Raw genomic sequence first — 574,525 nt, forward strand, 5'->3', positions numbered from 1 at the left:
CACGAGATGGCGGCACTTGTTGAGCCGTCTCTCGTCACTGCGTGCCGCTTAATTAGTGATAGCCTTGGGCCAGCTATCTCTGATTGGGTACCAGTGGAGATTGAACTGCCCACTTAGTCTCCAAAAGTTAGATAGGGCTAAATGGCCTCGCCTACTCCCTATAAATGGGAATAAAAAGGCATTAGCTGATTTTTTTTTGTTATGTTTATTTTTTAAACGAGGTCCGTACATTTTCCCTAATTCCTATATATTTTGGGTTCTGATGTTTTCACTTAAAATGTTTTGTTTTCTTATTATTAACATTTAGTCTTCATACATAACTAGTATAGCTATACTCTGGCCATTTGAATTTAATCTAGAATTTAAATCTTGCATGAAACGTTTAGAATGGACACTTTTTTTAATGTATCTCATCAGGATTAGCAACTTTATTAATAAAATTATTACAATAATCTCACTGTAATAAATTCTTTATATTTTTTTAATAAAGTTAAATTCTTTCAATCATTTTCTTCCTTCTCATTTAAAGTTTGATCATCTGTGTTTTCTAACAGTCCTCCCCCCTTCCCCCCACTTACAAGTTTTCTATTGTTTCTTTCAAATTAAATGAATTTCTTTTACTTTAGTGTTTCTATTTGTTATTGTTATCTGATATTGAAATATCGTTATCTGAAATAACATTCTTTATTTACATAAAGGATATTATTTTATATTATTTTATTTATTTATTCATTTCATGATTTTTCGTTTTTTCATAAACAAGTAGTTCTATAATCGTAAATCTTATTTCGATGTTCAGATATATTAAGTGTCGAAATTGCCAAGAGAGGGAGACACGAAAGTAGTATTACTCATTAAACAACAAATCTAAGCCTTTACTAGCAATAACCAATCGGATATTGCTTTATAAGAGGATAGACCAATCATATAACGTGTAGCAATTTATCTTTGTTAAACGTTGATCTATTAAGAAGGAGAATTTAGGAGTATCAATTGATGATTTTTGAAAATTTTAATAAATTTTAGACAGTAAGTTTTGATATTTAAAAATCTTTATAAAATTCTTGGCATTGTATGTAAATATTCATTGCCTTTAGTTTATAAAGATGCCTCATTGCTTGTGACAGTCTTATCAAGTAAATTCTCCTAACTGACGGCGTTCTGACTACTGCCTTGTGTGCGGCCATATTTACAATTATATGCTAGTCTTTTGTTACGGTGAGTTTATCATATTAATGATAACGTATTTTTTTACTAATGTAATCGCGGCGTAGCTTCGGTTTGCACTGTGAAAGGAAATTGTGGTTCGTGCTTTTGGACTACAAAGTGGATTGTGTACAGTGGTTTATAATACACAATGTGATACAAAGTACGTGATACCCAAGATTTTCCGTGGCCTTTTGAATCCCCCTTTCCCCCCTTAGTTTCTTGCGCTTTAGGCTTATGACGATGTGTACCGTCTGCTGTTGTTGAGTGAAAGTGTGGCTTGCAACGTCGACATACTCGAATGTCACGCAATCAGAAATGGAATGAAAAGTGTAGTGAAAAAAAACTAAAGCATTTTAAAGTTAGCATCAAATGTACAGTACATAATGAAGATAAGCCTGTTGTGTGGAGTTGCAGTAATCGTATAAGTTAAGGTAAGTGAAACTTCACGGCGGGTTTAAGCTGCCTTGTGTCGGCATGTCTGGCCATTGCTGGTGCTTGTAATGTAAATCATCGGCGTTGTTAAGCCTGGTTATGATCATTATCCGCCATTTTGATATAATTTGTAGTTAAGTATCATACATCTTTTTTTCAATATTCGTTTGAGACCGACGCACCTTGGCTAACTACTCTTGAGTTGCTGACTTTCGGACGGTGCCCAAACTAAAGTTGGCAAGTGTACATCTGGTGCTTCTCTTCAGAGTTGTTGCCGAACGGAAATTATACACAAGTTATTTAAACATTTACCAATGAATTTAGCATTGTATATTAAATTTACGATTTTTATTGTTTTCATTGAACATGTTTCTTTTCCATTTCAAGTAATTCTTCAATATGTCATCACAGTGATATTGCATGCAATCCTAAGACATGTTATCATTTAACACTAAACTTTATTTTCATCTTAATGAAATTAAAAAACAAACAAACATCCAATGTTTTTATTTGCACGGCATGTCATCAGTCAGCTTGATTATTCAAAGAATCTTTCCATTTTGTAGAATCATGCTGGGGTAAAAGAATGTATGATTTCCTACAACTGGTTTATGAAATTAATTTAAATAGTCTAACTAGACCTAAAAATTCCTAAATCACCATTTGTATACTTGTATTTTAAATATATTCTTAATTTCGAACTTTAATGGTAATAACTTAGCAAGTTAGAACAAGTTTCCAAAGCATACGCCTGGTATTCTATGTACACTATTTTTTGCATGATAATATAGTAAAGAATATGAGCGCTATTGTTATGCAAGAAATGAATATTTTTAAAGGTGATCAAGTCGAATGTAACGGCCATTGTTTATCTTCACATATAGGCAGAGGTATTTATTTTGGTAGAAAGCTTTACTTGCTAAACAATATTTTGAAAATATTTTAGGAAAACTAGGGAAAAAAATCTTCATGGTCGACAAAAAAAATTCCTGTAATGAAAGTATAAAAATCATTTTTCACGGCATTTTTGAAAGTGGAAAAATTAACATTTTTTTTTCATTTTCAAGGAATTTCATTAAAAGTAATGAATTCCGCTTTGTCTGTGGATTTAAGTGATAGTTTTTATACAAGAAATATTAGTTTATTTCGTTTGTGAACTTGTCTTGAATTCTGTGTTGTATTCAAGACATCATCTGATCTTTGAGAATTCAGTGAAACAAATAAGTGATTTTAAACTTAGTTTTTTAAGTCAGTTAATATATTCTTTGGTTCTTTATTTTTAACCTACATGTAATCTCTATTTCCTGTTAATTTTTTCTCCAAAATCCATTTCTTTTTAATTAAAGAAATGGCATGAACATATTTTTAATTGATACTTGGAATTGCAAAGGCATATTCCAGTTTCTACCATCAGACAGCCAGAGTAACATCAGTGTAAATATTCCTTAATGCTTTCTTTATGTGCGTATATTTTTTTGTTATATATCTCTGTGGAGTCGCAAAAAAAAAAAAAAATGCAGGAGACCCATTTTTTCCAGTGCCTATCATACCTCTCTTAAACCCATTCATTGACAGAACACACTCAACCACCTCTGGCAAACCATTTGCCAATAAATAAAAAAAATCTAGTTCTAACACCTTTTGATAACCATGCTTACACATTTCCACAGATGACTCCATGTTTTCTCCTTTCCTACTATATACTGTACAAAGTCTTCAGTGTCAAGCCTATAAAATCACTTTAATAATTTATGTTTCTACCATGTTTCCTCATTTTTGCCTATCAACTAATTCTTGAAACACCCAGACCTTCAATCTGTTCTCATAGGAAGTATTTCATTGGCCTGTCACAATCTTTGTCACTTGGCTCTGGATCCTCTCCATTACTTCATTCCTGTTGAACCAGGTGACCAGATCTTCGTGCATATAATTCAGATGTGTTCTTATTAAAGCCTTATAAAGGGAAAAATTAATTTTTCTGTCCTTGCTTGTTAGTGTGTTCAAGATATTTGATTTTAAAAAATGAATTAACGTAGTTTAATATGCAATTAGTTTTGTTACTATACGAAAAGTGTAAATTTTATTATTAAAAAACAGTCATTAGTCATTTAATATTTTGGTAATTCTCATTTAGTTGCAATTCTGCATAGTTTTATTTTGAAAATCAACAAGATTGCACCCATAATAAGGCTCAAAGGCTCACAGATGTCTTACTGCTGGGTGCAAGACCAGTGTTATTTTATTATTTTTTTTAAATAAAGCTAATTTGGGATACTGCTTAGAGCAGTTTCTTGACTTTTTTTTTTTATAATAAAGTACTTCATAACATAAAATTGACTGCATTTTAGTTGAAATTGAACATTAAATACATTTAAACTTTCTTCTTACAATTTAGTTAGAACAGTTTGTGATAAGAAATTTAAGACTACAACCAGTGCATAATATCAATGTTGAAATAATTTAAGGGAAAAAATTAAGCTGCTTTAAGACTATGAATTTGAGATAATTGGTCTGAGATAATTTTTATGGATGGATTTCCTGATTTTAAAAGAGAAACTTTCCTAAACTGCAAATTGATGCGAATGGGCAAGTTCATATCAACTTATGTGCTAAACTTGTGTCCTGCATTATGTGTTAAAACACACAAAATTATTGGCCATTTCCATGCTCCGGTTTTTCAGTGTACTTTTAGTAGAAAGCTTAGTTTTTCCATTTGTTCTTAATTCACGATGCATTGTGCAGTGTTTTTGTCATAGAGATTCAAAATTCAGTCCTTCATCAGAGTTAGGAAATTTAATTCCAAATTTTTTAGTTGCTCTTTTTCTAATGTTTTTATTGCATTAAAGAGAATTTCATTTTCTTCATATTTGAAAAGTAAAAAAATTAAGCAGACTTTTTTTGTTAAAACATTATATTAGAAAATGCTCTTTGAGTATGTTTATTTTTATCATCCAAGAAGATATTTTCATTAGAATCTTATATAATGGGAAGTTTCATACTCGTGGAAGTGAGGAAGGTACTTTTTTTTTACATCTTGGAGTTTTTCTTTGCACAAAAGACATACATACTAAAATACCTTGTTTATCTTTGCTTGTTTTGGTATAATCTAAACAACCAAAAATTTTAACTTTGAATTTTCTTATTGAATAAATCAGTGGTAAGTTAACATCAAAGCCATGATTCCTACCCCAACCACCATCAAAAATTTAATTTAAAAAATGTCAAATGTGTATGTTAATGGATTTTATTATTTTAAATTGTATGAAGTCAGTGGCTCTGGTAGTTTTAATGTTGGAGCATTGAAAGGTGTATAATATATCACCACTGGAAAATTTTGAGTTGGTCTTAATTTTTATGGCATTGTAAGTGGAATGCTGCTGTAGATTACTTCGAACAATAAAGAATGTAGGTATGATTCTTTCCACTACCATGTATAACTTTGCTCAGTCATTCTTTCAGGAACAAAATTTTGCCCCTTTTTTTTGTGTGTGTGTGTGTACATTCAAAGCTTTCATTTGTTTTTAAATTTTGCAATGTACAGTTTATGTTATATAAATTTATTTTGTTTAAAAAGACCCTGGATTTGAATCTTATAGCATGGGGAATGAGTTTATCATTTTCCATAAGTTCAGTTGGTGAACATAATAAATGACAAATTTGTATTCTTGGTTTCATCCTTTATCCAAATGTGAAGCAGCAGACATACCTGTATGTTTAATTCTTAGTAACCCAACTGTGAATAATGTGCTGTACATTTACAGAAAGCTATTATTTACAATCCCGTATACTATTTTAAAATTCAGATTTTATTATTGAAAATACAATAATACTTCATTCAAAAATTGCAACCGATCAAAATCTATTTCTTATTCGAAATGAATTAGAATATGGCCATTTAGGGAGGGAAAAATTCCTAAGAGAATATTAAGTGCTATGTCTGGGCAGGAGAATTCATGATCCCCCCCCCCCCATTTAAAGGTGACAGTTATTTATAGCCTTTTTTGTAAGGTTGAAATAATACCTGCATTACAACGAAAAACTTACTAAAGTAATAATGTCATTTGGATTACTAATAAACCTTAAGGTTTATCAGTAATCAAAGATCACTAGAGCTCCCTTAAGGTCACTCTTCATTTAGGATAGTTATTGCAAAATGAGGAACTTATTGTGTTTGAAGAATTAACCCTTTCACACAAGTACTGAAAACAACAAAAAAAAAATGACTATATTTCACAAACTTAATTCAAAATTTAGCCAACTCTGCAGCTACTTCACTTCGTCACAACAATCTGTTATAGTTAATTTTTGCTTAATAATAAGCATGGAAACATTGTCGTAAAAAAAAGTTTCACAGTAGCATTCTTGTGGAGTGATATTTATTATTGCAGCAGTCAGTCATATAGAATGATTGTGTGTACTATAGGTATGTTATGTGTAATTTATTTATAACATAATTTTTGTTTCATTTTGAGTCATGTCACTAAAATGTCCTGTTTAAATCAAGATTTTGTAATGGTGCTGAGGTATCGCTCATCATGGAAAGGCTCTTCACTGACAGAACTGAGGACCATGATTGCCAATGAGTCAGTGAGAAGATTGTTTTAGAGGAATGGTGTGCAGTTTATTCATGTATGGAGTGAATAATTTGATGGACAAAAGGACTTATATGTTTGACGGACTACATCTAAATGGTTTTGAAGTTAGATGTTTGGAGAAAGTATTGTTTAGTGAGTGTGATAGTGCAGAACCAGGGAAACTAGAGATATTAGGGAGGATGACATCAAGCATGTGTGTCTGGTCACCCCCCTGTGATAAATGAGCACGTGTCCAGTAACGATTATGCAATGCCAAATGGGATTTCATAGGTTTCTGATTTGAATGGGTTGGTAATGGTATTACATAAGAGTTGCTGTGGGTACAAAGGGATGTTGAAATGCATGTACAAGAATGCAAGAAGTATCGGGAATAGGGATGAGAAGTTTTTGGTATTGGTCAGCTAGACTTTGCAAAAAATTATAGGCATCAGTGAGACCGGTTGACTGACAATTATATAGTTACAGGGATAGAATGTAAAGAGTATTGTATTTTCATGGAGGATAGAGTGGGACAAGAGGTGAGGTATTGCAGATGATAGTTGAAGAATTACAATCAATAAAACTAGAAGTTAAGGTGGCTTTTACATCTTAGGGAGATGGTTCTCTTTTTAATGTTGAGCCCATACACAAGAGGTTGGTAGATCAACCTATAGTACATTAGTACCGTGTATGGGTTGGGAAAGAAGGTATTTGTTCACATTGGATTGGAATGACTATATTGTATTCGTTAGGGAACATATAAAGGGGAGGACTGTTCCATAGTATAGCAGTTGCAGGGATGGAGGAGGAGAAGAAACATGTTCTGTGAGTTTCAAGGTGCACTGTGTAAGGATGTCGAGCAGCAGCTGCACGTGTTCCATTGAGGCTGTCTGGTGTTGAGATAGAGGCAAACAGGACAAAATATGTTTTTGGGTGCTGCTATAGACCAGGGGGTCCACAAGAAGATGATGCCATGTATCGACAGATTAGTATAATGAGTGTAGGCCAAACAATTGTTATGGGAGACTTGAGTATGTTGGATCTGATAATAGCATCATAAGATATATCCATAACCAAGGTAGACACTATTTCCTCCAATTGGGGAGAGTGACCATGAGCTGAAAAAAAAAAAAAAAAAAAAAAAAAAAATAATAATAATAATAAGAAAACCTGGAGGAAATATAAATTAAGTGATCAGCATACTCATGAGTAGCACAAAGTACAAGCAAGAAGGGTAACTAGTATGGTAAAGGCCAAATTAGACTGAGAGAGAGAGAATTAGCTAAACAGGCCAAAGTAAACCCAAAAGAGCTTTTTGTAACAGGTAAGAGGAAAAATGATTATGGTAGGATGACTTTAAACATTGCTTATGGTAGGAAGGTGACTGAATCAAAAGCAATAGTTGAGTTGCTGAGTGATCAGTTTGCGAAGGTGTATTATCCAGGTGGAGATTTTACAGTTGCTGATGTTACAGAGACACACACATGTGAATATTGAGGAACAGGCATTGAGCATATTAAAAAAATATGAATGTGAACAAAGCAATGGGACTGGATGGCACATCAGCCCATATGCTGTGTGAATGTGCAAGTGAATCAGCATTGCCTCTGATGAAGTTGTTGATTGAAGTCTCAGCTCTGGCAGGGTTCTAAGAGAGTGAAAGCAGCAAGATAGTCCCATTTCATGAACGTGGCTCCAAGACAAAGGTAGTAAACTACAGACCAGTTAATATATCAGGAGTGGTTGTTTAAAGTATTGGAAAAGTTGAAAGGTGAAATTCACCAGTGGAGTGAATGGTAGGAATGTGATAGTCTGTACTGGGTAGCATGGCTTTGTAAAGGGTTGGTTCTTTCTGTCTTAATAATTTATTCACATTTTATAATAAAATGACAACAGAATTAGATCAAGCTAATGGTTATACCATGATACTGCTTGACTTTGCCAAAGCATTTGACAGAATACAAATATGGAAAACTATTACGAAAGCTGAAACAAATGGGAATGGATATGAGGCTAGTAGCATGAATAAGGGAGCTGGCTGATGACAGACACCAGAGAGTAGTAGATGGTGGAGTGGAAACCAGGAGAATGATTGCGACTAGTGGAGTACCTCAGGGTTCGGTATTAGGGCCACTAATCTTTAATTTGTATATCAATGATTTAAGAAGGATATTCAGTTGTTTTGATGATGCAAAACTGGAGAGAACAATGTTGTAGTTGATAAAGGTGATGTAGATATCCTGCAGGATGATTTAAAGAAATTGGCATTGTGGGCAAAGGATAATGATTGTCAATTTAATGTTCCAAAATGTAAGATTATGCACTTTGGGTTGAAAAAATTGTATATGGTGTATCATATTGATGGTATTGGATTGCAGGTAATTGATGAGGTTAGGGACTTGGGGATGAAAGTGGAGAGAGTTGAAGTTCAGAAAGCATATTGCCAAAGTTGGCAAATTAACTCAAATGATTACTTGAATGTTGAAAAACACGTTAACAAATAAAAAAGAAGTTATTATTCCTCTTTATAAGGCTTTGATTTGATTGCATCTTGACCACTGTGCACAGATTTGGTCACCTGGGTTTCTTTGGGACCAGGAGGTGGTAGAGAAGATTCAGACTAGGTGACTAAGCTGATGACAGGTCTGTGGAATGCGCTGTATGAGAATAGGTTAAAGGTGTTTGTGTTGCAAAGTTTAGTTGATAGACAGGAAAGAAGGGACATGGTAGAAACATTTAAGATATAAAAGTTTTTTTATAAAATTGATGCATAGGAATGTTTTCAATATAGACAAATAGTAAGAGAATGTGGTTTCATCTGTGGAAGTTGTGTAAACAGTGTGGTTAGCAAAGGTGTAAAAACTAGACATTTTGTGTGAAGAGAGTTGTGAGTGAGTATAAGAAATTGCCAAATTTAGTTTAGTTCCTCCAACAGCGAATGAGTTTGAGAAGTATAGGATTTTTCTGTATAATGGTTAATTTGGGCTCCCACAATGAGTCTCTGGACTCCATGGAGATGCCTTAAAATAATAATTATCTTTCACATTTTACATTACTATCCACAATCTGATTTGCTGTTTACTTCCCATTAGTAGTTTTTTGTCTGTTAATTGCATGTGTTCTCCAGTTGACTTGCCTGTATTATGACATTTGAATTAGCTTGACTTAAATTATTATGACTTTATAAATGAAATTGTGGTATTATTATTATTATTTTTTTTTTCGGGTATATGAACTAATTGTAAATTAAAATTTCTTGCATCATCTGAATGAACAACAACATCGAAATTAAAAAAAAAAAAAAGTCATTAATTTCAATATTGGACCACTCATTCAAAGTAAGACTAAAACGGTGATCAAATTCTGTTAATTCTTTAATTTTTGTTCTTCATGTTCATTAGTCCAAAATTAAGATATTTGACTAACCAAAGAACTACTAGTAACTGTTCGAATTTGGATTGAATCTTTCTTGACTGCTAAGGATTTACTCTCATTTAATTCTGCTTTTACAGAGTTTAAAATTGATTAACCAGCCTTAGTTCTTATTTGGCTACTTGAAGGTTTCATGTATTCCTTGGCCCATGTTTTAAAATGAGATTCTTACATACATTCTAAGTGTCTTATGAGTCCATATGTATTTTATCCTTTATATGACTACTTTAGGCAATAATTGCATTTGATCTGCTTCCTCATTTTTAAATTTCTTGAAGTGCCTCCAAATTTCAGATGGATTTATATATTTTTTTGAAGCTGAAGTCGAGATATTAAAATTACACAATTTATATTGCTGTATAAAATAAATAACATTTTATTGCTGTCGTTAAGTAGTTTCATTAATTCATAATAAATGTTAACAAATTCAAAAATTTTGTCCTGGGAATTCTCAGGGCAGAAACCCTATATCAGGCAATTCAATTTTCTCTAATTTGGTTCACATTGTTCTTAAACTCTTAGTTAACCTAATTCCTGAATTCTCAAGCTGAAACATTGAATTGCGAGATATAAGTTATAACTGCTATAATCAATTTGGCTTGGCTAGTTATTAAAATAGTTCAACTGAAAGAAAAATTGAAATGACTCCTTTTAAGAGGTCCTATATGCCAAATGTTATTAACTTCCATCTATCAGAAAAGGAAATTTCAAAATAATATTCCCATTAATAAGAAATTATCCAATTAAAAAAAAAAACTTCTAATTGTTTAGCATGACACAATAAAAATTATCACCAGAACCTGAGTAAAGACATTGTGGATAATCCAAACTATTAAATCATGCCTAAACTTCTGCAAGTTTGAATCCAGCCATGGTGACTTAGGTTGAAGACTAATTTCATCACTTGGTGTGAGACCAGTGCTCCCTCTTTACAGGAGGCCTGAAGTGATTTGAAAGTTTCATGCTTGATCTAGAACAGGGATTTCAGATTATGCAAAAATCCAAATTAAAATAAAATTAGTAAAAACAAAAAAAATGTACTGCTCACCCATATTGCCAGTCATTATAGTTTCAACTTTTCATGGGAAGGAGCCATAAAAAAATGGGCAATCTCTTCCATCTATGAAAAATCTCTTCTGCATTAATCTGGTACTCCTCACCATGTGTCTCAATCATATCACCTCTTACTCCTGTAAACCAGAGTCTAGACTACTGTCATTATAGCTAACATACCAGAAACTTTACACTAATCTAGTCTCTTCTATAGACCTTCTCCAAAATCTTATGTTCTTGAAAATTATGACCAAAACTACAAACAGTAATCCAAATGCAGTATGAATGAAGAAAGAAATTATAGTTGTACTATAATCTTAATTTTGTCTCATTGCCATAATTCACTGTCTTGACAATACTTGCAGGGTGCTCTTTCTCTCCACCCCCCCTCCCAATTTTCAGGCACTTGTCTGTTACCTCCTAAGTCTCATAACTCCTATACCTCCTTTAATATTCTCACCAAATGAATAAAGAACATCTTAACTTTGCCTTTCAAATCTTACATTTTGCAGTATTATACTGTACTCGTATCCCCACTAACCTTCAGTGACAGTCAAATCTTGAAAACCCACTGTTCTGCTTTCCTCATAGCGATATTCTCACTTTGCATTTCTCTATAATGTATATCTACATTCAAACTTTTGGCAATATCATTAATAGACAATGGCCTGACAGTACGTCACTAATGATTTGCTATAAAGATCTAATTTTACTACAACTTTAGCCATCAATCTAAACCAATGTCTTTTCAAATCTTTTGCAATCTGTCAAAAAAGGCCACATACACTCATCCTTATCCATTACATTCGTCACCTGTTATACTGGGAAAGAAAGAAAAATATTAGAGGATGGTACACATACACACACCTATTACAAAAACAAATCTTTATTAATCTTCAACCTCTAAAACCACCACACCCCTTGGTTTCACCAAGTTTTTTCCTTCCAGTTGGTTCAAGAGTTGGATTTTCAAATGTCAGTACTTCCATAATTTTCGCCAGACAAAAAAAAAATTAAATTCTTTATCCAGAGAGCTCTATCAAATGGTAGTAATTTGTAAAAATATGATGAAATTTTAATGCAATGCAAAAACACTGAAATAACCCATTGTTGGCTTGTATGTGTTAAAAATTTTTGAAACGCTTGTAAAATTTAAAATATCAGCTTTAAAATACACTCCGAATTTCAACGATGATGACTGCTCATTAAACCACGCAAAATTTGGGAGATCTCACCAAGAGCTGCACAACAGCCTAAGCTGCCTTAAAACGCGTTTGCATTGAGTTGTATACCAAATTGGCACATCAGATGAAACTCTCCATGCATCAGTGTGTGTGTGTGTGTGTGTGGAGGTTCATTTACTCAGTTGTTAAACATATTTTTAAAAGAATTGAATGACATAAACTGAGGAAAAGGTTTGATAGTATCACACGACTAGTTTCGACTTTTTACAGCCTTCTTCAGGTGTTTTTATAAAAGAAAAGAAAAAACATTAAACATTGAAGATAAAAACTGTGAACAGCACAGGAAAGTCACTATACATATTTAATGTGAAAACGTTGTAGTAATGGCGCTCACGAGATGCTATATGCACGCACTTACCCAGCAATGTGGCCAATGAAGGAACAGCTTTGAATAAGTGTGTGCGTATAGCATCTCATGAGTGCCAGTATTTGATCACAGCAGAATGACAGTCTGGGAGGTTATAGCTTAAATTATTATTTAAATATACAGGGTTGAGGATGATTTCTCTAGATTCTACAATTTTTCTCTCCAATTTGTCATGGCAATGGAAAACGTTGTTAGATCTATCCCAAAGGATTGTATGACTATGGTTTTCATCATCAGAATTGGCCGAAAAAAGGATATGGCTGAATAAAGTACTGGCATGTGTTCTCTTGTAAGTGATGTCCCTCCTGTGCTCCTTCATACGCAATTCAATAGACTTCCACCTGGCCAAAGTAAGGAATGTCACAGTCACACCACATCTTATACACACCGGGATATTTTAGATTGTGATGGCTAGGCTTTGGACGACTCACTAGAGAGCGGATCTTAGGAAGCGGAGTAAATAATGTTCTAATGTTATATTTTTTTGAGAACCTTGGCTAATTTTTGAGAAACTGAGCTTATGTATGGTATAGATATATTTCCTTTAACATTATTCATTTCTTCAGTATGGCAACTAGGAGGATTAAAAAGGAATTTTTTAGTAATTTTTTGAGAATAACCATTCAATCTAAAAGTTGATCTAAGAAAATTGATTTTTTTATGAAGTTCATCTGGGTCTTCAAGAAGAGAGCGAATTCTATGTCCCAAAGCAGAAATAATTCCAAGTTTCTGAGGAGGGACATCTCTTACAAGAGAACATGTGCCAGTGCTTTATCCAGATATCCTTTTTACGGCCGATTCTGATGATGAAAACCATAGTCATACAATCCTTTGGGATAGATCTAACAACATTTTTCATTGCCATTATGAATTGGAGAGAAAAATTGTAGAATCTAGAGAAATCGTCCTCAACCCTGTACATTTAAATAATAAATTAAGCTATAACCTCCCAGACTATCATTCTGCTGTGATCAAATACTGGCGCTCACAAGATGCTATACGCATGCACACACTCACCCAACAATGTGTCCAACGAAGGAACAGCTTTGAATACATAAACTACAACACTTTCACGTTAAATATGTATAGTGAACTTTCTTGTGCTCTTCAGTTTTTATGTTTAATGTTTTTTCTTTTCTTTTATAAAAACACCTAAAGAAGGCTGTAAAAAGCTGAAACTAGTCGTGTGATACTATTAAACCTTTTTTCTCGGTTTATGTCATTCAATTCTTTTAAAAATATATGAAGAATTAAATGACTAGAACTGAGATTTAAGTAAAAAGGTTTTAATATAAACACACTACTAGTTTCGGCCTGTAACAGCCTTCTTCAGGTGACATTATAAAAGAAGAAAAAACATTAAACATTGAGGGATAAAAGACTATGAACAACATAGACAGTCTTTATACATAATTAGCATGAAAACGTTGTAGTTGTATTTGAAGCTGTTCTTTCGTTTGTTGCATTGTCAGGAGAGTGCGTGCTTGCTGCATCATGTGAACGCCAGTACATGATTACAGCTGAATGACTATCTGGGAGGTTGTAGCTTAAGTTGTTATTTAGATGAACAGGATTGAAGATGATTTCTCTAGATTCCACAATTTTTCTCTCTACTTCGTCACTGCAACGGAAGATGTTAGTAGATTTTTCCCAGCAGACTTTGGTTATCATCATTAGGATTAGCCGAGAAAAGGATATGACTTGATAATGCACTCGCTCGCTGTCTCTTGTAAGTAATGTCCCTCATGTGTTCTTCCATACGTATTTCAACAGATTTATCTGTCTGCCCAAAATAAGGAATATCACAATCACACAATATTTTATATACACCAGGGTATTAGAGTTGATGACAAGGTTTTGGGTGGCTAATTAAGGAACGGATCTTTGGAAGTGGAGTGAACAAGGTTCTGATATTGTATTTTCTTAGAACTTTTGCTAATTTATGTGAAACAGTACTTATGTAAGGAATAGATATATTGCCTTTGAATCTATTTGTTTCTTCTGAGTGATGTCTAGCAAACTAAAAATTCTGGTAAACTAAAAATATCAATATATAGAAAGCCCACACATACCAACAGATATCTGCACAGCCAGTCCCATCATTTCCCTCCTCATAAGCTTGGAATAATTTCCACCTTGGGATATAGAGCCTGTTCTCTTCTTGATGACCCAAATGAACTTCTTACAGAAATAAACCATCTGAAAACTTCTTTCAAAGTTAATGGATATTCCAAGAAAATCATTGACAAATTCCTTCTTAATCCTTCTAGACATCACTCAGAAGAAACAAATAGATTCAAAGGCAATATATCTATTCCTTACATAAGTACTGTTTCATATAAATTAGCAAAAGTTCTAAGAAAATACAATATCAGAACCTTGTTCACTCCACTTCCAAAGATCCGTTCCTTAATTAGCCACCCAAAACCTTGTCATCATCAACTCAAATACCCTAGTGTGTATAAAATATTGTGTGATTGTGATATTCCTTATTTTGGGCAGACAGACAAATCTGTCGAAATGCATATGGAAGACACGTGAGGGACATTACTTACAAGAGACAGCAAGCGAGTGTATTATCAAGTCATATCCTTTTCTTGGCTAATCCTAATGATGATAACCAAAGTCACAAAGTCTGCTGGGAAAAATCTACTAACATCTTCCGTTGCAGTGACGAAGTAGAGAGAAAAATTGTGGAATCTAGAGAAATCATCTTCAATCCTGTTCATCTAAATAACAACTTGAGCTACAACCTCCCAGATAGTCATTCAGCTGTAATCATGTACTGGTGTTCACGTGATGCAGCAAGCACGCACTCTCCCAACAATGCAACAAACGAAAGAACAGCTTCAAATGCAACTACAACGTTTTCATGCTAATTATGTATAAAGACTGTCTATGTTGTTCATAGTCTTTTATCCCTCAATGTTTAGTGTTTTTTCTTCTTTTATAATGTCACCTGAAGAAGGCTGTTTCAGGCCAAAACTAGTAGTGTGTTTATATTAAAAACTTTTTACTTAAATCTCGGTTCTAGTCATTTAATTCTTCATAAAACTGTGTATGTTAACTGAGTCAATGATCATTCTGTCATATATATATATATATATATATATTTTTTTTTTTTTTTTCGTGGAACATGTAAAAACAGATGTTTCAACTTAACTGTGATGTAACTTTTTACAGAAAACTGTTACAAAAATGTTTTATATCAAATAATTTAAAAAAAATTGAGGCGTAGTTCATATTTAAAAATATTACAGGAATTTGTTTTTGCAAATATTTTAATTTAAATGCATTTCATATATTTTAATTTAAATTACAAAACTAAACCTAGAGAGCCTACAGTTTTGAATTTATAGCACGCTGTATGAAGTAAATTTAGCCATCACTGCAACAATTGGTATAAGCTGAATGCTCATAAATTGAAGGTAAGTTTCCATTCTTATCCCATCTCAATACAGCTATCATATAAACAATAAAATATTAAACACTACCAGCAGCATTCTTTACTAATTTAAAATAAAAAAAATAAACATTCTCTGATTCATTTACCAAATAAAATTCAAAACACTGAATGATATTTCACATGAAGTTTGAACAAATTAAATCTTTGGCATATTAACAAGTTCTGAAAAGAACATATCAAAACCAAGAACCTAAGGATTAGAAACAAAAATTGTTTTCATCCTTGACCTTCTTTTTACTTGTAAAGAAGTAGTTTATTTTTTAAGCTAAAACTTTCAAAACCTGGACATGAAATGCCATGCATATGGGATGTGTCAGATTTTGAAATGAAGATCAACTTTCATGATCCTACATGCTCACTAATTTTTCAAATATAAGATTGCCATGGATTTTTTCTTTGGGGGAAACAAAGTCATTCATTTCTTTCTTGAAACAAAATATGATATTTTGTTGAATATTTCATTTCAATTAATAACTACATTTAAAAAAAAAAAAGCACAATCTAATGTAGATTGTTTAGGGTGCTAAGTGCTCCATTTTCATATGGGATTTATTCCCAGAGAAATTAGTGTCTCTGACTTAATATAAATTGGAATAATTATTCTTACTTATGTTGGAATAATTTTGAAAAAATAAACTTTTTTTTCCCCCTTTATAACAGAACGAGGATAATTTAAAAATTTGGATGTTAAAGCAAATTCAAAATTTGCCATAATCATGCTATAACTGTAGCAATTGCTTGCATGTTTTTAAAAAATAATATAATAAATATATATTTAAAATTTTCATAAAGAAATCCTGGACTTCAGGGAGAAAAAATGCCTTGAGAACAAATAAATAGCTGAGACTCAAGAAACCTTGCCTACATTACTTAATTCTTATTAATTCTTTTAAAAGGATTTATATTAATTTTGAAACTTGCAATAATGAGAATTTGAAAATGGTGTAAAGAAGATTAAATTTATAGAATAATTCTAGTTTATCCTAGTAAAGGACAAACCAAGTTATATTCTTGGTTTACCCTTTATCCAAGTTTAAGCAAAGTTTGTGCATGAAGTCATTTCATGACTGGGCTACTTGTATATAGAGGCTAATGACTTCACATCAGTTGCCTTAGTATCCCATAATGCAATGTACATATCCTTACGGACATGTATAATGCTATGCATTAAGGGAAGAGCCACTATCCAGACTGGTTTCGACCTTTATTCAGGTATCAGCAGTGGGAGCCAGAAGTGATACCGAGGTAGAAGTAGTATTACTTTCTACCTTGGTATCACTTCAGATGTTAGCATGTGCCACTTTTGAGGATACTGAGAATAATGTAAGAAAGCCAAGACATGCAAAAGCAGGTAATGAGATGATGTTCAGAAGAATTTGAAAGATAAATGTCAGTACATATGAAATGTTTTGGATCCTTTTGGGAAAAAAAAGCTTAGAAATTGAGATAAATGTGCTGTAATTGAAATATTGAATTGGAGGCTGGCATAGAGTTCAGTGTTAATGCTAGACATTCTCTTGCCAGTGTAACATTTTGTATACTATACACGTACTTGTATATTATACTATACTATACACATGACCTAATATTGCTGGCAATAATTAAATGACTGCCAAATACCAAGTGTTTGGAACAATATTTTTAAAAAAGTATTTCGTGCACTTTTGCAAAACCAGCAAGTTTTTTTTCAACATTCCCATTTGCATTACATGATACTATAAGATACTAAGGCAATTGATGTGAAGTTATCAGCCTCTATATACAAGTTTCCTAGTTGTGAAGATACTTTACACTTGTATAAAGGATTAAATAAAAATATAATTTCTTGGAAAGTATAATTTGTTTAGCCAAGTGAAAAAAAAACCTTCTATATTTCCAATTATACACAAACATTATTCAGAAGATTTCATGGGTTACCAATCACTCACAGTATGTAAACAAATACTTTGTTACTAATATTTCATCTGAGTTGAAGACGTTTTTTAAAGTTTGGGCATTCACAAAAACACACAATCAGAAATAAGAACTGAATACTCTAGTTTGCTTGATGTCGTGACTGTGCTCTTATTGCATTCAAGGAGAGTTTTTTTGGGGGGGGGAAATACAGGATGCTTTCCCAAAACTTTGGCAGTTTCTTGGATCCAAATTCAGTGTTCTATAGAAAACTTTCTCAAAGGGTAGTCCATTAGAGAATTTTATTAATACATTTTTTTATCTGTAAATTTTCAGATAGTTTTAAGTAAAAAAAAATATTTTACGTAATTCATTTAATTTTAATATAATATGCACAATATTTTGTCATCTCTCCAGCTTTAGAACCAAATATTTACTGATGTCTGAAAATAGTGGCATCATTCTTCACATTAGTATATTTAATATATTTTGTATTTTTTTTTTTTTTTTATACAAACATAAAAAGCATTCCTTGAATATACCTTTAAACACTTTATAAGTATCTCACTTTTGGGTATAATTCATAATATGTCCCATTCCTATAATAAGGAATGGATATATCATAACATACACAGTTGTAATATTTTAAGGTTGTATGTTTCAACATACAAATGCTCACCTTTGGTAAAACATGACCTATCGGTAAATAGTGGGGTATTGAGGCTGGTGGGCTGTTACCAGAAAAGTTTGAGAAACACTGCTATAGAACATACACTGCTTGGAAAGAAATTAACGGACACTACCATTAATTTTTTTCCAAGTGGGTGCCCGTTAATTTAATGGGCACCCACCTGAATGAGATGTATGACCTCCTTTTGCTGCAGTGACTACAGCCTACAGGAGATATGTTCCACAAGTATATGATCATGATAATTGGGAATTTTGGACCATTCTTCCAGTAGGCATGTAATGAAGTCCTGGATTGTTGTGGAGAGGATGTCTCTTGACCTTCCTCGATGCTCTGGTTCATCCCACTGATGTCTGGTGTAGAGTTCAGTGTTTGTGATAGCACATACAGAGGCTAGAGGCCAAACCAGGAAAAACCAAGACCATGACATTATGCCACCAATTCCAAATTTCATAGTTGGGGTTTATGCACTCGGGTAAGAAATGTTCACAGGGCATCTGCCAAATTCCCACCCATTCATCTGCTTGATATGGAGTGATACATCACTCCATAACACAGCTTTCCACGTTCCACTGAACATGCTCTTTGCGTTGTGAGTTTTGGTTCTGAATGTTTGTGCAGATTCATGTTCCAGTTGATGTCTGGTGCTGAATGGTGGTTTTACATAATATCCTTTGTAGCACCTTATGGTTATGTGTGGTGGGTCATCCACTGCAGGTTGTACTTGCAGTTGACTGATTGTTGACCTGAGATGGCCCAATTTGTCAAACAGATAGGTCTACAACATGGCATCTCATTACAATGCCTCTTTCAAACTCAGTCAGTTCCCTTCTCACAGCCATTTCACCTGGACACAGTTGCACTGACCAGAGCATCATATTCCTCCAATTTATACCGGCTACAAACACGTGACTCGTTTCATGGCATGATGCACTTTGCCCATGGAGGTATCTGTTGACTTCTTTCCAAACAGTGTATGCTGATTTTGAGAATAGGCAGATTTGCAAGTCTAATTCTAAACAAAAACAAATTAGTTTATTTAATGCTATTGATTCACAACACAGAATGATAAGGAAATAATATTTATTAACTTATTAGCTGATATTTTGCTGGTATTATATCTAGCATCTTCAAAGCACAACAGTTTATCACAGTATAGAAAACAATTTGGCATAACAGTGAGACAATTTTAAAAAATTGTAACAAGCAATACAAGGAACTAAAGTCCTAATTGGTGCCATCTAATGTTGAATAAAGAGAGAGAAGAAATGTATTAATTCAATCGTAAAATGACTGCCTCCAAGATTTTTGGTAAATTGATACAGCCATATTTGTTGAGGTTTGGAGTATGTTTTAAAGCTGTTGCTGCTGCTGATTCCAAAAAAAATCTGACTTATGTCTTCTGTGTAGCACTGTTGTTTTGTTCCATTTCATCCTGTGTGATGGAATATCCAAGACATGGTCTGCTAGACCTGACATGACATAATGATAGTGCAGAATGTATTTATGTTCCCCAAGGTGTATGTTAGCAGTTCTTCCTTTCTATCCAATAGTAAGACAGTTCACAAGAATAGGGCATGTCATATATTCCTGGATGTGATGATGAAGAATTCTGTGTTGTGAATCAGTACCATTAAATAAATTAACATGTACCACCAACATATAAGCCTGTCTACTCATTTAAACAGAAACAAATTTGGTTATCTTTAACTACATTCAGAATGCATAGGCAGAACCTGAAAATGCTAGGTTAAATATTAATTATTTAAGCTAACATTGTATTTGCTTTTATTCATTTCTGCACTCTTTTTTTTTTATTACTCTGACCTTGAATTCTTCAGTAAGTGAAGAAAAATGTTTGCTTTTTCTTTACCTATGGTTCTATAATAAGCCATTATGTTTAGAAAGTAATATGCCTAACCTAAATATGCATTTATATGCAAACAGTTCTTAATAATCTAAAAGAAGGGATAAAAGGTTGTTGTTAATCTTGTATAATATAATAAAATTAGTTTAATCCTTTATCCAAGTGTGAGCAAACAAAGTTTGCACCTGAAAGTATCTTCAGGACACCTTACCCCAGTCCTGAAGATACTTTCAGGCGCAAACTTTGTTTGCTCACACTTGGATAAAGGATTAAACTAATTTTATTATACTCTAACCAAGTGAAAAATAAACTTTCAAAATCTTGTATAATCTTAGCCCAAGAAAAGTAAGAATTCACTGCTATGTTTATAAAAGCTTTAGCCATATAATGGTAATCACTGAGCCTGATATCCCCATTCATCTTTCATTCCATGTATGTTAGTTTTGTAGCACAACCTTCCCCATGAATTATTCCTCAAAGCCTCTAACCTCCAGCTCTTCAAAAAGAATATCAACAGTTACATTTCTCTTTACTCCAGTTCACATGTGGCATTGATTTGCTGTAGACTTGTGGAATCTTGTGTAGGAAAGTGCAGTGCCATATGTGGCAAGGACATCCAATGACTCAGAACTGGTTTGATATTAAGAATAAAGATAATTTGTATGTTTACAGATTTCAGGGAGTCAAAGGCTTGGGAGACCATACATCCAACTTATACTAGAGATACTTGTCACTTCCACATACAAACTGTTCCACTCACTTGCTGCTCTGGGAGAGAAAAGCCAACTCTTTCCTTTTAACACACTCAACTTTCACAGTTGCTTCTTTTCCCTCTCTGTTTTCCATATCAAATTTAATCAATAGATACCCTATAACTCTTTTGCAAGTTTATAGCACTCTATCATATCACTTCTGTTTGTCGGAAGTCTGTATAATCTACATTCCATTCTTGATATCACTCTTATAACACCCCCCCTTCTTCACGCTCTTTGCACATTCTTCATAACTTCATTCTTCAATTCAAAAGACCAGATCTACACACAAATAGTCTAGGTGCAGTTGTATCAAGATTTTATAAAGAAGCAAAATGACTTCCTATCCTTTCATATAAATGCTTATTTCAGCATTGTAATTCTTCTCAGTTGTATTTGCTGCTTTTGCTATGTGCTGCTTGAACTTCAACTTTCTATTCACCATGACTGACAGATCCCTAGCTTCACTAGTTTCTCTAAGCATGATCCCACTAATATAATATGCCATTGGAACTCACCATGCCAGAGTGCATTACTTTATAACTACTAACATTGAATTGACAGCCATTATTATTTGCCAACATTTGCAAATCTCCCCATAAATGCTGCATATCAGTAGCATCCATAATTGCCTTTGTTTATCTTTGCATCATCAGCAAACATTTGTGCATCTCCTGCCAGGTCTTTCCTTCATTAATGTATAGATTGAACAATTGATCCATAAATCACTGTTAAGGAGATCTATGGTCCTGCTTAGCAAAGTGAAGACTCATTTGAAACAGTTGCATTTGCTTCCAGCCCAAGCCATACTGGTTTACACATTGTTATGCTACAATAAAAGAGATTTTTTTTTTTTTTTTTGCTTAGCCCGTACAGCCAATTTCTTTTCATACTGACTTTGTTTTTGTCAAATGTTTATAATACAATGATAAATCAAGATTCACCACCTTGCCCTTATGTATGTATATATGTAGAAAGTATTTTACCTTGGGTAAATAAATGTTAAAGATACCAAGCTATTTTAAACCTGGTTTTACTCCATTTCCCAAGTAAGCAAACAGACAAGTAAGTCAAGTTTACGCCTGCAAGTATTGCAAGTCTAGGTGATCCAACACGTAGTGAAAGACCAAGGCAACTGATTGGTAAAAGGTGGGTAAGCTCTGATCACTATTCTTAATATTTACCCTTAATGCAAAGCACATCTCCTGGAGGAGATGTATGATGCTGTGTATTAAAGGCAAGGGGCCACTACCCAGACTGGTTTCGACCTTTATTGAGGTCTCATCAGTGGGAGCCAGGCTAGTATTTTATAAATATGTTACCATAAGGTGTTTTAACCTTATTAAATAAAAATCTCAGGAGGAGAGATAGATGTAGAAAGTATTTTACCTTGGGTATAATAAATGTTAAAGATACCAAGCTATTTTAAACCTAGTTTACCCAAGGTAAAATACTTTCTACATCTATCTCTCCTCCTGAGATTTTTATTTAATAAGGTTAAAACACCTTATGGTAACTTGTTCTGGTAAAATACTTATAAGCTCTGTATCACCAAAGTCTTGGTATTTCTAGCTTGGCTCCCACTGATGAGACCTCAATAAAGGTTGAAACCGGTCTGGGTAGTGGCCCCTTGCCTTTAATACACAGCATCATACATCTCCTCCAGATGTGCCTTGCACTACGTGTGGGATCACCTAGATTTGCAATACTTGCAGGTGCAAACTTGACTGACTTGTCTGTTTGCTTACTTAGGAAATGGAGTAAAACCAGGTTTAAAATGGCTTGGTATCTTTAACATACAGGGTGTTCGGGATAAATTTGACAGTTTCGTAAGGAAAAAGAAAATCTTCTTTGTATCTATTAAATTTAATGAATTGACAAAAAAACATTACAGGCAGAGTTAATTACAATACTATCAACAAGATTTACTCAAAATAACCACCATTAGCATCGACCACAGCTTCAATTCTGCTTCGGAACCTCGAACAAGCTGATGCTACAGTCTCCCTGGGAAGGGCCGCAAAAACTGTTTTAATTTTATCCATTAACTGGGCTTTTGTATTACTGGAAGTGCGATTGGTGTCTTTTTCAACTGCGCCCCATACAAAATAAACCATGGGGTTAAGGTCTGGGGAGTTTGGAGGCCAAACATTTGGACTGGTGAAGTCGTAGAAATTTTCAGACAACCATTTTTGACTTTTCCCAGAGGTGTGGCAAGGGGCCGAATCCTGCTGCCATACATACGGCCTACCATTGGCTACCCTTGTTATCCAGGGCTTGACTACAGTTAGCAACTCCACGAACAAAGCCCGAATTCCAATGCCAGGGTTCTGCAACACCTGTTCCTGCAGATTTGCGAGGAATTCTGCTGTACGAACGCAATCAGATCGTCTGCTAGGGATCTTTCTTCTTGCTACATCCTCGTAGTCACCATTGCAAGTCTCTAGTTCATGCCTGATTGTTTTTACTGTATTCAGGGAGCATTGGGCAGCAGTCGTAATATCCTTATTTTGATGGCGGGCACGAATCATCATGATACAAGTTATTCTCTTCCATGATTCAGGTGGGTTCCAGCTATCCATCCTTTCTGACATCTTGTATATGAATGAAGAAGGGTCCAAACTTTTAAATGAAGAGAAGTGTGTGTTAATACATGTAACTTACGGAAAAATATAATTAATTATAAATATGTCAAATTTATCCCGAACACCCTGTATATACCAGTTTGATATCTGTCCATATATGCCACCTGCTTATACAAATCAACACTTTGCATTCCAGTTTTGTATCCTCAGGTTTATTATTATTATTCAGACCTCCATGGAGTCAAAAGACTCATCGTGGGAGGGCCGTCCTAAGAACATAAACTCTGTCAAGACTCATCGAGGGGGAGGTCCCCCCCCCCCTAAGAAACACAAAGTCTATCATACCACTCCTTAAACTCATTGACCATTCTCGCTCTCACCACTCCATCAGGCAATGCATTCCACGGTTCAACCATCCTCCTTGCAAAGAAACCACTCCTCACCCTCATGCTCACAGCTTCCTTTCATAACTTCCAGGGATGGCCTCTTGTCATCACTCCTTCCCGCTGTTCAACCAAGCGAAGAACTCCCCAGTGTTAACCCTGTAACCACCTCTCAACAGGATTGAGAGGTGGTTACAATCATAATATCTTCTCAATCATAACACCTCTCCTTCTTCTATCCACCGAACTCTGCAGTCCGCATTCCCTTCAGCCGATTCTCATAACTAACATTGTACAGTACTGAAACCATCTTTGTCATCTGTCTTTGTACCCTTTCCACAGTTAATTTATCCCCTTCAAATCTTGGGGACCAAATCTGAGAACAGTAGTCTAAGTGTGGTCTGATCAGAGATTTATACAACAGAATGATGACCCTTTTATCTCTGTAGGTCAGTGTCCTTCTCATAATTGCAGCAATCCTCTGTGTTACCTTCACCACCTTTGCAATATGTCCCCTAAATTTCAGGTTTCTATCAATCATCAACCCCAGATCTCTTGTCTCCCCTACTTCCTCCAGTATAACTCCTCCCATAGAGTATGTAGCATCCCATTGATGTTTCCCAAACCTCAAGACCTTACATTTTGCTGCATTAAACTGACACTCCCATTCATTTGACCATCTATCTAGCTTATTCAAATCATCTTGCAGGGCTACCACATCTGCACTATTACTAATAATCCTTCCCAGCTTCGCATCATCCTCAAACAACTGAATATCCACTTGCAATGTCATTGATATAAAGGATAAACAATATAGGTCCTAGTACTGAGCCCTGTGGGACCCCACTTGTAACCTTCTGCCTCCTTGAAACTGCTCCACCATACACAACTCTCTGATACCTATCAGACAGCCAATCCTGAATCCAGTTGACTAATCTGACATCCAGACCCCTGTGCTGCAACTTAAATATCAGCTTATCATGTGGCACCCTGTCAAATGCCTTCGCTAAGTCTAAGAAAATCGCAGTATATGCCTTTCCCTCATCTAATGTTCTTGTAACTTTATTATAAAAGGCTAGCATATTTCTAAAACAAGAGTGCCCTTTCACAAATCCATGTTGACTCTCATAGATAACATTACCTTCATCTGCCCAATGCTGTATATGGTCCCTCACTGCTTTCTCCAAGATCTTAACAACTACTGATGACACACAAACTGGCCTATAATTAGACACTTCCAGTCTGTTACCACCCTTATGCAATGGCACTATCTTACCTTCCTTCCGCAGCTAGACTTTCATTGAAAAGCCAGGTTAAAGGCACTGTCAGTTCCCTAGCACATTCTCTCAAAACTCGTGAAATACCATCCAATCCCAAAGCTTTACTGATATCCAGAATACTCAGTATCTGAAACACACTCTCCTCCTGTACCTCGAACCTGCCCTATCCCTCTGGCATTAAAACTGACTACTCTAGGATGAAATACTCCGATAAAGTGTTCATTGAACAATTCCACTATGTCCTCTGCATCAGTCACTCTATTCCCATTTTTATCCCACAATATCATTCTTCCACAGTCATTTCTCCTCTTACTGGCCACATAGCTAAAAAATTCACTAGGATTTTCTTTGGATCTTAGGGCCAATCTCCTCTCATATTCCAGTTTTGCTTTCCTTACCACACTAGTCACTCTTCTGGCCTGTGTCTTATGTTCTTCATGCATCTTCTCTTCACCTGTCTCCTTATATATCTTCCATAGCCTCTTTTTCGCATGCAATTCCTGTTTAATATTGTTTGTCATCCACTTTACTCCAAATTGTGTCCTCTTCTTCACTTGTGGTATACAACTTACCATTGCTGCTAACAAATATTCTTTCACAATTTCTCATGCACTAATGATATCCCGGCCTTTCAATTCCTCCCTCCATGAAACTTCCCCAAGTTGACGTCTAAGACTATTATAATCACCTGCTTTATAATTCCACATAAGTTATCATAAGTATCAAATTTTATCATAAGTATCAAATATTATAATTCCACATAAGTATCAAAGATACTCCACAGGAGTATCTTTGATACTCCTGCATGTCTATTCATTTTCCAAGTCAAAACCATATGGTCACTCTCTCCAACTGGTGGGAGAGATGTCATCTCAGTTATTATCAACTCTTCTGATGTTATAACCAAATCCAAAACTCTTGAACCTCTTGTTCCCTCTGCTACATGTTGCCTAAGACATTTGTGCCCAGCCTTTCATGTGGTATCCTGTCAAATATCTTTCAAAGTCCAACAGTATCAATGTAGTCATTCCCTTTATTTAGCTCAACTGTTAACATTCATATAAAATGAGCAGATTGCTTAGACATGACCTCCCTTAAGTAAACCCATGCTATTCCTTGCAAAGTATAGTTTGTTCAACCTAGTTTTCTGTGAGAGACCCTTGTACATTGGGACTGTTATACATTCTTTCCCAAGCTGAGACTTGTATCATACAACAGGGACAAGAACTAATCTCTTCAGCTGAACATTTGTTTAGCATAAATGTTGATATCTGAATAGCTAACATCCTTCTCATGCACATCTATATTTTCATCCAGTGTAGTGGTAGCCTTGTTGCATACATGAGGTTGATAGATCTTGGCAAAGTGAGGACCCATTTGAAACAGTCATATCTGCTTCTGACTCAAGTGTACTATAGTACGCTCACAGATTCTAGACCCTTTGACACTTCTGCACATGTCATAAAAAAGGAGAATCCATTCCGATAATAGGGTAATTAATCCGTCTTCGGGGATGAGTTTGTTTATTATTACAGGTCGGAAAATTTAGGTTTTCATTTATGAACATTGTAGTTTTTAAACTAGTACAGTGACAGACAAGAAAGCACGTGATTTTGCATGTTGGTGACCAATTCGTACATCCTTCATTTCTTTCTCCTCTTCAGCAGGAATCTACTATTCTTGGTAGAAAGCCAAGTGGAGCTCTGCAAAGTGTGGGCATACTATACCATCTGCATTCTGTAAAGTTATCTCTCTTTTTTCATCTGCCTATAACCTGTAAAACTGAGCACTAAATTAATTTGTTTAAATCCACGTAGCTACAAAAAATCCATCACTATTTTGCATCAGTTTAAGTGACTGTATTGTCTAGATATTACACTAAACAAACATGCCTCTGCAACTTACTAATGTCAGTATCAATTTACCTGCACAGTGCAGGACTAACTAATTAGTGTATTACGTTGGAATGGTTGAATGTAATATTGTAGTAGAGAGGGAGAGAAATTGGGGAAATCACTGAATAAAATGACCGACAAGTATGATTTGTTTTATATAATTCATTTTTATATGTTCAAAAATTGGAAATTCTGAAAGCAAAAATTTTGTGTGTGTGTGTAGTCTCTTTTTGATCAGTTTGTGTAACATCATGCAGCTTAGAGGGAACATTACTTAAGTGCTTTACTTTTCTCCTTTAATTATTTGTTTCAAAATCTGTACCTGTATTCATTGCTTAAATACATATAAATTTATCAATCAGTATAAAAAGCATAATATAACTTAATTTTATTTTTACAGCTATCTGTTTCGGAGTAAAGACTACAGTTGATCTTTCAGGAAATTCCTTTTTTACATAATGTTTCGTACATTAAGATCTTGTTTTTTGGTATGTTTATATTTTATATACCATATTCATATTTATTTCATCATATTTTATAGTTTTATTTATTTTTCTTTGCTGTTTTAATGGAGAACCTCTTCAGATGTACCCTGAGCTACAAGTTCAGTAGGACATAGTTGTTAGGCTTCTGGGTATCAGTGCATCTTTTTTGCAGTTTAATCATTTTTTGATATGCCAGATTTCTCCGTATAATTAATATAGTCATTATCAACTTATGTAAATGCCAGTTAACAAATTTCTTGATGAGATTGGAAAGTTAATTGTAGGAAGACTTTTTTGAAGTGAAGGAATGTTGCTGAATTTGTGCATGTGAAAATGATAATACAAATGGCAGACGACCTGAAAAATTTTTTTTGACAAAAAAAAGACTTAGTAATATAAGAATGTAAATTTTATTATGTGTAATTATTTACAAATATCATTTTTAAATGTTCTACTAAAGAGAGCATTTTGGTTAAAAATGAACAGTATGGGTTTATCTTGACAAAAAGCTAGGATTCTAAAAGACAACTTGGCATTTCCTCTCCTGAAGAGAATTATTAAAAACTTGATAAAATAGCTATTCTTTAAAAGCAAAGTTTATATTTTTAATTTCATTGCATGGCTGTTTACAAGCTTTTTTCTCCACGTGCACACACCTGCTTCATAATTCCAGAAGTGTACATTATTAATACAGTCCAACAAGGGTAAAAAAAGTATCAGCTATTTTAAGTGTGTGTGTTAATACATTGGTTTCCATAATAGCAATCAGATATTTACCTGTTAGCCTTTAGATGCAAAGCAATTCTTGTATTTGTCATAATACAGAAACTAAATACTTTGAGGTCTGAGTTTCATCTTGAACTCCTAACAGCCGGAGCAACCCACTCCCTTTTTTTTTTTAAAAAAAAATTAGAGATGACAAACATGTCTATATCGATTCTCTGCTCTTCATCATAATGGATAAAGCAGATAGATGTTTTATCTAGCCTTACAATTAAAATTTATTTTATTTTGGTTATTTATCCATATTCTTCTAGTTCTCCTATCCCTAGTTGTTGTATTCAGACTTTGTGTCTTTGAATTAATACTCATTCTAGTGTTAAAGGTCATATATAGCATGGTAGCAAGCCTTCCAGCCCATTTTAGAAAGCCTGCCTTCAAAACTATTCTCCTGAAATAATGGTCATCAGTAGCAGCTTTACTATATGATGTCTAAAAATGAATTGGTGATACCAGTATTGATTCTTTCTAGCCACTGTTTTTTTTTTTTTTTTTTTTTTTTGCCATGAAAATATTTTGAGAAATGTCTGGCTTCTTAGATCTTGTATATAGACACTGTATAATATGCACATACATATCAGTCCTGCATGACAGATTGCAAAACTTATAGCACATCAGTGCCATGTGTGGGCAACTCAGGAAAGAACTTTTTTGAATAACTAGAGATTGTTATCATTAAAGAAAACAAACTGTCTGGGACTATTCCAGACAATTTTTCCAAGGAGTGGTGTGGTATGTTTTGAAGTTGCCTGTATGTTTATGAGTTTGAGGGAAAGTTAGAGGGAAGAATGGTGTCAACTTGGCACAGCAATGCTCGGGAAAATATTCGTAGAAAAGGCTGAGTGGAAACATTGAGATAATGATTGGATTGAGTTTGTGAAAGAAAGATCATCAATTAACTGGATAGATTTCTTGACAGTGGGCAATTTTTAGAGATTTTTGGTGTGCCATTCCACATGAGAGGATGATATTCTAAACGGGAGAAATTTGGAATTTTCTAGAATGAGTGGAAAAGCACATTGATTTTTTGGATGCAGAGGAAGCTATGGATGTGATGTGTTTGTCTGGAGAGAGATATCAGTCTAGAAAGTACCTGATCTTGCTTGTAGATCTGAGTATTATTAAAGGTGGTTTTTCTTGGAAGCTTTTTTTTGATGGTGTTGAATTTGACAAGGTTGTCACTTACTGAAATATAGCAAGGAGATTAGTGTTTAAGGAGCTGATTATTGGAAGATCTTGTAGCTTGGGATATATGGATATTGTAAGGGCTGTTAGATGAAATTGGGGATGCACTGTCAAAACTGTAGAGGATTTGAGGTTAGTAATAGATCATTTATGAATAGGTGAAACATGGGGGAAAGTACAGAGCTATGTGGCACCCAGACATTGGTGGGGAAATCTAAAAAAAGGAAGCCATTCACCTTGCCATCTAATGAACAACTGGGGAGGAAATTAACGATACATTTGCAATGGGTGGATACTAAACCATACAATAGTAACTTGGTAAGTAAGCCTTGATAACTGTTGCACCACTACAAAACTGGGGAGGTTAGAATTTAAGAAATTTGGAAAAATCACTCAATCACCTACTGAGGTTTGGAAGATACATTTTTTGGCAGAATATTGTCAAGGGATATACTGGATATTATGGGACAGTCTAATGCAGATTTCATGAATGGAGCTTCTCCAAATTTTTCAGGTTCTCTTATTTGATCAACTTGCTTTTGTCTTTTAAAGTACTCCTGACTGCATCTACCTACCTACCTTAATCTTCTTAGGGATCTTTTCCTGTGCATGCTCTGTTTGAAAAAATTATTTTGTTAATCTTTCATCTTCCATTCTACTTAACTTACTGTATCATTTTAGATTAGCATTTAAACAGAACATTTGTCCAGTTCAGTCATGGATGCCATCTGCTCACTCCTCTAAATTTTTTTAGGAACTCATCTGTGGTCTTTTGAACTCTTAGAATTTTTATTTATTTTTTCTAGTAAGATGGATCTTCAATCCACATGTTAAGGTTGGTTTGAACACTTTGGCTGTTTTTTTTCTTATGTTCCATCTTAACTAAAAATTCTGTTTAAAATACCTGAAATGGGTAACCTGTTCTACCAGTTCAGACTGAGCATGCAGTTATTTACTATGTCTGTGTATAACATATATTAATATTTGATAAGAAAAATCAACAATTAAAAAAAAAAAAAAATGAATATCTTTAGCCAAATTAAATTTGGCTAAAGATATTTGGATTTCTGAAATGTAGTGTCATGTAGATGCAATTTTGATGTTTCCATAACCTTGGACACAGGAGAGCCTGTGTAGCTCAGTAGAAGTGGCGTTTGCACTCTACAGTGCTTGACCGCATGACAAAGGCGTTCGAATCTAGCCGCCGACTAGAGGAACTTTTTCTAAGCCTTTTCTCAACTGGTTCCAGAGTTAGTCAATCTCTGGCACAGGCTAGCGGGTTTTTTCTCCCAGAAACTCCGGTTTTTCGTCCTGTAAACTCAAGAAAATCGGCCGTCGAACCATTCAGACATTAAAAATGTTGTGGTAGGGTTAGGAACCACCAGATGGTGGCACTTACTAGCCGCTTTCTTCACTGCATGCCAATTAATTAGTGATAGCCTTGGGCCAGCTATCTTTTATTGGCTAGCAGTGGAGATTGAACTGCCCACTCAGTCTCCAAAAGTTATGACTAAAAAACGGCCTTGCCTACTCACTATATGGGAACCAACAGGCGTTAGCTGTTTTTTTTTATAACCTTGGACATTATCTCCACATTCCATTTAAAAATGATGAGCAAACAAGATTATCTTCCTTTTCAGATATCCTTTTATTAAATAAATCTTCACAATTTTTTTAAATGTAATGAATATTTATAAATGGTATTCCTATTGGCGAGAACAGTGGATAATTTGAGCTTTTTCCTCACAGGAAATCAAAACTATCCTCTCCTTTCCCATAGGAATTTCTTACCATGATAGATATCTTGATGTCCTGTGTAAAAAGGATGCCACAAAACTTACCAAAATATTTGGTTTTTAAGGGGGTATGAAGGATACAAGGCACAAATTTAATTTGCTTTTTTTTGCTGATAATTGCAGGTCTATTCTATAATTAAAAGATGATCTAAAGGAGTCTTAAATAAAATGTTTCTCTTATAATGGGTCAAACTGTCTGCATTAAGTTTTAAAATTTAAATTTCATAATTTTTCTTACCACTATATGTATATCGGATTGTCATAACTGAAATGCACTTAATAATTAAAAAAAAAAAACGGGTTGTTTCACATGTTTGCAAATATTATAAAATAAATACTTTTATAATTATTCATGTTTGAATGAAATAATCCTGAACACAAAAAATTCACACATTTCAATGCTATCCTATGGCCAGATAACTTCAGATCATGGGTTGTGGCGGGGGGCATACTGGTTAGAGTGTGAATTTCATATGAGGTGGCATTGTTTTTATAATAATAAGAAAAAACAACTGAAAATTTGAAATGATTGAACATATTTAGTGATCATGAGTTTTTAATATTGTTCCCAATAATATGAAATCTTTATTTTAAAAGTCTATTTTTAGTGCTAAAAGTGAATTGTTGAAAGTTTTTTCCCACTTGGTTAGACTATACATTATATGTTTAGTTTAATCCTCTATCCAAGTGTAAAGCAATTTGTTTGCTTTACACTTGGATAAAGGATTAAACTAAATATATAATTTATAAAAGTGAATTGTTTCATTGAATTAGTAATTATTTTTAACATTTATTTTTTTCAAACATAAACTTTAGTTATAGAGGGAATGACAAAATGAAGCTATTATTCAAACACACGAATCCAAAGTTCTTAAATTTACTGGTTTTGTTGCTGTTATGTTAATAGTATTTGCTGTCTTGCAGTAGGGACTTTTTTCCTGTAGTCACTACCAACAAAAACTGTTTCTGGTCTTCATGGGTAGTGTGCTTTGTTGTATTCATTCATCAGAGCCAGGCCTCTTTCTGCAATGTCATTGACAACTCATGCATTGAAAGGTTTTTTATTTTACTGACTGGAATGACTAATCTTCATTCCAGATCCTTGTTCAGGAAATCAGTAGGAAGTTCGGTGATAAGCCCCACAATGTTTGATGTCACAATATCTTCCAGTTTCATAAAAATGACTATAGCTGGGTCTAGTGTGTTGAGTGTAGCTCGTTTCATTGTACTGTCTTCTCTGGACTTCATTAGAGCTTCAATTTTTCACTTCATCTCAAAACTAATGTCAAAAGTTTCTTTTGAGATGAAGTGAAAAATTGTGGACATTACCAGAGATTCTCTAGGAATTTTTGAAGTTCATTTGCGATTGCTTTGTTTACTTCTTTGTACAAGTAAATATCCTTCAGGAATTGTATGTCATTCTTACTGTAACATGGAGCTTAGCAGTAAATATGCAAATATTCAAGATTTCTTCCTTCTCTTTCTAAGATTTTCCCATTCTCTAAATGCACTGATGTTGTCCATGACATGCTTTTATTCCTGCTCTTCTCCAGATCGGCAAAACAGCCTGGCCTGTGGAATATGTTGCCTCACTTGTTAATTATTTTTTATAACAAAAGAACAATGCTATGACTTGAAGAGTTTTGAGTGGGACAACTTAGATGACATCTGTCTAATCTATATTTCAGTGATCTTCCAGGTAGCAATACCTTGCCAGTGTGCTTGCCATTTTGATAACATAACCGGACACTTTAACAAGGCTGTTATAATTGTATGTATACAGAAACACAGTTTGAGAATTCAAGAGTAGACTTAAAACATGTTTGGGTTGCAAATGTGCATGTTGTTAGCTTATGCTATTCAATCAGTAATATCTTACTTGTGTCTGTACTGTAAAATCTCCTTACCAGGTTTGTTTCTATCATGTCTTCTCTCTTTGTCCATTATTCAGAATTTGAAGACCACATTCCATCAGTTCTTTTTCTTCTCATATGCACAGTTCCATAGGCCTCATATCAGTTCCTCACCACTGCACCTTTTCTGTTGTCTCCTCTGAACCCCATGTCACCATATCTGAGTACGGTAGTCAAGATGTAGTTTTATCAAAGCCTTGTACGCTGGTTATTAGTTAGTTATTTTTTATTTTTATGGCGCAAAGACATCAAAGATCATACTGCACCAGAACACGGGTTATAGCAGTACATATGGTAAACAGTTAGTAGGAAAATCGCAAACATTCATGCCCTTGGTGGGATTCGAATCTGCAGCCTCTTGGCTGAAGAGCATGTATGCTAACCACTTGGCTGACCTTGTACTAGTAGAAATAAGGAAACTATTCTTTCAAATTAGTGTCTTTCATTGTTTCTGTTATCTGATGTGGTGACATAAACTATACTGTTGCTGATGAACTTTAAATCTTTGTACTATTTATCCCAGGTTTCTTTTTCCTCCACACTTTTATTTACTTATACTTCTTTTTTTTAGCTTTCCTGATCCTAGCTAAGTGGTTTTTGAGTCTTTCCAACTCCTGTTTTGTATTATGAAGTCTTCTTCATAGCCTGTGGAATTTGTCATTTTGCTACTGTTTTTTCATCTACCACCACCACCATGACACTTACCACACTCTCATTATGGCCACTTCATTCAACATGTCTTTCATGTTATATTTTGGTCACTTGCTTGTTAATCTTATTTTGTAATCTTAGAAATATATGGTGCATTTTAAAATAAAACCTGATTTGATTAAATGATTTCACCTAATCTATATAACAAAAGCTTAGCGTAGTGGAAATGTAGTAACTGCTTAGTAACCAATCTCCTGAAAACTAATGGATGAAATGAGTTAATTTATAGTTACTAAACAAACAAACAAACAAAAAAAATGAATATCCTTGAAAGGAAAGATGACTGCTAAGCCTTCATGATAGCAAATTTACTTTTAAGATTTTTTTTTATTACTGAACTTATGAGTCCAAAAACTTGATAGTAATGCAGAAAACAAAGAATCAAAAATTGTGATGTAGAAACATGAAAATGGGAGGAATCCTAATGAAATTTTGAAATAAATATTATTATTAAGAGACTCCTCTAGGGAGTCAGGGACTCGTCGAGGGAGGCCACACACACACCAGCTGTTGCTCTTGTTCCTGAATTCATTCACACTACTTGCACACACATCCTATGGCAATCCATTCCAGTCATGCACTGCTGAAAGAAAAATATAGATCTTGCCCCTTTCTTGATGAAATTCATTTCCAGCTTCCAAGGATTCCCTCTTGTCTTTTCCCCACCTTCCATAAAATTCCATCAGTTGAAAACCTGTATGAGGAGACCAGACCTGAGCACACTAGTCCAAGTGAGAGCTTATCAAGGCCTTGTAAAGAGGCAAAACGACATCCTTATCTTTACATGTCCAAGTTCGTTTCAGGATTACAATTATCCTATGAGTTGTATTTGCAGTCTTTGCTATATGACTCTTGAAATCTGATTTCCTATCTACTAAAACTCCAAGATCCCTAGCTTGATCAGTTTCTTTTAGCATAATCCCACCAGTATAATATGACAAGATAACTAATCTTACCAAAGTGCATGACTTTACGTTTACTGACCAAGCCCACAATTCCAGCCTATTCAAATCATTCTGCAAATACTGCATTCCTGATTGCCTTACCTGTCTGTGCATCATCAGCAAATTGCTGTATGTTGCCTGTCTGGTATACTGGGAATGCGAGTCTAACTGATTGGTAACATTATAGATTGTAAGCATCCCACCAGTATAATATGACAAGATAACTAATCTTACCAAAGTGCATGACTTTACGTTTACTGACATTGAACTGACGGTTATTTTTCCAAGCCCACAATTCCAGCCTATTCAAATCATTCTGCAAATACTGCATTCCTGATTATCCTACCTGTCTGTGCATCATCAGCAAATTGCTGTATGTTGCCTGTCTGGTATACTGGGAATGTGAGTCTAACTGATTGGTAACATTATAGATTGTGAGCAAGTCACTAAAACATGACCTTCATTGCAAAGTAGAGAAATGTCAACCCATTTCTGAATGCAAATCCTAACTGACTTTTCCAAAATCTTTACCACCACTTCAAAAATTGGTCGATAGTTGGATGCACAAGTCTGCTCCATCTTTGTGCAATGGGATTACCACACATCTACATCTTTTCCATTCCTGTGTAATCTTCCCCGTTCTAAGACTCCAATTGTATAGCTTAGTCAAAGGAATAGCAATTTCAGCTAAGACTGGCATAAGACTAAGTACTGAAACCTATAATATGCATGACATGCCAGCAGTATTAAAGACAGTGTGCTGCCTATTTTTGAGAAATTTATCTGATTGTGGGAAGAAACTAGTTCTAAAGTTTCCATGAATCTAAGATTATTGGAATTAAATGAAATTTTTATGGATTTTGAGAGTAAAGAGAAATCTTATTTACCATTAAAAGTACTCAATTTGCTACTCTTTCAAGTTTTGGGCAAGCATCATTCCTTTTAAGAATATACAGGTTTGTTTATTGATTGGTATTCTTTTTAGAATGAGCTAAATTTATAAATTAATATTTATTTGATCCATTTACCTGTTTGGTTACACTGGGCAGGCTGCTTCATTTTATATACATTTAGAGCTACACATGGAACTTAGTTTCAGAACTCTTAACTGCTGTTGCACTTAATTTTTCTATCTTTGTGATAAGCATAAATCATATGTCAGTCTGGTTGACCAAGTAGATAGAAACTTCCTTCATCCTTATAGGGGGCACTCGACTCCAATTCCACAGTTGTGGATATTCAGGAATGCTTTCAAGCAGTAATGTTTTTTCATTGTGAAACTATTACTTCCATCTTACTGGAGTCTTAAAGTGGCTTCAAAATGCCATGTTTTTGAACTCCAGAAACCCTGCACTGGAGGGTTTCTGGAGTTCCAGGAGTGGCATTGTTATAAATAACATGCATCTAGCATTTCTTTGTCTCTTTTGAGACATAAGGTATGTAGGTAGCATTCAAGCAATCTCTCAAATAATTTTTTTTTTATTTGCTGCATATTTATAAACTTATCACTTAGGACATTCTCTAGATAACTGACAGAAGTAACTAGATCTGTGATGAATATTTTTTCAAATATGAAAAAGAAAACCCTTAAAAGTAATAACATCAAAAAATTTACTGTAAAAACCTTTAGATCGATTTTTCAAGTTATTTAGGATGGTCCATGATGTTGGAATTAGAATACATTGTTTTCTTTGTTGTAAATCAAATTATAAAACGCTTCCTTACTTGGCTGAAAAAGAAAAATTACCAGTATTTAATATATGTGTGTTATGATCCATACACACATATTAAACACATGTTAAGTCACCAGGAGTCATTTCCGACTCCTGGCGACTTCATGAACATACTCTCCATTCCGATCTGTCCCTGACCATGTCTTTCAGAACCTCCAAGCACACTCCAGTTGCTTCTTTAATCCCATCCAGCCATCTAATTCTTGGTCTTCCTCTTCTCCTGCTTCCTTCAACTTTAGCAAGCATCATTATCTTCTCCAGACTGTCATTTGCTCGCGTAATATGTCCGAAGTATGACAATTTTTGCTTGATGATCATTGCTTTAAGGAAGCAATCTGGCTTTATTCTGTCTATCACTGATTTATTGGTTTGCTTTGCAGTCCATGGTATTCTTAGTAAGCTTCTCCAAACCCATAATTTAAATGCATCTATCTTCCTTCTTTCACTTTTCTCAGGGTCCAACTTTCACATCCATACAGCACCACAGGGAATACCATTGCTTTCACGATTCTGATTTTTGTTATGAGGCTAATATCTTTATCTTTAAAGATCTTGGTTAAATTTGTCATTGCTTTTTTTCCAAGTAATAATCTTCTTCTAACTTCTTCGGTACAATAACCATCTTTATCATTTTGAGATCCTAGGAACACAAAATTGTTAACTGCTTCCATTTTCTCCCCATCTACTTCAAAATCATTAAGTTCACATGTTGCCATAACTTTTGTCTTTTTGAGGTTAATTTTAATACCATGTTTAGCACTTTCTTCTTTAACTTTCATAATAAGTTCCTTCAAATCTTCGTTGTATTATGCTAGCAAGGTGGTATCATCTGCATACCTCAAATTATTAATATTTTTTCCACCAATTTTAATTCCAACTGAAGACTCCTCCAACCCTGTCATTCTTAAAATGTATTCGCTGTACAAGTTAAACAGGTATGGAGATAAAATACATCCTTGTCGCACCCCTTTATCTATTGTGAAATACTCAGTTTCTCCAAGATCTGTTCGGACATTAGCTTCTTGCTCATAATAAAGATTCCTCGGAAGGATAATGAAATGCTCTGGGACTCCCATTGTTCTTAACAGATTCCACAGTTTCACATGATCTACATAGTCAAAAGCCTTGCTATAGTCAAGGAAACAAAGGTAGCCACTCTTGTGATATTCCTGTGCTCTTTCTATTATTCATCTCACATTGGCAATTTGATCTCTTGTTCCTCTGCCTTTTCAAAATCCTGCCTGTTCATCTGGCATTTCTCTCTTCATGAATGGTTCCAGTCTTTTCTGAATGATCTTAAGTAAGACTTTACTTGCATGAGAAATCACTGCTATAGTTCTGTTATTTTTGCACTCTCTTGCATTGCCTTTCTTCAATAAAGGTATATAAATTGATTTTTTCCATTCTCTAGGCCATGTAGTTATGATCCAAATTTGCTGACATAGCTGTTAAAATTTTAACTGCCTCTTCTCCCATGGCTTTCAGCAGCTCAATGGGTATTCCATCTCCTCCTGGTGCTTTCTTACTGGATATCTGTTGCAGTGCCCACCTCACTTCACTCTCCACTGGTACTGATTCTTGTGTATAATTCTGCTCTTCAAATTTCTCAGTAATTTTGGAGTCCTTTCTGTAAAGGTCTTCTGTATACTCTTTCCATCTTTCTTTGATGTCTGCAGCTTCTGTAAGATATCCTTTGTGTTTATTTTTCAATATTGTCAGCTTGGCACTAAACTTTTCTGTTAGTTCTCTGATCTTTTTGAAAAGATCTCGTTTTTCCTTTCTTGTTTTGGTCTTTTATTTGTTGGCATTCCTGGTTAAAGTATTTTTCCTTGTCTCTTCTGGCTTGTCGTTGAAACTCTGCATTCAAATGCCATACTTCCTTAAACTTATATATTATGTTTAATATATACAGTGGACTAAAGTTAACATCTGATTACGAGATGCCTGCAGTTTATAGTTGCTACAAAATTTAAATAGCAGTTATATTGTCAGTTCATGTGCTGTTATCACTATATTGTTAATAAAGCACATGATCTTTGTGTGTTGAGCAGTTTCTTTATATTATCAAAAATAAATTATTAACCATGGAGAAAGATAAAATTGGGTAATTCATATTTCTAATTTGAAACAAGGCAATTAGAAAATGAAAGTGTGGCTAGTAGTAGTAATTTGAAGGAAAATATACTTCCAAAATCTGTTGCCATTGCTGTTGAGATTTTGTATATAGTAAATGTAACATACTGAAATACAGGGTGTTCGGGATAAATTTGACAGTTTCGTAAGGAAAAAGAAAATCTTCTTTGTATCTATTAAATTTAATGAATTGACAAAAAAACATTACAGGCAGAGTTAATTACAATACTATCAACAAGATTTACTCAAAATAACCACCATTAGCATCGATCACAGCTTCAATTCTGCTTCGGAACCTCGAACAAGCTGATGCTACAGTCTCCCTGGGAAGGGCCGCAAAAACTGTTTTAATTTTATTCATTAACTGGGCTTTTGTATTACTGGAAGTGCGATTGGTGTCTTTTTCAACTGCGCCCCATACAAAATAATCCATGGGGTTAAGGTCTGGGGAGTTTGGAGGCCAAACATTTGGACTGGTGAAGTCGTAGAAATTTTCAGACAACCATTTTTGACTTTTCCCAGAGGTGTGGCAAGGGGCCGAATCCTGCTGCCATACATACGGCCTACCATTGGCTACCCTTGTTATCCAGGGCTTGACTACAGTTAGCAACTCCACGAACAAAGCCCGAATTCCAATGCCAGGGTTCTTCAACACCTGTTCCTGCAGATTTGCGAGGAATTCTGCTGTACGAACGCAATCAGATCGTCTGCTAGGGATCTTTCTTCTTGCTACATCCTCGTAGTCACCATTGCAAGTCTCTAGTTCATGCCTGATTGTTTTTACTGTATTCAGGAAGCATTGGGCAGCAGTCGTAATATCCTTATTTTGATGGCGGGCACGAATCATCATGATACAAGTTATTCTCTTCCATGATTCAGGTGGGTTCCAGCTATCCATCCTTTCTGACATCTTGTATATGAATGAAGAAGGGTCCAAACATTTAAATGAAGAGAAGTGTGTGTTAATACATGTAACTTACGGAAAAATATAATTAATTATAAATATGTCAAATTTATCCCGAACACCCTGTAGGTGGTACATGATGTATCCAACTAACTTTGAAACTGGCTACCTCCTGGATGCAAAACATATGTAAATATTTCATATATTTATTTTTCTCAACTAAATTCCATCAAAAGTTGATTTAAACAGAATATTATTGCCCTCCATGTGATGGTATGAGCCCTTTTTGTCCTTATCTTTTTCTGTGTTTTTCTTCCCATATTCTTCATTCTTTACTTCGAAGTCTTCTTTCCTATCTTATTTTCCAGACATCACCATGATCCAGTGCCACGCTGCCTTGTTTGCTTTGTGGTGTGATTTGTGGACATCCAAAAAGGGGAATCCTGGTGTCCTCTTACTACTTTGGTAAGAGGGGAAGTCCTGAATGCCCAAGATTGAATCATTCAGCTGGCTGGCTTGCCTGCAAGGTCAACAGTGTTGCAGTAAGTCTTCTTCCCATGGTCCAAGGCTTGTTTTGATGCCAGTATGTTGTCCAGGGCAGCCCTGGTGTTCCATTTAAGTGTAGTTGTTACTTGTTGGAGAGTGTGTGTGATCACTTGGAAAAGTGTCATCATTCTTCATTTCAGAAGAGTTTGGAAAGGTTGGCAGGATCTCCAAAATCAGGAAAAAAAACTGTTCAGGAGTTATTCTTATTGTAACAGCAACACAACTTGTAAAACTACTTCAAGAATATATATTACTGGGGGGGGGGGTTACCAATAACATTTATGTCCCTCACAAAACAACTTTTCTAGAGGCATAATATCAGAAAGGGATCCCTCCCTCATTGTTTCTGACGGATCTGCTATCAAATGAGACATAATGCTCTGTGGGATAGTCTTTGAACTAATATCAGTGGAAGAGTTGAGTTTATGCTCAACAACAAAAATCCCTCCTTCTTGAGTATAGGAGGCAACACCTTCTTCCATATGCCCACCCAAATATTCACTGCCATTGACTTAATTATCCACTCATCCTTTCTCCTGCTGTTTAAGTTGTAAACTTGATGGCAGCTTATTTTGGAGTGATCAGTTTTGGAACTGATTTTTTTTTTGCATGGTCAGTCGTGTACTTCATTGGCTGACTGGCTTATCATCTTTTCTCCAGCAGAATTCATTCTGCAATAGTCAGCTCCTCTCCTATCAGTGATGCAGTGAATCACATAATAATAATGTATTACACAAGCTGCCACAACTGCAATTTGTGGCTGGAATGCTGATTGCATAGCAGCCCAGGAGGCACGGAAGAAAGCTTGTATCTTTTGTAGATACAACAACAGACCTCATTACTTTCAGATGTGGCTGAGCTGTCAGATAAACAAAGGAATCCTGTATTGAATACACATCTACTGTGTAACAGGAACAGCCAGCAGCAAAGAAGTCTGGGATAAAATCTGAAAAAATGAAAGGCAGGTACAATACCCACCCAATCTTTGAAAATAATGAATGCCATTGCCATCACTCTTAGGGAAATTTTTGTTAAAACATCGACAGTACCTTCTTATCCAAGTTCTTTGCCTAAAAATGTAAAGCAGAAAAATAACATTCTACTCACTTTGAGTGGTACAAAAGAATGCAACAGACATGTTGTGAAACATGGAATGCACTTTGCTTAGATGCTGCTGAACTGCTGTTGGACCAGATAACATCCATTATGAGATGATAAAAACTCCTGTCACCATCTTCCAGGGATGAGCTACTGTATTATCTGTTCAACAGAATCTTCAGTGAAAACTTTTTTCTGGATACCTGGCAAATGGTGATTATTTTTGCCTTTCTTAAGCTGGGAAGGATTTAAAGTCTTCAATAAATTATTGGATAGCTGCTTATTGTGAGATTCTGGAAAGAATGATTAACTTCATTCTTTATAGTTTGTGGAGAGAAGTTTTTTTTTTTTTTTTCTCCCCTTTCCAGGAACACAATCTAGCTACCACAAACATTACTCAACAACTGATCATCTGGTCTGATTGAAAGAGTCCATTCAAGATGCCTTTCTAAAATGTAAGCTCTTAATATCAGTTTTCTTTGATGTGGAAAAAGCATATTTGAAAGACCTACAAAACTTTAGCCTCTAGGTTTACAAATAAATGGCATGAATATCAACCACATTAAATATACAGATGATATTATTATTCTTGCAAAATCTAAAGAACAATTGGTGAAAAAATAAAAAAAAATGTAAATGAGGAGTGCAAAACTTTTGGAATGAAAATCAATCTAAGCAAAACTAAAACAATGAAAATAAAAAGAGTTGAGGAAAATTTTTTAGTAAACTTAAGTAATCACATAGTTGAACAAGTAAAGCAATTTTTACATATCTTGGCTGTCTCATTACATACAACCTGATAACACAAACAGTAAAATACATACACAAAGGATGTTCTAATATGAATAAATTAAACAAAATATGAAAAATTAACAGCATTTCAAAAAAGCCTCAAACTAAAACTATGAAACCATTATATTATACCTTTTAGCAGAGTATAGAGCTGAGACAGGGAGATTCAATCAGAAAGAAATAAAAAATCAGAGCATTCTAAATGAAATGCTTAAGAAAAATAAGACTCACTGGTTAAAACACAAAACAAATGAACAAGTCCAACATGAATTAAATTATAGAGAAGATATATAGCTATAATTCTTATACAGCAATTAAGATGGTTTGGACACCTCTAGAGAATGTCCTTTCAAAGATTACCAAATATAGTCTTGAATGGAAATTGGAGGAAGGCAAGCAAGAGGTAGACCAAAAAGAACTAGGCTAAAGTCTTTGAAGAAAAGGTCACAATTATTGAGCTTCAGAGAAATGGCCAGAAATAGAGCCAGATGGCAAAGATTTGTACGTACGGACTTGACTGTCGTCTGATGGATTTGAAAGATCTTCCAAATGGGAATCACTCTCTCACAACTATACTCGAGGAGGGAGTCCCACAAGATTGTTGAGTGTCATACTTTTTTGCAGTTAAGGTTAATTCTAACTGAATTACTTCTTCCAACTGACAGCTAGAAAGACAGCTGCAGCAAGCCATTGAACCCTCTTTCAAAATGGGCATGGGCACTTGCAAATCTGAATAAGTTCAGATTTTTTAAGCAAAGGCATTTTATGTGCATTTTGCTGCAGATGTGGTCTTCATCTCAACCCAGAACTCATACTAATCCTAGTTACATCAGAGATCAAGTTCTTCTATTCATATTTAACTGACTGTTTCCTTCTTCACATATATGCTAGTTGCAAGATCATCTTGCAACTGTTTTCCATGTCTTTTAGTGCTGACTGGTGTACTGTGCACCGATTAGTACCTTGTCACTTTGATGTCAATAGCTGTTTATTATATGCTGGTCTAACAGCAAAATAAAATTGCTGTTAGACCAACCCACAGTGGGAGAATCTGTATAACACCAATCAGACATCCCTTTGGTTTTCTACTAACTGCTCCTTTGAAGTGCATAGAATGGAATACTCTGATTATGTGCCTCTCTGTCTGTACAGATGGTTCAAAATGAGAGGCAGTGGTGGGATCTTCCCAGATAGCATAATATCTACTCAGATCCTGCTAGGGTCTGATAGCATAATATTCTACTCAGATCCTTTAAGGCAAACAGCTCACTTCTGAGCTGTTTGCCTTAAACTACACAAAATTGCACACTAACAAAGGTTCATTATACATACTTCACAGTGATTTCATATAGACAATAAGTCTGTAGCTGCAGAAACATCCAGAGCTCTTTTTCATTGAACATGTTCACTCTCTTATGAAGCTGTAATTGGATATATACTTCTGTTAGATCTCAAGCCATGATAGGATAAAGGGAAATAAGGTTGCAGGTATTACAGCTTGTTTATCAAGCTTTCACCATCTGTCTGTCCCGTGCACTGTGATTACAGGCAGATGGTGAATTTTATCCCATTGGAATAGACCATCAAACTTGAAATTGAAGTCTAGTCTACACAGGGACTAGAAATTGTTCTTGCTTGGCTCTGCATAGGTTAATCATCTTACACACTTCTTATCGAGATGTGATGACATTCCAATGTGTAAGTTTTGTGGAACTGGATTAACCATCCATTCACATTTTAATCGACTATCCTCATTTGATCTGTGAGTGCAGTATTTTTTTTTTTTTAGTTACATTTGCAATCTGAGCCCTATATACTCTGTCATATTTTATCAGATTCTTAAAGTGCTATTTAAATTTTTACAGAATGTTAATATTTATCACCTTATATAGACTATGTATGTATTGTATATATTAGTTTCATTCATTGAATTCAGATCATGTATATGTAAGCTTCTAGCACTGTTATCCTGGTTTTTTATATATATACATATCTCTTCATGAATTATGAATTTCTTTACTCTTATTTTTATATACAGTACTAATTTTTTTACCTGTTTATGTATTTCTCACTTTGTGTATTACTGTGACTTGTATTAGTGCAGTATGACCTTAGCTGTTCTTACACTATTAAAACCAAACAACATCATTATATAGTCTGATTTTAGTATGTTTTTCTACTAGGGATGACTTAAATATATTATGCCATTTATTTCAACAAAATTTGATATTTTAATGTATTTTTCATCTTCATATATATCCTAAGTATCTGAAAGTATTTACTTGTTTTAATATTTTATTATCTATCACTATTTTACTACTTAGGTTTCTCTTTTGAAAGCTATTTTTGTTTTTACTTCAGATATTCTTATATTGAACTGTTCTGAGATTTCATTTAATGATTTTACTGATCTTTGTACATCTTGCATAGAGCTAATACAATTTTGTTATCTACAAATAATAGTATCTTTGTGAGTTCATTTGTGGACCAAATTGATTATGCCATTTCCAGGTTGATATATTAAAAATAGAGCTGATAGTTCATTCCTTCTGTAGTCCTTAATGTCTTTCCATTCTGATATATATTGTAATTTGAATTTGAACTGTTTGGATATATTTAAATCTGCTTATCTTTTAAACAGTGTCTGTTGATTTTATCAAAGGGATTTTCATAATCAATATAAAGGTCATGTTTTCATTTTAAAATCCCTTCACTAATAATTGAAACTTGTTTTTCAGTTATTAATTTTAAAGTAAAAATTAAGTATTCAAGATTATTCCGGCCTGGTTGGCTGAGTGGTTAGCGTATCTGCTCTCCAGCCAACAGGTTGTGGGTTCAAATCCCACTGTGGGCGTGGATGTTTGTGAAAATACTAGTGGTGGTGGTGGTGAGTGATAGATGGCATTGGTGTTGTTGTGGTGGAGACAGTTGTAGAGTAGGTGCCCTCCCTCGATGAGTCTTTGGACTCCCTGGAGGTGTTACCTAATACTATTAATAATAATAATTCTTTTTTTGAATCCATTTTCTTCTTCTAGTAGTTTGTTCTCAAACTACTCTCCAGCCAACAGGTTGTGGGTTCGAATCCCACTGTGGGCGTGGATGTTTGTGAAAATACTAGTGGTGGTGGTGAGTGATAGATGGCATTGGTGTTGTTGTGGTGGAGACAGAGTTGTAGAGTAGGTGCCCTCCCTCGATGAGTCTTTGGACTCCCTGGAGGTGTCACCTAATACTATTAATAATAATAATTCTTTTTTGAATCCATTTTCTTCTTCTAGTAGTTTGAGAACAAACTACTAGAAGAAGAAAATTTTAAACTATTAGAAGAGAATTAAGATTTTTTTTTTTTTTTTTTAACCTGGATTTTTGTACGGTTCCATATCTTCTGGTTTCTTTCTCTCTCTGTTCTGACGTAATATTTTCTGTTAGGTCACTGTTTATTTTTTTAACATTTTACTTCTTGCCTATCAGTCTATAGATTCTGAAAATACATTACCCATTTTTTATAGTGTTGCTCTTATATTTACTTTTCTTTTTATTTCTTTTATTCATGTATTTTATTTCGTTAGTTTTTGGTTGTGGCTTTGATATATAGTTTTTTAGTTCTGTTAAAAAAATTGTTCTATAATTCTGTCTTTTTCTTTTTGAAATAGCAATATTCCTTTTATACTCTGGTTTTGCTTTTGTCTTTGAATTTAGCAATTTTAGTGACTTCCTTTTCTTTTTTTATTTTCTATTTCTCTGTTCTAGTTAGTCTTGTGTTTTCTATTCTTTATTCCTAAGCTTTGTTGCTGCTTTTGTAAGCAATTGTTTCAGATTTTTTTTTCATTTCTCCCTGTGGTTTGTCTTTAAATCAGTTCATTTTTGATAATGCTGCATAATATGAGAATCTTGTTCATGAAGAAATGTTGTAACATTGTTGATAGGTATTTTCTGCTTTATTTCTTTCTTTTAACCCCCTTAATTTAAATGGGATTTTTGCATTGTTATATAATCATAAAATTGATTTAAAACCTTAGTTTTGAAGTTTTATATTCCAGACTTTCCCATTAAACAAAATGGGAAAGTCTGGAATATAAATAAATAAAAAATTAAAATAATTGGTATGCCAATGATATAATCTTGCAAGCAGAAAATTATTTACGGATTACTAAATACATTCAGTAATGCAGCAGAAAAGGAAAATGATAACAGGAAAAATCTAAAACCATGATTGTTAGAGAACCTATAAAGTGCAATTAGCAATCAGTGGAAAAATAATACTAAAAGTTAGTGCTGTCAGATAAAATATTTAGGAATAAAAACTAAATGATTACAGTGTCACACAAAAAGAAGTACTACAAACTGTAAAAGCTAATAGAATATCTGGATGTGTGAACAGCCTCATCTGGAAGAATAGGAACATAAGTAACAAAATATATGAATCTACAAAAGTGTTGTCAACTAGTACAGTCAGTCCACAAATTACAACAACCATCCCAACAAGTTCACTGGATACTTCACTCCTGTAACCTGTGGTCTAGTGTGTTATTGCTGCCTACAAGGCATGTTATGCCTTTTACTGCTACTGAGGATGAGAAAACCGTCAGATTTTTGAAAGAAATATAACATCTTGCATTATAAAAAGAATGTAGATGCAGCATGGAGTGATGTGACAGCAGAATGGTGTTTGCAAGAATCTGTTGAAAATATGTTTATACATATATTCACAAGATTCAACAAAGCATTAGAAAAGATATGAGGTAGTGCTGCTAGCTAAAGAGCTGGAATTGAAGGTTGACAACGAAGATGTAGAACAAGAGCTCCTCTCATCTGGGAGGAGCTCTTAGATTAAGGCTTTATAGAAGCACAAAGTTACAGAACAAGTAAATGATCCTTCAAACAATGTTTGTATTGAAAAAATTGGCTTAAACACTACCTCTGTTAATAAAGCAGTTCATTTGAGGAAATGGACCCTAATATGGACAGATTTAGCAAAGTATACAGAATGATGCAAACTGCTTGCTATAGAGAAATTTATGCAGAAAAGAAAAGCCAACTGGGTAGACTAAGTTGGATGTAATGTATAAATTTTTAAAAGCTTTAAAAATAATGTACAAATTTTTAAAAGCTACTGTTCCCTCCCCAAGATGAACCTAAACCTTCCGAATGTTAAGTGAACTATCCTCATAATGTATTTTTGCAATTACTGAATTTGGTGTATTTTGTTTCTGATGACCTGGCCTTCCCTGCTTCTTTTGATGAATCATCCAATTAATAAAGCAGCATATTTGAAGAATTACTCATGCTCTGTGTTTCCAGCTGATTATTTAACTGTAAACACACAGGAGCACCACTATGTACGCTTATTTATTGCAGTACAATACTGTATATAGTAATTTTTTGAATTGTACTGCAATAAATAAGCGTATACAATGGTGCTCCTGTGTGTTTACAGTTAAATAATCAGCTGGAATGACATGTTTATAGATGCAAATAAGTAAACAACTAGCACATATTTTATCATATATGCTAGTTGTTTACTTATTTTTATGATTCATAAAGTAATTTCGGACTTGTTCCCTTTTTGGCTTGTGATACCATCATCGGGATGAAACCCCATGGTTAGGTTGAGGACTGACATGTGCAGCAGAAACTACAAAAATTAGGCAAATGAATAGGAACTTGCAACTCAGAAAATTGTAAAATGCAGCCAATAAGTGATTGGATTCAAAAAGAATAGAAAAGTCATATAGAAAGACTATAACTGATGGGCAAAGAAAGTAAAGAATACTCAATTGTTCTCTATGTAATAAAATATTTTATTTGACTAAATTGCATGATATTGTTTGCTTGGGGGGGAAAAAATTCCCATTGTATTAGTAGGTTGCAAGTATTATATCATCAGTAAGAATAAAATAAGCTAAGTATATATATTTTGCTTGCTAAAATATTGATTTTAAGCAGAATTATGTCACGCAAGCTCTCGTGGCATAATTCTGCCATACAAAAGTTTGATTTTTTACTATACTAAATTTGCATTTTATATTTTTCAAAATGTTTATAGATGCAAAACCTTATTAACAAATTTATTTATTTTATTAGGACATTTGGAACTTATAATCAGTACTGGATGCAAGTGCAGAAGCATCATCAGGAATTCATTAGAATTCTTTAATTTGTTTTGTGTATGTAGACTGAAAGATATATTGAAATGGAAGCTGGTTGAAACAAGCAAGTCTACCACTTTGAATATTAGCGTGTTATGAACATGCCTGTGAAGCCGTTCAGAGACTGAAGCAATGAAGGATTGCGAGGGATCAGTTAGTGATCATGATGGTGAAGGTGGAAGCAAGAGGCATGCAGATGCCACTTTTACAAAGTGGCTTCTGGGGGCAATTAGTAAGGTCCGACAGCAAAAACAACGTCCTTCGTTGGAAAGGATATGTAATGTTGTTCGGCAGACACGCAAAGTTAGCAAGGAAGCTGTGGCTGAACAGCTGGAGCGTGCTGTGGCTGATGGTGCAGTGCTAAAAGTAAGTATCTTTTTGGATCGTGTTATTAGCTTATATTAACAGTTCAAACAACACTAATTCCTGTAAGTTATTTCACTATAAACTAGTAAGTGAGAGAAGTACTAATATATTACCATTAAATTTTCTTGAATATTTAGCTTGCCATTGATAATAAGCTATAGGGTCAAGTGCAATACATATGAATACAAATTAGAATAGTAATAAATTTTTTTTTCATGTCATGCATGCCAAAATAAACTTTTAGTATCATCAGAAAGTTTTTCTTAATGTTAAGAATGAGTTAAATTCATTTGAATTCATGTTTTCAAAATTGTGCTGAAGTTGTCTTCTGAAATATTTCATATTGAGGCTTGATGACAAGAATGAACATTAAAATTAATGGGAACAAGTGAGCATTAGTAAGTGCCTAGTTGAAAGAGTGAATAGTATATCCACTCTCTATCCTGTTGGTTGGAGAGTAGAAATGCATGGGTGTTTGTCTTTACGTGGAAAGATTTTTATTGCTTTGTGCGAGACCAATACCTTGTTTATTGGAGCTTAGTGTTTTGTCTCTAGAGTAAAGAAAGTGGATTATGTAATTTCTGCAATGAATGCAGAAACATTTGGAGAGTGGGTCAACCGATGTCAGAAAGAAAGAAGTGCAAGGAAACAAATGAATGCTTTTCTAAGAGAAGGCAAAATCAAGGTACTTATACAAGACTAACACCGTATGAGTCTTGTATGGTGATTCTGTCATAAGAGATATGATTGGCATTATACCTTTTTATATATACCAGTCCCTTTTGCCGAATTAATTATTCAATTTGTGCCACAGCTCCAGTATATACCTGAGTTTCTTCATTCACTGAAGGGTTAGCAGTGAGCTCAATGTTGCACACTAGGTTGATGCCAGTTTAGCAAAATGGGCATGCATAGTCAAATAATGTCTCCTGCATCTGTCACATGCATACCATGTGCATTCAGCAGTTATTCATTGCATTCTTTAGTTTGCAGAGCCAGTTACTTCTTTTTTACTCCATATTCAGACTTGGCTTTTCATACAACAATTGTAACTCTTCTGACCTACTCCTGTAAGGATTTTTATAACTGACATCATCCTTATGCACCTGGTATACCTTCCACATCTTTTTCTTATGAATCTTTTGTTTAATGTCATCACACATCCATTTCACTCATACACTATTTATTCCTTGAACTCTAGAGACATATTCTGATATTGTACCATTTAAACGTTTTAATGTTTCCCATGCACTGCCAATATCCTTCCCACTAGCAAACAATACCATGGGGTAGAACTTAGTGTACTGCTCAGTTGGTCATGATTTACTTCTTTGTGGTTCAGCATGTAACCTTTTCTGATTGCAATACCAATAAACCACTTTCCAAGTTAGTAGCATGATCACTGTTACCAACTGGAGGCAGAACAGTAATGTTTAAAACCCTCTCTAATGCTATAATTTGATCATACTCTTTGATCTAGAATTCCTTCTATCACATGCTGCTTGAAGAAGTTGTCTTGCAATAGTTCAATAAGTTTGATTCCATTTTTCTCATGAGATTTTGTCCCAGTCAGTGTTTGGAAAGTTGAAGTCACCCATAACTAGTTTTGCATCTATCATGTTTATTTGGTAATGCATTTCATCATCACTAGCAAACTATCCATTAGGTTTTTAACAACACCATGCTATGTATTTGATCTTCTTAGGCTCCACCTCACACCACACGTCTTCGAACTCAATGCCACATGGAAAATTGTTACAAGTATTGCAGTTCTAGTTTTCTACACTAACTAGACTCAAATCATCCAGTATCATTAACACTCCCTCCATCTCTCCTGTCCTTTTAAAAATATTATGCCCTTTACACTTGATACCAGTTATAGACAGGTATCAAATGTAAAGGGTATAATAATAGTTGTTGGAAAAACTTTCAACAATTTTAATATTTAATAATATAGTGTAATAATACACTATCTACCAATAATTGCCCAGACACTAGCAATTTACAGTTGATACCAGCAGTTGAACTCTAATATCAGGTATGTTCACCTTTTGGCTTTGATCACCTCTTGCACCCTTTGAGGGAGGCTTTCCACCAATATGCAACAGACATCAGGTGGAATTTGTCTCCATTCCTCCATCAAATCAGCATTGAATTCAGTGATAGATTGAGGACTTGCTGCTCTGGACCTCAATCACTGCTTCAATTTGTCCCACAGGTGTTCGATGGGGTTGAGGTCAGGATGCTGCACAGGCCAGTGCTTTTGTTTAGCTCTCTTCATACAATTCCATATCAGGTACAGCTTTGTGGCATGGGACATTGTTCTTATAGTAACACCAGTCTGTTCCATAAAAAATGCAGTGTAGGCATCTCTTGATTATCCAGAATATCAAGGTACTGAACTGCCTTCGTGGAACCACGGACAACTAGTAGTCCCACTCCACCAGCTTAACGCACCCCACACCATTACTCCTCCACCACCAAACTTTAGTGTGGGTACAACACACTGTGGTAACAAGCATTCACCATGAAACCGGTGAACCTTGATTCATCGCTCCAGAGTACTGTTCTCCACTGGTCAATTGTCCAGTTCACACGCTCTTTGCACCAGGCCATACAGAGTCTCCATATGATGTTCGGCTTGTGTGTCACTGCTCTTCCATGGAAATCTAGTACATGAAATTCTTTTCTTACAGTGTTGTGCCCACCATGGTGTTGCTGACGCTCTGGAACTCATCACAGATAGTCTTTGCTGGTTGTAGCCAGTTTTTGTGCCGTCTGTTTTAACACCATCCTGTCCCTGTCAGTCATTTTTCAGCAACCACCCTCTGCATTTTCCTGCACTAGTGATGCCAGAATATCTCTATTTGTTGATCATATTATCAACCCTTGATTTTGGATGCTCCAGTTGAGCAACAGTGACATGTATGGACATGCCACTGATATGACAACCCACAATGACTTCTTTCTCGAAGTCACTGAGTTCACGTCATGTTGCTATACCACCTGTATTCGACTGCTAAGGTGAAATACTGCTTCCTACTATCTCTACATCAGTTTCTGTGTTATTAACAAACCTGGAATGTTCCATAACTTCAAATAACAGGTATGTCCAGACAATTATTGGTAGATAGTGTATATGAGATATTATGACTATGACTTCTGTGTTATTTCAGCCTTGGCATCTCTTCTGGGTTTGGCTCCCTGATAGAACTAAAAAAAAAAAAACAAGTGGAAGTTGGAAGTTTTCCCACTTGGTTATATTATAAATTAAAGATACCAAGAAATTATATAATTGGTTTAATCCTTTATTCAAGTGTAAGCAAACAAAGTTTTTGCCTGAAGTATGAAAATATGACTTCTGCATTACTTCAACCTTAGTATCACCTCTGGGTCTGGCTCCCACTGATGAGACCTCAATAAAGGTCTAAACCGGTCTGGGTAGTGACCTTTCCCATAATGCATAGCATTATACATGTCAACAAGGATATGTGCTTTGCATTATGGGATACGAAGGCAAGTGATGTGAAGTCGTCTTTTTTTTTGAGTGATTCTTAGCTTATTTGAACTTGCATTTTACCAGAACTAGGTTTTCTAAGCATGGGCCAGTTCACAATGGTGGTGATGTCAAGCATAAGCCCATGTCCATTTGTATCATGCAGTGCATCTCATTTAATTACTTAATTCACATTTAATATTTAATTTTCTAGTCATCCACGGTGCTTTATAGACACGAGGGATATAATAAGTGGCCAAGAGGTGTACTGAAATTATTACGTGATCTCCATTGGTCTCGCAAAACGGCTAATCTGGCATGGCTCTGGAACCATGGGCGTCAGAAAATCAGTGGTGTACCTATAATAATAAAAGACCATATGCTACAGTTAAAATGGTACACTATGAATGCAAATTAAAGGAAGTGCAAATAAAGTCATCTCCACTTCAGTATTAAAAATCAGAAATAGATTCTCTCATATTCCAAATAAATTAGCACTTCAGAATTAAAGATGGACAAAGCTACCATGGGTATTATGCATCATTCACATCAACTATCCAGAACATTATTTTCATCTGCTGGTAAGCAATCAACAGTAAGACTTCTTCTGCAGCTTCTCCCACTTAAGTGGGATCACTGTTGATGATGAGTCTCCTCCACATCCTCCTGTCTTGGGCTGTCACCACATCCAAGTTCTTCATCCTCAAGTCCTCTTCTGCAGCTCCCTCCATCTCTTCTTTGGCCACCCATGCTTCTGCCTTCCTTGCACATCCATCTGCATGATCCTTCTTCCCACATATTCGTCCTCCCTCCTCATCACATGACCAAACCATCTCAACCTTGCCTCCTGTATCTTCGCTCCTAAATTCGTAACTTTCACTGTTCTCCTCACATAGTCATTTCTCAGACGATCCTTTCTGGTCACACCGCACATCCACCTAAGCATTCTCATCTCTGCTACTTCCATCCTGCTGATGTTATTTTTCCTCAGGGCCACAGTTTCTATAGCATACGTCATTGCTGGCCTCACTACTGTCCTATAGATTTTGCTTTTCAGATTGATCGGCACCCTCTTATCATATAACACTCCAGACATCTCCCTCCAGTTCCTCCAACCCGCTTGTATCCTGCATCCCACTTCCTTCTCAGCTCCTCCATCTTCTTCCACTGTTGAACCTAAGTATCTAAAGTCCCTCACCTTCCTGATGACATTTCTTTCCAGGTCTGTCTCTTGGCCGCTGCCCACTATGCAACACATATACTCTGTCTTACTTCTGCTCAGTCTCATACCTCTCTCTTCCAGTACTTTTCTCCATCTTTCCAGTTTAGTTCCCGCTTCTTCTCTTGAATCTGCACACAGCAAGATGTCATCTGCATGCAACATTGTCCAAGGCGCATCTTCTCTCACCACCTCCATCACAATATTAAACAGAAATGGACTTAATGCTGACCCTTGATGCAAGCCAAATGTTACTTGAAAACTTTCTGTCTGTCCCAGACAGGTTCGAACACTTGTCTTCACATTTTTGTACATCTCCCGCACCAACCTGACATATTTCTCTGGAACCTTCTTCTCCCTCAGACACCTTCAGACTTCTTGCCTTGGCACTCTATCGTATGCTTATTTAAAATTAAAAAATAAATAAATGCCTTAACAGCCATTTCACAAAATATTTACTATTAAAACTTAACATTGCAAAATGATTTATAAAAATTATTACTACTTAAGAGCTGTTGTCAAAAATTTCAGAATATATTTGTAAAAAACATTAAACTCTCAACATTAAAAAAAAATTCCTTTGCTACTTTAAAATCTTTAGGAACTAGACAAATTAATACATAAAGCAACTTTATCAATATATACATCATAGCATAATACTATTAGCAAAAAAAAAGCAAAATATCACATAGTATTAGACCCTGTTAGACTAGTTTCATGTTAAAACAACTATACGTATCATCTTTACCTCAGAAGGCAAATGCTTTGGGGTTTGGTTTCTCCCCCGAAGCATTTGTCCGCCCACTTCTATAGTGTCCGCGCGGTTAGCCTAGTGGCTGTGTGCTTCGCAACCATACGACTGGGGAAGGAGTGTCCAGGTTCGATTCCTGTCGAAGACATGAGGAATTTGAGGATCTTCCTCAGCCATAGCCAAGTTAGCGGATCTTGGGCGCGGGCAGTAGGGTTTTTTCCGCCTGCAAGCAGGCAAACCGGCCCCGTGAACACACACGGATCTACAGCCATAAATACTTAACTTCCCCCCATGAGGGGGCTCTACTCGTCCCAATAGAGATGGGGGAGAAAAAGGGAGGAAACTCCATACGAATAAAATAAATTATCTTCTATATACGGGCCCCCAGTCCTGAAATACTTCAGGTGTAAACTTTGTTTGCTTACACTTGGATCAAGGATTAAACCAAGTATATAATTTCTTGGTATCTTTAATTTATAATATAATCAAGTGGGAAAACAACAATCAACTATTTTATTTCTAATTCAGCTGTTGGATCCTAAGTTAAAATTTGGTTGGAATATTGTCTTGTGTATAACTAGTTTAGTATTCTGACCAATTTCTTATTTTATATAAATTTATTCAATTAATTCCCTACCATTCCAGCTTCATCAAAACCATAAGCAATTTCCAAGTTTAATTTGCCATCTTCACTAAAATATTGTGCTAAATAGCTGAAATGTTTTACTTGTTCTACACAGTTCCCATAAGGTTCAGCTGATGTTCTCTCTATGTTCTTACTATTTTCAGTCTTTTGTAAGATTTCATATGAAATTTGTTACAGTAGTCAATTAAAGGAATACTATAGACTTGCACAGGATTCACTTAGAAGTATATCTGTATTAAGCAAAAGAACTGAGATTAATATTTCAATTTTGATATAGTTTGATGCCACTTTCTTTTCATAATTTGATCCATATAGTTGAATGAGAGTTGAGATAATCTTCATCCTTGTCTTGCAACTGATTTGACATGAATATGGTCTGACACCTAAGCTTACCTTAAGTTATTTTAATGTTATTACAACACCTAACGAACTTCTTCTTCTGCAGCTTTTCCCACTTAAGTAGGGTCGCTGTTTGTGGTGAGCTCTTCCACAACCTCCTGTCTTTGGCTGTAGCCACATCCAAGTTCGGCATCCTCCACCATCTCCCTCCATCTCTTCTTTGGCTGTCCGTGCTTCCTCTTCCCCTGCACATCCATCTGCATGACCTTTCTTCCCACATACTCTTCCTCCCTCCTCATCATATGACCAAACCATCTCAACCTTGCCTCCTGTATCTTTGCTCCTAAGTTCGTAACTTTCACCGTTCCTCTTACATAATAATTTCTCAGACAATCCTTTCTGGTCACACCGCATCAATGTTCTTACAACAATAATGTTGTAAGATTTATCTCCATCCTGATGATGTTATTTTTCCTCAGGTTCACAGTTTCCATAGCATACGTCATAGCTGGTCTCGCTACTGTCCTATAGATTTTGCCTTTAAGATTGATCGCTACCCTCTTTCGCATAGCACTCCAGCCATCTCTCTCCAGTTCTCTATCCTGCATCCCACTTTCTTCTCAGCCTCACCATCCTCTTTCATTGTGAACCTAAGTATCTAAAGTCACTGACCTTCTTGATGATATTTCCTTCCAGCTCTAGATCTGTCTCCTGGCTGCCATCCACTTTGCAACACATAGACTCTGTCTTACCTCTGCTTAGTCTCACACTTCTCTCTTCCAGTACTTTCCTCCAACTTTCCAGTTTAGCTGCTGCTACTTCTTGAGTCTGCACACAGCACAATGTCATCTGCATACAACATAGTCCAAGGAGCATCTTCTCTCACCTCCTCCTCCATCACAATATTAAACAGGAACAGACTTAATGCTGACCCTTGATGCAAGCCAACTGTCACTGGAAAACTTTGTCTCTCCCAGGCAGGTTCGAACTCTTATCTTCACATTTCTGTACATCTCCTGCACCAACCTGACATATTTCTCTGTTACCTTCTTCTCCCTCAAACACCCTCAGACTTCTTGCCTTGGCACTCTATCATAATCTTTCTCCAGATCAATAAAAACCAGATGTAGCTCCAGTTGCTTCTCTCGAAACTTTTCGATCTGGATTTCAAACCAGCATCTTCAGAGCATAAAACATGTTAGTTTACATGTAACAAGTAAGTGAAACAGTTCAAATTGTATCAAAGGATCTAAAGTGCTAATTTGGCACTCCTCTAATGTTTTTTTTTTTAAAAAAAAAAGTAGTATTATCATTGTGTAGGAGTGGATTTTAAGATAGGTGTCAAATTTTTGAAAAATTAATGCAACCATACTTAAGGTTATGAGAATGCTTCATAACCATTATTGACTAAAAATAATCTTTCTGACTTCTATATAGCACATTGGGTTTTCTTCCATCTAATCCTATGGGAAAGGTTGTCCAAAGCATGGTCTACCAGTCTAGACTTGCCTTAAATAACAGTAGCAAATGAATTTATGTTCTCCAAGGTGGATGTTAACCAATTTTCCTGTCTGTCTATAGTAGGCTAACTTAGCTATAGGGAACTTCATACACTCCAGGATATACTAGGGGATTAAGTTTATCCTTAGGATAGTGGATCTGATTTGTTAATTTAACACGTGGTTTGAATATGGTGTGAAGGTCATATTTATTAGTATTTTGGCTATCTTTTCAGATGTACCTCGGATAGGGAATTGATGGTGTTTTGTTGTGTATGAGGAAGAGGGAAGTAGGAGGGCTGTGTGATATTTTATCTATTTTGCAGGAGCTGTAGTCATTGGCTAGGATATTATGGAAAAAAAAAACAGTGTGCTGTAGAAGTTTCAGGTCAGAAATACAGTCTTATTTTAGTCAGCAATGGCTATAAAGCAGTCTTCTAACCTGAACAAGTATGGTTGCATTAATTTGCCAGAAATTTGGGAGATTTCTATTAAGATCCACCCTACACAATTATGCTTCCTTTTTTTTACAAAGAGCACCAAATTAGGACTTTAGATCCTTTATTCAATACTATTTGAATTGTTTCCCTTACTCATTGTTGCATGTAAACTGTGACATGTTTTATGCTCTGAAGATGCTGGTTTGAAACCCAATAAAAAAGCCAGTTAATAAACATCTTGTTATAATTTAGTTAGTTTAATGTAATACTATTAAAATAAGTTATGTACCTCCTTCAGTTCTGTTCACTTGCATCTCAAATACAGGCTGTGTTGATCAGCATAGTATCTCATTTACACCATATAATTTAGTGTTTTGAACAGCTTTTCTCTGAGTACTTAGTTGAAATCATGGGAGCATAATGAGGATTTGCATTTAAATTTTGTAATGAGGGAAAAGGTATATGAATGTTTTGTCTTTAAGAACAAAGACAGTAACAATAATGGTAAGCGCCTGTTGGATTTCTGCTCAGGACCAGTTTGGCTTACTTTGGACAGACTGGTAGATTTAACATCTACCTTGAAGAACACAAAAATTACATCTGCGATCATCTTTTTGGCAAGCTGGAATTACCAGACTATGCTCTGGATACACCTTCATATAAGATTGAATGGACGACATCTGTGTAAAAACGAAGTTGCTGTAGGTCCAAAAGATTGTTTTTAGAATCAGGATCTAACATGAAGTACTCCTCAACCTTAAAGAGTGTGGTTGCATTAATTTGCCAAAAATCTGGGAGATGGCCATTATGAGACTGCATAGCCTGACTTCTCTAAATTAACTGTATTTAGTTAATTTCGAAAAGTCAGGCTATGCAGTCTCATATTTAGAGAAGTTAGCATCTAAATTAACACTTTACAGTTAATTTAGATGCTGTCCTAACAAGGCACCCTCTATTGGCACCTTGTTAAGACATTAGTTCTGTGTCAGTTACAAATCGATTAGTTTCTAATGTTTTAGCGTAGTTCTTATAATTTGTGCCCTGATGCTGGGTAGAAAACCAGTGAAGTATCTTCATGACTAGGCTACTTTTATATAGAGGCTAATCCTTTCATGTGTGTTTATAATGTGCAAAGCACACATACTTTTAGATGTATAATGCTATACATTATGGGAAAGGCTACTATCCAGACTGGTTTAGACTTTTATTGAGGTCTTATTCTGCATGAAATATATAATAGGATATGATTATTTGACTTATAAACAAGTGAAAAAAAACTTTCTACAATTATCTGTAATCCAGAGTATTTTAATAATATGGAGTTATATTGTTTCACTACTTATATATGAGAAATATGACTTCTGCATTACTTCAACCTTGGTATCTCTTCTGAATCTGGCTCTAACTGATGAGACCTTAAATGTCAAAGTCTGAGTAGCATCCCATCCCATAATGCATAGCATTATATACTTCCGAAAGGATGTGTGCTTTGCATTATGGGATATGAAGGCAATCAATGTGACGTCATTAGCCTCTTTATACAAGTAGCTTAGTTATGATACTTCATGTGCAAACTGTCTTTGCTTACATTTAAATAAAGAATTAAACAAGGGTATAATTTCTTGGCAAGTTTAATAAATTAAACATTCTGTATTGAAAAACAACTGTTTTTATTTTAAAAGGATGAATAAGAAATCCTAATTAAAGCTGGTTAAAATGTTTTTAAGTTTATTTGTTAAGACTTTTATGCATGACTGCACTACTGTAATGTAATGAAAACTGTACATCATCATCAGTGTCCTGATATTTACCTTCAATGGGGTGTTCAGGCTGCTATGACAACACTCTCCTATTCACAATATTCTCCAAATTAGTCTGTTGCTTCAATCCACTCCAATATTGTACTTCTAATGCACTTCTGACTGAAACGATCCACCTAGATCTTTGTCTTCCTCTAAGTCCCCTTCCTGTCATCTTGGCATCAAACACCTGCTTTACTAACCTATCCTCACCCATTTTTTATTTAATTGGCAACGCCACCTTAGATTAGCTCTGCTTACTTTCTTGAATGCTAACAGCATCAAATTCCTTTCTAATATCTTCATTCTTAATATGATTCTGCCACTGATGCCACCTGTTCACTATCCTATTTTTTCTCAGAACCTTCATATCTGTAGTCTCTAGTTTTTGATCAAGTACTTTATTTCTAACCCAACTCTTAGATCCATAACTTAAAATTGGTTTGAACACTGTCTTTTGCCTAATTTTAGCTGAATTTATTTAGTTACCTACCCACCATACCAGCTTAGCTTATTCTGTTTATTTCCAGATGATTGGAGAGCCTATAAAAAAGTAAAATATTTCAGCTATTAAAGGCACAGTTTTTGACTTGCCATCTTCGTTGAAAACTGTGCCTTAAATAGCGAAATATTCTACTTGTTTTATAGGCTCTCCATTCAGAATACAGTTGATATGTTCAATGTTTTCATTTATATAGTTTTGGTCTTTTTATGGCTCATTTTCATGCCAAAATTGTTACACATGTTATTCAATTTGGTGAGACTTGCACTAGATGTGTTTAGGAGTTCATCATCTGCATAAAGCAGAGAGCTAAGTTTGACATCTACAATTCTAATATCAGACATAATGCCACTTTCTTGCATAATGTGATCCATATACTGTAGATAATGAGTATCCTGTCTTACCCTGATTTTACATCAAACCATCTTCCTGTATTTTCTCAGATTCTAACTGCTAACTTATAACTTAAATACAGATTATGTACTCCTCTGTAAAATGTTCCACTTACCCCATATAATTATATGAGAATTGTATTTTTTGAAAAGCTTTTTTCTGGGCACCTTGTCATGTGCGTTTTAAAGATCTGTTTAGGATCTTAAAAAGTACAGATACTTTTCATAATCCCATGATTTTTCAACTATTTGTCGTGAAGTGAAAATCTGATCTTGACAACCTCTGTTTGGCTGTACCTATCTTTTTTTTTGTACTCCAAGTTTCTCTTCCTCAGTCTTCTCAACCTATTTTCAAGTATCATCATCAAATTCCTTCCATGTACCCTCAAGGGGTGTACAGGATATGATTGTACTACATGAAAAAAATTACATCATTACTAACTTCCTATCTACAATTTTCCTCCAAATCAGTCTGTTACTTGTCAAGACTCTAACATTATCAGATCTTATATTTCTATAGTCTTATATTTCTAAAGGCACTTTGTACTGTATCAATCCACCTATATTTTGGTCTTCTTCTGGGTCGTTTTCCTGCCAACCTGGCAGAGAACAATTGTTTTGCTAATCTTTCTTTGCCCATTCTGTTTAAGTGACCATACCACCTGAGATTAGCTCTGCTAACGGAATCCTGGATGCTGACAATGTCAAGTTCTTTCTTAATATCCCCGTTTTTAATGTGATCTTGCCATTGATGCCATCTGTTCACGCCTCTAATCTTTCTCAGGACTCTCATATCTGCGGTCTCTAGTCTTTGGTCAAGTGTTTTACTTCTGACCCAGCTCTCAGATCCATAAGTTAAAACTGGTTTGAACACTGTCTTGTATACAGCTAATTTAGTGTTCCGACTAATTTCTCTCTTATTCCATATGAATTTATTCAATTGACTTCCCACCATACCAGCTTTGCTGATTCTGTTGTCTATTTCTATATTTAATTTACCATCTTCAGTAAAAATCGTGCCTAAGTAGCTGAAATGTTTTACTTGTTCCACAGGTTCTCCATTCACAACACAGTTGACATTTTCAATGATTCTGCCTATTTTCATTGTCTTTGTCTTTTTATTGCTGACCTTCATATTATATCTAATACAACAGTTATTCAATTTAGTCAGAGAATCTTGCAGACTTGTAGCAGATTTATTTAGAAGTATAACATCATCTGCATGAAGCAAAGAGCTGACCCTCCAATTTTGATATGTTTAATACCACTTTCCGTCATAATGTGATCCATGTAGATAATGTACATCCTTGTCTGACACCAGATTTAACATTAAACCATCTTCCTGTACTTCCTTCAATTCTAACTGCTGACTTACAACTCAAATAAAGACTAAGTATTGCTTGATATAATGCACCATTGACACCATATAACTGTAGCGTATTGAATAGCTTCTCTCTTGGCACCTTGTCATACGCCTTTTCCAAATCGACAAAACTTAAATACAGATCTGTTATATTCCCATGCTTTCTCGACTATTTGTCTTAAAGTGAAGATCTGATCCTGACAGCCTCTATTTGGCCTGAATCCAGCTTGTTCTTCACCAAACTTTTCTTCCACAATTCTTCTCAACCGTTTCTCAAGTATACTTGCATAGATCTTGCCAGGAACGCTCAGTAGGGAAATACCTCTGTAATTCTCACATTCAGTTTTATTTCCCTTTTTATATATGGGTACTATGAGAGCTCTACTCCAATCATCGGGAATTTGTCCCTCTGTCCAGGCTTTCTGAACTATGCAGTGCAGCCACTGTAAGACTTTTATACCACCATACTTCAGCATTTCTGGTTGAATATCATTTACTCCTGCTGCCTTTTCACATTTTAAGCCTTTGATGGCTTTTTCTACTTCAAGTATGGATATATATTCCTGCCTGCATGCGTGGTCAGTGTTTTTTACCGCTGTGCTGTCATCACTACTTATTTCATTTAGCAGTTTTTCAAAGTAATTACTCCATACCTCAAGGATATCTTTTTCGTCTGTTTTCGTGTCACCTTTATCATCTCTAACTCCTTTTACAGCACTCTTTCCTCCATTCCTAAGCTTCTTCAACAACCTGCAGAATATTTTGCCAACTTCTTGATATTTATTTCTATATTCTTGCCAAAGTCCTCCCATGACTTTTGTTTAGCTAGTTTTACACACTGTTTAGCATTCTTGCATTTGTCTCTGTATTCTCTAAGAGCACAAGCTGACTTATTTGCCAGGAATTTTTGATATGCATTTTTCTTTTCCTTCACTGCCTCTTTAACTTCCTGTGTCTACCATGGAGTTCTAATTTTTCTATCCTTGCAGACAACTTCACCACATGCCTCTCTAGCTGAATCAAGCAGGGCTTTCTTCAAGGCTTGCCACTGAATCACTAAGGTTTGATTCCTGTTCTCAAAATCTTTTCATTTTTTCTTCAATAATCTTTGTGTATTTTAGTCTACAGTTCACATCTGAGAGCTGCTCAACTTTTATTCACTTGAAAATAATAACGTGTAAGAAAGTTTTAAATATGAAATTCAATTTTATCCTGCTCAAGACTAAATAGTGATCACTTCCAATTTCAAATCCTCTGTACACTGGTGTCCTGCACAAGTGAGAAAACATCATTATCAACAATAACATAGTCAATGAGACTTTCTTATTCCTAGCCTCTTCTCACCATGTGAATTTGTGCACATTTTTATGTGAACATGGTGTTAGTAATAACCAGTCCATGTCCTGAGCAGAAATCCAACAGATGTTTGCCATTATTATTAGCTTTGCTCTTTTCTCCAAATTTTCCCAAAATATTTTTGTATGTCTCACAATCATTTCTTACTCTGCTATTTAGATCCCTAACATGGACCAACTTTTCCTTTTTTATTTTAGAAAAAGCAACTTTGTCAGTTGCTTTTTCTAAAGCCACAAAAATTCCTCCACTTCTACCTTAGTAGAGTCTTCTGTGGGAACATAGGCACAAATAAGTCTCATTGTCCATTTCCCCATTCTTGTATTTGCCCACATTACTCTACTTGAGACTGACTGCTGCCATTCAATTAGAGTAGACTTGTATTTTGTGTTGAATACTATGGCTACTCCTTCTTTTCCTTGATTGTCATTGCCTGAATATAACATTTTGTATTTATTGCTCAGAAAGATCTCGCCAGTTTTTGTCTTTTTTGTTTCAGTCACCCGTATTATGTCGATCTGGTACTTATCTAATTCCTCAGCTAGCTCCATTTCTTTGCCATTCAGGAATCTTATGTTGATAGTCTATCTATCCCACTGGTTTTAACAGGCCTTTAAGGCCCACAACCTTCCAAGCATGCTTGGATTTCGTAACCGAAATACGAGGATAGAATGGTCACTCCTATGTCTCAAGGTATTCTTGGCTGTATCCCTGTGTGTTCAAGGGGCCGGTTTGCCTGCTTGCGGGATGAAAAACACCAGATAAACTGGTGGAAAAAACCCTACTGCCCGCGCCCAAGACCGGCTAACTTGGCTATGGCTGAGGAAGATCCTTCAGCTCCTCACGTCTCCGACAGGAATCGAACCTAGGACACTCCTTCCCCAGGCATATGGTTGCGAAGCGCAAAGCCACTAGGCTAACCGCGCGGACTGTTGATAGTACCGATAGTACCGATATGTTGATAGTACCGATCTTTAACTCTGGTGATGTTGAGTTGGGTTGTGTTTTCAGATTTGTTCCGGTAACCGGGCGACGCCCCAGCCTGCATGAAAGTTTGTCATGTTGTACCATCATTTTTTATTTTGGTTTAACCAATAAGAAATACAATTTGGTCGGCTAAATCCCAAATTGCCAGCCTGTCCTCATGCGTTCAGTATCCAGGTTGATACCCAACAGGGTGCACCACGAGAAGGTTAGGATTGGACATTAGGTCAAAAGCCCTGGTCGGTTCTCAGCATTCCTTTAAAGGTTATGTGGAGGTCTCCTCTCAGTTATACAGCTTTGACCCTTAAGCACCCCTATTTTCAAGTATGCTTGCATAAATCTTATTTGGAACACTTAGTAGAGAAATTCCTCTGTAATTCTCATATTCATCTTTATTCCCTTTTTTATAGATGGGAACTAATAGAGCTGTACTCTAATTATCCGGCATTTGTCTTTTTGACCAGGCCCTCTCTGATTTATGCAGTGTAGTCACTGCAAAACCTTTCTACCTCCATACTCAAGCATTTCTGGTTGAATATCATCTGTGTTTCTGTATTTCAAGTTTTGATGGCTTCTACTTCAACTATTGATATGTACTCCTGTGTACATTCCTCTTAAAATTTTTCTGTCACTACTTGTTTTGTATTACAGTCTTTCAAAATAATTACTCTAGACATCTAGGATATTTTTATCATCCTTATCTTTAATTTTCATGTCATCTTTATCATTTTTTTATTATTTTTTTTTTTTAGTCCTCTTTTCTCCATTTCTGGGCTTTTTCAATAGCCTCTAGAACATTTTGCTATCTTGTTGATATCTTCCCATGACTTGTTTGGCTACTTTTATGCATAGCTTAGCTCTTTTACTTTTTTTTCTCTGCATTCTTTTAGGTTATCTGCTGACTTATTTGCTAGGAACTTTTTCTTCTTTCCAGGACTGCATATTTAACTTCTTGTGTCCACCATGGTGTTCTTATTTTTTTATCCATATTGACAATTTCACCATATACCTCTGTGATTGAATTAGTCAATGTTGTTGTCTTCAAATTTTGCCACTGAGAATCAAAGGTTTGGCTCATGTTTTCAAACTGTTTCATTTTTTCAATAATGTTTGTATAATCAAGCCTACAGTGTACCCGTAAAAGCTGCTCAACTTTAATTCTTTTTTAAAATTTCTTACACACTGTTCTTTTCAATGTGATGTTCATTTTTATCCTGCCTAGCACTAAGTAATGGTCACTTTCTAATTTGGAATCAATCCTTTGTATACAGTCATCCCTCGACTTACGTCCTTTCGAAGATACATCCGTGATCCCATAGGGGAATAAATAACATTTTCGGCTATACTTTCGAACAAGACGCAAGCTAGCTTAAGGTAAAGTATGCATAGTAGCAACAGTGCTTTCAGCGGCCCTGGGCAGTCGGCACATGTCTTCAGCAGTTCCTATGTTGATTTTGTGTTTGAGAAATGGGTTATTTGGGTATTTATTGAAACTTTGATAAGGATAAAATTGTAGAGGCTGTGAAAGGATCTGCTTCCATTAAATTGACGAAGCAAACACAAGATCCCATCGGTAATATGGAAAAGCTACATGCATCATGGATAGAGAACCTGAACCAAAAGAGCATACCCCTGCTAAGGGATATACTTATATTACGACAACCACAGGATAATGTGGCTGGATGTAAACTGAAACCATTTGTAATATGGCACAGTGAGAATCCACGAATCTTCAAAAACGTTAGGAAGCATACTCCCAATTCATTTGGAAGCAATAAGAAGTTGTGGATGATTCAAAAATTGAGGATGCCTTAATCAACTGTTATGCGAGTGAAATAAAATCTATTTTGTGAAAGAAAATGTAGAATTTAAAATTTTATTCTAGATAATGCTTCAAGTCATCCGTCCTATACATCTTATAGTGGTGATCTTCACCAAGGTCATATTTCTTCCTCCAAACATTACTTTATTGATCCAACCGATGGATCAGGGAGTTCTTGCAGTGTTTAAGGCTTATTATCTACGGAGAACTTTTTCACATGCACCAGTAGCAGAACCATTTCTGCTACTGAAGGAAATGACCAGACTCTCATGCAATATTGCTGTGGCTTGGGACAAAGTGACCTCTCAATGTAAGTGTCATTTGGAAAAAGATATTAGATAGGTTTGTGCATTATTTTGGAAGTTTGTAATAGTGGTTTGTAATAGATAGCAAACTATCTGAGTCTCGAAGTGAATGATGACGACATAATTCAAATCATAGAAAGTTACCCTGAAGAGTAGACCAATGAAGAATTGGTCGAACTGGAGGAACAACTGTTGCAGAAGAGGAAAAAAACGAGAAACAGGAAGAGGTAGTTAAACACGTGCGTAGAGGCTTAAGTGCTGTGAGGACATCATGTTGGAGTCTTGATGGATTTTATACAACACCCAGAAAGGATTAAAACAATTTAATTCTTCCTATATTTCGCTTATCACCAGATGTCCCACTTTACATTTCAGGCCACTTACAACTGCCCTAAGAGGGTGCTCCACCTAGATAGGACTTTAGTGTCACCCACGTGGTTGGGCTTAGTATTGCTTGTTATTTGTATTTATGTTCCATTAGTTTTTTTTTTTTTTTTGTAATCCCTGAAAATATCTCATTGACTGAGACGAAATATAGGAAGAATTAAATTCTGTTTTAATCCTTTCTGAGTGCTGTATACAATCCATTAAGCCTCCAACATGAGGTAGTTAAGCAATTTGTAGTGAAGGGTCTTGCAGAAGTGTTCTCTGCAGTTAGCGATGTCCTCAAAATGGCTGAAGACATGGATCTCAATATTGAACGCTACTTAATAATAGAAACGAAAGTACATGACGCGTTTGCTTGCTATGAACTAATTTATGATGAAAAGAAGAAGTGGAATAAGCAAAGCACATTGTCATTTTCATCAAAAAGACAAAGGCTATCCCAGAAGAGCCGCAGTCTGGTCCTTCCAATAGGGAAGGTAATGATGATGTGATTGTGAAGGAAGATTTGGGTGATTGTTCTCCTGTTTTTTAGTGGCAGTAACACACAGTGCAGTTTTATAATAAGGTTTAAAAATTGACAGTATACTTATTATTGTTAAGTCCCTAACCCCTATAACTCTGATTTAATGTATCGACTTATGTCCTGCCTGCTGGAATGGAACCTGGACGTAAGTCGATGGATGATTGTACTCTTGTATCATGAACCGGCATGAAGATATCACTATTTATTTCTTGTCTTCTCTCCATGTGAACTTGTGCCCAACTTTATGTTGGAACATAGTGTTAGTGATGATTAGTCCAACAAATACTTATTTTTATTATTAGCTTTGCCATTTTCTCCAAATTTTCCAGAGACATGCCTATAAAGACCAATCCATTTATTTATTTTAATTATTAGTAATACCATCCATCATGGAGAAGGTTGTTTTAAGTTGTTAGTTGTTTTATTATACTATCATAAACCAATAATTTGCTCTATTATTAAGATTAACAATATCTAGCTCACAGTTCTGTAGTCACCTACATAAAATGATGGCGGAAAAGTGAATGTAGATGTCTATGGCTTTCTTTAGATGGAAAAGGATCTTATAGAGTTATATAATTGAACAGACAGATTTTATGGTTTCTGTAATGGATAAAATAAGCTGGACGGGCAGAGGATATGAGAAAAGGGGAGGATTAAGTCTTACAGAGATGTTCATGAAAATTTTACTTTTTAGTAGTTCTCCCTCTTCTCTTTTTGTTTTTACACTATCCTTGTAAAAACAAAATAATTTTGCTTTTACAAGGATAGTGTGTAATTATTACTTCCATAGAAACACTATCCATAGAATGATGCATTTTATCAGTTATATTGATGCTTCAGAAATAAAATGAAACATCAGAATTCATAAAATTAAGTGTAAGTAGATACATAGAAAATTTACTCTGTTTTTTTTTCTCTACAGTCGTTAGTTGTTTTATTATACTATCATAAACCAATAATTTGCATCTCTCGATTAACTCAGTTAATTAATCCCTGGATATTACCGTGTATATCAAAATCGCATTAATCAAATATAATGTTAAAAAGTACAATTCGTCCATGATTGATTACTGTATTAATAGTTTGTTTTATATGGTACTCTTGTAGAAAAGATAAAAACGAATGCAAAGTAAATGTTTAATAAATACTTGTACCTACATTAGTTGCTGCAATTTTTTTATCAAAACAAATTATCAAGAGTCGTTTGAACAGTTTTTTTTTTCTTATCGGCATAAATTCTATGATAACAAGCAAAATGACTCTCCAGACCTCGGCAAACGCACATTCTTCGATTAACATCTGGATCCATATCCATTACTTGCTGCTTAAGCGATTCTAAACTGTGAAATATTCCATTCAGGTCTTTGACTGTTATCTCCTTTGGAACCTCATCTTCACATTCCATTTGTTCGTTGTCTTCATATGTGCGTTGTAAAATTTCAAGATCATTGTCACTGAAATCTTTTGATTTGAATCCAATAATTCTTTAACATCTTCTGCATCAACACCATCAAAACCAAGATCTTCACCAATTGCAATGATTTCTTCAACGATGCTGTTCACATCATTTTGAAAACAACCTAAGTCATTAGTGCATTCTGCAAAAGGTTTTTCCAAACAGCTTTCATGCAGCTAGAAGACACTTGCTCCCACGAGTCATTAATGTTTTCAATTGCGTGTTTAATGTTAAATTTTTTCCAAATTCTTGGAGTATAATTGCATTTTCTGCCGTTGTTGTTTCTACTGCCTTTGAGAATGTCTTTTTTAAGAAAATAGGCTTTGAAAGTTGCAATGATGTCCATAGGTTGTAGCAATAATGTCGTATTTGGTGGGAAAAATAAAACTTTCACATTCTCACACAGATCATTAAGAGAATTTGGATGACCAGGTGCATTATCTAAAAGCAAAAGAGCTTTGAAAGCCAAGTTATTTCTCTTGCAATAAGCTTCAACTGATGAGCAAAAATAAGACTTAAACCAATCTTCGAATAGACTTTGGGTAACCCAAACCTTCTGATTCGCATGTCAAATTACAGGTAAAGAGTTCTTGTTACATCCTTTAAAGTCCTTGGGTTCTGAGTTCGATAGAAGCAGCGGCTTCAATTTAAAATCTCCATTAGCATTCCCTCCAAGCATAACAGTTAAGGGATCTTTTGATACTTTATAGCCAGGCTGCTCTGCTTCTTTTTTGATATAAAAGTCCTAGGTGGCATTTTTTCCCAATAGCGGCCAATTTCATCTACGTTGAAAATTTGGCGTAATCGTAATCATTTTCTTCAATAATTTTCTGTAGCTCAGCAGGAAATGTGGATGCAGCATCTTCATTGGCACTTGCAGCTTCACCTGTTTGGTCCGGCCCTAGATTTAAAATTTCCAAGCCAGCCTTTCCTAGCTGCGAATTTTGAATTGCCTTCTTTATATTTAGTCTCTTTAAGTCTTGAAAAAAGGCTTAGCGCTTGTGCCGTGATATTATAGGCACTAATTGGAATTCTCTTTTGATTGCAGTCTTACAGATCATCCATTTCAACCATTATAGCACTCTGGTTACATCTACATTGCATACCTGCAGATATAGATGCAACTTTAACTTGCTTGCAATACTCATCATTGCTTTGAATAAAATAGTCTGTATTATAGTCTAGTTAAAACCAAATTCGCTTCCGATCTTACTTTTTACTTTCGCCACGTTTAAATCTTTTAATTATGTCAAGTTTTGTATCTAAGGTAATTACTTTCCTCTTCTTTTTTCACTTAATGACCCGGTTGTGGGATTGCTCTTATTCTTCGACATGATTAATGGGCTGTAAAATTTACAAAGAATGTAATTTGTAAATATGTACAGCAGAACAACTGGAGCTTGTAATACACCCACTTTTAATGCTGGCAGCGAAGTAACTGGCTGGCACAGTCTCTGGGAACATGGCTGCATGGGAGGAATGACATCATGCTCATGCCACGAGGCTTGCATGTTTTTGCGTGGTAAATTTAAAAGCGCGTTAATCGAAACTCTTGCCGTGTATATCAAGGGATTGCTGCAATTAATTTCTGTGCGTTAATCAAATCCCCCGTTTAGCAAAATCGCATTATGCAAGGATACCTATACATTATTGTAGCCTTTCAGTTTTCGTAACACAAGGTGGCAACAGCCACCTACTTGAAACCTTGCTCATAAAGTTCAAATGTTTTGCGATTATGATTTTATAAAATATATATTGTGATATATATTTTTTTAAAATTTAGACTCAGACTGCATTTTCTGTTCTTAATTACACTAGGTATTTCGTGAATTTATGTATTGTTATATTCCATATTTTGGTATATTTACAGGTATATACGAAAGGAATTTGTTCCTATAAGGATCCAGCCTCTATGTCTCGTCTTAAGAGTCGTTCACTGAGGGTGAATAAAAGTACCGACCTGGTGAAAGTTTTGCACAGAGCCATTAAAGAACTTGGTGAATTGGATGGATCCAGTTTACATAGTGTTGAGAAATACATGAGACAGACCTTTTCTCTTCATGTTGAAGATGGAGTGGATCTTAGTCATCTGTTAAGTTTTGCAGCCAAAAGGGCAGTTAATAGTGGGTTGCTTGTTCAAGATGGGCAGCTTTATAAGTTAGGGAGAACTGTGTTGCATTCTGGTGGAATGGAAGTAAAAGTTGTCAGAACTGTATTAGGAAGTAGTCATCATAGCCATAGTTCTTCAGATGGAAATCCAAGCCATGTACACAAGGTATTAATTTTTACATTAGTATAATATTATGAAACTTTATTCACCATAAAGACCCTTCCCTTTCATCCTGTATAATATTTAAATTATATTTATTAATACAATCATGTAAGTAAAGTAATAAATAGTGAAAGCATGTGTGTAACATGGGATCGAAAGTAATCAGTGTGTTTTGATGGATAAATTTCACTGTATTTCTGCTTTTTTGGGTTTCAGTTATTTTACTATTGAATCAGTTTTCTTATTTTTAATGAACCATGCATGAATTTCAGAAAGAAGTATTCATCTATTTTATTGATTATTAGAAAGCTTTTGATTACATGGCTCACAGCAGCCTGTGGGTTGTAATGAGATCAATGGGAATACCCGAGCATTTAGTTCTCTCGATTAGACAGCTGTATGACAGTCAAGAAGCTTCTGTGAAAAGTCTTTGGAGAAACAGATGGTGTTCGAATGAAAAAAGGAGCACAGCAGGGTTGTATCTTGTCACCCTATCTTTTTAATATTTATAGTGAATGTATTATGAGAATTGCTAACTTAGACAAAGACCCAGCTGGAATTAAGATTAGTGACAGAAAAATAATTTATGCTATGCAGATGTAGCAGAAACCAAGGACTTAAGCAGTTGATTCTGTTGGTTAAGAGGGAAAGTAACAAAGCTGAGATTAATTTAAACATTAGCAAAACAAGTGATGTCTTCTGGCAATTTAGATGAATTTATAATAGAGGAAGATAAAATAGAAATCATTGAAAGTTATGATTTACTTGGGTCCAGAATAAGAAATGATGCTAAGTGGGAAGATGAAATTAAGAAAAAAGGATAGTCATGAAAAAAAAAAAGCTATGTTAAACTTGACAAAAATTAGAATTGTCAAAGCAATGGTATTTCCAGTATGGATGTGAAAGCTGAATTAAGAAGACAAAGTGAATTGATTCATTTGAATTATGGGTGTGGAAGAGACTATTGAGAATCTCATTAACCACAAGAATGACTAATAAGGTTTTTGAGAGTACAAAGACAGAATACTCCTTGGAGGCAGTGATCACTAAACAGAATTTGATGTACTTTAGGCATATTATGTGAGCAGTCGAATCATTGGAAAATGAGGATATAAGGAGAAGAAGACTGCAAAAGAGTTGGATGGACAACATTAAACGAACTTGTCCACTTGAATTTAGTTGCTGAAAGAAAGAGCTAGCAGCTGTTTGTAGTTTCTGCTGTAGTTGGCTTAGTGGTTTCCACCACTAAGGCCACTCAGAAACCAGCCCATGCTCTGGATACCTAGCACAGTTTTCATTGGGAAAAAAAAACCTACCTTACTCCACCAAAGCAGATTTAAATTTCAGAGGCTTTTCCTTGAATCTGCTGCAGCTCTTACCAACTATCCCAACCTAAACAAATTTGGTTGTCAAACTGCCTCTCATAGGGGAAATCCTTATCGGCAGGCAGTCAGCTCAATAACCAAGAACACCCAACCAAATCCAATATGTGGCATAATTATAGGACTTCAGGTATTTCTCCTGTTCCATCTTTGTTATTGTGCCTGCATACATGTTTAATACCAGTGTATTAATTCCTGAATATGCCAATTTACTTGTGGTGAAATATAAGAAGTAATAGCTAAATATTTTTAGCCATTATATAGTCTGTTAATTTCCTTAAATAACAAGATGCTATTGCTGTTTCTTCTTCATGCTGAATGGGAGTTTTCACTAGCTTTATAAGCACTTCTCTGTCAGAAGGTTTCTCTTTGCATCCATTTTCTGCAGATGTAACATATTCTGTATTTTTTATATACTACACCAGATATTCATTTATGCAAATTAATTTCATAATTAAAAATTAGGATATTAGAAAACAACTTCAAATTGTTTGCATTCAAGAATCTGTTAGTAGAGCTAATCTCAGGTGCTATGGTCACTTCAACAGAATGGAAGAGAGAGAACTTAGCAAAGTAATATCTTTTGCTAGAACAGAATGGGGAGAAAAAGATCCAAGGAAGACCAAGATCTAGGTGGATTGATACAGTAAGAAGTGCCTTAGATGACTGAAATATAAGATCTGATAATTATTTTGTGATGTCCATGGAGTAACAAGACTTGTGGGCAGTCAACACTGTTCAGTACAAAGCGTATAGTACCACTGTTTAAATGTTTAATCTTATACTGACCTGCAGTTTTGTTGCCCTTTCAGGCAATGCATTCCATGCTCCTACCACTCTTTGTCCAAAAAATGTACTGTAAATGATAGCTATTTATTACTATTTATGAGCACCGTTATTAACTTTTATATATATTCCTTTCTTATTCTCACTATTCCGTCTTACTATTGCATACTTAGTTTATCTACCTTTTCCACTAAGAGTTTTATGACTGGATACTAGAAAATTTATTTGATAAGACTGTGCCACCAGTATCTTTTAATTGGCATAAAACTCAGTAATACAGCCAGTTGATTTTTCTCTCTCTCTTTCTTTCTCTAACACAAATTATCACAAAAATCTAACACAAAAAAAAGAATGGTTATCTTCCATTCTTTTACGATTTTATTTATGTATATATTAAATAAAGCCGGTGAGAGAGGGCAACCCTGACGTATTCCTCTATTTATTGGTTTCCAGCTTCATGTTGAATTATTGTACTTCACAGATATTTTATTATCTTGATATATATTATATAAGGCTCTAAAGAGTTGGTTTGGTGTTTCTTATTCTTCTAGGATTTCCCATAGTTTTTCTCTGATAATTTTATCAAATGCTTTGGTATAGTCTATAAAAGCTGTGTGTTTCTATGTTCATTTCTCTGTGTTTTTCAATTAATAATTTTAACGTAAATGCAGAGTCTATGCAAGACCTGTCTTTTCTGAATCCATTTTGTTCTATTAATTTTGGGTCTACTATACGTTTAAGTTTATATGCTAAGATTTTTGCATATACTTTATAACAGGTACTAAGTATGCTGAACGCATCCAGGAATGCGTTAGCAGAGCTAATCTCAGATGGTATGGTCACTTAAATAGAATGGGAGAGGAAAGATTAGCAAAACAAGTGTTCTCTGCCAGGTTGGCAGGAAAACGACCCAGAGGAAGACCAAGATATAGGTGGATTGATACGGTACAAAGTGCCTTAGACGATAGAAATATAAGATCTGATAATGTTGGAGTCTTGACAAGTAACAGACTGATTTGGAGGAAAATTGTAGATAGGAAGTTAGTAATGATGTAATTTTTTCATGTAGTACTGTCATATCCTGTACACCCCTTGAGGGTACATGGCAAGAATTTGATGATGATGATGAAGTATGCTGATTCCAGGATAAATGTTACAAAAAAGGATAACTATTGCTTTGGTTCAATCTTGTGGGCATTTTCCTTCTTTCCAGATCATATTATAAAAGTTAAGTAACCTGAGTGAGAATTCAAGTCTTGCATATTTGATAAGTTCCAAGTTTATATTGTCTTCTCCTGGACCCTTTCCTGTTTTGCTTTGGGTTAATTCTTCTAGAGTGATGTTTTTCAAGTTATCCAAGATGTTTACAATGGCTTCACATAGTATCCTGTAAAATTCCTTTGCGGAATGTACAATATCATGGTGTAGCTGTTTCACATATCTGACTTAGCCATCTCTTTATTATAGAAAATGAGGACATCCACTTTGAGCCATGCTAATCTCCCCACTTCCCCATAGTGTCATATTTCTACCACCTACTCCTGAATTCTATTATTAACCAACATTCTCACTACCTTGACCACTAGCACCACTGGTCTGTGATTTACTACTTCAATCTTGGAATCTTCTTAAGCTTATGGTTGTTTTGTTAGTAATGCCTTCAGTTAATTGCTTGCAATTTAAGACCGTTTGTTTGTGCAGTCATCTCTTGTCTTAACTTTTATAAACATTGATTTGCTTTGCTACCTCTGTCTTGGAGCCTCCTTTATTGTAACAGGGCTATCTGTCCTTTATTTCCTTGGAACTCTGCCAGTCTGCAACTTAAGCAGCCTTGTTTGGGACACTATTTCTCTTGCACTTTTTGCAATACTGGACTTATATCCCATTCGTTCCCATTAGTTGTATTCGTACTGATGTTTCTTAATATCCTAAAATACATCCTACCATTTCTCTCTATTCATTGATCCATGTCATGTTAGTCATTGCATTATCTTCACAGATGATACACACTTCCAAAGTGATCACTCAGTAATTCACCTATTTCTTTTACTTCTGTTGTCTTCCCACTATCAGTGTTCATTAGTTATTTTTACTTTTACTTGTCATGTGGCAAAAGAACTTTTTTTAAAAAATTTTATTTTTAAGTGTGATAAGCCTTATAAACCCAACAAGCTATGTAGGCTTGTTGAGTTTATAAGGCATTTACACACATCCACGTGTTATGCAGGAATTGAACCTAGAGCTTGTGGATCAGAGCAAGCATGCTATCCGCTCAGCCAACCAGTCCTCTTATAATCACATTTTTAATACTAACCCTTGGTACTCTCATGCTGCTACTTTTCTTAACTAGCCTTTGACCAATTTCTGTTCACTAAGGAATTGCATTCATACCATTTTTCAAAGCCTGTCAACATTGACATATTATTAAATGAGATAAGCTGTTTATTGACTAAAGAATGATAAAAAATATTGGAGTAATTCACTCAGAAGTATGTATCAATACTTGAAGAAAAAACCAAAAGCTGAAATGTAGAAAGACAGCCATAAAAATGATGGATGATATGCTCATAAGGGTGTGGTTTTTTATTTATTTATTATTTTTTTTTTATAGACTCCTCCCCCAATAAGAAATGCTGCCAAACCTATCAAACAAGTGTTCTATGCATTTGCGTGAGCAGGTGGTAAAGGTTGAAAAGCTGAGGGTTGAATTCATTAGGAGAAAACAGTATGGTAAAGTTTTTTCTAGATACTATAGGTGGACTGAAGGAAGGAAGAAGACATGGAACTAAACTGCATGGATGTAGACCAGCAGCTCCTCATGTTTTTACATAGAGAAAAATGGGAGAATGGTGGGAAGAAACTAGAGCCTGTATTTTTGAAATGCAACGAGGCAGCCACTTCACACCTGATAAGCTGGGGAGTGGTATTTTTCAAGATTGATAGTCATTTGTCATCTAGAAATCTAGCTGATATTTCTTTCAACAGGAGTAGATATGCTTATAAGGTAACAATACTTGACTCTCCGAATCAACACCCCACCATCAATATATGGAAACAGACCATACAAGGAAGCAAAGCTGAGTGAGAGAAACTATATATTGTACACCACCAGCCGATTAATGGTTCCCAGTGGCTGTGTTGCATAACTGAAATAATTGTGTTAATAATTTGTGTATTTTTATATAGAGGATATTCATAGATATTATCTTAATATTTAATCTTACCATAGAGATGATCTCTGTTTCTAACAATTATTTTTAATTTATTTATTTCCGAGTGTACCTATATATTATTATATGCACAAGGGTTCACTCCAATTGGTGCAATGATCTTAACTCTTTCTTTCAGAATCCAAATAACCACTGACTCAAGACCAAAATACAAAATAAACACATTTAACATAACAAAAACAATATATATATATATATATATATATATATTTTTTTTTTTTATTTTTTTTTTTTATTTATTTTTTTTATTTTTTATTTTTATTTTTTATTTTTTTTTTCAAAATTCATTTTTACTCGGTTGGAATATTATAAAAAAAAAGATTTAATGACTGTTACCGAGAGATAAAAAGATGACAAGATATATTTAAAAAAAGATACTACTAGTTTACTAGTTTTGTTACATGAACATCCTCAGGTATCACAATCAAAGAAGTATATAAAAAATTACAGAGACTTAAAATTGTACTAACAGAACAAGTATAAGAAGACAGTAGCATGTTTGAAAAAAATGCAAGTATGAGTTCCAAACAAACGAATGCTACGTGCTGTCGCGAGTGCGCCAGTACTGAACAGAAGCAACGTGTGCATCAGAGAGATTGTAACTCAGGCTGTTGTTGATATGAGAGGAATCTAGAGAAATTTCCCTAGATTCAACAATCTTTCTTTCGAGTTCATCGTAGCACACATGGATGTTAGAAGTTTGAGTCCAGTTTACAATGTGCTGGCGGCCTTCGTCTGAGTTAGCTGAAAAGAGAACGTGGCTAGAGAGAGAGAGCGCTAGCTCTAGTCCTGTTATAGGAGATATCTCTACGGTGTTCATCTAAACGTAGAAGGATGGATTTAGCAGTCTGTCCATAGTATGGCTTTCCGCAATTACACAAAATCTTGTACACTCCTGGAAACTGAGTAGGAAGATGTTTATGTTTGCTAAGTAATGAACGAAGTTTTGGAAGCGTAGTGAAGCACTCAACTACTTCTGAAGATCCCTCCTCCCCAAGAGCCTTCATCTCTTTGCCTTACATCAGCTCTTTCACCAAAACTGGCCAAGATTCTCAAGAAATTCAACTTCAAAACGTGCTTCACTACACTTCCAAAACTTTGTTCATTACTTAGCAAACATAAACAGAAACATCTTCCTACTCAGTTTCCAGGAGTGTCCAAGATTTTGTGTGATTGCAGAAAGCCATACTATGGACAGACTGCTAAATCCATCCTTCTACGTTTAGATGAACACCGTAGAGATATCTCCTATAACAGGACTAGAGCTAGCGCTCTCTCTCTCTAGCCACGTTCTCTTTTCAGCTAACTCAGACGAAGGCCGCCAGCACATTGTAAACTGGACTCAAACTTCTAACATCCATGTGTGCTACGATGAACTCGAAAGAAAGATTGTTGAATCTAGGGAAATTTCTCTAGATTCCTCTCATATCAACAACAGCCTGAGTTATAATCTCTCTGATGCACATGTTGCTTCTGTTCAGTACTGGCGCATTCGCGACAGTGCGTAGTATTCGTTTGTTTGGAACTCATACTTGCATTTTTTTTCAAACACCTACTGTCTTTTTATACTTGTTCTGTTAGTACAATTTTAAGTCTCTGTAATTTTTTATATACTTCTTTGATACCTGAGGATGTTCATGTAACTAAACTAGTAGTATCTTTTTTTAAATATATCTTGTCATCTTTTTATCTCTTGGTAACAGTCATTAAATCTTTTTTTATATATATATATATATATATATACTTCAAACAAATATTACATAACTACAAATTAATTGGATCCAAGGCCTTTTAAAAATAAACTTGCACTTAAGACTAGACTAAACACTTTGTTTGCACAATCACAAAATGTTCATAGCCAGTTTCTGTCTCTGTCAAGGCCCTTTTCCAAAGATATGTGACTTTATTCTTCATTTTCACAGGATCCTTTACCATCACCTACTGAGCACATATTAATTCTTCCTGACTTAATTCTGTCTCTTTTCCAGTAGAAATAATAGTTAGATCTGGCATCTCCTTAATACAGCTGAAACTTCCTAATCAGAGTTTTCTAGAACATTCCTTTAGAACGTAAATAGCGAATTCTTCTTTTATTCGCTAAACGCTTATTGACTGTCTTAACTCTTCCAATAAAAAAAAAATTACAGTTCTACGATTCCCTTTTCAGAATCTCCTATAAATCTTCCAAGTAGCGTTTCCTCCAATATTCCTTTTAAAACGCCTATAGCAATATTTCCCTTTTATTTATCAATACTTATTCCACTTTAAACTTAATAGTTCCATGATTCCTTTTTCGGAATATACTATTAATTTTCCTCTGACTGTCACAAAAAAAAACAACTCAAGTTCCTCTGAATCTAAATGTCTGACGGCCTGTGTTCTCAAATCCTCCCGAATGCTATCCTTGTTTACTCTCCCATTGCTTCGATACCGAACTTGTCAGCTGTCAATCACACATCAAACTTCTCGGCGAGCATGCACACTCCATGAAACTGGTAAGTAAGAAGTTAGGTATAAATAATGGCTGACACATCTCTGTTAGCGACAAGAGAATGTCTCCATAAAACACAAAACTTAACATTTCAAACCACATAAATTTGTTTAAAGTAACACGACTATTCAAATCTGGTAAGTACATAAATTTTTAACTTTTGACAAAACAATTTCAATAAAGGGCACATCGTAAGTGCCGACAATGCATGTTATGAAACTAAAACTAATAAACATTCTAACATAACCAATACGTAAAAATATTAAATTATGATTATTTTTACAGTTGAATATCAGATGATTGAAGTTGAGTTCTTAACCGGCCAGTGTGGATGAAATATTCAACACTCCCTAGCTTTTTTCATGGATCAAAACTTCGTCGGCATTCTACCTTTTATCATGCCATTACCTTCCTCTGCCGTTAATCTCGTTACGGCTATTCCATAGCCATTAGTGGATTAACTGTTGCTGAGTGACCTTTGTGTCCCCCCCCCTGTCTTTACGTCTATTGTGTTGCTTAGAATTTCATTTACTGTCCTAAGTTATTTGACCTATCTTGCCTCTAAAATGATTTATTGTGTCTCTTCCCAAAAATCGAAACGAATTTCACATATGCGAAAAAAATCGATCCTGAAATTACCACTGATCAGCTTTTGCAACGAATCTATTTAGTGATAGTAAATTTGGTGTATTTTATTCTACAAATCAGTACATCGGAAGAGTTGCACTGATTGTTCTTTCACTTTACTTATAATAATTGAATAATTTTTTTTTTGAATTTTAGAATTTTCAAATGTTTGCTTTGAAAATATTATGTCAAATATTTATATTTTTAAATAATATTTATTGAAATAAATATGTCCTTTTTCTTTCGTTTCTAGCCAAGTAGCATTATATGGATCATCACATTTCAGAATTAGATAAGATTTTTTGTTATTCATAAAGACAATAAAATTAAAAAATGTTAAAATGCTAAATTGCATTACTCGGTTTCCAATTGTGTGTCTTTTTGGTATCAAAAATATATATCGAGTAATATTTTAGCAGTGATTCTTCGCCTTCATCATTTATTTATTTATTTATTTGTATTATGCATATTACGATAATATCTAGTGCATATCCTCGTAGATACGTTGAAAATATGATGTGAAAAATATCATATACGGAATGATTCAACATTTTTGCTCATTTTGAAGAGTTTCTAATGCCCCCCCCCCCTTATTCTCTCCTGGAACTCAATTGCATAACTACTCTAAATTTCTATACAGGTTTGAAAGCTTTTCTAGACAGCATTCAAAATCAATTACTTCATTTTACCATTTTGACAATAAATATACGGCAATCAGATGGCATCGTGAAGCTTCTAAATCTGTTCTATTTATTTGCAATCTAAAACCAGCTGTTCTACTGTCCGCTGAAATTATGTGAAATTTTAGAAATAATATGCTATATTTTCACTATGCAAAATTGTTTATATGCATACCACACAAAAGAAAGTTCAGTAGTATTATTTTTGTTTGTTTTTCTTTAAGAAAATCTAAATATTACTTCTGCTGCTGGAAGCTATTTCTGAAATAATCTATGTCTTGTAAATACTTGGTAATATCCTCTTAGCTGGAGGCTTGAAGGCTGAAAAGTTGAAGGCTTATTACTCTCAGTGCTATTGAGAAGAAAGGGGAGAACACTAAAGTGCCTCAGGCTGTAGTGCAGAATATGTCAAGAATGTCTTGTTTCCTTTTCGATTGTTGATTACAGATATCCTAACAGAAATACTGACATTTCGTTTACATGCTTATACATTATTTATGCCAAAATAATTGCTTAATTTATAATGATCAGTTTCACTTATATTATCAAAAATTAGAAATTAAATCATACAATTATCTTGAAAAAGAGGATTTGAATTATTTTCAAAGAAAAGGTGCATATGCGTTTCATAATCTTCTTTTTTTGGGGGGGGGTATAGACCTAATCAATCTGCGGATATTTCAGATAATTTATTTCATAAATCGTTCGCAAGACAGCTGTTACAAACGTAAATCACTTGGGGAACATACCCATTCATTTTAGTGTAAAATAGTAGCAAAGGTTCAGTTACTTTAGATATGTAATCTAGAAGAAAATTATGTCTGCTGAGATTAGAATCTTACGTGAATAATTTTTCTGACATGATTTCTGTATTCGTTATAATGTAACAAATTTCCAGATTTTTTTCCCTGCAGACTTCATGTTATATGCAGTGATTTCTTCTTTGTACTTCTTCTTCTTCTGCAGCTTCTCCCACTTAAGTGGGGTCACTGTTTCTTATGAGTCTCCTCCACACCTTCCTGTCTTGGGCTGTCACCACATCCAAGTTCTTCATCTTCAAGTCCTCTTCTACCAGCTCCCTCCATCTCTTCTTTGGCCGCCCACGCTTCTGCCTTCCTTGCACATCCATCTGCATGACCCTTCTTCCCACATATTCGTCCTCCCTCCTCATCACATGACCAAACCATCTCAACCTTGCCTCCTGTATTTTCGCTCCTAAGTTCGTAACTTTCACTGTTCCCCTGACATAGTCATTTCTCAGATGATCCTTTCTGGTCACACCGCACATCCACCTAAGCATTCTCATCTCTGCTACTTCCATCCTGCTAATGTTATTTTTCCTCAGGGCCACAGTTTCTATAGCATATGTCATAGCTGGCCTCACTACTGTCCTATAAATTTTGCCTTTCAGATTGATCGGCACCCTCTTATCACATAACACTCCAGCCATCTCCCTCCAGTTCCTCCAACCTGCTTGTATCCTGCATCCCACTTCCTTCTCAGCTCCTCCATCTTCTTCCACTGTCGAACCTAAGTATCTAAAGTCTCTCACCTTCCTGATGACATTTCCTTCCAGCTCCAGGTCTGACTCCTGGCCACCGCCCACTGCGCAACACATATACTGTCTTACTTCTGCTCAGTCTCATACCTCTCTCTTCCAGTACTTTTCTCCATCTTTCCAGTTTAGTTTCTGCTTCTTCTCTTGAATCTACACACAGCAAGATGTCATCTGCATACAACATTGTCCAAGGTGCATCTTCTCTCACCTCCTCTGTTACCACCTCCATCACAATATTAAACAGAAACGGACTTAATGCTGACCCTTGATGCAAGCCAACTGTTACTTGAAAACTTTCTGTCTGTCCCAAACAGGTCCGAACACTTGTCTTCACATTTCTGTACATTTCCTGCACCAACCTGACATATTTCTCCGGCACCTTCTTCTCCCTCAGACACCTCCAGACTTCTTGCCTTGGCACTCTATCGTATGCTTTCTCCAGATCAATAAATACCAGATGTAGCTCCCTTTGTTTCTCTCGATATTTTTCCATCATCTGTTGTAACCCAAAGATAGCATCTGTTGTTGATCTACCAGGCATGAAGCCAAATTGTTCCTTTGCAATCTCCACCTCCTCCCTCATTCTACCATCAAGAAGCCTTTCTAGGATCTTCATTGTGTGGGATATCAACTTTATTCCTCTGTAATTTTTACAGTCTTGTGCATCCCCTTTACCCTTGTAGATGGGAACAAGAGTACTCTCCCTCCATTCCTCGGGTATATTTTCCTGTTGGCAAACTTTCATGAACAGGTCCCACAGCAGGTCAATTCCCTCTTGCCCCAGTGCCTTCCATGCCTCCACTGGAATTCTGTCGGGGCCCACCGCTTTTCCATTCCTCATCCTCTTCATGGCCTCCGTCACTTCCATTCTACTGATGTTCTGCACCATCCCCTCAGAAGGCTGCCCATCTCCTCTGTGAGTCCTTACATTTTCCTCATTCAGAAGTCCCTCAAAGTATATTTTCCATCTGTTTCTTATGTCCACATCCCTCCATAATACTCTTCCTTCAGCATCTCTGATCTGCCTCACATGTAAGATGTCCTTAGCTGCTTTATTTCTACATTTCGCTAGTTGGTAAATTTTTCTCTGACCTTCCTTTGTTTCTAATTGATCATACAGATCTTGATATGCCATGGCCTTCGCCTGTGCCACAACTCTCTTGGCTTCTTGCTTTCTCTCTTTGTACACCTCTCTGTCCTCTTCCACTCTTGACTCATCCCACTTCTGCTTTGCCTTCCTCTTAGCTGTCACTGCCACTTGTACATCATTATTCCACCACCAACCCTCCATCTGCTCTCTAATCTTTCCAGATGTCTCACCAAGCACCTCGATTGCACAGCTCAGGATTACTTTTGAATTATGTTTCCACCAATGTTGTTCACTTTCCAGTCCATCCGAAATCCTCTCTAACACTCTCTCCCTAAAACGATTCCTCACACTCTCTTCTTTTAAGCGAAACCACTTAATTGTCTTCATCCCATGGCAACCAGAAGTTCTTATCTTCGATCTTAATTTAAAGTCTGCGCACAGCAGTCGGTGTTGTTGTGCTACTTGATCTGTTGGAATTACCTTACAATTTGTCACAACCTTAAGATGTTTTTTTAAGGTTGTGATTTCTTCTTTGTACTAAAAGAAAAAAAATCAGATAACAGGAGAAAAATATCTAGTATTTTCTTTTCCACTGGCTGAATTTACAATGTTCTTTCTTTGTGTTTTGAAGAGAAAGTGCGAATGACTTTTTTCTTACTATTTTTGCCATTATAACATCTCATATAATTATAAGAGTGACATTTTACCGTTTTTCTCCCACACGAGAAACAGAAATAAGGTAGTAATAATATTGTTGATTCTGCCAAATTTCATTGTAGCAGAAATTTTTATTACAAAACTTTGTAATATATATATATATCTCTGAAGCAAGAAATTTGGAACCCATATCACATCAATGTTGAGTGTTGGCAAGGTGAAAATGTTCCCGTTATTATTTATATATTTCATTTATTAACTAGGGGGGCTATGCCCAACCTTCCGTGTTCCGGTATGGTAGGCCAGTTCTCCTTCATTTGTGATAACTCGAAAGGGAGTTCCGCCCCTGAATTCTGATGACTCGAATTTTGAAGGCTCAACACTCAGGGTAGCCCCTGAGTTTCAAAACGTTTATTTATATATATATATATAGGGTAGATTTTATTTCATTATTTTTTATTGTTTTGATGAATTACTTTACCTGGAATACTCTTTCCAGTTTCTCTGTGTCATAAAAATAACTTAAAAATTAGCCTTCAGGATGATAAAGAAACAGTGCATTCGGGTATCCCTCTATCAATATTTGTAGTTCTGAAAAGGACTGTTTTGATGGTCTTGAAAACAAACATTTTTTATTTCATACTGTTCAGAATTTAAAATTCTTGAACAGCGTGGAACACCTTGAAGCAAGGGTAAACACACAAAGCAGTTTTACACTCAGGGCACCAGATTTTTGTTTCCTTTCTGATATTTTTTTATTACATACATAATATTTGCGTGCAGGTTTTTTTTAATTAGCCGTTGGTGGTAGATTTTCGGGATAATGGTTGGAGTTAGCAGCGTTCAACCTCAGATGTCTGGCAGGATTTCCTGTTTTTCTGCTTGCTGAAGAAGGTGCATGTGCATGCAGCAATGCTTTCGCAATTTCTATTCTGTATTCTAGATATGTTATGGTAGACAAACATTTTTTCTTGTACAGGAGGAAACTGTTCCAAATAACAAAATCCAATACATATCCAAACACTTTTTTGCGTTATTTTTATGCTGTTTCCTCATTACAGAGTAGAATGATAGCTGCTGATCGCACCTGTCGACTCCACCCATAGTGTCGTTGTATGCACACACACAGCAATGGGTTTTTCTTTCTTCAAACCATGCTTCTCCACGGATTCCGTTGATGGATTGTGCAGGGAAGACAGCAGAAAAACATCTTTTTTATCTTTCCAATGTAGTGCAAAGACTTTCCCTCGCTGATAAGTTCGGATTTCCCTCTTCGATAGCTTTCCTGAAGCCAGATCTGGAGGCATATCTCGCCTTTTTGCATTTACAGTACCATAACTATCTATACAATGCTGTAAAAGCAAATCAGCGAGTTCAGGACACATATATAGTAATTATCCATTATAATGCAGTAACCTTTCCCCAGTAAAGGGTCTAGTAACTGCATTACTGCACACATCGACAAGGGGAGATCCGAATATTTATCATGCTCGATTGCAGTTTGCTTTCCCGTATAAGGGCTCGAAATCCCAAAGATATTCACTTTCCGATTCGCAAAGCATAAAAAATTTTACTCCATACTTCGCTTTCTTTTTGGGAATATACTACTTACATTTCAGTCTACCTTTGAATGGCATAAGGCTTTCATCGATACTCAAGTCTCTCTCAGGAATGTAGAGTGATCTACATTTCTGATGGATTTTCATCAGAAAATCATAAATTTTGTTGAGGACTGGGCAAGAATGTGTTGCCTGATCGTATTCCTCATTATTCTGAAAATGCAAATACTTCATGATGAGACTGAATTGTTTTTCAGTCATAACATCACGAAACATTGGCGTGTTCAGAATCCAGTCTGTAGACCAATACATTTCGAGAGCGGGCTTTCGAAATGTATTTCGAAACTTCGGGTTTTCCACTTTCTTTATTCTGATATTGCATTTGAAGGATGACAGTGATTTTAAATATTAATTTCGCCTATATATCCGAATATCACATAATTTCCTGATTTATAATAATCAGGAAATATGTATATTGTCTGATTTATAATTTGCTAATTTATAATAATCACCACATAGTTTCAGTATCGAAAAATTAAAATTATGTGGAACAATTACTAGAGAAAAATAACGAATTAAATAAAAACTGTACCTATGTTTCATAACAGTTTTCGGGTGTGTGATAGTAATGCAACGGGGAGGGGTTAAACTATCAGAGGCGAAATAAAGTTCAATTCTATTGTAAAAATGTGGAAATGAAATTTCGCATTTGATATACATATTTTGAATGATAAAAATAACCAAACATATCGCTTACTTTAAAAATTGGAGAATAAAATATCTGAATTATGCAGAAAATATAAATTTAAATCATAACTGTTAATTTCATTTTGTAATGACCAATTATACAAGGAAACCAAGAAAGTGAAAGTACAGATTACTATACAACATGAAGAAAAAATTTAGTAATATGTTTAAAGAATTTCATGTTATTCTCTGTAAAGCAAAGTTGCTCAAGCGTGTCCTAAAGGAAATGTGTAAAGTATTATTCGATTTCGATGGTTTTGTACAAAAATAAAAATAATATAATCTGGAACATCGGCAGCCGGTTTTCTTTTCTTTTTTTAAAAGAATATTTCAAATAATTATCGTGAATTAATTTCTTTGAGAACAAAGAAAAATCTTTTGTCTAGTAAGCGATTAGAAAAAATTTAGCGCAAAAAAATAAATAATTAAATTGATTCTCCAAGGTAAGGCAATATTTCAGTGAAGAAATTATGTAAGACCTTTATTTTGTCCAGAAATTAAAATTGTATTGTACAATAAAAAGAGAAAACAAAAATATAAATAATTTCTCTATTTTTAGTTTATCATATATAACTAAAATCCAGTTAACCAGCATGGAACAAGAAAGTCAGTTTCTTGTTATAGGCAACTGAGAGGCAGCTACGAATGGGAGATAATCCGATTAACCGTTCTCTTCAGCGTGAGAGTTTATCACACCTTCTAATGGACATGACAGTCAAATTGCACTTCTTATCCAGGTTCTTTAAACAGGTGGGCTGAAACATATCCAGATTTAGTTGGAAGTCTATAGACGTCCTAGCCGGTAGGGAGGTTAATGCCCATTTGCAAAAATGGACTAAAACTAAATGTGAGAATTTGAGGAATTTCTCTGCTAAGTGTTCAGGATAAGTTGTGTGCGAAGTATATGTGAGAAGAGGCTAAATTTGTAATATAACATGGTAGATTTGCCAAATTTTTACTTTAAGACAAATATCAAAGGAATATATGTATAATAAGCATGAATGAGAGAAATTAGTCAGGACACATCAGATTCCCAGCATATTCTTCAAGGATAATGTACAGAAAGTTGATAGTATCACGTGAAAAGTTTACATATTACTAACTTCCTGTTGAGAATTTTTCCTCCAAATTAGTCAGACCTAGCAGGACTCTAATATTGTCAGATCTTGTATTTTGGTCTTCTGAATCATTTCTAACTTTTTTTTTTTTTTTTTTTTTAATGTCATCAAATACCTATTATGCTATTTCTTCTTCCATTCTGATTAAGTGATCATACCATCTAAGATTAGCTCTGCTCACTCACACATTTCTGAATGCTAACAGTGCTGGGTAGCTCTTTATCTTTATTTATGATTCTGCCATTGATGCCATTCTGTTCATCTGCTGAGCAAACCATCACCTAATTCTTCTCATTATCTCTGGCTTCCAGTCTTTGATTAGCTGCTTTATTTCTAACCTAGCTTTTGGTTTGAACACTGCCTTGTATATAACTACTATGTTTCACTAATTTCTGTTATTCCATATAAGTTTATTCATTTGAATCTCAATCACCATAGCAGCTGTGCTTATTCTCTTATCTCTTTCTGTATTTACCTAAATAGCTGAAATGTTTTACTTGTTCTGTAAGTTTTCACATTCTTTTTTTATTGCTGATTTTCATGCCAAAATTGTTATAGCAGTTATTAAGGAATCCTTTACAACCTGCATATTGTTTGTGCATAACATCAACTGAAGTAGAGCTGAGATTAAATTTCCCAATTTTGATATGAGGTTTAATGGCACTTCATAATGTGATTTATATTGATGATGAATAAGAGTGGAGCTAGTGTACATCCATGTGTCAAACCTGATTTTACATCAAAACATCTTCCTGTGCCTCCTTCAATGCTTCTGACTGACAAATATAGACTGGTTTGATATATATCAGTGTTTCTCAACTTTTTTTTAATTCCCATTCCCCAAAGGGTTTTTCATTTTTTTTTCTCTAATCTATCATGAAATTTTAAACAAGAAAATACTTTATACTTTTTTTATTCAATGGAATCTCTGAGTCTTGACACTTCTTAGCTAAAAGTTCAATGTTCAGTATGGTGTCAGTAAGTTTAATTCTCTGATGTCTCCTTTTGAATGTCTCAATTCTGTTTCTTTCCTTTGTTAATATTTCATTTACTGAAGTAAAACCACCTTCAACCATATGAAATGTCACTACTCTTATTTCATATAGATGAACTAGATAATACGTTTAATCAAAAATTGCACCTCTGAAGCATGTTATTGACTAATGGAATTAGATCTGAACCTTTTGATGTTAAGATGAATGAAGCAAGAAGATGCATTTGCCCACCTTTTTTTAATTTAGCATTAGAAAAAATGTATTCAAGAAACTGTGAAAGATAACAGAACAGTAATATTAGCATATGCAGATGATACATGCCTTGTTAGAGAAAATGCTGAAGATGTTAGAATAACGTTTAGAAAACTCAAAACTGCTGCTGAAAAACTAGGATTACAAATCAACCAGGATAAAACTAAATGTTTAAATATGTGTAGAAATTGCAGTTGAGGAGGAAATGACCGGTGATAACCTGAAATTTAACAGCTGCTTCCTTTAAATATCTTGGAATATTGATTATTATCTTGAGTAAACTTAGTACAAAAATGAAAACTAGAATACACAACTCCAGTAGATGTTATCATTCACTACATCATTTACTATCTTCCAAAATTTTTATTAATATAGAAATTCTATGAGGTTTGCATGTGTATTTCTGTGAATTTTGTAAAAGTATAAGCAGATTCTTTCAAATTTGGTAATTTAAAGTAAATTAATTAAGCGAGATTATAATTATAGTAGGTACTACCGACTTAACTAGTGATAAGTTCAGTATGAGAGGATATGAAAGTGTTGTTGGAAGAAGCAAGAGTGAGAAAGTGAAAATCATAAGTATATTATCTCGATATGATAAAAAAAAAAAAAAAAAGGATTAAGTAGGGCTATGCTAGCAAACAATTTGATGCATGGGCTGTGTAGAAGGAATGGATGTGTGGAGTGAGTGAGTGAGTTTGAGGAAAGATTGGATTTGTGTAAGAGGTGCAGCCTACACTTGAATGCATTTAATATCAGGAGTCTTGAAGAACTAATTGCTGGTATGAGACCTAACACAGAGAGTCAGGGAAACTAAATTATAATAGAGGAATAGTGAGAATGTGTGCAAGAGCAACAATGTTGTGTGCTGTAAGCCCACAGATATGAGACCCTTCGACACTTATGCACATGTCAGAAGGAGATTCCATTCCGATAATAGGGTAATCAGTCCGTCTTGTGGGGCGAGTTGTTTATTATTACATGTCAGAAAATTAACTTTTTTTAATGAACATTGTGGTTTTTAAAGTGGTAACTATTTTGCTTGTATAACAGTTGGAAAATTTTGCGTGTTGGTGACCAATTCATACATCAGTTTATTTCCTTTTCCCCTTCAACATGAATTGACTCTTCTCGGCAAGTTGCCAGACTAGGGTCTCAGATCTGTGGTTGGACATTAACTGTGTTAATAACAGGAATGGCCATTATCATGGAAATGATTGAAGAGAGAAAGATTTAGAGACTTTGCGTTTGTCCAGTTCGGACCCCTCAAATGTGTGCAAAGATGTCTGCATATATAAGGCACCAGAGAAGAACAGAGATCTGCAAGTTGTCCAACTGTGTCATGCAGATTACAGATAAGAGTATACAAAAGAACATGCAGGTAGCTTATGTCTGTACATAAATGCTAGGAGTATCAGAAACAAAGGGATAGTTTGTTGCATTGGTCAATATGTTGGGACCTCAGATTGTAAACACTAATGAGACCTGGCTGTCAGAATCAGACATACTAACTGGTATTAAGTAGTATTTTTAGGAAAGATAGACGGGATAGGAGAGGAAGGGGAGGGTCTGCTGCTAATGATATTGATGACTTGAATTCAGTTAGTATTTGAGACCTATGATTGTAATAGTAGTAACAGTTTCATGTGGCAATGAGTTTGAAGGTGTGAGGTGGAATCTATCAAGATCAAATATATAGTTGGATGTTTTACTGACCTGGTGGATTGGTTGCTAGTGATGAAGAAATGCATCTCCAAATAAAGATGATAGGCATGAAAAGAGTAATCATAATGGGGGTCTTGAATTATCCAAACACTGACTGGGCAGCTGTAAATCTCATGAGAGGAATGAAACTGAATTTATTGAGCTCTTGTGAGACAACTTCTTCAATCAGACAGAAGAAACTCGAGGTCAGTGTTAGACTTGATTATAGTGTCAGAGGGTGTTTCAGTTAAAGATGTAGCTATTCTCCATCTGGTTGGTGACAGTGATCATGTGTGTATCTCAGTTTCTGAATATTCCATTCAGAAAAGTTTGCATTCTGAACTACAAACCAGGACCAAATAAGGAGTATGCTGAGCTCAATCGTATTGGTTGCTGGATGGGAAGCATTTAAAAAATGTTTAAATGATGCAAAAATAGAATATGTCCCGAGAGTTTGAAGAATGAATAGGGTAGGAGTCAAATGGATGTGTAATCTTATCAAGCAAGAGATTCATAAGAAAAGGATGATGCGGAAGAAATACCATGTGCATAACGATGATGTCTGTTATGAAAATTATAAGCAGCAGGCCAGAAGAGTCATAACTGTTGTATGGAAAGCTAAGTCTGAGTATGAAAACAAACTGGCTCTGCAAGCTAAAGATAACCCCAAAGAATTCTCTTGATATGTTGCAAGTAAAAGAAAGAATGAATATGAAAGAATAACTTTCTGAAATTTTCATGAAAGAATAATGCTTTTAGCAAAATGGCCACTAACGAGTGCCCATTTTGTTAAAAGCTATCAATTTGGTGTATGCAACATTGAGTTCACTGCTATCTCTTCACTCGATGAGGAAATTTAGGTGTATGAAGAAGAGGTATTAGAGCTATTGCACAAACTGAATAAGAATTCAGCAATAAGGACTGATGAGATACCAGCACAAGTGCTAAGTATTCAGCTGAATTGGCTATTCTTTTAACCAGACTATATAGTTTGAGTCTCAGAACAGTTAATATTCTGCAGGAATGGAAAGAATGTATGGTAATCCAATTGCACAAGGGTAGTACAAAGACTGATGTTTCCAACTATCGACCAATCCGTATTTCAGGAGTGGTGAAGATTTTTGAAAAGTTGGTTTGGGCTTGCATTCAGAAATGGGAATTTCTACTTTGCAATGAACAGCATGGATTTACTAAGGAAAGGTCATGTTTTAGCAACTTGCTCACATTTTATAATAATGTTACCCTTGTCTTTCTCAGTGATAACAACACTATGATACTTTTGGATTTTGCTAAGGCTTTTGACAGAATACAGCATGGAAGACTGTTGTATAAATTGGAGAATATAGGTTTGCATTATAACCTATATTCTATAATCCCATATTTGAATTATAACCCATATTAGTACCACAAGGACGTCCTTGGTCTACTTTATTCAGTCTGTACATTAATGACATTGGGAAGGATTTGACAGTGACATACAGCTATTTGTTAATCATGCAAAGATAAATAGGGTAATCACAAATGCAGCTGGTATGCAGTACTTGCAGAATTATTTGAATAGGCTGGAACTGTGGCCATGAGAAAATGGATATCAGTAAATGTAAAGTTATGCCTTTTGGCATGATTAGATATTCAATGTTATATTATATTTGTGAGATTATGCTAGAAGAAAACTGATCTTGGAGTGTTAGTAGATAAGAAGTTGAAGCTCAGGAACCATGTAGCAAAGAATGCAAATACAGCTCAAAAGATAATTGCAATTCTGAAACACACTTTCTTATATAAAGATAAGGATGTCATTTTGCCTCTTTATAATGCCTCGATAAGACCTCACTTGGAATATTGTTGCACATGTCTGGTCTTTATTGTGATTCTGATAAATTGGAGAGAGTGCAAAGGAACGTGCTGAAAATGATATTAGGATTGGGGAATACTGATTATGAAGACAGGTTGAGAATTTGTAGTCTCTGCAGATACCAGCAAATGAGTGAAAGTGGGATTATATAACTTGTAAAATTTTGAAAGGGTCATACAGGATTTCAGTTGATGGAATTTTTTATTTTATGGAGGGTGGGGGAAAGGACCAGAAGGCATCTTGGAAGCTGGGAATCAATGCCACTAAGAAGGGGAGTGAGATCTAGATTTTTCTCTGAGTGGTGCATGATTGGATGTTACAATTCATACACAACATTCAATGATACTACATTAGATGTTGTGTATGAAAGAAGTGTGAATGAATTCAAGAACAAGTATGATAGCTGGGAAAGGACCAGAAGGCATCTTGGAAGCTGGGAATGAATTCCACTAAGTAGGAGGGGGGGGGGGCTGAGATCTAAGTTTTTCTCTTGGAGTGGTGTGTGATTGGAATGGATTGCCATTGGATGTTGTGTGTGAAAGCAGTGTGAATGAATTCAAGACAAGTATGATGGCTGGTGCAAGTAGTATGTGGCCTCTGTGGATGAGTCCCCTCTTAAGTAATTATAAGTAATTAAACTTGTTTAATCTTATCAGAATGACTATTAGAGTCCATGGGGAAACTAAATAGTCATTAACACGGCAATAAACAAACTTATTCAATGAGCAAAAGAGCACATGGCTCTTAGGATGCAAAATTAAATAAATTATATAACCATTATTTCATGACATCTCGAAGGGGGACACTCTACAACTCTGTCTTTACTACTTGATCCACCAACTGTGCAGAACACCATTACCATTATCATCCCAGATAGCATCATCTATTGCCCAGCACCACCACAGTTTAAAAAGAAGAATTTAGTAAACCAAAAATGAAATTAAGTTATGCTATTTCTATTGAAAATTTTTCCACTTTATGATATAATTAAAGATGCCAAGAACTGATATTCTTGGTTTAATCCTTTATTCAAGTGTAAGCAAACAAAGTTTACACCTGAAGTAACTTCACGACTGGACAACTCATATATATAGAGGCTAATTTATTTATTTATTTTGTGTGCAAACTACAGAAAATGTAAGAGCATACGTATAAATGAGTAAACGCATAAATTTAAAGAAATTGGGATTAAAAGCATACATTAAAAGACAAAAATGCCACTTGTATGAAATATTAAGTGAAAATGTAAAATGTCAAATTTCACTTATTCAGTGACTAATATACTTTAAAGCTTTTTCATTACACTGCATTAAATCTTCTCGGGTACATATATTATTAATGTATGTTAAGCAGCATTGCAGAAGATGATCCATGGTTGTGTTTCACCACACGAGCAGCTGTCATTGTCTGTGTAGCCCATCTGGCCATATTCTGCTTTGATTTGCCCATTCTGGAACGAAGTCTATTCAGTGTCTTCCATCTTTGCCGGTCAAGATGTAAGCTGGAAGGAAGAGATTCGTTTAAGTACAGAGCCATGGAATCCACTGAGTGAATAAAACTTTCCTTGATCTTATCTTGTTATATACTGCAACATGTTCATACAAAGGATGCTGTTCATCATTTAGTTGTTGTTTCCACTTATATCTATTCTGTGTAGTCCTTCTGATGTGAGAAGGTGCAATACCAGACAGTGAGGATGGTCAATTTTTGTAGGTTTAAGGCAGCCGACATGTTTTATTAAGAACCTTATCAATAATTTTGACATGTGATGATCTTTCCCAAACAGGGCTAGCATACTCGGCTGTCGAAAAAGCAGTGTGCCAGTGCAGAGGTGTGCAGTACTTGTGGATTTGCACCCCACTGAGATGATATTAATTGGTGCAGAATATTATTACGTGTTTGAGTTTTAGCTGCTGTCTTCTCTATGTGTCGCTTATAATTTAAGATCCTATCTAGTGTAACACCTAGGTAAGTTGGATTTGGATAATTGACCAGTTTCACACCATTCCATTCTATATTCATCTCTCTCTCTCTCCTCGCCTCCCTATTATTGAGATGGAAAAGACACATTTGGGTTTTACTGGGATTTGGTTTCAATTAGTTTTTCCTTATAGTAAACTGTAAGGGTTTCTAGCTCTTGTGTGAGATGCTTCTCAATGTCATCAAAGGATTTTGCTTGATAAGCTATTGCCCGGTCATCTTCATATAAGAAAGTTCTTGACTATGGGTTTATAGGTTGGTCATTAATATATATATTGAAGAGGAGGGGAGATAGCACTCTTCCCTGAGGTAGACCATTTTTCTGGATATGCCATCTACTCTTTTTTCCTTAAAAATCAACAAAGAATCTCCTGCTGAACACATGCGACCTAAATATCTCCACTAACCAATAGCTGTTTGTCATGCTGTAAATTTTGACTATAAACTTTATAAGATTTAGTGTGTCATATGCTGCTGTCAAATCTATAAATACAGCTCCTGTTGCTAAACCCCTTTCAAAGCATTCCTTAATAAGCTTAAATTTAATATTTGTCTAGTGCATGATCTTCCTGGTCTAAATCCTGCCTGTTCTTTTATCAGCACTTTCTCTATTTCTGGACTTAGTCTGTTCAAGATTAACCTCTCATACAGCTTCACTGTTGTGCATAGGAGAGCTATAGGTCTGTAGCTCTTTGGATTCTCAGCAGGTTTACCCAGTTTCAGGATAGGTATCACTTTTGTTTGCCTCCATATGCAGGGTATTTTAGAAAAATTCTAACAACCACTGTTGCCTTTTTCTTCCAGATTCCTTAGTATCTTGTTTCTGATATCATCTATACTGACAGCTTTTCCTGGTTTTAAGACTTTTAGGGCATTTTCTAGTTCCTCTTTAGTAAATGGAGCTTTGAAGAGATTATTTTCTGAATCCCTAACTTTTTTTTTAATGTAATCTTTAGGTATTTTTCTTTCGGTACTTGGTTTACTATTCAGGGATAGCAGAGTTGCAATTTGATTTGCATTTATATTAACTTCATTTGCTGCTGTTGTGGGGTCACCAGATAATTTTTTGAGTAAGAGCCAGGTCTTCTTGCTACTGTGTTTCATATCTAAGCTTTTAATTTTCTCTTCCCATTGTCGACTTCTTTTTTCAGACAGTGCTGCTATAAGTTCCTCTCCTGCATCAATTGATTATGGGATACTAAGGCAAGTATCCCATAAACACTTTGTAAAATACAGTGAACTGATTTCAAAATTTATTTTGGTATACTTCATTTTTAAAAATATAAACTTGGACAGTATGCACTTCCAAAAGAGACTGATTCTGTTTTAAGAATTTTGTTTCTTAGAGAACATAGAGAAAGTTTCTATTTTTTTTTTTTTTTTTTTTTACTAATCATCCCATAATGCAAAGCATAACATTATACATGTCTGTAAGGATATTTGCTTTGCATTATGGGATACTAAGGTAATTGATGTGGAGTCATTGGCCTCTATAGACAAGTAGCCCAGTCGTGAAGTTACTTCACGTGCAAACTTTGTTTGCTTACACTTGGATAAAGGATTAAACTGGTTTTTCCCTTTCAGTTGTTTCCGACCATAGGCAGCTTTGTAAGCATTGCTCACAAAATATTCCTGGTGAGATTTTTACAGGGTAGTTCACCATTGCTCCCCCACCCCCTCCATTTTATCTGGGTTCGGGACTGGCATATGGCTGGGACATATTCATGACTGTAATCCATGTGTGTTCATGGGGGCTTTCCTGTTCTGGGGGATGAAAAACCTCAGATTCAAGTGAAAAATCCCCTTACCTTCATATGAGACCGGCTAACTCATCTTTAGTCGAAAAAGATCAGATAAAGGTTCCTCACGTCACTGATAGGAATCGAATCCAGGTCTTTCTGACCAAAAGACTTAGTCTATGCTGACTGGGCTACAGAGGCTCTAAAAGGATTAAACAAAGAACATAATTTCTTGGCATCTTTAATTTACAGATATTAGAAGGATGATAATGTGCCCCTGGTTCTTTCCAAATCAGAGCCTGTCTGGTATTACCGTATAGAGTAAATCAGAACTCATCTGTATATAGTATAGACCTTCATTGCTCTTGGATCCAATTGACAGAGAGCCTGGCCCATTTCATATGTTCTCTCCTGTCCCATGAGGATAGGGGCACGCAGACTACAAGCCATCCAGCATACAGATCAACCTTTGTGAAGCCTTCTGCACACAGTAGTAATTGATACCAGTGTTCTTGTAGTCATTGCGAGGTCAGATTATAACTGATTAGGGGTATTGCTCCTGTTTCAGTGGGTAGATAATTGGAGATATTGGTCACTCATTGCTGTAGTAGACAATGGCTCTCCCTCACTATATCTCTGGGATGCTGTTTGTAACTATTGGAATTGGTTCCATAGTAAGGTATGGAATTAATATGTATTCTAAAGGTGATGCTGATCCTTAATATCCCTTTAGATTTGTTTCTTCCACTATATACCAAGTAATTCTCTTTCATCTTATTGTGTGGCTTCTAGAGCATGATTTGCTAGATGACACTTGTCCTAGCAATAAGAACAAAGCATTTTATAATATATATCTAGATGGATGAAGTTGCTTTTGTCATTTCTGCCAGTATCTAAAATAGGACTTACTTCAGGTTATATGTTCCAGGTTTAAAGGTTCTAGAGAGAGCAGATAACGTTTGCCAGTTTTGTGTGAGGTGTGAATGTGGTAAAGAAATTGTTTCTTAATCTTTGCTCTTTCTGAAGTGTTGTGATGTGTAATTTTCATTTTTTTTGGGGGGGGGGTGATGTCGTTAGTGCTAAATTTTAGTTTTTGGCTTAAAAAGTTTGTTTACTAAATGCTTTGTAAATGACACTAAACTGATTTCAAAATTAATTTTGGTATACTTCATTTTTGAAAATATAAACTCGGGCAATATGCACTTTCTAAAGTGACTATGATTTTGTTTCTTAGAGAAAAAGAAAGTTTCTCTAATTTTTTTTTTACTATACTAACATTTTCTGTGAAAATATTAATTTACAGAAATCGTCAGGATGTACACATATACACCTGTATTTTGCAGAAGTAGTTTAATAAGGGTGTGCAGAGGCTGAATTTAACTCTGAAAGTTTAGGCACACTAGTCTGATATTAGTGCATTATCTGTTAATGCATTTCACAGACTTGAAGAATAAGTTAATTCCCTCTGAAATTCAGATATTTATATAGTGTTTTTCTTTTTAAATCAACACGGATATCCAATTTACCTCCTTTTATGAAACTAGTTTTTTTCCATTGCTCAGCTCTAACGTGTTTACTTCCACACAACCATTGAAAGTTTTTTACATTTTGTTGCATTTGATTTATTAGTGGTAATGAATTATTTTCTCTTTGAAGACTATTTATTTTGTAATGTAACATATATTAAAGCTGAAATCCTTGCTAAGAGAAGTTCATGTAAATTATGTACTGTTTTTCTACTATAAAATTTGTTTTCTCTTTTTAATAGAAAAAATTTGAAACCATTCCAGTATGCAGCATTTGTGACACAACAAACAGCAATAAAACAGTGCGCACAGAAGAAACACTATGTTGTTCAGATTGTGGTGTCAGTGGTAAGTATTTGTTTTGGCTGTCATGCAGAAAAAATTCTTAAACATGTTCATACTAAAACCTTCACAAACAGTTGTCGATAATAATCTTCTCCACATAATTAAGTTGGTAGATTTGTAATACTGAGATGAGTTAAGAGCTTCAACTTTGAACCTTATTAAAAAGAATAATAATAATAATAAATCCATTATTCCTTTTATACCAAGTGGTTGGTCAAGAATTTATAGAGTTATAAAACCTTCTGCATGAGTTAACTTGTTATTGCACCACTCAAAATGTGAATTCTGTTCATATCAAGTCTCTTATTAATGCTTTCAGTTGAGGCTTCACTGGTCTGCACAATTAGGTCTTACCAAAGATAGGACTGAATGTAATTTATACTGTTCAAAGATAGGAAAAATCCAAAATACTGCAAGAGTTGAACGTTATGCATTTTTCATAGTTGAACTCCAAATAATCAAAGTAAATATTTAGTATATTTTAAACATGTGCTGTCTGTTTTCTTTAACATTATTTTGATGTAATACAGATAAAAACAGGAAAAGCTAATATTTCTCTAGTTTAACTACACTGTGTTTGCTTTAATGGTTTGTATTAAACAAATTAGCTGCAATGTTTAATAAACAGGTATTAACTTTTTTTTAATCCATTGTCATCAATAAAATAGATAAAAAAAAAAAAAACACAGTTTAATAACTTTATTAAACCTTCCTTTTATCTGAAAATTAGGATGCTTCTTATAAACCGGTGTATCTTATGGTGTGTGTTAAAGAAAGCAATGTTTTTTTTTTATATATATGTACACATATATAGTGCATCATTGCTTATCAATAATGCATGATCAGTTTGAATAGTTGTACAGTCTTTAATGGTCACACATTTAAACTAGTAATCAATACTTTATTATATTTAATTATTTTTATAACCCATGGATTTTAGAAAGCACAGACATAGCTGTACGATTGCATTTAAGCATAGTGTGGTTGAGTTTTGCAAAAAAGAATGGCAATAGGGCAGCAGAGTGGCACTTTGGTCCACCACCTGCAGAAAAAATGGTACAAACTTAATGGTATGTAATGGTATGAACAGATTCATCATAAATGCCAGAAAATGATAATTTTGAACTTTCACAGATAGCTAATATGGATGAAGTGCCTCTGACTTTTGATGTGCCCTTGAACAAGACTGTTCACTCCAAAGATTAAAAAAAAAAAAATTGTTGAAACTTCTGGTCATGAAAAAACCCATTATACTGTTGTTTTGTCGTGCTGTGTGAATGGAACAAAATTGCCACCTCCTTTAATTTTTAAAAGAAAAACAATGCCCAAAGAAAAACTTTCCAAAGGCATTTACATTCATATTCATTCAAATTGATTGATGAAGTTATGGATAAAGATGTGATCAGGACATCCTGGCAGATAATGTGTTGTTTTAAGCTTTCCACGAACTATTGAGGTTCTTTAGTTGTGGACAACCGCGACCATCTTGAGGATAAGGTGGTTGGCCCTATGCCTCCCTGTGTGTCCTATATATATCTGTAGAAGCGTGTGTTCACAGGGTAAGTTTGCCTGTTCTGGGGGACGAAAAACCTGAGTTTCCAGATGAAAAAACCTTTTGAGACCGGTTAACCTAACTGACCTTTAGTCAAAAGAGACCAGATAAAGGTTCCCTCACATCTTTCACAGGTCTTTCCGACCAAAGGGCTTAGTCTATACTGACTGAGCTATGGAGGCTCCCTGGCAGATAATGCATATTTTAAATTAAAAAAAAAAAAAAAAAAAAAATATATATATATATATATATATATATATATTATTATACTTTCTTGGGTTTTAGTCAGTTAAATTTATTTTTATAAATATATATACAGGGTGTTCGGGATAAATTTGACAGTTTCGTAAGGAAAAAGAAAATCTTCTTTGTATCTATTAAATTTAATGAATTGACAAAAAAACATTACAGGCAGAGTTAATTACAATACTATCAACAAGATTTACTCAAAATAACCACCATTAGCATCGATCACAGCTTCAATTCTGCTTCGGAACCTCGAACAAGCTGATGCTACAGTCTCCCTGGGAAGGGCCGCAAAAACTGTTTTAATTTTATCCATTAACTGGGCTTTTGTATTACTGGAAGTGCGATTGGTGTCTTTTTCAACTGCGCCCCATACAAAATAATCCATGGGGTTAAGGTCTGGGGAGTTTGGAGGCCAAACATTTGGACTGGTGAAGTCGTAGAAATTTTCAGACAACCATTTTTGACTTTTCCCAGAGGTGTGGCAAGGGGCCGAATCCTGCTGCCATACATACGGCCTACCATTGGCTACCCTTGTTATCCAGGGCTTGACTACAGTTAGCAACTCCACGAACAAAGCCCGAATTCCAATGCCAGGGTTCTTCAACACCTGTTCTTGCAGATTTGCGAGGAATTCTGCTGTACGAACGCAATCAGATCGTCTGCTAGGGATCTTTCTTCTTGCTACATCCTCGTAGTCACCATTGCAAGTCTCTAGTTCATGCCTGATTGTTTTTACTGTATTCAGGGAGCATTGGGCAGCAGTCGTAATATCCTTATTTTGATGGCGGGCACGAATCATCATGATACAAGTTATTCTCTTCCATGATTCAGGTGGGTTCCAGCTATCCATCCTTTCTGACATCTTGTATATGAATGAAGAAGGGTCCAAACTTTTAAATGAAGAGAAGTGTGTGTTAATACATGTAACTTACGGAAAAATATAATTAATTATAAATATGTCAAATTTATCCCGAACACCCTGTATATATATATATATATATTTCCATGAAAAATTTCATGCATAATTCGCACGTCTTATACTGAGAAGAATGTACAAGTTTTTCCAAAAATTCATCATCATCATCATCAAATTCCTGCCATGTACCCTCAAGGGGTGTACAGGATATGACAGTACTACATGAAAAAATTACATCATTACTAACTTCCTATCTACAATTTTCCTCCAAATCAGTCTGTTACTTGTCAAGACTCCAACATTATCAGATCTTATATTTCTATCGTCTAAGGCACTTTGTACCGTATCAATCCACCTATATCTTGGTCTTCCTCTGGGTCGTTTTCCTGCCAACCTGGCAGAGAACACTTATTTTGCTAATCTTTCCTCTCCCATTCTATTTAAGTGACCATACCATCTGAGATTAGCTCTGCTAACGCATTCCTGGATGCTGACAATGTCAAGTTCTTTCCTAATATCCTCATTTTTAATATGATATTGCCATTGATGCCATCTGTTCACGCCTCTAATCTTTCTCAGGACTCTCATATCTGCGGTTTCTAGTCTTTGGTCAAGTGTTTTACTTCTGACCCAGCTCTCAGATCCATAAGTTAAAATTGGTTTGAACACAGTCTTGTATACAGCTAATTTAGTGTTCCGACTAATTTCTTTCTTATTCCATATGAATTTATTCAATTGACTTCCCACGATACCAGCTTTGCTGATTCTGTTGTCTATTTCTATATTTAGTTTACCATCTTCAGTAAAAATTGTGCCTAAGTAGCTGAAATGTTTTACTTGTTCCACAGGTTCTCCATTCACAACACAGTTGACATTTTCAATGATTCTGCCTATTTTTATTGTCTTTGTCTTTTTATTGCTGACCTTCATACCATATCTATTACAACAGCTATTCAATTTAGTCAGAGAATCTTGCAGACTTGTAGCGGATTTATTTAGAAGTATAACATCATCCGCATAAAGCAAAGAGCTGACATTAATATCTCCAATTTTGATATCAGGTTTAATACCACATTCCTTCATAATGTGATCCATATAGATAATGAATAACAGCGGGGATAATGTACATCCTTGTCTCACACCAGATTTAACATTAAACCATCTTCCTGTACTTCCTTCAATTCTAACTGCTGACTCACAACTCAAATAAAGACTAAGTATTGCTTGATATAATGCCCCATTGACACCATATAACTGCAGCGTATTGAATAGCTTCTCTCTTGGCACCTTGTCATATGCCTTTTCCAAATCGACAAAACTTAAATACAGATCTTTGTTATATTCCCATGCTTTCTCGACTATTTGTCGTAAAGTGAAGATCTGATCCTGACAGCCTCTATTTGGCCTGAATCCAGCTTGTTCTTCACCAAGCTTTTCTTCCACAATTCTTCTCAACCGTTTCTCAAGTATACTTGCATAGATCTTGCCAGGAACACTCAGTAGGGAAATACCTCTGTAATTCTCACATTCAGTTTTATTTCCCTTTTTATATATGGGTACTATGAGAGCTCTACTCCAATCATCGGGAATTCGTCCCTCTGTCCAGGCTTTCTGAACTATGCAGTGCAGCCACTGTAAGACTCTTATACCACCATACTTCAGCATTTCTGGTCGAATATCATCTACTCCTGCTGCCTTTCCACATTTCAAGCCTTTGATGGCTTTTTCTACTTCAAGTATGGATATGTATTCCTGACTGCATGCCTGGTCAGTGTTTTTTATCACTGTGCTGTCATCACTGCTTGTTTCATTTAGCAGTTTTTCAAAGTAATTACTCCATACTTCAAGGATATCTTTTTCTCCTGTTTTCATTTCACCTTTATCATCTCTAATTCCTTTTACAGCACTCTTTCCTCCATTCCTAAGCTTCTTCAACAACCTCCAGAATATTTTGCCACCTTCTTGATATTTATTTTCTATATTCTTGCCAAAGTCCTCCCATGACTTTTGTTTAGCTAGTTTTACACACTGTTTAGCTTTCTTACATTTGTCTCTGTATTCTGTAAGAGTAAAAGCTGACTTATTTGCCAGGAACTTTTGATATGCTTTCTTCTTTTCCTTCACTGCCTCTTTAACTTCCTATGTCCACCAGGGAGTTCTGATTTTTTTATCTTTGCACACAACCTCACCACATGCCTCTCTGGCAGAATCAATCAATGTTTCCTTCAGACTTTGCCACTGAATCTCCAAGGTTTGATTCCTGTTCTCAAACTCTTTCATTTTCTTTTCAATAATTCTGTATTTTAGTCTACAGTTTACATCTGAGAGCTGCTCAACTTTTATTCGCTTTAAAACTTTCTTACATGTTATTCTTTTCAATATGAAATTCAATTTTATCCTGCTCAAGACTAAATAGTGATCACTTCCAATTTCAAATCCTCTGTACACTCTGGTGTCCTGCACCAGGGAGAAAACATCACTATCAACAATAACATAGTCAATGAGACTTTTCTTATTCCTAGCCTCTTCTCTCCATGTGAATTTGTGCACATTTTTATGTTGGAACATGGTGTTAGTAATAACCAGTCCATGTCCTGAGCAGAAATCCAACAGATATTTGCCATTATTATTAGCTTTGTTCTTTTCTCCAAATTTTCCCAAAATATTTTTGTATGTCTCATAATCATTTCCTACTCTACTATTTAGATCCCCAACATGGACCAACTTTTCATTTTTCATTGTGTCAGTTGCTTTTTCTAAAGCCTCAAAAAATTCCTCCACTTCTACCTTAGTAGAACCTTCTGTGGGACCATAGGCACAAATAAGTCTCATTGTCCAGTTCCCCATTCTCATATTTGCCCACATTACTCTACTTGAGACTGACTGCCATTCAAGAAGATTAGCCTCGTATTTTGTGTTGAATACTATGGCTACTCCTTCTTTTCCTTGATTGTTATTGCCTGAATATAACATTTTGTATTTATTGCTCAGAAAGATCTCACCAGTTTTGGTCTCTTTTGTTTCAGTCACCCCTATTATGTCGATCTGGTACTTATCTAATTCCTCAGCTAGCTCCATTTCTTTGCCATTCAGGCTTCTTACGTTGATAGTACCGATCTTTAACTCTGGTAATGTTGAGTTGGGGTTTGTTTTCAGATTTGTTCCAGTAGCTGACTTTTCGCTGTTCGCCCTGGTTCCCTGGCGAAAACAACGGGGCCTTGTTTAACCGGGCGACGCCCCAGCCGGCATGAAATTTTGTCATGTTGTACCATCATTTTTTATTTTGGTTTAACCAATAAGAATACAATTTGGTCGGCTAAATCCCAAATTGCCAGCCCATCCTCGTTCGTTCAGTATCAAAGTAGATACCCAACAGGGTGCACCACGAGAAGGTGAGGATTGGACATTAGGTCAGAAGCCCTGGTCGGTTCTCCGCATTCCTTTAAAGGCTATGTGGAGGTCTCCTCTCGGTTATACAGCTTTGACCCTTAAGCACCCCTTTTTCCAAAAATTCTACATGAAAAATGCGATGCGTCCAATAACGATGTGTCTTATAAGGCAAGATACAGTAAATCTATCAGCTGATTCATGAACTCGCTTTTCTAATTCTGTTGTCTATTTCCAGTTTAATTTCGAGCAAAGTGCAACACCTGCATTTCATATATATATTAGATGATAAGCAGTTTGCTTGCACACAGTGGACTCTGCTTAAATAGCCAACTTGGCATAAAATTAAGTAATATCCTATCAAGACTTTATAGAAAACATTTTTAATTTTTTAATAAAAAATATTTAAGTTCATTGTATTGTACGCATTCTAATTTCAATAATTTGCAAAAAATGTTCATGAAATTTACATCACAGTTCATCTTTTCCTAATCTTTCTTTGTAACATGCAAAGATACCTTTCCTTATTTCTTTGGCAATACAGAAAATATCGCTGTTTAAACTTTGACTCTTTCTGTGAAGATGAGAAACTTGATTTACCTTCTTCATAAAACAGTGTCAAGCTTCTTTTGAAGCATATTCTGTACATGTATGTACTGCTCTTATGTTTCTTTCCTTTTTCTTTAGTGAAACTATTTCTTTATCATATTCTAATAATATTTATTTATATAATTTGTCATCGTCACTAAAATTTTAGTGTAAATAGCTAAAATGTTTTACTTGTTCTGTAGGTTCTTTACTTAGGATGCAATCAAAGTTTTCAGTGTTTCTACCTATTTTCATTCTATTTATTGTTGCTTTTCATATCAAATTTATTATAGCAGTTAATCAATTTTGCTAGGTAATCTTGCAAACGTACTGGATTTATTTAGAAGTATAACATCTGCATAAAGTAGAGTTCAGATTAATATTTCCATTTATGAAGGAAAGTGGTATCATGTTTAACACCACTTTATTTGATTTGATCCATATAGATGATGAATAACAATCTACAGGTAATATGTATCTTTGTCTCACACGTGATTTACCAATACAACGGTGCATCTTATAAGGCAAAATACAGTAAATCTATTCATCTGATTCATATTAAACCTGCTTTTCTAATTCTGTTGTCTGTTTCCAGTTTAATTAACATCGCACCATCTTCTCCTACCTTTTCGTTCTAACTGCTGACTCACAACTCGTATATAGACTATATATATTTTTTACTTGATATAATATCCTATTCATACCATATGACTAGTGTTTGAACAGCTCTTCTCTTGGCAGTTTGTCATATGCCTTTTCCAGATCTACAGAACTTACAGAACCTCGTTATGTTCTGATGATCACTTGATTGTTTTAAAGTGAAATATGATCATGAAAGCCTCGGTTTGGCCCCTGAACCAGATTGTTCTTCTCCAAGCTTCCCTTTCACAATTTTTCTTACCCCCCCCCCCCAAGTATTCTTACTGAGTACTCCAGGAGAACTCAGTAAGGAAATTTCTTTAATTCTCACATTCAGTTTTATTTCCTGTTTTTTTTTTATTTTTATATATATATATATCATCATCATCATCAAATTCCTGCCATGTACCCTCAAGGGGTGTACAGGATATGACAGTACTACATGAAAAAATTACATCATTACTAACTTCCTATCTACAATTTTCCTCCAAATCAGTCTGTTACTTGTCAAATATATATATATATATATTTTATAGATGTGTACTATGAGTTCTACTGTCACCATCTGGAATTTGACTTTCTGACCAAGCATTCTGTATTATGCAGTGCAGCCAGTGTAAATAAACGTCAATATTTGAGCACTTCTGGTTGAATATCATCTATTTTAGCTGCCTTTCTACATTGCAGGTTTTATTTTTTTAACCTTAAGTATTGATATTCTCCCACCTACTTGAATTCCTCTTGAATGTTTTTACAACTGTGCTGTCACTACCTGTTTCATTTAGCAATCTTTCAAAGTACTTACATCAGACATCTAGAATATGTCTTCAGTTTTCGTGCCACCTCATTTTTGATCCTTTTATAATTCTTTATTTATTTTCAAGCTTTTTTTTCAATAGCTTCTAGAATATTTTGTCACCTTGATATTTATTTTCTATGTTCTTATCAGTGTTCTCATTAGCTAGTTTTTACACAGTGCTTCATTTTTCTTATATTTTTCCCTGTTATTCTCTTAGAGCACAAGATGAATTCCTTGCCAGGAACTTTAATATACTTTCTTGTTTTTCTTAACTGCTTCTCTAACTTAAGTCCACCTGGGGTTCTGATTTTCTATTCTTGCAGACAACCTCACTATATGCCTCTGTGGTTGAATTAATCAACAGCATCTGCCTCTGAATCTGCACAGTATGATTCTTGTTTTTAAACTTATTCTTTTTTTAAATTGAAAAATATTTATGTATTTGAGTCTTGAGTACAATCATTTCTGAAAGTTGCTAGCTAAAGTTTGATTAATTTTAAGTTTCTTACAGTTTTCTTTTCAGTATTATATTCAATTTATCTTGTTCAAAACTAAATGGTGATCGTGCCAGATTTCAAATCCTTTGTATACTCGTGTATCTTGGACAACCATGACTATATCACTATCAACAATAACAGTCAATGAGACTGTTTCTTGCATATTGTCTCCATTGGATTTGTACTTATCTTTTTTGTTGGAGCATTGTGCTAGTAATAACTAGTCCATCCTTGAACATAAATCCAGCAGTAATCTGCCATTTTTATTTGTTTTGCTCTTTTTTCTAAATTTTCCCAAAACATTTCTATATGTCTGGTGATCATTTTCCACTTCTTCCTTAAAAGAACGTTCTATGGAACCATAGGCGTAAATGTCTCATTGTCCAGTTCCCCATTGTTGAATATTATGACTTCTCCTTTTCCTTGTTTGATCCTGGTCTGTACTGCCTGAATATACTATTTTGTATTTGTTGTTTAGAAAATTCCCATCTGTTTTTGTCTTTATTTCAGATACACCTATTATGTTGATCTGGTACTTATCCAGTTCTGCTTGTTCCATTTCCTTTCATTGAGATCTGTTTAGAGAGCGGATATGCTAACCACTCAGCCATTCGGGCCTATATACCAGTTGTATTATATCAGTTGGGTTTGGGCAACTCTTCTTTTTATTATTCTTTCAAAATTCTAGTAGCAAGGCTTATACGTTGGTCATACATAACTGGTAATTAGTTTACGGAATTAACAACGCATATAAAGTATATTAATTAAAGGTAACTTTAATGAATAACTTCTATATTTCGGCAACGTCACGTTGCCATCTTCAGGAACATAAAGATATGGTATGAGCACGCAGGCACTAACAAAGACAAATGAGGAAGAAAGCAAGAAACTAATATTGTTCCTAAAGTCCTAATGGTGCCCTCTGGCAGGCTAATTTGGTTGTTTTGGCAGTTGGGCTGAAGTTCTCATAATGTAAGTCTCCCAAATTTGGGGTAGTTTCATGCACCCAAATTTGTTGAGGTTAGGAACGTTTTTTAGAGCTGCTGCTGATGATTCCTTGAATAATCTTTCGTATTTAAACTTGCTGCGGTGTATTATTCAAGGAATCATCATCAGCAGCTCTAAAAAACGTTCCTAACCTCAACAAATTTGGGTGCATGAAACTACCCCAAATTTGGAAGACTTACATTATGAGAACTTCAGCCCAACTGCCAAGACAACCAAATTAGCCCCCCAGAGGGCAGCATTAGGACTTTAGGAACAATATTAGTTTCTTGCTTTCTTCCTCATTTGTCTTTGTTAGTGCCTGCGTGCACATACCATATCTTTATGTTCCTGAAGATGGCAACGTGACGTTGCCAAAATATAGAAGTCATTCATTAAAGTTACCTTTAATTAATATACTTTATGTGTTGTTAATTCCGTAAACTAATTACCAGTTATCCTTTCAAAGTTCTAGCATAAGTACAAATGTTAGTTTCCTATCCTGGTCTTTATCATAGATGCATCATCCAGATCGGATCTCCCATCTGGGTTTGAGTGAATTCCATCACTAGTCTGAGAACTAGATATCACATTCAAGGTAACATGTGAATCGTGATCTTGGCTATGGCCTTCATTTATTGGGGAGGAGGATCGTTCTTCAATCCTCCTATGCTAACCATGTGTTTTAGAATTCAGTGCTAGGTGAGGCAAATATATGACAGAGAGGGCAGCCTCTCATTGCATGAGACAAAAATATAGTAAAATAAAATTTGCACATTCAAGGTAACATTTCCATTTTGATCTTGGCTCCTGTGGCTTTCATTTATTGGGGAGGAGGGTCTTTCTTCAATCCTTCCTTGCTGACCAGATGTTTTGGAATTCACTCATCATCATCAAATTTGTGATGTATACCATTATGGGAGGGTGTACAAGATCTTATGATAGTATTACATCATTATTAACTTCTTATCCACAATATTCCTCCAGATTAGCCTGTTATCTGTCAATATTTCAATACTATCAGATCTTATATTTCTGTCTTCTAAGGAACTTCTTACTGTATCAATACATCTATATCTTGGTCTTCCTCTGGGGTCTTTTTCTTGTCATCTTGGAAAAGAACACTTGTTTAGCTAATCTTTCTTCTCCCATCTGTTTAAGTGGTTATACCTCCTGAGATCAGCTCTGCTAATACGTTCATGAATGGCTAACAATGTAAGTTCTTTCCTAATAGCCTCATTTTTAATATGATACTGCCATTGATGCTATCTGTTCAGTCCCTGTAATCTTTCTCAGGATTCTCATATCTGTGATCTCCAGTCCTTGATCAAAAGTTTTATTTCTAGCCCAGTTTTCACATCCGTAAGTTAAAATTAGTTTGAACACTGTCTTGTATATATACAGCAGTTTAGTGTTTTGACTAATCTCTCTTATTCCATGTAAATTTATTCAGTTGACTTCCTACCATACCAGCTTTGCTAATTCTGTTGTCTATTTCCAAATTTAATATGTCGTCTTCACTAAAAATTGTGCCTAAATAGCTGAATATTTTACTTGTTCTATAGGTCCTCCCAGGATGCAGTTGATGTTCAATGTTTCTGCCTGTTTTCATTATCTTTGTCTTTTTAATGCCGATTTTCATACCAAATTTATTACAGTAGTTGTTCAATTTGGTCAGGAAATCCTGCAGACTTGTCCTGGATTTATTTAGGAGCATAACATCACCTGCATAAAGTAAAGAGCTGAGACCAACATCTCCAGTCTTGATATCAGGTTTAACACTGCTTTTCTTCATATGTGATCCGTATAGATGATGAATAACAGTACAGATAACGTACACCCTTGTCGTACACCTGACTTAACATTTAACCACTTTCTGTGTCTCTTTCAAAAAGTTCCATGTAACTGGAGTGTTTTGAACTGCTTTCTTCTCAGCACCTTATCATATGCCTTTTTCATATCTAAAAAGCTTAAGTACCGATCTTTGTTATATTCCCATGATTTCTCAACTATTTGTCTTAAAGTGAAAATCTGATCCTGACAACCTCTGTTTGGCCTGAATCCAGCTTGTTCTTCTCCAAACTTCTCGGCCACAATTTTCACAGTTTCTTAGCCGGTTCTCAATAATACTTGTATAAATAAATCTTACTAGCAACACTCAATAGAGAAATTCCTCTGTAATTTTCACATTCAGCTTTATTCCCATTTTTATAGATGGGCACTTTGAGTGCTCTACTCCAATCATCTGGAATTCAACCCTCTGACCAGGCCTTCTGAATTATGCAGTGTCTTGTCTTAAGCTTTTTCACGAACCATTGAGGTTATTTAGCTGTTGACTTCATGACTGCAAGTATCTCGAGGATAAGGTGGTTGGGCCCTATGCTTCCCGGTGTGTCCTATGTCTGTAGATGCAAAAAACCCGAGTTTATGGGTAAAAAACCCCCTTACCTCTGTATGAGATGGGCTAGCTCACTTTTAATCAAAAGAGACCAGATAAAGGTTCCTCACGTCTTGGACGGGAATTGAACCCAGTTCTTCCAACCAAAGGGCTTAGTCTAAACAGACTAAGCTACAGAGGCTCTGAATTATGCAGTGTAGCCACTGTAAAACTTTTATACCTCCCATATTTTAGCATTTCTGGTTGAATATCATCTACTCCAGCTGCCTTCCCATGTTTCAGGTTGGTGACAGCTTTTTCTACTTCAAAACTGGTAATTAGTTTATGGAATTAACAACGCATATAAAGTATATTAATTAAAGGTAACTTTAATGAATAACTTCTATATTTCGGCAACGTGACGTTGCCGAAATATAGAAGTTATTCATTAAAGTTACCTTTAATTAATATACTTTATATGCGTTGTTAATTCCGTAAACTAATTACTAGCTATGTATGACCAACGTATAAGCCTTGCTACTAGAATTTTCTACTTAAAGTACAGATAGCATGCCTGTTGAGTGTTTTCTACCACCATGCTGTCATGCTCATTTCATTTAGCAGTCTTTCAAAGCAATTACTCCATGTATCTTTATCCTCAGTTTTCATGTTCCCTTTATTATCTAATTCCTTTTACAGTATTCTTTCCTCTATTTCTGAGCTTTTTTAGTAGCCTCCAGAATTTTACTACTTTCCTTATATTTATTTTCAATGTTCTTACCAAAGTCTTCTCATGAATTTTGTTTAACTAATTTTACCAGTGCTTTGCTGTCTTATGTTTTTATCTGTATTCCCTAAGAGCACAAGATGACTTACTTGCCAGGAACTTTCGATATGTTTTTACTGCTATGTGCAGCAAATATCTGACAGAGAAGGCAGACTTCTATTGCATGAGACAAAAATACAGTGAAATGAGATTTTTACATAGCCCTCAAATGCTTTAATAGTATTTGTAGAATCAAGAAGAAAAGGAATATGATTATTTATCTCCATAGAAGTCACGAATCGACCTAACTATTGCATACTACTCTCATCTGGGGTAGTGCTCTCCCTAGAACTTCTTAAAAATACTTCATTGCAGAAGAGCAGTTGAATCGATTAATGACTCATCTCTCACTTATTCACTTCGTGCACTCTCATGGAGGCATTCAATTTCCATTGCTTTTGCATCTACTAATACTTTCACAGCCTGTTATTCATCTGAACTGATGTCTCTAATTCTTCCACCCTTTGTTAAACCATTGAAGCATGTGAAGCTATCAATGCTCCTTCACAGTTCAATTCCAAACTTCCAGAACAAATTTATCCTTGTTTATTACAATAAAAGATCAAATTTATACCTTCTATTGTTGCCATCTGAAACAGGGTCCCCTCATATGTGTGTTACTAACTATAATCCTCAATTCCTTGCTCATCCACAGTATCTAATGTATTGAATTGGACAATCTCTCAAGTATGGGATTAACATGAAAAAATATCCTTGCTATAATAGTCATAGAAGCCAAAGGTATATAGCTTTCTTATGGGATTAAATTTTTTTAATAGTTTGCTGTAGTGAGTGTATTTCACTATATGGTATTTAGTAATATAGTAAGAGTTGGCATACAAATTTTCTTTAAGGAAAATGCTATTCTTTGTGTTATATCTTACTTCATTTTATTGTTTCAGATGAAAATGCAGTACGTCCACCAACCACAAAGTGGAGGTGTGGCAAGTGTAATGTGTGTAAATTGTGTGATCAGAGAAATCAGTCAGTAAGTATTAATTGAATTTTTTTAAGAACTTTTATATCACGAAGAAAAGATTTCTGTGTATTTTTATTTAAAATTTACCATGTACATTTCAGTTTATTCAACTTATATGTTTAAAGGGTGCTTAAGGGTCAAAGCTATATAACTGAGAGGAGACTTCCACATAGCCTTTAAAGGAATACATACAACTGACTAGGGCTTCTGACCTAATGTCCAGTCCCCAGACCAGATATAGGTGGATTGATATGGTAAAAAGTGCCTTAGAAGATAGAAATATAAGATCTGATAATATTAGTCTTGACAGGTTAACAGACTGATTTGGAGGAAGATTGCAGATAGGAAGTTAGTAATGAAGTAAATTTTTCATTACTATCATATCCTGTACATATTAGGAAACATGTCAGGAAATCAATGTTGATGATGTGTTGTTAAAGGAATTTTAATAGCAACTGAAGCATTGTCGAGGGCAAAGATAACATGGAAGACCAAGAAATTTGAATAAGAATGTAAACATCAATCAATCAAGCAGGCATTCATTTATTTTGACTACACACTCTGGGTGTGTGTGGGGGTGGGGGAGTGGTGGTCAGGTTTTTTGATATAAATGCAGAAATAGTCTCCCAGATGTTTTTTTTTTTTTTAAAGATATTTAGGCTAGGAGCATTCTGCAAAGCATGAAGAGATTCTCCAGGGTAATCTCTCACTTTCAAATTGTAGTCTTTTTAAGTAATGGTCCTCCGTTACTGCATTTGGTGTAGTGAACACATTGCCTGCTAATCTACTTTGTCCATATTAGTTCATAACTGGTTCAAAGGAGTATCTGGGGGAAAAAAATTTAAAAAAGCATTTAATACATATTAATCACAAATTTCCAGTATTAAAACTAGCTTCTTATTCTTTCTCCAAATGCTCCAAAGGTTGAAGTTCACTCATTATCAGTACCTGCAGCACAGAGTATATGTTCTTAGTGTAAACTAAGACTATACTAGATATGAACCAATATGGACCAAATGGATTAGTAGACTACAATGTGCTTGATACACTATATGTAATTGGATGAAGGACTGTTACAGTAAAGACTAAAAGTTAGAAGTGATGGATTCTGGAAATCTGCTTGTGCTTTGCAGAATGTGCTTAAACTAAATAAGTATTGTTGTTAAAACAAAAAAAAACTGCCCACTTTTCGAATTGTGTCCAGAGAGTGCAAATCAAAATAATTGAATGCTTGCTTGATATTTGTTTATTATTCAAATTACTCTGTCTTTCATATTGATTTTAATATTGCTTTCTGTCCTTTGTAATGCCACGATTACTGTTAAGTAAAATGTTGGAATAATTTTTTTTTACTATTCTTTTGTGTATTACCCATTCAATTTCTTTATTATCACATATGCAACAAGTACAGCAGAATTGACAAAATTCACTTTAGATATTCTCCTATTATATTGTTCTGAAAATTTATTTGTGAATGTTAAAGCTACAAAACCGATATGCACTCTGATATTTTCTGTTATTTCATTTAAAAAAAAAAGTTTTGTAACCTGCTAAGGGATTTGCAACTCAGTTTGAAAAACACTCGTCTAGACAATACGTTCTAAACAAATAACTCTGAAAATTGCTGACATCAGCAGTAACTAATTAGCCTGCAGTGTGCAGGCAATCTGACACACTTGAAATGGGTCAGAGTGATATTTGTGTGGAGAGATTGGAAAAATTATTAAATAAAATAAGTGACAAGTATTATTTATCACAATTCATTTTTATGGTACATCCAAAAATTATTGCTTGTACATTTAGAAATTCTGAAAAAAAAATTTTGTGAATGCATGTGCATTCCCTTTTTGACCGGTGTGTGCATGCACAGTTTAGAGGAAACATTGGTTGTTCCTCTTGCTGTGGATTCTGCAGTGCTAGCTTAATCAGAATCCAGGGTCAAAGCTTAGCATGTTTAGTGTTACTCTTGTTTCATTAGAGTATTTTCACTTTCTCAAATTTTGCTAGTTGTTGGTATGCCTTTTCTAAAGTGTGATAATGGCCTTACTATAGAATGCAATGTGGTTGAGAATTGCATTGTCTTAAACTTTTTGATAACATTTCCATTGCCAAATGTCTTCTAATCTACTTCTGCACCAACTGTATTTTATAAGATCTAAACTGTCTTCTTAAATACAACACTGTATATAGTAGACTATGAAATATATAGTTTGTGACTTCCTCGACATGAATTTACATTAGTTTTTATTAACAGAAAATCTTCCAGTATTACTTTAAAGTCAACCTACCTCCACTGCCTGATTACAGTCAACATTTGGAACAAGTTTTCAAACGTTCATTCTGCAAAACTTTGTTCAGGCAGGTACTGTCTATATTCTGGTCTAAATTTTCATAGTGTAGCAGTTGAAAATCTGAATTTGGCAAGTCAGATAAGACTACACTACATAGTCCTACATGGATAATACAGTGGACAGATCAGATTTCACACACAGATTTGAGTTCTACATCTGTGTGTGAAATCGTGTAATTCTTTCAGTATTTATCAGTTAATAATTTGTTATTTATATTAATTCTACAAGATGTGTTATATGTACCTAATGCCAAATTTTTGAACCATAAAGCAAAGTATATTCTAGTAAGCATTTCCAAAAAGCAATGTTAAATGAAATTGTATAACAAAAATTCCTTCCCCCCCCCACACACACACAAATATTATTATTGAGAGAGACTTCCAGGGAGTCAGACTCATCAAGGGAGGCCACATACTACACACACCAGTTATCATACTTATTCTTGAATTCATTCACACTGCTTGCACTCACAATATCCAATCGCACACCACCCTCTGAAAGAAAAATCTAGCTCTCACACCCTTCTTGGTGGTCTTCATTCTCAGCTTCCAAGAATGCCCTCTCGTCCTTTCCCCACCCTCCATAAAGTGAAAAATTCCATCAATTGAAATCATGTATGACCCTTTCAGAAGTTTGTAAGTCTCAATCATATCACCCCTCTTTCTCCTGTTTGCTAGTGTCTGCAGTCTACAAATTCTCAATCTGTCTTCATAATCAGTATTTCACAATCCTGATATCATTTTTAACACTCCTTTGTACTCTCTCCAATATATTAGAATCTCAATGGAAACCAGACCTGTGCACAATAGTCCAAGTGAGGTCTTATCAAGGCCTTGTAAAGAGACAAAATAATATCCTTATCTTTGTTAAGGATGTTATTTTAACATCCTTAACAAAGGATATTAAAATAACATCCTTTGTTATTTCAGCATTGCAATTCGTTTTCAGCATTGCAATTATCTTTTGAGTTGTATTTGCAATCTTTGCCACATGGTCCCTGAACTTAAACTTCCTATCTATTAACACTCTAAGATCCCTAGCATAATCCCACCAGTATAATACGACATTGGATATCTAATCATGCCAAAGTGAATGACTGGCATGATTAGATATCCTCTTTACATTTACTGACATTAAACTGACACCCATTATCCAATGCCCACAATTCCAGCCTATTCAAATCATGCTGCAAAGACTGCATATCAGCAACATTTCATCAGCAAATAATTGTATATCTCTTGTCAAATCCTTCCCAATATCATTAATGTACAGATTGAATAACAGTGGACCAAATGATGATCCTTGTGGTACACCACTTGTTACCTTAAACCTTGCAGACTAAGATCCCCCCCGTATACCACTTTTTGATATGTCAGTCAGCTGTCCTCTTATCCATGCTAATAGTGTATAACCCAAACCCATTTTCTCCACTTTATGCAGCACTCTGCCATGCTGTATTCTCTCAAAAGCCTTAGAAAAATCCAAAAGTATCATGGTGTATCCATTCCCCTTGTCTAGTTCAATGGTCACATTGTTATAGAATGTGAGCAAGTTGCTAAAGCATGACCTTCCCTTAGTAAACCCATGTTGTTCATTGCAAAGTAGAGATTCACTGTCAACCCATTTCTGAATGCGGACCCTAACCAATTTTTCCAAAATCTTCACCACCACTCCTGAGATATTAATTGGTTGATAGTTGGATACATCGGTCTTTGCCACCCTTGTGCAATGGAATTACCAGATATGCCAGATATTTTGCATATTATGCAGAATGTTGGTACAAGTAGTATGAACATGCTTGAATTCTGACTTCTGAGAAATATTGTGTTGGTTGTATTCTGTTTATTAGGCAGATATATATATATATATATATATATATATATATATATATATATTAACCCCATCATTTTCATTGACTTAAGTAGGGATTTATAGACTTTCTGATACACTTAAGTTGCTGTGGGAAGCTTCTGGTATAGAGTTCACGTTTTTAAGGTAAATGAGTTTAATAAAATAAGCAGTTATTACCCTACAAGTTTCGTAAGTTGTCAGACTTAACATCATCAGGGGTACTAGCAACAAAAGTTATACACAACAAAAGATTAGAAACAATTAATCACACATTATTATTATGTGTGATAAGACACCTCCAGGGAGTCCAAACTCTCATTGAGAGAGAGTGTGCCAACAGCATCGAATGATTGAACCCCTTCCATCTACTAACTCTGCTCAAACTTAACTTTTTGCGTGAGCCATTTGTAGCAGAGGCTCTACCAAGCGACCAACTTTTGCTGGCTAAGGTTATCAGAACTTCACAACTGGTACATACCAGTAAGTAACTAGAATAAAAAAAAAAAAAAAGTTAAATTCATTACTGCATGCAGGTTGGAACATTGTTAGTTGTTGCTGTCACATTATGTAGTATTGTGCTTGTATTCTAGGTCCATAGCAGTTAGATTTTTAATGAAAGCAGACCAAACTTGCTGTAAGATTAAGCCTTGCTTACTGTTGCATTATGTGGGAATCCTTGGCATTTGTGAGGCCCTTGAACTTTCTCGTAAAACAATTATGATCAGTATATGGCATTTTTGTTTGTTGCTAAACTGCTTGATGGCCTGTGGTAGTTGCGTGGAATTCCAAGCCTGATTTACCGTATTTGCCAGCGTATAAGATGTATGCCCTTTTTTGTACACATTTTTTAGGAAAAGAAACTTCATCACTGAATATTATAATGAATTTACAGTATTTCAAATATAAAGTAATAAGTAGGTCTACTTTCAACAACTACCTAATCTAACTAGGAAAGAGTCCCACCTTTTAATCTTCTTCGTCAAAACCCAGAAATTCATCTCCAGAGCTAAATGGAGAGACACTTGAAACCTCTTCTGAATCTGAGTCCTGATACAACAAATTGTCCTCTGTACCATCCAGTGCATTACTAATGCCACACTTCTTAAATGATTTAACCACTGTCTCAGTTTTCACAGCATCCCATGAAACTTTGACCCACTCACAAACTTGCGAAATGCTAGGCCTCTTCCTGATGGCGTAACCTCAAAATCTGATGACTGCATTCAGCTGTTCCGCTTCTCCTTCATAAATCCCTTAAATGGTTTATTACTAGAGACACATCTAAAGGTTGAAGCTGACTAGTTAGCTTTCACTAGTGCATCCGCTGAACTCTACGTAACTGGAATGTTCTCACACACCATGAGGAAGCAAGAAAGAGATTGCGTAACTCAGAACAGAGAAAATTTCCAGAAATGAAAGTAATAAAAAAACTGAGTATCAGCGTATAAGACGCACCCTGTTTTTCAGACCTATTTTCAAAGAAAAGTGCGTCTTATACGCTAGCAAATACGGTATGTTATTCTTTTTTCAGTGTCTTTTACGTGTTCAGACACACAGCTCTCCCTTGATCTTCCTGTCTGACCTACATTGCAAATGCCATAAGTGCAATGAATTCTTAAAAACGGCTGGTTTTTTTCATAGGATGTGGAGATTTTGGTGGATGTAAGAATCTTGAGATTTTATTCAAATATATATATATATATATATATATATATAAAGTCACTTTGATGTACTCATGGAGAAACCTAACACTTTGTCTGTAACATTCTTGCTGTTAGGTAGTATGATTGCATTCTTAAAATCTTGTTTAAGTAATGGAGCTGTTGCAGGTGCATTAAGAATTTTGTTGATCGTCTTGGGTTCATAACACCGTTGAGTGTGAGGTTTTGTCTGAAGTGTAGTTCTTCATTCCTTTTAATTGACATGCTGGATATATTGTATGCTCTATCTCGTAATGTTTTAATCATGCCCACCTTTTGTAATGGAGATGATAATGTGAAGCAGCATTTAAAGATCTTCCTGTTATGGTAGTTTTCTGTATACTGAAAAGGATAATCTTTTTTTCTTTATTTTGACAAGGATATCAAAGAATAGTAATTTTTTGTGATCTTCCAGTTCAGGAGTGAATTTCATATTGGGGTGCAAGCTGTTCAGCTAATCTTTAAAATTAATTAAACAACAGGTTGGCTAAAGCTGGAGAAAGGGGAGGAACAACCCATGGGAAGTCCTCCTTTTTGTTCCTAATATTTGTCCTGAAATATGAAGTGTTTGAATAGCCTTACTGTGCCCATTTGGAAAAGGTTTAAAAGTAGATCCACTGTGTCATCCCAGGGTATGTTGATGAAAAGACTGACTACAGTATAAACTTGCTAAGATGTCTGAATGCTCTGTTTATCTTTTACCTTTTCAATAAAATGTAAGCTATATTTTACACATGGTTCTGTTTTTCTTATCTACGTTATGAGGTTTGACAGATATTTTGCTAAGTTTGAGGTTGGGGAATCTCTCCCATCTACAATTGGCTGTAATGGAATATCTTTTGCATATTGTTGGTGCACCATAAATTCTTGGGACGTTTTGATGAAGATTTTTTTAAATTCTTCTGGCCAATTAGGTAACTTTTTGATCAAGTCATTAGCTTTATTATGTGTGTGTGTGTGCCATGTGGGATCCTGGTCTAAGAATAAATAAGTGTTGGAATCTTCTCATAGGCTGTTCATTTTTCTTACATATTCATATTCATCTATTCATAACTATTATTGCATTTCCTTTGTCTGCCATAACCATTACTGTGTTTTTATCTCTCATTTCTCTAAGATCTCTTAACTCCAATTTTGGTATGTTTCTGTGTGGTAATTTAGATTTTAGTAATTCGGCTGAAGTTTGTATGCATGTGAGGTCTGCAGAGTCTCTCAGAAGATTGTATATTCCCTTTTCAATTTGCACTATAATGTCTACTTTTGCCATGTAAAACATACCAAAATACCAGAACTGCTAAGCTACAGAAACTTAAGTTTTACACTTAGTTTCCTTTAAATGTGCATTATCTGCAAGCACTGTAGTTGTCCTTTACAGTCTTGATAATGCTTTGTGGTTACTTCGCTGTAGTATGCTAATTTGACACACACACACACACTGAGGGTATGAGATAATAATGTTGGACATGTACAATGTTGAAGCAGTTTCCCAGTATTGCTGATGGATGAATGAACTCCTTTTTATGTAAAAAGCATTCAGAATTGAGTTCTGGAAAGTGAACTGAGAGGAAGATTAAAAAAAAAAATTATTTTTTTCCCCATACCTGCTGACTTATGAGTGGAAAATTTTGTGAATTGATTTGTTTAAATAAGCATTTGTTTTGTAATATGACATGGTCCTTAATTTGCTAAAAAATAGAAGGAAAAGACTGTTTTCAATGGGATTTGTTAATATTTTCTTCAATTATTTCTGTAATAGTATGTTGCTGTGGCATATTGCTTTATGTACTATACTTACAAAGTTGGCAATATAAATCATAAATTTGTGAGGGTGTTGTTCCATTTAAGAAGTACCACTATGCCATTGCTTCTGTTGAACATGAGATTGGTTAGGAATAGAATATAGGATTAATTCAAGTGCATAGATACAAGCGTGTTTAATAACACTATAAATATTTTGATTTGAATATATATATCACTGAACAGATATTTCAACAAGATGGAACAACAATGGATTCGGAAATGTACAAGCTGCATGCTAGTGTAATACAGTAGTTGAGTGTGAGATGTGATTTAAAAAAAAATAGCTTGTAACTAATAGGGGTAAGACTCCAGAGTTTTAGGTAAAGATGGTCATTATGGTTCAAGTTGAGGTAATGTAATAGTGCTTCAGCACTCTTTGAATGAATGTTCAAATTCAAAGTAGCAATAGTAGACAGGTCTTAGACCAGAACAACCTGTTGTCAGTATCAGCTCCATGCTCTGTTATACCATACTTCTCAGTCTTAAAGACTCAGTATCCAGGATTGGGTTGATAGGCCTAGAATTTTCTAGTGGCCTGTATGGAGGATACATCTAGTTAGTATTTTATGAAAAAATGACAAATGTGTTGGATACAGTGAACTTGTATGCAATAATATTTTGGAGTATTCAGAGACATTTGATGGTTGCCACATGACAGTTTGGTCTAGAAGTTGAAGAGGGATGAATACTAGATGATAATAAATAATTGGACATCTGAACAATACTGCCAAGTTCTGTACTGGGGAGTAGAGGTAACATCCTAGACAAGGAAGTGAAGAGTAATTTTTCATGAAGAGTACTGGATGAATGGAATGCATTGCTGAAGCTAGTCTGTGTGATATGAAGCCATATATTCATCCTAGAATGAATATGCTTCCATTAAACTGATATTTGAGGCTACCTTCCGATGACTGTAACATTGAAATTTGATTTTAGGCAAAAAAAAAAAAGTAGATTCTAACGTATTTGTATATGCTGAATACAAAAACAACATTAATATTGTTCCATCAACTTAAGTTTCCTTATGAAAATGCTTTGTTCAGCATAAGTTAGCATCATTGAATCACTTCAAGGTCAACAAACCTTCCAGAGCATGCATGTGTATAGAGATTATCATAACATGTTACTGGTCAATGAAATAACATGTTACAGCCACACTAGATCAGACAGGTTGCACAATTATTCCTGAGTAACCTAAGAGAACACCATAGTCTGATTTGCTTTTATAAGCTTTTTCCTTATGTTAAGCTTTTTGCTTTGATTATTCATATTTGGTGGCCAGGTGATAAATATGACTAATGATTTCATGAGGTTTCTTATATTGGAAAAAATACAGGCAATTTGAATTTTCTGTTTGCTGATTTTTGAAGTCTTAATAAGAAAAATCTGATGATGCCGGCTATAAATAGTAAAAACATCAAGAAAGATTTAAATAGACTAGATGACAACCATACTTTCAGCCATGTCCCACTCATTGGATTTCATGTTGGCACTGTGGGGGAGGCAATGATAGGTGTTTGATTTATAGACTGGTTGTAGATATCTGGAGTAGGAATTTCAACATGCAACCAACAGCTAGGCTGTCATTGTTACCATTCTGAAGGTTTTGTGCTATTTACAGAACCTTTAGTTATAACATAACTAATTATCCAAATGAATGAGTAAAATACCTTACATGAGATTCGAATGTATTTTAGACTGTGCCTCTCTATCATATACAAGTAGCTTGCACGTTTTGATTATTGAATCTTTCTGTTTTTTTCTTCTTGTTTAATTTGAAAGTCATCGAAGATTCTCTAGACACTATCATGAAAATGATATGCTCAGTAAAGTCTCACATAAGTTATTCCATAGTTAATCATTATTTATTTTGTTATGGCTTCAATTCTTATTCATCATGATTTAATTGATTATACATTTCGAATAAATGTTGCAACACTGTAAAAAGATCTCCAAAAAAAGAATGCAGCAGTCACACATCATACAAATGACTTGTCACTTAATTTAGATCAAGCGGCAGCCTAAACATTCATTTTTGGTGGCCCATAAAAGGTTGACCATGCTTACATGGCATGTGGCTTGTATGTTGCATTATTTAAATAATACATTTTATAATATGAATAATAAACTAAAAATAATTTTATACCTATATTTCATGATATCACCGTGCAACTTGGCGTGAGTCAACCATGTGAATCATCATGAGTGGGGATAAGAAAGGCAACTACACCCAATGACAACCCGAGATTTTGGCGTACTTTTGCAGCCACGTTCCCTGGTCTGTCTTTTAATATAATTCAATAAAATCAACTATTATTTTCAGAGGATATGTATTGTTAAAAAATAATTTCAAAAAGGGTTCAAGAAAACATAATATTCAGATGAAGGAAGAAGGTTTAATGATGAATGGAACAAGTACTTAGTTATTGAAAATGGGGATAAGCCCCTTTGTCTTATTTGTCATAAGTGGTGCTGTTATGAAAGAATATAATATCGGGCGCCGTTACGAGAATGAACATGAAAGCCAATACAAGAATTTTAACTGTGAACTTAGAAAAAATCAAATTAATAACAAGCTTCTTTGACTACTCAGCAAAACATCTTTAAGAAGAAAAGTATTCATAATGAGCTAGTTTTGTTGTAGCAGAACTAGTTGCAAAAGAAAGTTTATACAGATTCAGAATTTATTAAACTGTTTATTAGCTGTAAATGAACAAATATGCCTAGAAAAGAAGACATTATTTCAAGATTATTAGTTTATCTGCCAGGACTTTACAAGGCGAGTAGAAGAAATCGGTATTGATTTATTTGAGCAGCTTAAATTTAAAGCAAAATCATTTGATTGTTACGCTCTGGCAATGGATGAAAGTACTGATGTAATAGACACTGCGCAGTTAATGATATTTATTTGGGGCATCGATAGCGACTTTTAATGATCATGAAGAATTGGCCAGTTTGTGTAGTTTAAAAGGTACTACAACCGGCAATCATTTCTTCATAAAAGTAAAAGAAACTATTGATTCTTTAGCATTGGACTGGAAAAAAATAAAAAGTGCGACAACCGATGGTGGAAGAAATATGCGTAGCTCTGACACCAGTGTAGTAGTTCGAATTTGTGCGGAATTACAGAATTTAGGTTATGATAATCCAATGGTGTTCTATTGCATCATTCATCAGGAAGCACTTTGTAGCAAAATTTTATCATTGATGAAAGATGCTATAGACTTCCCGATATCAACTGTAAATTGCATCCGGCCGAATGGTCTGAAACACTACCAATTTCAAGAATTCTTGATAGAATCAGAGTATAGGGATGTTATCTACTACTACTCATCTGTTAGATGGTTAAGTAGAGGTGCTGTGCTAAAAAGAATTTATTTTTTAATGAAGAAATAGGTATTTTTATGATGGAACATGAAAATACTGTCCCACAACTATCGGATAAAAAATGGATTGTCTTTTGCATTTATGGTAGATATTACAACCTATCTTAATGAACTTAATTTGAGCCTGCAGGGCCAAGGTAAATTACTAGCAGAACTGTTTTCTGACATAAAAGCTTTTGAAGGGCAGGCTATATATCTGTTGAAGCATATGATGAAAGAAAATCTACATCATTATGTATGTTGCAAATCTGCATCTACAATTGGATGGCAAACACAAAAGAAAACTTTTGTTGGTATTATTGAAGATTTATAAACGGTATTTTCAACAAGATTTGTGGATTTTCATAAAGCATTGAAATGTGATTATTTTTGAACACTTTTAATGTCAACATTGATGACCTACCAAACCAACTACAGGTGGAAGTTTTGGAATTACAACACAATGAAATATTAAAGAATGCATTTTCATTAGAAAATATCCAAAAATTTTATCGACGCTTGCCATTAATCAGTTTCACAAAGAACATGATAGTCACATTTACGAACAAGCATTTTCTATAATGAGTTTTAGAAAACATAAATTTTCTTCTTGGCTGACTGATGAACATTTGCATGCTTCGATTCGAATTTGCACCTCAGGCTATAAAGTGGATATAGATAATTTGGCTAAGGGAAAACAATCACAAAAGGCACATTAAGCAGGGGGAGACACGTATTGTGATGTATAAACTATATTACTTTGTTTTTACATGATAATTTTTCATTGAGTTTCATTTTCATGCTTGTTTCGTATCTTGTACTTAAATATTTCTGTGGTTTTTTTTTGTTTTTTAAGATTGATATAATAAAAATTGATAACTTCAGTATTTTTTTTCACTCGCTATTTTCTCTTAAACGCTTGCAGCCCGATTATTAAAAATAAAAGTTGAATGTGGCATGCAAGCTGGAATGGTTGCCAACCCCTGGTTTAGATAAATAATTTTCATAATTTTTTAGCTTATTATTTCTTCCCCCTCCTCCCCCAAAGTATTATCTACATACTTTTAACCAGTGTGGCAACACAGACACACAGTAAATTATGTTATGTGGCTGCTCAGTAGTAGGGCATCAGATGCCGAGATAACTATAGCATGAAATGGATACAAAATTGCTATTGAGTGGCTGGATAACATTTTGATTTACTGCATGTAGATTTTTTGTGTTTAAACAAATGATCATTCTTCACAATATGAAAAGAATGAGTTAGATTTGATGCCTAAAATTTGATTCACTTATTTCAGTATCAGTAATCTGGATACCGAAATAGTGGATTTGCATGAGTTAACAAGAATGATTGTTAGATATAGCAGGAAACCACTTGCACACAAAGCCTCTTGACTGTTTTATATTTATTCATTTGATCTTGATGTAAACTTAGTTGTGTGAACAACAGAGTAGAAATTAGTGATCATATTCTTGACAGCATATGTAGAGAACAAAATGCAAGAAGATGTGGGAGAAGGTAAATATATGACTAAGTGAAAATAATCAGTCAGAAGCATAAATAAAATTTAATAACAAATAAAGCAAAATACAGAAACAAATAAACAGCCTATAATATAAGCTAGTTCCTACAAATAGGACTAATTATTTAAAAACTTGGAATATATAGTTGTTGACAACTTCAGTGCTGTTTGGCTTCTTTTTTAGATTTAAGTTAAATTTTTAAGAAGGAAAAAAAATCTGCAAATATGTTCATTATAGTAAGAAATATTTCAGTACTACTTGTTGAAACAAAGACAGTCTTCCCTAAGCTTCCCATCACAGTGATTTATATAAAAGTCAAACACATTGTTTGAAGAAATATAGTGTATTGCTGATACTATTTATACATATCTAAACTGGTACTATGAACAGCATTGCCTTATTCAGCAAATTTTATCAATTGGAGATGTGGTTTCATGTTACATAACTGCTGGATTATCATGCAGTACCAATCGCTTTCTCTCTCTCTTTCATTTTTTTCATTTTAATTTTTTCAAAAAATCCCAGTTTCTCTCAGAAACTGGGATTTTTTATCTGCCAGAACACATGCAACTAACAAACTTAATTCATCTCACATCCTTAATTGCTTTGGTTGTAATTCCAAATACCTCCATTACTCCCATATTTGCATAGCATTGAACTCTGAGTTTTGTATTAGAAACCATCTGTTCTGCCATGCTTCTTGATAAAAAAAAAAATTACATTAAAAAATAAAACAAAACTTGATGAATTAAAACTACTGCCAAATCATAAGGAAAAGGTATAAAATGGTGGAACTCAATTTGTTCTGTACCAAACATTCTACTAATGTGGTTGGGAAGGATGAATCTAGGAAATGAAGGTAAGATCGGTTAGAATTAATATAAAATATTGTTTATGAAGTCATTTTATCCTTGATGAAATGGGAATGAAATAAAATGATTTCCCTCTCCTCTTTCTCTCAGTGATCATTTTCTTTTTGAGATCTATTATTTTCATGGATAAACAGCTTGCATAAAAATCATTTGAGTTCTTTTTTTATTACGAGAAGTTTGTGCTGCCAAAAAAGCTAGTTGTTTGTTCTAAATGACTAGCTGATTGGACTCCAATTACATTCAAAGCCAGTCTGAATGAATTGAGTTTTCCGCTTGTAATTTGATACATATCAGAGTGTATTATTGTATTAGTCTGATTGCATTAGTCAATAATATCAGATTGTTAATTTATTAGTTTTAATCTAGTCGCATTATAGATTGATGAACTGTCGAATGATGAAGTGATGCCACTTGGTTCTTTGATAAGATATCTGCAGCACTTTATATCATGCAGACATTCTTATCATGGTGTTAAGTGTCTACCATATTTTGCAGGTTTACTTAGGCAGGGGAAAATATAATTTAATGAATGATAAAATATATTAATGCCATGAATGAGGTAAGCATTAGGTCATCCATCTTATCAGTGATAAATTTAAAACACCTTTAACAAAAAAAAAAAAAAAAAATTCTAATGTGTAGTATTATAAAGAAATACTCAGCAAATGAACTATTAAGTAGTTATTAATAATTCCCATTCTATTCCTTCATTGATATGCTGTTAGATTGTGATAGAGTGGAAATTTATGAATTTCTATCTTATCACAGTCTAACATGCCTTTCCAAACAAAAGAATGAGATAAATACAGTAAATTGCCTCTAAGTGTAAAATAAATAATATGTATATATATATATCAAGCATGCTCTGTAATGAAAGGGTAAATAAGTATATATTTTGTGCCATTCACGAACGTGGTTAATTTAATATTGAAAGTGTAAAACATTAGCAGAGCATTATAAAACATGTATAAAAGAGTTATGGAATGTAAGCACAAATTCAACAGTTGGGGGGTGGGGGGAGTCAAGTCCAAAGGTTACGCGAGGGAGCGGCTTGCCCAAAGTAAACAACATGACGTCAGCGTACGTGCGATAGCGGGGGAGAGATATGGCTGCCGTGACCTAATAGCAAGGGTGAGTCGGCCGGACATAGAATAGGGCGAGAATCGCCAAGAAGAATAGGGGAAATATAAGGGTCATGCGACCCTGTAAGAGGCCTTTTTCTCCTGGATCTCTGGTGTGTTCCCCCCTCGTAGGTGCCGGTGCCCCATATCGGAGCGAATCCGATAAAAGAGTCGCGGGTCTCGGGGCAGTATCTCCGCGGAAAAGGACAAGTCAGGCTGTCCACAGAAGGCCAGTTTCCTGTGAACTTTGATGCCTTAAAGAACCATAAGGGAAGATAAGTATACTTTGCTTGTGTTTCACTGTATATGAATGAAAGATTTGTGCCACATTAATATGTTATAAAAGAAAACATTAATGATACAGGATAAGGTTGTATTGCTAGGACTTTAAAAAGATATTGAATTCAAATTTTATTATCTGTTGTTGTGTTAAAGTTCGCCTTTATATTGAATGAAATCAAGGATATGTTTAGAGTAAAGAATTGGCATAATATAAAGAGATTGTGAAAGATATGAATGTTATCTTGTGTAGTCTGACAGAGCTACAGAGTCTTAGATTGATTGTGATAATAGTACATGACTAATGCATTAGCGAAGGTTAATATAATTCATACTTTAGGAAGCTACGGTATATTATTTTATAAGTGTAATAATAGTGTTTGAATTTTATATGCCTTGTCTGAAACTCCCTTAAGATGGGATTTGATTTACTGTTATTATGTGTATCAACCTTTGAGTATAATAAACCTTGCTTTTGATTCTAACAAAGACTTTCTGTGATTTCTGGAATCCGATGCACCACTTATAAAATATTAATGCGAACCTATGCGGGATGTTAAAAGGATATTTGAAAAGGGTATATTTTGGCCACGTCTGCAGAATTGATAGGTACTGTCAAGTACTGTCCTGAAATTACCACTTGGTTGTTAATATTTAATAATCTGATAGCGCTGAGTGGTGCGGTGAAACAAATAAATTTCTTGGCGTTTTAAGAGAGGTAAATCTCAGACACTCTGATACTCTGGTACTGCCTCTATCTCGAGGAAATTCCATTGTCCCTCAGAGGTACCACATGCTACCCGATAGTGTATTACGGAGATAAATAAGAAGTAGCAACACAACATAAATGGCGCAGCCGGTAGGATAGTTATAATAAGAAAGAAAAAATTACAACATAAATGGCGCAGCCGATAAGGTTAATATAGAAGAAGGTTTAGGTTAGAAAAGATTGAATAAAATATAACCGTTGTACAATAAAAACTACAATTGGATACAACAATGCATCGTGAAGTTTTACCAATATTCAGCAGTGCCATTTCTCTATCTAGGGCACAACTGATCTCAGTGAAGCAGTAAACAAGAGTGAGTGTTCATCTATTATAATTGAACTGATAGAAATGAATCACTTTTTAGCATAATTGTTATTGCACTTTTTAAATCAAAATGTAACTGATAAAATACTGGCATTTTGCACTACTAGAACAGTCCTTAGTGTTCTACCAGTATCTTAAATATGAAATATTGTTAAAATTTTGAGTGAGATTGCTTTGGTAAATTTTCTCATTGCTTCAGATTGTATTTTGAAGTGAACTAAATTTGAGAGTGGAGTTATGTGCAGATTACTTAATGTATTTTGTTTTAATCTCTTCCCCCACTTCTCTTTTTAGAAAAAGATGTTACGTTGTAATTCCTGTAATCGGGGCTTTCATGTGGGTTGTTTAATTCCTCCGCTCATTAGGTTACCAAAAGGTAAATTTGCTTTCATTATTATAGTTTATTATAAATCAACTTTTGATTTATTAGAATGTTACACTATTTATTAAACTTTAATTTATTCATTGTATTTAATAAACTCCAAAGCATCATTATGAGCATTTTTCTAGGAGCATAACTTTAAAATTACATTCAAGGAAGGAAGACATATTGCTTTTCAACACCATAATTACATTCTGGACCATTGTTTCTACACTAGTAGAAACAATAGTTCAGATCATTAATTATACAAAATCCATTGGTTTTTAGGTGGGGTTTTGCAATTTCCCCAACCTCTCATACCAGCAACTTAAAATATGAAATGTGGGAATGTTTAGTCAGTTCGTTACAGAAAACTGTTGTATTGAATTTAGTTCTGTAAGAAATTTCCAAAAAGACCAATTGTGCTGTTGCGTTGGTTTCTGTGCTCTTCTAAAAGTATTTTCATTAATATTATCTGTGTGATATTAAATTTTCGGCATCAATCGGCCAGCTGATTGTGAACAATACTTGAAATTACCAGAACTGTGTTCATTAGTTCTGTATTTTCTCGAATTTCCTGACTCAACCACGTGTAGTACGTTCAGATTAATGGCGGCTGCTTAACGTTGCCTTAGCTCTTTGTGCACTTGTGAATGTGGAGATGCCTGGAACCCCACTATCGTGCTTCGTTTCTAACACCAGTTATATATATGTGCATTCATATTTCTTCCCCCGCATTGTAATCTCTTTACCTTTTATTCTAAAGTGCATAATCTTGAGCCGTGAATGATATTCTGCCGTGTCTAGTAACTCTTTACTATGGCACAATCAAAAATAAGTCGGGAGTTTTCCGCTCGAGTTACTTTTGAACGTGTTGACGAAGATATTGTCAACTGTTGCAGAAATAGTAGGATTGCATAATATGAAGGCTTTAAACTGTTGGGATGAAGCACGTGGAATGTTTGAAATCACGGTTAGGAACATGTCAGCTAAAGAAAATTTGATAGATAATGGGATAAATTACGATCAGAAAAATTATTCCGTCAATTCAGTCGGATCAAACATAGTAACCATGACAATTAGAAGACTATCAGTAGAAATTACTGATGATAATCTGCAAACTATCTTCCAAAAGTATGGACAGGTACTTGGCATTAAGAAGCTAGTGTTCAAGAATTTTCCCACAGTAGAAAATGGCATTGTACACATAAAAATTAAAATGTTAAAAATGGTACCCAACTTTTTAGACATCCAAGGCTACGTTGGTAATAACTTACCCAGGAATGACTAAAGTATGTAGTAGATGCTACAAAGAAGGGCATCTTGCAAAAGATTTCCCTAATTCATGCTGTGGGAACTGCTCTCTTATTGGCCACACCCAGCCAACATGCACTGCCCCATGCAGGAAATGTGGCACTCAAGATCATAGGGCATATCAGTGCCAAATCCAATCTTTTGCTAATGCAATCAGCAAGAAATCAACCACCGTGAATAAAAAGAATTTAAGCACACCTCAGGCAAACATAATAAGAAAAGAGACACCCAGAGATAACAAAATTGAAAAGGGCAAACCAAATTCTACCCCAAACAACAAGTGTTCAAACACAGGAGACACTAAATGGAAAAGATGTAAGAAGTACTACACACCCACCTACAGAAAATGGTGGGTTTGTATGTCAGGAAACCTCAATAACACAGATGCTAGATCATCACTGTAACTCAGAAAAAGGTAGTGACACTTTGTCAATACAGGGAAATGCAAGACACTCAACAACCAAAAACCCACCAGCACCTTCTTTACCTACAAATACTATCACCCAATGTAAAGAATCAGACCAAGAACCAAATTCAGAAGATGGGAATGCCGATAACTAATACCAGAGAAATTGAAGATAAGGTGGATCCTACAGTAGGAAATGTTGAAAATAGCCCTAAGCAGCTAATAATTCCAGAATCAATTGAACACAATAACACTGATGGGAAAAAAAAGGGGAAGCATCCCACTTGATGATAAAACCAAGAGAAGCAGCAGAACATAATCACTGCCTACCCCACAGATCAACTCATCAACTACTCCCAAGGTACAGATTACTTCGATCAAGAGCAAGCCAAGAGAATCCTCAAAACAAAATAATACAACTAAAAGCAGAACAGAGGCATGCCGAAACCCAAAAGCAACCCCAGTTTACCATACAAAGAAACAGACTAGAGCAACACAGAATATTGAGCAACCTTCAAACCAAGAAGCCAAGGATCACACTAAAACTAATAGTACAACAGAAACCTTTTCAGAAACAAAAGATCACAGTCAAAAAAACTGCCCAACAAACAGAGAAAATATAGCAGAAATTGACATTCTAGATATGCCATATGAATCAGAATGTCACAGCAACTCCACTACTGGTAATGAAAAGACCAAAGAAAACAGCAGGAAAGTGAAAGGAAAAGGAAATAGGCATCCTAAACACAAGGGGCAGCATAACTCCACAAAAACAAGGGGAAATAATCAACCAAATGAAAATAAAAGGCATCCATGTGCTTTTCCTTCAGGAAACCCATATAACCAAACTCACAGAAATCAAGAAAATGGAGAAAATACACAACTTCACAGTGTACTGGAGTGGAGGAAGCAATATTGCCAGGGGAACAGCCATAATCCTGGCAGCAAACTTTCCAGGAAAAACCATCTCCAGCACACGAGACCAAGAAGGAAGAATAATATCTGTAATAACCAAACTGGGAAACCAAAGAGTAAACTTCACAAATATATATGTGCCCAATAATGGACACTGAAGATCACTTTTCTTTAAGAACCTTGACACTTACATGGAAGGGCCACATGAGCACATATTTGGAGGCGACTTCAACTGCTTAACAGATAAATCGGATAAAATAGGAGGCAACACCCATAGAGGAATACAAGGCAGAACCAACTTAAACACACTGTGTGAAATACAGCCTGGAAGAACTACACAAAATCCTAAATACAACCCAACCCTCCACCCACTTGGATCAATGGAAGAGTATCCACAAGAATAGACAGGCTTTACCTCAGTAAAAATCTACATTACCTCCTAGACTCAACAGATACAGTCTCAGTAAATAACAGAAAAAATCTATCAGACCACATGATGGTAATCATCAACATAAATTACAAACCACCAAATCATGGGGCTGGATTCTGGCACATGAACCCATCTCTAATGAAAGAGCTAGATCTACTAGCAACACTGGAAGAGACTGTAACTGCAAACTGGGAAACAGGAAAAACAGAACTAAGCAGAACTCAAAGACCACTAATAGAAGTGTGGGAAAACCTAAAGGAAGAATGTTGTACAATAATAATGGAATGGGAAAAAACAAAAAGAAAGAACAAAGACAGATGACTTCCACACTCTACAAGAAAATCATTATATTAAAAGCTGGCTCAAACAACCACAACATGCCCAGATTGAAGGACCTGATCAAAAAGTATAAATTAGAAATAGAAAGAATCAAAGAAACACAACTAAACACCCTGCAGTTAAAAAGCAGGTTGACCAACATATCAGCAGAGATAAAATTCACCAAGCCCTTCTACAACCAAATTAAAAAATGATGACAGGAACAGGCAATAGAGGAAATACAGCACCTAGGCCTAACAGTTACAGATCCTATAGAAATAAGTAGGATCTTCACAATTTATTACAGAGAACTACATGCCGCAAAACAATCAAACAAGAAGGAATGGGAGGAAATAATCAGCAACCTACCTAAGATACCACAAGAAGACAGAGAGGACTTGGAAAGAGAAATTACAGAAATAGAAGTAAAGCAGGCAATCTCCACACTGAAAGTAAATAAATCACCAGGCTCAGATGGACTTGGGAGCACCTTTTATAGAATATTTAAAAACAACCTAGCTCCCATCCTGACACAAGTCTACAACACACTCATCAAAGATGGTGAATTAGCACCCTCACATAAACTAGGAATTATAACTCTAATCCCAAAGCCTAAGATAGACATATTGCAGGTCAGCAATTGGAGGCCTATCACCTTGCTGAATACTGACTACAAAATATTAGCGAAAATAATAACTAATAGACTGAGCCCAACACTAAAAACAATAATACACACAAATCAAACCTGTGCTATACCAGGCAGATACACCTTCCAGACAACTAGTTTAACCAGAGATATCCAGTACACCCAGGAAAAAAAAATAAATGCAACATTGGTTTCCCTTGACCAAAGCAAAGCTTTTGACAGAGTTAACCATGAACTCTTAACAGCACATAACTATGGTCCACACTTCTTACGTATGATAAACTGCCTATATAAGAACATAATTAACAAAATATGCATCAACAACAATCTCTCTGAAGACATCAACATAATGCAAGGTGTAAGGCAAGTCTGCCTTGTTTCACCAGCTCTATACATAACACAAATTCAGTTGCTTGCAAAAATGATCAGACAGAACTCAGAAATTAAAGGATTTATAACCCCAACAAAGAAACATGAAATGTGTTTTACATGCTGATGATGTCACTTGCATCATAATCAACAACACTGCCCTAAAGACTCTTCCAGACAACAGAATAACAGGATCAGATCAACAAAACAAAAATAAAAGTATTAGGAGCTGGTGCAACACAACATCCAGCACCAATCACCATACTAGGAATTCCTTTCAACACCTAGGCCAACTTGAAAACGAAGAAGAAATAATTAAGAAAATCATCTGTATAAAAGAAACATGGCAATCTGTACTCCTAACTGCCACTGGAAAAGCACAAATCATCAAACAGTTAATGATCCCCTTGATAAAATACTATACAACTCCATTTCCACTCAGCAAACTACAAACTAAAAGACTGGAAGACGTTATCTACAGCTTTTTCTGGAACAATAAAAAAGCAAAAGTTAGTAAAAACAAATTGGCCTAAAGAAAGGAACAAGGGGGGGGGGGGTCTGAACATCCCAAGAATAACAGATATGCTTTCAGTAGAGAAAATGATGCAGGTAATTAAGATTATACAAACTGCACACCCCCTCCCATGAAATGTGCCAGTACTGGCTAGGAGTAAAGTACAAAATGTTCACAGGCCAAACCCACATTGGTGAAAAGGCAAAAATATCATCAGAATACTACAGAACCATATCTAGACAAGCAAGAATCATCGCCACAAAAAGAACAAACAACATCTTCAAGAACTAAAAAAAGAGGACATATTACAAATTATAAGAGGACATATTGCAATTAGTAACATTCCAACAGACACACTCCCCCAAGAAAAGGAAAAATGGAAACTGTTACTTCAAGTACACCCTACTCATCCAGACACAATTTTAACTGGAGGATGTTACACAACATCTTACAAGTAAACACAAAACTCCTGAAATGGAGAATACTTCAAAGTGCAAATTGTGCCTTTTGCACCCTACAAGAAACCCAAGAACACCTGTTCTATAAATGCACAGTGGCAACACAAATATGGGCTAATGTAAGCAGCATCTTCAACATCCCCGCACTCAGAAAGGAACAAGCACTATACCTGCAAGACTTACCAGGGAAAGGAAGCTTGAAAAAAAAGCTACTCGACTACTCGACCTACTAATTGAAATTAAATATCACATTTGGAAAATCAGGAATATTGTAACATATGAAAAACAAAAGAAAACAATAGAGGATATTAAAAGAAGTTCAAGAGCCTCAATCAAAAACTACCTGAGACTACAGTTAGCAGAACTGGGACCAAATCTTTTCAGGAAAAGATGGAGTTCCCCATCTGCATTATGCTACCTATCTGAAGGCAACATCATTCTGAAACTCCCATGACTAATTCCAAGAAAAGTAAACAAAATGGCCACAACAACCCTCTTTTTTTTATTTATTTGTTTATTTACTTTATTTTTTATTATTTATTTGTTTATTTAATTTATCCCCCAAAATTCTCACTTTTACAATTGATTATAATTTAATCCTAAACAGATATTTATGTTAGCCTGGCCCCCATGCTCAGGTTTAATCAATCTTTTAGGTTCTTTATTTACTTAAAGCCTATGGTACTATACTCTTAAATAATGCTACCAGAGCATATGTTAACCAGGCTAATAAGCACACCAATATCTCTATCACTTTCAGAGAAGTGTTCTCCCCAAGCCTGTATACCTAGTAACCAATGTGAATACAGAGTTATGGGAATGAAAATAATTATTCAAAATTCCCAAATAACCAACACCTGGGAAACTCTCTGGATGCAGAGAAGAAAAGCTAGTTATCATTATCCCTTAACCAAAAAATAATAATTAAATAATTAAATGAATAATTAAATAAAAAAAAAATAAAAAATAAATATAAAAGAAAATAAACTAAAATAACTTGAAATAAAATTATATAACATACGAAAAAACACTAACAGTAAGGAAAAACGCCAAACAAATTATAAAAGACAGTACTGTCTAGTCCATTGAGTTGCCAGAATCCACTTTTGGGAAACTGGAGAGAATCCCTTAAAAGTAAAATTAAATAGGAAACTCCTATATGAGTTATAATTATTCAATCCCCCATCTTCTTCAGGACAGACCACTCACTTCATTTTTCCTGTCTTCTTCTCTCTTAAGGCCATAAGAGACTGTCAACCGTGCCACAGGAGCAAAAGACCCATTCCTGTAAGAGTTGATTACAACCTGAAAAATATGCAGACAATGTCAGTACTCAAGAAACAAGATGGCAAGCAACTAAGGTACAAGTGATAGAGTGGTGGAAAGTTGCTGAAACCATTCTACTTATGACTTTGTAATGAATACAACCTTCTCTGGTTTTGGTGGATAAAAGTCCAATACCACTAACAAGAAGGCACTAATTATGTAATTAGTAAAACAGAGATCTGGTATTCAAACAGGAAGTTCAATATTGTTCACCTATTTTAATGGTTGCTTCAGCAACCATTAAAAGTTACAACAAGAGATAAAAACCTTCCTCTAATTTTAAACTTCCTAGATTTCTCAAGTGAGTCTCCATAGCTCAGTTGGTATAAACAAAGCCCTTTGGTTGGAAAGACTTGTATTCAATTCCCATCCGTGACATGAGGAACCTTTATCTGGTCTCTTTAGACTAAAGGTGAGTTAGCCGGTCTCATATGAAAGATTTTTTTTTCTCCAACAGGCAAACCGGACAGTTGAACACATGCAATTTACAAATGAGAATACTTAGGGGCATAAGATCTGCTTTATCCTTGTATAGGAATTCCAAGGATACTTGGAAGGTCATGGGGATTTAAGTGCCTGTTAGAGCCACTGATGGATGGAGATTTCTCACTTTCTCTCTCTCTCATACACACACACACATGATATAACTGATTCTCTCAGCTGAGAGACATATTTTTTGAAATAGATTAAATGACTATAATCTCAGAGATAAAAATAGGAACACTATTTTAATTTAAGTAAACTGCAAAACTAGTTTTGTCTTCTTAGAAGACCTCTTCGGGTGCGTAACATGAGGGAACTACAACAAACATTGCGAGAGAGAAAAATCTATATGTTAAAGCGTTAATGTATTAACGTTTGGAGGTGTTGGGTGTGTGCATGCGTTCAAGGTCTCATGAATGCTGAAGTTGGATAGCAGTGCAATGACAGTCTGAGGGATTATAGTTGAGGTTAGTGTTGAGATGTACTGTATTGAGGACGATTTCTTTAGATTCTGCAATTCTTTCAAGTTCATCCTAGCATCGAAAGATATTTTCCGATTTGTTCTGCCATATGTACGTCTCTGTTATGTAATTTGATGTAATTACATCTCTAGATGTAATTTGATGGATTTTTCTATCTGGCCAAAATAAAGCATGTTGAAGTTGCACCAAACATAGTAAACACCAGGATATTTCAAGTTATGTTTTTGCTTGGGTGTACTGAGCAAGGAACAGAATTTAAGTAGAGGAGTGAAAGAAGTCCAGCTGTTATGTTTTTTAAGAACTTTGGCTAATTTTGGCAAAAACAGAACTGATATGGTAGATATATGTAGCCTTTTTTACTATTTCTATTTTCAATATGGTGAAGAGATGGATTAAATAGTAGCTTATTAACTGTTTGTTGAATAACCAATTTGCTGAAAGATTGTAAGTTCTTTGTTAATATTTTCGTCTCAGAGAAGGGAGCGAGCACATTTGTCTAGTGTAGAAACAATGTCAAGTTTTTGAATTGGATAGTGATGGGACTGTGCATGGAGATATCTATTGGTATGAGCTGGTTTCCTGTAGATAGAGATTATCTGCAGAAAGAATTAGAGATTGATGGCTCTCTTCTGTTCCTGGATGGCAAACTCGCTCATGAGTTTTGCCATCTAGGAACAGAAGAGAGCCATCAATCTCTAATTCTGCAGTAAATTGAATTTTTGAGTGTTGACTGCTGAAGTGGTCTAGGAAATTCTTAAAACTCTGGTCCATGACTCCAGATTAGGAAGATGTCATCTATATCTTTTCCACAATCTTAGTTCAATGGGAATAAAGAGAGAGCTTTTTCTTCAAAAGATTCCAAATATAAATTTGCCAGTATGGGTGATAAAGGGTTGCCCAAAGTTTTGTTTGTAAATAGTGTCTTTAAACTGGAAATACCAGAATTTAACACAATGGGTTAATAAAGACATTACTTTTTTGATAATTTATTTTTTAACAGTGTAAGAACTTCTGTAGTCACATTTGTGAAGAGTGAAATGACATCAAAACTAGCCATAATTTCTTCTTTTTGAATATGTAGGTTTTTTGCACGTGAAACAAAATCAACAAAATTTTTGAGGAAAGAGGAGGTTGAGCTGAATAAGCATTTTAGAGACTTGGCTAAATACTTTGAGAGTTTATAACTAGGTGAATCAGTGCCTTCCACAAATGGTCTCAGTGGAGCATTTTCTTTGTGAATTTTTGATAATCCATTTAATCTAGGGATTAAAGGATGAAGTGAACGAAGAGACAATAGAATATTTCTAGAAAACAGTAGTTGTTCTTCTAGAAGGCTGTTTATATGGTTACAGAGTTCACAAGTTGGATCTGTCAAGAATAGAGTGTTTGTAATAATTGGAACATTTTGTTATTGTATTCTTCAGTATTCAGGATGACAGTGGAGTTACCTTTATCTACACGAAGAATTATTATATCTGTTTGTAGTTTTTTTTTTATTGCTTGTTCTGCTGGAGAGAGATGTTGTCTGTAGGAGGTTTCACATTGTGGGTAATAAAAATGGATTCATGTGGAGTAAATTAGCTTCTTGAGTAGGAAGGAAAGAGGTATCCTTTTTAATTTTAGTAACAGCTTCTTTGGCATGAATTTTGGTGATATCATGAAATTAAATCCCTTATTAATAATATTCTTTTCAACATTGGAAAGGTTGTAACTTGATTTGTTGACAATTTTATCAGGAGAGAGTGGAAACTTCGATTTAGATGATTTTCCTTTTCAATAGTAGCAGATAAAGAAGCTTTCTGGGTAAATAAATATATGTGCCAAGGTGCATTTTGTATCATAAATTCTTTCATTCAAAGTTCCTTTTTTAGTTCTATGGTATATTTTCTTTGCATGTTCTGTTTTAATGTTTTCTCTTAAGGAAATGAATCTAGGAGAGAGGACATGAAATTTACAATGCTTGAGAAATACTAACATGTTGATGTTTATGCTAATTCTTAAAAAATATAACATCCTGTTATATTTTTTACTTGCCGGGATATTTCAGATTGTTATGTTTCACTTCTTTAAAAAAAAAAAAAAACATGACAATTTGAAATATCTTGGCATTTGCTGTATTTGGTGCAACTGCAACATGCCTTATTTTGGCCAGACAGAAAAATCCTTTGAATTACGTCTAGAGGAACAAAAAAGATGTTGCATGTGGCAGAACCAGAGCAAGTGCCATGTCGAACCATGTTCTGAATTCTGCTGGTGCTAACAACAAAAACTATCATTCATCCAGTCATATGGGACAAATCAGAAAATATCTTTCGATGCTAGGATGAACTGGAAAGAAGAATTTTAGAATCTAAAGAAATCATCCACAGTTCAGTACATCTCAAAATTAACCTCAGCTGTAATCTCTCAGACTGTCATTATGCTGCTATCGAACATTGGCATCCACAAGACCTCGAACTCATGCACATGCCAACAATGAAGAGACACAGAACAGGTTCAAACATTAATACGTTAATGCTTTAATGTATAGATTTTTCTCTCTCTCAATGTTTGTTGTAGTTCCCTCCTGTTATGCACTCGAAGAAGTCTTCTAAGAAGGCGAAAACTAGTTGTGCAGTTACTTCATTAAAATAGTGTTTATATTTTTATCTCTGAGCAGTCATCTAATCTATTTAAAAAATAAAAAATAAATAAATAAAAATACACCACACAAAAAATTCTCCATTTACACGGTAGATTGGTTCCAGAAAAAATCATGTAAATGAAAACTTTGTAAAAACGAATACGGTACATATGAAAAAATAGTGGTTCCAAATGTGAAAACTCGATATGAACAATAAGTTATTTTCAAACAAAACACATATATGCATCTCTTAAAAAATAGTGTCACTAATAAAACAGATTTGAAAAGGTCCAAATACATGCACATATGGTTATTAGTTAAATTTTATTTGCCATCACTTTCTGACAGTAGCTGCATTCTTTTGTGTGAGACTGGAATGAAACACTTTGGCTGTCCTGTTTGTACTGCAGTGGTGAAACGTTTTCTTCAATAAAAGGAACTAAATTAGCACTAATTTCCAATAATTCTGAAGGTTGATTTTTTTTTGCCACAAGCTCTGTAATCAATCATTGAAATCCTGTTTTAACTAGATCTTTGTATAATTCTTCATATTGCACCATCATACATGACTTCAGTTCACTTTTAAACTGTTCAGCCTATTTAGTATTTGGATCATGTGTAAGAAAATGACTTTGCAATTTTACTAGCCATTTGAAGCCCTTCTTTAATTAATCCTGAAGTGAGTAGAATCTCTTCATCGCTTTTTCATCGAGATTCTAAAGGACAGCTTCTATTATTTCGTCATCACTAACAGCCTTGTCAGCCATCAATTCTTCAGTATCTGCAGACGAAAAATCATCAAATCCTCTGCCAACTGCACGTGCTAATCTGATGATATTGGGATATTCAGTTGTATGCAAAGGTATAGGGTTTTTCTTTTTCACACATTCTGGCCAAGTAGTTTTCCATCATGCATTTAAATTTCATCATCATCATCAAATTCCTGCCATATACCCTCAAGGGGTGTACAGGATATGATAGTACTACATGAAAAAAACTACATCATTACTAACTTCCTATCTACAATTTTCCTCCAAATCAGTCTGTTACTTGTCAAGACTCCAACATTATCAGATCTTATATTTCTATCGTCTAAGGCACTTTGTACCGTATCAATCCACCTATATCTTGGTCTTCCTCTGGGTCGTTTTGCTGCCAACCTGGCAGAGAACACTTGTTTTGGTAATCTTTCCTCGCCCATTCTTAGCACCAAGTGATTTAGCAGTTCTTGAGGCAAACTGGCCCACTCCAGGCACCAATGTGTTTCTCTATTGCATCCCAAACGTGTCCTACAGAATTGAGGTCTGGGGAGTGTGCTGACCACTCAGTTCGATTAATATCTTCGGCCTCCAGAAGTACTCCACTGCTTGTGTATAATGTTGTGTAGAATTGTCATCCATACAAATGAATTCTTTGCCTACAGCACCATGGACCAATCGAACATGACATTGAAGAACTTCGTTGCAATGTCATTCACAATCATAGTCCTTTTTTCCAGCACTGCCATATCTATCCCTTAGAAGAATATTTTCACAATGGTGAGCAGTACTACTTTCATTCTAGATCAAGTGCCATATAGAATCAGAGGTGAGACTAAAATGACTCATCTGCAAAGTACATTAGCTCATTGGTGTTTTGCCAATTTTTATGGATACACCACCACCACCACTGAAAATGTGTTCTACAATGAGCTGTGGATAAAGGGATGCAGACTACAGGCCTTGAGGTGTATATGCCTACTTATCACAGACATCTTGCCACAATTTGTCGAGATATCCACGTATCTGTGCTTGAATAATGCCAATTTGCAAACTGACCTGCTGTGATGTCGTTATGTTTAGCTGTTATAAGTAAAAAGCTCTTTTTGTGATTTGTGGTAGGAGGTAGAGGGCGATCTCCTAGCAAATGTCTGGGCAGCGTTTTCAACGCTGCCCACAGCCTGGATACAACACTGTGTGAGGTTCCAAACTCTGACAATATCAGTAATTCTGCAGCCTTCTTCAAGCTTTCCAATAGTTCTTTCTTGTGTGAAATCATGTAGATCAGCATTTCCCAAACTGTGGGCCACCGACCCCCCCCCCCCCTGAGAGCCGAAGGTTTGTTGAGGGGGGTGGGGTCCGTGAAATAATGAAAACAGATTTAAAATGTTTTCAGACTAAGTGGTTTTTTTTTTTTTTATCTTAAAAGAAATGTATTTAAGTTTTATTATTTAATTTTTATATTTTAATGGAAAAATGCACATTGGTCTGGGTTTGCAAATTTTACTTCCTGTTTATTTTGGCGCTTAATGAATATTAGTAAATATATGCTTATTGATATAAGTTTCATTTCAAAGCAGAAATCTAAGAATTGCAGTTTCAAATATTTCACTCTGATATTGACTTTTTGTGTAGCAGTATTGACACACATCCATCACATTAAATTGTTATTAAACTTCTTTTATGTTTTTAATTCTTTCTTTATTGCTAATCGTTTTACCTTTCATGTGCTTGTACTGCAATACAATAACAATATATCTATCTATATAAAAATATGAGATAATGTGCTATGTCAAATGTGTATGTAACATGCTAAAAATGTAATATTTGCATTCGATTTTTGCAATATTCGCTGTGTATGTTTTGTATTGAATATCATCATCATCAAATTCCTGACATGTACCCTCAAGGGGTGTACAGGATATGATAGTACTACATTTATTGAATATAAATACAATAAATATTAAAATAATATATGTCTATATTACAATTTTTTTTTTCGATTTGGGGGGGGGGGGGGGGCATGAAATATTGAAATTTTTCCAAAGGGGGCCCTGACATCCAGAAGTTTGGGAAGCACTGATCTAGATGATATCTTTAAGGCATTACAAGACATCCAAGTTTGTAATTTATTCCTTCATGAAAAGAGCTTCCTTTAAACACAATTCACTTAGCACAACCTTTTGCCTTTCATCCTGTTGAGTGTTGCCCTTTTGTACATGATTCGAAAATTTGAATGTGTACCCACTTTCTACTCAAATTGTCAGTTATACAAATTTGCCACCAGCTGATTCATCTGAATTTGCAGTTGTAATCTTCCGAAATAGTGTTCGTCCTTGGATTTTGGACACCAATGTGCATTACAGACCGTAGTGTCTGAATTGTAAGTCAGCGGTTAAGAATTGAAAAAGCACATGATGGTGATTAATGTTAAATCAGGTTTGAGACAAACATGTACTTTATCTCCACTGTTATTTATCATCTGTGTGGATCACATTATGAAGGAAAGCATATTAAACCTGATATCAAACTTCGCGGTGTTAATATTAGCTATTTACTCTCATATTATTTATGTTGAGAATCTTGCATATGCATATAGTAAAGAGTTTGTAAATTCTCTAACTAAATTGAATATCTATAGTAATAAATTTGGTATGAAATCAGCAGTAAACAGACTGAAAATAGGCAGGAACATCGAACGTTAGCTCCATCCTGAATGGAGAGCCTATAGAAAAAGTAAAACATATCTGCTGTTTAGCATTACTTTTAGTGAAGATGGTGAATTAAATATGGAAATATAGCCAAATCTGGTATTGTAAAAAGTCAGGTGAATAAATTTGTATGGAATAAGAAATTATTCAAAATACTAAACAAGCTATATGTACTGCTCAAACTAATTTTAACTTTTGGATCTTAGATCATGTTAGCAATAAAACACGTGATCATAGACTGGAGACCACTGATATGAAAAAGATAAGAGAAGTGAAAAGATGGCATCAATGACAGAATCATGAAAAACAAGGATTTTATAAAGGCACTTATTATTGGCATTCAAGAATGTGTGAGCAGAGCTAATTTCATGTATGTTCACTTAAACATGGTGAAATAGGAAAGATTAGAAAAGTAAGATTTTTTTTCCAGGACAGCAGGAAAAATATACCCGAAGGATTATATACCAATATATAAGATCTGACAACATTGGAGCTCTGATATAACAGTAATTTGGAAAATTGGTGATAGTATGACATGAAAAATTTAGACATGCTCTACACTCCAAGGGTTATGCATTTCAGTAACTTGATTATTATTGTAATGTGAGTAGTGACTCACTTGCTGCACTACATGGAGACTAGATGTTATCCATGTTTGGATTGGCCATCCTTGTTATGTTTGTAATACATTTTGGCACTGGGAAAAAAGGTAGCTTTACACATTGTCACTGTATCACATTGAAGAATTGAAGAACAATTTTTATAAATTGACATTACACAACTCTTGTTTAAGAAACGTAATATTATGTTTCTTTGCTATTTATACCTGGTCTAGCCATAAATACTGTTGCAGCTTGACCAGTACATAAACCTTTAATCCATTACTAAATCATTTACAGCATTCAGCACATACAAACCACATGTATAATGTTCATATAGCAGCACTCAATGTTTGCAATGTTCACCTTTTGCCTCATGCATGCCTGAAGTCTGTGAGGCCACATATTGAATGCAACATTCGCAGCATCCAATGGAAATACTGCCACTGCTCCCTCCAAATCCACCTTCAGGCTGACAATGCTGGAATGTTGTTTCTTGCAGGCTGCTCTCTCAATCTTTGATCACAATTTGAAGTCCAACAGATTTAGATCAGGACTTCCAGATGGCCAATCAGATGGTGATATGTAATTAGGTACGTTTGCCTCCAACTACTGTTGCGTAGCCCACCACAAAGGTCTTGATACACTTTGGCAGAAGTTTTGACCTGTTTCTTGCAGAAATTTGGTGATTTATTGGGGGGGGGGTCTCTTGGAGAGATCCCCTCCCCAACAAATCACTCCCACCAAACCATCACTGATGCAGGGTGATGATCCTCTGAATCATGGGTGCTATGGCACATGCTGTGCAACCATTCATCAGGGCATATATACCTGATAGTTTTGGCAGTTAAAACAACTCTTCAGTGGAAAATCTTTTCATCTGTGAAGAGGATATCTCTGTGTCTGTAGTGTGCGTACCACTGGAGAAGTGCTTTTGATTTTATCACCCTCTGCTGCATAAGTTGTACTCTTAGGAAGTGTCCAGTAGAATGATAGGCTCTGGTCATCAGTTAGTACATGTGACATTATTCTCTGCAAAATGTTCATCTCTCGCAATATTGCTTTCTGTGTTCTCACACAGGATTACAGCAGAGGCATGCCCTCACAAGCTGTTGCATCCTAACGCAACTGTGTTGTGTTAGGATGCAACAGCTTTTGAATAGCCTGGTCGACCTTTTCCTTTCAGTCAGATGCATCTTCTATATTGTTAGAATGGTTAATAGTTCGATACACAAACATCTATCGATTCCAAGTATTTTTAGCATGTTGAAAACAACAGGTGGCTGCATTCCAATCTTGTGAATTGTTATTACAGCTACACAGTTCTCATAATCTCCCCATCGTGCTAACCTGTACAGCAAGATAACTCCTCTACTGATAAACACATGAATGTTAGCTGTGCACAATGCCCTTAATGGAACTGGGCTCATGTAATTCTGTGGGCAGCATGGTTGTGTGCAGAAGTTATAAACTGCATTTATGGCAATACAGTGTAGATAATGCATTTGGTGAATCTCATGATAGTCTTTGTTTGCAAGTAGCTAAAATGCACATTTCATATTTTACTGGTGTAGAAATTTTAGTTCAAATCAGTAATTTTAAATAAATGTGAAGATTACCAGCTTGGTTAAATAACAGCTAGGATTTTTGTTCATTCATATCACATATATCCAAAAGCATACATTATGAAAGCAATGATATGTATGTAACATCTGTGCCAACTCTTGGTGCCTTGTTTTGTAGTTTCCTTGTAATTTCTTAACTTCAAGTGAAAAAAAATCTTGATCTGCTCTTTATTGAGTAATGGTAGTCTTTGACTACACTTTGGAATTTGTTCTCTATGCACATATTACAATTTGGGCATTTACACAGATTTGATTCACATACTGTGGATTCTGTGGTTATTTTTGTAACAGCAAGTGGTAAGGAAGGTTGTTTTAATTTTCATTTTGGAATTGAAAAGCAGTTGATTATTGATGTTATATTTAATTGGCTGTGATTCTAATTTTTATGAATTTGAATGAACATTAAATAATTTTTAAAATTTAATTATTAGGAACTTGGAGTTGTAATACATGTGCACGAAGAAAAAATTGTAAGGAAAAGAATCTCATTAAAAAAGTTGCAGCTAGTGTTAAACAAAGGTATAAAAAGCACAATTCAAAATTCTGTATGGAAAAGGGAACAAAGTAAGTATTAAACTTTTAATTTCCTGTGAATATATTGTATGTAAATTCCAAATATGTATCTTTCTGCATTATTACATTCAAAAATGAATATTTTCTTGATGAACTTTTGACAGCTGTTATGCCATTTCCTGGCATCTGTGCTATCTTTTTTACTTTGTGAAAAGTAACTAATTTTTTTTTTCTTTTTTGTTGCTCCCACCCATGAAAGGTTATTTGCAAACCTGTAAGTAAATTTTGTACCACAGGTGGGCTAAAGATTTTTCTATTTTTTATCAGTTTCGTGTGTGTGTGTACACATTTAAATTTTTTACATAGCTGGAAACTGCTCTAGAGACCAAATTTGGAACTTTTTCAAGCGACTTTGGCTTCACACTTGACGATGAAATTCATCTCCAACCTAAAGACATTCACAAGTACCCATGCCCATGGTGGGCTATGAGCCTGCAGTCTGTTGATTGGAGAGCCAGTGGTGTAGCTAGAGCTTTTGCTATCCTCTCAATACACATCAAAAATATACAAAAAGTCAACACGACATATAGGGAAATAAATTAAAACACTATGTTTATTTTTGAAGTAAAACTTTAATTCCAACATTCTAAAATGTTGGAAAAAGAAAATTATTTTTCTTGCTTTTCTGTTAGCAAAATCGTCTGACATTGGCGAAGTCTATTTCATAGTAATGTAGGTAATTCTTAATAAGTTTTAATTTAGGAAAACTCCTCTCACAACTAGCAACACTTACAGCAATTGTGAGGAAAATTCGCAGTAGTATTACAATATTTGGAAATGAGTTCTCGAGACTGTATTTTAGAATTCATTACAAAAGTTCAAAAAGGTTCAAAGTGCCTCCCGAGATGGACCGCTTCCTCCACTCCCCCCCCTCTAGCTACACCTCTGTGGAGAGCAGGTGTGTTAACCATTTGAAGAGGGACTGCAACCAGGCTGGAAAAATGTTTTATCGCTTTCATTAGATGAATCAGAATTCAAAGTTGGGAGACAAATGGCCAATTTCAGTAAGCTAATTTTCAATTCATCACAAATATTAAGTGAAACTGCCTTCTTGTCTGTGGTGAGTAATCTTCTTTCATGTGATTGTCGCAGGCCTTCTTCAAAATGGCTGGTGTTCTTGTTAGATTAATTTAAAGGGAATGCTTCTGGGCTATAGATAAAGTCTGGATAAAGGGGGGAGGGTCAACGTCAGGAAGAGCATTGAATCGTAAAAGCAAACTTTCAGAACAATTGGGGGAATGCCATCAGGGCCAGGAGACTTTTGTGTGTCTAATTTGGACAGTATTTTTCTGATCTCATCCTGACAAAAGGATATGGGGGGGGGGGGGGGGGGCATTGTATGTTGGGTGTCTGGAATGGTTGAGGGACATTTACCATCGTCGGTTATGCATGCATTTGAAGCAAAGTACGAAGCCAGAAGATTGGCTTTTTCTGTGGGTGATGATGCAGTAGAACCATCTGGGTATGATAGGGGGTGGGAATAGAGTTGGACAGAAGTTACGGCCAATTGCTTTGCCGAGAGACCAAAAGGCTCAGCTGCCGTTTGGACAGGCTGCTAGTTTCCTGCTTTTTGCTCTTTCAAACTCTGTTTTGGAAGCGTCTGTTACAGGCTTCGGTGTAAGCTTTGAAGGAGGATGAGGTTTTTGATTTCAGCTAGTTGTGGTATGGCTGGTGTTTCATCTGTACAGCCTTGACACATCTTTTGGAGAACCAGGGTTTCATTAGAGAATGGCAGTTCAGAGTGCTGTGTGGAATGTATGTATTCATGCCGGTGAGGATTACTTTGGTAATGAGCTCGGTGCATATGTTTGGGTTGGACGGCCAGAAATAATAGTCCAACCATGGGAATGCAGCATAGAAGTTGAGACAGCTGTCCAACTTGGCAATGTTATAGTGCCAAACTACTCTTGTATGGGAGTGTAAACGTTGCATGGGGGAGGAGATGAGCACTAGGTTGTGCTCAAAATTGCCCACGGGGCTCACTACTTTCACTGTGTATTTGGAGGGGGTCATTGGTGAGGAAGAGATCTAGGGTGTTAGGGGAGTGGTTTAGGTTATCTGGAATTCTGGTTGGCATCAGAACAAGTTGTGTAAGGTCGTTAGTGATGGCAAATGTTTTAACATCTCTGACTGTAAGATCTGTACAACTGGAGGTGGAAAGCCAGCTAATGTTGTGGACATTAAAATCTCCTAGGAGGATGATTTTGCTGTTGGGAAAGTGGGATTTGAGAAAGTCGATTTTTAGGGAGAGGAAATTAAAGAGCTCAGGGTGGTTGGTTGTGTGGGGAGCCATAGAGACAGCAGATGAATTGGGCTGAGTGGGAAGGGATATTTTCAACCAAAGAAGGTCAAAGTTGGGTGCTCTCTGGCAAGGTATGTCAGAGCAGATGTATGCGCAGGCACCACCCTTAAGATGAAAGTTGTTAAAGAGCGAGTAGTTTGGAAGGTTGAGATAAGTGGTGCTGGGGGGGGGGGGGTGAGATTTGAGTTTCTGCCAGGAAGAGCAATGAAAGATATCTACAAAGTGAAGCAGATTAAGGGAGCAAATGGAATTATAATAAGAACATCAGAATGTATTCAGATCAGGTGGAAAGAATATTTTGAGAAGTTGATGAATGAGGAAGAGGGACTAACAAATGAAAGAATGACTAGGGAAATTGACAGAATGGAAGTGGTGCGAGCAATGGCCAAAATGAAGAGTGGAAGGGTTGCTGGACCAGATGAAATACCAGTGGAGGTCTGGAAAGCATTAGGAGATGAAGGCATTGAATTAATATGGAATCTGTGGAAGGAGATCTATAGTCAGGAGGTGATTCCTGAGGAATAGGGACAATGTGGTGGTGGTGGTGTGTGTGTGTATATTTTTTTTTTTATAAAGAGATTTAATGACTAAAACTGAGAATAATTGTAAGGCTTTAATGATATAAAACACTACTACTACTCTCGAAGGATGAAGACTTGTTAGAAAAACATTTGAGGTATTTAGCAAGATGTTTAGAAAGCTTGTAAGTCTCGGAGAATCAATATCTTCCATGATTGGATGAAGAGGGATGTTTTCTTTGTGGATTTTTGGAACTCCATAAATACATGGGATAAGTGGATGAAGAATGCGTAGAGAAAGCCGAATGTTGTGAGATAGTTCAGCTGTTGTCTTCAATAAATTGTTTGTGCGGTTTTGTAGTTCCCGTGTTGGATCTTCCTGTAGTATTGAATAAGTATTATTTTCAAGTAATTGAAGCATCTTATTATGGTATTCTTCAGAATCGAGTACTACTGTAGCATTGCCTTTATCTGCTGGTAACATTATATCTCTGTTGTTTTTTAGGCTTTTTATAGCCTGTCGTTCAGCTGAAGAAATGTTGTCTGTTGGAGGTTTTGCATTATTAATAATGAATATAGATTCAATACATAGAAGTTTAGCATCTTGAGTAGGTAGGAATGAAATGGCCTTTTCTATTTTTGTAAGGAGAGATTCGGTAGGAATAAATCTTGGCAAAGGAATAAAATTAAGACCTTTGCAGAGAATGCTTTTTTCGGCTGCTGTAAGAACGTGAGAGGAATTGTTTATTACAACTTTGTCAGGATTGATGTGGACTTTTGTAAAATCGTGTATCCTGCATTCTCTTAAGATTCTCAAATTTTCTAATAAGGTTAACTTTGTTATTATATTGTATCTGTGTTGCTTGAGCTTCACTATTTATAAAAAAAACTCATTCAAACTATCATTATCCAGAACTTCTTCAAGCTTTTGAGCTAAAGATCTTTTATTGTTGAACAAAAAAGCCAGAGTATGTTTCATATCAGAAATTCTTTCGCTGAGTAGATCTAACTTTGCCTTCCAATAGATTTTTTTTGGCACGTACTGTTGTTATATTCACCTTAAAACAGATGAAATTGGGAAAGACTGCATGAAATTTACGTTTTAAGAATACTAACCTGTTAACGTTCAGTCCTATCTTCTTCAGTGTTTTTTTTTTTAAAGCTTCGTTTATATTATTTAGAGATGCCTCGTCATGTAGGCTATAAATGCGTTCAGGAACATTGACTCGGTTGTTTTGATACATTTTTATAAAGAGATTTAATGACTAAAACCGAGAATAATTGCAAGGCTTTAATGATATAAACACTACTAGTTTCAGCTTTTGACAGCCTTCTTCAGATGTCTTCTAAAAATAAGAAACAGCAATAAAAACACTGAAGTTTAAAACTGAGAAGCACAGGAAAATTGCAGTACATAATTGACGTGAAAAAACATTGCATTTACATTTAAGTTCTTTCAAACGTGGCATTGTTTGTTGAGTGCATGCTTACAGACTCTCGTGAATGCCAGTACTGAACAACAGCACAGTGTCTATCAGAGATGTTGTAGCTCAAATTGTTATTTAAATGTTCACAATTAAAGATGATTTCTCTGGACTCCATAATTTTCCTTTTAAACTCATCATGGCAACGAAAGATGTTTTCAGATCTATCCCAGCAGACTGAATGACCCGCGTGTTCATCATCAGGATTGTTCGAGAAAAGAACATGACTAGACAAGGCACTGGCATGTGTTATTTTGTAAGAGATGTCTCTCTTGTTTTCCCTTAATCGTGAACATTAATATGATATTAATATTCCCTTAATATGACAATTTCCTACCATTCCTGGATATAAAACTTCCACGCTGTTCTGGAAAATTTAGAATCTCAATATATAGAAAACCTATGCAAACTAATAGATATCTTCACATTCAGTCCCATCATTTTCCTCCACAAAAGCTTGGAACTATTTCTACCTTGGGTCATAGAGCACGCTCTCTTCTGAATGACCCAGATGAACTTCAAAAAGAAATAAATTACCTCTCAGATATCTTTAGACAAAATGGATATTCTCATAAAACCATTAAAAAATTTCTTCTAAATCCTCCTAGCCACTGCACTGAAGAAATAACCAACTTTAAGAGTAACATCTCCATCCCATACATCAGTTCAGTTTCCAAAAAAATTAGCTAAAGTTCTTAAGAAGTACAACATCAGGACCTTATTCACTACACTTCCAAAAATCTGCTCGCTAGTAAGCCATCCGAAGCCTCATCATCATAATGCGAAATATCTTGGCGTATATAAGATATGGTGTGATTGTAATTCCCTTATTTTGGTCAAACAAATAAATCTATTGAATTACGTATGGAGGAACACAAGAGAGACATCTCTTACAAAAGAACACATGCCAGTGCCTTTTTTAGTCATGTTCTTTTCTCGAACAATCTTGATGATGAACACCAGGATCATTCAATCTGCTGGGATAGATCCGAAAACATCTTTCATTGCCATGATGAGTTTGAAAGAAAAATCGTGGAGTCCAGAGAAATCATCCTTAATCATGAACATTTAAATAACAATTTGAGCTACAGCATCTCTGATAGCTGCTGTGCTGTTGTTCAGTACTGGCATTCACGAGAGTCTGTAAGCATGCACTCAACAAACAATGCCACGTTTGAAAGAAAAAGAACAACTTAAATGTAAATACAACGTTTTTTCATGTCAATTATGTACTGCAATTTTCCCGTGCTTCTCAGTTTTAAACTTCAGTGTTTTTATTGCTGTTTCTTATTTTTAGAAGACATCTGAAGAAGGCTGTCAAAAGCCGAAACTAGTAATGTTTTATATCATTAAAGCCTTGCAATTATTCTCGGTTTTAGTCATTAAATCTCTTTATAAAAATGTGTCAAAACAACTGAGTCAATGTTACTGAGCAGAAGGGGAAGGGAGATATACAGGACTGTAGTAATTATAGAGGAATTAGTTATGTCATACAATGAAGTCATTTGAAAAAATCATAGAGGTTGAGAGAAGTTAATATTGCAAAAGAACAGTTTGGTTTTATTCCTCAAAGAGAAACTATGGATGCAGTATTTATCTCTGAGGCAGATGATCGAATACTACATGGAAGGACAAAGGCCACTACATGTTGATTTTATAGATCTAGGAGAAGGCATATGACAAAGTACCCAGAAAAGTGATATGGAGGAGTTTAAGAGAAAAGAAACTACCAGAAAAATATGTTGGACTGATACAGGAAATGTACAGAAATGTGCAAGCAACAGTTAGGAGCTGTTTGTGAATAACAGTGAGGTAACAGTTGGTTTACATCAGGGATCAGCACTCTGTCCTTTTCTGTTTAATGTAGTAATAGATACTTTGACAGAGCAAGTCAGAGGGAGAGCACTTTGGAGTATGCTATATGACAGAAATGAGAGGAAATGGAACAAGAGCTGATAAGATGGAACAGAGTATTAGGGAGGACTGAGAGTTAGCGGAAGAAAAACTGAATATCTGGTGTGTGGTCAAAATGTTAACACTGAGGAGATGTAGTGCTGAATGGAGAAGTCATTAAGAAAGTAGATAAATTCAAATACCTGGGTTCCAGTCATGGATAGTGAAGGTGAAGTGGAAAGGGAAGTCAATAAACAGAATTCAGCAGGATGGAAGAATTGGAAAGAAATGTCAGGAATTTTGTGTGATAGAAAAGTTCCAGTGAAATTGAAAGGAAAAGAATACAGAATGGTAGTGACACCTACAATGTTATATGGATTGGAGACACTGCCTATGAAGAAGTCCAATGAAAGCAAGATTAGCACCATAGAAATGAGGATTCTTCGATGGCTGTATGGAGTAAAAAGGAAAGATCAGATGAGGAATAAACACATTAGAGGTACCGTAAAGGTGACTAATTACAAACAAAATACAAGCATGATTAAGATGTAGGTACATGTAATGAGGCAAAATGAAAAATATGACCGATGAAGTATCATGATGATGGAAATATACAAGAAGGAAGAAGAGGAAAACCAAAGGAAGAGATGGAAACATAATGCAGAGAAAGATTTGAGAAAGAAGAAATATCTGGTCCAAGATGCAGTCTACAATAGAAATCAGCAGAGAAGACTCATCAGAAACAGCGACCCCATATAGAAATGGGAGCAGCTGAAGAAGAAGAGTCTGTGCTGTAGTCATTGAGCACTTTCAGGGTGTATGAATTTTGGGATGTGCAATTTACAATATGAATTTTTGAACCTTCCATTTCTAATAGCAAGTTTCGAGAATGTTTGCTACACTATTCATCATAGTGTGCTGCCCCCCCCCCCCCTCTCTCTCTCTCTCTCTCTGAATGCTGAAAGGTTATATGTTGAAACAATGAGTTTGACAGCCATTCTGGCAGATTTTGTTTTCATGGTGAATTTGATTACAAGTTCACAGCATATTGATAGATAATTTAATCCTTTTCCTCCATGCTATTAACTTTCTCTTGTTTTCTTTCTAGAAAATCTGGTCCCAAGGACTTGCACTTAAAAATCTTAAGAGATACGGGCATGCTTGAATTTCATTTGAATTCAAGGTCAAATTGATCTACAAATCCTCTCTATCCTGCTAAAATACACAAAACGGAATCTGTAGATTAATCATCCTCATCAAATTCCTGACATGTACACTCAAGAGGTGTACAGGATATGACAATACTACATGAAAAACTTATATTACCACTACTTCCTATCTACAATTTTCCTCCAAATCAATCTGTTACTTGTGAAGACTCCAACATTATCAGATCTTATATTTCTCTTCTAAGGCACTTTTTACTATATCAATCCACCTATATCTTGGATTGATATACAGTAAAAAGTGCCTATACCTATATATCCTCTCCCATTCTATTTAAGTGACCATCACCTAACACATTCCTGGATGCTAACAATGAATATCCTCATTTTTAATGATATTGCCATTGATGCCATCTGTTCACTGCCCTAATCTTTCTCAGGACTCATATCTGTGGTCTCTAGTCTTTGATAAGTGTTTTATTTCTAACCCAGCTCTCAGATCCACAAGTTAAAATTGGCTTGAACACTGTGTTGTATACAGCTATTTAGTGTTTTGACTAATTTCTTTCTTATTCCATATAAATTTATTCAGTTGACTTCCTACCATACCAGCATTGTTGATTCTGTTGTCTATTTCCATATTTAATTTACCATCTTCACTAAAAATCGTGGCTAAGTAGCTGAAATGTTTCGCTTGTTCTATAGGTTCTCCATTCGCAATGCAGTTGATGTTTTCAGTGCTTCTGCCTATTTTCATTGTTTGTCTTTTTATTGCTGACCTTCATACCATATCTATTACAACAGTATTTAATTTAGTCAGGGAATCTTGCAGACTTGTAATGGATTTATTTAGAAGTATAACATCGTCTGCATAAAGTAAAGAGTTGAGATTAACATTTTTAATTTTGATATCAGGTTTAATACCACTTTTGTTTCATAATGTGATCCATACAGAGAATGAATAACATAGGGAATAATGCATATCCTTATCTGACACCAGATTTAACATTAAACCAGCTTCCTGGACTTCAATTCTAATTACTGACTTACAACTCAAATAGAGACTAAGTATTGCTTGGTATAATGCCCCATTGATACCATACAACTGTAGTGTTTTGAATAGCTTTTTTCTTGACACCTTGTCATATGTCTTTTCCAGATCTACAAAACTTAAATACACATCTTTGTTATATTCCCATGATTTCTCAACTATTTGTTTGTCATAAAGTGAAAATCTGATCCCTACTGCCTCTTTTTGGCCTGAATCCATCTTGCTCTTCACCAGGCTTCCCTTCCACAATCCTTCTCAACCGTTTATCAGGTATACTTGCATAAATCTTAATGAACACTCAGTAGGGAAATACCTCTGGATGTTTTAGTTTCTTTATTTCCCTTTTTATATATGGGTGCTATGAGAGCTCTACTCCAATCATCTGGAATTCCAGGCCTTCTGAACCATGCAGTGCAACCACCGTAAGACTTATAGCTTGAATATTTCTGGTCAAATATCATCTACTCCAGCTGCCTTTCTACATTTCAGGCCTTTGATGGCTTTTTCTACTTCAAGTATGGATATGTGTTCCTGACTGCATGTCTCTTGAGTGGTTTTTCCACTGTGCTGTCATCACTGCTTGTTTTTTAGTAATTTTTCAAAGTAATTACTCCATACATGAAGGATATCTTTTTCTCCAGTTTTCATGTCACTTTTATCATCTCTGTTTATCTGTCATCCTTTTACAGCACTCTTTTCTCCATTTCCTCCAAAGTCTTCCCATGACTTTTGTTTAAGATGTTTCACTCCAGTTAATGCAGATGGTTTCCAGTTTTTTCTCCAGTTTTCATGTCACTTTTATCATCTCTATCTATCTGTCATCCTTTTACAGCACTCTTTCCTCTATTTCTAATCTTTTTCAACAACCTCCAGAATATCTTGTCACCTTCTTGATATTTATTTTCTCTGTTCTTACCAAAGTCTTCCCATGACTTTTGTTTAGCTAGTTTCACTCCAGTTAATGCAGATCTTTAAGCTTAGTAGAAAGGAGTATTAGAACTGCAGTAGTTGCTTTTGTTCTCTGTCTGCAATCTAAAATATTTATTGCACTGTGATGGGTGTTCTTATTTCTGAAGGGATTTTCTTAAAATTGGATGAGATGAATTTAATGTTTTTAATGGAATGACTTAATAAAGATGAAAAAAAAAATGCACTGTGGAGAAATTCAAAGATTAAAGTACTACTACTACACTGAATGTACTAATATTCAAGTGTAGTAGTAGTGGTTTAAATTGTAACTGAATTCTAATCATTTAAGTAAACCTCAGAATAAGATTTTTTTTTCTTCCCCTTTTTGTAGTTATACTGGGAATGCTTTCTGGCTTTAGCACCCAGATTTCTTAAAATGCCCACTCCTCTCCCACTCTTAATGCTTGGTAGCAATGAGGTGATGTGAGCTTTCTGTAATTAGACAGTTTAGGCACCTGATTTCAAATTCTTTTGGTTAGAATCTTAAAGAGAAGTTATTTGCAATTAATGTATCATTTTCTTTCTTTAGAGAGTAAAAGTTATTTTATTTCATTGTAAATTATGGACTTTATATGTTCACTTCCTTACATTTTCCTCTGTATTTCTGAGCACGAGCTAACTTGCTAGGAACGTTTGATATACTTTCTTCTTTTCCTTGACTGCTTTTAACTTCTTGAGTTCACCACAGAGTTGAAAGTTTTCTGTTCTTGCAATCAACTTCACTACTTGCTTCTCTAGATGAATCAGTTTTTTTCAGTCTCCCAATGACTCTCTAAGGTTTGTTTCCTGTTTTCAGACTCTTTTTTTTTTTTTTTTAATTTAAATCTTCTAGTCTGCCATTTACCTCTGGAAGCTGCTCAGCTTTGATTCTTTTCAACACATTTTTCTTTTCAGTGTGGTATTCGGTTTTATCCTGCTCAAAACTAAATGGTTATCATTTAAGATTTCAAATCCTTGGTATACTCTTATGTCCTAAACCAGTATGAAGATGTCACTATCAACAATAACATAGTCAATAGGACTATGTTATTGTTGATAACATAGCACTTCTCTACATGTGAATTTGCACCTATCTACATTGAAACATGCTGATAACAACTAGGCCATGTCCTGAACAGAAATCCAGCAGGTACTTACCATTGTTATTAGCTTTTGCTCTTTTCTCCAAAATTTTTCTTTTTGCCTAGTGATAATTTCTTATTTTGCTGTTTAGATTTCCAACAAGGTCTGACTTTTTTTGCGTGTCAACTGCCTTCTCTAATGCCTTAAAATCCCCCCCCCCTTAAAAGAGCTTTCTGTGGAACCATAGGCACAAATGTCTCATTATTTAATTCTCCTTCTGATATTTGCCTATATCACTCAACTGAATAATGCCTCCCATTCAAGAAGATTATCCTTGTATTTAATGTTGAACACTATAGCTACTTCTTTTCCCTGATTGCTGTTTCTGGAATATAACACATTGTATTTGTTGCTCAGAAAGATCTCACCTGATTTTGTTTAATTAATACGTATTATTTTGATCTGATATTTATCCAATTTTTCTAGTTCCATTTCTTTTCCGTTGATGCTGCCAATCTCTAATTCTGCTGATGTTGAGTTGGAGTTTGTTCCAGTTGCTGACTTTTAGCTGTACATTCTAGTTCCCTGATGAAAACTACAAGGTCATTGTTTAACTGGACAACATCTCCCGCCAGCATGAAATTCTCTCCTTTTGTATCACCATGTTATTTTAGCCGATAAGAATACAGTTTCTTCAGCTAAATCACAAATTGTCTACCCATTCATCCATCCTTGTTTGTTAAGTATCCAGGTAGATATCTATTAATGAGATGCACTACTTTGAGAGTGAGGATTTGACATTATGTCAGAAGCTCTGAACAGTTCTTCACATTCCTTAAAAGGCTATGCAGAGGTCTCCTCTGTTATCCACCTGTTTAAGAAATGATCTCTTCTGTAATAAGGTTTATTAGCAAATATGCTTTGGAATATGATTTTCAGGATCAGTGTTTGAAAAATATGGTTTAGAGACGAGAGTTTGTGAAAAAAAAGGTTGATACAAATGGAATGTAAACAGATTAGCACTTAGCTTGGTTAAACTGAGTCAGATTTCTGATATTTGAAATTTATGCAGTGTCTTCCTCACCATTCCAGAGATGCACCAAATTAGTATTCACTTGCTTCTTAGGCAGTTTCATGTAGAATGATAATTCTTATCTCTTTCTTTACTTAGTATTCCAGCAAGGTAAGATTTATACAAACATACTTAAGAGGCTAAGAAAAATTTGGAAGAGAAATTCTGGATTCACACCTAATAGAGGTTCGCAGAATCAGATTTTCACTTTAACACAAATAGCTCAGAAATCATGGGAATATAACAGGGATCTATAATCTAAGTTTATAGACGTGGAAAAGGCACATCACCATGCCAAGAGAAAAGCTGTTTAAAATGCTACAGTTTTATGGTAAATGAGATATTATATCAAGCAGTACATAGTCTTTGAGTTGTAAGTCAGCAGTTAGAATTGAAGAAGGTGTAGGAAAATGGTTTGATGTTAAATCAGGTGTGAGACAAGGGTTTACGTAATCTCCACTATTATTCATCTATGTGGATCATATTATGAAGGAAAGTAGCATTAAACTTGTCAAAATTGGTGTACTGATTTCAACATCTTTATTTTATGCAGATGATGATGTACTCTTGAAGAAATTCAGTTAGGGAAAATTGAGGGCATGAAGAGGAGGAAGGCAGTAATAAAGTGTTGGATGGACAACATAAAGGAATTTACTAACATGACATCATATAACTACTAAAGAAAACACACATAACTGAGTGATATGGAAAGCTTATGTTCAATATGCTACAGTTTTATGGTAAATGGGGTATTATATCAAGCAGTATATAGTCTTTGAGTTTAAGTCAGCAGTTAGAATTGAAAGAGCTACAGGAAAATGACTGGCATATAACAGTTAACACTGAACATGTTAATACTGCTTTTATTCTCTAAATAAAAGATTGAGAGGTAATATGGGGGTTGGGGGATATTAGGAAGGTGAGGAAGTGCAGGCAGTCCTATTCAGTTGAAATTTAGGGAAGATTACTGCATGGCTCAGTTGTTGTTGCTACAGTGCTGTTCACCAACACATGGCTGAAATGTTAGTATTTGGTGTTTCAGTTTTTCCCTCACATAATAAATTGAACATATTCCAGAACACTTAAGTAAGAAAAAAAAAAGCACAGATTTTTTTTTTTTTTAAATATAGCAAATTAATATCAAATCACATTTCAGACTTATTCTGCAGAAACAAAAGCTATGCTGAATGCTAAGCAAGTACTGAACAAGACAGTCCTTGTTCAAAATTAATTATATATATATGTGAGAGAGTTTTGAGATCACATAATGTTCACCTTATGCTACTAACATTTAGCATTGATGGAAATTAGCACAATTTTTTTCAACACCACTTGTGAGACATTATCGAACCTATAGTTCATTACAACCATTCATTAAATGTGATTCACTATTCATTACTGTGATCACTTTTATAAATTCTGATAGGATAGATTGGATAAATAACCAATCAGAACAGTAGTTCACATGATTAGTTATCTCTCAGCCTAGCAACTTAGTGTTTTTTGTCTGCCAAGAATTGTATCCTCTCTATTCCCTCTATTGCTTTTTAATTAAAGCATTCTAGTAATGTTAAAGATTTTTATTTTAATAAGATTTTACTTGAAGGGTTATACAATTATCAGTATTAAACACTTTCATACAATTCTAAATATTTTTTACTGAAATGTGAATAGGGAAAGACTGTTCAGCTTTAAATGCTGTTTAAGCTTACATGCAAGAGGTTGAGAAAGCTTGAGTAGATCAGTGCTGTATTATAAGTAAAGAGAAATGTTTCCAAGGAAAATTTTAACATGCCCTCCCCTCCCTTACACAGCTAAAAATATATGCTACATCTTAGGGCCCTTCATGTATACTTTCATATAATAATGTTGGCAAATGTTACAATCATCCTCAAAACACAGTGATAGTTTGTCATTATTTAATAAATGAATAAGAATTAAACTGCATATATTTATAAATGTAGACATGAAAAAAAAAAACAAGCAAACCCTTTTGCCTAAGAGTGTTTATGTGAATCTTGCACTAGATACCACACCAGGATAAATTTTACCTAAACTTTGACATTAGCAAACATCCCTGATTCAGTCCCAGAGTCTGTTGATGGAAACAGTACTATCCATTTGACATATAAACTGAGTAGGCTTACATATTATATATTAATTGTGCTCTTTGCTATTATTATATTTATTTTATTGTGTGTATATTGTAATGTAGTAATAATTGTGATCAAAATTTTAAATATTTGTTTTGAAATATACTTGGAAATTTTTTCTTCTTCCAGATCACACTCCTCTCTTAACTGTGATAAATCATCTAAGAATCCAGAAAAATTTAGACGGAAAAGGTAATAAAATATTCTGTTTGTTGCTGAGTTAGTTTGTATAAGAGAAAAAAATCATTAAGAAATATTCCATCCCCTACTTAAATTTACTGAAGGATTACTATCTCAACAAATTTGACTGCATGAAACCATAATATGCTCTTGTTATAGTAGCTGGTTTGCTATAGTGAATTTCTTTTAGCATATCATTGAAACCTTTGTAGTTTTGGTCTGGTCTTTTAAGTAATTTGTTATAGCAGAGTTTCCTGTGGTGAGAATTGGCTGTACCACAATGTTGGAAGAGTTATTCTCAGACCGTTAGCTCACTAGCCAAAAATGCCCAACTGTACTTATCAGGTGACTTCACATAGGTTTTGTTTTTCCTTTCTTCCTTTACTTTAATCTTTCTCCATCATATTATGAGTACATGCATGTATCTGTGTAGTAATACATTGTTCTGATATGCCAATGGAAATGGTTTTCCATTTATTATATCACATTGCCATTTCCCTCAGATAAATACGAATATGCAGTATACAAGCTTGCACATAGAACTGGTATTAATCCATGGAGATTAATTAAAACCAATAGATTCAGATTAACTATCAGTTTCAATTTTAAAATGAAGTACCTTGCATATCACTTTAAAACTGAAATTATCAAGGCAATTTAACAGGTTAGCATTTTAAAATGCTACAAAGATAACATCATTCCCATGTGTGTGTGTGTGTAAAATTAAAACACAGATTCTAGTTTGAAATCCTGCAGCATCATTTGATGTGAGAACAAATTAGTGCTGCTACAGCCTTGTGTTAACTAGCAGAATTATTGGCGTGCTCAAAGAGGAACTAGAGATGATTATATCAGACATCAGATGCTAAGAATTCAAATAAATTAAGTCGACATTTACAGAAATTTGCAAACCTTATTAAGAATGTCATTCTAAGCAACATGTTTAGAATGGAAATTTTAGTATTCTCCATATACACCACATTGTTCTAGGATTCACTTCATGTTGGGAGGGACATTATGTCTTATAAGGATAGGCTTAGTCAGCTACTAACAACGGCAAGAATGGTAGCTGCCATTTTAGTGGAACACTACCCATGAAAATATCTATAAAAGAGAAAATACACAAACAATATCTATGAGAAAGCAGTTTGCGAGAAAGATTATTTGTTAACGAAATCTTCTAGTTAGCACTGAGCTTCTTAAGAAGGTTTCTGGGTCACCAGCAAATGTGAGAATAGTATTCTGAGATTTTATAAAGGTCCAAAATCTGCCCAACCTCAGAATATTGTTCTCACAGGATAGTCAAGAAATGTATTAAACCAAAGAGAATGGTTCTTTAGAGGTTGAGCTAGCCAGATGTAATTTTTTTTTGTGTCAGGATAGATATATAGAAAAGTCAATTCATGATGAGAAAATTAATTTTGGCTGGAGATTAGAATGTTATCTAAAGTGATTTGGAATTCACTGGAAAAATGGTGAGGAAATAGTGTTAGAAAGTCTCCTGACGTATTACCACATGCTTCTTATACCCTGCTAGACGAACTGTTGTACTTCTGTATATCTTCAGGGAGAGATTTCCTATAGTGAGTTTATCATTTGAAACTGTCACATATCATATATGTGGAAGATGGATGCAAACAGTAAGTCCAGTTCTGGGAACCAAAAAATAGCAGTAATCATCTTCATGCCTCCACTAAGACAAGCAGTAGCATTTCATGATGCGATGATTCATCTTTCACCTAAGGGTCTAGTTGGCATTTCCTCAAAACATCTGGAAATGTTTTGTATCTGTGTGTGGCATATTACTCCATGTTTACCAGAGCATACTGGTTGTGGGAACAGTTCACATTGCAGCAGTGTTGGGGGGGGGGGGATAGCTTGAGGAGGAGCTTTATTGTGCTTCATCAGTCCTTTAAAGTTTTAACAAAGAAAAAGGTCATGGGAAGGTCCAAGAAAAATGACCTCACTGTTTGAGTAATTAAACTATAGAACTTTCAGAGAAGTCAGCATAGTCATCAGAATTGGAGAAGTAAGGGCAGCAAAAGTGAAACAAAGAACAACCACAGCAGATCATAATAAAGAGAATATTCAAATGTTAGTAATCTGTGGCATAGATTGTTGGATGTGATAAATGCATATGCTTTTTCTTTCTTATATAAAGGAATCATTCAGAATGTAGGTACTACAATTAAAGTAAATGAACTATAATTGTAGAGAATACCAGGTAAGGTTCAGTATGCCAAGTAATGTTACATGCCATTCATGTTTTTGAGGTTCTGGATGTAGAAGTTTTTTCTCCCATATGAGATTGTGTTATTTTTTAGGTTTATTTACAAAAAAAAAGAAAAGAAAAAGAAAATATATCATCCAAATTTTGTAATTCTGAAAGTTGATTTTTTAAATTTAAATTTTCGATTTTAAATTGACAAATTTATGACTTTATGCACTTCACAGAATTGAAAATAGACATCATTAAAATTAACAGAAAAGAAGTGAAGCTAACAGAGGAATTAAAGAAATGCATTGGTAATATAATTGATAAGATCCAAAACAGATGAGATCTTTCTGTAATGTGATTTATTTAGGCAACAAGAGCTTTGTAGAAGCAGCAATGAACATGTTCTTGATTTGGATCCAAATCTCAAGAGTGATGTGGGAGATATCAAAACAGGAAATTGAATAATGAGACTTTTAATGGTCTTACAGAGGATTCCAATCAGGAAGAAGTTAACGAATATTTTTTAAAATCGTTTATTAAAGAACAAATATTATTATTATTACTTAAATATAAAGAGCTAATAAGCTTCATTTCGGCGATATAAACAATATTTAAATTTAGGGGATATAAAATCCCACATTGTTTCAAAACCGAATAAGAAACTCAAAGATTGTAATCAGAGAGTTTCATGCCGAATATAGTAAACTATAAAGTATTGGCGGTCACTAGTGTGAGCTAATGCAAGTGACCCTAGTACGTAGTACAATACCGGACACCTTGTTGCAAAGGTGGGGAAAGTTCAGATCGCTATTCTTAGGTATTTTCCATAATGTAAAAACACATTTCCTAGGAAATGTATGCTGTTATTACATTATGGTGGGAGGTCACTACCCAGACTGGTTTCAGCCTTTTTTGAGGCTTCATCAGTGAGTAGGTAGACCACATTAATACCAAAGTGTATAGCAAAAAGAACTTATATACTCTGCTATAAGAGTTTCCAAACAGGTGTAACCATTAAGTTACTTAAATATAAAGAGCTAATAAGCTTCATTTCGGCGATATAAACAATATTTAAATTTAGGGGATATAAAATCCCACATTGTTTCAAAACCGAATAAGAAACTCAAAACTCAAAGATTGGAATCTGAGTTTCATGCCGAATATAGTAAACTATAAAGTATCGGCGATCACTAGCGTGAGCTAATGCAAGTGACCCCAGTACGTAGTATAGCAGAGTATATAAGTTCTTTTCGCTATACACTTTGGTATTAATTTGGTCTACCTACTCACTGATGAAGCCTCAAAAAAGGCTGAAACCGGTCTGAGTAGTGACCTCCCACCATAATGTAATAACAGCATACATTTCCCAGGAAATGTGTTTTTACATTATGGAAAATACCTAAGAATAGCGATCTGAACTTTCCCCACCTTTGCAACGAGTTGTCCGGTATTGTACTATATACTAGGGTCACTTGCATTAGCTCACGCTAGTGATCGCCGATACTTTATAGTTTACTATATTCGGCATGAAATTCTCTGATTCCAATCTTTGAGTTTCTTATTCGGTTTTGAAACAATATGGGATTTTATATCCCCTAAATTTAAATATTATTATTATTACATAACACCTCCTGGGAGTCCAAAGACTTATCGAGGGAGGGTACCTACTGTACAACTCTCCATCTCCACTGTCGTGACGTTCTCTTCTTCATGTTCGAACCCGCCATCTTGTTATAAGTCACTTTGATAAAAAAAAACAACTAATTGTAAATTGATCACCAATCCAAGGGTAGAGAAATTTCTATTATACTGCACCACTCTATCCTTAGATTAGTCTATATAAAATAGCAGGATCAATTCATAGTTAGTTAGCAGTCTCTTCATTCATACTGGCCGAAGTATTTACTTTCCACTTGGGATTCCCGCAAGATTCGAATTTTTATGAACGGTGCAATAAAAAGGAATTCGGGCAAACACTAACTAGATTAACAAAATAAAACATTTAATATAAGCTATATAACACATACATAAATTCTACTTCTAATTTTAAACAATAGAATCAAGTTGAACATTAGGTCACATAAGTTCAATCTTCCAAACCTTCACATACACTTTCTCAGTTTCTGATTCACAAAGTTCCTACACTTAATTAAATATAATAAAACTTCCTTTCTAATTAGTTTCCATGCATTTCTCAGCCATGCTATATGCTTAAAAAAAACATCGCAGGCACTAATAGCTGCAAATATCTCTCAAGCAATTTTTATTTTTCAATTCTCAATCTCGAAGAATTTCCACAGTTAAAGTTAGGTTAAACGCAGCGTAATTAACATTCAATTCTTCATGCATTGAAATAAATCAATATGACAGTCCTTACCAGAAATAGTTCCTTGTACATCAATTATGTTGTGAGTATACGTCTAAAATATATTTATTACACTTAAGAACACATCTATAAGACTTCTCCACAGTTATAACTAAAACACTATCAATCACGCTTCACAACTCTAGACATCAATTTTAGGGTACTTTAACTATCCTAGTTATCACTCAATAACTAATTAAACACTGTGCAGTTCTCCTTAGGGCAAGTTAGAAATAAGTCGCAATTCTAGACTAACTGGATTTATTCATAATTCTTCACTGAAAGTCCAGTTTTTTATATTATCCGATTACGGCATTAATTTCCTTTTATTATTACTGCTGACTTCGTCTTCAGCTAACTATAAGATTCACTTCGTTTTTGCTCGCTTATAAATATTATCCCTTTTAACTTCTGCCCTTGAGAACCTTTCATTTACTTCCACCTCTCTAGTTTATACCCTTGCTTCCTTTCGCTTCAAAATTTCCGTTCCAACTCCCTCTTCGTTACCTTTTATATTTTTTTTCTTTTATTATCCTTCTCCCAGCTCATGCTCTGTTCCACTCGCGCTCGTTTACTTCATGCGTTTCGATGACAACAAATAAACGTAAACATTTTCGTTAATGTTACATAAGGCTATACCACTACAATGAGTTAATAAAAATACAGTAAATAGAACATTAGAGCTACTTAATCAACTCTTTCATTTCGTATACAGATAACTATAATGATATTCGCGTTACAATATTTATATAAGTTACAATAAATTATACATATATTATTGTTTAATTAATTAATAGCTGATAAAATTCAGAATAAACACTTAAATAATAATTCTTAAATAAGGATTAATAAATAACTTTTATACAAGTCATGATTAATATATAATAAAGAATGTTAAATGTGAATGAAAAAGACAAAATACACAACATAGTTTCATTCACAGTTTAACACCACCAACCTCAACTACTTTCATCTACATCTGCTGCCAACCACCACCACCACTAGTATTTTCACAGACAAACATCCGTGCTCATGGCGGGATTCGAACCCATAGCCTTTTGCCTGGAGAGCAGATACGCTAACCACTCGGCTAACCAGGCTGGCAAATATGATAAGAAAAAGGCTGGTTCTTGTTGAAGACCAACATAGCAGTAAGAAATCAATCTCTGAACCAAAACATTTTAGGACAGTTAGCTGAAAAGCAGAGCTAATACCATACACTAGCATTAGTAAGCATAAATTTATGGTGAGAAAACACTCAGTGATGTCATGTTCATCCAAGGTACAAGAGTGCACATAATATTGGGCATGAAAAGAATGAAAATTCCACTGCAAAAATAAAAAAGTACTTAAGTTTTGAAAAGTGAGAGTTGAACAGCTCTAAGCTGTTAACTATAAATGGAAATATGTAAATATTATTGATTAGTTTCTAAATTCCTGATGTTTTTTAATCTTTGGAAATTGTTCGCAAGAATTCTCAAATTCCTGAAGGTTTATTTTATTGATATTTGCAGTTTCTCTTAACAATTTTTGTGCTTATTCTAGTGATAAAAATGCTAATTAATGAACTGTAACTTTTAGTGTATAGCAAGAAAGTAAAATTTAATTAGTATTTGATATTAAAAAAAAAAAAGCATGTTTGATGCTTGTAAACAAACAGATATATAGATTTTATTCATACGGCGATAACATATTTTTTTGAAACTCGCTGATTTACATAAAGTAAATTCTAAGTATTTACTCATACTGGGAAAAAAAATTAATACTAATATTGACATTTATTGTTAAAATGGAATTTAAAAAAAAAAAAAAACATAAAGCATTAATTACTTGATTGGAAAGTCTGAATCTTTTGTTTAGTTAGACATTTTTCTTCTCCACATTTGTTTAATTTTGGGTTGATTTAGATCTAGTATTGCATCTAGCAGAATTTTTGGGCTTGGTGCCAGTATACATGTCACTTCATATAAATTCATTTCAATTTTTAATGATAAATACTTAGATTTTGCCATCAAAATGATCTCTCTCTCATTAATATGTTTATAAATCCACTTATAATTCATCATCATCATCATCATCAAATTCCTGCCATGTACCCTCAAGGGGTGTACAGGATATGATAGTACTACATGAAAAATTTACATCATTACTAACTTCCTATCTAAAATTTTCCTCCAGATCAGTCTGTTACTTTTCAAGACTCCAACATTATCAGATCTTATATTTCTATCGTCTAAGGCAGCGTCTCTCAACCTTTCTAACCCAAGGACCAGTAAAATGCCAAAAACAATTCTGCGGACCAGTAAGTTACAGAGGCGTAGCTGGGGGAGAGGGGGGGGGGATCCGCCCCTGGTGGCACCTTTTTTGGCGTTTATGAAATCTTGCTTTACTGTCTATAAAACAGCAACTGACTGATGGAATAGACTTCGACAATGTCATCAACGATTTTGCGAATAGAAAAACAAGAAAAATAACATTTTAGAATGTTGGAATTAAAGTTTTACTTCAAAAATAAACAGTGTTTTTAATTTATTTCCCTATATGTTGTTTTGACTTTTTGAATAATTTTTTTTTAAAAAACCTATGTAAGAATTACCAACATTTCAGAAAAACTGTGCCATTTATAACATAATAAATCTAAAAGCATGTTTTGAAAGATATGGCAACATAATTAAATTGGAAGTAAACGATTAAAAGTGTATCATCATTGAGCAAAGATTTAATTTTTATTAAACAAATAAGATGATATAATTATGTTACTACTTACTTTTAATGAGATGGTTGAGATTCTCGGCCTTTGCAGAGTTGCTGGATATCTGGCTCAATATTGGTCAACTTTATTCGAAGATCGTCACACACACTAAGGCGATTTCTGTATTTTGTTTTTATTTGAAGGAGCAATGAAAATCCTTTCTCACAAAGATAGGTTGTAGAAAACTGCAGGACGATTTTCAATGCTTCTTCAGATAATTCCGGAAATTCACTTCTCACTGAAGGTGAGATCCAAAATCGAGCAAAACCAAGATCAAGGAATTGCATTTTAAGCCCACTGTCACTTGAAAGCTCAATTAACTGTTCCTTTTTCAATAACAAAAGGTCGTTCTCGTGACTGCAAGCCTGAAATGGATCGCAAACCCACAGAAATTTCTTATAAAAGTTATTCGGAAAATATGTTTCAAAATTCTGTTTCAGATTTTTGAGATTGTCACAAACCCTTCCTGCAAACTCAGAATAAACAAAAATATTATTTTCCACTAAAAAGGATTCCAATGTTGGAAAAGGTGCAAATTGTCTGTCTTTTACATAATTAATCCATAAAACCAGTTTTTTCTCGAATGCCTTTATTTTGTTGTAAGCATCAAGAACAGTCAAAAAATTTCCCTGAAGGGAGAGATTTAGTTCATTTAATTTCGAAAAAATGTCTGAAAGATAGGATATTGTTGATAACCATGCTTCGTCAAGAAGGAGTGATGCAAAATCAGAATTACGTTCATTTACAAATAATAAAACTTGGTGCCTTAATTGAAATAACCTTGTTAGTACTTTGTGCCTGGAAAGCCAGCGAATTTCAGAATGAAGCAAAAGTTGTGTATATTCACTGCCCATTTCATCGCTGAGTACTGAAAATAACCTGTTATTTAACGATCGAGCTTTAATAAAATTAATTAGCTTGCCAGCGTTGTATAGCACAGTTTTAAATTCTGGTGGCCTTCCTTTGAAGGCTAACGTTTCCCTATGTATGAAACAATGCACCCAATTCATATCCGGAGCTACTTCTTTGACCTTAGAAACAACCCCACTATCTTGTCTGTAAGAGCGCGAGCTCCATCCGAACAGAAGCCTATACATTTTTCCAACTGGATCTTCACCTTTTGTGTATTATGTAATTCTTGAGAGTGTAAAATATTTCTTCTCCAGTTGTTCGGAATGACAAAGTTCTACAAAACAGAATATCATCATGAATGTTGTTATCATGCGCATATCTTACATAGCATATTAACTGCGCATCATTTGTAACATCAGTAGTCTCGTCTATTTGTAACGCATAATAAGGGCTCTTCTTAACTCTTTTGATTAACTGAGATTCTATGTCACCTGCCATATCATTAGTTCTGCGACCGACAGTGTCATTTGAAAGAGGAATCAAATCAACATCTTTTAGTAACTCGTTGCCAAACATAGAGTTTTTATAGCTGGAAGTAGTAAATTTTCCCAGATAGAATGAGGTTTCCCTGTTTTCGAGGATGGATTTCGGAGATAGGATGCTTCCAGTACTTTGCTATTAATGGAAGCATCCTATCTCTTAACCCATGGCTGAAATTATCTTTCCCATGATTTAATGTCCCTAAGCGTTGCTGAAAAAATTCAATTGGCTTATTTTTCACATCCCAATGTTTAGTTTCTAAATGTTGTCGGAGTTTCGCAGGTTTCATGCACTCGTTCGACAACACTTTTTAACACAAAACACATTGAGATTTCTGTTCACTTTTATCTCCACACCAAGTAAACCTGAATTCCAAAAATGAACTGTTATATTTCCTATTGTATTGTTTCTTTGAACTGCTTGTTTCTTCTACTTTAATAGTATCAGATTTACTGGCCTTTAGAACACTTGTATTACAATTAAGGTTAGCAGTACCTGTTTCATTTGCTCTTCTTTTCAACGTCCTAGTTCTAAGCCACTTTTCCATTATTAAAAAATGTTTTCGAAAAAAATATAAATACTGGGGTTAATTCATGACACACTTTGTTCAAGTATCACTTAGCACTTCTGAAGATATACTGAGCCTTGGTTGAAGGAAACCTTCAATAATAAAAATCAATACACAACAAGCAATTGGTTGAAATGTGGATAACACATGTTCACTTGAAATCTGACAAAACAAGGGAAGGTGGAAGCAATAAAACTATATTATTTTTCACTTTATCTCCTCTTTTATTATTTGTCATTCTGCAGCTACAAATTTAGTGGCAGAATGATGAATAATAAAAGAGGGGTGAAGTGAAGTGAAAAACAATATAGCTTTATTGCTTCTGCCTTTTGAACATTCTGACACTATTTGTTGTTGTTTTTTTTTTAAGGCTCCATTTGATTTCAATAATTTTTACTTACTTATTTAATTAATTTAAGTCTGCCTGTGGACCACCTGTCTTATCGTCGTGGACCACAGGTTGAGAAACACTGGTCTAAGGCAATTTTTACCGTATCAATCCACCTATATCTTGGTCTTCCTCTGGGTTGTTTTCTTGCCAACCTGGCAGATAACACTTGTTTTGCTAATCTTTCCTCGCCCATTCTGTTTAAGTGACCATACCACCTGAGATTAGCTCTGCTAACACATTCCTGAATGCTGGCAATGTCAAGTTCTTCCCTAATATTCTCGTTTTTAAAATGATATTGCCATTGACGCCATCTGTTCACACCTTATTCTTTGGTGTCGTAATTTTCCATTTCTTTGATTGCATTATTTTGTTTCAAACTTCTACTGATGTACACTTTCCTTTGAAATTGCATTTTATTTACTATAATACAAATTATTAGCCTTGTTTAAACAATAAGTGCTACTGAGACTATTTAAAAATTTGCTGTTTATTTTCTTTCAAAGCTTTGTACTCAGAATGGAATTTTATTTTTCTAAATTATGAAAGAATAATCTAAAAATTCCTTGTTAGTAGATTGCATCATGATTGCTTAGTGCTTCAACTGCTTTTTTAACAATTTAACATTATTATCGGCAACTTTGGAATACCCCTTTTCCATAAATCAAGAGGGCTCCCCTTAAAAATCTTTCAATCATGTTTTCACTCTTTATTTGCTTTTGTAAAATGTAAAAATAATTTAACAGTTTTTCTTATTACAAGATATTATAAAGGAAATATCATCCTATAAAGTATATTATCAGAATCTGATTTCTTATGTTTCTTAATAAGTGTATTTACAATAGTGTTCTTATCATCATAAATTTCTTTCACTACTATCATTGCTATTGCTATCTTGTTTTTTTACGTAAAACACTTATCATGGCAAGGTTCATGTTTGTAATGTAAGTATTGAAAGACTGGCAATCATTTTCTAAATTTTTCATAACTGCAGCACCATCACTAGCAGTCATAATATCATGTGTTTCGAAACACATCTCTAGGAATGCCAGTTTTTCTTTAACTAAAGAATTGGTTTTGTTGCAGAACAAGTACCATGAATTCTATTAGCTTATTATCATATTAGTAACTGCAGGCCTCTTTTAGAGAAACTTTTTTTAATATATTACTCTTGACAATAGTATTGATAGAAATTCCATCTACTGTTGTACGTTTGGCAACTAATCCTTCTATTTCTAGCAAGTTGTGTGACAAATGGAAACTTTTTTTTTAAGTGGATGGCATTTCTGAATAGTCTTCATTTTATCCATTAATATGTTTGAGATAGGTGAAATTGACTTTTTGATGATGCATTGTACTGCGGTGTTATGTTTTCGAACACATTTGATAAGTCTGATTTTTGCCATTTTTTAAAATACTGCAACAATTCTCCTACATTTTACTCATTATTTGGAATAACTGCAATAAAGTAAGTAAAATTGTAATTTATATAATTACATAATTTTTTTATTAATAATTAAATATTTATAATTATTTTACTAATCTCATTTTCACACTGCACACATGAAGGGAATGTGATTATGGCGAACTCAGGGAATATCTCAATTATTTTATTTCTCATGTAGCAATGATGGGGAATTTCAGATTTCTTGGGAAATATTTTTGATTTTCCTGGCAGTTGGTAATTTTAAAATTAAAGGAGGTTGAAAACAAAAACTAAGGGAGAGTTTGGTGAAATCTGCAATTATTGAAGAACTCATCCAGGTTAGACAGAATTATACATTGTTTGTACATAAGCTGCACTTCGGTAGTGTTGTGTCCTGAATAAACCAAGAAAAAGAATTACCATTTTTTTATTCAGGAACAACTGTCTTTGAAAATAGGCAGAGAATGTGGTGTGTTGGCTATAAACTGGAAATGTATATATATGTATATAACACTAAGATAGGAGTAAGAAATTATATAACAAATGAAAGAAAATTGTAAGACCTAACCTGTTATGTATAAAGGTCTGATAGAGAAATTATTTAATGTATTGAATTAATTTAAGAACCCCATTTTATGTGTCATGAGATAGCAAGATCTGTAAGCCAGAATCCAAGGGTCACCTTTTGGTCGTCCAGTGTTACGTGTGCCTGGGGGGGGGGATTATGAGAAAGAGAAACTAGAAGGATTTCTAAGAAAACACGTCAAAAGCACGTGCGATGTAGTGGAAGGAGCTGGACGCAGTGAAGAGAACCCACATGACCGTGTTGCCGGGCATCGCAATATACGAGAAACACCGGGAAGACCATGAAAACAAAAAGGTCAAGCAACCCCCATTCGAGGCTCTTTTTTTTTTCCCGTTTCCTGACCTCTCGGACGTTGGTCCAGTCCGCACCTATGGAGAAGTTCCAGGCTGGCCGTGGAAGGTATGAGTCATCTGCCGCAGCATAAGGAATAGGGCTAGCTATTTCCTTGGACTAGGACAGCTATGCTATATCGTGCGACGGAAAAACCAAGTAGATGCCGTCTGCTCTGGCTAAGCTCCTGAGCCATATTGCCCTTCCCGCTGAGAATCTGGCCATACAGTTGTCGAAGGTGACCAGGCGAGCAGCCGACCGAGAAGAAGCCTTGATGCCCAGACAAGGCAGAAGAAAGGAACGAGTATCATTTCAAAGATGGTAATGTAGACTCTTGTATTATATATTCACGGTTGAGGAATTGTGTGTTTTCCAAAGAACATTTTGTGTAGCGGATTTATTATATGGAACTTTAGGAACTGCCTCCAACTTGGCATAGACCCATCTTTGTTTGAGAACTGTCTGCCTAGAAGGGCTCTATTTAATTTGTATGAATTAATTGTGTTGTGTTAAGTGATATAACTGGTGATCACGTGAGTGTAGAATGTGTGATAACTTGTGATGAGATAATGTTAGGTTACATATAGAGGTGGACCAAGCCAAATTTGTTCATGTATTTCATTAGTAGTAATGAACCCGAGATCTCACTAAAATTTGATTCAGATTACCTACAAATAAGACTTTCATGTATCATTTCTTTAATAAATATGTTTCTTAGTACCTGCCTGATCTGGTTTAGTATATGAATTCAAACAGCCTCATAAAATTATCATCGAACTTAGCAGGAAGAACCCACGTGTATAATTTAACAATGCAGACCATGACTGTATGCAAGGATATAGTGAACAGAAGTTAGAAATTTACTGTAGTTTAGTTACTGTTTATTACTCTGAGAGAGAGCCATCTTGTATAAGAGTCTCATCTATCCTCTATATTGGCTGGCACAGTTAAAAAAAAAAAAAAAATAAATAAATTTGTCAATGCTTATCAGGTGGACTGTCTCAGATGATATGTTTAATGGCTACGTCTCATTCTAGGACAAAGCCCTAATCATTAAGTATCCTACACGTGATTAAACTTAAGAGCGGCCAAAGATTTTGTTTAAAAGGGGGAAGGAATTAAGAGAACAATGAGTTAAGTGTAGACTAACCTTAAAGGCTAAGAGGGACAAAATATAGAAATAGAGGATATAACAGTAGCTAGAATTGTGAAGAAGATTGCTTGATGTTAAATTAAGGAAAGTGACTGAACCCTGATGTTCATATAGGAGATATTTCTTGACTATACACGGATGACATTATCCTCTTAAATAAGTCTTACAAATATATTCAGCTAGGTTAAATCAAGTGACTGTTGCTGTGAGAAGTAAAATATCCAGAGGAAGACCAAGATATGTGTAGATAGATTCAATTAAAAGTAGATTAGGAGAAAAATTGTAACAGTTGATTAAATCAGAAACTTGACAAATAATAGAACAATTTGGCAAGAAATCGATTGTAAACCATTCATGAAATCTTGATTTTGTTACTGCCATTTGGTACTCTTTGCAGGCATACATGCACACCTAAAGATGTCAAAATTCTTTGAGTAAACTTTTCATTATTTTTAACACAGTTTGTTGTAGTAATTTTTCCCTAAATAGCATTATGGCTGTGGGGCATGCCAGTTTGCCTCGCCCATAATAAAGTCCCTCAATCAGGTGCAGTTGGGTTTGTTATTACCATGATAGTTTGTTATAGTGGAGAGTTTGCAGTAATAAGAGTTTTACTTACAATAGCATTATGCCTCACAACAAACCAGCAACAGAGTAGGCTGTTGCAGGTACAAAGAACTTTATACATTCCAAAATGTGCAAAAGATGATGATGATCCTTAAGAGATACCATTTTAGATTAGCCCTGCTCACACATTCTTAAATGCTAATATTGTCAAGTTCCTTCTTAATATCTTCATTTTTAGTGTGATTCTGCCATTGATGCCATCTGTTTGTTCTCCTAATTTTTCTTAGGCAGTCTTGATTGAGTGCTTTATTTCTAACCCAATTCTGAGATCCATAACTTAAAATTGGTTTGAACACTGTCTTTTATACTGCTGGGAACCTTTTATGGGCCAGATAAAAACAATGTTAAGCCAGAAAAGTCATAAATGTGGTCTTAGAATAATAAGCCTCCCAACTCTTTAGCAAATTAATGAAGCTCTTTATGCAGGTTTGAGTGTGTGGTGGGGTGCTTAATTGCTGATTCTATAATAGTTTCTCAAACATGTCTATGCAGCCAAGTTGTATTCTTCCCTTTAATTCTGTGCCTAAAGAATTTCCAGAGCATGGTCTGTTAGTTCTGACTTATCATTTAGATGGTCATGGATGTAGTTTTTGTTATTGAAGGCAGATGTTAACAGCTCTACCAGCCTGTCCAGAGTAGGCTGGTAGTTACAAGGAACTATGCACATTCCAGAATGTGCAAGAGGATTATGCTGATCCTTAGGAGAGCGGATGAAAGTTTCTGGTTGGATGTGTGGTTTGAAAGTGTTATGGTGATTATATCTGCAATGAACTTTATCTTTTCTAATGTGCTTTGGATAGTAGTGGAAACCTTGTATTGTGAATTAAACTAATAACTTCTTGTAGATAAACTTATACATTGGTGATACATAACTGTCAATTTTTAGGGAAAAACAACGTATACTGTTATATTAATTAAAAAAACTAATTAATACTTCCCATATTTTGGTAATGTTACATTACCATCTTCAGGGAACATAAAATTAATGCTATGTGCATGCAGGCACTAACACTGAACAAATATGGCAGAAGACAACAACTGAAGTCAGTCTTAGAGTGCTAAAAAAAGGTGCCACCTAGTGGGCTAAATTGGGTAGTAGTCTTGGCTGATGTTCTAAGAATGCAAGCTTCCCATATTTGGGGCAGTCTCATGCATCCGAATTTGTTGTGGTTTTGGGAGTTTTTTAGAGCTGAGGCTGATTCCAGGAATAATCTCTCATATTTATACTTGCTGCAGTGTAGTAAGGTAGCTTTCTTCCAGCGTATTTTGTGGTGGGTGTCCAAAGCATGCTCAGCAAGTCCGGAGTGGCTGTATTGGTGGAAATGGTTATAATCCTTATATTCAGGTATCCTAATATTAGCTGTCCTGCCTGTTTGGCCATAGTAAGACAGTTTGCGACTACAAGGAACCAGGTAGATCTAGGGCAGTGTTTCTCAACCTTTTTTGGATCATGCCCCACCTCAACATCTCAAAGATTTTGACCCCCCCCCCACCTAGCATAATAGTCAGCCAAATTCTGAAAAAGTATAATATACATATGTACATGTACATTTTCTAATTGCCCCCACATTGAGAAACACTGGTCTAGGGGAAGTGGCTGGTCCTTTGGGGAGCAGATAAGAGATGCCAATTATTTATATGGTTTATAACAAGTTGTCAAGTCATATTTTTTTAAGATTTTTGTTAGCTTTTCAGAAGTACCCCAAATATATATATAAGGAATGGTAATAGATTTAGAGTAGTCCCTGTTATGGATTGATGGAAGGGGGGGCGGGTTGGATTAATTCGTTTTAATATTTTTTTGGTTTTATGGGGGGTTGTAGCCATTGGCTACAAAGGTGTTAAGAATATGGTTAAGTTTAGTGGTAAGGGCATTGTTATCTGATCTGATTAATTTTGTCTGTTATTATAGGATTTTTATAATCCAATATTGTTGAGAGTGGGCGGCGGTGGCGGCGGGGGGGGGGTTTGCTGGCGAATGTATCTACCCCCCCTGTAGGTTTATATTGTAGGTTTTCTGTAAACAGAAAAAGCCAGGCTGGCATGTAATCAGAGACTGCTTCAAATATGGGAAGCTTGCATTCTTAGAACATCAACCCAACAGCCAAGACTACTACCCAGTTTAGCCCACTAGATGGCACCTTTTAGGACTCTAGGACACTGACTTCAGTTGTTGTTTTCAGCCATATTTGTTCAGTGTTAGTGCCTGCATGCACATAGCATTAATTTTATGTTCCCTGTGTTAAACTGTTAATGAAATTGTTTTGTATATTTTTGTTTTTGTTTTTTTCATTCACATTTAACATAATATACCATATACCAAGCAAGACTTGTGTAAATATTATTTAATGTAAACAACTTATTTTACAAATTAATATTCATATAACTACCTTAATTTTGTCTAATATTTAATTATTTAATCAAAGATATGTATTAATAGTGATAAGACTGTATTAAATATTATTAAGCTATTTTAATTATTACTATGTTAATATTATAAGAACTTGTAATTGATAATTTAACTGCGCATTATTTGAAATGTAAATATTCTCTATTTATTCCTGTTTGTAAAGTTTAACGTTATGTAATAGCTCAATTTTATTATTTTGTTTTGTTGTCATGGAAACGTATGTAAGTGAGCGAGCACATTTTGGAACACCACGTGAGGTTTATTGAAAAGAGTTAGAGATCACAAGAAGAATTTAGGCAGGAAAAACTGATATAAAAAGCGAGGAACGCTGGAAAAGAGGGAGCATTAGAGATTTATTAGAGAGGGATTGGCATTAGGTTGGAATCGGTGCTTTCAGCATTCGAAAATCACAGTGCAATAATAGCGAGTCGGCAAGTCACTCAAGCAGCTAATAAAGTCTACTAGTCGAGAGGCAGTTAGCTAATAAGTTGTAGAATAACAATTATAGCTACGGAAGACAGCTGAATGACTATTAAATAGATTAGCAATACTTGAATTGAGATTTAATTTCAGGGCCGACCTTTCAAGGACACACAGAACCTTGAAGCAAAGCACAAAGTTACTAAAGAATAGTAGAGCTGTAAAGTTGAGGTTTACCGATAGCTGTGTTTAGAATTGTAGTGTCTAAGAATTAATTGAATGCCAGAAGAGTGAACAACTGTGCATATAAAACCTGAAGTTAAGGAATTATTGTGTTGCCCTATTTCATGAGTGATCAGTAGTACTTTATGCAACAACGTTTGTTTATGTGTGTTGTGACCGATGATTAATTCAGTTATTGCTTAGAAGAATTATTTTAATGAGTGCCGTTTACTGTTTAAAGTGTTTACAGTTATAAAAGATGTATATGTATAAGTAGATGAAGATAGAAGATTATCGGTAAATTATTCCAACCATTAATATTTCTATACAGAGAAGTGTGTGTGTGTGTGTTTCATTCTAGAATTTCCTTATATTAACAGTAACTATTGCGGAGGATTAACTGAAGTGTAAAATTAAAAGTGTTTGTTTGTGAAGAGGTGTTACTGCAATTTTATTGTATTTGGAACTTGAGGAACTATGAGAAAACTGTAATAGAGATAGCAGAATTACCATTGTCTGAGTTTGTATGACTATATTGCCAGGAAGGCTGAAGTGTTTCTAATAACTTAATTAGTGATTTGAAGTTAAGTGTAAAATTTGTGATTCTAAAATTAAATGTTTGTTTTTGTTAATCAAAAGTTGTATTTTGCCTGAATCTCTTTTACTGCACCATTCATAAAATATTCGAACCAAAGCGGGAGCGATAAATAAGTTAAATATACTCGGCCAGTATATATAATATTAACACCTGAAAGGAGAGATAGTTGTGAGTTGGTTTATCTTCAATTCTTGAACTAATTCAGATATAAAGTGGCGCAGTCTTTAAATATAAATTTTCTTTATATTTGAATTTGAAATCAACTTACAACGTATCACTTAGTTAAGGACATCGTAATAGTAATCATGTCGGATCCAAAGTAAGGATTGACAAGAAGTAGGATCCAACACGTGAAGATGGTAATGTAACATTAGTGAAATACAGGGAGTATTAATTAAAGTTTTTTAATTAATATAACAGTATACATTGTCTTTCCCTAAAAATTGACAGTTAAGCTAATAACTTGAATTTGGATGTTGAAAAACACACAAGTAAAGAGGAATAAGGAAGTTGTTAAGATTTGGCTGCATCTTGACTACTGTGCACAGGTTTGGTTACTTGGTTTCTTGGGAGGATTGGTGGTAGAGAGGATTCAGAGAAGAATGACCAAGATGGTTGACAGGTCTGTGGAATACTCCTTGCGAGGATAGGTTGAAGTTTTGTGGGTTACAAAGTTTAGTTGATAGGTCTAAAATAAGGGACACGATAAACACTTTTAAGATATTAAAGGAGTTTTACAAATTTGATGCAAGTAAAATATTTCAATATGTGACAGATAGAGAACTAGGTGCCATCCATGGAAGTTGTGTTAGTGTGTGGTTAGTAGGGTTGTGCAGACCAGATTTTTTGCATGGAGAGTGGTGAATGTGTGGAATGGATTGCCAGAATTGGTTGCGAGTTCCCTAATGGTGAATGAATTCAAGGAGAGGTATGATAGGATTTATGTGTATGATGGCTGATTTGGGTCTCCCACGATGAGTCTCCAGATTCTATGGAGATGCCTTAAAATAATAATGATGATGATAATAATATAAGGAATAGTTTTCTTTGTAATCTTGTGTTTATTATGTGGTAGGGATGGGGATGTATTTTATAGGTGTTGTAGTAGTTGGCTAAAAATGTATCGCAAAGACCTAAGTTCTGTCAAGCTGTGTCATCCAAACAAATAGCCATGGCTCTGTGTAAGTGTTGAGGATGCCAAGCTGTTTGCATGGTGTAATAATTTCTTATACAAGTCCCTTCCTGTAACTAACATAAGATACTTTTTTAAAGCAAACAAATTCATATGGTGCACCCAAGCTGTTGGTTTATGTGGAGCTATATTAAGTGCCCGATTTTTTAGAAATTCCATGCAGAAAATGGTGTTTTTTTTTGGTGGGGGGGGTGAATCAATGGTGGAAAAATTATGTGAATTAGGCTAATAACTTGAATTTTGGACACTCTTATTTTCTCTGTCCTATGATTGGATACTGGCTATACCTGTATAAAAGACTAGTGAATTATTTTATAGGTTTAGAGTGGAAACAAATACAGTGGTACCTCGTCTTATGAACTTAATTCTTTCCTGACCGCGGTTCGTATCTCAAAGTATGTATCTCGAAACCCAATTTTCCATTATATCTCATGGGAAATCAATTAATCCATTTCCAGATTTAAAAAAAAAAAATAAATAAATAAAATCCAAAAAATAAAAAATAATATTCTCAACTAAATGAAGAAAATGCAAAGAAATGGAAAAGGAGCTAAATGTGCATTTTGTATACCATTACATATTAATTTTTATTTATGAAATCTTTGGTTTTACATGATTAGTATGAAAATCATCTTTGATTAAATTGTAAAAAACAAAAAAAAAAATCAATTTTCTTGTGGCTGTTTTTTTATGGTTCAGGAGTTTGGTTTGTTGGCATCAGTTGCTATTTTTTGTCTCTTAGGTGAGGGAGGTTTAAAAAACCTATCCAATGGTGACTGAATCTGTCATTTCCTTAACACCCTTCTAAAGTGATTAATGATGTTGTCATTGAAGATATTGGTGGTGTCGCTAGAAACAACACCTCGATTTGGATGCCACTTGTTACCAATTCTTGCAATTCGCCCCAGTGCTGCAAGATTTTTTTTTTTACATCGCTTGTTGGAATTGCTCCCTTTTTGTTGCTGTCTTCTTCATCCTCTGAAGACATTTGCTTATCCTCCTCATCCCTTTCTTTTTTCCTGCTCTCTTAACTCCTGTAGCTCTTCAGTGGTCAGCTCAATGTTGTGCTCCTCTACATCTGCTTCATCAACTTCTAAATGCATGGTCTTGTCCAGGGAGACAACTGTATCTCTGAAGAATATTGAAGTGATTCTTCTAGAATTCCCTGAGTGTTAATTCTGTGTTGGTGATAACTTTGAAACATCTTTGGAAAAGGGCTCTGATATAAAGCTTTTTGAAGTTGGAAATAACATATTGATCCATTGGTTGTAGGAGTGATGTGGTATTAGGAGGTAAGAACTTAATTTTGATGAAATTAAACTCTTCATCCATATCTTCTTCCAACTGTGGTGGATGTGCTGGAGTATTGTCCATTATAAGAACTTTCTCAGGTAGACCATTTTCTTGTAGATACCGTTTCACTGTGGGAGCAAAGACCTCTGTCATCCACTCACAGAAGAATTGCCTGGTTACACAGACTCTGATGTTACCTCTCCACATAATGCTGAGTTCGTGCCTGTTAACTTTCTGCTTTTTAAAGACTAGGATTTTCAGAGTGGTAAACCAACAGAAGTTTTATCTTCAGGTCACCACTGACATTGGCAAAAAAAAAGCAAAGTTAGTCTGTCTTTCATTGGCTTGTGTCCTAGCAATGTCAGTGATGAATGTTCTCGTAGGCATTTTCTTCCAGAAAAGCCCAGTTTCATCACAGTTAAAAACTTGCTCTGGACTGTAACCTTCTGACTCCATCAGTTTCTGAAATTCCTTCACGAACCTTTCAACAACTTCTTTGTCAGCACTAGCACCTTCTCCATGTCTAACAGCACTATGGATACCGGTTCTATTCTTGAATTTCTCAAACCTTCCTTTGCTGATGTCTTTGCTACTGCTAGTGGATGGCAAGTTCTGCTAAAGATGTTTGTAAATAGTTTGAGCTTGTAAACAGATCATGTTTTGAGATTCACCATCTCCTTTCAGTTGCATGTCATTAATCCAGACAAGTAGTAAAGTTTCCATTTCTTCCATAACTTTATTTCTTCGAGATGACATGATAGATACTTCTTTGGCCAGTTCCTTATAAAAATCTTCTTTCTTGACAATTGTAGCTATGGTGGATCTGGACAAGTCATACTGCTTGCACAGATCACTTTGCCTGATTCCTTTCTCATATTTTCCCCCAATCTCTTTCTTAATTTCTATTGTGATTTTCTTCTTCTCTTCTTTCTTAGTTTTCTTTGGCCCCATGTTGAAAATAATATGCTTATTAGCGAAATGATGCTTATCTGGTAGATTATTCAAAAAATAAACATGAAGCTACAATAAAACACGTCACTTATAAAAAGAAATATATATAGTATACATAATAAATACAAACTTAAAAAAATCTTCACAAAGTGTATTGTTTGTTTACACAAATACTGAAATAGATACACAAAAAAGCATATGTTGTTACTAAGTCGTATTTATCTGAAATACAACAAACTCGACTTAGTAATAACATATGTATGTTAAAATCATTACATTAGAGACGGTTCAGTGTGCGCTCAGCTAAACGTGCACACATATGTGCTGGTACTGTACTTTGTATTAAGCCTGTCCAGTACTAGGGGAAAAAGTTAAAAAGTGTAATGTAAAACAAGCTTTATTTCATTTGAAAAGAAAAGCATCACGGTTCGTATCAAGAGGTCAAAATGGAATACGAAAAAAGTTTATCTCAAAGTTCGTATGGCAAGCGGATCATAAGTCGAGGTACCACTGTATTAAATAGCTAGTGGGATTCCAAAGCTTTTGCAATATGCCTGAGTTTCTTTAGGATGTATACATAAATTACATAAGCAAAGTGGATATTAAATCCAACATTATTTCAAAGCCGAATAATTGTAGAAACTATGAAAGTTTCATAATTTGACCCGAGAGCTTGCAAGAATCCCATCCCCGAGTTGCCTTAGCTTCGACATTTCAATTCTTCGAAATGAAGCCTTCTGGCTTCATTTCAGAGAATTTTATCTCTCGAACTGAAATATGAGATTTTCATAGTTTCTACAATTATTCGGCTTTGTTGGATATAATATCCACTTTGCATATGTAATTTTTTCTGTCAAAATGAGCCTTTTGGCTCTTTCTGTAGTAATTACTTTTGTGCACTGAATGAGAGTTTTTGTTCTCTTAAAGTTTCTGTATGGTCTCTGAAGAGAACTATCCAGTTTGAAACAGCTGTCAGGCCAAGGAAATCTTTATCAAATTGACTAATAAAAGGCAAATATATCAATGCTTGGGTGATGCTCATGTCTTCTAAGTAGTCCAAGCTAAGGCAACTCGAAGATATTGTATTCTTGTAAGCTCTCAGGTCAAATTGTGAAACTTTCATAATTTGACCATAGCTACAATTATTTGGCTTTGAAATAATGATGGATTTAATATCAATATTCACTTTGCCTATGTAATTTTACACCACCAAAATGAAGTCTTTTGGCTCTTTCTTTAGTGTACATCAGGGGTGAATATTCTGGGTGTGCGGTGTTCATCCACAAAATATCATTATCCCCCCATATTATATTTTTGCATTTATTCCCATTAATGATTCCCCCAATTGTTTGCAGACTTCGCGCAATTCCTAAAATTGAACACAATATACTGTACTAATGCTTCATTTTCCTCTTCACGAGGGTAATAAAGCATTAGTGCTTCATAAAGAAGGCACTTTTCGCCGCATAAACATTGTGTCACATTCGCATTAATAGTCCTGGTGTACTTTTGAAATGCATACACCTTTGCACCCTTTGAAAAGATGTAAAGAGGGTGCAGCCAGTCAAATTCTTAGCTTTCTAATATTTTTAAACTGCTGAGAAGGTGGGGCTGGGTGAGCTAAAGTTTTGAGCTCGCCCACCACCTAACGGCTGTGATTGGTTATTGTGTCAACCAATCCAGTTGAATGTTGTCACTTGTCATGAGTTGAGCGATTACTATATCCGATGGCTTTATTAAAAACACCTGTTACACGTTTTCTAGAACTGAAAATTTGAAAGTGGATGTTAGGGAAAAAAAAACTAAATGTTTCTCTTGCTATGCAGTATACAATCTGTTGAGGTTGCAAAGTTTTTTTAACCGTACAGAGACATTTTTATTCTAGTCTTCGGAAACAACAGACCGTAAAAAAAATATCTATTCCTGAATAAAAATAAATATTTTGTGTATTATAAGACATTGATCTACAACAAAATACCAGCATATGTGCGATTGATAAGACAGAAGAACCTCTGATACTAAAAAAGCAACTGATGAATGTAGGATTCTCGAAAGTGTGGATAATTCTGATAACGATTGGATGTTATGTATACTGAGTCTCAGTAAACAAAAGAAATTTCTTGGAAAACAGAGCGAAATATACAAAAACCAGAGAAATGCACATAACACTGGCAACAAATTTTAAGAGATGATTTGCTGCTCCATCAAACGATATTTATTCCTGCCATTCTCTGTTTCCTCATAAGTTTTTTTTTTAATTATGCCATCATAAATTCACTTATTCATGTCTAGACTTTATAGGATCGTGCTATTTGCTCTATCCAGCAATTTATAGGACACACATCACAAATGTTAATATTTATAATTCGTTTACCATTAATGGAAGTATTTCTACTCGCACTTATTCTTTCTTTTCATTTCCTATTCTAACATGTCTTATAAATGATGGTTCACATATTTTCATCTTTGAGTATTTCAAATATACCAACCAACTATAGCATTCTCCTTCATTGTTTTCTAATAAATCTTAAACAGATTGTTACTCCACTCTACAAGAAGTATTCAGAGTTATCCTGCAATTAACATTAGACCAATTAAGATGAGCGCTGATGTGCCATGCACTCTCAAAACTTTCATACATCGATAAAAATGCAATCATGCAGTCATGGATAAAAATGCAATCACGCAGTCATGGATGGTTCCTCCGTTTGCCACCCTGCCTCTGCAGGGTGGCAAACGGAGGAACTTCCCTACCCCCCGGGCTCGAGTAAAAAATTTCACAAATTATATTCGTAAAAGTGATTGAGATATGTAAGCTTTGTCTGTCTTAAAATTTTATTATGAGTTGGCATGTTTCGGCCCACTGTGGGGTAGCCATAGAATGTGGATTTTATTGCAGAAGTAAAAGACTTGTTCCTGTTTTTGGTTCATCACTACACAGTAAACGAACTGGTCCATCAGCGAGACCAGTTCGTTTACTGTGTAGTGAGTCACTGAGTGAAGTGTAAATTTATAGGGAAACAAATTTAAACAGAAAAATACATTTTTAAAAGGTAAGTATGTAATTTAATATTATTTTACTTGTTAGTTTTATGATTTATTTTTTTGCTTTTAAATTGAAATAATTTAATTTAGGATTTTGGGAGATTAATTAATTAGTTGATTTTTAATAAAATATGCTGGTCAAGTTTTTTATATATGAAATTGTGCTAAAAGTGTATTAATTCTGATTACTTTTTTTTCCTAGAATTAAAGATCATTAAAATCGATGTAAAATGAAAATAATGTACTGTATTTATAGTTTACATCAGGGGTTGACAACCGGTAGCCCGAACGTACATTTTTGGCAGCCCATAAAGGGTTGACCATATTTACATGTCATGTGGCCCTCATGTTGAATTATTTAAAAAATACGAATAATAAATTAAAAATAATTTTATACCTATATTTCATGATATTGCCATGCAACTTGGCGCAAGTCAACCGTGTGAGACATCATGAGTGGGGATAACAAAGGCAACTTCATCCGACCACAACTGAGATTTTGGCACACTTTTGCAGTCACGTTCCCTAGTCCTTCCTTTATATATAATTCAGTAACATCAACTATTGTTTTCAGAGGATATATATTTGTTAAAAATAATTTCAAGAAAACGTACAATTGCAGATGAAGGAAGAAGGTTTAATGATGATTGAAACAGCAAGCAAACATTATTGAAAATGGGGGTAAGTCCCCTTTGTCTTATTTGTCATAAAAGTGTTGCTGTTATGAAAGAATATAATATCAGACGTCATTACGAGAATGAACATGAAAACCAATACAAGGATTTGAACAGTGAACTTAGAAAATCAAATTAATAAATTATAAATAACAAGCTTCTTTTAAGAAGCAAAGTATTTATAATGAATAGATTGTTCCTGCTATGCTTGCGGCCTGATTGTTAAAAATAAAAGTTGAATGTGGCCGACGAGCCTGAAAAGGTTGCTGACCCATGATAAATAATTACATCAACAAATGCTAAAAGACGTTTATTGATGGAATTATTTAATTAAATCAATAATTATAAAAATATATCAATGTAATTATTTGTCTCCAACTCCCCCCCCCCCCCCAGAAAATTTTCTGTGGATGCACGCCCATGCATACAATCAAATTGATGGTGAAATTTGTAGCGCATGTTGTATATAACCCACATGACAGCACACCCAACTGAAATGGGCACGCAATGCCACTGGTGTATGTATATATAGATTTTGGATTTCACAAAAGAAGTATAATGCAGTGGATACTTTCTCTCATTTATGCAAGCATGAAGTATACTCATGAGTAAAGTTTCAGTATAAATGGAGCTAATTTTAAGATGCATCTCAGTCATTTATAAATACAACTAAAGAATAAATATGTATTTCCTATATTTCAGGCAAAATTTTGGAATGTTAAGTGAGTAGTTTGCTGAAGTTTTAAACAATAGGCTACTTGTATTAGATGGGGTGGCAAGGTTTTTCCTCCTAAAAATTCAGTTTTTAGGAGGAGGAAATACAATTAGTTACTTAGGTTGAGGTTACAACCAAGCCAAATTTGAATTAGATTTTGTACAGTTATTTTACAACTTGATAAAAGATTGTATCTTGATTAACATTTCTTCTTAGTCACCTGATCATTTATTTCCTCCCTTCCTCTTCTCTTTAGGCAGTCACATTTTCCATATGACAAATTTCAACATACAAAGAAAAGCAGAAAGTTGCTGTATGATGGTTGTGATTCAGGATCATATGGTTCTGGTAAGGATTTAAATTTTTTATAGAACTATAAATGATACTTAAGAAAATTTATTTTTCTATATCATATTTCTAGACTATTTATTAGGCATCGGGGGGGGGGGTAATTTATATAAATCCTACACCTAATAAAATTAATAAAGTTTGTGGTCATTGTTGGGAGAGGTACCTATCAGTACCAAAATATCTTGTGTGCTGAGTTTGCAAATTGAGAAGCTTCTTTTAATGCTCATTTTAACTTCATCTACCATCACCTCTTAAACATTTTTTGGAAGGAAGGGATTTAATTTTGTTTGCAAACAGTAGTCTCTTGAGAGATGGCTGTTTATCCTTTCCTAGCATATCACATATAAGATGTAAAGAATGACCATTTCATATTTATACTAGATTACATCATCATCATCAAATTCCTGCCATGTACCCTCAAGGGGTGTACAGTATATGATAGTACTACATGAAAAAAAATTACATCATTACTAACTTCCTATCTACAATTTTCCTCCAAATCAGTCTGTTACTTGTCAAGACTCCAACATTATCAGATCTTATATTTCTATCGTCTAAGGCACTTTGTACCGTATCAATCCACCTATACCTGGGTCGTTTTGCTGTGAACCTGGCAGAGAACACTTGTTTAGCTGATCTTTCTTCGCCCATTCTGTTTAAGTGACCATACCACCTGAGATTAGCTCTGCTAATGCATTCCTGGATGCTGACAATGTCAAGTTCTTTCCTAATATCCTCGTTTTTAATATGATATTGCCATTGATGCCATCTGTTCATGCCTATAATCTTTCTCAGGACTCTCATATCTGCAGTCTCTAGTCTTTGGTCAAGTGTTTTACTTGTGACTCATCTCTCAGATCCATAAATTAAAACTGGTTTGAACACTGTCTTGTATACAGCTAATTTAGTGTTCCGACTAATTTCTCTCTTATTCCATATGAATTTATTCAATTGACTTCCCACCATACCAGCTTTGCTGATTCTGTTGTCTATTTCTATATTTAATTTACCATATTCACTAAAAGCCTAAGTGCCTAAGTAGCTGAAATGTTTTACTTGTTCCCCGTTCACAACACAGTTGACATTTTCAATGATTCTGCCTATTTTCATTGTCTTTGTCTTTTTATTACTGACCTTCATACCATATCTATTACAACAGTTATTCAATTAGTCAGAGAATCTTGCAGATTTGCAGCGGATTTATTTAGAAGTATAACATCATCCGCATAAAGCAAAGAACTGACATTAACATCTCCAATTTTGATAGCATGTTTAATACCACTTTCCTTCATAATGAATGTGATCTATATAGATAATGGATAACAGAGGGGATAATGTACTTATATATTGTTATATTAAATTTTATGGAATGAAATTATGATTTACATAAACTTTTAAAAATTAACTACAAATATTGGAATGAAAAATAATTTACTCAACAATAACTGGATTGTATATTTCAGAAGAGGAGTAGAGATAATGGCATTTGAAAAGTTTAAGCGATATTGAAATACAAGAATGAAAGAACCGATAATATTCAAATAAATGGATAGCATACTTTAAATACGTGGTAAAAATTAATAATTTTCTACTATGTAACAATCTTAAAAATGAATTCCTTCTATAAACATGAACAGTCTTGCCATAAATATTGTTACAACACTTTTGCACGCCTACATGCTGCCCACAGAATTGTGTGAGCCTAGTTCCGTCAAATGCGCTGTGTGCAGCCAACAGTTGCGTGTTTATCAGTAGAGAGTTGTCTAGTTATGAGTTAACATGAAGTAGGGAGATTATGAGAACTGTGTAGCTGTAATAGCATTTCATAAGTTTGGAATGCAGCCTGTTATTTTCACCATGCTAAAAACACTCTAGGTAGGATGTTTGTGTATTGGACTATTAATCATTATAATGATACAGAAGATATATTTTACCACAAAGAACAGGTTGACCATGCTGTGTTAGGACACTGCAGCTTGTGAGGGCTGTGGAGGCACACCTCTACAATTCTGTGAGGACAGAGAGTGATGTTTTGAGAGATGAATGTTTCATAGAGAACAATATCATGTGCATTAACTGGACACTTCCTAACACCGCAACTTATGCAGCATATGGCAATAAAATCAAAACGGCAGTACATGAACAACAGACACAGATGTCTCTTCACAAGAAGATTTTCACCACTGAAGAGTCATTTAACTGGGTTATATACCCCGGATGGTCACACAGACGTGCCATAGCACTCGGGATTCAGAGAAGTCATCACCCTCAGTCAGTAATGGTTTGATGAGGATGTAATGTATCAGGGGATGTCCAAGTTGTATTTCTGCAAGAAAGAGGTCAAAAACCTCTACTAAAGTGTATTAAGATGCCATGCTGGAACCTGTGCTACAACCTCTGAACAACAGTTTGTTTCACAGTAGGCAGTGGACCTTCCAACAGGCCTCAGCCTCTACACACACAAGGTGAGGGCCACACAACAGTGATTGGAGGCAAATATGTTCATCCACATATTACAATCTGATTGACCATCTGGGAGTCCTGATCTGAATCTGTTGGATGACTTCAAATTGTGGTCAGAGCTTGAGAGAGTAGTCTACAAGAAACAACACTCCCAGCGTCGCCCACCTGAAGGTGGATTTGGAGTGTGCACTGGCAGTGCTTCTGTTGGATGTTATGCATGTTGGCATCACTATATGGTCTCGGACATGCATGAAGGCAAAAGGGAGCCATTTCGAACATTGAATGCCCAAAGTCTGATGCCACATAGTGATGGCAACATGCCCAACATCCAACAGAAACACTGTCAGTGTCCACTGTTCAAGTTGTAACAGTATTTATGGCTAGACTTGGTGTGTGTGTGTGTAAAAATTAAAAGTTTCATTAGATATTAGTGTGTAGTGGCTATGAAATAATCATTATTAAGATAAAATTATATCTTATCTTTTTAAAGACACCCTTTTAAAGAATGCCAAGAACTGCTGTGGCTTCTGACTTGGTGTCCAATCCTCATTTCTCATTGTGCAAGGATGTGCTGTCAATTTGAAATTTAGTTGACTTAAATGCTATTCTGTATCTGCTTAAACCAAAACATAATGGCACAACCAGATGAAATGTTATGCCTTCTGGGACATCAGCTTTTTAAACAAGGTTCCTGTTTTTGTTAGGGAACTAAGGTAAACCAAGCTGGCTTGTCTGGCTGAATGGTTTGCATATCTGCTCTCTAACCAAGAGACTGCAAATTTGAATCTTGCCTTGAGCATGGATGGTTGGGTTTTTAGGTGGGAGATGAATTTCATTCAGCAGTATGAGACCATATCCCCACTTATTGGAGGCCTGAAGTTGCTTGAAAAAAGTTTCATGTTTTGGTCTGGCAGGATTTTCAAACTATAAAAAAAAATAAATAAATAAAAATACAAAAAAGATAAAGTATGTTGATCCTTTAAAGGAACATCTGAACAATTAGCAAGGACCTTTTGCAGATATAATTTGTACACAACCTTCAAACCATCCCAGAAATTGTCACCTTTCTTACTGCTTATCATAGATGCATCACATTTATCCTTGCCTGTTGTTGTTTATCTGATACCCAGTTATTGTTATCTTTGCTTCTTTGGACAGACTGGCCATTCTGCTACTATTAGAATAGAAGAACATAAAGATTATATAAGATTTTTGTATTCTGAAGGTTTAGGCCTTACTTCTCATATCAACAATAGATACAAAGTTCACTGGAACCATACCAAGTTGCTACACTACAGTAGGCTCAAATTTGATTGTCTATTTTTTGAATCGTGTGAAGCCCTACACCCACTGTCCTAATCTTAATCGGACGCTGTATGCCTATTCCTAAGTTTTGGGAAGTGATTGCTGTTAATTGTTTATATTTTTATTTATTTTAAAAATTAATTATACATCTATTTCCGCATTTGTGCTCTAATAGTGTTTCTTCCTACTGTACAGCTGTGATGACCAAGATATGTGATATTATATGCATGCTGTGTGACTCATTCTTATATTCAGAATTTAAATGTTATCGGTTTTTCTGTCTTCTCTTTGAAAGAAGCTCATGATATATTGAGCAAAATATATAGAAGTAATAAATTATATTTTGTTTTTTTCTTGCATGTGTTGAAGCTGTTATTCAAAAAAATATAGCAATGCTAATGCACATCTCTATTAAACAACTAGTGACTGCCCTCACAGATTTTTGGTAAATTGATACAGCCATACTTGTTGAGCTTTGAAGCATGTTTTACAGCTGTTGCTGATTCCAAAAACAATATCTCTGACTTATGATTTCTGTGTAGCACTTTTGTTTTCTTTCATTTGATCCTGTGTGAAGGGGTATCCAAGGCATCATCTGCTACACTTGACTTGCCGTAACAATAGTGCCGAATGTATTTTTAATGTGAATGTCAACAGTTCTTCCTGTCTGTCCATAGTAAGCCATGTCACAAGAACAGGGCACTTTGTATACTCCTGGACATGATAAAGAAAAGAGTGTGTCCTTAGGTGAACAGATGAGTTGCCAATTTGACATATGGTTTAAATATGGTATGTAGCTGATATTTATTAATCATTCTAGATATCTTTTGGATATCCCCAGAATGTATTGGATGTAAGTTTTGTAGTCTTGTGTAATAGACAATTGAGGAGATTTCCAGGGAGCATTTAGTGTTTTTTTTTTTTTTTTTTAATGGGGATTATAGCCATTGGCTAAGAAAGTGTGATGCAAGTTGAATGAGTTCAGTGGTTTAAATGTGGTGCATCGTCATTGGAACAGATAGCTTTGACCCTGTGAGTTAGCATTTTTAGGATACCAGGTTGCTGAGCTGATTGATGGTGTGAATGTTTGTGCAGATATCTCTCTATATGTGTGTGGGTTTTCTATAAACAGGAAAAGATAATGAACCATCAAAAAAGATAGGGAAAAGATATAGAAGTAATAGAATATCTAGAAACACATTGCATCAGTTGATTTTGGAAACTCATTTGATAAGATAAAAATAAATTGTATTTAACATATTACAAGAAAAATAGCATTCTGAGAGCTATGATATTACTTATTTCACATGAAGATGAAAAAGAAATAAATATGAATAATACAAAATACCTAAAAATAACAGATGTAATAAATTCTGTGCTAAACCTGGTACAAAGACTGCATTAAAAGTGTTTAACACACTAGCTCAATGTTACTACTTTATGGAAATGGAATTTGAACAGTAAAACAAGAGATGACCAAAGTTTAATAACAAATAAAATGAAATTTATGAGGAAAGCAGAGAAATATATTCTATGCAACATAAAAGAAATGAAACTAGGACCATAGAAAATAAACATAGTTGGATGGAGCATCTTAATATTTAAGAATGCAAATAAAAAGATTGTGCAAACAAATACTTTAATATAAACCAAAGGAAACTAAACCACCCAATGAAGACTTGATGATGGATTCTGTGGCTGGAACATGTTGTAATAAACCTAAATTCTCAAATTGTATGATGATGATGATGATGATGATGATGTAATCAATCTCCTTACATATATGGAGAGTGGAAATTGTAAGTCCATGAAAAGTTTCTCAAAAATTTCCCATGCAAAATTCTTGAGAGTTCTTTGAATGTATGGGGGGAGGGGGATTGTACATTTTAATTTTACTTTAGTATTTCCTGTTTCAGATGGCTTAGTTATATATTTGCCCATATTGCAGTACAATGTATGCCTAATGGGTATCATCCGTTTCCTGATATGTACCACAGGGGGGTGTTCAGGTTATTATGACAGTTCTGTGTTACAGTGAGACTAGATAGCCAAGACATTGTCAACAAAATACATTCGCATATGAGGTCGAGGAGAAATGATAGAAATTCAGTCCTCTAACTGCTTCATAAAATAATCAGCTAAAACAGGTGATATCGGACTGCCCATTACATAACCTCGATTTGTTTGATACAGTTTATTTTTCCAAGTGAAATAACCAGCATTGATTGCAAATTTAAATGATTTAATGATGTCATCAGAGAAATCTGCTTGTAAAAGATGTAGTGTGTTTTGAAGTGATATGTTTGTAAACAGAAACTACATCAAAAGAAACATCATTTCAGACTCTTGAAGACAAAGATCTTTGATTTTTTTCTTCTTTTTCTTCCCCCTTTAAAATTAAAAACTGTTTTTGATATAAGAGGTGGTTTTGCCAGTGAAGTTCCACGGTAGACTTGGGAGATATTTTGCCAAATCAATAGGGAATCCTATAAAATCATCTATTGGATGTGATGGATAACCAGATTTGTGCAATTTAGGAAGGCTGTAAATACATGGGGGATGAGCATGATAATTCTATTACTTTTTAATAGTATTAGCATCCTAAGGAGTATGTTTGATCTAATAATTTGTTTGCTTTACCCTCAGCAAGACAGTTTTTGTATGCCAAAAGAAATTGTACATTATTGTGGATGTCAGTTTTGGATGGTTGGATTCACTAGCTTTTGTATTTGTGTTAAATTACCTTGCCCCCCCCCCCCCCCCTTCAACACAAGTGTACTTTTTTTGGGTTTATTTGCCCAAAGATTTTACATAGTTCAAAAGTTGTCTAGTGAGATAACAGCGATATTGCATCCCATATTGTTTCTTAGCCGAATAAGAAACTCAGAGTTTCATGCCGAATATAGAAACTATATAAAGTTCGGCGATTCCAAGCATAAGCAAATACCCGGATAGCAGCACCTGACCCATTTGGTAGTGCAAACTGAGGCAACTCATAGAAAGGGTGGAGCAAGCTCCGACCACTATTCTTGGTATTTACCCATAATGTGAACTTAGCTCCTAGGAGCTGTATTACTGTTCTACTCTATGAGAGAAGGTCACTACCCAGACCGGTTTCAACCTTTATTGGGGTCTCATCAGTGAGTAGGTAGACCTAGTTAATATCAAGTTTGTAGCGAACAGAACTTACATCCCTTCTATGAGAATTGCCAAGAAGGTGTCCTAATAAATTACTAATTATATGAAGAGCCAAAGGCTTCAATTCGGCGACATGAACTTATTTAAGTTAAGGGATATTGCATCCCATATTGTTTCTTAGCCAAATAAGAAACTCAAAGAGTTTCATGCTGAATATAGAAACTATGTAAAGTTCGGCGATTCCAAGCGTAAGCAAATACCTGGATAGCAGCACCTGACCCATTTGGTAGTGCAAACTGAGGCAACTCATAGAAAGAGTGGAGCAAGCTCCGATCACTATTCTTGGTATTTATCCATAATGTGAACTTAGCTCCTAGGGGCTGTATTACTGTTCTACATTATGAGAGAAGGTCACTATCCAGACTGGTTTCGAGACCTCAATAAAGGTTGAAACCGGTCTGGGTAGTGACCTTCTCACATAATGTAGAACAGTAATACAGCCCCTAGGAGCTAAGTTCACATTATGGGTAAATACCAAGAATAGTGATTGGAGCTTGCTCCACTCTTTCTATGAGTTGCCTCAGTTTGCACTACCAAACGGGTCAGGTGCTGCATCCAGGTATTTGCTTACGCTTGGAATCGCCGAACTTTATATATATAGTTTCTATATTCGGCATGAAACTCTTTGAGTTTCTTATTCGGCTAAAAACAAAATGGGATGCAATATCCCTTAACTTAAATAAGTTCATGTTGCCGAATTGAAGCCTTTGGCTCTTCATATAATTAGTGCTTGTTTATATTTAATATATTTCTCATCTTCATTTTGCCTTAGCTTTTGATGACATCATGGGGAAGTTTTCTTAAGGGGGAAAACAAATGAAATAAGCTCTAAAGATCAATAAGTTAAAAAAAAACAACAACACTAACAAAAAAAAAAAAAAAAGACAACAGTACAGTCAAGCATGAGATATCTAACACTTCCTTTGTAGATGTTATCATTAGGACATGTCTGTAGGTGATTGCTAGCATAGAAGAGATCTGTGTTTCATGAACTCATGTGACACTTCCAGATTTAATGCAAAATGCAGAGCTGTGGTTTGGTTTTTTGACACTCCGTTCATAATATAACTTTTTAATAATTTTATGTTTTCAAGAAACACATTCATCAACTTATTTTTTTTCCCCTACAATGTGAAGTTTAAGATGAAAATAATGCCCATTTCCAAAAATGACTCTTATCTTAGCATTGTTTAATCTTTCAACATTGTGAAATTTTTTAAACTTTTTTTGTATAATTAAAAAAAAAATCAGTTCTTCAAATTGTCTTCTGGAGAATATAAAGTTAAGGAAATTCTAAAGCACAATTCCAAATGCAAGAACACTATTCTAAGGTTAAACAGTTGGGAATCTGAGTGTTAGTAGCTGGATTTAGGTGAGAAGTAGTGTCTTAAGTGGAAAGGGACAATCAAACAAGGGAGCTAATCTTATCTGGAGATATGAGTATTATTTAAGATAAAAGAGAAGTGAATTGATAATGTTTGCAAGAAAGATGACAAGAAGACTTCATTTGGTGGTTTGGGAATATAGGAAAGAATATCTCTCACTCACTTTCGCGCACATGCGTGCACACAAAGTTAGAAAAAATTAGCTGATTTAAAAAATACTATATTTCTTAGTTAGGAAATTATTAACCATTCTGCAATACTGAAGATGCCTGTGGAACTTGGACAAAAATATTACATATAAGTTTTTATTTGTCTCCTCCATTGTTGTAGTTTATTAATATCTGTGGATGTAATGTTTGAATGTATTGGCATGAAACTCATCTTCTATCTCTAATGTGAGCACTCCAGATTATCTCATTGTTAGCCCACGCATGGTAATAATCTACTGCAAGTTCATTCTCTTTCACAGGAGAGATTCAAACAAAAGCTTCTCCTTGGAAGTTTTTTTATTGGCAACAGCATGAGCTCCATGAATTATCTAAATTCATAATTATACTTGAGTGTGCAATACAACTATTGCCAGATGTGTCAGAGGATCAGGTTTTATGTTTGTAATTGGAAAACCAGAGTGAAAACTTACAGTAAAACCAACCCAGCAGTTGCAGTCCAGATGTAACTTAATCAGTGCTGGGGGGGGGGGGACACTAGGTAAGTTACTTTTCAATCATTAGCTGAGACAGAAATATTTGTTGGTTTTAATATTTATGACTCTGTTAAACAAGGATGATGATACCAAACCTTAGTGCGCCTTGCCCTTAACAGCTTAATTCTTAGAAGATTCCTAATTTTTTCATATGTCAACCAGTTTCTTTTCCATCTCATTAGGTGATCATCAATATATAGTTGGCAAATTTCAATAGGTAGGTTCTTATGTGGAACACTGTCTTTGCTAAAATCCAAATAAACTCATAATGTAGCCATTGTGCTAGTCTGTTTTCCTCATGGCTTTGTCATAAAAAGTAAGCCAATTTGCCATGACTGATCTCTCTGTATCCTGTATAAATTTCTCTGAATTGTGTATTTTCTGGTCAGTGTCTCTCGCAGAATGAAAAACCAGTTTCCAGGAAGAAGAAATGCCATAATACCCTTGAAATCTTCACATTGAAAGCTCTTATAAATATTCATGTTTTGCATGAGATTTGAACCGAAGTATTTTCATTCAAAAGGCATCATTATTAACAAAGCCACAGATGCCATTAAAATAAGATTCCTGGATTTCTATTTTTCCACTGCTTTGTCTATAACAGATCAGTGAAGAAAGTGGGAAAAAAAGTAAAGTATAAGTTCACTGGTCAGTAATTCTTCAACAACTTAACAATTGGAAAATTACTGTTCATGCTGTCAACAAGACATTTGGAATAAACACTAGTTTCCCACTTCCAAGGGAAGAAAGAGAGCACTTAAAGAACATCATTTGGAAGTCTACACATTAATGATACTCAATAAAATACTAATCTGATTTTAAGGCATAATTTGAATTATCTATTATATGTATCACATCCCCCCCCCCCCCCAAATTCCCTGCTGCCTGCATATCAGCCAGTTTTAATAATCTACAAATTTTCAATTTTTCCTCATGAGGAATATTCAATAAACCTACTACCATTTTGATTACTTATCTCTGGATTCTCTCCATCTCTTTCTCATGATCTTGCACAGTAATCCAGACTGATGTTTCCTCTAATTTTTTTTGTCTGCACAAATCTGTATGAAAAACATTTTGTGTGTAATTTTTCAGTACTCAGATTCAGTGTGTGTGATCATCAATATATATTATTTCCCATAGTAATGTATTTTCCCCATCCAGCTATAACCTGTAAAATTGTGAGAATTAAATTAATTCACTTAAATCCCCATAACTACAAAAATCTATCACCATTTGCATAAGTTTAAGTGACAGTACTGTCTAGACATTAGATACTCTAAATAAATGTGTCCAACTAGCTGATATCAACATTAAGCTGTATAACTGAGAGGAGACCTCCACATAGCCTTTAAAGGAACGCGGAGAACCAACCAGGGCTTCTGACCTAATGCCCAATCCTCACCTTCTCGTGGTGCACCCTGTTGGGTATCTACCTGGATACTGAACAAACGAGGATGGGCTGGCAATTTGGGATTTAGCTGACCAAATTGTATCCTTATTGGTTAAACCAAAATACAAACTGATGGTACAACATGACAAAATTTCATGCCGGCTGGGGTGTTGTCTGGTTAAACAAGGCCCCCGTTGTTTTCGCCAGGGAACCAGGGTGAACAAGGAAAAGTCAGCTACTGGAACAAATCTGAAAATGCACCTCAACTCAACATCACCAGAGCTAAAGATCGGTACTATCAACGTAAGAAGCCTGAATGGCAAAGAAATGGGGCTAGCTGAGGAATTAGATAAGTACCAGATCGACATAATAGGGGTGACTGAAACAAAAAAGACAAAAACTGGTGAGAACTTTCTGAACAATAAATACAAAATGTTGTATTCAGGCAATGACAATCAAGTAAAAGAAGGAGTAGCCATAGTATTCAACACAAAATACGAGGCTAATCTTCTTGAATGGCAGGTAGTCTCAAGTAGAGTAATGTGGGCAAATATGAGAATAGGAAACTGGACAATGAGATGTAAAAATATTTATGTAGCTCCAAAAAGTCAAAAAATTTTTACATAAATTTTACCAAGGTCAAGCCCAGTAAGAATTGTAACTTGTACATAGATGTTTGTTTAAATGTAAATAATCCCAATGGGAATTGTATATGCTCTCTGCCAAATAAGGGAATATTCTAGGTGTAGTATTAAGGCAATATACCTTGCCACTAGTAAACAGTATATTTTTAGCTTTTTGTAAAGATGTCAAATTTTGTGTGTGTTCTACATGAAAACGCTCAAGGTCAGTGCTAGGTGGACAGACAAAAGCTTCAAATGAATGTCCGCTGCCAGAACGAATAGGATTTAGGGACTGTTGGAGAAAAACAAAGGAAGGGTCAGTCTGAGAAAAGGATCAAGGGATTTCACCTAAATGTTCGGGGGTCACATATCTCCATGTAAGGATTTGCAAGCGACCGAATAAATGGCATTGGCGAAAAGATTGCATCATCGGTTCCAGAAATTTTCGTAAGTGATCCAGAGGTCGTCTAGAAGTCATCGGCAGTTATCCGACAGATGTACGTCATTGGAATCGCGACTTCAGGAGAAATCATGCCAGAGATCTAAAAGAAAGATGACGAGGAGCCGATCCGCCAGGCAAAGGATATTTGATGACGAACTGATGAGTCTTCGCTGGGAGCTGTTAACCAGAGGGAAGAAATTGCTCCGTTAGTCCGACGTGCATGTGGGCATTCCACAAGCTGATAATCTTCGTCCGAAGTGCGGCGAGTACAACATCCCAAAGAAGCGTCAGTAGATCTGTTGCCGGCGTAAAGAGGGAGAGAAAAACCTGACACAGAAGTAAAGGGAACAGAAGTCCAATTCGAAGCCAAGTGCACAGTCGGTAGCAGCTATAAAGTGAGTTGACCCGTTTGTTCAATTTTCTTGAGCTTTTAAGAGAACTTTTATTAGTGGACTGTAAAGCAAAGGCTGATCTAAATAGGCATAATTAATAGTTAAAGATCATAAAGTAATTAATTGTCAGGAATTTGTAGTTGAAATAAGTCATAGTGTAACTGTTTGCTGAATTAGTGAAACTTGTCTATAGAATATTCTCAGCATAGAAAGGAAAGAGCAATTGTGAGCAAAAGATATTGTTTGTGTGTTTGATGAATAAGAGTTAACAATTAAGTAATAAGTACCATTGCTCAGTATAAATGATTTATGTTATATTAAGAAAATTAGTTAAATATGTGATATGAATTGTGTGAGTAAAAGGCAGAAACTTAACAATTTATTTATGCAGATCTGAATTGAGATGTTTTTTATTATTGCAAATGCAGTGTAAATTTGTCTTATGTGAATTAAAAGTTTGTTATTTAAATATTAAATAAGTGTTGCCTGATTCTTAATTATTTGATATTAGAGCCTATTCTTAATATTCTTAAATATTAGAGCCTATTAGTGGGAACCTAGGGGAAAGAATAGTAAAGGATAGGTTATAGACCACGACTGCAGAGATATTAATTAATCAGGGGTAATTTGAGGATAAATAGAAAACTACTGCACGCATGTTACACTTCTTGTTAATAGAAAACGAACATCAGTGGCGCAGCTTTTAAACAAATAAATTTTCTGGTGTTTGAAGAATAAGAACGCAAGTACATAAGGCAGTTTAGCATAAGGAGATATATATATACGAGATTAAAGAGTGATAAGGAAAGAGAATTAATGTATGAGAAAAAAGAGATATATAATTAAGTATAAGATATACATAAAGGAAAGGACTTTTCACCCCTTTATTACAATAGAGGATAGGTTATAGACCACGACTGCAGAGATATTAATTAATCAGGGGTAATTTGAGGATAAATAGAAAACTACTGCACGCATGTTACACTTCTTGTTAATAGAAAAGAACATCAGTGGCGCAGCTTTTAAACAAATAAATTTTCTGGTGTTTGAAGAATAAGAAGGCAAGTACATAAGGCAGTTTAGCATAAGGAGATATATATATATATACGAGATTAAAGAGTGATAAGGAAAGAGAATTAATGTATGAGAAAAAAGAGATATATAATTAAGTATAAGATATACATAAAGGAAAGGACTTTTCCCCCCTTTATTACAATGGCGCAGTTACGACAGGATTATACAAACCCACATATATTTACAGAGACTTATTTGTGCCTATGGTCCCACAGAAGGTTCTGCTGTTCTACTAAGGTAGAAGCGGAGGAATTTTTTGAGGCTTTAGAAAAAGCAACTGACACAATGAAAAAGGAAAAGTTGGTCCTTGTTGGGGATCTAAATAGCAGAGTAGGAAATGATTGTGAGACATACAAAAATATTTTGGGAAATTTTGGAGAAAAGAGCAAAGCTAATAATAATGGCAAATATCTGTTGGATTTCTGCTCAGCACATAGACTGGTTATTACTAACACCATGTTCCAACATAAAAATGTGCAGAAATTCACATGGAGAGAAGAGGCTAGGAATAAGAAAAGTCTCATTGACTATGTTATTGTTGATATTGATGTTTTCTTTCTGGTCCAGGACACCAGAGTGTACTGAGGATTTGAAATTGGAAGTGATCACTATTTAGTCTTGAGCAGGATAAAATTGAATTTCATATTGAAAAGAATAACATGTAAGAAAGTTTTAAAGTGAATAAAAGTTGAGCCGCTCTCAGATGTGAACTATAGACTAAAATACACAAAGATTACTGAAGAAAAAAATGAAAAGTTTGAGAACAGGAACAAAGCCTTCAAGAAAATCCTGATTGATTCAGCTAGAGAGGCATATGGTGAAGTTGTCTGCAAGGATAGAAAAATTAGAACTCCATGGTGGACATAGGAAGTTAGAGACAGTGAAGGAAAAGAAGAAAGCATATGTAAGAAAGAAGTCACAGAGACAAATGTAAGAAAGCTAAACACTGTAAAACTAGCTAAACAATAGTTATGGGAGGAGTTTGGCAAGGACATAGAAAATAAATACCAAGAAGGTGGCAAAATATTCTGAAGGGTGTTGAAGAAGCTTAGGAATGGAGGAAAGAATGCTATAAAAGGAGTTAGAGATGATAAAGGTGAAATGGAAACAGGAGAAAAAGATATCCTTGAATAGGGAGTAATTACTTCGAAAATTTGCTAAATGAAACAAGCAGTGATAGCACAGTGGTAAAAAAAAAAACACTCAACAGGCACTCAGTCAGGAATACATATCCATACTTGAAGTAGAAAAAAAGCTATCAAAGGCTTGAAATGTGGAAAGGCAGCAGGAGTAGATGATATTCGACCAGAAATGCTGAAGTATGGTGGTATAAAAGTCTTACAGTGGCTGCACTGTAAGACTTTTAGTTCAGAATGCCTGGACAGAGGGATGATTTCCCAATGATGGAGTAGAGCTCTCATAGTATCCATATATAAAAAGGGAAATAAAACTGAATGTGAGAATTACAGAGGTATTTCCCTACTGAGTGTTCCTGGTAAGATCTATGCAAGTATACTTCAGAAACGGTTGAGAAGAATTGTGGAAGAAAAGCTTGGTGAAGAACAAGCTGGATTCAAGTCAAATAGAGGCTGTCAGGATCAGATCTTAACTTTACAACAAATAGTGGAGAAATCATGGGAATATAATAAAGATCTGTATTTAAGTTTTGTCAATTTGGAAAAGGCATATGACAAGGTTCCAACAGAGAAGCTATTCAATACGCTACAGTTATATGGTGTCAATGGGCATTATATCAAGCAATACTTAGTCTTTATTTGAGTTGTAAGTCAGCAGTTAGAATTGAAGGAAGTACAGGAAGATGGTTTAATGTTAAATCTGGTGTGAGACAAAGATGTACATTATCCCCTCTGTTATTCATTATCTATATGGATCACATTATGAAGGAAAGTGGTATTAAACATGATATCAAAATTGGAGATGTTAATGTCAGCTCTGCTTTATGCGGATGATGTTATACTTCTAAATAAATCCACTGCAAGTCTGCAAGATTCTCTGACTAAATTGAATAACTGTTGTAATAGATATGGTATGAAGGGCAGCAATAAAAAGACAAAGTCAATGAAAATAGGCAGAATCATTGAAAATGTCAACTATGTTGTGAATGGGGAACCTGTGGAACAAGTAAAACATTTCGGCTACTGAGGGATGATTTTTAGTGAAGATGGTAAATTAAATATAGAAATAGACAACAGAATCAACAAAGCTGGTATGGTAGGAAATCAATTGAATAAATTCATATGGAGTAAGAGAGAAATTAGTCGGAACACTAAATTAGCTGTATACAAGACAGTGTTCAAACCAGTTTTAACTTATTGATCTGATAGCTTGGTCAGAAGTAAAACACTTGATCAAAGATTAGAGACCGAAGATATGAGAGTCCTGAGAAAGATTATAGGTGTGAACAGATGGCATCAATGGCAATATCATATTAAAATCGAGGATATTAGGAAAGAACTTGACATTTTCAGTTCTTTCCTAATTGAGGAATGCATTAGCAGATCTAATCTCATGTGGTATGGTCACTTAAACAGAATGGGCGAGGAAAGATTAGCAAAACAAGTGTTCTCTGCCAGGTTGGCAGGAAAATGACCCAGAGGAAGACCAAGATATAGGTGGATTGATACGGTACAAAGTGCCTTAGACTATAGAAATATAAGATCTGATAATGTTGGAGTCTTGACAAGTAACAGATTGATTTTGAGGAAAATTGTAGATAGGAATTTAATAATGATGTAAATTTTTCATGTAGTACTATCATATCCTGTACACCCACCCCCCTTGAGGGTAGATGGCAGGAATTTGATCATGATGGGTTCAAGTACTATTGGAGTAGAGACACTGGAGAAATCACTAAATACTATAAGTGACAGGTGTGATTTTATAATACGTTCAAACATAAACTGTAAATTAATAAACATAAACTATAAACATAGACTGTAAATTAGAAATTTTAAAAGGAAAACTTTTGTGTGCACTCATTTTTTGACTGGTGTGCTCATGCACAGCCACAGGTTGCAGGAAACATTGGTCTAGACATGAGCAATGTATCAAAGAATTACAAGCGTGGTCTGAACATTTCTCTGCTGAACAACAAATGAACGCATTTATAATTTCAAAATTATTTTTATTTTTCAACATAATCTCCCATAAGACAAATACATTTATTCCAGCAATGTTCCAGTGCCATTATCCCATCCCTGTAGTGGTTCTCAGTAAGATCTGCAAAATACCCCTCTACAGCTGTAATCACCTCTTGATTCGAAGAAAAATACTGACCAGCGAGGAAGGAAGAGTTTTAGTTTTGGGAAGAGATAGAAGTCAGAGGGAGCCAAATCTGGGGAATATGGTGGATGTTCCCACAATTGATAGTGCAGATCCCTTAATTTTCCCATTGCCAAAACACCTTTGTTAGCAGGTGCATTGTATTGATGAAAGATGATTTTTTTTCTTTTGCAAACTGAGTCTTTTATCATGAATATTTTTGTCTAGTCTGGTTAAAAGATCGGAATAATATTCGAATTATGAGATGGTGCATTATTGTGCAAAAGTGACCTGCCTCCTGCATCACGATATTCATGCCTTACGCAACGGATTCTCGCTATCAATCGCTTCGAAATAAAACTCACCATTGACCTTTTGGTCAGAGGGAATGAATTCATTGTGGATAATGTCCTTGGAATCGTAGAAACAAATCCGCATTGTCTTTACTTTTGACTTTTCCAAACGATTTTTTTTTTTCAGATGCCCCTCTTCTGGTGGTATCAACTCAGCACTCTGGCGCTTTGTTTCAGGCTCATACTCAAAACACCACATTTTTTCACCAGTAACGATCATTTTAAGGTAGTTTGAGTCCTAACGAGCAGTTTTGATGAGGTCGTTGCAGTGTTCGATTCGATACATTTTTTGCTTGTCGGTCAACTTGTAGGGAACAAATTGCGAATTCAATTTATGAAGGCCCAAACTCTTGGTCAAATGTTGTGCGCAGTTGATTTTGGAATCCCCAATTCATCTTAAATCAATCTCATGGACTATTTCGGGTTTTCTTTGATGAAAGCATGCAATTTTTGATGTTAACTTTGCTCAGTCCAGTTTTTGGACGGCCTGGCTTTTCTTCGTCCTCAAGCATCTCACGACCACTTTGGAATCACTTAAACCACTCTTAAACTTGAATACGGGATAAGCATTCATCACCATATGCTTTTTGATGCATTTCGGTAAAACTTTTACCAAGTTTAACAAAAGTCAATTGCAGCTTTGTTTGAAACTCATTTTCCGACCGTTCGTCAAAACACACTGTCATTCTTGGCACTATAACTCGGCTTCTAATGAAACATATGTCATAAACAGTTACCACAACACTAATGAGGTTGCCGCTTTCGACAACAAAAAGATGCAACAGGTGATGCCACTAGTTTGTTCTATTTTTGAAAAGTTTGGTTTCTTTTTGGAATGAGGGTGTATTAAATTCATGCTCCTAAATTTCTACATCATCAGTTTTTCATCATCAGCAAACAACTGAATATTTCCCTTTAGATCATTTCCTGCATCATCATTGAACAAATTGAATAGCATTGGTCAGAGTCCAAAGTCCAGAGCACATTGCCAGTTACTTGACTTCTCTTGAATTCAACTTTTCTCCTCACCTGCTTTATATCCATCTCAGTTTGCTCCAGTTTATATGAAAATTCCATGCATCTTGTTACATGTCTTTGCAAAGTTCAGAATTATCTTGTAGTCATTTCCTTTATCCACCTAAACTGTAATTTTATTATAAAAACGAATAAATTACTAATGCATGACCCACCCATTACGAATCCATGCTATCTGCATGTAGTAGTCTGTTCCTTATCTACCTATTTCTGACTTTTTGCTTTAACCAACTTCTCCATTGCTACTTCTGAGATGTTCACTAGGCTATAATTTGCTGTTTATCTTGGATCCTTTCTCTTTTGTGTACTGGAACTATATTTCCTCTCTTCCACTTCTCTTAGAATCAAATTAGTTTATTGGTTGGTTGTTTGGATTTATGGCTGCATCTTAGGCTATGAGGCCAGTATTCCTTTATCTGTAAATTGTGTTTTGTCATTTTACCTGTTTTTAAGGTGAAAAACCAGTTTCAAGCAAGGAGAGCCTTGTCACCTCCATGCAAGGCACCTGTTGATGGTGGAGGAGACCTTCCTTTTCATTCTTTTTCTATTCATTCATGTATTTTTTGCTCTACTTCTCCTGAATCTTTATTATTATCCTGCTTTGTAGACCACCATCACTGTGATCCAATACCTTGCTGCTGTGTAGTGTGACCTGTGAACATCTGGAAAGGGGGATCCTGGTAGTCTTTCACTACTTTGGCCTTTGCTTCAAGTGGCTCTGGATGGTCCAACCAGGATCAATTGACTAGTGGGCTTTTCTGCAAGGGCCAAGGATGTTCCAGTCAGTCTCCTTCCTCATAGTCTGAGGACAGGGCCTGAGGCTAGCTGTGATGCTAATACAGCATCTGGGATAGCGCTCACGTTTCACTCCCAAGTGCATTCATTATTTTCCAAGGAGTGGGCATCAACTTGCCTTCTCCTGAGAATGAACACTTCATCCTTTTGTTTATCTAGGGGACCCTCAACAAGTCCCAACCAGGTTCAGAAACCATATTACTAACAAAGAACTGAAGTAAGAAACAAACAAACAAAAAAAAACATCAGAAGCTGCAATAAATACACCATTATTCTTAATATTATGCTAAATTGGCAAACATCCGATTGGAAAAATGCCACTCTTCATGCAGAAGGTTGGTAGGATCTCCAAAATCTGTGAAGAAATTCAGGAGATATCCTAATTGAAGCAACATACCAGTTGCAGTTATCCCCCCCCCCCCCCAACACAAAACTGTAAATTATTCTAGAGGCATAATAGAGTGGGGCCTGCTTGATCTTCCCAATGAAGAGATATGCTCTGAACTCAATGGAGTGACAATCATAAAAAATTAAAAAAAGAATCTTTTTTTTTTAATCCCATGGTACTATTACACCAGAACATAGAGGTCAAATTCATGTATTTTATACAGCGCCTTTTCTAGGTTGTTACAAAGCTCATATTTAGCTCAAGACATTACTTCACCCCTGAACAGCTGTTAACCTTGTACAAACCACAAATCTGCCCAGTCATTGAATATTGCTCTCACATGTGGGGCCCTCAGAATTCTTGACTCAATACAGAGGAGAGCAATCAGACTTATTAATGACCCATCTCTTACCAACTCACTCCCCCAAACTTTTGCGCAGACAGTCAGTCTCTTCACGATGTGTATTCTATAAATATTTCCATGGAAAATATTCAGTCGAAATAGCATCAATAATCCTCCCCCACTTGGTACTAAGCTCGTTGGAACACCTGCAGCTGCTGCTCAACATCTCTTCACAGTGCACCTCGGAACCCATAGAACAAGTTTCTTCTCCTCTTGTTTCATCCATGCAACTGCTGTACTATGGAACAGTCTTCTCCCTATTGTGTTCCCCAAGGAGTATAATATACAATCATTCAAATCAAATGTGAACAAGTACTTTCTTTCCCAACCTATTGATCAACCAACCTCTCGTTTATGGGCTCAACATAAAAAAAAAGTCAGTAAATGCAATGGTGTTGCTTCCTTGATGTTACAGATTTTGCAGATGGAGAAGACTTTTTGCCATTGCTAAACTTGATTGGTCTTGAGGTGAGAGATCATGGTAGTGGCACAGCAATTAAACTTGGAGTTGATAACTCCTGGTTTTTCTACTCAATACCAGTGGTGAGTCATGTCCTGGAGAATCATTCTTTTTATGTTTTCTTTTTGAGTAGTTTTAAAAAGAACAAAATCTGTGGTATCACTTCATGTTGCAGCCATTTTTGCTACTTCATCTGTGGTTTCATTTCCCTTTACTCTCACATGGGATGGAATCCATTGGAAAATTATTTTGGAATCCTTATGTAGTTTGTTTTTTGCTGTCATTTCTTGATGGCTAGTGTAGCAGTGTAGTCAAGCAAGTATAGCTTGATGGGCTGCTAAGGAATCTGTGAAAAATAAATTCCTTTGGGTTTTGTTTATCCAAATATTGCAGTGCTGCATTAATGGCTATTAATTCTGTATGATATGAGTTGCATCCTATACTGTTGGTTGTTTTTAGCTCTATGTTTTGAAAGCCATATATATATATATATATATATATACACACACACACACACACACACACACACAGGGTGTTCGGGATAAATTTGACAGTTTCGTAAGGAAAAAGAAAATCTTCTTTGTATCTATTAAATTTAATGAATTGACAAAAAAACATTACAGGCAGAGTTAATTACAATACTGTCAACAAGATTTACTCAAAATAACCACCATTAGCATCGATCACAGCTTCAATTCTGCTTCGGAACCTCGAACAAGCTGATGCTACAGTCTCCCTGGGAAGGGCCGCAAAAACTGTTTTAATTTTATCCATTAACTGGGCTTTTGTATTACTGGAAGTGCGATTGGTGTCTTTTTCAACTGCGCCCCATACAAAATAATCCATGGGGTTAAGGTCTGGGGAGTTTGGAGGCCAAACATTTGGACTGGTGAAGTCGTAGAAATTTTCAGACAACCATTTTTGACTTTTCCCAGAGGTGTGGCAAGGGGCCGAATCCTGCTGCCATACATACGGCCTACCATTGGCTACCCTTGTTATCCAGGGCTTGACTACAGTTAGCAACTCCACGAACAAAGCCCGAATTCCAATGCCAGGGTTCTTCAACACCTGTTCCTGCAGATTTGTGAGGAATTCTGCTGTACGAACGCAATCAGATCGTCTGCTAGGGATCTTTCTTCTTGCTACATCCTCGTAGTCACCATTGCAAGTCTCTAGTTCATGCCTGATTGTTTTTACTGTATTCAGGGAGCATTGGGCAGCAGTCGTAATATCCTTATTTTGATGGCGGGCACGAATCATCATGATACAAGTTATTCTCTTCCATGATTCAGGTGGGTTCCAGCTATCCATCCTTTCTGACATCTTGTATATGAATGAAGAAGGGTCCAAACTTTTAAATGAAGAGAAGTGTGTGTTAATACATGTAACTTACGGAAAAATATAATTAATTATAAATATGTCAAATTTATCCCGAACACCCTGTATATATGAATACGTTGCTCACAGAATTTTCATTTGGATTTCTGGAGCCATCTGTAGATCTTTGAGTCAGGTCCACATTTCATTATTTTTGAAAGAGCCGATGATCTCAAGATTTCAGGTTTTCTAGGCTTTTTTCTCATGTTTCCCTATTTCAAAATTAATAACTATATTTTTCTTGTCTTGATTTGGAGGAAATGCTGGGTAGTTGGCCATTTTATTTGGACAATCCAAAGGAATTTTATTTTCCATGATTTTATGCATTGTCGGTTTTTTTCCCTACAAATTTAGTAAGATTTTCTTGCCACCTGATGTTTAAAGAAACAAGGTTGGATTCGAATTTTGCTGTTTTTCCAGGAGTTGTATTCCTTAGTCCACATATTCATATTTATGAATTTAGGGACACAAAACACACGTGTTGAAAAGATTATTTTACTGATTATTAATAAAATAACTTGACGTCCTCCACATTCTTGGAATGGTTAGACCATCATTTTTATTGAGATTTGGATTATGTTTGAGCATTTCACATGCTTCTTTGAATTTCTGCTCGAACCAGGTTTTGGTGCGGTGTAGGGACTTGATACCTTTCCAATTAATTCTGTGGTATGTTTGGAGTGCATGGTCAGAAAGACCGGTTTTTCCAAAATGGAGGTATTTAATGTGTCATTTGTGTTCATCCTTCCTGATTGGGATGGTTTGCCCAGTTTCCCCTATGTATGGCATGTTACATGTGCATTGTATTTTGTAAATTCCTGGGTGGACTAGGTGTGGCAGAGGATCCTTGGAAGAAATGAGTAGGTGTCTTAATTTTGTCAGGGGTTTAAAGGTGGTTTTGATGACTACAGTCATCATCAAATTCTTATGTCTTCTAAGGCACTTTTTACTGTATCAATCCACCAATATTTTGGCCTTCCTCTGGGTCTTTTTTTTTTCCTGCCAACCTGGCAGAGAACACTTGTTTTGCTAATCTTTTCTTTCCCATTCTGTTTAAGTGACCATACTACCTGAGATTAGCTCTGCTAACACATTCCTGGAAATGCTAACAATGCCAAGTTTTTTCCCTAATATCCTGGTTTTTAATATGATATTGCTATTGATGCCATCTGTTCATAGCCCTAATCTTTCTCAGGACTCTCATATCTGTGGTCTCTAGTCTTTGGTTATTTACATAATTGACTTCTCTCCAGCTCTTTCTTAGTTTCTGCCACTAGAGTATCATATGCATATCTCATCCCAGTCCCCTCTCCATTTTATAACTCCAGCTGACTTTAGCTAATCCAGCCTTTCAGATAATGTATTCACTCTAAATGTTAAAAAGATAGAGACACAGTGTACATAATATCTTCATCCCTTTCTCTGCTCTAACACTCTTTCTCCAAAAATTTTGTTGAAGCTTCTCGGTTGTCATACAGCTGTCTGATTAAGAGAATTAGATGCTCAAACATTCCCATTAATTATGTTGCCGTTTTATGATCAATGCAGATTTTATAATCAGTATAACATTTGCATAACAGTATAACATTGGAAATCAATAAAGAACATCTCAGGATGCAGAACATATAAGGAACTTTTTCGGACAGCAAGCAATAGAGAAGACTGGAAGATCCTGCTTAATAGAAGACCCAACCTGTCTTAGATGGAAGAGAAGATAACATTTGTCTTTCATCTGCCCAGTTACTCACTCTGTACAAATCCCAAATCAATTCAGCCTTGTGGAAGCTTGCTCTCACATTTAGGATAGTGCACCTAAAACCTTCAAAAATTCTTAATGCTGTTCAGAATGGAGCAGTTCAGTTGATTGACTTCTCTCTCATAGATTCCTTTCATCCACTGTCTTACAAACAATTTCTGCATTGTCTCTTCTACAGATATTTCCATGGGAATTTTTCAGTAGAACTAGCATCCATTATGTCTTTCATTTCTGCTAAACCTATAGGAACATGAGCAGCAGTTGCTTAACATCCTTTTACCACATTCATCTTTTATTCCATCTACCTCAGTTCTGTGGAGCAGTGTACATGTACATTCCAACCAGTTGGTATGGAATGGTTTCTAATACTAGCTAGAAGTTGGCTAGAGTCCTGACTTATGCTGGATCTTATGTATTAGGTAGGCTGAATATGTGCCATCCAGATTCTTGAAATGTTCATGCTGCCATTGTTGTTGATATTTGGGTGGTTTATCAGAATTTCGCAGGGTTCCTTAAATTTCCTTTCGTACCAGGTTTTTGTATGGTATAAAGAGTGGGTGTTTTTTCCAGTCATACCTGGTACAAAAGGAAATTTAAGGAAGCCTGTGAAATTCTGATAAACCACCCAAATATCAACAACAATGGCGGCATGAACATTCCAAGAATCTGAATGGCACACATTCAGCCTACCTAATACATAAGATCCAGCATAAGTCAGGACTCTAGCCAACTTCTAGCTAGTATTAGAAACCATTCCATACCAACTGGTTAGAATATACATGTATAATCATATTGTAAATATGTGTATAATAAATTTAGTTTAATCCTTTATCCAAGTGTGAGCAAACAAAGTTTGTGCCTGAAAGTATCTTCAGGACTGGGGTAAGGTGGTACAACACCAGGGCAACTCGTTGCAAAGGTGGAGCAAGCTACCAACACTCCTGTCTCAGTATCTCCTATAATGCAAAACACATCCTTGCGGATATGTCTAATGTTATGCATTAAGGGAAGGGCTACTACCCAGACTAGTTTCGACCTTTATTGAGGTCTCTTCAGTGGGAGCCAGGCCCAAGCTGAGATACCAGGCAGAAGCATTCGCAGGTCATCATCTCTACCTATAGGAGTTGCCAAATGGTGTGCCACCCTTTTTTAATAAATTTCTCTGGATTTAGAGAAAGATGTTGAAAGTTTATTTTTCACTTGGTTAGAGTATAATAAATTTAGTTTAATCCTTTATCCAAGTGTGAGCAAACAAAGTTTGCGCCTGAAAGTATCTTCAGGACTGGGGTAAGGTGGTACAACACCAGGGAAACTCGTTGCAAAGGTAGAGCAAGCTACCAACACTCCTGTCTCAGTATCTCCAGTGGGAGCCAGGCCCAAGCTGAGATACCAGGCGAAGCATTCGCAGGTCATCTCTACCTATAGGAGTTGCCAAATGGTGACCTGCGAATGCTTCTGCCTGGTATCTCAGCTTGGGCCTGGCTCCCACTGAAGAGACCTCAATAAAGGTCGAAACTAGTCTGGGTAGTGGCCCTTCCCTTAATGCATAACATTAGACATATCCGCAAGGAGATGTGTTTAGCATTATAGGAGATACTGAGACAGGAGTGTTGGTAGCTTCCTCCATCTTTGCAACGAGTTGTCCTGGTGTTGTACCACCTTACCCCAGTCCTGAAGATACTTTCAGGTGCAAACTTTGTTTGCTCACACTTGGATAAAGGATTAAACTAAATTTATTATAGTCTAACCAAGTGAAAAATAAACTTTCGACATAAGTGTGTGTGTGTGTGTACACACACACACACACACACACACACACACACACACACACACATAGACTTGTTGTTGTGCCCAATGTAATTCTACAACATATAATATTAATAATAGGACTCTAGCATTGATGTGTGTATATATATATATATTTTTTTTTTTTTTTTCACTAGAGGTCAGGCCAACAATTGTTGTAATGGTTGGTCAGTAACTTTAACAAACCAGATAGATTGCAGTGTAGCTTGTTCTCTGTATATAGTGCATATGCTCCAGAAGATGACCTTGATATAAAGGTCAAAACGTCGAATGTAGAGTTTAGTTATATTAAACTAAAGTTTTACTTGAATCACCATGCAAGCCGTAGTGTTTTGACTGCTGTTTTGATTCTGATGTGTAATAGTGAATCCAAGTCTCATCCATAGTAATAAATCAACTCACAAAATCAGTTTTATTCTTGTTAAAATGCTCAAGCACTGTTCAGAGATTTTCATGTGAGTGCATTTTTGATCTGCTGCAAGCAAGCATGACACCCATCTTGTGCAAAGCTTTTCATTTGCAATTCTTCATGCAAAATATATCCTACACGTTCTTTTGAAATGCCTATAGTCTCAGCAATTTCACGCACTTTCACTTCTTGGTCATCCAGTACCATATCATGTACTTGATGAATGATTTCTGGTATTGTTACACTTTTTGAATGTCCTTCACGTGGAGCATGTTCAAGGCTGGTATGGCCATGTTTAAACTCAGCAGCTCAATTCTTAATTGTCGAAAACGAAGGAGAAGAGTGCCAATAAACTCTTATGAACTTTGAATGCATTTCTTTTGGTGTTAAACTTTCTTTTACAAAGAATTTTATAACTGCACGATACTCAATTTTATCCATTTAGGGATACAGACAACACTTTTGCTTCAGACAGGTGTATGAAACAAAATACTTGATAAAATGACTTGCAATTTCACATGGATGCCTATGACAGATGTACCAACTTAGGGGAAAAAAATCTTGCTGATAGTGTTGCCATCTATGGTCGAGGCTGAGGACTTTTCTGACCACCCTCGTATAAATATATTAGCCTCATAACTTTAGTTGTTTCTTCCTTAATTCCACCCACTACGATCATCTGGTCACTTGTTCTGTTCATTTTAAGTACGTTATGAAGACCTTGAACCTCTAGATAAAGTGAAATATAAAAGAACTTTCATGAATGTTTAATTTATGCAGGCTTGCAAGATTTTTGTGTTTCAGGTTAGCAGCCTGGTTACTACAAAAACCATTTTCTTAGTGAGTGGTTCAGAGCTCGTAATCAGTGCAGAATAATTTCATATTCAGCAAATATTCACCATATAAAGCTTTGTAGTTCCAAATAAAATTATCTTACTACTGCTTCATATAAAGTCAGGATTAAAGAAGCAGTTTAAGGTGTTAAGCATCTGCTATATATTTCAAGCCTCTCAGATATCAAGTTGAAGAAAGTATTTTATTATTATTATTATACAGGCACCTTCGTGGAGTCCAAAGACATCGTGGGAGACCCCATCTATCTACACAATCTATGATATACCTCTCCTTGAACCCATTAACAGAAAAAGCACTCACAACTGACTCTGGCAATCCATTCCACTCATTCACAACTCTCCAAGCAAAAAATCTTGTCCTCACATCCCTACTAACCACACCTTTATTTTAACTTCCAGTGATGATCCTTTGTTCTAGTCCCTCTAGCCAAATGCTGAAACATTTCCCTTGCATCTATACTATAAAACTCTTTAAGCATCCTAAATGTTTCTATCATATCCCCCTCTTTTTCTCCTATCAACCAACTTGTGCAATCCACTCACCTTCAATCTAAACTCATAGGGAACATTCCACAGGCCACTTGCCTCTGAATCCTGTCCACTGCTTCCTCATCCCTAAGAAACCTAGTGAACCATACTTGAGCACCGTAATCCAGATGTGGGCATATCAAGGTTTTGTAAAGGAAACTAACAACTTCCTTATCTATTATTAATGTATTCTTCAATAGGCAAGTAATCTTATCTGCAACCTTAGCAATATATCCTCTAAACTTTTAACTCTCTGTCTACCACCACCCCTAAATCTCTAGCTTCATCCATTTTCTGGAGTACAGTGCCATCAATGTGATAAACGGCTTGTAATATATTTATCCCAAAGTGCATAACTTTGCATTTCTCGACATTAAACTGAGATCCATTATCTTTTGCCCATACCGACAGCCTTTTTAAATCCTCCTGCAAACTCTCCACATCACCTTGATTAACTATTACCATACCTAATTTCGCATCATCAGCAAACAACTGAATATTTCCTTTCAGGTTATTTCCTGTATCATTTATGTATAAATTAAACAGCATGTCTTTTTTCATGTATGTTTCCCCACAAAAATTTTAGATAAATATTTATTTATCTAATAATAAATAAATACATGAATTGTTTTTCAAAATGTATTATCAAAATTTCTTGGAAATCATTCAGATTTCAGAACGATGATTGTTAATATACTTTAGGAACTGTAAAAAAAAGCTTAGGTTGCGATGAACGTGGAGGCTTAATTTTTTGTGCTTGCTTTGGAGTATTTCCCTGGAAATACTAATTGGGGAAGCGAGGTGTTTGTTAATTTTTTAATAATTTCTGCCCAGCGCTTCAAAATATATTTATATGAAAAAAAAAATGAAAATGGATAGTAGAGATGGGAAGTGAAAGAGTTATTGACAGAGGAATGATGCTCTCCCATAAGGAAATGGCCATAAAATTGTCATTTATTTCAAATCCTGAATCCCTTTAATCTTAAAGATCAGGAATCCTAACATTACTCCAATATACACGTTATTTCTTTGTTTTTTAATTTTATCCATAATTTTGTAAAATATTATTATATATTTTCTTGGTCTGTGTGCAAAATCCCTCTCTGCACACGCATGCACAAGATATTTGAATTCCCAGTTGATAATTGGGCACTGTTATAGACCAGTCGTTTTTCAACCTTTTTCATAACACTGCACACCTAGACTAATTATTAAAATTCTGCGGCACACTAAAAATATGTTATTTTTATTTTTTTGATCATCTGGCAAAAAATAGGCATAATTTTGATTGATATACACACACAAGATGGAAGACCAGACACTAATAAATAAATGTGCAAATTACATTATTTCTTTCAATTAATTTGTTTTCTTAAATCTCGCGGCACAACCGAAGACATCTCGTGACACACCAGTTGAAAATCGCTGGAATAGATGATGGAGACAGTATGCATAGGCAAATAGACTCGATGAGTGGAGGACAGGTAACTGTCCTCCACTAATTCAGTCTATTATGGGGGATTTCAACTATGGTAACATTGATTTGTATGGAGGAGAGGATAAATGAGAGGAAGGAAATGAATTTTATGTAGTTACTAAGGGATAACTACCTGAGACAGCATGTAATGGAATATACTAGGGGTTCGAGAGTGCTCGATCTAGTAATTGCATCTGAGAATTTGACTAATGAATATGACCATGTTGCCACCAATTGGTAAGAGTAACCATAAGGTCTTGACCTGGGAGGTGGCTAAATGTGTGGAATTTTCAATTAAGACAGGATACATGTGGAATTGCTGGGCTAGTAAGTATGACAAGCTTAGGAGATTGCTTGGTTCAGTGCCATGGCATGTAAAACTGCAAGGATTGGATGTTGATAGTGCATGGGAAGTGGTCAAGGAGCGTTTGAGGGAGATAATGGCTGACTGCATACCTAGAGTCCAGAGAGTAAATCAAGTAGGAGTTTAATGGATGAATAACACCATTAAGCTTGAACTGCAAAAAAGAAACAATTGTGGATGAAATTTAAGGAGAAAGGTGACCTGCAGGCACACGAACAGTAACAAAGCACAGGCCAAAAGGGTGACTAGTGCGGTAAGAAAAGCAGATTATGAAAAGAAATTAGCAATGCAAACTAAAGTGAATCCCAAACAGTTTTTTTGATATGCTGCAAGTAAAAGAAAAAATGTATATGGCAAAATGATTCTAAGGAATGCCAATGCCAGGGAGGTTACTGAATCAGCTGAAATAATAGAATTACTAAGTGAATACTTTGCAAGAGTATATCATCCAGGCTGTGATATTGCAGGAATGAGGGAATGAATGGCTGATATAGGAATTGAAGTGAATGAAATGGAGGTGAATAGTATATTACATAACCTTAATGTAAATACATCTGTGGGATTGGATTGTATACCAGCTCGAGTTTTACGTGAAGCAGCAAAGGAATTGTCTTCCCTTCTTCATATTGTTTAATTTAAGTCTCAGCTCTGGCTTAGTCCCATGGGGGTGGAAAGAGGGGAAGATAGTTCCATTGCATAAAAGAGGTTCCAAGACTGCTGTTGCAAATTACTGACCGATCAGCATATCGGGAATCATTGTCAAGGTTTTGGAGATATTAGTTGAGCAAAATACAGGAATGGATAGATAAAAATGGGATACTGTATGGAGGACAGCATGGTTTTGTGAAGGGTAGATCATGCCTAAGTAACTTGCTCACGTTTTATAATACAGTGACAGCTAAACTGGATGAGGGTAATGGATTTACAGTGATACTGCTGGACTTTGCCAAGGCCTTTGACAGGATACCACATGGAATTCTAATCACTGCAGCACATGGGGATGGATATAGGGTTGGTGAGATGGATAGGAGGGTGGTTGATGGAGAGATCAAAGAGGTAGTTTGTTCAGGAGTAGAGTCCAAAAGACTGCTTGTGACTAGTGGTGTGCTGCAGGGTTCTGTTCTTGGACCAATACTGTTTAATTTGTTCATTAATGATATAAGAAAGGATCTGAGAGGAACTGTTCATTTATTTGCTGATGATGCAAAGTTGGGTAGAGCAATAGTGAATGCACATGATGTCAAAATTTTGCAGGATGATTTGGATAGATTGGAGGTTCAGGTGCGCGCACTGCTTTAAGTTGTGATTGCTAACTAGTTATCAGCGAGATAAAAGTCTGACATTGGACTTCAATTCGCCATCAAACTAAATGTACATTTTCTTTATTAGAAACATCCGATATTCATATCCTTTATTACTTCTGTGTTCGCAGTAGAAGTAAAATCTTCGAATTTTGAAGAAAAAAAATTATTGCATAACATTTACTTCCCCTCTCTTCTGTTTCCGCAAGCCTTATATAATACGTAAGCCGTGCTTTCAGAAACAAATAAAATAATGCACATGTTTGATAACCGGTGATGCTAGATGTCCATAAACAAAAGTTCGATGATAGTCACTGATAAAAGATTTTTTTTTCTTCGGCTGGTTGCAGAATTAGTCGATCTGTGACAAGTAAATAAGATTCTTTCCAAGAAGAAAAGTTTTTTTTTTACATCATTCTGTAACTGTAGAACACATTCCAATTCTATTAGAATTAAGGAGATATCCAGTGGCATATTATATTGGTGGGATTGTGTTAGCAGGAAACTGATTAGGCTAGGGATCTTGGAGTTTTTGTTTTAGTTTAGAGGCGATACAGTAAAAATTGCTAATATAACTCAGGATATTGCAAATGCTGAAACGAACTCCGACATGGTGAGAATATGGAAGTCACTTTTGCTTCCACTAGGCGTTGGCACGACTGATGGTTTTGTTCAGATAAGTTGCTGTGGAGATCTTCTCTTCTGATTTCCAAGGTGATGTAGATACGGTGGAGAGGGTGCAGACAATTGATATCGGTACAGTGGAAGTAGATAATGAGGAGAGATTGGGAATTTGTGGACTGGACGCTAACAAATAGGAGGAAGAAAGGTGTGTGAATTGATTTGATGCTTATGAAAGGGTCATGTAGAATACCAGTAGATGGAATTTTTAATTTTATGGAGTGTGAGAAAGGACGAGAGGCTATTTATGGAAGTTGATCATGAATGCAATCAAGAACGGCTAGAGCTAAATTTTTCTCTCATATAGCGTTTCGTGACCGGAATGGCTTGCCTCTGGGTTGCGAGTACAGATCAGTGGCGCACCCAGGGAGGAGGCCAAGCCCCCCCCCCCCCCCCCCCAAAAAAAAAGAAAAATGAAAGAAAACACTAGAAAAATTTTTTTTGAAAAATCTTTTCCTAACTAAAATTCATTTTTTTTTTATTTATGTTGTGTCGTGTCTTCTATTCCTACTGAATTAGCGGTCACATAAGGTGGGTTACCCTATAGCCCTCGGGAATCACTGCCGCTGTGAACGCAAGCCGAACGAAGCAGTGCTCTGGCGGACTGAGCGCTATTTCGTTTGTCTGAGCTGAGCCAGAGAAGTTCACTGGTATCATTTATTGACGATCACTGCAGATGCTCCATTCATATGTCGTATGCAATGCATAGTGCGTATTCTCAAATCGTCTACTCAACCCCCCCCCCCCCCAAAAAAAAGATTAAATCATGAGTGCTCGGCCCCTTCCAAGATTAAATCCCGAGTGCGCCACTGGTACAGATAGTGTAAATTCAAGAGAAGGGATAGGGTAGGATTGAGTGATACGTGATTTCGCTTAGTCCCTGATTCTCTGGAGGTTTTTTAATAATTGGAACAGTTCCTGATTCTTATAGCAGTTTTTTTTTTTTTTTTTTACTAATTGCTCGGTTTACAAGTTACCTAGCAGTGTGTACTGGAGACCGGCAGCGGACTGACTTCATGAAGGCATTGCTTGTTACTAGTCACGCTTGCCTATTAACAAGCAATGTGTGTATTGCAAAACTAAGCATCTTTCAATTTAGAATACAAAAGTCATTGTCAAGGAGTGAAAAATATTAATGGTAATGAGAGAAAGACGAGCTTGGCTTATAAGATGTTGCTCATTTTAATAACAGGCAATAATGATACGCAGGGCTTTGATACTAATGCAAATCCTTCGCGCCACGCAAAAAATCTACTCCCCCCCCCCTTTTTTTTTTTGTTAATCCTAGCTCCCAGTAAGTGGATAGGAGTTCCATAAAGTAATTAAGAAAACACGAATGCAGCAGCACTAAAGGTAAAAAGATTTTGTTTAGAAAGTTATTTTTCTTAAATAAAAATATTTATTTAATAAAAATTTCTCGAGCCCAGATAATACGTATATCAAAATAATTATTCTATTGTGATGTGCCACCCCTTCTCGTACACACACGCATATATGCATGTAGTAGTGTTCTTAAAATCTGTGTGTGTGTAAAGTACAAAATTATAATTAACATATAAAGCATGTAGATTTTAATTTTGTTCACAGTATACCAGCAGATGGAAACGTTCTTTTCATCCGTTACTTGAAGTGATAAAATACCATTGACAGTGCAAAGAAAGATTGTAGTTCTAAGTTCAGGTGGACAAATAAGGACACTTGTTTATCTTGACACCAGTGTAGAGAATCTCATTGCCCTTGCGCGCGCATTTACGTGAAAATACAGTGGTTAAAAAGGATTTTCACAATGGTGTCCCATCTGAAACTGCAATCCAGAGCATGCTGTAACCATTTAGTCACGTCACCTAGAATTCAGAGAGGAACTTCGTTAGTGATCATTACTACTAGAAGGCTCATTAGGACAAAAAATATGCACTTTTCAAAAATTCTGAATTGATTTTTAAGTACATGTTAAAATGCACTGTGCTCATGATAAAGCTTGGTTGCACTTGATGCATTAGGTTGTGGACCTCTGTCTCTTCTGTGAGGACTTTTTTTTTTTTTAATGTAAATCCTGCCTATGAAGGGTCGCAAACCTTTAAGTACATTAGTACTTTGGCTAAAGATCGGATAATCCGGGACTCAACATCGATACGCTTTCAAGATTGTTTAGGTTTCATTAAGTGGGGGTTGCGGACCCACAACTACCGGTCTCGAAGGCATATATGGAAAACATTTTACTTTGTGAAATAAATATGCCAATTTTAAACGTACAAGGGACATTTGATAAACATTTATCCAATCTTACGTCAAATTCTGAAATAAGGTGTGTACGTGGAATATTAATAACAAACACTTGTCAAAATTACGACTTAATAGTACTATACCCTCCCCCCCGTTCTACGCCTGTTATTTTCGTGGATTTACTGCTTATAAAACTAGATTTCTACTCCTTCACCCCTTGATGTTTGATATAATTTTGTCTACATGTTGCTCTTACACATTTCTTCAAGTACAAATTTATATTATTTTTGCAAAAATAAAATATTAATGAATGTTTTTGGCTTGTAGCCATTATGAAAGTAAACGTGTTCACTTGCAAGACACTAGATCGAAAAACGCCTATTCACAGAGTAACTTTTTATTATTACCCCCCCCCCCCCCATGCGCAAGAGTCGCGAAAGCTAAATCTATAACAGGGCAGTACCGCGTGTGAGTGAGCACTTATGAGTTTCAATTGAACCAGTTGCATCATTCTCGGGTCAGATTCTGAATTACTTACGCAGAATATATTCAAAAGTTTTAATATATATATATATATATATCGTTTTAACGGTATATATTAAATATACTTTAAAATTTGAATTGCGATCATAATATTTTTAAAGTTCTTTTGCACACCTTTTCTCGTAGTGGAACATACTTTTATTGTGCTTAGACTGGGATATTCTTGAGGCTAAAAAGTAATACATTTGAGATACTACTAATCATGACCAATATTAATTCCATTTAGTTTGCGTTGTACGTTACAAAACAATGCGTATAATTTGCGGTGTGTTATTTAGTTTATTATTTTAGTTGAAAGTCATACATTTGTGAAGATTTCCGTCAAGGGCTTGTCGTTTTAAGTGCAGTATTGAATGGATAAGAAGGGGAGGGACAGGAAGCTACTGTGGGAAAGTTAATTGTTCCTTACCATGGATTTCCCCTTGCGGCATTCTCCCACACTGGGAGGTCGGTACCGTTTATAACAGTCTCCGGCTCAGGAAAATATACATTCTCCCCAGGAGTTTTCGCTTTAGGGCCTGAATTATTGTGTAATTGTTGTTTTAGTGCTGTGGATTACCGTTACCGGCTTTTAGAGATACCTTTCTTTTCATCTCAAGTAAATCGTTAGCACAGTTACAGCATTCGAGTTGTTGCGAATAGACAAAGCCGTTTTTTCCGATCATACGGTAGTTTATGTATGCAATTATTTACCGATATATGTCTCGCCAGTCATGATGGATAAACTTTTATCGTTTTTAATTAGTAATTACTATTTATCCCGGAAATAGCTGCATGATTCACCTTGCAAGTTGACTGGTAAAAGTTTTTTTTTTTTTTTTTTTGCTTGTATTTCAAATGCAACATTTGTGCCGTTACTAAGTAAAGTGATCACACGAGTTCTCTGCTTTATCATTTAAAAAAAAAAATGGTACTGCAAATGGTTTGCTAAGGATCTTTCTTTCGATGGTTTTAAATCTCCGATTTTTAATTTTTTGGTACATGTGGAGGAAATGTACAATCGAATCGTAAAGCTATTTCATACATTACGGTTTTTATATTTTTACTATGTTTTCTTCATTGCAATGTTTTGTTTATTTGTCATTTATAAATATTTTCAGTCGCTCTCCCTGAAAGTGATATGTCAACCGCACACTGGAATGAAAGTTTTTTTTTTTTTAATCATAAAATTTATGATTGAATAGTGTCCAACAAACAGCAATTTAGCATTTTTACGCTATTTTGATTGGTGATGCATTGTTTTTTCCAAGATAATGAGCACTTGGTTTTAAATGGTTGACTGTGGTAATTAATACCTACTCGATACGTTATTCGCCCCCTCCCTTGTATATCACTTATTCGCAAATAGTGTTGGTTTTATAATGTAATGCGAATTTTGGGTACTATTTTTTTCATGATTTATGAGTACCATTATTTAATTTGAAATATATTACAGTATTTTTTTCCTTTATTTGTTGATTAAATATGATGTAAAAGTTGGCGTGTGTTGACAGTGAAGAAAAATTTCGCACAACTCATATTTTTCGCGAAATTATCACTTCAGTTGCAAAATAGTTTGTCCTATCTACTTTGACCTAGTATATAGCAGCTGCAGGACTTTAGCGACCAGATGCCGAGTATTGGGGAGGTCAGCTGGCCTCATTTACGGTGAGCTGAATGTTATGTTTGCAATAGCAGTTAGTATATTTTCATCATAATATTGCTTTTTTTTTTGTTGTACTCATTACGAAAGTATGAAATAAAGGCATGTTGTTTCTATATAGAATTTCATTTTTACTTTTTTATTGCTCACATTATTTTTTCTGTTAATATGTTGCACAAACCCGAGTTGTGCAACATATTAGTCCAAGCAACTCTACCAATTGTTATTCTGGCTAGTTTCATCATTGTTTGAATTTGGAATTACCGAGTTTGACCATTATATAAATTCCATATGATTGGCGAATTCATTCAGTACTTTCCATGTAAATGGGATTTGGTTACTTTAAAATTTTTATATTTAATTTCAAGGATATATGTATATATAAAATAAAGAATGTTTTTATATTGATTTAATAAGATTTACTCTTTCTGAACCTCAATCTTTGGGAAAACTACAGTTATTTGGGAGAACTTGGTAATTGCTTTTTATATTATAAATACCTTTGTAGAATTCTCTTTTCTAAAAGGTTCGTGATTGTATAACATTTGTATAACATTTTTGTATTGTCCTTTAGTCGTGTCCGAAAGTGGTGCAGACAGTTCAGCAAAACCTCAGCTTCCCCCTGGAGTGAGTGAGAAAGACTATAATATATTTAAAAGAACTCAAGAAATTGCATTAAAGGTAATTTTATGTAAAATTTTCTTTTGCTGTTTATCTGTCTTATAAAGGAAATTTTCTGTTTTGAGTCATAAGTTACTACATTTTTGGAAATGATGGTAAATAATGAGAAAAATGACCTTTGTAAAATTCGATTTTCTAAAAGGTTGATGGTTGTATATTAAATTCAGAAATGCACATTGCTCTTACTTCATACATTGTTATTTTTTTAAAGGTTAAAATGCACTTCTCATTTACACTTTTTATATCAATGTCAATAACATTCAGATAGGGGAGAATTCCCTTTTCTCCAGGAAGTGAAATAGGCCAAAAGTTAAAGCTTTACAATAAATTTGCACAGTTTTATTTATCAAATTGGTGTTGAATTACCCGTAAAATGGATAAGTTTCTAATTAATAAAAGAAAAGCTGAAGGTGACGTTTGTGATGAACAAAATGTATCAACTATAGAGGAAACTACGCAAGAATCAACTGTTGAATGGTCTGCATTAATATGGACCATGTGACCCATGAGAGGCACATCAGAGTGAATTACTGTGCCGTGAAATTATGTTTATCTGAAAAGTGTGTCACCAACATGAAAAGTTTGGAAAGCACTGCTTTAGAGGTTGATTGTCTTCTCATACTTTTTGATTGGAATTTGTACACAAGCTGTATTAATAAAAGTTTTTGTGTGAAATACGTTTTTTTTTTACTTGATTTATGAGTACCATTATATTGAGAAGAAAGGTTAGCAAAATTAGTTAATACCAAGATGGCAGGAAAAAAATCCTGAGGAAAACCAAGATGTTGATAGATTGATATAGTAAAAAGTGCCTTAGAGGAGAGAAATATAAGGTCAGAGTCTTGGCAGTTAACAGATGATTAACTTGGAGGATAATTGTTGATTGGAAGTTAGTAATGGGGGAACTTTTCATGTGGTACTCATAGCATCCTGAACACCCCATGAGTGAATCCTACACTGTATGCTTTTGTAGTAGCATTACTCTTGGAAGTCAGAGTCCTATTTGTGCAAACAGCACCATGTGTAAAGTGAAGCTTGGTTTGACCTGGATGGGATATTTGTCCCCCATCACTATTGGCCCATTATTGACCCATGGAGGAAAAGCATGTATGCAGTTTTTTCACATTTTCAAGAAAAAAAAAAAAAAAAAGCATCCATTTTTTTTTCTTCCTCAGAAGGAAAAGGGGAAGGCTGTCATATGATTATGCAGGTTTGTCAACGGAGAATTCCTCATTAGTTATTCATACCTAAATGTCTTTTCTTGAATATATTTAAATGCGACCAGAACCTGGATCGTATGTGGAAGATATATTCACTTCCCAATCTTAGCCTACTTAATTTCTGTGCACATACTTGAATTAGCAGTTATCCATTTACAGGCTGCCTTAGTTTAATGTATATTGAAGTATCCAATAATTACAGTAGTGTATGTCATTGATTTTTTTGATTTTGCCTCTCATAAATAGATTTTGCAATATGAAGTACTATGTGTAATTTTTACAATTGTCCATTTTCAGGCCATGGGGCATAGTTCCTTGCCACCAGAACCCCAGGGTAGGTGCCCTGCAGCTATTGAATTTGGGAAGTACGAGATACAGACATGGTATTCATCACCTTATCCACAGGAATATGCAAGGTATGTGTGTTCCTATAGCTGCAGAACTATCGCATTTAAGTTTAATGTAATTTTATGAACCCTGTTTTGATTTGGTTAAAATAGGAAATTTGGGGTTAATTGCTGCTGCCAGTGGCATATAGGCAGAGCACTTCCTTTGTTTTGAGCACTGTAAATAATATAAATTCTAATCTGTTTGTTTTATGCTACTATGTTCACACATTAATGTCAGTGCAAGAAGAAATCTCTCTATCTTTAGCACACAATGAGATGTTTTCTCATGTTGATATATCTCGTATTGCTTATTGGCAGATGTGCCATGTCATGATAAGCAATTTGATTATAACCAAATCTGCACATGGATGGAATGGAGAAGAATGTTTGTTTCAGGATATATCAGAATCAGTAATCGAGGATAACCCTATATTTCGGTAGTATATTTAATTTACTGAAAGGTGGAAATATGTGAACTGACAGAATGATAGGGAAATATGAGGGTGGGGAATACGACTCATCAAGGGAAAAAAAAAAAAAAAAAAAAAAAAAAATTGAATTCTATTGGCTAGAAGCTGTTTATGTGACATGCAGCATATACACTCATCTGAATCCAGGCTATGCGAGTTTATAATTGCCTGCTACAGTCAATTGGTGATCTCTGAAGCACATGTCAGTGAGCCGAACACGAATAAATTTAGTTTTAATAATATAAGTAATTATATAAATGCATTTTTATAAAAATTCTTATCAATAATATATTTATTCACCTAGACAAGGTCTCTTTCTAAGACAATAAGAAAAAGAAACATTGGTGATGAGGGGAGAAAATTTCAAGAAAAATGGAAATTGAATTACTTCTGCACTGAAACCAAGGACAAAATTGTGTGCTTTATTTGTAACGAAACAATTGGTGTCACCAAAAAATATAATATAAAAAGGCACTTCAATAAAATTCACAAAGAACAATATTCATGCTTTGAGGATAAACTGAGAGCAGAAATGTTAAAAAGTATGAAGTATTCACTTCAAAGTCAACAAGTATTTTCAAAAATTATGAAAGACAATGAATCAGCAGTGAGAAATCTGATTTATGCAGCTATTTATTGGCTGAACATTCCAAACCTTTCAGTGATGGTTCCTTGGTTATGGAGTGTATGATAAAAGCAGCCGAAAACGTCTGTCCCAAAAAGGTGCAAGTATTTTGTGATATTTCTTTGTCCAGAAATACTGTGATTGAAAGAATAACTGAAATGGCAAATAATCTGCGTGACCAATTGCAAGAAATATCTGCAAATGTACAGTGCTTTTCAATTGCACTTGACAAAAGTTTTGATATTCATGACATAGCTGAAGTTGCTCTGTTTCTTTGGGCTTGTGATGACACTGTGAATATTTCTGAAGAGCTCTTGGGAATGATTCCCATCCATGGAACCATTACAGGGGAAGACATAACGCCGTTGAGCATTTTGGAAAAATACCAACTTCCTCTGAACAGGCTCGTAGCTGTGACAACCAATGGTGCTCCAGCAATGACAGGCAAAAATAAAGATTTTGTACCAAGACTTGCAGCAAAGTTAAAGGAAATATGTTCAGACATTCCAAAACTGCAATCTTTCCACTGCATTATTCACGAGCAGATCCCATGCTGACAAATACTGTGAACCTCATCTGATCCAGAGGCCTCAATCACAGCCAGTTTCCACAATTTCTTAAAGACTTGGAGAGTGAATTTGAAGGGCTACCTTATTACACAGAGATTTGTTGGTTATCTTGTCATGAGGTTAGAAAAGCTATTTTCTACTTTTAGAGAAGATAAAATTGTTCCTAGAAATGAAAAATCATGATGTTGCATTTCTTAATGATCAGACATGGTACAAGATCTAGCATTCTTAGTTGATATTACAGGACATTTGAATGATTTAAATGTCATACTTCATGGGAAAGATCAGTTAATAACACACATGAATTGATGCACTGGCAAGTTTTAGATGTAAAATTGGTTTTGTTTCAAAATCATTTAAAAGATAATATTCTAAATTACTTTCCTATGTGTGAACAGTTGGAACAATAACAAAGTTTTACCTTCTCAATATGGTCCCAAACTAGAAAAGATTAAAGAAGAATTTGATAGGTAATTTAAAGATTTTAAGGAACAAGAAGTTTTTTCACTTTTTACAGGTCCTTTTTCCTGTAATTTTGAAAAAGCTCCTATTTGTATTCAAATGGAACTTATTGATTTCCAAAATCATTGGATTCTAAAAGAGAAATACCAAGAAGTTGGTGATCCAAAATATACACTTATTTAGGTCAAAAATAAAAAAAAAGTTTGCAGCAAATATTCTATGTTATTCTGGAAGCACCTATTTATGTGAACAATTATTCTCATGTATAAAAGGTAACAAAATAGTCCACATATCAAGACTAACCGACATCAATCTTTCTGCCATAACGAAGGTCGTATGCTCTCAATCTTTGAGTCCAAATTTTGGCAAGCTGGTTAACAATAAATGTTGTCAAGTGTCGGGGAGAAAAAAATACTATAATTACTTAAAATTACTATAATTACGTTATGCAAATATATTTTTTTTACCCCAAAATATTATCATTCACATTTAAAAAATTCCCCAAAACATAGATATTTCATCCCCAAAATAGAAGTATTTTATTTCAGCAAAAAAAAAAAAATAAAAAAAAATCAAACTAACAGGAGGCTCTGTAAATTTTTGTTATGGTTATTAATGAGACTTTATACTTTATAGACTGTATAAATATTTGATTTGCTCAAATAAACTTTAATATTGGTTTAAATGCTATATATTGTAAATATTGATATAATAAAAAATATTCTTTATTTTTTTGAGTTGTCATAAGCATTATACTGTTATTTTAATGAGTTAGAATAAATAAAATTTTCATTTTTCAGTTTATTTATACTCATTCTTTCACTTCCCCCTTCAATTCTAATTGGAGGGGGAAGTGCAGCTTTTTTTAGTCGAATTTTTTGCGGCCCACTTGAGATGCACTTTTATGGCAAATGGCTCGTGGTCATCCAATTGAGTTTGACACTCCTGCTATAATCTCTCGACATGCATGTTTTGCATTTATGTTGGGCATAATTTTAAAAAAAAAGTGGGAAAGAGAAGTAGAAAGTATTTTTAACTTGGGTATAATTATGTTAAAGATACCAAGCAATTTTAAACCTGGTTTTACTCCATTTTTCCCAAGTAAGCAAACAGACAAAATGTCAAGTTTGCGCCTGCAATTGATGCAAGACTAGCTGATCCCACAGGTAGTGCAAGACCAAGGCAACTCGTGGTAACGGTGGAGCAAGCTCTGATCACTAATCTTAATATTTACCCTTAATGCCAAAACACATCTCCAAGAAGGGGATGTAGGATGTTTTGTATTAAAGGCAAGGGGCCACTACCCAGACCGGTTTCGACCTTTATTGAGGTCTCATCAGTGGGAGCCAGGCTAGAAATACCAAGATTTAGTAATGCAGAGCTTGTAAGTATTTTACCAAAACAAGTTACCATAAGGTGTTATAACCTTATTAAATAAAAATCTCAGGAGGAGAGTCTTGCATCAATTGCAGGTGCAAACTTGACATTTTGTCTGTTTGCTTACTTGGGAAAAATGGAGTAAAACCAGGTTTAAAATTGCTTGGTATCTTTAACAGGGAAAGAGAAGTGTTTGTGAAATATAAATAATGAATCAATAATAAAAAAACAGCTGTGTACATTGGTAGCTTAGTAGCTCTAGGGAGGGGCTTATCCAGTGACCTACTGGCAGGAATACAAATATGTATGGGTTAATGGAACAGCAATTATTTTGTAGAATTTGTGCTCATTACGTGTTTATATTTTCATTTTTTTTATTTATGTTTCACTTTGCTTTCTAAGATTTTTTTTTTTTTATTCACTAATGATGTGAAAGGGTAGATGTTTTTCATTATGCAAAGTCATTTTCATTCCATGGTCTCTAATTGCACTAACTGTTGCTAAATAGATTGAAAAACAGAATCTCTGTATTCTGTTTAGTGATGCAAGAAAAGCAAGTAATTTTATTGTATCTATATTAGTATCTGTTAAGGAGGGTTTTCACTATATAGAAATGTGTAGTGAAAACTGTGAAGAATAAGATGTATAGTGAAAAGTATGAAGAATAGACATAGTGAATAAAAATCCACCTATTCCTGAATCAAAAATGAATTCCATGTTTTATAAGAGAATTACATCTGATGATTTCCAGCAAAATACTAGCATGTGTGGGATTTGAATATTTATGATTGATAAGATAGAACATCTTTCAGTGAAAAATCTCAAACAGTTGGATAATTCCAATGATGATTGGAAATTATATGTGTACATTTTACTCTGTATAAAAGTGTATATGTATCAGTGAATTAAAGCAAATACTTAGTAGACATGTGACAGATCTGTCCACAGAGGCCATCTTGGGCTACCATATTCCTTTCTAGCAAGTCCCACTTAATACAAACAATATCCCCCAAGATGACTTGCATGATGTCATACTGCAGTTACTATCCCTTTTGCTTGGGGATTTAAATGGTGGTACCCAAACTAACATCTGGGGAAAGGTCGTTGAATGTATGCTTGAGGACAGTCTCTCCATCTTGAACACAGGAAGCAACACCTTTTATATGCTTGCCTTGAACATTCACTCCAGTGACTTAACTGTGCTTAACCTCCCTTAAGTTGGAAACTGATGATGGCTTATTAGGGAGTGATCATTTCCTTGTGATATCCACTTTTTTTGTGTAGGCAACCGTGTACAACCTCATGGATACCATGATGAAAAATTGAGCACAGATCTTCCACAGATGTATTTCACTACAGCAAAACTTTTTGTTTTCAAATCTGCCTGAGCAAGACACATCCATTGTCAGATCCAGAAGGAATCTAGGATTCAGTACTACTCATCTTTTTGTAACAAGAGCAGGCCCACAACAAAGAAGCCTGGGATAAAATCTGGAAAATGAATGGCTTTCCATCCTTAAATATAATGTACAGTTTGCTGATTCAACATCTATTGTTGACAATCTTTGGATTATTTTTATCAACACATCAACAATATCTTTTTATTCCATTACTTGCCAAAAATTCTAAAGCAGAATAACAACTAACTCTGTTCTCTATGAAATATTATGATAGGCTGTTCACAAAACAAGTAATGAAAGTTGCTTTGCTTTAAATGCTGTCCTACTGCTGTTGGACCAGATAGCATCTATCATGAGATGATCAGTCATCTGTTGCTATCTGTCAAGATCAACTGCTGTACATATTATATGAGAATGTTTCCAAATTCCTGGGAAAAAGGCAATTATTATGCCTTTCCTAAGCCAGGGAAGGATCCAGAATTCAACGAACCTTTGACCAGTTGTTCTGGCCAGCTGCTTGTGTAATATTCTTGGGGGTGGGAGGAACAACTCTCATCTTTTATGGTTTCTGGAGAGAATCCCCCCCCCCCCCCCCCCAGGAATGCAATCTAGCTTCTATCAACATTAGTCAAAACTGATCATGTAGTCTGATTTTAAGCATCCATTAGAGATGTCTTCCTAAAACGTGAGCACTTAATATTGATTTTTTTTACTATGGAAAAAGCCTATGACACTACTTGGAAGTGTGGAATATTGAAACATCTGCACAACTTTAGTCTTAGAAGGAACCTCCCTCTTCTTATCAAACTGATTCTTCCAAGTAGTGTCCTCTATGTGAATGATGCTATTATCTTTGTCATTCATGTAATATGTGTGATAGAATGGCTTCTGCAAGCCATTTACCAGCTTTAGTGTTGGTACTTTTGAATAGATTCAGATTTTCCCAGAAAACATGTTTGTGTGCTTTTTTCTGTAGATCTGGTCATCATCCTGACCATGAACTTGGACTAGGATAAACTTTGCACTAGAAGCTAATTTCCTTTAGCTCATGTTTGACAAACTTAGTTTATTCCCTTAGGTACAGCAGGTGCAAGGTAAATCCTGTAAAGCAGTGAACATCCTTCATATCCTATCTTCTACCTCTGGGAGTGCTGGCAGATGTCCTCTGCTCTGTTTGTACCATCAACTGATTTGAACAAAACTTGATTATGCATCCCAAATCTGTGCTTCTGTCAGAGAGAGTATGCTGTGATGGTTGGACCCTAAACACCATCAAGCAATAAGAATTGCAACTGGAGCATTTTAAACTTCACCAATACCTACCATTCCAAGTGGCCAACTATTTTTTATTGAAGGTAAAAATCTGTATGACACCCATTAGACTGCCATCTGACCCTTTGGTTTGTGCCAGAAAGCTCTATACCTAAAGCTCTTACAAGCTCTAGGTATAGAGGTAAACAATGTAGAACAGATGCCACTAAATACATTTCCACTATGGTATTCATGCATGTCACCACGTAGCCCCAACCAAATTTTCTGTCCCCTCCTATTGTCTGTCAGCAGATTTTTTTAAGTCCATTGAATTGCACACTTCAATTTTATGTCTGTTTTTCACATGCAGTTCAGAATCTTCTGTCTTCTCAGACAGCATATCTGTCAGATCCAACTAGAACATAGCTTTCCTCCTACACTGTATGCCATAGCATTTGCCAATAATCATCTCCTTTGAATCAAGCCTGAATTAAATTTTGGAAGTCTAGTGTGTGCAGGCACCCTAAAGAGAAAGTTGTTCTTGCTTGGCTCTACACTCCTTCCTATTGAAGGGTGATAATATGCCTGTGGTACCAGTTTAACCATCATTCACTTAATCAGCTGCACTTTTCATCACTATGCATAGTTGCAGTCACCATTTTAGTCATATTTATAACACGAGTCCTATACACTCAGGCAGATTTTCAGATTTATCAAGTGTTTCCCATTAAGAAATATTTTTGCTGATTTCCTTTAAAACTTATTTTTCCAGACACAAAATCTCATATATTATGTTCACTTACGTCTCATAAATAAGACGAGAAATGTAATGCAAAAGAAATGTTTAATAAATATTGAACTATACAGATATTATAATTGTATAGTTTTAGAAACTTCATCAATTTCCTGATATGTAGCCTAAGGGGGGTTACTATGCCCCCCCCCCCCAGGTCCAGGTTACTATGACAGCACTACATGATTAAGTTTACATTATTAGTTGTCTCTTATCAATTTTCATCCAAATTAGTCTGTTACTCCTTAGCACTCTAATATTGTCATATTTAATATTTCATGCTTCTAAAGCACTTCTGACTGAATCAATCCATCAAGACCTGGATCTTCCCTTGGTCTCTTTCCTGCCAACTTGACATCAAACACCTGTTTTCCTAATCTTTCCTCACCCTTTATTTGAGTGGGCATATCACCTTAGATTATCTCTGCAGGCACATTGTTGAATGCTAATAATATCAAGTTGCTTTCTAATATCTTCTTTTTTTTTTTTAATATGATTCTGTTATTGATGCCATCGTTTCACTCTCCTAATTTTTCTTAGAACCCTCATATCTGTGATTAGAGATCCAGTGGCATATTATATTAGCGGGGTTATAAGAAACTGAAGAGGCAAGGGATCTTGGTGTATTGACGGATAATAATTTAAACCTCAAAGGTCACATAGCAAAAGTTGCAAATACAACTCAGAGGATAATTGGTATGTTGAAGCGAACCTTGACATGGAAGGATAAAGAAGTAATTTTGCCTCTTTATAAGGCTTTGATAAGACCACACCTGGATTACTGTGCTCAGATTTGGTCTCCCAGGTTCCAAGGGATAAAGAAGCTGTGGAAAGGGTGCAAAGAAGAGTTAAAAAGATTATATCCGGATTATGGGATTTAGATTATGAGGACAGATTGCAAGTATGTGGATTACAGACTCTGGTTAACAGGAGAAAGAGGGTGATATGATAGAGATCTATAAACTTTTGAATGGGTGTTATAGCATTTCAACTGATGAAATTTTTCATTATACGGAAGGTGGGGAGAGATCACGGGGTGCATCCATGGAAGTTAAGGTTGTTCTCAGTTAAGAAAGGGTTAAGAGCTAGGTTTTCTCTCTGAGAGCAGTGAGTGAGTGGAATAATTTGCCCTTACAGGTAGTGAGTGCATCTAGTGTAAATGAATTTAAGGGAAGGTATGTTGGGTAATTTAAGGGAAGCTGGGTTGGGTAATTTACAGCCTCCCTTAATGAGTCCTTGACTCCCTGGAGGTCTCATGTAATAATAATAATATAGCTGATGAGTAAGAGTGGCTGGAGATAATGTGCATTCTTGTCTTATCCCTGATTTTACTTCAAACCATCTTCCTGTATTTTCTTCACCTAACTACTGACTGACAACTTGCACATAAACTTTGTATTGCTATGTATAATGTTCCATTTATTCCATATAATTGTCACGTTTAGGAAAGCTTTTATCTGAACACCTTGTTCCAGATCTGCCAAACTTAATTACAGATCTTTGTCATAATCCTATGATTTTTCAACTATTTGTTGTAAAGTGAAAATCTGATCTTAACTTCTATTTGGCCTGAACTCAGCTTCCAAGTTTCTCTTCCACAATTTTCTCAATGTCTTTTCAAGTATGCTTACATAAATCTTATCTGGAACACTGAGTAGAGAAATTCTTCTGTAATTCTCACATTCATCTTTATTCCTTTTTTCATAAATGATAACTATGAGAGCTCTACTCTATTCATCTGGAATTCGACCTTCTGACCAGGCACCTTTGAATTATGCAGTGTAGCCACTGCAAAACTTATATGCCCATACTTAAGCATTTCTGGTTGAATATTATCTAATCCAGCTGCCTTTCCACGTTTCAAGTTTTTGATGGCTTTTTCTACCCCAGGTATTTATCTACTCCTCTTTGGACTGCTCTTGAAAAATTTTCTATTATGGTTCTGTCACTTCTTGTTTATTTAAGTTTTCATAGTAATTACATCAGACATCTAGGAATTCCTTATGTTCAGTTTTATGTCACCTTTATCATCTTTGATTCATTTTACAATACTCTTTCCTCTATTTCTTAGATTTTTCAATAGCTTCCATAACAATTTGATATCTTCCTGATATTTATTTTCTTTGTTCTTATCAGTCTTCCTATGACTTGTTTAGCTACTTTTACTCATAGCTTAGCTCTTACATTTTTCTCTGTATTCTTTTAGGTTATCTGCTGATTTATTTGCTAGGAACTTTGGGTATGTTTTCTTCTTTCCAGGACTGCATCTTTAACTTCTTGTGTCTGCTATGGCGTTCTGATTTTTCTATCCTTATAGACAACTTCATATACCTCTGTAGTTGAATTAGTCAATGTTTTCTTCAAATTAGAGACTAAGGTTTGGCTCTTGTTTTCAAAGTATTTCATATTTTCTTCAATAATGTTTGTATATTCAAGCCTACAATGTACCTGTAAAAGCTGCTCAACTTTATAATTTTTTTTTTTTTAAATTTCTTACATACTGTTCTTTCCAATGTGATGTTAATTTTTATCCTGCTTAGCCCTAAGTAATGGTCACTTCCAATTTGAAATCCTCTGTACACTCTTGTATTCTGAACCAACATGAAGATATCACTAAAAATGAGTATTCAGTGAGGCTTTTCTTATTTCTTGTGTTTTCTCTCCATGTGAACTTGTGCCGATCTTTATGTTGGTACATGGTGTTAGTGATTACTAGTCTATGTCCTATGTAGAAGTCCAGCAAATACCTTTTATTATTAGCTTTTTTCCTTATCTCCAAATTTATTCAAATGTTCCTATATCCCTGGTGGGATTCATTTTCTATTCTAATGTTCAGGTCTCCAGCAAAGACTGCTTTTTCTATTTTGTCACCTGCGTGTTCTAATTAAGCCTGGTCGTGAAGATACTTCTTGCAAACTTTGTTTGCTTGTACATGGATAAAGGATTAAGCACCTTGAAGAACGTGGGTTTGAACTGAGCGAATCCACTTATACGCAGTTTTTTTATGAATAAATATATTAGGAAAAGTTTTGTGCAATTGCGAAAATTTGAAAAAAAAATTCACAGACGAACTGCATAGCTTAGAAGTATCGAAAAAATTAAAAGGTTAGGTATGTCAGGAATGCATAAAATATATGTAGATACTAGTCTGTTTTATCATTTACTACCATAAAGTATTCACAAATCTATTCTAAAATTAAAATTTAATCAAATCTTACGCACACAAACACTTAGATTGTACATGGCCATTTGCAGCTGAGAGAAATGTAACAAACATAAAGATGCAGTAGTAAATCATAACTGCATAAAATTTACTGTTTTAATTTGCTAAATTAATTAGCATAAAATAAAAATTTTGTAACGATTCATTCATTAGTGTATAGGCAAAGCCACTGCGAAGAAATCACATCGATTGCATTAGGCTACCATAAAGCAATCATTTTGCTGCTGCTTCATTATCAATGCATGAATCGTTATACCTGTAAATAAATATGAATTCCTTTTTCACATTATCTTTTCATTTTTGATGTCTACTATTAGTAATATGTATAACATCTACAGTGTTTTGTATCTATTAAGACAATATTTATTGTTGGAAGTTTTTCCACGTGGTTATACTATAAATTAAAGATTCCAAGAAATTATATAGTTGGTTTAATCCTTTATCCAAGTGTAAGCAAACAGAGTTTGCTTACACTTGGCTCCCACTGATGAGACCTCAATAAAGGATACTAAGGCAAGTGATGCAAAGTCTTAGCTTCCTTATACGAGTTGCCCCAGTCTTGAAAATACTTCAGCCGTAAACTTTGTTTGCTTACACTTGGATAAAGGATTAAACCAAGTATATAATTTCTTGGTATCTTTAATTTAGTCAGTATTTATGTAGGTACTGACAGACATAAGATTCTTCTTGTAAACAGACAACGTATATACTATAATCACCGAATATAGTAAACTATAAAAATATCTGTGATTACTAACGTGAGCTAATGCAAGTAATCCTAGTACATAGTACAATACCGGGCAACTCGCAGCAAAGGTGGTAAAGTTCTGATCGCTATTCTTGGTATTTTCCATAATGTAAAAACACATTTCACATGGTAGTGACCATGTGAAAAACACATGGTAGTGACCTCCCACCAAAATACATTATGGTGGGAGGTCACTACCCAGACCGGTTTCAGCCTTTTTTGAGGCTTCATCAGTGAGTAGCTAGATGGTATTGTACTACGTACTAGGACTACTTGCATTAGCTCACGCTAGTAATCACCGATATTTTTATAGTTTACTATATTCGGCATGAAACTCTTAGATTCCAATCTTTGAGTTTCTTATTCGGTTTTAAAACAATGTGGGATTTAATATTCCCTTAATTTAAATAATGTTTATATCGCCGAAATGAAGCCTATTGGCTCTTTATATTTAAATAACTTAATGGGTGCACCTGTTTGACAACTCGTATAGCAGAGTATATAAGTTCTTTTCGCTATACCCTTTGGTATTAATTTGGTCTAGCTACTCACTGATGAAGCCTCAAAAGAGGCTGAAACTGGTCTGGGTAGTGACCTCTTACCATAATGTAATAACAGCATACATTTCCTAGGAAATGTGTTTTTACATTATGGAAAGTATCAAGAATAGTGATCAGAAGTTTACCACCTTTGCTGCGAGTTGCCCGGTATTGTATTACGTACTAGGACTACTTGCATTAGCTCATGTTAGTAATCGCCGATATTTTTATAGTTGACTATATTTGGCATGAAACTCTCTAATTCCAATCTTTGAGTTTCTTATCGGTTTAAAACAATGTGGGATTTAATATCCCCTTAATTTAAATAATGTAAATAGAAAATGTTTATTTTTTCTTTTTAAATTTCTTTTTTTTTTTTTAAAGATTGCTTAATATATGTCGCCTAATTTATATGTAATAAAAAATAAAATGTGTATCTGAATGAGTTATTAAAGCAACACAACTTTTGTTTGTGTTTCATCATTTGTGGTTTGCGAGATGAAATGTTATCTTCTATATTTACCAATTTTGCTGTTCTGCCTTGTTTTTTGATATTTGGTCTCTGATCTATACACATTGACATAGTTTTATTTTTTTTTTTCTCTTTATGGTTTCTTTAAGTACTTTGTGGCAGTCCAAATATTATGCACATTAGTATCAACTACTCTGCTTATTGGTGTTTAAGATTAACACTAAAATCCACATGCTTCAATTTTTGATCAGTTGATACTTTTTTTTTCTTTTTTTTTAATTTTTTTTTTTTATATTATCTGCAGAATATTTAAGAATGAAAGCAGTAATCTGTTGTAATGGGATAGAATTTTAACTTTGCCATCATTTATGATTTCAATTAAAATCTGCAGTATCTCCATTTATTGGCAATAGAACTCAGATTAGGTTCTTTCTTGTTTTGCCTACTTGAAAATATATGCTAATTTAATAAATGTAATAGACTTGACATATTCTTAATTTTTTTTTTCCCATTATACATATGCAGGTTACCAAAGTTGTTTCTTTGTGAGTTTTGTCTGAAGTACATGAAGAGCAAAAATATACTCCTAAGACATATGGTAAGTTTTGTTAAAATAGCCTGAATTGCAGTTAATAATATTGTTTTTAATATTGTTTTATTATTGTCTTCTTAAATTCATCTAAAAGGACACATAATATCAATTTGTTGGTGGAGTTGCTCTGTATATGTTTGTGTGTATAAGGGCTCAACATGTTATGTAAATTTTACTTGCCACAAAAAATAGTCTTCCAAGACCCCCTGTTATTTAATGATATGTCCCAGTCAATCAATAAAGTGATTGTTCTGTATTGTTGTTTGAGTATTTCCTTTGTGTGAGAACCATTCCGAACTATTAGTCTGTTAAATCGAGGGTTTAGTAGTAAACCCTCGATTTAACAGAGTAATAGGGGCTAAGGGGTGTCCGTTAAATCGTCGTGAATTTTATAAAATAAAAATAACTGAGCTTGTGTAGCTCAGTGGATGTGGCGTTTGCGCACCACAGCTCTTGACTGCATGAAGGAAGACTTTGTTTCGAATCTAGTCGTCGACTAGAGGAAATTTTTCTAAGCCTTTTTTCGACTGGTTCCCGAGTTAGTCGATCTCTAGCACGGGCAAGCAGGTTTTTTCTCCCGTAAACTCAAGAAAATCGACCGTAGAACCCACATTATTTCAGACATTAAATATATTTTGTTATGGTTAGGGACCACGAGATGGCAGCACTTGTTGAGCTGTCTCTCTTCACTGTGTGCTGCTTAATTAGTGATAGCCTTGGTCCAGCTATCTCTGATTGGCTGCCAGTGGAGATTGAACTGCCCACCCAGTCTCCAAAAGTTAGGGCTAAATGGCCTTGCCTACTCCCTATATACAGGAATAAAAAGGCGTTAGCTGTTTTTTAATCTGTAACATTATACTGCAATTTTATCAATATTAGCACTGTAATAAAAAAATTGTTTTTTACACACACTTTTAGATAAGTTAATGTTCGATGTTGAGGTGCTTGGTTTAGGTAATCCTGCTTTGAAAAAATTCAAGTTTTTTTTTTTTGAACTTTTGAATTCTGTTGTTTTTTTATAATTAACTCCCTAAAATTATGAAAATGTGTGTAATAAAACTGCCTCAGAAAGTCACGCCACGTGACAAAAGAACCAATTACATTGCGATTGGTGATCACGTCCTAATCATTCGCCGAACATGTTTTATGAGCGGTGACTCATTTATGTCAGCTAAATTACTAGTGTTTTTCCAACATATGGCCTATTCGCCAAAATTTGTTAAAAATAACAGGAAATTAATAACAAAAAATAACCTGTTAATTTAATTATAAGCAAATCTTAGTTAAAAGCATGTTAAAATTAACGGTGTTAATTTTCACATGTGACATACAGACCGGAAATTTTGTCTGTTAAATCCGAAATCCATTAAATCGAGGGTTTACTGTATTTTGGAAAATATAATTATCTTTCAGTATTTTCTTAAAGTTAAAGAAATTTGTTTAGAAAGTTCTGTTAAGTATTCTATTTTGTCCAGTCTGCAGCAGCTTACTAGATGGGAAAATCTACTTGCCACAGGTGAGGAGGGGAGAAGTGTATTCATCAGGGTGTGTGTGTTTGTGTGTGAGTGAGAGAGAGCAACACTTTACATACTGTAGTTGTACAAAAGTTCTGCTTACATTTATTTCTTGAGATTTACTACAGATAAAGGTGTGTGTATATAATAAAGATTATTATTTATTTATTTAATCACAGAAAATCACTAGTTTTTCACATTGTGATAAACTGACTTTATTCCAAAGCCAGGTTTAATTTTAATCACCATAAATCTACTTTTTTTTAATAAACTAAGAAATATTTAGATACAGTCGACAGAAAATTCCAGGAGAGTTTGATCCATATTTAGCCAAGTGGTTAGCATTCCTGCTTTCTAACTAACAGGTCACAGGTTCGAATCCTGGCATGATCATGGATGTTTGTGATTGTCTTCAGTTGGAAGATGAATTTAATCACCCAGTGTGAGACCACCACCCTGATTATTGGAGGCCTGAAGTGTCTGAAAAAGTTCCATGCTTGTTCTCTCTCATGTAAAAATAAATAAAAAATTACACCAAATATATAAAAAAGACAAAAAAGAAGAATCTTAGCCCATTCAGGGAACAAATGTACTATAGGTTTAGTACATCCCCCCCCCCCCCACACACACACACAGCCCAAAGTGTGTGTGTGTGGGGGGGGACTTACACAGGCTAGGTGTATTTATAAAATTATTTTCCAAAACTGAGAAAGTTTGAGGCAGTCATTCTTATTTAAGTTGGACTGAATAGAACTTTATCTTTCATTATACAGGTTGTATAAACTTGTGCAGTACTTCAATCTTTCAAAAAAAAAAAAAGAAAAAACACCACTTAATGGAGTAATAGCCAAACCTGAAAGATCTAATTACTTTAGCTAATGGAAATCAATATGATCCTAGTGTTCCTGTAAATATCACAGATTTACCAGTTTGTCCATGATATGAATGATTCCTTACTTGGTATAGAAGAAAAAGTTGATCTTTCTGAGAGCATATAAAGTTCAACTTGTGATGAGAATGGAAGGAGACCTGCATGTTTAACAGACACCTGAATAGCTTTTCTGATATTTCCTTGAAATAAGGGGAATAGGAATGTGAGTGAATCAATGTCTTAAGAATGCTAGAGAAGAATAGTGATGATGGGAATTAATGTTGATGTATCTTCCTGTATTGGTTTTTTTTCTTAATGGTAGAAAACTAAAACTACCATCTTACTTAGGATTAATATGTCTAAGAATTGAAAGACTATTAATTTTAACTTGAATTTTATGCTAGGAATTAATTCTTGAAGAAAAATCTAATCTGATAAGGAAAAAGTTCCAAACTACAAATACAAACTACAAATGTTGTACACATAATGTAACTAAATGAATTGAGGTGCAAGTGTTTAAGATATACTGTTCAAAATGCTGCATATAATAGTTGGCCATAGTGGGATAGACTGGGGAATCAAGTGCAGTTCTCTATATTTGCAAAGTTTATTCACAAAAATTATAAATGCTAATAGCAGAGTCAAATAATGTAATGTGAAATCTGTAATAATTTCACATCTTTTAGCAGAGTATTAAGGAAAAAAACTACATCCAGGTTGATTAAATGGTTGGTGGGTAATAGCGATTCTTACAAGTATTCGGAGCATTCCAAGGAGAATTAATTATAATGGGAACGTTCTGTAAACTACTGTTTTTGGTTAATTTGTACATATGACTGCCTATAGAATTCACCTTTGGAGTTTATACATTTGGTTTTCATTGCATCATGCCATTTGCTATTCCAGGATATAGTGGGGAACTAGAGACCATGCAACTGATTGCTACTTCTAATGTGAGTGAAGTAATGTCTTGAGAATGCTAGCTTTTCTACAAAAGTTGAAATGTAAGGGAATATCTTGAACTCCTCATCAGCCATGAGGCTAGTACCTCATGATTGTATGCTGGCAGTGTTAAACCATATTACTGTGGTTAAAGACAAATCTATTGATGCATTATATTCACATGAACTACATCCAGATTTTCTGTCACCAGTTATGAAAATATCTCGCTCCATAACCCAAGCAGTTGATCATATGGCAGATTTTAATCTTACCAAAACACAAGCTATAATCATCATGATCAGCTTTCAAAGTTAACTTACTTAAAGAGCATACAGATCAAAATCTGAAATTTTCTTAAAAATTTAGATTTTTAGTTGACTTTCTTGCAAAGCTGTTAATGGAATAATGGAAACTCAGAATTGCATAAGGATATAGCTCACTTAAGGGTTAAGGCTAGGTAACTGAAAGGAGACCTCCCTATTGCTTTTGAGAAATCTAGAGAACTAATCAGGGCTTCTGACTCAGTATCCAATCTCACCTTCTTTTGGGGTGCACCATGCTGTTAGGTATCCATTTAGATGCTGAATAAACAAGAATGGGCTGGCAATTTTTATTGCTTTAAAAACAAAAAAAAGTAGTCAAGCATGATGAAATACAATGGTAGCTATGGCATTCCATAGTTAAACAAGTCCTTTTCCTCACTGTTTTCTCAGGAAACCAGAAAAAAAACAGTCGAGTCGTGCTGAAACTTAGCATTAGCAGAAATGGAAATAGGCTCTAACAACATATTCACAGGCAAAAAGGTGGAACCAGCTGAATAACTAAGAATTAAAGAAGTAATATGATCCCATAATTGGTGCTGCTGAGAAGAATAGAACAGGGGAGATTCTGCTAAGTAATAACTTCTTGAGTATTCTGCAGTTGAGCAGGTTCTTCTCTGAAGAACCTGCTCAATTGCAGAATACTCAAGAAGTTATTATAATTGCAGAATACTCAAGAACCTTCTCTGAAGAGAGTGGAAGGAAAAACTTTCCTTCCACTCTCTTCTTTTCTGAGCCTTCTCTTTCAGGGTTGTATACCTTTCTCCATTCAGCATGTCATCTAGCATTGTTTTCCTTACTCTTCCTCTGGGTCTTTTTCGTTCTATTTTTCCTTCGATGGCATCTCTGATTCCATTCCCTCTCAGATTATGTCTGATTCAGTTTCCCTTTCTTCTTTTTATCCTCCTTAACAGACTTCTTTCTTCTTCTACTCTTTTTAAGACCTCTCATTAGTTATTTTATCTGTCCATTTGATTTTTTTCCTTCTAATCCACATCTCAAAGCTTTCCAAAATCTTGATTTCTTCTTTCTTCAATGTCCAAGTTTCAGCTGCATAGAAGGCAACACTTCACACATAACATTTTATTAGTCTGAAGAAATAATGAAGAAATTCCATTTTCTATTAAAGGCATCTCTTCCCATCACTATTCTTGCTTTTATGTCACGTTTACATCTTCCATCACTACTAATCACACTTCCTAGATATTTAAATGTCTTTATTCAATTTTTCCCCATTTATTCTGATATCATATTTGCCTCTTTCCTTGCTATTTTCATTAACGTTGTTTTTCTTATGTTAATTTTCATTCCATAATTGATACAGGATTCCAGTAGTCTGTTCAACAGATGTTGTAGTCCTGTTTCAATATTTGATAATGTCTTGTCATCTTCATATCTTATTGCAAATATCTGTCTACCTCCAATCTTTATTCCTTCTTCCGAATTCTCCAGTGCTTCTTTTAACATTGCTTTGGATCATGTTAAACAAAATTGGTGAAGAGAACAGCCTTGTCTTACTTCTCGTCCAATGATACCGGTTCTGTTGTACCATATGTCTCTCACCATGGCAGTTTAACTCATATATAGTGAAATAATTAGCCTTCTGTCTTTCCAATCATACCATTCTTTTCCATTACTTCCATCTTATCCCATTTTACAAAGTCAAAAGCTTTTTCAAAATATATATAACAGATATTAACTTCTTTATTCACTTCCAGACTTCTTTCACTTATTATTCTTAACAGTCCAATCGCATCTCTTGTTCCCCTACCCTTCCTGAAACCAAACTAATCTTCTCCAAGAAATGCTTCCACTTTAGATATAATTCTCCATGTTAGGATTCTCGTAAGTATTTTTGATATATGAGAAATGAGGCTTATTGTTCTAAAATCCTTGCAGTTGCAGTTCACTGCATTACTTTTCTTCTTTGGTGTAGGTATAAATATTAAGGTCATAAAATCTTTTGGTAATTCTCCTTTGTTATAAATTAAATTTATTATTTTGGTTATTTCTTCAGTAGTTCCTTTCTTCTGAAGTTGTTTCAGGAATTCTGCAGGTATTTCATCTATTCCTTTTGCCTTTCCACATTTTAGTTCTTTAGTGGCCATTTCTACTTCTGTCTTCAAAATCTCTGGGCCTAGATCATTTTCATTTACCTTCTTTATATCTTCTAATGGCAACTCATTTGGTCTATTTTCCTTGTCATATAGATCTTCAATGTATTCCTTTCATCTCATTAGGATTTTATCTTCTTCAGTTATGATTTCTCCATTCTTATTTTCTATGACTCTAGCTCAAATTCAATTTCTCTTGTGATTTCTTGTTTATGCTTCTTGCTTTTTCATACAAAAGATCATATCTTCCCACTCGCTCATAAATTTCCATTTCTTCACATTGTTTTTTAAGCCAATCTTCTCTACTGCTTCCTGCTTCCCTTCTCAATTTGTCATTCAGGGTTCTATATTGTATTTTCCCTTCTGGGGTGTCTTTATCTTTCCATTTTCTTCTTTCTTCCATTAGAGAAATCATCTCATTAGTTATCCAAGTTTTTTTCTTATTCTTTTAGCTCTTACATATCCAATTTTTTGTATTGCAGTCTTCTTTATTTTCTATTTAACTTGTTCCCATTTCTTTTCTGGATTTTCAGTTTTGACAAAACTCGTTTCATCTAATTCTTTCTCCAATCTATTTCCAAATCTCTTGGTATTTTTTAAATTTCTCAAAGTTCCATTTTTTCCTTTTCATAGATTCTTTTATTTTCTTTAGTTTCACATTTATTTCTATGAATAGCAGATTGTGGTCAGAGTAAATATCAGCTCCAGGATATGTGCATGCATTTTTTTTACACTATTCTTGTATCTTTTCTTTACTATAACGTAATCAATTTGATAACTTTCTGTATCTCCTGGTTTTTTCCATATGTAGGTATCAGATGCAATTCAGAAGCAATAACTATAGGATATTATATTCATGGAATAGCGATCAAGTCAAGGAATGAGTAGCTGTAGGATTCAACACTAGATGTAGTGATACGAGGGTTGTTTGAAAAGTTTGGTAAATTTCCAGTAGACAGCGACAATTCGTTCATTCATACCAGTGTTGGCACGTATCATCTTTTCATGATCCCTGTCAAAATTTTATTCATGTGCAATGCATAGTTCTTGTTTGGCAAACATTTAAAATGTCTGTGTTCGCATTTTTCATTAAATGGGGAGAAAAATGAGTTTTGTGCAGATAAAGCATCCACTTCTTCAGATAAAGCACTTTTATCTGAAGAAGTGGATGGCTGCGCAGATCAAAACCGAGTTAGATGCAGTTCATGGGGACTCTGCACCACCATTAACATGTTCGCTGCCAACTACGAGTATACTCGTAGTTGGTAAACCACCTGCACAAGCCAGCTACGAGTATACTCGTATGACGCTTACCGCCGGCAACGAGATTAACGTACTGACCTTGAAGAAGTGAAATTGCTCGGCATAGGGGAACAGACTATGCCGAAGTGGCGTGGCAGCGAACGTGTTAAAGACTATTTATTTTTGGATAAATGAGTTTAAACTTGGTCGTAAGTCCACCAAAGATGAAGTGTGCTCTGGATGTCACTATGAAGGAAATGATTGACAAAATCCATGGTATCATTATGGAAAGCCGCTGACTGTAATTGCTGAGATTTCGGGCATCTCATCTGAATGGGTGTATAATATCCTGCATGAAAAATTGCACATGAAAAAGCTGTGTGCGCGATGGGTGCCGTGATTGGTGACTGTCGATCAAAAATGCATGCAAAAAGACATTTCAACGCAGTGTTTGGTGATGTTTAATCACAATTCGCAGGATTTTTTGTGTTGATTCGTGATTGTAGATCCACTACTATACATCTGAGTCAAAGCAGTGGATAATGTCTGGTGAAAGAGCACTGAAAAAAGTGAAGCCTGTTTTGTCAGCTGGGAAGGTGATGGCCACTGTTTTTTGGGATTTCCAAGGATTTATCACGATGGACTATTTGGAAAAGGGCAAGACAATAACAGGAGTCTATTATGCGTCATTGTTGACTGTTTAAAAGAAGAACTGAATTAAAAACGACAAGATTGGTGCTCAGAAAAGTGCTCTTTCACCAAGACAATGCACTGTCCCACAATTCAACACTAGAATTGTTCGGCCATCGCAATGGCAAAATTGCACTAATTGAGGTTCGAATTGTTTCCACATCCACCATATTCTCCTGACCTGGCCCTGTGTGACTTCTTCTTGTTCCCAAACTTAAAATTTTGGCTTAGTGGGAAAAACATTTCTTTGAACGAGGATGTTGTGGAGGCTGTCAGTGACTATTTTGCACAATTTGACAAATCCTACTTTTTAGATGGGATGAAAAAATTGGAAACTTGCTGGACCAAATGTGTAGACCTCAATGGAGACTATGCTGAGAAATAAAGGTGATTTTTTCCAAAAAAAAAAAAAAAAAAAAAATGTTATTTTTTTTTACCAAACGTTTCAAACATCTCTTGTAACTTCTTGAATGGTAGGCAGTTTGAAGTAGAGTATTGTGGAAAGTTTATTTTTCACTTGGTTAGACTATAATAAATTTAGTTTAATCCTTTATCCAAGTGTGAGCAAACAAAGTTTGTGCCTGAAAGTATCTTCAGGACTGGGGTAAGGTGGTACAACACCAGGCAACTCGTTGCAGAGGTGGAGCAAGCTAACATCACTCCTATCTCAGTATCTCCCATAATGCAAAACGCATCTCCTTGCGGATATGTATAATGTTATGCATTAAGGGAAGGGCCACTACCCAGACTAGTTTCGACCTTTATTCCGGTCTCTTCAGTGGGAGCCAGGCCCAAGTGGAGATACCAGACAGAAGCATTAGCAAGGTCAACTCTACCTATTAGCTTGCTCCACCTTTGCAATGAGTTGCCCAGTGTTGTACCACCTTACCCCAGTCCTGAAGATACTTTCAGGCACAAACTTTGTTTGCTCACACTTGGATAAAAGATTAAACTAAATTTATTATAGTCTAACCAAGTGAAAAATAAACTTTTAACATCTTTCTCTAAATCCAGAGTAATTTAATAAAAAAAAGGTGGCACACCGTTTGGCAACTCGTATAGGTAGAGATGACCTTGCTAATGCTTCTGCCTGGTATCTCCACTTGGGCCTGGTTCCCATTGAAGTGACCTCAATAAAGGTCGAAACTAGTCTGGGTAGTGGCCCTTCCCTTAATGCATAACATTATACATATCTGCAAGGAGATGTGTTTTGCATTATGAGAGATAGTGAGATAGGAGTGATGTTAGCTTGCTCCACCTTTGCAACGAGTTGCCCGGTGTTGTACCACCTTACCCCAGTCCTGAAGATACTTTCAGGTGCAAACTTCGTTTGCTCACACTTGGATAAAGGATTAAACTAAATTTATTTGAGTACTGTGGAAAATATCAAAATGGGATGTATAATGAAATTTTTTGTGCCTGTGTTGTTCTCGTAGAGTCATCTTCTAAAAAAGTGGAAAAACTGTTGCTATTTCATCATTTCAGATTTTCAGTCCTTTTTTGATCTTTGTCCCAAGAACCACTTCTGCTGTTCTTTTCATTAATTTGCATATGTTTTATCTATTCTTCATCTTTGTAAGAAGAAACAGGAATTTGAAACGAGTGCTTGAATCAGTTGGGTTTGATGGATTTCTAATACTATCCCCATGGAGTAGATTCTTGTGGTTTGTGATTTCCATCTTGCTTGGATTGCTATTTTTGAGATTACCAGAAAATGGTCTGAATACATGTCATTACTTCTACAAACTATTTTTCTCTTATGAAGATAGTTTTTTTATTCATGATTATATCATCTATTAATAATTTTAGTCCTATAAAAATTATTAATAACTGTAGGAGACTTTAATGCTATAAAATTTCATGAAGTGCTTTTTTTTTTTTTTTTATGAAATTTATGATTTTTTCCCCCTCTCCTTTGGAAAATGTTTTCCTTTTAATTCATAAAAGGACCAGAAATGTCAGTAAATTTCTGTTTTGATTTAAATTGTTCTCTGTATCTGCATACAATCTGGTATACTTGGGTTCCCTTCTCTAGCATTAAAGTCTCCTACAGTTATTAATCATTTTTATTACAATGTCTCATCAGCTTTTCTAAATCATTATAAAATATTTCACTTTGTTCATTTTAAGAAACTTAGGGGTGTTTTTGGTGAGAGGCATGGTAAATAATTCCATCAAGATGTTTCTTGTATGGAACTTGCTGAAGTTTCCCCTCATCAAATAAGAGGGAACTTCAGCATGCTGCTGATTGTTATTAATCAAAGGAATTCTCCTGCAATTCTTTCCAGTGTAGAGTTTAAAGAAGACATACTGTAAGTAATGAATATAAAGTAATATAAATAAAATTGAGCCTCCATAGTTCAGATGGTAATGCAGTTCATCTTGTAAGATAAACTGGCTGGCAATACACCCAGTTTGCAAATATCCTGTAGATAGGATAAACTGTCAATGTATTAATTAGTTTTCTACCAAAGTTGAGTTATTTTGGTCATGATTAGCCATTGAGCCACGCATTTAAGAGGAAAATGAGATGTGTGCAATGCGATTTTAGTAGTAAGTAAATTATTGTTAATTGCTCAGTGATATGCCATTTACGTTATGGTCTTCTTGATTTTGGTTGTTTTTCATGTTAAACTCATTTTTCCAGAATACTCATTTGTCTATGATTTAATATTTTTTAAATCCTCTGATAACAAGGTTTTTTTTTTTATTCTGAGAGAATTTCTTATAACACCGACTTTTAGTATAGATTTCTTATAAATCAGTTAATAGGTTTGACTCCTGCTCTCAATGATCTTTCTGTTGAGAGCAGTAGTAAACACTATTAACTGACTGTATTAGCCATAAATTAATTTACAAGAAAAGCTATTTATTATCAGCTTGTTGCAAGCCTTAATAGGCTTTCTCATTCAGGAGCTTTTCATCACATATATAAGTTGATTGAAATTTTGTGATTCAGTAACTCATTATAGCAGTTTAATTTTCCAGACTTCCATCCCTGTGATTCAGTGCCCTGCCACCATGTTTGCTTTGTGGTGTGATCCACAGACATTTGGAAAGTGGTGGGATCGTAGTGGTGTTCCTGTACTGTTTTGGATAGATGGGCAATCTTGGATGGTCCACCCAGGACCAGTCATCTATTGAGCTTGCCTGCAAGGGTCACATGTATTGTATATCTTCTTCCCTGTAGTGCTAAGGCAATCCTCAGTGCCATATCACTTCTCAATGCAGTCATTGCTTGCAGCTAGTGTTAGAGTATGGCTCTATTGTGTGTGAGGGGAAATTCTAGTGCTGAACACTCCCTTTTTTTAGTGTCTTTCATCCTCAACTATATTGGAAGCTCTCCCCCTCAGTCCCAACTAAGTTCAGAAACCTTCCTGCAGTAGCTGACAGTAAGAAACAAAAGTAGCATTTGAAACACGATGCTAATATTCCATCTTTCTACATCATACATTTGACATGTGAGTGTTCTGTCCCAAAATATTATCTTTTCAAAATCAATTGGAAGACTCCATTCAGGAGATATATAACAGTTTGCCATAAACACTCAGAACAATGCTTCTTTTTATAATGTTTCAAATAACAGCTTTATACATGTAAGAGAACTAAATAAGAATTTCTTACTCCTGTATATTATGCTCAATATATCATGAACTTTGTTCATGAAGGCAGAAGAATTAGTTACATTTAAATTATGAATACAAGAATGAGTCATACGGTATGTACATAATCTCAGTCACAGCACTGTACAGTAGGAGGAAACATTAGTTCTGAGAAGTGGGTATAGATGTATAATTAATAAAAAAAAATTAAATGATTAACAACAATCACTTCCCAAAACTTGACATGAGCATACATTCTGTCCAATTAAGATTAGGATGGTTGTTTAGGGCTTCACATGATTCAAAAAATAGACAATCAAATTTGAACCTACTATAGTGTAGCATCTTGGTCCAGTAAACTCTGTCTAATGCTGATGGTATGTGAAGCAAGGATTGAACCTTCAGATTCCAAAAGTCTTATATAATCATGATGACATTTTTGAATTCTAATAGAAGCAAAATGGTCAGTCTGTCTAAAGATGACAAGAACAGAGTATTCGATAAACACCAGGCAAGGATGGGGGTGATAATGGTGGTAAGAAAGATGACAACTTCCAGACTGTGAAGGTGGTATTTAGATTATATCTATGAAGGGTCCTTACTATTTTGTTCAGATGTTCCTTTATGGTGGGGTATGCAGATCCTTTTAATATCAGATTGCAATCTAGGAGAGAGATGATAATTACCAAATATTTTCCGTATTAAGGTCTCGCTGTATCCATTAAGTAATAGAGTAAGTTTCATTTTATTTAATTCTTTTAATAGAAGAGACTCACAAGAACAAATTGTACATGCACAAGGCTTTTGATAATACTTATTTTTGTGAAGGATGATGTAAAGATGCATGGATATATCTTCCTGTAAAATTAATATTACCAGCAGAGTTATGCCATATTCAAGTATTCAAAATGGGAGAGACTAGTTAGATTCATATTTAGTAGTGAACTTGATGCAAGTATATAAGGAGTTGATTTTATCCAGAAATTGAAGTACTGTTTCAGAGTGAGACCCAGATTGTGAAGATATCATCCACAGAATGCAGCTAAATGCTAGGTTAAGCAAAATGGTGTTAGAAATCTGATCCTCTAACTGCTTGGTAAAAATAATAGGCCAAAGCAAGTGATATGGGACTACTCAAATTACAGTACCCTCAATCTACTGAAATGATTTATTATGCCAAATAAAATAACTTGCACTGATAGTAAACACGGATAATCTGATTATGTCATCGGGAAAATCCATTTGTAAAAGTAGTAGTTTCTTGAAGTGGTATATTTTTGAACAATGAAACCACATCAAAGGAAACCATAATTTCAGACTCTTGAAGATGATCATTGTTATCTTTTCATCAAAAGATAATAATGATTGTTTTGAAGTAAAAACTATTTTTGATATGAGGTGTCCCCCCCCCCCCCCCAATAAAGTTTTGTAGAAGTCTTGGAAGATATTTTGCTAAATAAGTAGGAGATCCTATGAAATCAACTATTGGATATAATGAATAAACAGATTTGTGCACTTCAGGAAGGCCATAAATATGTGGAGGACAAGCATGATGAATCCGTAACTTTTCAGTGGTATTAGTATCTAAGGAATATGTTTGATCTCATAATTTAATTTGTTTAACTCGTTCCATATAAAATCTCTGTCGATTATGCTATAAGCAGATGTCTCATTAAAAAAAAAAAAACAAGTTTGCAGTTATAGTCAGTAGTATCCATTAGAACTGTTGCATTTCCTTTGCCAGACTCAGTAATAACAATGTTATTATTTTGGTGTAAAGATTGGAGTGCTTGTAATTCCAGTAAAGAAATACTTTGAGGAGATTTTATACCATATCTGTGCAATCTCAAATTTTAGCTTGCTAACTTCATCTGTATGTTATTCCATAATGTCTACATTCCACACTTAACATAAAGTCTAAATGAGGCAAACAACGAAGTGTTACAGCAAAATTTGGACCTTTTGACGGTATGCTTAATTCATCACTGGTAAAAAGGACAGTTAAATTTATTATCCATTTTTCATGAACAGAGCTGGGTGGTTGTTAAACGAACTGACAGCTTTGTTCTAATAATTCAAACTTACAAATAAACTTCTGTTTATAGTTTAAGTGAGCACACATCTAGCTGAGGATAGAAATTCTACAAATTAAGTTGCTATTCAGGACTAAAATTTAGAGTTTCAAGGTCAGAGATTTTATTGTTAGAAAAGCAGAACTCCTTAACATAATGTATCCTTTCTGAGAATAGGGCTTATCTAGCTTACTCCCCACAGAGAGAAACATTTACATAGATTTAAAAAAAAAAAAAACTGTATTTCATTTCATCAGCTCCTCTAACATAAAGAACATTGTTGCACCTAATCAAAATTTCTCCAAGATTTCCACTGAGCATATGGAACCATGCACAGAGCATGCACAATTTGTTCTTCTGAGTCTCTTCTGTTAGAAGAATTAAATAAAATGAAACTTACTCTACTTGATGGATACCGTGAGACCTTAATACAGAAAATATTCGATAATCATCTTCTCTCTCCTACATTGCAATCTATTGTTATAGGGGATCTGCATACTCTATCTTTAAAGGAACATTTGAACAAATAGCAAGGACCCTTTGCAGATATAATTTGTATATCACCTTTAAACCAGCCCAGAAGTTATCTTTCTTCCTGCCTATCACAGATATATTATCACCTCTATCTTTGTTTGGTGTTTATCAAATACCCTATTCTTGTCATCTTTGGACAGACTGGCCATTCTGTTTCTATTAGAATCCAAAAACATCATGATTATATAAGATTTTTAGAATTTGAAGGTTCGCTCCTTGCTACTCATGCCATTGGCACTAGACATAGTTTACTGGAACCATACCTAGATGTGCTACACTACAATAGGTTAAAATTTGATTGTGTACTTTTTTTTAATTGTTTGAAGCCTTACACCACCACCATCTTAATGTTAATTGGACAGACTTTACGCCTGTGTCAAGTTTCGGGGAGTGATTGTTAATTTTTTTTTTTTTTTTTGGATTAATTAATTATACATCTATACCCACTTCTCTGAACTCTTAATTGTGTTTCCTCCTTTGTGCAGCTGTGACAGAGATATACGGATGCTGTATGACTCGTTCTTGTATTCATAATATAAATCTTATTAATTCTTCTATCTTCTCCATGAATGAAGCTCATAACATCATTTGAGCAAAATATCTAGGAGTAAAAAATTCTATTTAGTTTTCTCTTACATGTGTTGAAGCCATTATTTGAAATATTATGCTATGTCTAATGTGCATGCCTCTATTAAACATCTAGTGACTCGTTCTTGTATTCATAATATAAATCTTATTAATTCTTCTATCTTCTCCATGAATGAAGCTCATGACATATTGAGCAAAATATCTAGGAGTAAAAAATTCTATTTAGTTTTCTCTTACATGTGTTGAAGCCATTATTTGAAATATTATGCTATGTCTAATGTGCATGTCTCTATTAAACATTTAGTAACACTCCTTTCTGCAACATCGTTCAAGGAATATAATCTCCCCTTTTCACACATCAATAAATGCTATTTATTTCCTGCTGCTTGTCAGGCTCTATATCCCAAGTCCTTTGCATTGTAAGCACCAAAAATATGGTCATCCTGAGACTGCCTATTCTGACATTTGCTTAAGGCTGCAATAAAGAGCTTGAAAACAAAGACTGTTAGTAACACCCAAATATATGTGCTAATGGCAGAGATCATCTTGCACACTCTCAAGCATGCCAGAGGTGAAAAGATGAAAAATACTCAAAAGATCAAAACATGGTAGAGTGTACATATCAGGAAGTGAGGAGTAAGTACACCGTGACAGTAACATCTGATGGTAAACTCCCCTCTTATGCTGAGAAGGTAATGTTAAAAAAATCATTTAAGGAGACATTAACATGAATGTCCAACCTTCTCACAATCGCATCATTCCTCAGTGCTCTGATTCTCACAAGAACAGATCAAATGGAGGGGAATGAATAGCGCCTCACTCCTCAAAATGCATGAAAAATTATTTTTTTTTGCATGAGAATTCTTTAGTCAAAAAAAAAAAAATTAATATTTCTCAAAAATACAAGGAAATAACTCCAGGTGCAGAAATAAATTAGATACCTCTGTGCTCAGAGAAATCCAAAACTATTAAAATGGTCAGTATCCTAGATAGACACAGTTGATTTTGTTTTGATGTCTTGGATATTTTTTTTTCTTGCGAGAAAGGAATGAACACAGGCTGTTCACACTTCACCAAAAAAAAAAAAAAAAAAAAAAAGGTGGAGGGGAACAAGACCTGGCAAAAGCAAAACTTGAGCCCAAACGGATCTTCTATATATTACTTTCTGTAGTGGAATTTTTGTAGATTCCGATACATTAATAACAGGGCCTCTTGCAGAAACATAAACCAGTGTGCTTTTACTTGTAAGAAACTCGTGTGAAACCTGATGAGGATTATATTCATTCCCTATTTAGTCATTGGTAATGACTGAATAGGGAATGAACCCATCCACGAAGGAGCCACCATCCTTGTGGACAATCATACCCCATTCCATCAAATCCGACTTAGTGCTAATATCAGTGAAGTTGCCATCTGCTACTCTTTAAGACCTCTTCTTACAGCTTGTTGCATCTCTGTACCACCTAGTAGAGCTATATTCCAGGATGAACTTGAGTTTGTTAGTCACCCTCCTACACTCATGTTGATGACTACAGTCATCAAATTCCTGATATATACCCTCAAGGGGTGTATAGGATATGATAGTACTACATGAAAAATTACATCATTACTAACATCCTATCTACAATTTTCCTCCAAATCAGTCAAGACTCCAACGTTATCAGATCTAATATTCTTATCTTCTAAGGCTCTTTTTACTGTATCAATCCACCTATATCTTGGTCTTCCTCAAGGTCTTTTTCCTGCCAACCTGGCAGAGAACACTTGTTTTGCTAATCTTTCCTTGCACATTCTGTTTAAGTGACCATACCACCTGAGATTAACTCTGCCAATGCATTCTTGGATGTTGACAATGTCAAGTTCTTTCCTAATATCCTCATTTTTAAAAAGATATTGCCATTGATGCCATCTGTTCACATCCGTAATCTTACTCACGACTCATATCTGTGGTCTCTAGTCTTTGGTGAAGTGTTTTTCTTCTGACCCAGCTCTTAGATCTATAAGTTAAAATTGCTTGAATACTGTCTTGTATACAGCTAATTTTGTGTTTTGGTTAATTTCTCTCTTATTCCATATAAATTTATTCAGTTGAACTTCCTACCATACCAGCTTTGTTGATTCTGTTGTCTATTTCCATGTTTAATTTACCATCTTCACTAAAAATCATGCCTAAGTAGCTGAAATGTAGATTCTCCATTCACAGTGCAGTTGATATTTTCAATGTTTCTGCCTATTTCCATTGTCTTTGTCTTTTTAATGCTGACCTTCATACCATATCTATTACAACAGTTATTCACTTTAGTTAGAGAAGCTTGCAGACTTGTAGTGGATTTATTTAGAAGTATAACATCATTCGCATAAGGCAAAGAGCTGAGATTAACATTTCCAATTTGATATCAGGTTTAATCCACTATCTCTTAATGAATAACAGAGGGAATAAAGTACAGTTTTACGTTGACTTACGAACCGCTCGAAGTACAAATTTTTTTCATATCTCATTTTGACCTCCAAATATGAATCTAGACTCGAAATACAAAACCGTGATGCTTTTCTTTTCAAATGAACTAAAGTCTGTTTTACATTATACTTTTTTTTTTTAAAAAAAAAGTATAATGTAAAACACTTAGTACTAGAAACCCTTAGTACTAGAAACAGGCTTAATGCAGAGTACAGCACCAGCATATATGTATGCATGCTTAGCTGAGTGAGCCACCTTGAACCGTCTCTAGTGTAACAATTATTGTTACTACACATATTTATCTGAAATATGACGAATTCTGCACATATTTGCTTTTTTGTGTATCTATTTCGGTATTTGTATAAACAAACAATACACTTTGTGAAGGTTTTTTTAGGTTTGTATTATTATGTGTACTGTATGTATTTCTTTTTATAAGTGACATGTTTTATTATAGCTTCACGTTTATTTTCTGAATAATCTACCAGATAAGCGTCATTTCACTGATCAGCTTATTTTCAACATGCGGCTAAAGAAAACTAAGAAGAGAAGAAGAAAATCACAATAGAAATTAAGAAAGAGATTGTGGAAAAATATGAGAAAGGAGTCAGGCAAAGTGATCTGTGTAAGCAATATGACTTGTCCAAATCCACTATAGCTACAATTGTCAAGGAAGCAGATTTTTTATTAGAAACTGGATCTGGCCAAAGGAGTATCTATCATGTCATCTCGAAGAAATAAAGTTATGGAAGAAATGGAAACTTTACTACTTGTCTGGATTAATGACATGCAACTGAAAGGAGATAATGTATCTCAAAACATGATCTGTTTACAAGCTTAAACTATTTACAAAGATCTTTCACAGAACTCGCCATCCACTAGCAGTAGCAAAAACATAGGCATCTTCATCTTCTCATCTTTCTTTTACCTTGCGGTGTCGAGGATTTATTAATCATCGGACCTCAAACCGATCACAGGATAAGGTGGTCAGCCCTACATCCTGGTGTATGCTATGTCCTGTAGTGTTGAGTTCCCAAGGCCGGTTTGCCTGCTTTGCGGGATGAAAAACCCCAGGATAAATTGAGGAAAAAAGCCCTACTGTTCATGTCCAAGACCGGCTAACTTGGCTATGGTTGAGGAAAATTCCTTCAGCTCCTCATGCCACCGACGGGAATTGAACCTAGGACACTCTTTCCCAAGGCATATGGTTGCGAAGCGCACAGTCACTAGGCTAACCACACAGACGAAGATATCGGCAAAGAGTTTAAAGATAGCAAAGGATGGTTTGAGAACTTCAAGAATAGAACTCGTACCCATAGTGTTGTTAGACATGGAGAAGGTGCTAGTGCTGACAAAGAAGCTGCTGAAAGGTTCATGAAGGAATTTCAGAAATTGATGGTGTTAGAGGGTTACAGACCAGAACAAGTTTACAACTGCGATGAAACTGGGCATTTTCTTCCAGAAAATGCCTTAGAGAACGTTCATCACTAAGTAGGAAATGGCATTGCCAGGACACAAGCCAATAAAAGACAGACTAATTTTGCTTTTTTTTTTATGTCAGTGGTAACCTGTTAAGATAAAACCTCTTGGTTTACCACTCTGAAAATCCTAGAGTCTTTAAAATGCAGAAAGTTATCATGCATGAACTCAGCATTATGTGGAGAGGTAACATCAGTCTGGATAACCAGGCAGTTCTTCTGTGAGTGGATGACAGAGGTCTTTGCTCCCACAGTGAAACGGTATCTACAAGAAAAGGGTCTACCTGAGAAAGTTCTTATGATGTACAATGCTCCAGCACATCACATCCACCACAGTTGGATGAAAATTTGGATGAAGAGTTTAATTTCATCAAAATTAAGTTCTTGCCTCCTAATCACCCCATTACTCCTACAACCAATGGATCAATATGTTATTTCCAACTTCAAAAAGCTTTATACCAAAGTCCTTTTCCAAAGATGTTTTGAAATTATCACTGACACAGAATTAACACTCAGGAAGGGAATTCTGGAAAAACCACTTCAGTATTCTTTATTGTTTGCGTCTTATTAGTCAGGCATGGGAAGATGTTTCTGTGAGAACTCTAAAATCAACCTCGAAAAATTTATGGCCTGACTGCGTTCGAGGAACTGCATTGGAAGGACCTGAAATTGACATTGTGGATACAATTGTCTCCCTGACAAGACCATGCATTTGGAAGTTGGTGAAGCAGATGTAGAGGAGCACAACGTTGAGCTGACCACTGAAGAGCTACAGGAGTTAAGAAGAGAGCAGGAAAAAAGAAAGGGATAAGGAGGAAAAGCAAATGTCTTCAGAGGACTAAGAAGACAGCAACAAAAAGGGAGCAATTCCAATAAGTGACACACACACACACAAAAAAAAAAAAAAAATCTTGAAGCACTGGGGTGAATTGCAAGAATTGGTTAACAAGTGGCATTCAAATCAAGGTGTTGTTTCTAGAGCCACCAGTATCTTCAATGACAATGCCATTAATCTCTTTAGAAAGGTGTTAAGGAAACGACAGATTCAGTCAACATTGGATAGGTTTTTTAAACCTCCCATGCCTAAGAGACAAAAAGAAGCAACTGATGCCAACAAACCAAACTCCTGAACCACAAAACCAGCCACAAGAAAATTTATTTTATTTTACAATTTCATGGAACATGATTTTCATACTAGTCATGTAAAACCAAAGATTTCATAAATAAAAATTAATATGTAATGGTATACAACAGTGTTTCTCAAATTTTTCCTATGACGGAACACTTCACAAATATCCTGAAACTTTAACAGAACACCTTAGTTAGTCATAGCATTTTAAACCATTCCAGGCTCATATTCATTATGATAATTTTTCATGGAACACTTATTCACTTTATGCAAACACAATTTAGGCAACCTGGGTATACAAAATGCATATTTATAGTGTAAAAATGCTCCTTCTCCATTTGGTTACATTTTCTTCATTTAGTTGAGAAGAGTTTTTTCCTTTTTTTGGATTTTCTCTCTCTTTTTTTTTTTTTTTATTTTATTTTATTTTTTAAAATGGGAACGGATTAATTGATTTCCCATAAGATATAATGCATACTTTTTTTATATACGAACCGTGGTCAGGAACGAATTAAGTTCGTAAGTCGAGGTACCACTGTACATCCTTGTCTGACACCAGATTTAACATTAAACCACCTTCCTGTATTTCCTTCAATTCTAACTACTGACTTACAACTCAAATAAAGACTAAGTATTGCTTGATGTTCCATTGACACCATATAACTGTAGCGTTTCAAATAGCTTCTCTCTCTCTCTCTCTCTCTTGGTACTTTGTCATATGCCTTTTCCAGATCTCCAAAACTTTACTACAGTCTTTGTTATATTCCCATGATTTCTCAGCCATTTGTCGCAAAGTGAAAATATGATTCTGAGAGCCTCTATTTGGCCTGAATCCAGCTTGTTTTTCACCAAGCTTTTCTTCCACAGTCCTTCTCAATTGTTTCTCAAGTATACTTGCATATATCTTACCAGGAACACTCAATAGAGAAATACCTCTGTAATTCTCTCATTAAGTTTTATTTCATTTTTTATATATGAGTACTATGAGAGCTCTACTTCAATCATCCAGAATTCGTCCCTCTATCCATGCCTTCCGAACTATGTAGTGCAGCCACTGTAAGACTTTTATACCTCCATACTTGAGCATTTCTGGTTGAATATCATCTACTCCTTCTGCCTTTCCACATTTCAGGCTTTTGATGGCTTTTTCTGCTTCAAGTATGGATATGTATTCCTGACTGCATCCCTGGTCAGTGTTTTTTACCATTGTTGTCACTGTTTCATTTACCAATTTTTCAAAGTAATTACACCATACTTCAAGGATATCTTGTTTTCATGTCACCTTTATCATCTCTACCACACTCTTTCCTCCATTCTGAGCTTCTTCAACAACCTCCAGAATATTTTGCTATGTTCTTGAAATTAATATGTTCTTATCAAAACCAAAGTCCTCTTTATGACTTTTGTTTAGCTATCGATACAAAATTAATAACGGAAAAAAACTCACGTACAAAGATTATTTAATAGTATAATTTTCGCCTGTGTCACAGGCATCTTCAGTACATTAAGCTCAAATTAAACAATAAATTATTGTTTACTTTGAGCTTAACGTACTGAAGATGCCTGTGACACACAGGCGAAAATTATACTATTAAATATTCTTTGTACGTGAGTTTTTTCTATTATTAATTTTGTATCGATGTGTCTACTCACGGTATACCTCTTTTAAAACTTTTGTTTAGCTTGTTTTACAGTGTTTAGCTTTCTTACATACTCTGTATTCTTTAAAAGCATAAGCTGACTTATTTGGCAAGAACTTTTGATATGCTTTCTTCTTTTCCTTCACTGCCTCTTTAACTTCCTGTGTCCACCATGCAGTTCTAATTTTTCTATCCTTGCAGACAACTTCACCACATGCCTCTCTGGCTGAATCAATCAGTTTTCTTCAAGGCTTGCCACTGAATCTCCAAGGTTTGATTCTTGTTCTCAAATGCTTTCATTTCTTCTTCAATAATCTCTCTGTATTTTAGTCTACAGTTCACATCTGAGAGCTGTTCAATTTTTATTCGCTTTAAAACTTTCTTACATGTTCTCCTTTTCAATATGAAATTCAATTTTATTCTGCTCAAGACAAAATGGTGATCACTTCCAATTTCAAATCCTCTGTAGACTGGTGTTCTTCACCAGAGAGAAAACATCACTATCAACAATAACATAGTCAATGAGACATTTCTTATTCCTTGCCTCTTCTCTCCATGTGAATTTGTGCACATTTTTATGTTGGAATATGGTGTTAGTAATAACCACTCCATGTCCTGAACAGAAATCCAACAGATATTTGCCATTATTATTAGTTTTGCTCTTTTCTCCAAATTTTCCTAAAATATTTTTGTATGTCTGAAAATCATTTCCTACCCTGCTATTTAGATCCCCAACAAGGATCAACTTTCCCTTCTTCATTGTGTCAGCTGCTTTTTCTAAAGCCTCAAAAAATTCTTCCACTTCTACCTTAGTAGAATCTTCTGTGGGACCATAGGCACAAATAAGTCTCATTGTCCAGTTCCCCATTCTCATATTTGCACACATCACTCTACTTGAGGCTACCTGCGATTCAAGAAGATTAGCCTCGTATTTTGTGTTGAATACTATGGCTACTCCTTCTTTTCCTTGATTGTCATTCCCTGAATATAACATTTTGTATTCATTGCTCAGAGAGATCTTGCTTTTTTTGTTTCAGTCACCCTTATTATGTCGATCTGGTACTTATCCAATTCCTTGGCTAGCTCCATTTCTTTGCTATTCAGGCTTCTTATGTTGATAGTGCTGATCTTGAACTCTGATGTTGAGTTGGGGTTGGTTTTAGGATTTGTTCTAGTAGCTGACTTTTTGCTGTTTGCCCTGGTTCTCTTGGCGAAAACAACGGGGGCCTTGTTTAACCAGGCAACGCCTCAGCCGGCATGAAATTGTGTCATGTTGTACCATCATTTTTTTATTTTGGTTTCAAACAATAAGAATACAATTTGGTTGGCTAAATCCCAAATTGCCACCCCATCTGCATTTGTTGTTCAGTATCCAGGTAGATACCTAACAGGATGCACCACGAGAAGGTGAGGATTGGACATTAGGTCAGAAGCCCTAATTGGTTCTCTGCATTCTTTTAAAGGCTATGTGGAGGTCTCCTCTCAGTTATATTGCTTTGACCCTTATGCATGCCCTCATAAATACATTCATAGTGGTTGATTTAAATTGTTACAGTACTCTGTAAGGTTAATTCAATCATTTTCTTGTGAAACCTGGTCTCTTACATAGGAAGCTATGTATTTAATCACAAATACTACAATAAGTTTTAAAAGAGGTAAACCGTGAGTAGACATAACTATACAAATAAATAACGGAAAAACTCACGTAGAAATATTATTTAATAGTATAATTTTCGCCTGTGTGTCACAGGCATCTTCAGTACAATTAGGCACAAAAATTAAACACTAACTGACAATTCCAAAAAGCGCCACCTAAGTAGCTGGTGTAAGATAACTAAAAATGTCAATAACTCTCCTAAAAAAAATTAAAAAAAAAAATAAATAAATAAAAAAATAAAAATTATACTATTAAATAATATTTCTACGTGAGTTTTTCCGTTATTTATTTGTATAAATACTACAATGTAAAATAGATTAAAATGCTTGGAATGTTTTCTCATCTTTAGTAGAATTTAATTCTGCAATAGTTAGCTCCTTCCCTATCAACAAAGTAGTAAATCATATTACTGAGTGTATAATACTAGTGACTACAACTGCAGTACTCAAAACATCAGTGTGGTTTCTATCTTTCTCTAAACAGACAGATTGTAATTCAGAATGTACAGCAATGAAGTCCAAATAAGTTTGGGATATCTTTCACAAATACCCCTCCAAATAAAACTTGATTGATTTCAAATGAGCTCATGCCAAAGCATGATACATCAACCTTCAGAGCCAGAGGGACTTGTGCATTCAATTTAATTCACATCTATTGCCAGATCAACTAGCACTAGATAGATGGAAATGAAATCTAGAAAATTTAAGACTACATACTGCATACTATTCTTGATATTTTATAAAGAACTCCAAGCAGCATGTTAAAAATATGGTTCGTATTACTGTGTGAATACTGGTTAAACTTAGTTTAAATGAGCATTTGGAAATAGAATTTCAAATATGAATTTATGTAATGTATTGAATTCTATTCCATCAACTTTATTTATAACCAAATCGAATATTTTTTTAAGAACATTTTAGAAGTTTGACTCATGAAATATTTATCTCAAAATATTTAATCTTTTTTTTTTATTCTTCTGTTTTTATTTTATTATATATATATATATATATATATATATATATATATATATAAAAAAAATAAGTTTAATGACTATTACCGAGAGAAAAGATGGCAAGATATATTTAACAAGATACTACTAGTTTACTAGTTTCATTACAAGAACATCATCAGGTATCATACTCAAAGAAATATATAAAAAATTACAGAGACTTAAAATTGTATTAACAGAACAAGTGAAAAACAGTAGCATGTTTGAAAAAATGCAAGTATGAGTTCCATACAAACGAATACTACGCGCTGTCGCGAGTGCGCCAGTACTGAACAGAAGCAACGTGTGCGTCCGAGAGATTGTAACTCAGGCTGTTGTTGATATGAGAGGAATCTAGAGAAATTTCTCTTGATTCAACAATCTTTCTTTCGAGTTCATCGTAGCACACATGGATATTAGCAGTTTGAGTCCAGTTTACAATGTGCTGGCGGCCTTCGTCTGAGTTAGCAGAAAAGAGAACGTGGCTAGAGAGAGTGCTAGCTCTAGTCCTGTTATAGGAGATATCTCTACGGTGTTCATCCAAACGTAGAAGGATGGATTTGGCAGTCTGTCCATAATAAGGCTTTCCGCAATCACACAAAATCTTGTAGACTCCTGGAAACTGAGTAGGAAGATGTTTCTGTTTATGTTTGCAAAGTAATGAACGAAGTTTTGGAAGCGTAGTGTAGCACGTTTTGAAGTTAAATTTCTTGAGAATCTTTGCCAGTTTTGGTGAAAGAGAGCTGATGTAAGGCAAGGAGATGAAGGCTCTTGGGGGAGGGGGATCTTCAGCAGTAGTTGAGTGCCTGGGGGAAAGAAATTTGTCAATCTTCTTTGGAGAGAAGCCATTGTTAATAAACGTTTTTTTAAGAAAACTGAGTTCATTTATAATTTCTGTTTCTTCGGTAAGTAATGATTTGGCTCGGTGGGCTAAAGTGGAAATAATACCACATTTTTGTGGAGGATAATGATGGGAGGAAGCATGAAGGTATCTGTCAGTATGAGTAGGCTTTCTAAAAATTGAGATTTTAATGTTCTCAGCACATCTGGTAAGTTTGAGGTCTAAAAAGGGAAGAAAGTCATCCGATTCCAGTTCGAGGGTGAAAGAGATTTTTTCGTGGCACTTGTTTAGGTGGTCTAAAAATAAATAGAGGTTATTGACGCCATCTTCCCAGATGAGGAAAATATCATCAATATATCGGTACCAAACTTTTGGTTTAAAGTGAAAGGAGTTAATAGCTTTTCCTTCAAATTCGTTGAGAAATATATCCGCAAGAATCGGAGAGAGTGGGCTGCCCATAGCCAGACCTGCGTTTTGTAAGTAGATCTTGTTATCATATTTGAAGTATCCTGACTTTATGCAATGGGAGAGAAGAGCAAAGAGTTTTTTTGATAATTTATTCTTGAGAAGATTGAGGACTTCTTGAGCAGGAACCTTTGTAAAGAGAGAAACAATATCAAAACTTGCCATTAAATCTGTTTTTTTAAGTTTGATGTCCTTGATTTTAGAAACAAAATCTGCAGAGTTTTTAATATGTGAAGAAGAAATTCCAGAAAGATTTCTTAGAAAACTCGCTAGAAATTTGGAGAAATTATAAGTGGGAGAGTGTATGTCCTCAACTATAGGTCTGAGTGGGCAGATTTTGTGTGATTGCGGAAAGCCTTATTATGGACAGACTGCCAAATCCATCCTTCTATGTTTGGATGAACACCGTAGAGATATCTCCTATAACAGGACTAGAGCTAGCGCTCTCTCTAGCCACGTTCTCTTTTCTGCTAACTCAGACGAAGGCCGCCAGCACATTGTAAACTGGACTCAAACTGCTAATATCCATGTGTGCTACGATGAACTCGAAAGAAAGATTGTTGAATCAAGAGAAATTTCTCTAGATTCCTCTCATATCAACAACAGCCTGAGTTACAATCTCTCGGACGCACACGTTGCTTCTGTTCAGTACTGGCGCACTCGCGACAGCGCGTAGTATTCGTTTGTATGGAACTCATACTTGCATTTTTTCAAACATGCTACTGTTTTTCACTTGTTCTGTTAATACAATTTTAAGTCTCTGTAATTTTTTATATATTTCTTTGAGTATGATACCTGATGATGTTCTTGTAACGAAACTAGTAAACTAGTAGTATCTTGTTAAATATATCTTGCCATCTTTTCTCTCGGTAATAGTCATTAAACTTATTTTATAATATTCCTACCGAGTAAATATGAATTCTCCTAATATATATATATATAAAATAACTAGTGCATAACGTTTTTAGAAAAAAATTGAGTTAAAAGGCTAGAATTTGTTTGAAGTTTTTTAATTTACAAATAAATATAATTAAAGAAATATAATATTTTAGCTTTTATTTGCCCTTTGCTGATACTTAGCACAAATAATGTTTATTAATAAACAATACCCATTACAGTGACAAATGCAATTCAAGTATTGAATTGCATTCTCCATTGTTAATGGATATCGACCCCCCCAGATGAAGAAAACTGTATACAAAGTGACAACCAACTTCTCGTGTGCATGGTGAAATTTTGTCCCTAGATTAGAAATGTTAACTTCTTTCATAGTGCAGAAACTTGTTCCAAATTGTAGATATCTATTTGTTTCTAAGTTTGTAGAAATTGACTTTTTATAAGCAAAATCTGTTTAAAAAAAAAGTTCTGTGAAAAGTCTTAATTAAAATTTGAAACCATTATTACTTTTAAAATTAAGTTGCATTTTTATAAAAGATTTTCTTATCATATAATAAAATTTTATTATTTTTTTAAGCGTAAATGCACATGGTCCCATCCACCAGCAACAGAAATATACCGGAAGGATGATTTATCTGTTTTTGAGGTTGATGGTAATGTTAATAAAATATACTGTCAGAATCTCTGTCTCTTAGCAAAATTGTTCCTGGATCATAAAACACTCTATTATGATGTAGAACCTTTTTTGTTTTATGTTCTCACAAAAAATGATGAAAAGGGATGCCATTTTGTTGGATACTTTTCAAAGGTTAGTTGAACATTTATCATTGATCCTAATATTTTGAAGTATTATTTTAATAAATCCTAATACATCATTATTTATTATAAAAAAATTTTCTTAAAGAAAATCCAGTGCCTTATGCTATTTTATGAAATTAAGGGCTTTATGGAAAAATCTGCTAAGCTAAAATGTAAGATAATTAGCTAAAACATTAAAAATTCATTCAACATTTTGTGAGTCCCACTCATGAAAGGCTGTTTAGCTTGTAGTACATTAATATTACCACTATGAGTATGCTAAAGGTTAGATAACTGGGAAAGTGATCTTGAGTTCAGCCATTGGAACTTTATCAAGCTACTTTAGGCCACTGTTAAGCATAGATGTGGTTTTATTCCTGAAATCTCACCCAAAAACATTCAAAATCATGCCCATTGTGGATTTGTACCATAGCATATTGGCTGGAGTTCATATATGCTAACGATAATGCATTGCATTATATGCATTTGAAAGGGTGTGTGCTTTGCATTATGAGATACTAAGGCAATTTATGTGAAACTATTAGCCTCTGTATACAAGTAGCCGAGTCGTGAAGATGCTTCACACAAACATTGTTTGCCTGTGAATAATAATGCAAAAATATAATTTCTTGGTATCTTTAATTTATATGCTAACCAGGCCAGATTTAACTCTACATTCTAAATCCAGATTGTTTTTCCATGTTGGCTTATTTCCTCCCCTCTCATATATTAAACAATTATCCTCTTCAATTTTTAATTTAGTGTCTCATCCAGCTGATCTGCCTTATAAGTCTAAAATATTTTCTTGTGTTTTATATATTTTTTTTCTACTTCCATGACATACTAATTGTAGCTTTTATTAGTATTATGGCTTTCTAAATTCTTTACCTCATGGTTTTCCTTTAAGAAATCAGCAAAGCAATTTTGTTAATCCTCTTTAGTTGTTTAGCCTTTCATGTTGATCTTTTCACTTGTTGTAATTAGACTTTGGAACAATGGTATTACGGAATTGCAAATCTCTGACGTGAACTGGCTTAATATTGCACCAAAAGTTATGTACTCAACACAAGAATCCATATATTGACTTTTTTAAAAATTGGTTTCAATTAAAGGTTAAATTGGCCAGACCGCTGTGTTGAACCATTTTGCACTTGAGGCAGATACTTGGAATACTGTGGTATTTAAGTTTTGAGTATAAGTGGATAATGACAAAAGTCTATTAGACTATTGATCACCTTCAATTATTTTAAAATTTATCTCCATTTAAACTTTATTATACTCTCATTTATAAAGGTTCCTTGTCTGTTAGAAGCCATATAGGTTCTTTATCAAAAGCTCATTTGTAAAAACTGCATTATTTTCAAACACAAACTGCTGTTGTAGTTTGAAACAATTGCTTAGACCAGTGGAATGCTTACTTGAAAGCATTTGATGACAAAGATATAGAATCTTGGGCAGAGTTTGCCTTAAATGGCACAGTACCAAGTTAACATACTCTTTGACAATATAAAGCTTTGTAAGATGACGATGTAATGAATACTTGAATTGGTAAAACAACTTGCACATTTATTTCATCATTATCAATTTCCTAATACATATTTCCTCCAGGGGTGTTTAGGACACTATGTTAATACTACATGATTAAGTTCAGATTATTACCAATCTCCTGTCAATAGTTTCCCTCCAGATAAGTGTAACTTTTCAGCCCTTCAGTATTGCCATATATTACTGAATTGTAGGACACTTGTGATTACATCAGTCACCTGGACCTTGATCATCTTGGTCTCTTTCCTGCTATATTTACACCAGACATCTGTTTTCCTAACCTCTCCTATTCTATTTAAATGACTTGAAATTAGATCTGCTTGCACTGTCCTGAATGCTAACAATGTATGTTCCTTCCTGATATCTTCATTTTCAATGATTCTGCCACTGATGCCTCCTGTACACTTTACTAATTTTTCTTGTAACTTTCATATATGGTTTCCATGCTTTGATCAACTGCTTTGTCTCTAACCCAAATCTCAGATCCATAAGACTAAATTTGTCTGAATACTGTCTGGTATACTGCTAGTTTTCAGTATATTTTGGTTAATTTCTCTCTTATTCCATATACATTTATTCAGCCGGCTCTTTACCACACAAGCTTTACTTATTCAGTGTATTTCTGTATTTAATTTTCCATCTTCACTAAATATTGTGCCTAAATGGCTGAAATAGTTTATTACTTTTCAATAAGTTCTCCATGGAGAATACAGTTGAAGTTTTCTATGTTCCTGCTTCCTTTCATAGTTTGGTCATTTTAATGCTAATTTTCTTGCTAAATTTGTTGCAGCTGTTATTCAGTTTAGTTCAAGAATCCTGGAAACTTGCATTGGATTTGTTTAGGAATATAACATCTGCATAAAGCACTAATTATGTTTGATATTCTGATCCTGATATGAAATTTATTGCCATTTTATTTGAAAATACAGTACATATATTGATGAATAAGATTGGAGATAGTATGCAACCTTGTCATACACCTGATTTTACATCAAACCATTTTCTGTATTTCCTTGAATTTAACTGCCTGAATTACATCTTAAATGTTTATTTACTATGTATTATTCTGTACAATGTTCCATTTACCATAAAATTTTAGTGTTTTCAAGCTTTTCTCTTAGTACTTTGTTGTTTTTCCAGATCCACAAAACTAAGTACAGATAGATCCTTGTTGTATTCCCACGATTTCTCAGTTGTTTGTTATATAGTGAAAGTCTGATCCCAACAACCCATATTTGATCTGAACCTAGCTTGTTCGAATTTCACTTTCATATTATTTATTCGTATGATGATACACTGGCCGTGAGGCCCCTTTTACAAGGAAGTATGGCACCATCTCAATCCTCCCAAATATTATCCGGACTCTGGACCGGCATAGCTGACGAATCAGGCCTATGGCTGGGTTGTATATATTCCTGACTGTAATCCGTGTGTGTTCACGTGGCTGGTTTGCCTGCTTGCGGAAGGAAAAACCCTGCTGTCCATGCCCAAGACCAGCTAACTTGGCTATGTCTGAGAAAGATCCTTAAGCTCCTCACATCGGTGACGGGAATCTAACTCAAGACACTCCTTTCCCAGGCATATGGTTGCAATGCACATAGCCACTTGGCTAACCACATGGACTTCACTTTCATAATAGAGCAAGAAGATGAAGACTGTAAGTCTCCTGCCATGCCACGATAGAGGCAAATTGAGGAGGACGTTGATAGAAAAACAAACCAATTCCAGGTTGTGCAGAAGGAATAATGCAGAATTTGATAACTTAGTCTGAGTTTGATAGAACAAAGTATTTATATAATTAACAGACTGAACTGAAATGGTTTTAGTGTTAGGTGTCTAAAGAGGGCTTTGTTCACCATGCACGTTGAAGCAAAAATTCAGGAAAACTTAAACAATTAGGGTGGATGCAGGTGAGTGTGTATGAGAGTTTTACTTCTCTCAAGTAAAAATATTGAATAGCATAGTCAATCCAGGAAGTAAAAGTGGTTGGAGACCTAAATAGGATGTCCAGTTTCTGTATACCAATGCCAGAAGTATCAGGAACAAGAGAGAGGAGTTTGTGGCATTGGATAGTATAACCTTGCCAAAAGTTATAGGCATTAGTGACACTTTGCTAATGGCAGATGATATAGTTACAGGGATAGAATCTAAAGAGTTTAGTATTTTCAAGGAGGGTAGAGAAGATAGGTGGGGGAAGGATACTGTTGATGAGAGCAGATGAAGTGCGGCCAAAAAAGAATAGGAGATAGGTGGGAGGGTGGCTGTTCATTTGGGGCAGTCTGACATGAAGTTAAGGTTAATAAGACAAAATATACAGTTGGTTTCTGCTATAAGTCAGGGGGTTCCATGGATGATCTGGAAGCAAATTAATACAAGTGCATGTCAAGTGATTATTAAGGGAGAGATATATGGAGATATAGATTGGAAGGAAGAAAGACCACATAGCAGAAAGGAAATGGAATTTATACACCTACTGAGAGAAAACCACTTGAGGCAACAATGGAGGGGACTCAGGATGCAAGAGTAACGGACCTGGTCATAAGATCAGAAGAGCTATCCATAACCAATGTGGCTACATTGCCTCCAATTGGGGAAAGTGGCAATGCAAAATATGAGGATTATTCTATCAAGAAGGGGTATATGTGGAACTACAAGGCAGGTGATTATGACAAGCTTAGAAGGAAGCTTGGAGCTGTGCCATGACATAAAGCAAAGGGATGTTAGTAGTGCATAGGAGATAGTTAAGGAGCATCTAGAGAAGCAGTATTAAATTGCATACCTTAGGTAATAAGAATAAATCAGGTAGGAGTTGCTTTTGCCTGCTTCTTAACATTATGAGAAGCAGGCAAAAGGAAATCCCAAAGAGTTCTTTTGTATGTGGCAAATAAGAGGAAAAATAACCTTTTGAATAGTGATGAGGTGACAGAAGGAGATAAAATCGTTGAGCTACTTAGTCAGCCACTTTACAAAAGTATACATCCAAGTGATGTTAATGCTGTGATATGTGTCAGAGATTGATATTGGAATACAAGTGAATGAATTCGAAGGTTCTTAGAATATTGCAGTATCTCAGTGTAAATACAGCTGTGGGATTAGATGGGATATCAGCTTGCGTTTTGAGAGAATGTGCAAGGGAATTGACAATGCCTCTTACTAGGGCTATTTAAGTATCAGTTCTGGTATAGTTCCAAGGGATTGGAACAAGTGCAAAATAAACCTTTCTTAATGGAGGTTCTAAGACTGCAGTAGCAAATGATATAAAAATCAGTATCTCAGGAGTGGTGTTTGTTAAAGTACTAGAAAAATTAGTCAAAAAGAGAATTCAAGAATGTGCTGATAAGAATATGATACTCTGATGGGCACCATGGCTTTGTGAAAGGTCAGTCATGCCCTAGTAATTTACTAACTTTTTATCATAGTGACAGTTATATATGGAGATATTAGATTGGCTAAAGGAAGTGGCTATATTATGATTTTGCTGGATTTTGTAAAAGCATTTGACAGAATACCACATGGATTTCTGTTATACATATCAGAACAAATGGTGATGGATATGACACTGGTCATGTGGATAAGAGGGTGGTTGTTGGAAGGATATCAAAAAGTGGTATATGGAGGTGCAGAATTCAAGAGAAAGCAGATGACTAGTGGTGTGCCACAAGATTCAGTGCTAGAACCACTACTATTTAATTTTTACTTAAATGATATAGGAAATAACCTTAAGCACGCTAACGGCCAGGACGTATATATATGTCTACATTTCCATGGATGCGAAGTGCATATTAAAATTGTAATAATATTGATATTACATTGAAATTTATGATGGATACGAAGCTTTTGAGGATGCATATTTTATCTTTAATGGCCGGTAAGGTGGTTAAAGGAGAAATATTCAGTTGTTTGCTGATGATGCAAAATTTTTTTTTTAATATTATCTATACATGAAAGACCACAAGACCTATAGCACATCAGAGCTGTGTGGGCAAGAGGAATAGAAGAATGGAAGATTCTGTTCACATTTTGCTTGATCAGTTGAAGGTTGTGATCTTTGGGGAAGGCAGAGTGGGAGAGACTATTCCAAAGGACAGAAATAGATGGGATGAACAGTGAAGTTGGTTTGAGTTTCAAGATGGACTGTAAAAGGGTTAACAGTGGCTCTCGTTTTAATGATTTTGGAGGAGAGTGGAGGAATAATAGTGGTCAATTGAGCAGAGCACTGTCCATGAAAGTAATCTGTAGAAGAGGCATGAGACAGAAACTGAATGTCTGTAAGAGAGGGATTGAAGTGGATATGTAATAGAGGAACCGTTAATTAGCTGATTGCCCGCAATCCTAGAGTGGATTTTGGAGCACCAACCCATATATGGGAGCAGTATTCCATGTCAAGATGGATTTGGGCTTTGTATAGAGTTAGCAGGTGTGAAGTAGTGTCTTGTGGAAAAAAGTACAAGTCTTTTGGTGGGTGCAGAGGTAGGTTCAGAGTTACTGTGGTTGTGCCAGGAAAGATCAGAGATGCAGGTCAGTCCAAGAAGAGAAATGATCGTGCATGGATATTTCAGTATTACTGAAGGTAAGTGGGAGAGATGTGGGCTCTTTCTTGCAAAAGATCAGACATTACTGAGTTGTGGATGTATCCAAGTTTACGAGGTTGTCATTGCTCCAATGGGATATAGCTAGGAGATCTGAGCTCAGGTCCCTGATCATAGTAGATCTTGACGATTCTAACGAGCATTACAAGGTTTGCTGAATGAAAAGGAGGAATGGAGTGTACTGCCATCTACAAAGCTATGGATAGGATGGAAATCTGTGACAGCAGGTCATTTATATACAGGAGGAAGAGAGTAGGTGAAAGAACAGAACCCTGGGGTACTTCTTGCATTGGTTTGGAAATATTAAGCGAGTGAACTGTCCACCATGACACGTAGTGAGCAACCAGTGAGATAATTGGTGATTTATTTGCTGAGTGAGGAAGGCATCTTGTTAAGTAGATTCCTGTGCCAAACCTGATCAAATGCATTTGAAATGTTGAGGGCAAACACATGAGTTTTTCCATGGCCCGAGTCCAGAAGTGGATGGTGAAAGCAAGAAGATCAACTGTAGATCGTGAGTGGCAGAATCCATACTGCTGTCACTGATTAGTTGATATGTCTTTAGGTGGCTCAAGTTGGATTTTGATGAACTTCTCCATAATTTTAGAGAACAGAAGTGAGAGCAATTGTATGCTAGTTTGTTGGTTGACTTATCATCTTTCTCTGGGCTGGGCTGGATGTGACCCTGTTTCCATGTTGTAGTGTAGATGCTATAGTTGAATAGCATAGATTGAAGCGGCAATGCAGGATAGGTGTTAGTTCTGGCGCACAATTTTTTAACACAATAGGTGGGTACTATCAGGACCAGATGACTGGTTTGTGTTTAGGTTATCAAGGATTCTTTGGATTTGTTTTTTGTTGGAACACTGAGAGACATGAAAGGAGACATTCTTGGTGGAGTGGAGGGAAGAACTTTGCACAGGTCATCAATGCTAGAATTGGAAACAAAAAGTGATGTCAGTAAGTTGACCTTGTCTTTAGGTGAGGTAACTACAGTACTGTCAGGATGTGAGTAGTGGAAATCTGGATGGGCAGAAGTTGCTCCCAGTGGCCTTGGCAAGGGATGAGAAGAAGTGACTGTCATTTGGGCAGGAGGTGAGTTTGCAGCATTTGGCCCTTTCAGAGTCTGAATTGGACCTGGGTGACTATTCTTTTACAACGGTTGCAAGCTGCATAGTGGACAGCCGGAGTTTTGGTCTTGAGACATTCGTGGTAAGTAGAAGTTTTTTCTTTACAGCATTGGCACACTTTTTTTGAGAACCAAGGCTTGGATGGTGGCTGAGAATTGAGTAGTGCCAAAGGACATGAGACTGAACTGGTGGGTGAAGGTTGTTCTGTGGCAAAAGACTTGTATGAGGTTGTGGTCCGAGTTACCAAGAGGAGAACCAACAACCACAGTATACCTGGAAGAGAAGATTGTTAAGAAGAGGTCAAGTGTGTTGGCAAATTGAAGAGTTTGTTAAAATAAGGTATTCTGGTAGGAAGATTGATCTGAGATTGGTCATTGCTGTGGCAAACACTTAAGCATCCCTGCCTGCTTGATTGGTGAAACTGGAGAAGGGGAGCAAACCAATATGAGTTGTGGACATTGAAGACCCTAAGAGGGATGGCCTCACTATTGGAGTATTTCAACTGCAGAAAGTCGAGCTTTAGAAAGAGAGAGAGAGAGAGAGAGAGAGAGTTGAAAAGGTCGTAGTGGTTGATGGAGAGTGATAGAGGGAGCATATGAAAAGGGCAGGTTGATTTGGTAGAGAAATTTTGAGCAGTGTACAATGCAGGTCAAACAGTGGGATTCAAGGATGCAGTCTCTGGCATGGTGTGTCAGTTCTGACAAATGCACATGGGCTGCCCTAATGGCAGAAAGAGCTGTGTTACATGCAGTTTGGGCAGTTGAGGTTACCAGTTGGGATTCTGATAGGAATAGTAGTTAGATTTAGATGACTGTAGGAGGTGGTGCAAATGATATACACAAATGCTTGTGAAGTGGATGTGGGATTTTTTTTTTTTTTGGTAAGAATCGGTGTTGGTGGGTTGTTTGGTTGGATATTTTTTTTTTTAGTGGGAGAATTTTTGAGATCCACAGTGAAATCGCATTTCTTTTAATTGTGGTTCATTGTGTTTGGTGAGGAAGGGATAAAATGGAAGTGGGTGTTAGATCTGAAATAGGCGACTTCAGAATTTACCCGACGTCACCATTCCAGAATCTAACAATTTACGTAAAATCACACTTGCATACTTATCTTTTAGCAGTAAAAATGTGTTTTTTGTTTATAATAACTTCCTATATGATAATTTGTGAATTTTAAGACCTTATACCTAAGTGTCTAGCATAAATGTAAGTCAGAAAAAAAGGGCAAAATAAGAGAGGAATTCTTAATAAAATAATGCAAGTGAAAGAATGCAAACTATTCAATGACATAGGGCAAAGATCACCCTAAATACTATAAGATCAGAGAAATACTCGCGGGCATTACATCTTAGAAGGCACAATGATGCATACGTTCCCCAAACCAAGAAGTCCCGTATGTTAATCGGTGAAGTCACCCAAACAGAGACCAATGGGTGAAACGATGAGAAATTTCAAACTCGGAAGGGTGGCGCTCCAGGAGAAGGTATATAACCTGCGACACGGAAGAAAATGGCCCCCGTTTTTTCTTGTTCCTGAGTTTTCTCTCCGTGTGCTCCGAGAGTTCTTTGCGGTTCAGCTCTCATATTTGAGGGCTGACTTACGACAGAGTTCAGTATGACACCATAGTAGAGTTTCGGCAAGATTTACCGCAGGCCGTAGTGAGGAGTTCATCTATGTAAAAACCTAGGCAGAAGTATAGTGTCCAGCCCAAGCGAGCGTGTGCAACCCATGTGGCGTTAAAAATCAAGACAACCAGATTCGAAACGAAGGGTGGCAGGAAACCGAAGAAAAAAAATAGATTAGTACCCTCACTTATTCTAGCCCTTTTGAGATTGACTAACATTTAAGAGAGCGAAATTTGAAATTTGTATTAGAAGAAAGAGTGAAAAGTTTAGATCTGAAAAAAATGAGTATGTTTTCTTGAAACAAACTCTAGGAACTTTCAACCAGATAAAGATTCTGTTATGTTTGTTCTGAGAGAGTTTGAAGAATGTGTTAAAGTGCCTCAGTGTTAAAAATGAATTGTAATCATAAAATGTAATATGTATTGAGCTATTGAGACATTGAATTGCTGATACTTTGAAGTAGAATACTAAAATTTATTTAATACTGAGAGAGTGAATGAAAGATAGTGATTTAACTTTAGAATTTGATGATCAATTTAACTTGTGTAGCATCACTAATTGAACTTAATAAATGTTCGATTCTTTAATTATGTGTTTCTGATCATGTTGACTGACCCTTCATAAAATATCGAACCTGAGTACATGTGAGTGTGCGGGAATACCCCAATTGAAATTCTCGTAGACAGGCTTATACGTTGGTTATGCATTATTAAAACACTTAAGGAATAGAACAACATAGTTAAGGATATAAATTAAATTAAACTTTAATAAATATTTTCCGATATTTCGGCAATGTCACATTGCCATCTTCTAAAGGAACTTACACAAAGCGGATAAGGGATGCCAATTTTCTGTCTTACTTTGGCCAAACAGGCAGGACAGCGAATATCAGAATTTCTGAACACAAAGACTACATCCGGTTTCACAAGTACAGCCATTCTGGTCTTGCAGACCATGCTCTGGATACACGCCACAGAATACGGTGGAAGAAAGCTACAGTAATACACTGTAGCAAATACAAATACGAAAGACTATTTATGGAATCAGCCTCAGCCCTAAGAAATTCTCCAAACCTCAACAAATTTGGTTGTATGCGACTGCCCCAAATTTGGGAGGCTTACATCAACAGACCTTCAGCCCAACGGCCAAGAACACCTACTTAGCCCGCTAGAGGGCACCATCAGGACTTTTAGGAGAACAATAGCTTCATCTCTTCATTCCCAGTTACTGTGTTTGTAGTGCCTATGTGCACGTGATTTTTTGTGTAAGTTCCTTTAGAAGATGGCAATGTGACATTGCCGAAATATCGGAAAATATTTATTAAAGTTTAATTTAATTTATATCCTTAACTACGTTGTTCTATTCCTTAAGTGTTTTAATAATAAAACCCCAATTGAAAATAAGGGCACGAGTGCAAAATAAGAAAAAAATTATGCCAGAGAGCTCAGGTTTCTAGAAATTTAATTATATTGCTAGTAACACCTGATATTCTATAATTAACCTAAAGGCAGTGTCTATCTCTAACTTTAAGGCTCAGGAAAAAAATAAATTTGCTTGAGTAATCAGGATAATATATAGAATTCAGGGAACAGGTAATCATATGTAAGAAGGAGCATAAAAGAAATGAGACGTAAGGTTAAGCTTATTACTAATGTGGATCGCATAACAATGACGCAATCTATTTAACATAGAGACATACGCGATAGAACTTGATACTGCAACTGCAATAAGAAAGGCTAATGTAAAATGCATTGTCCCGAGATATCAATGAGAAAGATACTAGATACACATAAAAATAAGAAAGAAGGGACGACACGACAATGGCGCAGCCGGTAAGAATCTGATTATATAAAGTTTTAAGTAAGCAAAAGGATAGAATCAAGAAACAATAAATTATTGTATGATAAAATTAAACAAACTAAATAACTAAACAATAGAAAGCAAAACAAAACCTTAACATGGGGCATTCAGTGAGAGGAGAGAAAGAGACTTGCAGTCATACCTCCCACATGGAGGGGACTGTCTCCTGTCCATATGTGGCCTTGACAGTTCTCCCTGCAGTCACAAACTGGCAAAATATGTGGTTGCAGGATTTGATGCTAGCTGATCAGGAAGCCTCCAGGTTCATTACTACCTGGTTTGGTCTTGTGTACTATCAGTGGTCAGCCTGTGGAACCGTTTTACTGCTATGCCCTCAAATGGGGGAGGGTCCAGTTCCCCTATAGTGAGATTGGTATGTCATTGAAGGTATCACTCACTGGGATTCTGATAGCTGTGAAAATGTGGGAAGAGTTTTGGGGTGAGGGGACAGTTTTAACCTACTGTAGAGTAATAGTTGAGGAAATGTGGAGAGTTTGCAGGATGATTTAAATAGGCTGTTGGTATGGGTGTCAGCTTAATGTGGAGAAGTGTAACATTATGCATTTTGAGGATAAATAGATTACAAGTTGTGTACCACATTGATGAAAATGTACTCCAGGAAATAAATGAAGCTAGGAATTTTAGGGGTGGTGGTGATAGTCAGACTGTTTAGAGGACATATTGCTAAGGTTGCTCATAAGATTACTTGGCTGTTGAAGAACACACTAATAAGTAGAGAGAAGCAAGCTATTTCTCTTAAGGCCTTTGATACATCCACATCTGAATCACTTTGCTTAAGTCTGGTCTCCTGGTTTCTTGGGGATGAGGAAGTGGTGAAGAGGATTCAGGAGTGAGTGACCAAGATGGTCTGTGGAATGTTCCTTATGAAGATAGATTTAGGGTGTGCAGATTGCAGAATCTGGTTGGTAGGAGGGGAAAAAAAAGGGTGGGGGATGTGATAAAAAAACATTTAAACTGCTTAAAGGGTTTTATAGGATTGATGTAAGGGTCTACATCTCCTTTCACTGTGCATGCAAGTTATGTTCCTTCATTTTGTCTCTAAAAACTAATCGTAACAGTTCTCAAGCAGAAGCTTATTCTTGTATTTTTTTCTTGTGGTTTCTAACAGAAAGGCAGCCTGCATATTTTGGTCAAATATGTTCATTACTTTTAATGTGCATGATGTTGCACAATATGTCATTATTATATAGGGATGTCCACTTACCATGATTGGGACTGAGAATCACTTGTAAGAGAATTTCATGATCAGTGACACCCCCATTAAATTATATGTTTGTTGCTTTATATTACTATTATAATGGCACAGTATACAGATTTTTTAATAAAGAATATGAAAAAAAAAAATTGATCTTTTTTGAAGAAAATGTGTTAAAATCATTGCAACTGTAAATCATACTTGTAGAAAAGGAAACAATTTAGAAAAAATGAAAATGCACTCTGGAAACTTGTTCAAAAATATAACATAAACCCAACTGTGTTACATTTTACTACTAATAGTAATTAATAAATGAATAAAAAACTGCAAATGTTCAATGATGCAAAGTTTCACATGCACCAATTCAAATAATTTCTGCCATTACGCCTATCTTTTTCATGTCTATCAGTAAATCACTTCACTAGTTTCTTTTTGTGAATCAGTAAAATTTCCTCCCTTCACATTTATGCCTCTTTTATGGAGTTTTATTGCAAGTCATTACTTAATAATGCTTTTTTACAGTTGATTTGGTTTTTGATAAAATACCAAATGCAAATAAATTGCATATTTATTTGCATTTTGTTATGTGCATCATAGGATGGATGTCTTATTTCATTTTTCGACCTTATTTTTGTCTTTATTGCTACATACATGATTTATCTTAATTATATTGCATGAGATCAGATGAAAAACTGAAGATTTTTTTTTCTCTCTATCTATAAACAAAAATTTTCACAATTTAGAGAGATTATGGCACTATGAGTGAGAAAAGATAGTGAATTTTACGTACCACATGAGTTGCAAGGTGGTATAAACGAAGGAGCAAGACTGGCTATAGTTATTTGACTTGTGTAATGGGTCTCACTTTGCCTGAATGGGCCTTGCTTGTGAAATGTTTCTATAGGAAATGGGGGAAAATGCCTGCAGCAGCACTTTGCAAGTACAGACATCTAAAGACGTATATGTGACTTCAGTGATACCAAATGTAGTGTGCCACCGTTTGTTGAATTGAAGAGATGGGCAGTTTGACAGTTCAACCAGGAAGAATGTATCATTCTGAAATTCTGCAAATGACTAAAACTGTTGCAGCTGCAGTTAAGCTGTAGGTTCATGCAGTGCACATGCTGTAGCAAGATTGCCATATACAGTGTTATGGGGAACTTTGCATAAAGTGCTCTGATACCTGTATGAACTCAGCCACGGCCAAGAGTTGCAAATGGGAGATGCCAGAAACATTTGTGTTGACATTTCTGGCCTCACATGGAGGCAGACAAGGATTAGTTAGAACAGTATGGAATGATGAAGCACATTTTCCTGTTTGTGTAGGAAACACTCAAAATTGCCACATTTGGCTTAAATCCTATCCATGTTAAGTGGATTTGACTGATTTTGTTTTAATGCAAACTGGATATGACTGATATTGTTTTAATGCATTCCAAAAAGGGAGGAGGGAATCATACTAATACTTAGTATGATTGGTAAGCATACATTCAATGTATTTGAAATTTAAACTTCCTGTTCCTCTTTCATTCATTTTAACTTATCAGAACTGAGAATGGCCTCAGTACCAAGCTGTGAAAAGTCTGCTTTGAATAGTTTAGGTTGCACCTATTTTGTAATTATTTACTGGTGCTTGTCCATAATTTTGCAAATTCTCAGTTGCCTTAGCTTCTCAAGTTTCACTATGCAAATATTGTTGGTCTGTGATATAAAATATTTATTACCCCCCCCCCCCCCCAATAAAAAGTTTTTATTGCTTTTTTTCAGAAAATGATGTGCAATTTTAGAGTTCTCCTTTTTTAAAGGAATGCATTCTAGTTGTGTAATTTTTGCTTTAGTGTTTTATGATTTAAGAGTAGCTTGCCCGTTTTAAAGAAGTCACAACAAGATAGGTCCAGCAAAGATCACAATGAAATTTGTGCATACATTACTTTCCTACAGAAGCCATACTATGTTTGTTTTGCGAATAACAAACTTCCCTAGCTTTTGATGTCATGATGACACACACAGTTGAATGTAAAATATTAATCTCCTGTAACTCTTACTGCATATATGGAATTGCATATTTAGATAACAAAGTTCATTTCAAATAAAATAATAAAACCAGTTGTAATGTCATATATTTGTTACAAAATAGAAAAAATCATGAAGTTCAATATTCAGCTATGCAAAAATATGCAAATTATTTAAGTAGTAATAGTGGATCTTCATTAAGATTGTGTTCACTGACATATGTAGCTTAGCTTTCACATCAAATTGAATGGAGAATTATAAAGGAACTAGCTATTGAGTGTTTCATGTGATGTTTATGCAACTGTACTTGAGACAACTAGGCAAAAATGTGTAAGAGAAACTTGGAGGAAAAAACGAGCTGATTTCAGATCAATATTTATCAGGACATCAAATTTATATATTATCTTTTTACTTTAAGACACATATCCTCATTGATTGCTTTAGTCACATGTGGATGGGGAAACAGGTTGAAAGTTAATGCATAATATATTTACTGTTGAACAATAAATGCTGTAATCTCTTAGTGTTTGGTGTGTATTATAGTAAACTTCTTCAGGAGAGTGAAATTTAAGATAAAAAAGAAAATAAATTAGGTTTTGCAACAAGCAAACTTATGGCAGCAATATAGAATATTTGAAATAGACTACCAATGTTGTGCATGTATGTGTGACCTCTTATTGTGATGAGCAATGTGGCACATAGAATGTCTGAGATATGCCAAGTTTTTGATCCAATTCTAATGTTGGATCATACCTTGTTTCTTTTACACTCATTGGGGCTTTTAACATTTCTGATGATTTTTTGAATACTTTGACAAAGAAATTGTAATCGATATAAGCCATTTTTGTATGCTACCATAGCAATTCGTGATTTGTCTTTGTATATGTTGTTAGTTCCTCCCTCCACATCTTTGTATTCTGACACATATATCTCTCTCTTTGACAGACAACTTGTTTGTCCTTATAGCAAGTTTCACATGTCCAATTGATTTCTATACTCCTGTTTTCTTGAATGGTGAATGGGAAAGTTTTGGAGGTTGAGGGAGATCTGAGATCTATTTACCATGGAGAAAGTCACATTTATTCCTTGTTGACACAATATCTTTGAGATCTTGTCTATGATGGCTTGAAGAGAGTGATACTACCCCTTTATCTCCTTCTCTTGTCCATCTATTCGCATAGGAACTCTTCATAGGATGTTCTATACCGTTTTTTTTGTTTGAATAAGGCTGAGATGTTTGTTTTATTGGCTTCTTTTCTCTGTACTGCTAGAAATGTGTGTTCTGTTTATAGGGTTTTTATAATACCAATATGCTATGATAATGGTAATTTGATGTTGCTTGGAAGTATGTGCTTGTGTTTTGGTTTTCTGTAGGCCGAATAGCTAAGTTTATTCTATTTGGACACTCAAGAAAAGTATTTAAAAAAAAAGCAGACAGATGAGGTTTTTTATTTATTCATGCCAGGCAATATGATGAATACATCACTCACATACCATATCCAATATCCATCATTATATGGAGTAATTACTTCGAGAAATTGCTAAATGAAACGAGTAGTGATAGCACAGTAGTAAATACATTCAACAGGCATGCAGTCAGGAATACATATCCATACTTGAATTAGAAAAGGCCTGAAATGTGGAAATGCAGGAGGAGTATATGATATTCGACAAGAAATGCTTAAGTATGGAGGTATAAGTCTTACAGTGGCTGCTTTGCATAGTTCAGAAGGCCTGGATAGAGGGACGAATTCCGGATGATTGGAGTAGAGCTCTCATAGTACCCATATATAAAAAGGGAAATAAAACTGAAAGTGAGAATTATAGAGGTATTTCTCTACTGAGTGTTCATTAAGATTTATACAAGTATACCTGAGAAATGGTGGGGAAGGATTGTGGAAGGGAAGCGTGGTGAAGAACAAGCTGGATTCAGGCCAAACAGAGGCTGTCACGATCAAATTTTCACTTTACGACAAAGAAATAGTTGAGAAATCATGGGAATATAACAAAGATCTGTATTTAAGTTTTGTAGATCTGGAAAAGGCATATGACAAGGTGCCAAGAGAGAAGCTATTCAAAATGCTACAGTTATATGGTGTCAATGGGGCATTATACCAAGCAATACTTAGTCTTTATTTGAGTTGTAAGTCAGCAGTTAGAATTGATGGAAGTACAGGAAAGTGGTTTAATGTTAAATCTGGTGTCAGACAAGGAAGTACATTATCCCCTCTGTTATTCATTATCTATATGGATCATGTTATGAAGGAATGTGGTATATTAAACTTGGTATCAAAATTTGATGTTAATGTCAGCTCTTTACTTTATGCAGATGATATTATACTTCTAAATAAATCTGCTAGAAGTCTGCAAGATTCCCTGACTAAATTGAATAACTGTTGTAATAGATATGGTATGAAGGTTAGCAATTACAAGACAAAGACAATGAAAATAGGTAGAAGCATTGAAAATATCAACTGCATTATGATGGAGAAACTATAGAACAAGTAAAACATTTCAGTTACTTAGTCACGATTTTTAGTAAAATTTACTACAGCTTGTGAAATCAGCTTATTCAGTAAGCTGTCTGGTAAATTTTTGAACCTTAGTTCTTCATTTGGCTAAAAAATACAAATGGATACATAATATACTCGAGTAGAATCTTATTTATTTCAAATTAAATTATCGTTGCTCAATACTTTTTTTATTATGCATTTCTGAAGTTTCACTTATAATGAATTGAACTTTTTCACATGGGATTGCTATGATATGTATTCTTACCAGATCACTCAGTCAAACATTAAATAATGAAGCATCTACAAAATGCAGCCACTGATCTTTAGTTATAGTTTCAGAAGTGAAGAATTGATGTTAATGATAAAAATTGTGGCAGTTTGTTTTACAAGAAGGAAAATCTCATCTTATGATTCAGTAATTGTTTGACACCCCCATCCCATGGAAACTAGAAGCCAGATATCTGGGAATACAGCTTGATAAAAGACTGTTTTGGATCCCATATATCTTATTTACTCCAAGATAAAGTAATTGTCCAACTATACCCACTGATCCAATAGACACAGTTGATTAAGTTTGGACAACAAATGTGTTATTACCAGTCTGGAATCACCAGTCACCTGTGAACATCAAGAAGCTCCAAACTATCCAGAATAAATGCTTACGCCTGATTCTTGACACTACAATTTCATTAGAAACTTGAACTTGCCACTTCACTGAGATGCTGATATTCTCACGTTACCCCAGCATGCCACTCTATAAAGTGCTTTTCATAAGCAGCTACCCATCCAAATGAATATGCAGTTGATTATAATGAATATGACTCCATCAGATTAACTTACATGTACCCAATTGAGGGAGTGAAAACCAAATCTTGATTTCCATCTTATCAGTTCAGTCAAAAGCTGTGATATATAAATAAAAGTTGAATATACATATTTTCAAAGGCAAGCCAAGTCAGCTCTGATGCCAAAGGTTATGTTTTCATAAGCTCTGTGGTAAATTTTAGAAATTAAGTTTTATTCTACATGTGCGGTTGGATCTGTAACATTTTCATTTCAATATAATAGAACTGTCATTAAATTTAATAGGGAACATTTATTTAAAAAAAAAAAAAAAATATATATATATATATATATATATATATATATATATATATACAGCATAAAGATCATGACAGTTATTGCACATTGCCTCAAATAACAAAATAAAAACATTAAACAGTACTTTATATTTTAAATTATGAAATATAGAGAATAATTATGGAACAATGAATTTTGATGTAGGAAAAGAATTTTTTTGGCATTTTGGAAGAAGCCCATGCTGTTAGCTAGTTTAGAAAGAAACTTTCTCTAACAAATTGTACTGCAGTAAGTTTATTCATTACCTTGGAAATCCTTTTTTTTGAACAATTGAGTATGGTCTGTTATCCAGTGCAATCAATTTCTGCCATGGTGTGATGCAAAAATTTTGTCTGTCATTTGCATCAGTTTTTTATTTTTAGATTATTCATTAATGTCAGTAACATTTGTTTTGGTGAATGTACTTTAGATTCCAGCTGTTTACTTGTGCTTGCATTGTGGTTTGATAATTCAGTTTTAATTTACAAATTTGTTTTTATAAATTCATTGCTATGCTTGGATTTTTACATGATTAATGATATAGATATGCTTCCTTTTGCTTGTGTTAGCCAGATATTTGTATGTATATTTTACATTTTGCAAATTTTGAATCTTCACATAAATCATAACTTGCAAAATGTAAATATATAAAAATAAGCAACGTAACAAGCCTTTGTACAATTGCATAAGATAAGTAGAGACTTTTTCCAATTCTTTGCATTTTTTATAACACTAGTAACAGAAATTTTTCTGTTTTGGCCTGCTGAATACTGAATGTTTTTACTAATTTGGCTGAAACTGAATATCCAAAAACATGCCAAGGCAGCCAATACTGAACCAAAATCCAAATATCTAGCACATCCCTAATCCTAATTTTAGAGAACAGAGTAATTAATTTGATAGAAAATTGCACTGTGATTAGCACATACTTGCATGCTGATCTGTGCACTATCATTAAAAAAAAAAACGAACATTGCTTACCTTTTCATTGCATTATTGCTTGCATGTTAACGATTACATCTAATGGTGAACTTTATTCATTGGGAGTATTTTTAAGATATAAAGTTTTATTTAATTACATCCATCATTTGATACCTCGAAATGTAATTGCTAAATTTCTTTATTTCAGGAGAAACATTGTCAACAAAGGTATAATGTGTCATGTATTATGACAATGCCACAGTATCAGAGACAAGGATATGGGCGTTTTCTAATAGATTTCAGTAAGTATTTTTTTTTTTTTTAATTATAGAATAGAAATTTAATTCATTTAAATTTTACAATTTTTAAAAAAAAAATTTTTTTTTCTCATTAAATAACTGTTTTTACTCCCATAATGACATGAAATCATTTACAAACCAAAAATACCCTCTCAGTAGAGATATCGAATGAGCATGTTACTTTATTATGTCATAAGGTATAACGAGATAACATCTAACATTGTTGTGATGTAAGCTGGTCTGATAGTATTTAGTTTTTGCAGTCATTTCTAGTTAAGTGGCTGTCATTAAATGTAGACAACACCTGAGATATTTTCAAGTTTTCATGTGGAGAACAACTTGATAAATATCTAGCATGCTGACATGTGATACACACGAGTGACACTCCTGTTATTATTTCAAGCTAATGGTTATTACATCATCATCAAGAGAGGTGAGCAGACTAGAGGATACAGCACGCATTTACATGTAGGTAGTATATTAATCCAAGTGCTTTGCATTATGCTTGCTTAAGTTTAGATAGACTGCTAGTCTCTTTTACATATCAGGAATTTGATAAATATATATGAAAATAAAAAGCACTCCTGGATTACTAGAAAAATTTAAGAGAGAAAGCTGTTTATGCAAGTGAGCCTTGAGACTGCACACAGGGTTTTTTCTCCTCTCTCTCTCCAAAACTTTTTCTTTGTCACAGCATGTCTGCATATGAGATATATGCAATGGATCTGTGTGGTGAAAGAATTTGGATGTCAGTAACTCATTTTGAAATGGACTGATAATAGGCCCTATTTTCATGTTATGTGGTAGTTATCAATTCATCATCTCAGTTTGGCAATGTAAAGATATTGGATGAGTGTTAGTTCCAGAGCATACGTCAGATCAGAAAGTGTTTGGTATATCTATGCTATTTAAAATTCTAATCTTTTTGGCAAAAGACCAAGAACAAGCATTAAATTCTTGATAATACCTGTTTTTGATATGGTTGGGTAATTTGTGCTAGATTCAGAAGAGGGAAGTAAATTCCCATTGTCAGCTTTGTCTTTTGGTAGCATTGCAGATATACAGAACTGCACTCACTGGCCTTTGTGTTGTGGGATACTTTCATTTGTGTAGGAGGAATCTAATCCTTCCCTCCAGAATTTGGCCCTTTCAAAGCTAATGGTAGATTTGTTTGTGGAATGTTAGCTTGAGTATTTTGTCTTTAGCCAATTATGGTTGGACTGTATCACACTTCCTTGGAAAATTAAGTCTTCAATAGTGAGTAAAGATTTTGAATGAAATGAATGGAGGATGAAATTTATTATATTTTGTCTGACCAATGTTTGGATCATGTGAGTGGAAATTGCAATGGGACAATACATTATAAAAGTCATCCCATCTTGTTGGCATTACGATGGCACAGATATAAGGCTAAATGTGATTGAGGGAAGAGTGTTCCATAGGTGAGAAGTTGAATGTGGGTATGGGCTAGATTATCTATAAGAAACCTGACATCTATTGTATGGAGAAATGATCCAGAGTATTGGGAAAGTAGCAATAGTTATTTGATATTATTGTAATCAATGGATGATTTGTGTTAATTTACTTTCATCAAATACTGTCATCTTAAAACTGTCTCTATGGAGTTGGAACATAGAACCCATTGGACTTCTGAAGACTGATTGCTTAATGGCAGCTTTCTAGGAACAATTTAGGAACTACAGTATGTAATAATAATTACTGTTTTATTATATTCTTCGGATTGTTTTTGAAATTTGAATTTTGCAATTTTAGCATTCATGAACAGAGCTAATCTTAGATGGTCACTTAAACAGAGTGGCAGAGGAAAGGTTAGCAAAACAGGAATTTTTTTGATCAGGATACTACCTGCATCTGCAGGCATTATCTTGATACCTGTCATCTCCCAACTCAACAAATATAGTTGCATTAATTTGCCAAATGAATGAACCATGATAGCCTGATTTCTAAATTTAACTATATGGTGACATTAGTTCAGTTTCAATTACAAATTGTTTTCCCCACACTTATTTAGTTCAGTGCCGTGTGCTTGTCACAGTTATAATTGTGCTCTGAAGATAAACATTATGAATGGTAGAAACCATTTATAGTTCCAGTCTATCCACTCAAAATGCATCTATTGTGGTCAGTTGCATGGAGGATTCATCAGACGTAACTTGCTGCTTGCATTTGTACTGCAGAAAATCAAGATACAGGGATAGTTGATTTTCAGAATTCAGACAGCAGTACATAATTCAGAAGGAAATTTTGAATTGTGGTTTAAAAAAAAAAAAAAAAAATCTACATTTGGCATCCTCTGGCACAATATTGCTTCACTGAAATTATGCATGTATAATTCCTTCTGCTTCTGCCATAGGAAGAAGCATGTAGAGCTGAAAGTTGAGATCACTTTGAAATAGATGTCTACTCCTTTTTCAGAATGTACCTAACTAGTAGTGTATAAAACATGTTATTATAGAAATGTACGGAACATTGAATACACAATGGACATCGGGTTCACTTTTTTAAAGTCTTAGCATGTCAGTCCCAAAATAGAATTTACTTGCAATAAAATTTTGAGAATTTGTCATTCAGCCTAATCTCTAGCACAGTGAACTACCAAGGTTGTTCTCCTATTTTACTAAAACTTTCTTTAAAATCATCGTATAGGTAAAGTAAACCCAAACTGGAGAAAGAACATAACGATAGCTGCATTTTTAGTATTATTCATAACCTTATGAGTTTATTAATAGTTAGAAATGTTGGAATTTTCTTCTTATTACTCAAATTTTGAAATACTTTATTTTTATTTGTTTTCAGTAGTGATTTGATTTATGCCCACTGTAATTTCAGGTTACCTCTTATCTAGAAAAGAAGGTCTTCCAGGAACACCAGAAAAGCCTCTTTCTGATTTGGGTCAAATAAGTTACATGTCATATTGGAAAAGTATTGTATTGGAATACCTCCATAGTTATAAAGATAAAAAATTAAGTATAAAAGGTAAGCCAGGTGCTCAACATTAGGCATTTGGAAACTGTACATATTTATTTAAACACCAGTAGAATGTGAACTTTCCTGGTACATGGGTGTATGTGTATGAGAGGGGGATACTAACTGTAATAAGGTAAACACAAAGTAACTTCTAGTTATTTGTTAACAACACAACTATTTTCATTCCAATTACTTTATTGTTGTGCATGTTGCAGTGCTATTTTTGTCCTTCTGTTGAGGTCATATGGATTAGGCAGAGATTACCCATGTGGTCCTGGCACCTTACTTCTGATATTATCTGCGTCTAGCATGCACTTTGATGTACTGTTTAATAAATTTCTCTGTGTATGTAAGATGTTACATCTCAGGCAGTCAACTCAAATATTTCAGAGTGCTTTTCTAGGTTTAATGAATTAAAGTAGTAATTGCATTCTGATAAAAATAGTAAATGCTGTTTTACTTAATGGTTTTTGCTAGTTTTACTGGAATAGTAGAGCCAGTATAGGGAAGAGGAATAAAACATTTGACTTCCATATCACCTATGATGTGTTGAGCCCACTATTTGCCAAATAATCCAGAAGTGGTATGTTATCACTATTTTGTAGGAGGATTTTTGTTAGAAATTGGCATTCTCACTCCTAATGTTGAGACTTAATTTTTGAGGTCTCTAGTAAAGAGGTGTAGAAGTCTCTTAGTATAGATTGGCTTTCTGGAGAAGGATAGTTTTTAATTTTACAGACTAAGTTTTAAGTCCAAGAAAGGAAGCAAACCATTGCACTACTTCATAAGTAAACCTCATGTTGGTTGTCCAAATAATAGTTGTTAATATTGTCTGAACTATTAATATTAATAGTTAGGACAATATTATTGTACTTAAAGTACAAAGATGTTGAACAATAGTTGGAGGAAATGTCAACTAGACTGGAACTATGTGGTTGGCATCTTTTTGTTTGCCCTGTTGAACATCATCTTGCTTAGTGGAAGCATGAAGTAAACATTGCTATGTTTTGTCTTCAGGTTTCAGATTTCTGAACTCACACTTTCTTCTTCATGCAGTGTGGATGGAGGCCTGCTTGCTCACACTCTCCACACCGTAATTATTTAAATTAGGAGTCAGTACCACCTCAATTTCAGGGCACATCAGTAAACTGTTATAAAACTAAAGTCACACACAGACATAATTGAAAAATCATTTAAGACTGGTTCTTCTTTTTCACCCATAGTCTGGAAAGGAAATCCTGTTAGTCTTGCACTACTGTGGCCTCTGCTTTAGCAAGATGAGTGGTACTGGATGGCCTAGCAAGGATCACCAGCTAGTGGACTCGCAAGGATCACCAGCTAGTGGACTCGCAAGGATCAGGGGTGTTGCAGTAAGACACCTTCCCCATGGTCCCAAGACATGCTGTGGTGCTCGTATATAGCATCTGGAGTAGTCCTCGTGTTTCACTCCCGAGTGCAGATTGCTTGCCAGAAAATGGGCATGTTCATTTGTGACTCCATGGTGGGTGGGGATCACTGGTGCTGAAATAAAATCTTCCTGAAAATTAATTCTTTATCAAGCACTCAACAACCTCAACCATATCACAAAACCACAGAAACACCAACTGAATAAGAAGCAGAAAAACATCAGAAGCTGCAATAAATACACCACTGTTCTTGCACTCAACAGATAAATGTTTCCAATTGGAAAAATATCATTTCAAACTCAAGGACCAAGGATTGAATCAAGATGAATCCTGATACATAATAGGCATAGGTATCTGTTTCCCATCATCCTTACCTTCAGTAAACCAAAACCACCATATGTTAATCAAGGTTGACCTGATAACCCAGCATCTTTCTCCAGCCATAATTCTGAAACAGGATATCTCAGTTGTCCAGTAAGGCTCTATGTCCCAAACCTTTACAGTGCTTAAATATTAAAAATATTGTTAACTGCTTGATGTGGCAGAAAAGATCATGAGAATGAAGACTAAGAGCAAAATGCTCTGAGGGAGACCACCCAGTTTACCCTCAAGCATTACTCTAGGTATTCCAGATATCAGGAAATACAATAGTATTTCCTGATACTTGGCAAAAGGCTGTTATTAATATGCTTCCTAAGTCAGAGAAGGATCTATAGTCACCCATAAATTATCAACCAGTTGCTCTGATCAGCTGCTTATGTAAGATTCTGGAAAAAATCAACTAACTTTTTATGGTTTCTGGAGAGAAACTCCCTCTTTTCCAGAATGCATTCTGTATTCCATAAATATCATTCAAAAATCAATCGTCTACTCCTGCCGAAGGAAGCATCCATTAGAGATGCCTCCTAGAATGGAAGAAAGCCAACCTTTTAGTGTTGGTTTTCTTTAATATGGAAAAAGCATGACACTGCTTAGAGATTTGGAATATTGGAAGACCTGCACAGTTGTGGTCTCAGAGGGAGTGATTCTTCCTCTTTTCATCAAGAACTTTTTTATCTAAGTGACTCTTCAAGTCTAAGTAGGAACTGTTCTCTCCCATCTATATATCCAGGAGGAGGGAGTTTTACCATTTTCAATTTTGAGTATCACCCAATTTTTGCAATCAAGGTTGACCCGATAACCCAGCATCTTTCTCCAGCCATAAGTAATTCCAACCATGTGGATGACTTTACCATCTTCTGTCATTCATGTAATATGAGAGTCATAGAAAGACATCTTCAGAAAGCCATTGATCATCTTTCAGGATGGGTTTGCTTGGAAATGGGTTCAGATTTTCACAGCAGAAGACATTTAATGCTAATTTTTGCCATGGACAGGGTCTTCATACTGACCCAAGGTTCTGACTAGGACAAACAGTAATTTCAGTTACACCAGAAGCAAAGTTCTTGTGACTCGTATTTAACAACAAACTGTTTCCTTCCTCTCGTTTTTTCAGTTATGAGACAAGTTCTGTGAAGCAATGGGTATCCTTCATACCCCATTTTCCACACCTCTTGAGATGCAAACATGTTCTTTGCTTATTCTAGGATCAAAACTTGATTGTATCCTAGGTCTATGATGGCTGGACTCTGTTCATCAACAATCCATAAGAATAGGTAATTGTAACATTTCGAATTTTACTGATTATTAGTCTGTACATTGAGGCAAATGAATTGCCTTTGTCTCTTTTATATCAACAGCTGTGTTTTATATTACAAAAATAAAATCCTTGTCAGACCACCCCGCAAATGGCCAAACTATTTTTCTCCGCTGTGTACATCACCAATCAGACTGCCATAATAATTGGTTTGCAAATAAAAATCCTTGCAAGCTCTTGCAAATACACTTCCACCATGCTGCCTAAATCTTCTACCCCTCATGTTGTCTACCAGTAGCTCTTTCATGCTCATATAATTGAATACTCTGATTTTGTACCTGTCTATATATGTACATATGGTATCAAATCAGAGGCACTAGTGGGATCTTCTGTATTCTAATGCAGCACAATATCTGCTCAGATCCCACTTGAATGTAACAACTTTACAGCTGAGCTTTGTTCTCTAGAGCTTGTACTAAAATACATAAGATTGCATCACTACTGAAGGTGCATTATATACTGATATTCCCAAAATTTTCTTTAGGTAATAAGATGTTTACAGCTACAGAAACACTGAGGGCTCTCTGGAATCTTGCATCTTTTTCCTTAGTTGCCCACATTTACCTGTCATTCAAGAAGCTTATCCATGGTATTTAGTGTTGAATACTATAGTATGTCTGAATATAATTGCTTAGTATTTATGTATTAGTATTTATTATTCTATCCTACCTGTTTTGGTCGTCTTTGTTTCGGTGACCTGTTATGTCAGTCTGGTACAGTTCTTCTGCTGGTTCCATTTCTTTTTCATTGATGTTTCGTATGCTAATCATATCAATCTTGAATCTTGCTGATGTTGATTTGGAATTAATTCCAGTAGCTGACTTTTTTATTTTTACCCTGGTTCCTGATAAAACAACAAAAGGCTTGTTTAATCAGGTGACACCCCAGCCTGTGTTTGAATGTTTGTTGAATTTTTTTTCAATATTAACTTCGGAAATGTGACAGTCTGGACTTTTTCTTTACAGATGCATCCCTCTTCTTGAAATTTTTTGTACCATGAGTAAATCTGCTTGTGACAATGTAGTTTTTTCTTAAATTGAGCCAGAATTTGCATTGAACCATAATTATAGAATTAGACTTTGCAAATTTGCTGACACAAAATGCTTTCTCCTGTGGATATGCCCTTTTTTTAAATTCAGCAAGTGAGTGAAGGATCCTTTGTTTCTAGCAATTACAGTGCACTCTATTAACATGAGCCTGTGTGTTACCGCTACAAGTCTGCAAGATTCTCTGACTAAATTGAATAGCTGTTGTAATAGATATGGTATGAAGGTCAGCAATAAAAAGACAAAGACAATGAAAATAGGCAGAATCATTGAAAATGTCAACTGTGTTGTGAATGGAGAACCTGTGGAACAAGTAAAACATTTCAGCTATTTAGGCACGATTTTTAGTGAAGATGGTAAATTAAATATAGAAATAGACAACAGAATCAGCAAAGCTGGTATGGTGGGAAGTCAATTGAATAAATTCATATGGAATAAGAGAGAAATTAGTCGGAACACTAAATTAGCTGTATACAAGACAGTGTTCAAACCAGTTTTAACTTATGGATCTGAGAGCTGGGTCAGAAGTAAAACACTTGACCAAAGACTAGAGACCACAGTTATGAGAATCCTGAGAAAGATTATAGGCGTGAACAGATGGCATCAATGGCAGTATCATATTAAAAACGAGGATATTAGGAAAGAACCTGGCATTGTCAGCATCCAGGAATGCGTTAGCAGAGCTAATCTCAGGTGGTATGGTCACTTAAACAGAATGGGCGAGGAAAGATTAGCAAAACAAGTGTTCTCTGCCAGGTTGGCAGCAAAACGACCCAGAGGAAGACCAAGATATAGGTGGATTGATATGGTACAAAGTGCTTTAGATGATAGAAATATAAGATCTGATAATGTTGGAGTGTTGACAAGTAACAGGCTGATTTGGAGGAAAATTGTAGATAGGAAATTAATAATGATGTAATTTTTTTCATGTAGTACTATCATATCCTGTACACCCCTTGAGGGTACATGGCAGGAATTTGATGATGATGATTCTTGTATATCCTAAAAGAAAAAGAACAGATTATTACAATTTGATGAAACATGGGGATTAAAAGGTTTTAAGATATGTTCTTTCTTGTGGTTATATCAGTTACTTTAATATCATTTTTGTCCTAAGTGTTTATTTGAATGGTTCACGCCCCCCCCCCCCATATGTTACCTTATTTACTTAATCTAACAGGCACACTGAAGTCAAAAGCTTGAGATATGTTAATTTCAGGTTTTACAAATTATATTCAGATGCTAAATGATGGGAGCACCACAAATACAAGAGTTCAGGTATTGTCTTGATGTCTCATCTCATCTTCTTTATACCCTCTTTTACCTTGCGGTGTCGAGGGTCCATGTGTAGAACTATATTTTCCTGGTCGTAAATTTGTCCATTAAATCAAAATAAGTCATTTTATTATATTCAAATGCTAACCTTTTCATTGTTAAATATAGACTATATAGAATAGAAAGAATAATATGAGATTATATATATAAACACACATACACTTGCATTTTTGCCTTTTTACAACAACTACATTAAAAACCCAGAATTGCTTCAAGCTGGGATTTGGCTACAAGTGGCATATTAAATCAGAAAATCTAAAGTGTAAGATTTACTTAGCGATATTCAATAAGCTAGCAAAAAATTGTATAAAGATTTCCTAACATTTTTGTTTTCTGTCAGGTATTGCAGAAGAAACTGGTCTTTGTCCTTTGGATGTCATTAGTACAATGAAAAATTTATGCATGATATCACCAAATGAAGAAAATAGGTATTATTTTTGTTATTCCATTATTTTTTATTTTAATGAATTTTTGTGTGTGTGTGTGTGTGTGTGTGTGTGTGTGTGTGTGTGTGTGTGTGTGTGTGTGTAATCTATTTAGAAAAATAATTTCTCAATAGAACAAACAATATGTTGTATTGCCACAGCTGACTCTCAGAGATGTCACTTTTCATTCCCACTTAATAAGATAAGAGGATTGATAAGAGAAATAACTCACATAATAGTTAAATCGCAACCCATGAGCTTTGGTGTTTTAGTTCCATGACTATGAGTAGCTAAACTTTGAATGACTTGTTTCAGAAAATTCCACTTTAGTTAATTTGATCTGTTATAATGGACTTATTACTGTCTCCTGATAGGAAGGTAGTGGATCTTAAGAGGAAATGACTAGTTTTTTGTTAATGATTTATGTCCAGTCTATATTTCAAATAGGTTGCTTGTTGAACAGTCACTTTCTTGAATTTAAACTTAATTTAACTAGTTTTGCTTACATTGTGGTAACTTCATCAGGAGAGTTGGGTGAGGGGGTGGGGGGCAAGTGTGTTACTGTTAATGGCTACAGTAACACAGAATATTTGAAAAAGACTAACAATGGTAAGCACGTGTGTGCCATTCATGTTTATCGTGATGGCTAGTGATGTAATGAGCAGAGTGGTTGTCATTTAATGACAACAAACACCTACAATCTATTTCACTGTGACCTCAGTTGACAAACAACATGACCAACAGCTTTAAAGACCTTATCAACTGACCTGAAGAAACCATGAAATATCTCACATAGACATCCTCTACTTCCTAGAATTTACAGAACTCCAATATACTCAAGCAAGATATGTACCACTGTGACCTGTAATAGACAACAGATGTTCACTTGCCTACCTGTCTTCTAAATCTTGCACAGCTGCAAGATATTTAGTCTCCTTTCCACTAGAGGCAAGATAGACCTACATAAACACATCACATTTTATTGGGGGGGGGGATTTTTTAATAGAACCATCCAACGTACTAGCAAATCTTGACATTATCAGCCTGTTTACCACCATGACTCGAATAAAAACCAAACCATGTCTGCTATTTCCACTGAATGCAGAAGAGCTATTTCCACTGAATGCTGAAGAGCTATTTCCACTGAATGCTGAAGTTATTTGAACACTACATCAACATTTTCATTTGAAAGAAATCCTAGCAACGAGCTCGCCATTTTCTTCACTTTCAGCCTTTTGCAGAACAACTGGGGGGGAAAAAAAAAAAAAAAAAAAATATACATATATAGGGAATTTCCTTGGGAATTACAAATTATGATCTAGATTTTTAGTTTGGTTACAATGTGTGGGTGATGTATTCATCTTTAACAAGTGATTACTACTTTTTTTATTATTTGGATGTCTGTACAGAGTAAACTTGAGTTCAGTCTATAGAAAAACGATGCACACAAGGAGATACTTTCATGAAAAATTGCTCCACCATCATGGATGGTGATGAAATTTTCACAAAAAACGAGTCTAAAAAAATCCTTTGAGACAGGGCATATATTTCCAGCAGTAGGAAAAAGCCAATAACCGAATTACTTTGGTCTTATCCTTTCAAAAAAAAGGAGTCCCCTCCTGGCCTTTCCAGACAAACAGGTATATAGAGTAATAAACAAGAATACAGAGGAAGGATATTGCTCCCTTATATATGGTTCATCATTTGGACAAGATATTAAAGATAAAGGATTGAAAGTGGCTTTTCCCCCATTTGAACAAGATTTCAAGTCTCCTCCAATTTCCAAAATCTTTCCATTCACCACTCAAAGAAAAAAAAAGTTAGGGGAAAGCATGTCAGAACTCATCAAGGATGTGGAATGGAGGTGTTTGTGGGAACATAAATCAGCACTAGCAATACATACAAAGACAAATCATGAGGTGGTAGTCTACAAAAATGGCCTATGTTGAATGCAATTTCTTCATCTCACGTTAGAGGATTATCAGAATATTATAATAGTACCTCACGAACAGTTTATTGCTACCAAATTCCTGTTCACAATTTTCCTCCAAATTAATCTTATCTGTCAGTAAGCAATAAGGCATTTCTAACTGCATCAGTCCACTTACATCTTGGTCTTCCTGTGGTCTTTATTATTTATCCAGAGGAGAGATGAATATTGGCCATCCATTCTTCCCATAATCAGTTGATAAATATCTAAACCTAAGGACTAACGCTATTTCTGAAGATTACAAATGCAAATTCATATGAATCATCTTGGAGCAATTTGTATTACTGATTTCAAGTGGAAGTAGGTGCGCATTCAAATTTTTGAATCGCATGCAAAGGGGTCATGTGGTAGTACTCAACATGATAAAAGGCAAAAAGCTGTGCCAAGTAAATTTTGTTCGAAGGAAGCTCTTTTTTGTGAAGGAAAGGAACAGAGTTGCAAACTTTGGATATCTTCTAACATCTCAAAGACATCATCTAGATCAGTGCTTCCCAAACTTATGGATTCCAAGGTCCCCCTTTGGAAAAATTAAAATATTTCACGGCCCCCATAAAAAAAAAAAATAATAAAAAATAAATAAATAAATAAAAATAAAAAATAAAAAAAAAATCATAATACAGACATATATTATTATAATATTTATTGTATTTATATTCAAGATTTTCCATTTCTAATCTTTTTTGTGCTTCTTATCAATACCTTTGAAATTAAACTTATATGAATCAGCATATCTTTACTAATATTCATTAAGCGCCGAAATATGCAAAAAGCAAAATTGTGAACCAACATGTGATTTTTTCCATTAAAATATAAGAACAAAATAGAAATAATAAAAATCAAATATGTTTCTTTTTAAGATTAAAAAAATCTACTTGCTCTTAAAACATTTTAAATTTGTTTTCATTATTTCATGGTCCCCAAGGGGGCTGCAGCCCACAGTTTGGGAAGCGCCGATCTAGATGATTTCACCCAGAGAAGAATTATTGGAAAGCTCAAAGAAAGCTGCAGAATTATGACATTGTGAGAGAGTTCGGAATATCACACAGCATTGTATCCATGCTCTGAGCAAGACGTCTGTAACAAGTAGACCTGTACACCTTTGAAGACCAGTAGTCTGTATCCCTTTATCCACAGCTCATCGTAGAGCATGTTTTCAGTGTTGTATCCATAAAAATTGGACAAGACACAAATATGGGCTAATGTACTGTTTACAGAGGATAGTTGTTTGTCTTTCCTCAATTCTAGATGACACTTGATCTGGTGTGAAAGTGGTACTGCTTACCATCGCAAGAATGCTCTTGAAAAGAATAGATACTGCAGGTCATGATATGAGGAGGCATTATGCTTAATGGATGCACTGAACTAAAAGTGCTGGAAAAAGGAGCTATGACTGATAAAAGATATTGCAATGAAGTTGCTTAAAGGTCATGTTCGATTGTTCCATGGTGCCGTAGGCAAAGAATTCATTTTTATGGATGACAATGCCACTTCACAGCACACATGAGCAGTGGATATACTTCTGGAGACCGGGGATATTAATCAAATCAATTAGCCAGCACACTCCCTCTATCTTGACTCCATAAAACACATTTGGGACACAACAGGAAAATTCATTGCTGCTTGAAATTCCCTACAGAAAACAAAGCCCTGATCCTGCTCTGAAGGAGGAGTGGGCCAGTTTGCCTCAAGAACTCCTGAATCACTTGGTGCTAAGCATAGTATGACATGGTGAGAGCTGCATCACAGTGTGGGGTGGGCATATTCCATACTGACATATCTCTCTACATAGTTTTCTATAAGCACTGTACATTAATTCCTTAGGTCCTTAGGAAATTTGTAACTTTTGCCAGAAATGTATTGCAGTTTAATTTCTATGAAATTTATAACACATTTTTTTTGTGTTATAAATTTCATAATGTGATAAAATTTATTAGTATGCTGGCAATAAATTTGTCCATATTTGAATGTAGTCATTTATATACAGATAAAAATATAGTTTGTCCTTATCTTTTGGACACTAATGTATAAACAATAAAGGTAAGCCCTCAACTGCACAAAAATTGTACAGTTTACAAAGCTAAAACAATAGGAAAATTTTACAGCAGTACTCTCATGTCTTTTGCTAAAATATTAATGATATCAAGGTTCTGCTGCAGAAGCACATGCGATTCTCTTCCTGCAGGAAACATTTAAAACCCAGTGAGGATTTTACCTGAAATTTCACTGCTGTTCATAAGGAGAACTGGAGATGGTCCTGCTCATGATGAAGTAGCTATCCTAGCAGGCAATCATATTCCTTTTCATCATTTCTGTGTTAATACTGCTTATGAAACAGTAGTGATTTACTTATCTGCAGGATTTCTTATTACAGTATATTCCATTTTATTTATCACTAGGTTGTGAGTTAAATGTGATCAAACTTGATGATCTTTTATTTCAATTTTTTCAGCCAATACTTCTTATGGATGAAGGATGCACTTTCATTTAGGATACACTGTGGGTTAGTGCAACACAAATGGATAAGGTTGCTTCATTGAGTGAATGCTTGACAATAACAACCTCTTTGTTTTTAATAATACACTCAATACTCTTCCATATACCTACCTGCTCATATTCTGCCATAGATTTTAATCTGCTTCCTTACCATTTTTCCATGACTCATGTGGGAGGTCAGATAGAACATATAGAAACGATTATTTCCCTGCTATTTGAAATGGCTTTGCACACGGGATGCTTATATGGAAAATGGACTAGGCTTATTGGAATCATCTTACAAAATTTAATGCTGAAGCAGTCAGTCAGTCAAGCACTTATCAGTGAAGTATGTAATAGAGCATGAGGTATATTTTGTGGATACCATACCTCATCAAATCTAATGAATGGCTGATTACACGGATCTATCCTGTTTGCAGAAAAGCTTGACCACTGTTTCTCTTTTGTTGCTGTTTCTATATTAAATTTAGGACATGAAGCTGTTGCTGAGATTCTAGCAACATGTTTTCCCAAAGTGCAATAGCTTTGGGATCCACAACACATCCATTATGTTCCAAGGTAGACAAATGGTATATTCTATATCTAAGTTTCATGTTTCATTTTCTGGATTTTACCCTATACAAATTTTGATTGATATCAAACTACTGTGCTTTGGTCAAAGCACATTTAAAAGCTAAACCTGAAATGTGAGTTCTTACTCAATTTATACACATTTCATTTAATGCTTGTTTTACTTGTTCCGCATGTTCTCCGTTCACAATGCAGTTGACATTTTTAAAGATTCTACCCATTTTCATTGTCTTTGTCTTTTTATTGCTGACCTTCATACCATATCTATTACAACAGTTATTCAATTTAGTCAGGGACTCTTGCAAACTTGTAGCGGATTTCTTTAGAAGTATAACATCGTCTGCATAAAGCAAAGAACTGACATTAACATCTCCAATTCTGATATCATTTTTAATACCACTTTCCTTCATAATGTGATCCATATAGATAATGAATAACAGAGGGGATAATGTACATCCTTGTCTCACTCCAGATTTAACATTAAATTGTCTTCCTATACTTCCTTCAATTCTAACTGCCGACTTACAACTCAAATAAAGACTAAGTATTGCTTGATATAATTTTCCATTGACACCACATAACTGTAGCATATTGAATAGCTTCTCTCTTGGCACCTTGTCATATGCCTTTTCCAGATCGACAAAACTTAAATACAGATCTTTGTTATATTCCCATGCTTTCTCAACTATTTGTCGTAAAGTGAAGATCAGCTACTTAGGCACAATTTTTAGTGAAGATAGTAAATTAAATATGGAAATAGACAACAGAATCAACAAAGTTGGTATGGTAGGAAGTTAATTGAATAAATTCATATGGAATGAGAGAGAAATTAGCCGAAACACTAAATTAGCTGTATGCAAGACAGTTCAAACCAGTTTTAACTTTGGATCTGAGAGCTGGGTCAAAAGTAAAACACTTGACCAAACACTAGAGACCGCAGATATGAGACTCCTGAGAAAGATTAGAGGCGTGAACAGATGGCGTCAATGGCAATATCATATTAAAAACGAGGATATTAGTAAAGAAATTGACATTGTCAGCATCCAGGAATGCATTAGCAGAGCTAATCTCAGCTGGTATGGTCACTTAAACAGAATTGGCGAGGAAAGATTAGCAAAACAAGTGTTCTCTGCCAGGTTGGCAGGAAAACGACCCAGAGGAAGACCAAGATATAGGTGGATCGATACTGTACAAAGTGCCTTAGATGCTAGAAATATAAGATCTGATAATGTTGGAGTCTTGACAAGTAACAAACTGATTTGGAGGAAAATTGTTGATAGGAAGTTAGTAATGATGTAAATTTTTCATGTAGTACTATCATATTCCGTACACCTCATTGTGAGGGTACATGTCAGGAATTTGATGATGATGATTCATTTAATTTTTTTAATCATTCATTAAGTGGTATATTCTGGTGAATTGATATTGCAGTAGCCTATAAAAACAAATCTAAATAACTGTGTTCATATTCATATTTACTGCATTTTGTAGAGTATCTAAGCACTAATTAGCATAAATCAGTCAGTAGTTATGAAGTATGTTTGTGTTTTTTCTTGTGCCAACATTAGCATATTAAAATGTATAATATTTGATATTCAGTTTTAATGTCCTTGATTCAATTTAGAAGAGGCAATGATACTACTATGTTTATAGCCGTTTGAATACATTTATATAGAGTAATTGTTCACTAGACTAAACTAGAAATACACAAGACATTGCTCATCCCATTTTTAACTTGTGTATCTGAAAATTATGTTAGAGATAATTCACACTAGAATACAGATCTGAATTATGATCTTTCATGTTAGAGGAGTGAACAAATGGTACTATTGGTAGACTCATGTTAAAAAGGAAGGAATTTGGACAGTTATTCAAGAATGTTACAGAAGAGCTAATTTAAGATGGTCTGATCACTTAAGCAGATTGAGAAAGGGGATGTTGGAAAAACAGTGTTTAATGTCAGGATGAAAATTCAAAGGGAGATCTGAGATCTCTTTGAATCTAGCTTGCTTGATGCAGTTAAAAGTAATGGTCTGATGGTGTTGGAGACCTGACAGATAGAATAATTTGAAGAAAACCGATAGTAAATTAGCAATAATATAAATTTAATTATGCAGCACAATCATGGTATGTGCTACATACTCTGAGGGTGCATGTTAAGATTTGATAAGCTCCCAGTTTAATCACGATAGTGGAAATGTAATCTTGGTATGGATAAATCTTGTTGCCAAAGGACACCAATTATGTTGATAATCACAAAAACAAGGAAAAAGGAAAATGAGAGCTTGAGCTATTCCAGTTCTGAAAATTAAGTTAAGTTGAAAAAAGTACAAGAATATTAAATTTTTATATTCTGGATGATCATTTAGCATGTTTTCTCCAGATTGAACAAATTACTCTGTTCATATCAGTTATCCATAAATGCCTTCAGAAGTAATAAGCACTGTTTTGACAGTGTAATATTTTTTAAATTTAGAAATAGACTAATTCTACTCTGATAAAGGTTATGTATTCTTGATATGTGGTGTGTGGTAATTTTGTGAGTTCATATGTCAAGTTTAATTTATTTATTTTGCAGGTTAGTAATATGTATCAATAAGAGACTGATAGAAGATTATATGATGAAAGTATCCTCTAACAAAGATAAAAGGATTCAACTAGATCCAGAATGTTTGCGGTGGATTCCGCTGGTATCTCCATCACAGTTTTCCGATGAAGAAATGGGATCAGATATGGTTAATATTTTTACTTTCTATTTAGTAAAACTACGTTAATCAAGTATTCCTTATATTACAAGCATATGTTATTGTAGTAATAATTGTGTACAGAGCCTCTGTAGCTCAGGCAGTATAGATGAAGTCCTTTGGTCAGAAAGACCTGGGTTTGATTCCTGTCAGTGATGTGAGAAACCTTTATCCGGTCTCTTTCTATGAAAGATGAGTTAGCCGGTCTCATACAGAGGTAGGGTTTTTTCCACCTGGAAACTTGGGTTTTCTGTCCCCTAGACCGATCCCATGAACACACACACACATCTACAAACATAGAATACTCCTGGAATAGGGTTGACCGAACTATTCAGTGGGATTTCCGGTTTCAAATTGTAATAAGCCATGAAGCCTAATACATAACAATAACAGGCCACTAGGCCTAATACTTAAAGGAAGAAGATAATTGTGTACAATGTGCAATTGATTTAAAACCAGATAAATATTTCATATTGAATGTTTTGCTGCATCAGTGTGCATTCCAAGCTCATGTTCCATGCTTTAAAAAAAACCTTAAAGAATGCTATTAACATAACATAAAATTTTCATATGGAATTTAAATAATTGCACAATGTAAACATTTCTCATAATTTTAATAAACAGTGTATACTATTGGTTATTTTTAGGAAAGTTGAGATGCAGTGTCTCATTGCCAAATTCATATTACTAATAACTATTGGGCTATTTGGAGTTATTGTCAAAGCAGCTAAGTGTGTATTTTGTGCATTCTGGCCAGTTTACTGCTTTTTATAGAGCGAAAAACCAAAGTTTCTAGTAGGAAAGCCCCTTGTTATATCTGAATGAGAATGTCAACTTGGTTTCAATTAATTGAAGGATTTGAGTTAACTGAAGCCCTTATATAAAAATGCTTTGATTCCTAGACGGGATTCAAACCTAGGTCTTTCCAGCTAGGTATTTTCAATGCCAACTAAGTTATGAAGGCTCATATTGCTTTGTTTCTTTATACATGTTTGGTAGGTAGTCCCTCCCTCCCTTCCTACACAAAAGACCTGAATTGTAAATACAGATGATGCCTTAATAAAGAATATGTTAAAAAATCTTTTTTAAGAATATATCCTCTAATAATTCCCTTGATGTTTTATTTCCTAAAAGGAGTAGGCAGAGCTTCTTTTACTTTATGAAGACAGCTACTTTTCTTCTTTCAGGCCTTCAGTAATAGTGAGCCTAAGCTATTAATGAATCAAAGCTTTACCGGAGCGATAATACAGTAGACAGCTGCTGCCATCTCATGGTCCTAACCCCTTACGCATTACTGTCTGTAATACCGTGACTTAAGTTTAATAGAGAAAACATACATCTAGAGTTTCTCTAAGTTCATGAAACTTCATTGTGAGTGATAATTAATGTCTAAGCATCCATACTGTATATGTAAACAGTGAGAGTTCTGTGGTTAAAGAGAAAAGTTTATGCTAGGGGGAAAAAACCTTATTTGACCATGCCAAAGACCTAAGTAAGGAACTGGTTAGAGTCACAGTCAGATTAAGAAGTCTTTCTTTGGATGTAACTATCATTTTCACAATGGTACAAAAGCACCCATATATATATATTGTATAAATACAAGTATAAATTATATTTTAATTTAAAAAAAAAAAAAAAAAAAAAAAAAAACCAACCCAACATCACCAGAGTTAAAGATCGGTACTATCAATGTAAGAAGCCTGAATGGCAAAGAAATGGAGCTAGCTGAGGAATTAGATAAGTACCAGATCGACATAATAGGGGTGACTGAAACAAAAAAAGACAAAAACTGGTGAGATCTTTCTGAGCAATAAATACAAAATGTTATATTCAGGCAATGACAATCAAGGAAAAGAAGGAGTAGCCATAGTATTCAACACAAAATACGAGGCTAATCTTCTTGAATGGCAGTCAGTCTCAAGTAGAGTAATGTGAGCAAATATGAGAATGGGGAACTGGACAATGAGACTTATTTGTGCCTATGATCCCACAGAAGGTTCTACTAAGGTAGAAGTGGAGGAATTTTTTGATGCTTTAGAAAAAGCAACTGGCACAATGAAAAAGGAAAAGTTGTTCTTTGTTGGGGGATCTAAATAGTAGAGTAGGAAATGATTGTGAGACATACAAAAATATATTGGGAAAATTTGGAGAAAAGAACAAAGCTAATAATAATGGCAAATATCTGTTGGATTTCTGCTCAGGACATGGACTGGTTATTACTAACACCATGTTCCAACATAAAAATGTGCACAAATTGACATGGAGAGAAGAGGCAAGGAATAAGAAAAGTCTCATTGACGATGTTATTGTTGATAGTGATGTTTTCTCCCTGGTGCAGGACACCAGAGTGTACAGAGGATTTGAAATTGGAAGTGATCACTATTTAGTCTTGAGCAGGATAAAATTGAATTTCATATTGAAAAGAATAACATGTAAGAAAGTTTTAAAGTGAATAAAAGTTGAGCAGCTCTCAGATGTGAACTGTAGACTAAAATACACAAAGATTATTTAAGAAAAAATGAAAGAGTTTGAGAACAGGAACCAAACCTTGGAGATTCAGTGGCAAGCCTTCAAGAAAACACTGATTGATTCAGCCAGAGAGGCATGTGGTGAGGTTGTCTGCAAGGATAGAAAAATCAGAACTCCCTGGTGGACACAGGAAGTTAAAGAGGCAGTGAAGGAAAAGAAGAAAGCATATCAAAAGTTCCTGACAAATAAGTCAGCTTGTGCTCTTAGTGGTTCAGGAGTTCTTGAGGCAAACTGTCCCACTCCTCCTTCAGGGCAAGGATCAGGCCTTATTTGTTTTCTGTAGAGGAATTTTGAATAGCCATGCATCTCCCTATTGTGTCCTAAACATGTTCTTTGGGATTGGGAAGCAGGAAGTGTACTGGCCACTCAATTCGATTAGTATCCTCAGTTTCCAGAAGTATCTCTACTTCTAGTGTATGATGTGGCATGGCATTGTCGCATTTCTGGAAACTGAGGATACTAATCGAATTGAGTGGCCAGTACACTCAATTCGATTAGTATTGAAAACTTCACCTTCTGGTTTTCCTGTGTGTTTGCTCCATAGCTCTTAATATTTCTTCTTTTGTATTAAAGGACGCTCTTCATTTCTGAAATGTGTTTAGCCCACTTTTCCATTCCTGCTAACCATACAAATTATTAGAGTGAAAATTTATGTGTCTGTATTATATAAATTGCCATGTAGATACAATTAACAGTTTGGAAATTTTCTATCGTGTTCCATATGTGTATGTTGAATATGGAGTACAGAACATCGTTATTATTGAAACCATATGAAATTAACACCACAGAAATATTTTAAAAGGTTCACGTTTTAAGATTTTCCTCCCTCTCCTGGCCTTTGTATAACATGCACATCACATTTGCTATGTAGAGTAGTTTTCAGTAAACAGAGGTTAGGGAGAAAATTTCTTCAGCACCTTGAATCTCTGATAGTATACCTGAAATAAATTTTGCAATAATTAAATTCACTTCAAATATGAGTTTGGTTTTCCATATCTTTTGCTTAACCATTGCTCAATTATTAAAGCACTTATTATGATGGAAGTTTAATTTAGTAAAACAGCATTGAGAAAGGAATAAAAATGCTATTGTTTCCATATTTTGTCTTGGTTACTAATTTCTTCAGGGAGTACAGTATAAAACTTGTAACACACACACAGGCTACACAGAATTAAATGAAATGTAAAAAAAAAAAAAAGAATTTTAATGACTTAAAACACTGAGATAATTAAGAATAAAAGGACACAACTAGTTTCGTTGGTAAGCCAACTTCATCAGGTGTCAAAGCACAAAGGTATATACAAAAAAACCGACAGAAACATTACACACTTACAACAGAGTTTTCAAAAACTGCAGTTAAGTTTGAAATGGAGTCCACGCTTCAGTTCTAGCTGCATTTATATGTGTGCATGTGATCCCGTGAGAACGGCAATATTGAATAGCAGAGCTATGAGAGTCTGATAAATTGTAACTAAGGTTGCTATTCATGTGGGTAGAATTGAGGGCGGTTTATTTTGACTCCAGGATATGTCTTTCAAGTTCATCATAACATTTGTGAATATTAGAAGTTAGATTCCAGTCTATTTGGTGTTGGCGGCCTTCATCAGTTTACAGAGAACAAGATGTGGCTGGCGAGGGTGCTGGCTCGGATTGTATTATAAGAGATGTCTCTCTTTTGTGCTGTTCAAGACGGAGAAAGATTGATTTGTCAGTTTGTCTGTAATATGGTTTACCACAACTGCAAATAATTCTGTATACTCCTGGGAACTGAAGATGGTGATGATTTTCTTTAGGCTGACTAAAGATAGATCAGCGTTTTGGTAAAGTAGAGAAGCACGTCTTGATGTTGAACTTTTTTTAAAATTCTTTCCAGTTTGGGGGAGAGGGAACTGATGTAAAGTAAGGAGATGTAAGCTTGTGGGGAGTAGTAGAATCTTCATTGTTTGTTGACAATGGTGAAATAGAAAATTTCTCAATACTTTTTGGAGAGAAACCATTATTAATAAAGGTCCTTTTGGGGAAATTACGTTCATTTAGAAGTTCTTTGTCGTTTGATAATGAGGATCTGGCCTGATGCGCAAGAGTAGATATAATGCCATATTTCTGTGGAGGGTAGTTGTGAGAGGATGCGTGAAGGTATCTATCTGTATGTATTGGCTTCCTGAAGATTGAAATTTTAATATTATCAGTACTCCTGGTTAGCTTTGTCTCCCCCCCCCCCCCCCCTCACACAGTTTGATCTGCGTCCATGGCATGGTCTGCTGCCCCAGAACAGCTGTAGTGCAGGTGACATTTTCTGTGTTCTTCTGGGCAGATTTTAGTTGTTCTCCCAGTTTGTCCAAAGTAGTTTGCAGGAACAAGGGATACTATAGAGGTCAGGAAGATCAAGATAGTGAACTGGTCTTTAGGTGAGTGGATAAGAGTGACTAATTTTTGATAAGGCCTGAAAGAGGTCTGTATGTTAAGAATGCATGCAGTTTTTTCTGAGGTACTCTGGATATAGGGATAGCGATGGATTATTATTTGTGTTTGTTGGGGTAAATGGGCAAAGCTCTGTTGATTTTATGGACGGTTTCCATTGCTAAAAATGTGTCGTGATGTCACTGAATTCAGTGGAGAAGCTAGTACAATCACAGTAGATGGTTTTAGCTCTATTAGCTAAGGTTTTTGATATCACCATACTGCCATTAGGGGTAGTGGGGGGGGGGGGGGGTGATAAATGTATCTTACAATGTCGGTAGGTTTTTTCCCATAGAAAAAAACAATAAGGATTTGTTGGAAAGCTGTGTGACTAGAATGCTGAGGAAGGGCAGACAGTTTGTTTTTCCTTTTTAATGGTGAAAAGATCCTAGTGTTTAGCTGTAGAGGTGAGCTAAAAACATTTCTAACATATTCCTACTATGTGGCCAAATGGAGAACATGGCAACATAGCATGGCTAAGCCATATTATCGGTTTGAGAGGGACAATGTCTATAGTTTTGAAACTGTTCCATGAAAAGATTTGGCAGGGAGAGTGGAGGAGAGAATCCATGACTTTGCCTTCCATCTTCTTGTTTTTCCTTGTCATGTAAAATCCAGAGTGCCTAATGAAAATGAATTGGTATGTCAGGGTTTCAAGGATCAGAAAACCCCCAATATGTGCCTTATCGCCTTATCTTATTCCCTTTCACTGTTCTCAGCTATTCACAGTGTTCTGCTAATTTTGTTAGTTTCAGTACTGATAAAATTCAGTTCTATCATATTGGCCTCTCCACCCCAAAAGTAGCTAGTTTTGCTTTTAGCATTGTCCAGATCCCTTGTATTTCCATTGTGATATTTCTATTAGGGTAACTAACTTGGCAAATGTATATCTCCCTTGCATCTAAGAAATCAGGTTTTTCTCTTTCACTTTTGCAAACAGTATTGTTGCCTCAGAGTAGCTGTTCTCCACAAATCTGTCTAGCCTTTGAATAATGCTGTCAGGTTTGGAGATCATATCTAAGATTCCCAAAATTTTTTTGACTGCATAGAGAAGAATAATTAGATTGAACAGTTATTTCTCATTGTTCACTATATTTTTTCACAGAAACATTCAGTTTGTTGCATGATTTCATCCAAATACTGCCATTATCAATTCTAATCTCATTCTTTTTCTCTTAAGCGCCTGAGCAGCAGCTAATTACCATCCTTTTGTAGCTAAACTGAACTTATTGGACAATTTTTCCTAAAGAAGTGTAATTTGTGTACCTTCAGTCAGTGTTTGTGTTACCTTAACTTTCTAGCCTAAGCAATCCACAATATTATTGTACTATAGATACACTGCCTCGTGTTTTGAGATTACTAATTAAAAAGTAAAAGCCTATTGTGTACCAAGTAAAAAATACACCACATAGCATATCATGTATGTCTTCTATAAAAATAAGGCTGGGGAGATAATTGTTATGTTAATCTGTCATTTTGTTTAGTTTTATACTGTTGGATAATTGGCAAATATAGCAAATTTGCTGCTACTGTCCACTCTGAGGTTTTGTTATCTCATATACACTGTGTCATAAGTACAGACGGATTACCTTTCTTGACATGTGATACATCTGTTTTCAGATGTCTGCTTGTAATGGTCAGTATTTAATAAGACAAATACTTCATTCTGCTCTGTTGGGTTATGCATTACTTATGATTTATGTTATATTTATGAAGATTTCTCTACAAATGTTACGAAATAAATGATTTTGTGTATAGCCTTGTGTATTAACTAACCAAGTAAATATAGACACAAAATTTACTCACTGTAAATTAACGTCAATAGTTACTGAACTTACAGTGATAAAAAGAAACAATTTTTACTTTTTTCAGGATGATGGCTCTCCATTAAACAAAATTCCTTTAGATGGTAAAACATTTAGTGACATTCCATTATGCTGTTCTGCTCCAGAAAAACGAAATCACTCTCATAGGATCACAGAAAAACATCGCAAACACAAACGGAAGCGGGAAAGAACAAAAAACAGTTTCAGGCAACATTTTTCCCATATAAGAGAGAAGGAAGAATTTGAAATTAGTGAGCCTAAGAAAAAGAAGCAAAGAGTTGAAAGACATGTATCTGTAAATGATCGTGTTACTTCAGTTGCCAAAACGGAAGGGGATGAATCTGTTTTAGATGATAAACAAACAGCTCTGAAAGTTGGAAAGAAGCACAAATCAAAAAAGTACAAGGAATTGAATATAAAGAGTAGCAAAGGTAGGACTTTTTTTTTTGTTTTCTCTAAATGTGCTAATTGTTTTTAGTTTTTTAACATAATTTGAGTTCAGTTTCTTCCAGTAGACTTAAGAAAATGGTAAAGGTCTCTTGTGAATTCTGATGCCTTTACGAAATGACTGTTCTTTTCGTAAAGGCATCAAAGGCTTTCAGATTATTAAGAACAAAAACGGCTTCAGCCATTTTTATTCTTAATAATCTGAAAACAATCTTTTATGGAAAGTAATGTTTATATTTTTCTTCATTTATAATGTAAGAAGGATAGGTTTTGCTTCCATATTTCTGTGACAACTGGTTCCACTTATACTTAGTCTCCTGACTTGCTGTTTCTAATTTAATTTGCCTCATAACTTAAAAAATTGTACCTAAGTTGCTAAAGTATGTCACTTGTTTTGTAGAGGTACTTTGCTACCTTTGCTGCCTTCCTAGTTGTTTCATATATTTTTAATCTCTTTATTGCTGATTTACATTGCATATTCTTTACTGCAGGTTTCAGGAAGTTTTTTTTTAATCCACCACATGACAGCTGCCATTGTTTCTATCATGCCATCAATATCCAGTATAATATAGCCTCTTGGTTGGCTGAGTGGTTAGCATATCCACTCTCCAGCTAAGAAGCTGCAGGTTTGAATCCTGCCGCGGGCATGGATGTTTGTGATTGTCCGTGAAAATATTAGTGGTGGTGGTGGGCGGTAGATGGCATTGGTGTAGATGATGATGGCAGTTGTGGCTCGTAGTAGTTGGTGGATTTGAGTGGTGGAGACAGAGTTGTAGAGTAGGTGCCCTCCCTCGATGAGTCTTTGGACTCTCTGGAGGTGTCTTATAATAATAATAATATAAACATTAACTTTTTCTTAAAAGCTAAACACGTGTATTTATTTAAAAAAAAAAAGTACCACAAATTAACTTGATCTTACAATTAAATTTGAAAAAATGCTCATCTTTCTATTCCATGCTAATCAGTCAGTTGCAGTTATCACACTACTGCACTTATTCAGAATTCATGAATTTATTTGAAAATATATTATTATATGTTACAGTATTGAGAATGAAAAACAAAAATGTTTGTCTATAAAAATGGAGAAGTGCAAATATTGTTATCTGTATTTGACATGTGGGCAACTGTAATTTATTTATTTATTAATACTGACTTCTGTTTTTCATTTTTCAAAACTTATTTAAATAAAGCATTTTTCAAGAAACATCTAACTAAATTCAGACAAACAACTGGTAAAATCTTAAAAAATAGGCATGGGAAATACTTTTTATGGCAGTCTATACAGGTTGATAGATCTATATAATCTATAGATTATATAGATATGTATAATTTACATATATATATATATAAGATTTATGCATGCATGCATACTTGAAAAGATGTTGAGAAAATTGTGGAAGAGAAACTTGGAGAAGAACAAGCTGGGTTTAGGTCAAAAAGAAGTTAAGATCAGATGTTCACTTTACAGCAGATAGTTAAGAAATCATTGGAATATGACAACGTGCACAGGGAAAAGCTTTTCAATACAATACAGTTATTTGGAGTAAATAGATATTATACAAAGCAACATTATACAAAGCAAATTATGAAAGAAAGTGGCATTAAATCTGATTAAAATCAGAGATATCAAACTTAGCATCTTTGCTTTATGCAGATGATGTTGTACCCCTAAACACATCCAGTGCAACTCTCCAGAGTCTAACTAAATTGAATAACAGCTGTAACAGTTTTCACATGAAAATCAGCAACAGAAAGACGAAGACTACGAAAATAGGCAGGGACATAGAAAATCTAACTTCAGCTGTCTTTTGAATGGAGTCTGTAGAAGTAAAATATTTTGGCTATTTAGGCACAGTTTTAAGCAAAGATGACAAGTTACAAATAGATAACAGAATAAGCAAAACTGGTATGATAGGTAGCTAGCTCAATAAATATGAAATAAGATAGGAGTTTGCCAAAACACCAAACTAACAGCATACAAGATAGTGCTCATACCAATTTTAAGTTATTGATCTGAGAGTTGGGTTAGAATTAAAACATTTAATAAAAGACAAGAAACCACAGAGTTCTGAGAAAAATTAAGGGCATGACAGATGGCACTAATATCTTCATTTTGAAGCAACTTGACATTTATAGTATTCAAGAATGTGTGAGCAGAGGTGATCTAAGGTGGTATGTTTACTTAAATAGAATGGGAGAGAGAGGAAAAGTTAGCAAAACTGATGTTTGGTGCCAAGTGGCAGGAAAGAGATGAGTGAGACCAAGTCTAGGTGGATTGATTCAGTCAGAAGCGCCTTAGAAACAGAAACTTAGAAGTGCCTTAAATACAGCAATATTAGCATGCTCACAAGTAATAGACTAATTTGGAGGAACATTGTTGACAAGATTAATAATGGTGAGAATTTAATCATGTAGTGCTGTCATAGTAGCCTAAACATTCCTTGAGGGTACATATCAGGAAATTGATGAATAACTTGAAATTTTAAGAATGAATTATGATGGTGGAGGATAGGTGAAATATCAGTTAGATGGTTAATATAAATAATTGGTATTGGTGAATGTGTTATTATTCTTAATTGCTGAAGTTTTTTTTGTGCACTTTTGCTCATGACTGTTGGCCTAAAGTATGCTTATATTTTTACTACTAGTGGGCTTAAGGATTATGCAATCCGAAAACTTTTCACTAGAGACAAAATATGGTATCTAGATCAATCTAAATTTTAAGCAATAAGTTAAGATACAACTAACAGTTCATTGTTAATTGTACTTAAAACCAGAGCTCCAGAAATCCACTCCCCCATAGAAAAATTATCAGAGAGAATAGGCGAGTGAATTTTCAGCCTAATTCTCAACACAATCAAAATATATTATTTTCTTTGCATAAGTTTGATCACGGATGAAAAGAAATTTATTAGAGAAGTTTTATTTCTAGAGTTGTAAATAAAACTTCTGGACCTGGAATTCTTAATTTGTGTTCCTTCTTGAAGAATTGCAAAAGCACTTGCAATTTTAATTGGTTTCCTCTAAAAGTCATGTCATAAACAAGTCATCTTCATTTAAGTTTTTTTATTTCCTTTAATGTTCAGAACTGTATTTTTTCTATTTGTATGAATAACTAAGAAAAAAAAAAAGCAGTTATTAAAAACTCAACCTGCCATATCTTCTTTCCTCCAACAGTTGTTCTGTCATCATTACTGTAGCATGACAATTGATAACTTTTAAATATTTTTCAAGAGCGAACAGTCGCAAACAACCTCGAAAGCGGGATTGCATCCAAAGAAGATCATGCTCTCTGTGTGGTGGGATTATAAAGGTGTTGTTGACTACGAGGTATTACTGCCACGCAGAATGATTGTTTCAACTGTCTATTGCTCACAGCTAACGCGACTGGCCCGTGCAATTAGCACGGGCCAGTCGCGTTAGCGAATTCGTGAATTGGCAAATCGGAAAGAAGTTGTCTTTTGAACGCCAGACCCCACACATCGTTAACAACCCGGTGTAAATTGTTACGTCTTGGCCGGGATGTTTTTCCGTATTCACCAGACCTGACACCTTCCGATTACCACTTATTCTGATCGTTGCAGAATTCTCTGAATGGGAAAACCTTCGCTGATGAGGAGGCTGTCAAAAGACACCTGGATCAGTTTTTCACCTGAGTAAACCTCAGGAGTTTTATGAACGTGACATAATGAAGTTGGTGGACAAGATGGTAAGAGGTCATTGATAAAGAGGGTCAATATATAACTGACTTGTATGTATTATATATATATATATATATATATATATATATATATTAAATAAAATGTGTTTCATTCCACTCTGAAAAACTGAACGAACTTATTTGCCAACCCAATATTTATTATTTTATTAATCTTGTTGTATTTTTTTTTTTTTTTTTTTTTTAAGAGTTCAGAAATTGTGCTTTGGAGACAGACATGCAACTTTTTCAAGCCACTCCAGTCAATGAAAATCATCTACTACCTAAAGACAATTGCATCCATCCATGATTTACAGCATATTAGTTGAAGAGAGTAGATATGCTGACCACTTGGCCAACTGGGGCTGGACAAATACACTTGCCTGAGGCAAGTAGATTTTGCTAGCTGGAGAGTAGCTGCAGAGTGAACAAAATATATATTTTTTTAATTTAAAAAGACTTCCCTAATAATTGTAACAGCACTAATCATTTTGATTTCCTGTTGGCTATTGGGACATGCCATTAAAAAAAAAAAAAAAGGAGTCTTCATTGAATACATTTTTTTGCAGAGTAAAGTTTTGCATACCGTATTTTTCGGACCATAAGACGCACCTTTTTACATAGAAAAATCGACTGAAAATTGGGGTGCGTCTTTTAATGTTACCGAAGGTAACATTAAAATACGAATCTTTACTGTACTGAAGCTGTTAGCGAAGTTCAATTACTGGTGCAATATGTTAATAAAATTAATAACTACACCACTGAAGGTAGGTACCTAAGTTATCTCGCTGCATGTGGGTGAATCACTGATTTAGATGCGCTTTTGTAAGGTTCGTTTGAATTATTTTTTATAAGTCATTAAAATTTTTATCTTACAATTAGAAAAAATGAGTAAAACAGAAAAGACTTTCATATAACGTGAGTTATAAATTAAATGTGATAAATTATGCAAAACAATATGGAAACAGAGCAGCAGAAAGACATTTTGGTCCACTACCAACAGTAAAAATGGTTCGTGAGTGGAGAAAACAAGAGGAACAATTAAAACTGCTATGTAAACACAAGAAAACATTCCGTTTGCACCTAGAAAAATGGCCATAATTAGAAGTACAAATGAAAAATTGGGTAACAAATCATCAAAACATGGGAATATCTGTTTCTACGAAAATGATAATTTTTGAAGTGAAACGATGGGCAACTGCTAATGGAATTTTAGATTTTATCAGATCACCGTCTTGGTGCTTTAGATTTATGAAAAGACACAGGTTATGCATGCGTACAAAAACCACTCTAGCCCAAAAAATGCCGGCTGACTATGAAGCTAAAATTATAGAATTCCATAGATTTGTCATATCAGCAAGAAGGAAATTTAACTTTGAGCTTAATCAAATTGCAAACATGGTTGAAGTGCTCTAAAGTTTGATGTTCCTTCAAATCGGACAGTAGATTCAAAAGGCACCAAATCAATAGTGATCAAAACAACAGGTCACAAAAAAACTCGCTACACTGTAGTTTTAGCTTGTTGCACGGATGGAACACAGCTACTCCCCCCCATGTTAATCTTCAAGAGAAAAACGTTACAGAGAGATGAAATTCCTCGTGGCATTATTATCCACGTTCAAGATAAAGGCTGGACAGACGAAACAGGAATGAAATTATGGATACAAAAGATATGGGCAAAACGTCCAGGTGCATTGTTTAAAAAGCCTGCAATGTTAGTGTGGTATCAATTCTGAGCATATAAAACAGAATCAACAAAGAAGCTTCTAAAAGAAATGAATACAGAATTAGCTGTCTTTCCTGGAGGCCTTACAAGTCGATTATAACCCTTGGATGGATCTATTAATAAACCATTCAAAAATTTTAAGGGGTGCTTAAGGGTCAAAGCTGTATAACTGAGAGGAGACCTCCACATAGCCTTTAAAGGAATGCGGAGAACCGACCAGGGCTTCTGACCTAATGTCCAATCCTCACCTTCTCGTGGTGCACCCTGTTGGGTATCTACTTTGATACTGAACGAACGAGGATGGGCTGGCAATTTGGGATTTAGCCGACCAAATTGTATTCTTATTGGTTAAACCAAAATAAAAAATGATGGTACAACATGACAAAATTTCATGCCGGCTGGGGCGTCGCCCGGTTAAACAAGGCCCCGTTGTTTTCGCCAGGGAACCAGGGCGAACAGCGAAAAGTCAGCTACTGGAACAAATCTGAAAACAAACCCCAACTCAACATCACCAGAATTAAAGATCGGTACTATCAACGTAAGAAGCCTGAATGGCAAAGAAATGGAGCTAGCTGAGGAATTAGATAAGTACCAGATCAACATAATAGGGGTGACTGAAACAAAAAAGACCAAAACTGGTGAGATCTTTCTGAGCAATAAATACAAAATGTTATATTCAGGCAATAACAATCAAGGAAAAGAAGGAGTAGCCATAGTATTCAACACAAAATACGAGGCTAATCTTCTTGAATGGCAGTCAGTCTCAAGTAGAGTAATGTGGGCAAATATGAGAATGGTGAACTGGACAATGAGACTTATTTGTGCCTATGGTCCCACAGAAGGTTCTACTAAGAAGTGGAGGAATTTTTTGAGGCTTTAGAAAAAGCAACTGACACAATGAAAAAGGAAAAGTTGGTCCTTGTTGGGGATCTAAATAGTAGAGTAGGAAATGATTGTGAGACATACAAAAATATTTTGGGAAAATTTGGAGAAAAGAGCAAAGCTAATAATAATGGCAAATATCTGTTGGATTTCTGCTCAGGACATGGACTGGTTATTACTAACACCATGTTCCAACATAAAAATGTGCACAAATTCACATGGAGAGAAGAGGCTAGGAATAAGAAATGTCTCATTGACTATGTTATTGTTGATAGTGATGTTTTCTCCCTGGTGCAGGACACCAGAGTGTACAGAGGATTTGAAATTGGAAGTGATCACTATTTAGTCTTGAGCAGGATAAAATTGAATTTCATATTGAAAAGAATAACATGTAAGAAAGTTTTAAAGCGAATAAAAGTTGAGCAGCTCTCAGATGTAAACTGTAGACTAAAATACAGAAATATTATTGAAAAGAAAATGAAAGAGTTTGAGAACAGGAATCAAACCTTGGAGATTCAGTGGCAAACTCTGAAGGAAACATTGATTGATTCTGCCAGAGAGGCATGTGGTGAGGTTGTGTGCAAAGATAAAAAAATCAGAACTCCCTGGTGGACACAGGAAGTTAAAGAGGCAGTGAAGGAAAAGAAGAAAGCATATCAAAAGTTCCCGGCAAATAAGTCAGCTTTTACTCTTACAGAATACAGAGACAAATGTAAGAAAGCTAAACAGTGTGTAAAACTAGCTAAACAAAAGTCATGGGTGGACTTTGGCAAGAATATAGAAAATAAATATCAAGAAGGTGGCAAAATATTCTGGAGGTTGTTGAAGAAGCTTAGGAATGGAGGAAAGAGTGCTGTAAAAGGAATTAGAGATGATAAAGGTGAAATGAAAATGGGAGAAAAAGATATCCTTGAAGTATGGAGTAATTACTTTGAAAAACTGCTAAATGAAACAAGCAGTGATGACAGCACAGTGATAAAAAACACTGACCAGGCATGCAGTCAGGAATACATATCCATACTTGAAATGTGGAAAGGCAGTTGGAGTAGATGATATTTGACCAGAATTGCTTAAGTATAAACATTTTGCAGTGGCTACAAATATTTAGAGGGCCTGAACAGAAGTTGAAATCCCCAATGATTGGAGTAGAGCTCTCATAGTACTCATCTATTTAAAAAAAAAAAAAAAAAAAAGGGAATAAAAGCTGAATGTGAGAATCACAGAGGAATTTCTCTACTGAGTATTCCAGGTAAGATTTATGCAAGCATATTGAAAGAAGTTGAGAAAGATTGTGGAAGAGAAACTTGGAGAAGAACAAGCAAGGTTCAGGCCAAATATTTAGAGGTTGTCAAGATCAGATTTTCACTTTAAGACAACTAGTTGAGATATCGTGGGAATATGACAAGTATCTTTACTTAAATTTTGTAGATCTGGAAAAGCATATGACACGATGCTCAGAGAAAAGCTTTTCAAAACACTACAATTATATGGGGGGGGGGGGTCAATGGAACATTATACAGAGTAATCTATATTTAAATTGTCAGTCAGCAGTTAGAATTGAAGGAAATAAAATACATGAAGGTGGTTTCATGAAATTAGGGGTAAGACAAGGATGCACATTATCTCCACTCCTATCCTATTCATCATCTATATGGTTCACATTATGTATGAGTGGCACTAGGTCTGATATTAGAATTGGAAATATCAAACTCTATATGGTTCACATTATGTATGAGTGGCACTAGGTCTGATATTAGAATTGGAAATATCAAACTTAGATGTTTGCTTTATGCATATGATGTACTCCTAAACCCATTTAATGCAAATCTCTAGGATTCAGTTTAGTTATTCTCTAGGAATAACTAAATTGAATAACAGCTGTAACAAATTTGGCATGAAAATCAGCTATAAAAAGATCAAAACTGTGAAAATAAGCAGGAACTCAGAAAACTTCAGCTACATTCTGAATGGTGATTCTGCAGAACAAGTGAAATATTTCAGCTATTTAGGCACAGTTTTTAATGAAGATGGCAGGTTAAATCTGGAAATATACAACAGAATAAACAAAGCTGGTATTGTGGGTAGACAACTGAATAAATTTATGTGGATCATGATCATCAAATTCCTGATATGTACCCTCAAAGGGTGTACAGGATATGATAGCACTACATGAAAAACTTATATAATTACTAACTTCCTATCTACAATTTTCCTCCAAATTAATCTATTACCTGTCAAGACTCCAACATTATCAGATCTTATATTTCTATCTTCTAAGGCACTTTTTACTGTATCAATCCATCTATATCTTGGTCTTCCTCTCAGTCTTTTTTCTGCCAACCTGGCAAAGAACACTTGTTTTGCTAGTCTTTCCTCTCCCATTCTGTTTAAATTTATATGGAATAAGAGAGAAATTAGCCAAAACACCTAACTAGCAGTATAAAAGACAGTGATCAAACCAGTTTTAAGTTATTGATCTGAGAGTTTGCTTAGAAATAAAGCACTTGATCAAAGATTAGAGACAGATATGAGAATTTTGAGAAAAATTAGGGTAGTGAACTGATGGTAGACGCATTAAAAATGAAGATATTAGAAAGGAACTTAACGTTATTAGCATTCAAAAATGTGTCGGCATAGCTAATCTAAGGTGGTATGGCCACTTAAATAGAATGGGTGAGGAAATGTTAGCAAAACCAGTTTGTTACCTAGATGGCAAGAAAGAGATCCAAAGGAAGACCAAGATCTAGGCAGATTGATTCAGTTATAACTCTTAGAAGAACAAAATGTTACATATAACAATATAGGAATGCTTACAAGTAATAGACCGATTTGGAGGAAAATTGTGGATAGGAGATTAATAATAATGTAAACTTATGTAATGCTGTCATAGTAACCTGAACACCCTTTGGGGATATATATATATATATATATATCAGGAAATTGATTATGATAAATGAGATATCCTATACAGTCAACTACTAGTCCTAATGGAATACCAGGTTTACAAACTTTGGATAAACCATGGAGTCTAGGTGGATGAGCATAGAATGTTTTAAGTTTTTTATTTTGTTCTTCATCCCAGAGAGAAACATTATCATTAGAAGAATTAATCCTGTTCATTCTGACTATCAATAGGATCAGATGTGAGATCAGGTAAGTAGAATATTCATGAGCCCCTATTTATATACAACAGAGTTAGCTATATAGGGCCCATCTATAAAAAGGGAAATAAAATTGAATGAGAATTTTTCCTGGATATTTTCTGCTGATGTGTTGTTTTTGATGAGGACAGACTTATTGATGACTTGAGGTTTCCATGGTATTAGTTATCCATAATGGTTTATCTGGTATGAACCACTAATAATAAACATAAAGGAAGAAAGGAATTGTTTAATTGATAATTTTTCTGTAACTTATTGTGTACTTCAGGATAAATTATAAATAATGAAGTGGGGGGAGCTTGCATCAACATAGTGATTTCAAAGTAACTGTCACGCATAAAATGAGCTTAACTAGATAGTGAACATAGCATTGAGATGCCAGACTCGTGGCTCATTGTGTTGCAAACATGGGGGGGGGGGAACAGTTCACATAAAATTCTAAGAGATGCAGCAGACGAGAACAGTAGTCATTTTGATCACTTCCAAACCCTTGACTAAAAATAACAGCATTTTTGAATTATTATTAATAAGTAAATTCTTCATCTTGTTCTTCTATACACATTTGAATAGAATAACTATTGAATTTTCTTTATTTGAATGTGTACAAGAACAAGATGAAGAATTTAAATTAAAGATACCAAGGAATTATATACTTAGTTTAATCCTTCATCCAAGTGTAAGCAAACAAAGTTTGCACCTGAAATATAATCAGGACTAGGGCAACTCATATATAGAAGCTAATAACTTCACAACACTTGCCTTACTATCCCATAATGCAAAGCACATATCCTTATGGGTATGTATAATGCTATGCATTATGGGAAGGGTCATTTACCCAGACTAGTTTTGGCCTTTATTGGGGGTCTTGTCAGTGGGAGCCAGACCCAGAGGTGATGCTAAGGTTGAAGTAATGCAGAAGCCATTTTCATATACGAGTTGCCACAAGGTGTCACACCCTTTATTATTAAAATACTCTGGATTAGAGATAGTTGTTGGAAGTTTTTCCACTTGGTTATACAATAAATTAAAGATACCAAGAAATTATATACTTGGTTTAATCCTTTATCCAAGTGTAAGCAAACTTTGTTTGCTTACACTTGGCTCCCACTGATGAGACTTCAATAAAGGCTGAAACCAGTCTGGGTAGTGACCCTTCCCATAATACATACATTACACATACCCGTAAGGATATGTGCTTTGCGTTATGGGATACTAAGGCAAGTGATGTGAAGTCATTAGCTTCTATATGAGTTGTCCTACTCACAATCTCCAGAAACAAATGATGAAAATCTTAACAATTAAAAGTCCATTACATAAAAAGCACGAACTGCATTCCAAGTCTTCAAATGTTCCTTTTTTTTTTTAAAAAAAAAAAAAAAAAAAGCAAAAGTAATTTGTTGTAATCAAGTGAGGAAAAATTCTCATCCTACCGCACTAAATATGACAGGACTGCATGTTCTCTCAACACATCACAATACAAATGTAGCTGTATCCAAGGTTTTATTAGAGAGCAGTTGTGACGTGTGAAAATTTTGATCCATTAGAGAAAACCCATTTTACTTTGCATCATCTCTTCTAGCATGAGGAGGAGTTCTGCTGATGCTTCGATGAGGGCTATGAGAGTGGCTACGAGAATAACGTCTTCGTGGTGAACAGGACCTTGATCTTCTATTTCGCCCATAACCACCACCATACCAACTATAGGTCAATGTCCAGACTGGAAAGCCAATCCGTCACCTTGTGGATGTCCTGTAGGCCACCACCGTGAAATTGGTGCCTTGGGCAGTCGTTCACAATATGAGTAATCATCTGAGCCATGGGAGAACAATCACAGGGGTGGTCCGACAGCCCCATTTATGTAGTAGGTAGCCACATCTGCCCTGATTGGTTCTGATCCTGTTGATTGATGACCAAATCTTCCTAGGAAAAATAAAACCAGGCTGCAGAGCGCAGGGATCTTCTACGAGGAAGCTGTTTGTTGGGAGATTGTTAGACCAGTATTCTCTCCACATGTCAGGTGTTGATGGCAGGATAGTTGAAAAGAGTTCGTCCATGGCCCAGAGAGGCTTTCTAGATTTTAGGCGAAGATGAGGTGAATTTATAAGAGTCTGGTGCAGGGGCAGGAGTGGGTTGCTCATTGCTTTATATTAAATTCTTTAAATGAGGCTTGTCTTCTCCATATGTTTGGTGGAGCAATGTTAGATAGGACAGGTGGCCAGGAGAAAGGGGTGCTTCTCACTGCCCCACTAATTGTCCGCATGGTAGAGTTTAGCTGGGTGTCTATAATCCGTGTGTAGAGGCTTAAGTGCTGTGAGGACATCATGTTGGAGGCTTAATGGATTGTATACAGCACTCAGAAAGGATTGAAACTGAATTTAATTCTTCCTATATTTTGTCTCAGTCAATGAGACATCTTCATGGATTACAAAAAACTAATGTAACATAAATACAAATAACAAACAATACTAAGCCCAACCACGTGGGTGATAGTGAAGTCCCATCTAGGTTGAGTGCCTTCTAAGGGCGGTTGTAGGTGGCCTGGAATGTAAAGTGGGACATCTGGAGATAAGCATTTTCCAAATCTTAGGAAGCTTAATGAAACCATATTTGTTAAGATTTGGTTGATTCCTCAGTGCTGCTGCTGATTCTAAGAATAGTCCCTCTCTTTTGAATTTGCTGTGGTGGAGCATGGTGGTTTTTTCCCATGAGATCCTGTGGGTTGTGTCCAAGCATGGTCAGCCAGGCCTGACTGACCATAGTCATGGTTGCAGATGTATGACTTATGTTCCTCCAAGTGTATAGTAGCTGATCTGCCTGTCTGTCCAAAGCATGCCAGTTTACAGGAACAGGGTACTTTATAGACTCCAGGCACTGAGAGAGGAGGGAGCTGATCTTTTGTAGAGCAGATAAGGGTAGCAAGTTTGTGGTGGGGCTTAAATGCTGTGTGTAGGTTATACTTTTTTAAAATCTTGGCTATTTTTTCTGATGTGCCACGAATGTAGGGTATGGTGATGGCATTTCTAAACTCTTTCTGGAGAGAAGACCGGGGAATGGGGGAGGACCTAATTAATTTTTTTAATGCTGTGATTGCTGTGGCTATTAGGGAGGAAAGTGTTGTGTATGTGATCAAGTTCAGCAGTAAGGGCGGTTCCACTGGAACAAAGATTGTGGGCTCTCTTGGTAAGAGTTTTGCACAGGAAGGCTGCCTCTCCCCCCATTCCTGATTCTATTTCAGGTGCAAACTTTGTTTGCTTACACTTGAATAAAAGATTAAACCAAGTATATAATTATGCTTGGTTATACTTCGTAATTTCTTGGTATCTCTAATTTATTGTATAATCAAGTAAAACTTGGTTATACAATAATAACAAAGGAATAGCAATAATAACAAAGGAATTTACTTAATGATGTCAATACTTAAAGGCAATTGAAGAATTATCCCACACAGTGCTAATAGCCAAACAAGTTTTAATAAATGATCTTTAATTGGCTTAAGGGGATCAATGAATAAATTACTTTGAAACATTGTTATTCTACATATACATGTTCTTCTGAAATTCATAAGGAGAGAGAGTTTCATTTCAACATATTACCTATGCAAATATCTAGCTACTCTATCTCCACATGTAGGAAAAGCATGTTACATATGTTACATAAAAGCATCTTTTTACATCTTCCAAGAGAACTTCATCAACAAGGACAAGTATATTAATTTGGATCCAATCTGACAAGTTAGATGTCACTAGCCTTTTTTACCAATATTCTAAGAGAAAGATCATATTATTATTAGAAATTTTCCATTGGACACCAGGAAGCTGTCTGGATGATATATTCTTTAAGGTTTGAAGACCTTTACTATGAACAAACAGGAAGCCTAGCCATGGGAATGTTGATCTCTCCATATTTAGTGAATATGTTTATGGAATCTTAAGTTTTTAACTGTTTAATTCATAATACAAGACACTGATAAGAAAAATAAATACTATATTTATTTACTTATTTTCTGATGTTTTGACCCAACATCTTCAGAGCACAGTTTGTCACTGTATTCAAACACTGACAATAGTTAATTGTGAGAATAATTTCAAATGTAACAGACAACATGAAGAACTAAAGTTTTAGTTGGCACTATCTGTTGTTGGATAAAGAAAGAGAAGTAGACAAGTACTAATTTGATTTTAAAATGACAGATGTTTGGAGAATATTTTGAAGTTGCTGCTGATTTCAAAAACAATCTCTGACTTCTGTGTAGCACTTTCGTTTTTTTCTTCCATCTAATCCTGTGTGAAGAGATGTCCAAGGCATTGTCTGACGATGGTGCAGGATGTTAACGTACTTCCTGTCTGTAGTAACCCATGTCACATTGACTTTTATAGCCAGTGGCTATAATCAAAAAATAGAGAAAATATTAATCTCTCTCTCAAATTGCCTCCCTTCCCTAATACACAAGACCACAGCAAAACTGTAATTATCTCAAACATTCAGGACACATCTGAAGAGACATCCGGAGCACTTAATATCAGCTCCACACCACATTTAAACCATATGTTATACTGGCGATCCTCATCCATTCATTTAAGGATAAACTTTCTCCTTTGTCATATCTAGGAGTATATGAGGTGCCTTATACTTGTGAACTGGCTTACTGTGGCTTACAGATGGGAAGATCTGTGAAGTCAAGTTGTTTCAGGAATCAGCAGCAGCTTTTAAAACATACAAACCTCACTAAGTCTGGCTGTATCAGTTTACAAAAAATTTGAAGTAAAGGTAAAATTAATACTTGTCTACTTCTCTCTCTCTATACAATGATGGATGTTGCCAATTTGAACTTTATTTTTCTGTGTTATCAATTACAATTTTAAACCACTTGTGCTTTGAAGATGCTGAGTATAAAATCAGTGGAATATCAGCCATTAAGTAAATAAATATATTTACTTCGGTATGATGAGATATCAAATGTCACATTATATTGGTGGAATTATGCTAGAAGCTAATCAGGCTAGAGATCTTGGAATTTTAGTAGGTAGAAAGTTGAAATTTAGAGGCCATAATAGCAAAGATTGCAAATAAAACTCAGAGGATGATTGCAATGCTGAAATGAACATGTAAAGATAAAGTTGTTTTGCATCTTTATAAGATATCACTTGGACTTTTGTGCAAGTGAGATCAAGTTCACAATTCTCATTAAATAATTAGAATTGTGGAATGCAAATTATGAAGACAGAATGAGCATTTGTGGACTGCCAACACTAGCAAATAGGAGAAAAAGAGGGATGATATGATTGACACTTTCACATTTCTAAATGGGTCATACGGGATATCAGCAGATGGAATTTTTCATTTTATGGAGGGTGAGGAAAGGACAATAAGGCATCTTTGTAAGTTGAGAATGAAGGGAATGAGAGCTATATTTTTCTCTCATTAAGTGCTGCATAATTTGAATGGATTGCCATTAGATGTGGTGAGTGCAGGTAGTGTGAATGAATTCAAGAACAGGTAATATGTGGCCTCTCTGAATGCCTCTTAATAATATTTCTTTTCTACTTATCTCTTTATGGAATCATTTGAAAAGACAACCCTTCGTAGGGTCAAAGAAACCTTCTACAGTTTTGCTGACTTTCTCAAAAGCTTAAGTCACAAAATCCACACAAAAGCTTAAGTCACAAAATCCACACAAAGTCACAAAATCCACACAAAAGCTTAAGTCACAAAAGTTCGCCATGATTTGCTGCTGAGATAACTTCCTATCGGAAGTTATCTCAGCAGCAAATCATGGCGAACTTTCTTTTGAAGTGTGTACATAAAGTTTGCCACTAGAAGATACTTGCATGTTACATCGCACACCATCTGGCCTAGAAGTAAGGTGTTATTGAAAAACTTAAGGGAAGGGCATACACAATATGATAACTAAAGGAAACAGGCATTGACATCTTAGGGAGGTACTCCTAATGAATGGCTACAATCCTGAAAACCATCAGTAACCATTCATAACATCTTATGAAGGCCATTGCATATCCATTGAAATACAGAAGTAAGACAACTCAATAGGTGCATTTTCCTTGCATAAAAAATGTAAAAGATAAGATAGCAGAAGTGCTTAAACATGACTCTTAACAATTGCCTTCACACCTATACAAAAAGTTTCCATATTGCCACAGTCACCCATACAGCCTCATTCTCCTCTCAAGAAACTAGGAGCATACAAAATTTTCCATGCATATGAATATCTGCTGTTGGCTAGGCAGTATGATCTGGAGAGATCCACATGAACATGTCGGATGTGGACACACAGATCAAGATTAGTGTTTCATACCACCTAAAAAAATAAAATAAAGTACTTCGGAGGCTTGCAAGAATGCAGTATATATCGAATCAACTATGCATGTAGATTCAAAGAAGCTGCCAAAATGCTACAGTGTCCAGTCCAATCTAACAAAAACCAAGATCTCATTTTAAACCAACTTTAGTCAGCATACTTGACCTGCATTGCTGTGAATTATGATAAATCATACAATGCAGTGAGCCATGTGTCTGACATCGCAAATCACACTTAATACTAATATAAGCTTCTTCTCCCCCCCTCCAAATTTATAAATTATCCTGAAAAGGTTCATAATAAGTTGTAGGAAAATGGTCAATTAAACAGTTTTTTTCTTCGTTTATTCATGATTCATTCATGGCCATAACTCATAAGGAGTTGAATTTGTAGAGAACCAGGGATTGTATATAGGCGATACTTTCATTTTAAAAAAAAAAAACTAAATGAAAGCAGACCTAGAGATCACCTAATGGAGAAGTTCTCAGTGAAATAATTATATTATGGGGAACAACATATAAATATTAAATATCTAATAATCTTAACTAATGATAGTAGTGATGATGGCTGGCAAGATCATGAATAAAGATAAATGCCAAGAGAGTGAAAGAAATTGAGAGATTGAAATTAGTAATAAAAAATCCTGTAATGGAAGGTGTAGATAGTAATCCATGAAGAAAAGCTTGAAAAAAGAATACAAAGAAAAATGAAAAAGTATAAAGGAGACTTATTTGAGAGTGTGGGAAAAAAGCTTCAGCAATAAGTCACTAAAGATTTAAGAAAATTATTACTGGAAAAAGAATTTGGAAGACAACTTTAACTGAATTTGGTGAAGGTAGTGTCAATATGGCAGGTAAAGGAGACAGGATTAGCATAGGCAGTAGAGAATTTGTAGAAATGTGACAGTTAGAAATCAGGAATGACACAAAATATAAAATAAGAGCAAAAAAAACTGAAAAGATCAAATGATTGTATAGTGAAAGAAAAGGATTCCCAAATCTGAAAAATAAGCAAAGAAAGCGATGATAGAAGGGGGAAAAATGGCAATATGTGTGATTTTTGTAAGGATCTATAGAAAAAGTTACAAACCCTCTGCAAAATTTAGAAAAGAGGTACTAAATCAATTATGTAATAGAAGAATTATGGAAATTTCTTAAATCACAAAGAATGATGAAAATCCTTAAAAACATGGTATATTAGCAGAATACAATCTTATAGGTTCGTATTTTAGAAAGTTATAGTCATGCTCATCAACTACAGAAAACATTCTACAGCAATGGCATAAATCACTGATTGTTAATATAAAAAAGGGTAGCAGGGGTGATATAACTGTAGTATAATCAGTTTATTATTGTAATTGTACAACATATCCATTATTTTAAACAGAATTGCGAGATTTTCTTTAATAGATCATATCCATGCTATTACCTAAGTAACAGAAAGTGAATATCTACTTCTTGCATGTTTAGTATTTGTAGATTTTTGAGAAAGCCTTTGACTTTATACATCAATCAGGAATCATAATCAAGTTAAAAAACAATGGGCCATTAGAGACTATGTATTAGAACTTAGTAGTCAATATAAAGTTGGAACATCAGAGAAAGAATTTGGCACAGAGAGGAAGAAGGCAAGATCAGATTTCATTTAGACAGTTTTCTGCCATTAGATGCTTTTAGGAATATATCATGACGTCTAAATCATTTATATTTTGCATATGGTATTGTACTGATTGGGGGGGGGGGGCATTGTGATGTTAACAGAGAATATAAAAATAAGTGTAAAGATTAACATAAATAATTATCAAATTAGGAGATACACCTTTTGAAATGATGGGCAGGTATATTTACCTTGGCCCATCAAGTTTACAAAAAAAGAAATAGAAGACTTTCAGAAACAGTTTTCCTATATAAAAATTCCTTGTTACTAGATTATCTAGCTTTACATTTTTTCTAATAAAAAAAAAAGTAATTTTAGTTTATGTAATTTATTTATTCATATGAAGTTTCCTCCCTTTTTTCCCCCCCATCCCTATTGGGACGAGTTGAGCCCCTCCCCATGGGGGTTAAGTATTTATGGCTGTAGATCTGTGTGTTCACGGGGCCGGTTTGCCTGCTTGCGGAATGAAAAATCCCAGATAAACTCGGGGTAAAAAACCCCGCTGTCCACACCCAGGACCAGTTAATTTGGCTATGGCTGAGGAAGATCCTTAAGCTCCTCACGTCAGCGACGAGAATTGAACCCACGACACTCCTTCCCCAGGCAGGGGAAGGAGTGTCTTGGGTTCAATCTAACTGCATGGACAGTTTATGTAATGGAAATGAGACATGGACAATGACTTAAAAAAAAAAAAAAAAAAAAAAAAAAAAAAAAAAAAACAAGACAGAGTGAGTAGCCCAAAGTGCTTTGGAGAAAGAATGGGAATCAGAAATAAATAGAATTTCAGAGATGAAGTACAGGATATTATGAAGCATGTAAATGGAGATTGGCTAGTCATACTAATAATTAGCAGAACACTGGAGAAGGAAAGGGTGCAAAAGAACAAGATGGTGGGGAGGGATGGTCTACAAAAATTTGAAATAAGATTGTGGAGAGAGGCCTATATCCAGTGGATAGAAAGAGACTAAAGGTCATCTTTGATTATTTTAGTAGAGCTCATTTTGTCATTTTAAAGTTTTCTCAGTAATCTTACATTTTTTACTATCTTTACTTATCTTTCCATAATTTTACTGTGAATTTTATTTAAGTACTCTCACATATAACTTAGCTTTTTAAAAAAGTTTTTTTTTCTGTGCTAGGGCCCCATGCTGATTTGCTAACCAGGTGTATAACTTCATTTCATGGATTGTTTCCTAACTTTCTGTGTCTGAAGTTTGGAGTTTTTGGTCCTTGCACATAACTTTACAACATGCCTACTTGGCTGGATTAGTCAACATCATATTTTATGATTCAGTCTCTAATTTTGGTTCTTGATTTTAGTGTTTCATTTGGTCTACGGTATGTATTCAAAAATTGTTAGACTTTAAATCTGTGTCAAGCATGTACATTTTTATCCTACATCAGAAACTGTTGATTGCTTCCAATTTTGATTCCTTTGCGTAACTTCTCTTTACTTAACTAGTTTCTATGCAAATATTTTGGAGTGAAAAACTATCAATGATATAACAACCACCAGTTCCATGAACTAGAAGAATGATACTCAATTCATTTGCATTTTTTAATTAATATTATTCTGCATGTGTAAAATCAAGCTGTATCCCTTATCAGGAATCAAAACCATTTGTGTTTTCTACCTTGTGAATTGTTGCTAATTATGACTATTTCCATCCAAAATATTTGGATGTCATATTTTCAATGAACTTAAAAACTGATCATGATTATCATGTTGTGTTGTCATGAGGATACAGTTTCTGACTGATACAGATTAGGGTTAGCTAAATCCCAAATTTCCAGTCTACTCTTGTTTGTTCACAATATAAGTCAATAAGAAGATAATACCTTCTAATATGGTAGTGTAAAATGGACATTCATTCAGAAGCCCAATTTCTTTCTAGATATTTATAGGTTACTTGATAATCTTCTCATTATCTGGCATCAAACTTTAGGTAACACACACACACACACAGGGTGGTTCAAATTTCCATGTACAAATTTGAGGGGAGGTAGAGAACATCAAAATCAACCATATTCACATAGTAAAGCATGACTGGAAATGCCACCAGAAAGTGATAGGTGGTGCTGTTCGCCAGTGCTCCAGGTGAGCAATTGGGGCTTCCTCATTCAAGCTTTCAACATCATACGAAGAACAAGCATCGTTTTATGAACGCTGAGATGGTAGACATGCACCTTGTTTATCATATTATGTATCCAACTACTGTTGAACTGTTCAGTTATGCCTAATAAAGTTTTTTTACACTATTTAATGCCTTGTGCTATTTCTGTATCTGTGTCCCTGTTAGTACCTTCCAGTGATGTTTCCGGTCATGCTTTCCTATGTGAACATGGTTGATTTTGATCTTCTCTACCTCCCCTCAAAGTTTGTACGTGGAATTTTGAACCACCTTGTATATATGTATGTGTGTATGTATATATGTATATATATATATATATATATATATATATATAAGAATGCCAAGGTTGTTTGAAAGGATAGAAAAATCAGACTCCATATTGGACCAAGTTAAAGAGGCAGTAAAGGAAAAGAAGAAAGCATATCAAACGTTTCTGGCAAATAAGCCGGCTTGTGCTCTTAGAGAATACAGAGACAAATATAAGAATGCTAAACACTATAAAACTAGCTAAGCAAAAGTCTGTGAAGACTTTGGTAAGAAGATAGAAAATAAATATCAAGAAGGTGGCAAGATGTTCTGGAGGTTGTTGAAAAAGCTCAGAAATGGAATAAAGAGTGTTGTAAAAGGAATTAGAGATGATAAAGGTGACATGAAAACTGGAGAAAAAGATATCTTTGATGTATGGAAAAATTACTTTGAAAAATTGCTAAATGAAACGGTGACAACATAGTGGTAAAAAACACTGACCAGGAATACATATCCATACTTGAAGTAGAAAAAGCAATCAAAAGCCTGAAATGTGGAAAGGTAGCTGGGGTAGATGATATTTGACCAGAAATGCTCAAGTATGGGGGTATTAAAGTCTTACAGTGGCTGCACTGCTTACTTCAGAAGGCCTGGATGGAGGGACGAATTCCAGATGATCGAAGTAGAGCTTTCATAGTACCCTTATATATAAAAAAAATAAATAAATAAAAAAAAAGGAAATAAAACTGAATGTGAGAATTGAGTACTTAGTAGAGAAATACCTCTACTCAGTAGAGGTATTTCTCTACTGAGTGTTCCTGGTAAGATTTATGCTAGTATTCTTGAGAAACAGTTGAAGGATTGTGGAAGAGAAGCTTGGTGAAGAACAAGCTGGATTCAGGTCAAATAGAGGCTGTCAGGATCATATTTTCACTTTATGACAAATAGTTGAGAAATCTTGGGAATATAACAAAGATCTGTATTTAAGTTTTGTAGATCTGGAAAAGGCATATGACAAGGTGCCAAGAGAGAAGCTATTCAAAATGTTAGTGGGGCACTATATCAAGTAATACTTAGTCTTTATTTGAGTTGTAAGTTAGCAGTTAGAATTGATGGAAGTACCGGAAAGTGGTTTAATGTTAAATCTGATATCAGACAAGGATGTACATTATCCCGTCTGTTATTCATTATCTATATGGATCACATTATGAAGGAAAATGGTATTAAACTTGATATGAAAATTGGAGATGTTAATGTCAGCTCTTTGCTTTATGCAGATGTTTTATTTCTAAATAAACCCGCTACAAGTCTGCAAGATTCCCTGACTAAATTGAATTAACTGTTGTGATAGATATGGTATGAATGGCAGCAATAACAAGACAAAGGCAATGAAAATAGGCAGAAGCGTTGACAATATCGACTGCATTGTGAATGGAGAACCTCTGGAACAAGTAAAACATTTCAGCTACATAAGCATGATTTTTAATGAAGATGGTAAATTAAATATGGAAATAGACAACAGAATCAACAAAGCTGGTATGGTAGGAAGTCAACTGAATAGATTTATATGTAATAAGAGCAAAATTAGTCAAAACACTAAATTAGCTGTGTATAAGACAGTGTTCAAACCAATTTTCACTTATGGATCTGAGAGCTGGGTTAGCAATAAAACAACTTACCAAAGACTAGAGACCACAGATGAGTCATGAGTAAGATTACGGGTGTGAACAGATGGCATTATTGGCAATATTATTTTAAAAATGAGGATATTAGGAAAGAACTTGACATTGTCAACATCCAAGAATGCATTGGCAGAGTTAATCTCAGGTGGTATGGTCACTTAAACAGAATGTGCAAGGAAACATTAGCAAAACAAGTGTTCTCTGCCAGGTTGGCAGGAAAAAGACCCAGAGGAAGACCAAGATATAGTTGGATTGATATGGGAAAAAGTGCCTTAGAAGATAGAAATATAAGATCTGATAATGTTGGAATCTTGACAAGTAACAGACTGATTTGGAAGAAAATTGTAGATAAGAAGTTAGTAATGATGTCAGTTTTTCATGAGTGCTATCATATCCTGTACACTCCCTTGAGGGTACATGTCAGGAATTTGATGATATATATATATATATATATATATATATTTATTTATTTATTTATTCCTCCCGTACGTGAGAAGCTGCGATGTCTATAGCAAATCTATGAGCTATGTGTAGAATGGGATCAAGAGAAAAGTATTCTGCAGTTACTGATATTCTTTTTGAAAAACTAGAGGCTGCAGTCTTTGGGGAATACCTCATAGGTAAGGCTGTTCCACAGATCTGAGGTGTATGGAATGAAAGATGAATGGGAGTAGCAAGTTCAGTAAGTCAGTCAGTCAGTCAGTAATCCAACTGTAAAAGTTGCAACAACTGTAGTAACACTACTCAACACTGTTGAGTAGTGTTGCTAGCATATATTTAGCAGAAATTGGAGCATGATTGATGTCAGTACTGTTGAATAACACCCATGGAAATATCTGTGAAAGACTGTGTGGAAACTAATAGTTTGTGAGACTGGCTAAAGAAAGTCTGAAGTCAAATTTTCCAAATTGTCCTCTTCTGAACAGCATCGAAAATTTTTAGAGGGTGGTAGAAGCATCCCCAATCCCTAAAATTGCAAGAGTTGTATTCTAAGATTGGTCTGATTTGTGATTTGTACAAAATTAGTAACTGAACACATGAAAGTTATGACTAGAATGGTGGGGAGGCAGTTGTGCGTTGGAATAGTTTAATAGGTTGAATAGGTTATCATCTCATTGAGGGATGGTAAGACACTGATAGATGTGAAACTTGGTGGTGTTTTAGCTCTGCAAGGCTTGTCATATGACTAGGAAATAGAGAGTGCTCTTATCAGCAAAACTGAATAGTTCAGTGAGTGATGGTTCTGTGTGAGTGTGGTGAAGAACAAGGTGGGTCAAACCATGAAGAATGCCTGCATTAATATTAAAATCTGAAGAGAAAATGTCATTCACCATAACATGTAGTGAATGATCAGAGAAAACTGACAATCCGATTACCAATGACGGAAAGCAGTTCATAAGGTAGAAACTTGAACCACTGCAAGTTTCTACAGACCTTTGCATGCCATGCAAAGGTCAACTGTATTAGTTGACTTGATTAGTTGAGTTTTCCAGATGTTGAAGCCAGGACTGATATGAGAAAAAGGCTATGGAATGGAAGGCATGCATGTTTTGTGTTGCATCTTTATGATTAATGACATGTATGCTACTGTTAAACTCTGAGTGAGAAAATTTATATAAAATTTAAATCTCATTCAGAGTTTACCAAGTAAACCTTTTCCCAAAGTCAGAGTTGTTAATCAGAAGTGATGCTAAAAGATTATTTACTAATGTATACATAAACTCTGTAAATATTCACTTAAACTTATATTTGTAAATTGTAACTTATTTGATAAAATTGTGTATCTTAAGTATTTGCCATTGGAACTAGACACTATTCTTGGAACATAATCCAATTAGCGGTAATTCTCCCTACAGCGAGGCACGTGCGATAAATATTGCAAGTCATGCTCGCGATGAGTGAAATGTCTGCCAGTCGCAGCTTTATCTCTGAACATCGAGCGAGGCTACTATTTCGACTGCCAGAGAAATTCTTCTCCAGACAAAAAGAAATTCAGAGTTCCAGGGCACATCATTACCCTTTATAACTCCCGCTATTTTCTCTAATTGGGCCTACTCATTCTTCAAATCAGCTCTCTTACTATTTGGCACTAGTGACCTACTGTACAAGAGCTGATTTGAGGAATGAGTAGGCCAATAAGAGAAAATAGCGGGAGTTATAAAGGGTAATGATGTGCCCTGGAACTCTGAATTTTTTTTCCCCGATGTCTGGTCACAGATGACAAATAGATGTTCGTAGTCTGGAGCTCTCGGCTCTTGCCACTTAGTTCGTAGGACCTGACCTTCATGAGCTGTGTTCGAATTACAACCAAGTCCGGGCAAAGAAGTATCCGTGGGACATTCGATGAATTCTTGAGATAAGCAGTCAGCCACCGTTGAAATCCTTGAAGGTATGCATCTCTGCCATTATCTAAATAGGCACTACGTGACGAAACCTGATTATGCTGTGTAGACCAGAATGCTGTAGCAGACAAGGAACCCAGAAAGCAGTTCAAGGTTGCTTGATTTACTTCCAAGGAAATGCCCTGCATAATCGATGTTTTCAAATCTCGAGAAGTATAAGATGTGTCCGGTAAGAGAGTTTTATTTCCATTTTTGTATCAGTCTTAGTTGAGGAATGATTTGCATAGATTAGGTAGATACTTGTGAAAGTATATCAGGATATTACTTGGTTCCAAGGGGAGGTGTCTTGAGCTAAGTATTCATTAGATAAGGTGATTGTCTACTGGTATAAAATTTTTCTAAGGAGGAACATGTGTTTTTTCTATCTAATGTACAGTCCATGTGAACATACCAAAAAGGGGGAATGAAAAGACTTGTTCTTTATGAACGTGCTATTCACTGTTGTTGTGTCAACTTTTTTTTAATGACTTTGATGTCTATGCTCTTTACATTTATTCGCTCCTTGGTGTCACGTGGTACTATCCAAGCACAAAGGGAATTGCCCTGGGGTAGAGCCAAAATCCAAATGTAACAAAGCTTCTGAGGTTCTTCTCATAAAATCCTAAGACATTTACAGGGTGTTCGGGATAAATTTGACAGTTTCGTAAGGAAAAAGAAAATCTTCTTTGTATCTATTAAATTTAATGAATTGACAAAAAAACATTACAGGCAGAGTTAATTACAATACTATCAACAAGATTTACTCAAAATAACCACCATTAGCATCGATCACAGCTTCAATTCTGCTTCGGAACCTCGAACAAGCTGATGCTACAGTCTCCCTGGGAAGGGCCGCAAAAACTGTTTTAATTTTATCCATTAACTGGGCTTTTGTATTACTGGAAGTGCGATTGGTGTCTTTTTCAACTGCGCCCCATACAAAATAATCCATGGGGTTAAGGTCTGGGGAGTTTGGAGGCCAAACATTTGGACTGGTGAAGTCGTAGAAATTTTCAGACAACCATTTTTGACTTTTCCCAGAGGTGTGGCAAGGGGCCGAATCCTGCTGCCATACATACGGCCTACCATTGGCTACCCTTGTTATCCAGAGCTTGACTACAGTTAGCAACTCCACGAACAAAGCCCGAATTCCAATGCCAGGGTTCTTCAACACCTGTTCCTGCAGATTTGCGAGGAATTCTGCTGTACGAACGCAATCAGATCGTCTGCTAGGGATCTTTCTTCTTGCTACATCCTCGTAGTCACCATTGCAAGTCTCTAGTTCATGCCTGATTGTTTTTACTGTATTCAGGGAGCATTGGGCAGCAGTCGTAATATCCTTATTTTGATGGCGGGCACGAATCATCATGATACAAGTTATTCTCTTCCATGATTCAGGTGGGTTCCAGCTATCCATCCTTTCTGACATCTTGTATATGAATGAAGAAGGGTCCAAACTTTTAAATGAAGAGAAGTGTGTGTTAATACATGTAACTTACGGAAAAATATAATTAATTATAAATATGTCAAATTTATCCCGAACACCCTGTATTTGTTTTCGCTGCGCCACTTAGGACAATTAGTTTAAAGGAAAAAATCTTAAACAAGAAGTGAACACCCAGCTATACCTCAGTGACTAACAACCTTCCGTAATCCCCCCCCGACTCATCGATAGCGCTCAATGCGATATCTCTCAGTAGAGGATTTCTTCTTTTCTCCTTCTTATCATGTGCCGTGTGCACACAATACGCTTGTAGCAACTTCCCTTAATCCTGTGCTCTTGGCCTTGGCCTTGGATTATGCTACAATTATCGTTAAAAATTGTGAGTCATTCATCTAAGCTTTGTCTATCTAATTCCTAGAAATGGTATACTGCTTTAATCATACTATAATGTTCTTTTTCTCTAGAATTTTACTGCCAATATTTAACTAGCTTAAGTAATCTTTCTACATAATGGAATAACACTTCTTTCTTATGCATTTTTACAATTATTATCCTTTTGTTTAATATATACAATTTTGTTCACATATATGTAGTTTATACTCTTAGATGCAAGCAAATTTTCTATTATGGGTTCTTTACTTGTTAAGTTATGAAAGAATAAATTCTCTTAGGAATTCTATCAATCACAATTTAACAGTGTAGAATAATTGCTCTAAGTTATGTGCGTTGGATTTTGATCTGGCTACTTGTGGAGGTGAATAGAAGCAGTAAGGACTCCTTAAGAGTACCTAACTATAGAATATTGTTGTTCCAAGGGAATGTGTAATTGTAAGGTTGACTACAATTTGGGACTCTTTAAATTAAGTTCTTTATAGAGGATAAAGGACATTCTTGTCTAATCATATGCATTGAAATGTTGAGTATGTATATTGTATTGCTTTTAATTATGTTAACTCAAAATTTGAGAGGGATAAGATAAGATACCTTAAATTGTTCTAGAAAAGTTGATAGAATCCTGAAGTCAAATTGAGTGAATTTCCTTTTTTTGCAAATTGTTTATAACTTGCAGTGTGCGTAGTTAATGTAATAAATGTTATTTGTTTTATATACAATCAAGTGCTTGCCTGAATTCTCTTTACTGCACCGCTCATAAAGCAAACGAATCTCAATGGGAAACCCTTAATTAGAGATAAGAATAAAGTAATTTTGGCCACCACTGTTAGAGAAAGGAATTAGAAGTTATCCAGGGACTCTATGGTGTAAGAATTAGAGTGTTGTTGTACTTACTGACTAAATATTCCTCAATGTTATGTTAGATATCGTCTAGGCACGGAGTGGTGCAGATGACAAATAAATTTTCTCTGGTAACCATTAGAATGCAATATCACATGCATTCCTTTATTAGTCTTGTTTGAAATATTTAATGTGGTTGTTTACTGACTTGCACTTAAATGTTTATTTAAATCACTAACTCCTGTGGAAGCGAACCATGGTATGTTAGATATCGTCTAGGCACGGAGTGGTGCAGATGACAAATAAATTTTCTCTGGTAACCATTAGAATGCAATATCACATGCATTCCTTTATTAGTCTTGTTTGAAATATTTAATGTGGTTGTTTACTGACTTGCACTTAAATGTTTATTTAAATCGCTAACTCCTGTGGAAGCGAACCATGGTATGTTAGATATCGTCTAGGCACGGAGTGGTGCAGATGACAAATAAATTTTCTCTGGTAACCATTAGAATGCAATATCACATGCATTCCTTTATTAGTCTTGTTTGAAATATTTAATGTGGTTGTTTACTGACTTGCACTTAAATGTTTATTTAAATCGCTAACTCCTGTGGAAGCGAACCATGGTCATTTGCAAAATTAGTAGTGTGTTAAATGAAAACATTTTTTCTGCTAATTATTTCTATGTGGTATGCATACCAACTTTAAACATGTTCTCTTACCACAAGTCTTCAAAATCAAACCAGTTACAGGATTTTTTTCTCTCAGACTGTCCTGCACTGTTCTTGGAAAAACATGGCTTTAATTGAATACTAGGGCAGAAATGTCCACTTGATTTTCACTAAGCGTACGAACTTTGCTCTGAGTGCAAAGATTAAATATTCTAACTTTAAAACATCAGAGGAATTAAATATTTCTTGGCTGCAAAGTGGAGGAAACATTTTCTTGTCAATTTTGGAATATAATTATGGTACATTGTTGCTGTTGACCAAAACATATTGAAAGGGGAGTCATTATAAGCTTAATTATTTATTTTAAGAAAGGGTTTTTATTTTTAAATCATTCAGAAGTTTCTGTATTTAAAAATAAAATAAAAAAAGGCTTTGACAGTAGCCTAGGGAAATGGATAAGCTGCTGCCATTAAATTTGCAATATTTCTGATTGGTGTATGTTTGTGAAAACGAGGTTATTAGAATTCTCTATTTTCATTATTGAAAGTTTTGTGCTCAGCTGACCCAGAGGAAACAACAGAATTTCACTTTAGCTATGTTTTGACAAGAAGTGTGATCAATATTCTTTGCATATTTATGCATCTTCATGTAAAATATTCATTATAATGATATTGAATATTCAATATGGATTCTTTTAGGTATTTACTTTTATTATAGATCAAGTCATCTTTCAAACTTTCTTTGGGGAATTGAAAATAAATTTTGCAGAGGTTTTGGGTCTTTATGGCCCCAACCTCCATCCCCAAGTTCCTTAAAAATGAGAAAAACTAATTGCTGTATTTTCATATCATTAAAGCAAACTTTTTTTTGAGATGGAAGAAATAGTTTATTATAGTGTAATTGACTATGTAAATAGCATTCAGTTATTATTATTACATGACACCTCCAGGGAGTCCAAAGACTCATCGAGGCTTATAGATCATAATTTGTGTCAGTTAAATTTAGTTGTATCTTATTCTTCTAAATAATAAATAGGATGGAGTATTCATCATCTTAAATAATTCATTTTATTTTTTCCTTCAGGCAAACTTAAACATTATATGAAGAAGATGAGAAAGTTTTCTAAAATTGGAAAAAGAAAGAAATCTAAAAAAGCCAAATTTTTAGAAAAGCTTATTAAGAGTTCAGAATTGGCATCATCTACAATAAATAGTAAATTTTTATCCAAATTGGAAAGGAGAGGAAAGGTGAAGAAAATAAAAGAACTCAAAGAAAATGGAGATAGTTTCCACCTTGCAAAACTAAAGAAAAATAAAAAATTAAAACGGCCTTCCATTTTAAAATCAGAAGTTCAACCAAGGTTGCAGGTTGAGGCAGAAAATGCACCTGTAATTGAGAAAGTATATAATTCAGAAACATCAGCTTTAACAGAATCTGAGAATCTTTCTGCTCTCATGTCAAATACCGAAAAGACGTGTGTGTCAAATGAAAGTGAAACAAATTCAGCACCTCCAGTTTTGCTACCTGCATTTAGTGTAGAAAATAATATATCCATTCCAGAGGCAACTACATTATTGGACAGTGATCCTCCTCCTCCAGTTTTACAGGCTTCTGTAACGGTGGGTGAATCAGTGACTACTACAGAAGGGTGGAAATCTCTTCCTAGAAAAGTTAAGAAAAATATGTATGGCAATCCAAAAAGAAAGCTATTGAAAAAGCACAAAAGATTAAAGGTAAGTTTGTATTTAAATTCTGTATATCATTTGTTTGTGTGTGCATGGGTGGTGGTGGGAAGCAACCAGAATAGCCATTAACTTCTGTAAATAGTGTAGGACTGTTGTGTAAACACACACACACAAAATAAAACAAAAATCCAAGATGGTTTTGAAAATTTTTTTTCTGACAGAAAAATAGATATCTTTAAATTATCATTAGACCTCTTACAAGGAATTGGACAGCAAAGATGTTTGCTTATGTGAGAATTTGGTAGTAAGAACTTGTAGGTTTTTTAGTGAATAAATGATAGTTTTGTGTAGCTAACATGAAAATTTTAAACTCTTCTACATAGTATCTACACATACTAATGATATAGTTGTTTACAGATGAACATATTAATTTTTAATTATATTTAAAAATCATTATGAAAAAGTCAGAAGTAATAACATAAATACCACTTGCTTCATTGCATTGTCTTTGATATTTGCTAATTTTAGAAATCTGTAAAACTATGTGAAAAGAAGAAAAAATCTGCAAGTTTGCTTTTATATTTGCAAACCAAATATTTGCTGTAGTATGCAACTAACCTGCGAATTTTCAACAAATTTAACATAACACAAGCGTTTGCAGATTTGAAGATTACACTTACAGAAAATGCCCAACAAATGAACCAACACTTTTAGTTCACCTGTTAAGTACAGATGCTACTTTCCTATCAGAATTAACAGTAACTATTAATAAAAAAGTGAACCTGTAGAACGAGCAAAATACATTAGCTATTTAAGTCGAATTAGAATTCTTTGTAAAGATGGTAAATTAAATTTGGAAATGGATAATAGAATAAACAAAGCTAGTTTGGTGGACTCTTGAATAAATTTATGGAATAGGAAAATTAGCCAAAACACTAAACCAGCAGTAGATAAGATAGTGATCAAGCCAATTTTAACTAGATACCACAGGCTTGAGATTTCTGAGAAAAATTAGGAGTTAACAGGTTAACATCATTAGAAGAATGATAAAAATCAAAAGTTGTTAGAAAGAAACATGATATTGTCAGCATTCAACATTTGTGTGAAACAGAACTAATGTATCATGAGGAAAAACTAGTCTTACCTGTCCCTTTTTGTACAGGTGGTTGATGGCAGATAAAGACACAGATGACCAAAATCTAGGTGAATCGATACAGTTAGTGTATATTGTTAGTTGGGACATTATTCGAAGCTTCAGAAATAAGATTAATTTTTTGAAGAGAATTGTTGGTAGGAAGCTAGTAAAAATGCTAGTAGCTTCATTTAGTACTATTTATCTTGTACACCTGTGCATCCCATGAGAATACATATCAGGAATTTGATGTTAATAAACACACATGCATTTTGGTTCATTTATCCATTGTAATAGCAACTGTTTTCTGTAGGGAATTTGGGGAAAGAGCTCAGAGTAGTTTTTTTTTTCTTTTTTTTTCTTCTCTTTTTTTGAATGTTGTTGGCATATTGTTTCCACGAGGACATCACCAGAATGTAGTTTAACTATTTTGGGAGAACATGCTGGTCCTTCTAGACCCTTTTGAATGAAAGGTGACATTTTCCTATTGGCTTTTAACCTGTTGCACAGATGATTAGAAAAACTGGTAAATATTCATTTTATTTTTTCCTTCAGGCAAACTTAAACATTATATGAAGATGAGAAAATTTTCTAAAATTGAGAAAAATTTTATGTACTGGAATCAAGTCTTTTGTTTCTTCTGTTACTGAAAGGTGTATCAATACTGGTTTGGGGCTTTGTTAGGACCCTTGAAATGATTGGAGCTCTAGCATTGAGCAAAAAAAAAAAAAAAAAAAAACACCTGAGTTTGAAGGATTCATGCTTGAGTGCCTTTTTTGTTTAGGAGATGCCAGAATGTTCTGGCGAGCAATGACTGCACTCTGGACATCTAGGAGATCCTAGATGTGGAATGCCAGATGCTATACAAGCTCCATAGCAAGGTTTGGCCCTGTCTTTAGACAATGGGGAAGGAGACTTACTGCAAAATCCTTGACCCTTGTAGGCAAAGTCTGTAAACCAAGTGATCCTGGTTGAGCCATCCAGGACCACCCATCTTGCTGAAGCAGAGGCCAAAGTAGTGCAAGAGTACCAGGATCCCCTCCTTCCCTTTTCTGGATGTAGGCAGGTCACACCCACATGGCAGCAAGGCAGTGGATCCCAGTGATGTAGGAGAAGTAGAGAAGACTCAGGAGAAGTAGAGCAAAGAATATGTGAAAAGAAAGTGGCAGAATGAAAAGGGCCAGTATCATCACTGGGAGGGTTTCCCCTGCCACCGCTGCTGGCACCACCACCACAAAGTGGTGCCTCACATGGAGGGAACTTTCTTATGAATCTGATAATGTGCAGAAGTTATTCGATATTCATATTTCAACTCCTAACTCAAAGAACAAAACTTTTCTTTCCCCTTCATTCAATATATTGCTATTGTTTGAAACAGTTGCTCTTTGGATTTCCTAAACAGTAAATCCTGCATATCTGCATACCTGGGGTGCTTAAGGGCCAAAGCTGTATAACTGAGAGGAGACCTCCACGTAGCCTTTAAAGGAATGCGGAAAACTGACCAGGGCTTCTGACCTAATGTCCAATCCTCACCTTCTCGTGGGGCACCCTGTTGGGTATCTACCTGGATACTGAACGAACGAGGATGAGCTGGCAATTTGGGATTTAGCCGACCAAATTGTATTCTTATTGGCAATTTTGTACAACGCGACAAAATTTCATGCCAGCTGGGACGTCGCCAGGTTAAACAAGGCCCCCGTTGTTTTTGCCAGGGAATCAGGGCAAACAGCGAAAAGTCAGCTACTGGAACAAATCTGAAAGCACACCCCAACTCAACATCACCAGAGCTAAAGATCGGTACTATCAACATAAGAAGCCTGAATGGCAAAGAAATGGAGCTAGCTGAGGAATTAGATAAGTACCAGATCGACATAATAGGGGTGACTGAAACAAAAAAAGACAAAAACTGGTGAGATCTTTCTGAGCAATAAATACAAAATGTTATATTCAGGCAATAACAATCAAGGAAAAGAAGGAGTAGCCATAGTATTCAACACAAAATATGAGGCTAATCTTCTTGAATGGCAGGCAGTGTCAAGTAGAGTAATGTGGGCAAATATCAGAATGGGGAATTGGACAATGAGACTTATATATGCCTATGGTCCCACAGAAGGTTCTACTAAGGTAGAAGTGGAGGAATTTTTTGATGCTTTAGAAAAAGCAACTGACACAATGAAAAAGAAAAAGTTATTCTTTGTTGGGGATCTAAATAGCAGAGTAGGAAATGATTGTCAGACATACAAAAATATATTGGGAAAATTTGGAGAAAAGAACAAAGCTAATAATAATAGCAAATACCTGTTCGATTTCTGCTCAGGACATGGACTGGTTATTATTAACACCATGTTCCAACATAAAAATGTGCACAAATTGACATGGAGAGAACAGGCAAGGAATAAGAAAAGTATCATTGACTATGTTATTGTTGATAGTGATGTTTTCTCTGTGATGCAGGACACCAGAGTGTACAGAGGATTTGAAATTGGAAGTGATCACTAGTTAGTCTTGAGCAGGATAAAATTGAATTTCATATTGAAAAGAATAACATGTAAGAAAGTTTTAAAGCGAATAAAAATTGAACAGCTCTCAGATGTGAACTGTAGACTAAAATACACATAGATTATTGAAGAAGAAATGAAAGCATTTGAGAACAAGAACCAAACCTTGGAGATTCAGTGGCAAGCCCTGAAGAAAACTCTGATTGATTCAGCCAGAGAGGCATGGTGAAGTCGTCTGCAAGGATAGAAAAATTAGAACTGCATGGTGGACACAGGAAGTTAAAGAGGCAGTGAAGGAAAAGAAGAAAGCATATCAAAAGTTCCTGGCAAATAAGTCAGCTTTTGCTTTTAGAGAATACAGCGACAAATGTAAGAAAGCGAAAAACTGTGTAAAACTAGCTAAACAAAAGTCATGGGAGGACTTTGGCAAGAACATAGAAAATAAATATCAAGAAGGTTGTAAGATATTCTGGAGATTGTTGAAGAAGCTTAAAAATGGAGGAAAGAGTGCTGTAAAAGGAGTTAGAGATGATAAAGGTGACATGAAAGCAGGGGAAAAAGATATGCTTGAAGTATGGAGTAATTACTTTGAAAAATTGCTAAATGAAACAAGCAGTGAGAGCACAGTGGTAAAAAACACTTAACAGGCATACAGTCAGAAATACATATCCATACTTGAAGTAGAAAAAGCCGTCAAAGGCTTGAAATGTGGAAAGGAAGGAGGAGTAGATGATATTCGACCAAAAATGCTGAAGAATGGTGGTATAAAAGTCTTACAGTGGCATAGTTCAGAAAGCCTGGACAGAGAGACGAATTCCCAATGATTGGAGTAGAGCTCTCATAGTACCCATATATAAAAAGGGAAATAAAACTAAATGTGATAATTACAGAGGTATTAACCTACTGAGTGTTCCTGGTAAGATCTATGCAAGTATACTTGAGAAACAGTTGAGAAGAATTGTGGAAGAAAAGCTTGGTGAAGAACAAGCTGGATTCAGGTCAAATAGAGGTTGTCAGGATCAGATCATCACTTTACTACAAATAGTTGAGAAAGCATGGAAATATAACAAAGATCTGTATTTAAGTTTTGTTGATCTGCAAAAGGCATATGACAAGGTGCCAAGAGAGATGCTATTCAATATGCTACAGTTATATAGTGCCAATGGGGCATTATATCAAGCAATACTTAGTCTGTATTTGAGTTGTAATTTGGCAGTCAGAATTGAAGTACAGGAAGATGGTTTAATGTTAAATTTGGAAATTGGATAATGGAAAGGGGATGTACATTATCCTCTGTTTTATTCATTATCTATATGGATCACATTATGAAAGAAAGTGGTATTAAACATGGTATCAGAATTGGAAATGTTAATGTCACCTCTTTGCTTTATGCGGACGATGTTATACTTCTAAATAAATCCGCTACAAGTTTGCAAGATTCCCTGACTAAATCGAATAACTGTTGTAATAAATGTGGTATGAAGGTCAGCATTAAAAAGACAAAGAGAATGAAAATAGGTAGAATTGTTGAAAATGTCAACTGTGTTGTGAACGGGAAACCTGTGGAACAAGTAAAACATTTCAGCTACTTAGGCACGATTTTTACTGAAGATGGTAAATTAAATATAGAAATAGACAACAGAATCAACATAGCTGGTATGGTGAGAAGTCAATTGAATTAATTCATATGGAATAAGAGAAAACTTAGTCGGAACACTAAATTAGCTGTATACAAGACAGTGTTCAAACCACTGTTTTTTATCTTATGGATCTGAGAGCTGGGTCAGATTTTTAATGAAGATGGTAAATTAAATATTGAAATAGACAACAGAATCAACATAGCTGGTATGTTGATTCTGTTGTCAATTGGGAAGTCAATTGAATAAATTCATATGGAATAAGAGAGAACTTAATCGGAACAATAAATTAGCTGTATTCAAGACAGTGTTCAAACCAGTTTTATCTTATGGATCTGAGAGCTGGGTCAGAAGTAAAACACTTGACCAAAGATTAGAGAATGCAGATATGAGAGTCCAGAGAAAGATTAGAGGTGTGAACAGATGGCAGCAATGGCAATATCATATTAAAAACGAGGATATTAGGAAAGAACTCGACATTGTCGGCATCCAGGAATGTGTTAGCAGAGCTAATCTTAGGTGGTATGGTCACTTAGGAATGGGTGAGGAAAGATTAGCAAAACAAGTGTTCTCTGCTGGGTTGGCAGGAAAACGACCCAGAGGAAGACCTAGATATAGGTGAATTGATACGGTACAACGTGCCTTAGACGATAGAAATATAAAATCTGATAATGATAATATTGGAGTCTTGACACATAACAGACTGATTTGGAGGAAAATTGTAAATAGGAAGTTAGTAATGGTGTAAATTTTACATGTAGTACTATCATATCCTGTACACCCCTTGAAGTTACATGTTAGGAATTTGATGATGGTGATAGTAGAATACTGTCTTGCGAAATGTGATACAATGGGGATTCTTTAGACTGGAACAGCTTTAACAACAAAGCCTTTTGTAATAATATCTTGAAAAAAAAAAAGTGAATGTTATGTTGCTAATGTGATAATTTTGGCTGCTTACACACTGGTAGTTCTATTGAAATGACTGACTTGATTACCATCGTGATAATGCACTGTCTTAAGACTGCGGCAACATGGTTTTAAAGAAAGAAAATATAACACTGGCTGAAGGAGAGACCAACGTGATCCTACCTTAACTTTATCATGAGATCCCACTTTTTTTTGGAGGGGGGGGGTTAATTATAGCAAGGTTATCACTTATAAAGACAAACCACCAAATCCTTCCACAGAAAAATGGATACTTTTCCATAGGAAGAGATGGAAACCTGTCATTCATATTTCCCAAAACCTAATGAGAAATATAAACCCGATGAGGATAAGCTCTGAACTTCCTGAGAAATTAGACCGTCTGTGAAGCCTAAACAATAGGAAAATTTTTACAATCAAGGATTTTTGGGTTGAAGGATCCTCCCCCTTTTGATGATATGGATGAGATAATGAGACATCCATTATGAGATGTAAAAACACCTCCCGTCATCTACTGTGTGTCTCCTCTTACTATACAACAAAGTATTTATAGAGAAAGAGTTTCCTGAATCTTGGCATAAGTTGCCTGGCTTTGGGATATAAGTGACAATCAAGTATCCAGCCCAAGCTAACTCATACTTTTTTGACATACTGTTTGATGGCCTCTTATACTGACTATACCCAAGTTATAAAATCCAAGTTAATTGCCCAGTGGCAGTAGTACTCCTGGCAGGAAGCCTGATGAACAAAAGCATTGCCAGTTTAGTGAGTGTAGGAACAGAAGAGAGGAAGTTGTGCTTGGTAGGTGCTTCATAGGTCATGGTCATCTCACACAGTCTTATTTACTGAGGGCTGATGACCCACTTAAGCGGGAAATGCAACACCTGTCTTTACTATTAGTCATATTCTGGTGGAGTGCAAGCGCTTCACACAACAAGAGATGACTAATGGTAAGACAGGTGTTGTATTTCCCACTATACAACATATAGTCAGTATAAGAGGCCATCAAACAGTATGTCAAAAAAGTATGAGTTAGCTTGGGCTGGATACTTGATTGTCACTTATATCCCAAAGCCAGGCAACTTATGCCAAGATTCAGGAAACTCTTTCTCTATAAATACTTTGTTGTATAGTAAGAGGAGACACACAGTAGATGACGGGAGGTGTTTTTACATCTCATAATGGATGTCTCATTATCTCATCCATATCATCAAAAGGGGGAGGATCCTTGAACCCAAAAATCCTTGATTGTAAAAATTTTCCTATTGTTTAGGCTTCACAGACGGTCTAATTTCTCAGGAAGTTCAGAGCTTGTCCTCATCGGGTTTATATTTCTCATTAGGTTTTGGGAAATATGAATGACAGGTTTCCATCTCTTCCTATGGAAAAGTATCCATTTTTCTGTGGAAGGATTTGGTGGCTTGTCTTTATAAGTGATAACCTTGCTATAATTAACCCCCCCCCCCCCCAAAAAAAGTGGGATCTCATGATAAAGTTAAGGTAGGATCACGTTGGTCTCTCCTTCAGCCAGTGTTATATTTTCTTTCTTTAAAACCATGTTGCCGCAGTCTTAAGACAGTGCATTATCACGATGGTAATCAAGTCAGTCATTTCAATAGAACTACCAGTGTGTAAGCAGCCAAAATTATCACATTAGCAACATAACATTCACTTTTTTTTTTTCAAGATATTATTACAAAAGGCTTTGTTGTTAAAGCTGTTCCAATCCAAAGAATCCCCATTTTATCACATTTCGCAAGAATTTACTGAGGGCTGATGACCCACTTAAGCGGGAAATGCAACACCTGTCTTTACTATTAGTCATATTCTAGTGGAGTGCAAGCGCTTCACACAACAAGAGATGACTAATGGTAAGACAGGTGTTGTATTCCCACTATACATATATGGTCGGAGAGATTGCTAATTAAGCTTACTTTGTAATGCACTGAATCAAGTATTTTTAGGGGCTCTTAGAATCAACATCCTAAGTTTGAGACTAGGATTCATTAGCTGGACAGATTCGTGATTTGTGTAGTTAGAGCCATTCAGAATCAAGTAATGCCTTAATCAAGAGAAACAATTTCTTGGATGCTAAGGGACACTATTTGTAATCTGCTTATGCCCAGAAAGATAGGAGATTTGAGTTTTGTCAAAAGTAAGACAGAATTTTTACAAAAAATGAGACAGGATTGAGTTTCCCTGTCATCGAGAACAGGGTTCAGAACCATTGACAAATTGATTGGAGATCAGAATTTAAAGTTCTAGAAGTTGATATTTTGGATGCTTGTTGATTTGTGTGATGCAAGGTTTGTCAAATGAGAAAGTGGAGAGTGTAGTCACAATCATAGCAGAACTACAGATTCGATTGGATTTGTAGTCAACTTAGGTCTACATGTATATATAAGAATAGGAGAAAGAAGTGCCTTGTGGAAAACCAAACAATTACAATGGTTGATAAAGATCATTTACCATCACATGATTTGTGACTAGACTGCAAACTGCCCATTTTCAGTAGCCATATGATGAAAGCTCCTTGTATTAAAATCATTTGTGATAATTATGAACTTTCATATTTCCTTTTCAGCCAATCCACGTTGATATTCACTTAAAAAAAAAAAAATTCATATTCTGATATGGATGAGCATCAGCATAAGAATTTTGTTGTTAATAAACTAAAGCACATTGCTTTTAAAAATCTATACTGAGTTGAGAATGTTCTCTCAAGTAGTCAGCAAAGAGTGATTTCATTGAATAGTTTTTTTTTCATCAATTTACTGTAATTTTAATAAAATTTAGTGTATTGAATTTCAAAATCATTAAGCAAAAACAGTTGAAAGGACAAATTCTGTCACTTAAAATAGCATCATTTACATAATACATTTATTCCAGCGATGCTCCAGCACCATTATCCCGTTCCTGTAGTGGTTCTCAGTAAGATTTGAAAAATGCCCCTCTACAGCTGCAATCACCTCTTGATTCAAAGAAAAACGCTGACTAGCAAAGAAGTGTTATAGTTTTGGGAAGATATAGGAGTCAGAGGGAGCCAAATCTGGGGAATAGGGTAGATGTTCCAACTATTCATAGTGCAGATCCCTTGATTTTTCCCATTGCCAAAACACCTTTGTGGGCAGGTGCATTGTCCTGATGAAAGATGATTTTTTTCTTCTGCAAACCGGGTCTTTTCTCATGAATTTTTTCGTCTAGTCTGGTTAAAAGATTGGAATAATATTCCCCAGTTATTGTTTTACCCTTTTCAAGATAATTAATAAACAAAATCCTTTAGCATCCCAAAACACTTGGTAAACACTTGGTTCTCTAAATTCACCATTGCAGGTTCATGCCCCAGTGCAGATAACTGTTAACTTTATATTATTATATTTATAATAATACGCTAATGCTTATCCCTTATAGGGTTTAAAGGTCTGATCTTTTTTGGAGAGACTGAGTGGGCAATTCAATCTCCAATGGTAGTCAATCAGAGATGGATATATATTGCTGATTATAGGAGGCTACTGATGAAGACACTAAACAAGTTCTGCCACCTAGTCTTAACAGAATATGTTATTGTTCGAAATAATGTGGGTTCTACAATCAATTTTCTTGAGTTTCCAGGAGGAAAAAACCTGCTTGCCTGTGCCAGAGATCGATTAACTCAGGAACTGGTCGAAGAAAGGCTTCGAAAAAGTTCCTCCAGTCGGCAACTAGAGTTAAACTATAAGTCTATCTTTGGGTGACCTAGCACACAGGATTCAAGGGCCACTTCCACTGAGCTACAGGCCTTTATTTGTATAATAATTTTCCAAACATTTTATTTTAAGTATTCATTATATATTGTTTTCGATTTTATCTTCAAATGTCATGTGGGAAGGGTTTACCTCTGCAGAAATTATTGAGGGGGGGGGGGGGAATTGGAATAATAACTATTTTTCATGAACTGTACAAGGGCATCGTACAATTCATGGAATGTACAAAAAGTTGCGCATTTCATGAACTGTGTAATTACACAATCTGCATATAACACACACACACACACACACACACACACACACACACACACATATATATATAACATCTGTTCATCACTAATGAAGAAATCCACTTTCTGCCTGCTCTTGCAGTAATCTTGTTCAGAACAGGTACAATTAACTCCCACTATAGGAAATGTCTAGGGACCACTGCTGTAGTGACTTTCTTCTAGAATTGCATTGTGTCTGTGGGTTTTTGATTAGATTTTTCAGTAGTTGGATATAGTAAGCAAGTTTGTAATAATGGTGTTAGTAAGTTACCAGTTGATGTAATATTTTGTACCTAGAGTAGCTGGCCCAGTAAATACAGAATTATTACATGGTCAAGATATTAAATTGCTCTGTGTAAATTTTGAATTTCATCTATATTTTGTCTTCTCTCTTTCTCTCTCTTGTTTCAAAGTATTTATCTTATGACTATATGAATTTACTCTGCTGATTCCCATCTTCAAGTACCATTTAATGAAAATATTTTTACTTGATATGAGATTATTATCACCAGAAATCTCTAGAAAGTCACTTTCATTGTGGGTGATACAACTGATTTCTGGAAATCGGTTGTTATACTTTCCTTAAATTCATTCATCACATGCATTCACCACTGTCCAAGGAATCCAGTCCCGCTCTGAGAGAAAAATCAAGCTCTCACCATTTTCTTGATCGGTCATTCTCAACTTCCACGGATGCCATCATATTCTCTTCACCCTCCATGAAATTAAAAATCCTCTATCAAGCCTTCTAAAGAGACTAGAATGACTTCCTTATCCTTGCATATCAATGTTTCACCATTGCAATTAACTTCAGAGTTGTTTTTATGAACTTTGTTATATGACCCTTGAACTTCAACTCCCTATTTATTAAAACTCCAAAACCCTATTGGTGAAATTGGTTATTAGATTATACTGGTGACAGGAAACTGTCACCAGTATAATCTAATAACCAATTTCTGCCCACACTCCCAACTTATTCAAATCATTTTGCAAGTGCCACATTCTAATTACCTAGCCTATTTTTGTAATATCAGCAAACAGCTGTCTGTCTTCCCAATGTCAATGTAAAGATTGAGTAACAGTGGACCAAGGAGTGATAACTAAACATGCATAAATCATCTTAAATCTTGCAGATGCACTTTCCCTCACACCACCTTTTATATCTGTCATTCAGCCATCCTCTTATCCAAGCTAACCGATTATAATCCAATCCCATGTCTTCCAATTTGTGCAACAGCATTCCACGTTGTATCATGTCGAAAACCTTAGCAAATTTCAAGCATCCTAGTGTGTCCATTCCCCTTGTCTAACTCAACCATAACATTATTAATCTGGTGTGGATATAACATTCAGACCTCCTTCAACCCATTCCAATTAACTATCCTTATCCACTCACCAAATGAAAATCCAGATCATTTTGGTATCTGCAGTATCCCTTGCTCTTGCAAGAGCTAATGTACTTTGGACAAACTGGAAGAACAGCTAATAGCAGTGTTCTTTTAATAATACAAACTATGGCCATTATCTACACTACAACCATATAGCCATTCTGGAGTGACAGACCATATGCCATGGATTCAGATTACTAGAAGATGCCCCCCCTTTATGCAAAAGCAGATATAAAAATCTGAGAGGCTGTTTCTAGAGTATGGTACAACACAACATTCTCCAGATCTAAACACTTTCAGCTCCCTCACATTATCAAGCTGGGAGACTAGTTTGAACCTTCAGTAAGATCTCATCATTAGACCCATAGAGTATATGCCAGTTAGGACTGTAGGATCCCATCTTTTTACATGGTTTGTCTTCCAGGCATGTCTACATGCATATGCTCAGTGTCATCTTTTGTTACCATGAAGATGCCTTGTGACCAAGGAATGTTGGCTTAATTTAATAGCTAAATAAATTTAATCATTATCCCTATACATGTGTTTTCTCTTCTAAACATCAACATGAGTGATGTGCATGACATTATTATAAAACATTAGCAGGTTACTTAAACATGACCTTAGTAAATCTGTGCTGTTCATTGCAAAGTATAGATTTTCTACTGACCGATTTCTGTATGCAGGCTCTTACTAACTTTTCCAAACTCTCCACCACTGCTCCAGACATACTGATAAGTTGACATTTGGACACATCAGTCTTTGTACCTATCTTATACAATAAGATTATCATGTATTCTTTCCTATGCCAAGACTCTAATTATACAGATGGGTCAAAGGCACAGCCAGTTTCACACTCATTCTTTTAACCTCGCACTCTCTCTCTATTGCAAATTTTTATTCAATTTATGCAGCAGCATTGTCACCACCTCCTCATATGCCTGAATTTCTTCATCCAATGTAGAGGTAGCATTGAGCTGCATGTTGCATGAGCTCCAGCACCAATTACTTCAATACCTGTACTTTTCATTTATTCTTTATTTTACTTGTATGAGGGTAGAATTCTTTTGAATTGTCTTTAGCCTGCAAAGCCAGTTTCTAATCACACTTAACACTTAATTTTCCATACAATATTTGTAATTTTTTTTTTTAGCTTTTGCATTATAACCGACATACATCCTTTTGTACACAGTATTCCTCCCATATCATCTTTTCCTTGAATCTCTTAATAAAACTATACATCCATCTCACCCTATTTCGACATAGATGTTTGTAAATATCTTTGGGTAATAGATGATTGTCAATGTCCAGTGGTGTGAAACCACTATCTCCTGCTTATTGGATTGTTAATATAATGTTTGGTCTCAAGTTTACATTAATATAGTATAGGTTTATAACCTTTTGAATGTTTCTCTCTTAATATGTGTTTTTGCATTGGTCTCCTGAAATATTTCCAGCTGTTTCTTACACATTTTTATTTTACCTGATGCACAGTCTTCTCTTCAAAAAAATTCTTAAAAGTATTTAAAAAAAAAAAAAAAAAACTTGAACTATTGTTAGTGTAGCTCAACTCATCTTTTTGTTATCTCTCCTGATCTATAATCATATCCGAGAATTCTACCCTCATACTGCAAGTAAAATAAGAATAAATGAAAAGTACAGGTATTGAACTAATGGGTGCTGGAACTCATGCAACATGGAGTTTCTCTATGCTACCTCTACAATGGATGAAGGTCTCTTTGGATGTTTTTTTCAGTTGGTTTTAAATTAAATTAAAGATGCCAAAAATGTCTTGGTTTTAAATTAAATTAAAGATGCCAAAAATGTCTTGGTTTATCATCTATCCAAATATAAGCAAACAACGTTTGCTCGTTACTCAACATTAATTGCCTTCGTATCCTATAACGCAAAGCACACATCCTTTCAGATGTGTGTATAATGCTAAGCATTATGGAAAGGGTCACTACCCAGACCAGTGTAGAAATTTGACCTCATTAGTGGGAGCCAGACTCAGAAATGATACTAAGATTGAAGTAATGAAGAAGTCATATTTGCCATACACGAGTAGTGAAAAGCTTTCACACCTTATTGAAATACTCAATAAAGGTCAAAACTAGCCTGGGTAGTATCCTCTCTTGGCACTTATGGTATAACCAAGTGAAAAAAAACCTTTCAATATCTTCACAACTAAGCTACTTGTATATAGAGGCTAATGGCTTCACATTGTCTTGGTATCCCATAATGCAAAATACACACAAGGATAAACATATGCAATATCTTCTTATTTCAAAACGGTGATATCTTCTTATCTCCCCCCCCCCCCGAGTTTCTTGTCCGAAAAGGAAAATAGAAAGCAACAATCCAGTTTTATTTGAGTGCCAACAGGCTGTTTCCCAAAGAGGATATGAAAGCTGCTTTGCTTAAATGTCATCCAACTGCTATTGGACTGGATAATATTCATTACAAGATGGTGAAACATCTGTCAACATCGTTCATGGATCAACCCTCACACTTTTACTTAATTTTTACCTTTTGTAGGCCATGGAAGGATCCAAAAATTCCCAAATAACTACCATCCAATTATTCTGATTAGCTGCTTGTGCAAGATTCTGGAACAAATGGCTAACTCTTGTCTTTTATGGTTTGTGGAGAGAGAACTTTTTTTTTTTTTTTCTCCAGAATGCAGCCTGGCTTATGAAAACATTCTACTACAGCTTGTCTGGCTGGAGGCATCCGTTAGAGATGCCTTCGTAATGCCAGTATGCAGTATTGGTTTTCTTTGATATGGAAAAAGCACCGACACTGCTTGGAGATTTGGAACACTGAAAGACTTACATAATTTTGATCTTAGATGGAATCTCCCTCTTTTTATCAAAAACTTTTTATCTAAGCTAATCTTTCAAGTCTGAGTGGGAACTACCCTCTCTCACCCCCCACCCCCCCATAAGTGAAGGGAGTCCTATAAAGTTCTGTTTTGAGTGTCATGCTTTGTTGCAATCAAAGTCAGCTCAATACAGCATCCTCCAACAGTAAGCAATGCCCTATATGTAGATGACTTTACAATCTTCTGTCATTCATGTAACATTGAGGGCCATAGAACCATTGCCCATCTCTCAAAATGGGTGCTTGCAAATGCTTTCACATTTCCATAGCAGAAGACAGTTTGTGTGCACTTTTGTTGCAGATATGGTCTTCATCCTGATCCAGAACTCTAAGACAATCACTAATCCCAGTTGTACTGGAAGCAAAATTCTTGGGACTGATATCTGATAGCAAGATAATGAACATAGCAATGAACATTCTATGCACCCCATCTTTCATCTGCTGTGGTGCTGGCAGATGTTCTTTGCTTTGTTTATATAGGCTGATTTGATCAAAACTTCTTTATTTTCTTTGTTCATTTCTTTCTTATCTCAAGACACCTTTTCAGAATAGCTTGTATATAATGGGATCATGATTTTGATTTTTCTTTACATTTTTTTTAGCCTTTTTAATGGAAATTACAGGTTGTCCCAATCATAATTTTATATACAGTAGACATTTGCTATAGTAAATCCTCCAGAAACATACTAACCCCCAAATTCCATTCCCATAAAACATTGTAAAAAAACAAACAAAACAAATCCTGCAAAATAGAACAAAGGAGCTAGCCAATAATAGAATAAACAAACTTGCAAGAAACAAATTGAAGAAATCACGGGAAGTAGTACAAAACAAATCTCAAAATGTAACTAAGAAAATTTGCTAGAAATAGAACAAAAGATGCAGAAAATAACACAAAGGAAATCACTAAAAATAGAAAAAATGAAATGGTGAGAAATTAAAAGTTCTTTCTATGTTAATTGTTTGCATTTTTAGTTATTTTTCTGTTGTCATTTTGTATGCTTCTTTGTATGGTTCCTGCCAATCCTTTGTGTTTTGTCCTCAATGTAAGATTTCCCTCTGTTTCCTGTGTTCTATAACTCATGATTTTCCTATGTTTCTCATGATTCAACACTTTCTGTTTTGGTTTCCTAATGGTTTTCTTTTGTAAAAAAATATCTAACCATTTCCTTCATTTCCTGACTGTGGCATCATTAATTGCCAGAGAATTCAGTTTCCTATAGTAAAAGTTTTCAGGATGTACTATAACCAATGTTAAAGCATCATTTTGTTATAGTGGTTTTCTATGGTGAGTGTCTATTATGTTCAAAATTTTAATGTTTTCTTAGGTTTTTATAATCATGCATATTTTGTTTTCACGGATTCTTGATATGCTTTATAAACTTTTTTTTCCTGCTCATGGAAAATGTTATAAATTCCTTCACAGTAGTTCTTATTTTGCAGTATTAAAATAAGTTCTGAAATAAATGCCATTTATCATCCTATACTTCACAAAGAATTACCTTCATTACAACCAGTATTTTTCTTAAATTAATGCTCTATTTATTTAATTTCCTAACTTGACTTGGAAAATATAGGTTTAGGTTCCTTATTTATTACCTTAAGCATATCTAATTAATATTAATTTTCTTAAGGAGCAGCATAAACTTAGCATTAAGAAATCCTGAATCATAACTTGGATCTTTAATACTTTTTTTTCCACTCTTTCAATAGGGCCATCGATTACCAGAATCTTTTCCCAAGCCTGTTCCTGAATCTGTATCTTCAGTTCTTGAAGTTGAAGAATGTTTAAAAACAAACAAAGATGATGAGGAATTATCAGCTCAATCTTTTGAATCAGTTTCTTCGGTTTTGCAGCATGCAGAAGACAATACTTCAGCTATCTTTTCTGATAAAGAAAAGGATGAAGCAGTCCAGAATATTGATCAGATTCCTTCTGATATAGAGCAAAAGACTTTGTGGCAAGAACAACAATGTTTTATATCTGATGAGAAGAAAAATGAGCAGGAAGATGAAGTTGTAGAAAATAAGTATGAAGAAAAGGAGTTAGAAGAAGCTACACGTGAAATTGAAATTATTGAGAAGGTTGAAGAAGAAGAAATTTGTTTTGAAGTTAACAAAACAGAAACTCAAGATGATAATGAGAAAACTAATCATTCAGAAAATGAGTGTGATATAACTACAAATAACAAAGATCCTGTTGATCAGCTCTTTACTTGCAATATACCTCAAGAAATTGAAAATGATAGTATAGTAATTAATAATGATTCTTTATCATCTGATGCTGATGTAACTAGAGTTATTGGAGATCACATGGAACTACCTACATCTGTGCAGTTGCCTTTAACTCCAATCACTCCTCAGACTCCTGGTTCAAACCAGTCACAAAATCTGAGTTCATCTCAGCAGTGTCAGGCTGGTCTTAGCAGCGATGTAGAGGAAGAACAGACAAATGTTATGTCAATGGTTGTGAATGTGTCTGATAATCATGCGGAATCTACTCATTTAACACCAACATCAGTCTCACAATCAGTTTTGTTAAATAAAGACTGCCAAGAAAATATTCAAGGTGGTCTTCAGCAAAACTTGGAAAGCAGTGATGAAATGCAAGAAAGTGAACTACATCCAGCAAATGAAATACACCAGGAGGTTGATTCTCTTGTTGATAGCAGCCAAGGTCCAGTAACATCTGTGTCAGCACCTTCAACACCCGGTGTCGTTACAAAACATACGCCAACACCTCAGGAAATGGCTAATATGGGAGTTTATACTCCTGATTCATCAACTAATAGTGTGATGTCTAATGGTTTTAATTCTGTTGAAATTGATGTTGCCCAGTTAGGATTAGAATCGCCAACCTCAATTAGCAGCAATGAAATGGCCCAGAACTCTATAGAAACTCCCCAGCCTGCTCCTACCCCACAGCCTTACTCGGATTGTGCACAAGTTCAGAACAATTATTGTGTAACACTCCCCCATAATACACCACCCAGTGCTGTTGCTGCAGCTGCTGCAGCTGTAGCCCAGGCTCAAGCCCAAGCACAAACTGGACAAGTACCTTTGGCTAGTTGTGCTAGTTCTCCAGTTCATCAGCCTCATTCAGTTCCATCAACTCTTAGTCATGGGTCTGTGTCTGCCACCTTACCAAGTATGGTACAGACCAGTGTAGTCAATATGAGTACAGCTCCTGTAAATGCAGTTTTAGTTGGTCATGCTCCTCCTGTAGCTTCTGCTGGAAATTATATGAATGCAGTGAATGTAGCAGTTTCATGTGCCAATCCTGCCTCTACCCATGTGGCAGGGTCATATATGGTAGGTGTTCCAATGGCAACAATGATCCAGCCCCAGCCATCTGCCATAACATCTATGGTAACTCATCATCAACCTCTCCAACAAGGACATCAGACTGGTCACACACCAGGGGCTATGCAGCGACTAACACATGTTAATATGCCAACTTCATCAGCATGTGCAGTTTCATCATCAGCTACTTTCCGTTTACAACCACCAAGCTACAGTTATGCTCCAAACCCTCCATCACAAGGCAGCACTAGCTGTAGTCTAGCCAAATTACAACAGCTAACTAATGGAATAATGGATATTGTACCTAATCCTTCTGGTGGTTACAATACACCACCTCCCAACTTTACTCCTCCTGCTTCTCAGTCAACTATGACTCCACCTCCACAAATGCAACGGTCTATTGTTCCGGCTCTTCCTAACTTGCAGTCACAGGTAACGCTATCATCAAATAATCCAGGGCATGGGTATAACAAATATAGCCATCGATATCACCCAAGACAGATTCAGCAGAGTCCTAATATTGCAATTGCCTCGAACTTAGTTGCTGCAGGTTATCAGACCCTGAATGGGGTAGGATATAGGATGCAACAAACAGCATCACTTGGAAGTCCTGCAACTGTTCTTAACACTGCAGGTTACATTACTAATACAGGATTTATCAATCAGGCCCAACTTCCAGCAACAGCTGCTATGCAGATGGGTATGGTTAATGTTAACATGCATCCACAGGGACAGTACCAAGAAGCTATTCAGCCCTCTCGGTCACAAAATACAATGTACACAACTTACAGTTATCATATAAATGGTGGCTTACCACCACAAGCACTGAACTCAGTGATGAGACGGTGATAATTAATCCTCTTCAGTGTCTCTGTTCCCAACCCACCACCACCACCCTCCTATCTGTTTCACTTGTCATCAGCATTAGAATGGTACTTACAGGATGACCATCTCATTAGTGTGGAAAGAAAAACAAATAATAAATCTTATGGTTGCTGGCTGGCCAGCATTTTATCCTTACTGTTTTTGTGTCACTGTTGGAGGAACAAAATAAGTTACAAGAAACTTTAAAAATAGTAAAAATAAAAGTTACAATATTTAGAAATGTGACACTGACTTGAAGAATATTTATCAGATTCTTACCACAAAATCCTGATGATGAATGTTTGTATATGATGTGCAGCTTGATTTTAGGGTTGCTGTTGTACCTGTTTGTCTGCATCAGGTGGTGTACTTGTATATAAAGTGTTAAACAGATCATGCTCTTCCTGTTTTGAGCATCATGTAAGTAAGCAAGTGTATATATATATATTTCCTTCATCTCACTTCCTTCCCCCTCCAAATATATATATATAGCAGTAGTAATGAAAAAAAGTTTGTTACCTTAAACTTGTACATAATTTGTTAGCTACTGAAAATAAAACACTGTCTGTATGAAAGAACATGTACGGCTTAATGTTTGAAACAGTGTTTACAGAATATCCTTTATTTTGTGTATAATTGTAGATCAAAAAAGAAAAAAAAGAAGCATGTCTATAACATGGTTACAAATTTTCTTTAGCTTTGTGTACATTTCAGGGTTCTTGTGATATTTCACAATGGGTGACTTAAAATGTGCACATAGATAACTGCCCTCTGTACCTTTTTCTTCTCAGGGCCACAGTGAGAAATTACCTTATTTTTACCCTTTTCTGTATGTATCTTTTCACTAACAACCACAAAAAAAAAAGAAAAAAAAACTAAATTTGAGTTGCCTATTAGGCAAAAGGTCCAGATGCCAGTTTTTTTTTGTGCCCACATAATGTTATTTTGTAGACAGAACAAAAAAAATTTACACTTGTGTACAGTTTTAAAGTTGAAAAAATGTGTTAAATAATGTAAACATTTCATAACATTGTAAATTTGAAAGTTAAATTGTAAAAGGCTTTAATAGGTACTGTATCAATCGCACATTTCTCATGAGTAAAGAATGTCATTATGAAGACTGACAGCTAAAATGGTAGAACAGTAAGGTTGCATTTAACCATCAGCCAGTTAAAATAAATGCCTGTTGTATTATTGAGTTTCAGTGATACAAGTGCATTTGTAATTATAATCATTAACTGCCTCATTTTTAAACTCAGTGGTGTTTATGCCTGGTTTGAAAATATATTAAGATTATAAAATTCAGTTTCAGATGTAAAATGTGAAATTAATAATAGTTATTGTTGTGTTTGTCTACAACCAGTTTGCACACAATACCTTATATACCACTATAATGATTAGTTGGCTGCTTTGGTGGGTGATAAGGTTTAGTGATTTCTGGAACAAAAAAAAAAGTAGATTATATTTTTGAGTACTTGTTTTTTGTATTTTGGTGCCACATCATGCTATCCAGGACATGCAACACCACTAGCTTCATTTCACTTGTCACCAATCATCCTTGCTGTTTCACAATAAATGTCTTCTTTTTGGCTTTTACTACTGCGTTTGTCTTTCTTATACAGAATTTCTTATTAATAGCAATTGCATTCTGCAATATAGTGTACATGGTATTAGAGCAAAATATTACCAAATACTAAAAGTAATTTGAATTATAATTTTTAAAAACTAGTTACATTTGTATCATTTGAACCTATTTATTATTACTAGTGATTATTAGATTTTTTCAGGGGGGGGGGGGGGCTTAATATTAGGAAATTTCATAAAATCCTCTCATTTCTACTTTGTTGAAAGGGGGAAAAAAATTGTGGGTCATAATATGTAGACATCAGTGAATTTTTAAGGAAAACTGTCACACTAGTCATTCTTAAAACATCTGGTGATATATGCCTCTAACCTGGTGCAGCTTGCTTTTATATAAATTCAGTTTCCCTACTCACCATATTTTGCAGTTTGTTTTGATCTGCAGCATGTCTAAATGAGCATTTTCAAAAACGTTAAGGTTTTATTTCTTTGCATTCATGTTTCCAAGCTTGCATAGTTTGTATTTGTTCATATTTTTTTTTTTTTTTTTTGTCCAATAGCTGTCAGGCTGTACTGTTGCAATTTACAATCCTGATGTTTTATTCCATATGAACAACTGTTTTAATCAGGTATGAATTTTGCTGGTAATTTGGCTTGTGTATGTTTGTCTAGATTGTTTAACACAAACATAAAACCAGCAGTTTTTGTCTGTTATCTGCGATACAAAAAGAGTATATAAGGGTAATGCATGCTTTTTATTATTATCATTATTATTATTATAGCAGCTCAGCCTTGAGTATTCTTTTTATATGTAAAAATAATTCATCTTATAAAGATGTTACATATGTAATATTCTGTGGATATGAATACATAAATTTCTTAGGTATTTGTAACTTCCACTTGTGATAGAGTGTATACACAAAAGGTATGGTGCATTTCAATCACTTTTAATTCTGATTGTAAATATTCTACAGCCATAAAATAAAGTACACAGCAATCGGTATGCATATGTTTGTCTTCACTTTTAAGTTCAAATCAACACCACTTTAATTTCTTTGCACTGTTTAATGGCAATTGAATTTTTATTTCAGTTTAATGTGATATTCTTCAAGTTTAGTAGTGGCAGTAATATAATCCAGATTTGTGTTACAAGCTAGAGGTAATGTATAATTTATTTGGAATTTTAGAATTTGTATGGTTTGAACTATACAAATTCACAAAATTTCTGTGGGAAATTGATTAAGATAATAGCAAACTTGTTACCTTTAACGTTTTTCAGATTATCAAAAAAATGTTAAATATATCATATACTCCTAATTAATCACTCTACTTAACAAATTTTAAAACTTTTTGACTTCAAGCAGAATATAGTGGTTTTATAAATTCCAGGTATATTGAATTCATATATGATTTTATTTCTGAATTTCTACATCACCTAGTACTTTCAAGGAAAGTGGAATAAAATTAAGCTATAATAATTATTACACAACTGTTTAAACATTTTGCTGATATATTTCATTCAATAAGCATTTTCAATTATTTCAATAAGCATTTTTCCAGATAAGGTGTTTGCATACTGGAATTCTATTTTCCTTGGAACAGCTTTTTCTGTGGTGACTTGCTCTGATTACCTATGGAACATCATGTTCACAATTAGCAAGGTGTGTGGGTTATTTCTCACTGCACCCAAGTTAGTTGGGAAGAAATCTATCAAGGATATGCCCCTTCAATGATATACTAAAATCAGCGATTTCATAATATTAATATAATTGACCTGATACTACAAGGAAATTCTTTCATAATTGTCTATATAGTTGTTTGCCAATCAAATTGTCTTTATTTTAGTTTCACTTAACAATGGGAATTTCTTAGATAATTAAGACTGAAAACATTCTCTTTAGAGAATACATTCTTGTTGACCTCGGCATAATGTCATATGGCAGCAACAATACTTGTCAGATCTAATCTACTAGAAACTCATTTCAAAACATTCTTCTGTCCTGGAAAAAAAAATTCTACCTAGCAGGCTATTCTTTGAGCATAAAATTATACTTAACAGGAAAGTATATTCTTGTTTTAATTCTTTATCTGAGCCCGAGCAAACAAATTTTACATGCAAAGTATATGGAAGCTGCTGACTTCACATCGAATTTCCTTAATATCCCATAATGCACAGTATACCTGTTTTGGATATGTGTGTGTGTGTATATATATTATTTTATTTATTTATTTATTTTATTTTATTTTTTTTTTTTGCCTTGAATTATGATAAGGGTTACTGCCTAGACTGGTTTTAACCTTTCAGGGCTCATATAGCTAGATCTGTAGAGATATACTGAGAATTAAATCGGTTCAGAAATTATTCATGTGGAAGTATCAAAATATCCTATCATCTTTTTGAACAGAAACCTTGACAAATTAACCAACCTTTTAGGATCATAACTTCCTTTAAAGCCAATAATACAAAAGGTTTTTTTTTCCTTTTTTTTGCAAAATTAAAAAAAAAAAAAAAAAAAAATTGGCTTTCTTTTCAATAGAGTAAGCTGTAAGGATTTCTATTCTGTTGCCATGTTAACTCTAAATGAGCAACAGTTGGAGCAAGTTTTTTTTTTTTTTTTTTTGGCCAGAAAATTAAACTATAATACATTATAGCAGGGGTAGCCAACTATGCATCCTTTTGGAGCCAAATCCAGTAAGACTTAGAGCCACAGCCTTTGACCGATACAGTGGTATAGGAGTAAGGAGTGTGCGCATGGCAAGGTTGTAACGAGCTTATAAGAACTGCTTTAACTAATTACACATCCAGTTTTAAGGAGCTTACTAAGAAAATGGATACAAGAAAGGCCTCTACTGGTAAATAACTAAAATTTATTGTTTCAACTTTAAAATTATTCTAATTGTTCAAAGTAAACTTCATTTAACGTGTTTTGAATTAAACTTTTTTATTGCAGTAATTTTTATTAACCCTATTTCTCTCACTCTCTTTTATTTTGCTCCTCTTTTGTTGTCTTCTCTTCTCTTTGTTTGTTTTCCTAGTAGATCGTAAAGAGCCACGTGACACGTGGATGTGAGCCATATTGTGGCCATCCCTGCATTATAGTATTTATTTCGAGTATTTATAGTAAATACAGAGCACTTTGAATAATGTGGTGATAAATTATGCTACTTGTACATGGAAAATATGACTTTTGCATTGTGATTTAGCTGCCATTATCTCCACAGGTCTAGTTTCCACTGATGAGATTTCTCTAGTTTGGGTTTTGATAAGTAATGATCATTATCTTTACATGGCAATATACATGTAAATGTAGGAATGCTGTGTAGTAATAGAATACTGAGGCAATTTGATGTGAATTCAACAATTTTTGTATCCAAGTAGTGTAGTTGTAAAGATATTTCACATGCAAAGCTGGCCTTTTGTTGGCCAAGTGGAATAGCATACCTGCACTCCAAGTTGTGGGTTTGAATCCCACTATGAGCATAGATGTTTGTAAAAGCCTAATCTGGATGAGCCATATAGCTCCTTGAGTTTATATCCAGTATAGTGGAGGGGAAAAGCAACAACGAAACACGTACTGAATAACTACAACAATATGTGCTTATGGAGTAAATGGGTGTCAAAGTTTGGTACTGTTTTTCTACCATATTGTATAAAGCTTCTTTTTTTTTTTAAGAAAAGAAACTAAAACGTTTTTGCTCATACATGGGTAAAAAATAAAAACAAGTATATAATTTTCATGTCAAGTATAATTTACTTTATAAGAGAAAAAAATCCTGCTACATTATGAACATAATGGCTGTTTTTAGTGCAATTGTCCCACTCACAAAATGTGCACTCTTAATGTATTCCTTAAAAACATACAATATTAAATCACTGCATGTGTTCTAGTCGTATTCATAATGATAAATGCATGCAACTGAAATGTGCACGTTCTCATAAGTTTATTTAATGTGGATTATATATTTAATGGGAAATGAAGGATAAGTGTTTTCATTGTGTACATATACTTCTTTCAGGTTTAATTTCAAATAACTGACATAAAAATACTAGTTATGTGGCTTATAGACTGCATTAAATTTTTAGTCATTCCAAAATACACAATCATTGAAAAGTTTTGAAATTATTATTTGCTGTCTAGATTGAGATCAATCTTTGATTTTTCAAGAGTATTATCTCACATAAGAGATTTATTCTGCTGTGGATGTAGACATTCTGGATTTGCAACTTTACTGGCTGTTAGTTCAATTTCAGAAATGGTATTTTCATCCAGAGTCCACTCTTTTGGTGGCTTGGTGACTTTTTTTTTTTAATATGGACGAACCTATCACAAACAAGATGCTAATTTTGTATATTGGGTGGTATGGAATCTCATATGTTGTTAAGCGACAATTGCATACATGATATTTCTTGTCTCCATACAATAAAGACAGCAAACTGTATTGATAAATGTAAATCTTGTAATCAATTATGCACTTTGCATTTAAAGTATGATTTGCAATGCCTTTTAATCAAAGGTATATATATTTTGGAAATTTTAGTGTTAATACACTATCCACACCACCAAACAAATTGAACTTTCCAGTTATCGAAATTAAAAAGCATGAGGGAATTTTAATTTTTAAAAACTAATAAATAGGAACCTAATAAAAATCGGCACAAAATAACGAAAATATATATATATTTAGCCTTTGTGATTGATTTAAATAATGGCGCAGCAATCCAAGTGAGTCAGTGAGCATTGCATCGCATATTGACCAAAAACTGCACAGCTTTGCACTAAGTGTTTCATATAACATAAATAGTTTAGTGTAAGGTATAATTTTTTTGAACAATTGTGAGTGATAAAGAAAAAATTTGTAATTGGCATGCCAAAATACATGAGTTAAAATTTGTGGAAAAGATAACGTTTCATTGGTGTTATCAAATGAAAAACTATCATATAGTTAAACAGATAACATGGAAAGTTCATGAGTCTTAACTGTGTTATGTTAAGGTAATTGGCAAAAATTAAATGTTATATCAGTTACCATGTTTGTTTTGCATATGAAACTAAAATAGACTGTCAGTATAGGCAAAAGTTAATGGGTGTCAGTTTAATGTTGAGAAATATAAAGTTATGCATTTTGGGATAAATAGATTACAAGCTGTGTATCACATTGAAGGCACTGTACTCCAGAAAATAGATGAAGCTAGAGATTTAGGGGTGGTGGTAGACAGAGTTAAAGTTTAGAGGACATATATTATTAAGGTTGCTAAATTATCCCATAAGGTTACTTATCTAGTGAAGAACACATTAACAAGTAGAAATAAGGAAGTTGTAATTCCTATTTATAAGGCCTTGATATGCCCACATCTGGATTACTGTGCTCAAGTCTGGTCCCCTGGGTTTCTTGGGGATGAGGAAGTGATGGTGAGGATTCAGAGGCAAGTGACCAAGATGGTGAGTGGCTTGTGGAGTGTTCCCTATCAGAATAGATGTGAAGGTGTGTTGATTGCAGAAGTTGGTTGATAGGAGAAAAAGAGGGGATATGATAGAAACATTTAAGTTGCGTAAAGGATGTTATAGGATAGATGCAGGGGAAATGTTTCAGCACTTGGCTAGAGGAACAAGCATAAGGGGTCATCCCTAGAAGTTGAATATAGGTGTCGTCAGTAGGGGTGTGAGGACTAGATTTTTTTGAAATGGGTTCCCAGAGTCGATTGCGAGTGCTTTGTCTGTTAGTGGGTTCAAGGAGATGGTATGATAGATTAGGTCTCCCCTGATGCGTCTTTGGACTCCATGGAGATGCCTGTATAATATAATCATTAAAGACAAAATTAAGACTATACCATGCAACCACTAGATCCATTTTCTTGTGTGGTTCTCAAACCTGGACAATAATCAAAAAAAAAAACTACAGATCTAATTAATTCTTTTAGAACTACATGTCTCAAACTGATCCTTGGATGTACCGTGTCACTAACTCTGCTATGCTAAATCTGGCTAAGTAAGAACCACTTGTCAATATATAGTTTAAAAAAAAAAACTCCAACTCAGATGGCCTGAACATCAACTCAGATATCCTGAAGTCTCACCTCTTTTTGGAATCCCTTATCCTGTACATACCAGAAGATGGCAATTACAGTAGAGGAAGACCATGCAAACAATTTTGGCAATATATATATAAAACTATCAGTAGGCTGAACTGTAAAACTCCATCTGACGTCTATCAGTCAACTCAAGATAGACTTGGGAGACCATAATCTATCTTTAATTTTTAATGTAAATCCCTTTTCAATTGTGAATAAACTATGATGATATATATTTTTCCGCCTAAAAATTAAAACTGACTTATTCTTACTTATGCCATCTGGAAAGAGAGTTTCAAGTTTCACACTGCTGAATATGTGACTGAGTAAAGGATTGATGCCGTTATGGCATCAATCCTTTAGCAGCATGATAGATGTGCATTTCTGGTATTAGTGCAACATCAAAACAGAGGAGATAGAAATAATTTGACTACTCTAAAACTATTTTCATGAAATTTGTTTTTCAAATTATCAGAAGCAAGTGAATAAATTACAGATTATAAATTACGGATAATATCAATAGTAAAAAGAGCTTCCATTATAATTCTTGTTTTCAAATATTTCATTGTATATGCCCTTTTATATGATTTTTTAGTTTATACCCTTACTTCTCCTAATGTGAAATACATGAACTTCATCAAACTAGTTGAAATTATTTCTATCCTGTCTGTTTTTATGTGATAAAAACGCTAACAACATATTTCTAGTTTTTCTATCTGCCAATTATTGATTATAGATTGATAAGAAAACCTTACTACATAGCAACTCTGAATATCAAATAAAATAGGGGGCAAAACTTGTATTCTTGTACATTGTTAAGAATGTGGTTGGTGTATCTTTTCAACATTTTACATCTATTTCTTTTACCTGGCCTAAAAATCCTTTATTTTTCTGACTTATGTTTCCATCCACTTTTTATTATACTCCATGTCATTCTTCAATGCTTATAGTTTTTTGTGATTTTACGAAATGTTAAAAAAAAAAAAAAAAAAAAAAAAAACTGCAGAGGGTAAAAATTTTGGATTTAAATGTTTTCTTCCATTAGTTATGTGGCCTGCCATGTGAAATGTGATATATCCAGCGCTGCAGATATGTATAGCAAACAACACCCTGGATTGTTTTGCTATATATCTATACTTGCAGTTCAAAGCATAGCGATGGACCCCAATCGGTAATGCAAACATTCTTTATTCATTTTTAATATGGTTCTACCATCGATATTATCCGTTCACATCCTAATAAAACTTTGGTAATGCAGTTTATAAAAGAATGGAGACCACTCTGATAAACAGCTTTGTTTTAACCTGACTACCAGGTCCATTGCCTTAAAATTAATTTAAACATTCTCTTTTGTTCGCTCTATATATTCAGCTGGCATCTTACCATCTTTGCTTTGGTTATTCCATACTTATTTCTATATTTAATTTTCCCTTTTTTTTTATAATATGGCTCCCATCCACAAAAGGGATATTTGTAAACTTTGAACTGGAGACAACTGTGAATAATTCATTCTGTATGTAAGTAACACATGCTATCCTATTCCCTCAGCCCTATGGATGGTTGTTAGGGGGATGATTATGAGCAATGTGGTTTCTCCGTTGCCTTCCTTGCCATAGTGTGTGTAATATGACTAGCTGTGTGGGTTCGCAGGACTGGTTTGCTTGTTTTGAGGAGGATATTGACCATGAGAGATAAAAGGTTGGCTCTTATTGCATAAAGCTTTGATCAGACCACAAATGGATTTTTCTATTCTCGGATCTGGTCAGTCACCAGGATTTGAAGTAGATGAAGTAACCTTGGAGACGGTACAAAGATGAATAACCAAAATTGATATCAGGACTGTACAATCATGATTATGAGGGCACGCAGAGTTTGGTGGATAGAAGACAAAGGATTGATACATTTAAGCTATTGAAGGATTATTATTGTGTCAGTGTAATAACCTGAGAGATTAAAATATTTTTTTGATATGGTAGAAAAGTAAAAAGAGGCCATCCCTGTAAGTTACAAAAGGAATTAGTAAAAGGATAGGAAAAGTTTTTTGCATAGTGAGTGGTAGGAGCATTGAATACATTGCCTGAAAAGATGTTGAAGTGTGGACGGTGAATATGTTTGAGTTTTATAATAAGCTTTGTATTTTGACCTCCCACAATGAATCTTATCACTCCGTGGAGGTCAAGAAAAATTCGAACAAAAAAAAAATGCTGTTTTATAAGCATGTACTTGAAAATATATTGAATTTGTTACTGAAAAATTAAGTAACTTTTCAGTAGTAATTTTGAGTACTTACCAGATATGGTCTGCTTTATTTCTCAGGTTAATCTGGTAAAGAACCTCGATTTTTTTCTGATTTTTATGTATGATATGAGCACATATTACAGTAAAAAAAAATTTTTTTTTCGATCATTTTTAATTACTTTAAGAATATGATTCATACAGATTTAAATAATGGAGGTATTCTACAACCCTGCTTTACATTTGATTCAATGTCGTATGTTTAGTTCATCAGTATAAGTTACACTATATGAGGTTTAGTTTCATAGTTTATTGTAGTTTTCATATGCCTTTTCAAAATTATAATTTTTCACCAAAAACCCAGCTTAATCTTTAAATGTGCTGTGAACCATTTTTCTGTTTCCTCCCAGAAACTTGAGTTTTCTTTAATGTAACAAACTGGCCTGAGAATACATGTAGTTATGACATAATATTTTGACTTCACAGCCTTAGTTCCTTTGGCCATAATTCAAAATATAAATTTAGCTTGCTCTCGGTAGTGCTTTGCATACTCTTGCCAGGTACATTAATAAAATTTTACTGTAGTTTTCGATTATTATTATTACGGGCGACTTCAAGGAGTCCTTAGACTCATCGAGGGAGGCCCTAACCATCATGTCCATCACAACTATTCGACATTCACACAATGTCTATCATATTTTGCCTTGAACTCATTCACTGTCATAACACCCACAACAGACTCTGGCAGCTTATTCCACTCATTCACCACTCTAAAAGTAAAAAACCCAGCTCTAACATCCTTACTAACCACACTCTTGCCCAGCTTCCATGGATGTCACCTAGTCCTCCCACCACCAGTCCTGTTCTCAAAAATATCCTGAATTAAACTTATGGAAACCCTTCAGCAATTTGAATGTCTCAATCATATCTCCCCTTTTCTGGCTATCAACCAATTTCTGCAACCCACAAACGTTCAACCTGTTTTCATGAAGTTCATTCCATAGACCTGCTATCATCTTGGTCAATCGCCTCTGGATCCTCTCAAACTCCTCCCCATCAAAAAGAAACCTGGGTGACCTGATCTGGACACAGTAATCAAGATGGGGTCTTATCAAGGCTCGATACAGAGGAACAATAACTTGCTTATCTTTGCTTGTCAAAGTATTCTTCAGCATCCAAGTGATTTGATGAGCTGATTTAGCCACTTTTAAAACTATTTAAATTATGTGGTGTAATCATTTAAAATTTTTACTAGACCTTTATTTAAGAATAAATTTAATTTAAATATCCTTTTTAAAATAGCTTCCACAACATTGCCATTTGTATTACATTTATCATTGGCATTCTCAAGTTTAGCCTGCCTTTATTTAATGTGCAGCTGGATACAGCGTGCAATGAGAATTTAAAATATGTTAACAGAATTCAAAAATATTTAGATGATGAAACTACACTATCTGCCAATAATTGTTCGGACATCCCTGTTATTTTGAAGTTATGAAATATTCCAGGTTTGTTAATAACATGCCATCTGGTATATAGCAAATCCATATGTGCCATTGCAGCTCAACTGAATTATCCAAAGTCAACTGTTGGCAATGTGATCAACAAATGGACTTGTCATGGAGTGGCTACCATGGTGTGTTGTAGCCACAGTACAGTTTGAGTGGAGGAGTAATGGTGTGTGGGATGCATTCAGTTGGTTTGGAGTGGGACCACTGGTTGTCTGTGGTTCCGTGAAGACAGCTCAGTATCTTTATATTCTGGATAATCAGGTGCTGACTACACCCTGGAGTGACCCCCATTGAACACCTGCGGGACGAATTGGAGCGGCGATTGAGGCCCAGAGCAGCACGTTCTCGATCTGTCACTGAACTCGGTGCTGCTTTGATGGAGGAATGGAGATAAATTCCATCTGATTCTGATGTCTGCCCCACACTGGTGGAGAGCTCCCTCGAAGGGTGCAAGAGGTAATCAAAGTCAAAGGTGGACATACCTAAATATTGGGATTAGCCTGCTGCTATCAATTGTAAATTGCTGAAGTGTCTGGACAATTATTGATAGATAGGGTATACAGGAGGATACTAATATGTAATGATAATTTTTTCTTAATTTTGTTGTAGTTTCATCATCTTGCTCTATCTTGGCAGCATATATATTTGAAATTCCTTTTCAAATACTAGAAGCACAACAATCCCTGTTTAGTGTTGAAATTTCTATTCATAGGGCAACTGCATGCATAGCCTTAGCAGAGTTTCAGATTACAATGTACTTTGCGGGCTGTCTTGGAATTTTGGAAGTTTAGTTTTTCTTTATATTCAACTTTAGTTTTTCTGTATATTCATCAAGGACATTTACTGATTCACTCAGCAGGAATTTTGTCCTCCCTCCTGGATTGCTTTTTGTTCTGATTTCTCAGACTATACTGATTATCACCTCCCTGACTCATTGTTTTCTTCAGATTTTGTCATTTGATCTGTAAACTTAGAAAACAAAATGTGCGTTTTCATATTTGTATGTTTGTTATCAGACCTTAATGGAGGTCAAAACACTTAGTTATCAAACACCTTGCTCATAAACCATACCATATCTTAAATTTATTCACTGTTTTTGTAGTTAGCACACTATCATGTAAATCATTTTATTTTTAAATAACGAAACCTGTGGTGCGATCATAATTAAAAGAAACACGTATTAACCACAGTGAAAATTATTTAATTGTAAATATTTCATCCTAAATATCTTAGGACATCATCAGTACAGTAGTTTAAAACAATAATAGGAATAACATACAGTTAGGGCGCATGATTACAATAGAATCTCATTAAACGTGCGTAACGTGTTACAAATATATATATATATATATATATATATTTAACACAATTTTGTATGACAATTTCCCATACTTTAGGAATAGTAAGAACGTCGTTGCGGTTTAAGTTTGGTCTGTGTAGTAGGGCTTCAGAACTTTCTTTGTATAAACGTTCATGTTTATATAAAGATCTATGTAAAAGTTTAGACTTTTCCCAATGGATCCTATGGTTTGGATTTTCAATTCCGTGTTGAGAGAGGCCAGATTTTTGCGGTTTAAAAAGACGAATGTGGTCCTGATGTTCCGAGATGCGTTTCTGAACAGACCTACCTGTCTGTCCAAAGTAAGACAATTTGCATGAGCATGGAATTTCATAAACGCCAGGCAACATCAAAGGTGAGAGTTTGTCCTTAGGAGAAGGTAACAAGTTAAATTTGGTTGATAGGTTTGTAAGAAGTGGCAAAATTGTATTTCTTCATAATTTTTGAAAGACGTTCGGAGATGCCTTTGACGTTACGTCAAATTTCGAAATGATATTATTATTATTATTCCTGATACCTCCAAGGAGTCCGAAGACTCATCGCGGGAGGACACCTACAACTGTCTCTACACCTAACCTCCACTACGAATCAACGCCATCTACCGCCCACCTCCAACATCACCACAACTAGTAATTTTTGTCTGTAAATTGCGTGTGTTCTGAAGGGCCGATTTGTATGTATGCGGGATGAAAAACCCGAGTTTCCGGGAGAAAAAACCCTGCAATAAAGCTCTGGCCTGGATGAAATTTTATAGTTAAGATCTGTGTTAAAAATTATAATTGCAATTTCAATTTGACCACTGTTGCTGTGAAAAAATTGGGTAGAACGAAGTTTGTTGTCTAGAGATAAATGACTACGAACACATCGAAGCAGTTGGTATACTCAAAGAAAATTTGTCCTAAAATACAACAAAAGTATTGCGTTTCACTAGCTACTTACATATATTGTCTGTATCTTCAGTAACAATATCTAATGTTGCGGAATGTTCTTAAATAGTTTGCAAGAAAGTTACTTTTTATTGAATTATCACAGAATTGATCGAAAAATTATCGGTAAATAGTTTTTTCGATCAATTTCATTTGCGACGAATTGTCGTGCGATGAATTGCCATTCGTTAAATTGCATCCCTCTATTTCTTTATTAATGTTTTGTCCTCTTCTATTTCCACAGTCACACCTTCAACATTAATGCCGACATTTCCATTCTACTGTCGACAGTGTCCATTCTACTAATATTTGCTGCGTTCTCGTCACATAATAGGCATTCACTTTTGAAACATGTAATACACACACACACACTATCTTTCTCCCGTTTTAATTTTCTTCAATGTCGCCTTTAATTTTCGCGACGAATACATTTCACACACTGCACTGCACAAAATCCCGCAAATTAAACTCACCCAACAACACGATCTTTGCCGCCATTCTTGTACTACGCATTTGCACCATACCGACAATATCGTATTTATATACAAAAAAAAATTAAGGTTTGCTCATAAACTAAATAGCGTAGTCAATCATACAATCCTTTAAATCAAAATCTATAATAAGTTAACCTAATATTTTAGGTCAACTAAAATAGGAAAAGTTACTTATTCTTCCGAAGCGTGAAAACCGCACGACCAGTGGCGTAGCTGGAGCTTTTGCCGCTAGGGGCGGTCCCTGAGTTCGTCTCCCCTCTCAATACACACCAAAAATACTACAAGAAGCCAAAACGACGTATAGAGAAATAAATTAAAGCACTTTGTTTATTTTTGAAGTAAAACTATAATTCTAACATTCTAAAATGTCATTTTCCTTGCTTTTCTGTTAGCAAAATCGTCAATGACAGTCGAAGCCTATTTCATTACTCAGTTGCTGCTCTGTAGACAGTATGGCAAGATTTCTTAAACGCAAGGTACTCGTTGTAGATCTTAGGTCATTCTTAATAAATTTTAATTTAGAAAAACTCGTCTCGCAAATAGAAACACTTACAGCAATTGTGAGGAAAACTCGCAATAGTATTACAATATTTGGAACTGAGTTCTCGAAACTGTATTTTAGAATTAACTGCAAACGTCCTTGTACGTCTCTATTTCGTCTTACGTAGCAGCCACAGAAATAAAACCCTGACGTATTTTTCTCTCAACGAGGAACTCTTCCTTATTGGAGTCATCGTGACCATGATTTAGTTAACATTCGTATTTATCATTCAAAAGATTCGATGGAGTAAGGAAGGCATATTTTTCAGAAAGAACATGAAACTGTTGATGTGACGTAGTGAATTGTTGGATTACTCTGTCCAGTGAAAAAACATTTCTCTCCTCAACTCAGTTTCGTATGACAATTCAGCATCTCGTAATTCTTCACCTGCCATCAGTTTCTTCTTTCTACACCGACGATCCATGACTATCCCCAGATCATCCCAAATTTCTTTGGCGTAAGTTAATGAATTGTTATCTAATTCGTCCCTATTTTCAGTTAAAAATGCTTTCAAAGCCTCTAATTTTATGTTACGTTGTTGTATATTCAATCCTTTGCTTTGGAGGTAAACCTGTGTGTCGTTAATTTCTAGGACGGAATCCCACACTCCAAGAAAGTGCAGGAAGGCAAACGATTGTAATGCAACAAGCAGCATCTGACCTGGTGACTATTTTTTTCTTCTTCACAAGTTAAATCATTAATCATCATAAACCATCATCATTCTATAGCACTTAAGATTTTCGAGTAATTTTTTTTACAACACTCACAGCATCTCTCCGTGCACTCCACCCAGTTTCTACTACACGCTTGACACTTTGACCAGTGACTGAAGTCAGAATATCCCAGCTGTGGGTTGAGGAAGAAAAAAAACGTGAACTAACGCTCCACAATTCCAAAAAATGTAACAGAATTGACAGCAACAGAAGCTGCATATACACCCGCCAAATTCAGCGAGTGATTTGCACATGCGACAAATTTTGCTTTTCCATTAATTTCCTTGATGCATCTCTGAACGCCAGTATGTTGACCAGTCATCACAGCAGCTTTATCATATGCTTGTCCTCTACAATTTTGATATAATTTTGATATTCAAAATTGTAAATAAAACAAAAGATAAAATCGGTTTTACCTTTTGTTTCAATGAAATCAACAAATGTTTCAACAACCTTCACTTTATTTCCATCGATCATAACGTAGAATAAAACAGTTCGTTTCATCCTTATGAGAATTATCAGGAGTGCTGTCGAATATCATAGAAAAATACTCTGCTTCTTACTTTCTCCCAAAATTTCTATAAACCCGATCTGAATTCAGCAAACTTTTTTCCTAGCTTGATTCTTTGAATATGTTCACGTAGCACTGGATCGTATTTCGCCAACAGATGAACTAATTCTAAAACATCTCCCCTATTTCCGTTGATTCAGGTTCATCATTAGTCTCGTAATGATTTCTTTCTCAGCTTACTTGGCCAAAGACCAACATCTTTTAAGTCAACAGCTGGAATTTTTTGTTCGTTTCACTCCTTATCGCTTGTTGAAGTAGAAGAATCACTTGACTTTCACCATGGTTTCAATTCGGAAATTGCTTTTGCAACAGAAGTAGTAGTTTCGCTACTGAGATACTTCAGTAGTGCGTCTTCATTCTTTTTTTAATTCTTCCTCCCTAGCCTTTTTCTTTTTCTAAAGGTTGCACCACTTTCTTTTATTCGCTTTATCTTAAGTAAGACGGAAAGAATAATAAGAAAGAGAAAGATATTCATAACTAACAATTGAATAAATAAGGAATAACAGGAATAAATACTCTTTTAAAATGTTAGTTTGTGTAGTCTGCACGCCTAAAAATTGTGATACTCTAACTCACCGCAGAAAAACAAAAAAAAACGATGTAAAATCACAAAGATAATAAACGCACTTAACGAGATCAACTAATAACAATCTGATGCTTAGTCATCGTCACCCTAGTCAGATTGGCGGGCTTTTTTTGCCGCAGCTCCCTGATTGCCGTAAACGCCGCAAACGCGCAGCAGTATGAAAGATTTGTTTAAATCTTGACACTAGACTAAACATACATAAACAATACAATAAATATTTTTTCAACAGTTTCGATAACGACCTAATGGTAACAGATTAAAAAAAAAACTAAGATGAATCAGGCATTTTAACATTTTTTAGGATAAAAATGGAATCATGCTTGTCAATTTTTATACACTGCATAAATACATCGAAAGAGTTGAGCAAAAATCCTAATTTGATATTATATTAGGGTTTTATATTATTATAATAGAAATATTATTATTACTGGGACCCTAAAATCCTGTCGATGGCCTTAGTTATAGGCAGGAACGGCTCGTGCATAGGCACTGCGGAACTGCAGCACCCCCAATTTTTCTCGATATATAAATACCAGTATATTTATTAATTTATTTATATTTGCTTGTAATATTTAATTTTATCATCATCAATCCTATACAATTCTCTTATTTTGTATAAAAAATAAAAAATCCATCATGCTTAGAAGGGCGAAGAACGCTAGCAGCGCTGTGTTTACCACAGTGTCATATTGCTACGCGCGCAAGCATATGCAGGTCATAGCGAGATGCGAGCTATTAGCGAAATGCGGCACTGTCCGTCGCGCAGTTCCACTGTTGTTTATATGCAGTTTGCGCCAGTAGCAGAGTATTCGTAGTACTTATCATGTTTACTCCATCTTTTTAAATATTTGGACATTACAGTTAAAGACAACATTTGTTATAGTTTTTATTTTAGAACATTATTGGGGTTATGATAATGGATTTTATTTTTAAGTAATTTTGAATTATACTAAACTATCATTTTATCGTTAATAAATAATATTTTTTCATGAAACAAAACAAGAATATATTTTATTTTTAAGTAATTTTGAATTATACCAAACTGTATAATTTTATCGATAATAAACAATATTGTTTCATGTTTATTTTTATTTTTTATCATAATTTTGATATTTTATCCAAACACGTATACACTGTACTTACAGTGTGTACGTATATTTCGAAAATTGCAGCACCCCCACGATTTCAAGCCACGAGCCGCCACTAGTTATACGGCAAATCAGAAGAAAAAAATACGTTTTCGCAAATATGTACTGACCGTGCAGTGCCGCTGCTGGGATATAAGCAATAAAGCAATCGCGGTGCCATGTGTTTTATTTCTAAGAATTTGAATTATAGTGTGATAGGGTAACGGTTTTGTTATATTTATATTTTATTTACTTTAGTTGTAAGTATAGTTGTTAAAAACTAATTATTAATTAATAAAAGTTAATAACATAAATAAAAGAATGGTCGAAGAATAAAATTGCGTCTCACGTGAAAACCCCCAGAAAAGTGCTGCCTGGGCGTATCGTCGCCCTGGCTGGCTACGTCACTACACTCTACACACAATACGCCACAGTAGCGTACTAGGAGAGGAGAGAAGGCAGAATCCCACTCCATAAGAAAAGAAACAGTAAAATAGGAATGACACACTCCTAACACCCGAATAGATTAATAGTATTGGGGAGGAGCAAGAAGAACAGAAAAAAGTGCAGGGACTAGTCTACAGTAATATAAGCGTTGTATATTATATGATGCAAGGCATGGTCCACCATTATGTACCTCTTGTTTGACACTCCGTACTCAATAACATGAGCCCTTGAGGAATTTAGCCATCATACAATACAATAATTAATCCAGTATTACTACGTAATACATCAACTGATTATCAACTATGGAATTTATATTAATTTGGATATCTCTGCTTCGAGAATATACCATTTCACTAGAATGTATCTTTTTATAAAAAACATGCACATCCATATAAACAGCCCTTGATTTAAAAATTATCTCCCTTAAGAAAGTTACTCATTAAACAATAACATAGAAAATGACAGTAACTGATACTTCCAAAATTAATTGTAATGAAAATGTTACAATCATAAGTTGATATTTTGACATTTGATATTAGATGCTTCTAATATCGAGATTTCTGATAATCATTTTCTCATTTAAAATTAAACAGAAATACGGAAAGCTAATTGGATAATTGATTTTTATTAACATATATTTATGACTTCAGAATATTTTGCCAAATTATTGGGTTAGTTTGTTTTCATTTCATATAATTGGCTGATTTCAACAATTCCTGATGTGTAGTAGAAAATTATAAGACATTCTTTTCGGGATTTTTCGGTCGCTTCAAATTTTTTGACATGATTCTTATGCTGTTGATATGAATATTATTCCTCTTTCTAGTGAAAACATCTGCAATATTTTACGCCTATTCCAAGTTTTAAATTTCTACGGCGTCCCCATTTACACTCTACTTAAATGCAGAGGTAGCCCATACTTAAAAACTGGCGGAGGAAAAAAGTAAAATATAAGATTTCGGAAAAGAAATGGTATATGTTACACTGAAATATTTTTTGAATCTGTTGATAATAATTCTAGCATATTATGTAAATTATTTGAATGAATAACAAAAAAAGACAGGCCATCTTTCAAAAGAAGATTATTTATTAATCACATGTAACAAGATACATCAGAACAGATATATGTTAACAAGATCGACTGTCTTTGCAAACTCTAAAGAGACATACATGCATAAATAATAACCATAAGGTCCATCAGAAGTTTACTGAGAAAGATATTAAATGATACTTAACATTAAAATACTAATAAACATGACCAAACAGGAAACGTAGAAAAGAGTACATGTATAACCACCCACTTGTAGTTATTACAAAAAGAATGATATATGCAATCAATAAATAAACTGCAAAGAAAGATTTAACAATCAGCAACAAATGGGACAGTAAAATTCTTCATTGTTAGAAAGAAAAATGAATACAAAATATTTAATATTTTACTAATATTTTCCCAATGTGAAGCTTTTATTTAGGAAACTGTTTCAGAAAAATTAACTAATTTAGAACAGAATACAATACATTTTAAAATGCTCATATTATGGTCTAGAAATATTATACACACAGTTCAAATATATTAAAGAACATTCATTGGAATAGAAATGTTTTAAATATTGATTATAGAAAACGCTTATGACGTATAATTTGCGAAGGCATTGTATTCTGTGAGGGTATGACGTAACTCGATTAAATTGAATTCGAAACAAACTGTTTAGTTTAATTGGAATGGTTTCTTAATGTAAACTAAGAATTTTTTTTTAAAATTGGTCGAAGACGCAGTAATGAGTTTGTGTCTAAAAGCAAAATGATTTATCGCATAAGAAAGGCAGGCATCTTGAGAGATGAATTACATGATCAAAATAAACATGCGAGGCATTCCTTCTAAGTGAACATGGACGTATTTATGTGGATCTCCAAATTTAGAAGGTTTCTGGACATATGCAAGCAAATGGCTTTTGCCGAGTATAACATTGACACTCAGTCGTAAATTTCTTGATTCAAGTTCTACAAAAGTTATAGTCATCAAAATGAGTTCTTTAATAACTTGAGAACTTTTATTGATAACATCACTGTATTTTCAGGATTTCTTATGTGGTGAACGATTTCATTTGAGCGTGAAAAAAAGAAATGTGTTTTCTAGTTATTCAGCCATGCAAGTAAGGCAAAAATATACAGAAGAGAAATGAGTTTATCTGAAATGTAATTTATGTTTTCAGTTTGCATATTTGAGGAAAAATGTACGTCATTATATTTTAAATCAGGTTTCTACCGATATTGATATCCTAAATGCTATTCCATGTAATTTGATTGATTTACAAATTCCATGTAATTTGTAAATCAATGAAGTACTTTCTCGTTACAAAACATTTCCAAACATGAAAAAATGGTCTTTCCTAAATCAACTATATAAGCAGCTTTCTTGTGAAAGAGTATATCATATTTTACTTAAAAATGGGATTTACTTAGTGCTGCCCAATAAATCGCTATCCAAGTCTCTTAATGAAAATATAATTTGTTACAAATTTCACAACAAACTGATTTCTTCAGAGTGGATAATAACAAAGGACTTTACAATTATCCAGTACCTAAAACAGCCTTGCCAGAAATTTCAGATGATAAATATTTTAATGATAATGAAATAATAAATGTCTCGAGAACGCTTTCCCAATAAAATAATCTTGCGTAAGAAATAATTTCAGAAAAAAAAATTGAAAAAAAAAAACGATCTTTTCTCACTGCATATTTGAACTAATGAATGGTTTTTCTTGAATGTGAACTAATAAATGTCTTTTCAGGTTACTTGAGTTGGAAAATACTTTTCCACAACTATTACAAGGGAATGGCTTTTCTTGAGTATGAAGCAGGAAATGGGTTTTCAAGCTACTTGATTGTGAGAATGCTTTTCCACAACTATGACAAGGGAATGGCTTTTCTTTAGTGTGAATTAACAAATGTCTCTTCAGGTTACTAGAGAGGGAAAATTTCTTTCCACAACTATTACAAGGGAATGGTTTTTCATTAGTGTGAACTAGCAAATGGGATTTTAATCCACTCGACTGTGAAAACGCCTTACCACAACTCTTACAAGAGAATGGTTTTTCTTGTGTATGAAGTAGCAAATGGGTTTTCAAGTTACTGGATTGTGAAAATGCCTTACCACAACTCTTACAAGAGAATGGCTTTTCTTGAGTGTGAACTAACAAATGTAGCTTCAAGTTACTTGAGTCGGAAAATGCTTTTCCACAACTATGACAAGGGAATGGCTTTTCTTTAGTGTGAACTAACAAATGACTCTTCAGATTACATGAGTAGGAAAATGCTTTTCCGCAACTTTTCCGCTTTTCCGACAAGGGAATGGCTTTTCTTTAGTGTGAATTAACAAATGTCTCTTCAGGTTACTAGGGTGTGAAAATTCCTTTCCACAACTATTACAAGGGAATGGTTTTTCATTAGTGTGAACTACCAAATGGAATTTTAATCCACTGGACTGTGAAAATGCCTTACCACAACTCTTACAAGAGAATGGTTTTTCTTGTGTATGAAGTAGCAAATGGGTTTTCAAGTTACTGGACTGTGAAAATGCCTTACCACAACTCTTACAGGAGAATGGTTTTTCTTGAGTGTAAATAAATGTAGCTTCAAGTTACTTGAGCGTGAGAATGCCTTTCCACAATTATGACATACGAATGGCTTTTCTTCAGTGTGAACGAACAAATGTCTTTTCAATATACTTGATCTGGAAAAGGTTTTGCCACACGTTGCACAAGAGAAAGACTTCTTATTATGAACCAATAAGTGATTATTAAGATTACCCGATTGTGTAAATGTCTTACCACTAGTTTCAGAAGATAATGATTGTGAGTGAGTGTGAACCAATAAATGTCTTTTCAAGCTACCTGATTTGAGATACGTCTTTTCGCAAATATTACAAGACATCGTTTTTGCTGTTGACCATGAACTATCGTAGGTTTTCAGCATTCTCGATTTCAAAATATCTTAGTGTAAAAGTGAAAACGGAAAGGTGCTTGTTTGGTGTTCAATAAAGGATTTTAGGTAAATCTTCCAAAATGTTTCAATGGTTTTCAATTTAGACAATGTTCACTTGAGCATGCATGAATAGATTTCTTTCCTGTAATGCTTGAAATTAACTATTATCACCATATGAGCTGCGCTGGATATTTTTTTACAGAATTAGTTTTGCGTTAGTTATTTTGAGTAGTTGTTTAATGAATTCTGAGAATAGCTAGGAGTCCTCGTTTATTTATATAAAAGTTTTCACAATAAGAGAACTATTTACGGAATAATTTGTACACCGGTGTTGACAGAATCGCAGCACATACAGCTTTTCTTCTTTGCCTATATCAGCGAATTTTCAGTTTCTTTTTTCCTACAAAAAATTACAATAAACAGTTGTAACAGACTAAATTACTTACACCAAAAATGAACTTTGGAATATTTTTCTTTTTATACAAATTTGAAGCACATGATGTTCTGAATATTATAATTAAACAATGTTCAATCCAGTAATTATGACTGGTCAAACTTTTTTCGAACCCAATTATAGTAACGAGGTTCGGTGATTAGACATCTGCATAATAAACGTGATTTAATTCTTTAAAGTGTTTAAGCAAAAGAATCAACGGATTTTAATGATAGCGATCTGTAATTGTGGAAATTTTCACACCCTGGTCACTTTAGTAATGAATATAAATTTATAATTTAGTATGATAAGCTATACATATTAAACCTTGAATTTATTTTTAAAACGTTTTGTTTATAAAAATGTAAAACACAAGTCTATGCAAAACTAGGCTGAGGTAAAACAGCTCTCTGACACACGCAATTAGCACTCTCAAACCAGCCCTTCCAGAACGTGATCTCTTGCATTATTTTTTTTAATATTACAAGGTGATACCTTTAGAGTCCAAGACATCAAAGCCGTAGGGAACTTCACTCTACGCAGTCTTTCTCCACGCTACTTAAACCACCATCTAACCATGTCACAATTCCACAACTGTACCATCCACTGCCATTAATATTATTTGGCACTAGGTCCGAATATAGAAAAAATACACAAACGATACTTCTGTATAAGATCGGCAAAATCACCTCCACTTCAAAAAACCCACTACGACTCCTCTCGGTACAAGGTATTCGACGGCAAGTCTTTTCAACCGAAGAACTCAATATTACCTGGTTCTTCCAATTACGCTACACAATCGATTTCACTTGAATAAATTCTATTTTATTTTCTTCCCCCACAAGTTCTTTCTCCTTTCTGTCTATATCACCATACGTAATGTCCTAAAATATAAAAAATGCTAAATTCTTCTACTATCCCTGCTTAGTTTTCACCGTGCCGGCACTCGAGTATATATCTTTTCCCACATTCACGTTTATGTCACATACGAAAGTCTCAATTGCAGCATATCCACCATATATATATTGCTGTCACGTGAAGTGTCTAATTTTGAAAGATGACACCTCTTCTATTTGCATTTTCTCTGTATCCTACAGGGGAGAATTCTCTATGTGCTTGCTGCGCAAGCTCATTAATTGAGAAAGTAATATTTATTTGTTAATAAATGCATGCATTTATAAGCATTCCATTTAGGCTTTTATTTGTGTAAACAGAAGACGTCTTAAGCTTGCGCGGCAATAATTGAGCTTTGCGTTGTGTATCGAAGGCCGATGCTTGCTCGTCTTTGATTAGACGAGCTCGTCTAATCAAAGACGCTCCTACAACCGAGGAGCGTCCAGGTCCTCGCAGCAGCACTGTGATTTCATACACGCGCATAGCCATTTCACGTGGTCTCACTCTGTTGCTAAAACACAGGCCATACGTAGTCAACGTAGCTCTAGCCAGTGAGCTTCAGCCAGCCTTTACAAGTGTGAATGTTGCTTGGGAAAATTAAGTTACAACCAACTTTTTATGACGATGTTATTGACCGGTTCATATAGAAGAACCGTAGGGTAGAATTTGTATTCAAATAGCTAAATTGAAAAAGATAGAATATCATTTGTAAAATAAATGCTGTATTTGTATGATTAAATATACATACATTTCTAAATATATAGTTTTAAATAGTCAGTAATTCATCATTCCACTAATCAGACTTCATGATAACAAGAGCAAGCGTGAATTTCAAGACCAGCATTCGCCCCTGGTATCCTATCTGAAAATGCAACATTGTTCACAGCATATCCCTCTTGCTACAACTTTCTGTGCCAAACAACTCGCACTAACGACTATAATTTCTCAAGTTAAAAGTTTATTTGTGCTGAAGAAGACAAACGAATATAATAGTGATGATTACTCATCGTGAATATAGCAATAAAAATGACAACAACAGATAGCAAAATTAATACTATATATCTTATAAAAATACTCTTCAGTTGTAATATTGAGATTCATATGTTAAAGAAAAGACTTAGGAATGAAGAAGATTAAATGGAAATAGACTAGAAGGAAGTGTGCAATATTTGTAACCAAGCGCTATAGCCATACTAGTTACTATAACATACAAATGTAGGCAGTCACTGCAAAATTAAACTTTTTATTTATGAGGGCAAAAGAAATGTTATAGGTACTTGCTCCTAACTACTCAAATGATTTCTAAAAATTTCTTTATTAACCTCATATATAGAACTTTTTATATATAATTATATAACCTTTGTATAGACCTACGTTATATACAAAGAAATTTATCATGTTATTCTTTATTATACTATTATATAAATAGTTTCTATAATGGCAAAATGTTAAGAATGGTAAAGAGGTCACTAGTTGATTATGCGAAGAATTTAGTAATGGATACAACTCAGATTATTCTATTGTGTGTTGTGTCAAAGAAAGAAAATTGTTGTAGCAATAACCATCAGATGCAAAATATTGAAATACAGAATTTACCCAAGAAGAGTTGTTGTTGTTATGTTTCATCGAGTCGTTCTAGATTCCTGGTGATTCTATGAACATACATTCTTCATTCAGGTCTGTCCCTGGCCATATCTCAGAATTTTCAAGCGAATTTCAGTTGCTTCTTTAACTCCATCCACCCATCTAATTCTTGGTCTTCCTCATGCTTCCATCAAATTTAGCAAGCATTATCATCTTCTCCAGTCTGTCATTTGCTCGCATATGTCAGAAGTATGACAATTTTTGCTTGATGATCATAGCTTCGAGGGAGCAATCTGGCTTTATTCTGTCTATCACTGATTTATTGGTTTGCTTTGCAGTCCATGGTATTCTTAGTAAGCGTCTTCAAATCCATAATTCAAATGTATCTATCTTCCTTCTTTCACTCTTTCTCAGGGTCCAACTTTCACATCCATACAGTACCACAGGGAATACCATTGCTTTCATGATTCTGATTTTTGTTGCGAAGCTAATATCTTTATCCTTAAAGATCTTGCTTAAATTTGTCATTGCTTTCTTTCCGAGTAATAATCTTCTAACTTCTTCAGTACAATAACCATTTTGATCAATTCAGGATCATAGGAGCAACAAAACTGCTTCCATTCTCTCTCACCTACTTCAAAATCATTAAGTTCACATGTTGCCATAACTTTTGTCTTTTTGAGGTTAAGTTTAAGGCCATATTTAGCACTTTCTTCTTTAACGTTCATAATAAGTTCTTCCAAATCTTTTTTGCATTCTGCTAGCAAGGTGATATCATCTGCATATCTCAAATTATTAATATTTCTTCCACCAATTTTAATTTCAACTGAAGACTCCTCCAGCCCTGCCATTCTTAAAATGTATTCGCTGAACAAAAGTTAAACAGGTACGGAGATAAAACACATCCTTGTCGCACCCCTTTACCTATTGTGAAATACTCAGTTTCTCCAAGATCTGTCCGGACAGTAGCATCTTGCTCATAATAAAGATTCCTCAGAAGGATAATGAAATGCTCTGGTACTCCAATTGTTCTTAACACATTCCACAGTTTCACATGATCTACAGAGTCAAAAGCCTTGCTATAGTCAAGGAAACAAAGGTAGACATTATTTTGATATTTCTGCGCTCTTTCTATTATCCATCTCACATTGGCGATTTGATCTCTTGTTCCTCCGCCTTTTTGAAATCCTGCTTGTTCATCTGGCATTTCTCTCTTCATGAATGGTTCCAGTCTTTTCTGAATGATCTTAAGACTTTACTTGCATGAGCAATCAGTGCTACAGTTCTGTAATTTCCGCACTCTCTTGCATCGCCTTTCTTCAATAAAGGTATATAAACTGATTTTTCCATTCCATAGGCCATTTAGTTGTGATCCAAATTCTCTGACACAGAGCTGTTAAAATTTCAACTGCCTCTTCTCCCAGGGCTTTGAGCAGATCAATAGGTATTCCATCTCCACCTGGTGCCTTCTTACTGGATAGCTGGTGCAGTGCTCACCTCACTTCACTCTCCAGTGGTACTGGCTCCTGTGTATAATCCTGTTCTTCAAATTTCTCAGTAAGTTTGGAGTCCTTTCTGTATAGGACTTTGCTATTTAAATATGATGACATATGATAAACATAAAGATGCTCTTTCCATCTTTCTTTGATGTCTGCAGCTTCTGTAAGATATCCTTTGTGTTTACTTTTCAATACTGTCACCTCGGCACTAAACTTCCCTGTTAGTTCTCTGATCTTTTTGAAAAGATCCCTTGTTTTTCCTCTCTTGTTTTGGTCTTTTCTATTTGTTGGCATTCCTGGTTAAAGTATTTTTCCTTGTCTCTTCTGGCTTGTCGTTGAAACTCTGCATTCAAATGCCGCACTTCCTGCAAATTTCCTGTGGCCTTCATTTCCTCCTTATCTGAGCAGTTTTGATGACATCTTCTTAAACTTCTTCTTCTTACAAACTGTTGGAACATTCTTCTTTGCTTCTGTTTAAATTATATCTTTAATCCCTTCCCATAGTTCACCTGGTTCTCTCTCACACAAATTGAGTGTGTTGAATCTGTTCTGCATACTAATATTGTATTCAGCTGGTATGTTTCCGTTTCCAAGATCATATCTGATCGACATTTTTGTTGGTTTCAGTTTCCGTAATTTCGCATGTATCGTAGCCACTAATAACTGATGGTCTGTTCCACAGTCTGCACCTGGAAAAGTCTTGACAGACTGAATTGCACTTCTCCATCTTCTTTGTCCAAGTGTATAGTCAATTTGATTTCTGTATTGTCCATCTGGTGATGTCCACGTGTACAATCTTCTTTTGTGCTGTTTAAAGCAGTGTTAGCAACAAACAAAGAATTTCTCTGAACAAAACTCAACTAATCTCTTCCCTGCAGTGTTACCAATACCTAAACCAAAACGATCTGTTATTCCTTGTTCCTCAGTCTTCCCACTGTTGCACCCCAATCTCCGATAAGTAGTTAATTCCAAATATCAAGTTATTTGTAAAAAACGAGATGTAACAGTTTCATTTAGGGTTCGATGTCTATATGGAGACCCAAATACATAACTGAATTTTTTTTTCTTTTCATTAAATAACGGCTACAATTTTAAATACCAGTATAATTCGTTTCATGCAATTAAATGGCGGCATTGTGATTTAGCTGACCTGTTAAGATGAAAGATACATATTTAGTTTTACCAGCATTGATTTCAAGGCCATTAATGCTAAAAGACTGATATAGTTTCATCATATCATGGTGGATCCTATTTTTTAAATCCTCAGTGGTCATTTCCGTAATATGTTAATGCAGTTACATCAGCAAACGAAATCACTTTGCCGTAATGTTTGTGTCACAAAAGTCGTTAACCTACACCGTCATCAAAATTAAAACATTCCTGTTTAGGTCTTGTGGAGCGTCACCCAGTGATCCAAATGATGCGAAACTTTGCAGGAATACATTGTGCGTCATGGGAAGTGATAGCTGAGAAAAGATAGCTGATAGCTGTGTGTGTGTGTGTGTGTGTATGTGTGTGTGTGTGTGTGTGTGTGTGTGTGTGTGTGTGTGTGTGTGTGTGTGTGTGTGTGTGTGTGTGTGTGTGTGTGTGTGAGTTGCAAAAGCGACACAAGTCACTGTGTTTATTACAATGCTACAGATTACAGATTTAGCACTTCGTATTTCATTAATTTATGTAGATGAAGAATACAGAATTATTCCAACTGGAGAGTTAAAATCCCGATGATCATGAATCGTATAGTAATTAAGCTGAGAATATCGACTAAATTTGAAATTATTGGACTGATATCTCACTTAATACCAGTCTATGTATAGATCGTTCATTTTCTGAGAATAACAACATAAAATTATCGAAATTTGGCCTTAACGATTTAATATTTAAATGATTAAGTTTACATGCTATTTGTTTGATGTAGTATAAGAAAAAAACGTTTTTTCCATTGATTAGAATACAGACTTTTTTTTTTTTTACAGTTGATAGTCGCACTTTGGTCCATTTCGATCAGCTTTGCTCCAGTTGTGTACAGTAGTTGTGTAGCATTCATTTTTAAGTTACTGATTTCTTTCATTTTGTTCGTTAAGGTTGTGTGGAGTTTTATTCGGTAATACGTTTGAGGATTGACCTCCCTGATGAAAAATTTACCTTCTCTTATCATTTACGTCATTGAATAAACTACGTATTAGACGAACGAGCGCTGAATGCAATACAGTATATACCGGAGATATACTACCATATTGATATCGTGCTTCACCCTCTTGGAAAGGTTCACTAAAAACCAATAAAAACCAACAAAAGGTTAAACAAATTTCACAGCCTTATATCCATACGGATAATTAATGGACACGTGACAATATCATTCGAGGCAGCTTGCGATGCTGTCGGACTAAAACCTGTCTTCCTGAAAATGGAAGAATTTTGTCTTATATATGAGGTCACTTGCTGAAGATACAACGGGAAAGGCAACATAGACCCAAGCCACTACGAACTTCCGCTTCGCTACGATTAGTGGCCTCACCCAGAAAAGAACACATATATTGAGGACAGGGAAATCTCCGAAAGCTGACGAAAACCGCACACACTCTTACAGAAGTAAAACAGAAGGAAACAACGGCCGTCCTTTCATAATATATGACTGACAATCCATTATAGAAAAACGCTGTTTCAGACAGCGTCGTCTGTGTTCAAACAACCAAGCAGATCAATTTGATATAGTTTATTCATTTAAATTTATTCATTTAAATATCCCGGGGAATTAGAACTCAACAACTCTCATGGCAAGACCCCAACAATTTACCTGACAGTAGAAGCACTGTAGACAGCATTCAAAACCAAAATAAAAACCAACATAACATATATTGGTTTTTCGTATAGATGCTAGTCTATCTAAAACAGCGTTCAATACGTGATATTTTGCCCTGAATGATAACAGCAGAATCTGAGTTAGTAAGAACTACTAATGAAGGTAAAAAATCAACGTTTTATTATTCTTCTCTTCATTCTGCCTAATTAGGAATATAGTCACTTAGTAAATGAATAAAAAACACTGCTCTATTTATTCCAATTCATTTTTTCTGAAAGAGATCTCAACAACAACACTATTTGAAAAGGTGAGTTTTTTTTTTTTTTTTTAAGTCCGCAATGCTGTTTACCTATCTTTGATACTTTCGGGAAAGTTGAGTTGATTATTGCAAGTTAGCGTTCTACTAATGCCGTGATGAATGGGAAATCTTATATTTGTTTTGTCATATAGATACATATGTACATAGTTTTAATTAATCAAATTAAGATGCTTGCTGAGAATTTTTTTAAATATCCTGTTGGGAATTTTAAAACACACAGCTCCAACTATTTGCATTTCAAATGACATTTATTTGACATCGGTGCAATTGCAGTAAGCAGTAAAAGCCAATGTTAATAATACAGGGTGATTCAAAAAAAAAAGGGACTCAATTTTGAACTCAATTCCGTAAGAAATTGAGTCCATCTAATAGCAAAGCAAATTCCTGGAATATTTCCATAACAATTGGTGTCATTACATATCACGTTCAATGGACATCTTCAGCATTCTTGCATAATATGTTGAACAACAATTCAATAGTAATAATAATCTCATAGATTATGGAACCCATGCATTTAAAATTGGGTTTTTCGTCTCCCATTAACTCAAGAAAATCTACCATAGAACCCACATTATTTCAGACAGTAACATAACCTCTGACAGTTAGGTACCAAACGATCGCAGCACTTGTTTGCCGGTCTCATTGTCGGTTGCCGTCTATCATTAGCGATAGACATAGGCCAGCTATACCGATGAGGATTGAACTACCCACTCAGTATACAAAAGCTGGATGGGGTTTAAGGCCCCTATAAGGGAATAAAAGGCGTTAGCTTATTATTTATTTATTTTATCTATTTATTTAGCAAATAACTTACAACAGTTTAAGTCTGTTAAGTTCTGAATGAGAACATTTATAAGACAATATATTATTTCATTCAGAATTTAACAAGATCTCCCATTCCTAAAGCCAATTTTGTTATTCCTTATTGTTGTGTGTCACAAAATTGTAAAATAAGTGTAAATATTTCTAGTTATAAATTGTGCTATTCTTGCAAATTCTTGGTAATACGTATACACATCATGTAAACTATACACGGAGACCTTGGAAATTAATCCTATTATTGCCTAGGGCGGGTCCTATTTGGCGCTGATAACCGAACGATGCTTATGGAGACGTCCGCCAGCGCAAAAGTTTGGCGCCAGAGGTTAGGGAGACATGCGCTGTTGAAGAAAAAAGGAACCAATGGGAAATTAGAGCGCGAGATACAAAACGGAATTGCAGAGCCGACATCGGCCTCTTCTCTCTTGTTCCGTGACTCGGATCATCGAGGCTACCCGTCGAGAAAGGACCTGGCATGGAGGATTGCGTATGGACACCTTCAACATCTGGCGGTTCCACAACACCCGGAACCCCTTTTGTGACTTCTGCTGGAGCCTGGACACCGCCTTCTACCGGTGTCCCATTTCCATCTTCATCTGGAGGAGGCTAAGCATCGAGGTCCGCATCCCCCTCCTACTGCAGGAGCAAGTCATCTTCCTACAGTTCGCTCCCCCCAGCCAACAACAAGCAGAAGTTAGTGGTATTTATAATTAATGAGCTCAAATACCACATCTGGAAGGTAAGAAAGAACTTTTCTAATCCTACTAATCCTCCCAATCTGTTGGATCTCTCTCTCGGATCGTTCTCTACATGTTCTACGGTTCCTTCAGGAAGATTTTACATCTCGAAAGGGAGGCTCTGGGTGACACCACATTTAAGATCAAGTGGTGTTCACCTCCAACCCTGTGCAATGTCAGACACAACACTATCAAGTTCTGCCTGCTGCTGCTTTAAGATCTCCATCTGCAGCAGTAGCTCCACTTCTAGTCATTTCCTTGGTCTCTGGGTCCCCCCTGAGGTCTGTTTTGTTCCCTGGTCTCCCACGGAGGTAGTTCGGAGGAAAAACCCAGGCAGCGCAGGCCTACTCGAGGGCGAGCTGGCCTGAAAGGGCGGGTTACCTGGGCACCGGCTACCTCCATGGTCTTTTCGATCTTGTGAGTCAGGAACTTCGGGGTGAAAAGTTATCATCTGATAGCGTGGAGCTAGCAAGATGTGTAATATGAGCTGAGGTCTACATTTCCTACTCCCTACCTCCCCACCCGCCCTTCTCATCCTATTCCCTCTCCTCTCATTTCCCCTTTCCCATCCCCCTCACTTCCCCACCTCAACCTCTCTGTCACTCCCCTCCCCTTCTTTCTTTTCTCTACTGGGGAAATCAGACCCCACCTCTTTTCAGTAGGCCAATGATGAGATCCCCCCCCCCACTTTCATCTCGAGGATTCCGTCGTCGTGGAAGCACAGCGGAAGCTTCGGAAGTATCCAGCATTATGGTCGTCAATTTTGCCAGATAAATCCGTTCCAGAGCCAGTCAGACGAGATGCTGTACTACGATGACTAGAAGGCTGAGTAATCCTTCCGTTATGCTGTAGAAGACAAGCAGTCTTAACAGACATAGCCGACTGAAATGTTTCCAGGTATGGAAGTCCTAGGAAGAAAGATAGGTGCCATCCAAAGCATGTGACGTCGAGCAAAGTATGTCGATTGTTCCGATTTCCAATTCTCTATCTTACGAGCATGTGAAAGGCGGGACATGTATTATATGTGAGAATATTCTTAAATGAACTTGTAATGAGTCAGAAATTGTTCCCAAGGAACGTGTTCAATTTAGATTAGGATGTTTGTTCCAAGAGAACGTGTGTAGTATTGAATTTTGTTCATAGAGGACACGTAAGACTATAACAATAGTTCCAAGAGAACGGGTGTAGTAGATTTAACGATGGTTCCTCAGTAGACCTAAAAGATATTAATGATAGTTAGCAGAGAACGTGTGTGTAAGAGTTAATGTTAGTGCCTGAGGAATATGTTCTGATTTAGATGATTTATGTAGAGTTATGTGTCAAGATTGAGGAACCTTAGGAACTCTAAATCTTAGATTGTATAATGTGCTGCGTATTGAACTGATAAGTTAAGCAAGGCAGCAGCTAATTAATGTAGGGTTCCGATTTTTATTGGCAATGATTATTCCTTAATAGAAAAGTCGTGAGCAGAGTATGATCTTATGTTTTTTTAGATAAAAATGTGTTTGATAATTTAAGTGTAGCTATGTATCCATTGAAATCAATTGAGAAATTTTAATTCATGTTTTATTCAAGTTTGTAATTTCTTGTCTTAGTATAATAACCGTCTTTGTTTGATTGCAATTACGTGCTTGCCTGTTTTGTTCTCATTTCACCACTTGCTAAAATAGAATCTGAGCGGGAAACCAAAAATTTATATCGAAGTATTGAATAGAGGACCACGATTGCTGTATGTTTAAAAGTTGAGATAAGTTATTGACTTAGAGAGCCTATATTAGGTAAAAGGTGACGTTATACTTACTGATTGTTATTTCCCTGATGTTATGCGTGCAACCATCTAGATGCGGAGTGGTGCAGCGTGAACAAATAGATTTCTCTGCATTGAAAAGGAATTAATAATAAGTGAGAATTAGAGAAGTTAACCCTTTTCACAGATTACTTCTTTACCATACTCGTATAAGTATAATGTCAATTTGATTCAAGAGTAGGCCTAAAGACGATTGAAGACTGCGTGTTTAAGATATATAAGAGAGATAAAGTAATAAGTAAAGAGGATATCTTGATGTGTGTTAATTAAGAGTCATTACGGTAGCATCACAAAATAAAGTATGGTTAAAAATAAAATATAAAAAAAGTAACGACATACATAACAAGTCTCGATTGTCTACCAAACTGTAGCTTACATGCCTTCATTCTACTCTGACACTGGCATCTAATATTTCAAATTGCCTGAATAGAAAATTTGGAAAATTGGTTCAGTCAGAATCCAGGAAGTGCTGGGTAAGGATATGATACGCTATTCGGAAGTGGTGGTGGTGGTGTGTGTGTGGGGGAGACAACATGGTTTTGTTTAACATGTTCATTGCCAATCACGCGATATCGCGCGATGCGAGTTCTCACCAGACGGTCGATCACGCGTTATCGCGTTGACGTCGCTAACTAAATAAAAAAATAAAAAAAATTTGGCCACCACACGAAATTCCAATTTTCAGCTTGGCAATGAACGATACGCGTGATGCGAGTTCTCACCAAACGGCCGATCACGCGTTATCGCGTGGGCGTCGCTAACTAAATAAAAAAATATATAAAAAATTTGGCCACCACACGCAATTCCAATTTTCAGCTTGGCAATGAAAGTGTTAAAGTCGGTCTTCAGTTTATAATTTATTAACTTTTTACGCTGGTATCCTATATCTAAGTACGAACCCTACTTTTGAAGACACAAGCGCAAATTCAACCGAATCATTGCGTAACTGATGATTTTGAGTCACGTGGTTTCAGTCAAGAGATAAAAGACAAAAAACTCTGCTAAGCGAGTTCTGTTTGAAGGAATAAAGTTGCAAACTTGGATGTGTTGTACTCTATCAGCCGATAGAGTACAGCCGATCTCATACCGATGTATCAGGGTTTTTTCTCCTGGAAAATCGGATTTTTCATCACACATACCAACAATCATTTTAAGTAATTTACGTTGTGTTAATTGCCGGTAGATGGCGGTAATTGTGGTTTTGTGTAGTGGTAATAATCAGTATTAGGGGAGACACCGAGCAGCGGAGTTGAGTAGAGTATCTTCCCACAATGAGTTCTTCGATTCTTTGGAAGTGTCCATTTTTATTAAAAAGGCGTCTCCAAGAATTCAGTAGACCAATCGCGGAAGACCAAAATCTCTACACAATACCATACGTCTTCTTGATTTTATTCACAGACGAACTCAAAAATGAGGTTGGCAACGCATTCCATTCATTCACCATTCGCTAAGCGAAAAATCTAGTCCTCACACCCTCGTTAACCACACTCTTACTTAATTTCCAGGGATGACATCTTGTTTTTCCACCACTAGTCCACTGCTCAAATATTTCTGCTGAATCAATCCTATAAAAACCGTTTAGTACTTCAATGTTTCTATCATATCCCTTCTTCTTCGCTTATCAACCAACTTCTGTAATACACAAACTCTCGATATTTTAATGTAGGACGCATCCTTATTCCTCCTCACAAATTTGGTCACTCGCCTCTGAATCATTTCTACCACTTCCTCGTCTCCAGAGCCTGTGTAGCTCAGTGGATGTGGCGTTTGCACACCACCGCGCTTGGCCGCACGAAGGAAGACTTCATTTCGAGTCTAGTCGGCGACTAGAGGAAATTTTTCTACGCCTTTTTTCGACCGGTTCCCGAGTTAGTCGATCTCTGGCACGGGCAAGCAGGTTTTTCCTCCAGGAAACTCGGGTTTTTTGTCCTGTAAACTCAAGAAAATCGACCGTAGAACCCACATTATTTCACACATTAAATATATTGTGTTAGGGTTAGGGACCACGAGATGGCGGCACATTTGAGCCGTCTCTCTTCACTGCGTACCGCTTAATTAGTGATAGCTTTGGGCTATCTGTCTCTGATTGGGTACCAGTGGAGATTGAACTGCCCACTCAGTCTCCAAAAGTTAGATAGGGCTAAATGGCCTCGCCTACTCCCGTATACGGGAATAAAAAAGGCGTTAGCTGATTTTTTTTTTCCTCGTCTCCAAAGATTCCAGGCGACCAGACCTGAGCACAGTAATCTAGTTGTGGACGTATTGATGCCTTATAAAGAAGAAGAATAACTTCTTTATTTCTGCATGTTAGTATGTTCTTCAATAACCAAGTAATCCTATGAGCTATTTTGGACACCTTAGCAATGTGCCCTTCGAACGTCAACTCCATATCCACTAACATCTCCAAGTACCAGGCCTGATCACTCTCGTGGAGTACCGTTCCATCAGTGTGGTTCACAGCTGGTAATCTTTTAATCCCAAAATGCATAACTTTACACCTTTTCACATTGAACTGATATCCGGTACCTTTTGTCCATTTTGCTAGCTTATTTATATCATCCTTCAAGCTCTCTACATCAATTTGGTTAATTATTGTGCTATCCAACTTTACATCATTATCAACCGACTGAATATCTCACTTCAAGTCATTTCCTATATCATATACTGTATATAGAAATAATACAATAATGGCAAAAGCTCAGAGCCTCGAGGCATACCACTGGTCACCTACTTCATCCTATACTGTACTCCTCCATACATTACTTTGGTATCTGTCCATGAGCTATTCTCATATTCATCTCACCAGTTTAATATCTATTCTCGTGTGTTCTACTTTAAAGTATTCCAAAAAGTAATGTATCCATGTCAAAATTCAGAATCCAAAAGTATCACTGTGTAGCCATTCCTCCAGTCTTCTCAGCTGTCCCTATTATAAAAAGTTAATAACTTTCTAAGGCAGGACCTATCTTTAACAAAATCATTCCTCCTGTCGTTCTTAGCTGCTCTATTATAAAAAGTTAATAAATTACTAAGGCAGGACCGACCTTTAATAAAAACCATGCTGGCCTCCAGAGAGTTATGTTCCTATCCACCCATTCTTGAATTCTGTCCTCAACTAATTTTTCTAATACTTTTACTACTACTCCCGAGACGGTGATTGCTCTGTAATTTGCTACCTCAGTCTTACAGCCTCCTTTATGCAAAGGAACTATTTTACCTTCCTTCCCTCCACTCCCCAGGGACCACACCGGAGCTCAAACTTAAGTTAAATAGCCAAGTAGGAGGCGTTAACAATTCCTTTGCACATTCTCGTAATACCGAGCTGATATTCCATCCAAACGTACAAGAGTGTTCGCATTTAAAATCTGCAATATCCTGACTATCTCTGATTCATTAACTTCAATTCTCATATAAGACAGAAATATCCTCACTCGGGTAATAGACTTTTGGAAAGTGGTCAATCGGTAACTACTATTACATCTGATTCAGATGTCACTTGGAATTACAACCTACTTAAATGAAACAGTTATTTGTAGAGAAAAATGGAAAGAACACATACCACGAATGAATAGAAGCAGAATACCTAAACAAATTCTAAATTACCACCCAAAAGGTACTTTATGCAGAGGAAGACCCTCAAAAAGATGGAATTGAGTCCGGAACAGGCCACTTGGCCTATAAGCCTGGAAAGAAAGAAGAATACCATGGGAATACATTCTGATATTTGCTTTCCTCAGATACCCGCTGATTATATCGCATACACTGCTAACATCTTTCCCCTGCAATTTTTTATGCCATGGGACGGCTGTAAGCTGCCTCGGAAGCTTGTTATAATTACCTAAGCTGAAGTTCCGTATATATCTCTTCTTAAGACAGAAATGAAATCCACAAATTTTGCAACCTCCCAAGTCAATACTTCATGACCACTCTCACCAAGTGGAGGTGACGTGGACACCTTACTTACTTATGCATAGGTGTTCCGAACCTATGATCAGATCCAACACTCTCACGCCCTTTAGTTATATGCTGTTTCCAGTAACTATATCTTAGACAGTGTATGAATTCCGTTTCCTTTTTGCTACGTGATCTTTCCTCTTTCCAATCGATATCACCATACTTAAAATCACCCATAATAATCACTAGCACTGCACTGCTAATTTGCTGATGCATGTCTTCTGCATCACCCTTTGTACCTCATGGCTTATAGCAGAAACCAACTGTATATTTGGTTCCGTTTGCCACTATTTCACACCATATTGCTTCAAATGATCTAACACTGACACGTCTATCTTTCTGATATACTACGTTTTTGGCTGCAACTCTTCAGCGATCATCAGCAGCACTCCTCCCCCGTTCTATCTCTTCTATCCTCTCTGAAAACCCATCACATTCAATTCCAGTAACCACATCTTCTGCTTTCAGCCAAATGTCACTAATGCCTACAAGTTTTGGCGTGATTGCGCTGACTAATGCCAAAAACACTTCCCTCTTATTTCGAACCCTTCTTGAATTAGTATACAAAAAGTGTAGATTCTCTAAAGTTCTTATACCAGTTTTATAACTGATATTTATTCTACTAATTTCAGTATTCACAACATCCCCATACCAATATTAATCCGCTCTGTTCTCGAAATTATTCCGCGATAAAGGCTCACCAAACACACATTCTCTACATAAGCTTCTCCCTCCCAAACTCAATCTTTCCAATTTTAGTGTCCATGCATAATAATAGCTTTAATCCCCCACATTTTATTTGCCTGCAATGAAACCAAATTAGCAATTGCCCAGTTCTATCCTCTCATCAACCGGAGAAGTCAAGTTAGCACTGAGAACAAGCTGCGCATCTATAAAACAATCATCAGACCCACTCCCACTTTAATCAATGGATCACCTGTTTCTGGAGGGTCACACTTCTCCCCCAGTAACATCAAAAAACTGCAAGTTCTACAAAACAAATGCCTCCGAATGATCTTTGATGCCCCGTGGTTTGTCAGAAATGTTCTTCTCCATCGAGATGCAGCCACACCAAATATCTCTAAGTTACTTCATGATATTGCCTCCAAATACTTTGTACAACAGCTCTTCATCCAAACCAACTCGTTCAAGAGTCATCCAATTACATCGAAAACGACAGATGGAAACACAAACTCCCGAAGGCAACTCTGCTCGTCGGTACACGCGCTCTCACACAGCCCTCGATAAACTTTCCTCTACATAATCAACTTCTAAGCGATGAAGGGATAAAAATCCACGGGAATGTCACCCATCTTGTCATAACAGTTAACAGTGTTGTGTGCTAGGTTTTAAACGTGGAGCAAAATATTTACAAAAAGGGATCCAAATTACGCTGTGTATCAATAAAAGGTGGTGACTCATATTAAAATTTTCTCACTTGTTTTCAGTGTTGCAATAAGCTTATAACGCGCGAGGAGTGTCTGAATAGCGAAGAATATATTTTCATGGGCTACTGCCAGTCAGACTGCGTGAGTATGGGATCGGGGAGAGGGAAGAGAAGGTTAGCGAACAATGAGGGGGGGGAGGAAAAAAGAGAAATCATGCTTGTGTCACTGAATGTGATGTATGAGGAGGTAGGAGAAAAGAAAAATATTAAATTCATATGTCTAACTCTCCTATTGTTATTATTAGGAAGGAAGAAAGTACCAGATCTGTTGGTGAACGTACTAGAACACTAAAAATTTATAAAAAGTACTAGCTGTGATCATCCTGAATGGATGATGTGACTGATTTACTAAATGCCCTTGACGAATAAAGAGCAAGCTGAAGAATCTTCAGTTTAATGTGCATTCATAGAAAAGGAATCTGAATCGAACTATATATATATATCTGTATATATATATCAAATAAATCAAATCATAAAATATATATCAAAAAATATACAAACAAATAAAAATTATTTGTTTGAATATATTTTGTATACTGCATTAATAACAGGAATGAAAAAAAAAAAACTGAATCGGTAATATTAGACAAAAGAAGTGAACAAAAACGGTAAAGCCAATTTAACGCGAAAATTCGCTTTACACGGATTTCTTGGAACGAATATCCGCTCGCGTAAAACAGGGTTAGCTGTATATGAGACAGTTAATTCTCCTTCAATGAAAGTGTCTATATAAAAATCATACTGATTATGATTGCAATCGGATTCACATTTTTTTTTTTTTGAAAATTGAATGTCGTATTGTTTCGTGGTTCTTCCACCTGTACTAAATTAAAATTAGATATCCTTCAGAACACTGTTCTGGATAATAAAATTAATATTTATTGTTTTGTTCTTAAGAATTTTAAAATATATATATAATAATAATGGCGGCAACCGTTTTCTCAGCAGACGACCTGTGTATCGTTTCAAATGATATATCTCATTTGATTCAATGTGAGCTTTCATAGAGTTTTTCATCTAACACCCGAATAACAAATCAGTATCACTAGATTTTAACCAATCACAGTAACATAAACGAAATTTGTGTAATATTTATGTAAAAAATAGCTGCTGTTACGTATCGCACTAACAACACACCTTGAATATAAGTGAAGTAGAAAAAAACTATACACTCTAAGCAATCACGAGACTCCGAGAAATGACCGCTACGTCAATAACGCATATACTTAGCAAATAATAGCAAACTACTTACATCCAAATTTCTACTAATTCCTTTTTATCTATTTGAGTCACAGAAACTAAAGACAACCCTTTTGGCCATTTATGAACACATTAACACAAACTTCGATCACGCTATTTCCAGAATATATCCATTTCGAATGTTTAAAAAATATCGCAAAATACAATGCAGCGCCACCTGCTAAGTTCAAAATTACAAATATATTTCTTTCAAATAACGCATTACAACACAGATATTCCAGCATCATTAATATTATATATATAATCATTTAGATATCTGACTGGAAAAGCAAAGCTTCTGAAGCAGATTAAGTAGCTTTAAATAATCTACTTTTTTAGGTTTCTCAGGTAAGATTTGCACTTCCTCTATGTTTAATTAGAGAGACTTTATGCCTACCTGTAAATTTTGTTAAGTGACTGCTGACAACTGTTTGCACTGGTTTTTAATTAATTATACATCTATATCCACTTCTCCGAAGCATGCATATGATATCAGAGCATGTGATATTATACATATGCTGTATGTTCTTGTATTCAGAATTTAAATGGTGTTACCAGTTCTGCCTTCTCCCTGAATGTAGCCCATGACATATTGAGTGAAATACATAGAAGCAATAAAATGTAATTAGTTTTTTCTTAGATGCTTTAAATAACTGCTTTGAAGCAGTTATTTAAAGCATCATACTAAAATATGGCATTCACGAAGAAAGATATGTAACGTAATTCACTCTAAAAGTGCAAAGTGTCGGTCGACCCATCATAATTTCTTTTAAATTTTATCTGCTGTTTATTAAAATAAACAGCGGATAAAATAAAATGCATTTTATAGGGTATCAGAATAAACTAATATTTAAGCTACAACGTATGCATTTGGGTATTACGTTGGCGGAGTGGATTGAAAACTGGTTGTCTGACAGATATCAAAGGGTTGTGTATGGAGGATAAATATCGAGGAAAAGAAAAGTTACTAGTGGGGTTTTACAGAGCTCCGTGCTGGGACTCCTACTTTTCAAACGTTATATCAATGAGGTTATCACTGAAATTCAAGGAGATATTCAGTTGTTTACGGATGTTGTGAGAGCTCAGGGAAGGTTATTGAGAGTAATACTGATGTAGGAGTTCTTCAAGAGAATCTGAGTAATCTGGAAATGTGGCTGATACATGGTGATGCTAGTTTAATGTTGTTAAATGTAAGGTTATGAATTTTGGGAACTGCAGATAGGATACTGCATAGTTTATATGTGAAAGTAAGCTAGAGGAAGTTGAGGAAGCACGAGATCTTGGAGTTATGGTGGATCGAAATTTGATAATTAAGGCGCATGTTGCAACTATGACTAAGACATCTCGGAGGATTGCTGCAATGGTGATTGTACAACGCCCTGATCAGGCCACATCTGGATTATTGTGCCCAAATCTGGTAAGTGGGCTTTAGAGGAGATATAGATACTTTGGAGAGGTGTAGAAGCGGTTGACAAAAATGATTCCAGGACTATTGAATGTTATCTATAAGTATAAGCTTATACTTGGCAAAAGGATATAGGGGCATTGTATGTTGGGTGTCTGGAATGGTTGGAGGAATTTACCATCCTCAGTTATGCATGCATTTGAAGCAAAGTACGAAGTCAGAAGATTGGCATTTTTGTGGGTGATGATGCAGTAAAGCCATCTGGGTATGATAGGGGTGGGAATAGTGTTGAAGAGAAATTACGGCCAATTGCTTTGGCGAGAGACCAAAAGGCTCGGCTGCCGTTTGGACAGGCTGTCCAAATTAGACACAAAAAAGTCTTCTGGCCCTGATGGCATACTCCCAATTGTTCTGAAAGTTTGTGCTCCAGAACTGACCCTATCCTATTTCTCCTATATATACCCTCTTACTCCAATGGAATCTATCCTACAAACTGGAAATTGGCCTATATTCAGCCCATTCCCAAGAAGGGTGACAAATCACTGCCATCCAATTACCGCCCTATCTCGCTTACCTCAGTCCTGTCAAAATCATCAATTCCGAACTACAATTCTCACCATCAATTCTCAACTCCTGTGTATGGGCCAAACATTAAAAAAAAAAAAAAAGGGAAAAAAAGACTGAAGTCATGTAATCTGTGGAGTTTGGCAGATAGAAGGCCAAGAGGGTGGGAATGATTGAGACGTTTAAGCTATTGAGAGGGATTGACTGGATGAATACAAGGGAGATTTTTAAGACTGTTAAAAATAAGAAATGGGCGAGAACTAGAGGCCATCTTTTTTGGGAATTGCTCAAGGAAGTGGTGAATTAGCGAGTGAGTGGCGGGTGGCTGAATGGAATTGTTTGCCTGAGAAAGTTGTGAATGTTAGAGTGTGAATAAGTTTAAGCTTCAGTATTATGACTATGGTATAGGCAGGAAAGCGTTTCCATAAGTCTATGGATTTTTGTAATCTGTGTAAACTTATTCACACTGTAATATAATACAAAGTATATTTCGTATATATTTTTATGCTGCCTTAGGTAATTATCTCTAAGAATCTGCACAAATTCAGTTTCCTTCTGGCCATATGACCTTTTCTCCTTCTAAAGTATATCCCCACAATCAAACTCACCCCTAATAATTACTCATTCTCTAATTATTGAATTTATTTGCCGATACATATCACCCAAATCATCCTTTGCATTTCATGGTGGTCAGCAGAGAACTGTTTAGTTTTAATTATTTGTATTAACATAATTTGTACTGATTTGTAATAAAAATTGAAATGACTAATTTTCATCTTTACCACCAGCTGGAAAATAGTGAAAGACAGTGAGTGAGTGGAGATAGTGAAAGAAATGACCACTTCGTACAAATATTTCACATGGAAGTATGTTATACGAGGTTCGAAAACGATCTTAAAATGGCTGGCAATATTTATGGGAATGGCGCGTTGAATAAATTGCCTTATGAGAAAAACAAAATTGCAAGAAATGTCGAAGATAGCACACAATCGTCAATAACATGTTGTTGTAAAAGTGGGGGAGAGCGACTAAACGATGTCAATACTGACAGAACAAGACCCTAAGAGCACCCGACAGACACCTTAAAATATAATTTTGTAGGGAAATTTTGACGTGAGGAAATGTTCAAGAAATGTCATTTAAATTTTCATTACTGTGTTATGTTGAATCATTCCGTTGAACTTCTTTGCTAAACAGAAATGATCTTGACTACCATTTTCTTCATTTGATATCACATTGTTTAAAGAAACATTTCTCACACCATTGAAGAAAGCGAGAAAACAGAGAAACTGGATCTGTTTCCATAGAATTAACAAAAAAAGTCAATTTTAATGATTCTATATAACCAGACAAGTCTTGCTTGTCGTCGGACCTAACGCACTGGCAGTACAAGACACGTATATAAAAAAAGACGATGAAAATCATTACAAACAGGAGATTTTATCAGAACTTTAGAACTAATACATGAAAACCAAGTAACTAGAAAAACCACTTGATTCACTAATATGTAAGCGTTGCGTTGGAATGATGTTAGTTTTTGCCATCATGAGCTGTGTAATAACGTGGGTGATATCCCGGTTCTCTGGTTGTTGCATTTTCTTGATGACTGCGGACCAAATTTAGTGTAGGATTAAACCTTGGTTTTTGTTCCACTGGGTTCAAACTCGCTTTCGACAGGTGAAAAACGTTCAATACATTTCGTCTTCGCTACTCAACAAATGTAGCCAAGAAGAAACTATAGAAGCAAAAATTTTGTATACGTTTGTTTTTTATGTGAGGACATGAAGCGTTTGTGTCTGAACATTCCTCTCTGGACACCAAACATGGAACAATTTCAAGACTCTTCAGGCCTCTTTTGGAGGGTTGGATCTTTCACCGGGCAATGTCAATCATCTCACCTAAAGACAATTACGAATATCCAGTGACCACGACGGAACTCAAGCCCGCAGAGTGCTGGTGAGAGGGTTTCACTTACCACTTGGACAACAAGTTCAACAGGTAAAGCACTTGAAATAATTTTTCATGAAGAGCAACTTTGATCGATTAGACTTGAACACAGACTGTAGAATGAGAAATATCCAAAGAGAGAGAGAGAGTGAAAGTGAGAAAGTGGGAAGATACTCAGAGGAATGAAAATAGTTTGGAAAATACCTAGATTATAATAGTGTCACAATACTAGTAAAACAAAAGTGACCTGCCCTTTATGTTACCTTTTCATCCAAAAATAAAAGAGGCTAGAATAGGTATATTGAAGTAAAAGAACCAGCACGTGCACACTAGAACAGTCACACAGAAACAATTCATTATCGTGCCCAGACTCTGAATACTGTTAGCTCTTGTCAAACAACCTCAGTAATCTTCGTTAGATCCTGATGGCTACTATAATATAAATAAAGTATTGTATGCCTTTGTCCTCTTCCTTCTATTCATAAAATTTCAAAGAGAAACAAATTTCAATTCCTATATTTTCGTAATTCCTGAATAATTATAATGCTGTATTCTCAGTATGGATATTACACTTATTCATGGTGGGATTACTTATGGTGTGAATTCCACTTTTGGAATCCACAGTGATTCTAGTTTCATCATACTTATGGTGTGGATTCCACATCACTTTTAAAGCCCTCAATAAACTGGCCGCATTATCCAGTGGAATTTAGAACAACTCCTTTCTGAAACACATTCAGGAGTGCTGAAAGTATGCTTCGTTTAAAACTTGTTCTATTATCTATAGAAAGAACGATCTGGAAAGAGTCGTTTTGAAGAACATAAAACTCGTATTTTCCATTATTATTATGGCAATTCAGTATTTGGAGAAAACGCTTCGACCATCATATTGCTCAGGAGTAAAAGGGAAAAATTCTCAGATGTTGTTCGAAGTAGTCTCGGAAACAAATTTTCGACTCGGCTATCAGAGTTGAACAAATTTGCTGAAACAAGCATGGTTCCTAACTTAACAAAAATTTGTGTGACATTTTACCACTAACAGAACCTAACACAAGTAATTTCCTTTTTTATTTTAAACCAAATATTAGAGGTTGTGCAATCCCGTCTATGACGCGAAGAACATGTACAAATGTTTTTGAATAGAATGACAATAACTTTTATACGGGGATGGTTATTTTTATTATTATTATAACGTGACACCTATAGGGAGTTCAAAGACTTATCGAGGGAGGACACCTACTCTACAACTCTCTATCTCCACCACTCGGTTCAACTACAATTAACCGCAACTACATCAACACAATCTACCGCCCACCACCAATAGTATTCCCACAGACAATCACAAACAGTCCGAAAACCTTTTTCATCCCGAAATTTTAAGTCTGGAAACTTGGGATTTTAATTTGAAAAAATGGTAAACTGGCGGAAAATAACACGTAATTACCAGACATAAGTGATTGTCACATCTTTAGATGCTTCGAGAGTTATTCCAAAAATGAGAGAAATATAACAAAAGCTGGCAGAAAATTGAAACGAGCATCTTGCAAGTACAAATCATGCAATTGCAATTGCAATTGCATGATTTGTTCTTTCTTTCTTTCTTTCTTTATATTTTCAAGCATCAACATCGAAAATATAAAAGGGCCTCCGTCGTGCAATTGGAAGAAGTAGGCTACGTTGCGACATTCGATTGGAAAAGAACTGAGTTCGATTTCGTCGTGACGAGAGTCGAACTCAGTTCGACGGATTGAAGGTAGGCTAGCCAATCTCATGGTGATAGCGGATTTCTCCCGGGTACAGGAAAAATCTTCCATCTGAACACACACACACACACACACACACACACACACACACACACACACACACACACACACACACACACACACACACACACACACACACACACACACACACACACACACACACACACACACACACACACACACACACACACACACACACATATAATTTACAGTTAAAATATACTGTTGTTGGGGAGTGATGGGCGGTAGATGGCGATGGTGGTAGTAGTATCATTGCGTATAGGTGCAGAATTAAGAAGGGTGACGGAGAGATGTGTATAACGGGGAATAGTGGAGTACATATCCGTGATGAGTTCTTGGAGATGTCAGTGTAATCATAAAAAATAATAAACACGCAAATTTCGAACCTACCAGCAAAGATGCTACACATTTAAACAATGCTTATGCACGTAATCGTGATATTTATAACGAAAAGGAACTTGGAAACAAACGACTCATAATTTTCTTGACTTCAAAAGCTTGGCTTTAATATTTTGCACCTTTCTGGAAAAAAAGAAGAATACGTTTTCATTCCTTCGGATAAATAAATCATTCTTTAAGAATAACTATTGTTTGGATAATCTTTATTTCTTATTTTATATATCTTTTACCCATGAAAGGTTTAGGTAAACGTACAGTACATTCATTAGAACTAAGGTTTTTTTTTATTATTATTCTCGATTAAGTTTATTTTTAATTTTTATCTTTACCTAGTCCAGAACTCCTACTCTAGACACCAAACATTTAACATTTTCAAGGCACTTCAGGCCTTCAATAAATAGTACGATGTTCTCATACCAACGACCTACCTACTGCCTAAAACTTTACTATTGTCAAATTCCAATTTTAATCCGAGTGTTTAACATTACGTCAATGGGGAATAAATTCCCACGATATGAGTCTTCACTTCCCAAGCATCTGCTTCGAACGAATTAACTCGTGAAGTCATGAACTGCCTGTAGCAAAGGTTGGTCGATTGGTAGAGCCTCTACTACTAATGATTCACAAAAAGTTAAGCAAGTTTTAGTGCTGTTAGTAGTTGGAAGGGGTTCAACCGTTCGATGCTGTTGGCACACTCTCCCTCAATGAGTTTTGGACTCCCTGGAGGTGTCACATAATAATAATAATAATAATAATAATAATAATAATAATAATATATAATCGTCTGCGTTCGCTCGCGACATATTTCTCAGTCTTCTGAATACATGAGAATACACTGTACAGAAATATTTTTATATCCCCTTGGCAACATATTCATCACGTGTTGGAAGATTTGGATAAAATGAAGAAATGTTTATTTGTGGTAGTCTGGGATATTGAATTTTACAGTTTACGGAAAAAAGTAGGCAAAAAATAAACTTTAATCTTGACTGTAATATAATACTGCGCTACAAGAATATGTAAAAATAATATTTTATTCATCATAAACCTAATTTTTAATTATAAAAATCATCATCATCATCATACGTATCAAGGATTTAGGCCTAGCATGGCCTGTTCCGGCCTTAGAAGTCATCGTTGAATCGTTTAAGAGGACGTCCTGGTTTTCTTTTTCCTAATGGCTTGTACTTTAAGGCTTGTTTTGGTAATCTTTCTGTTTTCATTCTTTGAACGTGTTCCATCCATTTATGTTTAAATTTTTTAATTTTTTCTATTACTGGTTCTTGGTTTAATTCTTTCATAATATCTTCGTTTCTTTTGTGATCAAATAGAGTATACTTTGCAGTTTTTCTCATAATCTTCATTTCTGCTGTTGTTAATGTTTGTTTGTCTTTTTTGTTTTATTGTCCAGATTTCGCTTCCATACATTAAGACTGGTAGGGCTAATGTATTGTATACTTTTAGCCTGGTTTGTTTTTGAACTAGGTTTGGTTTAAATATAGAGTTAATTACACCTGTTATTTTTAAATATTTTGCAATTTTTATGTTTATATCTTTTTCATTTTCATATGTGATCATACATACTAGGTAGTTAAATGAATTCACCTGTTCTAAGATCTTGTTATCTATTACTATTTTAGTTCTTGCTGGATCTTCTCTTTTAAAGGCCATAGTTTTTAATTTTTCCGTTGATATTATCATACCATAATCTTTGGATATCTCATTTAGATCTAAAATAGCTTTCTGTAAGTTATCTTCAGAATTTGTAATTATTATTTGGTCGTCGGCAAAGAGGAGAGTGTTTAAGTTAACTGTAGGAGAAAGTTTAATTCCTTGATGTAAATTTGTACTCCATTTTATTCTTATTTCATTCAAGGAGATATTAAAAAGAGTTGCTGAGAGGGGACATCCCTGTCGGACCCCTTGGTTTATCTCTCTCGTATATGATAGCTCGTGATTTAATCTTATTTGTATTTGATTATTTTCATATATACTTGTGATAGCTTTTAGGATATTATTTGGTATTTGTCTTTCTTTTAATATGTTAAATAATATGTTTCTTTTAACTTTGTCAAATGCTTTTTCAAAGTCAATAAATGCAATATGTGTTTCTAAATTATATTCTCTTCTTTTCTCTATTATTAATTTTAGGCAAAAGGCTGGGTCTATACATGATCGTCCTTTTCTAAATCCATTCTGTACTTCTAGAATAAAGTTTTCGGAATATTTCATTAGTTTGTTATTTAAGATTCTGCTATATATTTTGTAACAGGAATTTCGTATACTGATACCACTATAGTTTTTAGGGTCATCTCTATAACCTTTCTTAAAGATAGGAATCACAATTGCTTTTTTCCATTCTATTGGGCGGATACCAGTTGAGTAAATTTTATTTAAAAATAATAAGAGTCTTTCTTTGAATCTTGTTCCTGCGTATTTATATAGTTCTGAACCTAGCTTATCTTCTCCGGGTGATTTTCCGTTTCTTGTTTCTTTCAGGCTGATTTCTGATTTTTCTTCAGTTATTTCCTTTTCATTTTCGTTAATCGTTTGCCAGTTGTCTTTTTTAAAATATTTGTCTGTCTACAGTTCTGTGTAGTAATTTAGAAATTCTTCTAATTTTAATTCAGTGTTTAATTTTATGTTTTCTTTGGTATCTGCATTTAGGTGTTTCAAAATCTTATATACATTGGGTCTTATTTTATATAAATCATGTTAATCGTAATCATAAAAATAAAGTTTAAAATTATTTTAATTTTCGATACAAATGGAAGTATTTAAATAGTTAGGAAAACGTTCCTTAAATAAACTTAACACTAAAATTTACACTTTTAGAAAAATCAGTCATTCTTAGCCCTTCCAATAATTCTTCACTGTGTGAAATCATTGATACAGTACATCCAAGTTTGCCACTTGATTCGTCCAATAAAAGAACTTCCTTCAAACACAATTCGCTTAACGCATAACGTTGCTGGTTCCAAGGGTGAAGCCAGAGGTTTTTTTATACTCCCCGCTATCTGATAAGGATAGAGTATGAGGGAAAAATTTATGAGCTATGCGCTCGCCACGAGAGGGCATGGAGATTACGTATCATTACTTGAAATTAAGTGGCATTTGGTCTTTTGTGTTTGTAAAGATCCGTTTCGTCGTAGTTAGCAGCTTGTTGCACCAGTTGACTGGAGTGTGTAGACGTTTTTTAAAAGAACTTTGCTGCTAAAGATTACACGAAGGAGGTAGATATAGGGGATATCTGTGTCCCGTTGGAGTTAAACATTTCTAACAAACCATAGAGCGTTTAGAATCATACGTAAGCATTTGTTTTGCACTCGATGCAGTTTCGAATATTAGTATTGGATATATGGCTCCAAGCTGGAGAAGCATATGTAATTATGGGATGAATCAATCATCTTGTAGAGAAGCAATTTGATTCTGGTATTTAATTTGCTGTTCCTGTTAACCAGGGGGTAGAGCTGGGCGATAGCTTTAGATGCCTTTGCACATAAGATCTTGATATGATGGCTGAAGGTTAGTCTTCTGTCCAGAAGTACACCTAGATATTTGGCTTCTAATTGCCAAAGAATTTTGGTATTAAACATGAAGATATCCCGTTTCGGGGATACCGATCTTCTAGTGAAGAGCATAGCTATGCTTTTCTTGGAGGTTTATTTGTAATCTCCATTTAGAGAACCATTGGTCTAGTAGTAGAAGGTTTTCTTGTAGCTTTTTGGTAAGAAAATGTGGCTGAAGAGATCTGGTTAGTATCGCTGTGTCATATGCGTACGTGATGGGTTGTGTAGAATATCTTCATAAATCTGTCACAATGATATGATTTAATCAACTGTACCTCCAACGGTATGTTAACTGTGATAAATTTGTACAGTAAACCATAGTGTCAGATTTAATCAAACAATTTGGCCATGTCGAGTAACACAGCTCCAGTGTGTTGATGCCAATTATAGCCAGTGGTGATATACTCAATTAATCTGTGAATTTTCTGGGTATTGCTGTGATATTGGCGAAATCCAAATTGTTCTTTTGGAAGAATGTTTAACTTGTTTACTGAGGATTGGAGTCTAGAGAGGATAACCTTTCCTGCAGTTCAGGCTGATGGGATGGTAGTTATGAGGTAGATGTGGATCTTTTCCTGGTTTATGTACTGGAATTATATCTGCAATTTTCCAAGAGAAAGGTAAATATTTTAATCTGAATATTGCGTTGATTATGTTGATGCACAACGGCTCTACCGGGCAGAAATTTCATGACTTTATTTGTGATGCCATCAGGACTAGGAGCTTGTTTATTTTTTCAGTTCTTTATGATAATATATACTTTTTCTGGATAGATAGGTGTGGTTTGGCTTTTGCAGGTGTCTGAGAGTTTTAATGTGTATCTGACATGGTGACGAATTTTATATAACTGGTTGAAGTTTAAGTTTTCATATGCAGTCTGCATTCGTTTTCTAGGTTGCTTCCTATGGCTTCAGCTATTTCTGCGTCCCTATATACAAAGCCTAGGTTTGACTGGAGGGGGAGGAAGAGATTTGCTCTTGTTTCTAAGATTCCTCAATAGTTTCCAGGAATAATCAGCAGGTGTAATAGAAGCCACCTTGTCTTCCCATAATTAGTTTCTATGCATTTTAAGAACGTCTCTGACTGAGTGATTAAGTTTGTTGTTAAGAATTTTTTGTGTTATGGGGCACAAGTGTTATGATATCTTTTCTTTGCTTGCTTTTCTCTTTGATTATGTTCATAATGTCTTCTGGTAAACGATTGAGCTTCGGCTTTTTTTTTTTTTTTTTTTGAGCTGGCCACATCCGCATATGTTCTTGTCTGACATTGACTCATTCTCGTGGGGTCTCAGACTGCGACAGTTGTACTTCTGTCGCACTATATTGAAGAATGGGAGATTGAGGAGCCAGAACTTCTGGAGATCTCTTGCTAGATAAAAAGATAACCCGTTTGTTTTTCGGGTGATGGCTACATCCTCTGTATTTAGCTGGGTGAGGACCTCTGCAGTTTGCATATATGGCCGTGGTTTTCAGCTTGGTGCAAGTGTTGGTGAGGTGGCTCTCACCACTCTACCCAGTTCAAACCCTTTTTCTTAAGGGTTCCGGAGTGATTTTGAGCCCACAGATTGCTGTTAGGGCATAGATGTTTTTTTATAGGAACTTTAGATTTCCACCAGGACTAGTAGCATGGGACTCTTATCAGCTATAAGCATTCTTCTCACCTAAACTGGTGGCAAATCTTGGTAGCAGAGGTCTGCTGCTATTTCATCTGGGGTAATGTCCTCATACACACTCGGAGCCCCACTTTTAAATTTTCTTCCAAGCTGACAGAGAAGGTATGGTCTTGTACACCTCTAACGTTCATTTCCTTAATAAGTTTGTGATAATCGTTCACTGTGGCGGACTGGATCTTAATGCCCTCGTCCACGTTTTTTGGTGCTCTATATATAATCTGCAGATTTGACATGGTAGATCTTAAAGACGTCCATCTGAATTTTTCTCTGAGAATAATCGGTGGTACCTTTCTTTAGGGGAGGCAAAGGAGTCAGAAATGGAATCTCCTTCATCCATTCCATCGTCCCTGTGCGGCCCTGTATTTGTTGTCTTTGCACACATGAGTCTCTCTGCTATCTGAGGGAGTAGAGACCACCAAATCCAGTTTCTCCTCCAGCAGAACAGTGTCTTCACCCTCCTCATCATCACCTGACAAAGAATATATATTGAGGAAGCCGGATCAGTCGAGCTCAAATTCTTCAAAAGTTTGTTCAATAAGTTTAGTGCCAGCTTTCTGGAGAGTGAATCTACTAGAGCTTCGTGATTAATTTCACTCATGATTGTTGGAAGAGTGCTGTGTCGCTACCGTCGTTGTAGACCCCAGAGTCTACCTACGAAATCCAAAATTAGAATCAGAAGACCTACCAGCAAGGAAAATTCTGCGGTACCTAAGATTTGCGAGCGAAGGACCGAAAGTTAGAAAAAACTCATTGTGTGTGTGTGTGTGTGGTGGTGGTGGAGGGGGGTGATGGCGTGACCTCACTTGGCCTCAACTCAAATTTCCTATCTCCCTAGAAACCAAATATCTACTACTGGTTCTCTTAGCGGCAGCGGCCTACATGACCATTGACCTCATAAACGTTTCGTGCAGAAGGGTAGACAGGAGTTGGGTCGGAGCCAGTGCAATGTGAGAATCAGGAAATACCTCTAAACGTAAAATGAAACCTAAAAGAACACAGTTATCTAGCTGAAAGAAAAGAAAATAATCAAATCACTGTAATCAACTTAAAGCTCACAATTACACAATTCGCTTAGCTGATTTTTGTGATTTTAATCCTATTGAATGCTATCACGTGACTCGTTGACGATTCAAATGTTTGCCACTATCTACTCAAAATCGTCAGTTACAAAAATTGCTGCAATCTGATTCGTCTGAATTTGAGCTTGTGTCATCAGAAATAGGATTAGTCCTTAGGTTATGGAAAACAGCGTAAAAAGTTAAAAAATTACAAACTCAAGACTGACTTTAAACAAAACCATGTTGCCTCCCCCACTTCTGAATAGAGTATCATATTCTTACTGACCACTTCCAGGATTCTGACTTTAACCAACTTTACAAATTCTCTATTCCGGCAATTTGAAATATTAGATGAGAAGACCAGAGGAGATTGAAGGAATCTAATATAAAGATTTTGTTAGACATTTGAGACTTAAACTGTTGTGAGTTATTTTCTAAATAGATATCGGAAAGATTTTTCGAACGGTAGAACAAGTGGTAGGAAAGAATTGGAAAGAATGAATAATGGAGTATGATTTTTTTTTTCTTATTTCAAGTGAAGAGTAGAGAGTGGGCGTAAATATTATTATTATATGACTCCTCCAATGACTCATCGCGGGAAGTCACTGAACTCTACTCTTTTCCACTACCAGCATGTCACCGTCTTCCCTACAACCTAATTCTCCAAATACACACAACGGCACTACTAGTACTAATACAATCATTGTGATCTACTGCCCGTCTCTGCCAACTACAGCATTTAAAGTCTGTAAATTTTATGAGCTCTCATTTCATTGGCTATGGTGTTCAAATGCTACTCAGTATGCACGAATTAAGATTCTGTATGATTCTCTATTATAGATACTGTTGGGATACAGTTAGGATACAGACAGAGCTTGACTTCATGGTGAAATTCACCGGAATATTTGATGTTGTGCTATTTGTTATAATTTTATAGTACGACTACTATCTTAGTAAATAATTACTTTGTTATAATTATATACTACTGTAAATTAAAGATACCAGGAAATCATATACTTGGTTTAATCGATTATCCAAGTGTAAGCAAACATATATAACATATAACATTCATATAACATATAACGTATTCAACAACATATATACTACTGTATTTTAATACAGTAATATATAATTACAGTCGTATATAATTATAATATTTTAATGAATGTAACAAACGACAATGGTGTATGGTCATTTTATAAATCCAATTACGTAATATATATCTACCGGTTTCTGCCCTTTATCATTTTGTTATTATTAATAATTGTTTTTTTAAATTTCACCTTAGCAGGCGGCGCAGTGCACTTTCCTGTTATCTGGTAATGGTGTCGTGTTTGTTTCAACTGCGGCAATACGCCAACCATTGGAAAGTGTTCCTTAAAGACGTAATTTGGGTTTCTGCAGAAAGTTGGCTATGCATTAGAGTTGAATCTAAGACGTAAGTAGATTGGATATTAATTTGGAAGAAACTGAGAAATTTTATTTTCATTTAATAAGTGACTATAATGTTAACTAGATATACCGAAGAGAACAATTGAAAAACATCGATTTTTACCTTAATTAGCAGTCATCACTAACTCTGATTCTCGAACTGTTGTCATTATGGGAAAAATATGTATAGAATGCTCTTCCAGATACATTAGCATTACAAAGCGTTACTTCATAGGAATATGGAAACCAATATATGTTATATTCGTGTTTAGTTTGGTTTTTAATGCTGTCTGCAGCGCTTCTACTGTCATTGTAAATTGCTGTGGTCTTGCAATGAGTGTTGCTGACTTCTAATACCTGGATTGTTTGAACACAGAAGATGCTGTCTGAAACAGCGTTTTGCTATAATGGATTGACTGTCGTATAGTATGAAAGGACAGCCGTTGTTTCCTTTAATTTTACTTATATCAGGGTATATTCGATTTTGGTCAGCCTTCAGAGATTTCCTTGTCCTCAATATATGTGTTATTTTCTGGGTGAGGCCACTAATCTTAGCGAAGCGGAATTTATTATTATTATTATTCGTGACACCTCCAAGGAGTCCAAAGACTCATTGCGGGAGGACACCTACAACTGTCTCAACCACTACACCGAACCTCTACTACGAATAATCTCCATCAACGCCATCTACCGCCGTAGTAGCTTGGGTTTATGTTGCCCTTTTCGTTGTATCTTCAGCAAGTGACCTCATATATATAACGGTGTAAGACAAAATTCTTGCATTTTCAGGAAGAAGGTTTTAGTCCGGCAACTTCGCAAGCTGCCTCGACTTGCGATGTTGCCGGAGTAAATATAAGATGGTAAAATGTTTTTAACTTTATTTGGTTTTTCTTAGATTATAGTACATTTTTCTAAGCGGGTGCATCGTGTGATATCAATGGTAGTATATCTCCGGCATATATTATTTTCAGCGCTTGTTGGCCTAATCCCCAGTTTACCAAATTAGATGATAACAGATGTAATTTTTTCACGAGGAATGTCAATACTGAAATGTATTAGGAAATAAGCGCCTCCTTAGCACAATTGGAAGAACAGCGGTACGTTGTGCCCTTCGATTAGAAAAGGGTTAAGTTCGATTCTCGTCTTTTCGGGAGAAATATTTATATGAAAGTGAGTTAGGCAATGTCATACGGAGCAAGCAGTGTTTTTTTTCCCAGGAAAGTCGGGTTTTTCATCCGCATACAGACAAATCGGCCCTTCAGAATACGCAGAAAATTTCAACCACCAAGGGCATCAAATTCCATGTATTTTATGCTTCAAATACATGGAATTTGGATATTATTGAACTCGGCAGCTGCCAGGGTGGTTTAAAACGATGAACACTGGGGTTTTCCCCTTCACTCTGGTTAATACTTTCGGATTATTGCACAAATTTCGTCGCCTGAACAGTGTCGAAGAGGTACACTATATCCATGTGCTCTGCGACGAACGATTAGTCATTTTGGGATCGTGGGGAAATTTGACCAGGCAGAGTCTGGAAGAGGTCACAACGCAATCAGTTCACAACAAGTGAATGAAGTTTGCTGCTTCCGTTTTGGAGTAGGCGAAGAAACACTGCATTGGCTTCCAGTGCACCAGCTCTAGCAAAACATATGGATGAGCCTTCCACAACTGTGGAAAATTCTACGAAAGATTCTGCATTTCTATCCATTCAAGATAACAGCGACACAGGAGTTGCGCATGCAGGACTTAGAAAGTCGACTGACATTCGCATTAACATTCGTTGCTCGAATGGAATTTTACGATGCGTAGTCGTGGATGGTTTTGTACGGAGACGAGGTTCACTTTTCCCTAAACGGAGCTACGAATACCCTCAATTGCAGGATGTGGGCAACGCAAAACCCGCATGCAATCCTACAAATCCCTTTGCATTCAGCGAATGTTATTGTCTGGTGCGGATTTGCAGCTTCGTTAATCATTGGACCTTTTTTCTTTGAGGACATTCGCCAGTCATGTCCTGTGACCGGCTCAGTTGCTACCGAGAGGTATCTCGGTGTGAGGAATATTTTTGTTGCGCCACAATTACAACAGCACCTGTGCATGAATTTAGTTAATGACATGCAGGATGGGGGACTTACCACACATCACTAGATTGGTGTAGGATGGGTTTCCAGAACATTTCACGGAAGCCAGAGTCATCAGACGCATGTTTACCACTGCGTGGCCCATCTCGTTCACCTGATATGACCCCTGTCGACATTGAAAGAAAGTATAACATATTTGTGCAACATCAGTCCCGACCAGCTGCGCTCTGCCGTTGAACACACTCTGCAAAGCATGCAGTTTGTTTCATACCAGGAAGGACATCACACTAAACAGTATACAGCCAGTGAATGCCTAATGGAAGTGAATTAAAATGTTTTTTTATGCTTGTGTCGCTTTTCCTTCTCTCTCTCTCTCTCTCTCTCTCTCTCTCTCTCTCTCTCTCTCTCTCTCTCTCTCTCTCACACACACACACACACACACACACACACACACACACACACACACACACACACACACACACACACACACACACACACACCGAAATACCACTAGATTATATTCCGCACATCATACAGCGCCCCAGTGGGGAATTTTGAAACTACTGTTTTCCCAGCTATCACTTCCCATGAAGCACAATGTATTCCTAGAAAGTTTCGCAGCATTTGAATCACTGGTTCACCCCCCCACAAGGCCTAAACAGGGATATTTTAATGTTGATCACCGTGTATGTTAATGACTTTTTTGAACAAACGTTTCGGCAAAGTTATTTTGTTCACTGATGCAACTTCATTAATATTTACAAAAACGACCATTGAGGATTGAACATATCGAATTCATCATGACATGTTCAAACTATATGAGTGGTTTAGCTATAGGTGAAATATGCATATTTAGTTTTATCGGTATCAATACCGATAAAACTAAATATGCATATTTCACCTTAACAGGTCAGCTAAATCACAATGCCAATATTTAATTACAAACAGTTATACTGGTATTTAAAATTGTATCCGTTATTTAATCAAAAGAAAAACAAAATCAGTAATGTACTTGGGTCTCCATACGGACAGCCAGCTCGAAATAAAACTTCCATCAGTGGCGCACTCTGGATTTAATCTTGGGGAGGGCCGAGTAGACGATTTGAGAACGAACACTACACATTGCATACTACCTATGACTGCAGTGATCGCCAATACATGATACCCGTGATTTCCTCTGGCCAAGCTCTGGCAAACGAAGTAGCGCTCGGTCCGCCCGAGCACTACTTCGTTCACAGTGGCCGTGATTCCCGAGAGCTATAAGGTATTCTCACTTATGTGACCGCTAATTCATAAGTAGTACAGAAATTAGAAGACACGACACAACATAAATAAAAAAAATGAATTTTAAGATTTTTGGATAATTTTCTAGTGTGTTTTTTTTCCTTTTTCTTTTGGGGGGGGGAGCCAGGGCCCCTCAGTTCTCCCCCCGGTTGCACCACTGACTGCCATATCTCATTTTTGACAACTAAGTTGAAATTCGGAGTTAACGGAAAATATTAAAATGCTCATACTATTCTTGGGTAAATTCTTTACTTCAATATTTATTTCATCAAACACGAAATTGTATAAAATATCACAACATACTTCTAGGAAATGATTGATAGTCTGTCTAACGGCACTCAATCAAGTTGACTTTTATTTTAAATGTATATTATAAGGTACCACTCGAAATGTTATATTTTTAGTATATGCTGTTTTTTTCGTGTGACCTTATAAATAAAAACGTTTAATTCTGCAATGACTGCCTATATTTGTATTTTTCTAGTAACTAGTATGACATATTGCACACTTCCTTCTAGTCTAGTCTGTTTCCATTTTTTTTCTTCATTCGTAAGTCTTTTCTGTAACCTGTCAATTTCTATATTAACACTAAAGTGTGTGTAATTGTATTATTTTTATGATATATGTAGTATTAATTTTTACTATCTGCTATTGTCACTTTTATTGTTATATTCATCTTATGTAATCTTCACGATTTTATTCAGCGCAAATAAACTCTCTGTTTGAGAAATTATAGTCGTTAGTAAGACTTCTTTGGAAAAGGAAGTTGTAGTAAGGGGTATGGTGTAAACAATATTGCCTTTTCGATTGGATATGCAATTATGATTAGAATATGATAGGATTGCATTTTCAGACAGAAAATGCAAATAGAAGAGGTGACATCTTCCAAAATTAGACACTCAACATGATAGCAGTATATGGTGGGTATGGTGCTATTGAGGCTTTCGTATGAGATAAACACGAATGTGGCAAAAGATATATATATATATACTCAAGTGATATATACATCGGGTGAGAAGAAGTAGGGATAGTAGCATGCTTTAGCATTTTAGCACAAATTAGCACTAGGGTTCAATTATAAATTAAGACTTTAATGGTAATATAGACGAGAAATACGAAAGAATATGTTGGGGGAGGTGAAAATAGAATAGAATTTATGAAAATGATATCAATCGTGTAGGGTAATTGGAAGAACCACATAATATTGCGTTCTTTGGTTGAAAACACTTGTCGATTTTCTTTGTAACGAGAGAAATCTTTCAGTGGGTTTTCTGAAGTGAAGGTGATTTTTCAATCTAATACAGAATTAGCATTCTTTTTTTCTATATTTCAAATCCAGCATGCAGAGAGATTCGGACCTAATGCCAATAATTTTAATGGCAGCAGATGGTACAGTTGTTGAAATGTGGTTAGGTGGAGGTTTAAATAGTATGGAGAGAGTGCGTCGAGTAAAATTCCATACCGCGTTATGCCCTGGACTCAACAGGTGTCACCTTGTAATAAAAATTACCTAATAGAGCATCTTTTGGAGAGGACTCGTTTGATAGTTTTGATTGCATGTGTCAGAGAGCCGTTTTTACCTCAGACTAGATAGAGATTGTAGAGTTGACCTGTCACATGTCAAAAACTGTAAAACGTTTGATTATGGGGGGGTTGCAGATAATATCCAAGAAATCAGCATTAAAAGAATGTCAGTTGCGAAAGGAATCTTGTAAAAATATATTCATTGATAAAATTTTGTATAGTCCTGTGTTTTACATTTTTATAAAGAAAACGTTTTATAAAGAAATATAAGGTTTTTAATATTTATAGCTTTTCGTACTAAATTATAAATTTATATTTATTACTAAAGTGACAAAGGTGTGAAAATTTATATAATTACAGTTCGCTGTCATTAATATCCAGAGATTCGTTTGCTTAAAGTCTAATGAATTAAAACAAATTTATTATGCAGATGTTTAATCACCCAACATGATTACGGTAGTTGGGTTTGAAATAAGTTTAAACGGTTTTATAATTAATAGATTGGACATTATTTAATTATAATATTCAGAACTTTGTGCTTCAAAATATTCCAATGCCCATTTTTGGAATAAGTAATTATGTCTCTGTTATAAATGTTCATTGTACTTTTTTGTAGGAAAAAATAATTTGAAAAATTCTATGATACCGGCAAAGAAGAAAAGCTGTAGGTGATCCCTTTCTGCCAACACCAGTCTATAAATTATTTCGCAAGCAATTCTCTTATTGTGAAAAACGTGATATGGAAAAACGCGGTCTCCTAATTGTTATCTGAATTCATTAAAGAACTACCCAAAATAAATTAATCGAATTAATTTTTTAAAATTATCCAGTGCAAATCATTTGGTAATAATAATTAATGTCACGAATTACAGGAAATAAATGTATTCCTGCATGCTCAAGATAAGATCACCTAAAGTCCTTTTATCAACCACAAAAAAAAACACCTTTCTATTTTCAATTTTACATTGAGATATGTTGAAATCGCAAATGCTGAAAACCTACGATAGGTCATGCTCAGCAGCAAAAACGATGTCTTGTAATATTTGTGGAAACACGTATCTGAAATCAAGCAGCTTGAAAACCAATTTGCTACTTCATACTCAAGAAAAACCATTCTCTTGTGGGACTTGTGGAAAGGCATTTTCTCAGTCAAATTATTTGAAGACCCATCTGCTAGTTCATACGCAAGAAAAACCATTCTCTTGTGAGATTTGTGGAAAGGCATTTTCACGGTCAAGTATTCTGAAGAGACATTTATTAGTTCACACTAAAGAAAAACCATTTGCTTGTGAGATTTGTGGAAAGGCAGTTTCACAGTCAAGTAACTTGAAAACTCATTTGCCAATTCATACTCAAGAAAAACCATTCTTTTGTGGTACTTGTGGAAAGGCATTTTCTCAGTCAAGTTATTTTAAAACTCATCTGCTAGTTCATACCCAAGAAAAATCATTCTCTTGTGAGATTTGTGGAAAGGCATTTTCACGGTCAAGTATTCTGAAGAGGCATTTATTAGTTCACACTAAAGAAAAACCATTCGCTTGTGAAAGTTGTGGAAAGGCATTTTCACAGTCAAGTACTTTGAAAACCCATCTGCTAGTTCATACTCAAGAAAAACCATTCTCTTGTGAGATTTGTGGAAAGGCATTTTCACAGTCGAGTATTCTGAAGAGACATTTATTAGTTCACACTAAAGAAAAACCATTCGCTTGTGATAGTTGTGGAAAGGCATTTTCACGCTCAAGTCATTTGAAAACCCATTTGCTTGTTCATAATCAATAAAAATCTTTCTCTTGTAAGGATTGTGGAAATGCATTTTTAGACTCAAGCAACGTGAATAAGCATTCATTAGTTCATACAAAGAAAAACTATTCCCTTTTGATAATGGCGGAATGGCATTTCTCAGTCAAGTTTCCTTAGAAGACATTTGTTAATTCACATGCGATAAAATTATTTTCTTGTAAGGATTGGGAAAAGTTAGTTCGGAATCAAGTAACCTGAAGACACATTAATTCATACTCAAGAAAAACCATTCTCTTCTGATAGTTGTAGAAAGACATTTTTTCTGTCAACTACGTTGAAAATACATTTCTAATTTCGTACTCAAGAAAAGGTATAATGCCCTGAGAGATGTGGTAAGTCATTTTCGGTGAGTAACATCAAGTGACATTTATAGTTCACACTTAAGAAACCATTCATTAGTTCAAAGACCCAGTGAAAAAGACCATTTTTTCATTTTTTTCTGAAATGGTTTCAAACTAGAAATGATTTCATTCTATAAGCGTTTTTGAGACATTTATTATTTCATTATTAATAAAAATATTTATATTTTGAAATTTGTGGTAAGATGTCTTTGAAACAGGACAAATGTCGTGTCACTTATTAGTTTGCACTCTGAAAATTAGATTGTTTTGAAACATTTGTCAAACGATATTCCCAATTAGTGGCTTAGCTAGTGATTTATTAGTTAACACTGAGTAAAAATCGTTTTCCAGTAAAATATGTGACGCACTTTTTCATGAGCAGGCAGCTTACATAACTTGATTATATAAAACACGTAGGGAGAAAAGACTATTTTTTTTCATTTGTTCTGAAATGATTTTTAATGAAAAATTGTTTCATAATGATTTCGAGATCAAGTTATTTGGGATGGTCTTTAAGAGTTGAATATCAATAGAAACTTGGATTGAAAAAATTTTCCCAGCTAGGTAAACTGAAAACAGTAGTTTACTCTTCAGACAAACTGTTAACTCCTCTGAATATTTTTGCAATACTTTAACAGCTTTATAACAGGAAAACACATTTCTTTGTTCATGCTCAGGAGAAATCGTAGTACACATAAGAAGCCCTGTAAAATAAAGTGATGTTATTAATAAAAGCTTTCAAGATATTAAAGCACTCATTTTGATGATTACCATTGTTTGTACAACTTGAAGAAAGAAAGTTTGCGACTGAGTGTCATGTCATAATTTGCAGAAGCTTGCATAATAAGTTAAGAAACCTAAATCAAGAGATCCACAGAAGTCAATCCACGGTCACTTAGAAGGATCGTGTTTATTAAGTCGTGTAATTCATTCTCAAGTGCCTGCCTTTCGTATGCGACAAATCGTTTTTCTTTCAGACCTGAACTTATTGATATGCCATCAACCAATTCAAAGAACATTTTACTTAATTTACATTTCAGAAACCTTCTCTCGAATTCAAATTCAAGTTTGTTTCGAATTCAAATTAATTTAATCACTTCAAAGCCTCACAAAATACAATGTATTCCCAAAGTTTACCTCATTAGTGTTTTTTATAATCAATAAATTAAAGTATTTCTATTCCAATAAATGTTCTTGCTTATTATATTTTATCTGTGGGTATAATCTTTCTAGATCATAACGTGAAGCACTCTGAAATGCATGCCATTCTGTTCTAAATTGGTTAATTTTTCTGGAACAATTTCCTAAATAAAAGCTTCATATTTTGAAAATATTTGTAAAATAGTTAAATATTAGGCAAACATCTCCTTTTCGAACAATGAAGAATTTCAGCGCCCAGTTTGTTGCTGGGATTGTTAAATCTCGTTTAGGATTGTAACAGTTGATTAATGGATTCTATAATTCACGTTATGATTTGCAATTTAGCATTTTTTGTAATAACTACAAGTAGGTGGTAGTTATTGATATAGTTTTTTCTGTATTTCTTGTTTGTCATGTTTATAAGTATTTTATTGTTAAGTATAATTTAATATCCTTCTCAGTAAAGTCCTCTTCCACTTTCTGGCTATTATTTATGTATGTATGCATTTTTATAGTTTGTAAACACAGTTGTTCGTTATAATATATATCTGTAAAGCTGTTCTGATGTATCTTGTAACATGTGATTAGTAAATAATCTTCTTTTGAAAGATGACCCGTCTTTTTTGTTTTTCATTGAAATAATTTACAAAATAGGCTAGAAAAATTACCAATAGATTACAAAAATATATCAGCATAATACATACCATTTCTTTACCGAAATATTATGTTTTACTTCCCCTCCGCCATTTTAACTGTATGAACTATTTCTGCATTGAAGCTGATTATAGAGGTGACGCTGTGGAAAATTTAAAACTTGGAATAGACGTAAAATATTATTCCACAAGAAAGAGAAATAATATTTATATCAACAGCATCCGAAAATATAATAACGTAGATAATTTTTAAATGAAGGGCTGATTACAGAGGACTGCATGTTTTGAATCTGGTGAAAGGGTATATTCTTGAAGTAGACATATACAAATTAATAATTGTCGTAACTGATAATCAGATCATGTATTACATTGTAATTCTGGATTAATTATTGTATTTTATGTTACAATATTGTATGGTTGAATTCTGCAAAGGACTCACGTTAATGAGTACAGGAGTTTTAAACACTAAGTATCTAATGTTGGACAATGCCTTACATCATGTAATATATATTTTTTATATTATCTGTAGACTGGTCCCTACCTTTTTCTGTTCATCTTGCTCTTCCCCGATGCTATTAGTGTATTCGATGGCTAGGAATGTGCCATTCCTCTTATACTGTGTCTTTTCTTCTTCTTATGGAGTGGGAGTCTTTCTTCTCTCCGAGATATTTTCTTCTCCTAGTAGGCTAAAGTCAAATTGGAAAGAATTAGGATAAACAATAACCCAGATATGCAGAAACGTCCTCTGTTACCTTAACCACTTTTTCTTGCAGTGGTTTCACTCCACTAACTAATATTTGTGCGAGATATAATGAATCTCATGCTGCATCGGTTGTCGCACAGAATAATGAGAGCCGAGTTCAGGTCTTAGAAAGATGGGCCTTTTCGAGAAGAATGACAGTCTCCAACACAGGTAACTGTTAGTGTCAATGATGAATATAGAAAGTTTGAGTTTAATCTCAAAGTTGAACTTTATATCGGCACTTGGGATGTATGCGGTCACAGATGGACTTTCTTGATATTGTCTATTGTAGTACTGAGGAACGTGTTCAGGCAAGAGCTGATCTCTTTTATATGTGTGTGTGTGTGTGTGTGTGTGTGTGTGTGTGTGTGTGTGTGTGTGTGTGTGTGTGTGTGTGTGTGTGTGTGTGTGTGTGTGTGTGTGTGTGTGTGTGTGTGTGTGTGTGTGTGTGTGTGTGTGTGTGGTTGTGTGATCATAGGCTTTTACTCGGTTGTTGTGATACATTTTAAAACAGATTTAATGACTTAAAAAACCGAGATAACTTATAAAGAATTTAATGGCTTATAACAGCCGTCCTCAGGTATTCATAAAAGAAAAGAATAGTAATAAACATTGAAGTATCTAAAAAAAAATTGGAAATTACAGGTAAAAATTGCCACACATAATTGATACATAAAAACCGTATTTTTTCAAGTTGTTTTAACAGGCGTGCCATTGTTTATTGCACGTGTGCGTGCAGGCTCACGTGAACGCCAATATTGAATAACTGCAGCATGACTATCCGGGATGTTATAACTCGAATTGTTGTTTAAGTGGACAGGGTTCAGCAGGATTTCCCTTGATTCTACAATTTTTCTCTCAAACTCACATCACAGCGAAAAATATTTTCTGACCTATCCCAGCAAACGGAGTGGCTTTGTTGATCATCATTAGGATTATTTGAAAAAAGAACATGACTGGATAACACAGTTGCATGAGATCTTTTGAAAGAGATGTTTCTCTTATGCTCTTCTATACGTTGTTCAATAGATTTATATCCCTTAGTTTGTCCAAAATAAGGGATATTGCAATCGCACCATAATTTATATACACCTGGATGTTTTAGGTTGTGATGAGTAGACTTTGGATGGCTGATTAGAGAACGGATTTTAGGAAGTGTGGTGAAGAACCTCCTGATATTGTATTTTTTAGAGACTGTGCTAATGTATGGAATGGAGATGCTACCTTTAAAATTAATAGTTTCTGTTGTGCACTGCCTAGGAGGATCCAGAAGAAATTTCTTAATCGTTTTTTCAGAGTATCCATTTTGTTTAAAGATAAGGGAGAGATGATTTATTTCTTTTTTGTAGTTCATCTGGTTCATTCATTCAAGAGAGAAAGAGAGAGCGTGCTCTCTGTCCTAAGGGAGATCTAATTCCAAGTTTTTGTGGTGGAAAATGATGAGAAAGATTTTGAAATGAAAGCCATATCTTCCTTCCTATTTAAACCAAAAGTTTGGAAACGATATGTTGATGATATTTTGCATAGATGCAAAATTCTTCTTACGACAATTCCAGGATCACAAAGCAGATTAACAGACAGTATGAATTTCCTGAGAACCAATATGCGAAACCTTCCCAAATCCTTTGTTCTGGTATGCAAAATGAGGAAAGGATGTTTTCCTTATTGGTACGTCCGCAATGATAGCCTTGATTACATAGGAGCAAATCCCGAAATTAAGTTCTAACGCAATTTCAGCAATGGCACAGAAATGCAAAATAGAACATCTCGAATACAAAGTCTTATTATATTTTCAATCTGAAGTGCACATACTAGGAAAAAGTTGTAAAAAAATTCGACCATTGCTGCTTCAAACCGTTAAGTTGGATCTCGTCGAACACACTTTCACGTTCCCTTAATTTGCTTTTACAGTTTTCAAGACTCATTACCAGTGGCGGCTCGTAAGAATTGTGGTAGTGGGACTGTAGCAATAAAAGTGAAAAATAAAATCAATCTTCTTCTTCTTCTTCTTCTTCTTCTTTCACTCTGCCTTATCCCATGTTAAACGGGATAGGCGCACCAATCTTTAACCTTCCTCTTCCAAGATCTCCGGTGCAGAGCATCCTTCGGACTCCATCCTTTCTCCCTAAGATCCTCTGTCATCTTATTCCTCCACCTGAGCTTGGGCCTGCCTCTTTTCCTCCTTCCCTCCAACTCCATATACTCCACTCGTTTACCAACATACTCCTCACCCTTCCTCTCAACATGTCCAAACCACCTCAGCCTACTTTCTTGTATCTTCTTGCCAATTAGTCCCACCTTAACCGTCCCTCTGATGTAGTCATTCCTTATCCTATCCTTCTTTGTCACACCACTCATCCATCTCAACATCCGCATCTCCGCTACCTCCATCTTCCTCTCCTGTGCCTTGGTTATAGGCCACGTCTCCGCACCATGGAGCATCGCCGGCCTCACCACCATCTTATAGAGCTTTCCTTTCCTCTTACAACTCACTCTCTTGTCGCACAGGACCCTGCTGATCTTCCTCCAATTCATCCAACCGCATGTTATTCGGTGCTGTATTTCTTCATCCAGGTCACCATTCCTCTCGACAACTGACCCAAGGTACTTGAATTTCTTCCCTGAAATTAGCCTTTCACCCTGGAGTCGTATGACGATATCCTCGTCACTCCCCGTTGATATATATTCAGTCTTCACCCGGTTAATTCTCATGCCGCTCTCCTCCAATGCCTTTCTCCACTCTTCCAGGTTATTTTCAAGCTTCTCTCGGGATGATTCGCATAGAACAATGTCATCGGCAAACAGCATGCTCCATGGTGCCTCCTTCTTGACATCCTCCACTAGTACATCCATGACCAGGTCAAAGAAGTAGGGGCTCAGAGCTGACCCTTGGTGTAGCCCTACGACAATAGGGAACCCTTCTGTCATGCCGACACTAGTTTCTGTTCCCTCATACATCTCCTTCATCAACCTCACGTACTTCTCCGACACCCCCTTCTTCCTCATACACCTCCATACCTCCTGCCTGGCCACTCTGTCGTATGCCTTTTCCAGGTCTATAAACACCATGTGCAGATCCACTTGCATCTCTCTATATTTCTCCATCAATCGCCTTAGCGCAAATATTGCATCCGTTGTCCCTCTTCCTGGCATAAATCCAAACTGCTCCTCACCAATTTTCGTTTCCTGCTGTAACCTTGCTTCAATTACTCTTTCCCATATTTTTAATGTGTGTGATTTTTTCAGCTTAATTCCTCTATAGTTGCCACAGTCTTGAACATCTCCTCTTCCTTTGTAGATTGGGACGAGAATACTTTTCCTCCATTCCTCTGGTATCTTTTCCTTTTGGGCTATTTTACACATCAGATCCCATAACATATCCACGCCCTCACTGCCCAAACTTTTCCATACTTCCCCAGGTATCTGGTCTGCTCCCACAGCCTTTCCATTCTTCATTTTTCTCAGTACCCAAACCACTTCCTCTCTACTTATGTCTTGCACCAGTCTCTCATTTACCTCTCCATCCTCGCACCTCTCTCTTGGATTCTCCTCATTTAGTAGTTTTCGGAAATATTCTTTCCATCTTCCTCTGATTTTGTCCTCGTCTTGTAATACTACTCCTGAGGCATCCTTTATCTGCTTGACTGATGTTATGTCTTTCGAGGCCTTATCTCTGGCTTTCGCTATTCTCAACAACTGAGCTTCGCCACCGTTTCTCTCCAGTTCTTCATAAACCTCATCAACTGCCCTCGCTTTCGTCCTTGCCACAGCTCTCTTTGCATTTTTCTTGCTAATCTATATGCCTCCTTGTCGGCTCTAATTCCAGTCATGTCCCATTTTTTCTTTGCCTCTTTCTTTTCCTTGATCTCCAACTGCTCCTCCTCATTCCACCACCATGCCTCCTTTTCCTCAGGTGGTCCCTTTCCTGATGTTATACCAAGCACCTCTTCTCCAATTTTTCTAATATTCCGACTATTAACGTCCCACCATTCTTCCACATCCTCTGGTAACTTCATTTCTTTCAATACCTCTTCTTTAAACTTATTCCTTGGTCCTTCCTCTTCCAATTTCCACCACTTTATTCTCCTCTGTACCCACCACTTCCGTCTATTCTTCTTTTCCCCTTTTATATCAGCGTCTACCACAACCAACCTGTGCTGTGCTGCTACACTTTCTCCATTAATCACTTTACAGTATGGATTGAAAAAGTTACATCATTAATAAAACTAAAATATAACAGAATTTAACAATATTTAACAGAATTCTTCTCTTCGTTCATTTCTACAAAGAATGAACAAAGAACAAAGCTAGAATTAAACAAAAAAATAGAAAACCGCACAATATTTACCTATGATAATGACAACGACGTTAATTTGTGATCTTTGTGCTCGTGTAGCAGCAGCATATCTTGGGTTGCAATGCTACCAGCCCGAACTGCACGTAATCACGCGTCTCCCCCCCCCCCCCCTTACGTTATCCCAAATAGGTACGGTTTGGTGCAGTCTGCATTTGAGTATACTAGCTGATACTATTCCTAGCCAGTCTGCATAGCACATTGACTATTGCAGAATACAACTATTGCTACAACATGAGTTATATAAAATACTATCGAGCACTATCGTATTACAAACAAGAAAATAACGGCTTTTAGATAAATATATAAACATTTAAGAACGGCGATAATGAAACAGAACTTTCATTTTATGAAAGTTTTATGAAAGGAACTTTCAGCGCTGCAGTCCATATGGAGGAGCCTCCATTGCTCATTACTTAAAACCAGGAATGCTAGGTGTGGTGCCCAATCGAGGGTATCGTTTAAATGAAACCCAGAGCAGACTTGCTAGAATTTATTTCTAGCAAGTCTGCAGACATGTGATTACTAACGAGCTATATTGTATTACAAAGAAAGTACAAAGCGGGTCCTCTTCTTGTAGATGTAATTTCTCACACTCAAGAAACATTATCGAAATCAAGGCATGCCTTTTTCACGCTCATCCTATGTGCTCTAACGCTCAAACCATGCATCCTCTCTCCTCTCTAGAAAGATGGAAAGACATTTAATTGCTCATATGCAATTAGGCAAGCCCTTCCAGGTCATACATATCATGAAATTTGGGAATGTGAGCTTGTGGAACGTAAAAAAAGAGACCTGATCTTCTGCTTGTTATGCGAAGATGAAGGCAGATTCCTCTTTTTATTTCATCCCATGATGCGCAGAACAGATGAAACACACTTATATCTGAAAAGCACAGAAGACCGAAAATCATGTATGTCGATTTCAACTCTCTCTAACCTTTCGTCAATAAAAAATGAAACATCGGAAGAAACATCCACAGATAATAGCAGATAATTTTCCTATGAAATTCACCGATATTTCAGAATTATACAGTCAACAGTACTTGAACCTGGTAATCTATTCCACACTGCTTTACCTTTGAGAGTGCATGGTATGCTTGTCTTTCCTATGTCCTAACATCTGTGAAAGAAATACAAAGTTCAGTATGTGACCATGCGGACGATTTGTTAGAAATCACCTGAGTTTGGACTTCAACAAAACTTTTACACCCATTAAATACACATATCAACTGGAAAAGATTTATGAAATTTGGCACTGCAACGAAACATTTGAAGTATGGAAATTATTTGGAGACTACATTTGATCTTTTTCTCACCCAAAACATGCCAATAGTGGTTTCCTTCATATCTCTGAACGACCCTGCACACTTCTGAGGAGAAACAAATATACTTGGATGAATTTTATGAAGACGAAAATATTAGTTTGTCTCTTGATGACGCACAATCTAATTCAGGTTTATGGGTTATGGGAAAGTCACCTGGAACCAGCTACGGGGAATATTTTTGTCAGTGCACAAATGAGCGCACAAATGTAGAATTTGTAGACACTTAGGAAAATTTTCAGCAACTCGTGACCAATACATTTCGATCAATCGAAGATATTTGTTTCTTGTCGTTGGAAACAGTATTTATCCATAATTCGAATAAGACGGAAGTTGTGTGGTGGGGACATTTATTACTTCGTATCGGAGACTTTGTTTGCTAGAAGAACGTCAAAAGTTGCAAAATCGTGTTCTTTATTTTGACACGTTTTGTATTATTTTCATTCTAAAAGAAGGGAAATCTATTCCTGCTTTACTCTGTCACTTGGATCAGCTGGTGGATGAAATAGTCCCAAAACAGGAGAAATTAAGCACTCTGTGGCTGTTGCTCCTAAAAATGATGCATTTCGTTTACGAAGTGCATCATTTTTAGTAGCAACAGCCACACATATTTTTGGGTGAAACAAGATCCCATAATCAAATCAAAAGGTTTCAACCTGAGAAGAAACGCTAGCAAAATTATTCCAGTTGGCTTCATGAAAACAGTTTTAAAAGAAATAAAAATGCATTTTCCATTCCTGCTAAAGGACAGATTATCAGCGATTAATATTGTGCAAAGTTATTAAATAAAGAATCTGTGAATAATAATAATAATCGTATGATGATACACGGCCGTGAGTCCCCTTTTACGGGGAGGTACGGCACCATCTCAGTCCCCCCAAATTTTATCCGGGGTCCGGAACCGGCATAGCTGATGAATCAGACCTATGGCTGGGTCAGTATTCCTGACTGTAATCCATGTGTGTTCACTGGATCGGTTTGCCTGCTTGCGGGATGAAAAACCCCAGATAAACTGGTAGAAAAAAACCTGCTCGCCACGCCCAAGACCGGCTAACTTGGCTATGGCAGATCCTTAAGCTTCTCGCGTCGTCGACGGGAATCGAACCTAGGACACTCCTTCCCCAGGCATATGGTTGCGAAGCGCAAAGCCAGTAGGCCAACCGCGCGGACGAATCTGTGAAGAAATTTGATTATTCATTCGACAAACGTTGCGTCGATCCTACTACCTACATCAATTACCCTTACGGATAGCGGGATTAATTCATCCTTCAAGAGTAATAGTCTGCAAGTCAATCCAAAGTGGAAAATTCAACTCTTGTTGATTTTCCACTTTGAATAGTTTTTTTAATACTCTGAAGATCAACCCCTATACAAGATAACGAAGAGAGAAATTCCACACTTTGAATTTTATATGGGTCAACAGGGCATTGTGTTTTGTCCAGAATAAGAAATCTGTTAATTATTGATTATCGTTTCTCCGAATCAAATGCGTCTTCAGCCATAGCAGATTTGTTTACAAAGGGAAGCCATCATCCTAATCTCAGTTTCCTGCTGATCACTCAGAATCTTTATCCTAAAGAGAAACAAGCACAAACAATTAGCTTGAATGCTTCTCACATATTTCTTATATCCACTCAGAGAGATAAGTCTCAGATATTATCTCAGACGAGAACAAGAGTCACAGAGATCTCCTCTTCACAGATAAGATTTTCACCACTGAAGAGTTGTTTAATCGCTAGAACGATCGGGTATATTCTCCGGATTGTATCACAATATGTCATAGCACCACGGAATCCGAGAGGTCATGAACGTGTGACAGTGATGGTTTGGTGGTGGTGGTGGGGAGGTGAAGTATCAGGGATATTCAAGTTGCATTTCTGCGAGAGAGGGATCAAAACATCAGCCAATGGGTATCCAGTTACCGTGCTCGAACCTGTCGTACGGCTCCAGAACAATACCTTATTTCAGGGTAGGCAGGGTCCTTCCAACAGGACTCTGCCTTACACAAAAGGCGAGAACCACACAAGAGTGGGTTAGAGGCGAATGTGCACGACCACATATCAAAAACTGGCTGGCAGTCTGGAAGTCCCGATCTGAACCGTTGGATTTGGAGCGAGCAGTGGCAGCGTTTCTGTTGGATGTTGTGTGCTGCCTCTTCACACAGATATGTGACCTCACAGACTTCAGGAGTGTTTGAAGGCAAAGGGGCATATTTCCAACATTGAGTGGTAATATACGCACAGTATATACGTGGTTTGTATGTGCTGAAATCTGTAAAGGATTTGCTGACCAATTAAAGGTTAATGCACTGTTGAAGTTGTAACAGTATTTGTGGCTAGACTATTAAGACCCTCTTATACAGTTCCATTTGCAGACAATGTTTGCATACTTAGACTAAAAATAGGGTGGGTTATAAAGATACAAAGAGAAAACTTCGAAATGTCTCAGATATCCTAGCTGCTTCATCGGTAAGAGATTTCGACCAGGTATTAGTGTATTTTTCACCTATTTTATGTCAACACCCAAGTGACATGTCGTAAAAAAATAAATTTTCCATGTCAAAAATCTACCCAAGTACCGTGGAAGCAAGACGTTTGCTGTAATTTAGAAGCGGCTAGTTGGCTGACATTATTATTTTCATTGTCTAGAAGGTAACTTCCCTTCTGCTTTAGAATTAGAGATACCTGCTTTGGGAATGCAACCAACTTCTCACTTTGTCGATACTAGTTTCCTATAAAATATATGAAATGCTCAAACAACGAATAGTGTTGAGCAGAAAGAAAGCATTTTTTTATCATAAACCACCTGCATCCATACCGTCATTCGGATTATAATCCTATAATGTACATCGTAACCAATTTAAATTAGGAAATGAATTTCGAATATGTCATGTTATTACTAAATGCCATAAACATTGAAGAAACATTCACGAATTGCTTTTAGCACACCCCGTGTAATTGTCCACATGTAGACATTTGTTACGCTGACTTTTTCACTCGAGTGAAAAACGAGTGTTTGTTAACACATGTCAATAATCACTGCCAAAGCCTTTGCAATGTCCACGTTGTTTGTCCAACAAACAACATGAACGAGATTAACTTCAGCGTTTGTCTTCTTCTTCTTCTTCTACGCGTTATTCCCGCTTCCTATGCAGGGTCCGCGTGTTACTTAGATGCGACTTCTTGTTAGTACTACTCCCAACCGACCCGTCGCCTGGTGTGCCGCTGGGGGGGGGGGATATATTTTTGACTGTAGAGGCGTATGTTCACGGGGCCGGTTTGCCTGTTTGCGGGATGAAAAACGCCAGATAAACTGGCGGAAAAAACCCTACTGACCGCGCCCAAGACCGGCTAACTTGGCTATGCCTGAGGAAGATCCTCAAATTCCTCACGTCTACAACGGGAATCGAACCTGGGACACTCCTTCCCCAGGCATATGGTTGCGAAGCGCAAAGCCACTAGGCTAACCAACTTCAGCGTTTGTATTCTTTCCAATTCATTATTATCCACAATATAATAACAAAAACATAAATGTGTTGAGTTCATAATCCGAAAGTACTTGCAGGTTTTCGAAATACGCAATAGTGTTAAGTGAGTTAACACTACAAATGTGGTAATATAATGTTACGTTTTTTTTTTAAATTAAAAAAAAAACACAGATTGGACTAATTACTTGCAATATTATATAAAAATTTAGCATTTTTATTTCAGCATTTCTTTCTTAATAAAAAGAAATATTCATCTTATTAACCGTTATTAATTAAACTATTTTCTCGAACACAAAACTAATGTAATTAAAATAACTAAACACTGGGTTTATTGGTCGTAGAGATTTAATGCTACTAGTCACCTGACAGTAGTAGTATGGGTGACGGTTTTAACAAGATCAAGATCAAGATAAGACAAGGAATCATGTCATTGTGGGCGTGACGTCATGAGATTGGAATGTTTGGAATTTCCCTGGGGGCATATGTGTCAATGGGTTCAGTTCTTGTGTTTTGGTTCGCGTATGGAATTGTGGGTGATGGTAGAGATAAGGATTTGTGTTGTGATTGGTGGTGCACTTCTGACAAGATCAAGATCAAGATCAGATAAGAAATCGTGAGGTGGGTGTGTGTTGTTATGAGATGTAGATAAGTGACATCATTTGTTATTTGTAAATAAGTGACGTCATTTGTTAGTTGCAAATAAGTGACATTGTTGTTTTGAATAGAAAGGAAGATATCACCCCCCCCCCCCCCCACCCCCCCCCCCCCCCACCCCCCCCCCCCCCCACCCCCCCCCCCCCCCACCCCCCCCCCCCCCCACCCCCCCCCCCCCCCACCCCCCCCCCCCCCCACCCCCCCCCCCCCCCACCCCCCCCCCCCCCCACCCCCCCCCCCCCCCACCCCCCCCCCCCCCCACCCCCCCCCCCCCCCACCCCCCCCCCCCCCCACCCCCCCCCCCCCCCACCCCCCCCCCCCCCCACCCCCCCCCCCCCCCACCCCCCCCCCCCCCCACCCCCCCCCCCCCCCACCCCCCCCCCCCCCCACCCCCCCCCCCCCCCACCCCCCCCCCCCCCCACCCCCCCCCCCCCCCACCCCCCCCCCCCCCCACCCCCCCCCCCCCCCACCCCCCCCCCCCCCCACCCCCCCCCCCCCCCACCCCCCCCCCCCCCCACCCCCCCCCCCCCCCACCCCCCCCCCCCCCCACCCCCCCCCCCCCCCACCCCCCCCCCCCCCCACCATTATGTTTCCTAAAGCATTTAAAAGTACACATTTTTTTTTAGGTTTTGGGCATCCAATTTCATTTAAATCAAGAATAGGCCTCCCTATTAACCTCGTTAATGTTTTTGATTTTCCTCTTCCTTTGGCTAGTAATATGTGATAGTTGTATGTTGATTCTATCATCCAATTTCTTAGTTTGTCCAAAGATAGTGAACCAATTTTCCACTTCAGCTTATGGTTATATTTTATTAACCAAGAATTCTGTTTTTTAACTCTTTCAGGTAATTGTTTCCAAATACAAGGTGATTTTGTCAATGCATATCTTACACTAATTCCATCAGAAATACAAATTTCTTTAGGAAATAAATTGGAACACTTATTCAAAAGAAATTGGCAATCAATTATAGCAATGATAACTGAAAATTTGTATTTTTCACCCACTGTCGATTTTTCATACTCGTTTTTCTTCCTTCTTCTCCTTCTTCTTAGATTACTTCATATGGCACCACAAATAAATAGTTATTTATTATTGTTACACTGATTATTAGCTTTGATCGTATACTTTATGGTAGCTTTCGTTTACAAAATTCTAAACAATTAGAACTTTTCACAAAGAAACTTTCAAAGAATTTGTGGCTCACCTATTATTTTTACATTACTAAACACAAAACACATCAACACAAAACAGCAGCTGCAGTGGATAAGTCCAAAGTCATTCTACTCTATGGTATTTTCTTATAGTACTGTTTACACTTACCATGCCCTACCCTGACCGTTCCTTCAAAAATGAACCTTTTGTGCAGATGACTCAACGACATGTTTTCACATGCTGTTGGATATACTGTTGGTGTGTTTTTATCTTACTTTGTGTGGGGAAAGGTAAAATTTGTATATATGTTATCTGGAACAAACATTTTTTCTATACCAAACTTTAAGAGTTAGAGTCACGTTTTGGGTTAATTAGGTGCTCTCTCTCTCTGTCTGTGTGTGTGTGTGTGTAAACAACCAAATTCTAATAGTTCGGATTTTCGCTTATGTGAATGAATTGTTTTCAGATAACTCAAATAATGTCAATAGGTAGTATTAGACAATTTCTAAAATAATCAATACATGGATATTAGTTTTCAGCACTTTTTCCCCCTGTCCTGGCATTAATTTCACAGTTGTGATTTTTTAAAAAATAATTAAACAGAATTGCATTAAGATATAAAGTTGTGGTTTTAAATATCAAGTTCTAATCAGAATAACTGAGTAAAAACTCACTGTGGAAAAACACAACAACAAAAACACACATCTTTGTTCATTTAAGTTTACAAATGCATATTTTATTTTGCTGAAATACTATTTACAAGTATATTCACTGAGATAAATTCGAAACATGTAATTACATAAAAATATTTCACAATATTTAGTTTAGACTCTTAACATTTTCCAAAGAGTTCAATGAATAAACTTTTTGTTACTCACTGTTTCTTGGTTACATTACATCAAAATAGCTGGTCACACAAAAGAGTTTTTAAATCAAATACAATGGTAACCACACTTCCATACATTTGATATTGTGTCAGTCTGGAAATGACACCACGCCTCCCTAAACATTCTGTGTATTCTTTTGTCAGCAAATATACACAAACAGTTTTTGTAAAATGTTTGCAAATGTCCCAAAATAAAGAATCTTTATCGAATCGGATAAAATCTTGAAAGTCTAATTTTACCATTGATGAATTTAAATGATTAGCGATAATTTTCCCCATGATACGGATAGATGGTAATTCCATTTCCACAAATAGTAAATGATTATCAATGTCGTACATTTTTGGTGAAAATCTCTGAGCTTCTTCACAACTAATAGAAAAAACTTTACTTCCATCATCTCCTGTATCATCAAGTATTAGTTCCCTATCTTGGCATTTCAGAATATAACACTCACTGAGATCCATTTCATAGTGAACTCTTCTTTGCAAGTAGCTGAAGATATCAGACCACTTCCTGTGTAACTTTTCCCAAGTGGTCCTGGATAAATACATCACAATGTATGTGTCTTATAAAACAATAAACGGTTTCCATCATTTTAGAGCTATATGAAGAGTTTTGTCTCCTGCTATTTTCCTGAAGAAAGAAAATTTTGAAGACTTTTGTGGTTCACTCATTATTTTACTTTACTTTACTGGACACAAAACACCACAAAACATTATGATAGCTGCAGTGGATGAATGAATTGCCATAACTGCAAAGACACTCAACTAGAATGCTTTTTCCTTATAGTACTGTTTATCACATTCTACCCAGACTGTTCTTTCAAAAATGAAATTTTCATGCAGATGACTCATCGACATGTTTTTGCTTGTTGCTGGATATGATGTTGATGTGATTTTATCTTACTTTGTGACATCATAGGGCAATCCTTATCTCTGTGGCTCAAATGGTATTCTATATTATTTATCGTTATTATGTTAAGTATTTTTAACCTCAAACAGCATATTTGATGTTAGAGCATGTGACTAGTTCTGTCACTCATATGTCTGGAATGGTTGGGATAGAAAAAAAAATAGCATTAGGTGGTGATGGTGAAAGGGTATTCAAGAGAGTGACAGTGGTCATCCCTGCAATGGTCCCCCATCCCATCCCCTAACCACCCTCATCTCCCCATCTTCTCTCCCCTCTCTTCCAGAAGATATCCGCTCAGCTAAGGGGGTGGAGATGAGTAAGCTCACCATTTGCTTATATCTTTTAGTGATGTCACCTCCAACTGATACTGATAACTTCGGAAACTCTCATCAGTCAAGAGATGGAAGAAATAGAGGTGCTTAGTATATTACATAACCTTAATGCTAACACTGCCATTGGGTTAGGTGGCATATTGGCCCATGTGTTACAAGAATTTGCAAGAGAATTAGCACCTCCTTTAACCATGCGGTTAATTTAATCCTCAGCTCTGAAAAAGTTCCAACAGAGTGGAAAGAGGGAGGGGAAGAACTAATTCCACTGCATAAGGGAAGCCCCAAGAGAGAGGTGGCAAATTATAGACCAATCAGTATATCTGGAGTGGTGGTTAAGGTTTTGGAGAAATTGGCAAAAATTAGAATTCAGGACTGTGTGAACAGCAATATGATATTTATTACGAAGGGTAGGTCTTGCCTTAGTAACTTGCGTACTTTCTATAATAAAGTAACATTGCAATTGGATAAAGGAAATGCTTACTCAGTGATACTGCTGGACTTTGCAAAGTCATTTGACAGAATTCCACACAGAACTCTGTTGCGGAAATTGAACCAAATGTGTATGGATCCGAAGCTGGTGATTGGGATTAGAAGGTGGCTGGTGGATAGATATGAAAGAGTGATTTATGAAGGAGCTGAGTCCAGAAGAAGGCACGTGACTAGTGGTGTACCTCAGGGCTCAGTAGTTGGTCCTCTATTGTTTAATTTGTACAGTAATGATATTGGAAATAATCTGAAAGGAAATATCAACTTGTTTGAGGACGATGAAAATTAGCAAGAGAGAGTCAATTCAGATGATGTGGATATCTTGAAGGATGACTTAAATAGGCTGCCTGTATGGACTAAGGTAAATGGCTGTCAGTTTAACGTTTGATGAAAAAAAAATAATAATTTCCCTTGTCAGAATTCCATACTCTAACAGCATTCGGAATTCGAAACCGGAAATAACACTTGCCCTAAACTAAATGGTGCATACACTTTCCCACCAAGCTTGGGAAATCATAGCATGAGCAACAATAGGAAGGAATTAAACAGAGAACCAATCGGATAGTAATCTAAATTAAATAGTCAACTATAGAAAAACAGTTGTACTTCCCTGAACTGATGATACCACACAAAACATCAAAGGATGAGTATGAGTCATGAAAAGGTGAATTCCGCGATTTGAAGTTACCGCTCGGTTCCGGATTATTACACATGAAAAACACACAACTTAGGATATCTGTGTCACAATGAACGAATCATGTGAATGCTAAAAACATATAGTGTACCAAACGGGCAGAAATCTAAGGAACAAAAGTCAAATAGCTTTTCAGGTTATTACAGAAATTTCGTTCTTTCAAGATTGTCTTTTTGTGTGTTGTGGTGTGGATAAAAATTCAACTATTTTGGAGTATCTATTTGCATTAAGAAGAATCATTCTGGAAAACTGTAAGTAAATTTAAATTATCATTAGAATTTCTAGACTACATACAAAAAGTTATTGTAACCTTTTAAGTCTCCGTTTATTTTTAAAATACCGTTTGGTTTTTTCTCTTAATGTAAACTAAAAAAACACTATTACCCAACCATTTGCAAACAAGATAACGTTAATTCGAAAAATATGTTGTCATTTGGCAGTAATCTTTTAGTAATATCACCTGCAATTGATAATGAAAACTTCGGAGCAAAAAATAAAAAAAAATAAATAAACTGTATGTCATCATCATCATCATCATCATCAAATTCCTGCATTTACTCTCAAAGGGTGTACAGGATATGATAGTACTACATGAAAAAAATTACATCATTACTACCTTCCTATCTACAATTTTCCTCCAAATCAGTCTGTTACTTGTCAAGACTCCAACATTATCAGATCTTATATTTCTATCTTCTAAGGCACTTTTTCCCATATCAATCCAACTATATCTTGGTCTTCCTCTGGGTCTTTTTCCTGCCATCCTGGCAGAGAACACTTGTTTTGCTAATCTTTCCTTGCCCATTCTGTTCAAGTGACCATACCACCTGAGATTAGCTCTGCTAGCGCACTCCTGGATGCTGACAATGTCAAGTTCTTTCCTAATATCCTCGTTTTTAATATGATATTGCCATTGATGCCATCTGTTCATGCCTCTAATCTTTCTCAGGACTCTCATATCTGCAGTCTCTAGTCTTTGGTGAAGTGTTTTACTTCTGACCCAGATCCATAAGTTAAAACTGGTTTGAACACTGTCTTGTATACAGCTAATTTAGTGTTCCGACTAATTTCTCTCTTATTCCATATGAATTTATTCAATTGACTTCCCACCATACCAGCTTTGCTGATTCTGTTGTCTATTTCTATATTTAATTTACCATCTTCAGTAAAAATCGTGCCTAAGCAGCTGAAATGTTTTACTTGTTCCACAGGTTCTCCATTCACAGCACAGTTGACATTTTCAATGATTCTGCCTATTTTCATTGTCTTTGTCTTTTTATTGCTGACCTTCATACCATATCTATTACAACAGTTATTCAATTTAGTCAGAGAGTCTTGAAGATTTGTAGCGGATTTATTTAGAAGTATAACATCATCCGCATAAAGCAAAGAGCTGACATTAACATCTCCAATTTTGATATCATGTTTAATAACACTTTCCTTCATAATGTGATCCATATAGATAATGAATAACAGAGGAGATAATGTACATCCTTGTCTCCTGCCAGATTTAACATTAAACCATCTTCCTGTACTTCCTTCAATTCTAACTGCTGACTTACAACTCAAATAAAGACTAAGTATTGCTTGATATAATGCCCCATTGACACCATATAACTGCAGTGTATTGAATAGCTTCTCTCTTGGCACCTTGTCATATGCCTTTTCCAAATCGACAAAACTTAAATACAGATCTTTGTTATATTCCCATGCTTTCTCGACTATTTGTCGTAAAGTGAAGATCTGATCCTGACAGCCTCTATTTGGCCTGAATCCAGCTTGTTCTTCACCAAGCTTTTCTTCCACAATTCTTCTCAACCGTTTCTCAAGTATACTTGCATAGATCTTGCCAGGAACACTCGGTAGGGAAATACCTCTGTAATTCTCACATTCAGTTTTATTTCCTTTTTTATATATGGGTACTATGAGAGCTCTACTCCAATCATCGGGAATTCGTCCCTCTGTCCAGGCTTTCTGAACTATGCAGTGCAGCAACTGTAAGACTTTTATACCACCATACTTCATCATTTCTGGTCGAATATCATCTACTCCTGCTGCCTTTCCACATTTCAAGCCTTTGATGGCTTTTTCTACTTCAAGTATGGATATGTATTCCTGACTGCATGCCTGGTCAGTGTTTTTTACCACTGTGCTGTCATCACTGCTTGTTTCATTTAGCAGTTTTTCAAAGTAATTACTCCATACTTCAAGGAAATCTTTTTCTCCTGTTTTCATGTCACCTTTATCATCTCTAACTCCTTTTACAGAACTCTTTCCTCCATTCCTAAGCTTCTTCAACAACCTCCAGAATATTTTGCCACCTTCTTGTTTGAGTTATCAATACGTTCCCATTCTGGAAAGAAATGGAAGTTAATTTTTTAACTTTAACATAACAATTGATAATTGTAATTTCAATAATCACTGGTCATATGTTTTGGTAAGCGTAATTCTAACACTGAATAGTTTTTTTTTCATAAGAATAATCATAGGGTATATATTAGAGTATTAACATGGATACATTAGCGATTTTTCATGTCTAATATGTGTTTGTGGAACACTAGCATATAATTAAATTATACAGAAAAGCATAATCACTGTCGCCATCACGACTCTACTCTAAGAATTCTCACCCTTTAACAGGAAAGAAATACCCCATAATGTATTGGAAATTAGTACACACAACCAAACAAAACATGACGTAATGACGGACGTGTGTCACCCTGGGAAAATTCCAAGATATCTTATCTCAAAAATATCACCCACAATTCCATAGCCAAGCCGAAATACCATGTGATATCACAGAGAGAGAAATGTTCCCCAGAAATTTCAACACTCATAACGTCACGATTCTTATCTCTAAATATCACCAAACACACCACGTGATGTCCCCAACAGACAAGGGCCCTAGCGAAATTCCAAACTCTATAACAACAAATATTGACGTCACGATTCCTTATCTTATCTTGATCTGGTTAGAAGCGTCCCACCAATCACGACACGATTCCTGATACACTAATATATCCCCCTTTCCATTCAAAACAATAACGTCACTTATTTACAACTAACAAATGACGTCACTTATCTACATCTCATAACAACAAACATTCACGTCACGATTCCTTATCTTGATCTTGTCAGAAGTGTCCCACCAATCACGACACGATTCCTTATTCACTAATATCATCATTGCCATTCAAAACAATAACGTCACTTATTTACAACTAACAAATGACGTCACTTATCTACATCTGAAAACAACACACACCCACGACACGATTCCTTATCTTATCTTGATCTTGTCACTAGTGTCCCACCAATCACAACACGAATCCTTATCTCTAACATCACCCATAATTCCATACGCGAACCAAAATACAAGAACTGAAGCCATTGACACATATGCCCCCAGGGATATCCCTAACATTCCAATCCCATGAAGCCACGCCCACAGTGACGCCATCAACCAATGACGTCACGATTCCTTATCTTATCTTTATACTAGCGGCTACCCTACTACTCACATATATTCAGGAAAAGGAAATCTCTGAAAGCTGACAAAAAAACCATATACTCTTACAGAAGTAAAAAATAGTTTGTCCTTTATTTGACGGGCAATCCATAATAGAAGAACGCTGTTTCAGACCACATTTCGTTTGTTCAAGATTCATAACACGTTATGCATCTTCAGAATTTGCATAATGTTTAACAACAATATAGTAGTAATAATAATCTTATAAATTATAGAAACCATGCATTTAAAATCAGTATTACAAATGCTTAACTGGAGGAAGCTTCATCAAGTTATGTGCACTTTAAAAATACATATATTCTGTAATTAATATGCAATCTAATTAAGTCTTAAATTCCACTGTAATTCATAGCCAATACAAATTGCAGAAACACAAATTACAACTTTAAGGAAGACTTTCGAATGGTTGGCTGCACTTGAAACAGACATTACATCTTTACTACATAAGAGGAAAATGCACTGCGCCACCTGCTAAAGTTAATTTTAAGAATGCATTTTTTTAACAATACAAAAATGAGAAAAGGCAGAAACCGGTAGATTAATATCACCTAACTGAAATTATACTATATCGATACACTATTGCCTTTTGTTACATTCATTACAATATTGAAATTTTCATTATTAAAATAAAGTAGCATATAATTATAACAAAGTACAGTAATTATTTACTAAGGTAGTAGTCGTACTATAAATTATGACAAATAGCACTACATCAAATATTTCAGGGAGTTTCACCATGGAAGGTAAGTCCTGTTTCTATCGTAACTGTATCCTAATAGTATCTATTGGGACACGGTCAACTGGGCGATGGTCAAGTGGGCGACGGAATAAAAGATGAAATATGCAATTCTATTCTGTTGATCTATTACCAGGTAAAAATGAGTTAAAAGAACGGTATAAACAAAAAAATTGAAAAATCTTGCTTATAATTAAGTTTATTTAAGTTAATCTCTTTGGAATAGCTTAAAGAATGCCATCGTAACAACAAGTATTGAAGGAGTAGGTTATGTGAATAATATAAAACAACAGGAATGGATGACAGATGAGATTCTTTCTCTTATTGATACAAGAAGAATGTACAAAAACAAAGACCTTGCCAGGTCTACAGAAACACATAACATCATCAAGAAAAAAATAAAAGAAGCCAAGGAAAATTGGATGAAAAATTTATGTACTGAAATTGAACTGCTTCAGAAGAAACATGCTAATTTCAATCTGTATAAGAAAATCGACGAAATTTCCGGAAAACTGAGGAAAAAGCAAATAGTGTCTCTAAGAGACGAAAATGGAAAAATAGTTCTAGAAGAATAGAATAAAGCACAGATTTGGATAAAATATGTAACAGAACTTTTCAATGATACTAGACAGAAACCTATAAATATAAAAGATAACATTCAAGGACCAGCAATCATGAAATGCGAAATAGAGAATGCTATACGAACAAGTAAAACAGGAAAAGCCAGTGGACCAGATGGTGTGCAAACAGAATTTTTAAAATTAATAGAACCAGATAACATCAAACTTCTTGAAAAACTATTTAATGAAATATACGAAAGTGATGAATTTCCATCAGATTGGCTCAAATCTACATTTATCACTATCCCAAAGAAACCCAAAGCGAATTCCTGTGGTGACTTCCGACTTGTTAGTCTAATGAGCCAAACATTAAAAATATTTTTGAAAGTAATTCAGAATCGCATTTATAGAAAAAGTGAAGAAACTCTAAGTGAAACACAATTCGGCTTTTGGAATGGTTTTGGTACTAGAGAGGCCTTTTCTGTACCCAAATATTGATACAAAAATGCATAGAAAAACAGAAACTGTCTTTATGTGTTTCATAGATTTTGAAAAAGCATTCGACAAAGTCAGACACACTAACTTAATAGAAGTCCTTCAACAAATAAGGCTAGACGAACAAGACAAAAGACTAATAACAAATCTGTATTGGAATCAATCAGCTACCGTTCAATTAGACAACATTACCACCAGTGATATTAACATCAAAAGAGGAGTGAGACAAGGATGTGTGCTCTCACCACTCCTGTTCAACATATACGCAGAGGTAATCTTTAAAAAAGCATTGGAAGAATGTCCAGAGGGAATCACAATAAATGGAAAGATTGTTAACAACCTACGATATGCAGATGACACCGTGCTAATTGCAGATAGCATTATGGATCTCCAAAAACTCATTGACAGAGTATACATAGAAAGACAAAGAATGGGAATAAATATAAACATCAACAAGACAAAATACATTATCATCAGCAAACAAACATCCAGCCTCATCAATGAAACTGACACTCAATGGGAAAAATATTGATCAAGTGTCAAGATATAAATATCTTGGTTGTTGGCTTAATGAACGGTAGGATCCAGAAATAGATATAAAGACAAGGATTGAAGTTGCACGGCAGTCCTTCATGAAAATGAGAACACTATTCTGCAATAAAGACCTAAACATGCAAGTCAGATGTCGAATGCTGAAATGTTACGTGTGGTCTATTCTGCTCTATGGAGTTGAAACATGGACATTGAAGGCGACAACCATTAAGAAAATCGAAGCCTTTGAGATGTGGCTATACAGAAGAATGCTAAAGATATCATGGACAGAAAAAATTACCAATGAAGATGTCTTAAAATCCATTGGCAAAGCTAAACATCTTGTACAAATAATCAAGAAACGAAAAACATCATATCTTGGCCACATCATGAGAAACAGCAAATACCAACTTCTACAAACTATTTTGGTAGGAAGAATTGATGGCAAAGGAACTAGAGGAAGAAAAAGAATATCATGGTTTGACAACATCAAGACGTGGACAGGAAAGAGCAGTGCACAACTGCTCAGATTAGCACAAGAGCGCAGTTTGTTTGCCAAGATGGTCGCTGACCTTCGATAGAAGATAGCACAATAAGAAGATGTTTATTTTTTATTGTGTAAAATTACGAATTATATTGAAGTTATATTAAAATTTCCCATAGAATTACGGTATGAACATAAAATTTGAAAAATCTCGCTTATAATTAAGTTAATTTTTATTGTCTGAAGAAGTATTTCTGAGCTTCACTTCGTAAGGTGTCTTGTTTGGCAATTTATCATTTGGGCGTTTTGTGTGCGGATTTAGTTTAATACGCATTCGCAAGATATTTTGACTTCTATTAAACACTAAGACTAGTTGTTTGTTTGTTTATTACATCGTTTCCGATATTTGAACAAGTTTCAGTAAATAAAAGGTGTATATTCAAAATTAATAATCTTAATCGTACACTAAATTGTATACGTGACATCTAAATTAATTTGAATAAATTTCAAACTCTTGATTATCTCTCAAATGAAACAAATTCCTAAGTACAATTACATAGAAGTATAGAAATATTTCACTATTGATATGATTAAGAATTTTTTAGTACTATTTTTCAAATAGTACTGAAAAAATTCTTAATTATATCAATAGTAAAAACTTTTTTTAAATTTTATTTTTATATTTATATTTCTTGTTTCTATTCTTAAGAAATGGATAATTCAAGAATATTAAGTCAAAGAGACATGGAAAAATATGTTTGGAATGGGTATCTTTATGTTAAAGACAAGATTGATAAGAAAGATTCAATTCAGTTTTGAAGATGTGAAAATAAAAACAAAGGATGCAAAGTTAGAATCTGGACAAGTGTCAGTGATGGATCACTCATTTCTGAAAAACAGGAACATACATGTAGCAGTTCTGGAATTGCGGCCAGAGTAATAATGCAAGAAGTTAGTACAACAGCCAAAAAATTAGCGGATACGACAATGAGCAACCCATCACAAATCAGAACTGAAGTTCTACAAAATGTTTCTTCTGCGGTAGAAGGAATGCTTCCAAATCATAGAAGTCTGTGCAGAAATATTCAAAGAAGAAGATTAAAAAATTTAAAAGCCCAAATTAATCCTGATTCTAGAGAAACAATAATTATTCCTGAAGAATACTTAAATTATGAATTCAGTCCATCACAATTTGAACGTTTTTTATTGGCTGATTCTGGATGATTACCTAATAAGACTCTTGAAACATACACAAAATTATTTTATATGATACATGAAATGTGGCCATTGCTAGATCCCGAAAATATAAATGCTGATTTTGAAATGGCCATTCATCAAGCTTTATGCATAGTATTTCCACAAGCTAACATAAATTGTTGCTTTTTTCATCTCGTACAAAATCTTCGTAAGCATTTCGCTTCGTGCAGTCTTTTAACCAGATATAATTCTGCTGCGCAATTCGCTTTAAATTCAAAAATGATCACTTCGCTTGCTTTCGTTCCAGAACAAGATATTGTTTACGCTATTTCTGAACTTGAGAATCATTTATCCAATGAATTTGAACCAATTTTAGAATGGTTTATGAACACATACATAGGTCGTTTAAGGAATAACAGAACCAGGGCTCCACCGATTTTTCCCTCAAACGTTTGGTCTGTGTACCAAAGAACAATAAATGGAAGCGATAGGACAAATAATTTTGGTGAAGCCTGTCATCGAAAACTGCAATTGAGCTTTGGCAGCAGCGGAAGTCATCCAAATCTATGGATTTTTATAAATGGACTACAAAATATTCAAAAAACATATGATGTTGATTATGAAAGAGCAGTAGCAGGTTTTCAATGAGCACAAACATAGACGTTACGATGAAGCTGACCAAAGAATTTTGAAAAAAGTTATTAATTACGATAGGGAAAATATAATAGAACATTTACGTGGTATTGCATATAACTATAATATGAATTAATAAATTCAAAAAAATTGTCTTGAATTTCATATACTTTTTTTGTTTTATTGTACATATGTAACATTTGTAAATATGTTTGTTAATTACAAGATAATATTAATAAATGAATTAAAACAAAACTATATTTTTTCTTTATTTTAATACTGTGCAATTATACCTTTTCATTTTTAAATCATTTTCGGACCACTCTTTTTAACCATCCCTTTCTTAAACGATCCTACAAATTTAGATATATGATATAAACGAAAATATATAATATAAATATTTATTAACTAGCTGACTCATTTTTTTGTATGGAAAATTTCAATATAACTTCTATACAATTCGTAATTCTACACAATAAAAATAAACTTAATTGTAAATGAGATTTTTCAAATTTTATGTTTATACCGTTCTTTTAACTCATTTCTCAAAAAATATTATTTAAATTTACCTGGTAATAGATCAACAGAATAGAATTACATATTTCATCTTTTATTCTGTCGTCCAGTTGTCCGTGGCCCAGTTGTCCATCGCCCAGACGCCGTCGCCCAGTTGTCGTGAACCCCAGAAGTGTGTGTATGTGTGTCGGGGGAAAACATGATTGTTTAAAGTCAGTCTTGAGTTTGTAATTTATTAACGTTTTACACTAGTGACCTAAACCTAAGTACGAATCCTACTCCTGAACACATAAGCGCAAATTCAAAAGAATCAGCCTGCTGCAATTTGTTAATTGACGATTTTGAGTAGGAAGCCGATACATATTTAAGCATTAGAATCACGCTAAAATAAAAAAAATTATGGTACAACATGACAAAATTTCATGGCGGATGGGGCGTCGCCCAGTTAAACAAGGCGCCCCGTTGTTTTCGCCAAGGAACCAGGGCGAACAGCGAAAAGTCAGCTACTGGAACAAATCTGAAAACACACCCCAACTCAACATCACCAGAGTTAAAGATCGGTACTATCAACAAAGAAGCCTGAATGGCAAAGAAATGGAGCTAGCTGAGGAATTAGATAAGTACCAGATCGATATAATAGGGGTGACTGAAACAAAAAAGACAAAAACTGGTGAGATCTTTCTGAGCAATAAATACAAAATGTTATATCCAGGCAATGACAATCAAGGAAAAGAAGAAGTAGCCATTGTATTCAACACTAAATATGAGGCTAATATTCTTGAATGACAGTCAGTCTCAAGTAGATAATGTGGGGGCAAATATGAGAATCGGGAACAGGACAACGAGACATATTTGTGCCTATGGTCCCACAGAAGGTTCTACTAAGGTAGAAGTGGAGGAATTTTTTGAGGCTTTAGAAAAGCAACTGACACAATGAAAAAGGAAAAGTTGGTTTTTGTTGGGGATTTAAATAGCAGAGTAGGAAATGATTGTGAGACATACAAAAATATTGTGGGAAAATTTGGAGAAAAGAGCAAAGCTAATAATAATGGCAAATATCTGTTGGATTTCTGCTCAGGACATGGACTGGTTATTACTAACATCATGTTCCAACATAAAAATGTGCACAAATTCACATGGAGAGAAGGGGCAAGGAATAAGAAAAGTCTCATTGACTATATTATTGTTGATAGTGATGTTTTCTTCCTGGTGCAGGACACCAGAGTGTACAGAGGATTTGAAATTGGAAGTGATCACTATTTAGTCTTGAGCAGGATAAAATTGAATTTCATAATGAAAAGAATAACATGTAAGAAAGTTTTAAAGTGAATAAAAGTTGAGCAGCTCTCAGATGTGAACTGTAGACTAAAATACACAAAGATTATTGAAGAAAAAATGAAAGAGTTTGAGAAAAGGAATCAAACCTTGGAGATTCAGTGGCAAGCCCTGATTGATTCAGCTAGAGAGGCATGTGGTGAAGTTGTCTGCAAGGATAGAAAAATTAGAACTCCCTGGTGGACACAGGAAGTTAAAGAGGCAGTGAAGGAAAAGAAGAAAGAATATCAAAAGTTCCTGGCAAATAAGTCAGCTTGTGCTCTTAGAGAATATAGAGACAAATGTAAGAAAGCTAAACACTGTGTAAAACTAGCTAAACAAAAGTCATGGGAGGACTTTGGCAAGAATATAGAAAATAAATATCAAAAAGGTGGCAAAATATTCTGGAGGTTGTTGAAGAAGCTTAAGAATGGAGAAAAGAGTGCTGTAAAAGGAGTTAGAGATGATAAAAGTGACATGAAAACGGGAGAAAAAGATATCCTTGAAGTATGGAGTAATTACTTTGAAAAAGTGCTAAATGAAACAAGCAGTGATGACATCACAGTGGTAATAAACACTGACCTGGCATGCAGTCAGGAATACATATCCATACTTAAAGTAGTAAATATCATCAATGAATTAAAATGTGGAAAGGCAACAGGAGTAGATGATATTCGACCAGAAATTCTTAAGTATGGTGGTATAAGAGTCTTACAGTGGATGCACTGCATAGTTCAGAAAGCCTGGACAGAGGGACGAATTCCGGATGATTGGAGTAGAGCTCTCATAGTACCCATATATAAAAAGGGAAATAAAACTGAATGTGAGAATTACAGAGGTATTTCCCTACTGAGTGTTCCTGGCAAGATCTATGCAAGTATACTTGAGAAACGGTTGAGAAGAATTATGGAAGAAAAGTTTGGTGAAGAACAAGCTAGATTCAAGTCAAATAGAGGCCGTCAGGATCAGATCTTCACTTTACGACAAATAGTCGAGAAAGCATGGGAATATAACAAAGATATGTATTTAAGTTTTGTCGATTTGGAAAAGGCATATGATAAGGTGCCAAGAGAGAAGCTATTCAATACGCTGCAGTTATATGGTGTGAATGGGGCATTATATCAAGCAGTACTTAGTCTTTATTTGAGTTGTAAGTCAGCAGTTAGAATTGAAGGAAGTACAGGAAGATGGTTTAATGTTAAATCTGGTGGGAGACAAGGACGTGCATTATCCCCTCTGTTATTCATTATCTATATGGATCACATTATGAAGTAAAGTGGTATTAAACATGATATCAAAATTGGAGATGTTAATGTCAGCTCTTTGCTTTATGCGGATGATGTTATACTTCTAAATAAATCCGCTACAAGTCTGCAAGTTTCTCTCACTAAATTGAATAACTGTTGTAATAGATATAGTATGAAGGTCAGCAATAAAAAGACAAAGACAACGAAAATAGGCAGAATCATTGAAAATGTCAACTGTGTTGTGAATGGAGAACCTGTGGAACAAGTAAAACATTTCAGCTATTTAGGCACGATTTTTAGTGAAGATGGTAAATTAAATATAGAAATAGACAACAGAATCAGCAAAGCTGGTATGGTGGGAAGTCTATTGAATAAATGCATATGGAATAAGAGAGAAATTAGTCGGAACACTAAATTAGCTGTATACAAGCTAGTTTGAACATATATCCATAAGTTCAAACTAATTTTAACTTATGGACCTGAGGGCTGGGTCAGAAGTAAAACACTTGACCAAAGACTGGAGACGCAGATATGAGAGTCCTGAGAAATATTATAGGCGTGAACAGTTGGCATCAATGGCAATATCATATTAAAAACGAGGATATTAGGAAATAACTTGACATTGTCACCATCCAGGAATATGTTAGCAGATCTAATCTCAGGTGATATGGTCACTTAAACAGAATGGGCGAAGAAAGATTAGTAAAATAAGTGTTCTCTGCCAGGTTGGCAGCAAAACGACCCAGAGGAACACCAAAATATAGATGAATTGATACGGTACAAAGTACCTTAGACGATAGAAATATAAGATCTGATAATGTTGGAGTCTTGACGAGTAACAGATTGATTTGGAGGAAAATTGTAGATAGGAAGTTAGTAATGATATAATTTTTTTCATGTAGTACTATCATATCCTGTACACCCCTTGAGGGTACATGGCAGGAATTTGATGATGATGATGATGAATCACGCTAAAGGAGTCACGTGGTAACATTCAACAGATAAAAGGCAAAAAACACCGCTGAGCGAATTGTGTTTAAAAGTTCTTTTTGTGAAGGAATAAAGTTGCAAACTTGGATATATGTTCTACTGTTTCAATGAATTCACGCTGTGAAGAATTATTGGAAGGGCTCGGAATTACTGATGGTACCAGAGAGTTCGGAATCTCATAATGTGTTCTGCGTTGTGTCCATACTTTGGTCAGCGTTTCAAAACAATAAATGTGTTCCAGACATTTACGATGTTTTCCCGCTGTCCAATATCGAGCATGAAGACAAGGGTTTTGTTATAACACCAAAACTTAATCGATGTACCATGGCAAGTAGGCTTGCGAAACATTATAAGTAATTGCAGACCCATCGCCACGTTGTCTGTAATCAACCAAATCATAGAGCGCATCGTGCATCACAAACTCACCACATACGTTGAAAAATTTCAAATCATACCCAAAACACAATATGGCTTTCAAAAAAATAAAGGAACAGCAACACCCCGCTGGAAGATTTCAAAGACCTAATAAACGCTGCATTGGATAAAAACAGAATAAAATTAGTGTATTCATTGACCTAAGAAAAGCATTTGACACACTTATACACAAAACCTTGTTAACGAAACTAACCCATATAGGAATTGGAGGTCGTCTACTCCAGTGGGTTAAAGCATACATGAAAAACAGAAAGCACATCACACGTATAGGATCAGCGTACAGCAAAGAGGTACATGTATCCTGTGGAGTACTGCAAGGACCTGTCCTATCTCCCATTTTATTTAACATATACACACACGATATAATCCACCTTCCCCTAAAAAGTAAAATCTTCCAGTACGCAGACGACACGGCCATACTATCCATTCACAACAACGCAAATATCGCTTACACAAATATGCAACACGACATCAATCAAATCACTAACTGGTTAACGGAAAACGGCATATATATAAACCCTGAAAAAATAAAGCTAATGATATTCAAAAAACCCAACCCTGCCCATAGAAACTAAATATCTCACTATCTGACATTCATCTTCCTATACACAAAGCACAGAACCTAAAACCACAACCATCACACAGGTGAAAACAACACGCTATCTCGGACTTCACTTCGATGCTGATCAAGGTTGGAATAGCCATACAAACTATTTACATACCAAGCTTAGGATAATAACAAACATAAAAATACATAAAGCATTTCACATAAAGCATTATGTGAAAAAATTTTAAGATACGATATCAGTTTTAAGTAAATCTGATATTCTGGGAACAACCCACACTTATGCCGGAAGCACGGACAAAACACAAAATATTGAAGGTGAAACACTTATGCTACTACACAGTCATGTTAAAACATTACTACAGCCCAACCTATAGAATAACCAGAACAACATATCAAATAACAAGACCACAGTCAACAAACTACATAACGTATAAGTACAACAATCACCACGGCAAAGGCACCCGAAAAGTCTACGTACCTGACATGATAAACAAACTGCTGTTCAATGACAGAAACCTAGGAACATACAGAGAGCTGAAACAGGTGCTATATCAATATTATAGCGAGAATGAAAATTAGAGCAATTCCTGTTTCCCCCCCCCCCACACACACACACACAACCTATGACAAACCTCTCTCTCAAAAACCATCACTACAAAAACACAAAGAAACAAACACACCATGTCTAAATCCAACCCTACTTGTAAAAAAAAGAAAAAAAAAAGTTAAACTGGAATAGCAGTCGAGTCTTCCAAGCACGTACCAACAAACAGTAAAATCAACACCTGGCTTGCGACCAGTATAGAAATATAACCATGAAACCACCGCCATCTCTCATCTATTATCTTCCTCAAAGCTCTGCTAAGCTTCGAGGAAGAAATCAGAAATGCCTCCCAAAAAAAGAATATAATACATTATAAGAAAAAAAAGTATTATTATTATTTAAAAATATTATTAACTTGCCCGTATCTGTTATTCACAATTGTAATGTATTATAATTATTACTGTATCTATGTATGTAATTTATCTGAGACATAATAAAATGTTTTTACTATTAAAAAAAAATATATATATATATATATGTATATATATATATATTATTACAGAACATTTCCAGGGAGTCCAAGACTCATCGAGGGAGGTTGCCTATTCTACAACTCTTCCTCTTCACCAACCGCACCTACCTTCATCATTTACAGCAACGCTATCTACCGACCACCATCACCACCACTAGTATTTTCACAGACAAGCATCCTTTCCCAAGGCGGAATTCGAATCTGGAGAGCGGATACGTTGACCACTCGGCCAGCCAGGCCGGCGAATACAAGTTAGTAAATACTTACATTGTTATAATTAGATACTGCCGTATTTTAATAATACAGTAGTATAAAATTATAATATTGTAATGAATGTCACTAAATACAATAGTGTACGGTCATTTTATAAATTCTGTGACGTCATATATATTTACCAATTTCTACCCTTTCTCTTTTTTTTTTATTTTAATAAATGGATTCTTAAAATTTACCTTACTAGGTGGCGCAGTGGATTTTCCTGTTATCTAGTAATGGTGTCATGTTTCTTTCAAGTGCAACGATGCGGCAACCATTGGAAAGTGTTCCTTAAAGACGAAATTTGAGTTTCTGCAATTTGTGTTGTCTATGAATTACAGTGGAATCTAAGGCGTAAGTAGATTGGCTATTAATTACAGAATATACGTATATTTAAAGTGCGCGTAACTCGATGAAGCTTCCTACAGTTAAGCACATGTAATGCTGATCTTAAATGCAGGGTTAGAACTATATAAAAACAAATATTAGATTTCTAATTCGTCACCGCAGCATTAGTAGAAGGTTAACTTTCAAAATAATGAACTTAATTTTACCGAAATATTTCAGAGATTGCTAAGCAGCATTGCTGACTTTTAAAAAAAAAAAAAACAGCTTTTCGAATTTTGTTGTTGAAACCTTGTTCAGAAAAAGTAAAATTGGAAGAAACCGAGTAGTTTTTAATTTAATTAATAAGTTACTATATTCTTAAGTAGTCATAATGATGAGAAGAATAGTAAAACTTTGACATTTACCTTGATTAGCAGCCATCACTAACTTAGATTCTGCTGTTATCATTCAGCGCAAAATATCATGTATAGAACGCTCTTCCAGATACATTAGCATTGCAAAGCTACTGTCTGAAACAGCCTTCTTCTATAATGAATTGCCTGCCATATACTATAAAAAGACAGCCGTTATTTTATTCTATTTTATTTTTTTTTTGTACTGAATATATTTATTTTTTTTTTTTGCTGGATGAGGCCACTTATCGTAGCGGCTTAGATCTTTGTTGTATCTTCCGGAAGTGACCTCCTGTATAAGACAAAATTCTTACATTTTCAGGAAGACAAGGTTTAGTCAGGCAACATCGGAATCTGCCTCGAATGATATTGTCCTGTATGTATTAATTATCCGTACGGATATAAGGCTGCGAAATTTTTTTACTTGTTTTAGTTTTTAAAACAAGTAGAAAGATGCACTAAAATTTAATTTTTATTAAATTTTAGTGCATCTTTCCAAGCGGGTTCAGCTTGCGATGGCAATGGCAGTATATCACCTGTCTATGTCTCTTTCCGCGGTGGTTGGCGTAATCCCCAGTTTATCCAATTAGGTAGATGATAAGAGATGGTCAATTTTAATGGGGAAGTTCAATACTCAAACATATTTCGGAATAAAATACCAGACGACCTACACGAACAAAATTAAAGAAATCAGTAAAACAAAAACAAACAAACAAACAAACAAAAACTATAATCTAAACCAATGTAAAAAAAAAAAAAAACGTTTTTTGATACTAATTTAAATTCATATCATGTAAACTTAGTCATGGAAATATTAAATATTTGAGGTCAAATTTTGATAATTTTATATTGACATTCTCAGAATTTGAAGATTGTATAGATATTCTGGTGTTAAGTGAGATGTGAATCCAATAACTTAAAATTAGTCGATATTCTCACATTAATTACGATACCATTCATGATCGTCGGAATTTTAGCCGTCCAGTTGGAATAATTCTGTACTCTTTTTTACATAAATTATAATCAGATACGAAGTGCTGAATCTATGATCATTTACGACAGCAATACATATACTTGGATTTACTATATATCGTGTACACACGATTGAACAGTCGATTTATGCTAAGTGAGTTAAATAATGCTTTAATCACGTTCAAAAATAAGAATATTATACTACTGAGTGATATAAATTTGTATTTAAATAACAATAATAGCAAAATTTAAGAATAGAAAACTATGTTATCTTCGCATAATCAGAAAGTAATACGAGAGAAGCCCGAAATTCAGCAATTCGTATTGATCAGCATTTTAACAGGCCATCGCTCTATACTGGTTCATCTATCTCTACCGTGCAGTAATAATATAAGCAATGCTGTTAGTAACGATACCTTTGAAATCAGCATAAATGTTCATACATTTGAGAAATATATAAGAAGCTTTAAACCACACACTTAGATCGATTAAACGTAAATCGCTTATATGAGGAACTCATCACAAGTATTAAATATGCAGATGGTAATCATAATATATTAAAAGAAAAAAAAATGACCATCATATACGCTAGGTTATAGTTGAATTAAAAATAATTAAGACTAAGGAAAAGTATTACAATAAGCATAGGAAGAATCCCCGTAATTTAGTTTTGAAAATCCTCTAAAATTTCGGTATCTGCTTAAACGCAAAAGAAAAAAATGTAAAGAATGGAAGTTGAAAAACAGCATAACTGGAAATACCGAACAAAATACATGTGAATTCCCAGAGTTCAATGATGACGCCGCTGTTCTTATCGAAACGAAAAATCGATTTTACTAAATATGGTAATTGTGATTTTGATCGTAAACACAGGGCCAAGTACTTAAGTCACATCACATAAATAAATAATTCACTTTAACTATAAGCAATGCAGGAGGATGAAGAATGCAATTTAGTAATCGGATTAAAGGATAGGGGAGTGGGGATATTACGAAATAAATGTCCAAAATTTAAAATTAAAGGTTCTTTACGCCTACTAATAAATGTTTTGAATAGCGGAAATTTATAGAATGCTTGAAAGTTGTTTCTGTGCTTCCGTTAATGTATTTAACACACACAAAAAATCAGATATTAAAGGATATTATGGATATTATCGACAGTGTCAAAAGTATTGAGATCATAATAAAACAAATAGACTAAATAGTACCTAAATTACATATACTTTTTCATGCCAGATCAGTTCTGGTTTCAGATCCGGATTCGGTAGGGAAAAGCGCCACTGGTGTTCCATAAAACAGTTTAGAAGGATAAATAAAGGAATATATTCAGCCGGTGTTCTTCTTATATCTGAAGCATTCAAGTGTGTACATCATGACTTACTCCAGAAAATATCAAGATAGGCATTAGAAAAGTTTATAATGATTGGGTAAAATCATATTTGAATAAAATAAAATGATATACCAACTATGGCGCCTTCGTACAACAAAAATAATAAAATACGCAGTAATACAAAATTTCGGTGCTAGAACCAACCTATTTTCAATACACAGTTGATCAAAATTAAAGTATCCATGTACACTTTACAGGAATAATCAGATAAGGCGCAGAAAAGATACAAATAGAAGATGTGACATCTACAACATTAAAACTTCACATGACAGCAGTATATTCAGGCTTTCGTATGTGAGATAAACGTGAATGTGGCAAAAGATATATACTGGGGGTGCCGAGACCTGGTGAGGACGAAGTAGGGATAGTAGAATGGTTTGGCATTTTAGTTCAAATTAGCACAGGGCGGTTAATTATCATTTAAGACTTTTAAGTATGATGATAATTAATCGCCCTGTGTTATTTTCTTCCTCCACACGAAAGAACGTGTGGGGGAAGAAAATAACATTTATGTAACTGAATCCGATTGTCAAATGGTTGCCAACCTCCTTCTATGGGATGACACTTGAAGAAGAAGAAAATCAATTGTGTAGCGTAATTGGAAGAACCACATAATATTGCGTTCTTTGGTTGAAAAGATTTGGCATTGATTTTCCTTATAAAGAGAGGAAGCTTTTAGTGCATTTTATGAAGTGAAGGTGATTTTGCAGATCTTATACAGAAGTAGCGTTTATTTATGTACTTTCTCTATATATTAAATTCCGCATGTAGGGGCATTCGTACCTTGTGCCAAGTAATTTGACTGGCAGCCGTAGGTACAGTTGCTGACATGGTATATACATGGTATATATGGTATATATTATATACGGTTAGATGGAGGTTTAACTAGCGATGAGAGGGAGTGCGTAAGGGTGAAATTCCCTACCACGTTGATCACCTTGTAATAAAAGTTAACCTAATAGAGCGTTTTGAAGGGGGACTGGTTTGAGAGTGATGATATCAGAGAGATGTTTTATCTCAGACTGGATAAAGCGTACAGTGTTCACCTGTCACGTGTCCAAAAGTGTAATAGCATTGATTATGGAGGGGTTGCACATAACAATATCCAAGAAATCAATAGCAAAACAATTTCAATTGCACAAGGAATCTTGTCAAAATACATTCATCCAAATATTTTGCATAGTCCTCTGTTTTACATTTTTATAAACAAAACGTTTTATAAGTTAAATATAAGGCTTAATATTTATAGCTTATCATACTTAATTATAAATTTATATTCATTACTAAAGTGATGAGGGTGTGAAAATTAACACAATTACATATCACTATCATTAAAATTCAGAGATTTCTTTGCTTATACACTGTAATGAATTAAAGCAGATTTTTAATCACAGAACCTTTTTATTATAATTGGTTTCAAAAACAGTTTGAATTGTCATATAATTAATAGATTGGACATTGTTTAATTATAATATTTAGAACATCATGTGCTTCAGTTTTGTGTAAAAGGAATAATATTCCAAAGCCAATTTTTGTATGATTAATATTGTCCTTTCTTAAATATTTTTATTGTTGTTTTTGTAGGAAAAAAAAACAATTTGAAAATATGATGATACCGGTAAAGAAGAATAACCTGTAGGTGCTCCCATTCTGTCAAGACCAGTGCACAAATTATTTCGCAATTATTCTCATATTGGGAAAAATTTTATGTGAGAAAACGCGGACCCCTAGTTATTCCCAGAATTCCTCAAACTACTCAAAATAACTTACTGAAATCTTATTCTATAAAACTATACAGTGCAGATGATATGGTAATAAGAAGTAATTTGAAGAATTACAGGAAATAAATTTATTCATGTATGCTTAAGAAAATATCATTTAAAGTGAAAACTTTAAATATTTTGAAAGAATTACTTAAACTCCTTTATCGAACACAAAAGAAACTTTTTCTCTTTTTAATTCTATTCTAAGATATTTTGAAATCGCGAATGCTGAAACCTATGATAGTTCATTCTCAGCAGCAAAAACGATGTCTTGTAATATTTGTGGAAAGACGTATCTCAAATCAGGTAGCTTGAAAAGACATTGATTAGTTCACGCACACTCACAATCATTCGCTTGTGAAACGTGTGGTAAGACATTTGCACAATCAGTTAATCTTAATAACCACTTATTGCTTCATCGTAAGGAGTCTTTCTCTTCTACAGCGTGTAGCAAAGCTTTTTCCATGTCAAGTAAATTGAAAAGACATTTCTTAGTTCATACGCAACAAAAATTATTCTCTTGTAAGGATTGTAGAAAGGCATTTTCACGTTCAAGTATCTTGAAGAGACATTTATTAGTTCACACACAAGAAAAACCATTCTCTTGTGAGGTTTGTGGAAAGGGATTTTCACAGTCAAGTAGCCTGAAGAGTCATTTGTTCATACGCAACAAAAATCATTCTCTTGTAAGGATTATGGAAAGACATTTTTAAACTCAAGTAACTTGAAAAACCCATTTGCTAGTTCATACTCAAGAAAAACCATTCTCATGCCATAGTTGTGGAAAGGCATTTTCACAGTCAAGTAACTTGAAAACTCATTTACTGATTCACAGTCAAGAAAAATCGTTCTCTTGTAAGGATTGTGGAAAGGCATTTTCACATTCAAGTAAATTGAAAACCCATTTGTTAATTCATACTCAGGAAAAACCTTTCACTTGTGAAAGCTGTGGAAAGGCATTTTCACAGTCCAGTAACCTGAAGAGACATTTGTTAATTCATACGTAACAAAAACCATTCTCTTGTAAGGAGTATAGGGAAGCCATTTTTACAATCAAGTAACCTGAAGAGACATTTATTAGTTCACACAGGAAAAACCATTCACTTGTGAGAGTTGTGGAAATGCATTTTCACTTTCATATAACTTGAAAGCTATTTGCTAGTACATACTCAAGAAAAACCATTTTTTTTTGAGAGTTGTGGAAAGACATTTTCACAATTAGGTAGCTTGAAAACCCATTTCGTACTTCATACACCATAAAAATCTTTCTCTTGTAAGGATTGTGGAAAGTTATTTGTAGACTCAAGGCACTCGAAGAGACGTTTATTAATTTACGCTGAAGAGAAACCATTCTCTTGCGATAATTGTGTGAAAGTCATTTTCACAGTCAAGTAAACTGAAAACCTATTTCTTAATTCATAGGCAAGAAAAGCAAGGCATTTTCACACTCAAGTAACATGACGTTCACACTAAAGAACCCATTCATGAATTCACAGACGCAGTGAAAAATAAACCATTTATTCATATTTTCTGAAATGTTTACTAACGAGAATGCGTTTCATTATGTAAGCGTTTTCGATACATTTTTTAGTTCAATAAAAATATTTATCTTCTGAAATTTGTGGCAACCTGTTTTGAAGCAAGTGTTGAATCATTTATTAGTTCTCTCTGCAGAGATTAGTTTGTTGTAAAACTTTTTGGAAATTATATTCCATATTAAGCGACTTGGATAGCGATTTATTCGTTAACACTAAGTAAAACCCATTTTTCAGTAAAATATGAGACCCACTGTCTTCATGACCAGCCAACTCATATAGTTATTCATTATATCCAACACGCTGTGAAGAAACACTATTTGTTCATTTGTTTTGAAATTCTTTATAACGAGGAAGTATTTCATTATGATTTAGAGATGATTGCTTGGAATAGCATTTAAGACTTCAATATCAATAGAAACTTGGTTTGAAAAAAATTTTCCCAACTATATAAACTGAAAACAGTAATTTACATTTCACACAAACACTTGAGTCATCTGTATATATTTGCATTACTTTCAAGGCTGAATAACTAGAAAACACATACTTGACTTCAGGCTCAGGAGATATCAATCATCAGCTAAGACGACCTGCAAAATATAGTGATGGTATTAATAAATGATCTCAAGATATTAAAAAACTCAATTTTATGAGGATCGTTTTTATAGAACTTGAAGGAAGAAAGCATACGACTGAGTGTCATGTACTTTGCAGAAGCCATTTGCTTGCATAATATGTTAAGAAACCTAAATCAGGAGATCCACATAAGTCCGTGCACGTTCGCTTAGGATTGCGTTATCTATTTATGATGACCGTGTAATTCATCTCTGAAGATACCTGCCTTTCGTATGAGATAAATCATTTTGATTTTTAGACACGATCTTGTTTGTTTTGTGAGACTCTCAAGTGAGAACTTGACAGTCTCACAAAATATGTCTTGAAAATTGTCCATTTTTAGCATTTTCTATAATCAACAAATTAAAGAGTTTCTATTCCACTGGATGTTCTTGTTTAATATATTTTAACTGTAGGTATAATCCTTCCAGACCATAATGTGAAGCACTGAAAAATGCATTGTCCAATTTGTTGCTGTGAGTTGTTAAATCTCGCTTAGCATTTTATGAGTTTATTAATTGATTGCATAATTTCTGTTATGATTTGCATATCATTCTTTTTGTAATAACTATAGAGAGATGGCAGTTATCCATGTTCTCTTTCCGATATTTCTTGTTTGGTCATGTTTATTAGTATTTTATTTTTAAGTGTAACTTAATATCCTTCTCAGAAATGTTCTGATTCACCTTCTGGCTATTATACACGTATGCATTCATCTTTACACTTTGCAAAGGCAGTTGCTTTTGTTAACATCTATCTGTAAAGCTGTTTTGATGTATCTTGTTACATGTGATTAATAAATAATCTTCTTTTGAATGATGACCGATCTTTTTATTATTCATTGTAATAGTTAACAAAATATGCTAGAAAAATTACCAATAGATTCCTAAAAATATATCAGCATAACACATACCATTTCTTTACCGAAATGTTATATTTTACTTTCCTCCAACCATTTTAATCAATTATGAACTATCTCTGCATTTAGACTATAGAGGATAACGCTGTAGAAAATTTAAAACTTGGAATAGACGTAAAATATATTGCACGAGAACGAAGAATGATATTTATCAACAGCATAAGAAGGATGCGAAAATTTAATCATATTCATAATTTTTAAATGAAAGGCTGTTTACAGGGGACTGCAAAGCAGACATATCCAAATTAATGTAATTGCGGTAGCTGATAATCAGGCCATGTATTACCTAATAACACTGGTTTAAGTAATGTATTGTATATGTAGTATTGTATGGTTGAATTCTTCAAGGGCTCACGTTTGTGAGTACGGCAGTATCGAAGACGAGGTATCTGATGGTGGACCATGCCTATATACATGTAATATAAATATGTCATATTATCTGTAAACTGGTCTCTGAACTTTTTCTGTTCTTGCTCCTCGCCCAATGATATTAATGTATTCGACGACAAGGAGTGTGTCATTCCTATTTTACTCTTTCTTTTCTTCTTATGGAGTGGGAGTCTCTTCTCTCCGAGATATTTTCTTCTCCTAGTAGACTAAAGTCAAATCCCACATGGTCAAATTGAAAAGAAGTAGGATAAGAATAATCGAGATTTGTAGAAACACCCTCTGCTACCCTATCACTTTTCCTTGCAGTAGCTTCACTCCACAAACTAATATTGTTGTGATGCATCTCATGCTGCATCGGTTGTCGCGCAGAATAATCAGAGCCGTGTTCAGGTCTTAGGCAGATGGGATTTTTTCGAGAAGAATAACAGTCTTCAACACGGGTAACTGTTATTGTCAATGAAGAATATAGAAATTATGGGTTTAATCTCAAAGTTCAACTTTATAGCGGCACTTGGAATGTACGGAGTCTACAGATGGGTTTTCTTGATATTGTCTATGAAGAGATGGAATGGAATAAAACTGACATCCTGGGAATTACAGAGACCAGATGAGAGGTCTGTTGACATTTTGTTTGAACAGATGAGGGTTGTAATCTTGTTTATAATCCCATTAATGAAAGGACACTTTGTAGTAGACCTAATACAAAGTATCGTGCCATTAATGGAATACTATGTATTGCACCTAAGAGTCATCCTACATATGTTTCAATCATCGCGGTTTATGCACGCAACACAGATTAGGCCTGATGAATAGAGTGAGGATGCTATAAAAACATAGAGACTGCGATGGACTGCCTCCGAATAAGGGATGTACTTTTCATCATTGGGGACTTTAATGCAAAAGCAGGAAAGAATATAACAGTGAGTCCAGAATGTGAAATGGTTTATCTGGATAAACATAACTTTCGTTGAAAACTTTTGGATTGCATCCGAATGGTTGTTGGTGGTAGTTGTCTAGAGAGAGCTTTCTTTATCGAGAATACTGAAGCGTAAATTCATTTAATGTTATCCAATTAGGAACGAAGCAAGTGAGTCTGTTGAAGGCACCGATGAGGCAAGTGAGCGTGAGAATGGCCAAGTGCGGAATCTAGTCTCTCAAGCAAAAATATTGAATGGTCACAAACCATCTTCACTTGCTGAAGATGGTTGGGAACTTAAAGGTGCGTAGGAGCCTGAAGGTAAGCTGCACTTTCCATATACTATTATCAGAAGTATCATGAATAATAGAGATCTTTGACATGAGTTAGAGCAGCCTTGCCGAAAGTTATGGGCATTAGTGAGACTTAGCTAACAGCAGACGATGTACTTACAGCAGTGGCGCACCTAGAAGTGGGGCCAAGAGGCCCTGCCACCCCAAAAGGAAAAGAACACGAACATTTTACAAAAATCTTTTCCTAATTAAAATTTATTTATTTTTATTTATGTTGTGTTGTGTGTTCTATTTCTACACTACTTATGAATTAGCGATCGTTGCTGATGCTCAGTCATGGATCGTATGCGATGCGTAGTGTGTATACTCAAATCGTCTACTCAATTCCCCCCCCCTCTCCTCCAAGATTAAATCCTGTGTGCGCCACTGACTTACAGGAATAGAAATTGAAGGGTTTAGTGTTTTTAGGAAAGATAGAGAAGATAGGATTGGATAAGAACGAATTACAATTTAGCAAAAACGCAATTCATCGAAAAGGAAATATGTCGTAATAAACAATTCGTCAAACGGCAGGTCATCGCACGACAATTCGTCGCAAATGCAATTGATCGAAAAAACAGTTCCACAAGTTTTTAATCAATTCTGTGATAATTCAAAGAAAAGTAATTTTCTTGCGAATTATTCTTCAAAAGTATTCGGTAAGAATATCTAATCTTACTGAAGTTACACCCAACATATGTAAGTAGCTAGTGAATGGTAACATTTATTTTGTTGTATTGTAGAAGAAAGTTTCTTATAAATATACCTACTGCTTCATTTTGTTCACAGTGATTTATCTCCAGACTAAAAACTTCGTTCTACCCAGTTTTTCCACAGCAACAATGATCAAATTGAAATTAAAACCGGCTATTTTTAATATAGATCTTAACTATAAAATTTCATTCTACCACATTTGAATTGCTAATATCATTTCGAAACTTCTTTACGAAAATGTTATAATAAACCTGATCCAGTGGAACTAAAACGAATTACCGTCGTTCGAACCGTTCAAACAACGTCTTCGAATTCCACTAAGTCAGGGAGTTATTGCAGTATATAATTTCGACACACTGCCCTTTTGTAATTCTGAATAGAGTTGAACTGAAAAATTGAACGGTTCGACAGATTTTTGTAAAAATTTCAGATACGACATCTGAGTAAACTTCATCCATATAACTAACTGGTGTGTGTGTGTGTGCGCGCGCGCGTGCGTGAGTGCGTGTGTGTGTGTGTGTGTGTGTGTGTGCACGTGCATGTGCGCGAAAGTCACATACTAATACTACGCTACTATTACCTATATTAAGGACATACCTTAAGGACGTACTATGAACAAGAAATAAGCACCGTACACACCTTACAAACTTAATGAAATATAATATATTACACAATAAATACAATATATTATGACATTCCAAATGATCTTCTGTATATGTGTGTGTCTGGGGCGGGGGGTGCGTGTGAATGAATTTTTTATCCTAAGGCAGTCGTGAATATCAGACTATCAAACATTAGCTTACTTCCAACACAGCAATGAAAGCAATAAACAATACGTAACCGGTGTCATCCTCAGATAAGCTGACTAAAAAGCTTCGAGGATCAACACAAAAGCTCCTAGATCAACACAAAGAAGAAAAAAATCCATTTACTACATTTAAGTGCTGACATTAATTTAACAAATACGTTAAAGTGCTGACATTAAGTGTCAATATATGTAATTTATTTTTATAGTAAAAGTACTGTAAAATTGCAATAAATCACACATTCTATCGGTTCCTTTCAAATGAAGTCCTTGTAGAGGGGACATTAACGTGGGAAGAATTTGGTTCAGAGGGTTCCCAAAATCGTGCTGTCTTCATAAAATCCTTTCTTTTAGAGCTTATTTACGGAATATTCTTTTAAACATTCTACAGGTATTCTTAACGACATGAAATGCGACATTGATATTCGAAACACAGCTATTTTCTGGTGATTCAAAGATAGATTGGGTGATCAGGAATGCTGCTGATATGCAGTAGTGCAGAATGATTTGAATAGGCTGGAATTGTGGGCTAGATGATTTCTTCTTCTTCTTCTTCCTTTTTTTTTTTTTTAAGCAACAACATCGAAGATGTAAAAGCGCCTCCGTAGTAAGCATTTAAACTTTTATTATCGTCAAATTCCGTTGAGATCGTCATCCGAGTGTTTAACATTACGTCAATAGGAAATAAATTCCCACTTTATGAGTCTTCACTTCCCAAGCATGTGCTACGAACGAATTAATCTCGTCAAGTCTCTAACTGTCTTCTCACGCTTCTGAATACATGAGAATGCACTGTTTAGAAATATTTTTAAATTTTCATGGCAACATAAATCACGTGTTGCAGGATTTGGATAAAATGAAGACGTTTATTTCTGGTAGTCTGGGATATTGCATTTTCCAGTATAAAAAAATAATTCGACAAAAATAAACTTTAGTCTGGAGTGGAATAATGTGTAATACTGCTGAAATGTATATAATATGTAAACATCTAAAATAATATGAAAAATCTAAAATGTATATAAAATGTATAAGAATATGTAAACGTGATATTTTATTCAAAAATTTCATCATGAACCTAATTTTTAATTATAAAAATAAAGTTTAAACTTATGTTAATTTTTATTGATACAAATGGAAGGATTTAAATAATTAGGAAAAAATTTCTTAAATAAACTTAAAACTAAAGTTTACACTTTTAGAAAAAAAAAACAGTAATAATAATTAGGGATGACGACGAAGTTCAAATTAAGGAAACTCAAGAATCATATTATTATTATGTGACCCTTCCATGGGGGAACAGGGACTCTTCGCGGGAAGACACTCTACTCCACTCCGCTAAACACATCTCAGCTTCTAAAACACTACACAGAACTGCCATCAACGCATTAACCGGCCATCATTACCATTAGCAGCAGTTATTATTTGTAAATTGCACGTGTTCTAAATGCCTATTTGCGTATACGCGTAGTTAAAAACCCTGTCTTCCCTAATACTTAATTCCTCCACAACACACAACAACAACAACCAACGCTATCTACCATATCTACCATACAATAACAATAATAATCTGTCTGCAGGCAGGATGAAAAACCCGAATTTTCGAAAAAAAAAATCACTGTTAGCTCCGTATGAGATCGGCTAACTCATCTTCATATTGAAGAAAAAAAAAAAAACTCATCTAATGATTCCTCTCGTCACGACGACAGAACTGTTTTATAATTTAGAAAATTGATGCTCTGATGACTATTTCTAATGTCATTATTTCAAATAATACTGTGTATTTTTTATAATTTATTATTGCTCGGCACCACCAAGAAGCCTTAGGACTCAGTAGGAAGGCGGTCTGTTATTTCTTTAGAATATCAGAGGTCAGGAAGATAATTGATTGCACTATAATGGAAAACTGGTGACGTTCTATATCTTTAAAAATGGAAGCAATGTATGTTAATTTCTCCAATATGCAGGATTTTTTTTATGTGTGTGTGCGTGTGCGTGCGTGCGCGCGCACGCACGCACGCACACACACGCACGGGAAACGCACTGGGTACAAATCCACTCAAGAAATATAGTAACCATTTCTTGATTGGGTCTTGGTAATGTATAAATAAACATATCCACTTAGTATTCTGATTCCTGAGTGTTAGTGGGAGGGCGCTCATTACGAGTAGTATTGATCTATGAGTGATTAAGTGACACCGAGTGAGTTTTGATTGATTGAGTTAGTGATTTACTGATATTTTGATGAAAAGTGTATATTCGTGTCTCAGGATTACGGATTATTCTCAAAGTATTGGAACCTTATTACAAAAAGGACTACAGGAGCGTTTCTGAGTTCCAGAACTCAGAAAAACTTACTAAGGTAAGTAGCAGCCAATTCTCTATTTAACTTAGCAATATCAAGACCATGGAAAAGCCCCAAGGCAAAACTGTACGACACATCCCCCCCCGCAGCAGTCACAGACGACATTATAGACGACCAAAACAACGAAGACGACACACACACCCTCAACAAGACTTAGCATTCTTGCCACAATCAGAACAAGCAACACATACCAACGCTTACCAAACAGCAGAATTGCACACAGACTTCCAGAAGGTACAATAGAAAAGAAAAATATCTATCATGACAGAAATACCCAAAACAAGAGAAACAGAAACAGACAAAGGAACAAAGGAAAGAATACTCCCAGTCATCCTAAAGGCCAAGGAACACTGGACATCGATCGCCACAACTCTGAAAACAACAGGAGTGACCTTCACAAAAGCAACAAACACGAAAGAAGTAATACGTATTCAACCTAACACATCGACAGACTACAGAAACAAAAAATTCTTGGATAACAACAACCTACCGTATCACACATACCAACTCAACAGCGACAAACATCTGAAAGTAGTACTAAGAGGAATCACAGAAACAATATCAACAGAAGTCACCACAGACCTACATAACAAAGGATTTAACCCAATTAAAGTAAACCTAATGCACAGAGCTGACAAGACTCCCTGCCCCTTGATCCTGGTCGAAATCTCAAAAGACCAGAAAGATATATACGACCTCCAAACCATCTGCGACCTAATTATAAAGTAGAATCTGTGAGACACAAATCCACAACAATACAATGTCACAGATGTCAGAGGTTCGGATGCACAACTATGCTGCAAAGCAAAATTCCGATGCGTGAAATGCGGAGGAAAACACGCCATACTAGAATGCAAGAAACCACGCACCCAGCCAGCGAAATGTGCTACCTGCGGGGGCCCACACCCCGCCAACTACAGTGTACAGCATATTCTCAAAACCAGAAGATACAACCCCAAAGCAGCAAGCCATTACAAGAAAGCACAGCCACCCAACAAATCACACAGCCTCCACAACAAACGGAAGAACATATGCAGAAGTTGCAAGACCAACCCAACAACAACAAGACTCCAAACCCAAAACAAACCACCAACAGCAAACCAGCAAGACCAATCTCCTCAACATAACAAGCTGTATAGGAGAGATGCTTGCAGAACTCGGACAAACTGACCCAACACAAGAGGCCAAGGACATCATTCTAAAACACACACAGATTTTATTCTGTGCAATCCTTAATGGATAAAAGCAAATTAAACCCAACTCTCTACAGATCATCAGCTGGAATGCTAACGGACTACACAACAAAGCAATAGAACTACATGAATTCGCGGCAGAAACCCAAGCAGACATCATCTTAGTAAATGAAACACACGTCCATCTGAAAAGACAAGAATCAACAACTACACCATGTACCGCACAGATAGAACCTGTGCAAGAGGAGGAACTGCCATCTTCATTAAAAGAAGCATAAAACACAACGCAATCGCCACACTTCAAACAGAACACATGGAAACAACAGGAATTAAAATACACATGGAGAACACAATCAGTATCATGGTATTTGCAGCCTACAGCCCCCCCCCTCATATAAAAAACTCCTAGAATCAGATCTGGACGAAATATTAAATGCAGGTAAAGCAGTAATTATAGCTGGAGATTTTAATGCCAAACATTCAGCCTGGAATAGCAGAAACTCAAATATCAACGGAAGAATACTCAACTCTTATACTACTTCACGAAACATAGCAATAATAGGACCCACAGAACCCACACACTACGGAGCAACCGGACGTCCTGATGTACTTGATATAGCTGTATTACAAAAGATAGCGCACAGCTATCAATTACATGCAGTCAACGAATTAAGTTCTGATCACAAACCCATCATATTGCAACTAGGTACCACATAAGATTTAACGGAAAACACCTCCACCTTTATAAACTGGAAACAACTTCCCTCAGCCTTCCAGGAAATTCTTGGGCCAGTACCACATATAATATCCACTGAAGACATAGAAAAAGTAGTAAAAACCTTTGAAAAGCAAGTACTAACAGCAGTATCACAGGTAACACATACAACCAAATGCGCACGACCAAATAAACTCCCAGAGGACATAAAATGTCTTATCGAGAGAAAAACAGGTTAAGAAGAAAATATCACAGAACACTGGATCCCGCAGATAAGCAGGCATTTAACAGAGCTACAAACCAGGTTCGGTATGCCCTAAAGGATCACCGTAACGAACTCTGGAATAACAAAATACACCAATTAAACACAGAAGATGAAACATAGAGAATCAATGTATATGGGTGTGATTATTACATTCTTTAACATATTTGGTATTTGTCTGGTTTTAAATATTTTATTTATTAATATTAGCAGGGTAGGGCCGGGACTGGTTGCATGTTGCTTGATTTTTTTAGGTCTTATTCCATCAATTATTGGGCTTTTGTTTGGTTTGATTTGATGTATTACAGAGAAAAGTTATGCTTCTTTTATGGTTGGGAACAATAGTGTCTGTTTTGATTTCGGTCCAAGTGGGGGGATTACGTTTTGTGATTGGAGGGATATTTCTATGTAGTTCTTGGATGGAGTCTACAAAGTATTGATTAAAGTCATTTGCTAGTTGTTGGATAAACTAGCATCTCGTGTATCAGTTGCCAGGTTCGTTTCATGTTGTTTTGTACAGATGTTAATTTTTCTCTGTAGTGGTTTCTTTTTGCATTTATTATTTGAATTGAATTATTTGAATTCCTTGTTATCTTATATTCAGTTTTTAAAGCTGATTTATTTGGATGTCGCTTTAATTATTTCATAGAATATCCTTTCTGTGTACATCTAGGATTAAGCCTTGCGTTATCCAACGATTTTGGCATGTTTATAAACGAATTCTGACTTTCTTTGTAGCTTTGTCATATTTCCTCCAGTGTGAGTTTAATTTTGTTGTATAAGGTATCTATTGAATCTGGTGATGTCATGTGTTCGCAGTCGATTTTTCGACATTCAGGGACGAAGCACTCACAAATGAGTAAGGCAACGCAACCTATTTATCCTTGTTCACATCGTTGTTCTTCCACCTCTGCGCCACTGCTCAAATATTTCCACTAAATCAATCCTATATAATCCTTTTAATAACTTAAATGTTTCTATCACATCCCTTATTATTCGTCTACAAACCGACTTCTGTAACGCACAAATTCTAGAATTATTAATGTAGGGAGTATCCTTATTCCTCTCCCCAATTTGGTTACTTGACTCTGAATCTTTTCTACAATCTCCTCATCTCGAAAGAATCCAGACGACTTGACCTGAGCATAGTAATACAAATGTGGATCTATCAACGCCTTATAAAGAGGAATAGTAACTTCTTTATTTCGGCATGTTAGTGTGTTTTACAATAACCAAGTAATCCTTACAACTACTTGGAAACCTAAGCAACATGCCGTCTGATCTTCAAATCTCTATCCACCAAAACCCCTAAGTCACTAAGCCCATCAATTTCTTGGAGTACCGTATCATAAATGTGGTGCAGTCTTGTAATCGTTTAATTCCAAAATGCATAACTTTACACTTTTCCGCATTGAACTGATATCCGTTATATTTTGCCCATATATTGTCACCATATTTGTCTATAGACGTCAAGGTTCTCATGGGTGCGAAGTGCATATTAAAATTGTAATACCATTGATATTACATTGAAATATATGATGAACGAAGCGTATGAGGATGCGTATTTTATCCATAATGGCCGGTTAGGTGGTTAAATCAGCCTTCAATCATACTCTACTTTATTGGTACCTGTTCTTGAACTATTCTCGGATCCACATTACCAGTCTAATATCCAAACCCGTTTGTTCAAATTGGGTAAGAGTACACCTGTTGATGTCCTTTCAAAATTCATACCAAAATCCAGCTGTTTCACTGTGTAACCATTCCCCCTGTACAAAATCAGCTCTCACTTTGTTACACATTTGTGTCCGAAATCTAAGGAGAGACCAGAGTTTTATCGATGAATGAAATCATTTTCATGACTACATCCAGATGTAGACATAAATTTATTAAATATTAAGCAGTTTATAATTAATATAATTAAACAGTTGTACTAATACAAAATTAGAATTAATTTATAAAAATTAAGCAGCACAAGTTTCACTCCAGATCACGTTGCGTCTAGAATCAGAGAGAACTTAATCGACCCTCATCTGTTAAGAGTAAATTAGGCGATTCGTGTCTGGTCCGCGGAATCAACACCACTGAAAAGTATTCTACGATCAGCCGTGTATAAAATGAATCGGACAACATGCCATTGGGCGTACGTACAGTCCTACCTCTTGCAGCTTGCCACTGATTGTCCAGTTATCTGCGTATCTGTGCTTGAATGAAGCTGATTTGCAAGCTGACCTGCTGTGGTGCCTCGATTAAGTTTTGACGTTATAACAAAAAACATGTCTTCACGCTCGGTATTAGACACAGAGCGACTTCTTAGCAAACGTCAAGAACACATTTCATTGGTTTGAAGCGCTGAAGTGGGAGGAAACAGTTAGTGAATAAGGAGGCGTAAACGTTTCTTTCTTCTAGTGAAGAATAGAGAATGGGCATAGATACTATTATTATTATTATTACGTCATACCTCCAGGGAGTCCAAGGACTCATCGTGAGTGGGCACACTACTATACTTCGCTAAACACATCTCATCCTCTCCATTACTACTTCATTCTTCACTACGACACTACTACCATCAACGCTATCCATTGCCCGTCATCACCAAAAGCAACGGTATTTTTTATCTGTAAATTGCGTGTGTTCTGAAATGCATTTGTCTGTACGCGGATTATTATTATGATTACATCCAACCTCCAAGGACACATCGCAGGAAATCACTGTACTCTACTCTTATCCACTACAAACATCTCATCGTCTTCCCTACTACATAACTCTCCAAATACACACAACAACACTGCTACCATAATCGCCATGTACCTCCAATCTCAACCAACTACAGCAGTTTTAGTCTGTAAATTGCGTGAATTCTCATTTCATTGGCTGTGGTTCAAATGCTACTCAGTATGAATGAATTAAGATTCTGTATGATAGCTGCTGTTAGGATACAGAGAGAACTTACCTTCCATGGTGGTGGAACTCCCCGGAATATTTGATGTAGTGCTGTTTGACATAATTTTATAGTACCAATACTACCTTAGTAAATAATTTCTTTATTATTATATTACAACTGTAATATAATTAAAATATAGTAATAATTAAAAGATATTAATAAGTAAAAGATATTATAATTAAAAGATAGTAATAATAATTAAAATATTGATGAAATGTAACAAAACCAATAGTGTATGGGAATTTATAAATTCAGTTTCGTAATTTATATTGAGTTCAAGGAAGAGGGCGCGTTGATGGCAGTACTGCGTTTGAAGAGCTCTCATACATACGTTTTTTAGTTTTTTTAATTAACGTTATTAGTTTAAAAATTGTGCTAGATTAGAATATATTGCGGAGTTAATTAGTTTAGCTTAAAAAGTTTGTTTTAAATAGTGTTAATTTCGGATTTTTGATAAGACAATGTAGATACAATGTCGCTACATGGCACTAAAGCGAAGATAGGCAACGGTGTCCAAATCGCCGGGTTTGTTTGATGAATTTATCCAAAGGGAATTCGTCCAGTGTAAGGTAGGTGGAATGTATGCTTTGCCTAGAGAGGCTGGAGTTTGGTTTGAGAGCGATAGTAGTGGGAAAGTGTCATGAAAACGAGGATCTGAAGTGTGTCTCAGTTAGCGAGATTGACGTTGTGGATGAAAGTCAGAATGCCATAGATAATTGTAGGGTAATAGAAAATTGTGATGTAACGCCAGATAGCATGGAGAATGAGTTTAAAAGTGATACAGTTGATGGTGAAAATAAACGTACAGAGCGAGAAAATGGTTTGACTAATAAAAAAAATGAAGAGTTATCTGCAATGAGGGAGATAGCTCGATTGATAGATAGGGCGAAGCGGCAGCTTGAGCGATTACAAAAATGTCTACCGAGTGGATCAGCTAACAAAAAGAAGCAAGTGCCTGATAAGATAAATGAGAACAAGATCGGGAGTGAAAGAAAAATTAAGGAGCGAGTGTTATATGGCGATTCAATAGGAAAAGGTGTATTCGATGACAAAATCGTGCTTTCGTGGGGCGAAAATTAATAATGTAAGTGAGGCTATTAGAGCACAGAAGCATAGGATAAAAGAAATGATAGTAGTGGCCGGAACGAATGATTTAAAAAGGGATAAATTTGTTTGAGAGAGGACTTGAAAGAATTACTAGAGGTAGCAAAAGGAAAGAGTGAGAGAGTTAAGATATCTAAACTGTTGCCGCGGTATGACAGAGTAGAGTTGAGAAGGAGGGCCATAATTGCGAATGATTCTATGCGTGGGTTATGCAGGAGGAGTGGTGTGGATTTTGTGGATGTGTGGAGTGAATTTAACGGGCAAAAGGACTTATACAAGAAGGATGGTTTGCATCTAAATGCATTTGGTGTTCGGAGACTGGAAAAATTGTTGATGAATGAAGTGAAAGTGGATGTGCAGAATCAGGGAAACTAGAGCTTTTAGGGAGGGTGGGGATGTTGTTGAGTGGATATGCAGACATCAATGACGCAGTTGAGTGTAAGAATGTGTATGATATGCCTGAGTTAGGACGAAAGATAACAAACCAAAATGGGATAGTTAGTATAAGGCGTCAAAATAGGGGTGGGGCTCGGGGGACTTCTGCACTTTATGTACAATAATGCCAGGAGTATTCGGAACAAGAAGGAGGAATTTTTGGCCTTGGTTAGTTCTTCCTGGCCACAGGTTATTGGCATTAGTGAGACATGGCTAACAGAAGATAATATAGTTAGTGGGATAGAATGTGAGGAGTATAGTGTGTTCAGGAAAGACAGAGAGAAAAGAATGGGGTTAGGAGTATTATTGATGATAGCTGATCAACTGCAACCAAAGAGAGTAGACGTTCAACTTACGTATAGTGAAAATAACACATTTGAGACTATCTGATGTGAGATTGAGGTCAGCAGAACAAAGTTTACAGTTGGGTGCTGCTATAGACCAGGCGATGGAATAGATGATGGAGATAGTATGCATCGGCAAATAGACTCAATGAATGGATAATAAGTAATTATTATAGGAGATTTCAACTATGGTAACATTGATTGGAGGGAGGAGAAGACAAACGGGAGAAGGAAATGTATTTTATGCAGTTACTAGGAGATAACTACCTGAGACAGCATGTAATGGAATATTCTAGGGGTCCGAATGCTGCAAGTAAAGAAACAATGTATACGGAAAATGATTTTAAGGAATGCCGATGGCAGGGAGGTAACTAAATCAGCTGAAATAGTAGAATTACTAAGCGCACACTTTGCAAGCGTGTATCATCCAGTCCGTGATATTGCAGTAATGAGAGAACGAATGGCTGATATAGGAATGGAAGTGAATGAAATAGAGGTGAATAGTTTATTACAGAACCTTAATGTAAATACATCTGTGGGATTGGATGGTATACCAGCTCGAGTCTTACGTGAAGCGGCAAAGGAATTATCAGTTCCCTTGACCATATTGTTTAATTTAAGTCTCAGCTCTGGGTTAGTCCCGAGGGGGTGGAGAGAGGGGGGAATAGTTCCACTGCATAAAGGAGGTTCCAAGACTGCTGTTGCAAATTACCGACCGATCAGCATATCAGGAATCGTTGTCAAGGTTTTGGAGATATTAGTCAAGAGCAAAATACAGGAATGGATAGATGAAAATGGGATACTGTATGGAGGACAGCATGGTTTTGTGAAGGGTAGATCATGCCTCATATGGGTATATGAGGCATGATAATGGTAATGGATTTACAATGATATTGCTGGACTTTGCTAAGGCCTTTGACAGGATACCACATGGAATTGTAAACTGCAGCAAGTACACAAGAGACGATCTCATAACAGCCAGCAGACAGAAAAAAAAAAAAAAACAGTTGCCAAAGACTTGAATGCATTGCAAGACAATACACCAACCTTCCTATCGGAATATTTAACACCATTCAACCAGAATCTGTTGTACCAAGCAAGAAAAGCAAAAACAGAAAAAACAATATCAATTTTTGTGGATCAGAGATGTCAAGATATTCTTGAGGGAGTCACAAACTTCAAAGCCGATACAAATCAAAAGCTCAGAAGACATAGAAAGACTGCCACAGTAAAAATAAGTCTCCTAATCAGTTCAAAAAGAAGACCACAACAAAAATGAATGTGAACCATCAAGACAGATGTAATAACACCAGAATATATCGGCAATTTCACTTTGATCAGACCTTTCAGATCATTCATTTGACCTCTCACACATCAGCCTACTTCCAACACAGCAATCAAATCAATAAAAGATATCTAACCGGTGTCATCCTCAAACAAGCTTATTAAAAAGCTTCGAGGATGCAAGCTGAGACATTACATCTCAACCGAAATCAACAGAAACAAAAAAAAATATATTTCTTACATTGAAGTGCTGTAGTTACAGCGCTAAAATATATTAAAAGTAAAAATTGTAAATTTATAACATATTGTTATACTATAAATGCTGCTAAAAATGTAATCTTATTCAATTGCAAACTATAAATTACCCTCTATAGTAACTATTATTAACACATTATCCAAAAAAAAAGGAAAATTTGTATGAAATTGATTGTTTTAAAAATCAAACTAGAACAACGTGTTTTGTAAATGCATAATATCCAATCGTAATTTTAATAATAAAAATAATTGAATTAAAAAAACGTACTATTATTATCATTATATGTATGTAATTTTTTGAATTTTTAAATTTTGTAATTAATATAATTTTATAATATAATTATATGTATGCAAGATATAATAAAGTGCTTAAAATAAATAAAATAATAATAATAGTAATCATAATATCTACCAGTTTCTGTCATTTCTCATTTTGTTATTTTTAATAAACCTTTTCATAAATTTTTGCCTTAGCAGGTGGCGTAGCGAAATTTCCTGTAATCTAGTATTGGTGCGTTGTTTGTTTTGAAGTGCAGATATGCCAGCCTGTGGAAAGGGTTCCTTATAGACGTAATTTAGGTTTCTTAATAGAATATCGAATCTACTCGGTAAATTACAGTAGAATCTAAGACGTAAGTAGATTGGATATTAACTGCAGAATATATGTATTTTTAAAGTGCGCGTAACTCGATGAAGCTTCCTCCAGTTAAGATGTAATGTCGATTTTAAACGTATGGTTTCTATAATCTATAAGATTATTATTACTATTATATTGTGGTTAAACACGTTATGCCAGATGTACATTTAATGTGATATATAAGAAAAGCGATTGTTATGGAAAAATTACAAGAAATTTGCTTTACTATCATCGTTAACATTAGATTTTCTCTGCTTATCGCAAGCGCACTGATGGAAGCAATTTGAAATTATTATTAATAATTGATATTAATGTGATTTATTAGAACTATATAAAGAGAAATATAAGACACAAATAAAATATTTCCAATTCGTCAAAGCATTAGTAGAAGGCTAACTTTCCAAAGAGTCAAGTAAACTGATCCCTAAACGTTTAAGAGATTGGTAAACAGCATTGATGAATTAAAAAGAAATAGAGGAAACGGAGCAATTCTGACTTCACTTAATAAGCGACTATAATCTTAAGTAGACTTATCAAAGAGAAGAATAGAAAAAACGTTGATTTTCCTTCATTAGCAATTCTCACTAACTCAGATTCTGCTGTTATCATTCAGGATAAAATATCACGTATAGAACTCTGGTCTCGATAGATTTGCATTGTAAAGCGCCATGTTATAATAATATGGAATATGGCTCGCAAAAAATCAATATATGTTATAATTGTTTTTATTTTGGTCTTTAATGCTGTCTATAGTGCTTCTACTGTCATTGTAAATTGTTGCGGTCTTGCGATGAGAGCTGCTGAGTTCTAATTCTCAGAGATATATAATAAACTATATCAAATTGATCTGCTTGGTTGTTTGAACACAGAAGATGCTGTCTGAAACAGCGTTCTTCTATAATGGATTTCATATACTATGAAAGGACAGCCGTTTCTTCCTTCTGTTTTACTTCTGCCAGAGTATATGTGGTTTTCGTCAACTTTTGGAGTTTCTCTGTCCTCAATATGTGTTCTTTTCTGGGTGAGGCCACTAATCGTAGTGAAGCGGAAGTTCGTAGCAGCTTGAGTCTGTGATGTATTCCATTGTATCTTCTGGAAGTGATCTCGTATATAAGACAAACGTCTTACATTTTCTGGAAGACAGGTTTTAGTTCTGCTACATCGCAAGCTGTCTCGAATGATATTGGCCGGTGGTCATTAATTATCCGTATGGGTAATTAATGACCATGGGCTGTGAAATATTTTTTTTTTAACTTTTGTTTGTTGGTTTTTTTTTTATTAGATTTTAGTGCATCTTTCCATGCGGCTACAGTGTGCGATATGAATGCTAGTGTATCTCCGGTATATACTGTATTGCATTCAGCGCTCGTTGGCCTAATGCGCAGTTTTTCCAATTTCGTAGATGATACGAGATTTTTCATGAGAAAAGTCAACACTCAGAGATATTACCGAATAAAATACCAGACGAGCTCAACGAACAAAATCAAAGAAATCAGTAACCTAAAAATGAATGCTATCTAACTGTGCACAACTGGAACAAGGCTGACCCAAATGTATACTATTCAGCATTGCAATAACCTGGATCAAAACACACACACACACACACACACACACACACACACACACACACACACACATATATATATAAACAATAATAGCAAACTTGAAGAATGTAAAAGTATATTATCTTTGAATTATTTTTATTTATTTTTTATTTTTTTCATAAACAGCAAGTAATACGAGAGAAGCACGCAATTCAGCAAGTTGATCATATAAGAAATGAACTGTCCTATGGGGAATCGCACTGCAATCTATCTTAGCAATATAACAGACCATCCGTCTATTCCAGGGGTCGGCAACCTGCGGCTCGCGAGCCACATGCGGCTCTTTGGATGTGAAGCTGCGGCTCTTTAGTTCCATACGCAAATATTATTTATTTTATCAAAAAAAAAATTAAAAATCGTTCTGAATCGATTAACGAGGATTAGGCACCGATTCTATCTCTCAGCCACTTGTACTCGCTTTTCACCGCACCCCTCCCCCGTGACACGCATCGTCACTGTCGTCAGTCCGTCGGAAGCTCTCGGAAGTTTATATGTTTGGCAATTTTCATTGATTTCGGCATAGCTGGGCATAACACCTTTACTTGTAAACTAAGTATCTAATATTTGTAGTATCTAACAAACTAGAGGGGAAGATATAGCGAATGCCGTGCAAAAATGCCTTGAAGACAATAAGATCTTGTGGCTCTTTAAAAACTTTTTAAAATTTTGTGGCTCTTTAAAAACTTTGAAATTTTGTAAATTGTAATTTTTGACTCTTCCGACTCAAAAGGTTGCCGACCCCGGGTCTATACTGCTGCACCTATCTCTACCATGCAGTAGCGGTATTAACAATGCTGTTAATAATGATGTCATCGAAACTAGCATGACTTTTAATGTATTTGCGAAATATATAAGCAGTTTCAAACCGCCACGCTTATATCGTTTAAATATAAATCAACTATATGAGGAACTCATCAAAATGATTAAATATGCAAATAGGAAATCATAATATATTAAAAGAAAAGAAAAAAAAACAATCAAACACATACGCTGTGTTAGAGAGGAATTAAAAATGATTAGGTCCAAAGTAAAGTCATACAATAAGCATAGGAAGAATGCTATCATTTAGTTTTTGAAAATGTCTATAAAATTTCGCTATCTACTTAAAGGAAAATATAATGTACTCAAAAGGAAAAAAAAGTAAAGAATGGAGGTCAGCAAACCATAACTGGGAACACTAATCAAAATACGCGCAGAATTTCCAGATGGCAATGATGAAGTTGCCATCTGGTGCTGCGCTGTTCTTATCAAAATGAAAAATCAATTTTACTAAATATGGTAACATTGAATTCGATCGTACACACATCACAGTATGCAAGTCACCACGCGTAAATGAATAATTCATTTGAACTAGATACAATAATTCAGGATGAAGAATAGAATGCAGCAATTGGATTAAATAATGGGGGGATGGGATATGCTCAAATAAATGTCCAAATGTTACCGTTAAAGATTTTTACACCTATTAATAAATCTTTTGAATAGCGGAAATTTATAGAATGCTTGAAGGTTCTTGCTGTGTTAACGTTAATGGATTTAACATAAAAGAAATCAGAAATTAAAGGACATTATATATATATTATTGAAAGAAACGTTATTATTGTCTCAAACGTTATTCAGATCATAATAAAAAATCGGTTAAATAATACCCAAATCACATATCCTTTTACGTGCCTATTCAGAACTGGTTTCTGATCCGGATTAGATACAGAAAAAAGCGCCTTTGGTTTTCCATCAAACAATTCAGTGGAATGGATAAAGGAATCTACACAGCTGTTTTTCTTTTTATATCTAACGCATTCAAGTGTGTGCATCATGACTTACTCCTTCAGAAAACATCTAGATACTGTATTAGAAAAGTTTATAATGATGGGTTGAAATCTTATTTGAATGAAAGAAAATAATGTACCAGCAAAGGCAGCAACGTACCTTCAATAGTACAACAAAAATAATAAAATACGCAATCCTACAAAGTTCGGTGCCAGTACAAACGTATTTTCAATACACGGCTGACCAAAATTAAAACATCCATGTTTGAGACCTTGTACAGATTCCTACAGTGATTCAAATACTGCGAAACTTTGCAGGAATATATTGCGCGTCATGCGGAAGCGATATGTGCGAAATAAAAAAAAAATCCAAATTACAACCAATAAGGGAGTTGAAAACATCAAATTCATGGAATGTGCTCCTCAGTGATGGCATCAACCTGCTCCAACGTGCTTTTCTCGTGAAACCGAGAGTTATTTAACAACTTAATACTGTTGCTGCACTCTACAAATTTCGTCGCCTGAACCATGACGGCTAGGTCCACTAAATCCATGTGCTGTGAGATGAACGTTTTTCGTTTTGATAAAACGGGATCGCTGGGAGTTTCACCTGGCAGAGTTTGGCAGAGGTAACAAAGCAATCAATTCCCAAATGAATGAAGTTTGCTGCTGTCGTTGTGGAGTAGGCCAAGAAAATCAACGTTGGTTTCCAGTGCACGTGCTTTATTAAAATATCTGGATGTGCTTTGCACAACTGTGTGGGAAATGCTGCGAAAGATTCTGCATTTCTACCCATGGAATACAACAGCGACTCAGGAGTTGTGCCTCCGGGACTTTGAAATTCGACTGACATGCGCTTTAACATTCCTTGCTCGTGGTCGTGGATGATTTTGTAGGGATATGAAGCTCACTTTTCCCTGTGGGGAGCTGTGAATGGCCACAACTGCCGTGTTTGAGCAACGCAAAATCCGCATACAATTCTACAAATTCCTTTGCATTCACCCAAAGTTATAGTCTGGTATACGCATTTACAGATTCGTTAATCATGGGATCATTTTCTTTGAGGACATTCTGTAGTCATGTCTCGTTTCTTGCTAACATATGTCCCGTGACTGAGCAGGTCACGGGACATGTGTTATGTTTATTGCGATATGATAAACAATTTTGTTTCGCCACAACTACAGCAGCACCTGTGCATGAATTTAGTTATTATCATGCAGGATGGGTATCTGCCGCACATTTGTAGATTGCTGCAGGATGTTTTCCCAGAACATTTCGCGGAAGTCAGAGTGATTAGACATGTCTTCCCCTGCATGGCCGTCTCATTCACCTCATCCGACCCCCCTGTCAACATTGAAAGAAAGGATAACGCATTTGCGCAACATCAATCCCGATACATTACTATATCTACATTCCGCACATCATACAGGGACCCTGTATATCAGATATCACTTCCGCATGAGGCAAAGTGCATTCCTGCAACGTTAATGACCTTTGTGATCAAACGTTTTGGCAAAGTGATTTTGTTCGCTGATATAATTGCATTCATATGTACAGAAACGACATTGAGGATTTAAAAATCGGATTCACCATGATGTGTTCCAACTATATCAGTGGTTTAGCATTAATGACCTTGAAATCAATACCGATAAAAATAAATATGTATATTTCACCTTAACAGATCAGCTAAATCACAATGCCGTTATTTAATTGCAATTAAGAAATTATACTACTATGTAAAATTGTAGCCGATATTTAATAATAAAAAATGAATCATGTACTCGTATTTTGGGTCTCCATATCACAGCCAACCCGAAAACGGAAATCCCATACCTCATTTTAGAAAACTAAATTGAAATTGAGAATTAACGAATATATTAAAATGTTAATACTATTTTAATACTAGAAAAATTATGAGAACCTACCTAAGGCACTCAATAAAGTTGACATTTATTTTTGCTGCATATCATAAGACACCACTATAAATATTAGATATCTTTCTCAAATATATGCTGTTTGTTACGTGTGAGTGCTTTCATAAATAAAAAGGTTATTTTGCAGTGACTGCCTGTATTTGACTTTTTATAGTATTCCGTATGGCTACGGCTCTTGGTTACAAATACTGCACACTTCCTTATAGTCTCTTTCCATTTTCGTTTCTTCATTCGTAGGTCTTTCCTTTAACATATCAAGCACTATATTACACTGAAGAGTAATTGTAGCATTTTTATAATATATATAGTATTAATTTTACTATCTGCTATTGTTATATTCATCATGTGTAATCATCACTATTGCATTCATTTATAATACTTCTTGAGCGCAAATAAACTTTCTATTTGAGAAATAATAGTCGTTTGTGCGACTTGTTTCGCAAAGCAAGTCGTAGTAAGAGAATTTATGTAACTGAAATCGATCGTGTACCGTAATTGGAAGAACTTGGTGTTGATTTTCCTTGTAAGGAGAGGAATATTTTAGTGAGTTTTCTGAAATGAAGGTGATTTAGCCGATCTAATACACAAGTAGCGTTTAGTTATGCAGTTTTCCTATATTTTAATTCCGCATGCAGGGATATTCACAGCTAGTGCTAAATAATTTGAATGGCAGCTGATGCTGGTTGTTGAAATGTGGTAGGGTTAAATGGAGGTTTAAATAGCGTGGAGAGAGTACGTATAGAATGAAAGTCCCTACCGCATTAATGTCTTGGAATGTAGAAATATCACCTTGTAATAAAAATTACCTAATGGAACACGTTTTGGAGGGGGACTAGCTTGAGAGTGCTGATTGCGCGTATCAGAGAGACCCGTTTTACCTCAGACTAGATATCGTAGAGTGTTGACCTATCATGTGTCTAAAAGTGTAAAATCTTTGATTATGGAGGGTTGCACATAACAATATCGAAGAACTCAGCATAAAAACAATTTAAATTTCAAAAGGAATTTGTAAAAATACATTCATTCATAAAATTTTGCATAAGCCTGTGTATATTTTTATAAACAAAACGTTTTAAAAATAAATATAAGCTTTAATATTTATAGCTTATCATACTAAATTATAAATTTATATTCATGAATGAAGTGATTAGGGTGTGAAAATTAACAGAATTACAGATCGCTATCATTAAAATACAGAGATTCCTTTGCTTAACAACTCAAATGAACTAACGCAGATTTATGCCAATATTTAATCACAGAACCAACCTCAATACTGTAATTGGGTTTGAAAAAGGTTTGAACGGTCATATAATTACTGGAGAGAGCATTGTTTATTTATAATATTCAGAGAATCGTGGACTTCAAATTTGTGTAAAAGTAAAAAATATTCCAATGGCCATTTTTGATATAGTATAAGTAATTTAGTCTCTGTTACAACTCTATTGTAATTTTTTGTAGGAAAAAATAAATTGAAAATTCGCTGATAACGGCAAAGAAGAAAAGAAAAGCTGTAGGTGCTCCCTTTCTATCAACATCAGTGTGCAAATTATTTCGCAAATAATTCTCTTATTGTGCAAACTTTGATATGTAAACACTCGGATTCCTAGTTATTCTAAGAATTCATTAAAGAACTATTCAAAATAACTTACTCAGAACTAATTCTGTAAAATTTACCAGTGCAAATCATATAGTAATAGTTAATTTCAAGAATTACAGGAAACGAATTTATTCATATATAATCAAGAAAACATCATATAAATTGAAAACCATTCAAACATTTTAGAAGGATCATCTAAAATCGTGTTTCTACCCCAAAAGAAAGACTGTTCTCTTTTAAATTTTGGATGTTTTGAAATCCCGAATGCGAAAACCTACGACAGTTCATTCTCAGCAGCAAAACAATGTCTTGTAATATTTGTGGAAAGACGTATCTCAAATCAGGCAGCCTAAACAGACTTTTATTCTTCACACACTCACAATCATTCTCTTGTGAAACTTGTGGGAAGACATTTACCCAATCCGGTATTCTTAAAAATCGCTTCTTGGTTCACAGTAAGAAGTCCCTGTTGTGGACCCTGTGGAAAAGCCTTTTTCATATCAAGTAATTGAAGGGGCTTTTTCTTGAAAGTGTTGTGGAAAGGCTTTTTCATTATTAGTTCACACTAAAGAAAAACGATTCCGTTGTCATAGTTGTGAAAAGACATTTCGCAGTGAAGTAATTGAAAACCCATTTCTTGTTCATATTCAAGAAAACGTATTTTCTTTTAAGGATTGTGCAATGGCATTTTCAGACCCAATTAACTTAAAGAAACATTTATTAATTCACACTAAAGAAAAACCATTAAGTTGTGTTAGTTGTGGAAAGGTATTTTCACGGACAAGTAACTTGAAAACCCATTTGCTTCTTCGTACTCAACAAAAACCATTCACTTGTGAGAGTTGTGGAAAAGCATTTTCAAAGTCAAGTGTCCTGAAGAGACATTTGTTAGTTCATACTCAAGAAAAACCATTCTCTTGTGAGAATTGTGGAAAGGCATTTTCACAGTCAAATGTCCTGAGGAGACATTTATTAGTTCACACTCGAGAAAAAACATTCTCTTGTGAAATGGCGTAAAGCCTTGACACAGTCGAGTAAGCTGAAATCCCTTTTCTTAATTCGTATGCAAGAATGGCAATTTTTCTGAGGTATATGGGAAGGCTTTTTCAAATCCGGTAACATGAAGAGACATTTATTAATTCACATATAAGAAGCCATTCATCAATTCAAAGACGCAGGGAAAAAGGACCATTTTTCATTTTTTCTGAAATCGTTTCAAACAAAAAAATATTTGATTGTATAACCGTTTTTGAGACATTTATTACTTCATTATGAATAAAAATGTTTATCTGCTGAAATTTGTGGCAAGCTGTTTTGAAAAATTGCAAATGTAACGTTCATTTATTAGTTCCCACTATGAATAAATGCGTTTGTTGTGAAATGTTTGGTAAATTCTTTTCCGAATTAAGCGACTTGGATTGCCCTTTATTGGTTAACACTAAGTAAAACTTATTTTCCAATAAAATATGATGAGCAGTGTTTTCATGAGCAGGCAGCTAATATAGCTGTTGATTAGTTTTATACACGTAATGAGGAAAGGCTATATTGCATTTGTTCTGATATCAGCAAAAACCTGTTGAGAAAAAAGTTTCCCAACTAATAAACTGAAAAACTGTAATTTACATTTGAGACAAACATTTCAGTCCTCTCCATGTTGTTGCAATACTCAAGAGAATCCGTTCATTATATAAGATGTGCAAAAAAGTGATGTTTTTAATAAAAGCTCTCATAATATTTATTAAAGAACTCATTTTGATTTCTATAATTTTTTTTAGAATTTGAAGCAAGAAAGTTTACGACTGAGAATCATGTTATATTTTGCAAAAGCCATAATATATTAAGGAATGCGTTGTATGTTTATTTTGATCGTGTAATCAATATGCCTGTCTTTCGTATGGAATAAATCATTTAGCTTTTTGACGCGAGGGTATTACTGGGACATCAACCAATATAAATAAAATTTCTTATTTTACATTCAGAAACCAATCCAATAGAAAATCAACAGGTTGTCTCGAATTCAAATTAATGGAATCACCTCTCAGTGTCTCAAAATACAATGCGTTAGCAAATTTTGCGTCATTAGCATTTTCAATAATCAATAAATTACAGTATTTCTATTCCAAAGAATTTTCTTGATTAATATATTTCAACTGTGGGTATAATCTTTCCAGAGCAAATGCGAAGCATTCAAAAATGCATTGCATTCTCATCTAAACTTGTTAATCGTTCAGAAACAGTTCCTAAATAAAAGCGTCATATTTTGAAAATATTACTAGAATAGTTACATATTTTGTAAACATCTTTCTTTTGAACAATGAAAATTTTATTACCTAGTTTGTTGCTGTGATTTTTAAATCTCGTTTAGCATTTTATGAGTTTAGTATCTGATTGCGTAATTCATGTTACGAGTCGCAATTTATCATTCTTTTTGTAATAACTACAAGTGGATGGTAGTTATCCATTTACTCATTTCTGTTTCCTGTTTGGCAATGTTTATTAGTACTTTAATGTTAAGTATAACGTAATATATTTCAGAAAACTTCTGCTGCTCCTTGTGGTTATTATTTATGTATGTGTGTATTTACAGTTTGCAAAGATAGTTGATCTTATTATCATATATCTGTAAATCTCTTTTGATGTAACTTGTTATTAATATTAGTAAATAATATTATTTTCAAAGAGGACTCGTTTTTTGTTGTTGTTGAAACAATTTACAAAATATGTCGGACAAATTACCAATAAATTCCAAATATTATATCAGCATAACAAATTTCTTTACCAAAATCTTATATTTTACTTTCCCCCACAATTTTAACCAAGTATAGACTACCTCTGCATTTAAGTTGACTCTAGAGCTTGACGCTGTGGAAAATTTAGCACTGGCAATAGAGGCAAAATATTATTCCACGAGAAAGAGTAATAATATTTATATCAGCAGCATACAAAGCATGCGAAAATCTTTGAAGAGACCGAAAGAAATCCTCGAAAAGAATGTCGTATCATTTTATGCTACACAATAGGTGTTTTTGAAATCCATCAATTATAAGGAATTACAACAAAATTAACTCACTAAAATAGCTATATATTCGGATGTCACAAGCATTTCTATTTAATTTGCAATTAGATATGTAATTATCAGGAAATTCTGTATTAGTAGTATTTTGGATGTCCGCGAGGTTAGCTTAGTGGCTTTGTGCAAATAATTATATGTATTATAAGTAAAATATGATTTATGGAAATAGAAATGTGACTGGTAACTTAAATTCATAATACAGAATTCCATGGATGGTAAAGTTATGTTACATTAAAAGTAAAATACTGCTCAACTCATGTAAAAAGGACTGTAGGAAGAAGCAGACACTGAGCAGATTATTGATGTTAAAAAATAAGGAAAAATAAATTGTACATAATATATATTATTAAGATCAAGAAATGTAAATCAAAATGCCAATTAGAATAAGCATTCTATGTACAAATGTATATATATATTTATTTGGATTGTACGTAGATGCTTTATGGTTAATAAAATATACCTAGTGGCTTTGCGCTTAGCAACCATATGCCTGGGGAAGGAGTGTCCCAGGTTCGATTCCCGTCGATGACTTGAGGAACTTCAGAATCGTCCTTTGGCATAGTCAAGTTATCCGATCTTAGGCGCTGGCAGTAGGGTTTTTTCCGCCAGTTCATGTGGCGTTTTTTATTCCGAAAGAAGGCAAACCGGTCCCATGAACATACGCTTCTTCAGCCAAAAATATATCCCAACTAGCGGTAGACTAGGCGACAGGTTGGTTTGGAGTGGTACTAACAAGAAGTCGCATCTAAGTAACACACGGACCTTGCATAGGAAGCGGGAATAACGCGTACTGAAAGAAGAAGTAGTATCTGGGATGTCAAAATATCTATTGATGATTGTAACAATCAGTCATGATCAGTATTCGAAACTTATATTTTTCTTCCCATTACTTCTGGAGGTAGCAGAAATTGTTATTTTCTGTTGTTGCTTAACTAATAACTTCCTTAATGTAAAAAGATTTTTAAAGGAAGGGCTGTTTACAGGGGCGACATATTTTATAAAAAACGATGTATTCTGGTGAAAAGATATATTCTCGAGATACCATATCCAAATTAATGTAATTGCTGTAGCTGATAATCACTTCATGTATTAAGTAGTAATACTGGATTAATTATTGTATTGTATGTACAGTATTGTATGGTTGAATTCCTCAAGGACTGACGTTAGTGATTCCGGATGTATCAAACACGAAGTTATAATGGTGGATCATGCCTTACATCATATAGTATTACTCGTATATTATCTGTAGACTGGTCCTCATCTTTTTCTGTTCGTCGACACGGGGTCAAAGAGGGGTTTTCTTGATATTGTCTGTGAAGAGATGGAGAGGTATAAAATTGATATCCTGGGAAGTATAGACACCGGATGGAGTGTAGAATATCATTTCAAAAGTCAAGATGGTAAACTAGTTATTTATTCAGGAGGTTACTCGAAACATTATGGAGTATCCCTAGCACTGAGGAAAGTTCAGACAAGAGCTGATCTTTATATATATAGGCGTGACCAACTTCATTCCATACGATGGCCAATATATGATGAGTGGTAGCATCACGGGCCGCACACTTTTAGACAGAACTGAAATAAAAATGAACTCTGCATTTTTTCAAGGCAATAGTTATATGTATTGAATTACTGTATTTATTAAATCATTTTACAACTGGGAGAAGTATATAAAATACTTGATTGATTTAAATATAAGTTGTTAAATTAAATTTAATGATATATTTCTGGGTTTGTTTACATGTAACACTATGTTGTATGTTTTACGTACAACAAACGATGCCAAGAGTGATCTTTTTTGTATTGATGTTGGTTTAGTACAAATAAATTTCTGAACATTAACCTTTCTCTTCAAATTACGATTCGAAGAATACGAGTTGGACAAGTACGTACAATTTTAGTACGTACTTGTCCAACTCGTATTCTTCAAATGTGAACAGTTAACACTGTTAACTGTGAAACTGTCTCTGCAACTGATCACTGTAACCAGAGCAAAGCAAGTGACTTTCAACGATGCGTTACTCTGGAGGGCATAGAAATCTACCACTCCCACTACCACAACTCGCACAGAGAAGCAGTCGATTTTATAAATGGAGTAATCTTTTTAAAGCAATTTTGATTACGTGTTGAAAATATAAATTGTTTCCGTCATCAGAAATAATGAATATAACTAGTATATTCATTTTCTGATTGCAGAAAATCTGCGGTCGAAACTGATAGCAAAATCACGTTACGGGCCGCATGCGCCCCGCGGACCTGCTTTTGGCCACTTATCATATATACACACACACACACACACACATACATATTGTCAACACATGGAAGCCACAAGACCTATAGAACACTAATGTTGGGTTTGGACAAGATGAATGAAAGAAAGATGGAGGAGTCTCTTCACATTTTGTTTGAACAAGTTTGAAAAGTCTGACTGTTATCAGTCTGACTGATAACAGTCAGACTTTTATCAGGTTGACTGATATCTTTTATCAGTCAGATAAAAGACTGATATCTTTTATCTGAGATTCTCAGATAAAAGAATATAAAAGAATATCGACAGAAAAGCATAAAGAGTTCAAACCAAACCTCAGAGCAGTATGGAATCACCCCATAAATGCAATAGAACTAATTCATCCTAACACTATTCTACTCGACATTTTCCCAAAAATAAATGACTGAGAGTAATACTCGTGATTCCTTTGTTTATCGAACTTTGATTATTGATTGATTAAAATCATGCTTGGCTGAACAAACTGAGATGCACGTGCCAATCGTTTCTACTGCTGAACTTTTTTCCACGAGTTTTTGTGTCTGTGTAAACCAGATATTGGAGTTGTTGAGCCATTCTGTGGAAAGGTTACGTCAGTAGTGTGGTCATATTTATAAAACATGCCATGTGAGTTCTCTTTGCTTCAGATCCATAGTCAATAAACTTTCCAAACGGCACGATATCCAAAAGCAGTGTAACCTGATGTGCCTCCTAAAAATCAACCGACTTTTGAAAATAAAGGGTGCAAAAATATGTTTACAGAAGCGACTTTGGCATTCTCGGACAGAGACGAACCGTCAGCATTCACAATCTTAACGCGCAAACACAATAATGATTTCGACAAATCCAGGTAATGTCTACCACTTATAAAAAAATTCTAATGGTCCAGTTTTGAGATTCGAAAGATTATGCTGCATACAAACTCTTTTTGGGTGAATAGTCAGTTGGAGGTACACAAAAAATATCAAACTCTGAATCCACACACACTCTGAAGCCATTTTCGAATCGAATGAATCATCGCGTTCTTTCATGGCTCTCTTTGAGTGTGCCGTCTCTCCTTTTTTGTAAGTTGACCAGATTCCAGTTGTTTTCCCAAAAGTTCCTTCGACTGGTTAAATAAATCTACACCAGCCTCGTGTGCACTTCGCTTGGCGGTCTCATGAATGTTTTGTCCATCAACAACGTTACCTGTTATTTTGCTCTTTTTTTCAGTGCTTGTTTTGAAAGAGCACGTGCAGTGGGTCTGATGAAAGGGAGGGGGGTCATAATTCTGAACACAATTTTCAACAGACTACCTAGTCCCCGCCACCCTCCACTTTGTTAAGCCGGTCCCTTTAACACGTTCTCGATTATTCCTAATCCTGCTTCATTCCAATAGTATTCTAAGTATCTCACCCTCGTTTTTTGAAGTGAACTTTAATTACTGATTTTCCGAAAAGAAAGAAGATGTTCTCGACAATGTTTGATCTTAAATTAATTTCTACAAACTGAATATTTTTGTACACACTGGAAAGTAGTCTATCTTGATGTATATTTTAGAAAGAATATTACTTCCATCAAAATTAGCAGGCATTGTTCTAAACAGAGGTTCATGCACATCCCCTATGACATACAGGGACACCTAGTTGCAATAACAATAAATTCCGTACACTGTCTTCCTAATGTCAATGATACACCTTCCTTTCACTTCTCCAGAAAACGGTAGAACAGTTTGAGATTTGTCCGTCCGTGTAATCTAGAAAGTCTCGGATCATCTTTCGGAAAATGCAGGCTAGTTTTATCAGGAATATTTATTTTTACCTTCCCAGCTGCTTCTTGTTGGAACACACTTGCTGCCAGCTTTTCTAAAGTATTCAACAAATCGATGGTAGTTGGATTGGGAAGCATTTCTATTTCAATAGCTTGCCTTTCTCGTTATTTTAAGTATCTGAAAACGCGTATTGTATGCACTTTTAAGTTCGGTTATAGAAATTGTTTATCGGGTTTGTTCTTGGTCTCCTTCCAAGATGATGTAAGCCGCTCCAAAAGGAGCTGTAGGCCCTCCTGATAACAACAATTGTTCAGTTGAAGGTTTTATTTGATAACCAGTTTTTGTATGCACGATGACATTCCATTTTCCTTTCTTTTTACAGCATCGACAGCAAACACCATAGAGCTTTTATTATCATCAGGAATCGCTTCGTTGAATTGTCTTATCAGTTGGTCAGCATTCGTGACTGTAGGAAAAGTATCAATTAAACAGTCGATAATCCTGTATTCACCCAAAACTTTGCGCAAATTTCAAGTTAAATGACAGATTCATCGGCCTTATCAAAAATAGCAGGATTTGAATTTCAGTCAAACCTGGGAATATATCTGTGGAAGCTGTACTGAGCAAGTTGAGATGCTCCATTGCGTACTCGGATATCAAAATTCGTCCAAAAGTAGACGAATGTTCTTACAACTTGTTAACCAGGCTTCACCGAATTGTAGAGTGAAGTACGAAGCCTCACTCAGTTTTAAAACTGGCCAACATGGATACTCCGAGCTTCCAACACTTCTACAAGATTTACATGTGACAATGCATGCAAGAGCTAAATGAATGATATCATCTCGATGACCACAATGACTGTATCTTTACCATCTCTGATGTTTGGTATGATGCTGCGCAACGTGCTTGTTCTGCAACCGCAGCAGCGAAGATGTCTTTAGTCTACCATATTCATTCAGAATTGAGCACCACCTCACATTGGATTGCCAGTACAGCGAACGATAACATCTTTAACTAACTGTCAGGGTTATGTCACACAATTGCCGCGGCTGCGAATAACCCTCATGTGTTTCATCAGACCCACTTGACAATCACCGAAAATTACAGGGTGATGTGGTTTCACTGGTTGCTATCGGTCAGTACTTTTTTTGAAGCACTTCGCCTGACAGGATCACTGACTTCTACCGTCTTTGCTGTTAGGTATCGAGAGATGCTGCGCAACTTCAATAGCGAAGATACCTTTAGTCTACCATATTCATGCAGGATGGGGCACCACCTCACATTGGAATGTCGGTACTGCGAATGTTATGAAAACATTTCACAGAACACAGAGTGATTAGTCGCGCATTTCCTACACCACGGGCACTTCGTTTTCCTGATCCGCATCCCTGTGACTTTTGGTTGTGGGCCCATCTGAAACATGTGGTGTATGAAGGATTTAGTAACCTTGAAAGACAGAATAACGCAGCATGCGAGACAAGCCAATGCAGATCTGTTGCGTTCCCTGTAGGAAATATTCACAGAATGCAGTTCTCAGAACATCATAAAGGAGGACATATTGAACCACACACGAACACAAAAATTCAAGTTGTTATGTCTCTTCTAGTCACTACTGTTTAATCCCAAACCATGAACTCATAGCGCCAAATGTCCCCTGGCGGAAGGAGATTGTATTATTTTTATCTTCTGTAAATAAAAACTCTATGTTCCAGAATGTACTTACACCAGGTTTGGTTGAATTTCGTTCAATACATTTTTTGCAACAGAGCACTGAACACCTCCTCTTAATTATGACCACCCTGTGTATGACGTAGACAATCAACCGAACAATGCAAGAACCAACTTTAACCATTAAATCCTAACAGCAAAAGTAGCAGATCGCGTTGAATAAAGGCTACCAATCAGTTGCACTTTTGTCTTCCTCTGTACGTTCTTAGATCCAAGTGATTGCTCATATTTTGCTGAAGTTGTGCTAAGAAAATCAGCACAACTGAATTGAATTGAAGAAGGTCTATAGCTGCAGATCTGTTTCTTCATAAATAGGTTACATTACTCAACCGATTCTGACGAAAGTTGAAATATTCCTTTAATAGTCTCGTCATTCATGGAGTTGCAACTACCGCCCACTGGCGCGCATCCCACAGAATTGCACGAGTCCAATTCCATTAGTGGCGGTGTGCGCAGGCATTCGCGTGTTTATCACAAGAGGGAGAGTTTTGTTTGGGTGTATAGGGTAACATGCAGTTGGGGGATTATAAGAGGCACATTAAAAGATTGGAATGCAGCCAGCTGTTATTTTGGACACACTAAAATATTCAGGATCAATAAGGTGTTTGTGTATCGGAATATTAACAGTTGTAATGATACAGGAGACGTATGTGATAGCCAAACACGGTGCGACCATACTGCTTTAGCACGCAACAGCTTATAAGGTCTGTGAAGGCCCGCCTCTGCAGTAATCTTGTGAGAACTCAGAAAGTGATGTCGCGGGAGATGAATGTTTCAGAGACAACGATGTCACGTGTACTAACTGATGACCTAGATTGATCCAAACACCACAACTTATGTGGCAGAGGGTGATAAAATCAAACACGTCTACTGCGGTACGCGAACAACAGACACGGATGTCCACTTAAGAGACAATGTTTGCACCACTGAACAGTCCTTTAATGACCAAAACAATCGGGTATATTCCCCGGATGGTCGCACAGTATGTGTCATAGCACCACAGATTCCGAGAGGTCATCGCCACTCGGCAGTGATGGTTTGGTGGTGGGTGGGGGAAATGAATTATAAGGGATGTTCAACTTGCTTCTAGAAAGTGATCATAATATCATCCAAAGGATAACAATATACCTTTCTGGAAATTGGTACCTTATTTCAGGGTAGGCAGGGGCCTTCCAACAGGACTCTGCCCTAGCACAAAAGGCGAGAACCACACAAGAGTGGTTACAGGCGAACGTGACCGACCACATATTTGCATCTGATTGGCAGTCTGGAAGTCCCGATCTGAACCGTTGGATTTGGAGCAAGCAAAGGCAGCGTTTGGATTTAATATTGTGCGTGACGCCATCGATATGTGGTCTTACAGACTTCAGGTGTGCATGAAGGCAAAAGGGCACATTTCAAACGTTGAGCGATAATTATCACTCAACGTTTGAAATGTGCCCTTTTGCAACGTGGGAATTTTTCGAATTTCTTGATAAAAAGTTAGGAACAGATTTTTAAAAGTACATACTTTCAGAAAATAATATTAAAAAATCGATTTTTTTGATCCTCTAAATAGTACTGCCTCCTTAAAACTATCAAAAACTTACAAATTAGCAAAAAGAAAATGCCATAGAGGAAAAATCTGACGTGATAGAGAAAAATGGGTTTGATATTTGAAATCAGCGCACCCAAATTAGTAAAAAACAAGTGTCTGATCATAATCAGCAGAAAAAATGTTTTTTGTGTGTTGGCCAGTGTAATCAGTGATTAGCAGATAGAAAAACTAGAAATGTGTTGTCAGTGTCCTTCCCACATAAAAACAGACAGGATAGAAATACTTTCAACTAGTTTCATGAAGTTCATGTATTTCACATCAGGAGAAGTAAGGGTATAAACTAAAATATCATATAAAAGGGCATACACAATGAAATATTTGAAAACAAAAATTATAATGGAAGCTCTTAGGTTATAATCTGTAATTTATTCACTTGCTTCTGATAATTTGAAACACATGAATTTCATTAAACTAGTTGACAATAATAGTTGAAAGTTGAAAGTTTTTATCTTGGGTATATTATCCGTTAAAGATATCAAGAAATTATATATACTTGGTTTTTATCCTTTTCCTAAGGAAGCAAAACAAAGTTTTGCGCATGAAATATATTCACGTCTTGAGTTATTTGTTTATACAGGCTAACGACTTCATATCACTTGCCTTAGTATGTATCCCATAATTCAAAGCACACCCCCCTTTCGGGTCTGTATAATGCTATGCATAATGGGGAGAGCACTACCTAGACCGGTTTCGACCTTTATTGAGGTCTCATCAGTGGGAGCCCAAACCCGGGAGAGATACGAAGGTTGAAGCAATGCAGAAATCATATATATCTCAATACAAGTAGTCAAAAGGTGCTCGACCTTTTGTCTACTTGAAAAGAGGGTAATCTCCATTATAAGAGACGAAGGAAAAATAACAGAACTACATTCTATCCTCTAACTATAGATCAGCAATGGATATCCTAAAAAATAGCACAAATAATACTACTCTCTAATCACCCTCCACAACAAATCCATGATATTCGTTAAAGTACGTCTATTTCAATCCTTGCGAACTTTCGCAAAAAATTGCTAATCTAATGAAATCTCATGACACTAGAGTAGCCTTCAAACCCATCAGGAGAGTAAGAAATCTGTCACGCCCACCCAAGGATCACAACTCTTTCAACAACTATCCTAGAGTTTACAATATTCCATGTTCTTGTGGCTTTAATTACATAGAGAAAACTTCGAGAAGTTTAGTAATAAGACAAAAGGAGCATATTGGAGACGTCAATAACAACAGAGTGGACGGTTCAGGGTTGGCATTCCATTTCTCAACACTCACCACAACATTGAATGAGAAAAGAGCTCCATTCTCGCAAAGTACAATGAACAACCAAGAGATGATGATGTGTAACAATTTGAAATCACTCATTTGATTTCTAAACACACCAGAGTTTAATTTCTTTGCTAACTATCGGAAGCACCTGATGAACGGTGACTGACCATCTCCGGCATCCATGATCCACGGGTTTCTGTTGTACTTGTGCAACGCTTCCTGCAGATTCAGTATTTTTAGTAATGTATTGATTTATAATTAACACTTATTGTGTATGTTCATCCAAATTCAGATGAAGCCACTATGTTGCGAAACTAATAGGTGACTTAGTATTAAATCTTTACTACCAATAAACCCATGTTTAGTTATTTCAATTATATTAGTTTTGTGCTCGAAAATAGCATACTAGCAGAAAGTAGTTTAATTAATAACGGTTAATCAGAGGAATAATTTTTTTATTAAGAAAGAAATATAAGAATGCTAAGTTTTCATTAACATTGTGAGAAATTAATCCAACTGTGTTTCTTTTTTTTTTTAATTAAAAAAACCTACCATTACATTACCACATTTGTAGTGTTAACCCTACTTAGCATTATTACGTGTTTCAAAAACTAGCAAGTTCCTTCGGATTATGAACTCAACACATTTATGTTTTCGTTATATTATGGATAACAATGAACTGGAAAGTATACAAACGCTGAAGTTATTTCGTTCATGTTGTTTGGTGCACAAATCTCAAGTATAAGTAGCAAATGCTAATGTTTGAGGTATTTAGTAATAACATGATACATTTTCAGTTCAATTTATATCATAACTTAAATTGGTTACGACGTACAGTAAAGGCTTATAATCCGAATCAAGATATGTATGGAGGTGGTTTTTGGTAAGATGTTTTCCATCTTCTACTCAGGACTAGAGAGCCTGTTTAGCTCAGTCGATGTGGCGTTTGCACACCACGGCGCTTAGCCGCACGAAGGAAGACTTGATTTCGAGTCTAGTCGTGGGCTAGAGGAAATTTTTCTAAGGCTTTCTTCACCGGTTCCCGAGTTAGTCGATCTCTGGCACTGGCAGGCGGGTTTTTTCTCCCGGAAACTCGGGTTTTTCGTCCCGTAAACTCAAGAAAATCGACCGTAGAACCCACATTATTTCTGACATTAAATACGAATGTTAGGGTTAGGGACAACGAGATGCCAGCACTTGTTAAGCCGTTACTCTTCACTGCGTGCCGCTTAATTAGTGATAGCCTTGGGAAAGCTATCTCTGATTGGGTACTAGTGGAGATTGAGCCATGACAACCCAGTCTCCAAAAGTTAGATAGGGCTAAAAACGGCCTCGCCTACTCCCATACGGGAAAATAAAAAGGCGTTAACTGATTTTTTTTTTTTTTTTTTTTTTTTTTTTTACTCAGGACTATTCGTTGTTTGAGAATTTCATATATTTTATAGGGAACTAGTGATGAGAAAGTGGTAAGTTGGTTGCATTCCAAAGCAGGTATCTCGATTTCTAAAGCAGAAGGGAAGTTACCTTCTAAACAATGAAAATAATAATGTCAGTCAACCAGCCGCTTCTAAATCACAGCTAACGTCTTGTTTCCACGATAACAAGATAGTAACATGTCAAAAATGTTTACGAGATCACTACGGGGTTGATATGAAATAGGTGAAACATTACTGATGCTTGGTCGAAATATCTTACAAATGAAGCCTCTAGGATGTCTGAGACATTTAGAAGTTTTCTTTTTGAATCTTTATAACCCACCCAATCTTTGGTCAAGGTATGCGAAAATTGTCATTAAATGGAATTGTATTTAGAGGGGCTTATTTAGCCATGAATACTGTTACAACTTGAACAGTGCATAAACCTTTACTGTATCAGTAAATCATTTACAGCTTTCAGCATACAAACCAGGTATATACTGTGCATATATTAGCACTCAATGCAGGAAATGCCCCCTTTTCGCTTTCGTATACTCCTGAAGTCTTTGAGGCCACATTTCGAAGGCGGCACCCACAACATCCAACGGAAACGCTGCCACTGCTCGCTCCAAATCCATCTTCAGGCTGGCGATTCTTGCAGACCACTCTCTTAGCTAAAACCACGATTTGAAGTCCAACGGATTCAGACTGCCAATCGGTTGGTGGCATATGGTCGGGCACGTTCGCCTCCACTCACTCTTGTGTGGTTCTCGCCTTCTGTGCAAGGGTAGAGTTATGTTGGAAGCCCCCCCCCCCTGCCTGCCTACCCTGAAATAAGGTGTTGTTCAGGAGCCGTACTAGTTCCAGCAAGGAAATTGAATAACCTTTGGCTGATGTTTTGAACTCTTTCTCGCAGAAATGCAACTTGAATACCCGTGATACTTCATCTCCCCAACACCAAACCATCTGTGTCCTGCTGATCACTCAGAATAGCAAAAAGATTTCGAGTGATCAGAAAGATTTTTGGAAAAAGATCACTCAGAATCTCTTTCCTTTAGGAAAAAGATGTCCCCTTTTTCCTGCTGATTAGAATCAGTAGGATTCTGATCAGCAGGACACTGAGATTATGTGATGGCTTCCCATTGTAAACAAATCTGCTATGGCTGAAGAGGCATTTGATTCGGAGAAAAGATAATCAATAATTAAGAGATTTCTATTCTTGTGGAATTTCTGTCTTCTATTCTGGTGAGAATTTGGAATTTCTGTCTTCATTTATAATAATATTAATAATAATAATACATCTGTTGTTAATAATAATATTATGTTAATTAATCCTTTGAATTAAAGGATTTCTCAGAGCATAATAATAAAATATATAGGAAAACTCATAGTAAAATATTGGAAAACTTTATAAAGAAACCATTCCTGAAGATTTTACAGTCATGTTTCACTTATTCACTCTTGTTTCTGTTATTCCCCCGAACGACAAGAAGTAACATAAGCCCTTATATCACAAAGGTCCTCGCAGGCAAGTAATTGCAGTTAATAAAGGGAGAATTAAAACTAAGAATACTGATGAATATACAGGTGGGTACATTTCTAGATTTTGAGGAGATGATTGATGCACTTTTTTTAATGTTAAAATGTTCTCTCGAAAAAGAATAAAATGGGAATGATGAATAAAGAATCAGAAAAGAAAAAAAAATCTTACAAAGATTTGTGAAATATTCTCATCTGTTGTTATTGTTATATTTAGATGAGCAGCGGTTGAAAGTCGCATTCGAACTTCTGTAAGATGGGAGTGGTTGACCACAGTTAGAAAACACAACACTAAAGGACAATAGGATTGGGCTTGATTTATTTTGAATTAAGGCCAAAACAACTGGCCTTAAATCACCGCGTGTGTTTTTCTATTCGTTTCGCTTATTTTTCGGCAAGAAAAACCCAACTTTCAGGGATGAAAAAATCTTTTGGTCCTCGTACGAGACAGGTTTACTCACCTTCAGGTGAAATGCCCTGACAAAGGCTCTTGGTAGCCTTGATAAAAGTAGGATGTTGAAGTCCTTTTCAGCAGTTTCATTAAATGAGCTGTAGAATTTTTCTATTCTCAGTTTCTGTAGTTTTGTAGATAACTTTAGAATGGATGAGCTTTTTTTATATATTCACACCTAGGTCTTTTGTAATTTTCTATTTTCCATATGAGGTGTTTCTTAAAGGTGATTTTTCTGTTTTGGAGTTTTCGAGTTGTCAGTGAGGTTTCATAAAATGTTATCAGAAGTTCAATGTCTTTCCACATGTAAATATCTGCCATGTAAATATGCTTCCACCGAATCGACTTTTTTGTATTTCATACCTTCTTTTCAACAATAGCATTACAACATAAGCGAAATTCGCACATTTCGCTTAATGAATAGTGTTTAAGTGAAGTGAAGTGAAAGTTTCATTGCTAATATCTAAAATAACACCTATTGTGAAATATAATGGAAGTAATCATGATTTTGCGGATAAAATATTTCGAAAAGTACATTTCCCCCACTTCTGAATAACGTCAATTAGGTGCTGATATGGCAGTCAACACTAACATAAAATTTCACAAAAGCGGTTGCCTTTTGTGAAACTGACCTAAATTTACTTCTCAGTATACTGTATTTGTTTATATGCAAGCCCAAGCATCATTATATTCTGCTAAATGCGATTATTAAGTGCGAAATACAAGCCTTCAGAAATGTGTCGGTGGTAATTGATGCAATTTTCCTACAAGTTTTGCCAATATCAATTACAGTCCATTTATATCGAGTTCACACTTCTACAAGGAAACATTGTCCATTCCATCAAACAGTTAAATTTTAAAAGCTTAATATTGGAATTGTGTTTTACACATTCCATGTTATGAAATGTGTGCGTCTAACACTTTTAGCCAAGAGACCAATAATGTATTGTATTATTAGCATCTTGGCTAATTAGTCATTTTTCACACTGGATTTACTTCACTCCCACCTCCGTGGTTCGTCTTGTATAAATCAAAATCATTTATTAGTTCCCCCTCTGAAAAAGCTAATAACTTCTGAAATTATATTTTACATTTAAGCGACTTGCATAGTGAATTATTGGTTACACTAAGTAAAACCCATTTTATTATTATTATTATTATTATTTGACACTTCCAGGGAGTCCAAAGACTCATCGAGGGAGGGCACCTGCTCTATAACTCTATCTCTACCACTCAATCCACCAGCTGACTCCACCAACGCCATCTACCGCCGACCACTACCGCTAATATTTCGACAGACAATCACAAACATCCATGCCCGTGGCGGGATTCGAACCCGCAGCCTTTTGGCTGGAGAGCGGATACGCTAACCACTCGGCCAGTCAGGCTGACACTTTTCCAGCAAAATATGGGAGGCACTGTTTTCACGAGCAAGCATCGTATACAGCTATTGATTATATTAAAGATCCTGTGAGGAAAGACTATTTATCATTTGTGCTGAAACAGTTTATAACGAGAAAGTATATATCATTATGATTTCGAGATCAAGTTTCATGGAATGGTGAATATATTCATTTTGCTTTTCATAAACTGAGTGCTTTCTGTATCAAATGACTATTATAAATAGCTGTTACACATTTCTGGAATTGAAAATTTGAAAGCAGCTGTTAGAGAAATTTGTTTAGTTACTTGTAGTTTTTCTGTTTATTGCCGCAATTAATCTGCCCTATTTGCATGCATGCAGCATAGTCTGCTGGACGGGAGTGTTCCATTAAGTGTGCCGTTCAAGTTGTCTTTAATTGCACTAATTGTTCCTAAATATAGTACACATACGTATTTAGTGAGAAAAAAGTCACTTGTTTTACTGGCTTGTGTAGTACAGCATTTGTTGAAATTGGAAATATTTTAACGGTATAGGGACCTTTTCATTCTGTCTTCGGAAACAACAGATGTAGTAAAAATTTATCTATTCCTGAATAAAAACGAATACTTTTGTGTATTATGCGAGGTTTTTAATCTACAGCAAAATACTGTCATGTATGAGATATCTATTATTGATAAGACAGAAGAGCTGCTGACACTAAAAAAAAAAAATAATAATAATAAAAACAACTAATGAATGTAGGATTCCAGAAAGTGTCGATAATTAAAATTTCATACCTATACCCCAGTAATTAACTTTTTGTTAATTGTAATTAACATAGAAATATTTCGTCTTAAGTATCGTAAAACGTCATCAGTACAGTTAATAAACAACAATAGGAATTATATTTAAAAAAAGCACATTAGTGCGCATGCTTACATTGGAATCCCGCTATGTATACAATAGTGTGTTTAAGGATTAAAAACTATTGGGCTGTCATCAAATTAAATTAAAATATAATTGATAAATTTATTTTGTACAATTGAGGATAACAATTTCCCAGACTTTTGGGATAGTGAGACAGTTGTGACGGTTAAGATTGGGTCTGTGACGTAAGGCTAGAGCACTTTCTTTGGTATAACTTTGGTATTATACGAACGTTCATGTTTATGTATGGATCTATGGAGTAGATTGGTGTTTTGCCATTGGATCCTGTGGTTAATGTTTTCAACTGCATGTTGCGCAAGGCCAGATTGGTGAGGGTTGATAAGGCAGATTGGTCTTGATGTTCAGAGATGCGTTTATTTACATCTTCCTGTTTGCCATAGTAAGACAAATTACAACATGGTACTTCGTATACGCCAGGTAGCACCACTGGTGAGAGTTTGTCTTTTGGAGAAGGTAGCAAGTTGTGAATTTGGTTGATTAGTTTATAGGTAGCAGCGAGTTTGTATTTCTTCATTATTTTTGACAAACGTTCAGAGATGCCATATATCAAACGCATAGATATATAAAAGCTTGGCAGGTGGTCGTGTTATTTTAAGCAGTGCAAGCTAACTCAATTCCAAAGCCTTAGTTTGCTGTACTTAAAATAACATGCTTTTAAGCAGTATACTCTAAAAATCAGCAATTATTGAGAAGCCATTTTTTTTTCATCTGTAGCGATATATAGGGATTATAAAAGTAAAATTTTTAGAAACGAAGTGTATCGGAAGCATAGCTTGGTTATTGGCACCCTTGAAAAATTCGTAGCTACGCGCCTTCTTTCAGTTTTTTCCATTTTCTATAAAATATCATGTTACTAGCACCCTTCTGACACTAGCCCAATCATAGCGTTCCTACCCCTCAGTACCGTGGACAGGGTGTAGCATAGAGGCAGCCTGCCTCACGGCGCTGCTTAATAAGGACGCTCGTTCAGTTGAATTACGGGAACAAGATATTTTACAAATATACAGCATTTAGTTTACCAAATAAAAAAAGGCGCCATTTCTCATTGACAGTTAAATATGTGCTTATTATATTTTATTAATAAAAATTTATAGTCATACATACTAAAACTAAACATTTTAGAACCCACTTATTAGATGCTTAAGGAAACAACCCATAAAGTATTCTCCTACAACAAATTGCTAGTTACTATCGCTCCGACTTCGTGTTGGACGATAACTCGCTCCTTGTAGTAAACAATATGCCCTCCACAATAGCAATTATACTACAGAAACATGAAAAACAATTAGTTTTATCATGTCACTGAATAAGGTTCACAGACATTTGCAGACCCTGTAATATATTTCTCAACAAATAGTGCAATTAGAGACAACTGGGATAAAATGGCACTAACGAATGAATCACATCTCCCCTCCCACAGAAACTGTTGTATCTATAGACTCAAGCAAAACCATATGTTGCCAGCGCAACATATGATTTATATGTTATAGATCTGGTTAAGTTTATAACCAGCCTAGCACGTTTATATATATGGAGAGCTTTTTTCATGCTAGATATTATGTACAACATCAAACGCGGAATCTGTCACTTATCTCCGGAAACAGCCAATAACATCAGACTTGACGTAGCTAACATCCTCGCCCAGTCGTCATTTCCAAATAAGTAATTTATCTTCCAGATAACTCTCTGCTCTCAGAAAATTACAGAAAGAAAAAAGTATCGTCCTTACCAGAGCTTATAAGGGTAACGCCACAGTTATCCTTAACGCCACAGAATATAATTGAAAAATGGAGATTATTCTCAGAGATCGCACTACCAAATACCACTTGAACACGATCCCACTATAACTCAAGTTAAAAAAATTAAAAAAAAGCTTACTTAAAAAAGTATTCTCCTGGCCTCTGGACATTACAAAAGAAACCCTTAAACCTTTCAATTCTCGTTCCCCTTCTCCCGGATATACGGTTTACCAAATATCCACAAACCTAATTCTCCTCTCAGACTTATAGTAGATGCCACTAATGCACCTTGCTACAAATTGTCAAAGCAGCTGGCTAACTCTCTAACCCCACCCCCTCATTGGTCTTACCATATCTTATGTAAAAAACTCTACCCACTTTAAAAACTTAACTGAAAATCTTACTTTAAATAATCCCAACATATTGGTCAGCTTTGACATCATCTCATTGTTTACCAATTCCCCTAAATGACACCTTAAACACTCTTAAAAAACGTTTTTCCTTCTGATATCTTAGAGTTCTTTTCCTTTGCCATCAAGTATGGTTATTTTTCTTGTAAGAACAAAATCTACAAACAGAAGGGAACTGCCATGAGTTCTCCCCCTCCTCTAACCCCCTCTTGCCAATTGTTACATGTAAAATTTTGAAAACGAGCCATAGACTCATTCCCTCTAAACCTTCTATCTAGCTAAGATATGTAGATGATGTGTTCTCTATTTGGTCTCATGGCCCAGACACATTCGACTCTTTCCTCATCACCTCAATAGCTAACATCCAAGAATTCAGTTAACAATGGAAAAGGAAAATAACAATACTTTATCCTTCCTCGACACCTTAGTAACATGCCTTCCTAATGGTAACCTTTCCTTTGTATATAGAAAACCCTTCACACAGGCAGATAAGTTCAAAATCTTTCCCACCACCACCACCCCTCTCAACAATGTGGCATTATTAAAACTCTAACTAATAGAGCCCACAATCTTCATTACAGTGAAACTGCCCTTTCAACCCAACCCAAACACATACACAACACCTTCCTTTCCAATGGCTACAGTGATTACAGAATTAAAAAATTGACCAATTCCTTCCCCATTCCCTGATCATTTCTTTATAAGGACTACAGAAATGTCATCTCCATAACTTACATCCGTGGCACTTCAGAAAAAATAGGCAACTCTTTAATAAATCACACCCTCCATACAGCGTTTAAGCCTCACCATAAACTTACTTCCCTTATCCCTTCCATCAAAGACCAGCTCCCTCCTCTCTCAGTGCCTGGAGTATAGAGAATACCTGTTCCTGTAAGCTGGCTTACTTCGGACAGATAGACAGATCAGCAGCCATCCGGTTAGAAGAACACAAGTCATACATCTGCATTCATGATTATGGTCAAACTGACCTTGCAGACCATGTATTAGATGCAACCCACAAGATCTCCTGATAAAAACCACCATGCTCCACCATAGTAAATTCAAAAAAGAAAGACTGTTTTTTTTTTTTGCTTTTTTTTTGAATATGCTTCTGCACTTAGGAATCAACCGAACTATGGTTGCATAAAAAATCACCTAACACCTTTTTATTCCCGTATATAGGGAGTAGACGAGGCCGTTTTTAGCCCTATCTAACTTTTGGAGACTGAGTGGGCAGTTCAATCTCCACTGGTACCCCATCAGAGATAGCTAGCCCAAGGCTATCACTAATTAAGTGGCACGCAGTGAAGAGACACGGCTCAACAAGTGCCGCCATCTCGTGGTCCCTAACCCTAATACTCGTATTTAATGTCTGAAATAACGTGGTTTCTACGGTCGATTTTCTTGTGTTTATGGGACGAAAAACCCGAGTTTCCGGGAGAAAAAACCCGCTTGCCCGTGCCAGAGATCGATTAATTCGGGAACCGGTCGAAAAAAGGCTTAGAAAAATTTCCTCTATTCGCCAACTAGATTCGAAACCAAGAAGTCTTCCTTCGGCGGTTAAGCGCCGTGGTGTGTGCAAACACCACATCCACTGAGCTACAGAGGCTCCTACGGTTGCATAAAACTTCCTAAAATTTGGGAAACATTAATTATCAAATATCTCTCTTTACATCCTAGGCCATCTGCAAAAGCCCGTAGAAGGTGCATCGTATAGGACTTTAGTTTCACTCACGTGTTTTACTTATCATTGTATTGTATTTGTGTGTGTTGTTATATAAAGTTATTTGTAACCGCTGAAGATGTCTCTGTGACTGATACGAAATATTGGATGTATTAAAATTAGTTTTAATCCTTTCTCAGTGCTAATAATTTTCCATTAAACCTCCAACATGAGATGAGGTTGCGATATGATGAAGGAATGTTATAAGCATATTTTACGAATAAAATATAAACAAGCGACTATGACAACGTTGGATTCATATTTTGGAAATAAAGCAGTAAATTAGTGTGCTACGACATGATTGAGTTCTGTGTGATTTTGATTCTATGTTGTTTTGAAAATTGCAATATGTATAAAAGTAAAGTTTGTTTTTCTGTGGTCATATTCTCTGATCTGGGGTCTTTCCCCAAGAGGCAAAGCTGCATGCCACTGGATGGGTCCCCATGTTGTGGATCAGGGTAGGACCACCAGAGAGGGTAACTAGATGCGAATAGCCAATAAGAAGTCCCGGACAAGAAGCGGCAATACAAGCAGGAAGTGTTGGGTTAGTGGACATCTCAAGTAATTTATAAAATACCACAGAAGTCCAATGACTGTACTATGTCAAGGCGAGCTTAGGCCTAAATTTATATGCTCCTTCCTGCATCTCTCCCAAACTCTTCAAGGAAGACTACATGTTTGTGAGATGTGTCGACGTACTGATGGCAAAAAGAAAATACGATTGACATCTGATGCTAAAGAACAAGAGAAAAGACTCATACCGGCTCGGACGTCGCTCGGTCAAACAAGGTCCGTGTCCCCAATCGAGCAATTCAAGTTGGATCGCAAATTCAGTTACTGCAAACAAAGACAAAAAAAATCAAACTAAAGCCTGTAAAGGATGGAATATCAATTGGTACATTGAATGTCCATACACTCTAGGCAACTGGAAAATTTCAGTTGCTTCAAGAAGAAATACAGATGTGACATTTTGGGTATTTCAAAAATGAGACAGACACTGTCAGAAGAATCAAATGGTGGAAGTGTTCTTTGTTCAAGAAATGAAAGTAAGAATTGAAGCAGGCGTAGGTTTCCTGCTATGTAATAAGGCCTGTCAGGCAATGATAGGATACAAACCAGTTAGTGAAAGAATAATGATTGCAAGATTCCGTGCCAATCATTTAATATCAGACCATTCAAGTATATGCGCCCACTGTGGAGAGTGCAGATGAAGACATTGAGAGATTTTACAGAGATCTAAAACTAGAAATTGATGAGGTGCCAAAGCAGGATATACTCATGATTGGAGGAAACTGGAATGCAAAGATTGGCAGAAATAACACAGGATGGGAAAAGGTTATGGGAAAATTTGGATAAGGAGAAAGAAATGAACATGGAGAGATACTTCTGGAATTTGCCACTGATAACAACCTGATGATTTTCAATACCAAATCCCCAAAAAAAGATTGTCGTAAATGGACACGACACTCCTTTGATGGCAAACACAGGAATATTATCGACCTTATATTAATCGAACAGAAATGGAGAATCTCAGTTGAGTAGTACAGATCATTCAATATTGATTTGGACCACAGCTTAGTGATTGCGAATATAAGACTAAAACTGAAACAGAAGTACAAAGGAAAGTTCCAAAAACCTAGAGACATCTCAAATCTAAATGAAGTCAGGCTAAGAACAGCATATGAGAACATATTTGAAACTAAGCTTAAGATCCCAAGTGAAGAACAAAATATAAATACCAGAACAGAACAACTGACTACAGTGCTAAAAAAGCGGAGAAGGAAGTAATTCCTGAAAGAGAATAGATCAACAAGAAATGGATAACTCAGGAAACCCTAAACTTTGTACAAGAGAAAAGAGAAATGAAACTTAAATAGATAATTCAGGGGGGGGGGGGGCAGATGAGTTCTGTCATCAAAAATGCAATGGAGTACGGAAAGCAGCAAGATCTGATAAAGCCAAATGGCTGGAGAACCAATGCGAAGACGTTAAATAGTACCACAGAGAACACAAAACTAGAGAAGTTTACAAACTTATAAGAAATGTCAATAGGAAATGGCAAACAAGATTAGTAGCAGTCAAAGATGAAGATGATAAAGTATTGATGGACAAGATGGTCAAGATATTGCATTCACAGATGGACAATATATTGCAGTGAACTACATAAAAATCAATTAAATAATACTGCAACAAAAGTAATCAAAGAACTAAAAGCAATCTCTGCACCAGCAGAGATCTTTGAAAATGACATCTTGGAAGAGGAGGTGAATAAAATTATAAAACATCTCAATAACAAGAAGAGTCCTGGAAGTGAAAACATAATAGGCAAGGTGCGAAAATATGGGGGAGAACTGCTTGCAAAAGAAATGCATAAGCTATGTAATGAAATATGGAGATCAAGTTACGCCCCCAAAGAGTGGAAAAAACCAGTCTTGGTTGTTCTTCATAAGAAAGGCAGTGCTTTAGAATGCACCAATTTTTGTGCTCAGTCATCTTGGCAAAGTGCTGATGAAAATACTAACAGAAAGCCTGAAGGGTCATATGGTCGAGCAAGCTGGGTTTCAAAAAGATCGAAGTAGAGTGCAACAAATACTCGCACTAAGACTTATAGCAGAGAAAGCTCGAAGATAGAACAAGAAGATATACTGCTGTTTCGTGGACTTCCAAAAAGCATTTGATAACATTGGCAAAAATATAACATGGGCTGTCTTGGAATCCTACGATGTGGACAATAAATTGATCTGCCTGCTGAAAAATATAAACAGCCAAGCACAAGCAACAGTCAGGATAGCAGGCGAAACTCAAGATTGGTTTGCCACTAGTCACGGCACAAGACAAGGGGACCCAATATCACCAGTCATCTTCATCACATATCTGGGAAGAACACTAGATAAGATTAAAGAAGAAGGTGGGAGGCATTTTAATAAATAGCATGAGAATAAAACACCTCTGCTTTGCAGATGACATCTTCCTGATTGAAGAAAACGCATAAAGGCTGGAACGGACATTGCAAACACAATACATAGAAGGAAAAAGATATGGACTAAATGTCAACTTTGAAAAAACTAAAACAATGATATTCGAACAACAGGAGTTACTGAATAGAGTTACCATTGATGGATTTCAACTGGAAAATGTGGAACACTTCACATATCTTGGATGCCAAGACATGTCACTTGGACCCCAAAAAAAGGGTAAAAATTAAAATAGCCAGAGCAACAACTATTTTAAAAGCCATGGACAAAATATGGAAGAGCCAAGCTATAAAGATGCAACTAAACTGCGTATTGTAGGAATCTGTATCTTCAGCAGTATTCTTTATGGATGTAAGGCTTGGGTACTCAAAAGAGAATTAGAAAGGAGGATATTAGCATCCAAAAGGAAATGCTATAGAAAGATCTTGAGAATATGCTGGATTCAGAAAGTGAACAATGAGGAAATCTACAGACGAATACAACCAAAAAAAACCTGATCTGGAAAATAATCAAAAGGAAACTACGTCTATTTGGGTCATATATGCAGAATGAACGGTGAAAGGAAAATAAAAACGCTGTTGTTTGGGATGATTGAAGGAAAGAACAAAAGAGGAAGACCAAAGAGAGAATGGGATGATGACATTGTTAAATGGTGCGGAAACTCTATACACAAATCTTACACACACTAGAATGCAACGGAAGAATCATATCAAAATGCCATCAGATACCTACGGGCTTTGGACCCATGGTTGTTGTTGTTGATAATGATAATGATGATTTATGTGGACCTTTATTTAAAGGTTCCGTGTATTTTGGAAAAAAAAGTATTTGTTTCAATATATTTTATACACTGCATTAATGACAGAAAAGAGAAAAATGAATCAGTAAAATTAGTCAAAAGAAGTGAACAAAACGGTAAACCCAATTTAACGCGAAAATTCGCTTTACACGGAACGCACACCTACTTGCATAAAACAGGGTTAGCTGTAAATGAGACAGTTAACTTTACTTCGATAAAAAACTACATAAAACCCATAATGGTTATGATTACGTTTGGATTCACAATTTTTTAGAATGCGCCATTCGATTTTTAAAAATCGAATGGAGCATTGTTTCGTGGTTCTTCAAACTGTGCTAAATTATAATTAGATACTGTCATAACACTGCTCTGGGTAATAAAATTAATATTTACTGTCTTTGCTCTTCAGAATCATTCACTACTTGCTAAGGGAAAAATCCAGTCCATAAACCCTTGTTAACCACGCCCTTACTTAATTTCAGGGATTATATCTTGTTCTTCCACTACTAGCCCTTTGCACAAATATTTCTGCTGAATCAATCCTAAAAAAACTTTTCGTAAATTAAATGTTTCTATCATATCTCTTATTCTTCGCCTATCAACCAATTTCTTTAATACACAAATTCTCAAGATATTAATGTACGGAGCATCCATTGTTCACTCATCAATTTGGCCACTCGCCTCTGAATCGTTTCTACCACTTCCTCATCTCCAAAGAATCCAGGACCAGACCTGATCACAGTAATACAGATGTGGAAGTATCAACGCCTTAAATATGGAATAGCTTCCTTATCTTCATGTTAGTGTGTTCTACAATAACATGTGTTCGATCCAGCATTGCAGTTATCTTCTGAGTTGTATTTGTAATCTTTGTTACATGGCTCCTGAAATTCAACTTCTTATCTACTCTCCCTCCAAGATCCTGAGCCTCATCAAATTCTTCTAGCATAATCCTACCAATATAACACGTTGATTAATTATCGCCGAATTGAACGACTTTACATTTATTGACATTGAACTAACATCCATTTTCCCATGTTCATAATCCCAGCCTGTTCCAATCATTCTGAAAGTACTGCATCAGCACCATTCCGGATTACCCTGCCTATATTTGCATCATCAACAAATGGCTGTACATCGCTTGTGAAATCCTTCACAGTATCATTAATGAACAGATTGTTAAACAGTGGACCAAGCACTGATCCTTGTGCTACATCACTGGCTACCTTAAATCTTGCAGAATCACATCCAGCATATATCTTTTTATGATATGTGTCAGTCAGTCATTTTCTTATCCATGCTATTCTATAAACCAAATGCATATTCTCCATTTTATGCAATTTGTCAAAAGGCTTAGCAAAATCCAAAACTAACATGCTGTATAAATTCCCCTTGTCTAGTTCAATGGTCCTATTGTTATATTGATGAAAACATTTCCACGACTGCAGCCAAATATGCACATAAATTTATTGGCAGCATACTAACAAATTGTGCCACACAAAAAGTGGGTTATATATTTCGTTAAAATCAAATTGCGACACGTTTTTGGCAAAGGTTATAGATTTCCTAATGACTCAGTTAAGGATTTAATGTACAGTCCTTCAAGACATTTTAGTATGGACTGTGTCCGCCGAACTACAATGCAACTCACACAACGTCGTAACATTCTTAGGAACAATTTCTTAATTAATTTCTTGCTTGTTTTCTGGAGGGTATTTTCGAGCATCAGTGCGTCTAAATATTGTTTCAAAATATGTCCTACATGGATAAGATCCGGGCAGCCATTTGGCTACTAGATTGAATTAATATCCTCTGCCTTCAGAAGTATCTCCACTCCTAGTGTACGATGTAGTGTAGAATTGTCATCCACACAAAAAAAAGATTTATTCGCTTACAGCACCACGAATCAACCGAATACGACTTTGAAAAACTTCGTTGAAATATCGTTGTCAAGTCATAGTCCCTTTTTTCAAGCATTTATAGCTCGGGGCTTTTAATAAAGATAATGCCTCTCCATCCCATGACTACAGACAGCCCTTTAAAGAACATTCTCGCGATGGTAATCAGCATAAGTTTCACTTAAGATCAAGTTGCGTCTAGAATCGGTGGGAACTTAAACAACCTACATCTGTTAAGAGTACATTAGGCCATCGGTATCTGATTCAATTTACATTGATACAACACCACTGAAAAGTGCTCTTCGATGAGCTGTGTATAAAATGAGGCATACAACACGCCATCGGGCGTACAGTCTTGCTTCTTGCAGCTCGCCAGAGTTTGTAGAGGTATCTCCTGTCCTTGAATTGAGCTCATTTGCAAGCTGACCTGCCGTGGTACATCGATTAAGTTGCGGTGTTGTAAGAAACATTTGTCTTCATGCTCGATATTAGACAGAGGACAACTTATTAGTAAACGTCTGGAATACATTTCATTGGCTTGAAACGCTGACCAGAACACGGATACCATGTTCTGGTCTGTCACTATCAGTAATTCTGAGCCCTTCCAATAATTCATCACAATGTGAAATCATTGATACAGTACAAAACATCCAAGTTTGCAACTTTATTACTTCAGAAAAAGAACTTCTTTCCAACACAATTCGCTTAGCATAGTTTTTTTTTGTGTTTTATCTGTGGAATGCTACCACGTGACTCCTTCTACGCGATTCGAATATTTGAATGTGTATCCGCCTCTTACTTAAAATCGTCAGCTACGGAAATTGCCGCAAGCTGATTCGTTTGAATTTGCACTTGTGTCTTCAGAAGTAGGGCTCATACTTACAGTTTAGGACACCAGCGAAAAAAAGTTAATAGATTATAAACTCAAGACCGTATTTAAACAAAACCAAGTTTTCTCCTCGCTACTTCCAAATAGAGTGTAATATTCTTTCCCACCATTTCCTGGATTCTGACTTTAACCAATTCTCCAAATTTTCTATTCCAGCAATTTCAAAAATATCAAATATCAAAAAATATCAGATGCGAGGGCCAGAGTAGAATAAACGAGTATGATCTACAGAGTTCTGTAGGCAGTTGAGACTTAAACTGTTGTATATTATTTAATAAATAAATAAATAATAAGCGAACACCTTTTATTCCCTTATAGGGGCCTTTAAAACCCAACTAGTAGACTGAGCGACTAGGGTCAAAAAAGTTCCTGCAGTTGACTAGAGTTGAATTACAAATCTATTTTCACGCCGCCTAGCACAGAGGATGCAAGCACCACTTCCACTGGCCTTACAAAATCGATATATTAAATATCATATAAAAGTTTTTTCAAACAGCAGTTCAAGTGGAAGGAAATGATTGGTTAATAAGGGAGTCTGATTTATATTTCTTCAAGGTAAGATTGGAGAGTGGGTATAAATATCATTATTATTATCACATGTCACCTCGAAGGACTCATCGTGGGAAGGCACTGTAATCTAATCTTATCCACTACAAACATCTCATCGTCTTCCCTACTACTTAATTCTCCAAATACACACAACGACACTTCTAATACTACCATCATTGTCATCTACTGCCAACTCTACCAACCTCGGTATTTTTAGTCTGTAAATTGCGTGAGTTCTCATTTCATTGGATGTGGTTCAAATGCTGCTCAGTATGCATGAATTAACATTCTGTAAGATTCTGTGTGATAGATACTATTTCAATACAGTTAGGATAGAAACAAGGCTTACCATGATGAAACTCCCCGAAATATTTGATATAGTGCTGTTTGTGATAATTAGCAGAACCGGCGCTAGGGTCTTTGGCGCCCGCATGCAATTTCTATCTAAGCGCCCCTGTAACGATCCGGGCGTGTGTGGTTCTTTTACGATAATAAAAATTTAAATTATTTGAAATTTCTTAAATAAATTTTGACAGAACAGCCACACGTTGGTTCGTTAAACGTAACGAACCGGGGGTGTTGACTAGGCAGGATAATCGTTAAAAACCCGAATATTCAAAAAATTCTCAAAAGTTAAAGCAAATTTTGATAAAGCCACTTCACTTTAATCGTTGAATATAATGATACAGGGATTATATTCGGGCCTTCTCACCGAACCGAATCGCTAACAAAATTAAAATGAATTTTAATTAAAGTTAAAATTTATTTGAACTAAAGTTTAAAAATTCTTTTATTTTACAAGTTAGTAAATTCTTAGTAACTGTAAAAATTTTTTAATAATTTTTATAAGTGGAACTATCTTTTAGGAAAATAAAAGAAACTCAAGATAGTTGAGAAAATAAGAAAAGAATTCTGAAATAATTAGAACATTTAATAAGTATTCAAAAAATGACATCTTTACAGAATAACAGAAAATAAAATTAAATTACATAAATATACTTGAAATTTTTTTATTTAACTTTTAGGGTTTTTGATTTCATATTTACAAAATTAGAAGTAATGGTCTTAACGTCTAATTCCGCACATATATCATTTTCAATAGCTATTAACGCCAAACTAACAAGCCTTTTTTTTTGAGATACTTGTTCTTAAGTAGGTTTTAATCAATTTCAACTTGGAGAAGGAACGTTCACCGCTCGCTGCACTAACAGGTAAGGAAAATAGTATTCTTAGAGCAATTGAAAAGTTTGGGAAAGATAAATTATTGGACACAATAAAATTAAGAATATCGAATGGGTTTTGAATATTTAAATTATCCTTCCGAAAAATATCCCGGAAACACATAACTCGTAATATAGTTCTATTGCATTTACATCTTTATTGTCGTCGTCCTTCAAGAGAATCTCTAAATCATCACAATTTTCCCCTAAATCTTCGTTATTAATTGTTATTGACTGGTGGGTGGAGAACTAGGGGACACCTATGGAAGCTGGGAAACAGTGTGGTTAGCAGGGGTGTCAGAGCTGGGTTCTTTACTTTTAGAGTGGTAAATGAGTGGAATAAGCTGCCAGAGTCTGTTGTGGGTGCTATGACGGTGAGTGACTTCAAGGCAAGATGACAGATACTGTGAGAATGTCGTATAGTTGTGTGGACATGATGTTTAGGGCCTCCCTCGATGAGTCTAAGGACTCCTTGGAGTTGCCCGTAATAATAATAATTTGTAGTAATCTCTCCAAGAAATTGAAATTATCATAATATGTTTTTTGTTGTTCAAAACGTTCTATTAACATTGCAACATTTGGAAATGTATAAAACACTTTCACTCTAAATTTAACTTCTGGCAATTGTGGCGTTTCGTCATGAAGCTCGTAGTCAAATTGTCGTGTCTTCTTTCGTCGTCGAACTTCCGTACCAGTTTTAAATTCTTGTTCTCCATCCACCTCTTCACTCAGTTCTTTTGCCGTTTTTAGAACTTCTTTAAAATTCGTATCTGATCGATACTCTTGTAAGAATATTTTTAAGTTTTCGATAGATTTTAAAGCAAGTGTAATGTTCACGTTTATGTCTTGAAGCATTTTACTCACAGGTTTATTCTGTTAAGTAAATCATGCCAAGTTATAAGAGAGCAAATAAATTTGTTGTCCTTTATTTTAGCTCATATTGTTTGTGCTTCATGCTGAGTTTCTTTATTCAAATTTTCATTATTTAAAATTTCAAAAAATGTATCGTAAATTTCTCCTAACTGATATCGTAGAGGGCGGATTGCATTAATTTTACTTTCCCATCGCGTTTTTGATGGCTGTTTCAATGTTAAAATTTTTACGCACTTTAAAAGGATTGCCCAATGTTTGTAAGAGAATGAAAAGAAATTGTATATTTCTTGAATAATTGCAAAGAAACTAATTGTATCTGCATTCACTTTGGCTGCATCGTTAATGATTAAATTTAGAGTATGAGCAGCAGATGGCTGTAAAAAGCTCGAGGATTTTTGTTCAAAAGGATATTTTGGAGCCCATATTTTTTTCCCTTTCATATTTGCTGCATTGTCATACCCTTGACCTCGCATGTCTTCAATGGGAATGTTCCATTTTTCCAGTTGTTCCATTATTGTTGCACATAAACCACGTCCTGTGGAATCTGATATATCTACAAAACCTAAAACGTTTTTCCTGATCTTGACAATTCCATTGTCACAGGAAACAAAGCGAATAATAATGGTCATTTGTTCTGTTTTACTTGCATCAGGTATGCAATCTAAAATTATGGAATAATATTTAGATTTTCGATTTGATAATAAAATTGTATTCCTGATTGCATTACTTAAAGTTTCCAATATTTTATTTTGACTGTCGTTACTCAAATAGTGTACTCTATTGTTTTTGCAGGGCTCTTTCAGCATGATTTTCCATAACGGGATCAAACTTCGCAAACAGTTCGATTAATTTTAAAAAATTGCCGTTATTCCTTTTATATAATTTATCAGATAATCCGCGAAAAGCTAAATTTTGGCTACCAAAGAATTTTATAATTTCAATCAAGCGTTCTAAAACACTCGTCCAATGTTTCTTTTCCATTTCATACATGCTTTGAGTCTGGCAATCAATTGTAGTTTTGATTATTAAATTTTTATCACGTTCCTTCCATTTTAAGAAATTTTTCATGTGAGTTAAACTAGTCTCATGTTTATGCAAAGTTGTACTTACATTTCTCCAATCATTACAACCTTCTACAAGACTACTTGATTCAGTAGGTGCAAAACGTTTACAACAATTTAAAGTTTCGGAATAAATGAGCCATGTTCTTGGCACGAGCTCTCCGTTTTCCATTTTTCTATTATAATACGTGTCGCCAAATTTACGACCATATGTATCCCTGGAACATATTATATTTTTCTTTTGAAGAGGCCCAATTTCAATTAAAACAACTCGTAATTTTTCATCAATATTTCCCCATTCACCTGGATCTTCTAAATTTACAGAGACTAACAATGTGTTAGTTTTATGGTCTACTACAATTAAATCTTCTGTTTTTAACTTAAATCATGCGTCTTGTTATCTTGTTCAATAGTTGTAATAGTACTTTCATGCTAACTGGATGATATGCACGGTTCTTCAACTCTGATTTCTGATGTATCGAGTTGGTTACAATTTGCATCAGAATATTTTAATATTTTAACATATTTATTAACAGTCCCAGTTTGTTTCTTAATATCTGCTTCTTTCCGCAGCATGACGCTTACGATTTTGTGCACCGGATAACTCTTTTTTAAATTTTTGATTCCATTTCTATTTTATACCCACAAGAAATTATTACATAACATGACAGAGACGAAATAATAGTCCGCACTGCGCTGCTGTCAGTAGCCTACTGAGATGCGTACCATATGACTGGCTAACTAGGAACAAATGTTTTGTACGAAAATTCGTTTCTGTCCATAAAAACCGTTCACCGTTTCACTTTAGATAGATCGCAGTAGACACACCATTCTGCAGGCAAGTTTAGCCTGCTCTCGCTGCAAAATTGTAAACAGCCGGTGATCAAGGAGGCGGCAATATACAATTTATTTTAAAATTTTTATTCGGTGTATCCGGCCTTATTTATTTTAATATTGGTCATTCTAAGAAGTTTTTGTTTTTATGGTAAAAATTTGGTTTCTTTAAAATGAACTTATGAACGGTGCCCTGGCGGTGGCGCCCCTTCGTAGTGGCGCCCGCATGCATTGCCTGCTCTGCATGCCCGCTTCCGTCGGTCCTGATAATTACGCTGACCATACGTACCGTTTTGAAAGGGACAGTACCTTTTTTTTTTTTTTTTCATATTTTCCGGCCGTCCCGTCGTTTTAATAAAAATGTCAGTTTTGTCCCGTTTTTAATAAAAACTGTAAATATACTTTAATATTGGTCAATCATAACTTATTATTCGTAACCTATAATCGTTTGTGGATCAGTGAACCCTGATAAAATCTATAATTGTGAGGCAGATGGATACATGGAATAAAGAAAATGTATCCAATAGATGAGTACAGATTTTTTTCTGAAATGAGCGAAAAACGCCTACACTTTCAAGACTTTTGTAATATTCTAGAGCTTATTCTTTATCTTCCAGGAAGAGAAGCACCTGTTGAGAGGATATTTTCTGTTATGAACAGTATGTGATCAAAGGAGAAATCTAGATTAAGTTGAGACAATGAGGGCTACGTTAGTTGTCAGACAAAATTGTGTGATGCAGTGTGAGAAGTTTTATGATAAGCTCTGAAAGACCAAAATTTATTGTGTGAGATCACTTCATCGGAGAAATACGTCAAAGTACGATCGTGGTGAAATACAGTTCCCCCCCCCCCTACGTCTACTTAAATTTTTGTATGGGTTCTGTCACTTAAGAATAATGATAAGCTCGTTTTGTTTATGTAAATGAAACTTTTTTATGGTCTTACTTTTTTTCATGAACACAGAATATTATTACATAATCCCCGTCCCGTTTTTGTCTCAAAGAAATATGGTCAGCATTGTCATAATTCATAGTATGACTACTACCTTAGTAAATAATTACTTTGTTAAAATTAAATACTAATTTATTTTAATAATAAAATTGCAAAATTGTAATGAATGTAACAAAAGACAATAGTGTATGGTCATTTTATAAATTCAGTTACGTAATATATATATCTACTGTTTTCTGCCCTTTCTCATTTTGTTATATTTAATAAATGCATTCTTATGTTTACCTTAGCAGGTGGCGCAGTGCGCTTTACTGTTATGTAGTGATGGTGTTATGTTTGTTTCAAGTGTTCCTTAAAGGTGTAATTTGGGTTGGCTATGAATTACAGTGGAATCTAAGACGTAAGTAGATCGGATGATAATTACAGAATATATGTGTTCTTAAAGTGCGCGTAATGAAGCTTCCTCTAATAAGCACATGCAATGCCGATTTTAAAGGCACGGTTTCTAAAATCATTGTTACTTTAGTATTGTTGTTAAACACATTATGCAAGATGCTGAAGATGTCCATTGAACGCGATATGGAAAACTTAGAGGAATTTGCCATTATCATTAATATTAGCTTTCACTGCTTACTGCAAGAGCACTGATGGAAGAAATGTCAAATGAATATTTTATTTGCAGTCAAACGGTTGGCACTATCTGTTTTAAACTTCTCAACAAGCATATTAACATGATTAATTAAAACTATATGACGAATCAAATATAAGATTTCCAATTCGTCACTGCATTAGTAAAACGCTAACTTTCAAAATAATCAACTAAACTTTTTCTAGAAACTTTCACAGATTGGTAAACAGCATTGCTGACAAAAAAGAAAAAAAATTACCTTCTCGAATTTTGTTGTGGTGGTTGAGATCGTTTTCAGAAAAAATAAAATCGAAATAAACAGCAGTTTTTTCTTCAATTAATAAGTGACTATATGCTTTAGTAGACATAATGAAGAGAAGAATAGTAAAACGTAGATTTTGACCTTCATTAACAGGCATCACTAACTTAGATTCTGCTGTTACCAATCAATGCAAAATATGATGTATGGAACGCTGATCTAGATAGGTTAGCATTGCAACGCGCTGTAATATGAATACGGTTCGTGACAAAACACTTTATAATTCCCAGGTACACGTAAGTGAATAAACTATATCAAGTTGATCTGATTGGTTGTTTGAACACAGGTGGTGCTGTCTGAAACAGTTCTTGTATAATGAATTGTCGGCCAGCCCTTGCTTCCTTCTGTAAGTTCTTAGCGGCTTGGGTCTATCTTAGCTTTTGGTTTTTAACGATTAACATTTCTGGCTCTAAGGGTGAAGCAAAGTGCTTTTCATGTTCCCTGATATCTGGCATGGAAACCTTGAGTGGAGAAATTTGTGAGCTAATTGCTCGCCCTGGGCGGGCTTGGAGGTTAAAAATCAGAGGGGGGAGGGATTTAGTATGGCTTTGGGTCTTTTGTATTTGAAGCAGTCTGTGGCGTCGTAATTCGTGGCTAGTTGAACCAGTTCGTTGGGGTGTGCCGATGCTTTTTTGAAGAACTTTGTTGCTGTAGTTTGCAGAAAAGTGTATGTGTAGGGGACATCTGTGTCTCGATGGAGCTGCACAGTTCTAACGAACCATGGGGCGTTTAGGATCATACGAAGGCATTTATTCTGTACTCGTTGCAATTTGAGAATGTTAGTGTCAGCGGTATGACTCCAGGCTGGAGAAGCATAGGTGAGTATAGGACGGATCATCAGCTTGTAGATAAGTAGTTTGATTCTGGGGTTTAGTTTACTGGTCCTGTTGATCAGGGGATAGAGTTGAGCAATGGCTTTTGATGCCTTTGCACAGAGAGCCTTGATATGAGGATTGAAAGTTAACCTTTTGTCGAGTATTACGCCAAGGTATTTGACTTCTGTTTTCCAGGGGATTTTTGTGTTGAAAAGGAGGATGTCCTCTTTGGGAAGCATCGGTCTTCTAGTGAATAGTATGGCTATCTTTCGGAACTCATATATATACTGGGGGTTGGGCTCCTCCTACAGCGCCCAACCCCCGTGTTCCGGAGTGGTAAGCCGGTGCTTGAATTCTGATCACTCGAATTTCGAAGACGCGACACTCAGGGTAGTCCCTGAGTGTCGGGTCTTCAAGGGTGGGGGGGGGGTATTGTGTTGGAGTCTTGACTTAACAGACTGATTTGGAGGAAAATTGTAGATAGGAAGTACGTAATTATGTAAATATTTTATAGTACTATCATATCCTGTACACGTCTTGAGGGCACATAACAGGAATTTGATGATGATGATATTTAAGAATAAAGTTGTTGGGACACAGCCCTCCGCTTATTAAAAAAAAAGAAAAAAAAAGAATTAATGTGGCTGCAATCTCGCAAAGGTTGAGAACCACTGCTCTAAAGGTGTCACCTTGTAATAATAAAAATTACATAAGTGAGCACATTTTGAAGGGGACTTGTTTGAGATTGCTAACTGCATGTATCAGAGAGACCCATTTTACTGCAGACTAGATACATATCTTACAGTGTTAACCTATTTGTGTACAAAGCCTGCAAAGACTGTGCATGGTGATATACACGAGAAAGATGAAAGAATATGTGGGGAAGAAAATAAAATAAAACTTATTCAACTGAAATCGATTGTGTGGCATAATTGGAAGAACAAACCACATAATATTGCATGCTTTGGTTGAAAAGGCTTGGCATTGATTTTCCTTGTAACAAGAGAAATATATTAGTGGATTTCCTGAAGTGAATATGATTTTGCCAGCTAGTACAGAAATCACATTTAGTTATGCATTTTTTCTGTATTTTAAATTCTGCATGCAGGGATATTTAGAGCTAGTTCCAGATAATTTTAATGGCAGCAGATGGTGCAGTTGTTGAAAGTTGGCATGGTTAGATGAAGGTTTAAGTAGCATAGAGAGAGAGAGAGAGAGAGGGCATAGAGTGAAGTTCCCTACTGTGTTGAACTCTTGCACTCTAGAGGTGCCAGTTTGTAATAAAAATTACCTAATAGATCATGTTTTAGAGGGGACTGGTTTGAGAGTGATGATTGCATGTATCAGAGAGAACTGTTTTACACAGACTAGATACAGATTGTACAGTGTTGGCCTATCACGTGTCCAAGCTAAAGCTTTGATTATGTAGGGGTTGCACATAACCATATCCAAGAAATTAGCACAAAAGAAATATATTAGTGGATTTCCTGAAGTGAATATGATTTTGCCAGCTAGTACAGAAATCACATTTAGTTATGCATTTTTTCTGTATTTTAAATTCTGCATGCAGGGATATTTAGAGCTAGTTCCAGATAATTTTAATGGCAGCAGATGGTGCAGTTGTTGAAAGTTGGCATGGTTAGATGAAGGTTTAAGTAGCATAGAGAGAGAGAGAGGGCATAGAGTGAAGTTCCCTACTGTGTTGAACTCTTGCACTCTAGAGCTGCCAGTTTGTAATAAAAATTACCTAATAGATCATGTTTTAGAGGGGACTGGTTTGAGAGTGATGATTGCATGTATCAGAGAGAACTGTTTTACACAGACTAGATACAGATTGTACAGTGTTGGCCTATCACGTGTCCAAGCTAAAGCTTTGATTATGTAGGGGTTGCACATAACCATATCCAAGAAATTAGCACAAAAGAATTTGTTTCAAAAGGAATCTTGTAAAAACATTCATGCATACAATTTTGCTTAGTCCTCTGTTTTACATTTTTATAAACAAAATGTTTTAGAAATAAATACAGTCATCCTTCGACTTACGTTGAGTTCCGTTCCATCTGGCAGGACATAAGTCAGTACATTAAATCAACAGAATTATAGGGGTTAAGTCCCTAACCTAATAAGTATACTGTAATTTAAAATTTTAAACCTTATTAAAAAAACTTGTGTGTTACTGCCACTATAAAATAGGAGAATAATCACCAAAATCTTCCATAATCACATCTTCACTACCTTCCCTATGTGAAGGACTAGACTGCAGCGCTTCTGGTGTAACCGTTTGTTTTTTGATGAAAATGTCCAATATGCTTTACATATTCCTGTACTTTTCATAAATTTGTTTATAGCAAGCAAAAGCATCATGTACTTTCTACTAATAAATGACATTCAATAGTGTCCATATCTTCAGCCATTTTGAGAACATCGCTAAATGCAGAAAATATTTATGCAACACCTTCAGTGTAAATTGTTTAACTACCTCTTATTGTTTCTCTTTTCCCTCTTCTGAAACACATTCCTCCAGTTCAACCAATTCTTCATTAGTTAATGCTTCAGGGACACTTTCTATGAGTTGAACTAGTAGTTCATCATTCACTTCAAGATTCAGATTGTCTGCTAGGCCCACTATTTCTTCATTTAATTTACAAATGTCTTCATTTTTCCAAAACTTCCAAAATTGTGCATGAATCTTTTTAATGTCTTTTTTTCCATATGCGACTCATACACTGAGAGGTTGCCACAATAATATTTTTTAATAGCATGATAAATATTGAATGCTTTCCAAAATTGCATGAGAGTTTGATCATGAAATAGTGTTTGGAGAGAGAAACATGGCATTGATCTTTGGGTGAAGATCATCAACCAGGAAGACCATTGAATTCGTAGTCGTAATTGGGTGGATGACCTGGAGCATTATCTAGAATTAATAAAATTTTAAATTCTACATTTTCTTTCACAGAATAGCTCTCCATGTCAATCTCATAACAATCGATTAAGGCATCCTCAAACAATTTTTGAGGATGCCTTAATCGACTGATTTTGCTCTGATAATGAACTGGAAGAGTATGCTTCCTAATGTTTTTGAAGGCTCGTGAATTCTCATTGTGCCACATCACAGATGGTGTCAGTTTATATCCAGCCATGTTACCCTCAACAAAATCACAGAAATGCCTGCACATTTTTGTGATTTTGTGATTTCCAAAACAATTAGGGCTCATCCATATTTAATATTTGTTTTGGCAAATAATTTTCATCTGAAATAATTTAACCCAATTTCTCCACAAACTCCTTGGCAAGCTTCTCGTCGGTACTTCAGATTCACCATACATTTTCACATTATGTAGCACAAAACTCTGCTTGAATCTCACAAACCAACCAGAAGAGCATTGAATTCGTAGTCGTAATTGGGCCCTACTTTCTCCTTCAATGTGTTGAAGAGACTGAGTGCCTTAGTGGCACTAGTGTTAAGGGTCATGTGCTTTTGGTTCAGGTCCTCTGTCCATGATGCAAGTAGCTTTTACATATCACCGATATGGAAAACCGATATGTCATTGCTTCATCAATTTAATGGATGCAGATCCATTCACAGCTTTCATGATTTTATCATCATTTTTCAAAATGGCCATTGCTGTAGAATGAGACCATTCTATAGTCATGTGCAATCACATTCACAGCTTACCAGCTTCATGTTGCCTTATAACTTGCAATTTCATTTAAAGATCAATTGCTCATCTGTTTTTCTGTGATTCTTCACTAGGTTTTTTGATTGGATGTGTAGGGGCTACGTTGTACAAAAGATCATGAAATATTTATCAAATATTCTATTTCTCGAACAAAATCAACAAAGGAACTGTTGAAGACATATGCTGACTGCCTAGGGAGGTTATTGCTGAATGCACATCAAGCATTGTTGCTAAATAGAAACCTTTCATACTTTATGCTGCTCACTTTCATCTTGTTCAAAAGTATAGTTGAATGTTATTTATTCTATTACGTATCTTTGAACGGATGTAACTCGAACAGACATAAGTTTAGGGATGACTATTTAGAGCTTATCATACTAAATTGTAAATTTATATTCATTACCAAAATGAGAAGAGTGTGAAAATTAATGCAATTACAGATCACTATAATTAAATCTAGTGGTTCTTTTGCTTAACCCTTTCTGACCTGAAATTTTTTTACAAGTGAAAAAAATTTTTTTTTCTATTTATTTTGTCTTTAGGTCTAAAAAAAGCAAGGATATCAAGTATTTTTATGAAAAATACATTTTCATTTTTCATCATCATCATCATCATCATCAAATTCCTGCCATGTACCCTCAAGGGGTGTACAGGATATGATAGTACTACATGAAAAAAAAATTACATCATTACTAACTTCCTATCTACAGTTTTCGTCCAAATAAGTCTGTTACTTGTCAAGAGGCCAACATTATCAGATCTTATATTTCTATCGTCTAAGGCACTTAGACGATAGAAATATAAGAAATGTACCATATCAATCCACCTATATCTTGGTCTTCCTCTGGGTCATTTTGCTGCCAACTTGGCAGAGAACACTTGTTTTGCTAATCTTTCTTCACCCATTCTGTTCAAGTGACCATACCACCTGAGATTAGCTCTGCTAATGCATTCCTGAATGCTGACAATGTCAAGTTCTTTCCTAATATCCTCGTTTTTAATATGATATTGCCATTGATACCATCTGTTCACACCTCTAATCTTTCTCATGGCGCTCATATCTGCAGTCTCTAGTCTTTGGTCAAGTGTTTTACTTCTGACCCAGCTCTCAGATCCATACGTTAAAACTGGTTTGACACTGTCTTGTATACAGCTAATTTAGTGTTCTGACTAATTTCTCTCTTATTCCGTATGAATTTATTCAATTGACTTCCCACCATACCAGCTTTGTTGATTCTGTTGTCTATTTCTATATTTAATTTACCATCTTCACTAAAAATCGTTTTAGTGAAGATGGTAAATTTGAATGTCAACTCTGTTGTGAATGGAGAACCTGTGGTTCTCCATTCACAACAGAGTTGACATTTTCAGTGATTCTGCCTATTTTCATTGTCTTTGTCTTTTTAATGCTGACCTTCATACCATATCTATTACAATAGTTATTCAATTTAGTCAGAGAATCATGCAGACTTGTAACGGATTTATTTAGAAGTATAACATCATTTGCATAAAGCAAAGAGCTGACATTAACATCACCAATTTTGGTATCATGTTTAATACCACCAGTGGCGCACTCAGGATTTAATCTTGGAGGGGGCCGAGCGCGCAGGATTTAACCTGGGGGGAGGCGAGTTGAGTAGATGATTTGCGAATTCACACTACACATCGCATACGACCTATAACTGAGCATCTGCAGTGATCGCTAATTCATAAATAGCACACAACATAAATAAAAAAAATGAATTTTAATTAGGAAAAGATTTTTGGAAATTTTTCTAGTGTTTTTTCCTTTTCTTTGGGGGGTGCCAGGGCCCTTGCCCCCCCACCCATCTTGGTGCGCCACTGAATACCACTTTCCTTCATAATGTGATCCATATAGATAATGTACATCCTTGTCTCACACCAGATTTAACATTAAACCATCTTCCTGTACTTCCTTCAATTCTAACTGCTGGCTTACAACTCAAATAAAGACTAAGTATTGCTTGATATAATGCCCCATTGACATCATATAACTGTAGCGTATTGAATAGCTTCTCTCTTGGCACCTTGTCATATGCCTTTTCCAAATCGGCAAAACTTAAATACAGATATCTTTGTTATATTCCCATGCTTTCTCGACAATTTGTCGTAAAGTGAAGATCTGATCCTGACAGCCTCTATTTGGCCTGAATCCAGCTTATTCTTCACCAAGCTTTTCTTCCACAATTCTTCTCAACCGTTTCTCAAGTATACTTGCATAGATTTTGCCAGGAACACTCAGTAGGGAAATACCTCTGTAATTCTCAAATTCAGTTTTATTTCCCTTTTTATATATGGGTACTACGACAGCTCTACTCCAATCATCAGGAATTCGTCCCTATGTCCAGGCTTTCTGAACTATGCAGTGCAGCCACTGTAAGACTCTTATACCACCATACTTCAGCATTTCTGGTCTAATATCATCTACTCCTGCTGCCTTTCCACATTTCAAGCCTTTGATGGCTTTTTCTACTTCAAGTATGGATATGTATTCCTGAATGCATGCCTGGTCAGTGTTTTTTACCACTGTGCTATCATCACTGCTTGTTTCATTTAACAGCCTTTCAAAGTAATTACTCCATACTTCAACGATATCTTTTTCTCCCGTTTTCATTTCACCTTTATGATCTCTAACTCCTTTTACAGCATTCTTTTCTCCATTCCTGAGCTTCTTCAACAACCTGAAGAATATCTTACCACCTTCTTGATATTTATTTTCTATGTTTTTGCCAAAGTCCTCCCATGACTTTTGTTTAGCTAGTTTTACACAGTGTGTAGCATCCTTGCATTTGTCTCTGTATTCTCTAAGAGCGCAATCTGACTTATTTGACAGAAACTTTTGATATGCTTTCTTCTTTTCCTTCACTGCCTCTTAAACTTCCTGTGTCCACCAGGGAGTTCTGATTTTTTTATCCTTGCAGACAACTTCACCTCATGCCTCTCTAGCTGAATCAATCAGGGCTTTCTTCAAGGCTTGCCACTGAATCTCCAAGGTTTGATGACTGTTCTCAAACTCTTTCATTTTCTTTTCAATAATCTTTCTGTATTTTAGTCTACAGTTCACATCTGAGAGCTGCTCAACTTTTATTCGCTTTAAAACTTTCTTAAATGTTATTCTTTTCAATATGAATTTCAATTTTATCCTGCTCAAGACTAAATAGTGATCACTTCCAATTTCAAATCCTCTGTACACTCTGGTGTCCTGCATGAGGGAGAAAACATCACTATCAACAATAACATAGTCAATGAGACATTTCTTATTCCTTGCCTCTTCTCTCCATGTGAATTTGTGCACATTTTTATGTTGGAACATGGTGTTAGTAATAACCAGTCGATGTCCTCAGCAGAAATCAAACAGATATTTGCCATTATTATTAGCTTTGCTCTTTTCTCCAAATTTTCCCAAAATATTTTTGTATGTCTCACAATCATTTCCTACTCTGCTATTTAGATCCCCAACAAGGACCAACTTTTCCTTTTTCATTGTGTCAGTTGCTTTTTCTAAAGCCTCGAAAAATTCCTCCACTTCTACCTTAGTAGAACCTTCTGTCGGACCATAGGCACAAATAAGTCTCATTGTCCAGTTCTCCATTCTCATATTTGCCCACATTACTCTACTTGAGAGTGACTGCCAATCAAGATTACCCTCGTATTTTGTGTTGAATACTATGGCTACTCCTTTTCCTTGATTGTCATTGCCTGAATATAACATTTTGTATTTATTGCTCTGAAACATCTCGCCAGTTTTTGTCTTTTTTCTTTCAGTCACCCCTATTTTTCTTTCAGCCACCTCAGCTCTATTTCTTTGCCATTCAGGCTTCTTATGTTGATAGTACGGATCTTTAACTCTGGTGATGTTGAGTTGGGGTTTGTTTTCAGATTTGTTCCAGTAGCTGACTTTTCATTGTTCGCCCTGGTTCCCTGGTGAAAACAACTGGGGCCTTGTTTAACCAGGCGATGCCCCAGCCGGCATGAAATTTTGCCATGTTGTACCATCATTTTTTATTTTGGTTTAACCAATAAGAATACAATTTGGTCTGCTAAATCCCAAATTGCCAGCCCATCCTCGTTCGTTCAGTATCCAAGTAGATACCCAACAGGGTGCACCACGAGAAGGTGAGGATTGGACATTAGGTCAGAAGCCCTGGTCGGTTCTCCACATTCCTTTAAAGGCTATGTGAAGGTCTCCTCTCAGTTATACAGCTTTGACCTTTAAGCACACCCTTTTTCATTTTCATTTTTCAGAAAATGAAAATGTATTTTTTTTCAATGATTCATGGAAATTTCATTTTCAATGAATCATTTCAGAATTGGAATCTTTTGCCACATAATATGGGCTATAAAGGCCAAGAAAGTTAGTGATTCCAATTGGAATCACTAGGGCAGAAAGGGTTAAACACTAATGAATTAAAGCAGATGTTTAATCACCAAACCTCACTATAATTGGGTTTGAAAAAGTGAACAGTCATATAATATAAAAGATTGGACATTGCTTAATTATAATATTCAGAACATAATATTCTTCAACGTTGTAGAAAATGAATAATATTCCAAATCCAATTTTTGGTATGATAATTTTGTCTCTTTCTCAGCAGTTTATTGTAATTTTTTATAGGACGAAATTAATTGAAAATTCGCTGATGCAGGAAAGATGAAAAGCTGTAGGTGCTCCCTTTTGTGTCAACATCAGTTATTATTAGTACAATTATCCTGTAAATAGTTCTGTTTTTATGAAAGAATTTATGAAAAAATGTGGATTCCTAGTTATTCTTAGAATTCATTAAAGAGCTACTCAAAGTAACTTAAGTAAAACTAATTTTGTAAAAAAAATATCCAGTGCAAATCATATGTTAATAACTTAATTTCGAAAATTACTGGAAACAATTTTTCAGGCATGCTCAAGAAGACATCATCAAAGAGAAAACTATTGAAACATTGTGGATCACCTGAAATCCTTTATTGAACATAAGAGCAACACCTTTATCCTTTAAATTTTACAATAAGAAGTTTTGACATAGCAAATGCTGAAAACTTATGAAAGTTCATTCTCAGCAGCAAAAACAGTGTTTTTTCATATTGTGAAAAGACTCATCTCAAATCAGGTAGTTTGAAAATACATTTATTCATTCAAACTTAGAATAATTGTCTTGTGAAATTTATGGTCAGGCATTTGCACAATCTCATAATCTTAAAACCACATTGGCTCACAGTAGAAAAGCCTTTTCCATATCAAGGAAATTGAAAAGATATTTGTTAGTTGATATGCAACAGAAATTCTCATGAAAGAGTTGTGGATAAGGCATTTCTAGACTCAAATAACATGAAGACACATTTATTAGTTCACACAAAAGAAAAACCATTCCTTTGTGATAGTTGTGGAAAAGCATTTTCACGGTTAAGTCACTTGAAAATCCATTTGGTAGTTCATAGTCAAGAAAAACAATTTCTTTGTGAGTATTGTGGAAAGGCATTTTCAGAGACAAGTAACCTGAAGAGGCATGTATTAGTTCACACTAAAGAAAGACCGTTCTCTTGCGATATTTGTGGAAGAGCATTTTCCTGTTCAAGTAACTTTAAAATCCATTTGTTAGTTCATACTCAAGAAAAGCCATTTACTTGTGAGAGTTGTGGAAAGTCATTTTCACAGTCCAGTAACCTGAGAAGACATTTGTTACTTCATATGCAAAAAAAACCATTCTCTTGTAAGAGTTGTGGAAAAGCATTTTCACAGTTATATCACTTGAAAACCCATTTGCTAGTGCATAGTCAAGAAAAACGATTTCTTTGCAAGAGTTGTGGAAAGGCATTTTCACAGTTAAGTCACTTGAAAACTCATTTTCTAGTACATAGTCAAGAAAAACAATTTCTTTGTAAGAGTTGTGGAAAGGCATTTTCACAGTTAGCTCACTTGAAAACCCATTTGATAGTTCATAGTCAAGAAAAACAGTTTCTTTGTGAGATTTGTGGAAAGTCATTTTCACAGTCAAGTAGCTTGAAAACTCATTTCTTACTTCATAAGCAAAAAAAACCATTCTCTTGTAAGAGTTGTGGAAAGGCATTTTCAAAGTCAGGTAACTTGAAAGCACATTTCCTAGTTCATACTCACAAAAAACCATTCCATTGTGAGACTTGTGGAAAGGCATTTTCAAGCTCAAGTAACTTGAAGCGGCATTTATTAGTTCACTCTCAAGAAAAACCATTCTCTTGTGAGAGTTGTGGAAAGGCATTTTCACAGTCAAGTAGCTTAAAAAACCACTTGCTAGTCCATACTCAAGAAAATCCATTCTCTTGCAAGAATTGTGGAAAAGAATTTTCACGTTCAAGTAACTTAAAGCGACATTTATTAATTCACTCTCAAGAAAACCATTCTCTTGTGAGAGTTGTGGAAAAGCATTTTCACAGTCAGATGACCTGAAGACGCATTTGTTAGTTCATAGTCAAGAAAAACCATTCATTTGTTCAAACATGCAGTGAGAAAATATTTTTTCATTTACTATTATTATTATTATTATTAAGAGACCTCTAGGGGCTCAGAGACTCAAGGGAGGCCACATGCTACACACACACCAGCTATCATATTTATTCTTGAATTCATTCACATTACTTGCACTCTCAACATCCAATGGCAATCCATTCCAATCATGCACTACCCTATGAGATCATAATCTAACCCTCACCCCTTCTTAGCAGTATTCATTGTTAGTGTTGTATCTATTTTCTTTATATATTTCTCTACTATCCTACTGGCTGTGCCACTTTATATGTTGTATCGTTTATTTATTCTATTTTATTTTGTACAACTATTTTATATCCTATCTGCTGTGCGATTTATGTTGTTCCTCTTTCCTCCTTAATGACAACTACTTTAACCTTTTATTATATCTCCATAATACATTCAATCGGGAATCACGTGGTACCTCTGAGGGACAATGGAATTTCCTCGAGATCGAGGCAGTATCAGAGTGTCTGAGATTTACCTCTTGTAAAATGCCAAGAAATTTATTTGTTTTGTTGCACCACTTAGCGCTATTAGATTATTAAATATTAAAAACCAAGAGGTAATCTCAGGACAGTACTTAATGATACTTATCAATTCTGCAGACGTGGCCAAAACATACCCTTTTCAAATATCTCTTTTAATATCCCGCATAGGTTCGCATTAATATTTTATAAGCAGTGCATCGGATTCCAGAAATCACAGAAAGTCTTTGTTAGAATCAAGCAAGGTTTATTATACTCAAAGGTTGATACACATAATAACACTAAATTAAATCTCATCTTAAGGGAGTTTTAGACAAGGTATATAAAATTCAAACACTACTGTTACACATATAAAATAATATACAGTAGCTTCCTAAAGTATGAATTATATTAACCTTCGCTAATGCATCAGTTATGTACTATTATCACAATCAATCTAAGGCTCCATAGCTCTGTCAGACTACACAAGATAATATTCATATCTTTCACAATCTCTTTATATTTTGCCAATTCTTTACTCTAACATATCCTTACTTCATTCAATAAAATGGCAAACTTGAACACAGTGACAGATAATAAACATAAATTCAATATTCTTCTAAAGTCCCAGCAATATAACCTTATCCTATATCATTAATGTTCCTTTTCAATAACATGTTAACTTATAAGTTAACATGTTATTGAAAAGATTCGGCACATATTCTGTTAAACACAAATAAAGTTTACTTATCTTTGCCTTTGGTTCTTTAGAGCTTCATAGGTTCTCAGGAAACTGGCCTTCTGTGGACTGCCAGACTTGCTTCCTTCCATGGTGAATATAGCTGCCAAGACCCATAGCTGCCTATCGGGATCCATCCTCCAACATCGAGGGCACTTGCACCCCATGCCTCCCACAAGGGAGGAACACACAGTAGATCCAGGGAAAAAAAACATGACCCTTATATTTCTCTCCTTTTTCTCGGCGTTTCTCACCTCTTTTGATGTCCAGTGAACTACTACATCACAGCATCCATCGTCTCCACTGCTAATTGCACGTACGATGACATCATTGTTTACTTGGGGCAAACCCTCCCTTGCATTATGACTCCGTAACCTTTGGACCTGACCCCCCTAACTGTTGGGTTTGTGCTTACATTTTATAATTCTTTTACACAGGTTAATTTCTAAAGCTCTGGTAATGCTTTACATTTTCAATACTAAATTAACCACCACATTTGCGAATGGCACATACTTAATTTAACCTTTTCATAACAGAACACACTTGATACATATATATACATTACTTATTTTATACTTAGAGGCAATTTATTATATTTATCTCATTCTTTTGTTTGGAAAAGCATGTTAGACTGTGATAAGATAAGAATACATAAATTTCCACTCTATCACAATCTAACATTAGCTTCCAATGATGCCCTCTTGTTCTTTCTCCATCCTCCGTAATTGAAAAATTCCATCAATTGAAATCCTGTTTGAACCTTTCAGAAGTGCGCAAGTCTCAATCATCACCTTTCTTTCTCCTGTTTGCTAGTGTCTGCAGTTTACAAATTATCAATCTGTCTTAATAATCAGTATTCCATAATCCTGATATCATGCTTAAGTCTTCTTTGCACTCTTTCTTATATATCAGAATCACAATAGAAACCAGAAGACCAAACCTGCACAAAATAGTTTGTGAGGTCTTATCAAGGCCTTGTAAAGAGGCAAAATTACATCCTTATCTTTACATGTGGATATTTGTTTCAGCATTGCAGTTATTTTTTGTTGTATCTGTAACCTTTGCCACATAGCTGCTAAACTTCAACTTCCTATCTACTAACACTCCATGATCCCTAGCCTCATCAATTTCTTCATGCATAATCTCACTTATGTAATAAGACATTGGATATCTAATCATGCTTAAGTGAATGACTTTATATTCTTCAGTACTGCATATCAGCAGCATTCCTGATTATCCTTCATATCTTTGCATCATCAGCAAATAGCTGCATTTCACTTGTCAAATCCTTCCCAATATCATTGATGTACAGATTGAATAACAGTGGACCAAGCACTGATCCTTGTTCTTGGTCCATTATGTCCACTTGGTACACTATGATACTGTTGAATTTTGCTACAGCATTTGACAAAATACAACATGGTATACTCTTGAATAAATTGGAGAATATGGGTTTGGGTTATAGAATATTAGCATGGATAAGAGGATGGCTAACTGACAGATATCAAAAAGTGGTATATGGAGGAAGTGAATCTGCAACATTTAAGGTAACAAGTTGCAGACTCACCCTCTATATACTACTTTTTGATATCTGTCAGTTAGCCATCCTCTTATCCATGCTAATATTCTATAACCCAAACCCATATTCTCCAATTTATTCAAGAGTATATCATGTTGTATTTTGTCAAATGCTGTAGCAAAATTCAACAGTATCATAGTGTATCCATTCCCCCTGTCTACTTCAATGGTAACATTATTATAGAATATGAGAAAATGATAAAATATGACCTTCTTTTAGTAAATCCATGTTGCTCATTGCAAAGTAGATTCACTGTCATCCGATTTCTGAATGCAAGCAGTTACCAATTTTTCCAAAATATTCACCACTACTGCTGATATTAATTGGTCGATAGTTGGATACATCAGTCTTTGCACCACCCATATGCACTGGAATTACTTTACATTCTTTTCATTCCTGTGTAATCTTCCTTGTTCTGAGACTCATATTAATCAGCTTGCTAAAAAGAATAACATCAGCTGAACCCTCTTTTAGCACACATGATGATATCCCATCAGTCCCTATTGCTGAATTCTTATTGAGTTTCTGCAACAGCTCTAATACATTTTCCTCATACACCTGAGTTTCTTCATCCAGTAAAGAGGTAGCAATGAGCTGAATGTTGCATACACTAGTTTGATAGCTTTTAACAAAGTGGGCACTCATTAGTTGAATAACCACTTCTGCATCTGTAACCCTCATGGCATCTTCATTTAGAAGAGTTATTCTTTTATATTCATTCTTTCTTTTACTTGCAGCATATTGATAGAATTCTTGTGGGTTGTTTTAACATGCAGAGCCACTTTCTTTTCATACTCAGTCTATTCTAGCTTGCTGCTTATAACTTTCATAATGGACATGATCCTTATGCACATGGTATTCCTTCCATGTCATTGTTTTCTTACAAATCTCTTGCTTAATAAGATTACACATCCATTTGACTACTACCCTAATTATTATTCAAATTCTCAAGACACACTCTCATATATCACATCATTTAAGTATTGTTTAAATGCTCCCCATGCACTATGTTAATATGTTAACATGATACTGTTAATATCCAGCAACTGAACCCATTCCATTGAACTCAAGATACTCCTGAATTGGTCATAATTTCCTGCTTTGTAGTTCAGCATGTAACCTTTTCTGAAAGGAACATTCATTAATTTATTCACTCCACAAGTGAGTACTACAAGATCACTGTCACTAACTGGAGACAGAATAGTTATGTCTTTAACTGAAAATGTCCTCTGTCGCTATAATCAAATCTATCACTCTTTGACCTTGAGTCCCTTCTGTTACATGTTACTTGAGGAAGCTGTCTTGGAACATATCAATAGATGTATTTTCATTCTTCTCATGAGATTCTACTGCTTCCCAATCAATATTTGGAGAATTAAATTCTCCCATTATGGTTATTCTTTTTGCACTCATCTTTTCTATTTGGTGATGCATTTCTTCATCACTAACAACTGAATCACCATGTCTGTAATAACACTCCACTATGTAATTATTATTATTATTACATAACACCTCCAGGGAGTCTAAAGACTCATCAAGGGAGGGTACCTACTCTATAACTCTCCATCTCCACCAACCTCAACTACCTTCATCATCTAGACCAATGCTATCTATCACTGACCACCACCACTAGTATTTTCACAGACAATTGCAAACATCCATGCCCACAGTAGGAATTTGAACCTGCAGCCTTTTGGCTGGAGAGTGGATACACTAATCACTCAGCCAACCAGGCCAGCTAATTGATCTTGTTAGATAACACCTCACACCAGATGGCTTTAAACTGACTGCCACATGAAAAATTATTAGTATTGCAATCATTGGTCTCAACTCTAACTGGATTTAAGATATTTGAAATCATTAGCAGCATCCCCCCCCCCACACACACTCCTCTCCTATCCTTCCTAAGAATACTGTATTGCTGACACGATGCCAGTTGGTGTTTGTGATTCTGTTAGCCAGGTCTCACTAATACCAAACACATTCAGATGTACGTCAACCCTCTTATATAAATCCAATCTTCCCTCAAACTCGTTCCATACACCAAAAACTTGCTTCCATTCCTTCTACACAGCCTATGCACCAAATCCTTTGCCATCATAGCCCTTCATTTATTGTTATCATATCAAGGTAAAATGAAAATGATTTTCACTTTCTCACTCTTCACTCTTGCCTCCAACAACCCTTTCATTTCCTCTCATATTGAACTTATCACCTGTTAAGTCATTAGTACCTACTACAATTACAATTTCACTTACTTTTCTTTCCCATTTTTGAATTGCCTCTGTATTCTTAATCTTTGCTCCAGGAAAACTTGACATTATAACTCACTCATCAATAGCATGTTTTATTATAGAGTCACCATACCAAATACCTTTTTACTAACAATGTTACCTGATTTCCATTACTTCCTGACACCTGTTTCTGAGCTCTTTCATTTCTTATTTTCCTGCTTAATTTTCTTTTTCTCCCTGTATTCATTTAAACACTTCTTGACTTTTTGCAATTCCCACATCGTCATCATCTCTCTCTGATAATCTGCTTAAATTTTGCTGTTTTGAAGGTTAATTCATTTTCATTAACCTTCTTCACAAGTCTAATAATCTCATTAGTAGGGCTAGCCTTCTTGTTCTCACCCCTGGTGCTTTTTTTAGCATTGCTTTTGTCGTGCATTTTTGGTGCCATTTTAAACTTATAATTTGAAATATTTTAATAAAAATATGTTATAAAATACTAAATATACTAAAATCTACACTAATATACTATAAAACAATAATTTTCTATGGGAAAAACACAATGAAATGGACAAAAATCACCAATTTTACAGGAGCAGTAAATTTACTGACCAACCCCAAGTATCCTCATACTAAAACAATAATTTTTTTTTCTGAAATTGTTTCTAACATGAGAGTATTTTATTCAGGAAGCCTTTTGGAGACATTTCTTAGTTCATTGTCAGTAAAAATATATATCTTCTGAAATTTTTGGCAAATTGCTTTAGAAAGTGGGCAGTTGTAAAGCCCACTTTCTAAATCAGATTCCAAATCAGATCCCACTCTGAAGAAATCAGTTTGTTGTAAAATTATGGCAAATTATATTCCACATTCAGAGATATGTATAGCAATTTATTGGATAAGAGTAAGTAAAACCCATTTTCCAGTAGTATATGAGATGTATTGTTTGCACAAGCCAGCATCTTATATAAGAAAGACCATTTTTATTTGTTCCACTGAAATGTTTTGTAATGAGAAAATATTTCATTGTGATTTTGAGATCAAGTTACTTGGAATATAATTTAGGACTTCATTATCAGTAGAAACCTGGTTTAAAATTTAATGGCACACTATTTCCCCAAATATGTAAACTTAAAACATAACTTACACTTCAGATAAACCCTTGACTTGTTCTGCATATTTGTACATTACTTGCAATGCTGAAAAACTAGAAAACACATTTCTTTGTTCAAGCTCATTAGAAATCATTTACCTCAAAAGAAGACCTGCAAAATAAAGTAATGTTATTTTGTTAATAAAATAAAAATGAATGTAATGTTATACTTTGCAAAACCAGTTGTTTGCATATGTTCAGAAATCTAAATTAGGACATCCACATAAGTATGTCCACATTTACTTCGAAGGAATGTCTTGTATATTTATTTTGATCATGCAATTCATCTCTGAAGATGCCTGCCTTTTGTATGCAATAAATCATTTTGTTTTAGATTTGAAGTAATTACTGTTCCATCAACCAATTTAAATAAAATTTCTTATTTTATATTCAGAAAACTCCAATAGAAACTCAACACATTTTGAATTCAAATTAATCAAATCACTTCAGGCTCAGAGAATACAATGCCTTTGCAAATTATGCATCATTAACATTTTCTCATGTAAAACAGATCTGATCATGTTGGAGTCTTGACAAGTAACAGACAGATTTGGAGGAAAGTTGTAGATAGGAACTTCAGGCTTAGAGAATACAATGCCTTTGCAAATTATGCATCATGTAGTACTATCATATCCTGTACACCCCTTGAGGGTACATGGCAGGAATTTGATGATGATGAACATTTTCTATAAATCACTAAATTAAAGTATTTCTATTCCAGTGAACATTCTTGTTTAATATATTTTTACTGTTGGTATAATCTTTTCAGACCATAATATGAAGCATTCGAAAATGCATTTCATTCTGTTCTAAATTGGTTAATTTTTCTGAAACAGTTTCCTAAATAAAACTTAATATTTTGAAAATATTAGTAGAATAGTTAAACATTATTTAAACATCTTTCTTTCGAACAGCAAGAATTTTAGTCCCCAATTTCTTGCTGTGATTGTTAAATCTTGCTTAGAATTTTCAGTTTATTAATTAATTGCATAATTCATGTTATGATTTGTAATTTATCATTTTTTTGAAATAACTACAAATGGATGCTAGTTATCTATGTTCTCTCTTATGTTTCCTGTTTGGTCATGTTTATAAGTATTATAATATTAAGTATAACTTAATATCTTTCTCAGAAAACCTCTAATGAACATTGTGGTTAATATTTATGTATGTGTGTATCTTTACAGTTTGCAAAGACAGTTGATCGAACATATATCTGTAAATAATAAATTTAGTTTAATAAACTTTCAACCTATATCTGTAAAGCTGTTCTGATATATCTTGCTACATGTGACTAATAAATAATCTTTTGAAAGATTACCTGTCTGTTATTCATTGAAATAATTTCATAATATGTTAGAATTATTATCATGGTAATAAAAATGGTAGATTGAAAAAATATTTCATTTTAACACATCATTTTTTTTTCTGAAATCTTATATCTTACTATTTTCCCTCCACCATTTTTACCAAGTATGGACTACCTCTACATTTAAGTACACTTTAGAGGGTGACTCTGTGGAAAATTCAAAACTTGGAACAGACATAAAATATTGAGTTATTTTCACAAGAAGAATAATATTCAGATCAACAGCATATGAATCATGCCAAAAACCTTGAAGCAAACGAAAGAAATCCCCGAAAAGAATATATCATTTTCTACTCTCCAACTGGAATTGGTGAAATTAAAACAAACTAGCCTATTAAAATAGCAAATATTGGGAAGTCATAAATATATGTTAATAAATATCAATTATCCAATCAGCTTTCCATGTTTCTGTTTAATTTCCAGTGAGAAAAGCAATTATCAGAAATCTCTATATTAGAAATATCTGAGATATCAAAATATCTACTGATGATTGTAACATTCAGTCATGATCTCATATTTGAAGTTTATATTTTGTAATATTTTCTTTCTTACTTGTTTTCCTTCCAATTACTTCTGGAAGTATCAAATACTGTCATTTTCTATGTTGTTGCTTAACAAGTAACTTCCTTAATGTAGATAATTTTTAAATGAATGGCTGTTTACAGGGGACTGCATATTTTATATAAAACGATATAGTTTGGTGAAAGGGTATATTCTTGAGATAGACATATCCAAATTAATGTAATTTCCATTGCTGATAAATCAGTTCATGTATTATGTAGTAATAGTGGCTTAATTATTGCATTGTATATACACTATTGTATGGTTAAATTCCTCAAGAGGCTCACTTTAGTGAGCACTGGAGTGTCAAAAAAGTGGTACTTAATGGTGGACCTTGTCTTATATTATTTAATATACATCTGTTATATTATCTGTAGACTGGTGTCTAACCTTTTTTTCTTCCTCCTCCCCAATGCTATTAGTGTATTTGAAGGCTAGGAATGTGTCATTCCTATTCACTGTTTCTTTTCTTCTTATGGATATTTTGTTCTGGTACACTAGTATGGCCTTGTAGGTCATTTATGTATAGCCTGGTTTTAGCACTCCTGCAAACAATAAGTAACTTTTTTCTATTTTAGTTAACCCAATATTTTAAGTTAACTTGTAATTCTTCATTAAAATGAGAGCATGATTGACTGCACTATTTAGTTTATAAGTGAACCTTTTATTTTTTGTTTAAATATGATATTTTTAGTACGGTGCAATTGTGTAATAGAACAGTGACAGTAAAGATCATGTTGTGGTGGGCGATTTGAATTTGCAGGATTTTGTGCAGTACAATGGGTTTGAAATGTATTCGTTGTAAAAATTAAAGGCTATATAGAAAAAAATTGAAACTGGAGATAGTGTTCATGAAATGTTTCAAATGTGAATGCTATTAAGTGACAAGAGAGCAGCAGCTGTTAGTAGAATGGGTACTGTAGCTGGTTAGATGGGAAATGTTGGAATTAATGTTGACTGTGTAACTGGAAATAGAGGAGGACGAAATGGACATTAATAAAGAAATAGTGCACTCGAAGGATATCCTCAGTATAAAGTGCGAAATTGAAAAATTGAATAAGCAGGAGGAGAAGAAAAAGAAGCAGTTCTGAATTAAAAATAAAGACTGAGCAAAAATGTGTTAAGAAGAAAATTATGTATGGAGACAAATTGATCAGGGGAATACTTAATGAACGTGTGACGGAATCCTGTTTCGTGCAAAAATTCACAATGTTACAATCACGCTATCTGAATGAAAAAGGTAACCCGAAGGAACTAATTGTCTTGGTTGTGCAATGAGTGATTTGAGAGGTGAGAAGTCTTCCATGATGGAGGATATAATGGAATTGTTAGAGGCAAAACTGAAGAGCAAGAAGGTGAAGATGGTAAGTCTCCTGCCACGATAGGGTTGAACTAAAGAGGAAGGCTTTTGTAGCTAAAAATCCATACTTAGATTGCACAGCATGAATGCTGTAGGATTTTTGGATCTGTAATATGTGTTGGACAGGAAGAAGGATTTGTAAATGCTGATGGACTGCATCTAAAGGGTTTTGGTGTGGTGGCTAGAGAGCTTTGTTCACCGAGCATGCGAAGCACAATTTAAAAAATAAATATTTAGGGTTTGTATATTTTAAAGGTCGCAGCACCCCCACGATTTCAAGCCATGAGCTGCCACTGCTTGCAAGTAATACAGTAATTTTCAACTTGGTGAATCTACAAATTAAATATATTACTTCATAAACAAGTATTTTATTTGGAAAGAATTCATCTATGGATAACAAGGAATCAAAACAGTTTTATGACAACCCTGCTATGATTAGTCTTAGAGAGCGTTTTAGCAGCAAGAGGATGGAAGCATACTATTTCGATGCTCCCATGTTTTAAGTTGTCAAGTACAGTTTTTTCTTGCGGATTAAAATTCAAAGTGGATCAATTAATTCCATTCTTCAAGCAGAATATATTGATTTAAAAACTAAGTTACCTGTTTAAATAATAAGAAAGTTATAAGTTTTAAAAGTTCGAAGTATACGGTGGTCAGACACATGAGAGGAGAACAAAGGAAGTCGCCATTTCAGCAATCATTGCAGTGAATATGAAGTGCCGCAAATGCCAGGAAGACTTAATGGGAAAGAAACTCGCGTAACGTGCACGAACTGCCAGAGAAATATGCATTATGGAATGTGCCCTCAATGTCGAGAAAACAATGGAATGTTGCCTTAAACTGCGGCAGGAAATCAACAGCAGAGTTAATGAAAAACAAGGAGTACAATACCAGAAACTCAGGTGAACCCACTTTGAATGTTTTATCATCAAATACTTGACAAAAGAATGTTTAATCAATTTGTTCGAAAACTATTTGAAAAACGTATCACTCAAGTTACCGAAAAATTCAACCAATATATATAATTTATTCAATAATATATAATTTAATATTATTAAATTTAAAATAACTTAATTAGTGTAAATTAATTAATTTAATTTAAATTTAATAAATTCGGTAGAAGACGTACTACAGAGCGTTAGAGAAATTAAAAACAGTATTAAAGTGCTTATGGAAAGACAGCATGACTTAAAGAAAAAGAACTACAGCAAGAATTAACTTAATTAAAACAACATTAAACATCTAAACCAACAACAGGATAAAAATCATCTCCTCATAGATGGTCATCGCGAAATTGCTACAGAACAATTAAAAGACACGGCAATTCAACTAAGCTGGAAAATTGGCACAATAGAATCAAAAGATAACCAGTCGGCACATCGACTACGTCATAAAAGGGAAAGAGGTTTTCCTGACTTCCCCCATCGGGGGACTCACTAACAGCCTGACAAAAGTTAACCTACCATAAAAGCTAGCAGCATTAAAAACCTAATAGTCAAGGATCTGAATGGAACTTGCTACAAAACCCCAATATTCTTATCCATATAATCAACACCATATCAGAAACCATTCTGCTATACAAGGAAAGTAGTTTATATCAGAAATATGCATTAAAAGGAAAATATGCATTAAAGGGAACTAATCAGTCATAACGAAGGGAACAACATACCAACCTACATGAACTCAGACTACCAAGAAGATGGTGTTCAACATACCAACCTACATGAACTCAGACCACTACTGCCCTGTATTGTTGCCACATTCTAAACTTGATAACAGAATGATAAGTGACTACCTCCAAAAAATGAATATCCATTCTTCATATCAACATCAGGAGCATTGAAAAATACTGGCACACCCTCCAAGTTTATGTGAAGGAAGATACAGACAACATAGATATTTTAGTATTAACAGATGTACCACAATAAACGAAGAGGCACTCTACCCAATGACAAACTTTCAACAACACGAACACTGCAGACAAATGACGTGGCAGCAGTATAATATTTAGCAAACAAATTAGAAGTAATATAAATGAACTATAAATTAGAATTTGCAGAAAATATATGCATCAAAGTTAAAAATATCAGTGAAGAGAACTTAATAATATGCCGGCAAAGGTTGGTCGATTGGTAGAGCCTCTGCTACTAATGGTTCAGTTAAGTAAGTTTGAGCATGGTTAGTAGTTGGAAGGGGACCAATCGTTCGATGCTGTTGGCACACTCTCCTTCGATGAGTCTTTGGACTCCCTGGAGGTGTCTAATAATAATAATAAACGGAATCTACTGATTACGCAATTTAGACACCAAGAAATTTCTTGAATTAAACAAATGGCTTTTTACCATGGAACAATGTGCCTCAGAATACTTGATAATAATAGGTGACAAATATGAACAATAACACATCACAATACCTAGACCTATCAGCATATAATATAACCCCATCAACTCGCTTGTATACTCGAGAAGATATAGTCGAAAATACAATCACCTCATTCTGTGTTGACCAAATAAATATATGGGCCCCCTCAAAAGAGATATACAGCACCCTTCATAGCATGCAAACTGATGGACATTTATGTCACTGCATGCTAGTTACATACTGAACCAGAACTCTTAAAATCCACGGAGACTAGCATGCAGTGACATAAATGTCCATCAGTTTGCATACATAGCATCTTAAAAGAAATTATGTAGTAAATGACGAAATCAGAAAAACAGACTAGATGCGGATAGCATCTTTAGACTCTACTGATCCTATATTCAGGAATCAGGCCAAAAGCCATCAAAAAACATTCAAATAACCTATGTTCAGCTGTACATAGTTAAAATCAAAACGGGACATACATACCGAAACACTAAAGACAGCATGAATCACTCCTATACATAAACATGGAAAAAGAAACAAGTAATTACAAACCCAATGCCACATTGTAATCAACGCAATCATGGAGCGAATTGTGTATCGCACATTCTCCACATACATTGAAAAATTCCAAATCACTCCAAAAACAATATGGCTTTCAAAGAATAGCCACACTCCAGGAAGATTTCTCAGACTTAATAAATGCTGCATTAGATAAAAACAGAATAGTAGTAGTCGTTTTTATTGACCTAACAAAAGCATGTGACACACTAACTCACAAAACCTTTTTGAACAAACTAAAACGTGGGAATCGGAAGTCGTCTATTCCAATTTTTCAAACATACATTAAAAACTGAAAGCACATCACACGTGTAGGATCAGTGCACATCAAAGAAGTGCCGATAACCTGTGGAGTACTACAAGAAAGTATTCTATCTCTTTTTCCGTTCAATATATACACGTACGATATTAGCATCTTCCCCTAAAATATAAAATCTTCCAACAAGCTGACATATCCGTAATATCCATAAAGAACAATGCAAATATCACTTATACAAATAGGCAACACATCAATCAAATCACTAACTGAAACGTCACTTATATATTACCTGAAGAAACAAAACTAATGTTATTCAAAAGTCCCAGACCCTACCCATAGAAATTAAATATCTTTCTATCTGACATCCAACCTCATATTCACAAAGCACTGATCCTAAAACCACAACCATCACAGTGGAAAACAAGATGCGTTCTTGGACTTCACTGGTGATCAAAGTTTGAATAGCCTTGCAAACTACCTACACAACAAACTCAGGGTAATAGAGCAAACTATATCAATTAATAGATATTGTCCCAACACACAAAAATACTAATAAATCATCTGAAAACATGTGAAGATACGCTATTACATTACATGCATTCTACACAGATGAGAAACCTAACGGATTACTATTGGTGCAAAATAAAGTGGTAAAACTGATGTTCTGAGAACAGCCCATACTTATATGGTCATCAAGGACAACACAAAATATTTAAGGTGAAATACGAGTATTTGTACCTCTATACAGTCATGCTAAATCATTACTTCATTCCAATCTACAGAGTAACCAGAACGACATATCAGATAACAAGACCAAATTCAACAAATGACATAACATATACGTATAAAAATCACTATGGAAAAGTCACCTGAAGCTTCTACATACCTGACTTGATCAACAAACTGCCGTTTGATGACAGAAACTTAGGGACCTACAGAGAGCCGAGACAGGCACTATATATCAGCTAAATCAGCTAACGCCTTTTTTTTTTTTTTTATTCCCGTATACGGGGAGTAGGCGAGGCCATCTAGCCCTATCTAACTTTTGGAGACTGAGTGGGCAGTTTAATCTCCACTGGTACTAATCAAAGATAGATGGCCCAAGGCTATCACTAATTAAGCGGTACTCAGTGAAGAGAGACGGCTCAAATGTGCCGCCATCTCGTGGTCCCTAACCCTAACACAATATATTTAATTTCTGAAATAATGTGGGTTCTACGGTCGATTTTCTTGAGTTTACAGGACAAAAAAACCGAGTTTCCGGGAGGAAAAACCTGCTTGCCCGTGCCAGAGATCGACTAACTAGGGAACCGGTCGAAAAAAGGCTTAGAAAAATTTCCTCTAGTCGCCGACTAGACTCGAAACCAAGTCTTCCTTCGTGCGGCTAAGCGCCGTGGTTGGCAAACGCCACATCCACTGAGCTACACAGGCACTATATATAATATATATATAAGGTTTCCCAAAATTTACACAAGAAGTAATTTTGATAGAAAACAGAGGTTTTTAATTAAGAATTGTAATTTTTTATTGATTCATAAAGTATACAGTATAGGGTTATGCATGGAATAGCATATCGGGTAAATGGCCTCCACGGCTTTGCTGGCACATACGCACTCTTTTGTCGAAATTTTCCATGACCGTTTTGCATAAATGTGGCTGAATTTCGTTGATACAGCGCTCAATTTCCTCCTTCAAGGCGTGGGTGGTCATGGGCTTTTTGACGTAAACCTTAGACTTCAAAAAACCCCAAAGAAAAAAGTTTTCCAACGGCATTAAGTGACATGATCTGGGCGGCCAATTCTGATCACCAAAACGGGAAATTACACGACCAGGAAATGACTCATGCAGTAATTGAATCATTTCTCGGGCTGTATGGCATGTGGCACCGTCATGTTGAAACCACATGTCGTCTACATCCATATCTCGCAATTTAGGCACAAAAACTGGATTATCATGTCACGATAGCGAGCACCATTAACTGTTATTGCCTTACCAGCCGCATTTTCGAGGAAGAATGGACCGATGATGCCTCCGGCCCAAAATCCGCACCAAACAGTGACGTTGTGGATGCATTTGTTTCTCAACAATCACTGGATTTTCTGAACCCCAAATGCGAATATTTTGTCGATTAACGAAGCCATCAAGATGAGAATGAGCCTCATCGCTGAAGATGATTTTGTTCGAAAATTAAGCATCCACTTGTTGTTCCTTAATCCATTCAACGAACTCTCTTCGCTGTGTATGTTGTCAGTAGGCTTCAGTTCTTGAGTCAATTGAACTTTGTAAGCATAAAGATGCAAATCTTTCGTGAGAATACGCTGTAGAGAGCTTCTCGAAATGCCCAAAGACCACGGTGCCGAATTGATGTTCCTGGACTCTCAGCAACACTCTCACGAACTGCTTCGATGTTTTCTATTGAACGACTTGTTGAAGGACGGCCAGAGTGTATAAGATCACTAATTGATCCAGTTTCCTTGAATTTTTAAATTAATCTTTTCACAGTTGATGAAGTTAAATCACTATTCCGATCATATTTTGTACGAAAAATGCGAACTGTAGCTGCCAAACTTTCATTATTTTTAAAATATTGCTCAACAATGAAAATGCGATGTTCTTTCGTGTAGCGCTCCATTTTTAATAATCCTGAACTGTCAGCTGTCACGCTGTCTTTTTTTTTCTCGTTGGCAATACTTTACCGCACAAATGGCGCTAAATTTAAATTTTGTGTGAATTTTGGGACACCCTGTATATAGATATTATATTGTAGCAAGACTGAAAATTAGAGGGAAATTAATCTCAGGCACAACATACAAATCTGTAACACCTCCAGCTGCCCTTGCAAAAGAGTTAAATCTTGCTCAACCAATGGTAGTCCATGAGTGCATGTACTTGCCTCTACATGCTAACCAGAAAAAAAGCTTTTATATATATATATATGTTTCGTCTACGCGGTTAGCCTAATGGCTATGCACTTCGCAATCATATGCCTGGGGAAGGAGTGTCCTAGGTTCGATTCCCGTCGGAGACGTGAGAAGTTCAAGGATCTTCCTCAGCCATAGCCAAGTTAGCCTGTCTTGGGCGTGGACAGCAGGGTTTTTTTTCCCAAGTTTATCTGGGGTTTTTCATAAAACTCCTTCATACCATTTTCATCCCGCAAGCAGGCAAACTGGCCTCGTGAACACACACGGATACTGTCAGAAATATATCGCCCTAGGGGATGCAGCAGAGGAGTGGCGAACCGGCTGCATTAATACGCCAGTAAACCCCTCATTAGGAGGGGACTATCGACCGTCCTAGATGAATGAGGACAGAAGGAGGAGGATATATGTTTTCAAGCACATACATATAAACCTTGCTGGCAATGGGTGTTGAAACAAAACCACAAAACTGTTGCCATCTCTTACTTCCTCAGATGAGCTCTGTAGAAGTTCGAGGAAGAAAGTTGAAGTGCTACCCAAACAAACAAACAATATATATATATATATATATATATATATATATATATATATCAAGAAGAATATACTCAGAATGTGAATACGGAGTTTTTGTAGAGAAATAAAATATCTGTACTGAATACAAAACCTATAAAAGTATCGGAAAAAAAATCCCAAAAGATATAATGCAGAAAATTATGCATATTAACATAAACTCATTCCATTATTATTTGTACCATTGAACTGTGTGTTGAATAGTGAATTGTATGCACGTTCTTGCCAATTCATAAGTAAATACGACGAGAAGATAATTAGTTTTTAAAAAATGTATAATTATATTTATAAAGAATTAAGTACTCTGCATTTTGTACTGAATCCTTGTATTGTACAGAAAATTTCTTATGTACATATACGTAAATACGCTATGATAATAAACCTTGTCATTGTCAAAAATATTATTATTATCTTAAACCACAACCATCACATAGGTGAAAACAGCCCATTATCTCGGACTATGCTTCGTTGATGATCAAAGTTAGAATAGCTATTCAAATTATCTGCACAACAAACTCACAATAAAAGCAAGCAAATTCTATTGATGAATAGATATTGCCACAACACACACATAAAAATACTAATCTATAAAACATTATGTGAAAACATGTAAAGATATGAAATAACATAATACACATTCTGTACAGACCACAACCTTAACAGATTACAATTGTTGCAAAATAAAATGGTAAAACTGATATTCTGGGAACAAAGAGACAATCCCGCACTTATACCGACAGCAAGGACACAATACAAAATATTTAAGGTGAAACAAACAACCTGTGTAGTTCAATGGATTTGGCGTTTGCATACCACGGCGCTTGATCGTATGAAGGAAGACTTGATGTTTCGGATCTAGTCAACGACTAGAGGAAATTTTTCGAACTCTTCTTTTCGCCCGGTTCCCGAATTAGTCGATCTCTGGCATGGGCAAGCCAGGTTTTTTCTTCTGGAAACTCGTGTTTTTCATCCCGTAAATTCAAGAAAATCGACCGTAGCACCCGCACTTTCAAACATTAAATATATTGTATTAGGGTTGGGAACCATGAGATGGCGGCACTTGTTGAGCTGCCTCTTCGCTGCGTGCTGCTTAATTAGTGATACCCTTGGGCCAGCTATCTCTAATTGGGTACCAGTGGAGATTGAACGGCCCACTTAGTCTCCAAAAGTTAGATAGGACTAAAATGGTCTCGCCTACAGGGAGTAGGCGAGACCATTTTAGTATTTTATTCTTTTTATCTTTTTATTCCCTATACGGGAATAAAAAGCGTTAGCTGATTTTTTGATTTCTGACAAGGTGCCTCTACACAGTCATGCGAAAACATTACTTCAGTCTATAGAGTAACCAGAAAAACATATCAGATAACAAGACCACAGTCAACAAACTAATAAAATGTAAATATAAAAATCACTACGGAAAAGCCACCTGAAGTTTCTACACACCTGAAATGAGCAATAAACTGCCACTCGACGAGAGAGACCTAGGGACCCCCCCCCCCACACACACACACAAACCTATAATGAATTCCTCTCAAACATCATTACATAGACACAAACATGGCATATCGAAATCCAATCCCCTCCCTTCAAAATGGTTAAACCGTGTTCATGCAGTGGTAGTCCGAGGGGGCATGTATTCGCCTCTACACGTAAACCGGAAAAAGGTGTGTGTGTGTGTGTATAAATAAATAAACAAATCACGAAACCACCGCCACCTATTATCTTCCTCAGATAACCTCTGCAGAAGCTTCAAGGAAGAAAGCAAAAGTGCCACCCAAACAAACAAGTACATCAACAATTATTATTATTATTATCGACACCTCCATTGAGCCAAACGACTGATAAAGCATCACTTTCTTACCAATATATATACATTTTGTCATATATTGGTAAGAACTAGAAATTCAAGTACTATCTGAATTTCTGGTTGCTGACTAAGATAAGATATTATTTTAAAAAAAAAGAAAACTACCAATTTTCTGCAAACTAGTGGAAAGCTTCATATAAACAAGACTATCCGTAAGGAAGATAGTTAGGAGTGATATAGCCGAAGCAATAATAAATTCCATATCTTAGCTAAGGAAGGGTAATCAGATAGAGTTATATGAATGAGTAAAGTCATCTAGCATCAGCTGCAGAATAAGAATATGCTGTGGAATGTATACAAAGAAAAAGGAGACCAGCAAACTCATGACAGTAGAAGAATCAGGCAAAAAAGCTGAAGCATGGTAATGAAGGCAACATCAAATTATGATAATAATCTGGCCGTGCAGACGAAAGAAAATCACGAAGAGTTCTTTCGTTACGTGGCAAGTAAGAGGAAGAATAACCGTGAAATTTAACCTTGATGAGCACTGATGATGGCGGTGATGTGATAAGCAGATAAAATAGTTGGGAACGTAAGTATCTACGTTCCAAGCGTATATCCTGCAAGTGAGATTACTGCTTTAACATATGTGATGGACACTACTATGGGAACAGAGGTTAATGAATTGGAGGTTCTTAGGATATTGCAGAATCTCAATTGCCTAGTCAATGGGATACCAGCTAGGGTTTTGCGAGAATTTGTAAGAGAACTGGCACTGCCTTTGACTAGGCATTTTCATTTAAGTCCCAACTCTGGTGATTGCAAGGAAGTGCAATGAAGTCTGCTGATGGATTCGAAGGGAGGTATAATAGATTATGTATATAGACTGGGTCTCGCGCGATGAATCTTCTCACTTCATGGAAGTGCGTGTACAATAATAGTAATAATAATAATAATACAAATTTAACTTACCTTTCCCACAACTAGAATCCATAATCACTAATAACAAGCACGCAACACAAGGGACCATTTTGAAATTAAATAAAAAATGACATCAAAATACACAGAAAATATTTCAATTATGTTCTGTTTACCTATTCACTGTATAAACATCATCGGTTTTGAGTGAACATCACCAAACAGCCATGCGCGCGCGCGCGCGTGTGTGTGTGTGTGTGTGTGTGTAGATTGGCAGTAGGCGCAGTGACGTATTTAGGTATAGGCCAGAGCCTAGAGCGGCAAATTTTGAGGAGCGGCAGAAATTTCCACGCTCTCATTTTGTTAATTATAACATGTTCCTTATATGCCGCATCTCCTCACAAGTAGAGAAATATTTTTCTTTTCCTCATTTTTTTTTTTTTTTTTTTTTTTTGTTTAGTCTGCAATCACATTGGCATTTAATCAGATTCTGCATAACTATACAGACCGAGACACGTGCACGGAAAGCTACTGTATTGTTGTCGGTAACTTGACACAATGGCAATAGGGATTAATAAATTTGATCCCTTTCTTGCTGAGCACATTGCCAAAAGCGGGAGAAAAGGAAAAGGTTTCGTTTCCTATCTTTTCTCTGCCACGTATGAGGACTTTATTAAAATAATGGGCGAGAAAGTATTCTACGGCAATGATTGGAGGTTTAGATCATGACTTGCCCATAGGCAGATCATAAGGGGCGGCACTTTCTGCGGACCTAGGGGCAGGAAATACCTAAATACGCCACTGAGTCGGTGGGTGTATAACCTATTGGAGTTATCATCTAGCTGATCGCAGGATGATAACTCCAATAGGTTATACACGATGATGCAAAAATTATGAGGACATATGAATATTTCTACCCTAATATTTTTTTAAAAATGTAACTTTGATCTCGATGACAGTCTGCATGCCTTTTGTCGAAATTCTATAACGCTGATGATTGGAAATTCTTTATTAGAATGTCATTCAGTTTCTGGTGTGTAGTTTTTTTTTGAGTATTGCCTTTAGCTACGTTTTTTAACGCAGATCAGTAGTCCTTGTGAATAATTTCGGAAGTTTTTAGGAGAAAACGTAATTCATGTTTCTCACTTCCTTAAATCAAATAGCCCGTGTAGTGGGGATAGTGTGCATTATCACGTTGATTGAATTGAATTTTCAGAAAGGCGAGTCATTATTATTATTTTTTTTCTTTAGGGATCTTTTCATGGTCTTTCAGGTTCAGTTCTACATAGATATATCTAACCAGCATAAGAGCAGTCCTGCAACCCGGTCTGATACATCATAATAAAAAATGATCGCCATTCTGCTTTCAAAGAGAAACAGTAACGAATAGTGGAAAACGAAGTACCCTACTAGTATTAATCTACAGAAATCCGTTCGTATGTCACCTTTCTGATTTATTAGAACTATGATAATTTTTATACTTTCGGCCCAAATATTGTTGAGGAAGAAGTCAACTGTGGCATCAGTGAAGGCGTCTGAACTGACTAAGAAACTCCAACTAATAGCTAATCAGATTATTTTCGCAACAGAAACAAATAATATTTGCAATAATGGAAAAACGAATGTTCGTCCACAATCAATGACATGCAGATGTAATCCATCACAAAGGACTGTTAGCATTTTTTAAAAAATTTGAATTGTTATCGCAAAACACTAAATTCAATACTCTGAAATCATTTGCATTCCTGTTCTTAATCCTTCATAAATTATTCTTTGAATCTTGGACGGTAGGAAAATGAAATTTGGCTCATGAGAACTGCACATATCCTCATGGTAATTTAGATTTCTATATAAGACCACTGTAGGTGCTATTTTACTCACTATTTATCTTCCACAAGATTCAGGAAGTTTCATCTTGTGGGAGACTGCAACTCTCAATGCGATGGCTTGCACACGTATATTACGTTCAGTGGTCGCTCGTGGCTTGAAATCGTGGGGGGTGCTGCAACTTTCGAAATATACATACACACTGTAAGTACAGTGTATATGTGTTTGGATAAAATATCAAAATTATTGTAAAATTAAAAAAAATTAAACATGAAAAAAATATTATTTATTATCGATAAAATGATATAGTTTGGTATAATTCACAATTACTTAAAAATAAAATCCATTCTTCGTGTTTTGTTTCGAGCGAAAAGGTCAATAACCTTTTCCTTGATGCTTGTGTGACTGTTGAAGGATTTTTTTCTCCGTTGAAATCATCGCAAGTGCATTTAACCTATCCCGATTCACAGTGCTCCTCAGAAATGTTTTTATTCTCTTTAATGTTGAAAAACGGCGTTCAGGCTCTGATGGAGTTATAGGAATTATCAAGAGAATTTTTAGCAATACAGTAACACAATCTAAATTATTTTCTGTTATAAATTTGAACAAGGCAATTAATTTACGATAATTCTAGAATACTCGAAGTTCAGTTTCAAGTTTTTCTTTGTTGATCATGGGATATGCTTAAGTGGTCAATTTTATTTCTTCTGTGGGCAATTTATTCTTAAAATTAACTAATTTATCCTTGTCAATAATTTAGCAGCTACTAAATGTTCAGTGAAAGATTACCTTTTCTCCATATCATTACGTATGCAGTCACATACTTCCTTTGATTCAGCCAATTCTTATTTTAATAGAAACTTTCTCAGCGAGAGTCAACTGTGAAAATTTAAGTTTTTTGTAGTTCACTTACAGTCACTACTGTCACAGAACTTATTTCTTTTAGGTTGCATTTCTGAGGTCATAATTGTCAATAACCCCAAAAATGTTCTAAAATAAAAACTATAACAAATGTTATGTCTTTAATTGTAATGTCGAAATATTTAAAGAGACGGAGTAAACACGATAAGCACTACGAACACTCTACTACTAGCGCAAACTGCATATAAACAACAGTGGAACTGCGCGACGGACAGTGCCGCATTACGCTATAGCTCGCATCTCACTATGATGTGCATATGCTTGCACGCGTAGCAATAGGGCACTGTGGTGAACACAGTGCTGCTAGCGTCCTTCGCCCTCCTAAGTGCTACAAGATGGATTTTTATCATTTTTTATACAAAATAAGAGAATTATATAGGATTGTTGATGATAAAATTAAATATTACAAGCAAATATAAATAAATTAATAAATATATTTATATATCGAGAAAAATTGGGGGTGCTACAGTTCCGTACCTATTCACGAGCCTCCCCTGATTACGTTAAAACTATGAGTGAGTTAAATTTTTTTTGTATGTTTATTTTATTTTATTACATTAATTACATTATAATTTCATTGAAAAAAAAAATGATCAAATCAGCCTCGTTCGCTATAAATTGCTCATGAGACGCAGAAACCATTTTGTCAATTTTTGTGACTCCATTGAATAGCAAAGATTGAGAAACCTGCATATTACAAATCGAAATTGAGGCTGTCACAACCCAATATCTGTTTTACAAATCGCAGATATATTTCAGAAATGAAAAAAGATCACAAAAGGAAACCAATATTTCCTACCAAATATTTGCATTATCTTTTCTTTATTTTTTACACTGCTAGTTATTATACAGTAAATAAAACCGCAAATTCGCTTTGATGAATGGAGCATAGGAAAGTTACTCTGTGCCCAATAAAACATACATAAACAGTCTAAAAATAAGTAGTAATTTTTGCGTCAATAATAAGTGAAAATTGATGGTGTCTATGCAATATCGTAAATTATTGTCTAATTACAAACATTATTTTTTTAAATTAAACAATTCAGCAAATAAAATTTTTACACTACTTTATTCATAATGGTTTTACTTCATTTTTAATAAATTTATTTACTTTGAAAGTACAGCAGTAAATTTCTAAGATATCGGTCTTACCTTGAGACGATTGATTATTTTTGAAGGAAAAATTATCTCTTAATACAGAATATATGGAACCAATTGGAATATATACACCCTCTGTCCAAAAAGAAACCGAACGTTTCGAAAATAGAAGAAACTAGTAGCTCCACCTGTTGTATCTTTTTGTTGTCGAAAGCGGCAACCTTCATTAGTGTTGTGTCAACTGTTTATGACATTTGTTTCATTAGAAGCCGAGTTATAAACAGTGACACAACACTAATAACACACTGTCACACCAAGAGTGACAGTGTGTTATGACAAACGGTCGGTTGTCACGATATTTATGCCGTACGCGACGAATTCTCGCTATCAATCGCCTCAAAACTTCGAGATAAGACTCACTTGACCATTTGGCCAGGCGGAACGAATTCTTTAAGGATAATGCCCTTGGAAACGTAGAAACAAATCAGCATTGTCTTTACTTTTGACTTCTCCAAGCGACATGTTTTCGGATGCCCCTCTTATGGTGGTCTCCACTCAGCACTCTGGCGTTTGTTTCGGGCTAATACTCAAGACACCACTTTTCGTCACCAGTAACGATCGTTTCAAGGAAGTTTGAGTCCTTACGAGGTGGTTTTAATAAGCTTTTTTGCAGTGTTCAATTCGATACATTTTTTGGTCGCAAATGGATACATTTTTTGAATTCGCAATTTGTGGGGAACAAATTGCGAATTCAATTTACGAAAGCCCAAACTCTCGGTCAAAATGTTGTGCACAGTTGATTTTGGAATCCCCAATTCATCTTCAATCAATCTCACGGACGATTTCCGGTTTTCTTTGATGAAATTACGCAATGTTTGGATGTTAACTTCGCTCAGTCAGTTTTTGGACGGCCCGGCTTTTCGTCATTCTCAAGCGTCTCACGACCACTTTGAAATCGCTTACAACCACTCGTAAACTTGAGTACGGGATAAGCAATCATCACGGTATGCTTTTTGAAGCATTCGTGCGTTTCGGTAAAACGTTTACCAAGTTTAACAAAAAAGTCAATCGCAGCTCTCTGTTTGAAACTCATTTTCCGATCGCTCGTCAAAACACACTGTCACTCTTGGCACTATAACTCGGCTTCTAATGAAACAAATGTCATAAACAGTTGACACAACACTAATGAAGGTTGCCGCTTTCGACAACAAAAAGATAAAACAGGTGGCGCCACTAGTTTCTTCTACTTTCGAAAAGTTCAGTTTCTTTTTGGACAGTGGGTGTAGGTAATTATTCACAAAAATCACATAAATTCTAGGGAAGTGAAGGTTATTCCTTTATTTACTTTACAAACTTCTAATTTTCATTATTGAAAAAAATAAATGGAAAGAACTACGGTAAGGAGGTTTTAGAAAATCATCATAATAATAAAAAATATTTGCTTTCTTAACTTTGTCTCTTTCCATGAGAAATCATGTTAGTGGCTAAAGTGGAAAGTGAAAGAAGTAGCATCTGCAATGTTTATTTCCTTAACCCTAAACTTTGTCAAATAACATCTGCCGATTCGAGTCACCAATTGAAACACTGTTTTAATGGTTGATTTTGCAATCTTATTTTATCAATTAAAACCGATTTTCTAAGAATAATTAACGCCAATTTTATATATTGCTTCACCCTGCACGATATATCCCCCTACTAAAACAAAGAATAGTTTCTCCGCGTTTCAACGATGTGTGTGTGTGTGTGTGTGTGTGTGTGTGTGTGTGTGTGTGTGTGTGTGTGTGTGTGTGTGTGTGTGTGTGTGTGTGTGTGTGTGTGTGTGTGTGTGTGTGTGTGGTGAGCATGGATTTTTTGAATGTCTTCAGATGGTTCATCATTTTCATCGCTTGCTGTGAAGCTATCATCCTACTTACCACCACTTCCTGGAGTTACCCCTTCCCCAAATTAATAAATAACCAATTTGGTGAGTTTAGTTTTCTTTAATTCTTAATTTCTAAAATGAGTCCTACCTAACATCTACGAAAGGATATTAACCTATCAGGCATTAATGCCGTAAGTAAGCGATGTGTTTGAGAATACGGATATGCTGATCGAGAAACTCAATTTTAACTTTTTTTTTTTTTTCAAACCGCTTCAGTCTGTCAAACAGAACCCAAGTAACAAAAATAGGCGCGTGCCACAGCCGGGGTATACCAATAAAACATGGTGTCCCACAAGGCGCCATATTATCACATACTCTATTCAACATATACACCATTAACGATGTTCATAACCTGGCCATATGAAATCAAATATTTCAGTACGCAGACGACACTAGCAGTCCACATAGACATCAACACAGCTCTTTCTAAAGCACAACAGGACCTAAATGAAATAATCACAACATGCTTCTACCCAAACTTAAGTGTAATCAACGCACCAAGACACAGATGTTAATAATACATAATCCGAGAATCATGCGCTCCCCACCATTATCGCTATACTGTCACACATACCGCTGCATTAACAACAAAAATACCTGCCAACATCTCGAAATCAAACCTATAACACATGCAAAGTACCTTGGCCTTTACATAGATCGCCACGTTAAATGGGCAAAATATATAGAATACCTACATACTAAACTCGTCATCATCGCTGCAAAACTCTTCCAAGTAAAAACATCATTCCATCTAACATGAAAAAATCTCCTATATCATATTTGTGAATCTCTACTCAAGTACACGCTATAATGGTCTATGCAAACATCAAACAGCCACCTAACAAAATTAGAAATATTACATCGGAAAATCGTGTCAACAGTGATTTGGAGACCTTACATACAACAGCCAATATCCGAACCGCACATGGCGATACACAGAATCCTGAACATAAAAAATCTGAAACACTACATATTGTTACTAAGGAATTACTTCAACATCACCTATCGTAACAACAGAGACACATATCGTATAACACGACCTACAACAACTCTCTACATCCCCCACACCCTTCAACAACTCATAAGGTTCGTTTTTGTGATGACATCTGCTACTCATGCTACTCAATAACCTATCAAGAACTTTAAAACACGTAGACAACTACAGAACATTAAAACACGAACTCTGGAAAATATACGAACACAGTTAATACAGCATTAACACTTATATATACACATCACAAATCACCAGCATCCAATGCCTACATTCCATCCTTAAACAGTACCAAACAACATAAATAGTGAAGGCTAATAGCACTCTCTTCATAAAAGCTAATCCTAGGTTCGAAGCAGGTGGGATTAGCCGCCTCATTCATCTAAACCTTAATCAAAGACTGCAGATTATTGTAATGTATCTGTCAGTACGGTGTGTAATAATAAATGATGATACTGATATTAAAAAAAAATTATATTTATATTCGAAGAAAAAATATTAAAAAGAACTTAAGGTACTCTAAACTGTGTACAGAATTTTGTACAGAGCAGAAAATGTAATATGCACTAATTGTACATATGTAAAATACTCTGTATGATAATAATTGAAAAAAATTGTTATTAAAAAAATTATTATATAGAGAATTGGATGATATTCTGTGCATTGGAGAACCTACACACATTACCCTTATAAACATCCCTTAACAGCTACAGCAACAGACTAAAATTCCTCATAGGAACCGAACAGAACAAATCCACCAATTTCTTAAACTTGACATTCATCAGAAAAAACAACAAAATAGCCACGAAAATATACCACAAACCCACGCATATCGGAAACTACTTCCATTTCTACTCATACCATCCATATTCTGTTAAAAAATCGGTCATCCTATTACAATTCATAAAATTACAAGTTTTCAACTAACCATAATTATCTCAACACAGAAATAAAAAAAAACTAACAACACAAATTTTTAAAAATCGCAACTATCCCACACAACTAATAAATTATGCAAACAGGACAGCAAAAACAATCCAACGACCAAAACAAACTTCCCAACACAAAAAGTTATCAAACTGCCATGCATTCAGAACCCATACAAAGCCTACAAATACATTTTCAAACATACTGACAAAAAACTGGTATTCACCACAAACCAAAAATTGGCAAAACTTCTAATACCCACACACACAAATCTCACACACACATAAAGAAATATTAGAATACCACAACGTAGTCTACAAATTTTCTTGCCAAAAAGACTGTGATATCACCTACACAGCTTCTACCATCAGGTCTTTATTGGCAAGGAAAAAAAAAATAAAAAAACGCGTTTTTTTATTTTTTTTCCCTCCAAAGTTATCAGTATCAGTTGGAAGTGATATCACTAAAAGATATCCGCTAATGAGAAGCTCGCTCATTTCCACTAGGCTAAGCAGACATTTTCTGGAGGAGAGAGAGGGAGAAGAGGGGGGTGAGGGGAGATTGCAGGGAAGACCCCTGTCACCCTCCTGACTACCTTTTCACTTCCACCACCTAATGCTACTTTTTTCCCTCCAAAGTTATCAGTATCAGTTGGAGGTGACATCACTAAAAGATATCTGCAAAAGATGAGCTCGCTCATCTCCACTAGGATGAGCAGACATCTTCTGGAGGAGAGGGGGGGGCAGAATAGGAGGTGATGGGGTTAGGGGTGGATTGGGGGGGAGCATTGCAGGGAAGACCTCTGTCACCCTCTTGATGACCTTTTCACTTCCACTACCTAATGCTATTTTTTTCCCATCCCAACAATTTTGGACATATGAGTGAGAGAAATAGTCACATGGTCTAACATCAAAAACACTTTTTGAGGATAAAATATTTAACATAATAAGGACAAATAATATAGAATACCCTTCGAGCCACAGAGATAAGATTTGTCCTATGATGTCTCAAAGTAAGGTAATCTCACATCATATCCAAAAGCATGTAGAAATATGTCCGTGAATCATTTATGCGAAAGTTTCATTTTGGATGGAATGGTCAGGGTTAAGGGTCAGGTAAACAGTACTATAAAAACAAACGAGTCAAGTCTCTTTGCAGTTATGGCAATTCGTTCATCCTGTGCAGTTATCGCCATGATACGAATAGATGGTAATTCAGTTTCAAAAATAGTAAATGATTATCAATGTCGTACATTTTTAGAGAAAATCTCTCAGCTTCTTCACAACTAATAGAAAAAACTTTACTTCCATTGTGTTGTGGTGATTGGTATCCAGGAAAGTAAAGTAAAATAATGGGTGAGCCACAAAAGTCTTCGAAATTTTCTTTCTTCAGGAAAATAACATGAGACAAAATTCTTCACATAGCTCTAAAAGGATGGAAACCGATTATTATTTTAGAAGACATGTACATTGTGATGTATTTATCCAGGATCACTTGGGAAAAGTTATGCAGGAAGTGGTCTGATATCCTTGGCTACTTGCAAAGAAGAGTTGACTACGAAATGGACCTCGGTGAGTGTTATATTCTGAAATGCTAAGATGCTAAGACAAAATTCTTCACATAGCTCTAAAAGGATGGAAACCGATTATTATTTTAGAAGACATGTACATTATGATGTATTTATCCAGGATCACTTGGGAAAAGTTATGCAGGAAGTGGTCTGATATCCTTGGCTACTTGCAAAGAAGAGTTGACTACGAAATGGACCTCGGTGAGTGTTATATTCTGAAATGCTAAGATGGGGAACTAATACTTGATGATACAGGAGCTGATGGAAGTAAAGTTTTTTCTATTAGTTGTGAAGAAGCTGAGAGATTTTCTCTAAAAATATACGACATTGATAATCATTTACTATTTTTAGAAACTGCATTACCATCTATTCGTATCATGGGAAAATTATCGCTAATCATTTAAATTCATCAATGGTAAAATTAGATTTTCAAGATTTTATCCAATTCGATAAAGATTTTTTATTTTGGGACATTTACAAACATTTTACGGAAACTATTTGTGTATATTCACTGACAAAAGTCAGTGAATACACAAATAGTACACAGAATGTTTAGGGAGCCATGCTGTCATTTCCAGACTGACACAATATCAAATGTATGGAAGTGTGGTTACCATGGTATCTGATTTAAAAATTCTTTTGCGTGACCAGCTATTTTGATGTAATGTAACCAAGAACAGTGAGTAACAAAAATTTTATTCATTGGACTCTTTTGGAAAATGTTAAGAGTCTAAACTAAATATTGTGAAATATTTTTAGGTAATTACAAGTTTCGAATTTTTCTCAGTGAATATACTTGTAAGTAGTATTTCAGCAAAATAAAATATGCATTTGTAAACTTAAATGAACAAAGATATGTGCTTTTGTTGTTGTGTTTTTCCACAGTGAATTTTTTACTCAGTTATTCTGATTAGAACTTGATATTTAAATCCACAACTTTATATCTTAATGCGATTCTGTTTAATTATTTAAAAAAATCACAACTGTGAAATTAATGCCAGGAATGGGAAACAAAAGTTTTGAAAACTGATATCCATGTATTGATTATTTTAGAAATTGTCTAATGCTACCTATTAACATTGTTTGAGTTATCTGAAAACAATTCGTTCACATAATCGAAAATCCGAACTGTTAGAATTTGGTTGTTTTACAGAGAGAGAGAGAGAGAGAGAGAGAGAGAGAGAGAGAGAGAGCAGATAATTAACCCAAAATGTGACTTTAACTCTTAAAGTTTGGTATAGAAAAAATATTTGTACTCTCTAGATAACACATATACAAATTTTACCTTTCCCCACACAAAGTAAGATAAAAACACACCAACAGTATATCAATCAGTATGCGAAAGCATGTCGATGAGTCATCTGCACAAAAGGTTCATTTTTGAAGGGACAGTCAGGGTATAGTAAGGGTAAAAAGTACTACAAGAAAAAACCATAGAGTCGAGTGACTTTGGACTTAAGGTAATTGTTCATCCACTGCAGCTGCTGTTTTGTGTTGTAATGTTTTGTGTTTGGTAATGTAAAAATAACAAGTGAGCCACAAAATTCTTTGAAAGTTTCTTCGTGAAAAGTTCTAATTTTTAGAATTTTGTAACAGAAAGTTAACATAAAATATAAGATCAGAGCTAATAATCAGTGAAATAATAATAATAATAATAATAATAATAATAATAATAATAAATAACTATTTTTTGTGGTGCCATATGAAGTAATCTAAGAAGAAGGAGAAGAAGGAAGAAAAACGATTATGAAAAATCGACAGTGGGTGAAAAATACAAATTTTCAGTTATCATTGCTATAATTGATTGCCAATTTCTTTTGAATAAGACTTCACATTTATTTCCTAGAGAAATTTGTATTTCTGATGGAATTATTGTAAGATATGCATTGACAAAATCACCTTGTAGTTGGAAAGAATTACCTGAAAGAGTTGAAAAACAAAATTCTTGGTTAATAAAATATAACCATCAGATAAAGTGGGAGATTGGTTCACTATCTCTGGACAAACTAAGAAATTGGATGATAGAATCAACATGCAAATATCAAATATTACTCGCCAATGGATGAGAAAAATTAAAAACATTAACGAGATTAATAGGGAGGTCTGTTCTTGATTTAAATGAAATTTGATGCCCAAAACGTGAAAACATAATGAAACATAACTGTTAGAAACATAACGAAAGATTCTGTGCTTTTAATAATTCTCAGAAGTATATGTATTGGTTTCAAAAACATAAATATGAAACCCTTAATTTTACTACAGTAATAAATTCCCCACGATCACCAAATGAAAATTAACTATCAGATGAGAGTCACATTGTCAAAAACCACATGATGGCAATTCCACAAGCTTGGAAGAACCTTTGAACAACAGTGCAAATTTAACAATAAGAAGATTAAGGAACAACAAAAAAGATTGTATTTTTTTCACTTTATTTATTTATTTTCTGTATGTTAGATTCAGTAAATATAATTTTTAAATAATATTTCATTAAAATAAAATGTGTAAATTTAAATGAACAAATTGGGTGTCATTGATGTGTTATGCAAATTTAAATAAGAACATAACATTTTTTTCTCCTAGTAAAATTTCATGCTACAAACTAACCAGAGACTTTTTTTAATGGATATGTAATGGATATGTAATGTCGCATATCCAAACATTCATGAAACGATTCCTTATGTTATCTTGATCTTGTCAGAGGTGTCGCACCAATCATGACACGATTCCTTATCCACTAATATATCTCCCTTTTCCATTCAAAACAATAACGTCACTTATTTACAACTAACAAATGACGTCACTTATTTACATCTCATAACAACACACACCCACATCACGATTCCTTATCTTATATTGATCTTGATCTTGTCACTAGTGCACCACCAATCAAGATACGAGTCCTTATCTCTAATCATCCCATAATTCCATACGCGAACAAAACAAACAACGTGACGTCACATACACATATGCCCCCAGGGAAATTCCAAAAATTCCAATCGCATGACGTCACGCCCACAATGACCTCATCAAATTATCAACCAATCACGACGATTCCTTATCTTATCTTGATGTTGATCTTGTTCAAAGCGCCTGGTATACTGCTACTTATGCTACATATATTTGTCTCTAAACATCTGCAATTCCCTAAGAATTCTTGAGTAAAAAGTCAATGACATTAAAACACTCCTAAACAAATGCAGGAAAAAATAGCAGTAAAAATAATAGTTTTTATGAGGAGTAACATGGGAGTTTTCCCAGAAATAATAGCTATATTATGTAGAGAAACTATATTTGTTGTTATTGTATACATAGAGTGTAAAAATTAAAAACAAAAGTCTGTAATAATCATCACTGTCAATATTATAATAATATACGTTGTAAACAATTATTCTTATTTAAAAATATTACGTATGAAATATTTTTAAATAATAATAATTGTTTACAGTGTGCATAACAGATACATGCTATGCACAATTGTATTCGTGTAATGTATTATAAATATTATATATGTATAAAAATTATTATTAATAGTAGTAGTATGTAATTTATCTGAGATATTATCATATTATTAATCATTATACAAAAAATTCCGTATAATCTTCATTGTTAATATTAGAAGAACAAGTGTTGTAAATATAGATGCAAAAAAGTAATATTAAAAATTTTAATTGAAATCCAATGTAGAAAATGAACCACATACGCAGCACTTAGTGTTGAAGTTTGTAAAAATTGCAAGCTGGAATGTCACTAAAGATGATTATTGTATATGTGGAAATATTTTAGAAATCAATAAAAATTTATTACTTGGCACCTCCAAAAATGTATTATTATTATTATTATTATTATTATTATTATTATTATTATTATTATTAAGAGAGACTTCTTGGGAGTCAGGGACTCATCGATGGAAGTCGCATGGCGTTATGAATAACGGTATAAAAGAATGTTCCATAAATAAGCTCTGAATGAAAGACACAAGCAATTTACAAATTATTATTGGCGGTGGTGGTGGTGGGCAGTAGATGGCGTTTGTGTAGGTGATGGGTAGTAGATGTTCGGAGACGAAGAGTTGTACAGTAGGTATCCTCCCCATGGATGATTCTTCGGATTCCATGGAGGTGTCACGAATAATAATAAAACAACCGATAGAAGGCAGCTGATATACTGATCTGATGACTATTCCACTTAAAACAAGTTTGTCCAGTTTCCATGTTTTTGATTATTATTAAAACATGATTATTTTGATTATTATTGAAATACCAATTTCAATAAAAACTGCTCAACATACCAAAAACAATTTTAAATGTTCAACGACCTGAGTTTCCAGGAGAAAAACACCATTTGTACCTGAAAGATTTCCACATCCGGAATATCTAAGACATATTTATAAATCATGAGTAGGTACTTTTAACATAATCAGACAAGCAAATCCAAAAATTGTTGGCTCGGTACCATATATACCTTCATTCTTATTAGAACTACAATTTCGATCTAGTTTTCCTATTGAAGCCACATATTTTTCAACACTATGGAATTTAGAAAATTAGGTTTAACTTTCTTCACAAGTAGATTCATTCAATTTACGAAGCATTCATTTAACTACTTAAAAAAACTCTGCAGGTGTTGCCAAAATGCTTCATCAAACACATCATTACACTAACAACATTAAACAATAAAAATACTTCACACAAAAATTTACATACGTCGCTTCATAGAATCATCTCACTATTATACACTTATAATCGATAATTTTCAATTGAACACCTGGTACACACGCTCCAGTATAGCAAGAGTAAGTTTAACAACAACAACGCAATCACAATAGCAAGATTAGGCTTACGAACATCGCGATAAGAATAGTAAAGATAAGCCTAACAACAACGATTCCATACTCATAGTCTGATAGCAATTACCAAACACAAACTAATTATACTAAATACAAAAATAACCACACAAAAATATAAACACAAAACTTCAAAGAAATATCTGAGTATTACACACTAACAAAAATAACTTCTTTTTTTTTCTCTTTAAAAAGAGTGCACTAGAAACTAAATTACACCATTGCGCCCAACACAAATCCTAATAATTACTTGAATTAGTAGAGAAGAAAGAAATTAGGTTGATTAATCACACTGTCAACCAACGATAGCAGATAACTGCCATCGCTGATTGGTCACCCAAACCATGATTCCAGTATTATTGTAATTATGTTTTTCTCCCTGAGTTTAAGGGAGAAAAACACTACTTGTCGCAGACAGATTCCATATCTGGAATGCGCTTCATAAGACCATCAAAATCGAACTTTTAAGTCTTTCTTTGGATGTTTTAGTGCTACAGAGGCAAACGCAATGTCCAGTGTGGCACAAAAGCACTTAGAGATTATATAAAAACAAAATTCAGTTACAAATGATAACTACAGCGATTCTCAGCTTTTTATTTGGAATCGCTCCCTTTGCATTTCACTTTATATAGAAGTATAAAGAAATTTTGATGGGTACCGACACTTTACACTTTTAGAGTGCTTTACGTTAGATATATATTTCTTCATGAGTGCCATATTTTAGTATGATGCTTTAAATAACGGTTTCACACATCTAAGAGTAAACTAAATAGATATTTGTGAAAATATTTATGTACATCCATAAAGAATAAGCATTTTTACATGAAATTTTACCAAGGTCAAACCCAGTAAGAACTGTAACCTGTACATAGATATTTGTTAAATGTAAGTAATCCCTTTGGGAATTGTATATGCTCTCTACAAAATAAGGGAATATTCTAGAAGGTGTAGGAATAAGGCAATACCTTGCCACTAGTAAACAGTCTATTTTTAGCTCCTTATAAGGAAATCAAATTTTGTGTGCGTATTCTACATGGAAACGCTCAAGGTCAGTGCTAGCTGGACCGACAAAAGCTTCAAACAAATGTCTGCTGCCAGAACGAATAGGATTTGGGGAGTGTTAGAGAAAAACAAGGGTTTTCACCGAGATGTTCGGGGGTCCCATGGGGTCCCATATCTCCGTGCAAGGATTCGTGAGTGAATAAAAGGCGTTGGCGAAAAGATCGAAGAGAATAGGATGAAATGCAGTGATTCGGTTCCAGAAGTTTTCTTCGGTGACTCAGAGATCGTTGGGGAGTCGGCAGGAAGTCGTCGGCAGTTTATTCGTCAGATGTACACCATCGGGAATGCGACGTCGGGAGAAAGTGTGCTAGAGGGTTAAAGGAAGGATGAGAGGAGCCGATCTGCCAGGCAACGAATAGACCCCTGATGACAACTCTATGCCGGGAGCTATAGTCCAAGGAGAAGGAATCTTCAAGCGGAAGGAAATCGCTCCCTTGCCTTCTACGTACATGTAACTACTCCGTAAATCGAAGAACCTCCGCCCGTGTCCCGGGAAGATATTAACTCCACAGGCCGTCAACAAGTCTATCGCCGGCACAAGAAAGAAGCGAAAACTTGACACAGAAGAAAAAGGAACAGAGCTCCAGTGTGAAGCCAGATGAATAGAGGGTAGTCACCACCAAAGTGAGGGTATCTGTTTTTCCATTTTGCTTTGAGTTTTTAAGGGACCTTTTATTCATGGACTGTAAAGTAGAGGCTGATCAAATTAGGCATAATGAACAGTTAAAGATTAGAAGTTAAATAATTGTCGGGAATTTGTATGTGAAATACGTCAGAGTGTAACTGTTTGCCAAATTGGTGGAATTTGCGTATAGATTATTCCCAGCATAAAAAGGAAGGAGCGTTTGTGTATAAAAGATATGTTCAAGAGCCTGTGTAGCTCAGTGGATGTGACGATTGCACACCACGGCGCTTGGCCACACGAAGGAAGACTTCGTTTCGAGTCTAGTCGGCGACTAGAGGAAATTTTTCTAAGCCTTTTTTCGACTGGTTCAAGAGTTAGTCGATCTCTGGCACGGACATGCGGGTTTTTCCTCCGGAAACTCGGGTTTTTCGTCCCGTAAACTCAAGAAAATCGACCATAGAACCCACATTATTTCAGACATTAAATATATTGTGTTAGGGTTAGGGACCACGAGATGGCGGCACATTTTTGAGCCGTCTCTCTTCACTGTGTACCGCTTAATTAGTGATAGCCTTGGGCCATCTATCTCTGATTGGTACCAGTGGAGATTGAATTGCCTACTCAGTCTCCAAAAGTTAGATAGGGCTAAATGGCCTCGCCTACTCCCGTATACGGGAATAAAAAAGGCGTTAGCTGATTTTTTTTTTGAAGTCTTTACCAACAAGTCTAAAGTGCAGGTTCATTCTAACAGTAAATTATTCTCCTATATTTTGACATCTTACTAAGTACATTTTGTTCTTATAAATTCAGACAAAAAAAATTGTAAAATTCCTTAGCAAAAATTCTCTTAAAGAGATAATTTCTCGCGAGATTTTACACCAGTGTCATCATAACTTGAAGATATTAGTAAGGAAGTAAGGGAGGATGGTAGTGAATTTAAGGGGATGTTATCAGCATCATCTCATCCACAAACTCATGTTCCTCAATAAAGTGGGCATCATACTATATCTGAGCAGTTTGGAACACCTTGTGTTTCACTACTGCTTGGTAATCCGAAATTTAAGAGGGTGCAATCTGCAGTAATATAGTTTCGAGAACCCATGAGTGCACACGTTGAGGTTTTCCATTAGCTCCGGTTACCTGTCTCTTATCTTTTTCTACCAATGTTGGATTATACAACACTTTGTCTTTTCTTGAAGTACCAATTCTAGTGATGATGCACAATCTTTATTTCCTTGTGCTATGCCATCCAAGGCATATGCGTTTTGCAATATTATACAGGATATAACTTCCATCAAGCTTGATGCCTTGCCATTTAGTGGACATTCTCCTACATCACCTGCTGCTTTTTCTTCTCTTGGTGCTTGTTCTAAGATAAAAGATAATACATATGGACTGAGTTCTGTAGCTGGTTCCAGTGAACATCAGTTCAATAAGCAGCAAAAACCTCATGCACTACTACAGGGCATCTGGAATGAGTTTGGTGTTGGCACAGAGAAGGAAGAGTCATCAACACTTGATTGCAAATCAGTTCTCGTGTCTATTCCGCTTTCTAAGTTGAAGAGGAGTTAACTGTTCAACAAGTGATGCTTCTGCTGATTCTGTAACTGTCATTGAAGATCAAGATTCTTGTTAGAACAGCTCGTCGTTTTTTCTGGTACTAAGATGTCTGTACTTCATCACCTGTAAGAGGAATTCGAATTGCTCAGTAATGAGGTGCAGAATATGAAGACTTACTTCAGAGTGATGAATAGAGAAATTAGGACCATTGAGAATACTTTAGCTCAAGGAACTAGTCCAGGATTAGGTATGGGAGAGACTTTGGTCTATGATGGAGTAATGAAGAGAATGAAAGTGATGAGTACTTAACAGAATGAAAGCACAAGATGTCCAGAAGAAATGGGATGTTGTGAGAGTAAGGGAGTAAGAAAAAGAGAGATGAGAGAAAGTAATGAAATTGGAAGAGTGACGCTAATGCGTGTAGAAAAGGACAGTGTATCAGACGCTTGTATAGGTGTGAATGAAGTTATTAGTGGTATAATAAATGGTGATTCAAAGATTAAAATTATGGAGAGTAGAAAACCTGAGGAATGCTTATCTGTTGGAACGATAAAGAGAGAGCGATTTTATCGACAAAAAAGGGCAAGATGTAGAAGAGATGATAGTTATGGTGGGCACAAATAACATGAGTGGTAGTATTAATCGGGTAGCAAAGGATTTAAGAACATTGTTAGATATCGTGAAGAAGAAAAGTGTCAATTTGTGTGTGTGTGTGTGTGTGTGCGCGTGCGTGCGTGCGTGTGTGTGTGTGTGTGCGCGTGCGTGCGTGCGTGTGTGTGTGTGTGTGTGTGTCTGTGTGTGTGTGTGTGTGTGTGTGTGTGTGTGTGTGTGTGTGTGTGTGTGTGTGTGTGTGTGTGTGTGTGTGTGTGTGTCCGTGCGTGCATGCGCTGCCTCGTTTTGATAATTATGAGTTAAGTAGAAGAGCGATAATAATGAATGACATGATTGCAAGAATGTGCAAAAGAAGAGGTCTGGAATTTGTTGAAGTCTGGAGTGTGGTCGAAGGCTAAAGAGAGCTCTATTATTATTATTATTATTATTATTATTATTATTATTATTACAGGCAACTCCAAGGAGTCCTTAGACTAGTGGGAGGCCGTAACATCATGTCAAGGACAACTATTCGACATTCACACAGTATCTATCATACCTCGCCTTTAACTCATTCACAGTCATGGCACCCATAACAGACTCTGGCAGCTTATTCCACTCATTCACCACTCTCCAAGTAAAAAACCCTAGCTCTAACACCGTTGCTAACCACACTCTTGCCCAGCTTCCATGTATGGCCCCTACTCCTCCCACCACCAGTCCTATTCTCAAAAATATCTTCTGAATTAATCTTATAGAAACCCTTCAGTAATTTGAATGTTTCAATCATATCACCCCTTTTCCACCTATCAACTAATTTTGCAACCCACAAATCTTCAACCTGTTCTCATATGGTTCATTCCATAGACCTGCTATCATCTTGGTCACTCGTCTCTGGATCCTCTCAAACTCCTCCCTATCAAGAACAAACCCTGCCGCCCAAATCTGGGCACAGTAGTCTAGATGGGGACTTATCAAGGCTCGATACACAGGAACAATAACCTGTTTGTCTCTGCTTGTTAAAGTATTCTTCAGTAACCAAGTGATTTCATGAGCTGATTTAGCCACTTTTGCGATGTGCCCCCTAAACTTCAATTCCCAATCCACCAACACTCCAAACCTGGCCTCATCAATCTCTTGGAGTACGGTTCCACCAATGTGATATACTGCTACTAATCTTTCACCCCAAAATCCATAACCTTACATTTTGTCACATTAAATTGACATCCATTCTCCTTAGCCCAGTCCTCCAAACTATCCAAATCATCTTGCAAAAGTTTGACATCCTGACATCAGGATATCAAAATTTTGACATCAATTTTGACACTCACTATTGCTCTACCCAACTTTGCATGATCAGCAAACAAAGGAACACTTCCTCCCAGATCTTTTCCTATATCGTTAATGAACAAATTGAAAAGTAGTGGTCCAAGAACAGAAACCTGTGGCACACCACTAGTCACAGACTGTCTTTTGAACTCTACTCCTGAATGAATCATTGTCTGATATCTCTCCATCAACCACCCTCCTATCCATCTCACCAACTCTATATCCATCCCCATATGCTGCAATTTACCGATTAGAATTCCATGTGATATCCTGTCAAAGGCTTTAGCAAGGTCCAGTAAAAACACTGTAAACACATTACCCTTATCCAGTTCAGCTACCGTGTCATAAAACGTGAGCAAGTTACTGAGGCATGATCTATCCTTCGCAAAAACCATGCTGTCCCCCATAGAGTATCCCATTTTCATCTATCCAATCCGGTATTTTTTTTTCATGACTATTTTCTCCAAGACCTTGACAACGATTCCTGATATGCTGATCGGTCGGTAATTTACAACCGCAGTCTTGGAACCTCCTTTATGCAGTGGAACTATTTTACTCGCTTTCCACCCCTTCGGGACTGACCCAGACCCGAGACTCAAATTAAACAAAATGGTCAAGGGCACTGACAATTCTTTAGCCGCTTCACGTACGACACGAGCTGGTATACCATCCAATCCCACAGATGTACTGACATTGAGGTTTTGTAATAGACTATTCATTTCCACTTCATTCACCACAATTCCCGTATAAGCTGTTAGTTCTTTCATTCCTGCATTTTCACCACCTGGATGATATACTCTTGCAAAGTGCTTGCTCAGTAATTCAACTATATCAACGGATTCGGTTACCTCCCTACCATTGGTATTCTGCCATATACATTTTTTCTTTTACTTGCAACATATCGAAAAAACTGTTTGGGATTCTCTTTAGCCTGCATGGCTAATGTTCTTTCATAATCTGCTTTTGCTTTTCTTACCACACTCGTTATCCTTCTGACCTGCACTTTATAATGTTCATGTGCCTGCCGGTCACCTTTCTCCTTAAATTCCCTCCACAGTTGTTTCTTTTTTTTTTTGCAGCTCAAGCTTAATGGTGTTATTCATCCATTTAACCCCTACTTTATTTATTATTCGGACTCTAGGTATGCAGTCAGCCATTGCCTCATGCAAAGACTTCTTAACCGCCTTAACTGTATGCAATAGTTGGGTTGCATGTGAACATGGATGGCCATAAGGGTTCGATAAGGTTGCTATTTTCTCAGAAATTTGAGGCAATTGAGCAGCGAAACTAAAATTGGAAAGGTTGAATCTTGGAAGGAGAGGGCTTATGTATGGAATGTCTGTTTGGTGATCCTTTATCGCTAGATAATTTGGAGAATAGAGCTGATTAAATTTGGTTTGGGACAATTGTGAATTCTGAAATGAGTAGAATGTATATCAGTTGTAAGGGTGGTATAAGAACTAAAGGAAATCTACATTTTTTGTATACTAATTCAAGAACGATTTGAAATAAGAAGAAAGAGTTTTGGTATTAGTCAGTGCAATCTCTTCAATAGTTAGAGACCTTAGTGAACTCGGCTGTAAGCAGAAAATGGCGTTACCGGATGTGAATGTGATTTTTCAGGGAGGATAGAGGAGATAGAACGGGGGATGAGTGCTGCTGATGACAGCTGAAGATTTATAGCCAAAAAAAAAATGTAATATAGAAAGAACATAGATATATCAATGATAGTTCATTTGAGGCGGTCTGGTGTGAATAGTGACGAACGGAACCAAATAAACAGTTTCTTGCTGATATATGACAGGGGTACAAAGAGTGATGTAGAAGACAGGCATCAGCAAATTACCAGTGCAGAGCTAGTAATTATTATAGGGGATTTTAACTATAGTGATATCGATAGGCAAGAGGAAAGATCACGTAGCAAAAATGAAATGGAAATTATACACCATCTAGAGATAATTACTGGAAACAGCATATAACCAAAGGGACTCGTATCGTGTGAGTGTTGGATGCGGTCATTGGTTCAGAAGACCCGTGCATAAATAAGGTGTCTCCGGCACCACCAATTGGTGAGAGTGATCATGCGGTATTGACTTGGGAGGTTGCAAAATTTTTGCATTTCTCTCTTAAGAAGGAGATATACGGAACTCCAGGATAATTAATTCTAACAAACTTCAAGCAGCTTACCACAGTCCATGGCAGAAAAAATTGCAGGGGAAAGATGTTAGCAGTGCATGGAATATAATCAGTGGGTATCTGAGGGAAGCAATATCAGAATGTATTCTTATGGTCAAGAAGATAAGGTAGGCGATAGATGTATAAGTAGTAATAGTATTAGGCATGATCTGCCAAAAAAAGAGAAAATGTTATGGAGGACTTACAAGGAGAAAGGTGATCAATACACTCACAAGCAGTACAAAGCTCCGGATAGAAAGGTTACGTGCATAATGTGGAAGGCTTAATCAGATTATGAGAAGAACTTAGCCAGGAATTCAAAGGAAATTTCAAAGAATTCTTCTGCTACGTAGCAGCACGCAAACTGAAGAATGACATCGGAAGTATAACCTTAGTGGGCGCTAATTGTATCGAGGTGACTGAATCAGATGACAGTAAAGTTACTGAGTGATCACTTTTCAAATGTCTATCATCAGAATTAGGATATTTCTGTCTTCTGTAGCAATAACGGATATGATAATTGAAGTTAATGAATCCGGATTACTGAGGATATTGCTTAATTTAAATGCAGAAACTGTTGTAGGTTTGGGTAAAGAAAATGCAAGAGCCACTTACACTGAGCTACACTGGCCTTACTAAATAGATATAGAAAAGTTTTTCAAACGGTAGAACAAGTGGAAGGAAAGGACTAGTGAAGAAGGAAGTCTGGTTTTTTATTTTTTTTTTCAAGTGAAGAGTGGAGAGTGGGTATAAATTATATTATTATTATAACATGACACCTCCAAGAACTCATCTCGGGAAGGCACTGTAATCTAATCTTATCCACTACAAAATATATCATGATCTTCCCGACTACTTAATTCTCCAAATACACACAACGACACTTCCACTACTACCATCAGCGTCATCTCTTGCCTATCTTTACCAACCGGTATTTTTAGTCTGTAAATTGCATGAGTTCTCATTTCATTGGCTATGGTTCAAATGCCCCAGTATTCATGAATTAAGATTCTGCAAGATTCTCTATAATAGATTCTGCAAGGATACATTTAGAATAAAAACACGGCTTACTTTCTCTGATGAAACTCTCCAGAATATTTGATTTAGTGCTATTTGACGGAATTTATGGTACAACTACTATACTACCTTTGTAAATACTTACTTTGTTATAATTATATACTACTTTATTTTAATAATAAAAATTACAATATTGTAATGAATGTAACAAAAGAAAATGTATGGTCATTTTATAAATTCAGTAACGTAATATATACCTACTGGTTTCTGCCCTTTCTCATTTTGTTGTTTTTAATAAATGTATTCTTAAAATTTACCTTAGCAGGTGGCGCAATGTGCTTTCCTGTTATCTAGTACTGTCGTCATGTTTATCTCAAATGCAACGATGTGCCAACCGTTGGAAAACCTTCTTTTAAAGACGTAATTTGGGTTTCTGCAATTTGTATTGGCTATGAATTACAGTGGAATCTAAGATGTAAGTAGATTTGATATTAATTACAGAATATATGTAATTTTAAAGTGCGCGTAACTCAATGAACCTTGCTCTAGTTAAGCGCATGTAATGCAGATTTGAAATTTCATGGTTTCTATAACAGCGGTCGGCAACCTTTTCAGACCCGTGGGCTACATTCAACTTTTAATTTTAATAATCGGGCCGCAAGCGTTTAATTAAGCGAAAATAGTAAGTGAAAAAAAATTTGAGTTATCAAATTTTATTATATCAGTCTTTAAAAACACAGAAATATTTAAAGTACCAGATATGAAAATGAAACTCAATGAAAAATTATTATCACGTAAAAGCAAAGTAATATAGATTATGCATCACAATATGTGTGTCTTCCTGCTTTTTTGGCAAGCATCGATAAAATTTTTGGAAATTTCCTAACGAAAATCCGTTCTTTAATGTACGCCAAAATCTAGGTTGTCGTCGGATGAAGTCGTAAAATTATTTTTAATTTATTATTCATATTGTAAAATGTATTGTTTAAATAATTCAACATACGGGCCACATGCCATGTAAGTGTGTTCAGTCTTTTATGGGCCGACAAAATGCACGTTTGGGTCGCCGGTTGCCGACCCCTGTTCTATAAGATTATTATTATTGTTGTTACACACGGTTTGCAAGATGCTGAAGATGTCCATTTAACATGATATATAATGAAAGCTAGTGCTAACGGAAAAATTACAGGAAATTTGCTTTGCTATTATCATTAACATTAGCTTTCACCGCTTACTGCAAGCGTACTGATGGAAACAATGTGAAATAAAAGTTAAAAGTTATATGAAATATATATGCAGGCAGACATTCGTAGCTGTGTGTTTTGAAATTCTCTAAAGGATATTAAAATTCTCAACAACATACTCATATGATTAATAAGAACTATATGACGAAAGAAATATAAGATTTTCAATTAGTCACCGCATTAGATAGATGAACGCTAACTTTCAAAAATCGACTAAAGTCTTCCGAAAAGTTTCAGTGATTGGTAAACAGCCCTGTTTACTTGAAAATTTCAACTTTTCAGATTTTGTTGTTGTTTTCGAAGCTTTGTTCAAGACAGAACAAAAAACGTTTTTTTTTAAAAAAATAAATACGCTATCTGATCAAATAAAATTGGAAGAAACTGAGCAGTTTTGTGTTCAATTAATAAGTGACTATATTCTTAAGTAGATATAATGAAGAGAAGAATAGTAAAACGATGATTTTTACCTTCATTAGCAGTCATCACTAACTCAGATTCTGTTGTTATCATTCGGGACAAACTATCATGTACAGAACGCTGTTCTAGATAGATTAGCATTGCAAAGCGCCACGTTATAGGAATATGATTCGCGAAAAACCAATAATGTGTTATATTGGTTTTTATTATTTTTTTTAATGCTGTGCTTCTGTCACTGTAAATGGTTGCGGTATTGCGATGAAAGTTGCTGAGTTCTAATTCTCGGGGATATATAAGTGAATAAACTATATTTAGTTGCTCTGCGTGGTTGTTTTGAACACAGGTGGTGGTGGTGTCTAAAACAGCGTTTTTGTATAATCGATTGCCTGTCATATACTATTAAAGGACAGCCGTTGTTTCTCCTATTTTACTTCTGTAAGATATATGCAGTGTTCATCTGCTTTCGTAGATTTTCGTATTCTTAATATATGTGTTCTTTGCTGGGTGAGGTCGCTTATCGTAGCGAAGCGGAAGTTCGTAGCGACTTCGGTCTATGTTTTCTTTTCCGTTGTATCTTTGGGAGTGACCTGGTATATAAACACAAATTCTTCCATTTTCAGGAAGGCAGGTTTTAGTCCGGCAACATCGCAAGCTGCCTTGAATGATATTGTCTTGTATCCAGTAAATATCCTTATCGATATAAGGAAATTTTTAACTTTTGTTGATTTTCATTAGATTTTAGTGCATCTTTAAAAGCGGATACATCGTGCCATACCCATTGCAGTATATCTCCGGTAGATATATTGTATTCAGCGTTCGTTGGCCTAATTCCCATTTTATCCAATTACGTAGATGATAAGAGAAGGTACATTTTTCATCAGGATGGTCAATACCCTAACTTATTAAGGAATAAAACAACCGACGATCTTAATGAACAAAATCGAAGTAATCAATAATCTAAAAAGGAATGCTATTTAAATGTGCACAACTGGAGCAAGGTCGATCCATGCATATACGGGCCAGCATTTCGGTAAGTTGGATGTAGGTGAACTATCAACTCTAAAAAAAATTCTATAATCTAACCAGATAGAGTGGTATTAAGTGAGATATCAGTTCAATAATTTAAAACTGGTCGACATTCTCACGTTGATTACGATACAATTCATGATTGTAGGGATTTTAACTGTCCATTTGGAATAATTCTGTATTCTTCATCGACATAAATTATAATAACCATATACGAAGTGCTGAATCTGTGATCATGTGTGATAGTAATACACACTTCACTCGTACTGGCCATCGTGTGCACTATATATCCTGCACACGCGTTTTGCATTTAAATAGCAACATTGAAATCTATAAAAGTATCTTCGCATGTTTTTTTTTTTCCATAAACATAAAGTAATACGAGGGAAGCATGCAATTCAGCAAATTGTCTTGATCACATATTTATAATTAATGCACTGTTCTTTGAATTATCGCACTGCAATCTATCTGAACAATATCACAGGCTATCGCTCTATACTTCTGTCTGTCTCTACTGTGCAGTATTAATATGAGGATTGCGGTTAGTAACGATATTTTCGAAACGAGCATAAATGTTAATATATTTGATAAATATATATCGTACAGTGTTGGCCTATCACGTGTCCAAAAGTGTAAAAGCTTTGATTATGGAGGGGTTGCACTAGCATTACCCAAAAATCAGCATAAAAAGAATTTAAATTTCAAAGGAATCTTGTAAAAATACATTCATGCATACAATTTTACATAGTTCTGTGTTTTACATTTTTCTAAACCAAACGTTTTAAAAATACATACCCTATCTGATCAAAAGTATCTTGATACCTACTCGCAACTGTAAGCAGACTCTCCCCTGTGACACACTTTCCAGTAGTGGACATTAATATGGGGTGGGCCCACCCTTTGCTTCTATGACAGCTCTAACTCTGCCATGGAGACTTTCTTCCAGGTGTTGGAACATTTCTGGAGAAATAGCAGCCCATTCTTCCTGAAGAGCTGTAGCCAGAGCAGTTCGTGATGTGGGTCGTTGGGGTCTGGAGCGAAGTCGGAGTTCTAATTCATCCCAAAGGTGTTTGCTTTAGGGATTCAGGTCAGGGCTCTGGGCCGGCTAGTCCATTTCTGAAAAGTTATTTTCCACAAACTATTCCCTCACAGACCTTGCTTTATGGCAGGTAGCATTGTCATGCTGATGCAGACAATAGTCATCACCGAATTGATCTTCTATGTAGAGAGTACGCAACGGTCAAAATGCCCTTATACGCTTCCGCATTTATATTTCCGTGTATTGTTACGAGAAGTCAAGTCCATTCCATGAAACACACACCCACACAGTAACGCGATTTCCTCCAAATTAATTTTACTATTGGCCCTACCCACGCTTGCAGGAATCGTTCTCCAGGCATTCTCCACATCCAGCCCTCCCATCGGACTACCACATGGAAAAGCGTGATTCATCACTCTAAATCACACGTTTTTAGTTGTCCACTGTCCAGTGGCGTCGCTCTTTACACCACTGTTGAAGGTGCTTAGCGTTCACAGGAGAAACGTTTGGTTTATGGGCAGATGCTCGATCATGGAACCCCATTCCTCTTTAACTCTCGACGCACAGTCATGGTACTGGGTGGACAGTTAGTATCACTGCGGTACTCCAGGGTGATTGTTTCACTCGATGTCTTGAGATTTCCACGAACCACCTTCAAGTCTCGACGCTTCCTATCTATCATTAAAAGCGGCCTACGCGACCGTGATTTTGTTGTGGTTGCACCTTTACGTTTCCACTTCACAACCACGTTACCAACTGTTGATTCGGGCAACTTGAGGATGTTTGAAATATCTCTGATAGATTTCTTACTGATGTAGCAACCAATAACTAGTCAAACTCACTAAGCCCCCTTGACCTACCCATTCTGCTTGTACTTCCTATCACTGAACAACACACAACAGCTCCGTTTCTCCTTTTATACCAGTAAGTGAGTGGGGGTCATAGACGTCAGTTTATGAATTACAGATGGTGTCCAGATAATTTGATAGATACTGTATATGGTTTAACATTTATATTTTATCATGCTAAATTATAAATTTATAATCATTACTAAAGTAACGAGAGTGTGAAAATTAAAACAATTACAGAACGCCATGAATAAATTCAGAGATTCTTTTTCTTAAACACTAATGAATTTAAGCAGATTTATTATTCAGATGTTTAATCACCGAAGTTCATTACTAAAGTTGTGTTTGAAAAAGTTTGAAAAGTCATATAATTACTGGATCGAACGATGTTTAATTATAATATTCAGATCATGTGCTTCAACTTTGTATAAAAGGAAAAATATCCAATGCCCATTTTTGGTATATGTAATTTAGTGTGTTACAAGTGTTTATTGTAATTTTTTTGTAGGAAAAAATTAATTGAAACTTCGCAGATACAGACAAAGAAGAAAAGCTGTAGGTGCTGCACTTCTGTCAAAAGCAGTGTACAAAATCATTCGTAAATAGTTATCTTATTGTGAAAATATTTTAAATGTAAAAACGAGAACTCCTAGTTATTCTCAGAATTCATTAAACAGCTACTCAAAATAACTTACGCAAATCTAATTATGTAAAAAGATATCCAGTGTAAATCACATGGTAATGAGTTAATTTCAAGAATTACTGAAAAGAAATTTATTTATGCATACTGAAGATAACATCATCTAAAATGAAACCGTTGAAAGATTTTGGAAGGATCACAAAAAATCCTTTATGAAACACAAAAGAATCACTTCTCTCTTTTGAAAGATATTTTGAAATCGCGAATGAACCACGATAGTTCATTCTAAGCAGAGAAACGATGTCTTTTAATATTTGTGGAAAGACGTATCTGAAATCAGGTAGCTTGAAAAGTCATTTATTCATTCACACTCACTCACAATCATTGTCTTATGAACTTTGTGGTAAGGCATTTACGCAATCGGGTAATCATAAAAATCACTTATTGCTTCACAGTAAGAAATCTTCCTCTTGCGCAACGTGTGGCAAATCCTTTTCCACGTCAAGCAAATTAAAAAGACACATGTTAGTTCATGTGCAACAAAAACCATTCTCTTGCAAAAGTTGTGGAAAGATATTTCTAGGTTTAGGTAACCTGAAGAGACATTTCTTAGTTCACAGTAAAGAAAAGCCATTCCTTTGTGATAGCTGTGGAAAGGTATTTTCACAGTCTAGTAAATTGAAAACCCATTTTTTAGTTCATACTAAAGCAAAACCATTCTCTTGTGAGAAATGTGGAAAGACATTTTCACAGTCAAGTAACTTGAAAACCCATTTGTTAGTTCATACTCAAGAAAAACGATTCTCTTGTGAGAAATGTGGAAAGGCATTTTCACAGTCATGTGCCCTGAGAAGACATTTGCTAGTTCATACTCAAGAAAAACAATTCTGTTGTCAGAGTTGTGGAAAGGCATTTTCACAGTCATGTAACCTGAGAAGACATTTGCTAGTTCATACTCAAGAAAAACCATTCTCTTGTGAGAAATGTGGAAAGGCATTTTCACAGTCATGTTCCCTGAGGAGGCATTTATTAGTTCATACTCAAGAAAACCATTCTCTTGTGAGAGTTGTGGAAAAGCATTTTCCCAGTCAATTAAATTGAAACCCCATTTGTTAGTCCATAATAAAAAAAAATCATTCACTTTTGAGAGTTGTGGACAGTCAAGTAACTTGAAACCCATTTGCTAGTTCATACTCAAGAAAATCATTCTGTTGTAAGAAATGTGGAAAGGCATTTTCACAGTCATGTGTCTTGAAGAGACATCTGTTAGTTCATACTCAGTAAAGCCATTAGTTCAACGACGCAGTGAGAAAAGAATATTTTTAATTTTTTTCTGAAATTCTTTCTAACGCGAGATTACTTTATTAGGAAGGCGTTTTTGTGTTATTTATTAGTTCATTAACAGCAAATATATCTTCTGAAATTTGTGGCAAGCTAGTTTAGGAACAGGCCAGTTGTAAAGTCCTTTATTAATTCGAGCTATGAAAAAAGATCAGTTTATTTGTGAAATTTGTGGCAAATTATACTCCACATTAGGAGATTTAGATATCGATTTATTGCATAACAGTATGTAAAACCCATTTTCAGTTAAATATGAGATGCACTGTTTTCATGAGCAAACAGCTTATGTAGGAAATTTTTCATTTGTTCTGAAATGTTTTCTTACGGGAAAGTATTTCATCGTGATTTTGAGATCACGTTTCTTAGAACAGCAATGAAGACTTGAATACCAGTAGAAATCTGATATAAAATTTAATGCACACTTTTTTCTCTATGTATACTGAAAACATAATTTTCACCTCAGATAAACTCTTTTCTTATTTGCATATTTTTGCATTATTCCATGGCTGAATAACTAAAAAGCATTTCTTTGTTCGCGTTCAGGAAAAATCGCTCACCATATAAGAAGTTCTTTTAAATAAATTGATGTTATTCATAAATGTTCTCAAGATGTTATTTTTTGTCGAATTTGTTGCTGTGATTGTTAAATCTCACTTATTAATTTATGAGTTTGTTTATTTTCTTTTTTGTAATAACTACAAGTGGATGGTAGTTATACATGTACTCTTTTCTGTTTCCTGCTTGTTCATATTTATTAGTATTTTAATATTAACTATAATTTAATATTTTTCTCAGAAAACTTCTGATGCACCTTTTACTTATTATTTATGTATGTATGTGTCTTTACAGTTTGCAAAGGCAGTTGATTTTGTTAACATGTTTGAAAAGCTGTTCTGACGTGTCTTGTTACATATGATTAATAAATAATATTTTGAAAGATGACCCGTTTTTTGTTCTTCATTGAAGTAATTTACATGAAATGCTAGGATTATTATCAGTAGAATTCCAAAAAATATTTCAGCATATCACAAACAATTTCTTTACGGAAATCGTAAAATTTCACTTCCCCCTCCCCACCATTTTAGCCAAAGTTCTGAAGGATGACGCAGTGGAAAATTTAAAACTTGTAATAGGCGTAAAATTTTGGAGTTATTATCACATGAAAGAGAAATAATATTTATCCGTGATTGTGAAGAATTTCTCTGCAATGCTTGTCATGTAGGTCTTAATATCTGGAAAATTGGCTTCTTGATGTAACTGGATGTTTCTGATGAACCATGGGGCATTAAATGCCATTTTAGGCAAATATTCTGTATTATCTGAAGTTTGTTGATGTTGCTTTTAGTTGTGTGACCCCAGGTTGGAGAGGCGTAAGTTAGTTGCGGTCTGATTACCGATTTGTAAAGGAGAATTTTGTTATTTATATTTAGGAAGCTCTTCCTCTTCAAAAGTGGATATAGCTGTGCTGTTGTCTGACTTGCTTTGGTGGAGATACTATTTATGTGTGTCTTGAAATTCAGGCGTTTATCAAGATGAACTCCTAGATATTTGGTGGAGTTTTGCCAAGGAATGATTTTTCTAAATATTTGTATGCTTGTGTTCGGTTCTGCCTTACGTCTGGTGAAGAGTACTGCAGAGCTTTTTCCTGGATTGGTGGGACTGCACCATTTGGTGTACCAGTCCTCTAATTCGTTGATTGCTCTCTGTTGCTTGTTTGTGGCCAGATGTGGACGGAGGGATCTGGCTATGATAATTGTGTCGTCGGCATAGAGAGCGGTGATGGATGGGGGACAACTTGGGGAGATCTGCTATATATGCGGAGAAGAGTAAGGGAGATAGCAGAGAGCCTTGTGGGACTCCTGCCATGACTATCCTTTTTGTGGATCTGATTCCATTCAGTTTTATTTTAAATTTTCTGTTACTGAGATATGATTCGATAAGTAGAACTAGTGGGAGTGGGATTTCTACTTGGTGTAGTTTGAAAATTAGACTATGATGCCAAATTCTATCAAATGCTTGTGTTATGTCCAAGAAGACTGCGCCAGAATGTTGGTGTCATTCATACCCTTGGGTGATGTATTCAATTATTCTTTAAATTTGGAGGGTCATAGAATGCTGTTTTCTGAATCCGAATTGCTCGTTTTGTATGAATTGGTTGTTATCTGTTGCTTCTTGAATCAGTGTTAGTATAGCGGGTTCGGCTATCTTGCCTACACATGATAGAAGGCTGATAGGCCGACAGTTCTGTGGGAATTGTGCATTTTTCCCAGGTTTTGGAATTAGGAAGACATCTGCAAGCTTCCATCGCTCTGGGAAATAATTTAGCCGAAGGTTGACAGTGATGATGGCTACCAGATGTATAGCCCCTTTATGTGGGAGTAGCTTGAGCACCTTGTTCTTTATACCATCTGGATCCGGAGCCTTTTTGTTGTTTAGTTTTCGTATGATGTCATATATTTCTGTTGGTGACACGGATTTGGTGTTGGATTGGGGTGAAACGTTTTGAGTTATTTTACGCACTTGGGTGTAGATGTTTCTTATGAAGCTTAAATCTACATTGGCATAATTAGCATTGCATTGTCTTTCTAAGTTGTCTGCAAATGCTTCTACCTTTTCCTCGTCACTGCAGGCGACCCTATATTCTCCTTGGATTGGGGGAAGCGTGTTACGTTTTGAACGAAGTGATCTCATCATTCTCCACAATGATCGATCCTCTGTGTTCAATTGGTGTATTTTGTTATTCCAAAGTTCGTTACGGTGATCCTTTAGGGCATACCGAACCTGGTTTGTAGCTCTGTTAAATGCCTGCTTATCTGCAGGATCCAGTGTTCTCTGATATTTTCTTCTTAACCTGTTTTTCTCTCGGATAAGACATTTTATATCCTCTGGGAGTTTATTTGGTGGTGCGCATTTGGTTGTATGTGTTACCTGTGATACTGCTGTTAGTACTTGCTTTTCAAAGGTTCTTACTGCTTTTTCTATGCCTTCAGTGGATATTATATGTGGTACTGGCCCAAGAATTTCCTGGAAGGCTGAGGGAAGTTGTTTCCAGTTTATAAAGCTGGAGGTATTTTCCGTTAAATCTCGTGTAGTGCCCAGTTGCAATATGATGGGGTTGTGATCAGAACTTAATTCGTTGACCGCATGTATTTGATAGATGTGCGCTATCTTTTATAATACAGCTATATCAAGTACATCAGGACGTCCAGTTGCTCCGTAGTGCGTTGGTTCTGTGGGTCCTATTATTGCTATGTTTCGTGAAGTAGTATAAGAGTAGAGTATTCTTCCGTTGATATTTGAGTTTCTGCTATTCCAGGCTGAATGTTTAGCATTAAAATCTCTAGCTATAATTACTGCTTTACCTACATTTAATATTTCGTCCAGATCTGATTCTAGGAGTTTTTTATATGGGGGGTTGTAGGCTGCAAATACCATGATATTGCTTGTGTTCTCCATGTGTATTTCAATTCCTGTTGTTTCCATCTGTTCTGTTTGAGGTGTGGCGATTGCGTTGTGTTTTATGCTTCTTTTAAGGAAGATGTCAGTTCCTCCTCCTCTTGCACGGGTTCTATCTGTGCGGTACATGGTGTAGTTGTTGATTCTTGTATTGTCAGATGGACGTAAGTGTGTTTCATTTACTAAGATAATGTCGGCTTGGGTTTCTGCCGCGAATTCCTGTAGTTCTATTGCTTTGTTGGGTAGTCCGTTAGCATTCCAGCTGATGATCTGTAGAGAATTGGGTTTTATTTTGCTTTTATCCATTAAGGATTGCACAGAATAAAATCTGTGTGTGTGTTTTAGAATGATGTCCTTGGCCTCTTGTGTTGGGTCAGTTTTTCGGAGTTCTGCAAGCATCTCTCCTATACAGCTTGTTATGTTGAGGAGATTGGTCTTGCTGGTTTGCTGTTGGTGGTTTGTTTTGGGTTTGGAGTCTTGTTGTTGGGTTGGTCTAGCAACTTCTGCATATGTTCTTCCGTTTGTTGTGGAGGCGGTGATTTGTTGGGTAGGTGTGCTTTCTTGTATGGGCTTGCTGCTTTGGGGTTGTATCTTCTGGTTTTGAGAATATGCTGTACACCCTCTGTAGTTGGCGGGGTGTGGGCCCCCGCAGATAGCACATTTCGCTGGCTGGGTGCGTGGTTTCTTGCATTCTAGTGGGGCGTGTTTTCCTCCGCATTTCACGCATCGGAATTCTGCTTTGCAACATAGCTGTGCATAACCGAACTTCTGACATCTGTGACATTGTGTTATTGTGTCTTAGAGATTCTACTTTTATAATTAGGTCGCAGATGGTTTGGAGGTAGTATATCTTTCTGGTCTTTTGAGATTTTGACTAGAATCAAGGGGCAGGGAGTCTTGTCAGCTCTGTACATTCGGCTTACTTTAATGGAGTTAAACCCTTTGTTATGTAGGTCTGTGGTGACTTCTTCTGTTGATATTGTTTCTGTGATTCCTCTTAGTACTACTTTCAGATGTTTGTCGCTGTTGAGTTGGTATGTGTGATACGGTAGGTTGTTGTTATCCAAGAATTTTTTGTTTTTGTAGTCTGTCGATGTCTTAGGTTGAATGCGTATTACTTCTTCCGTGTTTGTTACTTTTGTGATGGTGATTCCTGTTGTTTTCAGAGTGGTGGCGATCGATGTCCAGTGTTCCTTGGCCCTTAGGATGACTGGGGTATTCTTTCCTTTGTTCCTTTGTCTGCTTCTGATTCTCTTGTTTTGTGTATTTCTGTCGTGTTAGATATTTTTCTTTTCTTTTGTACTTTCTGGAAGTCTGTGTGTGATTCTGCTGTTTGGTAGGCGTTGCTATGTATTGCTTGTTCTTCTGATTGTAGCAAGAATGCTAAGTCTTGTTGACGGTGTGTCTTCTTCGTTGTTTTGGTCGTCCATGATGTTGTCTGTGACTGCTGCGGGGGGGGGGGATGTGTCGTACAGTTTTACCTTCCTTGGCCAGTTATCGTTTAAGAGTTTTCCTAATTTTAGGAACTCTGACGAAATGATGATGTGTGTGTGTGTGCGCGCGCACGCACCCCCCCCCCCACACACACACATCAAAAAACCCTGCATATTGGAGAAATTAACATACATCGCTTCTATTTTTAAAGATATAGAACTTCATCAGTTTTCCATTATAGTGCAATCAATTATCTTCCTGACCCCTGATATTTTGAAGAAATAACAGACCGTCTTCCTACTATGAGTCCTAAGACTTCTTGGTGGTGCCGCGTAATAATAAATTGTAAAAAATACACAGCATTATTTGAAATAATGACATTAGAAATAGTCGTCAGAGCATAAATTTTCTAAATTATAAAACAGTTCTGTCGTCGTTACGAGAGGAATTATTAGATGAGTTTTTTTTTTTTTTCACTATGAAGATGAGTTAGCCGATCTCATACGGAGCTAACACTGATTTTTTTTCGAAAACTCGGGTTTTTCATCCTGCCTTCAGAAAGATTATTATTGTTATTATAAATAGAGTTGTAAGTGGTTGACGGATGGTAGATAGCGTTGGTTGTTGTTGTTGTGTGTTGTGGAGGAATTAAGTATTAAGGAAGACAGGGTTTTTTACTCCGCGTATACGCAAATAGGCATTTAGAACAGGTGCAATTTACAAATAATAACTGCTGCTAATGGTAATCATGGCCGGTTAATGCGTTGATGGCAGTTCTGTGTAGTGCTTTAGAGGCTGAGATGTGTTTAGCGGAGTGGAGTAGAGTGTCTTCCTGCGAAGAGTCCTTGTGCCCTTTGGAAGTGTCACATAATAATAATATGATACTTGAGTTTCCTTAACTTGAACTTCGTCGTCATCCCTAATTATTATTACTGGTGTTTTTTTTTTCTAAAAGCGTAAATTTTAGTTTTAAGTTTATTTAAGAAATTTTTTCCTAATTATTTAAATCCTTCTATTTGTATCAATAAAAATTAACATAAGTTTAAATTTTATTTTTACATTTAAAAAATAGGTTCATGATGAAATTTTTTAATAAAATATCACGTTTGCATTTATACATTTTATATACATTTTAGATTTTTCATATTGTTTTAGATGTTTAGATATTATATTCATTTTAGCAGTATTATACGGTATTCCACTCCAGACTCAAGTTTATTTTTGGCGAATTACTTTCTTATACTGCAAAATGCAATATCCCAGACTACCAGAAATAAACGTCTTCATTTTATCCAAATCCTGCAACACGTGATTTATGTTGCCATGAAAATTTTAAAATATTTCTAAACAGTGTATTCTCATGTATCAGTGTATCCCAAATTCATTTTTGAAATTATAAACAAAAGAATATTAACTCGAAGCATCTAAAGATGTGACACCCATTTATTATGTCTGATACTTGCGTGTTATTCCCAGCCAATTTACCATTTTGCGAGATGAAAGTCCTAATATCTACTAGTAATCACGCCAAACTACATGACTTGACCTTTACTGACATTGAACTCTCATCCGTTTTCCCATGCCCACAATTCCAGCCTATTCAAATCATTCTGCACTACTGCATATCAGCAGCATTCCTGATCACCCAATCTATTTTTGAATCATCTGAAAATAGCTGTGTTTCGAATATCGATGTCGCATTTCATGTCGTTAAGAATAACCGTAGAATGTTTAAAAGAATATTCCGCAAATAAGCTCGGAAAGAAAGGATTTTATGAAGACAGCATTTTGGGAACCTCTGAACCCAATTCTTCTCACGTTAATGTCCCATCTACAAGGACTTCATTTGAAAGTAATCGATAGAATGTGTGATTTATCCCAATTTTACAATATTACTTATACTATAACAATAAATTACATATATTGACAATTAATGTCAGCATTTTAACGTATTTAAGCGCTGTAAATACAGCACTTAAATGTAGTAAATGGATTTTTTTCTTCTTTGTGTTGATCTAGGAGCTTTCGTGTTGATCCTCGAAGCTTTTTTAGTCAGCTTATATTAGTGTGACTTTCGCGCACATGCACGCGCGCGCGCGCACGCACGCACGCACGCGCGCACACACACACACACACACACACACACACACACACACACACACACACACACACACACACACACACACACCAATTATATGGATGAAGTTTACTCAGATGTCATAACTGAAATTTTTACAAAAATCTGTCGAACCGTTCAATTTTTCAGTTCAACTCTATTCAGAATTACAAAAGAGCAATGTGTCGAAATTATATACTGCAATAACTCCCTGACTTAGTGGAATTCGAAGACGTTGTTTGAACGCTTCGAACGACGGTAATTCGTTTTAGTTCCACTGGATCAGGTTTATTATAACATTTTCGTAAAGAAGTTTCGAAATGATCTTAGCAATTCAAATGTGGCAGAATGAAATTTTATAGTTAAGATCTATATTAAAAATAGCCCGTTTTAATTTCAATTTGACCATTGTTGCTGTGGAAAAACTGGGTAGAACGAAGTTTTTAGTCTGGAGATAAATCACTGTGAACAAAATGAAGCAGTAGGTATATTACTTATAGAAAATTTCTCCTACAATACAACAAAATAAATGTTACCATTCACTGGCTACTTACATATGTTGTGTGTAACATTAGATATTGTTACCGAATACTTTTGAAGAATAATTCGCAAGAAAATTACTTTTCTTTGAATTATCACAGAATTGATTGAAAACTTGTGGAACTGTTTTTTCGATCAATTGCATTTGCGACGAATTGTCGTGCGATGACCTGCCGTTTGACGAATTGTTTATTACGACACATTTCCTTTTCGATGAATTGCGTTTTTGCTAAATTGTAATTCGTTCTTATCCAATCCTAACTTCTCTATCTTTCCTAAAAAATACCAAACCTTTCAATTTCTATTCCTGTAAGTCAGTGGCGCACACAGGGTTTAATCTTGGAGGGGGGGAGTTGAGTAGACGATTTGAGTATACACACTACGCATCGCATACGATCCATGACTGAGCATCACCAACGATCGCTAATTCGTTATTATAGAAATAGAACACGCGTCACAACATAAATAAAAAATAATAATAAATTTTAATTAGGAAAAGAACTTTGGCCCCACTTCTGGGTGCGCCACTGCTGTAAGTACATCGTCTGCTGTTAGCTAAGTCTCACTAATGCCCATAACCTTCGGGAAGGCTGCTCTAACTCATGTCAAAGATCTCTCTATTATTCATGATACTTCTGGTAATAGTATATAGAAAGTGCAGCATATCTTCAGGCTCCTACGCACCTTTAAGTTCCCAACCATCTTCAGGAAGTGAAGATGGTTGGGGACTATTCAATCTTTTTGCTTGAGAGACTAGATTCCGCACTTGGCCATTCTCATGCTCACTTGCCTCATCGGTGCCTTCAACAGACTCACTTGCTTCCTTCCTAATTGGATAACATTAAATGAATTTACGCTTCAGTATTCTCGATAAAGAAAGCTCTCTCTAGACAACTACCACCAACAACCATTCGGATGCAATCCAAAAGTTTTCACGACGAAAGTTATGTTTATCCAGATAAACCATTTCACATTCTGGACTCACTATTATAATCTTTCCTGCTTTGGCATTAAAGTCCCCAATGATGAAAAGTACATCCCTTATTCGGAGGCAGTCCAACGCAGTCTCTTTGTTTTTATAGCATCCTCACTCTATTCATCAGGCCTAATCTGTGTTGCGGGCATAAACCGCGATGATTGAAACATATGTAGGATGACTCTTAGGTGTAATACAAAGTATCCCGTTAATGGCACGATACTTTCTTTGTATTAGGTCTAATACAAAGTGCTCTCTTTCTTTCTATATATATAGCTCTTGTCTGAACTCTCTTAAATACATACCACAGATATTCCATGATATGTGGAGTAACCTCTTGAATAAATAACTAAATTACCATCTTGACATTTGAAATGATATTCTCCATTCCATCTAGTCACTGTAATTCCCAGGATGTCAATTTTATACCTCACCATCTCTTCACAGACAATATGAAAACCCATCTGTAGACTCCGTACATTCCAAATGCCCATATAAATTTGAACTTTGAGATTAAACCCATAACTTCTATATTCTTCATTGACAGTAACAGTTATCTGTGTTGGAAACTGTTATACTTCTCGAAAAATCCCATCTGCCTAAGACCTGAACACGGCTCTGATTATTCTGCGCAACAACTGATGCAGCATGAGATGCATCACAACGCACAACAATATTAGTTTGTGGAGTGAAGCTACTGCAAGGAAAAGTGATAGGGTAGCAGAGGGTGTTTCTACAAATCTCGATTATTCTTATCCTACTTCTTTCCAATTTGACCATGTGGGATTTGACGTTAGACTACTAGGAGAAGAAAATATCTCGGAGAGAAGGGATTTCCACTCCATAAAAAGAAAAGAAAGAGTAAAATAGGAATGGCACACTCCTTGTCGTCGAATACATTAATATCACTGGGCGAGGAGCAAGAACAAAAAAAGTTCAGAGACCAGTTTACAGATAATATGACATATTTATATTACATGTAGATAGGCATGGTCCACTATCAGGTACCTCGTGTTCGATACTCCCGTACTCAGTAACGTGAGTCCTTGAGGAATTCAACCATACAATACTGTATATACAATACATTATTTAAACCAGGATTACTAGGTAATACATGGCCTGATTATCAGCTACCGTAATTATATTAATTTGGATATGTCTGCTTCAAGAATATACCCTTTCACCAGAATGTATCGTTTTATATAAAACATGCAGTCCCCTGTAAACAGTCTTTCATTTAAAAATTATGTATATGATTAAATTTTCGCATCTTTCTTATGCTGTTGATATAAATATCATTCTTCGTTGTCGTGCAATGATATATTTTACGTCTATTCCAAGTTTTAAATTTTCTACAGCGTCATCCTCTATAGTCTAAATGCAGAGATAGTTCATAATTGATTAAAATGGTGGGGGAAAGTAAAATATAACATTTCGGTAAAGAAATGGTATGTGTTATGCTGATATATTTTTTGGAATCTATTGGTAATTTTTCTAGCATATTTTGTAAACTATTACAATGAATAATAAAAAGATCGGTCATATTTCAAAAGAAGATTATTTATTAATCACACGTAACAAGATACATCAAAACAGCTTTACAGATAGATGTTAACAAAAGCAACTGCCTTTGCAAAGTGTAAAGATGCATGCATACGTGTATAATAGCCAGAAGGTGCATCAGAACATTTCTGAGAAGGATATTAAGTTACACTTAAAAATAAAATACGAATAAACATGACCAAACAAGAAATATCGAAAAGAGAACATGGATAACTGCCATCTCTCTATAGTTATTACAAAAAGAATAATATGCAAATCATAACAGGAATTATGCAATCAATTAATAAACTCATAAAATGCTAAGCGAGATTTAACAACTCACAGCAACAAATTGGACAATGCATTTTTCAGTGCTTCACATTATGGTTTGGAAGGATTACTACAGTTAAAATATATTAAACAAGAACATCCATGGAATAGAAACTCTTTAATTTGTTGATTATAGAAAATGCTAAAAATGGACAATTTTCAAGACATATTTTGTGAGACTGTTAAGTT

At 35.3% G+C, this 574,525-nt stretch overlaps 2 protein-coding genes across 6 annotated transcripts; both read left to right on the plus strand.

Annotated features, from left to right (window-relative positions):
- Window positions 1-958: 958 nt before the first annotated feature.
- LOC150099350 (uncharacterized) lies at window positions 959-350,959 on the plus strand. 5 transcript variants are annotated; one of them, XM_090404451.1, is made up of 21 exons: window positions 959-1,218; window positions 27,521-27,608; window positions 48,222-48,652; window positions 69,802-70,206; window positions 96,422-96,527; window positions 110,241-110,326; window positions 126,572-126,653; window positions 143,047-143,179; window positions 156,988-157,050; window positions 182,620-182,711; window positions 217,944-218,050; window positions 219,568-219,686; window positions 232,114-232,186; window positions 258,800-259,030; window positions 277,759-277,852; window positions 280,700-280,846; window positions 286,661-286,748; window positions 294,377-294,533; window positions 301,404-301,788; window positions 330,118-330,767; window positions 346,910-350,959. In XM_090404451.1, the coding sequence occupies exons 3-21, from the start codon at window positions 48,419-48,421 to the stop codon at window positions 349,346-349,348; spliced, it is 5,691 nt and encodes a 1,896-aa protein (XP_090260577.1). In that variant the 5' UTR covers window positions 959-1,218; window positions 27,521-27,608; window positions 48,222-48,418; the 3' UTR covers window positions 349,349-350,959. The 5 variants fall into 5 exon arrangements, with proteins under 5 accessions (XP_090260577.1, XP_090260578.1, XP_090260576.1 ...); XM_090404450.1 differs by lacking the exon at window positions 959-1,218 and adding an exon at window positions 1,243-1,640; XM_090404452.1 differs by lacking the exon at window positions 27,521-27,608.
- Window positions 350,960-504,443: 153,484 nt separating this feature from the next.
- Window positions 504,444-518,679, plus strand: LOC150099351 (uncharacterized). The gene is made up of 2 exons (XM_090403723.1): window positions 504,444-504,509; window positions 514,191-518,679. Exon 2 carries the CDS (start codon window positions 514,896-514,898, stop codon window positions 515,988-515,990), a length of 1,095 nt encoding a protein of 364 aa, XP_090259849.1. The 5' UTR covers window positions 504,444-504,509; window positions 514,191-514,895; the 3' UTR covers window positions 515,991-518,679.
- Window positions 518,680-574,525: the final 55,846 nt, after the last annotated feature.

The sequence above is a fragment of the Typopeltis vanoorti genome, chromosome 14, assembly GCF_054136105.1.
Source record: "Typopeltis vanoorti isolate ZY-2024b chromosome 14, IOZ_Tvanoo_1.0, whole genome shotgun sequence".
NCBI lineage: Eukaryota > Metazoa > Arthropoda > Arachnida > Uropygi > Thelyphonidae > Typopeltis > Typopeltis vanoorti.

What these genes read in the sequence shown, in the direction of transcription:
- LOC150099350 (XM_090404451.1), top strand. Translation starts at nt 48,419, where the DNA reads ATGAAGGATTGCGAGGGATCAGTTAGTGATCATGATGGTGAAGGTGGA. An exon ending in GTGATCAGAGAAATCAGTCA is followed by an intron (nt 110,327 to 126,571) that starts GTAAGTATTAAT and finishes TTCTCTTTTTAG; the next exon opens with AAAAAGATGTTACGTTGTAA. An exon ending in AAGAAATGGGATCAGATATG is followed by an intron (nt 294,534 to 301,403) that starts GTTAATATTTTT and finishes TACTTTTTTCAG; the next exon opens with GATGATGGCTCTCCATTAAA.
- LOC150099351 (XM_090403723.1), top strand. Translation starts at nt 514,896, where the DNA reads ATGAAGACACATTTATTAGTTCACACAAAAGAAAAACCATTCCTTTGT.